We start from the raw sequence: 488,070 nt of genomic DNA on the forward strand, positions 1-488,070 counted from the left end.
CCTACGTACTGACACATTTATTTCACTTTGAGTAGCACCTTGTATTTCAAGCTATGGCACTGAAATCAAGTGAGTGGTACCTGGACGACTTAGCTTGTTTATGTCCCAAAATCTAGCCCATAAGAAACGCACACGTGTGCATGAATTGAGAAGTGGTTTCCTCCATCTTTTCCATGCGTCATTCTCATATATGTGGAGACTAAGAGTATTTTTGACAGCTGTATTCTTTATCAGATTGTGTCTAAAATCTGAACTGATCCTAATGATTGTGATCTGGGTTTTAGTGAAAGTGACATCAATATTTTGTGGAAAATTTTCCATTCTAGTTGTATCATTCTTTTGGGTTTGGGGGGGGTTTCTTATGGTAAAGACAAATTTCTTATGCTAAACAAAATTCCATTTTCTGTGAAAATACTCATAATGCAAGTACTACTGAAGTTTGTTAGGTGTTTTACTGTAGACTGGGGTGGGCCCATTAATATGCCTCCAGTTTAATGTAATTATAATTTAAAATAATAACAATAATCTTTTCTTGCACAAACGATACATTCCAAAGCTGTGGAAAAAGTCCTATCATGGCCATATTCAGTCCTGCCATACACAGTAAAACTCTATTGACTTCTGCATCTGATTTCTGTAATTGAAGTATGAATTAAATGAATGTATTACATTGGCCATAAGCTACTTGCAAAACTGCATCATTCAAAAATCAGCAGGACTTATTTTCATTTAAGATGTCACAGGCAAACTATTGGATATGAACTTAAACTGAACTTGAGGAATAAAAGGCAGCTTGCTTGTACCCTTTTCATCTGTCAGTAACATTCTCAGCTAAGTCAGTTTTGCCTTATTAAAGATAAATTGGTTTTATTCATCAGAGTGAATGCAAGTGCTTAGATACTGATCTGTTTTGCCATCCTGCTGCATAAAAGTAGCTCTTCCAATCCAAAAGTAGGGCCCAGACTCTGGGTCTGAATACATCATTTCAAGGTTGCATGCATCTTGCAACCACATTTGGAAATCATCGAAGGAAGTTAATTTTGATGCAAATTAGAAACCCCCTGAATTTTGCCCTAACCCATATCAGACAAAAGACAGTTTCCCAAAATGGGTGCAGTACTTGTCTTAGTGTAGTAAAATGTTATTGCTTATATCCTTCTGTATATATACAGCAACAGAAAGCATACAGTTGAGAAACCATGTGTTTTATCATCTTTTAATTATAAAACGAAGGAAAAAAAACCCTGTGATATATCTAAAGCAGCTTTCACTTAGCATAGCTCCTCTTAGCTGTGTCAGTTGGAGTATACCTCTATCATACCTACCTGTACAGAACAAGTTAGAATACTATGTATTCTAACTTATTCTGTTGTATATAAAGGTTACGGGGTTTTTTAGTATTAAATTGGATGAAATGCCAATACCCTACCAGCACTCTGGTTGGAGCTGTGCTGAAGTGGCTAGAGAAATGCCATTCTGTGGATCAGGGTATGGCCACAGAAGTTTAGAGTGCTTTCAGAAGACCATCCCAGCACTGAAGTTTGTGCAAGTCTGTCAGATTATGACAAAGGTTTTAATTTAAAAAATTCATTTTAAGGTAACACTATGCTGGGAACATAGCGCCTGCAGTCATGTTAAGTCTTTCTCCCCTGCTGTGTCCTACCTACAGAGGTAGGCACATTCATCAAGCTAAAACAGGCTCTCCAAAGCCCACTCAGTGAAATGCCTGGTCACCAAATACAAAAGATTTGCATATCCTGTTGCATACTGTATACAGCACAAATTAATCACTTAGCTTTAAATTAAGTAAAAGCCCTGAATGTCACTATTTTTTTTTTGCCTTCAATAAAGGTTAGCATTTTGCTAACTACAACTAAATTATACCAGTGTGGTTACCAGTAGCACAACGAAGTGGGGAACCAGACCACCAGCCTCAGGCACCAGCCACAGCCTCAGTCTTGCGGCCAGCAGCAGAGCCACCGGCATGCTGCTGCCCAAGGCACTCAAGCACCCAGTTACACCATGGAGAGTAACTGGGTGCTTGGCTACTTGGCTACTAGGGTTCTTTCACATTTTCTACCTCATGTTTATTTTCAAAGCTATGCAAATAAGTTACCTCTAACATAACATACTGCTGACAATGTTCAAGGACACCATGTGCTATTAATGCTACAAGTACTACTAACCCATTCAGTTACAATCATACCATTATTTGATCCCTTGTGTTGACAAGGCCTTAAAAAGATAAGCAATCTATTTTTCAAACCTAGAATACCTGAAATACTTTGAAGTCTTAGACCCTTTATTCATTTATGCCCAATGAGATCAATCTCTAGTTGAAAATGAGAGAAAGGAGAGAAACTCAGTTAATAGAGTGTAAAGGACAAAGTTTGAAATTAAATATTATTACTTAAAAAGCTCTGTAATTCAACACCCAACTCCTTCATTAGGGAAATAAAACAAAATTCCTTGCAAAGGAAAGGAAGACAATCTCTCTTTAATAGTACAACATTTTCTCTGCACCATGAATTTGAGCTATAGCATTTGATTTCTATGGAGATAAAGAGGCAGAAGTTAGAGCAATCTGGAAGAAGAACGTAAATGTGGTGTTAAAGACCAAGGAGGAAAACTCCAAGTGTGCTGGCTCATTAGAACCGGCTGTATTTTATCCTGTTTCACTGATAGAGTAGAGGAGACTTGGGAAACCTTTTTTTTTTGTTTAATTCTGGGGGCAATTAAAGAAAGGAAACATAGCCAAGATGACTGCAGGCTGCTCATTACCGTCTGCTGTGCAGGAGGAGAGGGCATATTTTAAATGTTAAGATCAGATAATTTATAAGTTTAACTTTGAATTTCAGTGGCACAGAGGGAATGGCAACTAAATTAATGGAGGAAACACCTTCTGTACACAACTAGCTTCCATATTTTAATAGGTCAATATCTGAAGAAAGTATTGTACTGGCCTTTACTGAAAAACAAAATAAATCAGGTGTGAGAGGATTTAAAAAGTAATACTTCCTTCAAGTGTCCCTTAAAACTTTTAATGTATTAGCCCCAAAAACTAATACTCTCAACAGAGGCTCTGCTGCTCAGACAATTGGCAGAGTTTATTTTCAAATGCATCTATAGAGACTCCCCAAGGAAAAGGTGGATATCCCATGACTCAGCTCATCCAAATGCTAGGCTGAATTAAGTTCTACAGAATATACTGCAGAAGAGAAAGAAGTTCCAATTGGCAAGGGAAGGACAAGATTTTCAAAGAGAAAGGATTGTCCTTTCTGGGGCCCAGATTGAATAAAACATTTCAGCCCTAAAGTGTCAAGGCACTTAAAAGCATATTTAAATCCAATCCTATTCAGCCAGTCACTTGACCATGTATTTAACTTTAAGCCTGTGTGTGGTCTTATTGAAGTCAGCAACACTTCTCACAAGTTTCAGCGTTTGTAGGACTGTGCCCTAATTTCTGTCATTGAAAATTCTTTTGCTTGAAGTACAGGGGCATCCGAAAAGTCTAGGGATTTTGACACTCAACAAGGACTCTCCTCCAGAGAGATAGATCACACATTTGAAAGAGCTACCCAGATATCACGTGAAGAATTGCTGCAATACAGAAGAAATCCACGCCCCCCCCCCCACCCGAATCGTGCACTGCTGGTTATAACATATCACCCCTCCCTCAAACCCATATGGAAAATCCTCAAACAATTGCAACCCATACTAGAGAGAGACCCTATTCTTAAAGAGATCTTCCCAGAGCCACCCATCCTAGCCTTCAAACAAGCACCGAACCTCGCCAACCTCATCACCAGAAGCAACCTTCCTCAGGCCCAGAACACACCGAATGGATCCAGACCATGCCATGACATGAACTGCAAAACCTGCCAACACATCTCCACCACCTCCACTATTACTACACCCCACAACAGAGCCATCAGCGTCCCTGGATCTTACAGCTGCACCTCCAGAAACGTAATATATCTCATCCAATGCACCAAATGCCCTGATGGAAGATATGTAGGAGAGACCAAACAACAACTGCGCACCAGAATGAATGCACACCGGAAATCTGTCAAAGTCAGAAATACCCAATTACCGGTGAGGGCACATTTCTCACAAGAAAACCACTCTCTCTCCAATCTCTCAGTCCTGATCCTCAAAGGAAACCTGCAAAACACTTCCCAGAGACGAGCCTATGAACTTCACTTCATCAACCTCCTGGATACTAAAAATCATGGACTAAATATAGACATTGGATTTATGACACATTATAACCTGCCTGACATCTGACTCCCCAGGTACCTCTCCACTATTTAACTGCTACATTCATCCTCCTTCTCCCCCACAACCAGCATGTCTCTCACCCACTGACTCCTCAATTTACATCTTCGCTGACTGCCTGTGTTGCCTCAATTATTGTAAACATGTACAGTACAACCTCTTAATAATAAGATGAAGAGAGCTGAAGAAGAAGGCCTGGTGCTTATCCAAGTCTATGCAAACCAGGCAGATGATCCAATAAAAAGATCACCCACAAAATTCCTTGTGTCTTGCATATTTCTTGAAGTATTACAGTGACAGCATCACTCTAACACTTTGCAACAGGCCCTGTTTTAACAAGCCAAAAAGTAAGTATCACATTTTTTCATCAGTCTTATGCTACAGTAAATTGACTAACACTATTTTAGTAAACACTATTTTAAATTAAATTCTCTCCCACTCCAGTGGGGTTTATTATAATGAGGTTGTTCTGCATTAAGCATATACTGAGATGACCAACTCCATGTTACCTGCTTACTAGAGGCTACTGATCATTTCATAATGAATAATTTATCTAACTAGTTGCTTTGCTTATTCAGAATATCTGCAAACAGCTCGCAATCACCTACAATTTGTCATCTGAAAAGTGTTTGTTGGTTTGAAGACTTTCAATTCTCTCAATTATTCTAAAAAATTCACTGGTTATAGCCAATATGCACACTTTGTAAGGTGAATATGACTAGACATGGAAGAACCAAGACTATTATGGTTGTTTCCTAACTGGATGAATGTAAAAATGCTTGTGATGTGATTACTTACACATGGAATTTTAATGTCTTTTTTTTTTTTGAGACCTCACATATGCAACTCTCCAATTTGCTTCCTATGAACAATCATGTCATGTCAGTAAAACTCAATAACATGAATACCCATCGAAAGCAAACCCAAAAGGGTTACATGCAGAGCAAAAGTAATACTATTTAAAACTATGAATGAATAGCCACTCAGCTCTGCTGCTTATTAAAACTCTTAATGAACCATGTTCTCTCAAAATTGATGTTTTTATGAAAAAAAAGCTTCACTGCTTTTCAGAGGTTATTCACTATTCCCAGAAATTGCATTCTGGCATTGGTTCAACTATTAAGATTTTTCTCCCATGAATTTAATAACTTTCCAAAAATCACATCGCAGTTCAGATACACAAACTGCTTACTTTTCTCCCTGTCTTCTATTGGTAGTTTTAGTTTTCTCAATAACCTTTTAAGTCTGAAATCATCTTGCCCTTCAAAATATCTGTGGCTTTTATTGTTATATCCCTGCCATTTATAGAAGAATACTGTCCATGGGCTTGTAGTAAATTTCTGTGACTAGGGTTATTCTCCAGAAATCACTATTCCTTGAATAAACTGAATGCATGACAACATATCATATACAACTGAATATGAGGGTTTTTTTCCCCCCAGTCAGCATGGGGGGAAAGCCCCTTGTCTTATATTCATATATAAATTCGAGCGGGGAGTAGGCTGCTGCTGGCAACTCTGACTCTGGCCCCGAGCCTGGGTCAGGACCCAAGTCAAACGTATAGCAACTTCCCCCCTGCCCCGCCCCCTCCACTTTGTTAATCTAAATTTTACCTATGGGTGAGAGGAAATGTAATGAGCAATAAAACCATCTCAGACACAACTCAAAAGCTTTATTAAGATACACAATAGCAAAGACTTATTTGTATCAATAAAGACAATGCTTATGTAACATTGGATCCAGAGAAGAAACATCTGCTGGCCAGTCTTCTCTGTTTTCCTAGGCACTTGAGTTGGTTTGCTGAGCTCCAAAGTAGTCCAATTTCTAGAATTCCTAATGTAGAAGTCCCCTCTAACCTATGATCTATCTATATCAATATTTATAGATGGCTGGTCCCAATATTGTAATAAATGATCCCTGATTGGGTTTATTTAAAATTTCTTTGTTTCACCAAAACTTTTGGAACTGGATTGAACTAGATTTACTGCAGCCCTGAAGGTGTCAATTAGTTGGAATTTACATCCTGAAAAAGGAGCAAAAAGGAGGATTCTTTATTCCTTTCCCTTCCCATTGTGCAATGTTGTTTAACGTTTAACACCGGCCTGCTACTTTTTCACCTTAGTTTATGGTCTGACAAGGCTGCTTTGTTTTTTACAACTCATCTAAACCTTCTAATGCAAACACAGCTATTCTAGCAAAAGAACATTCAATGCATTGAGCTATAGCAATCACTACTTATGGTTCTTTCTTATAGTGTTTCCTCTCAAACCTTGTGGTCTATTTGATTGCGTCTGATTCAATGTATGGATGACTTCCTTTCCTTTGCTGATCAAACCAGTTGTTACATCCTTGAAGGCTCATGCTCTGGTCACTCAGATACTGGCTTCTGGGGCCTTCTGCCTTAGCCACGCTTCTGCAGCTTAGGCCTAGGCCTCTTGAAAATGGGCAAGCCTGGCAAAAACACATCTTGCAGCTTCCCCTCGGCAGCTTCTGCCCCCACCCCTTTCCCTCCCTTTTACTGTCAGGTGCAGTTCAGCTCCAACTCGGGCCGAGGTCTCTCCCAGGCACAGGGCACATGGAAACTCCATCCCCTACCCAGTCGATCAATAGAGATGACACTGCTGCATGGCCAGGCAAGTGCTGAGCTTCCCCGTGCTGGGCTCTAGGATGGAGCACCCTGAACAGGGTCCAACTATAAGGGTGGGGAGGGGAAAAGGCAGAAACTGCAGGGGGGAAAAGGGACAGAGACTGGGGGAAGTTTGGGAGGAAAAGGCAGAGACTGTGAAATGCAGCAGGAAAGAGTGAGACTTTGGCGCAGAGGCAGAGGCTGTGGGAAGGTGGGGAGTAGGGGGTGCAGGTGCCAAGGGGAGCAGGAAGGTTTCAGGAGGAAGAAGTGGGTAGGGCAAAGGGCACCAGGGCCCCTAGCCATTGCTTTCCCTGAATCTAACTATTTGGTGTTCATCTTATACTCAGGGTCATCTTATATTCAATCAAACACGGTGATAATCAAGTCTGTATAAACCAGTATACTATACCCGTAATTACATACTTATTTGTATACACACAAATCAGAAAATCATACATGTGGCCAGAGGGCCTCAGTCTAACTACAAGAGTATCCAGAAGTGCAGATTCAGGTGGAATTGTCTGCACAGAGCTAGGTTAAAATCCTGCTTCCTTTGAGGCCAGTGACAAAATCCCATTGATTTTTATAAGACCAGGATTGTAGACCTCATTGCTTCTGTTAGCTTAAACTGTCAAAATATTGAAGATGTGTCTAATTTGCTAAAATTTACTAAAATCTTTAACATTTGCAAATAGGCTTAGATATTTTCTCTGACTGCATGTTGGAAACATTTTCTTCATATGGTGCCATTTAAGTCTCTGGAAACTTCTTAACTTATTGGTAGCTTAACATTCTTTTGTTGCAACTAAAAATGAAATTAAAAATGTAGCCATTCCATTGCTTACTAATGCTTAGGATAACTTGAAGAAATTATATTCCATCCCAGTCAACGTTTTTCCAAAAAGCAAAGGCTGTATTTACTCAAATCCAAGACAGGACTTTTTCTGCCATTTAACATGGATTCAAGTACAAGTGAGGGGGGGGTAGGTGGCTGCTGCTATAGCCACAGCTGCAGGTTGGAGTTGGAGTCAGAGTTGGAGCTGTAGCAGATGCCTGCCTATCCTGTCCCCCCACAACTCTGCATCTTCTTTCCCCCTGCCTCCACATCTGCCCCCCCCCCCCCCCCCCCAGCTGCCATTTACCCTCCATGGCTGTTCCCCCTGTCAGCTGCACCCTGATCTCTCCATATACCGGACAAGTGAGGTTGTACGGTATGTGGCACTGCAAACACGTTTGCAACACCACATACCAAACAGTTTGATGTTCTCCACACTGCAAGGGCATGCTGCCCAAGTGTGCACTGCTCCATTTTTTTTCCACATTTTTTTGACCCTTGGATATCCAGGGGTCCAAAAAATGCAGGAAAAAAACCTGAAGCAGCACACGCTCGGGCAGCATGCCTGCACTACTAAACAGCAGAGTCAGGCCACTTCAAGCCTGGCAGGATCACCGTGGCTGCAGCTCTGGGAGGCCCCCTGAACACCAGGTAAGGTTACTGGGCCAGCACAGTGCTTCCCTGGCCTCCCCTACACCACCTGGGGCAATTTGGTGCATGCCAAAACACACGTGACACAGGCATTCCCCAGGAATAAGAAGTGTTAGCACAAGGTGAAGCACTGCTACTTGTCCCCGGGGAACCAAACATCCATGAACATCTGGACATGCCCTATGAGTCTGTTACATTTCTATCACAGATAACAAGAAAATATCTTTTCATACTGTCGTAAGAAATATAGAGCCCCAGTGACCAAGTTCAATTCCACACCACAACTTTTTCAACTCTGCACTTGTTCAAAATGGGAAATGGGTCTCAATTTAACAATGAATAATGTTGTTTTTTGGAGAGTATTAGCAGTACATTTTCCCATTTATATGAGTTCTTGTATAACCTGTTACATTTATCTTTGATGTCTCTAGTTTTATACTCATTAGAGTGCCAGAACTTGCCTAGAAATAATATTTGCCTGAAGTCAAGTTTAAATGATAACATTTCTCATTCATAGTCATAGGTAGGCTTTTGTGTTATACGTGACAGAGATCTTCAAATTCACTTTCTTCAGTTGCTTGTCATGTACCTTACTTCACTGCATCTTTACAGAGATATTTTCAATGCTTTGTGAAAATATGTTTTACTGCTATGTTGTAAATTTTCCTAACAACGATCAATTTGTAGAGTTGTCAGTAGTGTTAGCTATGTAACCTGCTTAAGAAGTTTATCAGACCTTAGAGGTTTTAATCATATTCTTCACTATATAGTTGTCATTTAAAAATAAAGTTCAGAGTTGCAAATATCCTACTCTAAATATAAACTGAATATCATTCCAAATGTCAGTTAATGGTGTCTTTGAATCTGAAAACAAGCAAAATACTAAGTCAGAGAGAAAAGATATATCTACCCACTATTTCACCAATTGAGTTCATAGATTCATAGATGCTAGAGTTGGAAGGGACCTTGACAGATCATCGGGTCTGAACCCCTGCCTTGGCAGGAAAGAGTGTTGGGGTCAGTTTACTCCAGCCACATGCCTATCCAGCCTTCTCTTAAAGACCCCCAAGGTAGGGGAGAGCACCACCTCCCTTGGAAGCCCATTCCAAATTTTGGCCACCCTTACCGTAAAGAAGTTTTTCCTGATATCTAGCCTAAATCTGCTCTCTGTCAGTTTGTGACCATTGTTCCTTGTTACCCCAAGAGGCACCCTGGTGAACAGAGTATCTCCAATCCCTTGCTATGTCCCACTCATGAATTTGTAGGCAGCCACAAGATCACCTCTCAGCCTTCTCTTGCAGAGGCTGAAGAGGTCCAGGTCCCTCAGTTTCTCCTCATAGGACTTGTCCTGTAAGCCCCTAACCATATGAGTGGCTCTCCTCTGGACCCTCTCAAGTCTATCAACATCCTTCTTGAAGTACGGCACCCAAAACTGTGGTCTGACCAAAGCTGCATAGAGGGAAGTATCACCTCCTTAGTTCTATTTGTCATGCATCTGCTGATGCATGATAAAGTGCGGTTAGCTTTGCTGAAGATTTCGTCACACTGATGACTCATGTTCATCTTGGAGTCCACTATGACTCAAAAGATCCCTTTCCACTTCTGTGCTGCTGAGAGGGTCACTTCCCAGCCAGTAGGTGTGCTGGATATTTTTGCGCCCTAGGTGATGCATTCTGCACTTGTTCTTGTTGTACTGCATCCTATTGTGTACTGCCCAGTTTTCTAACCCGTCCAGGTCTGCCTGCAATTGTTCTCTACCCTCCAGAGTGTGCACTTCACCCCACAATTTAGTATTATCCACAAACTTGGACAGAGTACACTTCACACCCACGTCCAAGTCACTGATGAAGATATTGAAGAGTACAGGTCCAAGGACCGAAACCTGAGGGACACCACTACCCACGTCCTTCCAGGTCGATACCAACCCATCTACTACCACTCTCTGGGTGTGACCGTTAAGCCAATTTGCCATCCACTGGACTGTATAAACATCTATGTCACAGTCTCTTTATTTATTTATGAGAATGAGATGAGATACTGTATCAAAGGCCTTGCTAAAATCCAAGGAAATGACATCCACCTCTACTTCTACATCTAAACATTTTGTGACCCTGCCATAAAATAAATCCAGATTGGTCAGGCATGATCTACCTGCTACAAATCCATGCTGGTTTCTCTGCTGCATTATTTTTCATGCTGGACTCCCACAAATATGATCTTTCATAATCTTTCAAAGACCTTTCCAAGGATGGAAGTGAGACTGACTAGTCTATAATTATTTGGATCCTCCTTCCTCCCCTTCTTGAAAAGAGAGACCATATTGGCCCTTTTTGCAGTCCTCCGGGTCCTGACCTGAGCACCACAAGTGCTCAAACAGCCATGCCAGTGGTTCTGCTATGACACCAGCCAATTCCTTCAGTACTCTCAGATGAAGCCAATCCGGGCCTGCTGACTTGAACACATCCAGTCCACCCAAGTGATTCTGCACCAAATCAGCATTGACAGTTGGTGGGCTGGTGTCCTTCTGATGCCCATCTAAGAACCCATTACGAGACTTATCTTGGCCCCTGTTCAGGAACACTGAGACAAAAAACTCATTGAATAGCTCAGCCTTGTCCCCTCTGTCTGTCACTAATTGCTTCTTCTTGTTCAGTAGGGATCCTATGCTGCCCTGCGCCTTCCTTTTTACTCCTTACATACCTAAAATAAGACTTTTTGTTATCTTTAATTTGTGTTGCCAGCCTCAGCTCTGTAGCTGCTTTGGCTTTTCTGCCTCCCTACAAGTAGGTATACTCCTCCTTGGTAGCTTCCCCCTGCTTCCACCACCTATATGCCTCCTATTTTGTCCTTAAGCTCCCCAGGATTTCCCTGTTTAGCCAAGGAAGTTTTTTGGCTCCTTTCCCCCTTTTCCCTCATACTGGGATAGTCTCCCTCTGCGCCTGAAGGATCACTTCCTTTAGGAACGACCACCCTTCCTAGACTCCCATCTTGCCAATACTCTTCTCCTGCAGTGCATCATTGACTAGACTCCTAAGCACACTGAAGTTAGCCATCCTAAAGTCAAGCACTTCCACCCTACTAGCTATCTTACCCACCCTACGCCATATGGTGAATTTGATTGAATGATGGTCACTGTCCCCAAGGTGACCACGAATCTGCAGCTCCCCTACCAGGTCCTCCCTGTAGCCAACACCAAGTCCAGTAAGGCATTCCCCCTAGTGGGACCGTATACCTCCTGCATTAAGTGAAGGTCCTGCATGCAGGTTAAGAACCTACATGAATGGTTGGATTTGGCTGACTGCTCCTTCCAGCAGATGTCAGGGTAGTTTAGGTCCCCCATGACAACCATGTCCCTAGACTGTACGGCCTCTGAGAGCTGCCTCAAGAATTCCAAGTCTAGCTTTTCCTCTTGGTGTGGTGGTCTGCAACAGACCCCACCACCAAGTCCTGTTCACACCACTGACCAGCAGGTAATGCTTAGGGATTGTCAAAGCACAATTAACCCTTAGATGGAACCTGAAATACAAACACAGACAACTTAGTGTCCTAAAATCAAAGTCTAACTTTATTAATACAACAAGTATTATCTCAGCGGTTTTTATATTTAGAGAGAAAAAACACTTAGTATAATGATCTCACCCAATCCCAGATGTTACTTTGCCTTACAAAAAAGACAGCTACTCAGTTTTTGAAGCAAAGGGTGTATCGTTGGCTGGGATGATCCAGACAGGTGTTGAAAGCTGCATTGATGATGTAAATGATGATGATTATGACAACAATGACACTTTTTTGCTTTCCCCTTTTATGCTTTTTTTTAACTTGACTTTTTTTGATGACTCCATGCTTTTGGATTGGTCTATCTGCAGTTATATATTTTATTTTGTCAGCATATTTCTTTGTTTAATATTCCCATTATGCGCCTCTTAATTTGGGCTATTTCCGGTGTCTTACTTCAAGCATTGTCTATTGGTCTCCTTTATCACCTTTCATTAACGTATTTAATTATTTCATCCCTCTGATTATAAGCTGCTTACAAGAAACAAGGCCAGTTGATATTGTAAACACCAGCTAAATGAAAAATTGAGATACCAATGAGGCTATACAGAACTTTAGGCTGAATATAAAAGAAAACTTTCAACAATGCTATAATTTCCCACTCTATAAACAGGTGCCACTTTAAAACAAAGTACGATAAGCTACCCTAACAGTCCCTTTCCCCTTGACCTCCATGTATCGTAACACACAATGCCTCAACTTTCTCCTTATCTGATCCCATTTTGATTACGGTAAATGTATAATGCTCCTTTACATACAGAGCAACCCCGCCCCCTTTTCTCCCTACTCTGTCCCTTCTGTACAACCTGTAGCCCTCAATGTGTACTACTCAGTCATGGATAGGGTCCCACCAGGTTTCCATTAGCCCCACTAAATTGAAGTTATTGTCTGCAAGCAGGAGTGCGAGTTCTTCCTGCTTATTCTCCATGCTCCTAGCATTAGTATAGAGCAGGGGTGGGCAAAATACGGCCCATGAAAATTAACATTGATCTGTCCTTCGTTCCTGTCAAAAATGACATGGACCAGGGGCAGTAGGACCCAGGGGAAGCCCAGCGGGCTCCCACAACAGCAGGGCCCGCCCAGCCCCTCCCCCCCCAAGCTGGAAGCCCTAGCAGGGGCTTCTGGCCTGGGACTATGTGCCTCCTCCGGCACCAGAAATTCAGGTAAGGTGTGGGGGACCCTGGGCAGGGAAGGAGCCCAGGGAAAACCTGAGCACTGGGGAAAGCAATTCCTTGCATGCCCCGTGGCTGGCTCTCCCTGCTGCAGCCACTCACAGCCCATGTGCAGCTGTCCTGAGCAGGCACAAGCAGCTCCATGTGGACTCTGAGCAGCTGCAGCATGGGCACCGGCCATAGGGCAGGTAAGGGGTCACTTTTCTTGTGCTCAGCAATAGCTTGTAACCTGGCCTAACTGCCAGCCTGTGCCCCACGTGGCTCTGGGCTATCCCATTGGGCTGCACTGTGGTGGCAGCAGCTGCGGCACCCCCACTTGCCGCGCCAGGCAGTGTTTGCTGCTGCTGCCCACCAGGAGCTCATGCACTGGGCAGCACAGAGGCAGTGGTAGCAAACACTTCCCAGTGTGGGAAGCAGGGGGGCTGCAGCTGTTGCCACTGTGGCACAGACCCAAAAGGCGAGCCCGGAGCTGGCATGAAGCCCAGGCTGGCTGTGGGGGCAGGTTACAAGATGGTGCTGAGCACAAGAAAAGCAGCCCCTCACCCGCCCCATGGCCAGCGCTCCCTGCTGCAACCACTCACAACCCATGTGGGGCTGCCTGTGCCTGCGCAGAACAACCCCACGTGGGCTGCGAGCAGCTGCAGCAGGGAGCACCGGCCATGGGGCAGGCAAGGCGATGCTTCCCCCCCCCACACACACACACAGCACTAGCTGATTACCTGGCGGTGAGCGCGGGGTCAGGACTGTGCGCTGCCTCCTACCTGTACTGCAGGGCTGGGGGGCACTGGGAGTGAGCAGGAGCACGGGGCCCACACCAGTGTCCTGGGGCCAGTGCCAGTGGGGCCCAGAGCAGGGTGGCAGGAGTACAGGGTCCCAGCCAGCAGGGGCTCTATGGAGTCGGGCAAGCTCCCCCTTCTCCCTGCTGGTGCAGCCAAGCCCAGCTCCACAGACCCCTGCCAGCCTGCACCCTGCTCTGGGCCCCACCAGTGCTGGCCCTGGGACATTGGTCCCAAAGTAGTGACCAGGGGGCGGGGCACCTGTCAACAGGTGGGGCACCTGTCAAGGGGCAGCACTACCCATGTGGCCCTCAACAGCTTGCCAAAACTGGGTAAGTGACCCTCCACCCAAAATAATTTCCCACCCCTGGTATAGAGGCACTTGAGCCCGCCAAATGGTGCCCCCCTGTTCTGATGCCCAAAGGGCCCCTTGGTACTTACCTTGGGGTATACTGCTGCATGTCTTGCAGTTTGTAGGTTCTAGACTTTCTCCATCTCCTGCCTCCCTGTCCTCCATCGTACTTAGTTTAAAGCTCAACATAGGAGGTCAGCCAACCTGTAAGAAAAGAGATTCTTACCTTCTGTGGAGAGATCAAGCTCACCGCGTCTCAGGTGGTCTCTTGCAGAGAAGTGCGGATCATGGTCCAGGAAGCCAAAACCCACATGATGGCAGCAACTCCAGAGCCACGGGTTGACTTCTCTGACACAGGTGACATGATGCCTACTGCAACTGCTGACTGGTAGGATCAACGAGAAGACCACTTGCACCCCCATCTTCCTAAACCTGGTCCCCAGAGCCCTGTAGTCACTCATGAGATGATCTGGACTACTGTTGGCTGCATCATTTGTTCCCACATGGATGGGGACCATGAGATAGTTGTCAGAGGGCCAGATGAGGTCAGGAATTCTCACCATGATGTCCCCGATCCTGGCTCTGGGCAGGCAACAGACTTTGCACACCATGGGATCTGAATGGCAGATGGGTCCCTCTGTTCCTCCCAGCAAGTAGTCCCCCACAACAATGACGTGGTGTCTCTTCTTCTGCTTACCTGGCCAGCCCTTGGCTTGATCAGTGATGGTGGCAGGCCCCTCCAGTGCACTTTTCCCCACCGCACACTCCTCCAGTGCAGCCAGGGCCTCATATTTGTTCCCCAACAGCACCAGGGGGGCTGTATCTGTGGCAAGAGGTCTGGCCCCCTGAGGTGACCATCCTCCACTCACCAGCATCTGCTTCTGGGCATTCCCTCACAGTTTCTCCACCAGGAGTCTTGTCCTGCAGAGAATGAAAGTAGCTATCAATCTCTTCTTCAATTGCCCTGATCCTCCGCAGCCTGCTCACCTCTGCCTGGAGTTCCCTCACCTGCCCCTCCAGGGCCTCAATCTGGGCACATGTGGGGCAGGCAAAGGAGCCCCTGGCCCCCACGCTACCCACAGACCTCAGAGATCCTGCCAGGCAACCCCCATGGACAGGGCACTGTTGTCCTATCCAATGGGCCTGTCTGGATGGAGGCATTACAAGAGCTCTGGGCCAGAGGCAGCAGCAGGACAGGGGCCCTGGCTGCACTCAGTGTCACCACCCCCATAGAAGCTCCCCTCGTTCACTTACCTGAAGTCTCTGTTGGAAGCTCCCATGTACTCCTGTCCATAACTGGCCTGCGAACTGCCTGCAAACTGCTCCCCTGTTGGCAGTCCCTGGTCTCTGGCTCCCTGGTCACCTGGGGAATCTCCTTTTATACCCTTCTAGGCCTGGGCTGACTCAAACCCAGGCAGCAATCACACAGTCAGCAATCCCACAGCAAACAACAATCAGCAGTCACTCAGCACTCACTCCCAGCTTCTCAGAGCACGCACCCACCAAACAAACATACAGTCAGCTAAACCAAAGGTCCAGGCAGCTGGATCACTTACCTTTCTTGGGCAGGATCTAGTGGCTGGCCTGGCATCTCGCCTCCTTCCTCCCTCTTCTTACCTTCAGCAATTGCCTGCAAACTGCTCCTCTGTTGGTTTTCCCTGTTCACTGGTTCCCTGGTTGTGAACTTTAAACCTTAAAAGTTCTCAGTCTTTCATTATCAGTTATTCTAGCAGAAAAAAATGGGAATTCAGACTGGAAATGATATCTGTGGATGTCAGAACAAAAAGCTACTTCAGAGGAAAATATAAGAGGGAGGAATAGAAGAGAAATGCAAAGACAGGTGAAAGATTGGTTGGGGGTGGCAGGAGGGGTAGCTGTGAATGAGAAAGGAAGAAAAAGCACAGATGTTATCCTGATCCTAAAGGTATTTTTTTTTTCCATTTGGAATTGGCTGAATGTAACACTTATCAAATACTGTTAGCAAAGTCCACTTACTACATAAAGGCCATATTTTAGCTTTCACCTTTATGCAACCATTCTATTAGCATCAGCATATGGAAAAAAAAGAAAAGCTAAAGTAGACTATTATGTGGTCCTAAAAATGTGTACACACTATAATTAAAAATGAAATGCAGTCCCTCACGCAGCCCTAGTAATTATTCTAGCTTTAGCTATAAACTACATTCCACAGTAGCCACATATCTTGGCTTGGTTTTTCCTCTGTGCTTCCAATTTCAGTCTCTGTACTAAGAATGAGAATGTTTCCCTTTTCATCTGTCTCTAGTTCTTTCTTTCCTGTGAGTTTAAATAATTTATGCCAACCTATACACATAGGATTTGTCCCATGTCTCATTCACAAACCAGCTTCTCCCTTACAACCTCATCCAGAATTCTAGATAGTCTTCTCCCTTTTATTTCTGAATCTGTCAGATCATCAGGCTCCCAGTTTGTTCTTTGCGTCCCTAATTCTGGTGCATATTGATCTACTGTCTCTTCATTTTTCTACCTGTGCGTGAAGAATGTGCAATGTTCAAATGTCGTTTCTCGAGGAGAGGCACCTCTGCAAAATTGTTCGTTACATTTAATTTTGACAATTCTCCTTCAGCCTATTTAAAGTTACTGCAAATGTTCAGTGATTTCTCTCTTAAACCATCTATCAGGCGGAAGATAATACCTTCACTTTACCTGACCCATTTCTCCTAAGTAGGTTTCAAAATGCCATCTGAAATATTTCTAGTTTCCTTGCATCATTACCAGACAATTGTACATAAGGTGACAAGTGTGATTTCTACATCTTAGCTTTATTTCAATGATATGCTTTAATCTGAGCTCAAACTTGGTCTGACTGTTAATCCTGGATGTAGTAGATGCCTTCCAGCTTTTGTTTGTTTATTTTTAGAGAGACAAGATAACCTTAAAAACCCAAAGGACTGGTTTTATTTCTAATATTACTGTGAGTACCATCTGATAATATTGCATCTAGAATTTGGGGTCAAAAGCTGTTTTGTATATTTGACAGAATTTGGGTAATTATATCAACAGTTCTCCTTTGAATACTGTCAATCAATCAGTAGGCTTCCCTTTAATTTTCTGCCTTTACTATTGTAACATGGAAAAGAACAAATTTAAAGCAATAAATTGTGATTGAAAGAGGTGGATCTATGAAAAGAAACTATAAAACCTATTTTTATTATACTAATTTAATGATTTTGGTTCTCCTGTGACCTTTTCTTTTGAAAAAGGAATGGGCTCCAGTTTAAGAAAAATTCTAATCTGGATCTTGAATACCCGCAGTTTTGAGGATACCTTCAAGTCTAGGCATTTGATTTATGCAACTAAAAAAATAGTAGTTATTTGTAAAATTTAAGTCTAGATCTAGATCTGGATTTCAAACATCCCCAAAGCCTCAAAGGATTTGAAGCCGGAATTTGATTCTGAACCACTTTTACTTAACACACAGTTTGCCACCTTACTCTATAGTTCTGATAGCATATAAAGTTGAACTTCCTGGATAATCAAAAATGAGTACTTGAATAGTGTTCAGAAAAAATATACAACAATTATACACAATTGTATAATTATAAACAAAAATTCTTCAAAACTCCATTAGGTGTCTGTTCTTCAAAATGCAGTTATAAATTTTCAGAGAACAATCCCTGCATTCAAACTCGGATACCTTGGTGTGATGTTTTTCTCCCCTGCTCAAAACCTTTGCTATTACAAACAGAGAATGAGTCCTTTCTCCTCTTCATCGCTTTTTTGTGAATTAGTTATATGGCTTAGATAACTATATGTTACAAAAGTAGATGCATTAAGGGATTTTCAGAGACTTGGACAAGATGGATTAGGATCATATTTAAGCACCTATCTTCATTTAGGCACTTCATATAGAGAATAGAGTCTAGCCCTCCAGAATTAGGTATAAACTCTATTGCTTAGCATCATACTACCGCAAGCCCCACAGCTTTCTTCTACTATTATTGTGCTTAACCTCTGGCCTCCAGAGTAGATCCAGCTGGCAGTGCCATGTAATCAGACCCACGGGGTTCCCCATGGGTCCAGAAGTATGGTGGCAGGGGAACTGTGCCACTACTCCCCTCCTGCCTAAACTCAGGATCCATAGGGATCCCCAGGCCCTGCTCACTGGATCTGATGCCTGATCCCAGTGCACATGGCTAGGCAGGAGCAGTGCTGTGCCCCAGGGCCCAAACTTGATGCAGGGACAGGGGTGGTACTGGGCCACCCAGGACACAATCCCATCCTGTGGAGGCAATGTCAGAGCCCCAGGGCCCAATGCCAGCATGCAGGGGGCAGGAGGGGGCAGTGTTGGGCCACTGGGAACAAATCCTGGCAGAAACAGGTGAGAAGTGGTGGTGGCAGGCCTCAAGATGGGCTCTGCACCACTCATCTAGCCCACAGGGCCAAAAAGTTGAGCACCACTGTACTACACCATTCCAAACTCTCTCCATATCTATTCTGCTATTACTGTGTTTCTGCTTTGGCTTATTTCAGTATATATCAACTATTGATAAATTTCAGAATACCCGATCAATACTTCTCAGATTCTTCTTCTTTACCCCTTATTTTCCATTACACCTTTGGCCCAGTACATCAGCTACCACAGACGGGCTGGACAAGAGATAGAGAAAGCTGAAATGCCAAAGTTAAATGATCTCTAAATTCATATTAAAGTGAATGAAGAACGGTTCCATGGTAAATATCAGTACTACAAGCCGACCTAGACAGTATGAGAAAAGCAGACCTATGACATAGCATCTGCATAGGGTAGACACAATCTCAGTCTAGTACTTCATATTGTGTGTACTATATGTGTACTATTAGGGGCCTACCAAATTCACGGCAAGAGTGGGGTGGGCAGCGGTTCCTTTTATTTTGCAGGTTTCCCCATGTGCCCCCCCCGCCCCCCCAACTGCTTGCTGCTCACGCCTGATCAGCAGGGAGGCAAAAACCGCAGTTCCATATGTGATGCTGTTTTTGCCTGCCGGCTGGTCAGCAACAAACAGCATGGCTGCCAGGCCCCCTCAGCCAATCAGCAGCAAGTGGCAAAAATGCTGCCATATTTAAAACCATGGTTTTTGCCTCCCCGCTGATCAGGAGCAAGCGGTGAGCAGTGGGGCCCCTCCACCAATCAACGGGGGGGGGAGGTGCGGCGGGGGGCAGACAGGAGAACCTGCAAGATTAAAGAAGCTGGCAGGTATTTTCCCTCTGCTGCACACCCCATTCCCACTGTGAATTTGGTAGATCCCTAATGTACTATATATGTGTGCATAACCACTTACATATATACAGGGGAGAATGTTCAAAAGGCTTTTAGACTGAGGTCCCTACCTTCTACTGAAAGTCTTTCGGGCTTTAGGTGCCTAACCATATTAAATGCTTTTGAAAAACCTACACAAAGCCAATTTTGTCTCTCCCATTTTCTCTCTCTCATTTATAAGTTTAAAAAAAAAAATCAGTCAAGACTTACTGAATCAATTGAGAAGTACATTTTTTATTATTATTTCTGTACCTCTACTAGCTCATTACTTTTACCAGTTTAGGTTTAGATATCAGTCCTAGTGTAGTTATTGACTAAATGATTTCAACTGAATTAATAAGCAGCTCCAGGTAGCACAGGGTATAAAACAAAACTATACATAGTGATTCTGAGATCACTTTTCAGACTGGTTAATTCAGAGCCAATTATTAAGTATAATCAAAAATGAGTACTTGAATAGTGTTCAGAAAAAATAGTTAAGTTTGGGGTTTTTTTCCCCAGTGCCTTACATTATATTTATTAATGTTTATTTTTATCTACTACTTTATTGCCCACTCACTCGGTTTGGTAAGATCTTTCTCTAACTCTTCACCGTAAACTTTGTATTTCAATATCTAGAATAATTTTATATAATGTTCTTTTTTTTTCAGGTCACTAGTTAGCCCCTTTTCCAGAGCATTTATTTTGAACATGTTGAACAGCCTAGGTCCTAGTGCAGATCCTTGGGGGATCTCACTCTGTACATTTCTGAAAAAATGCTCATTTAGTTCTCCCGTTAGTTTCCTGTCTTTTAATCAGCTCTTGATCAACGAAAGACTTTCCAGCTGGTTCCATGATAGCCAAGTTTCTTTAGGAATGTTTAGTAAAGGACCTATCAAAGGCTTTTTGAAAATCCAAGTATACTACATCAGCTGAATCACCTTATCAATGCTCTTGCTGACACTTTCATGGAACTTCAGCAACATGGTAAGACGTTTTTTCTTTACCAAAACTATACTGACTTTCCCCAAAATATCTTATTCCTATAAATTCTATTTTGTATTATAGATGTTATTAATGGAATTGAGGTTAGATTCACTGGTTTAAAATTCCTTAGATCACCTCTAGAATTGTTTTAAAAACGGTTAAAAAAAAGATGTTACATTAGAAACCTTCCACTCCTCTGGCACTGAGTGTGACTCTACCTATAGGTCACCATCTCTCCAGAAATTCAAGAAAATGGCAGTTGTTGGTAAGGTTGTGAACAGAGGAGTTTTGAGGGCAGTAACTGGGTGATTATGACTGCCTCTCAACAGGCAAGGCCAGCAGTGAGGAGTTCTAGGCTAGTGAACTGTTATGCTTGCAAGAATCAACAGACAACAAGTACTGTAGAAAATTGAGTCAAGGAATGCTGCTTTTCCAGGACAATGCCTCACCACACACAATCCAAGTTGCAGAGAACACTACAACCAAATCCATCTTTGAGTGTCTTCCCTATCCAGACTGTTCACCAGATTTGACTCCCTTGGTGGTTTACCTGTTGTTAGAGCTGAGCAAGAATTTTGTGGGAAGAATATCAATTATACAATCAAGTGATCACAGCACCTGAAGACATGCAAGACAAGGACTTCCAGAAGGTGGGTAAAGTCATGATGCAGCCATGCTGTGAAAAGTGCAGTGATGTCAAGGGAGGCTATATATAAAAAAATAAATAAACTGATAATTGAATACAAATAGTTTTTCTTTGCCCAGCTAACAATTTTCTGAATGCCCCTCCTATCTGTGTGCTGGTAATAGTAGTGTTTCATACTGAATAGTGTTTCTGTCTTCCAAAGGCACTAACAGCAGCACTCAGTTCTACTGCTGGTGGGTATTTTCCCACTGCTCTCTTGCATGGCTCACCTTGTGTGGTTCTTCTACTTCCATCATGTACTGTGTGACAGGAGGCAAGCTAAGGACCAGGTTCCATGCTGGCCCGCCCACCTGTCTCTATGGGACAATCTATCCTGTCTTGCCTGCCACATCTTTGCTGTTCCCATAAACAGATAGTAAATGTGGGAGACTGCCCATTACATGCCCCAATGTGATGGGGAACTATCTGTGACTCCAACTTCCACTACACCCCAACCCATGCCTCGGAGATGGCATCCACATGATGTTCTTAACCCACCCCATGACTGGTGCTCCAGCGTCTCACAGGGACTCTCACCCCCTTCCCCAAAACAGCAGGTCATTGTGCTCAATTACAGGTCTTCCTTTTGACCCCCACACAGCCTCCCAACAATGGAGGACTTACCAGGATCAGGACTCACCCCTCAGACTGGCTGAGCCCCCTACTTGGCCTCTGGTCCAACTATGACCTAGGTGTCCAAAGACCTACTTTGACCTACTTCCCTCTCCTGGGGTTCCTACTATGCCCACTCTAGAGCCTCTACACCCCACCCCACCCTGGGGTCTTCTCATGGTCTTCCCAATCAACTACTCACAAGGCTGGCCTGTGTTACCGTTCAGGCCTACTCAACACACCCCTGGGACTGCCTTTCAGGCCTACTCCCATTCAGCCCTACTCAGCCCCCTCCTCACGCTCTTCAGGCCTATTCCTGTTCAGCCCTATTCTGCGTGGGGCCACACACTACACTCCTCACACTACCCCTTCTGTGGTCCCTGGGATCTTCTATCCCTGCTGGGCTCAGGTGGCACTCTGTTTGCTGTGCCTGGCCCCACTATTCCTACAACTGCCTCCAAAGCTCACCCAAAGATGGGGGATGGGGTTAAGACATCCCTCCTCACCTTTCACTGGGGAGGTAACTGGCCTGGCATTTCCTGGGGGCTCCCATGCCACCAGGAACCCCACCAGGACACCCATCCCAGGCAGGGTGCAGTTTTAGGTCACACCCAGGACCAAGAGCCTCCAGCTCCTACCTGCTAGGTGTTCTATGCAGCTCAGCCAGGTGATGTTTCTACCTGCCAGCAGCAGCAAACTGCTGTGTTTATATAGGCAGCTAGTGTTCTAAAATGGCTGCCACAATAAAGCACCTGCTGGCTGCCTGACTCAGCCCTTAAAGTGGCAGGCACTACAAGTGCACTGCCACTCCTTTCATATTTCCATCTAATCACACCAAATAGTAACAGTAGGCAAGGGAGAAGAGGCTGAAGGAATTATATTTTATCAACCCAGTACAAAGAAGAAAAAGAAGATTTGCTTTCTTGGAAGAACCTCCTTAGTTTAGCCATCATGTGATGTTCTATTTGCCAACCTTTCTCCATTATTGTGTTGTGCCCTGCTTACCTCATGTCTTAGATTATTTGGCAAACTCCCTGGGCAGAGACATCCTTAGCTGTGCTTTGATGTACCTGGAATATTATAGTGATATGCAAAATCATAAACATATAATCAGATATAAACTTGGGACTCAGAAGGCATCTCTAGTTACTGCATTTACAATAGAACAGTAGGAATAGCTGATATTTTGATTTGCTGCCTAAATATAAGAAGTTAAATACATTTTTATTCTGGGTTAATCTGAAATATTTTCTCTCTTAGCAAAAAGGGAAACAAAAAAATAAAGTTGACCAAAACATTTCATCTGACCCCAAACAAAATTATTTTTTGTCATTCAGATTTTAATCCTGTTCAATCCTTTAAAGAATTCTTATTAAATTGTTGTAGGCAGAAGCACTGTTTTAAACAGACAAATCAAAGCATGCTGGTGCAAAACTGTTGAAAGAAAATGTTTTGACTTTACCAATATTTTTTCTACAAGTTGGCCCACATCTGTAAATTGCTTGGGCCATCCCAAAACTCTATTTTTTCAGCAAATAAACTCATCTGCAAAATTAGTTCTCTGAATATCTCCTACAGAAGTCAGAGAATATTTGCTATAGTTCCTCACTAATAAACTCAAGTAAAATTAATTCTCTAAACTTTTGTCAAGTTCATCCAAAGTCCAGATCTGCAAAATCTCCACTCTTGTAGAGCACCCACTATCACTATTGACATTCCCAGGGATTAAATAAAAAGCCTTCCCTAAAAGATGGCAATTAAGGAATTACTTTCTAAATTAAATGGAACAGCACATGAAAAGCCAAATTAATCTCTTTTTAGAAAATTAATTTGAAGTCCCCTATACCTAACATTAATCTTACTGGACACACTTATGCTCTTCTCACAGTTATCCTAGTCTGGAATTATGATATATATTAGAAATACAGGAAAACTCTATTACAGATATAAATGGACAACACTCTGAAAGTGTCAATTTTTCCCAATCTACACCAATTCTCCCTCTCTCTCTCCCTTTGCCATGGGTACTTTGCTTATTATGTCTTACTCTCTTATTTATTTCAAATGCATATTTCTCTGCCAATAAGTGCAGCTATTGAAAACACACCAACAAACACATGTACGTACTCACCCCTCACTACTTTTATGTACATGTCCATTAACTGTTCTTTTGCATGGTTGATAAGTCCAAAGATCAACTTGAAAGTAGTTCATTACCATATAAATTAGAAAAGTGTGCTATTTACATGAGCCTCACTCATGACAGAAAATATTTTTTATGTAACGCCTTTATGGGAAAGTGCAGTAGAGTGTAATAGAAATAACCTTTAAATGGCATTGTGTTTTTTACACAATAGATTAAAATAGAACTCAACCTGCTGTAGAGTTCCAGAGGCAGCTCAAAGAAACCCCTACAATACTGTTTAAAATCCTATAGGGTTTTAAAGAACATTATTACATTTCTATAGCACTGTTACAAACCAACATGGTTTTTCAATTGACTCAAAATATTAGAAGTGGTTGAAAATGCTCCGAAGAGGTTCTGACCAATTCTAGCTAACTCAGTATTGGTCATTATCCCCATCATGGACCTAGGTCATTGACTATTTCAACAGAGATAACAACAGTTTAAGAAAGAAATCTCTGCAGGGAAACAGAAAAACAGTTTTTGCTCAGAGGAAACAGCTGAGATCTACATTTTTTCAATGTTATTTGAATTACAAAACCACAGGAAGTGAGTAAATGGATAGGAAAATAGAGTCTCTTCTCCCTTTGCATGTCTATGAAATTACAATGGCCAAAGTGAGTGATACTAGAGCTGCTAGGAGCATGATCCTCCCCCCACTCCGCCCCTTGCCCCAAAAGAAGTCAAGTACTTCACCCTCCCCATGCCAACTCACAGATTGGTGGGGTTGCACATCACTGGAGGTAACCTGGTTTCTCTTAATGAAAGGGTCAGATTGTGGTCAAGGAGTCACTTCAGACGAGGTATGGGTCTTAGGAAAACAAAGATACCCAGATTTTTCTCCTTGGGTATGCAGGTCTTCGGTATCCCCTTCACAAGACAATGACAAATTCCACAACTAGCTCCTGAAAGCCAAACCATGCATGGTCTAATATAGGTTTCAAAGTGAATTCTGTCTTAACCTCACACATCAGGGACTGGCTTAAGGACAGAGAGAAAATTCCAGGTAATTCAATTCAAAATGATTATTGTATCTGTCCAATTTCGTCCCTCACAGAATGAACCTTCCAAGAGGAAGGTAGCAGAATCTTTCAAAAGAAAGTGCATGTCAGATATGATATAGTAAACACACACACACACACACACACACACACACACACAGAGGTAAAAGGAAAATATAATATCTGGTCTCTTCAGAGGTATATTGCTAAAAACATTGGCTACAAAATTCAGAAGAAGGAATCCTCAGCTAGTATAAATTTTTACAATTCCACTAACATGTCAGTTGACGATGCCTATAAACTACCTTTGGACTCCACAACCACTTTTTATTTCTTATTTTATCATTGTACACAGTAATTGTATTTAATGTCCTTAAAACTTAGCTTGTAATATACAGCTGAAAATACTGCACAAAAATTAGCATAACTTTGCTCAGGCTGAAAATACTACACAAGAATGAAGTCAAGATGCAGAATATATCAAGAATTTAGCATAAGAAAGTACAAGTAACACACTGATCAAATGCTATAGTAACTCAGGTAATAACCACATAATTCTGATTATAATTATTACTCCACTTGAGGCATTTATTATATATCACAAGGAGCCTTTTAATTCACTGATTTCCATAGCTACCTTGTTGCCACAGGGCTTTTAAGAAGCACTTTGTCCAAAAATCTGATTTGGAACACGTAACAGATGTTTTAACTTTCACTCAAACCGCTATAACCAATTGAACTATGGAACGGAAACAGCTGTAGCGCAAGTGTGGTAACTGGCTGAGTTAGTTCTCTTCTCATGCCACAAGATCCCTGCTTAACATTTACCACAGCTATTGATCTGGCTCTGTCTGTAACATACAATGAGAACAGTTATATAAAATTGTTAATAACGTAGCTTAACTACAAACTAAGCTCTTTAAAAAATAGCATATGCACAAGATTTTAATTAATATATAATTATATTCATTAACTATATTCAGTAAATATAGAAACTTTGAAGTCTGTGCCCCACACCCAACCCCTTTTATTAAACATGACCAAACCAATTAATTAATTTACTTATACATTGCAGGAAGATTAAATCTTTATTGAAAGAAAAAGTGAAAAAAAGATTGGGAAGAATATTTTTCACACATGACAGATATAATCCCTGGTTAAAAGTACAAAATACTCAAATTCAATTAATGGAACAGAAACAGGTGGATCCATTACACAAGGCAGGTAATGTAAGTTGTACGAAGTACCTTCAAAATAGTTTCATATATGTATTTTATGAACAAAGATTCTGATAAATGTGACTACCATCCAGTTGCATGATGTATTTGTTGCACATTCTGCAACAGTCTAGTATGCCTGAATACTAGGAGCATCAAAATTATGAAGGGGCAGTAAATTGAACTGAACTAAACAGTCTAACTGGAATTACTAAGCCTATTATTCATTATAATAAGTATTATTGTTACAAAGAATTGTGTTTTGAATTATCTTTACATAACTATAAATGTAGCTATAATTCTTTGTTCATGCAAAAAAGGACTCCAAATCTTAAGCATAATAATTGATTTTTAGCCTCAAAGTTTTGCTGATAGCCACAGTGAATACTTATGATTAATAGACCCAAGGGCAGGCACAGGAGGAGAAAAAACAAGTGTTAAGTTTCTAACCTTGCATTGCCTATAGGTATATGCAGAAGAGTGGTGGGAAGACAAAGGGACAGATTCAATCTACATTTTCTGCCTGGCTCCTCTGCCTGCTCTTTTCTCATGGCCCGAGGTTTTGGATAGATCAATATAGATACTTTTCTATGAAGGGAACAAGATAGAAACACAGACACTCCTAGACTTTCTTGAAATAATGAATATTTTCTGTGATTCATGCAGTTTTGATGCAGTATCATGGAAATAACCTCAAAAGAGAATATCACATCTGTGCTTGCCTGCACACAGAAAAAGAAGTCAGAAGTAGCTCATTCTTTAAATTTCCTCCCAACTCTCTTCCCTAATGGGTTGCAGAATATTAGAGCCCTTCACAAATGATATGCTTTCTTTTCATCATCACACTCTCAAATACTGCTAATACTAACAACGATGAATTCAACTCAAAGATTACAACCAGCCAAATGTTCAGTTCTGATTCTAAAATACCAAACTATTCGAGGCATTCTGGTGTGGGCCCATAACCTCAAATGTCTAACTGGATCTGTGTTTCAAATGGATAGTTTCGAAATCATGTGATTTTCACACTGCGGACACAGTTACAGTTACTCAGAGCTGTCATTAATATATTCACCGATAGGAGCCTGTGTCAAAAAATGTGCAACATTGCTCTCATTTACACGTCTGCATTAACCTTTAGGTTCTTATTACAACACTGTGAAAACCCCTTTGTGTGAAACAGAAGCAATAGCACGAAGGTTAAACACATCACTTCAGCTTTTCAGCCCGAGAGCATGATTTGGTTTCGTTTAGCAGTTTCTGCATTCCCCACTGTTTAACAAGCACTCTCAGCCTAACAACCCTCTCACCTTCCTCTCCATTCCTGCTGTGTAAACTAAAAGAAAATAATGGGAAATTAATATCTGTGCAGTCAGATTAACAAAGGCTAGGGTTTTGCCGCAGTGAATTTTAAGAAAATCCAAGTTGATAGAGACTGTTATAAGTAAAATGTACAAGATCCAGGAAAAGAGAGTGTAAATTGATGCAGTAAACTACATTAATGTGATAGTATGACTGAGAATTTAAAATCCTCTTTAACATTTAAAAAGCAGAAAATACTTCAGGGCTTTCAGAAGAACTGTAACTCCTGTTCCTTGCACAGATGGATTATTCTGCACTGTATTTTATTAACGTTATAGATAATATGCAGGTATGTTATTATTGTTATGGAAATCATACAGTCCGGTGGGTGGCGAATTGGCTGGAGGGTCGCACCCAGAGAGTCGTGGTGGATGGGTCGGTTTCGACCTGGAAGGGTGTGGGCAGTGGGGTCCCACAGGGTTCGGTCCTTGGACCGATACTCTTTAATGTCTTCATCAGTGACTTGGACAAGGGAGTCAAATGTACTCTGTCCAAGTTTGCAGATGACACAAAGCTATGGGGAGATGTAGACACGCTGGAGGGCAGGGAACAGCTGCAAGCAGATCTGGACAGGTTGGATAAGTGGGCAGAAAACAACAGGATGCAGTTCAACAAGGAGAAATGCAAAGTGCTGCACCTAGGGAGGAAAAATGTCCAGCACACCTACAGCCTAGGGAATGACCTGCTGGGTGGCACGGAAGTGGAAAGGGATCTTGGAGTCCTAGTGGACTCCAAGATGAACGTGAGTCGGCAGTGTGACGAAGCCATCAAAAAAGCCAATGGCACTTTATCGTGCATCAGCAGATGCATGACGAATAGGTCCAAGGAGGTGATACTTCCCCTCTATCGGGCGCTGGTCAGACCACAGTTGGAGTACTGCGTGCAATTCTGGGAACCGCAATTCAAGAGGGATGCGGATAACCTGGAGAGGGTCCAGAGAAGGGCCACTCGTATGGTCAAGGGCCTGCAGACCAAGCCCTACGAGGAGAGACTAGAGAAACTGGATCTTTTCAGCCTCCGCAAGAGAAGGTTGAGAGGCGACCTTGTGGCCGCCTATAAGTTCATCACAGGGGCACAGAAGGTTATTGGTGAGTATTTATTCACCAAGGCGCCCCCGGGGGTTACAAGAAATAATGGCCACAAGCTAGCAGGGAGCAGATTTAGATTGGACATTAGGAAGAACTTCTTCACAGTTCGAGTGGCCAAGGTCTGGAACGGGCTCCCAAGGGAGGTGGTGCTCTCCCCTACCCTGAGGGTCTTCAAGAGGAGGTTAGATGAGCATCTAGCTGGGGTCATCTAGACCCAGCACTCTTTCCTGCTTATGCAAGGGGTCGGACTCGATGATCTATTGAGGTCCCTTCCGACCCTAACATCTATGAATCTATGAATCTATAGAAAGTCAGAACTGGAAGGGACCTCAGGAGATCATCTAGTCCAACACCCTGCTCAAAACAGGACCATCCCCAACTAGATCATCCCAGCCAAAACTTTGTCTAGCTAGGTTTTGAAAACTTCCAAAGATGGAGCTTCCACCATCTCTCTGGATAACCTGTTCCAGTGTTTTACTACCCTACTAGTGAGAAAATCTTCCTAGTATCTAACCTAAACTTCCCTTGCTGCAACTTCAGACTGTTGCTCCTTGTTCTGTCATCTGCCACAACTGAGAACAGTCTAGTTTCATCCTCTTTTGAACCCCGCTTCAAGTAGTTGAAGGCTGCTATTAAACCCCCCTCTCAGTCTCCTTTCTCTAGATGAAATAAGCCCAGTTCCCTCACTCTTTTCTCATAAGTCATGTCCCCCAGCCCCCTTACCATTTTTTCACCCTCTGCTGGACTCCCTCCAGTTTGTCCACATCCTTTCTGTAGTGGGGGGGGCCCAAAACTGGACACAGTACTCCAGATGTGGCCTCACCAGTGCTGAATAGAGGGAAAGAATCCCTTTCCTTGACCTACTGGCAACACACCTACCAATGCAACCCAGTATGCTACTAGCCTTCTTGGCAACAAGGGCACACTGCTGGCTCATATTCAACATATTGTCCACTGTAACCCACAGATCTGTTTCTGCAGAGCTGCTGCCCATCCAGTTAGCCCCCAGACTGTACTGGTTCATGGGATTCTTCTCTCCTAAGTGCAGGACTTTGCACTTGTCCTTGTTGAACGTCATGAGATTCCTTTTGGCCCAATCCTCCAAATTGCCTGGGTCATTCTGAATCCTAGACTTACTACTAGCATATCTACTACTCCCCCCAGCTTGGTGTCATCTGCAAACATCCTGAGGGCGCGCTCTATACCATCTTCCAGGTCATTGATAAAGACATTGAACAAAACCAGCCCCAGGATTATTCCCTGGGGCACTCCACTTGATACCAGCTGCCAACTAGACATCAAGCCAGTGATTACTACTCTCTGAACCCAATACTCCAGCTGGTTTTTGATCCACCTTACATGTTTTGAGAAACAGTATCAAAATAATTCCTAAAATCAAGGTACACCACTGTGAAGAAATCCCCCTCTGTCTGTCCCTGCTCAGGTCATGCCAGCTACATCCCTTTCTCTTTCACTTGCTTGCTATTTGGTTCAACCTGGTCACCCAGGTAATCAGGCTAGGTAAATTCCTGAGAGGAGGGGAAGCTCTCTCCAAAGTGCCAGCGACACTTTGGAACAGGACACAAGCAACATCCTCCAGAAGCTCTCTGGATGAATGAGTGAATAAAAACCTGGAAACTAGCTAAAAGTTTATAACTAAATAATTAAGATGTGTATTAAAAGGGTCCCCATACCCAAGATCTGTAAGACTCAACTTATTTTGGTTTGCTCACAGTACTTTTTCAACTCCTTTTTTCTACCCCGCCTTTTCCCCTGATCAATAAAGGTATCAGGTCATAGCATGACAGGCTCTTTCACTGTGTAAGGGGCTGAAAAGGGGCCTTTCTCCTCCCAGCAGAGATTGGCTGTTTGTTGTTTCCCTCAGTCATACCTGAGGTTACCCTTGGAGGCTTCAAGCTAAAAGAAGCACCCAGAAATATTGCCAGTGGTCAAAGCACCCTCAAGGCTTGCAGGGTCTGTGTACCCTGGGCTACACAGAGCCATAACATAGACCAGTGCCTGGGTGGTGGCAGCATTACCCCAGGCTAGCAGGTGTTCGCCAGGAAGGGGGACAGCCAGCCACAGGCTTCTCAGGGGAGATTCCTGAAGTGTGGTTTTGGGCCTGGCACAGTAAGGTGGGTGGTTCTGCATAGTAGTGTCCCCTACTGTGCTGCCACAACCACATCCACCAGTCTCCCCATATCCACAGAGCCAGTCATCTCATCATAGAAGGCAATCAGGCTTGTCAGGCATGACTTGCATCTGGTGAATCTATGCTGATTGTTCCTAATCACTTTTTTCTCCTTCAAGTGCTTAGAAGTGGATTCCTTGAGGACCTGCTCCATGATTTTGTCCAGGGATTGAGGTGAGGCAGACCGGTCTGTAGTTCCCTGGATCCTCCTTTTTCCCTTTCTTAAATATGGGCACTATGTTTGACTTTTTCCAGTCATCTGGGACCTCTCCTGATTGCCATGAGTTTTCAAAGATGATGGCCCATGGCTCTGCAATCACATCATCCAACTCCCTCAGCACCCTCAGGTGCATCCCATCTGGCCCCATGGAACATTCAGCCTTTCTAGGTAGCCCCTAACCTGTTCTTTCACAACTGAGGGCTGCTTACCTCCCCCTCCAAGCTGTGGTGCCTGGTGCAGTAGTCTGGGAGCTGAATTTGCCTGTGAAGACAGAAGCAAATAAGGCAGGAGACATTTACTGCGCAGTAGCGTCATGGGACACAAACCATGGCAGGAATACTGTGCAGTATTAATGAGCTACTGCACTTTCAGTGTCACCAAGAAGCCATAGGCTTCCTAGACTTCCTAGACATTAGGGCTGGAAGGGACCTCATGAGATCATCGGGTCCAGCGCTCTGCCCAAAGGGCAGGAAGTCAGCTGGGGTCAGATGACCCCAGCAAGATAATCATCCAAATGCTTCTTGAACATGTCCAGAGTAGGTGCTTGCACCACTTCTGGGGGTAATCTATTCCAGACTCTGGAGACTCAGACAGGAAAGAAATTTTTCCTTATGTCTGGTCTAAAACAGTCTTCCAGCAGTTTGTGACTGTTGGACCGTGTCTTCCCCATGAGGTGCCCTGGTGAACAGACATTCTCTCAGATCCTGATGCACACCCCTAGTATACTTACAGGATGACACCAAGTCCCCCTGAGTCTACACTTTTCCAAGCTGAAGTGTCCCATGCCTCTCAGCCTCTCCTCATAAGGCCTGCTCTCTTGACCTCTGATCATGTGACTCTCTCTCCTCTGGATTCTTTCAAGCTTCTCCACATATTTTTTAAAGGGTGAAGCCCAGAACTGGATGCAGTACTCCAGCTGTGGCCTCACCAAGGCCAAATAAAGTGGGAGGATGACATCTTGGGTCTTTCTTGAGATGCATCAGTAGATGCAAGCCAGGGTTTTATTTGCTTTGCTGGCTGCGGCATTGCATTGGTGGCTTATATTCATCGGGGGTCGGTCAATCATAAACCCCAAGTCTCTTTCAGTCATAGTGCTAGTGAGTGTAGCACTGCCAAGCCTATACATATGATGTGGGTTCTTTCTCCTGGGGTGAGCATCTTTCATTTCTCTATGTTGAAAGTCATCAAGTTTTGATCTGCCCACTTTGCAAGACTGTCCAAGTCAGTCTGAATCCCCAGCCTATCCTCTAGTGTGATCGCACTTCCACATAATTTGGTGTCATCTGCAAACTTAGGCAGTCCACTTCTGACCCCTGAATCCAGGTCATTTATGAATACATTAAAGAGTACCAGACTGAGTACTGAATCCTGAGGGATGCTACCGGTCACCATGCACCATGTTGACTCAGTTCCATCAACTAGCACTCTCTGGGTCTGACCATGGAGCCAGTTCCCCAGCCATTGGACCATAAGTTTATTGAGGCTGCAGTTCCCCAATTTTGTCATGAGGACATCATGGGAGACCAAGTCAAAGACTTTTTTGAAATCCAAGGAAATAGCATCAACCTCTCCTCCCCTGTCCAGGTGACTTGTCACTTAGTCCTGGAAGGAGATGAGGTTGGTCAGACATGACCCACCCATAATAAAGCTGTGTTGGCTGTCTCTCAGAATGATGCCTTCTGTTAGCCTGTTATAGATCGATTCTTTAATATTTTTTTCCATGATCTTTCCAGGGATTGAGGTCAAACTGATTGGCCTGTAGTTCCCTGGATCTTCCTTCCTTCCTTCCTTTCTTGAAGATAGGCACCGTGCAGAGATTCTACTGTGCAGTAATGCCAATTACTGCACAGTCATTTAGTACTTAGATATGCAAGTACTAAATAACTGTGCAGTAACAGCTGTACAGTCAGTGTCTTGTATAGACACGGCCAGTTTTTTGCACAGATGAAAGACAGCAGTGAAGCACATCACTAGAACCCTTATTAAGCCTGCATTAAGTTCACTGTCAAACCTGAATGGGCTGCTGTGAGGGTATCTACACTGGAAAGTGAAATTGTGTTCTATGTTAACTAACATTACTTTAAATTAGTGCTAGCACTGAGAATAGGGAAGAACTGTTATATTTAAAACCATATCAGCTAGACATAGTTAACTTAGTTTGTCTGTGAAAGTGTAAGAAAGAGAGTCATAAGAGACTACAGCCCTGTCTCTCTAGTCATAATGGCTGAAGATGAAGTCTGGCTGCACCCACATCCCATCATTCTGAAAGTTTTATGTCAAATACCTCACCTTTCTAACAGATGCAAAATAAGCTCCCATGCAAGTCAGGGACTAATTTTAAGTGTACCTTTATCTGCCTAATGTTTTTTTGTAGCTATTTTATTCACAAGTGGTTGCAACCATATGGGGTTCATTGAAATATTCACTTCACACTTCAATTCACTCTTCATTTTCTTCACTGCCCCAATGCAGACATGATCTAAGACTTAGAGAATGATTGTATTCCAGAGAAAAGTGAGTGGCAAAAAAACTCCATATCTTGCAGCTAACACTGAGGACATTTATAGACGTGCTCTGGGAGGCCAGGAGGGGGCACTTTTAATTAGCACGGCTCAACAAACTTTAGTTCAAAGCACCCCACTGCCATTTTTCATCATGGAGATGCTGATACACTAGAGGCTGCTGGAGCACATTAATTGATTAATCAAGTCTGTGCCTCCCTGCATGTGTGTAAGTGCCCTAAGAAACTAATTGATGAAACAAAGAAACAGCTGATATCAGTTTCACAGTCACTGAGTTGATAGATCCATAGCCGCCACTTCCTCTGAAAGTTCTGAACTTTCATCCTCACAAAACTCAAGTGACTTCATTTACTAATTTCTTTAAGCAAAAAATGATTTATTGAATTTCAGAATGTAGATTCCATTAATTTACTTGAAATTCAAATTACTGCCAATAACTCAATAACTTAAGTGCATTACAATAATTCAGGGTAAATCCTGGACTTGCATTGGGGTGGCAAAAAAACATAAGTAGTAAATGTCACAAGCCTATGATATGTTGAGGTGTTCAGGGAATGTCTTGCATGTTTGCTTGAATTTATTTTACCAATATGGTGTGTGCAGTCTCTGTGGATAGGTAGTCTCAAGCCTTATCATCCTTATAGTTATATGCATTGTCATGGATGACTGGTGCCACCTGAGTTAGCAACTGGGGGGGGTCCCCCCATGGCCAATCATGCTGACTGGAGGGGGTTCCCTCCACGGCTGATCACACCAATCGGGAAGCGACACTTCATCCGGCACCCCTACTCCCCAGCCAGAGCTCACAGGAGGGGCACTGGCCCTCCTGCCTGCCCCCCTGCCTGTCACCTGAGCAGGGAGCACTGCCTGTGAGGGGGTGCACCAGCGATCTCGGGGGGTGGATGTGCACCCCCTACGCGTCACCATTGTGCATTGTGGTATTTGATACAAATGTATTTTTTATTTGGTATAGTAGAGCTGAGACCACATAACTGATAATGAGTTACTCTCTAAAATGAGTTTTATATCACTGAGAAACAGCATCTGACATGGGTATGGCCAGTCAAACAGACCTTTTGAGGACATGGTCTGAGGCACTTGAGCCAGGCCCTTCCACACAGTGACAAGTTTACATTTTAACAGGAGAGACCTGTAGTGAGAATAACACCTGGCTATTAAGGAAAGGATATTATTCACAACTGGAAAAGAAAGAAAGATATGGTATCTTTATCGGAGCAGGAAAGACTTTGACCAGGTACAGACATTACACTTTTATCGGTATAAGCGATCAGAAACCGGTCTATACCCATAACAGAACATATGTTCAGCACACATAGACTGGTTTAAAAATGACAGAACCCAGTCTAAGATTTGCCCCGCAACCCCCACTAAAGGGCAAATGTGTGTTTTGTTCGCTACTGATCTAAACTACTTTGCTTAAAAAAACCCCACATAACTTAAATTACCTTGGGCTTTTTAAATGTCTGTACCTAGCCTTCATGGGAGTTATATGAATATCATTCTCCCTAAGAATCCAATGAACAATGTATACAAATGGTCAGATAAGAAACCATACATAAGCCTTGCCATTAGAACAAGTATGTGTCAAAAGTTTCCTGGGAAGTGCTTTAGCTCCTCAGCTAGCAAGCTAAATGTCCTAGGTTGAGAAGATAATTTGCTGGAGACCCTGGGCATGTGCATTAAGTTTAGTACCTGTAATAACAGGTACTAAACTTAATGTGCCGTAGTTAAGGTACTAAACTCAATGTGCTGTAATCAGCGCTACTACGCGGCGGACTAGTGCATGTTTTTTACATGACGCTAATGCGTAGTAGACTAATTCTACTTGGCATTAGTGCAGCTTTTGCCATGATGTGCTAAGGCACAGTAGAATTAGTCTACAGTGCTTCTAGCATCTCGTCAGATGTGCCCCCTGACAGGAAAATCAGAGGCAGGATCTGCTTTCCAATATTTTGAGATGAGTAGAAGCTGCATTTTTAGATTTAAGATGCAAGGTAAGATATTTCCTCCAGTTTGTTTATTCTTATATCTTCATCCATATCTCAGCATATAGTTACCGATTTCTTATGGATGCTCTTCTTTTTTATAATAAACCTTCTTTTATAACTTATCACAGTGCTAAGTGTGAGCTGAGAGCATTTGACCATACAGACAGGCCTCTTACACAGAATGGGTTGGGCAGGACCTATAATTTCTGAGCACATGACAGGGCAAGAGTGCGATTCTTCTAGATGGCAAAATCTCCTCTGTAATGAGCTGGTAAGACCTGGGGGTAGGGGGTAAACTCATGGTGCCCTCACTCAGTGGGGTGACCTTTGGAGCATCTCCCTCTGTTCCCAGTGGTAAAGAAGTGAACAGCAGGGAAGAGTTTGGCCTGAAGAACGCCCTTGAAAATGTGAGAACACCCCAGGAGTGTTTCAAAGGCACAACTAACCAAATCTAAGATCAGGGCATATCACAGCAATATTTTACCATTCCCAATTTCATTTTCATTTATGAAATGGTTTGCAGATGTAGTTAATTTATGCAAACAACCTTGACTTGAATAGTTCCTTTATAGTGGTTCCTTTATTAATGATTTGGATGATGGGATTGAGTGCATACTTAGCAAATTTCAGAAAAGGTTCTTTGGGTAAATGTGATATCTTTTATTAGACCGACTAAATAGCTGGAAAAAAAAATGTTCTTTGCAAGCTTTCAGACACAAACACCCCTCTTCACACATAGCAAGAGTCTGCTGGAGTTTGTGTGCTCTGCTGAGCAGAATAGAAGCCAATATGCAAAATTCAGGTCTGTGAAAATGCAAATGTGTGACAGTGAAGATCAGAGGCCATGGGAGACAATAGGTGAGAGACAGGTAGGTGGGGGCAGGGAGGGAGTGGGGAGAGGGAAATGTTGACCTGGTGATAGAATGTAGCTGGTAAAATGTAGAGAGGCTACCCGGAGCTTTCAGATGGCAGGCAGATTATAACATGTTATAGATCCAATGTCTATAGTTAGTCCATGACTTTTTGTATTCAGTAGATTTATGAAGTGAAGTTCATAAGCTTGTCTATGAAAGGTATTTTGTAAATTCCCTTTGAGGATTAGAACTGAGATATTGGAGGGAGAGTGGTTGCCTTGTGAGGCGTGTACACCCACAGGTAATTGGGTATTTTTGTTTTGATAGATTTTCAGTGTGCGTTTATTCTGGTACACAGTTGCTGTTTGGTTTCTCCTGTGTATTTTCCATCTGTGCATTCAGTGCACTGGATGAAATATATTACATTTCTGGAGGTGCAGTTCTAAACTCTCAGTTCTAATCCTGAAAGGGAACTTACAAAACACTTCTCAGAGATGAGCCTATGAACTTCACTTCATCAACCTCCTGGATACAAAAAATCAAGGACTAAATATAGACATTGGATTTATGATACATTATAACCTGCCTAACATCTGACTCTCCAGGTACCTCTCCACTATTTAACTGCTACATTCATCCCCCTTCTCCCTGCACCCAGCCCGTCTCTCACCCACTGACTTCACAATTTATATCTTTACTGACTGCCTGTTGCATGCATATCAGCCTCTGACTTCTCTACTATTCACATTCCATCCAGGAAGAGCACACACCAACTGCAGAGGCTTCCTCAGCCTGACAAAGGGTTTTTAAACCCAAAAGCTTGCTAAAAAAATTTTTTCCAACTATTTAATTGGTCTAATAGAAGATATCAAATTCACGCATAGAACTTTGTCAACCTAATCTAACTGAACTCTACCTCAGATGCAGTCTAACTTAGATCGGGTCCAGTCAGACTGATCTAATTGAACTTCTGTACAGTTCCCAGGTCTGGAAAAGCCCAGCTGCTGGCCCCAGCCTCAGAACTGCACTTTTCTTCTCCCCACCCCAACCAGCCTATTTTGAGCCCTGCAGCGCCTCGCTGTAACTCCAGATGACCAACTGCCTCCTCCTGTGGATCAGCCAGCTCTCCTGCAAGTCTGCCAAACCCCACCATCTCACAAGACATTCCCAATGCCAATTTTACTGGCATTTGCTGGTGCCTGCAGCCAAAGAAGTCAGGGTGAGGGGAGAGACAGCTGGGATGTGGGGACTGTTTGTCTGGGGGCAGGGGAAATCAGGGGAGCTAAAAATAGCCCATGGTCCTATGGGCTATGCAGGGTGGGGAGAGCTCCAATCTCCAGCTCCCCACAGAACCCGCTTGTACCTCCAATCTTGCCAAGCCATCCTGGGCCCCACCAAGCCCCTCATGGACCCTCTTGCCTCCCCAGCCACACCCCAACCGCACTTAGCCACCAATCTCCCCAAGCCTCCCCACAAACCCTGGTGGATCCTTGTTCCCCTGATCCCCATGCAGACCCTGCTTACCTCCTGACCCCCTAATCCCCACCACAAACCCTGCTTGCCTACCCAATCCCCCTCCCAGCTCTCCCATCCTGACTTACCTTAGATTGAGTGGCCATTTTTAATTTCATCTACCTTCCCTGTAACCTCCCTGAATGTATGTACCCTGAGTGATGTTGCAGTGGTCAGTGCACAGTCTAGGATCCTAACTTGCATAAACAAATTTAGAAGTGTAAACCTATAGCTAAGCATCACAGAATATGACCTGGTTTTTGGTGGTGTCCTGCACACACAACAACTATTTAAAAAGTCACTGGAAGTTGTGGGTTTTCAACACCTCTGAAGTTTAAGGCAGGCTGTTATCTTGAGAGACCTAAATAAAAAGGTTTAATTTTCAGCACCCAAGTTTGCAAATTTTGTCCGTGATGAATGAAATTATAGCCAGGAACTGCTGGGTTTTGGAACAGACCCTAGGGATCCACCTTCTTTAGCATCTCTTACTGTAACCACTTGACAACATTTCTTCTACAAGTGAGCAAGACGCTGGCTCAGAATGGATCTGGGGGAAAAAAATGAAGCTTGAGGTGGATAATTGACATATGCAATTTAAGGTAGAAATCTGTAAGTAATCAGACTAATTCCCAAAATAGGAAAATGGTGTTTTAATGCAGCTGGAAACTAGCAGATAGAGACAAATAAAGACTGCAATTTATCATGGCTGTTTTGGGTTTCTTTGGTTTTTTTTAAATCACAGCAGGAAACTAAATAGTGATATACTGGTAAGAGGGAAGGAGTAAGAAAGGGAGGGGGTAACAAATCCAGACAATCATTTCCATTGGGAAGGAAATATTAAATAAATCTCTTTTTCCATGTCTATATGGTAAACTTACTGTGGCCAGAAGCACGGCCCTCAAGCAAACAAGTCTAGTCTCCATTAGATGCCTCCTGAACTAGAAAAAGCATCCCCACATCTGTATGGTGTCACAGGCAGGCTAATCTGCATTGTCACTCAGCCCTGCTACGTAGCCTACTGCAAACAGTACATTGGCATGGGTACACTGCTTTCAGTCTACAAAGCAGCCCCTACAAAGCAGTGCAGCCTATTTCAGAGCACTATATCTTAGGGGAATTTCCCTTTGACTTCAATGGGCCTTGGGTGAGGTTGTGAATGTACCAGACCCATCTTGAATTTACAGAAAGAAAACTTTGGTGACAAGATGTATACTCTGAGTCTTTAAAAAAAGTAGAAAAGAAAATAAACAACCTTATGAAATAACTTCTATTTAAACTGCTTCTCACATGTGGATTTCTTATACATACTCAGTATGGAAGGAAGAATGGTCCTGTGGATAGGAGTTCAGGATATCTTGATTCAATTTCTGCCACAAATTCTGTCTCACCTGCCCAAGGGCAAAGATGTACAACTGGTGGCTTGTGAAGGGATACTTGTGGCTCCTGGGCTCTCACCCAGCCACTGTATCCCACATCACTCCAGCTGCAGCAGCAGCCAGGGTCTCCAAGCTCCCCTGCACTCCTCCAGTTTTCACATCCTGCCCCCATTGTAGGTGGTGCAGCATCATGACACAGCCAGCATGGTGCAGCAAAGGTGGTGCCCAAATGCCATGTGGCCCTTGAGTGTTTCATGGCTCATGGCCCACAGACCATACAGCCCCCAGCCACTGGGCATTACTAACCTTGAGTAAAATCTCAGTCCCAGATGCTTTAACAGGGACAGGGTTTCATCTCTGTCTCAGTTCCCTTCTACAAAGTAAGGCAAACCCTTCTTTTACCTGTCTTTCTGTGACCAGGCTTTCACCATAATGGGGCTTTGATGAGGTTGAAGCCTCTAGGCCTGGCCATAATTTAATGCTACTAATAGCATAACTCAACAAGCTATTAATGTGCTAACACAGTCTTGTCTACATTAGTATTCTCTGAGTGAACAGAGCTTCATATTTGTACCTTGCACATTTGTAAGAGTGAATGAAGACGTATTAAAGTTTTGTTAATGGCAAAAGGGATTGGAAACTAAATGGTCCCATGCTGCAGCATACTAAACTGCGAGGAAAAACATTTGTAAGTAACAATGGACCAAAAAAAAAAAAAAAAAATCGAAGCTGTGGCAGCAGTTGAGAGGGTAAACAGAACACTAAGGTGGATCAATAGAGAAATTTCACAGACAGTAATTAATGTGGGGAAATGCCTATTGTGAGGATAGCAACAGAATCTGAATTCACTAAAGCATTTAAAACACAGTTAGAAAAGCAATAAAGGAAAGATACCAAAGAATGAAAACATTAGATAGCTACATAAGAGGACCAAATAAGGCCCTTGTCTTCTCCTGTTCCAAAATTTTACTGAAAATCCTTGCTATTAATGTACACAATGTCATACCCAGCAGTACCAGAAATATGCACTGAGGAATAGATCTCATATCATTAACTTTTAAGGTTAAATACATTCTCATTGAGTTACTTGTGTAATGTAAATCACATTAAACATTTAAAGCAAGCTTTTCAGGTTACTGTATTTATGAAGGTTAAATGACTATAATTAAAAGTAATTTTTAAGTCCTTGGTAAGGATGGTAAGGGGCAGACTTAGAAATGTATCCTATCTGTCTATCTATCTGTCTATCCCCTCTGACTTTCTTAAGAAGTGATGCCATGCATATCAACAACTGATTTTTCTTACCTTCTTGGTGTGCTAATGAAATGCCTGCAGGTTACAAGTAACGCAAATTAATTACATGTGTTTGATTAGTTAGATCCTAAAGGAAAAACAAGAAGTATGAACCTAACAGTTCAAAGACACTGGATACAGTAAATAGAAAGTCATAGCTGAATGAGCATGAAAGCTAGTTAGAGATAGCCCTACAAATGAGGGAGAGGTTTTCAAAGCTAAGGTATGTTCAACAGAGTCTCCCTTTATGGGAGATTTATTAGTGTTAGCTTACATAAAAATGGAGGACAACAGAACACATTTTAATATTGCTGTTTTATATCGGTCAATAGGTACATTTCTGACTGCCATTTCAAGGAAACTCAATAACTTTCCCAGCTGCAGGAAGTGCCCTTGCATCAGACCATGAGGAAAATTAAACCATATTTCTCTGTCTTTCAAATTTAATCAAAGTCTACAAAATGAGTCCAGCTGTACTGTACTGGGGGGGAAGCGAAAGGAGAGGGACGGGAAAGAAAGAGACAAGCTGAAACTACATAAACTCAACAAAATTTAGAGCATTCGGACAGAATCCGAACATCCATAAGTATTTCTAAACTTTTGTTTAACAAAGGAAAGATATGCAAAAAATGTCAGCTGTTTATATGTCGTGTTACTGCACTTGATTGCCCCACCTTGTGAAACTGAGGCATTATTGCACGGTGGCCTTCAAAGTAAGGAAAAACCTTCATAGCTGACTAATAAACATTAAAAAGAAGTGTTAGAAGAAATTAGCCATGACATGTTCATTTTACATCAGGGGAATAAAGCAATTAAGCCCCGTCCGTGTAACCAAAAAAACACAAAAAAAACAAGGAAAGCCTCTGTGCATGGTCAAAATGTTAAACTTCACTCTACCATGAGGAATCGAACATAAATCTCTCTCAGTGGGCTTCTTTCTACTCGTTCGCATATTGGGGGCATGGGCAGACAAAAAGGGTGCAAAGTTAAAAGGAGGAGCAGAAAATACTGCAAAAAACAGCTTGTAATTGTCAACACAATCCCACAGTAAGTGGAAGCTAAAATGGGGCAGTTTAGCCCTGTATAAAGCACCTGCTAAGTTACCAATTTGTCATTACCACTTACTGCAGGATAAAGGGACACATAAAACAGCAGGATTAGACTGACATGCAGTAAATCCACTTCATTCCCTCTTTAATTCAATATAAATATGTCATCTGCCCACAAGTGAATGGTTGAGAAGAGATATTTTGATTACATTCATGAGGTTGAGACAGAAAAATCATGCTCTGCTTTAATTATAATCATCAATGGATGAAAAAAAGTATGGTCACTTATATCCAGTGATCTGGAATGCCATTTTTCTCTCTTTTCAAAACACAGACAGGAACATTTAAAATCCAAATTACTATTTGGCTTCTACTTTATGCTTATTATCCCCCTCCTAAAATGCCGTTAAAATGAAAATTCATTATTTTTTAATCTAAAAACAATTAATTCAGGATGTAAAAGGTTAGTTTTGAAATAAGGTGTGATACAAAGGGGATGGCAGGCACCCTGATGAGCAGCAGATTGGCTCTGATCTTCCCAATGCAAGTGAGACACCGTTGTTCTGCTATGGATGAAAGGGCTCATTATCCCAAAGATAATTGCCCAGATGCTACACCAATGAGGTCACACTAAACAGGGCTGTGGTTTTTGAACCACCACTAGAGCTAATTAACATTTAAAGCTGCAGGCTGCCATTTTGTACAGACCTCCATGTGCCTTTTCTACCACATTAGAGTAAACCATTTGCTCATCTTGAATCTGCTGTTTGGAGAGGGAAAAAAAACAGCCTTGCATATAAAAAAGGTATCTATGAAATCAGATCTTCATTCAGTACAATGTAGGAATGTGATTGCCTTGAACACCCATTGTCCAAGAAAGAATCTTCTATAGTTGTCATTTATGGGAGGGGAGGGGACAGGGGGGTTGCAAACAATGAAATTACTTTAATTCTATTTTCTTTTAATTGCCATCTACAGAAGTTAGGTAAAGGAGTATTTTGTGAATGTTCAATAGAGAGAAAGCCACAAACCTCCTTTTTTCTCACCTCCTCCTGTGAAAATAATATCTAGCACTTGACATAGCTAAAGTTCTGCACAAATTCTGATTTATTAATATTTTATGGGGTAGAAGTTTGATATAAAGCACAGACAATATATTGAAGTAGGAGAAAAGCAAGGCAGGGGAAAGAGGTATTGCTCACACTCACAGAATGAAACAGTGAAATAAATTGATCAGAACTCAGGATTTTATTTTTTGGCAAATCAACTATTAATAAAAAGAATTAAGAGGAGTGAGGGATCAAAATATGTGTGAATACAGGTCAGAATTGTTAAATAATTTTGAGACAAAATGTTTTGAATTTAAGGAAACTCAAATGATTCCTTTTAATATTTTAACAGGGTTTTTTTTTATTTCTGCCATCTTTATTTTATGCATGACATTTTTAAATTTCAAAATGGTATTTCCTTTTCAAACTTATCAAAGTTTAATTAAAAGGATTAAAAATATACAAATAAGCAAAATAATTCCTTGTGGGTTGAATGAAATCATTTAAATCAACTCCAAGTTAAATTCTTGGATTTTTATTCTTTTTTGCTCTGGCAGGAAAAGCAAAAAAGAATGTGTTGAGTTAACTGAAAATAGACTCTTTTTTTGCTAATTTTATACTCAGAAGTTAAAAAAAATAATCAGTTATTTGCACAGTTTTACTTGGGACTTCTTGACCCAAATTTGTGAGCTTGTTCTTCTGGCCACTCTACCATGATGAGAGCTCTAACCCCAAGTTTCGATCTAGAGCATGATGCTAGTTCTTCACTAGGAACACACACAAGCCTTACATAATTCCAAGGAAATGTGTGGATTTCCAACTTTGTCCTACTTCAGCCCTGACTTGCCTGTCACTTTAAACATCTTGGGCGCTCGTACACATGATGAACATTGCCCTTTTGTGTAGCTTAATGGCATCACACTTTACACATACACAAGTTTTTGGTGATTTAAATGAGTTTGTGTCATCATAAACTAATCCCCGTCCCAATGTAGTTTAGTTTGCAACAACGCCTTGGAACAATCTGTCATGTGTACGTGGTAATTTATTGAATGACGTATGTCCTCCTGTTGTAGCTGCAAGAATTCTTCTCTGCCATCCCCTTGTAGGGCTCTATGTATAAAATAATAAAATCTCCATAATAAAATCTCTCCCTCTCAGTCTTTAATGGAGAATAAGAAATATCTTTTTTTCAGTAGGTACAAGGCAGATAATCCCTGAGAGACCTGAGAGTTCAGTCAAGTTTGATTACTTATAGATGTCTCCATTTTCTACTGGAAGGGAAAAGGCCAGAGAAAGGCAGAAAAAATAGTTAACTCAAGCAGAGCCTAAATAAAAAAATTCAGGAACAATATTAGATACCCAGCAATGACCTGCTTCAAATGGATACAAAATATAGTGTGGGATAGTGCATTAAAGTCATTATGCCTATATTTGCACACAAAAAAATCCCATCTAATATCAATTCACTTTGAAGGGGCTGGGAAAGAATGAGATTTTTCATCCTGGAACACATATAATATAGCAGCATATAAAATTTTGAAGGATATAGTGACAGCTTTCAAACATCCTTAATTGTCACCTTGTTGTAACAAAGTCCATGATTTTGTCATGGGAAAGCCCAGCTGCTTTACAAACAGTAATGCATTTGCACAACATTCCTGTAAAGGAGGTAAGCAAGTGTTATCAGCATTTTGCATACAGGAAAATCAAGGCACAGAGAGAGTGCATGGCTTGTGCAAGACCCAGGAACCCTCCAGCCTCAGTTCTTGGCCAGTAGATCAACTTTCACTAAAAGTTTTCTCTGTGGCTGGACTCTAGGCTTCAAGGGATGGTCAGTCATCAGATACTGGGTCTGAGGTTAGGCTGGAAGGCTAAATTCTTGATCCACCCAAAGGCTTCTAAAATTGTCTCCTAATCCAAATATTTGGAGGAGTCTGGGGGGTGGAGGTTGGGTTGTTTGGGTTTTTTTTTTTCTTTTTGCCTATCCATTTATCAACTCACCTGTAATGAGGAGTTCAGCTCCATGGTATGTAGTTCCCCTGAGTGAACTGCCTGCTTCCTAGATGATGGAAAATGTTTTGCAAAGCCAGCTTTTAAAATCATATTGACATCTTTTACTTCAGTGTAATATTCACAATGTTTTAAACTTTGAAACAGCCTCCTTCTGAATAAAAATGAAGTTTGGGTTTTAAAAATGTGAGTATATCATCAAAGTGAGACAAACTTCAGGCTTTCCGTGTTTTAATGTTATTATCTATGACATTACGCCACTATAATCTAATATTACATTATGGTGTCGCAACACAGAAAAATCAGAGCAACCTGATTACTGATCAGTGGGGACACAAGCTGGAGAGGTTTGCTGCATATATCCATGAGTAATGTATACTGGGAATTGAAAATATCTGTAAATCTATGGAATTTGCTTGCAAATAAGAATGAAAATATGTCTCAGTACAATACACTGGTGTGGAACTTCCCATGCAGCAGAATACAAGTAGGAAATAGAGGAGGAAATAGTGATCTTATGGGTTTACTATTAGTGGCAGACTCATAGGCTGGATTCTCAGAGCCATAGGATAGAATTAACAGCAAATATATTTTAATAAAAATCACATTTTTTCCAGCTATTTAAGTTGGTCTAAAAAAAGATATCAAGTTCATCCAAAGATTCATTTGTTATGGTGTTTTTCAAGGGATAAATGGAATGAGAGCCACACTATTTCAATGTTTGGAAACTCTAAAATATTTTTAGTAGGTAAGTTGTAAAAAGCATATCATACACACTTGAGTACAGGCACCTTGGAAAACAGAATGGTAACAACAATCTGAATTTCAAGCATGTCTAAAATGAGCATGTCTAGTGCTTATAGTAGGAATCTGGGACCCCAGATTCCTGAGCTCTACTTTTGATTCTGGCTATACCTCAGTGTGACAGCTTTGACAATTCATTTAACCACCCTTGTTTTCATTTACATATCTATAGTAGGGATGTAAAATATATTTTTAGTGCACACATGTTATGAAGTTGGCTTCTGTTTCCCCTAGATTTGGCACTCCATGGACTATGGTTTTGGAAAATATCTAGCAGACTAAAAAATGTTTTCTTAGTGTGTTGAGGTTGTTGAGTGAAAAGATCTATGTCAATGAAAAATACCTTATAACATTCCTTACAAGCATGCTGATGAAACTGTATTCCACAGGCTTCTGTTGCTTTCTTGTGACTTCCTAGCTATCCTACAAGGGCGACTTAGTAAAACAATTAGTAAAGGTCTAAAGCATCTGACCACAAAGGCAAAACAGTTAATACAAGCATCAAAGTATACCACCATTGCCCTTTAGAATCTGGCTACTCCAGACAGATGTAGATTTGTGGTTAATCATTTGGGTGAGTCACTGAGTCATAGAGAAGTAGGGCTGGAAGTGGCCTCTAGTGGTCATCTAGTCCAACCCCCTGCCTGAGGCAGCATCATCCCCATCCCATACAACTATAATCTAAACTTTACTATCCTCAACCCTGATACAACATAGACCTGTAAAGCAGGAGAACCACAGCAACCAATGTCCTGCTTCTATAAAAATGTTGTCAACATGTACTCAAAGGACATGTCCAGATGAGCGCACACCTGCCTCTTGCAGCAGCTCAAAGCTGTTTGAGACGCTGCAAGAGACAGGCTAGAAAAATGTTCCTCATGCTGCATATTTGCAGCACAGGCTCTAAAAATAAAATACCCCCCCCCTGCCCCCATAAAATAAAGCAGTGAAGAGCATGGTGCCATAGTGTACCCTGAAGCAACCAGAGGTGGGATTCTGCAAAGAGATGCTCTGTCAGGTGCCCAGAGCATCTCTATGGCTGCCCCTTGCTCCAGTTCTCCAGCACACTGCTTCAGCATAGGAACAGAAAGCAGCAAGGCAAGGCTGCAGCATGACCTGGACCGGGGCTCTGTCCCAGGTAAGTAGGGACTGGGGGTGGGACATTGTGAGGGCAAGGGGGACTGTGTGCGAGTGGTGGGATGCTCAGGAAAGGTGGGGCCCTTGCCCACCCCTGCACAGCCCACAGTCCTGTCGCTGCTTTTACCACATTGCATGGGCCTCACCCGGCCCATTGTTTGGGCACTCAACCCAGAGCCATGTGCCTTGGGGCAGCACCGGGCCACTCTGGCTGTCACCCAGGGTCCCAGCACCACATACAAGGGCCATGCATGTGGGCCGAGCTAGGTCCTGCTTCCAGGGAACCAGCCCAGCCTAACAGCATGCAGGGCACTTGGAGGCAGCACACGGCCTGGCACGCAGCCCCTGTCAGTGGTGACAGGACCCCAGGTAACAGCCAGAGTGACTCGGTGCTTCCTCAAGGTACCCAGCTCTAGGCCGGGCTGGGCTGGGCCCACACAACATGGTACAGGCAGTGCTGGGTGCCAGGCAGCCAGGGGTGTACTGCACCATGAGGGAGCTCTGTCAGGAGGGCCCCGAGCACCCTGACAGCTGCTGCTGCTGCAGAGGGGCCATGGGCCAGGGGCCCACCCCTCCTTAGCAGCCCACCACCTACACAGTCCCCTGCAGCCTCAAACCACCCCCACAAAGGCCCCACCCACATACCCAACCACAAGCCCCATACCCTCCCCACAAGCCTCACCCCCACAAACCCTACACCCACTATAAACCCTGCCAAAACCCCACATCCCCCACACAAATCACATCCTGAATGCCCAGCCACAAAATGGGATGGGACGGGACCTGCTAGCAGGATTCGTGGCTGCAGGGGCAAATGCCACATTGCAGTCCTGCCCCATGTACATACTGGTGCTGGGATATGTGGCCCCAGTCTGGGGCTCTCCTGGTCCCAGGAACCACTTGTGGGGTGTGGTGGGCTGGGGGAGAGGTGGAGGTGGCAGCAGGGGTGCGTGAGAGATGCGGATTGGTGGTGGGGGAGCACTCCAGGTAGGAGAGGCTTCCAGAGCCAGGCTTAGAGCCTTCTTCCCCGCCCCCCCCCCCCCCCCAAGCAGACTGTGCAAGGGAAGGCTGGGTTGGGAGGAAAGGGTCCAGCTAAGTTCCTGATCCCCAGTTGAGGGCTTCCCAGGAATAGCATGGGGCAGAAAGCAGAACAGCAAGGACTGGCACTGCTCAGAGCCACAAAGCAGCAGGTGAGATAGCTGCAACTGGACTTATATCCTGGTGCTGGGATGGAGCTGCAGCTGAATGAGCTAGTGGGAAGAGGCAGGGGCTGTGGGTCATGAATAAGGGGACTGGGGGAGGGAGGTTGTGTGTTGAGAGTGAGGGTCAAGGGCAGAAGCAAGGCACTGGCATATCAGTGCCACTCAGTGCTGTACGTCTTGGTGAATGAAGGGAGAAGGGGCAGCTCTGATTTTTCTATGACAAAAAACCAAAAGTAAATGCTTAAGTGTATAGATATTTAGAATCCATTTTATTATGAGGATGGGGAACTCGTAGGCTTCCAAATTGCTTGAAACTTGTAAATATATCAATAAAATATTGTCCAGCTGATCTCTCTATATATAGTGGTGTTTCATTTTAATAGCAACAGAACACAGATTTTGGCCATTTTAATTAGAGAATTTGGGTTTCTTATCAGAGAATTTTCAATTTTTAAACAGGCAACACCAGGATCTCTGCTGGTGAGGGAAGTCACAAGACCCGGGCAGAGGAGCCTGTCCAGGCCCAGCACTGGGGACCCAGCTGGAGGGCAGACGAGGTGGGTGACCTCTTGGCCATTTGGAAGCAAGAAGACATGCTTTGACCATTCAAAGCAGGCCACCACAAGGAGCACATCTTCTGGGTGATAGCTGACCAGATGGCAAAGCGGGGGCACCAGAAGACATGACAGCAGCGCCACCTGACAGCCATGGCCCACTGGCAGCTGACCCAGAGGTGCAGGAGGCTCTGCTGCAGTGCCCATACTACAGCCTAGGTGGCCATGCAGACCCCATCCAGGTCTGGCAGGTGCACAGCCATGGTGACAGTTCCAAGAGTGGGGATACTGTTGCAGGTGGTAGCAGGTCTCAGTCAGGCAGCAGTCCCTACTGCCAGACTGCTGCAGTGGGTAGAGGGAGCAGGGGCCACTCCAGGTGATGGCTGTTTCACCACACGTGCTGGACCCAGCCTCCAGCTCCCCCTGGCGAAAGATCCTGCATGTTCAGGGACGTGTGCAGAGGCAAAAATCTCCAGCACAAATTTGTGCCACTCCTATTTGAGCTGCTGCAAGCACGCATGCCTGCATGGCTCAGTCTACCACTGAGCAAAGAGGCAAGACCCTCCAGCTTTGCTCCTAGCAGAAGAATCAGCACATCCCAAGTGAAGTCCCCAGCCTTAGCTGTAGCCAACACCCAATTCCTCTAGGGAGGCTTAAAAACACCCTGACACAGCAGAAAAAAAGTGGTGAGGAGGCAGGGGCTGGAGCAATCAGCAAAGCCCAGAAGCATGGGAAATACTCCTGGTAGAAAATAGGCATAGCTGCACCTAGATAGCCCTGACCAGTGCCTGTCCAACCTCTTCTTGAACATCTCGTGATGGAGAGTCAACAGCTTCCCTAGGCAGTCTATTCCACTGCCTCTCATAGTAAAGATGTTTTTCCAGATATCTAATCTAAACTTAATTTGCTACAACTTTGGCATGGGATCATACGTAATGGGTATGGATGGGCTTATTTTGCAGCAGCAGTCTTGAGAACACAGACATTGTAGACACCTACTTTAGATAAACCAGCAAAATGCAGAATGCCAGGGCATGCCAGAGACCTGTCCTGCTCAAAAAATGGACAAAAAATTATACTGTTCTTTCCCAACAGTATAGATGTACATGTACATCTGTGCTCACTACTGTTTTGGCTGGCTGCACCTAACCTCTACTTTCCTGGATCATGAAGGTTTAACCCCAAATACTATGTCCTACAGAAGAAGGTTTAAATGGGTTGTTGGCAGGTGTTAAATGGCCATTAAACATTTCATGCATAGGATCACGTACACCAATGTATATAATGACATAAATATATGCGGAATGGTAGGTAATGGTATATATTGGACATTGATAGTATTTGGGGAAATACTAAATCAGTATTTGTATTGTATTATAGACTAGAAACAGACAACCCTCCAGGGCCTCACTGAATACCTGGGTAGTCCTGGAGAACCAGGGGAATAACAGACACCTTTTGCTCCCACATTTGGTTTCGGAAGAGGGTACAGTGATTGTGTGTAATTCCAGTGTGTGATGTGATACTTCATCTATCAGAGCTATCTTTTGCATGTATGCATGCACCACTGGGATGGATTTAATAGACATATATTCATTAACTATTATATTTGCATATTAACATGTTATCTGGTTATTCTTTGGGACACAGCAACAATAACATCAGCTCATTGTAAAACTATTTTAAATGTGTTCTAAGATGATGATCAACTGCCAAAAACAAAAGTGCAAAGAAAAGAAAATCTAACATATCAATCAAAACCCTAAAAGCCAAATCAGTACAAACACTAGAAATTGGGGGGGGAAATTTTTCAAAATAAAAAAGTACAACAATACATCATGAAATCTCGTATCATCAGAAAGCCAATTTTCTTTCTCCCATCAGGAAATGTGGGTGCTGTCCATCAGTTCCTTATAATTATGCTTTTCCATGAAGCATAGTCATAAGTCCCATGAACACACAACTCCATGCTAAGTTTTCCATAGGCTGGATAACTTAGTCAGATGGAAACAATATGTGGGGAATATTATACACCTAGGCTTAAGTTTTGGAGAGGTTTGTTCTGTTTTTCTCTGGCTGAGATTGCAAAAATACTCTCTCTCATAAAATAATCAATTTTCTGTTAGTGAAAATAAGTTTTCTTCAATAGCTTTATCATCAGATGAGAGTAGAAACTGCAACTTTCCCTTCATATTTCATCCGAGCTCTTTATACTTTTGTGTTTATGGCCTGCTACCTCCCAGAATTCCTGCTTCTTGACAAGACAGCTACAAACTTCTGTCTCTCTATTGAAACAAATTGTTTTTATATTTTGAATTCTTTCCTTCTTTGTTTTTTGGGGTTTTTTTATTCAGCCAAACCTTTAAAATTCAATCCAAATAGATTCAGGTCAATAGAAATTGCATTTTTGCTGAATAAACAATTTCTTTTCTTGTGTGAATCTCCTGTTATTAGATGAACTCTTGTTACCTGTCTCTTAACACACCCACTTTGGTTTTATGTCATTGCTTGTTTGCTATCTATTTAACTAACTTTCCTTGGAGGGCAGACTTTATTTTCTTCCTCATATGTACAGTGATCACGTAAACTTAGCAATGAGGCTTTCTATGGCATAGAAACAACTTATGTTTCACTGGGGATAATGAAGACAGGGTGCGGGTTGAGGTCTTTTTGTAGCTGATGCATCCTGTGAACACACAGAGATGTCTTAGAGGTTTCACACAGTTGCCTTCTTTTATATTTAGAGTTTGAAATACGCGCAGAAATGAGAACTGCCTATTTTTTCTTTTAAAAGGTTGCTATACATAATGCTCTATTTTTTCTTTAAAATACACAGGTACAACAAGTTAAGTCTGATACGTATTATATACAGCCTTCAAACAAAGAAGGTTCTATGGTGGGTTTTAGCCTTCATGAAAGTGAGACGGCATACAGCACTGACCTGACTCCAGGCAAAGTTAAGTGTTACACAAGCTTTCTACCAGTTTTGTCTGTGCACCTTGCAAGATTCAGAAATAACTCTGAGCCAAAGGTCTGGCCAGCGTCTTTTTCATTCAACATCTCTGTTTAACTAAGCAGTATTGCAGCACAGCACAAAATAGCACCAAGTTTCAACTAGCTTATGCCAAAGCATCTTGAAGCTCTCTACATCTTCATTTCCTAAACAATCATAACAATAAAAAATTGAAATTAATATTTATATAAGGCAACATTTCAAATAAATATAATCCTAACTAGCAATATCCAATTAGCCTCTGAGGTGCTCTACATTTTTTCATGGACTTGTGGTCTTCTACAGCATCAACAGCTGTCATAGTCAAGGCACAAGAAACCCATTAACTGTAGCTGTGCCGTGTACTGGGGCTCAAATCCAAAATTTCTCTGTGTATTTCCTATCTGAGACCTTCTCAGGCAAGATGGCCGATTCAAACTCCCTTATATATTTTATTTCTGGAAGCAGGTAGGATAGTGTCATCTATTTTTCCACAAATTTGTCTATCTGGAATTATTCTTCTGTCAGCACCACTTTTGGCAACCATTATTTTGTCATAGATGTATGGTGTCAGATTCGTGAAGTGGAGGCACTCCCAGCCCCCAAAAACATACTTCCTGTTTCATGTTGCTTTTTCTGTCTTCTTTATCCATCTGCAAATCCTCAGCGACTCAGTCATCAGTTCTTAATAAATGTAGGCATTTTTAGTTTTAGTTTTCTGTTGAACAAAATGCTTCATTCCAACACATGCTTCGTTGTTTCTACTGTGCAAATTAACAGGACTAAATATGGACTATATTCTCAGTAAGTCTTTTTTAGGATGCCCTTTTTATTTTCAAACTATTTTCCCCTATTATGGGATTAACAGAATAGCATGTGACAAGCCTTCTTTGCTTCAGCACTGTAATTGCTCATTTGAGGGAAGGACTTGTGACTTTTCTCTTAGATTTTACAATCTAGAAATTACTTCCATATATCCTTTAAACAAATTCTTTCTGTAATATCTTTGGAATCACCACCCTGATACTTTTAAATAAAATCCTACCTGGTATTCTTCCACTTAAATTGATAAAACCTCTGTCCTGGGTGTACACACACCCACTTGCTTGGTGTATGTACCTGGGAGCACATACCTCTGCCCTGGATATATTCACACCCACCCACTGACCCACCCACCCCCAGTGCACACACCCAGGCTCACCCACCTCTGCACTGGATTCATATGCACACACACACACCCCTGCACACCGTTGGGCTGCTGTCTTTAAATTCTTCCTATATTAGCAGCAGCTTTGGTGAGTTTGCAAAACCACTATAAGAGCAGCTTACTTGACATGGTGTAATTAGATGTGCCGGAGTATACTTCCTGTCTAGTGAGGCCTTCTTAACAATCAATAAATATTCTCAGTGCTTCTGCCTGAGTGGTGTCTTCCGTTCTTTCCTGCCACAACTTAGATTGTACCTATTTTGAGCGGAAGGCTTCTCATGGGTTAAAATGTTCAGGCAAGACCAACGGCTGTCTTCTCAGGGCTCCTACCTCCCCTTATACTCCATCCTTTCACCAACCCGCTGTTATTCCAGAATAAACTTAAAGTCACTATAAGGTTTAGTGTCAATAATCCTAATTGATCAGTCTAGTTTTGTAATAGTCTTATCACAACTTATAAATAAAATTGTGTCATTATCAGACTCACATTTAGATGTTATTCTTAGTCTGGGGTCCAGCTCCAGTGCCCCTCTTGCCAGCCACTCCTCCAACTGTCCGGACTTATGCCACCTTTCTTCTGTCCCCTCTCTGGGGCAGGCTTCCTGTGTTTAGCCAACCTTGCCCTCTCTGCCAGCTATTTCCAGTTTGCTGGCTCTTGGGCTGTTGTCCACTAACTCTGGTGTGCCAGTCTTCTCCAACATGCAGGCTCTCCTGCTGGTCTTCCCTGATGTGCATGCTCTCCTGCCAGTGTCAGTCTTCCCCGGCGTGCCCGCTCCCAGCTGGCTGCCAGCTTTATTTTGAAGCCGGCATAGTAGTTCCGGCCAAACAAAAAGCAGCTGGCTGCCGCCCCCTTCTCCCCAACCCATGCACCCAGCACACACTTTTAAAGCGTGTCTGGGGCTATGTGGGGTCTGTCCAGCAATCCCCAGATGCTGGCGGGACACTTGCCTTCAGGTAGGCAGTGCTAGTGGCCCTTCCTGGGCCCTCCACTTTCATCTCAGGGTACAGCAGTTTTCCTCTTGCTGGTCACCATCCCGTGCTCTCCAGGAGTATGAGAGACTTGCTCCCACAACCGCACACCACTTTTTGTCCTGCCTTAGCTTTTTCATTTTTTGCACAGCCAAAGCTAAACAGTTGCCAGATTGTTCACAAAGTTTCATACTAAGTAAAACAAAAGTAATCATTAAATATCTACAAAATTAGGAAAATGGACACTTCAAAAAGAAAAGATTGAAATAGGTACAACAAATACGAATAATATAATATAATGATAATATAGCCATTCAGGTGAAACATCATGATAATTTTTAAAGTCTTTTTTTAATTTTAAAGTCCTTTTAATTTTTTTAAGTCCTTTTTTTAAATACGTAGGGGGTAAAAAGAAGGAACCAGGTAACATAGGGCCTCTGCAGGATAAGCTAGGAAACCTGGTGGTCACACCAGATGACAAAGCTAACCTCTTTAACAATTTCTTTGCCTCCATCTTTTTGAGCAGGGACTGGGGCATCCCCCCCCACTAGGATCTCCGACGGACCCAGGGGAGGTGCTGCCAGGCCCAGCGTCAGTGAGGACCTAGTCAGGGAACTTATGCTGGGACTAGACGTGTTGAAATCAGCAGGTCCTGATGATCTCCACCCCAGAGTGCTGAGGGAATTAGCAGAGGTCATTCCTGGACCCCTGGCACAGCTTTACGAGCACTCGTGGTGTTCTGGAGAGGTGCTGGAGGACCAGAAAAGGACCAATGTGGTCCCCATTTTCAAAAAAAGGGAGGAAGGAGGACCCAGGAAACTGCAGGCCATTAGTCTTACCTTGGTCCTGGGGAAACTCTTTAAAAAAATTATCCACATCTGGAGCACATCTGCAAAGGACCAGCAGGGGAGCTCAGGCTTAAGAGCAACCAACATGGGTTTATTAGAGGCAGGTCCTGTCAGACCAACCTGGTGGCCTTCTACGACCAGGTCACAAAATCCTTGGACGCAGGTGTCACGATGGACGTAGTCTTTCTGGACTTTAGGAAGGCCTTTGATACTGTCTCTCACCCCATTCTCATTAAAAAATTAGGCGATTGTTTCATTGATGCCTACACAGTCAGATGGGTCACAAATTGGCTGGAGGGCCACACCCAGAGAGTGGTGGTAGACGGTTCTTTTTCAACTGGGAAAGATGTGGGCGGTGGGGATCCCCAGGGCTCAGTCCTCAGGCCCGCAATGTTCAACATCTTCATCATGACTTGGACGAGGGGGTGAAAAGCACCTTGTTCAAATTCAAGGATGACAATAAAATGTGGGGAGAAGTGGGCACCCTATAAGAGAGGGACAGGCTACAATTGGATCTGTACAGGCTAGAGGAGTGGGCGGATGAGAACAGGATGAGTTTCAATACTGACAAGTGCAAAGTACTGCACCTGGGGAGGAAGAACCAGCAGCATACCTACAGGCTGGGGAACTCCCTTCTAGTCATAACAGAGGCAGAAAAGGATCTTGGAGTCATTATTGATTCCAAAATGAACATGGGCCGCCAATGTGGGGATGCAGTCAGGAAAGCTAACCGCACCTTGTCATGCATCCATAGATACATCATGAGCAGGTCCAAGGAGGTGATCCTCCCCTTCTATATGACATTGGTCAGGCTGCAGTTAAAGTACCGCATCCAGTTCTGGGCGCCGCACTTCAGGAGGGATGTGGACAATATGGAGAGGGACCAGAGGAGGATCACTCGAATGATCAGGGGGCACCAGGGTAGGCCCTATGAGGAGAGGCTAAGGGACCTGAACCTGCTCAGCCTCCACAAGAGAAGGCTGACGGGGGACCTGGTGGCCATCTACAAACTGGCCAAGGGGGACCAGCAGGCAATGGGAGTGTCCCTGTTCCCCTGAACACAACCGGGAGCAACAAGGAATAACAGCCATAAGTTGACGGAGAGTAGATTCAGGCTAGATATCAGGAGGCACTACTTCACAGTCAGGGCAGCTAGGATCTGGAACCAACTTCCAAGGGAAGTGGTGCTGGCTTCTACCCTGGGGGTCTTCAAAAGGAGGCTAGATAAATCATCTACCCGGGGTCATTTGACCCCAGCATTCTTTCCTGTCCACGGCAGGGGGTCAGACTTGATGATCTGCTCAGGTCCCTTCCAACCCTACCAACTATGAAACTATAATTTACTTTATGTCAGTTATAATAATTGTAATGTGTCTCATGTCAACTGTTATTTTTTGTACCTGTAGTGTCCTTTTCTTTTTATAGTATGCGTAATATGTGTGTGTTTAATTGTATAACTATCAATTTAATACAGGTTTAATCTACTGGTTATGCAGAAAAGCAGTTGCTATGGCACAGGTGAGCTGCAGAGTTTTTATAGCATGCTAGTGGGGCCCTCAGGAAGAAAAGGTTTGAGAATCCTTGCTCTAGAGAGAGTTTTTGCAGTCACCAAATCTCACCTTTTTTTACTTTAACTGGTCTCTGGACTAGGAACCCATCAACTCATCTAGGTTTGCATGATTTGCATTCCATGTCTATTGGGTATTTATGCAAAAAAGAGCTCTTCTGAGGCTGATTCAGGCAGGTCAATTAAGCACAAATTTACTTTTCCAATCTTTGTCTGTCTTCTTTGTCTATTGGGGCAAGAAGGTTGGTGATGGTCTCATTCTTACTGAAATCTGCTTTCCCACCTTGCTATATTCACTTTTTTACCTCACATCTGAATTTCTGAGTATTTTCCTGGCAAGTCTGAAACTCTGGTCATACCTTTATAATGCTTTGCCCTTGAATCAAAACATCCTCTATGGGGATCTTAGTAAGCCCTTTTGGCATCAAAACTTTGTTGTGCTTTCTGGTGAATATCATCAAGTGCCAAACACCCTCCGGTCTAAGAAAATGTGACTCCCAAAGAGGGTTTTAATGTAAACAAACCTGTGCACTGTTCTTCTAATGCAGGGGTGGGTAAAATATGGCCCATGGGCTGGATCTGGCCCACGAAGCCATTCTATCCGGCCCACAGGGCCCCTAAAAAAATTAGTAAATTAATGTTTATTTGCTCCAGGCTGCCTGTCAAAGATGATAGAAGCCTGGGGAAGTAAGGCAATAGGACCCAGGGGAAGTTGGCAGGACTGAGCAGCCCACCCCAGCCCCACCCTGGGGCAGACCCACAGCCACTTCCCTGCCTTTCTGCCCTGGCACTGCTCCAGCACCATGTAGCTCCCGGCTGCATCTCCAGACCAGGGAGCACGGCTCGGTCTAGTACAGTGTGTGTGTGTGCGTGCGTGCGTGCGTGCGTGCGTGCGTGCGTGCGTGCGTGCGTGCGTGCGTGCGTGCGTGCGTGCGCGCTAGCATAAATCCCACAAATGCACCCCACCAGACGCATGCACCCACACCCTCACTCACTGCCATACACGCAGAACTCACACCCCAGCCACCCTCCCCCCACACACAGCCCCTCACAAACCCCATACCCCATATATCCACACACACCCACATGCTCCCTCACTCCACCCCACACTCCCACTCGTACCCCTACCCACACACACCCAGACACAACCACACCCTCCACCAGGGCCCCCACAAACCTATACGTCCTATGCTCACCCCCAGTATACAAGAGTAAGACTTCATTTTAAGTGATTGTGTAATCACCTCTGTGTACACTACACAAACACAGGTAAGCCAGGACAAACATATGTTTTGAAATCAATTAATTAATGTTGTAGATGTTCAACTTTTAGAATATAATTTGGTATTTTTCTGGTTCTGAGATGGCAAAACCCCTCACTGAAAGGAGTACTTCTGGGGGCAAGGGGAGGAACTTCTGGTGGCAAAGGTCAGGGGTTAGGGTGCAGGATTTCCAGTCACAAGCTGGTGACCAGGGGGAGGGGCACCTGCCAAGGAGCGGGGTACCCATGCAGCCCTCAACAGCTTGCCAAAGTTCAGTAAGTAGCCCTCTGTCTGAAATAATTGCCCGCCCCTCTAACAGCACCAATCAGATCCTTTGGTGACAAAAGCAGCATAGAAATATATTTGACATCAGACATCTCTCCCAGATTGTTCCTTCTTTCTACATATGTATTAAATTCTTTTGGATTTCTATGCAAGCAAAATATTTTATCTTTCTTTCCCCCATTCATGACCCACAGGTTTACGTACTCTGCTGGGTCTTCTTTTGCAGTTTTATTCCCAGAGCCATAAGTTTATTTAGCTTCTCTTTTACCCTCTACTGCAGGATGAGAACATTCCTATGAACATGAGATCATGGGACAATTGGGATCTTGCACTTCTTTGTTACACCCTATAGAAAAACTTCCCTAAGATCTGAGGATATCCTCAAAGACTTCCTCAAATATTTTGTGTTCTGCCCCTTCAACGAGTACAACCTTGTTAGCGAGACCTTGTAGCTGACATATTTTTAACCCAATGAGTGCTCGTTTATCTTGGTACAGTTGCAGGTTAGACTTGTCCAAATTGTTGTTTATCCATACACTTGGTTCACAAGTTCTATTAGCAGGGACAAGTTTGTGATGGGCAGCCAGGGCTTAACTACAAGTTCATGTGACTTTTCTTTCAGTGATAATATCACTGGTTCCCCTCCAATCCCCCATTGTCTCATGGACTGGTCCCATTCACTTCCATCTTCTGCTGCAACATTGTTCATTACTCTTACAAAGAATTCCTCTGAGCTGATGGTGGTCTTGTCATCATTTCACCCAGCATCATTTCAGCAGCATACTGTGCAGTCTTCTAAAGTAATATAAACCACTGTAGTAATAATTGATATAAACTACATGCCAGCTATTGTCTCTGCTTGTTGTGTTTGTCTCAGCATGTGCATTTCCATGTTCTGCTTTTTGCAGACTCCAACTTTGAGCTCTGCATGGCTTTCTGCCTTGGGGCTTTTATAGTATTTTGAAATCTCTCTTCTGGCCACAGGATAAAGCAGTATCCACTCTCTAGAAGCTTCAGTCTGACTGCTTTTGCTCGGCATAGTATCATCACTTTTTTGAGGGCTAATTTTGACCTTCTAGTGGCCTCTCTGAGTGTTTTGTCCCAATCACAATACTGTCCCTTATCAAGGATTCAGTTGCACAAATAACCAGACTTGACTCTTCTGCATCTTCTGCCCAATATTTTTTTGTTTACATCATCTTTTTATAGTCCCTGGTTAAAAACCTCTTCATTTTTAATGTGGACAGCAGTATTCTTCAAATGTCAGTAGTACAGTTTCATAGCTGGCCTCTGCCTGCATTAGCTGAAAAGTATTTTTTTTTAAATCAAGCTTTTCAGAGATGGCTAATGTTAAAAATCAATCTACCTTCTGTTCATCTTCATTTAAGCTGCTCCATTGCCTGCTGATGCAGACTGAAGGTTTAAACTTCTCTAGTTGTCCCGTACATTTCCAGAGACTTTTCAAATCTGGCAGAACTTTTAACTGTTCCATTCATCCACCCAGGTCATTTTCTTGGACAATTTTACTTCTGATACCGTGTGTTATTCAGTAACCACCCAGGTTTAGAGTTCTGCTTTCTTCGGTGTCAGAGTTCAAACTGATCAAGCTCACATGGCCTGGACCTTTCCATAGTTTCAACATCTAGATGCAACTGTACATCTAAATGGTACAGTTCTCTGTGCATTTCACTCTGACCTGTTACCACCTGTCCCTTGCTATTGGCTTATTGGCCTATCTAAAACAGATACTGCATACATATATGCTGGAAAGAGAGGATTGGCACTTCTTTCTGTGACTTTTAGATCAATTTATTCCGGCTAACCATCTGGGTCATTTCAGCTCTCTTCCCAAATTGTAATAACAACATATTTTGAATCAATCATTGCCAACCAGATGCACTGGACCAGATCTCTGTGAGTGATTCATAATTAATTCTACTTAAAATAATTGTAGCTTTTAAGTTAATAATATTATGATCAGATGCATGAGAAGCCCCCCCCCCCCCCTTTTCCAACCCCAATCATCAACACACAAAAAACTGATGAACCTTTGTATCCTCCTTCCTCAGAACAAATAAGATTAGATCATATTATGTTGGCTGCTGCAAAGGACATTTGTTCACATAGACCTAAGCTTTCTGAACCATTTCACATTTTTTGTGACTAATTCTGTAGCAAAAGCTGCTTCTAACTCATAAACTAGCATTTGGTAATTTAATTTATATCCAGTCAAGTAGCACTGATATTTCTTACAATGCCGGTGACATTCAGAAAGCCACAGAGAGAAGCCAGAGCCTTAGGCACACCAAAGGGAAATAGCACACTAGCAGTTAATAAAATAACTCATAGCGCTTGGAACTCTCCAAGCTTATATGTAGATTTAAGAACATGCCACTTTACTAGCATTCTTTGCTTAAGAAAATCATTTAATCAGACATGTTACCCTGAATAATCATCATCTGATGAAAAAGCAAATTAATCACAGGAGATAGAAGGCTGTATTCCTTAAAAGTCTGCTTCTCAAGCAGCAGCTGATTCCTGCCAACAATTCCTTAAGGTCACATCTAATAGTAAGCCTCTTCATACCTCCTTGCCTCTCAACACACCCCTCTCATGTCTGAGCATTTAATCCCCTTCTCTCCTCTATGCAGATGGACACAAAATAGGCTCCCATACTTGTGCTTTGTGGATTTGGCAGAGCAAAAGCTAAACAAAGAGCTCCCTGCCACACCCAGCTGGCCTTGTGCCACAGGACATGAGCTTTCCAGCTGGCAGGAAAAGGCAGTGCCCATTAACAACTCTACCAGCTCCACAAACATCGTTTTAATAGCGAAAATAACCGACACATATTTTTATCTGGCCCTGAAAATGATTCAGATTTTTGCCCTAGTACCATTTAAGCTAATGGGCTGCAATGATTTCAGTTCATATGAATGCAGACTTATGTGATCTATTTATGAACAGTGTTTAAGAGAGCATTTGCTGTGCTGGTGACTGCAGTTGCTTGCTTGTTTTTATATGACTGAGTGCTCTCTGCTGACCGACAGTGGGTATTACAGTCTCTTCTAATGTATATGAGAGTAAAACCAGCTTTAATTTCAAGTAGGCAATAGTAATTTCCTTTTATAGGATTCTCTTTTAGTATTTAAGTCGTCCTCAGTATCCACATCTATCATGCTGGAAACGTCAGGTTAACTTCAGACAGCTTGCTTTTTGTGCAATCGCCTTTTATCACAACCATTAATTCCGGGATTAAAAGAAAATTGTTGAGCAACAAAATAATATATTATTTGATTCAGCTATCTGGAAAAGAGGGGGGAAAGGGATATGGCTTCCCTTCCCAACCCTCATTTTTGTGTCCCTTTGACAAATAGCAAAGTCACAAACAAATTCTTAAACAACACTTTTCTAAAGCAAAACCAGCACCACAGAACAGTGCTGGCATAAATCCACAGCATCTCATTGCTGAAGATACATTGCCACCTAGCAATGGCACAGTGTAATCTACAGTGCACAGACCATCAGCAAAAGGTTTTAAAACATTTTTTAAAATATCCTGCCACTGAAAGGAATAATAAGCCATTACTTCTATGTTATTCTGACTATAAAAACTGAAGGTAAAGATACATACGTGAAAGTGTGAGAATGTGTCAGGAGGAGTGAGGGGAGCCGTGAACACAGGCATCAAATGAAGTAGGGGCAGATGGGCAGCACTGTGCATATTCCTAAAGTTTAAATTTACCCTGCTATATCTTTCCATATCTTGCAGCCTTGAAGAGGTCGCAAGGTGGGCTGAATATTTCATGAGATTCATAAAAAAATCCTTTCACTTTGAAAAGCTGGTTGACAGGCAGTCTAGGTAGTTGTGGTAATCAATGACTGTTTAGTGGCTTATATATGATGATCCACCAGCACAACAGGTACCCATGTATGGAAAACCAGAGATAGAATATTCTTGGAAAATTAATGCACCTTTGTACTTCTAAGCTGTAAGACAATGGGGACCAACCTTTCTGGCAGGTGTAACAAATTAAGCAGCACACCGTCCCTGAGTGCCATTCCCATCCCCTTGCCCTGCCCTGTTCTCCCTGTATGATCTGTTGCTCTTCTTTCTGCTCCCTCCCTTTTCTGCCACTGTTTGCCTTCCTCTCCCGGCAGCTTCCAGAGGTTTGCCACCCCTGTCCTAAGGCATCCTGATAAGATATTAGGAGAAGACTTCACTGCTATTGCTACCTTGCTCTATGCATACTAAGTACATGTTGCTAAAAACATCAACATTACCTACCTGAAATACTTGCAGTAACTACATAATCTTTCTGGCCACCAGCCAGAAAAAAAACAGTGTATGCCTGGAGTATTCTCCAAGGCCGTCCATGCCTGATGTATGATTGCTTTCCACTGCTGCCATGGGACAATAGAGTTGGGGCAGAACAGAAGGTTAGGCCTGCCATTATTGCATTTTTTGTGCCAGCATCCTGATAATTGTGCATCAGTAGAAGGTTATGTGCATTGTTGTCCTTCTACTTGTCTAAGAAGCCATGTGTGATGCAGCTGAACTGGTGTGCTTGGCAGATGCAAGGTGCTATTTCTTAGGTAAACTAACTATGGTTATTTGTCTATCAAGAGAAGTGTTGTTAAATTTCTGGTTTTGCCTCTTGCTAAACATTCACACCTGGAATCTCTCTCATTTTTCCAATCCAGTAAATACTTCTCTGTGCCCCATCCCCCACCTCCCCTGCCACCCCAAAGCCAGATTGTTCCTCTGAGTGATCACGCCCCATTCCCTCTGGCAAGCTTAAAGATAGGTCAAGAATTGCAGGGGGAGGGAGGAATACTTTGAATATAACCCGACTTCACCTACATAAACATGAGCGAACTGATTGTAGCAAATTCCTCATCACATTACAAGCCAACTAGCATGGCCCTCTGCAAGTCAACTTTACTACTGCCCATCTCTTTCCTGTTCAAAACCTCACTGACTCCAAATTCCTGATGTTCCTCTTACCTTACTTGACTCCCTTCCAAGCTCCTTGTCCAGTTTCTTCTCATACCAGTCTCCCAGCTTCCATGTCTCTGGATTAACATATAGCCCCATCCCCCTTCCCTTTCCCCTGAAAAATCATGAAAATTTAGGGAGCAAGACAGCCAGACTGCCAGTAGCATTCCCACTGCAGCAATATCTACTGACAGAGGTCTGTTTCATATGTTCCATCTCCCTGAGCAGGGAGACAAGGTAGACAAGGTGACTACCAAGCCACGACCATAACACAGATGTTCTGAGCTGGATAAAGAAACAAGACAGTATGAAGCAGGAACACACAAGGGATATGGTAGAAGCCAGTCCTAAATGTAAAACTGAGAATTCTCATCTCACATGCCAATGCCAGCACATCCTTTTTGTGCACAAACGTGGTTTAAAATAAGTTTGTAAAGTAACAGTAGACATAGTGTGTCATTGCCAGGATAAAACATTTAAGTTTAGAACATACTACTCAAGAATTTCAGCTTATCTGAATGTAGATTTATAGCAGTTTGCAAGAGGGTGTTTTTCTTCCCACTCTTTATACAGTGTTAGTTAACATACAAATTTACTGAGATGAGATAATCACTATGGTACAGTAACAGCAAGTAATGAATTCACAGTGCTAGCACTCACTGCTATATACAGAATTGACAGTTTTCCAATCAACGCACATTCAAAAAAATATTTTTCATGTTACCTGTTCTAACTGTAAGGCCAAGCAGCTGTGTTCTTCAAATTCACAAACTCTTACATTCTTGTTAATCCATCCATTCTTCTGTCATTTAAACATGCAAGTATGCATCTGTCCTCTTGGGGGGGGGGTGCAGGAATCTTGGGGGGAAAAAATCAGTCATTCTGCTATTCCAACTTTGTATATTTACTTGACTGAAGTCTTGCTACATAAGTTCAAAAAAATAACAATAAACACTGATGTCTAAAAGTATCTTTCTTTTTAAATGCAATAACATTTATGTCTAAAAGTATCCACGCCAGAAGACAGGCGGGTGATCCAGGCTGACCTGGACAGGCTCAGCAAGTGGGCGGATGAAAATCTGATGGTGTTCAATGCCGATAAATGCAAGGTTCTCCACCTTGGGAAGAAAAACCCGCAGCATCCTTATAGGCTCGGCAGTGCTATGTTGGTTAGCACTATGGAAGAAAGAGACTTGGGGGTCATCATTGACCACAAGATGAACATGAGCCTGCAATGCGATGCTGCGGCTAGTAAAGTGACCAAAACGCTGGCTTGCATCCATAGATGCTTCTCAAGCAAATCCCGGGACGTCATTCTCCCCCTGTACTCAGCCTTAGTGAGGCCGCAGCTGGAGTACTGCGTCCAGTTTTGGGCTCCACAATTCAAAAAGGATGTGGAGAAGCTTAAGAGAGTCCAGAGAAGAGCCACGCACATGATCAGGGGTCAGGGAAGCAGACCCTACGATGACAGGCTGAGAGCCCTGGGGCTCTTTAGCCTGGAAAAGCGCAGGCTCAGGGGTGATCTGATGGCCACCTACAAGTTTATCAGGGGTGATCACCAGTATCCGGGGGAACGTTTGTTCACCAGAGCGCCCCAAGGGATGACGAGGACGAATGGTCACAAACTACTACAAGATCATTTCAGGCTGGACATAAGGAAGAATTTCTTTACTGTCCGAGCCCCCAAGGTCTGGAACAGCCTGCCACCGGAGGTTGTTCAAGCGCCTTCATTGAACACCTTCAAGATGAAACTGGATGCTTATCTTGCTGGGATCCTATGACCCCAGCTGACGTCCTGCCCTTTGGGCGGGGGGCTGGACTCGATGATCTTCCGAGGTCCCTTCCAGCCCTAATGTCTATGAAATCTATGAAATCTTTCTGTCTAAATGGTTGAGACCTTCAGGCATTACTGGGAAACAAGCCATTGCCATCACCCCAAAGAAAATTAGAAACTCATATTTTTACAGCGTATATCTGGTTCTCTTCATTCGTTGTTCAAGTGCAGCCAACCACAGTGAAATCTGTCACTTGTTTAAGTGGTGATGATGTGCACAATTAGTGGTTTTGAATAAGTTACAGAAATATTTTATCTAAAAACTATAAGGAACTTTTAGAATGACAAACTACCAGATCTGAAAGTCACTCAGGACACCAAAGATTGACAACCCTATTCTTCTTCAAAATGCTACAGAAGTCTAATGACTACCTTTGGAATGGACATTGCTTTCACATCTCATTAGAATAAAGATGACTTCTCCAGCAGTAAAATGATCCATAGGCAATGAGGTGGGGGTGGGGGCACATGCCCCCGCCAGCCAGGGAGTGGGGGGGGTGATGGTTAGTGCCGCTCCCACCGAGAATATGTGGGTGCTGAGAGAAGCACACTTGCACCAACAGCAGTGATTGGATGCTGGGGGAACTCCCCAGTTGGCAATCAGCCACTGGGGGATGCTCCCTTGGTCGGCAATTGGCCACTGGTGCCCCTCCAAGATCAGGAGGCACCAGTCACCCTTGTCTCTATCCCCAATATAAGGCATTTATTCAATAGTGACTCAGAGTTCTTATGTGAATCATGAACATCACCTCACCCAGCATATAAGAGTTCCCTGGAAGTTACCCAAACAGCAGCCCACCTAAAGTTACCCTTACAATTAACAGAAAAGAAAGTATGAAGCTACTGCAGTCAGCTGCTCTTTGTTAACAAGAGCTATGCACACACTACAACAAGTGAAAACTAGCATATTCCCAGTCTGGCTAACAACATTCAGTTCTGACACTTTCAAAATGTCCCCACCTATAAACAGAAGCACCTCTCACTGTCATTGGATAGTTATTCAGTATAATCAGTTTTGCAATAAATAAGCTCTTACTAGCATGTGATATGTGACTGCACATTTCACTAAGTGATACTGTGTTACTTAGAGAGACTGAGTTGGATTTGAAAAATGTATTTTGGTATCTTCTTGGAAATGTATTCAAAGAACCTTTATTTGAAATTCTACAGCAGCCTCTTGGCCCCGCTTCAAACACCCTTCTGAGGGAAATGACACTAAGCTGAAAATCTGAAGTATCTTCAAATCACAGCTGTTTTTCAGTACTATAGGTACAGATATAGTAACATTGTTGTCATATGTGCAGGTGCCTCCAAACTGATGTGCCATGTCCCTTTGAATGATAGGCATTAAAGAAGTAGCACCTTTCACACATACAACAGCATGGGCAGACCCAGGATTTTGAAAACTGGGGTGCAGGTGGTGTGGCACTAACACATCATGACATAAAACAACACATTTTTCTCCACTTAGAGAGAAACTAGAAGCTTTACCAACATGGTAGGAGGCTAGCACTATGGCTACGCGTACCTTTGTCTACTCCGATGCACCAGAAATCCAGATTTCTGGATTAACTGAGTCTGAGGAGCATGCGAGCTGATGTGCCTGGTGCTGCGGCATGTGCATTTGTATAAATGGCAAAATGCGCATCAGCACTGAGAAAATGGTGGCGGTGCACTTTTGAACTAAAACACCTTCAATGTGTTTTACTTCAAAAGTGCACCACTGCCATTTTCTCAGTGCTGATGCGCATGTTGCCATTTATACAAATGCACATGCCGCAGCACTGGGCGCTTTTAAAAGCGCCTAGCGCTGTGGCACATACATGTGTACTAATGCCCTATATTATTCTGTTAAAGATCAAAGCAAAAACGAATATAACTATTGGAAAGAGTATAGAGTACAATATATATAAAGTTTTAAAAAACCCACAAAAACTAGGGTCAAAATGTAGTCAAAAGATATTGCAACATTAGTCCTGTAGTCATTATAGTTAAATGTACATCTCTTCACCAGATTCATAAAACAAAATCTAGACTTCTGGAGCATCTTGACAGTGTCTCCAATACTTCGCTGTCAGCCATTTCTACACCTGAGTTAATATCACCATATGTGATTTAAGGTTTTTAGCTACAGCTAAAAACAGTCTGAAAGGCTCTGAAATAAGAAAAATACATTACCAGGAATGACTAACAGCAAGCAAAATTGCAGAACAGAGGATAGTGTGAAGAGTGAAACACCAAGAGCATGAGAAAGGATAGAGGGTGGTTAACCCCTGTGGACTGGGGAAAGATTAACAGTAATCAGGCAGATGATAATGAGACATGAAGTCAATTGACTGTCTCACCACTACTTGAATAGAAGTGCTGCTGCCCCTCCCAGGCAGTTGGTTTTAAACACTGAGTGGAGCAGGAATCATAGGGAAGTGCATCTGCACCACAGTGTCACGGCGGGGTCCTACAGGAGGGCCATGATCTTCTTAAGGCCCCTTCCTCCGTGTCAAGTCAGCCCAAGGGCACCCTCCAATTCTCACCCGCCACGTCTTTGATGTTTAGATAAATTTGGAAGGCTGCCTTATGTCTTCCTGGACACGGTTCATTGTAACCTCTGGCCCCGTGGACTCCTGGGCCCCTCATGGGTCTTGTCCTGCAAATGAGTGCTTTGGGGCACCCTAGCTTTATGGGCTATGAGTGGCTCCAACCACCCCTTATACCATGCCCCAAGCCTCGCAGCTGGAATAGACATTGTTCGGTCTCTCTGTCTACACTCATGCCCATCTCTCGGGCCTTCTCGGTACCACCACCCGTCTCTCAGGCCTTCTCGGTACTGCCGCCCCCTCCTGGGGCTCTCCGTGCCCACTCTGGCCTTCCTCCGTAATGCCACCCCATTCCTGGGGCTCTCCGTGGCTGCACTGGGCCTTCTCAGTCAAACCGCCCTCTCTTGGGGCTCTCCTCCAATGCTGCCCTCTCTCGGGGCTAGCCAGTAAGCTGTCCCCTTCCCTGGGGCTCACCGTGCCTGCACTAGGGCTTCCCAGTAGTGCCCCCTCTCTGGGGCTCGCCATGCCCGCACTAGGGCTTCTCAACCGCCCCTCTCTGGGGCTGGGGTCTATGCACCCCGTATGCAGTGCCCTTACTGGCGCTGGGGTCCCCACGCTGCTGCAGGTCCCCTATGAGGCCTCCTCCATCCCCTTGTAGCCTCACCCAAACCACCAGTGGAACAACAAAACAAAACACAAGCCCCTAGGCTACAACATAACTTAAAGCCGCCCGGCTAAACCCATGTTGCTCAGACATCTTAGAGCTGCCATCCTTTATTCTGCTTGAGCAGTACCTGCAGTTCTCGCGTCTTTGCTCTGGGAGCTCCTCTCTCCCTGGCTGCTGGCAGGGAACCGCCTCTGGCCTCAGCTCCTGGGCTTTATAAGAGCCAGGCCCTGCCCCTTACAGTTAGCTGACCTCCTGGTTGCCCTGGCAACCAACAGCTGGGCTCCTTATACCCTGCTAGGGCTTTTTCTCTAGCAGTTTCCGCCCTCTAGGAGCAGGGCACCTCAGTGCTCTGCGACACACCTCCCCCCTTAAGATCCTGACTCACCAAGGCGGATCTTCCCTCTTGTCAGGTGTTGCCGGACTCAGTGACTCTTCTCAGCCTTTCTTCAGGCACCTGGTGACTCAAATGCAGGAGGCGAAGGTTTTCAGGCGCCTCCTTCTCGCCTTTTACCCAGGGCGTAACATGAAGGATTTTTCGGGAGTTACTCTGCCACAAGTAGTCCCCCCACATTAGCCATCTCTGGTAGGGTGCAATTCAGGCCTACCTTCTTTTCTTCCACAGCCCCTTCAACATGATGAGATAGCCTCCTCTCTCTTCCTGGGAGAGCTACCTCCTACTACTCGGGGCATTTTTTCCCTCTCACTCCTCATGTGCCCCAGACCTCCTCTTCTTTGGGCCCCTTGTAAAGAGTCCCTTCTTCCTGAGGTTTCCTGCCAGTCCCTGAGCCTTCCCCAAAGCTCCCACTGCACCCTAAGCACTCGCTGGGCATTTTCCTCCCTCCAAAATTCTATCTTTTCTTGGCCTGTAGGTCTCCCACCAGGTCCTGTATACACCTTCACAAAGGCTACTCCCCCGACTCTGGCTTCCACCACTTTTCTCAGGGTCCACCATTTGACTTGCCCTGGGAGGTTACTAAGATAAACACAGGGCCTCCTTCCTCCCTTTTGATCTTTTCTCAACCAGATTACCTTTGGTGTTGAGGGTCCCTCTGCCTCCTTAGGTTGGCCTGCAGCCCGTATCCAGTCCGGTCTCTGCTGTTGTGCAGGGCTGGATAACTCATCCTTAGGGTGGAGGTTGAGATGTCCTTCTCCTCCCTGCTTAAGTTCCCTGGGGTTTTGGCCCCTTCTTTCCATCTCAGACCCTTGCACACTTCCTTTACTCAGGGCTTCTGCCACCCTCTCCCTTTTGGAAGCTGTATCTATTCTACTACATACCAGAGCCTGTGCCATCTTTGGACTCTGGCCTTTTTGTCTTAGCAGTCCTCCCTTTTTAGTGTGACCAGGGTAGCTTAGGTCACCGTTCTTATTTCTCCCACTGACCGCCTCACTGTCTTGCACAGCTATCATATCCCCCTTATCCACCTTCATCTGTTGCATCTCTTTTGGTACTGTCAGTACCCCAGCATCGTACCTGCTGGCAAGTTTCTCTAATTTTTCTCTCAAGCCATTTAATCCTTCCACATACTGACTTGCCCAGTGACTCCACTTCTGCTCAAGGTACTTAATCACTATGGGGATACTCTCTTCCCCCATTGTTGCCGCATCTGTCTTGGGAGGTCCCTCCATCATTGTACTCTTTTCTTGCTGCTCTATTCCCCTCTCCTTCTTAGAGCCTCCTAGCCTAGTATTCTTGTGGGGTTCTTGGTCTTCTTGGACCTTCAAGTGTATGGTCTGTGCCATCTCTACTCATCTCTCGGTCTCTATCAAAATTCCTTCCAAGGTTTCCAGCTCTTGCAACTGCTCCTGGTACTCAGTGTTAGCCCTGGATTTATAGTCCTCCAATTGCAGGTCTATTGCGATTAGTCTCTCTCTCTGCATTTGAGCAACCTGTCCCAGTTGCTGCTTGAAGTCCGCTTGTAATGTCATCTCCCTGGCTGTGCACAAGAGTATTTCATAGAAACTTCTGGATTGTGATGCTATATTTCCACAGTTAAACTTTATTCTGGTGCTGTATCCCAGGATGGATGGAGAGCTTTTCAATCTGGAACAATTTCAGTCAAAGACCACAGTACTCAAAACAACCATCCTTGATCTTCAATACTCTGATGACTGCACCATCCTTGGTACACTGAAGGAAACCTCCAGACTACACTGGATCTCGTTACAGAAGCCAACCAAACTTTGGGCCTCTCTCTCAACACTGAAAAGACTCAAGTGCATTGTCAGTCTGCTCCAGGCCATGAATTACCATTGAGGGAAAGACTCTGGAGGTAGCCAAGCAGTTCCCATAGCTCGTCAACACTCTCAGAGGGTGAATGTTGAAGACATGATCCAGCACAGGAATCCAGTGCTCAAGTGCTTCCTTTGAGAAATTGCTTTGGTGTGTCTTTATTGATCACAATCTCTGGAAAGACACCAGGATCCAGGTCTACTATGCAGTCATCATCCCTATGCTTGCATCCCCATGGATGTAAAATGTGGCTGACTTACTATCATCATCTCAAGCACTTGGAGAGGTATCAGCAACAATGCCTCTAGAAAATCCTTCAAAACAAATGGGAAGATAATCACACAAATGCCAACATCTTTGCTGAAGCCAATGTTACAGGCAGTGAGTTGGTGATCCTCAAGCACCAGCTTCACTAGACCAGATATTATGTGAGGATGCCTGACTCCTGACTCCCAAAACATGTGCTTCATTCCCAAAACATGTGCTTAAGTTGTGGCCTGAGATCTTGCAGTGGCCAGAAAAACACTACAAGGACTCATTGAAAGCATACCTCAAGAAAATGGATGCCAACATCAAGATTTGAAAGAAGCTGGCTGCTAATGACCTCTAACAGTGCCACAACCTTTGCCAAGTGACAGCCCATTTTGAGGTTAAGCATCTTGCCCTTGAAGCAGAGAAAAGAGAGCAAAGGAAGGAGAAGGAAAGGAATCCCAGCCTACACCTACTGACCCCTGCAGAAAGGTCTGCAACTTCTAAGGACAAATCTGTGACTCAACGATTGGACTTTTAAGTCACTTCAAGATCCATCAATGATCCATGATAGAGAAGATCCTTGAATCAAGGGATTCTCAACACCAACACCATATCCCAGATCCATCTTCCATTCTAGAGTGTCCAGAAGGGATCAGAAAGCTACATAATCTAAATTTAAGTGTAAGCAGAAGGCTGTGAGCCTATGTGCCATCTATACCATCCCATATAGGCTTTGTATTTATGTGCTCTGCTGGGTATGTGTCAGACAGCAGAATAGAGGTATATATGGGACATCTGCAACATAGAGGTCCACCTTCCAAATTCCCCTGTTGGGGGACTCATGGCAGGTTTGGGAGCTACTACAAAAGACCAGGAGGGTCATCAGGGAAAAAGAATTTTCCTGCTATTCTTTATCAAGCCCATAAACTTACTTGGATATGACATGGGGAATAGGATTTACCCCTGTAAACAGAACTGCAGTGCAGGTCATTAAAGCAGTCTTGAAAAAAATGTGAGAGACACAGTAACTCCTGATATTAACTGAATCTCTATATCTGAGTTCAGAGTAGCCAGGTCCAGTGCATTAATGCTGAGATGTCATTGGACTCCCTTTTAATTTACGATGACATTGATTGCATTATAAGAAAGCTTTTAGCAAGGCCAGTGCTTTTACAACTGCTTTCACTCAGCTATACACAGACAAGACTTGCCACTAAAAACTTTATATCATAAAAATGTGACTTTTCTTGAAGTTACTCTACAGGCAGTACCTCCCTTTGCAATCCATTTCTGCTAAATATAAGTCATCTTGGTGACACAGGCATAGCTGTTCCCAAACCATCTGAGAGAAGTAAATCCTCTTTATAAGGTTACAACCCAACCTCAGAATCCAAGTTCAAGTTGTGCCACATACTGAAGTTCAACAGTTCTATCCATTCAGCAGTCACAGTGACTGCAGAGTCAGCGTCCAGCATCTATCTAGCCACAGCAGCACAGTGTAAATGTGCCCAATCTGCAGATTGTGTTGCTGTCTTGGGCAAAACAGCCAATTCAGTGCTTTTGTGTCCGTCCCTTCCTGGTTCTGGTGAAGAGGCCATCTAGTTCCCCACAACAAGTGTCTATCTCAAGTCACTACTTCCTGTAAACACAGGCCTACATCTTGTGATACCACTGCTCTCGGTGGCTATTTCACATCATAGACGCACACAATGTTATTTTTGTGATGTGCTGGCAGCTCCCTGGATGCCAAATCATAGTGTGGTTTTTGTTTTACTTTACCTGTTTAGATATCTGCAAGTCTCCATTGACACTGATATCAATTTCTAGTGGTGCAGGAATTCTCGGTCTCAGTTTTCTGTTGAACAAAATGTCAGCAGGTGACAACCCACACTTCATTCATGCAGTTCTGTAATTTAAGAGTGAAAATCCTATAGACTATTTTTTTAAGTAGGAGTTTTATTTTTTCACCTGGTTTCCACCAACTTGTTATATCAGAGATAACAAGAACCAAGGGTTACATATCTAACCCATACTTCACTGCAAGTTGGTTACGCTCATATGCAATAAATTCTGGCCTACTGTCAGCCTTTAGTATGTCAGACATGCCATGTCTAGTTAAAATGAAATTGTTATGCAGGATCAGCTGTTTGACTGTAGTATTTTCTAGTAAGCTTATCTCAGTGACAATAAGGTTATGTCTATACCATGTAAGGGAGCCATTAGAAATATCTGAATTAGATCTCAATATGCTAATTCTGGAACCAGAAGTCACAGAGGCTAACAGGACATGACTATGCCTCCTTTGCTCAACCAGGTCAAATTGGCTACCCCCATAAGTTATTTGGTTTGGTTAGCATTTTTTTGGCCCATGCAACAAGCTTTAATTCTTCTTTTACTGTTCATCAATGCTAGTGTTCATTTATGACCAGAATAAAACTTCAGCAACCCCATTCTTAGATTCTTTTCAGTCCCTCAGTTTTCTTCCTGTATCCTTTTGATCCTTTTTTTCTGTCAGCCTTTAGTAATTACCATCCTAGGTGTTTAAAACAAAGTCAGGTACAAAGTCCATCAGGTACATTGATTAGAGGGACTGGGAATATGCTGTTCCAGAGATGCTAGGTTAATAATCTTAATCATTTGCTTAAAAGTTTCAGGAGTAGCAGTAGCTCAAGCGACATCTGAGACCAGATAAACTGCTATTTATCAGACTGACATAGATTCATAGATGTTAGGGTTGGAAGGGACCTCAGTAGATCATCGAGTCCGACCCCCTGCATAAGCAGGAAAAAGTGCTGGGTCTAGATGACCCCAGCTAGATACTCATCTAACCTCCTCTTGAAGACCCCCAGGGTAGGGGAGAGCACCACCTCCCTTGGGAGCCCGTTCCAGACCTTGGCCACTCGAACTGTGAAGAAGTTCTTCCTAATGTCCAGTCTAAATCTGCTCTCTGCTAGCTTGTGGCCATTGTTTCTTGTAAACCCCAGGGGCGCCTTGGTGAATAAATGCTCACCAATTCCCTTCTGTGCCCCCGTGATGAACTTATAGGCAGCCACAAGGTCGCCTCTCAACCTTCTCTTGCGGAGGCTGAAAAGATCCAGTTTCTCTAGTCTCTCCTCATAGGGCTTGGTCTGCAGGCCCTTGACCATACGAGTTGCCCTTCTCTGGACCCTCTCCAGGTTATCCGCATCCTTCTTGAAGTGCGGCACCCAGAATTGCACGCAGTACTCCAACTGCGGTCTGACCAACGCCCTATAGAGGGGAAGTATCACCTCCTTGGACCTATTCGTCATGCATCTGCTGATGCACGATAAAGTGCCATTGGCTTTTCTGATGGCTTCGTCACACTGCTGGCTCATGTTCATCTTGCAGTCCACTAGGACTCCAAGATCCCTTTCCACCTCTGTGCCACCCAGTAGGTCATTCCCTAGGCTGTGGGTGTGCTGGACATTTTTCCTCCCTAGGTGCAGCACTTTGCATTTCTCCTTGTTGAACTGCATTCTGTTGTTTTCTGCCCACTTGTCCAACCTATCCAGGTCTGCCTGCAGCTGTTCCCTGCCCTCCGGCGTGTCCACTTCTCCCCATAGCTTTGTGTCATTTGCAAACTTGGACAGAGTACATTTGACTCCCTCGTCCAAGTCGCTGATGAAGACATTAAAGAATATCGGTCCAAGGACCGAGCCCTGCGGGACCCCACTGCCCACACCCTTCCAGGTCAAGACCGACCCATCCACCACGACACTTTGGGTGCGACCCTCTAGCCAATTCGCCACCCACCGGACTGTGCAGTCATCCACATCACAGCCTCTTAGCTTGTTCACCAGTATGGGGTGGGATACCGTATCGAAGGCCTTCCTGAAGTCTAAGTATACGACATCCACCCCTCCTCCTGTGTCCAAGTGTTTCATAACCTGGTCATAGAAAGAGACTAGATTGGTCAGGCATGATCAGCCCGGCACAAACCCGTGCTGGTTTCCCCTCAGCATAATTTGCCCTGCCGGGCTCTCACAAATGTGAGCCTTGATAATTTTTTCAAAGACTTTACCAAGGATGGAGGTGAGACTGACTGGCCTATAGTTGCCCGGGTCCTCCTTCCTCCCCTTTTTGAAAATGGGGACCACATTAGCCCTTTTCCAGTCCTCCGGGACTTGGCCCATGCACCATGAGTGTTCGAATATTCCCGCCAGTGGCTCTGCAATGATGTCGGCCAGTGCCTTCAGCACCCTCGGATGGAGCCCATCCGGGCCTGCCGATTTAAAGGCATCCAGTTCTTTCAAATGACTCTGCACCACCTCAGGATCTACGTATGGAAGTCTGGCGCCTTGCTGCTGTCTCTCTACAACCCCAGTGAGAGACTTGTCGTGCCATCATATACATGATGAAGTTCTCATTTTTGCTCCACTACCCTTTTTGTTTCAAAAACCTTACAGAAGTATTTGCAAACACCACAGTCTCCAAAGTGTGTATTTAGTTTTCTAGTCATACATTTGAATCTGAAAAAATAGTTTCTGTAGTCTCAGATTCAGGAGAATACTTGGTAGGCCCCTTTTAGCAACAGCAATAAGACTAAGTACAGACAGTCAAAAAGCCCCAGGCTGAATTGTTTTAATCTCAGCAGGTTAGTCTAAGATGGGGGTGCTAGAGCACACCTCCTTACTCAGCTGAAGAAGACAGCTTGGGCCAAGACTAGCCCACCCACCCTATAAGAGAGGGTTTATGGGGGAAGTACAAAGCATTCTGGGATGCATGAGGGGGAATGAGAGTTAACTTGCATTTGGAGAGAGTCTGGGACCAAAGTTCAGTAAACCAATTTAACCTAAAGCAAATAATCTGATACTATCCATCCAGGTTTATTTTAAACTGGTTTCAGTCATTTTGAAAGTGGTTTCTGTGCCCTAAACTTGTGTTACATTACAGAGTTAAACCAGTTTCTGATCACTAATACCGGTTTATATGTAATTTCTGTCCCTAGCCTCAGTGTTTTATAGCCAGTTTCAGCCATTTGTTTTCTAGGTAATTTGCTCCAATTAAGACTTCCTGTAAGCAAATAGTGTGTCATGGAGTCCCCCTTTGGGGGAGGGGTGCTTGTTCAGGCTTTGTCTGGTTCTGAAGTCAGCCTAGCTGTGGCTTTTAGAGCAGGGCAGGAGCCCTGGCTTCTTCCCACTACAAGATGCTACCCTTTTAGTCCTGGCTGTTCATGATCCTGACTCAAGGAGCTCCTTTCCAGGTCAGTTCCTTTGTCTCTTGCTTTGTCTCCATGTGCAACCCAAAGTTCCAAGCAGTAAAGCAGACAGCTCTTATTCAGTAAAGGCATTTATCCAGGCAAAAATCACCCAGACAGAGGCCCTATGTCCCCTCCGTCCCCAATCCAGCCCACAGAGCCCTGAGCTCCCCAAAATCATTCAGCTGTTCTCTCTCCAGTCTGCCCAGAAACAAACCCCAAAGCTTCTCAATTGGTTTCTTTTTCAGACTCACCCCTGACAATCAACACTGCTCTTTCATACTTCTCTCTCCATTGTCATGCTCATCTCTTTCAGCTTCTCTGGAAGCATCCTGAGTGTCCTTTCTTCTCTACCTTGCTGATGCATCAGCATAGCTACCGTATTTCATGGTGTACAGGTTGACACAGTGTATAAGTTGAATCCACTTTTCTGATCCAAAAAATGAGCAATTCTGTAGATCCAGTGTATAAGTTAACCTAACTTTTTGGATCAGAAATATGGGGTTCACTTATACTAGCCCCTGTGCACCCTCATTCTTGACAAGGCCTCTGGGGGGTGGACATGTGCCACAGAACCATTCACAGGGGATGGGGATGGGCTTGGCACTTGGCTGGCATGGCCCAAAAAGTGCCACTTGCAGGAGATGGGGCTGTGCCAGCTGAGCACCAACCCTGGCCCCAGCCCCTAAGAGTGGTGCTGACTGGGCCACACCAGCCAAGCACTTAGCCCAGCCCCAGCCCCTGTGAGTGGCACTGCCTGGGCTGCACCAACTGAGTGCCAAGCCCGGCCCTGTACCCTGCAAGCAATGTTGGGCTCAGCACTCAGCTGGTGAGGTCCCATCCACTGTGAGCTCACTATGGAGGCCTTGCTCCGCCGAGCACTGAGCTCAGCCCTATCCCCTGTGAGTGGCACTGCCTGGGCTGTGCCAGCTGAGCACTGAGCCCAGCACCACTCACAGAGGATAGGGACAAGGCCAGCCTGAGGTGCTCTGGGTCAGAATACAAGGGAGTTGGGGGGAAAGGGACTTAATGGTGGGGGTCTACTACAGGCCACCTAACCAAGGAGAACAGCTGGACTGGGAATTCTCAGGTCAGCTCACGGAGGCAGTTAAGTCAAGGGACATGGTCATCATGGGTGACCTAAACTACCTGGACAATGCTGGAAGAGCAGTCAGCCAGGTCTGATCACTCACATAGGTTCCTAGTCAAGTTAGAGGACCTTCACCTAACCCAGGAGGTGCACAGTTCCACCAGGGGAAATGCCTTGTTGGACCTGGTCCTGGCCACAGACGACAACCAGGTTAGGGGACTGCGGGTGCTCGACCACTTGGGCGATAGTGATCATTGCCTACTGGAATTCACCATCCAGCGCAGGGTGTCAAAGGCCTGCAGAAAGCCAGCAGCCCTGGCTTCAGGAGGGCAGATTTCAATGAAGAAAGGAGACTAGTCAGGGAGGCACTGAGGTGCTGGAGGGGAGGGGATTTGCGAGTCCAAGAAGAGTGATCATTCCTTAAGGAAATGATCCTTCAAGCCCAAAGCATGACAATTCCCATGCAGATCAAAGGGGACAAGAGTGCTCAAAAGCCCCCACGGTTCACCAAAAGCATCCACAAATGCCTCAAAGACAAAAAGGAGATGTATACCCAATGGAAGGGAGGAGCCATCACCAAGGAGGTTTATACCTCCTTGACTCGAGATTGTAGGGGGGCTGTTAGGAAGGCTAAGGCATAGATGGAACTGGGACTAGTGACCTGGATCAAAGATACCAAGAAGTCCTTTTTTAAATACATAGGGGGCAAAAAGAAGGTACCAAATAATGTGGGGCCTTTGCAGGACATGCTGGGTAATCCAGTGGTAGCACCAGATGACAAAGCTAATCTCTTTAACAGATCCTTTGCTTCCATTTTTCTGAGCAGGGACAGGGACATCCCCCCCACTTGGATCCCAGGCGGACCCAGGGCAGGCACAGCCAGGCCCGTGGTCAGTGAGAACCTAGTCAGGGAACTTCTAGAGGGACTAGATGTGTTCAAATCAACACGTCCAGATGATCTCCACCCCAGAGTGCTTAGGGAATTGGCAGAGGTCATTGCAGGACCCCTGGCACAGCTTTATGAGGACTCATGGTACTCTGGTGAGGTGCCCGACGACTGGAAAAGGGCCAATGTGGCCCCATTTTCAAGAAAGGGAGGAAAGAGGACCCAGGAAACTATAGGCCCGTTAGTCTTACCTTGGTCCTGGGAAAGCTCTTTGAGAAAATTATCCAGGAGCACATTTGTGAGGGGCCAGCAGGAGACTTTATGCTTAGGAGCAATCAACATGGGTTCATTAGAGGCAGGTCCTGTCAGACCAACCTGGTGACCTCCTATGACCAGGTCACAAAAGCCTTCGACACAGGTGTCACAGTGGACGTAGTCTTGCTGGACTTTAAGAAGGCCTTCAACACTGTCTCTCACCCCATCCAGATTAAAAAATGTGGTGTCAATACCTACACAGTCAGATGGGTCACAAATTGGCTGGAGGGCTGCACCCAGAGACTGGTGGTGGACGAGTCTTTTTTGATCTGGAGAGATGTGGGCAGTGGGGTTTCCTAGGGCTCAGTCTTCAGGCCCGCACTGTTCAATACCTTCATCGGTGATTTGAACGAGGGGGTGAAAAGCACCTTGTTCAAATGCGCGGATGACAATAAGATGTGGGGAGAAGTGGGCATGCTAGAAGAGAGGGACAGGCTACAACTAGATCTCAACAGGTTACAGAGGTGGCAAATGAGAATAGGATGGGTTTCAATACGGACAAGTGCAAGGTGTTGCCACCTGGGGGTGGCAAATTGGCTACAGGTTCGCACCCAAAGAGTTGTGGTAGATGGGTTGGTCTCGACCTGGAAGGGTGTGGGCAGTGGGGTCCCGCAGGGCTCGGTCCTTGGACTGATACTCTTTAATGTCTTCATCAGCGACTTGGACGAGGGAGTCAAATGTACTCTGTCCAAGTTTGCAGATGACACAAAGCTATGGGGAGAAGTGGACACGCCGGAGGGCAGGGAACAGCTGCAGGCAGACCTGGATAGGTTGGACAAGTGGGCAGAAAACAACAGGATGCAGTTCAACAAGGAGAAATGCAAAGTGCTGCACTTAGGGAGGAAAAATGTCCAGCACATCTACAGCCTAGGGAATGACCTGCTGGGTGGCACAGAGGTGGAAAGGGATCTTGGAGTCCTAGTGGACTGCAAGATAAACATGAGCCGGCAGTGTGACGAAGCCATCAGAAAAGCCAATGGCACTTTATCGTGCATCAGCAGATGCATGACGAATAGGTCCAGGGAGGTGATACTTCCCCTCTATAGGGCGTTGGTCAGACCGCAGTTGGAGTACTGCGTGCAATTCTGGGCGCCACACTTCAAGAAGGATGCGGATAACCTGGAGAGGGTCCAGAGAAGGGCAACTCGCATGGTCAAGGGCCTGCAGACCAAGCCCTACGAGGAGAGACTAGAGAAACTGGACCTTTTCAGCCTCCGCAAGAGAAGGTTGAGAGGTGACCTTGTGGCTGCCTTTAAGTTCATCACGGGGGCACAGAAGGGAATTGGTGAGGATTTATTCACCAAGGCGCCCCCGGGGGTTACAAGAAACAATGGCCACAAGCTAGCAGAGAGCAGATTCAGATTGGACATTAGGAAGAACTTCTTCACAGTTCGAGTGGCCAAGGTCTGGAACGGGCTCCCAAGGGAGGTGGTGCTCTCCCCTACCCTGGGGGTCTTCAAGAGGAGGTTAGACGAGTATCTAGCTGGGGTCATCTAGACCCAGCACTCTTTCCTGCTTATGCAGGGGGTCGGACTTGATGATCTATTGAGGTCCCTTCCGACCCTAACATCTATGAATCTATGAACCAGCAGCATACCTACAGGCTGGGGAACTCCCTTCTCATCAGCCCAGAGTCAGAGAAGGAACTTGGAATCACTATTGATTCCAAGATGAACATGGGCCACCAATGTGGGGACGTGGCTAACCACATTTTGTCATGCATCCACAGATGTATCACAAGCAGGTCCAAGGAGGTGATCCTCCCTCTCTATGTGACATTGGTCAGGCCGCAGTTGGAGTACTGTGTCCAGTTTTGGGCACCACATTTCAGGAGGGATGTGGACAGCATTGAGAGGGTCCAGAGGAGGGCAACTCGCACGATCAGGGGGCAGCAGGGTAGGATCTATGAGGAGAGGCTACGGGACCTGAACCTGTTCAGCCTCCACAAGAGAAGGCTGAGGGGGGGATCTGGTGGCCATCTATAAACTGGCCAAGGGGGACCAGCAGGCAATGGGAGAGTCCCTGCTCCCCCAAGCACTACCAGGGGTAACAAGGAACAATGGCCATAAGTTGACTGAAAGTAGATTCAGGCTAGATATCAGGAGACACTACTTCACTGTCAGGGTGGCTAGGAGCTAGAACTGACTTCCTAGGGAAGTGGTGCTCGCCCCTACCCTGGGGGTCTTCAAAAGGAGGCTAGACAGCCACCTAGCTGGGGTCATTTGACTGCAGCATCCTTTCCTGCCCGTGGCAGGGGGTCAGACTAGATGATCTGCCTAGGTCCCTTCCGACCCTACCAACTATGAAACAGGCTCAGCGCTCAGCTGGCATAGCCCAGGCAGCACTGCTCACAAGGGATGGGGCTGGGCTCAGTGTCCAGCCAAGCAGTGTCTCCATAGTGTGCTCACCGGGGATAGGGCCTCATTAGGTGAGTGCCGAGCCCAGGACCCAGCCGAGCTCAGCACCCAACTGAGTGGCATCTCCATAGTGATGCCAAGGCCTGCAGGCATTGATACTGTGTATAAGTCATGGTTGAATTTTAAGAGTTCAAAATTGGGCTTCAAAGCTCGACTTATACACTGAAATATGGTATTTGAATCCTGATGATGCTAAAGATCCATCTGGTCTTGTCCTGCAGTCACACAACTCCAGTGCTTAGCAAGGAGCCTATTAACCATTTCTCTTCATGTACTAGTTTTTCCAAGAAACAGAGACATGCAACATTACAACAATATGAACACATTTACAGAAATATTAGCGTAAAACCCAATAGTCCCTCATATTGTGCCACGATTATCTGCTCTTTCATGTTACGCAGAGACTTTTTAAAGAACTTTCCACATTCATAAGCATCAGTCTGGACTGGGTGACTTCCTCTGCTAAGCAAATTCTAATTGTTTGGCAAGGGTTAATCCTGTGTCTTCCAGTAGCCTCCTTCCAAGTGTTTTGTCCCATATCTCAAACATAATCTGATATCTTCTCAGGGAAATTGAAAGACTGGCTCTTGAGCCTTAGATCAGTCAGAAGGTCTTTGTCTCCATCTTCATTTTAGTACTCTCTTATTAATTAGCCTCTCAATGCTCACTCTTCTTTGTTTCCTTTTTACACAGACTGAAATGCTTCTCAAATTCCTGTTATACAGTTTCATAGTTAACCTCCTCTGCCTGAGTTAGTTAAAAAGGTTTACAAACAAAGTGCTTCAGAAATGAACTATTGTTAGATATAAACTACCTTCCTACTGTCTTCCTTTTTGCTAACACCCATTGCTTGCAGATATGGACAGAAATGTTTAAACTTTCCCCACTTGTCCTATACATTTCCAGAAACATTTAACTGGTGGAGCATTTTATGTATTCCCTTTTTCTACTCAGGGTGTTTTCTTAGTTTATATTACTCCTGGTACCACATGTTCAGTGACCATTCAGAACCCAGGAGTCAGAGAGGTCTACTACATTCGGTGGCCTCCTTCTAATTGTTCCTCATTATATAGAAGTATCTACCACATGAAAAACCATCAGTTTCAAATGACTCATGCCAGGGCCTCTTACAGGTAGTTCCCTGCAACAACTGTATTAATCCACATGATTTGCATCTCCTTTTGCTGAATCTATTTCCTAATTTTCAGTTGAAGTGAGCATAGTCCCATAATTGTTAGAATTAGGGTTACCATATTTCCAGTTTCAAAAAAACAAGGACACATGTTGGGGGGGAGGAAGGGCTGTAATATGATTGTGGGGCAGGGCCCATGCCCTGACCCTGCCCTTCACTCTCAAGCCACAGCCACCGTAGCCTTGCTGCTGCTGCCCCTCACTCCCGACCCATAGTACTCCACACCCCAGACCATGCTGGTGTCTTTCACTCAACACCCACACCTCTTTCCCCCCACCATTCCTGCTGATACCCCTCACTCATGACCAGCTATCCCCTGGCACTGCCTGTACCCCATGCTCCTAACACACAGACCTCCAACTTCCCTAGTGCCCCTCACTCCCACTCCACAGATCCCCAAGCCCTGCTGGTGCTCACTCCTGAGCCACCCCTGCCAGTGCCCCTCACTCCTGAGCTGCAGGCCCTACTTGCCCTCCACTTTGCCAGTGCCCCTCACTCCCAACCCACAGCCCCCTCTCTCCCCCAGCTTTACCAGGTCCCTCACTCCCATCCCACAGCCTCCTGACCCCCCCAGTCCTGTTGTCCATGCAGCTCCATGCTGCCCCAAAGAACCCCCTCACCCCCTTCCCCAGCTGGAGGGGCAGGCACCTCCCCTGCTTGCCTGCCCTGCTGCAGCCCCAGACCAGTAATTATTCACCCCCCTCCCACACAGACACAGACACACAGTCCTCAGCCCTGGCCCTCCAACCCCCGCCCCACAGACTTACCTGCTTGCAGCTGCCAGGGCCATATGCAGAGCACATGATGCCCCTGCCTCCCATCTCCAACCCTTGCTTACCCCCAGCCCCAAGCAACTCCTTGCTGGGGCAAACTGGAAAGTGCCAGGGAATATTTCAATGCTGAGCAGAGGCAAAGCAAAATCCCAGACATTTGTTGATATTTTAAAAAAACACCCAGATGGAGATGGGAGGCACCAAAAAGAGGACATGTCAGGGAAAAACCAGACATACGGTACCCTAGTTACAACCTTACTAGTCCGATCACCAACTATACCTGATAGGAATCTTTTGCTGATATCTACTTTTTTTTTTTTTTACCATGATAAGGCATTTGTCAACCCAGATCAATGTAACAAAAATTAAGAGAACCATGACAATAGAAACAGTACATAGAGTCTACTGAATGTCTGCTCACTGAGCTATTAAAAAGTATCAGAAACCAACATTATGATAGTATCCTATTGAACATACCAAAAATTAGGTGGCCTAAGAGTAGGCAATGGGTTACCTAGAATTTGTAGCATTTACAACATCAGTAAACAGAGAATAAATCCTTCACTTGTGACTTAACATCACCTTGTCTGCCCCAAACAACAAACTATATATCTCTTGAATTAATGTGATGACACCCTAGCCAACTAAAAATTAAGCAAATTTATGCAGATCAGCTAACTTGAGAACTCAGTTGATAAACTGTGTTGACAAACTCCACTTAAAAATTTCTGTTCCAAATCAGAAAACCTCGATCTGCCTCTGGGCCTCATTGTCCAGTTTCTCTAATCCCCTCATGCAATGAAAGTCCTCCACATAGTCACCTTACAGGGTTTTAATGCACATGTGTACCTTCTTTTCTAATCTGTCTCATTTCAAAACTGTTCAGCTAGAGTGAATAAATGCAACACACATGGCAAAGAAAGCACAGAGCAGGGAAGAGAGAGAAGCTTGGGTTGTTTTCAAAGTTTTGCATGCAGACACTTTCCTGGCATCTTGACATCCCTCTTCCAAAGACATTCGAGATATGTACTGATCTTACTGAAATAATGTGTCATCTTATGCAATTATTGTTGTTCCATTTAGTCAGCAATACATTACTTTCCAGGCCAGCAGCAGGGGTCACCTTGGAGTGAAAAGAAGAAAAGATACATCCTCAACCAGAAGCATTCTGCAACTGAAATGCCACATGCTCCATCTGTGAAAGAACAAAATCAGATCCATGGTTGTGAGTAGAAACATCCTTCACTCAATCCATGAAAACGTGCAATAAGTAGGAAGCGAGATTTGAAGCTTAATGATAGGGCATGGATTTCATGGATGAATCACAAGATGCCCAAGGTGACAAGTTCTTGGTTACTGGTTCCAGTAAAAGACTCACTGACAGATTTGTGCAAACAACACAAAGGTATTCCAAAAGTACTCCCAAAATCATAAGCAGTATATCTGGGGAATTGTCACGAGCCCAGTGGGATATTCATATCACATGTGAGAAAAAGTGTTAATTAGGCTGTCCTCTTCTAACCCTGCAACCAATTAAGGAAAACACTCAGAATCTCTTCCAACTTGGGAAACACATAATAGGGTAACTGTGCTAAATTGATCTCACACTCTTCCAGAATGCTGCTCTTTACTGCCCTTCCTGAAAATCTGAGAGTCAGATACATAGCAACCAGGGCAGAGGGCCAGATACATACCTCAGTGACATGAGTGTAATGTCAATATCTTTCCTACCTTGGAAAACTACTACTGTACAGTCTCCCATACTTACCTTTGGCTTTTTCCCTCCTTGTTTAACCTCCTCCCTTCCCCTTCTCTACCTTTTGTTTTCCTAATTTCCACTTACCTACATTCTCACTGACGTCCTGTCACACTTTTAGCTTCTTTCATTCCTGGGAGTCTCAGAACAGCAGACTCCCCATGCCTGAAGAAGGGTGATTGTGCCTGAAAGCTTGCAAAGAACTTTTTTCCAACTACTCAGTTGGTCTAATAAAAGTTATCACCTTTACCCAAAGGATCTTGCCTACCTCAGGCTAAAAACAGATGTTGTCCTTGGTGGGTCTCAGCTGAGACAGGATATGTCCTGGCATAGCTGATCTGCTTGACTGGGTGACACAAAAGTCACCTGTTGTCTTACAGAGTCAGGCCTGTGCCACTTCCAGGGCTTCAAGGGGCCAATCCTGCAGGACAACGACAAACAAGGGAACCAACTAATTCCCCCATTTGCAACTGCCTCTGAATCATGGGATTCTGTGTGATATTGAGGAATTTCCTGAGCATGCTTCTGCCAATAGGGACCCCTGAAGCCCTGGGAGCACCTACTCAGGGTTTCCCCCCACTTGCAAAGGCTTTCCATTCATCAGGGCATACATGCGCTCAGGGAATCCTCTGCTAGGGGTGTCTGGATTGTGCCTTTGAAGTGGGGAACCAGAGCAGACACTCCCAGGACCCAAGCTGGTGCACCCTGGGAATTTTACTGAAGTAAATTGCATTATCCCAAGACAAAACTGATGTTAGGATGATCACACAGGTCAGCCTTCCATCTTCATTCTTGTTCCTGAAAGATATGTGTCCTTTTCCACACTTTTATTTTAAATGGGTCTAGGAGTGGGTATGCCCTTCTTTCCCTAGAAACAGAGGTTAGGCCCCCATAAAAATGTTTTGTTGACACAAAGATCAAGCAAAAAGACAATCATGCTCTATGTCATGGTACAAATTCCCAGAATTGTGGCCAAAACAATAGTTTGTATAAATTTTTACCCTTTTTTGTGTCTGTTTGCTTTATGGTGGGAGTGTCGTGGGCACTCCTAGGGCTTCAGGTGTCTGATCCTGTGCACTACAGGCAAAGCCATGGGAACATGGGTTCAGTTTCCCCACTTGCAGAGATGTACCCTGGGAATTTCCCAGCAGTGGATTCCCAAGGAGCATGTATCACGCTTCTGTGCCTAAATCAGGGCATGCCTCTGCAAATGCCAAAGGCACCCCCCACGTCGGTTCCCCCATTTGCGGTAATCTTGTAGAATCAGGACCCCCTAGCACTGGAGAACAATGGGCAACGTCCGTGTTGCTCAATGAAGCAGGTCAGCTGTGCTGGGTCACATCCCAACACAACTGATGACATCAAGGATGACATCTGTTTTTAGCCTAAGTGTTGTCATAACAATTTCTTGTGAACAATGCCCACTGACCAGTGGGAAGTTAAGTCCTATTACAAGTTGACTTGTGAGATCAAGAGTTTCATAGTTGGTAGGGTCGGAAGGGACCTAAACAGATCTTCAAGTCCGACCCCCTGCCATGGGAGGAAAGAGTACTGGGGTCAAATGACCCCGGCTAAGTGATTGTCTAGCCTCCTTTTAAAGACCCCCAGGGTAGGAGTGAGCACCACTTCCCTTGGAAGTTGGTTCCAGCTCCTAGCCGCCCTGACAGTGAAGTAGTACCACCTGATGTCTAGCTTGAATCTACTCTCAGTCAACTTATGGCCGATATTCCTTGTTACTCCCGGTAGTGCTCGGGGGAACAGGGACTCTCCTATGGCCTGCTGGTCCCCCTTGGCCAGTTTATAGACAGCCACCAGATCCCCTCTCAGCCTTCTCTTGTGTAGGCTGAACAGGTTCAGGTCCTGACCATGTCCCCACATTGGCAGCCTATGTTCATCTTGGAATCAATAATGATTCCAAGTTCCTTCTCTGACTGTGCTGACGGGAAGGGAGTTCCCCAGTCTGTAGGTATGCTGCTGGTTCTTCCTCCCCAGGTGCAACACCTTGCACTTGTCTGTATTGAAACCCATCCTATTCTCTTCCGCCCATCTCTGTAACCTGTTGAGATCTAGTTGTAGCCTGTTCCTCTCTTTTAGCATGCCCGCTTCTCCCCACGTCTTAGTGTCATCTGCAAACTTGAACAAGGTGCTTTTCACACCCTCGTCCAAATCACCAATGAAGATATTGAACAGTGCGGTCCCGAGGACTGAGCCCTGAGGAACCCCACTGCCCACATCTCTCCAGGTCAAAAAAGACTCATCCACCCCCAGTCTCTGGGTGCAGCCCTCCAGCCAATTTGAGACCCATCTGACTGTGTAGGCACTGACACCACATTATTAATCAGGATGGGGTGAGAGACAGTGTCAAAGGCCTTCCTAAAGTCCAGAAAGACTATGTCCACCACAACATCTGAGCCCAAGAATTTTGTGACCTGGTCATAGAAGGCCACCAGGTTGGTCTGACAGGACCTGCCTCTAATGAACCCATGTTGATTGCTCCTAAGCATAAAGTCCCCTGCTGGCCCCTTGCAAATGTGCTCCTGGATAATTTTCTCAAAGAGCTTTTCCAGGACCGAGGTAAGACTAACGGGCCTATAGTTTCCTGGGTCCTCTTTCTTCCCTTTCTTGAAAATGGGGCCACATTGGCCCTTTTCCAGTTGTTGAGCACCTCACCAGAGCACCATGAGTGCTCATAAAACTGTGCCAGAGGTCCTGCAATGACCTTTGCCAATTCCCTAAGCACTCTGGGGTGGAGATCATCAGGATCTGCTGATTTGAACACATCTAGTCCCTCCAGAAGTTCCCTGACTAGGTCCTCACTTACCATGGGCCTGCCCTGGGTCCGCCAGGGATCCAAGTGGGGGAGATGTCCCTGTCCCTGCTCAGATAAATGGAAGCAAAGAATCTGTTAAGGATATGTATTGCTCTTTGATGTAGAGCGCCACACCCCAACCTTTCCTCCCTGTTCTATCCCGCCTATACAGCCTATAGCCCTTGATGTTTACCACCCAGTCGTGCGTTGGATCCCACCAAGCTTCAGTGAGCCCCACTATGTCTGGGTTTATGTTAGCTATCAGGAGGGCAAGTTCCTCCTGCTTGTTCCCCATACTATGAGCATTAGTGTAGAGTCATTTAAGTCCTCCTGAGGGTGTATGCACTGCCCCTGCAATCCCAGGACTATCCAGGCCCCTTGCTCTTACCTGGGTACTTCTTATGCTTGTTGCCTGTCTTGGCTGGGCTGTTCTTGTGGGTGTCTCTTGATTTGGTGTTCTGCGGCTCCCTCTGTCTTCATCCTCCCCTTCCCCCGACAAGCCTAGTTTAAAGCTCAAGTTAAAACACAATGTGCCTAAAGGGCTGTGAAAACTCTGACGGTGTTTCTGCTACCTTTGATATAAGTTAGACTTTAATAAAACAATAGCAACACACGTCTCATAGATATTCATCTTTAATAAGACACCTAAAAATATGGCAGATGCATGCTTTCTGTCATAACAATAATTTCCTATTACATTAATGACTTTCTCATTGGTAATATAGAAGAAAGATGCAATTAATACTAATGTATTAATACTAACTGTGTCACGTAACACCATTCATGTGTAAACCAATTTGTTTGAACCTGATAGAAACACATTTAGTATGGGAACATTATTCATTTGATCCTGAATTTATATATAAGAACTTTCTAAAAAAAAATCAATGTCTAATTTGCTTGCAGAAACAATGGAGGCTACTGATTAATTGCGGACATTTCCTTCCTGAGGATATAATGCACAAGAGAAATGGCTGTTATTTTAAAAAACCCTATTTCGGTCACTTTTAAACAGGGTTGGGAAAAAAAATCTTCTTGTTTGTATGTGTGGCACATATGTGGCACAATAAACTTTTGGTATAGGTTCAGGACATTAGGCTCGCACACTGAAATGCAAATACATTATAGGAAAGTAATGGTCTATCATTTCTCAGTGAGAAGTAGCAAAACTACCCACTACCCTAGTTTAAAGGAAGGATCCTATCTTCGAGGCTCTCCTGGAAGACACACAGGAGGTCCAGGACAACAAGGGAAAAAAGGTCTTGCAAAACTTGATGGGTGATGGGAAATCTGTCAAGGCATGGTGCCTTTGTGGAGAGGTCACCAATGACAGCAATCATCTCTACAAGGGATAGCTCCTGTTTGAGGTCAGAGACAGATACTGATTCACATGCTACAATAACTCATTTGCTAAGGCATTTCACCCGAGATGTGGGAGAGCCACACTAACTGCTTGGTATAATTAAATATTCACTGGGCCAAGGAAACCCAACTCGATCCTACTAGGTAGGGCCGTTGAATTGACATGGGCCAGATCAATACTTGGGATCTCAATATTGCGCTGCTAGGCAGGAGGGTGTGACACAAAACTACACACACACACACACACTCCACATACAACACTATGGGTTCACACACACGTGCATATATACAAACACACACTTCCATGGCTGTGTGTTGACACTAGGGGGTGCTTGGGGTAACTTGGTGCTTGGGGTTATTTGGAGTCATCTGGTGCCATGGTGCCCTGGGGTTACTTGGGGTAACGGTGCCCCAGGGTTACTCAGGGTCACAGTGCCAGGAGAGCAAGCTGAGGAGAGAGAGAAAGAACCAGCCAGGAAGCTGAGCTGAGTAGTGACAAGCTGGGGCAGAAGGTGGTAAAGGAAGGTGGGGCTGAGAAAGAAAGCCAGCCAGGAAACCAGAGGTGTCAGAGCGGCGAAAGCCAGGGCTGAGAGGCGGCAGGGAGGCTGGGAGGCAGTGGAGATGGGGAGAAAGCTGGGAGGTCGAGACAGTCAGGAGATCAGGAGGCTGATAAGTGGTGAGGCAGCAGAACGGATGAGCTGGGGGAAAAAGTCAGGAGGCAGCAGGGCAGAGGAGAAGGAGGAAGCTGGGTGGTAGAGGAAGCCAGGAGGCAGTACAGGGTGAGGAGACAGGGGAAGCTGGGAGGTAGAGGAAGCCGGGAGAAAGCACAGGGCAAGAAAGCCAGGCAGTGGCTGGGCAGAGGAGCCAGGGAAGGGAAAAAGCCAGGCAGCGGAGTGGTGGAGAAAAGCCAGGAGGTCAGGAGGCAGAGTGGGGCCGAAGCCAGGAGCTAGTAGACAGAAGCCGGGGCCAAGGAAGAAAGCTGGGAGGAGCAGAGGTGGTGAGGGGCAGCAGAGCAAAAGCTGGGAGCAAAGCCGAGCAGGGGTTTGGAGAAGAGCAGAGCCAGGGTTTAAGCCAGGACAGAGGTCAGAGAGATGGCGGTTGAAAGAGAGGCTAGGAGAGCCAGAAAAAAAGTCGGGAGGCAAGTCCGGGGGTTAAGCCGGAGAGCTGGGAGGCATAGAGAGGAAGCCGAGATGACAGGGAGAGAGAGAGATGGGAGGAGTGGCAGAGAGCAGAGATTGGAGCAGGGCCAGGAGGTCAGTAAGACAAAACCCAACTCGGGGTTCCAAAATAACAGTTTTATTAAACAGGCAACACACTATACAGCCCCACAAAATTATTGGATCTTACACACACATACTCTCCCATGCACTCCCACAATGGTAGCAGTAGAGGAAGGCTTAATGGAGGGATTTGAGGTCCAGGTGTGCAGAGACAGAGCTCAGGTCCCTTGCTTGTGGGAAGAAGGTGGGTGATAGCTACCTATCCGAGCTGCGAGTTGATCCTCAGTGGCCAGTTGGAGTCTTCTCCAGCAAGGTGTTGTCCAGAGGGGGTTACCGGCAGGACCTCTGGGTGGATAGGTGATATGGTGTAGTGCTGGTCCAGATAGAGAGGCTGTCCCAAGGAGGTCACACTCTACCACCCTTTTATAGGGGTGGGCTACCTGTGACTCCAATGGGCAGGACATGGCAAGGCAAGGGCCAGTCCTGTTCAGATGAGGTCATGCAGTTCCAGGTGTCCTCACTGTCCACAATGGTGGAGTTTCTAGTTTCTATTCTGTTCTTTGTTTCCATGTTGCTAGTTTCCTGGACGGTCTTTATCTTTCAACTATTGGGTTTTGTCTCTGGTCCTGAAAGTAGGTCTGTGGTTTCAGGGAGAGCAATGCAAGGCAGTGGTAGGGTCGTTAAGTTGATGGTCCAGTCATTGAGTTGATGGTCCAATCGTTGAGCAGGAGTTATTTTTAGGCCTGCTGCCATTATGTCTCAAGCATCCTAATTTACTCTCTTTCATCCAGGAACCAATTTACATAGGAAGGGTAGGTATGAGTCATAGTTGCAACACAATTACAATAGGGTATGCCCAGGCAGGGGACACAAAATGGAGACTTGACATTACAAGATGGAAACTTACCATTACAAGATGGAGGCTTGACATCACTTTGGTTAACTTACAGGAACAGGCCTAAATCATACAATATCAATATAAAACAGTAAAAATCAATACAACAATACCAGAACACTATTTACAATATAAAAAGGGGCGTGTCACAATAATGGCATACAACTTGGCTTAGCTTACCTAGGACTACCTATAATTACTTATAAGGAATAGAGAGGGCAGAGAAAGAGTCAGAAATGGTTGGGGAAAGGGAGGGAATGTATTTTTAAATAAAAAACAAAGAAAAACTGGGAGTTTTGCTACAGGGCACTCACGTGGAATGTGAGAGACCTAGGACCAAGTCTCTGCCCTAAATCAGGCAGTAGGATCTGGAATCTGATTTTTTTTTCCAGTTGAGATGTCTGCCCTAACTACAACCTATGTATGAGTTATCAGGATGGGGAGCAAGAAATGGTATCCTTGGAGAAAAAGCTTCCAGGAGGTTGGATTTTGTCCAAAATAGAACAGGAACATTTTGAAATCTCAAAAATTGTCACATACAAATGACAGGCTGGCAACCACTTGAGGCCAGTGTAACCACTAGCTTATGAGAATGAACTTATCTTTACCATTACCTGTGCTCCCCTCCTCCTCCTATTTGTGTTTAATTTCCTGCTGCATGTTACCAAACATTGGCTCATCATGACATGAGTTACCAGAGAAAAGGACCAACTTTGCCCTTCTATATAGCACCCAGCAGGCTGGGGTGGTGTGGGTGCTAAGGCACACAGTAGACAGCCCAGAGGTCACAACTTCAAAGCAGAAACACTCATGTCATGGTCATGTCCGATTCCAACAAATCTCAGAATTCTGCTAAATGCCTTGTCACAAAAAGCGCACAAAAAAGGAGGGAAGATCAGTGCCCAGCACACTTAGGTCCACTGCTTTTCCAGGGAAGTTAATACTAACAACTCCCACCCATATAAACTAGGGGTTAGAAACTTATAGCCCATGGAGTTTTTCATCCAACCTATGGATGTGGGGCTTGGGTAGCAGGAAGATTTGACAGCAGTTGCTTTTCTTTGGCACTACCAGGAAAAGTGCTTGAGGTGCTGATTCCTAGCCCCTGCCTATCTCTGACCCGGAATTGGGTAAGTTTGACGCATGGCCTTAAAAGGTTGCCAATCACTCACATAAACATATTACTCAAACACATGGACTTCTCAGGAAAAAAAGAAATGAGAACCCATCCTGCCCATCTCTCTCTCTCACAGGCAAATGACAAAATGATTTTGAGCTTAGATGCCTAGTCATTGCATAATACTACAACTTGCTACATTTTTATATCAAAATGTAAAATAAATTAGTCTTATTAGATATTATGTTTGTATAATGATACAATAAAACTATGTCTTTACTCAAAAGCTCCAGAGCTAGACCACATACTGAGGATCCATTATAATAGGTGTGTTTGCATGTGCACTTGATGCAATCCCAGTTTACTCTCAAGTAAATTACTCAAGAATAAATGGTGCTGAGCAAGTATCTATATGTGCAGGGAAGTGGGAGCAGAATTGCTGCCAATACGCTTCTGCTTCCTGGGGCCTTGCAATGGACCCCTGCCACTACCTGGGAGAGCTCCAAGCTCTGGCTGCAGCTGCCAGCAGCTGGGAGCCCTCTTCAAAAGGCAGCCCTGCTCACTGGTCCCTGGGCACAGGCAGCCTGCCTCCCTCACCCCCTTCCCAGGGTGGTACAGGCCAGGGTCCTGGCAGCACCTGCTGCCATGGCTCTAGACCCCACTCCTCCCCTCTCCTCCACCACTCTGACCACCCACTCTGATGCACCACCACCCAGCCCACAGCACCCAGGCTCAAGAGACACAGGGCTCCTGGATGACTGGGACAAGGAACTGCCCATGCCCCTGCCCACCCCACAAAGGTATTCTCCAGGGAGGTGCCCCAGCACCAGTCCCTCCATGCCACCACTGCACCCCAAGTGTGTCCCTGCTGCACATGTCCTGGGCAGTGCACAAGGAACTGTTTGCACAGACTGAGGGGTGCCCAACCCACTATGCCTTGCTACTGCTGATGGCCATGGTGACCAGGCACACCTGGTATGGGACCCTGACCAACAACAGTGCAGGGGGCCAGCCCAGGCTGCCCCACAACCTCTGCCACTGTCTGGAGGGTTACCTGCAGCTGTGCTAGATGTCCCTGGCCCCCACAGCTGAGGAGGACATCTCTTGACATCCCTCCTGTATTGATACCACTGGTATCAATACTTTCCTTGGGTCGGGAGAGGGCCCTGCCTATCTAGCTGTAGGGGCACAGGCTGTTCAATAAAGTTTGGCACTGTCTCACCTCCCTTCATGCTGTGGGGGGAACCAGGGATGTGCAGGGGAGCAGGGCAGTGTGGGTAGGCCTGGTGGGGAGGGGTGGGGCAGGCAAAGGGATTGCCCTTCCCCAGGAGTGGAACTTACTAAGTGGTCAGGGCTAGCACGGCTGGCGGCTCCATGTGGTCATGGCCATGGGTGGTCACCTCAGAGGGCAGGGTGCGGTGGACAGGTGCCTGGCTGGGGGGTCCCCAGGGAGGAGCTGGCACTGCTGGTGGCCAGCAGTGTCATGGCCAGCTGCACCTCATGGCTGGGGCTGGGGCTACAGAGCTGTCAGGGCAGGCACTGACCCGAGCTACCTGAGCTGTGGTTGGAGGATGCAGCTGGGGAACTTGGTGGGACGGGCTGCTGGATGCCCAAAGGACCCTCCCTGGTGATGTGTCACCAGGGGTGCCAGGCCAGGGCAGGGCCTCAGGCAGGCCACCTATGCTGCTATAGACAGCATGACTGTGGCCCGGGTCCTGAGAAGCGAGGATGCCTGTCAATTGCCACATAAAAGGCATGGTCTTGCAGGCATTCCCCAACTGACAACTGTGGTCAGTGATGGAACCCCGCATGCCTGCGAAGCCTTGACCTTTATGCAGTACTGTTGGACCAACCAGTTGTGCCCATGCTCCCACATCCAGGCTCATAAGTCATTGGACCGCCCCAAGGCTGCACCTCTGCCTTGCCCCACAGCACCACAAGATCACCAGTCTCCTCCATGGACCAGTTGGGGCTCCAGGTGGTGGGCACAGCTGTGGGTCTGGAGGACATCATCATGGGTCCTGTGCTGACTCTCTAAGCTCCCTCACAACTGTCCCCGTGCTGCCAGGTCTGGACAGCTGCCCACAGTGCCCAGTGCAGAGACCTGACACAGGACTGGCAGCTACATAGCAGACAATGCCCTGCAGCACCTGTGAGCTCAGGGCAGGCTGCTGGGGTTGGGCTGTGGGCAGGTGGAGCTAGTGCCAGCAAGCAGAAGCTGCCTGCAGCTGGGCCTGGGGGCTGGTGGGCCTGGATGAATCCAGCAACAGCCTGGAGCATTTTGCAGGCCTGAACAGTGTGGGCCTGGCAGCTGCACAGCACTGTAGTGCCAGGCAGTGGCACCAGGGTGCAGGCACAGTAGGGCAGCTGTCCTGCAACCTGCCTAAGGGGACACAGGGACCTGGAGTGGTCTCAGGCTCCCTGCTGGTATGCCCCAGGGCTCTGAACGCCTGCAGCCTTTTAAAGGCCTGAGGCAGGGGCTGGCATACTGGCAGCCCAGTACTGGGGCAAGAGAGGCCCCCAGCCCAGAGCCCTGAGGCTAGCCTCAGGCTGGCTCCCTAGTGGCAGGGCTCACCCAGGAGCAAACTTGCTCCCAGGTTGCATCTACATGTGCATAACTGTGCAGTAAATAATCTTGAGTAAATTTGCTACCTGCACTTTTCAGGTAGCAAATTTACTTGCAATTAACAGTTTTTTCCACACAGTAAATGTGCGCACGTGTAGATGCATACATTTGCCATGGAATAAACTGCTACTGCACAGTAAAGCATCTCATGTATATGCACCTACTACGTACTATAGAGGCCGTTCCTACTTCAAAGAGATTAGTCTGAGATATTTTAAAGATTTCAGTTTCTGGATTTTATCTATAATATCCACATAATTGTGATTTCTTTGGAAAAAGATGCAGCCTATAGTTTATACAAATAACCTAGCTACATGCACCATTATGCAGATTCCTTGATTAAAAATCCACCATTGCCTGTTCTATATGCTAGTTTAATTGCTTATGTGAGCAGCTAGTCTGCAATAGCTGCAAGCCACCACTTTGGGGAGACTTATCCATCAGCAAAAGAGAGAGAGAAAGAGAAAGAAAGAGAAGAGAAAAACACTAGCTGTTGGAAAGATTTTGACTTTTTAAACTTTTATTATACAAATATTAGAAACAAATGGTGAATGTGCAAAGGTGTATGGCCCTCCCAGAAGCCAAGCATACAACATCTGTCAGAAACTAAAAAAACCACATCAGCAGAAATTGAAACTCCCTCCCCCATGCCCCTCATGGAGCTACACATGTAGGACTAGCTGTCCATCTTCCACCACGAAGAGAGCCCCCTGGATGGCCCAGCACAAGACAAACTGTTCCATATTTTGCTAGAAAAAACAACCAGCACCTAGAAGGAGAAATAAATACAGCTTCCCAAAAGTTGAAGCAAATATACACTTGCTCTATTACTACTGCCATATTCCTAAAACTATTATCATTATAGTCCATATTCTGAAAGCAGAAATTTCAGCCAGGAAGCAAGCTAAAGAGCTAGACAAGAATGGGCCAAATCTGTCACCAAATCAAAATTGCTTTCAGGCTTCATTCCTGGGTGTTGAATTAGTATTGCACATGTCACCAAGTTCCAGATTCCAGAAAATTTGCTAACCCCCTGTTGGCAGATACAGTTTCTGTCCATAAACAGATGGCTGGTTGAAATCATTGTTAATTTTACTCATTTGCTATGATTACCAATTTCTGCTAAGAGAAAATGGTCCTTGCTGCAAAGTTCTGAGTCTTTTGGTTGAACATAATTGTGTACTATATTAGGAGAAACCTTGGGGACAAACCTCTGTAAAAATCTACCACGGTAAAAGCTTAAAGAGTTATATTTATTTCCCCGCTAGAAAGCCCAAGGATGTTGGGTTTATAGATGTAAAGTATACAGGGGCTGAGCAGTAAAATCCAGCCCTGTGCAAGCATGTGACTGTATGATTTAATTCCCATCTTCCATGAAGCCACTCCTTGTATATATAGAAGTAGATCATTATTTCAACATAACTTATATAAGACACAAGAGTACCTACATTGGCAATGAGTAAGGGGTGCATGTGGGCACACATGTACCCCCTGAGATTGGCCGTGAACCCCCTGGAAGTGCCAGCTGCGAAACCGGAAGTGCAGGCAGAAGTGCACTTCCAGTTTCACTGCTGGTGGTTCCAGGCTCAGCGATCAGCCTCTGGGGGACACCCCGTAGCTGATCTGGTGCCCCCCCCAAGACTTGGGATGCACCAGTTGCCCTTGGGTACCTGGATCTCCTTTTCCAATACATCATAGTAGTCTAATTAAGAACCAGCAGAGAGAGACATAACCCCTCTGTGGTAGGTAGTCAAACCCAGAAATGCTGGCCTTGTGGCTTTCAGCATAGGGCTTATGTAGTGCACAAAAGCCTTTGCACATATTCAACACACCAGTGTGAACATCATCTGAAGTTAATTATGCTGGGGGAAATAATCCAGCTGCCTTTGATCATTATCTTGTACAACATGCTTGTACAGAATTAAAGGTACCTTAACAACCTTCCGTAACATGCACCAATGAAACTGTGAAATGCTGGGCTTGCTCAAACATTTTGTAAATAGCTCGGTAAATATTAGACTGCAATCCCTCTGGGCAGGTGCTGCACCTTCGGGCATTTGTGCAGGGCACACCAGGATCCTGAATGGGGTCTTCTGGGCCACAACTGTGTATAGTATGTCACTGTAGTGACACACTCCCTCAGTACAGTGCATCATTACAGCGGAACAGCAGCTAAAAATAAACATACATGGCATGCACAGCGCAGTATGGGCTGTTACTCCACCATCATTGAGGAAGTACTCAGTGACAGTGCAGTAATAACACAGAGGCACATGTAGACATGCCTACTGTGCACTAAAGATGGCCTTTTACAGGGACCAGTCTTGCCCCTCAAGTTTCATATTAACAGAGTCACTTCCTTGCCTTCCCTTGTGTGCCCCGAGGGGTATTTTTCCAGATGGACAAAAAACTGTGAGTTGAACTACTTGTACAGACAAGGTTCTTTGGGTGAATCCAATATCTTTTATCAGACCAACTTAAATAGTTGGAAAAAAAACCTACACCCTTGAACTACTTGTATGGCATTTTATGGATAGCTATATTGTTTGACCTCCTGAAACAGGATTTGGCCTCAAACTGCAGCAGAGGAAATTTAGGTTGGAAATTAGGAAGAACTTCCTGACTATGTGGATAATAAAGAATTGGAAAAAGCTACCTAGAGAGGTTGTGAAATCTCCACCCCTAGAAATTTTCAAGAACAGGTTAGACAGACACTTGGCAGGAATTGTTTAGTCAGGAATGATCCTGCCTGGCATAGGGGGCTGGACTAGATGACTTTATGAGATCCCTTCCAGCCCAAGTTTTCTATATTCCTCTGATCCTATTTTATATAGGTGAAACTAGCCATTATGAAATAAGATGACTGAAAAAAGTGAATAGGTGACTTAACAAGAAACAATAAAATAAGCTTTAGTTACAAATCGTCACACCTGATCATTTTAAAAGAACCAGTAAGTAGGATAATATAAATAATTTTAAACACATATGTGATAGAGACAAAGACTGTTTTCAGCAAGTTTTTGTGACCAAGACACTGGAAAGTAAAAAAAATAACATCCTAATTTGATTTAGTTGCCTGGAGAAAAATGTGAAAGAGAAACAAGGGAGTAAAGACTAAATAAACTAGTCTCATTATATACCATTAAATGGAGTTTTGAATCTTATTTTAAAGAAATGACGAAAGTCATTTGGGGAGCTTCCCTCCAAATTGTTGCATTATTGGTATCAGAAATTTTCTGTTTGTCAAAATGAAGCAGGGTCACTTGGGCTTCGTGTCCTCTACAGTCTAACTTCAGGTTATACTTAAAACTACTCCCAGGGCAAGAGGGACTTGTGGAATATCAAACTGAGTGTGCATTTCTTTACTGAACGCAGAGAGAGAGAGAGAGAGAGAGAGAGAACGCATGTATATTTCCCTATTCACACATACACATATAATTATATTTTTACTATATTTTATCTTGTATGAGAAATGTTAAAAAGGAAACAGATATTTAGGATGCAGTGTTTCTTTCTGCATTTAAAATGTGCCTGGAAGGAGAAAACAAGGTAAAGCATCATTCTGACCTTTTGACAATATACCTAATTCCTTTCTCTATCTCTGTTACCTTTATTAGAGACTGCTTGTTGTTAAAGAGGTTATCATACAAGTATTGCTTTAAATAAATAGTTTGTTTATTGTACAGTTGCTCAGAGTATAGTTAAAATGGCTTTTTATAAAATATTCCTTTTAAATGGCAGAATCCATCATGTAGAGTGGATCTTCATGTTTCACCTGGGACCTATAAATTCTGGCTATGGTCTGCACCGAGTAATCTAATTATTCTTTGGTTTACAATCCTTCCTCATGCCCTTTAGCGTTAGTAACCAAGTCAATTCCTGCTAAAACAACTGGGAAGTGAGAAAATGACAGAAAAGCTGCATTAGCAGGTGACTCCAATGAAATACTGCATATATGCATGCAGTATCAGAAACCTAGCCAGTACCTGAGAAAAGAAATTTGTGCGAAGAAAACAGAGAAAAAGGAAGCAGGGAAAGAGGGAAGAATGGGAGCAGAATGAAATAAGCAACTGCAAGTTATCAACAACAAAAAAAAGCATAAAAAGGGGAATGATCTGACAGACTGTTAGTTTTGGGGGTTTTTAAACTTTCTCAAAATGTGAGGAAGGAGGATTTTTCTTCTAAAGAAAGAGAAAATGTAGTGCTTTTCAAATATTTCTGTATTCTGCTTTTCAAATGTTCTGTAAGGATTGAATGTTTGGCATAATGTCTGAGGAAATATGTTAGTGGGTTTGACTTTATGGAATACATCTTCTGCTAAGTAAATTATCACAGATTTTACATGTAATTTACAGGTAGAAGAGTTCATGTGTTTTGCTGAGTTCCAGCATGAACACGGGACTGCAACGAGTCTCCTGAGTCATCAAGTCTAGTACCCTACTCTGCACAGGCATCACTGATTAAAAGGCTGTTCCAGAATTTCATAACTTGAACCATTCAGAACGTGCTTCTAACTTCCAAACTAAATTGATTCATGGCATTTTATACCCACTTGTTCTTATGCCAACAGTTTCTTTACCTTAAATATGGCTCTTTAACCTTGGTAGTATAAGGGGTACATCTCTTGTCAAACTTTAAGTTCCATGCCCTGCCAGATGCCTCTCCCCTGTGGCCACCATCGTGGAAGAAGAAGTCCCACCCCTAACACCTGGTTTTACCACCAGAAGTTCCTCCACTTGCCCCAGATGCACTCCCTTTGGAGGGGGCTCTCCATCTTGATCACTTTATTGGAACCAAAGTCCCACTGAGTTACATGGTCTCTGACCCCAATAGCTCCATCTACAATCCCAAAACCATTCCCCCTCACCACCATCTTGGCAACCATGTTGATGACCATCTTGGTCCCAGAAGCCCCTGCACCATCTCATTGTCTGTGATCCCAAGAGTTCCACCTATATGACACAAAACCCACCCCCTCACTGCCATGTTGGCCACTACGTTGGTCCCAGAAGCTCCAGCCTCATCGCATGGTCCATGACCTCAGAAAGTCCACCCCTTGACTGGGAAATGCCACCACTCTAGAGGGCCTTCCCTCATGGCACATGGCCCACTCCTAGGACCACAAAAGTCTTGACCCCCTAGGCTGCAAGACACAGGCATGACTTATCAGGTTGCAGAGGGTTGTGACCTCACTAACAACTTGCCCCACCACTCTCAGCCAATCAACTTGGGTTTCAGGGGTATTGGACCTCCCTGAGAGCAGCACTGAACCAATTGGAGCAAGTACAGGGGTAGGATCTGGACTGGAAGCCCCAGACCTATTATTTTCCAAATTCTGTTGGGAAACTCAAAAACAGATCATGTGTTTTCCCAGACCATGCTAATGCAGACACAAAAGCAAATGCAGGTTTTTACACTACACCAGTAAGACCTTTCATTCCCCTTTTACCACCCAGGCTTGCCAGATCCCTGCCAAGAAAATGTTGCCATAGCAACAGTTTGGAGGAGAGGGGGATTAAGGAGAGTAGTCTCCAAGCCCAACAGTTACCTGAACCTGGGCAGAAGACCTGTGCAAGCATGCAGCATGCTGGTAAATCTGATCCCCAGATTCCCAGAGCGGCCACTGAGGATTCAGAAGAAGATGGGTACCTCTTGCTGGACCTTGAGTGAAAACAAAATGTCTGTGAGGCAGCAGAGACCCTAGTGAGAGTCTTGAACCATGGATTTGAAACCCTTAGGTGGTTTGGTGGTCATGGTAGGGGGAGAAATTAGCTATGAACTAATAAGTTAGTGACAATTGTGAGGTTGTGACCTCTCAAACAACTTGTTCTGCCATCCTTGGCCAATTGGTGTGGGTTGCAGAGGCATTGGACCTCCCCAAGAGCAGTGCTAAACCGAGTATAGGGGTGGGACCTAGATTGGTAGCCCCTGGCACAGTGATGGGGACTCGCAGAAATGCTATGAATGTAATTCAGGTGGCTGGAAGATTCCTGGGCTCCAAAAACAGGCCCTGTGACCGTGACTTAGCTTACCAGGGAACTCTTGGAATGGAAGGTAGATTTGGTGGATTTGTAACAACTCTCCAAACACCACAGTGTATTTAAGTACTTCTTAATGGTGATAGACATATTATAAAAACATACCTGAGTCATGGGCCTAGAAGACAAGGCAGCAACTGAAATATCCTAGGCCTTTAAAACCATTTTCATGGAGGTCATGTACCTCAAACGTACAGACTGATCTGGGGAAAGAATTTTAAAATAGGCCTTTAAAGAAAATTATTAAAATAGTATAATACCCACCATTTTGTTATGAATAACAAAATCTAGGCAGCAATTGTTAAAGATGTGAAGGTATTTTACAGTCCACAACATCTTTCACTACATAGATGCACTGCCAGCATTTATAGAGAGATATAATCCCAGCTTTCACAGAACATGTTGCAGACCTGTTGATCTGAGCTCCTCAAGCTCTTCACAGGTGTGCAAAACAGTGTATGGAGTCTATTTTAAAACAAAAGAAACAGAGTCCCTTTTTAGAAAAGGAGATCATGTAAGGGTGTCCAGAACCAGGGGATTTGAAAAAGGTTATGGACAAACATTCACAAACAAAATTTTCATGGTGAATGAAGTCATTGGACAGGTATATCATTGAAAACATTACAAAGATGAAACTATTGCGGGTTCTTTCTACCCTGAAGAATTATAAAAAGTGAACAGAGGTTACAGGGTTGAAAAAATTCTAGCTGCAAAAAGAAAGGAAACAAAGAAGCAGTTGGGGTGTCCAGTTAAATTTAAAAGCTGGGTGGAAGTCTCCCAAATCTGTAATGTGTAGATGTAAAAGAAAAGTATTTCCTCCGCTGGAAGGAAAAGATAAGTGACAGGGGCTTTTGCATCACTTTGCCCGGCAGTGCCTGCAACAAGCTTCTCCCACAGAACACCAGCTCGAACTTTACAACACAACTGGTTAAACCTCTGGATCTCCTGGGGAGCTGGGAGGTAGGATTAGCAGAAATACATTACCCACACACCTAGAATAGCATCAATGAAAAAACCCTTTTCAAATAACATTTTCAGGGGTAAGAAATGGGGTTACCTCTTGCATCAGGGGTATTCTTTACCCATTGCAGAGTTGCTGGATCATATGAACTATGTTATTGCCAGCCAACTGACCTGACCTGAATTAGTTATGTTCAGGGATCCTGGTTTTTTGTTTAAAAATCCAAATTTCTCTGATTAAAAAAAACAAAATCCTCTGATTTAACCCCCCCAAATCTGCATTTTCCTGTGATTAAATTGAAAGGCCACTATATATATAAGTATCAGAAGAACACAATGTGTATATATATATATTTTTTTTATATATATATAATTTTAAAGTAATTTAGAAGTCTACCAGTGCTTCAATCATTATAATAAAATACATTCTAAATACCTATAGATTTTGGTGTTTGATTTTGGGTTTTTTTATCGTAGAAAATCAGAGCTCCCCCTGCCTCCTTCGCTCACCAGGACATGGGTCCAGCTGTGCCTGTGGCTGTTCCCACAGCTGCTTTGTGGCACAGAACAGCACCTATAAGCCAGTGCCCTGTCCCTGTCAATGTTGTTGTCCCTACTCCCAACCCACAGGCCCCTCCAGACTTGCCTGCCCCCCACTCACTCCCTCCCGGCAGCAGCTGCCCCCTCTGCACCAAGCCATGGATCCAGCTGGGGTTGTCCTGCCTGCTGCTATGCAGCTCTGAGCAGTGCCAGTCTCTGCTATTCTGCTCCCTGGGCCTGTGCCCAGGCCCAAGCAATCCCCATGCCCTTCCTGGGAAACTTTTGACTGGGGCTTAGGAACTGGACTAGGCCTGCCTCTGGCTGGGCAAGCTTCTTTCCTTCCAGGCTAGTCTTCACCTGCATAAACTGCAGCCCCAGCTCTGGAGGCTGCTTCTACCCAGAGCCACCTTCCCCCAGCCCCCATCATCTCTCTCTCTTAGACACACTTGCCCCAACTGCTGCTACCCCTGGCCCATCACACACACACACACACACACACACACACACACCCTGTAACCACCTCCGCCCCTGCCCCCTGGCTCATCACAACCCTCCTGAGTGGTTCGCAGGACCAGGAGCCCCACTGGGGTGGGCAAAGCTGGCAAGGCCTTGGGCTGGGCTGGGTAGGACAGCATGTGGTCTAGTCATGCCACTCCTCTCACCCCTTGCCCGCCCCCCACTGTGCAGTGCAGTGCACCCCCAGCCACAGCCTCCAGTGCCAGCCCCAGCAAAACTGCCAGCAGCTGCCGCAGATGCTGGCTGGTGGGATGTGGTGTGGTGGTGTGATGAGCAGCAGGACAGCAGCCACTGGCGCAACGGATGGGCAACTATCACCCCCAGTGTCCCAACCCCAACCCTGGGCACTACCCCAGCTGGGCAATGCCCCCAGCCCCCAACCCTGCCCCAAGGACACCTGGCCTGGCAGGCAGGGGTAGAGAGCACAATCCCTCCCTTCCTCCTGCACTGAGCTTCTGCCACTGCTGCCCTAGCTGGGCAGCGCCTCCAGCCTGGACAGGACAAGGCAGCCTGTACCCACCTCAGCCTTAGTCCCTGGTGCAGGACAAGGTGATTGTAACCCACACACCCCTGCCCTCCCCCCTGCCTGCCCTGCTAGCTCTCCTTGCAGGCCCGGACCCCCTGACAGCATAACCCTCACCCAAACCACAGGACCCCCACCCTAGACCTTCCAGAGGGACCACCCAGCTGCCCCCCACTCCTAGAAAGCCCTACTTACTGAAAGTACCCAGGAGGGAAAGTGAGCCTGAGCCAGCCCTGGTTGACTCAGGTCCTCACGCCCCGCTCCTGCCCCCTCCAGACAAGGATTAGGGTTTCCCACCCTTTTGCAAGTAGCTCTTGCAGGCTAGAACTCTGCCAGCCCTCAGAGAGCTGTTTGCAAAAGGGGAAACTGATGTTTGCCTGCTTCAAAGGGAAGCATCTGCCTCAGGGGGGACTTGGTGACAGCCTATAAGTCAGGGGCAGGCAAAATACAGCCTGTGGGCTGAATCCAGCTTGCCAGGCCATTCTATCCGGCCCGCAGGGCACCTAAAAAGTTTAGAAAATTAATATTTATCTGCTCCTGGCTGCCTGTCAAAGATGACAGGAACCAGAGGCAGAGGACCTAGGGGAAGGCAGCAGGACTCAGGAGCAAACCTGGCCCTGCCCTGCCCTGCCCCAACCCTACCCCCTCCCACTCCCACCTCCCTCCAACCAGAAGCCTCTGCCTTCCCTGACTTTCGCTGCTTCCCTGCACACCTTCTCCAACACCACATGGCCTTGGGCTGCATTGCTGGACCATGGGAGCATAGGGCTATGCTGGTACCCTGGGCCCAGGAGCGTGTGTGTGTGTGTTTATAGGGTGAGTCCCACAAGCACAGGCCACCATACACATGCACCCACACACCTGCCTTGCACTGCCATACATGCGGACCCCCAACCCCCATACCCCTCCGCACACCCCAGCCACCCTGCCCCCACAAATCTCATACCCACCCACACCCGACATAACCACACCCACATGTTCCCTCACCCCACACCCACGCCCCCCACACCTATCCATCTCCCCACAAAACCCCCTCACACACACACGCCACATACCCACACACCAACAGCCCCCCACAAACCTATACTCACCCCTCATGCTCCCTCCCCAATATACAAAAGTAAGACTTAATTTTAAGCTATTGTGTGATCACCTCTGTGTACACTACACAAACACATGTAAATCACGACAAAAACATCTTTTGAAATCAAATTAATGAATGTTATAGATGTTTGATTCTTAGAATATAATATGGTATTTTTCTGGTTCTGAAATGGCAAAACCACTTCGTGAAAGGAGTATTTCTGGGGACAAGTGGAGGGACTTCTGGTGGCAAAGGTCGGGGTTTAGGGGGTGGGACTTCTGGTCCCAAGATGGCAAACAGGGGGTGGGGCACCTGTCAAGGGGCGGGGCTACCCACGTGGTCCTCAACAGCTTGCCAAAACTCAGAAAGCAGCCCTCCACCCTAAATAATTGCCTGCCCCTGCTATAAGTATATAAGGGGTGTGCACCAGAAACTGGGAGAACGTCTGTTCACCAGGGCACCCCAAAGGAAGACAAGGTCAAATGGTAACAGACTCCAGGTAGACAGTTTTAGGTTGGACATAAGAAAAAACTTCTTTACTGTCCAAGTCCCCAGAGTCTGGAATAGACTTCCTCCAGAAGTGGTGCAAGCACCTATTCTAGACAGCTTTAAGACACACTTGGATGTCTATTTTGCTGGGATCATTTGACCCCAGCAGACTTCTCACCCCTTGGGCAGGGGGCTGGACCTGATGATCTTGCAAGGTCCCATCCAGCTGTAATGTCTATGGAATCTGTATTTTTCTCCTTTAAAGGAGAAATCCACATTTTTTCCACAGGAAATGGAAAACCAGGTTCCCTAGTTATGAAATACAATCACATGAGTAGAAAAGTGAGACTTAAAGCCAGTGATAGCTCTTATGGTTTTCTACCAGTAGTGAGTTAGCCAATATTTTGGGGCTACCACTGGGGTCTACTGGGTCTGGTGAATTACCTTTTGGTCTCTATTTTCAGCCAGCTGGTTGTCACTCTGGAACTTCATCTCATAAACCAAAGCAACAACTGTTACCCTTACCAGACCTTCATTGAATCAATGCTCAACTACAGTGATGACACCCTTGCTGCACAATTTTCTGCCAGACTTTTACGAAGACACCTCCTCAGGCAACATAAAATGGTCACACTGGATGGTGGATTTGGAAAACAGGCAAATCTGGTGGCCCAGAGCACAAAGAGTTGTTAGGCCATCTCCACAGCAAGCAATTTGTTTCTTCAAGAAAAACTTTTGTTGAATGGTATGGACATGAAAATTAAACTGACTTGCAGTAAAGATGCCTTCTTCTTGATGGGCATGCCAGAAGTTGGACAATGTAAGCTACAAATTATATCCAACTTGTTTTTTGTGAGGAAAGTGAGGTTAACCCTGGACATCTGGCTGAGCCATACAGAGACCTTGCTTATAGCCAGTGCTAAATACCACATAGACCATGCGGGCATAAAAGGGTTTAGCATCCCCACAGGCAGCCAGGTCAGCAATCTGTTTTAGGGACAGCTGCCCAAACTCATCATTATCATCAGGATAGAGATGCCATTAGCAGGAACTATGCTAAAAACCCCTTCAACTTCAAACATTATGATATTAATCTTGTCCTACACACTAGGGCTGTGCGAGGCTTTGGACAGAGCTTCAGATCCAGAGAAGGTTTGGATGCCTTGGGGTCTGAAGCAGCACATCCAGATCGAAGTGCTGGCCTCATTAGGCTTCCTGAAGCGCTTCAGAGCCGCCTCAGAGATCTGGCCATAGGGTATAATGGGGAAACAATAAAATATCTATAACTTTGTTGTTTTTTGTCTGATTTGGATGAAACATTCAGAGGTGGTAGAATATGCAGAGAGTATGAAGCCTGACAAGTTTCAAGAAGATTGGTGCAGGGGTTTGGGGGGAACTGCACCCCAAATTCTTGAAAGCCAAACTCATGTCACGTCTAGGCATTACAACACAGGGGGGTGAAAACTACAGAAGTAGTAGCCTATGCTGAGGCCACAAAGCCTGCCAAGTTTCAAGATCAGTGCAGGGGTTTGGGGAAAACTGCCCCTTAAGCTGTGGACAAGCAAAACACGTGCCATGGGTGACAGTGTGTGTGTTAAGGTGCAGCAGGGTGACAGCTGCAGGGATGGTAGCCCCTGATGAGGCCACGATGCCTGCCAGCTGTCAAGAAAATCAGTGCAGGGGGGGTTCTGGGGCCCTGTACCCCTAGCTGCTGACAGACAAAACTCATGCCATGGGTACTTGTGGGACTGACTGCGTCTGTCTTGGGGCGGGGCAGGGAGACACTGCTGCAGGTCTGGCTGCTAAGCTACTGTGTTACCTGTTACCAATCAATCATGATTCACTCAGGGGCCAGCTCAATACACAGGACCTAGCTAATGTAGCCAGTTAATTGCCATCAATTAGCACCTACAAAACCAGGCTAAGGAGAGGAAAGAATCAATACAGACAATCAACTGCCCCAAGACAGACACAGTCAGTCCCACAAGCACCCATGGCACGAGTTTTGTCTGTCAGCAGCTAGGGCGCAGGGCCCCAGAACCCCCCTGCACTGATCTCCTCGACACCTGGCAGGCTTTGTGGCTGCAGCAGGGGCCACCATCCCTGCAGCTGTCACCCCGCTGCGCCTGAACACACACAGGGTTACCCATGGCATGAGTTTTGCTTGTCCACAGCTTGAGGGGCAGTTTCCCCCAAACCCCCACACCAATCTCTTGAAACTTGGCAGGTTTTGTGGCCTCAGTAAGAACTACCACCCCTGCAATTTTGACCCCCCCCCCCCCCCCGGGGTGTAACACATAGATGTGACAGGAGTTTTGCTTTCAATAATTTTGGGTACAGTTTCCCCCAAACCACTGCACCGATCTTCTTGAAACTTGGCAGGTTTTGTGCTCTCAGCAGAGGCTACCATTCCTACAGGTTTCATCCAAATCAGACAAAAAACAACAAAGTTATAGATATTTCATTGATTCCCCCACTATACCCTATGGCCAGATCTCCAAGGCGGCTCCGAAGCTTCACAGCCACTTCGGCCGGATCAAGGTGGAAACCCGGTTCAGAGCTCCGGATCGGATCATAGCCATCTGAAGTGGCCGGATTCGAAGCCAAGTCAGATCGCTGCTGACTCACACAAGCCTACTACACGCCAATGGAGAACAAACTGTAGCTAAACCACTACAACCAGATAATGAGAAAGGTAACTGAGTGAGAGAATACATGCACCTGATGCAGACAGCTGGTAAACATATGAAAGACTGTCCACTATTAATCAAGTATAAGGAATTTACCTGGGGGTATGCCTCGTTTTCTTTGATTTGTCTCCTGACCAGGAATATGCTGACCATTATTCACCGATTAAAATTGGGAACCTGAGAGCAGAAATGCATTTTGCTGGGGCTTTACCAACTGCTGTCAATATGACTGTATGGGGTCTTTGACAATGTTATAGTGATAAACAAGAGAAGAGAAGTCCTGTTTCACCCCAGGTGAAGCTGGACACTGAACAGCTCTCCTGGGTTTTATCCAAAGACCCTTATGCAAAAGAGACTTTCTTTGATGTGTTCCCCAGTGACTGACTCCACAAGGCTTGGGTGTCTCAAAGACCCCTGTGCTTAGTGGTCAACATGCAATCACATGATCAGCTTGGTGAACACTGGCTGGTAGTTTATCGGCTGGATCAAAATCAAAAGGAGTTTTCTTTACTTGTATGGTCACCCTCCAAACAGTACTCTCTTTCCCAAAACTATTGTACTTTTCTGTTTATATTCTTTCTGTATCAGATGAAAAGGTTACAAGATCCCCACTCTCTGTTGCCTGCAGATACTACCGTGCATTTTTCCTGCATCACCATAACAAGGGGCTATCATTTGAACAGATTTTAACATTGTATTCTGGTGATTTAGTACAAAATAACTGCATGGTAGTGCAGTTCGTAAAAGGTAGACATGAAACTTTCCACATAGCTGGACCTGCTAAAAACATGTTTCACTGTGCCCAGGCATGTCTCTTGCAATGACTTCATTGAACATGTTGTCAAAATATAAAGCATACCCATTTTGGGGGGGGGTGGTTAATCTGTGTGTATGTTCTCTTTTGACCCCATACCATGTTAAAAAACACCTTGCAAAATTTTGAAGCAGTATAGAATAGTTTATTTCAAGCATAAAACTTTACAGAGTGAGCCACTTGCTTTTAGATAATTTTCACTTCTTAGGTGGTAACATTGATGTTTCTTTGACTGTGGTAGATGCTTTCAGGTGTTCCAGAAGATCATGATCCATGGCATTGCCCGTGACAGAAGATGGTACATCCAACTCGGCCATAAAGATATATCCCAACCTTTAGGTGTGTACATACTAGAAGTTGCACGAGTCTGAAGGACACCTCAGATTCAATGGAGCATGTTAGAATGCGTAATGACCATTCAATGTTATACAAAATCCTTGACCGTCCCAAAAAGAACTATGCTTGTTCTGGCTCAGCTTGCTGAGCAACCCCTTAGCATTTTTCCTATACTGAGCATGCATGTTATCCAACACTTCCTGAACAATGGGATCAGGATTCATTGGGGTTTCTAGAGGTTTTGCAGTTTATAGGGGGTTCTGTCCTGGCAGAGACAGTTAATTTTCCTCTGTCCAAGCCACCCTGTTTCATGTAGGTCAGGTATTTTTCAACTATGGCAGCAAAAGTTTAGCTTTGTCATATTCAGCTAAACCCTGCCTTTGGAGGATGTCCCTCATTTCAGCATCCAATAAGCAGGTTACCTCCGTTCTGATATTTTCCTCAGCCAGTGGTGGAGCCCTTAATTGCTTCAGCTGGTGGCTGGGCACTGGGTAAATTTTTTCTGTATACTTCATCATTGCATAGTCAAAAGTCCTGTGATTACAGGGATAACAAAATTTAACAGGGTCCAATAAATCCCCTGGACTGTTTCATCAGCTGTTTCTTTCTTTTGAGAGACAGTCTTTATTACTTAGGGCTCTTATGATTCCAGGTCTCTTTTTCAGCACACATATTTGGTGGGGTGTCAAGGGGATGTTTCTTTTTAAGGTGTTCAGAAAAATTTCTGAACTGGCTGATGGTAAATCAGAGGCCGACCAGAGTATAGCTTTTCTCTGCTGCTGAAAAAGCAATTTTAAGAAAGCTAAATTTCTATTCAAACAGTTAGGCACATTTCCCTTCTGCAGGATTAGGAGCTAAAAAGAGCCTGCTGCTATATTATCTCCTTTTATAAACTCCTGTTGGGTTTTTTTCAAAGTGTGAACAGCTGACTGGTCTTAATCTAAAAGCATCTGGGGTAGAAGTTTAAATCTACCACCAAGTACCCATAAGGTTTTTTAGTAGTGTCCTCAAAAGCTTCTAGAAAGGATTGGACCTTGCCCAGGTACATCTAACTCACCAGGGACACCTGTAGCTTTCTTTCTCAGATTTTTAAACAGAACTATGTATTTTGTATTGAGGTTAACTCTTTTTTTCCCCCTGACAGAAAACATTCTGGGCTATATACATGATGCTTAGATTCTTGTGATGTATGTATTAAATAAAGGATTTCTCAGCTTCGTTGCTCTCACAGGCTCCATCAAATCATCCACCACAATTATATTTACTCTATTAGGAGGAAACAAGCAGTCATCATCAGAGGCGGAGGGAGAAAATATTATTGGGGGGGCTGAGCACATGTGTGCTTGTGCACGTGCACCCACCTGCACACACCTCCCCCCCAGCAGGTAAGTCTGTCATGGGGAAAGGGTGTGGAAGGGGTGGGGGTTGCAGATCAAGGCCCCTGCAGTGAGGGATGGAGTTGGGCAGAAGGAGAGGCAGAGAAGGGCTGGGATGAATGAGGCCCTGGGGCCAGGTCAGGTCATGGGATGCTTGGAGTCTAGATGGCTTGTCCAGAGGCATGGGGGGCTTCTGCTGCTGCGTGCACCCTGGTGGAGGCCCAGGGGTCACATGCCTCCCAGATCTATGCACGGGTTAAGGGTGGGCTAGAGGCAGACTGTGACTGCGGGTTGAGCTCTTCACTCTGCTGCCGGTGCCCTGGGAGCAGCGCAATGCCATGTGCCTGCCACCAGCGGGCAGGCAGAGAACATGGAACAGTCATTGTGTGGTGGCACATGGCATCACACCACTTCTGGGCAGCAAGGCACAGAGCCCAGCCTGCAGCAGCAGCCTGCCTGGGCCCTGGACACAGATCCAGGGGGCATGTGCCCCCTGGGCCTCTGCTGGGGTGCACACAGTGGCGGGACCTCCCCTGCACCTCTGGACAAGCACCCAGGTCCGATCATTTCACGACCTGCCCCAGGGCACCATTCACCCCAGCCCCTCCCAACTTCCTCCCTCACTGTGGGGGCCTTGATCTGCCCCTCCATGCCCCTTCCCCATGAGAGACTTACCTGTTGTGGTGGGCAGTGCTCCACACACCTCCAGGCTCCTGCAGGCTGTGACTCCGTATCTGTCTGTGCGTGCCTCTCCGCCCCACTGCAGCCACATAAAGCCCATGCCCGGGCTTCCCTGAGGCCCTACCCGCTGCCACCACTGCCCTGCATTTGCAGGGGCTAAGGCCCATTAGTCCAGGCCTTCCGCTGCTTATGGTCATCATTAAGACTGGCCAGCAATCCCGCTACAAATTTGATAAAAGAATATTTACAAATCAAATCATTATACAAAGGTTGCCAACAGCTATAGAGCCACACCATATTCTCAGGTAAAACAAACAACATTCTACCAGCATTATGCAAAAGAGTATTTTTTATAAAGTAACTTTTACCATAGGTGCTAGGCCCAGTAAGGATCACAAAAAGGGGTGCTTCCAGCATATATCCATGTTCAAAAGCCAAAGAGGAGGTTGTTAAAGTTTTCTGTGAACACCCTGTTGTCATAAACAACTTTCTGTATATTCTTAAGGGCTCTGGTCTCTGTTGCCTATCTCTCCCTGTTCCTGACAATAGACAGCTGTTGTACTGCAATTGCTTTAGGAATGCCCCTACCGGGGTTTGTCCCATAATCTAGAACAAGGCCTCTTAATGACTCAAAGCTGATTTTTTTCATAGTTGGGTGTATTCAGAGTAATCCCTTTGACCTTCAAGAAGACCTTTCCTCCATATAGTTTATGCTCATAGGTTTTCAGACTTATAGATTCATAGATGTTAAGGTCGGAAGGGACCTCAATATATCATCGAGTCCAACCTCCTGCATAGGCAGGAAAGAGTGCTGGGTCTAGATGACCCCAGCTAGATGCATATCCAACTTCCTCTTGAAGACCCCCAGGGTAGGGGAGAGCACCACCTCCCTTGGGAGCCCGTTCCAGACCTTGGCCACTCGAACTGAGAAGAAGTTCTTCCTAATGTCCAGTCTAAATCTGCTCCCTGCTAGCTTGTGGCCATTATTTCTTGTAACCCCCGGGGGTGCCTTGGTGAGTAAAACCTCACCAATTCCCTTCTGTGCCCCTGTGATGAACTTATAGGCAGCCACAAGGTCGCCTCTTAACCTTCTCTTGCGGAGGCTGAAAAGGTCCAGTTTCTCTAGTCTCTCCTCGTAGGGCTCGGTCTGCAGGCCCTTAACCATACGTGTGGCCCTTCTCTGGACCCTCTCCAGGTTATCCACATCCCTCCTGAAGTGTGGTGCCCAGAATTGGACGCAGTACTCCAACTGCGGTCTGACCAGCGCCCGATAGAGGGGAAGTATCACCTCCTTGGACCTATTCGTCATGCATCTGCTGATGCACGATAAAGTGCCATTGGCTTTTTTGATGGCTTCGTCACACTGCCAACTCATGTTCATCTTGGAGTCCACTAGGACTCCAAGATCCCTTTCCACTTCCATGCCACCCAGCAAGTCATTTCCTAGGCTGTAGGTGTGCTGGACATTTTTCCTCCCTAGGTGCAGCACTTTGCATTTCTCCTTGTTGAACTGCATTCTGTTGTTTTCTGCCCACTTGTCCAACCTGTCCAGGTCTGCTTGTAGTTGTTCCCTGCCCTCCGGTGTGTCCACTTCTCCCCATAGCTTTGTGTCATCTGCAAACTTGGACAGAGTACATTTGACTCCCTTGTCCAAGTCACTGATGAAGACATTAAAGAGTATTGGTCCAAGGACCGAGCCCTGCAGGACCCCACTGCCCACACCCTTCCAGGTCGAGACCAACCCATCCACTATGACTCTCTGGGTGCGACCCTCTAGCCAATTCGCCACCCACCAGACTGTGTAGTCATCCAAGTCACAACCTCTTAACTTGTTCACCAGTATGGGGTGGGATACCGTATCGAAGGCCTTCCTGAAGTCTAAGTATATGACATCCACCCCTCAGTATACAACATCCACCCCCCATCCACTTGTTGACAAACTCTACGATGTGTTCATCTGGAGGGATCATACTTGTGAGCTTGCCTAAATAATCACCTAAAGGAGGGTTACCATCTTCCTCCCGCCTTACAAATATCATGGAGTTGGTGTCATAGTACAGGCACTTGTCTTGCAATCTGCCTAGCAGCTCATACATCTCTAAGTGCGTATAAGTGGTGGTAAAACAGGCTATAAAGATGTTAGTATTACCCAAGAGGATGTAACATTCTTTGGCATACTTCCAAGATATGCAGGCCATTTCATTATTGATAATGTCACAAGATAAAATCTCATAAGCAGGAGAAGAGATAGCCGAAGAGTTCATCAGGGTCTGTCACGATGATAGTATTAGGGAGATTTGTTCTCTGGCTGAATTTTCCCCACACGCAATTTAGAAACAATTTTGTAATTTGGCATTCTGTAGGGTTCAACTTAATTTGCTCTTGGCATAAATGCATGCCTTCTTTCTCAGAAATTGTTCACATGTCTGTTTGGTTTTTTTGTCAGTAAATCAGGTGGTATGCCCTAATGCTTCCTGCTTCTGTTGGAGGTGCAATTTTATGTACTTTGTGAAAAGCATGTCAGTTGTCTAGGCAACTGCCAGACTTCATAGATTTTAGCCACTACGTACCCCTTTGTGATAGCTTTGTTCAATTCTGCTGCATACTAAGTGCCCAGGAGAACCCCCTTCCTCATCAGTGTGAGTGCACTTTTGCGGTCTTGTTTCCATGTGTTTGGTGCAGACATTGGCTGCTGTAATTTCTGAAGACCTTGGCTAGGATGAAGACAAGGCTCTGTCCCTCCTCTATGCAGCCAAAACACTGGAAAAATATTTTTCCTTCATTCTGCTTTTCAAGAATAAGGTGTGCATTATGTTCTGAGGTGTATTGTATGCAAGCAACGATGATAAAAAAGGGCTAAACAAAGTATAAGTATTTGTCATCTCCCTTCCCTGCTTAACTAAAGCTTAAACCTTAACTGCTGCTGAAGAGTGGTTTCCTGGGTAGATCTATGGTGTTGAAAAGAACTAAAGAGCTTCCAATACTGTGAAACAAGAGGAGAGAGACCAGGAGCACACAGCAAAAATACCCTAGGGAAGTTTAGCTTGATTAATGGAACATAAAGGCCATTAAAAAAGGAGAGATGATCATAGACATGTCTAGAGTAAAGAAAAATGAGACATTAAGTCCTTCAGCTGCCTGAGTAGTAGTGCAACATCTGCTGGAATCAAAGCGAAGTGCTTCTGTGTTATGCACAAAATCAGCTTCCTCACTTAATACATGCACCCCAATTTTGGGGAGCTGCTTTGGGGGGGAAAGGTGAGTGTATGTGAGAAAATACAGTACTTGAATCAACTCAGAGCTAAGGTTATTGTCTGTGGTGTGCTCATAACTTTCCAAAACCAAGTGTAAAACTGAATCATCTCTTAGATCTGGAACTACAGGGCATGTGGGTGACTGGAATATATTGTGGGCTGGAATTGAAACTCTACCTTAAGTGATGAAAGCAACAGGCATACTGTGACTGTACTCCCAGCACAATGTGGTCAGAGGGGGATCTCCTTTAGGTACTAAAGATACTTTCCTCTGTGTTTAGCTGTCTTCAGAATCCCCCAAAGACAGGGGTATGTTCCTGTTTCACTATGTTTTTGTGGCATGGCAAATTTCCCAGAAGTTCTTAATGCTTCAAAAGAATGTCTGTCTGTACCCTTACATGATCTTGCATGATCTACCCTCAGAGAACCCATGTTACATTGTTTATAAAGAAAGGTCTGCTGATTTGTAAATACTTTGAAAATAAAACTACAAGAAATATATAAAAGATAAAATATATACCCACGTGCTGGTGAGGGGTCTGGACATGCTTATCATTGGCAATCCCTTAATTCAAAATGATCTCTACTATGGCTCACTGATAGGTCTCAAGCAGACTTAAGAGTCCCATCCCTGAGTCACAGACCTGTTTGCAGAAGTTGCAGATTGTTCTGCGGGGGGGGGAGGCTATACGCTAAGATTTCTCTCCTTTTCTTTCCTCTATTCTCTCTTCTCTGATTCAAGGGTGAGACGCTTTACCTTGAAATTGGCAGCCACTTGGCTGAGGTTGTGGCATCATTGCAATTGGCCAACAGTCAGCTCCTCCCAAGTCTTGATGTCAGCATCTGTTTTCTTGGTCTATGCCTTCAATGTGGCCTCTTAGCATTTTCTCTAGCCACCATGAGATCTCAGGCCATTACTAAGCTTGGAGTAGAGCACTTGTTTTGGGAGTTGAGAGTCAGACATTCACATACAATGTCCAGTCCAGCGAAGCTGGTGCTTGAAGATCACTGACACAATCCTGGTTACACTGGCTTCAGCAAGGATGGTGGCATTTGTGTGGTGATCTTCTCATGTGATGTGGAGGATTTTCCAAAAGCATTGCTGGTGATACCTCTTCAGGCTTTTCAGATAACAGGGTGTGAAGAGTAGGGATGATGACTGCGTTGTAGAGCTGGATCTTGTTTTCTTTCTGGGGATTGTGATGAATAAAAATACAAATTCCCAAAGGAGGCACTTGAGCATTGGATCCTTTGTTGGATCGCCTCATTATTGTTTACTCGCTGAGAGGGGGCTACCAATGTGGGGGAGGTGCTCAACTATCTCTAGGGTCTTGCCCTAGATGGTAATTTGGGGAGGGAGATCACATTTATGACCCAGGGCAAGCTGGTAAAACACTTTTTGATGTGGGGGCATCTGAACATGCACACATCCAACTGATACTGTAAGCATGAAATGGAACAAAAGTTTCAACACAGATACTTGATAATTTTGGTCACATTGTATCATAAAAGTCTTTTCCTTTACTATTTGTCACTGTAGAACTCATTGACAGTCTACCATATATCCAAATCTACTAAATTAAAATTCATTGTTAAATAAGAACAAACCCAGCAAAGGTAGAAATTTAGATAAGCTTAATTATCTCTGTTCTTAAATTCATTTAATCTTTTAAAAGGCCATTATCCCACTAAAATAGTTCAGTTATACATTTAATTCTTGTTTTAAAAGAGGCTAGCTTCCCAGATTCACCACAAACCAGTACATGAGATTTTCTATTGGATAATGAATCTATGATTCTAATAAGTGCCAGCTGGCTATGTCCCCAGCAGTAAGAGAGAGATGTACCCTACTAGGATAATGTAGATTCTGAAACAGAAGAGAAGGGTTCACTTGTACACAGTGCTTATAAAAGGGCCCTTCTGTTGATTTGGCAAATTCTTTCAAAGAAAAATTAGTTGAAAATATTGCCTATAAACATTTTAGGTGCCTAATTATGCATACGATGCTAATCAAGCTACAATTTGCAAATACGACTTACTTCCACTGTGCAAAAGCCTCTCCCCTCTGCACCCCTACACACACACATACACACAGGTGAAAATTATAAATCATAAGAAGCTGACTGGCAGGGATGCAGCAAACTATCTATCATATTAGTTAACACCTCAGATGTACATTGGCATGCATATAAAACGTGGCCAACTTTAATTATTTGTTTAAATCCGACTGGGACCAAATACACTCATTTCCTAGATGGTGTTAAACATTGTAACTATTCTGCTGAGTATAAATTATACCTGATTTTGTAATCTTCAAAGTAGCTGTTCTTAATTTTCTGCAAAGAATGCAATTCCTCTCTTTAGCCATAGCTGTCAGTAGCTGCCTAGGCAATGAGGCTCAATGAAATTCCTACTTTTGCTACTTATTGACATTTTTAATGTTCACTAGTTCACAATTCCTGCCTGCCTCTCAGTACTGAGAAATTGGCGTCTTTTAACTTGCTTCTAAACATGGTGTTACTGTACAAGTGCTCAGGTGGTGAGAGAGGTTGCTTTAATTAGAATGGCTCCTAGAGCCGCTCTAATTAAAGCGCCAAGAGCATCTCATGCATCAGTGTCCTCACACTTCTAAATGGCAATGGGGGTATGTAACAGGGGGCCTTCTCAGAGCCCATCTACCAATGGTCTCGCCCACCTGTTCTGGGTCAAACCCCTGCCTTCTTGTCTGCCATGCCTTGTTGTTAATTAATTAACCATCTTAATTAGGCAGGAGGCTGCCCATTTTCTTGCCCTGATGCCAGGGGGTGCTATCTGTGGTTCCATACCTTCCCTACACCGCAGCCCATGCCTCGCAGATGGCATCCACTGATGTTATTCTCACCAGCCCCACACTGGGCCCTAGAATCCTCCATTCACTGGGCCCCTCTAAGATCCTTCCATTCAGGCAGCCTACCCCACCCTCATTCAGGGCTGCCTAGCTCCCTGAACCATTTCCCCTCTTGGGCATGGTTCCCCTGGGATCTCTGGCCACACAGGCCCTGGCCTCACCTCCAAGGCCAGTCGGGACCCCAGGCCCTCAGCTCTGGGCATCCCTCGTGATGGGCCCCTGACCCTTTTGACCAGTCTGGTCCTGGTCCCAGCACTGACCAGTTGAGGGTACTTTACGTCAGGCCTCTGAGCCTCTAGCCCCACTTTCTCTCTGGGGTCTGCCCTCTGGACCCTACTAGCAGGTGACCCACCCAGTTGTGGGATCTGGGGTTAAGGTGCCCTGGACCACCTTTCACCAGGGTGGTAAGTTACCTGGCATTTCCTGGAGGCTCCTGTACCACTGAGAGCCCCACCAGGCCACCTACTCCCAGCAGGGTGCAGTTTTAGGTCATACCCAGGACCAGGAGCCTTACAGCTCCATCCCCTACAGCCCCTCCCTTACTTCCAGGATAATACCAGCAGCCTTGCAGCCAGGTGATGTTGCTGCCTGGCCTGCCAGCAGCAAAATGCCCTGCTTATATAGGGAGCCCTAAATCTAAAATGGCTGCCACAATCAGGCACCTGCTGGCTGCTTGGCTTAGGCCTTAAAGTGGCAGGCACAAACAGTGCCCTGCCACAGGGTACTTTATCTAAAGTTCATTCAACAAGCTTTATCTAAAGTGCCCCCCCTCCCCCCACTATTTTGAAGTGCAGGGACACTGATACATGAGACACGGAGGCTGGCTGGAGCATGGCAATTGCCATATGACTTGAGGCTGCTCTGATGCACTGTACTTACAGCACATTGAAGCAGCCTCCATGTTCATGTACAGGCTCCCATGGTGACTAATAACATTGACACCAGCTTGAGAAAACTACCTAATTTGTCAAAATCTGCATACTCGTCCCTAATAAGTATGGCTTGATGATCACCCAGAAATTCTTGGCGAATCCCTTGTTGCCAGAAAAGTAATTACCAATAGGCAACACTGACAATTTGCACATTTTTTTTTTGCACGCTAGTATTTTGATTTTTGGTGTTTTTCTTGAAGCTTTGGGCTCCTGAAGTCAAGTGATTGCATTAGAAGTGTCAGCTCTAAGGTCATGCCATTAAATAAGAATTGTCAGCTCTCTAACTCTCACACAATGTAGAAAAGCTTAAAAACAGGAGCTCTAAAGGATCAAAAATGAAAAATCAAAGCAGCAGTATTCAAGCTTATTTAAAATAAATCATAGATTTAAAATGGTATGATTTTTGAGATTTCTGTGTACCTGGGATCTGCCATGCTGTGTTGCATTCACACACATTACATGTGGGAGAAGTGAAGCAGATAATCAGTAGTTTTGAAAACTTAGTGTCCATGTAAGAGTCAAAAGAAATATTCAGCTGGTCTTGTCCTCCACCCTTCTGCTCAAATGAAGATCATCTTGTTTATATGTGGCTTTTAATTTCCTCTTGTACAGCATGCTTCTTCTCATCTAGATCTAAATCTAGATAGATTGATAGGTATGTCAGAAATGTTAAAAATGCACTTACCTTTGAGTAAAAGAGATGGAATATTAAATCCAAAAATCTAGTAGTATCCACTGATAATGGATTTAAAGGGGACAATATTTCTCTTCAGGAAAATTTGTTGAATTCCATGGACAAATTATTGGCAAGTAGCACATAAATTAACCTTTTTTTTTAATGAGAAACTCTGAAATTTATTTTAGATGTAATCAAAAATGGGGGGGGGGGGGGGGAATTCCCTTAACTTGTACTTTCAAAGACCAGGTAAGCTCTGCTTGCCCTCAGCTTCTGGAATGGATCTATTCTGGATCTACAGCAGAGTTCCCTCATTGGAGATCCCAGGCCAATTGAGCTTTCTTGTTCTGTAAGTCAGAAAGAGTCCAAGCATTGCATAGCCTGCATTTTGCTTCAAACTTTGCCCCCCCTCCGCTTCACCATTGTGGCTCCTTCCACTTGCAGGTTCCTGTTTCCTATAGTTTACTTGTCATTTCTGCCAGGCTAGTGTGCAGACGGTGAGACCTCATTGAGCAAGACCTCATTGTGACAGGCAATGACAAAGGAGCCTGAAAACTGCCAGATGGCTTTAACAATATTTTTATTTGAACCATTTCCTGAAGACTTACTTGAAGGTTCAAGTTCAGGAGCCCGCAAAGGAAAACACCCAAAACACAGATAGCTCCTCTCTGCTTCTTCAGCAATCTCTCTTCCTTCCCCCAATATATTAGTGGGATGCCAGATCTAATCTGTGTGAGAAAACCACCATTTATATCTACACACAACTGAAAGCAGTTGTCTACAGTTGAAGTCTTAAGGCACGTCCAGACAAGCGCACACGCCACGACGACCGCACACGCCACGCTTTCAGGTGCCCCACATGCTGTTAATTTGCAGTGGAGGGGGTAGAGGGTGGGGAGTTTTGATACCAGAAGATCCTGGTGTCAAAGAACTCCACACCTAAAAAAGTAGGATGGTGCATGTGGTGACAGCATGAGCCACCTGAAACTGAAGGATGTCTGGCTGGAGCCATGTTCTGGCTGCTAGCCAGGCTCCCTGTTGCAGGGTCACTGCAGCTGTAGCCACCAGAGGCCCCCAAAACTCCAGGTAAGGCTGCTGGGGCCAGCCCAGGTGCTGACTTTGGCCTCCCTTACCCCACCCAAGGCAACACGCTGAACTCCAAAGCATGCATGCACAGGGGTTCCCCGGGGGCAAGTAGCAGTGGCACATATAGGGTGGCCATTTGTCCAGTTTTATAGAGGACAGTCCAGTTTTCTGGTCCTCTGTCCTCTATTGTTATGAAACCGGATGCCTTTATGTCCTCTATTTTTTACTGCTCAGCAACCTGTCCCACCCCCTCGCTGCTGACACTGCTGCAACCACCTGTGGGAGCCCCCCCTTGGCCTGCCCCTGCCACCAACACTGCCACAGCTGCCTGTGGGAGCTTCCTGCTCAGCCTGCACCACCGCCGATACCGCCACAGCTGCCTGCAAGAGCTCCCCACTTGCTGCCACCATGCCCCTGCCACCACCACCACTGGCTGCGGGAGCTCGCCATGCCCCCCCTTTCTCCCCCCAGCCTCGGGAGGCACACAACGTTGATGGTGGTGGGAAAAATTGCATTAATTTAATTCTTGAGGTACCTCGATGACCACCCTAGGCACATATTGAGCCACTGTTGTTTGTCCCCGGGGAAACATGTTCCCACTCATAGGGATGCATCCTTAAAGTCCATGGTCAGATGCCTAAACAAGTTGCCTAATTTTTTAAAAGAGAATAAATGCCCACCGGCCTGTTTTTACCTGCTTTATTTAGGCCATGGGCTGGCAGCATACAGCCCCTGGGCCACATTCAGACTGTAGAACCAGTAGATCCAGCCCATGGAGGCAGACGCTTTGCCTGTGCCCATGCCCACGCTGGGGCTGGGCAGTGAGGAGCTGAGCTGGGGCTGGGAAGCTTCTAGCTGCTCCTGAATCACTGTCACTTCTCCCTACCACATCTCTCCCTGGTTGTGGCAAGGGTGCAGCTTCCAGCCAACAGGGATTTGCACTGGGCCATGCAGCTATTAGCAGCTGCACCCATGCCACAGCTGGAAGTCAGGAGCCTGGGGGCCAGCGAGAAGTGGTGGCATGGCAACTGCTCCCAAATGCCTGGGCCCATCACAGGGAAAGTCCCTTGCAGCTGAGACACCATCAAAGCCACATCCCACAGCTTGTACAGGTTGCCAGTCACTGGTTTAGGCAAACAAAATCAAGCTTGAAAAGAAGGATTATTCTAATATTTTTCTTATTTAACATTTTTTAAGACAAATTAGATACATTTCTGGAAATCTTGCCTGCAGGTTCTGCACTCTCTTGGTTCTGAGCCTGAGCACCATTGCTGTGGTGGCAGTTCAGATTTAACCGGGATACATGGACTAACTGACGTCCGTACAGGCTTTGAAGGCTTCAGAAAACAGCTGATGGAAAGATGTAATAAAGGCAACAAAAGTCAAACTCTTTCTTTGTAGCGGTCTATGAAGTAACACAGTTTGAAACACCAGTGTGCCAATGCTCCTACACTCTGAAAACAAGGTAAGTCATCCCAAGAATCCAATATTTTTTCATGTTGATAATAAAGGCACACAGCATAAAGTAATAATTCCCTTGTCTCCTTGTGCTCTGTTAAAAGACAGTAAGAAGTACTAGTTGCCGTGGGTGAAAAATAAGCTGTTTTCTAAAATTACTAGGGAATTACTGCATTCCACCTCCTCTCATGACTGGGTTTTTTCTTGGTAACCAGTTGAATTTCCTTTGCAAAGCTTTTACTGTAGAAGCACACATAGCTGAAATTCATTCCCTCTGTTATCACTTAAAAAGGTCTTCTTCTCTCCTCCCCCCAGGATTTCTTCAGGTGCTCAATCCAATATTTGTAACCCCTTTATTTGACAAACAGATTGGGAAATTTAAAAATGCTGTCAAATCAGGCCATTTCTACTAAAACTGCAGTACCTAAAAATAAGCACATGAGGGCTCTAATACACACACATTGGATGTTTTTCTCTGGAATCCACTGTTTTTTTCCTATTGTACTGTATTTTCCCTGATAGTTTTAGAAGCTGTCAAACTGCTCTTCAATGATCTTGGCTTGTATAAGCAACATACCAGCTCCCCAAGGCATATGTTTAGCAGGAAAGAAGGATATTTTTTTCTTCTTAAAAACTATGCAAAGTATTGCTCCAGGTCAGGGTGCCAGTACATTGGGAGGGTAGAGTGAGGAGGCTAGAAAGGGCACACACCTTCAGCTCCCTCCCTACCTCGCTTTTCCTGCACATTTGATTTCTGTGCTGACATTTCCTTATGTAAATCTGCCTGTAGTCATCCTTGGTTAAGGTACATGGTGGTTCCAAGGCATACAGGTGCCAGGAAATTTGAGGACCTGGCCTTGACTCAACCCCACATTCTCTACACTGGTTTAAGAGATACAGGTTATATTGCTACATGGTTGCTGTTCTTTGAATTTATGGCAGTGAATGGCATTTTTAAATTGCTGTTGAGGCTATCAGCAAAGATAGGAACTGTGCCCTACATTACGCTAGATTAAACCACTATGACAGAACTGAATTGTTTTAAGAAGAAACATTACGAAACGATGGCTGTGAATATAAACTTTCCCATCCGACGTAATAATGTTCTACCTCATTTTACTTCAGTGGTTCCCAAACTGTAGTCCACCAGCCACTGGTATGTAGTCACCAAGCTACTCTGTGGTTTCAATGTGTTTTTAATCAAAAATATGATAAGGGTGCATAGTGGTCCACAAGAAATGGAAGGTTGATGATGATCCATGGGTCCAAAAACTTTGGGAATCACTGTGCTATTATATAAGAAAAATACTTTAAAATTAATTAAGCAAGCTAGGTAGATAAAATTTAAAACAAAGGGTTCTAATGATATATTTCAGATCTGTCTCAAAACAAACTGAAATAGGCTTAGCAAATTATTGTAAAATTTACGTTATTGATAAAATAATCCTCTAACTCACTTAGGTTTACTAACCCAGGGTACAATCTTGTGACCCCTATGTCTGGCCAGACTCCCAAAAAGTTTATGAGGCCTGGGGTTGAGTATGGATTACAGGATATGGCTTGAGGACAGGATCTGACAGGCACATGAAAAATCTGTTGAAATATCTATTATTTTGGATTCCTCAGGGCTCATTTTTGATAGCTTGATGTCTTCCCATTATGCAGCTCCTCTCCCTCTTCTGAATCATTCAAACACAATACCTGCAAAATATATTAGTCAAACCCTTTTCCTCCAGGTAGTTTCATCTATTTATCAAAAAAAAGACAGAATACATCATTCATACTAAAGATAAGAATCTGACTTTCTGGTATTTTTATCAGTAAAGAGTAAGATCAAAGGAGTTAAACACTCCAGCTGCACTGTTTTCCTCAAACTCAGCTTGTCCTATTATAATACTCGTTTATCAGTTACTGTAGGCATAGATAGTTCATTAACCACTACCCATTAGATCAAAGACCTACAGCATAGAGATAAAAATAAGACCAGCTAGCAGAAACAGCCCCTCTTATTTTATCCATAATCAAAGAATAATCTGTTTATGAATATCAATATCTTTATTATAAAGCATAGAATTCCCAAACGATTACATTTGTTGTTGCTGCTTCTGACTCCTAGCCTTTTTCAGATAGTAGTATGTTAGTATAGCATCATAGAAAATTAGGGTTTGAAAGGACCTCAGGAGGTCATCTAGTCCAACCCCATGTGCTTATTTTTAGGTACTCAAAGCAGGACCATCCCCATCTAGATCAACCTAGCCAAGGCTTTTTCTACCTGGGTCTGAAAAACCTCTATGGTTACAGATTCCACAACTTCTCTGGGTAACCTGTTCCAGTCCTTTACTATCCTCCTTGTGAGAGAGTTTTTCCCAATATCTAACCTAAACTTCCCTTGCTGCAACTTGAGACTGATTCTGCTTGTTTTGTCATCTTCCACCACTACTGAGAACAGTTTCAGTAGTTGAAGGCTGCTATTAAATCCCATCTGTCTTCTCTTCTACAGACTAAATAAGCCCAGTTCCCTCAGCCTCTTCTCACAAGTCATGTGGCTCAGCCCCTTCTTATTATTTTTGTTGCCCTCCGCTGGACTTCCTTGAATTAGTCCACATCCTTTCTATAGTGAGGAGCCCAAAACTGAACACATTACTCCAGATGTGGCCTCACCAGAGCCAAATACAAGGGAATAATCATTTCCCTTAATCTGCTGGCAACACTCCTAATGTAGCCCAGTAGGCTGTTGGCCTCCTTCGCAACAAGGGCACAAGCATAGGTACTGGTAGCATTAAAAATATTTCCGTTCAGTATAGCTGTCCTATATGAGCTTATTCCTATTTACCTGGCTGCTCCTTTTATCCACTGAAGATTATTGTACCATTGAGACTTATTGTAATAAACACTCTTCTCCCAATACTACGTGGCAATGAAGAAATAATGAAAATAGGGTGACTACCTCTACATATGGTGGCCATCTAAAAACTTTCATTTCTAGTGCATAAAACTGAAGAATGAAAACAAGCAAGCACGAACTCATCTTTCTGGTGGGCAGATGCGTTTCAAGATGACAATGGTTAATGCATAATACAACGAAAGGAAGGGCCATGTTACATGTAACTAGAAAAATAGTGTTCACTGATAGAATGCCAGACCTGTTGATGTAACATTCATTTTATATACGGAGTTAATTAAAATACCTGCATCTTCAGATTATTGAGCCAACACATGTTTTCAAAGTGGAAACCTGTGTGTACTAAAACCATTGCCTTAGAGCCTTGTCACATGCGACACTTAGCACAAGTTATTTAGATCATAATAAACATTACTACACTTAGAACATTTTCTGAGTAGTTGCATGGCAATGCTGACTACTATCTAAATCAGAGGTTCACAAACTTTTTCTTGTTGTCTATCCCCTTCCAGATTTACCAGCTGCCTGTATACCCCTACCAGCATAGATTTATACTTCAATCCCTTAAATGCCAATTATTATTATAATGAAAAAAATATATCCTTCATTACACAATTTCTCCTGGTACTCCCCACAGATGACTTGCATACTCCCAGGAGTATGCATACCACAGTTTGGGAACCCCTGATCTAAATAAACTGCACCAGAGTCTTGTACCTGCTCTGGAGTGGTGGGAACACTGGTACAGGCAAACAGCTATTTATCAGTCCCAGGCCAAGTACTGCACTGGTGTCTCCTGATTGTATTACCTCTGTGGAGCCATCAAAAGTTAATTCAACATGCATTAGGTGATACAATCTGGAGATACTCCTCTCTGGAAAAGTCCTAACTTTGCTACATTAGGATGTTCCTTAGCACAAGTTTACTGCTTGAAGATTTGGCCACCAGAGGTGCCTGTACATAGGTGGGGAGGCTTCTCTGACGCATGTGCGACTGGTGCCACCTTAGTTGGGGGGGGGGGGCATGTGCCTCCCCAAGCAGCTAGTCAGCAACCGGGGGGGGGGGGAGGTCCCCTGCAGCCAATCCCCTGGCCAGGACAGAGAGAAGTCCCCCCATGGGAGATCACGAGGTAGTTAATCACTGCAGCCAATCACTAAGGCTTCTTCCGGAAGTGGTTGTGGCTGCTTCTGAAAGCACCACTGCTCCACTCCCTGGCCAGTGCTTACGGAGGGGAGGGCACCGGTGCTCCCGCCTGCCCCCACCCATAACCTAAGCAGTGAGTGAGGCCAGTGAGGGGGTGCATCAGTGCTCTCAGGGGGTGCATGTGCACCCCCTTTGCATTGCCACTGCTCTGACTTGCTGTAATTATGTGTACATGCTGATTAATCAAGTCTGCTAGAGTGTGCTAATTAACACGGTCCAGCCAGCCTCCACATTTCATTTATCAGCATCCCCATGCTTCAAAACCGTGACAGAGGTGCTTTAACTAAAGCTCATTAGACGAGCTTTAGTTAAAATGCTCCTACCACCATTTTGAAGCATGGGGATGCTGACACACAAGACGCTTTAATTAAAGCATTCCAACCCCGGAGCATGCATAAAAACACCCTAGAGTTCTAAAGGCACATTAACGTGTGCTAAGTATAATGTGTGGCAAGGCCCAGATATTAGAAATGGTTGGTTGATTTCAGTTGTACCTGTATATATAAACTCTCTCAACCATTGCAGTAACATGGGGCCTCAGTTAATTTATTTGTACTTTTTTTCCTGCATGGGAAAGTACTACTGATAATTTTAACTGAGTCTAAACCTGTGTAATAACAAGTTAATTGGAATTAGAATAAAAGCTATACAGTACACGAGCAGCTGAATATTATCAGATTTATAATGGGTATTGGTTGGATGAATCTGGCTAACTCTGCCATATTGTAAAATATTTCAGCTGAGAAGAAAGTGACCTTCTCGAGGCAAACAATATTTTTAAAATTATTTGAGTGTGCATCTCTAATAAAAAAGTCCAAGAAGGAAGAGCACATTTTAACCTTGACTTATGTACAACATGGTTTCAGAGAGAAAAAAATAAAATACCTCATTTTATTTACAGGTGAATTAAAATTTTTGAATATTGTTTTGGTAATAGCATGGGCCCTCTCTCAAAGAACATACATGCTTTTGTATGTAGTTTAACATGTGAGAGCAACAAGCAATAGGAAGGGAATAAAGGACAGTGCGCTGAAACAGTATAGTAATAATTCATCTATTAGACAAATATTGGTATAAGCCAAGTATACAGAGGTACCGAGAGAGATAGATGTCTGAAGAGAGAAGAGAAGGGAAAATGGTAAAACAAAGTGTAAACCATCAACCAAAGGAAAAACTAGCAGCCACAGCAATTTCTTTGACACTCCCAGGTGAATAATAAGAAAACAACACTGATCGCTAGGCTAAGCCAGCCTTTATGTCCTTGCCTTAACAAGGACAGAGCAGACAGGGATTCATAGCACGCTAAAAATGGGACAGCCCACAAGAGGGCTGCAGCCTATCAAATCACAGAAACAGACACAACTATAAAGCATGCTCACTCAGCATGAAGGGGAGACATGATTTTCAGGCAGTAGGCCTATATTTTGTATACCCTCATTCTAGGCAAGCTCATCCTCAGCGTCAGAGACTCACTGATGCTCAAATTTCATCTGCAGGGCTATTCTGCAGCAAACTGGACATGAACCAAGTCTGTAAGTCATCCCTAGGGATTGAACCCAGGACTTTCAATGAGTGTACAGATCTCTACAAAATGAGCTAAAACAGAACTCATTCATTTGTGAAAAGTAGTGGACTGTATAGTTACTGGAATCAGCAACTAGAAGAAATACTGTTTAAATATTTATATTTATATATAATAGCAATGGAAAACAAGTTTCTAGGACCAAAAGTCTAGGTAATATGGATGAAGCATTCTCAGGATGGGATGTGGGAAGGGAAGGGAGCTGAGAGGTGTAACCAAGATAGAAAGGATAACCACCCTCTTATCCCAGACTAGAGTCTGCAGCACAACAGGCATGCTGGAGATTACACAAGAAGGCATGAAACGATAACTTTTCTGCTATTAAAAACATTATGTGGTAAGTAACAAAGAATTCTGCCCCTCAATTCCTACATGGCCTGTATTTCAACATACCTATGTGACTCTTTACCTGGATAAGCCTGGACAAGCTATAGGAATCTCTTAAATGATTGCAAGTCAGCACAATGGAATGAGGGGGAGAAGCAGAAAAATGGAGACAACTGTTTCCTAGGACAAAGCAAAGTTGTGCCAAAGAGTTAGGCAGACAAAAATATGGGGATGGGCTTTCAAAGCAGTGAAGATGACAAGTTTATGTGTACCTTGCCAGGAGGATGCTCAGGCGATACCCACTAAAGAGAACGAGGGCTTATAGTACAAAAAAAATTAATTACCCAAATTCCCCAAGGATGTTACAGAATACAGTACAGCAAGGGTCAGCAACCCCCCGGCATGCATGCCGAGCATGGTACGTGAGGCCATATTGCTCAGCACGCCACCACCAGCCCCAGCTCTGGGTAGCTGCTGCCAGCCATGGAGCCCAGGCTGCTCCAACGCAGACAGCAGGGATAGGGCCTCAGGCAGCACAACCCTTCCGGTGTCTGCTCCGAGGTGCGTGTGCTATCACCACCAGCCTGGAGCTGATGCTGGGGCTGTGGAGCCCAGTGCAGCTATTTGCACCCTGCCCGCTGCAGCTGTCCAGAGCCCAAGCTGGTTACAAGCAGCTGCACCGGGCTCCAGAGCCCAGTCAGCAGCTCTGTGCCAGGAGCGGGAGAGAGGCCAGGGTTGTGCTGCCTCAGGCCTCTCCCCCACCATCTGGTCCAAGGCACGCGTGCACCCTCTGGTATGGGAGCTGATGCTGGAGCCCGGAGTAGCTGTTTGCAGCCTCCTAGCTGCAGCCAGCCCTGGCTCTGGGTAGCTGTTGCCAACCATGAAGCCCAGGCTGCTTGCAGCTTCATAGATTTCATAGATTTCATAGACATTAGGGCTGGAAGGGACCCCGGAAGATCATCGAGTCCAGCCCCCCGCCCAAAGGGCAGGACGTCAGCTGGGGTCATAGGATCCCAGCAAGATAAGCATCCAGTTTCATCTTGAAGGTGTTCAATGAAGGCGCTTGAACAACCTCCGGCGGTAGGCTGTTCCAGACCTTGGGGGCTTGGACAGTAAAGAAATTCTTCCTTATGTCCAGCCTGAAACGATCTTGTAGTAGTTTGTGACCATTCGTCCTCGTCATCCCTTGGGGCGCTCTGGTGAACAAACGTTCCCCTAGATACTGGTGGTCACCCCTGATAAACTTGTAGGTGGCCATCAGATCACCCCTGAGCCTGCGCTTTTCCAGGCTAAAGAGCCCCGGGGCTCTCAGCCTGTCATCGTAGTGTCTGCTTCCCTGACCCCTGATCATGCGCGTGGCTCTTCTCTGGACTCTCTCAAGCTTCTCCACATCCTTTTTGAATTGTGGAGCCCAAAACTGGACGCAGTACTCCAGCTGCGGCCTCACTAAGGCCGAGTACAGGGGGAGAATGACGTCCCGGGATTTGCTTGAGAAGCATCTATGGATGCAAGCCAGCGTTTTGGTCGCTTTACTAGCCGCAGCATCGCATTGCAGGCTCATGTTCATCTTGTGGTCAATGATGACCCCCAAGTCTCTTTCTTCCATAGTGCTAACCAACATAGCACTGCCGAGCCTATAAGGATGCTGCGGGTTTTTCCTCCCAAGGTGGAGAACCTTGCATTTATCGGCATTGAACACCATCAGATTCTCATCCGCCCACTTGCTGAGCCTGTCCAGGTCAGCCTGGATCACCCGCCTGTCTTCTGGTGTGGATGCTTTGCCCCAAAGTTTGGTGTCATCGGCGAACTTGGCCAGTCCGCTTCTGACTCCAGTGTCCACATCGTTAATGAAGATGTTGAACAGTATGGGTCCAAGGACAGAGCCCTGGGGGACCCCACTGGTCACAGGACACCACGATGAGTGACTTCCATCAATTACTACCCTCTGGGTCCGACCCCGGAGCCAATTTTCCAGCCAGTGGATCGTGGGGGACCCAAGGCGACAATTGGCCAGTTTCTCCAAGAGACGATCATGGGACACCAGATCGAAGGCTTTTTTGAAGTCAAGATATATGACATCAATCTCATCTCCCTTGTCCAGGTGATAGGTCACCTGGTCGTAGAAGGAAATGAGATTGGTCAAGCAAGACCTACCCGCAACAAACCCGTGCTGGCTATCCCTTAAGATGTTGGCGTCGGCCAGTCCATTAAGGATGGCCTCCTTAATAAACTTTTCTAAGATCTTCCCCGGGGTAGAAGTCAGGCTGATGGGCCTATAGTTAGCCGGATCCACTTTCCTCCCTTTCTTGAAGATAGGCACCACATTGGCCTTCTTCCAGTCTTCGGGCACTACACCAGAGCGCCAAGAGTTTTCAAAGATCCGCGCTAGAGGCTGGGCTATGATGCTCGCCAGCTCCTTGATACCCTGGGGTGAAGATTGTCAGGGCCGGCTGACTTGAAGGTATCCAGCTTCTCAAGATGTTCCTTCACAAAGTCAGCATTAATGGAGGGCAGGGGATCACCCTCACCCAGACTTCCCGGCCCTGTAGCAGGCACGGGCGTCCCATGGGGCTGATGAAAGACCGACGCAAAGTACCTATTTAATAGGTTGGCTTTTTCCTGGGCGTCAGTTGTCAGTTGCCCCATCTGGTTCAGCAGGGGTCCAACGTTGCCCCTGCTTTTCCTCCGGCTCCCCACATATCTGAAAAAGGACTTTTTATTGTCCTTGATGCTCAAAGCTAGCTGGAGTTCAGTTGCAGCCTTGGCTTTCCTGGTCTGCTCCCTACAGGACCGGACCAGTGCAGAATAATCCTCCTTGGAGGTGACTCCCATCCTCCATCCTTTGTAGGCCTTTCTTTTTAGCCTCAGGAGGTCTGCTAGGTCCCTGGAGAGCCAGGGGGGCTGCTGTGCCCTCTTGCTGCCTTTCCTCCGAGATGGAATAGACTTAGTTTGTGCATTGAGGATCGCTCCCTTGAGGAGCAACCACTCTTCTTGAACTCCCCTCTCCCTGCGGTCACAGTCCCTTAGGGCCTCACTGACAAGCCTCCTGAGCTTGTCAAAGTCGGCTTTCCTGAAGTCAAGGACTTGCGTGTTGCTGACTGACTTGCCAGCTTTTCGGCGGATGAAGGTGATCAGCTCGTGGTCGCTGTCACCCAGCTTCCCATCGATCACTAGGTCGCTGACTAGGTCCTCCCCAGTAGCCAGCACCAGGTCGAGCAGCGCTTTGCCTCTCGTTGGCCCATAGACTTCTTGAGTCAGGTAGAGGTCATCCACGCACGAGAGGAAGCTCTGCGACCACTCAGATTTTGCTGAGCGATCCTCCCACGAGATGTCTGGGTAATTGAAGTTACCCATGACAACCATGGTCCTGGAGCAAGCTGCCTCAGCCAGTTCCTGGGCAAACTCCTGGTCTAGCTCAGGACTTTGGGTGGGAGGTCTGTAATAGACTCCCACCATTGTGTCCCCTGTGCCGTGTTCCCCACGGATTTTAACCCAGAGGGTCTCCAGCCGTCCACCCTGGTCGCCAATATCGGCTTGCAGGGACGCGTAGCTTTCTTTAACATAGAGAGCTACACCCCCGCCCCTTTTCTCTACACGATCCCTCCTGTACAGGGTATAGCCATCTATCCCCATGGTCCAGTCATGGGTGGAGTCCCACCAGGTCTCCGTGATCCCTATGACATCGTAATTGTTTGCACTGAGCAGGAGGATGAGCTCCTCCTGCTTATTCCCCAAGCTCCTGGCATTTGTGTACAGGCAGGCAAGCGCCCCCTGGGGGGCTCCTTCCTTGCCCACAGATTTTACCAGGGCTGGGGCTGGGGTGGGCTCCCTTGAGTGCCGTGATCCGCTGGCTTTGCAAGATTTGCTCAGCGGGCCAGCAGTGGCGGTCGTGCCCCCGTCCCCCAGCGGGCTTAGTTTAAAGCCCAGTGGAGCAGGTCAGCCAGTCTGGCTGAGAAGAGCCTCCTCCCTAGGGGAGAGAGGAGGAGACCATCTCTTCCCAGCAGCTCGCTGCCTCTCTCGCCAAAGAGCGGGCTGTGGTCATGAAAGCCAAAGCCTTCCTGACGACACCAGCGCCGCAGTCTTTGGTTGACCACATAGATCCTCCTGTCCCTTCTCAGCCCATAGCCTGAGACTGGGAGGATCGACGAGAACACCACCTGTGCCCCCAGACCCTTAAGCTCCGCTCCCAAATCCCTGTAGCGCCTCATGACCTGGCTGGGAGTGCTCCGAGCCGTGTCATTGGTGCCCACATGAATAAGGAGCATGGGATAGCGGTCTGTGGGTTTGAGGAGCCTGGGGATCCTCTCCGCAATGTCCCGGATGCGGGCCCCTGGGAAGCAGCAGACTTGCCGGGCTAAGGGGTCAGGGTGGCAGATTGGCCCCTCCGTCCCCCTCAGGAGGGAGTCTCCCACAACAAACACCTTACGTTTTGTCTTGGGGAGAGCAGGGGCGGGAGTTGCATTTGGGCCCATGTTGCCTGTGGGGGCCGGCAACTCAGCAGGCTCTGCTGGGGCAGCAAGAGGTGCGTACCTGTTGCTCAGTTGTGGCGGGGGTGGGGCCTTGGTGCGGCGGGCCTTAGGGCCCTTGACCACCTTGGTCCATGCCCCTGGCTGGACACAGCAGGAGGTCCCAGAGTCCTCCTCTGGCCTGGAGGGAGACTGTGATCTACCCTCTGCCTCCCGGGGGAGAAGGGCCTGGCAGTAGGAGTCTATCTCCTGCTTGCAGTCCCTGATGGTACGCAGACTGTGGACTGACTCCCGCCTGACTCCCACCCTCTCTGAGCCCAGCCCCAGCCCAGCCCAGCCCAGCCCCTGCACTGGGATGGGACTGGCACTGCTCCTTGCCAGGAGTGCCACACCTTTGCTGTCTTAGCTGTACAGGGTGGGTGGGTCAGTGGGTGGGCTGATGGGCAGGCTCCAGGCCGGGGCCTCAACTGGCTGCACTACAGCCTGGGGTTGGCTCCCTGGAGAAGCACAGGGGCTCCGGCGGAGCCAGAGCATTGCTGGGTTGGACTTTATCTAGTGGCCCAGCAGCCAGCTCTCTGTGCCCACATATCTGGTTCTGTGTGTTTGTCTGCCTCTGGGTGTGTTTGTGCACATGTGGTTCTGTGTGTGTGTGTGTGTGTGTGTGTGTGTTCTGTTTCTCTGTGTTTGTGAACATGTGTGTGTGTGTGTTCTGTTTCTCTGTGTTTGTGCACGTGTGTGTGTGTGTGTGTGTGTGTGTGTGTGTGTGTGTGTGTGTGTGTGTGTGTGTGTGTGTGTGTGTGGTTCTCTCTCTCTCCTCTCCTTTTTCTTTTTCTCTCTCTCTCCTCTTTCTCTTATTTCTATTTTTTTCTCTCTCTCTCTGTCATTGCAACATGCTTAACAAAAAAGGAATACACAACAACAAAGGCAACATTTATGATTATTAAAGACTAATATGTAGTGTGTCCTGCCATGTCCGCCCCCTACCCCTACCCCCTGCCCTCATTTTGTTTTTCTGGCATGCTGGCACTCTGGCACCTTCCAAGGTAGACATTGTGGTTTTTTCAGCACTTCGTTCAAAAAACGCTGCCTACCCCTGCAATACAGTATGAAGCAAGAAATTCTTTATGCACTTATGAGTTGTAAAAATAAAGCTTGTAATTAGTATCACTGTATAAACTGGCCTCCTATAAATGGAGAAACACAGGCCATTTCCATTCATAGCCATTTGTTCTGAATAAAGCACCTTCAAGGAAGGCAGTATATTGTGGACTGATTTGCCATTCCAACATCCTCTGAATTCCAGGTCAGCTTCCCTGAAAAACACATGAGATACTTACCCTCTTGCATGGGCAGATCTAGGATTTTAAAAAGCGGGGTGCAGATGGTGTCATGCATCTTTGCACATAACATAACACATTTTTCTCCAGTTAAAAAGAAACTGCAAGCTTTACTAGTACGCTAGGGACCTAGGCCTATATTATTCCATTTAAGATTGAAACTTTATTGGAATGAACATTGATTTGCTATATTATATATTAAGTATTAAAAAACACAACAAGCTAGGCAAATAATCAAGTAATTAGGATTAAATATACAGCTATTGTTCAGATTCATAAAATTACATCTAACCTTCCTGAGCATCTTAACATCCAACATTTAACTAACCATATTTCCACATCTGAGTTAATGTTCAGCATGGCCAGTCAGTTGAGATGCTCTTCAATCATTGTTGTTCAAAGCCAAAATCTCCGGCAAGGTTTTTTCGTAATATTGTTTACTGCACCAACTGTATCAGTGAGAGCTGTTTGATAAGGTGACTTGAAGGAGGGGATTTGCTATCCAAGTTTGTCAAACAGCTCTCCCAACTATACAGATGGTCCAATAAATGATATCACAAAAAATCTTTGCTTCAATGACAATAAATAGCAACATCATTGAGTAAGATCTGCAAAATGTGGGCCTGCAAGAAACAATGCAGGAGTGTAGAAGAGGTCTGCAGACATGGCTTTGGGACACCTTAATGTGCTGCCTTTAAAGACAAGTCAGGTCTTTCACTGCTACTGTTCTTTGGGCAGCTCCATGGGTTTGGGTTGTGGAGACTAGCTGAGCTGACTACACACATAAAAAAGCTACACCCTGAAGTGCATGCCTCAGGACTTTATGCTGCTTACCCCATTCCTTGCTGTTTTTGGTGCCACCAGTCTGCTCCCTAATGGCACCAGCCACACCGGCCTCACTGAAGGGCACGGAGAAGGAAGGATAGAAATTACCCCAGAAGCAACACTGGCCTTCAACCCCCAGAGCCTGGCTTAAGGCTCTGCACTGCCTATCCCATTCCCCACTGGCTTTGGTACCAGTAGTTTGCTCTCTGTGGCAGCAGCTGCGCTGGCCTAGCCATGTGGGAAGGAGTGGGGAAGAGTAGATGGGACTTTCACCCAGGAGCAGCATGTGCCCTGGGCTCCCTGGTACTTACCATATCCCAGCAGTTCTCAACCTTTTTACTTAAGACACCCATCTCTGCCTACCCCCCCCCCCCAGCTCTGCTTGGCCTCAATCACATTTGCTCCCAGCGTGGCACCTGGATGTATGCCCAAGTCACTGTTGAGGACTGGGAATCAGTGGGCCAATTTCTGGTCTTAGTTACTCCCAAGGCAATCTCCCCAGAAGTCTAGACCCAGGGCCAAAATGGACACCTGACTCCATGGCCCCTCCCAACAGCCTTGGGAGCATGCAAAAAGCTGGGGACAAGCCAAGCTGAAAAGCCTACACGCAACAGTGTGTGCTTAGAGCAGCCTGAAGAAGTGGCTGCGGCAGTAGAGTCTGGTACAAACTGGGCAGCTGAGTGAGGGCCTGAGGATGAAAATCACTGCTCTATGGCCTTTAAGTCTCTCCACCTGCCCCTCATTCCCAGTTTCCCTTTTAGCAGCTCCCTCCTCTTCTACTCTCAAGTCTAGTCTGACATTGTGCAGGGCAGTCAGGTTTCAGCAGCTGCTGAAGCCTATTTAGAATAAAGTTCTCAATATGCAACTAACCTGTCCTTAGACCAACACAGCTACTACCTACACCACTGTAGCATGAGCTGTGGCACTTTTACCCTAACAGTTTGGTAGCACTCATCTGCTACATGGATGAGTGAAGGTCCACCCTCCTCACTTCTGAGACAGAGACTCACACGACTTTTAATATCATGCAGTATGGCAAAGTCAACAATTAGTTGCAGGTTACAATCAAAAGATGTCAGCAACTGGTAATTATTGACCTGCAAACAGGAAAAGGAAAGTGACTGCTACCTGGCAGCACTTGAGAATCTATCCTACCAACGAACTTAAATCAGGCTCATCACCAGCATACCTGAGCAGCACCCTCCACAATTCAGGAGCAGTGTGACACCTGTCACATATGGCTCTTTCCTTCTCTCTCTTCCTCTTTTCCCCAGGATAAAGAGACTTGACCCCAGTTGTCTTTCATAGATACATAGATGCTAGGGTCAGAAGGGAACTCAACAGATCATCAAGTCAGACCCCCTGCCCAGTCAGGAAAGAGTGCTGGGGTCAGATGACCCCAGCCAAGTGCCTATCCAGCCTTCTCTTAAAGACTCCCAAGGTAGGGGAGAGCACCATCTCCCTTGGAAGTCCATCCCAAGTTTTGGCCATCCTTACCGTGAAGTTTTTCCTGATATCTAGCCTAAATCTGCTCTCTGTCAGTTTGTGACCATTGTTCCTTGTTACCCCAAGAGGCACCCTGGTGAACAGAGCAGCTCTGATCCCTTGCTATGTCCTGCTCATGAATTTGTAGGTGGCTACAACATCACCTCTCAGCCTTCTCTTGCAGAGGCTGAAGAGGTTCAGGTCCCTCAGTCTCTCCTCATAGGCCTTGTTCTGTAAGCCCCTGACCATATGAGTAGCCCTCCTCTGGACCCTGAGTCTATCAACATCCTTCTTGAAGTATGGCACCCAAAACTGGACACAGTACTCCAACTGCAGTCTGACCAATGCTGCACAGAGGGAAGCATCACCTCCTTGGATCTATTTGTCTTGCATCTGCTAATGCATGATAAAGTGCGGTTAGCTTTGCTGATGATTTCATCACGCTGACGACTCATGTTTATCTTGGAGTCCACTATGACTCTGAGATCCCTTTCCGCTTCTGTGCTGCTGAGAGGGGCACTTGCCAGCCAGTAGGTGTGCTGGATATGTGCTGGACTTAGTAAAGAACTAATTTGTAATTGACTGACAGAAAAAAAAAGGATGCAGGAACTTGAATAAGAATACTCAGAAAGCCCAAACTCTACTACGAGCCAGAGATGTGTGTAAAATTAGCAAAAAAAAAAACAACCCACCCCTCATTTGCAAAGGCAGAGCATAAATGCAGCAGAGAGTTTACCAAATAACATGTGGAAAGCATAGAAATGTGAGGAAAAAAATAACCAAAAGCTAATGTGAAAATGCAAAGTAGAGGAGATAAACTGCAAAGGAAGACATGCATGTACTATGGTGGAAAACATGATAGTGGAAAATGCCCTACGTATGGGTCACATCAACACATGTAGCAAAACAAATAAGAGTAAAACTTGCACAGAAGAAAAGCTAAGAAAAAATTAAAACAACACAGAGAAATAGTGACTCAGAGGATGAAATCTTGTACATATTTGGCCTTAATGAGGGGCACAACATGGAAAAATAAATGGTTTGGGACTTGAAGGTTAGCATCAGATGCAAAGACAAAGGATCTAAACAGGATACTCAATGCCAAATAAAAAGTGGAGCATTAGTGAATATGCTCTGCTAATAGGTTTTTCTCAGCAGCATGCAAGCAAAGTAAGTGAACTTACAACCAAACAGTAGCTGCACCACAATATTACAAGAACAATGCACAAAACAAAAAAAAGAGGCCAAAACTTCATATATTTCAAGCAGGGAAAATTCTGCTTTCACCAAGGAAGCAGACAGAAGTGCAGCTCCCTTCCGTAACTGATAATGCTTTGCAGGAAGCGCTCTAAGTTGCAACAATCCCGCAGACCAAACAGAAGTTCACTGTTGGTTCCAGGGGGAGGGGAATCTAGCTGCTGGCTTCAATCCTGCAGCTGGTTTCCCCTAGCAATGGCCGCTCCTCCTCACCAGCCTACGCTGTTTTCAGAATGGGAGGGTGGAAAGGAAGTGGAGAGAGTGTGGTTTGGGTTTTTTTTCAGTCCCCTCTAGAGGGTGGGGTGGGTAAATTGGAGCCCCCCCCCACCTCCATGGGCTGATATACCTGCCCCACCCTCTAGAGGAGACTAAAAAAAACCCAGACTGAACTCCCTCCACTCCCTTTCAACCCTTCCATTCTGAAAACAGTGACAGACTGGCCAGCAGCATAGACACTAAGTTACAGAAGATGCTACATTTTGAAATGTCTTCCTCTGAACCCTCATGCAATTAGAGTTCAGATTTTCACCTTATCGGCCATTTTTGAAGTGGTCTGCAGCCATACACTTGTGTTTGGTCACAGCTATATGCTGCTTTCTGTAGCCAGATTGGGTGAAAATTGTCGCTTCTGTCTGTGCCCCTACAGCATGCACAAACCTAGTGATACTAACCCTGGGACAAATACTAAATGGATTAATAAACAAAACTAAAAACTTCCAGAGCAACAAAGATTTCTGCAACAAGATGTTAAAAGACTCCTAAACTCTTTTTGAAGGGTTTAGATGTCTTCCAGGTATATCTGTAAATAGATAAAATGGTTCAGCCAGAGAAGCACCTACCTAGCTTAGCACTTGTTGCATTTGATGGGCAAATATCTTGCAAGGCACAGAGCCTGCAAGCAGCATGGTAGCCAGTAGCAGGAGCTAGAAGGCTCCTGTTACTTTAAGAGGAAAGACTACCAGGCTGAGCTGAATTAGGAAGGACTGGCAGCTAGGAAACAAGCTAGCTGCTAATGAAATGGCTGCCAGCAAACAGACCAGATTTCAAGGTGCAGGTAGAGACTAACCATGGTAACCCTGGGGATGGAGGCAGAGCAGTAAAATGAAAGGGCAGTCAGTAAGGCAGCCCAGAAACAATATGCTGCACAAAGAGGAGCTAAGTCCTAGCAGACTGAACAGGTTGGTTATAACTCCTGTGAGTGCCTGCAAAGCCATGTGACCAGATGTGGTGGAGCTTCGGAGACCCTTAATGTCAGTGCCTGTGTCCAGGCAGTCAATCTGAACCTGCTAGCCAGAGTGAAGAGTTCTTGCCCTGGAAAGCTGCAGTAGCAGATTCTGCTGTCTCCTCTAATGCCTGACAATGCCAATAAGACACTGAATGCTTGCTGCAAAGGGGATAGGACCCAGGACAGGGGAAACTTGTCAGGATGCCTGTTGGCTTGGAGTTTTGTTAGAGCCTCAGTGCTTATGTGTTTTCTTTGAGTTCTAACCAGTAGACTGGGTTTGGGACTGTAGACATTGTTTGAAGGTCCCATTAGTGCTTACGAGCATGTGATTGCCTTTAGCCCTGCCAAGGATCAGGCTCAAGGCACCAACCAGGCCAAAGGTGGTTTGGGGAGAAGTGCCCACCTAAGTGATGATTGGAAGTCCCTGCGAGGCATGGACATGGCTGTGGAGGAGGCTCAGAGATCATGGTTAGCTCATAAGGCAGCGGTCATTTTGATCCACTGGTAGATTCAGAGCCTCTTGGAGTTGATCCAAGGCTGGGGTGGGCAGCTGAGTGCCCATGTGCATGCATGCACATGCCTCAGCCCAGCAGGTCAGTCCATGGGGGAGGGAAGAAAAGGGGGCTAGATTGAGGCCCCCACGGTGAGGGACAGAAGCAAGAGCAGGGTTAAGTTGAGTGGGACCCCGGCTGGGTGTGACTCACCTGCTGGGGAGGCACGCCCCCAAATAATTTTTACTCCCTCTGCCTCGATCTGCACCCCCCTTTCCTCCCCACAGACTTACCTGCTAGGCGGGGGGAGGGAGGGGGTGGCAGCAGCGCACAGTAGATCTTAGGTTGCTTTTAAATACCAAAGGTGATCTCCTACTTACAAAGATTGGAGACCACTGCCATAAGGCATCAGGTGCCCTAGGTCAGGTACAGGCCAGGAGGGCCTACCTAGCATGAAGGCTGGTTAGGGACCAGTAGAGTCTAAGAGAGATCTGCTGAAAGAAAGACAGAGCAGGGCTTGCTTTGGGACCCTTGAGGCAGGCTCCATTTCCAAAAATAATGAAAAACAAGGCATGGCAGGAAGGAAAAAGGGGAGGATAACCTAGAGCCACAGCCAAGCGGAAGCTGTGTGGCCACTAGGGGGCATCACGACTGCCCCTGGGGCACTGGTCCTGTTACATAGACACTGAAAAGCAGGGTAACCTGTACAATTGAAAAGAGCTGAACAGCTTGCAGTGCGACACAGAACTCATTTCCAAATGTCTCAAAACGAATAATTATGATATGACTAAGGAAAAAAAATTCAATCCTTAATGCCAAAGAGGCATACTGGCAAATGCTGCTGGATAAAGAAAGCAGCCACCTTGCCACATTTTGGACTCCAGTGGGTAAAGAGAAAGAATTGAGAATATTATTTGGGATCAAATGTACAAGTAGGACTCTTGGAGATCAGCATAACTGCCAATTAGGGCTGTGCAGAATGACTGCATTTCATTTCAGTTTCAGATTTGGTGTTTCGGAGGGACAGTGTTTAGTTTCAGTGTTTTGTAGGGCTGTCTGAAATGGCTGTGTTTTGTTCCAGATTTGGCATTTTGGAGGGACAGAGATTCATTTCAGTGGTTCAAATCACTCTCCCTTTTCGTTTTGGTCGAACTTGTTTCGGAGCTGTTTCAGAATTTCAACAGTGTTTCGGCCATAGGCTATAATGGGGAATCACAAAAGTGCTTATAACTTTGTAACTTCTTGCCTGATTCAGAATAAACTTGCAGTCATGGTAGCCCCTTTCTGAGGCCATAAAGCCTGCCAAGTTTCAAGGAGATAGGTGCAGAGGTTTATGGGAAACTGCACATCAAACTGTTCAAAGCAAAACTAAACTAGTATCACTTGCCAGCAGCGGCAGCATGCTGTTATCCTGCACGCAGATCCGGGGGCCCGCACCGTCTGGGAAGGCTGCAGCACTGTGCCAGACTCCTCCTGGGGGGTGCAGGCCCCCGGATCTATGTGCAGGATGACAGCATGCTGCCACTGCCAGCTGGGGCCAGCTCCAGCACCTGAGTCTGCTTGGCACCGCCTGTGCTGAGTGCCAGGAAGAACCCAGTGCTGGCTTGGCCCCAGCTGGCAGCGGCAGCCTGCTGTCATCCATCACAGATCCGGGGGCCTTCACCCCCTGGCAGGGCTGTGGGACTGTGCCAGACTCCTCTACCCCTGGATCTGCACGTGGGATGACACCAGGCTGCGACTGCCAGCTGGGACCAGTGCTGGGTGCAGCCCATGCCAACCACCAGGAAGCCTGGTGCTGCCACTGGCCTCAGCTGGCAGTGGCAGCATGCTGTCATCCCGCATGCAGATCCAGGGGCCTTCACCTCCCAAGAGGAGTCTGGCACAACCCTACAGCCCTCCTGGGGGGGTGCAGGCCCCTGGATCTGTGTACAGGATGACAGCAGGATGCCGCTGCAGGGCCAGCATCAGCACCAGCACTGGGTTCTTCCTGGCTCTCAGTGTGGGCTGCACCAAGCAGACTCAGGTGCTGGTGCAGGCCCCAGGAGCTGCAGTAGCAATTGAGGCTCCTGGACACTTGTAGTAGGGCCCCACCGCACAGTGCAGGACAGCGGGGGGCAACAGGGATTGCCCCTGCCTGGCACCCACATGACAGCTATTGCATTGTGTGCATGTAGCACAGCTCAGCAGGGCACAGCGCGCTGCCTGGGAGCTGGGGCTGAGCAGTGCCAGGCTCTGGCTGACTGCTGGAGCCACCCCAGCTCCCAGACAGCAAGCAGCTCCCTGCCGAGCTGTGCTACACCCGCGCCATGAGGTGCCAGGCGGGGGGTGGGGTGGGAAACATTCCCCTGCCCCCTACTGCTCCACGCTGCACGGAGGGGCTTTGCCACAAGAACCCAGAGGCCCCCAGTCACCATTGCCAGAGCCCATGAGGGCGGAGCTTCTTTTTTTATTTTTACAAGCTCCATACTCACCAGCTGCAGCAGCAGCGATCGGGGGCCTGTGGGCACTTGTGGCAGAGCCCCACCATGCAGCGTGCAGCAGTAAAGGGCAGCAGGGATTGCCTCCACCCGCCTGGTACCTGCACGACTGTTGCCTCATGGCATGAGTGGAGTGCAGCTCGGCAGGGCACTGCACGCTGTCCAGGGCGGCTCTAGCAGTCAGCTGGAGCTCCTAGTTCGATCCCCAGCTCTCTAATCATTCCCCCAGCTTTTCCCGGGGGGGAGGCATGGCCCTGATCTGTGCGCAAGGTTTCAGCAGACTGCTGCTGATGGCTGGGGAAATAGTCCAGAGCCACCGCTGCCATCCCCAGCTGGCAGCAGCAGCCTGCTGTCATCCCACATCACCCGGGGGCCTGCGCCCCCTGGGAAGAGCTGGGGAAATGATGAGAGAGCTGGAGGAAAGATCAGAGAGCTAGGGAATCAAACCAGGGACTGTTCAGGGACCTGAACATTCCCCCAGCTCCATTTGCCAACTACTGGTTCGATTCCCCAGCACTGGGGTTGGAAGGGACCTCAGGGACAGGTGGTTGTCACTGGCCAGTGGCCAGCTACAGATGTCAATGTCAGAGCAGTCCTTTCCCAACCTCCTCCCCCTCCCTCTTTCCCTGCAAACCTGCTCCTAAAACAGCTCTGAAACATTTCAGAAACATCTGAATTGTTTTGGAAAATTTCCTAAGTATTTCAGATGGCCCATTTCATTTCAGAGCTGTTTCAGAGCCCTGCATTTCATTCGGATTCGATTTTTCAACCATCAAAACGTCCAAATCCAAAATGAAATGAAACAGCTGCCAAAATTTTGCAGAGCCCTACTGCTAATGATATTCTGGGGTATAGAAGCAGATGCAGAATAGCAGAACTTATGGCAAGGCATGACTGCCATCTCTTCTGTCTGGTAGAGACAGAAGGAGAGAAATGTTTGAGGTACTTTGAAACCTTATAACAACAACAGGAGACAGAAAAATGGAAGCAGCAGCAACAGCATGTTTCACAGACTGAATCAAGAATCTGGAGCTATCCACCCCACATGGAAACAGGCCCAAGTTGCAGCAGAGTTTGTCGATCCCAAATCAGCCTCATCATCCATCTTCAAAGATAACACGATCCTGGAAAATAATCATCCTTGACTGTGAGGGATTACTGAAGGAGAGATAATTGCATGCAATATCATAAATAGGACATTTTCTGACTTACCAAGAACTATGAGTACATTCTCCCTTCCTACCCACCTCAAAATCATTAAAGCAGATGCTTAGACCTATTAAGTTAGTTCAGAGACCATTAGGATTTGCCAAACTATTAAGGATTTCTTCCTAGACTCAATTATGCAAGAACTGTGAAGAGTACTAACTGGATAAAAGATGGAAGAGGGACACAGCTAACTCAACATGAAGCCATAACACATATCAAGGAGCTGAAAACTTTCACATATACTGTGATATGGATGAAGGAGAAACCATACAACCTGTTATCAGTGAGAAGCTGCCAGGCCATCACTCCAAGGTCTGCTGACAGCTTCCATAGCATTCACAAAAAAAGCTACAGTCCTTGATGAGACAGCAATACCTAACGTCTCACAATAGCATTTGCATGCATAAATTTAAGAGTCATAGAAAATTAGGGTTGGAAGGGATCTCAGGAAGTCATCTAATCCAACCCCCTACTCTAAGCAGGACCATCCCCAACTAGTTTATTCTAGCCAGGACTTTGTTGAGCTGGGCCTTAAAAACCGCCAAGGATGGAGATTCTACCACCTAGGTAACCCATTCCAGTGCTTCACCACCCTTTTTGTGAGAAAGGGTTTCTGAATATCCAACCTAAACTTCCTTTGCTGCAACTTTGAGACCATTGTTCCATCATCTGCCACCACAGAGAACTAACTCCATCCTCTTTGTAATTACCCTTCAAGTAGTTAAAGGCTGCTATCAAAGTTAGATTGGTATGATAAAAATGAGAAAGCACTAAAGTAGAAAGCACCAGAGAACATTTTTGAAAGCCCCAAAATATCTTGAAGCATACGTTACTGACTTTGCAATGCTGCTTTGATACCCACACTTAAATTACATTGTAAATATCCCAACAAGCAGAGTGGCCAAGGTAACATAAATGTGAGGCTTTCAATGATGTCTCCCATGATAGTCTCATCAGTAAGCTAATGAAATACAGTCTAGAGAAAACTGCTGTAAAGTAGGTACATAACTAGCTGGATAATCATGCTAAAAGACCACTCAAAGGACCAGTATTAACTGGGAGGAAGAATCAAGTGCAGTCCTTTAGGAGTTTGTCTTAAGTCTGGTTCTGTTGAATTGCTTTAATAATGACTTGGAAGTTAGATTTATTCTATGGAATCCATGGAGGAAGCAGGATTATTGTAGGTTCCACCAGACTACTCATAATCTGTAATGCCCTCAACATTATGATGAGCCTGAAATGAGTGAACGGACTGTGCAGTATGTTCAACCATGGTGATCAGCTGCAACTGGGAACTACATCTTGAACTACTTCTGTGGCTAGCAGAAAGAAAGCATTTAAAACATGCCTGATTTACACTTAGTCTTTAACTGCAGGAAACCCTTGGTATTCGTGGGTTCAGCATTCGTGGTTTCAAATATTTCATGAATGCCGAACCCGCACTTTAAATACATTTTAAAACACTTAACGGAGCTCCTTGGGAGCTCCGTGCTTGCTGCCATCAGGCTCCTGCCGCTGCTGCCGAAGCCATGCCCCCCCTGGCTTCTGGGGGCACTGTGCTCACAGATTTCGTCATTTATGGGGATCACAGGAACGTATCTCTCGTGAATGGCAAGGATCACCTGTACTTCTGGCACAGAGTAGCATCAGAAAAATAAAAGAAAGAAAATATAGTGTTGTATTGGTACACATTGGGTACATCTACACATACAATTAATATGATGCAATAAACTCCAGTGCATAATGAGCCGGAGTTTATTGCTCCCAGGTGCCACATTTACCTGTGCACCCAGGAATGCAGCATGTTGAGCCAGAGTGGAGGCACTTCAGCTGGCAGGGAGCCCTGGGGGTCAGCCTGCCAGCCCAGGGCTGCTCTGACCCAGCTCAATGTGCTGCAGAGGGCCTGGCTGGGGCACAAGAGTGCTTTACTGCGGGGCTAGCCAGAAGAAAGCCCCCATACTGAAGCACCCTTGTGCCCCAGCCAGCCCCATCAGCATCTACATGTGTGCTGCTGAGCAGTAAATAAACACCACTGCATTTGCATTTTAACCTACAGCACCATTTATTAGTTTACTGAGACCTAATAAGGCCGCACATGTAGACATGAAGGCTTTACTGTAGAGCTAATTAAGCAGCTCTGCAGTAAATGTCTTGTGTAGATGTGCCCACTGTCTCATTGGTTAAGCAATGATATTATTGCAAGAAGGAAAGATCTTCCCTAGAAAATTAGAACACAGAAAAAATGTATTCATTTAAGGATTCAGAAGAAGAAACAAAATAAGTTATCCAAACAAGAAAAAAAGGAATTTAAACCAAGAGCTGTCAGAATGAAGTCTGTCATAAAAAAGAAGGTGCAAATAGCAGGCTTTTTCCAAAGAAAGTCTGCTGTTTTAAGGTAACTTTCATAGTGGCCTGAAATACAAAAGTCAAGACCACACTTTCAACAAACAAGAAACATGGAAGATCTGGCAACATGAGGTATATCAATAGCAATTGGCAGAGAACATGCATTTAAATGAGTAGCCAAGGAAGATGGCCAGTTGTAAACAAAAAAATCAGAGTTAGTTTAGGTTGTATAACATATGGGTGAAGTTAGTGGGTGGGTAGATCTCATCCTTGCACATTTAACAGGTTCTCTGGTCTCTATCTGCTGGCTGGTTGTCATTAAGTTTAAGAAATTAGGCAATTAGGTGTATCTTGGTTTTCAATGGCAGTCACTACATAAAAAACACAATGAAAAAGTTGACAGCTCATTTGTTCTATTGCTTGGAAAAGCCTATAGCTGCAGATTTTTGTTTCAAACAAAAATTACTAGCTTCAATTACACTTTAACAATGAACCTAATCTTATTGGGATCCCTCACTCAAGAAACAGCAGAAAAGGCACAGGAGTGCTAGTATTTAAATGATTATCTAGGGAGGGATAACAAAAATGCACTGGGAACCTTTTACTGGTAACACCTTCTACTGGATAAGCCCCATTTCATAGCCAAGAAATCTTGAGACAAGGTCCACTCTCAGTCTCAACGTATCAATGCCACACACTGAACATTAAACAGGACTTGACTTTGAATGTCTTGATGATGTCTCACTATATGACAAGTAAGAAACTTACCAGTATCAGTACTTGTAAAGTAGATCATGACTCCTTCCCTAGAGGTGATTGCCTCCTCCACAGACCTGTACTGGAATGCACAGGAAATCCAGGGTAATGTGCAACATTTCCTAAGTTGTGTGGCATGTTCTTAGGCTTTTTAAGTAACACTTTTAATCATCTGTTTCAGATGGATCAAATATTATGAATTCAACGTACAATGTATGTTTCTCCAAATGGAATTGCCCCAGAAAAATCGAAGTGAGAAATGGCATCAGTACTTTCTGATGATGACAAGTTCTCTCTGAAACTAACTGCTATGGCTACGAAGAAAATTCAAGAGAAAAGAGTTATTAGAGCCTGAAGCACCAAAAGACACTGAAATACAAGTAAGGCATTTGGCTTTCCATGACCCCAAAATAAGATGATTCTCCTCTTCTGCAAAAACAAACAAAATATAGTGAAAGCATCCAGAAACAATAGCTCTTAATGATCTTTTTCTCTCTTGAAATCAAATTTGCTTTTCCTTGTCTCTCACTTATATTATTTATACTGCAGTCAGCCTGTAAGCTCTAAAGCAAGAACTGGGGTTCTCATTGTGCCAGGCACTGTATAAACATATACAAAAAGATATTCCCTTCCTCCAAGAGTTTACAATCTAAGGTCACTGGCACATATTCAATTTATGGTGCTATTAATGTGTTAACCCATGTTCATTTCTTTTTAATCTCTCCCCAGCAAGTTTGTTCTTGGGAAATACTGAGCATCTTACATTTTGAGAGATTTTTATTTATTTATTTTTGAGAGTGATTCTCCCCCCACAGTTGATTTGGTGGTTGGTTTGGTGATGTGTATGCATCACTTGTGAGTCAGTCATTTTTCTTCATATGGCATATTTCTATTAGTGTTAAACAGAAACATACCATATATTCATTGCATTTATGGCACCATAAAATGGAAAACAAGCCACAAAGGTATTCCACAAAAAATGTGGAACATCTTTGTGGCTGGATTGTATGGCATCATAAATCGAACATGTAGGTTCAATCAGGTGATTGTCAGCATCAGAAAGTGAAACCCAGCAGGGGCTCTAGGACAAGGCTCTTTGAGGTGCCAGGTCCCAATGAGCTTCAGGGCATGTGGCAGCTCCAGGGTCTGGGACACAAAGCAATACACTCAGTTTGGCATTGGGATCTGGCACAGGGCAGTCCTGGGGGCCAATACAAAGCTACTCCCTCTGCCTAGCTGGCGATATTGGGTTGAGGGCAGCTCCAGGCCCCAAACACAAATACCCCCTGCCCTATTCCCAGAGACATCCCCAGGTCTTGGATCTGCGATGCCAGGTGCCTTTTTAAATGAGTGCACAGGAATGGGGGAAGCAGAAGTCAATAGTTCACTCTACCCATTGGAATCACTAATTACAAGGCATCAAATACAGCCCACTGAAAACAGACATATTAGAGTACACTGAACTCAGTATTTGTTCTCTTTTATATGTCACCATACACCAAAGCTTCTAATTCTGAGGCAACTCATTTCTTGGCTGCTATCCCTTAGGGCAGGGTGTGATAAATTCACTGTAGGCCAGATCCAGACCATGGAAGCTCCTGTGGTTCAGAGGTGTACAGTGACATGGAACCTCACTATTGCAGTGCACAACTTGGGGGACACATGCCCGTGAGAAGCCAGAGGCATGCAGTGGTTGAGAGCCACTTTTGGCTGGAGCTTCAAGTTGCCACATGTCCTTGGCCCCATTGGGGGATGCCTGCCTCCAGCTCCCTGCTGCAAGAATGCAGCTCTCTGCAGATGCATGCCTCCAGACTCATGCTGCTGCACATCGCTGGCACTGCCAACTGGGCAGAGCTCCACATCACCAGTCAACAGCATGAAGTCAAAGGCATGCAGCTGTATGGAGCCGCGTTCAAGCAGCTGTACACCACCAGCTCTGTGCTGCTGCCTGGAGGCATGGAGCTTTGGCCAGTCAAAGTGTCAGGGGCACATAGCAGTGCAGAGCTGAGGAACAGAGCACTTCCACAGACTACTGGTGGACCAGTGCTACAATTCCACAGGCTGAATGCAGCCATATTTTTGACACCCCTGCCTTAGTGAACACAGCAGCAGTTTTGGATCAGGTTTGCATACCTATTATATTCTTGTGCCTGTTTAACAATTGTCCTAAACATAGCAAGTAGAAGAATGGAACAGTACAAAATTAGAGGGCTGGGGATACCACCCAACAGAGCAGGCTGTAAAGTATGTAGACCAATAAAAAGGTCTGATTTGGCATGAGAGATCAGGGGTACAGAGCTGCACTGAGCTGCCCATCCCTTCTGCAGCACTTCTCTCTCTGCAACAGAGCTTGCTGCTTCATGTTACTCTCACTGCAGATTCCAAGCGAGGGAAGTGCAAGTGCAGGCAGCTGGCCAGTCCAGGTGGGTTGAGACTTCCAGCCTGTAACCATGACCAACTGCAAGCTCTTTTCCATGCTGGCAATAGGCTGCTGACCCCTGGTGAAGAGAAGCGACTGACAAGTGACACACACACCATCCAACCAGCTGGGAGGGGGTGTGGGAAGGGGAGGAATAGCTGTCATTAAAGAAAATCTCTCAGAATGCAGGATATGTACATAATCCCAAAGAATAAATTTGCAGGGGAGAGATTTAAAAAGAACTGAATGAAAATATGTATTTGCATTCTATTAATGGAATTAATGGGCAGTGTAATCATAATAATACCCAGAGGCATGAGAGGCAGATTAACACAATCCCTAAAATCTAATTCTACCTAAAATTTATCACCTCAAAGTGGTAAATGTCCCAGAAAAGTGAAAAGTAATAGTAATGATCACTGGAGATTCTTATATCCCCATTCTAAAGCTGGCACTGTACATTTTACCTGTTCATCACTTTTATTAGAACTTGAGTGTGGGCATGTGAAAGGTGACAGCAGAAATCTAAACAAATATTTTTTCTTTCTTTTCTTTCAAAAGGACAAATTTTCAAACATTAACATAGGAATTAAAAAAAACCCTCAAACTAACTAAAAGCCAAATAATGGGTTAAGTACGGATATTTTAAACCAGTTTCCTGTACGCTATACAAATAGATAATTATCAGTAAAAACCTAATTAATGTCATGCATTAAACAAAAGTAAAAAGGGATGCCCTCAGAAAATCTTCAATACTCATGGTATCTATTTAAAAACTTGGAAGGTAATGCTTCATTTTCATGCTACTTCTCCACCCTAACTTTTGCACACCTGGATTCCTTGCTCTACACCTTATAGAGTATTAAGTCCTTCTCCTTATAGAGCATTGGCCCTTCTCCTGACCGATAATGATTATGACCTCATAGGGATAATGGAGACCTGGTGGGATTCCTCCTACGACTGGTCGGTAGGTATAGAATGCTATACACCCTCTACAGGAGAGATCATGCTGGGAAAAGGGGTGGGGGTGTAGAGCTATCTATGTCAAGGAGCAGTACACTTCCCTTCAAACTGAATTCATTTAACCATGGAGGGTTAAAATATGGGGAGAACATGGGGAAGGGCATATACTATTACAGACCTCCTAATCAAGAAGATATGGATCTCAAATTCAGTAGGGAAGTGGCCAAGGCTGCACGTTCCCAATGTATGATTGTCATGGGAGACTTCAACCTCCCTGACATCTTGTCGGATGAGCACACGGCCAGGTCTGACCGGTTGTGTAACTGCCTCATCTGCATTGACGACCTGTACCTAACGCAAGAGGTCTACAGGCCAACTAGGGGAGAGGCACTGCTGGATCTGGTTCTGGCCAAAGGAGATGATCTGGTGAGTGACCTGAGGATCGAGGGCAAACTTGGTGACAGTGACCATGATCTGATTACTTTCTCTGTCCAATGCAGGGTGTGCAAATCCCTCAGTAAAACAGAAATCCTCAACTTTAGGAAGGCTAACTTGCACAAACTCAGGACACTGGTTAGTCAGGCACTAAGGGACTATGGCTCCCTAGGAAGGGGAGTCCATGAGGAATGGTTGTGTCTAAGGAACTCAATCCTCAATGCACAAGGGAAGACCATCCTGTCCCACTGGAAACGAAGTCAGACGGCAGAGAAGCCCCCTTGGCTCAACAGGGAGCTTCTGGGTCTCCTGAAACAAAAGAGAAGCCTATGCCAGATAGAAAACTGGAATCATCAGCAAGAAGGACTACTTAGCACTAGCCCGTATCTGTAGGGAGTAGTCCAGAAAAGCCAAGGCAGCAACCAAACTCAGGCTAGCCATTGGAATCAAAGATAAAAAGCCATTCTTCAGATACGTGGGAAGTCGGAGGAAGAACACAAGCAACACTGGCCCCCTGTGAGATCAAACAGGGCAGCTGATGTCTGATACCCAAGAAAAGGCCAGTCTCCTAAACGATTACTTTGCATCTGTTTTCCACCTGCCCAAGAGGGTTATGCTGCCAGACAGGATGCAAAGCAACCAGGGCTTGGGAGACAGGCCCGCTATTGACGTAGATCGAGTGAGAGAACACTTCAAGAGGCTTGACATCCATAAGTCCACAGGCCCAGAAGGATTACACCCCAGAGTCTTAAAAGAGCTGTCAGACATAATAGCATGTCCTATGGCCAAGATATCTGAAAGCTCATGGCACTTGGGTGATGTACCAGAAGACTGGAAAAGAGCCAACACGGTCACAATCTTCAAGAAAGGGAAGAAAAAAGATCCAGGGAATCCCTGGAAAAATCTTGAAGAAAATTATCAAGGGATCCATCTGCAACAGGCTAACAGAAGGTCACCTACTGAATGCCACGCAACATGGTTTTACAGGTCAGTCGCATCATACACGCTTTTAGCTTGTGCGAAGTCAACTATACGCAGGGTGGGAGGGGGCGGGGCTTGAGTGGCATGCAGCCATCCCCACCACCACCCCGCACTGTGCCGCTGACTCCGGCCGCACAGCTCTAAACACAGCTCCACAATGGCAGCAGGAGGTTTTGGAGGCAGAGGCAGTCACCGCTGGCAGTGTGGTGGTGGCTGGGCGGCACGCAGCCTTCCCCACCACCACCCCATGCTGCGCCACTGCCGCTGGCCACACAGCTCTAAGCACAGCTCCGCAGTGGCGGCGGGAGGTTTTGGAGGCAGAGGCAGTCACCGCTAGTCAAATCGCTGGCACAGTAATACGCAATTTGACTATACGCTATTTTCACCTTACGCGCTGACTTCAGAACCTAACCCCCGCATAAGATGCGACTGACCTGTATCACTGGCAGGTCTTGCCTGACCAACCTCATCTCCTTCTATGACCAGGTGATGCATTGCCTGGACAAGGGAGACAAGGTTGATGTTCTTTATCTGGACTTCAAGAAGGCCTTTGACTTTGTCTCCCATGATGTCCTCATGACCAAGCTGGGGAACTGTGGCCTTGGCGATCTCACAATCTGATGGCTGGGGAACTGGCTCCAGGGTCAGACCCAAAAGGTTACCAGTTGATGGGAACAAATCAATGTGGCACAAGGTTACCAGTAGAGTCCCTCAGGGCTCAGTGCTCAGGCCAGTACTCTTCAATATCTTTATTAATGACCTGGATTCGGGCATCAGATGTGGACTGGCAAAGTTCGCAGATGACATTAAACTATGGGGGAAGGTGGTCATGCTGGAGGACAGGCTGGGGATACAGGCTGACCTGGACTTGCCTGTCAAGTGGGCTGACCAGAACCTGATGGCATTCAACGTAGAAAAATGCAGGGTATTCCACCTTGGGACAAAAAAACCAGCATCATACTTATAGGCTCAGTGGTGCTATACTCGCTAGCAGGGCAACCAAAAGGGACTTGCGGGTCTTGATTGACCACAAGATGAACATGAGCCCGCAATGCGATGCCATGGCTGACAGAGCAAACCAAATTCTGGCGTGCATCTACAAATGCATTTCGAGTAAAACCAGGGACATCATCCTCCTGCTTTACTTAGCCGTGGTGAAGCCGCAGCTGGAGTACTGCATCCACTTTTGGGCCCCCCCATTTCAGGAGGGATGTGCACAGGCTTGAGAGAGTCATATGATCAAAGGCCAGGAGAGCAAGCCTTACATGAGAATCTTCAGCCTGGTGAAGAGAAGGCTCAGGGGGCACTTGGTGGCTGCCTATAAGTATATGGCGGGGGTGAGGATCATCAGGATCTGGGAGAACAGTTGTTCACCAGGGCTCCCCAGAAGATAACTAGGTCCAACAACCACAAACTTCTGGAAGGCCGATTCAGACTCAATATAAGGAAAAATGTCTTTAATAGTCCAAGTATCCAATGTCTGGAGCAGACTCCTCCCAGAAGTGGTGCAAGCATCTACTCTGGACTCATTCACAAGGCATTTAGATGTTTATCTTGCTAGGATCATTTGATCCCTGCAGACTTCCTGCCTCTGGCAGGGGGGCAGGACTCTATGATCTCATGAGGTCCCTTCCAGTCCCTAATGTCTATGAAATCTATGAAATAAAGTCAACATTTATATTTCTTATGCCCCAAAGGTTTTGTAGAGACAATCAACTGATTTTCTACCTCTAACTGCTTCTGAGGCAGGGTAGCCACCAAATATCGTCCATTCTAGTTGAGCAGTGAAATGATGAATTTTCAGAACATAAGCAACAAAAATGTAGGTTAAAAAAAACTCCACACCAACTTTACACCTCATTACTTGGCAGTATCCCTTTAATATTCATACACATAGAAGTAAATTCTTTTCATAGCTAAATTTTTTCAAGTACGTAGAACACAAAATATGTAAAAATCAATGTGGACTTCATTAATGTTATATTTATTTATTTTCCAGCTTCATACAAACTGGATGTAGAAGCATAAACATAGTACATTTCTACCATTTTCAACAAAAATATAACCAATATGTACAATTATTGTATTAAAAATACAAAAGGGATACAGACTCCACCAATGTCTTTCTAAAAGACATACAGGTACAAGTAGTATCAAAAGTATGAGGAAATCACCAGTTAATTGTACATTCTGCACTTGACATCACAGAGCGAACTGAGATTAGCAGTCCTATGGTCTACAATTACTTAATGCTTATATAACATTTGTGCAACTTGTGATAGAGCTAGGTTTCTGTCTTTCTATATGCACATGAGGTCCATAGCCTAGAGAATAAAACTGGCAAATAATGCATATTACAAGTAAAATTACAAATGCGTAATTGATAATGTGATATATAAGCAAATAGACAAAAGCCAGGAGAAAGAATTAAATAAAGCACTGACATTTTTGATACAGTGAAAAAACACTGCAATTTGATCTTTAAAAGTTGAAGCTATTTACGTTTATCTACTGATCAATATGATCAGCTGAGTTCAATGGAAACAAAAAAACCCAAGACCAGCAGTTCCTCACATTTGAGTACTACTCGGAATGGCAGCCTTCACTTTTCCGGAGTCTGTGCAAAAACAACACAAAAATAGAGGGAAAGGGTCATTTCAGTCATTACAGGGTTAATAGCAGCTGTGAGCAGGTGGTTGCTACACGTTGGCCTTCTCTACACATGCAGTGTTCCATAAAGCCATTAACAGTTGTGACTATTTCTGCATTGCAAAGGCTGGCAAATCTAAACTCATTATTTGTCATTTAAAGGCTTGTTTATTCCCTAATGCCAAGTCAATAAAGGGAGAGTATTAGATCAGTATTAAACAGCTGACAGTAGCTGTGACATCCCAGCTTGCCTTCACTGCAAAAGTATCCAGTTAATTTTTCTCTTAAAATAAACTATGCTTCTAATCATAGTAAAAGAGAGAGAGAGCACAACAATAACTTAAAGGTGGGGTTGCCATCTGTCTCATTCAAATGGGACACTTTCTGCAGTATGCCATCCTGTATTCCACAAGGCACAGGTATGGGACACACAGTGTCCTGTTCTTCTCCACTGGATACTCTCAAGCACTGCATTTACACAAAGCCAGCTGATAATACCAGTAATTCAAAAAATGTACACTTTTGAAGAGTCCAGGATGGGGCACTTTAAAAGTGGAGCTCAGTCTGTCTCACAACCCTTGCCTTCCATTCTGCCATACTCTGCCATGTGATACTCATTTTGTTTCTACGAGCCCAGGCTGGCAACCCTACTTAAAGGTATGAAATAATACTGTACTTACGATGCAGCTGTAACATTTGCTGTCAGAACACAAATATACAGAATTGTAACGAAGGCATTGTAAACAAGCAAACAAGCACTGTGTCCTTGAAGGATTTCAATGCATTTTTCTCTTTGTAGGTTAAAGGCCAAATGTAGTTTGACAACTAGCTTATCTCATTATCGCAATGAGACTAAGTGCTAGGATTGTGATTAAAATCTAAAAGAAAGATTAAAAAACCCTTCCAGGCATTGGGAAGTGCAGCCAGAATTAATCATCTTGATGTGATGATCTTGGAATTTGGAATGATACTGTGTGATGTGGCAGACAGCGACAGTGGTAGCTTGGAGATTGCTGCACTGTGCATTTCAAGCAACACAGTTTGAAAAGTGCCAGGGCGATTTCTTCACAGTATTTCACATGCAAGGGAGAAGGGGGAGGAAGGGGGAGAAGAAGCCCCATGCTGCTTTAAGGCAGGGAAGGAGGCAAATAGGTCCACCATCCTTTAGTTATAGTTCCAAGGCTCCTGTTCTAGGGACATCTTCTTGTGCTCTCCTTTAAGGTGGCTCACTCTGGATCCAGAAAAGCCCCGGTTCTTAAACAGCGGAGACTTGCTCATCTTCTGCAAACATAAGAAAAGAGGGGGAAATTAGTTGTAACCCCTTTAAAACAAAGCTGCTCATAACCAAAGTTTACTTGTGTTCAAAGTCGTCATTTCTCTGTAAAAATTATGTACTTAAATAATCTGAGGTATAAACTGCTATTGTAAATGAAGCAAACTAGCTTTGATTAAGTTTTACTCGAGATGAACTTGTCTTTGCCCTCCTGAAGAATGCTAGGTTGGCACATAAGCATTCAGCCAAAAGCTTCTAAATTTATAACTGCTTAGTGGTATCTTGTGACCTTCCTTGGATGTTGTTGGCCAGAAATCACTCTCTTTTCTAATGCCCTTATTAAAAAAAAACCACAAACGTCTTGCAGCTGAAGTGGCTGGTTAGCTTTCCCTACTGGAAACATCAACACTTCTGCAGGTACAGTGATGTACTCTCCCAGTCACATGCACATGAAAAATACCTGAGGCAGCACTTTTATGAAATTAAAAGTTTTGCTATGCTCAACTGTAAGGTTCAACTCACTAAAAACTGCACATAAAACTTCCTTAAACACAACAGCTTTAAATTAATTTAGCCACTGTGACATTAACAAAAGGAAGATCAAAGAAGTTTTTAAAATGTAGGTGATAAAGCAACATTAATTTATTGCAAGAATTTCTCTCCGTGTGTGTGTGTGTGTGTGTGTGTGTGTGTGTGTGTGTGTGTGTGTGTAAGACATAGCTTCTACCCAGGGAAACTCCAGGGCATGAAAAAGTGTTGATGCCCTTTTAAAATCTAAATCTTGCTCAATATTTGGAAAGTATGATTAGGAATTTACCATCCTCTTCTGTGGAAAACCCTTGGGACTGATACTGAGCAAGACGTGGGTCTGACTCATTTGGTTTATGCCACTGAGGTTTGTTCACAGGCCTGCTAGCTGAAAGACCATGTGATTGCTGCTGCGAAGTTGAAGTCCCATGGCTCTCACATGTTCGTGCCATCATCCTAGACCGCTGAAGTGCTATGTTGTAATCTGGAGGTTTTCTGGCAGGATGAGAAATACTTTCCGCAAAGTCAGCAATGGGTATTCCTACATAACCAGGAGGAGTTGGAGGTGGTTCTCGATACCGGCCCTCTTTTCGGGCTGCAGTAAAGAGAGCAGACTACTATTAGAAATGATGGCTGAGGAAAAACAAGAACAAGTAGAATAAAACTGTATCAGTCAAAACTTGCTTCAGTCCAACAGGTGTGGACCCAAATAAGAGTCAATTTACAAACAGAAGAAGATTCTAGTATTAAATAGCATGCAATGAATATAATATCTTGAAAAAGGAATCATAAGCAGCATTGTTGGCAAAATACAGCATGTGCAGTATGACTGTATTTCTGTCATGTAGGCAATCCTTATGCAAAAGCCAACCTCCAGATTTTAACTTGACAAAATATCTTATTACATACTAAACTGTACACAAAGTAAGTGGACTCCAGTCCTGCAAAAAGTTACACATTAAATCAACATGTTGCATATTAAAAATCAAACAATTTACAGAATTACACACAGTGCAGAATGCATATATAAAATGGACCAATGATAGTAGACTGTTTTAATACATTGCCAGTCCAGGGGAAAAAGCAGGTGCAGCCACAAATTCAAACCACAAAGGATTCCAGTCATCTCATTAAAAATATATATATAATTCCTAGATGAAATGGCAATGGTATGCCTATGGTATTGAGAGTGGGGAAAAAAAACTCTTTCCGCTTACCCAGTTTTATGCTAGTTTCTAATATTATGTTTTTCAGGATACAAAGATCTCTATACGTTACCTACAAATGTCAGAAATGTAGATCAGACAGGACAGGCCACCAATAACATCTGGAAACTTAAGAAACTGGAAAGATCTCCAGAATTTTTAAACGCCATTAAAAACACTGAATGTTTTTAAGATGCTTCAGAAATGTCTGTAGAATTACAGGCAGGGGGAGGACTGAAGTGATGAGAAGGAAAAATAAATCCCAATTTACAGAAAATAATTGTAAGAATATTTATAAGAAGATATTTGGAAATGTAAGTTCTATATAAATGCTACTGAAAAACATGCATTAAATAGATAAAGAGGGAGCATATTTCTAGCCATCTCTTTCAGAAAACAAGCTATAAGAACTACAGCAATATTTTAACATCTAGACAGACTGAATGAGGGCACCAAGGTGAGCACTCTAGATTAGATCTTTGAAAGTGCAATGCTCAGCAACGCATCACTTAACCTTTTGGTGTCTTACTATCTAGTGGAATGTAAGTTGGAACTATCTGCAGTTGTAAGTTGGGCAGTGAGGCTGTCTGCATTTAGTGCATAGGGAAGTCAGGCACCTAGGAAGAATGAGATGCACAAAAGCTAGTGTGCTGAGAAGCCAATGGGAAATGCTGAGGAAATGTTCTGCACTGGTGCTCTCTCAATGTTACCTGCTGAAATGGTTTTGTGGAATATGCAGTGCCCCACGAGCAGTGGGCCAAAAGAGCATCAGTTCTTTTTCTTGTGCAGTGATGCTCAATCTCCAGCCAGCAGGGCTTCCTACAGGTCCAGAAATATGGCAGCAGGGGAGCAGATACACTGTTAATTGCCTTTCCCTCCTGCCAAATTTCTAGACCTGTGCAAAGGCCTACAGGTCAAATAATGTGGCCTTGTGCAGCACAGTGCACCAATGTGCAGTTGGACTGGTACACAGGGTTGTTCTGCAGCTGGATCTGGGCACTTGGGACCAGACCAACACGCAGGATTGCAACTGGTGACCAATCCTATGTGCCAACCTAGCATTGGATCTGGCCTGCACACTCATCCACCCATAAGTCCAGAAGGTCAGGCATCACGGGTCTAATGGATAGAGTATTTGCTAGAAAATAAAAAGACACCTGAGTTCCAGTTTCTTATCTAATGGAGGATTAAATGTTTTACAAAATGTCAGTTCAAATACCCTCAAGGTAGAGGAGGGTATTGAACCTAAGTCTACCACACGCTGAGTGGGTACTGCAACAACCAACATCATCTCCTCCTCCTCATCCAGCTGTGTTTTATACAGGGTCCATTGTGGAAGGTGCGGCCAGTTTACACAAGCTGAATTGAACCCTGAGGTAAGAACATCTGTTTGGTGGTTTTCAGTGGCCCTTGGGTGCCTAGCTGCTCACCACAGCTCAGGTGTGATTACATCATCCAGTGAACTTCCAGAGAACTTCACTGGAGAAGCAGAGAAAGCTTATGGATTGTGCCTCGAAGGTTACAACCTATATTTTTGATTTGGCACCTAATATAGCAGTTTTGTGAGATTTCAGTACATAAGACCTTTTGAGGATCTGGCTCTTCAACTCATAAGGAAATTTAAGCAATAGTACTGACATTAAATGCCAGCAAGAAAATATTAACATCACTGATGTGTTAATGGTCCAAGTGACTGGTTCAAGCTGTTGCACATTCTCATTTATTATTTGAAAAGAAGTTGGCTAAGAGGTGATCATCTCCTACAAAGACTTACTCAAAATAATGCAGTATGAAATACATTACTGTTCTCTCCCTTGGCTCAGGCCCCAAATCTTATGCTTTCTCTTCCTTTCCTATGTGTTTCTTTCCTCCCTTCCCCCCTCATTCCCATTGCTTCTTTTTGTGTTTTGGAGAAGATAAGAAATCTGTATTTCTCTCCTGCCATTTAGTGCCTTAACCACTCTCAGTCTTAGGACAGAGCAGGATATAAAACTAAAAAAATAAAACAAACAGATGGACTCTGATTTGCACTGAACTATAGGGTTGACCCTACTTCATCCACAATTTGCTTCATTACTTTATTTCACTTTGATCCCGCTCACTCCTTTTCCTATTCACATTTGAAAACAGCAGCCTAACTATATTAATAATCTCGACATACTGACCTACAGCTGAATTAATGTCTAAATGACAGGTGTAGAGGGCCTATATAATTGAACTGACCCAACCCACTAAGCTGCATCCTGGTGCTTCTCTGGTGAAGTGGTATGTTGGGTATAAAAATGCAGGAGCAATTTCTCCAGTGGTGCTGGACTGGCTATAAATTTCACTGGAGCTTTCAGTCTTACATTTCTTAAAGCTTTATCAGCTTGAATATTTTAGAAGTAGGCCCCCTTGTGGAATGCTTGTCTGCCTTACATGACAGCCAGTCTGGAATCATACCTGTCAACTCCCATCTAGCATCATGTTGAATGAATGAGAGGTGCAATATTAGTCCGGCATGACCAAGACCCTGGATGCAAAGACCTGTCCTTCAAAGTTTAAGGAAATTCAAATCTGCATCCAGTTTGAGGCACTGACCCAATCATAAGTTATTCTAAGAGAAGGGCAGTGTGAAGTGGTGAAGAGGGCTGAGGGAATAAAATGACCCCATTTTAGAGGTGATAAAGTATCCACAACTACTACTAAAATTGCAAGGACCTGCAAAGCAAAGCCCTTTGGGAGTAGAAGGTGGAAATCAGGCCACATTCCCAGCAGTGCCTATGTACAGACTCTGAGGCCTACGTTAATCATTCACATTTGACAATAGCAGCCTAACTATATTAATATCTCGACATACTGACCTAGAGCTGAATTAATATCTTTATGTTTTGTGACCGCTCACAAAATAAGAACAAGTGGCCACTATTACTCAGAATGAATAAACAGTATAAAACTACATTTTCCCTTGCAGTAAACACTCAATTATAGGGCAAAATTTGGAAAAAGACTATGAAGTGACTGGTTTTGCTATAAAAACAAATCAGTAGAAAAGAAAATTATTACTACAAAAAATCCAGGAGTATATACAAATTAATAGATTGCTTCCCGGTAAACAAAACTTAACTTACCAATAAGACCCTTTGCACTACTTGATGATACCGCTATATGAGCAGGCATGGAAGCTGGCTTTGTCTCCTCTGCTGTTACAGATGTTATGCTACTGGTTTCAGCTTCAATCGATACATCCTTCCCACCCCTCCGCTTTATGGTACCTGTATCACCTTCTGAGTCCTCGCCCCAGTAGCCTGTGGAGGATGCCCAGCTTGCTCTGGATTGTGCTTGATCAAGGCCCTCCCTACCTTGACTCTGCCTGCCATACTTTGGGCCATGATCGGGGAACATCATCTGGTCCATATGACTGCCTGAGGCCCACAATCCTGCCCCATCTCCTGCATTATCGAAATGAGCATGTCCAAAAGGAAGAGTCTCCCAGCTTCTCTGGTGTTGTATTGTCTGTATGTTGTCATGAGAACCGCTTGAGCAAGAAGTCCAGCTGCCACGACCACTGTCTGCTGCATCAAGTGAAACTCGATCCCCCTGATCCTGCGATAGCTCCTCTGTACTGGGAGAAGAAAGCACTGTGGCTCCAGCATACAGGCCTCTGTTCTCTGACAGTGGTGCATATGAACTGCACGTGCAGTGAATAAGAGAAAGAAAGATATTACAATGAGGTAGTCAGTGTTAATCAGTAAATAACGGGCAAAACTGAAACATTAATTATTTCACAAACACAAAGAGAATTTGATAGTAAAGGGGAAAAAAGTGATGGAGGCATCTCCTAATGCAGCTTTTCGTGTCCATGAAAACCTTAGATAATTTGTACTAAGTATTAATGACATGTTTGATTTTGAATACAGGACATTCTCTCTTAAGATCATCCTTGACAAAAAGGTCTCCAGCACTCACTAAATAGGCATCTCAAAAATGTGGCCTGCTCTGTGATTCTATTCAAAGGTTACATCACAGCCTTGACATTGGCTTCCAACACGGGCAGACAGTGTTCACATGTACAGAATAAAAGTATCCTGCCTGATAAATGGCTGGATTTCCTATAGCTTATGCCAGGTGGGGATTATGCAAAGGACTGGTGAGCAAGGAACAACTGAGCCAAAATTCAGGCTTTGTACCTTTTGAGAAGTTTTGACATTTTGGATTTGGTTTCAAATACAAATAAAATCAATTTTTTTTTCAGTATGCTTTTGCAAGTCAGATTTTGTCACAAGTTTTGTTTTGGAAACACCAAAGCATAGTATTTTGAAAACTATATAATTCTGCCTGGGACCCTGCAACTGCTGAATGAACCGGAACTATCAATTGCATAGCAGCAACAAAACTAACCAAAGAAAAATGTCAATTCTATGCACCAGCTGCGCAACTCCCAGGACCCTTAGCTCTGGGACATCACCACCACGTAGATTGCTCCTGGGTTTGAGGTCTCAGTGTCCCAGGCTCCTGCACTGGCTGACCTGGGATTCTGGAAAGTCTGGAGGTTGCCAAGATTCTACAGACCCTGGAAGGATGGGTGACTGATGCCGTCTTAGTCAGGGGGGTACATGCCCCCCTGCAATCAGTCCTACCCAGGACCATAGGGGGTGGGGGTCCCCCGTGGCCGATCTTGCTGCCCGGGGGACCCCCGCAGCCAATCCCGCCATTCACTCCAGCCGATCACTGCAGCTGCTTCTGGGAGTGGCTGCAGCTGCTGGGGGGAGCGGCTGCAGCAATCAGCTGGCTCTTGCAGGGGGGGGGGCACCATCGCTCCCGCCTGCCTATCGCCTAAGAAGCAAGCGCAGCCAGTCGGCAGGTGCACCAGTGCTTAGGGGGTACAAGTGCACCCCCGTGCATCCTCTACGCGTCGCCACTGCCTGGAAGTACAGTGGCAACTCAGTAGCTCATCACAGATCCAAGCAGGTTTCCTACACAGCATTTTCATTTGCTTTGATTTATCCAATCTAGAAGTGTTTGGAGCCAAACAATGAGTTTAATGAATCAGCATTTTTCTATGAAAGCCTCTTCAGTGAGAAATGAATACTGACTAGCTGTAAAGCTGGCTCTCACTGAGTTTGCACAAATCATTTGACCTCTCTAACTCGGTCTCCCTTACCAGCAGTACAAAGATACATAATAACTAGAAGTGCACTAATACATCGGTCCAATATTGGATCGGCACCGATATAAAGAAAATTGATTACATCGGAAATTGGTCTGATGTGGCTGATAATTTGGCTGATTAATGCCCATGCATGCGTGCAGCCACAGCGCAGCACAAGGCAGCGAGGAGCACAGCCTGGCAACTTGGAGAGCTGTGTGCAGCTTGTAAGTCTGTTGTGGTGGAGGGGAGGGAAGGGGTATGGGGGGACAGATCAATGCTCCCTGTGGTGCGGGAGGGAGTGGGGCTGGGGTAGGCACTGCCCAGCCAGGGTGGAGTGGGTATGGGATGGAGCCATGGCTCGTCTGGGAGGTGTGGGGAGGGGGAGTGGTTCCTACCACTGTGCGCACCCCAGGAGGCTGGGGGGGGGTAACCCCCCCCAGATCTGTGCAGGATGGGGCGGGCTGCAGCTGTGGGCTGTGCCAGGCTTTTCCTGGTGGAGGATGGGAAGGAGTGGCTAGGCCACACTGTGCTTGGGGTGGGTGGCAGTGGTTCTGGGACAAGAGCTCCGAGGGGGGGGGGGGGGGGGGGGGCTGCAGCCATCCCAAGTTTTGCCATAACCCCCCCAATCCCCTCCCAGAGCCACATGCCCCAAGCGCAGCCCCCACCCCACCCCCCCCGGAAGAGCCCAGCATGGCCCCTGGCCCCAGCTGCAGCCTGCCCTGCCCTGATACAGGGCACATGTGTCTTGAAAGATACAGAACAAGTATGAAGTGATTACTGTTAATGCTACACACATTAGTGCAGGGTAGGAAGAGGCTGACACATTTTCTCAAGAACTAAAATATGTGAGGAGATGCGATAGTGATTTAGATGAAAGAAGTAGAATTTTCCTTCAGAGGGGAGAAACATTCATAAAAAAAAATTCTTTACAAGTGTAAACATGTAAAATTCCTACCCTAAACTGTATTGATCTGGTTCAATCATGGTTCTTCTATCAATCCTCCCCACACCAAGATTAGTTTCTACGATGCTGACAGAATGCCTCTGTCTTCTCTCATCATGTAACGAGATTGGCATGGAGTCAAAAGAGGAATTGCTGACAATACTAGATCTGGAAGAAATTTCGCTGTGACCAGAATCTGAAAAGTTATCCACTGTGCCACTAGGAGCCAAAGTATAGCCTGCATAAGGAACAGCATCACGTTAATCAGGCATTCCAAGTTTGCAACCAAAAAACTTGTTACAGACATTTTCAACATATGATAGACATTTAGTATGACTGTTATTAGAGTACGTAACATTTTGAAAGCATTTCTTTCATGGAGAGCAGCAGTGTGTGAGGCAAAAATAATGCAATGGGACCTTTAAACTAATATGCATTTTATTTCTGATTAGAGTTAAAAAAGTGACAACATGAAATATCTGTATTTAGAAAAGTTTGCCCCTTTCTTTACAGAATCAACACCTAGTTTGTCACAAGTATATGTTTGGATCTCTAGCTTTATGTGAAAAATACTCTTCTTGATAAGAATTACATTTGCAAGTTTATGCATCTAAATGCTCTCAAAGATTAAAGGGAGTATAGACATGTGGCTGGATGATACCAATATTCCATGTAGATCCTCTCCTGCACACAATTTTGTCTGCTCTACAAAGCTACATTTCAGGGGTGAATTGCAAATAGAAAATGAAAACTACATTAAGCATAAATGCCTGTGCTGAAGGCTCCTCCGCTATTTAGGCTGATGAAGTGCCTCCAAAATTTTTACACTCACCTTTTCAAAAGCTGTCATACTTCTAAATCTTGGTTGTATTTGGTAAGCGATTAACATTATTTATACAATAATGTTAATACCAGGCATCAAATGGATTGCGGTGAGGCTTTTTGGATTAAGTTTATCCAAAAATGTAAGATTGTCAGACTTTGGGATACCATCTATGGTTTAAGCCATGCTGGATAAGAGCAGAAAGTTTTTTGTGTAAGTTATTACAACATAATGTTGTATTAATGACCTTCCAGTTAAGTTAAAGGTCACTCAAGAACATATATTTGTGCATAAACTAAGTTTCCATTTTTGGTTTGCCGTTCACCAGTGAGCTTTAAGGAAACTTCAACTGAGCTTCTCCCATTCACACTTGCTTAGAATATAGCCCCAACATTGCCACATATGATTAATTTACAAGGGCATATTTACAGATGTTAATTTCATGATGCCATTAATCTTGAATATGCTTTACGGTTTAAAATCATTTTCATATTTTGTTTTTCCAAGTACACAGTACTGCTTCCTCTCCATTTAGCTAAACATAGAATCCTGATTCCTTTTTCAAGAAAAAAAACCCACAGGTGTTGATCAAATGTGATCAAAATAATGTAGATTTATTCCCTCCTAAAAAGTTATTGAAAAAAATATATGCTGAGATCTTACAAAGATTAAAGCAGATTATCAAAGCCTTTTCTGCATAAGATCCTCCTCCATCTCAACTACAGAAAAGATCACTTAAGCAGAGGTTTGGGGTATTTGTCTGTGCTTTTGAGAGGCATTCTCCCTCTCTCTTTTTAGAACTCTCTTTACCCAATTGTTCTTGTGATTATTCTTTCCCTTTTTGGTTCTAGGTAAACCCCACCTATCCCATAGGTCCGTGACGCATTGTTATTCTTGTTACTGCTCTCACTTCCAAGAGAAGAGGAGGAACTGGTTAGGTCCGACAGTCTGGAGCCATAAGATCTCAGCTGATTGCCACTGCCACCTAACAGGATGAGAAAAGGGTTTAGATATCCGTTTGACAAAGAAAATAGAGTGCAATACCCACATGAACTGCATGAGAGTTTCAATTTCTTAATCTGGTCAGAATTACTGCTACTCTTTCAGAGGCCAACGTTCTTGCTGTGTGGGAGTTCAACTGTGACCACTCTCATTCCCCTTCCCTTTAAATACAAGCCACTAAACTGATTTCTATATTTATTTAAAAAGACTGGAAGGAGAACGTAACATCAACGTTACAATAGTATAGTCCTACGTCAGATATTTCTAAAGTGGCATTCTTTTTTTTTCCCCCACATTTTTTTTTTTTTAAATAAAAAAGGGCAAGTATCTATGTTTTGTTTTTTTGGAGTTTTTTCCCCCCTCTTTAAATCCAATGAAAAAGGAAACAGGATAGAAATTAAACTGTTTATCACAATTTCTAAATAATAATCCTTTTCAAGAAAATAGAAATAAATGCTGATTTGGGTAATCATGCTTGGAAGTACTCTTACTAAATAAATATTTTATTGAATAGTTTTTATTAAAGTAACTGAGCAAGAAAGCTTCATTGTGCAATACTATTCTTCAGATATTTACCATTAATTCTTGCAGTAACCATGCTGCAAATAGACAGAAAATCTAAAGCACCGAGGGTCTGTGTCTCAAGCCAATCTAGGCAAATCTGTCCTTGTATTACATGGATTTCTCCTCATCTAGCACAACTGCACAGCAGCTACACTGGACTTCAATCTTGTCAATTCCTACAGCAGTAAGCAGTGGATTGAGTTAATGCACCCACTGTTGCCTTATAATGGCATTGTAAGGTCAAAACATTTCACCCATTTATGCTACCATTGGCATAAAGCAACTGAAGAAGGGATCATGGTAATTTGACACAACAGGAATGCAAGTTGTTTAGTACATGGGGTCTAGACTGCTTGAGACCATCTTCCTGTCTTATGCTAATGGTTCCTAATGCCTCCATTGGAGTGCTGCTGCTGTGCTCCCTGGCTGACCTTGCCCATGACAGAACGTAAGTGAAGGATTCACTACGTCTCCATAATTCTCTCAAAGCTATTTCTAAAACCGGGAGGTGAAAAGAAAAAGATACAAAATTTAGTATGCATCTTATACCTTTTCTTGGAGAGCTCTGTGGTGAAGTGGGAGGAGAAGACATCTGTGAAGATGCATTTGATATTGTGTCTTCAGCTTGTTTCTTGTGACGCTCCAAACTTCCTTCCTCAGACAAAGAAAGAATTTTCTTTAAAGCTTGTGGTGAGTTAATGCCTTTAAGAAAGGAAGAATGGAAATATATGCATAAAATCTCAAACAATTATACAGTGTGTTATTAAAGGAGGACACTGTAAATGGTAAAATGTTTTTAAGCATTTTTCTTTTTTGATCTACTGATACTAATTTCAATAATAAACATTTTATTTATTCTTTCTATTTATGGTATATTGTCTACTCCTACATTTTATTCAGCTTGGAAAATGAAAGCAGACCAGTCTCCTTCAGATTCTGGACCAAGTCCATTAGCTAACATGCTGTTGTCACTGGGCTTCTAGTAGTTCACTTAAAAGGTAACTTTGTAAATGTTGTTCAGGGATATACTAATCTATAATCTGGGATATAGCATCATCTCGATGGCTACTAGAATCCTGAAAATCAGAAATGTTAGAGATGCACATCCTCTGACCGATCCAGTTGTTTTCTGAATGGTTATATAGAAGGATCTCACCTGCTCTTCAGTTCCTAAATAGCTTACAAGGTCAAAAATTAAAAAAAGAGCTAAGGCAGATCATGGGCAAGCATAGATCTGGAGAGGTAATATATTTTTACAGCTGTCTTTCCCTGGAGAAGATCTAGGATATAAAGACTGACGAAATCTTCTAAAATAGACATCTGATTTGCACTTTTTTTCCTCAAATGAGAGAGCTTTGCTGCTGAAAAGTGTAAACAGAGCAACTTTGACAGATTTGAATATTTTAGGGTTGGAAATGTTCTTCAGGTATGGCACAGAATTTGTCTTTGACCTGATCCAGAATTCAGAATTATTTGATCAGCCCAGCCTAATTGGTTTTCAAAATCCTTCCCACCATGAGCAAAAGAGGACCGACTGAAGCATCACAGCTAATTCAAGCAGCAACTAAGGAACTTGAGTAATGCTAAATTACTGCTTGCTTATTTGGTCTCGCTAATTCTCCCTGTGACAGTCTAAACAATATGTGTAGAGCCCGACAGCAGATGGAGACAGAACAGAGAGCAAAGCTCTTTCAAATTGTTGCATGTATAGAGACATGGCTAGCTATTTCTTTGTGCTAAATCGATGTGGGCAGTTATTTGGGCTGGGGGGGCCACTTAGGGAGTTTTAGTAAGCTGTTGTGGACTGGCGGGTGGGGGCGGGCAAGATGGTGGTGACCCAGCACAACAGGAGAAATGGGAGTACTCAGTGCAGTACTGGCAAGGGAGGGAGGGGAGGGCGGCCATTGATCCTACCTGGCCCAGACTCTTCTGACCTGCACCCATTGCCAGGGATACCAGATGGAGCAGTGGGTGAGTGGGCTCTTCATGGAAATAAACCCAGGACCTCTGTGGGCAGGGTGTGCTCAGTCAGGCAGATGGGATAGGGCTGCAGGTGGGTAGGGAGTAGTGTTTCAGAAGGGGATGGGTGGGCAGGGCTGAGGCCAGGATCGCAGGGTGGTGTCAGTGCAGGGATGGGGCCTGGGACAGAGCTGTGATCCTGGACACTGCCCCCTAAACCTTCCTATAGCCTCATCCCATCCTCCCAGGTGAGCGTGCACTACTCACAGAGGTCCTAGGCTGGTCTCTCTGTCGACCTGCTTTGTCTGTTATGCCCAATGGTGGGTGTGTGGTAGATGGACTGAGGTGCTTTGGTGGTGGGAGCCACCGTTGCTGCTGCTGCCAGAAAGATGAGTCCAACCATGCTGCATACCCAGAGGCGGCAGGACATGCACCATGGCCTGAGCTGCCACCTGCACCTGGGCTGGAAAACAATACCTTGGAGGGTCAGATCCAGCCTGTGAACTGTATTTTGCCCACCCCTGCACTAGGTAGTGGGCTATGCTGAGCACAAGAGAAAAGAGTGGGAAAGAGAGGGGAGGCAGAATCTTAGTTAAGGTAGCACAGGCTTACCCAAGGACTAGAGGGTAAGGAGGAGCGGAGTCCCCTCATCAGCCTCCCCATATTTCCCTATGACAGACACTGCTGCCACAACAGCAACGTTAACTCTCCACAGCTGCCAATGAACTGTGTGTGGTAAAACACTGTAAAATCCTTAATTCTGTAATGTCTGTGAGACACTTAACCCAGTAGCTGCTGGCTGTACAGCATGGAAAAAGAAGAAAGGCTGATGAATTCGATGCCTACTCCAAACTGCAGCTGCAGCTTCTCCCCCCCGGATGAACTCAAGTTGAGCACAACCCCTTGCTACCACTCAGGAGTCTCCCCATCTCTATTCCACCTTGTGTCCCAGTTGCCCGGCCCTAATTATTAGGGCTGTGTGAAGCTTCAGGTACTGATTCAATTTGGAGGAGATTTGGCCCGATTCAGCAGCCAAATCTGAATCAAATCAGGAGATCAACAGAAAGGTCTGAATTGATCCGAAGCCTCTGAATCGATTCAGAAAAAGATTTGGAGATTCGGTCTGTCCCTGCTTGCCACTGCAGGGAGATGGATCCGGACTCCATGCCAGTAAGTATGGGATGGGGGAAGGGGGGGCTGAAGGAGGAGGGAGGGGACCATAGGGGGGGATCCCTGCCAGGCCCCATCCCCTGCCTACTCCCCCAGTCCCCCTGGGGACCCCTCAACCCCCACCTGCTCTCCCAGCCCCATCAATGGCTGCCCCACCCGGCTCCAGCGTCCCAGCACTTATAATTTAAAAAAAAAAAGCCTTGCACTCACCAGCTCCTGCCAGGCAGTGGGGGTGATCCCCGCTGCCCCCTACTGCCCCGCACTGCATGGGGGGGAGCCTGTCATGAGCCCCAATCCCCATCAATAGCTGCTCTGCCTGGCCCCAGCATCTGTGCTTTTAAAAAATCACTGCACTCACTGGCTGCTGCAGTGGCCATTGGGGTCTCTGGGAGCTCATGGCAGAGCCCCCATGCAACATGGGGCAGTGGGGGGAAGAGGGGGTTGCTCCCTGCCTGGCAGGAGCTGGTGAGTGTGGGCTTTTAAAAAAAAAAGGAGCTGGGATGCTAGGGCTGGGTGGGACAGCCATTGATGGGGCTGGGAAAGCAGGCGGGGGATGGGTCTGTTTGATTCAGAGATTCAGTGATTCACTGAATTGAATCTCTGTCCCCCGAATCAGCCAAATCCAGATCCAAAGCAAATACTAGCCGCTTCACACAGGCCTACTAGTTATGCTATGGCCTGTATAAAACCTCTTCCTAGTTTACCTGGCTTAGAAATATCCTTTCTGAGAATTGTTTTTAAGGTTTCAAGTTATAAATGAGAAGTTAGAAAATAATCTTTGCCATTGCAACTAGGTATTATACCACATTTTGACTAGCAGTGTTCATTTGAACTACATTTTCAAACCTTTTTATTGCTTTAAAGTTACATGCTCTTGAATTGCACAAATAAATATTGGAGTCTTGAATGACATGCACTCTCATTCTGCTTACCAAATGGTGGGAGGTCTTTCACTGGTACTTTCTTACGAGAAGGATAAAGAGAGACAGCGGGAACCTGTAATGCTTGGTTTACTTTATGCTGCTGCTGTGTTTTCTGTTGGGTTCCTGCCCTAGGAGCCACTGGTGATGTTTCTGATTTCCCAGAACGTTTGTCCCCTGGATTCTTCGGTACTTTGTAACATAAAGAAGGAAACAAAGAATGGATGACTACTACCTACTAATATCTCAGGATTCAGGACCAGAAAAATTCAAAGGTTCTAATTTTACTTAAAAGGGTCCGCAAATACCTTCAATGATGAGTATAATTCATGCTTGGCCCAAATACAACTCTTCTTTTGGTAAATAGATAGCACCTGCACACCTATCCAGCTAAAATTTTCTAGGTGTTTCAAGTCATTCACCAATTTTTAGATCCTGTGCAACTTGCCAGATGTAAGCATGAAAACTCCATGCACATCCTGGAAACATTAGTTACAAGACAGTGTAGGGCTAGTAACTGTTTGATCCTGCAAGTGGAGTGGCAGAGGGTATACTACTTTTGAGCCCAACAGTCTAGTGGTTAGAACCCTTGCCCTAGGAGTGGGAGACCCAGGTTCTAGGCTCTCCTCAACCAGAAGGGCTCTGAACCTTCATCATCCACTTACCAGAAAAGTGCACTAACAACCAGGTCATAAATTCACCATTACCTGCTGATGCTGGCAGCCAAGAGCAAGAGCACCCATAATGTACAAAAGCGAGAGAAAAGGACTGTCCCTACTTTGAATGAGGGCTGATCCTGCATTGAGCAGTGGGTTGGACTAAGCAACCTCCTGAGGTCCCTTCCAGCCCTGCTAATTTTGTAAAAGGGCATTAGCTCCTCAGTGGCATTGGTAAGGGAAAGTCCTTGTAGAACTAAGCACTATGGCATCCAAAAAAATACTGGTCAATGGGGCAAACTTAATATATTCTGCCAACATTGCATCTTTTACTTCCTGAAAATTTTCACGGACCATATTTTGTTTCTTCGAATTCCTTGCTGAGAAAAAAAAAATAAATTCCATATAGGTACAAGTATCTAACAGAGCTACTATTTAGAATCCTTATTTAGTGAAAATGCTCACGTGTGTTAGTGGCTGGCTCACATTGCAAAGACAGTGTCTGAAGACTCTCTTCATCCATTTCTAGATCCAAATTAGAGAGATATTGCTTCACTTTCCGCGCCATCTGAGCATCTTCATACAGCTTTTTGGCATTGAGGAAGGAGCTGCGACGAACCCGCTTTTTGTGACCCCCTGTTTGTGCAACATCTAGCACAGCTGCATTTGTACTGCCCTGGCTGAGAGACCTGGAGTGAAGGGGGAAGAGGACAAAGATGTGACTTAGTGCAGCACTATGTTAATTAGCGAATCTGAAACATGCAAGATTGCATGACAGTCAGTCTATGATCAAAGCTTACATGCCTCATTCCAGTAAGTCAAACAGCTATAACAGATAGAAGGATGAGGGGTCAAGATATATCATTACTTGGTTAAAATAATATATATCTAATTAAAATAAAATAAATGCCTGGAACCTATTCTGTTCCAACTAAGCAATGTCACTTCACACATCTAGAAAAGCATTCAAGCTTGTTCTCTCACATAAGTCAGCTACTGCAAAGGCCGGAGCATTAAGAAAAGCTCATGCAGCAAGGCAATGCTGACAGACAACTGTAACTAAGCTTCAAACATAAATACATATCATCTAGAAAGGGTTCAGAAAAATGTCTTCTATGTCTTTTAATATTGTTGTTTAAATAATTCATTTGTGATAAAAGACTTTTTTTAAAAATAAAAAAATTCCCTGAGTTGAATATGATAAAAGATTTTGTTAAATAAAATGATCTATTACAGAGGTTCTCAAACTGTGGTCCGCGAACTCCATTCAGGTGATCTGCAGAAAGCTTGCAGAACAATTAGGAATATCTGTACTTGGCCCTGCACTTGATTCATTTTTTCTGATGATGGAGATGAAGCGGTCCGTTGAGACCCTCAGCAGTTTTCAAGTGATCCGCAAAAAAAAAGTTTGAGAACCACTGATCTATTAGTTTATGAGGAAATAAATGTCATGCACATTTTGATGTGTATATGTATGTATGGAAGCAATTTATGGTTTCTGATATGTTATAGGTAACACAAATAGAGGCTGGTTTGTAGGGTGAAAACAAAAGTTAGTTGAGCTGTAAAAAATAAAGTACTTGATTTTTATTTTATTTTTTAAATCGGTTCCTTTGATCATCTCAGCTCATTTGTTAGGTATAAGTCAATTAGTTGCAATTTTTTTTAGCTGTATTATTACTTCTCTTTGCCCATTTTAGAATGACCTTTATAGTGCAAGTCAGCCTGGTGAGATTTAAATAGAGTTCCTGGGTACACTAAACAACCACTTTTTCCTTATCTCAAAAATATTAAGAAATAGTTTCACAGCTCTTGTGTTTGTGACCTTGCAAGCAAAAGCACCTTTTGATTAAATGTAATGTCAGTACAAAAGGGTTAACAAAATAAAAAGAAGTCAAAGCATCAGAAAATTAAAGATAGTAGGTAGGAAAATGCAAAGAAAAGAATGTATGTCTGCGTATGTTGTCTCCAACCACTTACCCCAAACTCCTCCATTTCTTCTTCCTGTAAGTAAGAGCCAGGAAGAGTAAAGCATGGGTTTAGAAAGAGACAGAGAAAGATCACAAGCTCAGAAAGAAAAAGACCAGACTACAGGACAAGCAGTACTAGAAGCTCAAACAAACATTAAAACAAGCCTTATCTCAGACACACAGTCAGATATTAAAATCTTTTTCTAGTTTAAACTAAGTCTAACCTGAACCCTTGAACTTGTTCTACACATAACCAAAGATAATTTATTTAAAATATTTCCTGCAATGCTGGTTTATTGCTGTAGTTTAAGTATTCCTACTTGTAGCACAAAATGTTTCAGACTCACCTATACATCAACATTTCAATCAATAAACTCTCCTTTAATACAGTACAAACAAGGAGAATCTCTTCAGCCTATAAACTGGTGAGATATAATCACAGTCGTCTGCCAATGAGAGAACAGAAAAACCATCCTGTCCATGGTAAGGTTTATAAATTATTCTAATTTTAAGACTTGTTTTTAAACATATACACAGTACAAAATCATGATTAATTAAAATTGGTACAAGTCAGTGTAAACAGTACTACATCCATGGTGCTATTATACATTGAGTGATACAGAAAATATATAACCTGCTAGGGTAACTGAACAGTCCCCCCATTGCATACAATGAGAGCTCAGGCCCCTAAGTCTCACATCTTTCATTATTCAAATCTGCAATGTTTCTTTTGTTGTGGATATGAAGGGGCACTAAAAAGAACACCTCATTTCATTATCGATACTCAGCCTTTCATCTCAATACATTGAAACTCACTAAAGATAGGAAACTTACCTAGTCCTGAACATTAAAGCAGGATCCATGTTAACAGAAGCCATCCTACCAACATGGCGAATTTCTTTTGCAATCATTCTCAGCTTCTCAAAATTAACCAAGCCCTCCACTTTTGAGTCATTTCCTACAATCAGCAAAGGGGGGGGGGGGGAAAAGGCAATTAGCAACAGCATTAGCTGCTAGCTGCAAAATTAATTTCCATCAAGTAGTAAAGAGCTAAAGGATTTTGTGTTTACCTTCATGAAGGAAAGTAAGGTCCTTTTTGATAACAGGGAACAGAGGAATAATAGGCGGCTGTAAGTTTTGGCTGTTTAGAACATTGCGATATTTTGCCATGTTCCTAGATGGATCAAACAAGTCTTGAAGATCTTGAAACAGCTTCTCATATTTGCTTGGAAGCTTTTCCCAAGTGGTGCGGAGCCTTGCAACAGGTGCCAAATTCAGGCCACTAAAACAGTTCAGAAGGGGATTTTTGTTTGTGAGTTTTTGTTTTGGTCCAGTTAAATAAGAATTGTGCGCAAAAATCAATAAAAAGAGCCATAACATCCATATATAAAACTTTGGAGCAGAAATACCATATGTAAGGCCAAGTCTGTACAAGACTTGTACAGCAATATAGCAATAAAATGCAAAAATGCCAGTAAGAAAAAAATGTCTTTTGCAAATGTGCATTTTATGAGAATCAACTGTAACAAGTGACAAAACTGACACAATATAATACAGCAAGACAAAATAGAAAATATTTATAAGTGACTAGAGATTATGTACTAACTAGTGAATTGCCCGTAAAGAATGACAGATGAATTTCAAACAACGCCAAAGCTCACACTAGTCAGGTAATGGTCTTCTCACAGTAGCCAGGAGCCCAGCTCCTGCTTTTCTTCAGCTGTCCCTTCCCTCTACCCACCCTGCAATGCCAGGCTCCCAGTGCCCTTAAAAAGAGTTATGAACAGACAGAGGCAGATGGACTAATCCCTTACACACACACACACACACGGCTATCCACCCTCACTATTCAAGGACCGTGTCCAACCTTTATTAAAGAAGTCTTTAACCTAAAAATACATTTGGGACATGCAGTTGCTTCTGATTCCTAGATAAAGCATCCCTGTTCACTTAAGCAATTTGAATTTAGAGAAAGCTCTGTGACTCTTTCCTTTGCTGCAGTAGTCCAAGTATCATTGTCACCTCCAGATGGAATAATTCTAATGGATTCTAAGCTGAGGAGCACTGCCTTCTTGGTGCTAAGAAATGGAGTATTTTATACCAGTAGTATGGAGGCTATACTGACCAGCTATTCACATCTAGCTGTAAAGGGAAAAATGTATATGGATTGATAAAACCTTCCATTGTTCAAATGGTAGTTATCTGACACACTGCCTCTCTCCAGGGGAGGTCAGCTGAGGTGGCTGACCTACACCCTTGATTTAAATTTCTTAGTGATGCTGAGAGATTATCAGCAAGGGTCCTCAACCCTGGAATTTGTTTCTTCATCTAGTCAAATGAGCTCAAATCCACTTGTCTTCAGGACAAGGGACTCGTGTTTACAAAAGCTTTTGCAGGGGAGGGAAGGAAGGCTGCTTTTGAACATCCATTAGCCCTTTTTAGTGGCATTTTAATTATCTTCTATTATTGTGATGTTTTATATTTTAGTTTTTCAACTTGAAAGACTCTGAAGAACAAGTATTTAAATATTTAGAGGAGCTATGATTTTTTTTAAGTGTGCACTATGCCTCTTTAAATTAATTTGATTTCTACAGTATTTACTCAGTTCTAAGATGAGACCCCATCCTCCCTTCCATTTAGTAGAGGGGGAAGTCCCTCATCTTGGAACTGAATACAAATCAGTAGGGGAGGGGCAGGAAACTGCTGTGGCTCTGGCCCTACCTCGGTTTGGAATCACAGCTGCTGTTTGCCATTCACGGCCTCTGCACCCTCTTTCTCTCCCCCATGTAGTCTTGGGCCCCTGCACCTCCACTTCTATCTGCGTCACTTCTTCCCCCCACAACCTTGCCCTTCTTCCCCTTCTCCCCCAATGCCTGCACAAAGGGAGAGGGGAGAGTAGGAAGAAACAGAGGTCAAGCTGCCTACCTCTCCACCCCTTCCCCTATCACCACCTCCACACAGCCTGTCTCCCTAATGCCTGTTCCCCACTGCCTCCACTCCACCGCCACCTGCCCCCTACTACTGCTTTCCCTGCTGCAGTGGCGTTAGGGATGAATTTAATATAAGCCTCCAATAATCAGATTCTAAATATGGAAAATTATAACAAGTTTATAATTTTTCTATGTATAGAATCTAATTATTGGGGGGGGGGTCATCTTGGATTTGGGTAAATGTGGCAATTTAAATATTAAACAAAATCATCTTAATTGAAGGCATTTTATACAAAAAAATTAACCCACCTGAATTTTAGGTAAGTGAAATACAAATCTGAGAATAGCCAACAATAAACTCTAAGTCAGATAATTGCAGTCACTGGGTGTGTGTTCACATGAGCGCAGACGTTTGTTTCCTTGGGGACAAGAAGCGGTGACGTACCTTGTAGATTGTGGCCTCTGGTGCATGGCAGGTTACCCCAGGTGGGGTAGGGGAGGCTAGGGCCAGTAACTGTGCTGGCTCCAGCCACCCTACCAGTAGCTCTGGCAGGTTTTGGGCAGCGTCCATTGCTGCCATGTACACTACCCTGCTTTTTTTCAGAAACACCTCCCCACCCCCACCCCGCAAGGTAGCAGTGCAGGGAATGCCTGCATGTGCGGTGCCACAGATGGGTCTGTAGCACCACATACCACATGTCTGTGCTCATCTGGACACAACCACTGTTCCTATTGCCCTTTTCAGCTCTATTATGTAGATATACATACAATACTTTCTCTCTGGAAATTTCTGTCCTTTCATCAGCAGACTAAGCAGCTGAGGATAAATTACAATCAACAACATTTACTGAAAACTCAGTACATGCAAGGTATCGGACACTTTTCCTGGCATTGAGCATCCTTAACTTACAGCGAAAAACAGGCTGAGGTCAAACAGCACTTTACAAGAGATACAAAGTGCCCACACTCATCAAGACAGTGTGGGTGGAATAGAAAACCACAAAGATCTCTAGACTGATATCCAGACATTCCTATAACTCTGGAAATGCTTCCTACTGTTCACTCTGCCTTTTTATCTTTCTGTCAGGTAGGTCATCAGATTAGCAAGACAAATTCTACTCACTTTTTAAAATCCTGGAGCCCCTGGTTCCCCCCAAAACAGTTTTTTCTTGGGGGGAGGAAGGCAGGGCTCCCTCTTTCAAATTAGGCTTTAAGTCTGACTTTGCCCTTGTCCAAATCTTTCCTATTTCAACAAACTCTTCCCACATCACACAAAATGTTTGTACTCCCCAATAACGGTAATCTCAATATTTATAAATGTAGTAGGGTACCAAATAATATTTCAACAATAATTTGAGTGCCACTTCAGTCTATTTTTACAGACTTGTGCAAAAAACTGATGTTAACATTAGTAAGTGGTTGCATTTCAGTTTAATAAAAGTCTTTGCTTTGCTTGATATATAACTCCACAATAACAGACTGAATTCACAGTAAAAGCTACCCTTCCCTCATTTACCTGATGATTGCAAACATGGAGTTGAAGTTTTTGCATTCCCTGCAGTGTAGTGCTATCTTAATGAAATGTTTAATGATCTTCATCCTTTTTAGCTGGTTGGTTTCTCTCAGAATCTCAGATGCTACCCAGAATGTTTCTTGGTTTATTACTTCTTCAAACTTTTTCAGATTAGTACATCCTGATTTAGATTTGAGTTTAAATAGGTCATCTATATATTCTGTGGGTTCAATATTACGGAACAACTCAAAGTTTCGCATGGAGAGCTGTGTAGCCACCTCCACAGTACTAAGCTGCAACAGAGAAATTTGGCTTTCCCTTAATAACTCCTGAGCGTCTTCATCTGAACACAGGGTTTCTGTCTCCATGTTGTTTTTCAGATAATATCTATAAAAAAATTCAAATGACAAGAGACTTGATAAGGACATCACATACTTGTGAAAAGTATACAGACCACAAATAATATACTCTCTAGCACACTTAAAAGAGTGCAAAAAGTTGAACTGAAACACTTGCAGAATAAAAAAAAATAATGTTACAACTGTTCAGACAGATGCAGCACAGTTCGTACAAAATAAATAGGCATTGTCTCACCTGCCACTTAGCTGTATTCTATCAGCAAGCTTGGACAGCTGATCTGGAAGCCTCCTCTGCTTGATTACACCTTCTGGAGTGACGGACACTTCACACAATGAATATGCATCAGGCGTAGCAGTGAGGGCAAACTCCCGAATTGCCTGAATGACTACTTCCTTTGCCGTTGTGTCCTTACTAATCATAATGTAACGACTTTGCTGATCTGCTTTGAAAACTCTGAGGACTTGGTCTGGTAAGTCTGAAGAAAAAAAATGTGTACTCAGTAGCTTAATAAAACAGGTCAAATATAAAAGAAAAAGAAGTGTGATGCTATTATGGTTACTTCCACAAATGTACCAGTACCAGTTTTCATGTTTCACCCTTTTTTTCTCCTAAAATTGCTCTGATATTAATAAGACAAGACTCGCAAATTATCTCTGTTTCATGAGTCTAACATGAATTTGAACCTAAAAACCTGACCTACAAATTTTTACTCCAAGACATGCTCAAATAGCAAAAGCTGGCTCTCTCTCTCTCCTACTCATGGTAGTGCCCAGGTTTAGGAACTACTTAAGAGAACATTTAGAACATGACGTGTGATATAAATAATATATTACAGATACAGTGGACTCCTTGGGCTATACCAGAGGTTCCCAAACCTTTTCTTATTGAATACCCCGTTACAGATTTATCAGCTTCCCATATTCCCCTACCACAATGTTTTATATTATAACCCCTTAAATGTCCGTTATTACTATAATGAAAATTAAATCTGCCAATACACAATTTCTCCCTGATACCCCTTAAGAGATTTCTTGCGTACCCCCAGGGGTACATGTACCACAGTTTGGGAACCCCTGGGCTATACTATAGAACACATTTAGGAAGTCTGAAGTTCCTTGCCTACAAACTGGTCCTCAGTCTTAATAACATGGCTACTTAAGATGGTCTTCACCACATCTCCCTAGTCTTACACTCCTATATATTGAGAACACAAAGACAGCATGCTTTATTTTCTGTATAAAATTTCTGGTTCCCTACATAGTTAGTAGTAGTAGTATTAAATGTATACCCTGAGCAAACCCAGACAGACTGATGGTGGCTTGCCATTTTCCTCTCAGCTTCATCTTCAAAACAGGAAGCAGAGATCCTTCCAAACTTAAAAAGTTTTAAGAAATACCAAGATCTGGTTGTAAAATGAAGTACCCAAGAAACCAGAATCTCAATCTCTCTTCACAGTTTGGGATATAGGTATTATGGTGATACAAGTCATAAATATAAGTAATTTTCAAATACCTAAAATAAGGAACCTCAATAAAGTAGGCTGATTTCCATAGGTGCTGGTCTCCCCTAAATTATGCTCAAGTGAAAGTGAACCGAGACTGGTCAGCACTTATGAAAATCTGGCATAAGCTTGTTAGAAAATGTTGGCCATTTTTAGGTAGAATTCTTAGAAATTTAATTCCAGGAGGGCATGTGCCCCTATAGAGTCACAACTGTTCATATTGGAGAGGTATTCATATAAATGGCATGTAAGATTCATGGGTTAGTGGTCAGCTACATGTGGAAACATGTAGGCAAAATTGTAAAAAAAATATTAAATGAAATTGTGCATTTATCTTTCTGTTTTAATTTTTTGAATAATTATGTAACAAAATATTAAGTATAAAAAACCAAAAATAAATAACATTTTATAAATCAAGACTAATAGCTTCCTCCTCATTTTAATAAGGAAAATATTGGCCTGAAGAACTGAAAGGAAAACACAAAATACACATTCAGTATTCAAATATTTTTTTCTTACATTTGTTTTAATAGCAAAAAATACAATGTTTGTGAGCAAGGCTGTCAGAGATTCTTACTACTTTTGAGACATTTAAAACCCCCAGAATTCAAAACTGAAATGTTGAATTTGAATATCTTTACAAGTTTGATGCTAAACTGAAATCTGGAATTGAACCCTATTTTCATGATACTAACAATATACGGTACAAACAGACCAAGAAAAAAGCAAAGCTCTATAAATATCTTGCAGCTCTTTACCAGCAGGCTTAAGCACAATTGTAAAGTAACCACAAGGTATTTTATTTTCACTGCTGTTACTTTAATTTTTACATGACAATTAAAGTTAATATCTATTTTTAGAGATGAACAGCTTCTGCTATGCGTGTCATGGATTTAAAGTCCTGTTCTGTGTTTCAAAGAAAGAGGCTATAGAATTTGTACTTTTACTCTGAAGGACATAAAGGTTATCTGAACAACATGAAAATAGAAGTCAGAGAGGAGTCTTTTAAGTCTACAGCTAAGAATGATACTTTAATAGATGGATACTGACAATTCAGCTGTTGGAAGAAAATGCTTGCTCTGGAAACCCTGCAATCTTATTTGGAAGCAATTTACAGAAAAAAAGAATTTACCATTAGAATTGGATGTGCACTACATGTTTATTTTTAAATTACTACAAGAAACATGTATTCATCAACTGAAGTACAGAAGTAAGAGTATAATAATTAAGCAGTTTTACCTCACTGTTAAATGTTCTCAGACTAGTCAATCTTGGAAACTTGAAGGTTAATAGCTCTTACATATGGTTGATTTTAGTGACATACTGGGACTTAAGCATTCTACTTTATCAAATACCTTCAAATAAGCCAAGACCTTTCATATTTAATATGACATTCTGAAACTTGAGAAACAACAATGAAAAACTGATATATTAATCTGACTGATTACTTCACCATTTCCATATGTATTAGGATAAGTCAAGGCCAATTTTTAGTCTTTCCTTTGTACTTCAAATCAACTACAATGATGTAGTAATGCCTTTATGTAACCATATTTCTAAACCCAATTTAAAAACGAATGTATGATAATCAAAACAGAGCACTTGCTTGCTGCACCAAATAAAGAAGAAACCTGGACAAATAGCTGGGTGAAGGAAAAATGAGCTGTCTGAGTAAGGGTCCATACGTTTGAAACATTACTTGACCCAGCTGTCTTCTTTCAGTAGCTAACTGGGGCAGTTTCAAGTACAGATCAGTCCCCAGTTTTATCCGGTACTTTCTGGGCTTTGAGGAGATGCAGGAAATAGACTTTGGGGAGATGGAGGAATTAGACCCTGCAGGGAGTGTCTCAGAGAGAAGTCAATAAAGAAGAAAAATTCTCAAATAGATCCCCATTCACCCATTTTCCTTTTCAAGGAAAGAAAAATAGGTAGGGAAAGGAAAAGAAAGCCCTTGCTACTACCATGAAAAGAATTAAAGTCATAAGAATGAGCTAGAACACAACCATGGCAAAAGATCAGTTCATTGGCTTGTCCTTATCTGGCTCAAGAACAAAATAACTTACTCAGTAGGTTTAAGAGCCACAGTATAAAGAATATGGCAGAAAAACTTCTCTCCTGACTATCACATGATAAACAATTGCCTCAATGGATGTAGTATCAGACTTGATTGATTTAGTTTAAATGGGTTTATTGAACTTGGGCGCACTTTATTGAACTAAGGTACACAATAAAATCATCCAATGGCTCGTGTCTATAAGGCAATCACTCCTACAATTCTTAAGGTATCCAATGTACTTTGATATTTTAAGCAGAAAAAATAATCAATTACTTTAAAGCACTTGATGTATATTTTGAAAAAGCTTTCATAAAGTAAAATACCACTAGACATAGTTTGATGAGAAAACAGTAATTCCTTAATACATATACAGAAAAGAGGATGAAGGGCAGTTGTAACGCTCAAATGAAGGCTCAACTCACCTCTGCCATTTCCAAAGCAAGGGCAAAAATGTGAATACCAACTTTCCTTATCTCTTTATTTCAGTAAAAAGAACTTAATTTTGCTAATTTTCATTTCACAACATGGAATGGGTTTGATGTCTATGTACTGCAACAGTGATAACTGGTTAATTAGCCTATCGGATATTTTGCTACTATGGTTTAACTTGCTGCCGTTATGATTCCCCACCAGCTGCTCCCTCCTTCCTTCCCCCCACAAACTGCCCTGCTTTCCACCTCCCATCCCCAGCAAATTCATGGTAAATGGTCTCTGCTGGATCATTCAACATTTACATTTCCTTTGGTGTGGCAAATTGGACAATTAATGGCACTACTACAATTACTACTACTGGTAGGTTTGCAAGGATGTTTTCAGGTCTGGAAATGAGGTATTTACTGTGCTTAGTGCTGCACATACATGTAGGAAAAACACAGCCCCTTCCGAATCCTCCTTTAAAAGCAGGGATCCAACCCCAGGACATGTCCTTAGCACATAATTAAGGAGTCATGCTCTCTCTCCCCGCAGTGAATCTTGAATTCTATTGCACTGAGGCACAGTTTTGAACAGGATGGAGGGCACCCCATTCCAGCCTAGTCAGGAACAGATGATTAAGACACTCTGTTCAGAATAGGGAGACGTAGGTTCGAATTCCCTCTAAGGTTAGGGTGCGCAAAGTCAGGCCTCTTATTATTTGTGTGAGCACTCTAAGCATTAGGTACTTGCACTATCCCTTAGGACAGGCATGTTTAACTCCAGCTCATGGGCCATGACCCTATGCTCTAGATCCAGTGTGTGAGAGAACACAGGGCCTGATCTGGTGCATGGGACTGGGCTGGGCTGCTCAGGGTCCCTGGGCACTGATCTAGGCATGCGGGGCCTGCTGGAGGCAGCAGTCTGGATCCAGGCATGTGGGTTCTGAGTGATGGGATCCAATCTAGCCTATGGACTAACCCAATGACTCATCTGACCTGCAGGGCCATAAGGTTGAGCACCATTGTATTAGAACACTCTTTACCTGCTCTGTTTTAAAAAGAAAAGAATAAACTAGGTATTTTTTTCCAAAAGGAATGGATTTGGCACCTAACTCCATGAAACAGTTCCAAGCTATGAACACCTATCTGACATAGCCACCAACCTGCCAGCCAAAGTAAGGGAATAGATGCAACAACCATATCAATATCAACAGATACTCCTATAAATCGTTATGATGCAACTGTTATGTTTGCAGGATTCTGTAGCAATACAAATGTAGCAAAACCACCACAACTTTAAGCTCCCTTCATTCAGTGTCGAACTAAGGGCAATTTAACTAACCTGTATATCTACAGGATCATGCAGATGTAACAGTTGAGGCAAGCTCTTAAGTGTCAGCTGCCTTTCTCCTTTCCAAGTAGTTAAAAGGTACACTTGTCCATAACCTCAATCATGCTATTTTCAGGAACAAGGGAATCTAGCATTTTCATTAGCATTTAGCCTGCTTGTCGATTGCACTGGTTATGATTAGGTGCACCAAATGCTCAGTATGTTCACTGTTATGAATCCCATTCCAAGGCATTTGAATCCTTTTGTGTACTACATAGCAAAGCTGGACAGCCAAGTCAGGGCCATGGACTCCACTCTGGGGAGTGTAGGGTCTCAGTCACCTACAAGTTAGTCATGAAAATCTCAGCAGCGTCATATTCATATCTCTTTGTGGATCTTGCCTTAAGGGACTTGTCCAAGATGACCAAAGTCTATGGCTGAAAGAGGAACTGAACCACAGATGAGTTTGAATTCACTGCCTTCAGTTTAAGGACTTTCTCCCTCTGCTGAAACGATTGTAGTCTATTTCAGTATATGAAATCTCCTGTGGGTTAGTTCAGACTACTACAGTCTTGAACAAATTATTGTCCAAAAGATAAGTTTGGTGATACAACAAAATCAGAACATATATATGCCATACACTAAAATTACAGGCAAACCATGCATTAAAACAGAGGTGGATTTGGGGGTGGTGGGCAGAGGAAGGAGGGGGACCTGCACTGGTGCACTTGCACCCCAATCGGTTCCTGTTCCAGCCAAAGTTTAAAACAAACTGCCTAGCAGAGGCTGCAGCATTTCTAGTCAGGCAGTGCTAAGAGAGTCAACTAACTTTATCCCTCGTTATAGTCTACCTGATCCCTTCTAAACCATTCATTCCACATGTGTTAACAACCTCTCTACTGTACTGCTCCTGGCAACGAAGCTCCTATTTCACAGCCCTGCAAATTGTCTTTAACTCATTCCAACATAGTTTTATTCATTTTTGCTTAAATCTTAAACTAAATAATACAGTCCTAGGCTCCTAGTATATCAGTAAAGCTTCTAGTTCATTTTTAAAACCTCAACATCTGCACCCCCGCTTTTCAAAATTCTAGATCCACCCATTCCTCCCAGTAGAGCACCCAGAACACCAGCAGACTCTCCTTAAGCCTAAGGAAATGTGTTTGTGCCTGAAAGCTTGCAAAGAACAATTTTCCAACTAATAAGTTGGTCTAATAAAAGATATCATCTTTACCCAAAGAACCTCGTCTGCCTATGTTCTTAGATCAACACGACTACAACCAACAACCCTAGATCCACCCCATGCATTCAACTTACATAAAAAGAATAGATGCATATAAATGTTTATCTTTATGTGGAATTAACTGGAACAATGTGACCAGGAGCTGTAGGTAAGAGACCTATGTGGTCTGCATAGATGTGGTTAATATAAAATCATGTTAACATCCAAAATCTGAAGGGCTTTCAGGAAACTTAATAGAGCGTTTAAAAAAAAAAAAAACAACAACAAAAAACTGATGCTCACCTGGAGTTGTGTTGAAGTCTAAGATGCGGTGATGCGACTGCAATAAATCTGGATTACTGGATGACAGGGTTCCACTGACTGGTAGAGCAGGAGGGATGTGTTTGGTTTGCCTCAGTCCTACAATACTGTCATCTTGGGACTGGCCAATTCCAATATCGCTGTGCCATAGAAAGAAGAAAGAAAAACTTTAGGACTTAGAAGTGTTCAAAGTTTTGTTTATAGTCATAGAAATCACTATTTATAGTTAATATTCCCCCAACTAGTACTTACTATATAGTTTCTCTTTATGTTGTTCAGCAGTATCCAAATACCATAGAACACTTATATTAGAATTGCTTTGCCCTTTCTAGGTTCTATGGAAACAGCTTTGTTGGGTCTTTCTTATCATTTTTGTAAGGGCAGGAAGAATTTATTGAAAAGTTTGTGAATAGCGTGCATTCTAAAAAACCCCAAAACTTCGGCTGTCTTCTCTCAACTAATCAAATCTAGCTCATCTTATAAATGAATGCCTTATCCCAAAACAAGCACTGTATCCCACCCTTCAATCACGTAGCTCCAGAGGGTCTCAACAATGTTGGCAGGTCATGGGTAGAGATGGGGTATCTAATAAATGTGGATACCGATCCATTGATTACTTTAATTTCAGGATGTAAGGTGCTAGACCTAAATAAAGAGTGCAAATACAGAACAGGAGATAATTGGCTAAATTACAAAATTCCTAAAAAGAATCTATAGGTTTTGGTGGATCACAGTCTTGATCTCAATAGGAGTCAGCAATGTGATATAGTCATAAAAAAAGGAAGTAAAAATTGTGGGTGCATCAATAGGAATATTAGATGCAAGACACAGGAGGTGATATTGTCACTCTAGTCAGCATTCCTTAGGACTCATCTGGAATACTATATGTTGTTCTTGACTCAGCATTTTAAGGAGAAGTTAGGGAGGGTTCAGATGCAGGCAACAAAAGTGATAAAGGGGTTAGAAAGCAAGTCATACAAGGAAAGGTTAAGAGAACCAGGCATGTTTCACTTGGAGAAAAAAAAAAGAATTGGGGCTGGGGGGGGGCATCATAGTAGTCTTCAAATATTTGAACAACTGTTCACCCTTGCTGCAGAGAACAGAACACAAAACAAAGGCTTTAAAATTGCAGCAAAGTAGACAAAATTAGATCTCAAGATAAAATATTTATTGTTACAACACTAAGGCAGTAGAATACATTATTCAGGGAAGTTCTGAGATGTTCTTCATTAGAGGTTTACAAGAGGAAGCCGAATATACATTGGACAAGGATGATTGAGTAGCAGCATTCATGCAGGGGTTAGACCAAATGACCCTACAGGTCCCTTCCAATTCTATGATTCTAAATAGGCCTTACTCAGCAATGGAAACAAACTGGAGCCAGTGGAGAAGGCTGAGCCAAGGGGTCTCTCAATAGTTAGACAAGCTGTGGCTAATCTGCAGTATTCATGCCACAAGTAGCATGGGAAGTCTCTGCATTTGGCATATGATAGACTGGAGAGGAGATAGGCTGCATAGCAGCTGATAGGGCAGGAAGCAGAAAGCAAAGCAGAAGATCAGGCAGGCAACACAGGGCAAGAAGCAGTAAGAACAGAAGATTGGGCAAGAGAAAGGGACCTAAGTGGCACTAGAAGAGGGCACAGGGCTTAATTTGTGGTATGCCTGCCAAAAAGTTCAACCCCCAGCTGAGGGAGACTATCAAAGAGCAACACTGGTCAACTTACTTTAAGAAGAAAACTGAACTTCAAATAAAATGTTTTGGTGAGTGAAAGTTGAATATTTAATGGCAACACATTTTTAAAAAATGGAAACTCAAACACATAGCAAACTAGAACTTGAATTTCATTGTGAATTGCCATGCACAGGCATCTAGCCTAAAAAGAAACTGGCATGCTTACAATATAAAAGGATGTAGGAGCTTAATTTTAAGCTACGTTTTAGAAATCTTAGCCTGCTGGTCACTAACCAGAGTATCTACACGAAAACTTTAAGGAACTGACTTAGTTAATCATACATCGCATTTCCATTTAGGATTGTCATATTACATTTAGTTATACTTTCCTGTGCTTACAGAAGCAGCCATTCACCCAACATACTCCTCCTGTCCTATTTCCTTATTTTTAGTGCTGTTCACGGTGGATCTGGGAAACAATCTGGTTAGCACTGGCAATCTGAGAAGCAATCTGGTCAGCAAATGACTGAAGACAAACCAGTGCTAGTATCAGGTACCATAGAATAGTCAAGAATAGAGTCCTTTTGGCTGCAGATTGATATTGATTTGGATGAATGACAGTACTGAAGCCTGTAGTTAGAGAATGATAGAGGGAAACAGCAGTGTTTGAATGGACTGAGTAACCCCTTTCCAGAAGGAAAAAGAAAGGTTTCTCCCTCGGGTCACTGGAAACGTGCTTTACTTCTGCAAAGTCAGGTTAAGGCTATGTGATCAAAACAATTTTAAGACAGACTATATTTTCTCATGCTTTAATAACGGTGGAAACAATGTTGCATCTTCTGCAGGGATTCTATTGCTTTCTGAAATAAAGCAGGAACAAGCTACAATTTATTTGATGAGATGTCTCTATGCCAGATGTTGGCAACATTTTTCAGTGGTGGACCAGAATGATCCAGCTTGGATTGAAGGTAAACCGGAACTATGAAGCCAGCTGCTGCTGTTGCTTCTCTCTGCTGCCCAGTCATGGTGCAGCATGGGAAAAGCACCTACCCATCCAAGCACCCAGCTGCTGAAGCCTCCACTCTGTGTGTCACATGCAGTAGCTCTGCAGGCCAGATAGGTCAGTAACCCCTGCTCTATGCAAAGCCTAGCATGCAGTGAGCAGCAGCAATGGTAATTCAAGAGGGAACAGTCAACTCTCTTTCCACTATTGAACACATTTTGCTATGTAACCATAAGGACATCAATACTTCTGGATGTATTGTTTTTTCAAGTACAAAAACAATGATCCAATCACTTCTGGTCATAGCAACAACTGATGGTATTTTTCACAGAAGAGGTGTCAACATCAATATTTGGCTAAATACAAACTCAAATAATGATATCCTACCTACTTCATAAAGTCCTCCTACAGTTTCAACTAGATACTGTACTCCTTTTCCTTTCTATCAATTTATTGTATAATTTTACCATGCATTGTTAAACATGCTGTGTTATAAACTAGAAGTGACTTTACTCAAGTGGATCAACACAGATCAAATTAATTCTGATGTTGTAAAGATTTTAAAAAGTTTCAAAAGTGCTATTAGAATCTCACATGAATGGTAAGCTGCAAGTACAAAGCATTTACTTTTCTTTTTTTTTTAAGCCCAAATGGAAGCTTGGATAAAATTAAAAAAATAATCAGTGAGATCCTGATGGGCTGTAAACAAAAAATAAACCCTAGAAAAATCAGGCTTATGACTAGTAACACTATATGCAATCTTGGGTGCTGCCACAACATACTTTTTCTTGCTGTTTTTCAAAATACTTTATTTGGTGGTAGTGGGGAGGGGTGCTGGAAGGAAGTGTGAGGCTTAAGGGGGGAGAAGTACATGAATTTCAGTTACTTTTGTATTTTTTCAGTGTGCGCTGAGGTATTATTAACACAGAAAGAATTAACAATTTGAAGAATATATATTTCCTGCCCAAGTAGCAAAGAAGGTAAAAAGATCTTTATTTATTTATGTTTATTAACTAGTAAATGACCTCTTTGAAAGGCAAGACAGTAAGTATTTACATTGCTTATGTGCTTTCTATTTGAGGTTTCCAAACAAGAACAAATGAGGACTTGAAGTCCCTTGTAACACTGAAATGCTGTTAATTATTAAGAAACCCAAGTCAGAAGTTTGCTGGGAGTGAAGGCACGTATTTGAAAAGCTACATCCCACACATCTCTATGTGGGAATCACACTTTCACAAACAGCTGAAATGTCAATGGGCTTTAAAGACCTAAATTGCTATACATAATGCAGGGATTAAGACTAGCAAAGAGAAAGGGATTTTAAGGTCAACCATATTGTTTTTCTGGCTCTTACTAGTCTTCTGAATAGGAATTAGGACCTGCAAAGAGAAATTCTGTCACTTTTTTCCTCCATTTTTTTCCTAAGACAGTTTGATACTATTAATATTACTAATATAGAACAGTGCAAACAATATATATAGTTCAACAGAAAAACTAAAAGAGCATAAACATGCAAAACTATTATATAGTAAAGGGTGCTTAATAATTAGATATTAGGAAAAACTTTTTTTGGTATGGGGATACAGAAGGGAAGTGCTGTTGGTTCTATTATATCAGCAAATTTTCCTTTGCTTTGACCGAGTAAAGTTGGTGTTTCATCTTTTTCACTTCCATATTCCCCCATTCTCAAGTTAGAGTAAGACCCCACCAACTCCACCAGTAAGACTTTAAAAGAGACTCAGTATTGGTCAGATAATAGTTTTTTACCACCACAGTACATCCCTTCTAACCACGGGCTAAGAAGATCACCTCCAAAAGATGCCAGATTAGAAAAGATACACGAGGTATACAATTTAGCACCTGTGTAAAATCTATCCAACTCCATTGAAGGACATGGGTTTAAATCTGGTTTGGGCATTTTGGCTTTGTTTGCCCTTCTAGTAGCATGAAACAACTGTCACTGGGATGGAGAAACACACACATACATGATCGCTGCTCAGAACCAGTTGCAAACCGACTATACTCACTAATATCAATCTTAATTGCAAAAGGACCTTTTAACACTTACCATGGCAGAAAGGTCAAAATGTAAAAATGTTTAAACCAGAATTTCATTAAAAATAACAGAAAAAGTAAGTGCTAACATCAAGTATGGTTAATGTTAACAGCATCAAGAGTGTGCAAATATTCGCTATAGGAATAACAGCCAAGATAAATACCTGTCCAACTATCAAATAAGGTACCAGACAGTTCATAAAGAAAACAAAAACAGTTCTTTTTAAAGATTTAACATGTCCTTCTGCTTAAATATGAATAGTTAACAAATGAAGCATTTTACAGGAAATCAAAAGTGCTTACTTGTACGGTTTCTGAGGCAGGATACTGATTCGCGTTTTATCAAGTATCTTTTTTAGTTTGTTTCGTCCTCCAACTGTGTTGGCTTTGCTTTTCTTATTAACTTTTTCTAGTCCTATCACCTGCTCCACATCAACAGCAAGGTCTGGAATGGAGTAACGACTTGCTTTTTTAATATCACCAATTTTAGGCAGGTGGGGAGCACCATTTCTTTTCTCCTCTGACAATCTTGTTAGAAGTTCCTTAAAAACTGCAAAGCAAATAAAGGTTTAATAATGTGAACTGGAGGAAAAAAAGATTCTCTCTGTAACATTTTTTGTGTTAATTAGTATGCCAAAGACTGCCCAGAACACTGTGACAATAGAAAATAGAAAACAGGGAAACTGACCCAGCATACAGCACATGAATGCAAGGCCAAGTCAACAGTGTTTGTGGGAGATCTTTGATTTCACCCACTGGATGGTGTTCCACAAATGAGGAATTGTGGGGAAAAAGATGTGGTCTATATCAAACATCTAACATATTAATAAACAGGAAGAAGTTGAAGTCACAGTGTTGGTCATGGATTAGACTGGCATCATAGATCTGGTGTGAAAATTGCAAGGTTTAGCCTATGCAAGAAGAGCAAGCAGATTAAAAAAAGGGAGGTGGTATGCTCTACATTGACAATATAAACACTTGTTTTGAATCTCAAGAACAGGTGAAAGGCATTTTTGCTGGGTGTCTCTGAATCAAGCTAAAAGGAAAAAGAACAGGAGTGATGATATGATATGCGTCTATAACACCACCTAATCAGGAGGAGACTGACAAAGAATTCAAAGGTGGAAGGTTACTTAGGTGAAACTGACACAAAAAGATAGAAATTCACTTTTCTATGAAAAAGGAGCAGTATAATAAACAAACAAACAAACAAACAAACAAACACCATAGGGTTCAAACTCAGAGAACTGGTAAGTAGGGCATATTAGTATGTAAGACAAAGAAAAGAGCTCAGGACACCTGGCAGTTACTCAAGGAAAATATTAAATGCACAAGAGCACGCTACCCTAATGTGAAGGAAAAATAGAAAGCACAGTAAAAGATCAATATGGCTATATCAGAAACTCTTTCATGACTGTAAAAATAAAAAAATAATCATGCAAAAAGAGGAAACGAGGGCACATGACTAAGTGGAAAAGGAAAAAAAAGGAAGCATAGGAAAACAAAAGGCAGAAAGACTAAGACACAAAGGTAGTGTCTATACTAGGCCTGTGTGAATAGGGAAGTATTTGATTTCGATTCAGAGGACAGTGATTTGATTCGGAGATTTGGATCACTGTTCCAAACTGATTTGGGCAAAACGACTTTGGAAGATTAGGTGACAATTCAAAGAGATTCGGTGATTCGGCCATAGCCTATAATGTCCAATTACTGAAATACCTATAACTTTGTCATTTTTTGGCTGATTTGGGTGAAAAACAGCAGGGATGGTAGTCCCTTCTGAGGGCATTAAGCCTGCCAAATTTCAAGGAGGTAGGTGCAGTGGTTTCTGGGAACCTTCCCCTCAAACTGCTGAAAGCAAAACTTGTATTACTTGTGTGTTAAGGCAGATTTGGATGAAAACAGCAGCAGGGATGGTAGCCTGTAACAGGGGGCCTTTCTAGTGCCGGTTAGATCTCTGCCCACCCACCTGTTTTGGGGCCAGCCGCCCGCCCCTTTTTTGCTCAGGCAGAAACTCCTCACAAAAGGGACAGAACAGCTGCAGACAGAGGCTTATATACTGTTTCTACATCCCTCCCCCAGAGCACAGTGACTGGAAGGGGACTCAAAGAAAGATCACAGTCACTGGCCAGCTATAGACGTCAGTATTTCCCCTCCTGCTCCCCCTCCTTCTCAGTTTGTTCCCCTGAAAGACTGTCTTTCGAATCTCCAAATCAATTCAGAGGGGTTTTTTGGTCTCCCTATTCAATTTGGATTCAGAGACTGAATCACCGAATTGGGCTGAATCTAATCAGTGACCAAAGCTTTGCACACCCCTAGCCTATACTGCTTCCAGGGAGCTTGAATGTCACTGAGAAATGCATTGCATCCACCCACGCCTTTTTGATCTTCATGTGCCAACTGCAGAAATGAGGGCATGAAGCTGCACTGGTGTCACCTGTATCACCACCACAATATCTGACATATCTGAAACTGTTAGGTTGCCCTCAGAATAGGCTTGCAACTTAATTTGGGGTTTGGTTAGTGCAGAAGTCAAGTAGGTAGATAAGGAGTTCATATCAGTTATATGGTTGAACAAAGAAGCAATACAGACATATCCAAAATGAGATACAAACTAGCAAGAGACATAAAAGGCAACCAGAAAAGATCCTATACACTAGTAGGGGTGGAAAGTTGTAGCTGTGATGTCCAGGAAATATTTGAAGGGTGAGGATTTTTTTGTGCTACCTTTTATTGGACCAAATATATAGTTGGGAAACTTCTCGGACAGCTTTTAGGTATGAAGTGCCCTAATAAATTCAAAATCTGTCAACATGTCTCTGAAACCAAACCAATCAACTGCACTCACACAACAAGAACATCAGAATTAAGAGATGCTATGCATGTATATCACAGAACCTGGTATATCTCATACACAGTGTACCAAATGCCCTCATGGGAACAATGGGCATGAAAACAGGGGAACTATGCACCAGAGTGAGCTGTCACAGAAAAAAATATAAAGGACGGAGATACACAGAGACCAGTAGGAACAGACTTTTTACCAATCAACCACTCCCTCTCTGACCTCACAATCCTTGTGCTCAAAAAAAAATCTAAAAAAAATACCCCAGGAACAAAAATTCTACTGAAAAGTAAAATTTCTGGACTTAATACAGACAGAGGCTTTAAGGCGTATTACCACTAATAAATACTGCTACTACTCTACCTACACTTTACAAGTAATTGTTATCCTCTTCCACCTTGAAAACTCTCCCTCTTCTCACTAATCAGATTGCTTCTTCTACTGCACTACTTTTGGCCTTATATGCTATGGACAGAAGTTACACAAACTGATTTTAGTGATCAGAAACTGGCTTAAACCTGTAACAGAAGTTCAGTGCACTTAAACTGCTTTTAAAACGTCCCAAACTGGTTTAACAAACCTGGTCAGACGTAGTATCAGACTAAACTGATTTAGGTCAAACCGGTTTATTGAACCTCTGTCCTAGATCCCTTCCTGGTGCAAGTTAACTCTCAGTCCTCCAGCATCACGGGATGCTCTGCAGCCCCAGGCTGTGCTATCTGCCAAGCAGACCCTGTCTGGGGTCCTGTGCAGGAAGGGGAGGGAGTTTAAATACTCCTCTCTTATGCCAGCTGCTGGGGCAGCGAGTGGGGAAAGGCAAGCAGGGGCAGCTCCACCCCTGCCAAGTAGACCCCAGTTGAGGTCCTGTGTGGGTGGAGGGGGCAGGGGGGAATTTAAACCCCACTCTCCTCTCCGTTCAGCATGATGACCTGGGCTGGTGTCTGGCCACAACCCTCGCTCGAGCAGGGAGCCGAGTAAAAGCCTGTTAGAGGCTGCTCCACACCTGCCAGGCAGATCCCGGCTAGAGTCCCATGTGGGCAGGGGAAGGGGTTTAAACACCCTTCCCCTCTGCCTCAGCATGTCATCCTAGGCCAGTGTCTGACCTGCCTGAGCATGGTAAAAGCCTGATAAAGGCTGCTCTGCCCCTTCCAGGCAGACCCTGGTTGGAGTCCTGTGTGGGCACGGAAGTGAGTTTAAACATCCCTCCCCTCTCCTCTACCTTGGTATGCTGGCCTGGGCTGGGGTCTGGGCATGCCTCCCTCTTCCCCCCCCAACCCTGGTCCAGCAGGGAGCAGGGGAAGTGCCTGGCAGTGGCTCATTCCAACACCCACCAGCATACCCTGGCTCGGGTCCATGCAGGCCAAAGTGGGGTTTAACCCGCTCTAACCCCCATCAAACTCAGTGAGCCTGCCAGGGCCTGGCCATGCCCTCCCTCCTCCCCCTTCCAGCTTGAGCAGGGAGGAGAGGAAAGCCTCGGAGGGCTTCTCTCTCAGCTTCCCCTCTAGCTTTCCGGCCACTGCCAAAGGGAAGGGAAGGCATGCTCTAGCCCCCTCCCCCTCCCCGCACCCCAGCTTCTGGCCTGAGCCACCACAGGTGTGTGGCTGCATTTGCAGAATGAAAAATAAATGTCTGTTCACTTTCTTTTTGGTTCAATCTATGTAGTTTAGACTAGCCTGCAAAGTTTGAATCAATTCAGCCTTAGGCTTTTTGACTGTCTATACTTAGCCACTAAGGCTCCTGGTAACAAGTCTTCACTCCTAGTTCACAACTGTCCTCCAATTCTTCAACCAAACTGCTTTCATTTATATGGAGTCTCTTCTTTGCTCTTTTGTTCAACCTGTGTTAACTAGTTTCTCACTCCTGAGGAGGGTAACCTGATGCCTGAAACTTTGTCCAACAGTTCTTCCAACTATTTAGATGATCCAAAGAGGATAATCACAAAAAAAATCTTGCCTTTCATTCAATTCATTAGAAGTAAATTTCAAGTATAAAGCCTACTACTTAACGGAGGAAGAGAGCAAAGAATGTATAAGAAAGAAAAAGCAGAAGTACTAAATGATTTTTTGTTCCATTTCACAAAAAAAGTTAACCAAAACCAGATACGTAATTATTTTTAACATGGAGATAGGACCACAATTAAGAACAGGGAAAGAGCAGCTAAACAATATGTACGTAAGGGAATGAATTCAAGTCAATAGAGCCAGGTGACATTCACACTAGGTTACTTAAAAACTAGTTAAGAAGCTTTGTAACCATCAGTGATTATTTTTGAGAACTCTTCAGGTGAAAGGAGGGAAGTCCCAAACAACTGGAAAAGGGCAAAAGTATCTATTTTTTCAACAACAAAAAAAGGCGGTTTGAGGGATGAAAATAAACACCCAGAAACGTATAGAGCAGACAGCCCAACTTCAATCCCCTAAAAGATTCTGGAAGAAATTAATTTATAAGCACCTAGAAAATAAGGTGATAAACAGCCAACAAGGATATGTCAAGAATGTGTCATGTCAGACCAAACTACTTTCCTTTTTTGACAGCATAACTTAGTGAATAAGGGGAAAGCAGTCGATGCAATACATTTTGACTTTAATAGGACCTTTTGACATTGTGCCACATAACACTGATATTAACAAACTAGGGAAATCTGACCTAGATGTAAATCCCCATAAGGTGGGTGTGGAAGTGGTTAAAAAACTAGCTGTTGAAGAGACGTTATTAATGGTTCACCGACAAATGAGAATGATAACTTCGAGTAAAGAACTGTACAGATCTGTCCTGGAACCAGATCTATTCAATCTTTCCATTAACAACATGAATGACAGGTTAAAGTGCACATTTACAAAATCTGCAGACACCAAGCAGGAGAGGTTACAAACACTCTGGAAGACAGGATCAACCTCTCTAGGTTAAACATTGGAACAGATTACTACTCTTGTGGTAAGAGCTCTTCCTAATATCCAAATAAAATTTCCTTTGCTGCAACTTAAGACTGCCATTTCTTTTCTTTTCCCCTGAAGCCAATGAGAACAGTTTACCACCACCTTCTGTATAACCATCCTTAAGGTATTTGAAACCTGCTACAAATCTCCCCCGAGTTTTATCTTTGCCAGACTAAATAATAAGGTTTTTTGACTGTTTCTCATATCAATATGTGTATACATTAGATGTGAAAGTGAGAATAAAACCACTTAATGTGATATAACAATTATTGCATTCTAACTGTAAAGTATATTGACCTAAAATGTCTAATTTTTTCAGCAATTTACATTAAAACAATTTTCCAGTTATAATACACCTTTTTTTGCTGTTCACATTAACTCAAATTTGCCAAATAATTATTTGTCTCTACTATAAATTATTTATTATACATTATATATGCAGAGGTAAATGCTTAATCAGAAACGCCGAATGTAGGATTATTAGAGTAAAACAGAAAGTAAAAGAAAAACCCAAACCTACCAAATAAGTTGGTTTTCACAGTGATAGATAAATGAGTATTGTTCCTAAGAATTTCCATGGCTTTTGACAGTTGGATGTTTTCAAAGTTTTGACCATTCACCTCCAATATCTAAAAATGTAAGCAGGAAAAATTTTCATCATTAGAATTTTAGAATATTTATCTCATTACATGCTATGACATTATATAGTATATTTAATTTGTTATATATGTTACAACACTTGGGGGAAGGGTGGGGAGGAAGAAAATTTCTTAACATTGTTTTAAATATTAACTTGAGGAACTCTAAAAACAAAAGTACCTGGTCACCACGTTTCAAGCCTGCTTCTGTGGCTTTGCTACCAAAATCCACACTGTCAACAAAGATCCCAAATCCCTTTTCTGACCCCCCCAGCAAGATAAAAGGTAAAGGGGCTTCTCGAGATGGCTTTGTTAATGTTATCAATCTTCGTTTAGCTTTAGCAGCACATGCAATATTTAACAGCCTCAGATGTCCACCCATTTTCTGCAAGGGAAAAAAAGTAGCATAATAATGAATTGCATGTATAATAGTTTGACTGCTTCCCACACAAACTTTTTTCCCTAAGAAAAACCATTATTCTTACCTCCCTTTCCAAATTGTTCTCAAATTCCTCTAAAAATTGCGTCATAGCAGGATCACCTTCAAAATCATTGAAGTGATTATTGACCCACAACAACACTACCCGTGTAACCTGCAAATAAATTAACAACATAAACATCTTCTGCTATACCCAGAGGTCAATTCTATTTCTAAATCCTGTTAAAAGATTAATTTCAGTTTCCATATATTTCACTAGTTAAATGTAAACATTTTGTCCAAGGCCAACCTCACTGACACTTGACTAGTCTGTCACCAAGGAGATATAAAAATCAGTAATAAATAATCCAACAAAAGCCACAGTTTTCAAAATAATATTAGTTAACTAAACCTGTTTCTGAGTATTATATAGAGTCTGCAGGACTAGAACATTTCAAGTCACTGCAGATCCTGACTTTACATTACCAGGAAATTGTGCTATGCTATATGAACTTACAGTTGTGATAACTGTTTACAAATGTACTATATGTCTTTGGTAAGAGAACTACAACTTTAGAAAAGAAAAAGATTTTGAACTGCTTATTTTAGATTCTTTAATAGCATATCTTACAGGCTGTAACTCCGCTAAGAGGTTGCCTCTAAATACATAATAGTTCTTTAAACAAAAGCAGAAATGAAAACAGTTCTTATAGAATATTACATTTATTCCTAATTCTTTTCTTTAGATCAGGGTCTGTCCTGTCCTGTCCTGTCTAGACACTGATTTTGATTAGCAGCTTAAAAAAGATGCTCTTCTCCCCTTTCAAATTGCAAAACTTGTAGAGGTGCACTGATAGAGATTTTTGGGGCCAATACTGATAGCTGATATCTAAGGAGGCATATTGGCCGATACCAATTTGATGTCTGATACAGCTGCCTCGGGCTGGTAAAGTGCAGTGTAGTGGAAAAGGAGGAGGAAGGGAAGGGGTGTGTATGTATGTGTGTGTGGGGGTGTTAACCTAATGTTAGATTTGTTTCTTCTCCGACACAAATGTGTTATGCCAAAAATCCGGCTCCCCAACCTCTGTGCTAACAAAACATGTTACTTAAAAAAAAAAAAGACTAGCATCGCCAAGAACCACTGCTCATTAAGAAAACCCTGGACTGATTCTAATTATATAAGGATAAAAAATTGATACTCTCATGCATTTGCACAATAACTAGAGCCATTGTAGTCTTTTGTGACAAGGATCTAAGATTAGAAGTATCTACAAATAGGCCTTAACATGAGTTGAAGCTGTATGGTCTATTGTGTTAAGGACCCACAGATTAAAAAGCTTCCAAGTAGGTCCCTATTCATCTTGAAAAGCAAGCAAAATTAGAGTAATTGCTCAAATTCATAACATTGAAACTAATTAACTATTTTAGGCTTTTGAGCTATTTTAAGAGCTTACTAAAGATTAGATAATTGTACATAACGTGCTGAAACTCCTAAGCACAACGAGGTAGGGTAGGATAGAATTTTATTCTTGTTTTCTGAGATTTATTTTTCAAACAAGTCAGATGCGTCAATATTACTTTAAACTTTCCTGAAATGTTGTATATATAACATACTAAAGTTTCGAGTGAACAAAACCTAGCATGTGTAAGTAGCAAAATAAAATGTTCACTAAACTTACATAGTCAAAGAGTCAAAGGTTTAATTGTATTTTTTATTTTAAAGCTATTGTACATAAGGATCATTACTTGGATACTTCTTTAATTCGGGTGCTCAAATTTTTTGCTTGAAAAGCGTCACACTTCATATAGTAATAGTATATTAATTATTAGATAAGAATGGACAAGTTTCCAGGCAAAACTGAAATTGTGTTATAAAATGTCATTGTATAATATATAAGGGACTTTCTATTAAATTGATTTATATTTGTTTATTATAAGCAATTACTATAAAATATAAAAGATTACAGCTCTGAAGAAATAACTATGATTTCTATGACTGAAAACACAATCGTCTTTCCTCTTAAAGAAGAGAAAACTAAGAGAAAAAAGGTAAAGAATAAGAACAAGACAAAAGCAAAGATGTATTTTACATGGAGAAAGACTAGTATTGTAAGAAACTACCATGATAGTTTCATTATTAGCATCACCATGGAGGCTGTGAATTACTGACATGCAAGTAGGACACATCAATGAAAAAGTTATACACTGACAGACTGAAAAATTGTGATGTGTTATCTACCCACATGTTAAAACTACCATGGGATAATTTCAGGGCTGATCCCCCATTTTTATGTAGGGATAAACTAGTTTAGTATCTGACATGTTATGGAATAATTGCATGCACAAATACAGATTTTCACAGGGATGGCAAGCTGAACAACACCACCACAAACCTATCCATCAGCAAAATTCTAAAGTTAAGAACTACAACAATAGACCTTTGTTGAAAGGCAGGCTAGCTAGTCACATTTTGAACACTTATGAATTCAGTAATGTATTTCTTTTAACTAATTTGCAGAAATGGATATAATTCTCCAAAAGCTTCAGCCTAAAATAAACATGGTCAACTTCAACACTATCAGCTGGGAAAGGTATAAGCAAACTAAAGCCAGGATCTTATAAGGTAAAGTGCTATATAACTTTGACAGACACTGCCACACATCCTGTCAACAACTGGATGTGTTAGGCCCGACTCTCATGTCACACCATTACCTCTAAATAGAGGCTCCTAATCTTTAGCACTGTGCAAAGTGAACCAAGAATCAGCCTTGTTTTTATTTTTTCCTTTAAATTTACCTTTAAGAAAATAATTATTAGTAGAAAGTGTTTACCAAATTGCTTTAACCATTATTATGCACAGAAAATAAGGAACTGTCAAACTTAACCCCTAAAGTACCACAGAATTATATATTAAATTGAAATGCTAGTGTCTTTTAGAAAGCTAATTCATACTTCTGCTACCTAAGCATCTTATGTATTGGAGTTGATTAAAGCATGAGTGCTTGAATGTGATCAAAGAAGTCCCTTTGCCTCTACCTTACAGAAAAAAAATGGAGTGGCATTAAGTGATTAAAAGAAACAAAACAAAACATTTGTTTGCCTAACAGATCTCTAGCCAGACAGCTGATAAGTCTCCGATTCTTAAAAACTGAGCCAGAATACAAGTTCTTAATAGTTTATATTTTAATACAAATGATAAGTCATAGGTATCAGTTTCAGATAGTAAATTTTTCCCCCAAACCTTGTCCCTGAGGCTAGGGTCATTGAACCACTCCAACAACTTCTTGCCCACATCCATTGGGCTGGAAAGGAAGGTCCGGTAGGTCAAAAGGAAATCCTCTATAAATGTTGGATCCACCACAGAGTGTTCTTCTACCAAATGCATCGTGAGCCTTTCAGCTGTTCCCTATAACAAACAAAGAATTAGTAATTAATGTACATAAATACCTCCTTATTTGCCTCACACAAGTATGATGCATTAAATATAGTGCATTGTTGCTAAGCCTATCTAGTTACAGGTCTCCTACATAATAAACTGAAGGCATACAAGCGATCACTAATAAGGAGGTTAATAAACTTTGGTAAAATACAAAAATTCTCAAAAATTAGCAATTCTTTACATCTAATTTTAAATATAAACATTAAACATACACATCTAACTCTCTGTGCCCTTGATCATCAATGAAGGTTCTGTATGATTCTACAGAGCATCTGGGTGGATGGTATGTTTTGTTTTTTTACCTTGATGACAATGTGACCCTTCCTCGTTCCAGTGCGATCCAGCTCTCTGTGCTCCTTCACCATAACAATCTCTCCCTCCTCCTCCACCTTCTGCATATTCTTTTCCACTTGATTGAGGATGCGGCAATAATCTTGCTGGGCTATGCATACAAACTGAAAAGCATCATCAAGCAAAGATATTAAAAGATACAGAGTCCTTAAAAAGGCTGTATGGATTTACAATACATGTACTTTATTTTTTATGGCAGGTGACTAACTTCTCAACCTTGGTAGATCAAATTTGCCTTTCTGTAAGTTCAACTAGAATAAACCATTAAACAAAAAATGGTGATAAATTCCTCACTAATTTTTGGTTTAGCAGTGTGTTAATACTCCCGATGATTAAATTCAAGGTGACTTAATATTGGCACAGAATTTTTTATATATTGTACTTCCCGATTTGTTGATCCCCAGAAAAAGATAATTCAGAAATATTCTTCACAGAAACACCGTGGTTTTGGTCCTTTTTGGGGCTCGATAAGCTAATTTTCACTTTATATTCTTGGAACAGATATATTAAGCTAGCCATTAAGAGAACTTTAACATTAACGTATTAATTTAGGTTACATAGAAATTAATATCCCTTAGATAAAAGAATTAAGCTGCCCTTTGACATCAACAGCATTTTAAAGAAAGCTGTTGCCATTATGAAAAATTAAATTACTGTTTAACTTTAATTAAACAGCAGGGACACAAGTAATAAAAATGCTACACACACACACACTAAATAGCACTACTATTCCACTTGGATGATTCAAGTAACGTGACTATTCCCAATATTTTGTTCTTAGAAGTATCAAATTGCATCTACTCTGTACTTTTTTCATATCCGATATGAAAAAATTATTTGAACCTAATCATTGAAAACATAAGGATACAATTAATGAAGAATGAACTGTAATTTTTTAAAAAGTACGATTTTTCATCAGGATTATTAGCAAAACATAAGGGTACTGTTGAGTGATAATATCCTGCTCCTCCCCCTACCTTTTTGCCATGATTCATCCTAAAACATAGCATCTTTGAGGGGAAAAATAAGAGGCTAGATATCTGTTCTTTGGTGTAGTTCAAAATAAATTTAGTCCTTATCCTTCCAATGTCTTTACATAACAGTGTCACATCTCCAGAATACTGTACTAACAGGACTGCTCTACTGTATTTCACCTTGATCAACGAACCTCTTAGAAATGTGCTAAAAATGTCATCCCAATCAAGTGCAAATGTTATCTATGCATTCATTTAAAGATAAGGTAGACTGATTTTTTTTTTAATAATATACATTGGGGAGAAAATATCCTGGTTAAAATTACCGTGTAATAAACCTAAAAGCACAATGCCAAGAGCTTTTTTTCATAATAAGCCAGGTACACTTGTAGTGATGTAGCAAAACCCTCCATTTTGCCTTTTTTTTTTTGTTGTATTTATTTTAAAATGCATTCCCTCCCCTTCCCCAACCATTTCTGACCTTTTCTTTTCCTCTTTTCCATATAGATAAGTATAAGTAAGCTAAGATGTAGGATAAGCTTTAAACATTTTTATTTTGGTAGCAAGTTTTTTGTTTTGGATATCCACCGTTTTATAATGTATTATTATCATTTTCATATTGATTTTTACTGTGTATTGTATTATTATCATTTTTGTATTGATTTTTACTGTTATGGATACATATGGATAGTGTATGGTTTAGGCCTGTGTTTGTAAGTGAACCAAAGTCATGTCAAGTTTCCATTTTATATGTCAAGCCTCCATCTTCTGTCCTGCCTGGGCATCCCATGTTGCAACTGTATGAGTCATATACCCCTCCCACGTAAATTGGGTCCTCGATGAATGAGTGTGATTGGGAATGATTGAAATACAATGGTAGCAGGCCTCTACTGAATGGCCTGTAACGACTGGGCCATCACCTCGCATTGATTCACCCAGGAACTACGGACCTCACCCAGGAACAGAGACAAGACCAGCATTTGAATGACAAAGGACCCTGCAAAACCAGCAACTCTCACCCTTACAGACACCCGAAACTGCACATCCCTGTACAGAGCACACATGCTCAGTACACCAGGGGCTGACCCTTTCCTGGGCATGCCTCCTGTCACTAGGGTCACACAAGGTCTGCCCCTATAAAAAGGGGCAGTGAAGACAGACCCAGCAGGAACACCATTTCCATCTGGACCAGCACCGTGCCACACCACCTATCCCCACGCACAGGCCCTGCTGGCGACCCCCCTTTGGACAACACCTACTGGACAAGGACCCCTTCTAGCCTAGATAGGTAGATATTACCTGCACACCTCCTCCTACAATTTGGACTCTCCCTCTCCTCTCCTGGCCTTCAGTGGACTTCAGCCCCTGCACAAAGCCTCTTTAACCCCTGCTGCCATTTTGTGTGTGTGTGTGTGGGGGGAGGGGGGGGGGTTAAGGGAACCAATTTGGCATTGTGTCACCATCTCCCCTGTTCAATAAAACCACTGTCATTTGCAACCCCAAGTTGGGTCATGTTTTACTGAATCCCAGTCCCTCCCTTATCTTAAATTCCAGCCTCATTCTCCCTCCCTCTCTCTATTCTAGCCCCCAGCCCTCTCCACTAGTTTCCCAATCTCCTCTCAATTCCTACTGCCTTTTCCCTGTGACTTTCTGCTGCCTTTCTCTGCGTTCCTGCTGCCCCTGCTGCCTTTCAGTCTCTCCAGCTGCTTTTTCTGTGATTTTCTGCTGTCCGTCTCTCTGTTTTCAGGCTCCCCCCCTGCTGCTTCCCAGCTCCTGCGGTTTTCTCCAGCAGCTGGAGACTTTCTCCAGCTCCCAGCACCTACTGCCCCACACTGCAACTTCTCTAGCTGCCCCGGAGCCATCCTCTGGCTCCCCCACACCCAGAGCCCCTCTTTAACACCCACACTTTCCCTTAGTCCCACTTTCCCTCTCCAACACTTACCTTTTCAGCTCCCCCGTAGCTCTGGCTCCAGTCCCAGCCTCTGAGTCCACATGCTTCCCTGCTCTGCAGGCTTTGGGTGTTGTCTTTTAATCAATTAAGATCAATTAACCTAAAGTTACCCCCAGCCTCAGTTCTTCACCCCAGGCTCCTGTAGTCTACTGGGTCTAATCCTGGTCCTGGTAATTTTAACTCCTTACACTTCTACTTCCTTACCTTAACCTTTCCCCAGGTATCCCAAGTACACCAAGCACATGCATACATATACATCACAACACCCAACTTAGAAACTCACCTGTGTGTATGTGTAGGTGGGTGGTGTGTGTGTGAATTAGTGAATGTACATATATGGGGGGGGTGGTATATGAATTAGTAATCCACGTATGTGTATTGGATGTGCAGGTGTTGGTAGCTGGTAACTGATTCTGTCTAAATGTGGTGTGTGTAGCGTGTATGGGCTTAAACTGGTGATAAGTGTGTATGAACCTAGACTGGTTATTTTGAACGTGTGTGTATCTGAGTTGTTAGTGTGAGTGTGCGTATGATATATGAATTAGTGATCTGTGTCTAACTTTTGGGGTGTATAGTGTATGTGCTTGAATTGGTGATAAGTATGCATGTGCCTAGGTTGTTCTGAATGTATACGTGCCTGAGCTGGTAGAGCGAGAGCGAGTGTGAGAGTGTGCACACCTAGTTGATTTGTGTGTGTTTTGTATATGTGCAATTGTGTCGCATCCTCCTGTCTAACGGTGCATTATTGAGATCCTGAGAGTTGGCCTGACCCCCCAGGGCAACAGTGATAGCAGTCCATACATTTATAGCTGTGCTTTGCAGACGCGTGCTGAGCAAAATGCTTTACCTGGCAGTCATCCACTTTGGTTCGCATCACTCCCTTCATGTATTCCTTGTCTAGGGTAGGAGAAACACCAAAACTGTTTCCCATACACAGTATCTCCGTTCTTCCATCAGGATATGTCACTTCTACAGAGCCATTCAAAATAACTGACCAGGAATCCAGCTACAAAATTAATCAGTGCAAGGTGAATGAGAAGAACAGCCACACCTGAGACTAAGTCACTTAATATTCTTGTGTGGCAATTTTTTTTTTTCTTTTTCCTGAGAAATTTTTTATTAATTATTAAAAAAAATAAGGAAGGAGGAAGACAACCCAGTTTGCTTGATAGTCAAGACTACTTCATTTTGATGGAGATGTAATATTTAGCCTTTAATAAGTAAGTTCAGAATTTTAAACAATTTTTATCACAATGGAGGAAAATGGTTCTATATAAAATATTGAAGTAAACTTGAAACCATAGCAGATAGACAAGAACTGTATTTGTATATTTGACAACCCATGATTAAGGCATACCAGTTTCCATAAGAAAGTGATATGGATAGTATCATGTTAGGCTGCTTTTTAATCCCCAAGTTGAATGAGTGGGGAAACCCATCTTTTAGTGCAGGGGTGGGCAAAAAGCATCCCGCCAGGCCTTTCTATCTGGCCCATGGGGCCCCTAAAAAATTTAGAAAATTAATATTTATATGCCCCTGGCTGCCTGGCATGCGGCCCTCGATGGCTTGCCAAAACTCAGTAAGTGGCCCTCCACCCAAAATAACTGCCCACCCTGTACTAGTGGGTTACCTAGAAACAGCCCCACAGTGGGGCTTAGCTCATGACCTTAATACCTTCTGGGTGCTTTAACAGAATAGAAAACAATTCATAACTGAATACAAGTCAACACAATACAAAGCAACAGAGAGCAAGCATACAAGTGATTTGCTTGCTCAGTGCTACATTTAAGCAATTAGAAAGGAATCTTTTATTCTTGTTAGAGATGTCTCCAGATTCCGTGATATTTGCTAATGAGCAAGTTCAAATACGTTTTACTGACCTCTTCCCCATCATTTAGTACTATGGTTCCTGCTCTCTCCACAACTGCAAATACCATCACAGCACAGAGTTCTCTCCTCACTGACATAGTCATGTTGGCAAAAGCAGGCAATTGATGCATGAATTCCAATAGTTGTTCTGAAGGAGAAAAAAGCCCACTGAGTTATACATGTCAAAACAACAAAGCTCAGTAAAGACAGCTCTTTAGAAAGATAGATGCCTTAGGGTTAAATTAAAACACTGCACAATCTTCTCTGTATACTGACAAATAATGTACAGAGGTCTGCTGTAATTACAGGGTATTTTGTAGGCACAGACTGGCTTGTTATATCAATGGAAAATCTACCAATAAAAGCCAGCATAATGAAAGAACTGTAATGTAACCAAGTGCTTTGAATATATTCAATGGACTCTCAATGACTGCATAGAGCCACTGCAGTAATTAAAACCATATTGGGCCCTTTTAATGGACATAGACTATATTTTAAAATGAAAATTAAATATATTTTGGTGTCAGTGTTCTATACTGAAGCTGTCTACAGCTTAGATCCAAACTAAAAAGAATATAAGCACTAAAATAAAGCTATGTTAGTAGTCACATTTAAGAATATATTGTTATTACACTGAACCAACTTTAGAAAAAAAGGCAAATCCACAGCCACTACTTCTTAGTTTAGTTTTTACAGCTCCACCACACAGCACTTCAAATCTGTCGCCCACAGACCTCCTGGGAGCAGAAGTAACAAGGGGCAAAGTCCTCAGCCTGTTCTTTATTTGCTGGTGTGGGGAAGAGGCAGAAAGCACTGCCCCACTGCTCCCCTCTCCTTCCAGGCAAGTCTGGAGAGGGGAACAGCAGTGCATAGTCCCTAGCCTAGGGCAGTTCACATTGCTCTCAGACTGGGGGCAGGGGGAGCACTCAAGAATTCATTCTTATGAGGGGAACTCTCTTGCAAAGGAGATATTTCAGTTTATTACCTGTAATATCTTCTTGTGGAAGGGGCATGTTCCCCCCCAGGGGATATTGAACAGAAAATTTTATTCTTGTCATATCTACCAGGAGAAAGGTAGTTCTCCCAGTAGAAATGTAACACCACTGTGTGGCCTAAGAGGCAAGAGATTTTCTGCATTACTGGTGATGAAATACAAGGCAAAAAAGAACTACACACTGATTTTCACATCCCAAAATGAGTTGGAGGCCTGATGATCACAAAACTCATTTTGTTACAAAAGTTAAAAAGCAATCATTGAAACAAAGATTCAGAATGGGGAAGAGTGGAAACCTTCATTCTGAACTTGCTGCTTTTCTTACCTTAGCTTATATATTGACATGCCTTTTAAACCCTGAATAGATGCTCATCAATACAGGCTGTAAGGTTCAAGGGCATTCAAATAAAAACAATGCTTTACTAATAAAAATACACAAACATATGGAAGTCCTGTTTCTAACATGAAACACAACAGTATTATGATCCATAGAGTTTTCTTCATTATGTATATCGCTATAGACAGCGAAATAATCCAAGGCTTTTAATCTTCCCTTTTCAGTCTGCAGAAATTTTTGTCACACACAGATCCTGATGTCAAATTACAAGCTAGTCTGTAAAACAGTGAACTTACACGTTACACTTAAACCATACTGAAGTTGTGGAATGTAAAACAGAGAATGTGCCATGAGCAGTCACATGTTAAGAGCTAATACTGTTTCTTGCCAGCACATTTCTGACTTGCTGATGAACAGGGGGGCCGGTGAGTAGGGGTGCAACTAGGAGCCAGGACACAGAGTTTCAATCCTGCCTCTGAGCAGAGGGAGCTAAGTAGTGCATGGCATTTGGGAAGGAGGTTAAATCAGGTTAAAAATGGCCATGCTATCCAATTTAGTTCATCCAGGTGCGGCCCTTACACTTTGATTTCTGAGCACTGAGACCATATCTATCTAAATCTGTAACAGTACAGAAGTTCCACACACACAGAATGGTCTAAAAGTGATGGAGCCTGGTCTAAAATAGGCCTGGATCAATGTACACTCAAATTTAATTGAACTGGTTAAACTGGTGCATGGAACTTCAGTAAAGTTACCTGCACAGCCCTGAGGCTGAGAAAGCCCAGCCATTGGTCCCAGTCCCAAGACTTCATTTTTTGTACCACCCTACTGGCCCAGCACTGCACCCTAACCTACCCCCATTAACCAGCCAAGTCCCTCCAACCCCCATCTGGCAAGCCACTCCAGGTGTCAGATTTATCAGCAGTCACCACTGCGGAATGGGGGTATAAAGCTGCCTGGTGAAGTAGGGGGGCTAAAGATAGCTTCTGGTCCCCCCCAAATCCCCCTCCTGCAGACCCTACAAGCCCCCCTGATCCCATCAAACTCTCCCAGACTCCATCACCACCCCCATAGACCCTGCCTACCTCCCAATCATTCCCAAAGATCCCGCCTCCCCCTCACCGATCCTTCCTGTGGATTTCACTTGCCTGCTAATCCTCCCACAGACACCAGATGCTCCCCCCCCTCAATTGCTCGCATGGACGTCGCCTGCCTCCTCACCCCCCGATTGCTCCTGTGGACCCCTGATCATCCCCCCAAGCCTACCTGCCCCCCTGTCCCTCCAACTCTCCACCCACTAGCCCTCCCCCATCCCAACTCACCTTAGATCAGGTGGTCACTTACACAATCTAACCTCCCCCTAGCCTCCTCAGATGTCTGCACTTAGCCCATGCTGGTGGACTCCAAATAGCTCATTTTACTTCCATAGAGCAGACTGAAGTTACCCTAACATAAGCTAGGTATCACGGTCCAGAATTAACCCTCATCTGAAGTGGCATAACTTTGAGACCCTAAGAGAGCATTTACCACAAATTAATGAGATTTAATATGCAGATACTCACATTTTAAGTGCACTTACTATGATTTAAGCGTAATGTGCAACTTCACTTTTAGTTGTAACAGGATAGCGCTTTAAGTATCCATGAATACCCCAACATTTACTTTCCTTTTTTTTTTTCTTTCTTTCTTTTTCCAATTATGTGGAATAAAATATATACTAAACAAGGAATCTAACAGATTGAGATAAATTCAGGAAGTCTAAGTGTACTCATAAAGAAAGAGAGCACAGCTTGTTATGTTTATAACCCTGTGCTACACATAAATACCTGCTTTGCTTATTAAAAAAATTCTATTTTAGGTTAATAGCAGTTTTTATTATTATAATTTTAATCTGAAACAAAAAATATGCTTAACATGTTAGTGGAGTACCAATTTAAAATTAAATTGAGTTGCTTTGTTAATACTTCCAGTTTCATATCTGATATTGTTGCCATACTTATTTATTCCAGTCATTCAAAAGTAAATTGCAAAAATCAATTGATACGCTAAACAATTTACTGAATTATTTCACACACACACAGTTATTAAAAGAAGAGTGCTCTACTCAGTTTCAGGATTGAAAAATACCAGCTAAAACACATTAAATAGCATTAGATGTTCCAAGACTTGATTTTCTATTGCCCTCTTCAAGGTTTCATAAGAAACTTACCAATATCATCATCTGTCCTGTCTATTGGGTCTTTTTCCAGGCAATCTCTAACAATATCTCTGCTCATAAGAGGGTCCGATGCCCTCTCAATGTCTTCTTCATCATCATCATCTTCCGAATCCACTGCTGTCTCAGGTAACCCACTTAGGTCCATATCACCAGCCTCACTTTCAGTAGCCTAGATATGCACACAAATTATTAAAAATAAAATACCCCAACATATCCTGTACATAAAAATATAGAAACAAAATTAATTTTACTATGGAGAAGATCAATTATTCAATTCTGCATGCCACACTTATTTCTAATTGTTTCCTTCACTGTATTTTAAACAAGAAAGTCAGTATTAGGAACAAAACATGTTTAGAAACATTTATGCTTAGTTTGTACAAAGCATTCATACTTAAACACATGATAAATGACTTTTTAGGTTATGACACTAAAAGGAGGAAGGCATCTGTATTTTCAGAGGGACAAGTATTTATATCCACTAAACCAGTCTCTTGGCAAAATAATTGAACACTTACACCATTAAAATAAAACATACTTGAGATCACTGGCAGATTTTAGTGGTTTAATTCTTTGTGCACTGAACTTAAATATGCAATGGGATCTGAATAATTTTATCCTGGACCCCCAAAACATCATGAATCCTGTCATGCCATATATTCAAGATCTGGCATGACAGGATGTGCAACTTCAAAAATCTGGGATAAAATTCCTCAAATTCCATTATACACCTGGACCTTTAAATTCACACTGTATAGCCTGGCATCAGTCACTATGGGCAGCATCAGGCCGTATGGCACAGCTTTAGAGGTACCCACATGTGGCAAGTCAGGTACCAACAAGTTAAAGCTGCACCTTCCTGCCCAATGATGGGAGCACCCCGCACAATGACAAATTTAAAGCTGCACTATGCTGCCACATATTCAAGTTGATTCATGATAAATTTAATGTAGAGCATCTATATGGATGGTTTGCCATTTTTAACATGTCATTAACTGGTTGTGCATGTGGCATATTATAATTCATCATGCAATTAACACATTAATTATATGATTATTTGCCAGGGGCCTAAGACATCCAAAATTATTTGTTTGCATGTTTCTATGACCATGGTAAACGATGCTGTCATTAAACACGCTGGTATCAAGCACTTGCACTAAATTAATCCTAAAGACTGAAGCATCTACCAGCTGTCTACATAAGGACTACATAAGAGAAACTGACAGAATGGTACAGCAAAGATGCCTATTTATTTATTTATTTATTTATTTACTTATAACTATAAAGGTACAAGAATTCATAAATGTGGGAAAAATTTAAAATCATTGCTGTTGCACCACAAAGGGAGTACACAGACTATCTACCAAATTTAATCTGCTTTAGGCTGCATGGAAATGAATAAAAATCCAGCCAACACATTGCTTGAGGTCATTGTTATAGCACCTTGAGGTAAATGCATTTTAATGATCCAATTTTAAGATGAAATATTTAATAAATCCCACAAACAGATTTGTCTGTCATCTTAGATAAAGTTGCTTTTCTGCAGCCCTTGATTTAATGCCACAGCAGCTGCCAAGCCCTCCCTATCACAGTTTACAAGGAAATCCAAGCTTCTCATGAAAACATTTTCTCTCTGCAACTGTCTCCCAAGTCAGGGCTCAGTGCTCTAAAGAAGGGTCCATTTCAGTGTTTCTGGAAGTAAGCAGCACAGTCAAGTGCATTTTTATCACACTGTACTACATGGGACACAGGAACTATAATAGCTGTGATCCTCAAAATCTCCTTCATGTAAGCAACAGTGCTTATGCTAAAAAGAACTGAGGCAACTATCCAAAGAGGAGTAAGAAAGAAGTCATAAGCCTGTCAAAGAAAAAATGAACATAATCTTCTGCTCTTTTATGACTATGTATAGATTACATCAATTACTGCCACATTGACATAAGCTCAACCTCTTTTGGCAGTATATGATACAGATGTGAAAACAGAAACAAGGTCAGTATCTCATATTCCAAGATATTTACTTTAGTAACCCCCAGAAACAACACCCTTTTTAAGAGCAGAAGAAAGCCAGGCAGTTCAACAGATTATTACACAACTCTGTAGGAAACTACAATTCTGAATGTGTTGGCTCAGGTGAATTTGCCCATTATTCATTCCCTGGTTCTTTCTGGAAATCTTCATATTGTTATCATGTATTATTTCCATAGAAAACAAAAAGGTCAAGTTTCTCAAAAAGCATCATGGCTCACATGGATATTAATATTTAAACTGAACTTGTATTCAAACATGCCAATAAATACAAGACTAAATACATGCACTGTCATAACAGCAACAGGTTTCAACTCTCAAGTAAAAGTAATGTAAAACATACAATGCTTCACAGCTCACTATCGGTTCTTTTAGTTATCCTAAGACTGGATTTTGTTAAATGAGTTTTTTGCCCTGCTTTCTAGCTTCATACCACCTGCAATTGTAGGTACAACATATAATGGTAACAAGCTGAGCTTCAATGTAAGAAGTGCCTGAGTGGATTTTGAAGATATTTTTAAGCCTCCATTTGGCAGAAAATTTTAAGATTTTTTTAAAAACAATAAGCATTCATCTGAAAGTTAGCATAAACGAGAGCCCTAGATTTGGAGATGCATACTAACTAAAACTCAGTGATTTCTAAATAATTTTTTAAAACAACTACCTTTTAAAGTAGTTTCACAACCTACATCTAGAGGCTACACTAAAAAGTTATCAAAGAACCAAAAGCAACATCAAAACCTGTAATGGCAGGTTTTCTGGAGCTGAATCCCTTCCATAGTTGAAATCATGGGTAGACAAACAAGCAGCAGCATCACAAAAAGCAGGGCAATTAGTCCTAATTAAATTATCTGTGATCATCATGAGCAAATAATTGACACTGACTTTTGCAGCTAATGAAACCCTTAAGTTTAGCTGTATAGGCTAAGTATTGCTTCTTGCAACTAAAACTCAAAGCTGCTCTATAAGGCAATAGATCTCTCACAATCACAACAGGAGTAACTCTGCTTTAGTCAATGGAGTTACTGTGCTCTATAAACCAGAGAAAATATTTTTAAATGGCTTTTTGACTTAATACTAGACTTTTTTAAAGCTCTGAAATTAGCCATATATGGTGTCAACACATTGCATATGAATCCTGTTAAAAGTGGCACTTCTGAGCAACATTAAACGATTATAGCCAGTTATCTGGAATGTAGCAATACCCAAAGACTTAGGATGATCATGTTGTCAAAAAAGCTGCCAGGCCCTTAGTAAAAGGCTAGCACATCCTAAACACTGTACAGTCTAATGCCATCATGAAGCTTAATAAAGATAACATGCATAAAAACAGGGCTTTCATACTGACAACCTGCTGACTGCATCCAGCCCACAAGGATTAATGTGTGGCCCACAGGCTCCAGCTGCCAGTCCCCTCATTGCTTTGGCTGCCCTGATGGCAGCTGGGGTCTCTGGAGTAGGACAGCACAGACACAGAAGGAGACCTGGTGAGTTAGCTGCCTGCATGGCAACACCAACAGGGAAAAGGGGAGGCACTTGTGCTACTTGGTCAGTAGCAGCAGATTTTGGGGGAGGGAGCCAGAAAATATCCTACATGGTGCTGGCAGCAGGGGGGCTGCACAGAGGCAGCAAGGAGGAATTGCCCCCATGGTGGTGACAGCAGGGGGCTTGCACAGAGGCAGCAGGGGTCCCAGACAGCCTGACAGCCTCTACTGTATGCAGCCCAGCCGACACCAGTGACCCATGTGAGGCATGCGGCCCCCACCAGGTGAAGATGGATAGCCCTGCCATAAAACATTACTGCTTAACTGTCCACCTTCCAGTCTACTGTAAATGTGAAAACAAACTGCACCAGATGATGAGAGGATATTAGCTTTTAGATAAATTAAAAGGTTGCTATTAGATAAATTAAAACAGTTACAAGCATGAAATCAATGTTTTTCCTTAATCTGAGCTTCCAAGACCAAGCAGTTTTTGGGGTGCATTAAAAAGGACCCATACACAACACTTTTCTGGAAGTGAGAAAAAAAAAAAAGGCCTTTCTACTCTATTCAGTCCACATCACAGAAAGGTCTCTTCATGATCCAAGCTCTCATCTTCAGTATTATAAAGAATTAAAGGGATGATTTAGTGTTTTTTTTAACTGCTCTACTGATACCAAGACCATTTGGCATTATTTTCTGGGGAATAAAAGGCTTTCATATATGCAGTGTCCTTAGACCCCTGGAAAGGAGGGCTATACCCAGGGCCTTGACAAACAGGCAACCATTGCTGGAGTGTCTGCTCTCACAAATAAAAAAAGTAGCCTGTAATTCTTAAGTCAATTGCTCCCACCATATGAATCACAGGAAAAGTTTGGAGTTAAGTCAATGGCAAATTCCACTGACATTAAGGATTTCACCCCATGATTGTAGAGAAAAATTGGCCACAATCTGAACCACACAGGCCTTTCCATACTACATTGTGTAAGTTGTGTTTTGGTGAACTGTGTGGCAGTATAAGACAGACTGGTTGGAAGGCTACAATTTCTAGGTTATTACTATCAATTTACTATGAAAAAAACATTACAACGGCTTTATGCAAATTGTAAAGAAATTCATTCTTTAATTTCTCCATCTATTTGCCAAGCATGGTCATTCATATTATCCAATACCCTAAGCCTCTAGTCCAAACTTTCATTATATTCAAGTATTATTTACACACCCCTGTAATCATGTAATTTATAGCACAACAGAGGAGTAGGCATGTTTTAACTGTGTGCTTAACTTACAGATGGAATGTCTTCGGGATCTGAAACAATACAACTCAAAAACACTAGCCTAGCCTCCAGCTGTCTAATTGCCAAATTGGCTTTTTGAGTAGCACAACTAATCATTCACTGACATAAACTGCACATAAACACCAGTTCTGAGGGTACGTCTGCATTGTAGACTGTAGTGTAACGCAGAGATACCCAAACTAGCTGTAAAATAAGTTAGCTCAGGTTCTGGAAGTGGAGTAGCTGCAGTAGCAGAGCACAGCTTGCTCCAATTTACCCAAAAAAATAGTACCAGAGTTAGCAGGGGCATCTTTACACTATACTGCAGTCTGCAGTAAGGACAACCCTAGACAGCATCAAAAGTCAATCTGTCATTTTAATATCTGCAAGTAACAGTTTTAAATGGTACTTTTTATTCGTATATTACAAAACCGTGGAGTGCACTAAGGTGCACACTGGTACATTGACTTAAATGATGTTAAGGCTTTTGTTCTATTGGAAAAATGGCTTTTGTGGGGAAGACAGGTATGAAATGCAGTTCGTTTTCCTTTAAAAGTCACTAAAGCAAGACCACATCTTGAAAACTTCCAACGAGTACGTGTATCCTGAGAGGTTCCTGGAAAGGATGTTAGCAGTTTCCTTTACTGATCCAGAATATCTGGAGCAGACACCAGTGGGCATGTCAGGCTGACAGGAAGCCATGCAGTCTCATTACAGGATATAGCAAAGAAAGGCTGGCAAAGGAAAAAGCTAAAATAACAATTTCCACCACCTTAAAATGGAAAAAGGAATAAACATAACACTCTCACCAATCCAATTTTCTTCGCTGCCAAACTGGGCTCATCAGTTTGCAGTAGTTTAAATGATAGGTGCCCAAACAGGAAGCAGGTACTGTATGCAAGAAGGCCATTTTTCAAAGTGAAAAAAAGACACGGTGGACATTATTTTATGTATGCACTTATGTGTGCCAAGAACAATCACTTAATATCCAGCCTCCCTATCCTCTCCAAAGAGCAATATGAAATGGCATGTCACTTTATAAACCTACTTCCTAAACTCAAATATGAAAAAAATAATATTAAACGGTCTTATTCAAGGTACTTCAGTGTTTTCTCTGCATCTGATAGGGTTGAAGAAAGGATTTCGTATTTTATCTTGGCAAGTAATTCTTGTCTTAAATGAATTCATCTCTCATGTGCAGCACTCAACATACAAATTTAGTTACAACATTAATATTTAAACAGAAATATTCTCAGATCAATGCTGAAAGCATCTAAAGATTCAGCTTCATGATTAATTCAGAAATGAAAAAGGTCTATGAATCTATTTTCATGGCAAACAGCTGTTCTTAAGGCCGCACCAGGAAAAGCTTACTATACAGAAAACTCAGAGCCAACAGTTAACTGAGATAATGATATACCATAAACTCAAATGTGTAAAGGGTTAGTTAATAATCTCCTTCAAAATTTAACAAGAGAAAAGCATGTATTGATTTCTATTACACATTTGAAACAGGTCACTTTAAGCCAATAATCTTTCTAATCAGTTCTTCCCATAATTACTTTGACCTAATGAATAGATCCATGCAACTAAAAGAAAATGTCCATTATGTATGTGGGCATTAACCCCAAGTAACAAACAATTCTGATAATTCAATACCCGAGATTTGTCAAAGCCCAAGTTTACACAGATGTGTATTTTAGTTTTCAAAGTTTGTTTTTAAATAAAAAGCAGGAGAAGTTTAAAAGGAAAGGTACTTTAGACAGAGACAGCTTCTATTAGTAGCTCAGTGTTGACCATAACTATTCAGTCATTGATATGACCACAGAGAATTTCCAAAGGCAAAAAAGTGCTAGCAATTTTCAAACTTAATATGCATCTATTGCAACAAGACCCTGATTTCTCTTGTGATAAACAAGATAAGAGATTAATGATGTACAATGTCAGTTCACTCATAATATACACACTGCTCTATAAGTTATGAATAATTGTAGTTTTCAGGTTACTGACAATAGTGACAATATTTACTTTAAGACACCCAAAAATGACAACATACTCTCTACTAGTGGCTTTAAAGTTTAAATTTAAAAACTGGCTGCTTGCAGCCATTAAAAAAAAACCAAACAAACCCCCCAAAAACTGAACTTTACCAGAAGCAGCAGCACATTAGTTCAATCTGGCTCCGCAGCGTCCGTATAGATTGGGCACTTCAGCAGGACTTTTTGGTGCTTTATCTAAAGCTGATTTAATCAGTTATTAGATAAAAGCACTAAAAAAAACCCCATTAAAGCGCCCAGTCTATAAAGATGGTGAGCAAGCTGAGTCAAATTAACATGCTGCTGTTTTCGATAAAACATGTTTTTTTGTTGGGGGGGGGGGGGTTAACATCTGCAAGCATGCACTGGGCTCGGAGCGGGAGTGTACCTAGTTTAAGTAAAGCGCTGTTTTTGTATTTTGTTTTTTTTTAACATCTGTAACCACCCTGTATTGCTATGGACTATCTTGTGCATATTTAAACTGGTTTCTTGAATAAGAAGTTTTTAAAACTTCCTCTATCCTGTGCAGTACATGTAAAGGTTTTTATGTGAAGGGTTTTGGTTGTATATGTGGGACGGAGGAGTTCTTGGCTTTTTGTTTTTAATTTCAGAAATCTAAACAAAGATAATCAGCATTGTTTACAAAAAAGCATCTTAAAAGTGTTGGTTGGGATTTTCAAAGTAGCCCAGAGGTAGCTATGCTATAAGGCCTTCTGGTTCACCTCAAAGTCCTCACTATGCTCTACATAATGGAGATTACATTTCTGTATACTAAACTTCATCATGTATGAATTCATTGGAAAAATTAAACAATAACGGAGGCTATTCCTCTGTAGCTGCTTTGAATGTTGTATTCTATGACATACATTATAGGGAGGAAAATTAAAAAACAAAACAAAGTCTTCCTTCCTCTTCAGATAGGTTAAAACCAATGACACTTTTCCCAGGTAGAAGCTTGTACCAGATCTTCTTAAAAATCTCTCTGCAGTGTAGAAACTGACACTACTGCATATCATAACTGCCACTTGCAACCATTTGTATTTGCATAATATCAATGAAATATAGGTCTGGAGACTTGTTGCAAGGCTGCTGACCTATATTTCATTGATATTATGCAAATATAGTTTCTAAAGCACTTCAGGAAAAAACCCTTGTTTTTAAATCTATTAACAATACTTTTTAAATGAATGATTAACAGTAAGATGGTACACTTTCCCAAACACACCATAAACCTAAATCCTAACCATTCCCTTAGGCCAGGGCTACATCACAGAGTTTTGCTGGCAGTTCTTTGCATAACCATGTCCTAAATCTTTCAGACATTTAAAATTTGAAACCTTCTGATCTTACATTTAAGCACGCTGATGGTGATGATCTAACTCTTGTAGGTTTTTCATCTGTACAACAAAAGGCTATACAAGGAGGTAAGCACTCATTTGAGGAAACCAAGGCAAAGGGAAGTGAAGCAACTTACTCAAAGACATCAAAATGGCCACAAAAAGAGTCCAGATCTCCCAAGTTCCACATGGCCTCTTATGATGAAGCATCAAATCAACACTTTCCTTCAACACTACCAATTACAAATAGAGTCAACTGAAAGTGATACAGAAGAGCTTTGTAACATAGTCCTTTTCTCTAGACTTCTGTCGAGTGGCTTTGAGAGTGACAAGCATTAAGTACTGCTCTCATTGAACAAGTGGGACTTGTGGGACAAGTATGTCAGGCTGTAACAAGTGGGCATCCCGGGGCCGTTCTCAATGTAAGCCCGTCCACTTACTACTGGACAAACCACCCGCCCACCTCGCCTGACATGCCTTGATGTAAATGATTACCAGATGTTAATCAGGTGGGAGATTGCCCTTTACCTGCCCTGGTGACAAGGCAAGGGCCTATGTACACAACTCCAACCTTTCCCTTATCGTGTCCCATGCCTCACAGATGTTTCATGGCCTAACACCTGGCCTTACCACAATTCAATATACACACACTCAGGGCCCCCAGGTGCCACACTGGGCTCCAAGCTCCATCTCCGGGCCTGCTAGCTCCATCTCCACGCTCCAAGCCCTGTCCTCAGGTTCCAAGCCTCTCTGGCTCCAAGTTCTGTCCTCAGGCTCTAAACCCTGTCCCCAGGCTCCAAGCCTCTCACTGGGCCCCAGGTCCCCTCACATTAGGCTCCAAGCCCCTCACTATGGGACTAGGGCTCCAAGCTCCATCCCCTCTGGAGCCTACCTCCTGGCTCCCTAATGCAGCCTCAGACTCCACTGCAAGTCTGGGCGCTGCCACAGGTCCCTCCTCCTGCCGACCTGGGCTCTGCCTCAGAACTTGCAGTGAGCCTGGGCTCCCTCTGCGATGACCAACTACCCACCACAGATGTGGGGTCTGGGGTGAGAAGGTGCCCCATATTCACCTTTCACTGGGGAGGTAACTGGCCTGGCATTTCTGAGGCACTCCCCTGCCACAGGGAGTCCCACCAGGCCACTATTCCCAGCAGGGTGCAGTTTTCTGTTGTACCCAGGACAAGGAACCTCCTGCCGTCCCCAATAGCTCCTCCCTTACCCCAAGTTGTACTGAGCAGTAGTTCAGCCAGTGATGTCTCTCCAGGTTCCTGGCAGCACACTGCTGCTCCAGCTGTTCAGGGCCCATCCTTTATATATAAACAGCTGGGCCCTGTTCCCCAATCCAGTAGCACTGCCTAATTGGGATACCAGCCAGCTGTGGGCTGCCTGTTTGCTGCCCATGCCCCTGAGAGTAACAGAGCATAGGGTGCCTTGTTACACAGGCTCGTTAGATTACAAATTGCTAGTTTAACTTGCAAGCAGTAGACTAGTAAGTAGTGGATAAAGAGATCAAATTGCTCCATTTTCTTGAAATGTATTGGTATTTGTGCTGTTCTACTGGATGGATGTTGAGAAAAAAAAAAAAAAGGGTGCATTCAGTACCTGGCACAAATTAACTTACAGTTCATACAACTGCTTTTATAGGTTGTCATTCTGGATTTCAGAAATATTTATATGGAGAAAACTAAGGAATCAGTAGGGTAGAAAACAATCCTACCTGGTAGATATCAGAAAGGCTGCTGCTTCCCGAATCACTAGTGATGCTACATCCTGAATGACTAGATGAAACGTGGGTCACCTGTGGGTGGAGACTGTCAGTAAGGTGCAGTTTTGTGAAATCTGCAGGAAGCTATAGATGGAGTAGAAAAGCATCATTACAATTTGAATCAGGTATAACACACAACACACATTTAAATTGTTAATGCTGCACTTTAATCCCTGACAATAATACAAACCCTACAAAATGTATTAGGAAAGCCCTAGGGGTTTGAGGATGCAGCTTACAAGCTTAAGTTTTATGTTTTGTAAACAAAATAATCATAACTGCAGAAAGACTCTTGTTCTAGATGTAACATGAGGTACAATAAATATACTTCAGAGCACTGATATCCATAATACACTCTAATTCTATTGCTCTGTTTAGATATGACTAAAGCAGATAAGAATCTTTTGCTTATGGTAATTTTAATCAGAAGGGTTTCTCATTGAATGGGATACTGTACTCCATTGCATTCAATAGTACAAATTCTCCAAATACCAGATTTCCAAAAATTCTCTTTTAGCTTTTAAAGTCACTAAAATCCATTGTTGCTGTTATTATAATACAAATCACATCTAATATATGGAGGTATCAACTACATTTTGGGCCAAACAGTCAGACAACAAATAGAAAGCAAAGCAAGAGAAGTAAAACCTGCTAAGAGGTACAGCATTATTCATCAACAAAAATGAAGCAAACAAACTTTGCATCAAGGGAAGTTTAGGTTAGATAAAAGGACAAATTTTCTCACTAGGAGGGTAGTAAAACACTCCAACAGGTTACCCAGAGTGGTAGTGGAAGCTCCAATCTTGGAGGTTTTTAAGACCTGGGTAGACAAAACCTTGGCTGGAAAGATCTAGTTGGGACTGGTCCCACTTTGAGCAGAGGGTTCGATTAAATGACCTCCTGAGGTCCCTTTCCTAATTTTCTGTGATTCTATGAAATGTGACCAAAGTACACTGCACAATCCTATCTGATCTCTGCGTATTTCAGAAAATACTTTACTGGTATTCTGTGCATACAGCTCCAATAGAAACTAATGGGATTGTATATACAAACTGATCATTGAATTTGGCCCTCCATTAAGTATACAAAGTCAACAGAAATTTGAAGTTTTGGGGGTTTTTTTGGTAATTCAGGAGCAAAGGGCAGTACGTCCAGTGGTACAGCTTCTCTCTAAAGGTTTAATACACCAATACTATGATATTTTTTCACAAACAGAACACCCCTTTTCTACCCAAAATCAGTACTTTGGAGTGCATGTATTAAGTGGAGAAGCCATTTTTTTGCCCAGGACAGAAACACCCTGATTTGATTCCTCCACTATGCAGCATCTCCGGTATTACTAGGCAAGCAGCTGAGAGTCAATGACCCATGAGTGGGAGACTAAGTTAATGGTCCATTGCTCTTTGCTTCACATTATGTTAATCATCTCTCCTTTTTAATGGTCATTCCACTAATCAACCTAACCTTTCTTGGAGTAATTTTGCTGTCTGCTAGGGCTTCTGATCTCTTCTACTCTATTCTATTCTGGTCTCTTCTATTTCACAGCTCTTTAGCTATTTTCAAGATCATAGGTTCATCCAAGGAGACCAGTCTTCAGCAGGAACTAAGGTTTTAGTTAATCAGGAAAGGGAGGGTGAGTCAACTGAAGATTAGGCTCTGTCTCTGCTCCCTGCAGTTGTAACTCTGGGGGGGCGAGGGGGGGAGGATTCTTCATAATGCCTTTGAAAAACAAGGTGCATATTATATTTCTGGGTGTGTAACATGTGAGAAAACATGGTATCTGACCAAAGTCCTAGCATAAAAAGCTATCTAGAATTTTAGAATGTATACATTTTGTTATTATTTATTCAGTGCAGTTTAATTGACACTTTGTAAATATATATAGACAAAACTAATTATTAGGAGGATAACAGATAATTAAAGTATAATAGTGTCTATCAAACCCAGGACACATCTTTAAGTAAATGCTAATATTATGGAGGTATTACAGTACTTCTATATTTAAGTTAAAACTGCAGTTAGGAATGGATTTAAAATGTCTTACGCCCCATAACCCAGTTTCTGATTTAGTTTCCATATTTTGAATTCTACCTCTTAGAGGACTACTGAATTTGGCATATAAGTTTTTAGAATATTTACTGACTTTTGCTAAGGGATATTGAAGACGGATTCGAGAAAGGGATGATAACAGGTGCTGTGCTCGTAGACTTACAACTCAAACCTATCAGTGATATGTGGCAGTCAACCACTGAAACCTACTTGCCGAAGTCTACAGTATGACACACCACTACCACCTAGTGTAGATAATCCAATTTATTTTGGAGAATAGATGTTTTACGTAGAACTGTGCAAGAAATGGAGCCACTGCAGAAGACAATGAAATAGCCTCCCAAAGGGTAGCATGCTAGCACTGATACTTTTTAACATATATACCAATGACCAATCCATACAGGGTAATACGAGGAGCTTCATATATGATAATGATCTATGCATCATGTCACAAGTGAAGGACTTTATCACTGTTGAGAATAGACTGACATGCACACTGAGCAAACTTTCAGATTACTATAGTAAGAACCAGCCATGCCAACCCAACCAAGACGCAAGTCACAGCTTTTCACCTATACCATAGAGAAGCCAAGAGGAAATTAAATATCATCTGGGATGCAATCCCACTGACTAATCAACCAAATCCTGTATACTTGGGAGTTACACTAGACCGAACATTTACCTTCAAAGACTAAAAGGAAAAATCAGTGTCTACAACAACGCACTTTGCAAATTAGTTACCTCAAAACGAGAAGCGAACTCAGCTACAGTATGAACCACTGCTATTGCCTTGTGTTACTCCACTGCAGAGTGCACATGTCCATATGGGAAAGATCGGTTCATGCCAAGAAATTAGACCCGGTTCTAAACGACAGCTGTTGTGAAATAACAGGATGTCTAAAGTCAACACCAAAGGATAGCCTGTACTTACTGGCTGGCATTACATTACCTAATATCAGAAGATAGCAAGTCAAAAAGAAAGATCACAGCAGATGGAAGACCCCAGGCGGAAATTCCCCTCCACGGTCACAAAGTAACTAAATGGCTTAAAACGTAAAAGAGTGTTGTGATCAGTGTTACACCGCTGGACAAGACGACTGACAGGACACGACCAAAGTTATATAAAGAAAGATTACGAGCAATAAGGTGCTCTGAAATGGAACTGGAACACCAAGACGACTTTTCAGGAGGAGTGGATCTAGAGTGGCCAATATGGCGATGCCTGAATTGCATGCTCATAAAAACTGAAGATCAAAAATAAAACATGATCAAATGGGGCTACTCTAATGACATGAATATAGGCAAGTGTGGAGAAGTGCAAGACTATGGGGGCACATACTCATTTGCTGACTCCTTGGTGAGACCTGTATCAAGTAGGACCTTGCTACAGCAATGGAAAGCGCCACTGCTTGTGCATGATTCTGGAAATACATCTAGTTTATGACAAGGTCATGAGAAGTAGCAGCAGCAGCTAAGGCATTAGTATTTAAATCTTACTACTTTTATTTATTTCAGTTTACGTAAATAATCACAGTTCCACAAACTTCAAATTTTTCAAACACGTGTCCTCATGTAATTTGCATAATGGCTGCTTTTGACTTTTAAATGTTAATCATGTTTCTTTAAGTTATTTTGTTGGAAAAGGCGGATTGCTGAATCTGATGGGTTCTATCAGCTAATCTTTAAGAAATTTAGAACAGTAATTTTAGTAAGGTTCCTTACTAAGTATTACTATTTTGAATTATACCAAAATTAGAAGACAGAACCCCTCAGATGTAGCAACTATCTTTATTTTAAACAAAATCACATACAGCACTTTATACAATGTAATTTCTAAAAGCCAAACAAAACTTGGACATAGGAGAAGAGGTGGATATCATATTTTCAGACTTCAAGACAGCCTTTGACCTGGTGTCCCATGACGTCCTCATGGAAAAATTGAGGAATAGAAGTCTAGACAATTTCATGGTCTGATGGCTGGGGAACTAGCTCTGTGGATGGAACCAGAGTGATAGTTGATGGAACTGAATCAACTTGTCACACTGTAACCAGTGGTGTCCCCCAGGGCTCTGTTCTCAGACCTTTACTCTTCAATTCTATTCTATTCTAATATTATAAAAGCTTAAGTCTGTCTGTCTGTCTGTTTGTCTGTCACACTTTATTCACACTCTGGTTGGCTGACAGAAACAGCCAGAGTGCTCCAAATATTTGGGGGGGGGGGCGCACTGGCATGATTCTGAAGCCGTGCCAAGGGCTGGACAGAGGGCAGGCCCAGCCCTCAGCTCCCCCAGCCTGCTCCCTGTAAGAGGCAGAACAGCAGCAGCATGGGGCATTAGGTGGCGGCACTCTATCCCAGTCCCCTCTCCTCAGTCCCTCCCACGTCATTCTTGATGGGCAATTGGCTAGTATACATATAAAAGCCTTAGTCTGTCTGTCTGTAATGCTTTATTCACACTCTGATTGGCTGTCTCAGCAGCCAATCAGAGTGCTCCAATAGCATGGAGGACGGCAGGTGGCAGCATCGAGGAGTGTTGCCAAGATGGCAGAGAGAGGGGATCAGGAGGCGGCTGCGGTGGTGGGGAATGGGGTTGGAGTGGCGGCTGGGGGGGGAAATGGAACCAGCTCCTCCACATTGGGAAGGAGCAAGGCTAGATCTGCCAGAGCAGGGGGGCGGGGAGAGAGGCCCTGGCCCCGGAGCAGCGGGGGGCAAACAGCCTCAGCTCCAGCCCCAAAGTGGCCTGGCCCCCAAGTGGGGGGGATGCTAGGGGTGGGGCTGGCCCCAGGCCAAATGCAGCGGGGGGGCGGCCACGTACCTCTGTCTCTACCTGCCCCACCACCCCAGGACAGAAGGGTTGGGGGCCAAGCCAGTGCAGCTGGTCTGCATCCCCCCGCTCCATCGAGGAGGCAGCAGCAGTGGCACAAGGATGGGGGGGAATGGGGTCAAGTCCTCCGTGATAGGGGGGCCAGGGTGGAGGGACTGGGCCCAGTCTCAGAGCAGGAGAAAGCGGCTGAAGCGGTGGGGGCAAGGGTGGGGGGAGCAGGCCTGGCTCCAAAGTGGGGGGGGCCGCAGCAGTGGGGAATGGGGTGCAGTGCCAAACGCTGGGCTCCGTTCCCACTGGCCCCTCCCCCCTGTCATTTTTTGATGGGCAATTTGCTACTGTGTTTATAAATGATCTGGACTCTGATGTTACAAGTAGACTGCTTACATTTGGTGATGACATCAAACTATGGGGAAACACCATCACCCTAGAGGATAGGCTGGCAATCCAGGCTGACCCCGACAGGCTTGCAAGTTGGGTGGATCAAAACCTGATGGCATTCAATGCCAAGAAATGCAAGGTGCTCCACCTTGGCAGAAAGAATCCACAACACACTTATAGGCTCGGCAATGTTACACTAGCTAGCACCACATCTGAAAGAGACTTGGGGGTCATGATTGACTACAAGATAAACATGAGCCACCAATGCAACACCACAGCCAGCAAAGCAAACAAAACTCTGACCTGCATCTTCCGATGCATCTCTAACACGATCCAGGAAGTCATCCCTCCCACTTTACTCAGCCTTGGTGAGATGACAGCCAGAATACTGTGTCCAGTTCTGGGCTCTGCAATTCAGAAAGGATGTGGAAAAGCTTGAGAGAGTCCAGAGGCAAGCCACATGAATGATGAGAAGATAAGAGAACAGGCCTTATGAGGAGAGGCTGAGAGACATGGGACTCTTCAGCCTGGAAAAGCATAGGTTCAGGGGTGACTTGGTGGCAGCCTGCAAGTATTTAAGGGGTGTGTACCAGGAACTGGGAGAACATCTGTTCACCAGGGCACCCCATAGGAAGACTAGGTCCAATAGTCACAAACTCTTGGAATACTGTTTTAGGCTGGACACAAGGAAAAACTTCTTCACTGTCTAGATTACTTTAAGAAACACTTGGATGCCTCTCTTGCTAGGATCACTTGACCCCTGCTAACTGCCTGCCGCTTGGGCAGGGGGCTGGACCCAATGATCTCGCGAGGTCCCTTCCAGCCCTAATGGCTATGAAATCTATGACCTATAACAGCTGTTATACTACAGTATGGATCTAAGAAATAAAGTTGGAGTTAAGTTGTTGTTAGTTGTTTATTATAAATAGACTGTGGAATATTGAAGAAACTGAATCTGAAAAGTTTTCCTAACAGAGGTGACTCCACTCATCTTTTCATTTGCTTCCTACAGCTTGCATTGGTATGATTCGTCATCAGCCAAACTTCATTCAAGGACTTGCTGGGAATATACACATGCCATTTAACTAAACATAGGCTCATGCTAAGCACTGCAATTGCATTCCTAGTTTGTAGGAATTAAATGCTGAATTTAAAATAGCATCACTATTACTCAGTGGTAACAGATCTGCAATCAATTAAGAATTCTTATTGACCTTTATATGCCAAAGACAGTTTAAAACAGAAACTCAGATCTCAGCACTGCAAAAGTTCCATAAAGCTCGTAATGCCAGATTTGATCTTAATGTATACAAAAGGCAATTAACAAAATTAATGTTCTAACATATAGAAAAGATTAGATATTATATTCAGACATCCAACTCTTTACAACATCTGCTTAAATGCTAAAATATATATAAAGCTATACTGATTCCATGACTTCCTTTTCCAATCTGCGGACACAGATCAGCAAAAATCTGAGGACTATTAAAGTTGAGTCCCCTATTTCCATTTCTAAACATGATCCAAGGCTCTCTCACCAAGCTAGGCAAATTTCTGTCAGAATTACCAGTAAACATATGTACGCTGGTAACCAACAGAAAAAGTTTGGTTCACTCCTTTGATCATAACTAGATACAAACATAAAAATGAGAAAGTCCAAGGCTCCTTTTGGTATAGCCGTGAAAAGGAAGTCGGAGAAAAATCACACAGGATACTTGTATACCTGCACAACCTCTCAGAAATCTTATGTAACATACCTTTGTGAAGGCATGTTTTACAGTTTTCAAGTAATAACTTATACAACTGTTCAAATAAATCCTAACTACACAGGTTAATAGATACCAACCCAATCTGAGCCAGAGCCAACTAGCCATGTTCTTTTTTTCACAGTCCTTTTAAATACCTCTGGGTTACTAATTACATAATTCCTTTCATAAGCATCATTATAATTCTTATATCTTAACCGTAATCAATGCAATCCAGGAAGGACAAGCTCTATCAGTTTTTGTAATATTTTTGTTATCATATACATTTAGTACTAAATAAAAGGTATAATGGTTTTGCTTAAAATGTTTTATATAAACAGGCAGTATTTGGTTTCAGTGAATTTATCATCAAAAGATGTATGCAAGGACCCAGTATGATTGATAAAATATAGGTAAATAAGCTACCTGAATTCTAGTAGCTTATGCTGCTACCTAGGCCTACACTCCACCAGTCTGGCAGTTCTAAACAAGAATATAAGAAAGTTCTCCACACAGAGTATGGTTGTACTAAGAGATATTTTTAGAGAAAACAATCTGAATCACATCATCTGAACAAAGTACCTCTTCATTCTAACTTGTAAAAAAGTCCAATAAAATTAACTTTGTAAAAAGTAATAAATCTACAAAACGTGTCTATAGAACAACAACAAAAAGTTTGGCAATGGTTATACTAAAATCAGTTCACAATTATTTATTTTCAAGTTCCACACACATGCAAGCAGTTCAAAAATTCCAAGTCACAATTTCCTTTAGATTATACCTGTATTTTCCAATGGAAAGTGAACATGCACTGTACATGTTTCTGATCATATAAATAATGCCCCCTGACTATACAAGAGTTCCAAGTTGTATTATCATGACTTTTCAAGGTCATGATGTAATTTTCAAGAGTACAAAGGTCCTAAATGGTTCTGATCATGTTTAAACGTCTAACAGCAACAAATGAATACAGCAGCAACATATTAATTCCAAACACAAACACTGTTCAGATCTATCTTTGAGTAAAAGTTTAGGATATTAAACTTCACATTTAAAAAACTAAGGGCTGAAAAATGGCTCTTGTAGCCAAACCCATGCTGTGCAATTTACACAGCAAAATGGTAATGTCTTGGAGACCAGCAGCAAGTCTGTTATTTTCAGGCATACTGCAGGCAGCATGCCCACAAGCAACCCTTGCTCCTCTTTTAATTCAAATAAAATGGAACTATTCAAACAGGCAAAGTTTTTGCGTAAGTTGTGGGAGAACTGGCATCTGATGTCGCATGCCCAGCACCACACCTGCCTTAAATTGAATAAATTAAAGAAAGAAACTGGAGGGAGGGGGAGTACAACAAAACCCAAATACATAAAACATTTTTATTGTACATGAATGTATTTATTGTGTGTGTTCTGATAATGACCCAGCTAGGAATTTATAAAATAATCTATCATTTTAAAAAAGTTAAAAAGGAACATTTTAAAAAGAAATATCGAAGTTACTCGGGCCATAGGGATGGGTGGCATTAAGCATTTTTAAAGGAATAGTATGAAGTTACAGGTGCTTTAACAACTGTAAAAACACCAAGACAGAACAAGGTTGTCTAGCACTGTTGTGGTGTCAGAATATGAATTCTGGTATGCAGCAGGCTGGACAGCATGGTTATGAAACATGTTAGGAAACAGTATTAGAGCCTAAGGTGCAAAAATGGTCAGGGAAATTGAATCTCAGCAGTAGGAAAACATATGGCAATTAGCTTTGTTTACCACCCAATTACTTCCACAGATAATATTCAGCCCAGGGTTGTATTTTCTGTTATCATGAATTCTGAAATAAGTAACATAAGGCCACTTAGTATTCAGTTCTCTCTCTATGTAAAGGAGTTTTAGTGTACCATGGCTAAAAGCAAACATCAGATTTCTCCTGGGATGCAGCCTTCTATTCTGGGATCCTAAAGAAATGCTAGCCCACTGTCCCATTTTAAATACCTGAAATACAGAGTGAAATACAGAGATAACACTTTTTTCCCAGGACAATTGGGGCTAATTTGAGTTAATTGCCATTCAAGCTGTGTGATTAAACAGACTGTCCTGCGCCTGTTTTGATGCAAGTCAAAACCTGAAACAAATCAGACCTGGAACGAATGAACCCAATATCTGTTTTTAGCCCAAGTGTCCAGTGTAGCATTAGTTACAATAAAGGCTCTCTCATAATAATTTTAGCCAAGTGCAGCCTACATGCAACAAAACACCACTGTCCTCTAAATCACATGGAAATATGTCTCTGATGAAGTCTGGGAGCACACTGTTTTTCTTCTTTAACCTTGGCAGTCTGTTCACGTTGTAACTTCTTAATGTCTCAAAATAAGGAGTAATTTCAATGAAATACAGAAAAAAATTATACTTTAATTTAAAAAAAATGCTTTTATCTGCCAAAATATTTTTGTCCCATTGGAAAAAATAAGTATCTGACAAAATCGAAGGGCTACAAAAAAGTCACAGCCTTAGAGAAGGCAAGTAATTGTGGTGCTTCAGATGCAGTCTATTTCTTCCCTCAAATGTTCATAAAGTTTACAGGTAATCTGTTTTTGGCACAGATGTACTTATTGGAATAGCAGGAAGAGCAAGAAAAACGAAAGCTACGTATGCCAAAGCACATGGCAAAACACCGAGCATGGGAGTACGTGGGAGTATAGAAAAAATGACAAAGTTCATACTTACCAAAGATGAACTCATGAAAATATGCTTATTAAACCAGGGGAAAATTAGGAAGTCTAAATATAATTTGACACTGACATAGACTTGTTCTTTTGAACAAAAAGAACATAACTTTCATACCAAATGCAACATGTTCCTAGTTTCAAATAACTCCCCACAAAATTGAATTTCCTTATACAAACTATGAAACAAAACAGCATTTTTTCTTTACCAATAGTTACACAGAATGGTCTTCAAGACAAAAAAAAAAAAAAAGCAAATCTCAGTTGTGAAGCAACACGATACCTTTAAGCATCACTACAACCTCAATAACCATTCTACCCTTAAAACAATATTTTATTATGACCTCCCTCAAAGTAAGTCACTACTTATCAACGTACGAAGTCAACAACAACAACAACAGTTCCTCCCTGGCCGCATCTACATGAGACACTTATAATGCACAGTAGCCTAATAACATTGTGCAGGATCTTGCCAGGCAAAAACTGTGCTAATACACTACCGTGCAGTAGTATTAGACTACTGTTCAGTATGTGTCATTAAATGCCACACGCTGGTGCTACTGCAGCACCAGCGCGCTGCACTGCACATCGCTTCTCGGCCTCTTGAAGGCTCAGATCAAGTACTTCATTAAGCAAGTACTAAATGAAATGTGCAGTAACTACTGTGCATTAATGAATGTGGAAATGGTACTCAGTAGATGGTCCTCCTGGTTTAAAAAGCAGTGTGATCCTTACCCTCATCTGTAATATGTCTAGTCTGTGCAATAAGAAGGTTTCCAAGCTGCATTCTACAACTATGTTGGCTTCAACTTGAGCTTCTTCCCCACAGTAAGATCCCCAATTAATTCACTATGACTTTTGCCAAAAACGTGTTCAGGAAAGGCTCCTGCAGCATGATTTTTTAAATGCCAAGTTTTCAAATAAAATTAATAGATGCTGAATAACCATAATACTGGTACTGACTGGAAAAGACAAAGACGACTGTAAATTACATAATTTTGCAATATGATACAGGAGTAAGAATTCTGCGCTTAAATAATCCCTCTCTGCATGTCCCTGGCACAATCTGAAACATCACATTGTATTCAACTCTGAGTCACCTCACCAAGAAGAATTTTTAAATAGGTCAAATAAGGAAGATGCATAGAAAACAAAAGGAACCTATAAGCTGAGAAACTGATTTTTCTTATAACAGTTAATCCATACACACTGACTAATAGTTATGCTTTTCAAGATACATAAATGTTGTAAACTAAAGAATGGAGTAGGAAATTCAGAGTAAATTTTAAGAAAAATATCCAGACAATGAGGTATCTACTAGGATGTAGAATGGACTATTTGGCAAAATGGTCAAAGCTGTCATTTTTATTAGTGGTTCTTACTTTTATTTTATGTGCTTCGTGGTATTAACTGCTTTTCTTCTGGATCCAGCTTTTAAGAGTTAAGTGATTTTGCAGAAGAGTCTGCTTTCATGTTTTTTAAAAAAAGAAGCTAGCTTCAAATCCAGGACTTTTTTCTCCCTGGCATCTTGCAACTTTGGGGTCTGACAGCAATACTGGAATAAGATAAACTAAACAATGTAAAAATCAACTTTGCATGACTGAATAGGTAGTGGAGCAAAAAACAAAACAGGAAAGAACTTTTCCATCAGTAACAACCATTCATGAACCTAGAATAGAGTATGCATACAACATCCACCAATGTGGTGTGAAAGTATGATCACAGAGAAATATTTTTCATGGTACTTGCAACCAGCTATGCTTTACCACTGGCCTATTCATTCAGACTAGGAGAAGAAAATTGCACAAAAATTTTGACATGATACCATGCTAGTAGACAGAAAATTTAAAAAACACTCACTTTTCAGAAAGAATGAGCTAGAGAAATCAAAGAAAGCAGTGCATTTCAAAAACCTAAATTCAGCACACTCTCACTTAACATTTTCTTTCTACAGCATAACCTCATAAATCCAGCACTCAGAAGTCTAGAATACTCAAAAAATTGGCATTGCAGGCAGGTGGCGTCGACCGCTTCCGGGGCTGCAGCAGGTAGCAAAGCTGAGGGAACTCTAAGTGGGTGTGGGGGCACAGCTCTTGCTGCTACGTGCACCCCAGGAGGGCTGTGGTCTGGGGGAGGGGTGTGCCGGGCTCTTCCTGGGAGGTGCATGCCTCCAGATCCACACGCTGTATGAGAGCCACCATCTAACCTGACCACAGCCCAGCCCAGCCCCCTGCCGGGAAGAGCTTGGTGCCACCCTAGCCCCAGCCCACAGTGGCAGCCTGCTCTCGTGTCACGCACAAATCCAGGGGCACATGCCCCCCATGCCCTCCCAGGGTGCATGCAGTGATGGCAGTCACCCTCCCCCCGTGCCCCACAGATGAGCCGCTCGTGGCTCCATCCCGCACTCTGCCCCGTCTGTGCAGTGCCTGCCCTGCTCCAGCCCCACTCCCTCCCTCACTGCAGGAACCTCCATCTGCCCCCTGCCCCTTCCCCCACAACAGACTTACCAGCCAGATGCTGCTCTTCAAGCTTCCCACCTGCACAGCAATTGGATCAGTATCGGCCGATATGGCTCATTAAAAATCAGCCATCTGTATTCACCCCAAAAAAGCTGAGGGAACTCTAAGTGGGTGCGAGGTGTGGGGGTGCAGCTCTTGCTGCTACGTGCACTGCAGGAAGGCTGTGGGCTGGGGGGGAGGTGCACATTATATATAATTGTGTAATACATATTATATATGTGTAATATATATTAAACACATACAAATGATGGGGGGCACAGTACAAGAGTCTGCTCAAGATGTAATTCAGAGTTCAGCTCCCTGAAACTACAATATTACAATGATAACATTTAATGTCTTTGTATCAATGGCATATATGAAAGATACAAAATGTAGAAAGATGAAATAATAAAATCAAGAACAGCAAGTACAGGACTCTAAGAAAACAATTTGAATAGAAAACCAGAATAATTCAAATTAGATAAACATCCCATTTTTCCCCTCACCATTTTGGATCTCACACAAATATTTCAGGAACATTTTCTATTTAGGCTGCTCAATACTGGTGAAAAATCTTTATAAAACTTGCAAAGCCAGTAAGTAGATTAGTTGACTTGAGAAACTATGAAAGCAAAGATGAAATGTTCCATTGCCAATGGACAGCCATATGGATAATTATGGTTACTACTGAAACAGGTCATCTAAGTTCTGCAAAGACACACACACACAAAAATAAAACAAACCTACTGTGTTTTGTAGATTACTGTACAGATTGTGCAATGTCAAAACAAGAATAGAACACATATATCCCTTGATATTCACTCTTCAGATCCAACTATATACCTAAATTTAACATATATTCAGTACTAATATCTTCAACTTATATGTAGAATAGTTAATGTGTATATGCTTAAAAGAATAAAGCTGAGGGAGGAAAAGTACAACCATAAACATTTTTTGTACATGATTTCTTTGATCCATCTTGGTCACTACTTCAAACATCAAGATTATACATCAGAGAAATATATGCCCTGTCGCTATGAGGATATGTTGTTGACAAAAGCCAAAGTGAAATACAGGTTTCTATCTGAAGAAATTAATTTTTTACAGGGTGACACAATGTTTAAATAGGGAGAATTATCATACTTTGATCCCTTTACTACTGAGAAAGTGAAGAAAAAGATAAAGATAACATAGAACATATGGTTGTTTTAATTATTTATACACAGCAGTACTAATTAATCAAAATTATGATCCCACTTTATGTAGGTGTGGCAGGAATACAGCAATATAAATAAAATGTGTTTATATTTGGGGTTTTGTACATCTTGTTTCTACAACATGAAGTTGGACAGAAATTACTATAATGATGATGAGTATTTATATATTTGCTACTTCACTCTAATGCTTTCACTAACCAAGGGGGATAGCAAGGGAAACATTGGTCTATGGTTCAGTGATTTAAAAGGCATCAGTCAATATAAGTAATTACAGAATAATAAACTAATTTCTAACGATCTTTTCTTTTTTCTACAGACATGATATAGACTGACATGTCCAGCACAGTGTTAAATTTGAAAAATACAAATAAGTTAAAACAGTGCATCACACAGATGTAACACCCTGGTGAGTCTTTACCCCCTACAGAAAGCAATGGCTCTCAACCAGGGTGCCTTGAGATCCTTTCAGGAGTGCTATACAATGTTAGCACCATTTGCTGTGCCAACATGATTCACAAGATTAGCTCAGGAATTTAAAATAGAAATCCATAGCGTTAAAAACATTCTGACTTTTTTTGGTCTTTCTGAGTTCTTTGCAACAGAAAAAAATGCTGTATTATTCTTCCATAGTCAAAAAATGAGAGAAAACTGAGAGATGGAATTTTTCGAGGAGTGCTTCAAGCCTAATAAGAGGCGCCTCAAGTCTAAAATGGTTGAGAACCACTGCTCTACACAGCTAAATTATACATAAGATTTATTACACATTTTTCTAGATCTAAACTATTGTTATTATAAGCAGCCAGCAGGGAACCTGGTTCTCTCTCATAGAACTCAAATCCTCTGAAAAAAACCCAGCAAATTCTCCAATAAAACCCTCAAAATCCACAATTAAAATAAAATGCCACTATGTATATAGGTATCAGTTGAACACAATGTTGTATTGATATATTTACAATTTTAAAGCAATTTGGAAGTCTAAGTGCCTCAATCACTATAATAAAATACAATCTATAAATATCAGGGAGTACTGTGCCAGGACAGTGCAAGGCTTGCAGCAGCAAGGAACTTCCTTCTCTACTGTGCCAGGCTGAGTCCCGCCTGTTGGGCCGCAGGGTCCCTGGTAGGAGGGCAGCAGGGCAGGGAGCCCAAGCCCACAGTGAGCAGCCTGCCCCCGGTCCACACACAGATCTGGGGGTCATAGGACCCCCATTCCCCCCCCTCCCCCAGGACTGCATGCAGTGGGGGGCCAGCCTCACACTCTCTGGGCCCTTGAACAAGCCACCCGCGGCTCTATCGCACTCCCTGCTGGGGCCTTTGGCTGCATATTCTGAACCCAGGTCCCAAGCCCTACATATCACCCAATCTGGGCAGCAGCTCCAGCCCCAGCCCTACCCAACTCCCTTCCTCCCCATGGGGACCTGCAGAGAGCTCTGTGCAAAAGTGGAAAATCTGCGTGTTTTTCCATTAAAATGAGCGATCTGCATTTTTCTCAGTTAAAAGGGAAAATGCACATTTTTTTCCTGTTTCTCCATGGAAAACAGAAAACCTGGATCCCTGATTATAAGTATCTCAGAAGAAGCTTGCACATAGCTTTTTTTTTTCCTCTGCATCATCATTGCTTTAGGTTACAGTGAAACCATTTGGCTAAATAGAGAAAAAAAAGTGCCTGCTGTTCTCCCCCCCCACCCTTTTGTTCCCCTTCTCCTGTGCCAGGGCAACACAGTTCAATTGCTGATTAATATGCATATATGAACATAAATATTTTCTAATCCAAACGCACGTGAAATGTGAAACCATGCCTGACTCAAGGTTCATAAAGATATACTATTAAGTCTTAATGTTCTCATAAGGCTGTCTACAATATACTGTATAGCCCCATATGCTGCAAATATTGTATCTGTGGATTATCTGCCCTTGAATGCATATAAATGCATTAATCATACACCTATTATAAAGTGGTCTCAAGTTCATAGTGTAGGCATAAATACTGTGTGTTAAACCTCTAATTTATCACTACATAACAGTTGTAATTACTTCTAGTGAAGCTTTAACTAAACCACTGTTTGTATGTTTATTAATAGATAAAACCACAATGGAACACTTAAACTTAAGGCCAATACACCCAGTGATCATTTTTAAGAGAGTTTTTCTCCCACAGTGATATACATCTTAATTATAGGTACTCTCTTCAAAGCAATAAAGATGTTAAAATTAAACTAATGGAGTACATTTTTTAAGGCCAGCAGGCTGTACATCATACATGAGAAATCTTGGAATTTTTCCTTCTAGGTTAGTCAGAGACGAGGATTGTTTCATGTCGTACAACTCTTACTGTTTTGGAGGGACCCCCATGAAGATCCAAACACAATACATGCATTTTTCCTATGCCTGAAGGATAATTAACCTCTGCACTTATGGCACATGTTAAAGCAAATGGCTGTACCTGGGGAGAGGAAAATAGCTTTAAAGAACAACTTTCCTTTAGAATAGAGGCTCCCAAACTTTTTCTTACCCCCTTCCAGATTAACCAGCTGCCCGTGTATCCCTACCAAGATACATTTTAAATTTTAACCTAAGTGCCAATTATTATTATAATGAAAATTAAATCTGCCATTACACAGTTTCTCCTGCATACTCCACAGAGATGTCTTGCATACCCCCAGGGCTACGCGTGCCAGTTTGGGAACCTGTGCTTTAGGAAAACATAAATTATAAAGCTCATCAAGACGGCACAGTCTCATTTTTATTTATTGTGTAAATCCAAAGACAAACAAACTGTCTTATGCCTTCTATTTCCCTGATGCTTAAGCAGCGCAAGGAAATAACCCTTTTTTTGTATACAGTTTTAGTTCATTGTTTCTCTTTGGTGTATGTGGCTTCCTGTGTCATCATTACTGCCACAACTTTCTAAAATCATGATGGAGTTCCAGGTTCAAAAGGATTAGGACTTTTGATTTTTTCAGACAGAGAGTTAAAATAAATATTCCTTTTAGAATATATACATCAATCAATGCATTGGCAGTACTTCATAACTTAAAATACAGCGAAGGCAATTAAAATGAACCTGAACAAAATTAACCATCTCTGACTAGGAAAAGGAAACAAGTTGCGGAATTAAATTATGCCAAATTAGATGGCAAAATTGGAATCTAACTATACACAGGTTTACAGCAACAATTAGATAACATCAGAAGCATTTTATTTAGGCTTTTATTCAACTAATAGTCTTACACTCTTTCTAAGACTAATAGGAATAATCATTCTTATATGTTGTAAATTAACCTGGAATCATTATTCTTCACACATTGTTATTTACTACTACACTCCATTCAGTAATAGAGTACAAGTATGTCTTCATGGCAATCATTGCTTTGATGGAAATGTGGCATGGATATAGTGAAACTTGGTAACTTTGATACTGGTAAAAGAACAAGTGAATCAGCCTATAGTTCCACTCAGGCTAAATGCCCAAGCATGTATTATTCACTTTTTAATCAGTTTTGCAGCCTGCACTGAGTTCCATGTTCCCAGGGTTACACTACTACAGGTATACTAAGTGTCAAGTTCAAAGCTAGTTTGTACATATTGTCGTAGGAGCAAGAACTGTGGGTAGCCATATCCTTTGTGTCCTGTAATTTCACATGTAATCTACATGATTCTACTTGCATTAATAAGGTGTGGATTTATCTACAGAAGAGCTTTAAATAAAAGCTATTTGTGGCAAGGATACCCAGACCTTTGCACAGATGCCTTTTTATTAACATAAAGGCAAAATAATACTAATAATTTTCTAGTTGAATTTTTGGGTTTAATTCAAATTCCTCTAGTGGTATACCTGTAAGATGCACATAATTTTGTATCTGAAATAAAACCTAAAATGAAAGGAGTGTAGAGCAAGTTTTCAGATTTTTTTTCAAAAATAAAACTGCATTATCTTCTGTATTATCAGGCGATGGATAAAAGCTCTGGGAAATTTCTTACTATTTCTAGCAGGTTGTAAAATCATTTAAAAAAGAAAACCAAGCATCAAACTTTTTTAATGTATTCAACAGATTCTCTCTCCATCTGGCTATAACCAATAAATATTCATAATTGAAATTTTAATTCTTTTTCAAGCAGCAACTGTTTCGTTTTTCAGATAACCTCAGTGATCACATTAAAAAAAGTTCCAAAATTTCCTCTTTCGTAACTGTTTTGACTTTAGCCCGAATGTAACAATAATGCATCAACTATAAGACACCCTCAACTTAAGTGGAAGAACATATTTTTTTCTTATTCAAATTCTCTACATCAATATTTTTTAGCTGCATGAATTTATTATTTGTTGACAGAAATAATATCTTTGCATCTTCAAGATTCAGAAGGACTGAAATTTTACAACCCTGTTTTATGTTAAGTATCACTTCTCAGATCATCTAAGATTTAAAATGTTTCTATATTTTTCTAATAAAAATCACATTTCTCTATGTACCTTCTTACAAACTTAGTGAATGTCCCAAATAAAAATAATGAGCTATTAGGCTATTTCTACACATTATAATGGTTGGATGAAGTACACATAAGAAGATATTTTAAATCTGCCTTGGGTTGTGTTTTAAAGAATGTGATTCTTTTCTAGTTTCTCTTGACCCACTCACCTCCCCATTTTTTTTTTTTTAACAAGGTAATGAATAGGATACAGAAGACTTAATACAAGTTTACGTTTTTATAGGCCTAAATTCAATATTTAATCACATAACGAAGTGTAAACATAATAAACAGTTCCTCCAAAGTAGATGGAATTGTTTCAAGTACTTAAAGTTCTGCATGCGCTTGCATAAATTAATCAGAAGCACAGAAAACTTCCTCGCCAATAAATTGTAGTTTGTTAGGTATATTACTACCACATATTTATACCATGTGTTTTGTACCCTTGGCAAGCACCTTCTGGAAACAAACCACCGTGGGCCAAACACAGCACAGTTGATCAGCTCCTTCATCAACTTCATATAAATGTTAATTATATAGTGGAGATAGGACAGAGTTCTAAGGAAATCCAAAAGTGAAAGGACTACAAAAGGTGGGCTATTCACTGCTCGTAACCACCCCTTTTAAGTTTCATTCTAGTGCACTGATGTACTCAAACTTTCCACTCAGTGGGCCAGATGAACAGTACCAGGTTGATCCAGAGGCTGGATCCAGTCCACAGGCCCAATCCAGTTGCACAAGGCCAGCAGGGCCCAGACCCAAGCCTGATTCAGCCATGATGGGCTGGCAGGACCAAGTCCTAATCCAGCTGTATGGGGCCTGGAAATTCAGGGGCAGAGTGGTGGCAGTATTAATTGCCACTTGGAACAGTGGCAATTAATACCACCAAATTTCACCACCAAATTTCCAGACCTATGGGGAGCCCCACAAGCTGGATGACATAGCTCCATGAGCCAGATCTAGTTCATAGGCCAGGGGTTTAACACTGTTGCCTAGATGAAACACCATTTAAAAGGACTACCAGTGCACCTCCAGCATCTTGGAGAAGACCAAAACACAACTGCTTATTTCACTTTATTGGATTCTTAATTCTCTCCCCGAGCTGCTACCCTACTTCCTGTTCTTACAGAGAATATCATCAGCACTGCTCTCTGGATAAAGTGAAAACAACTCATTATTGATTACATTGATGTACACTGGATTGTGTAGAAATACAGTGATATACAAGCACATTCACACTTCTTTTCAACAATAGAAAACTCTGTATTTTACACTAACGCCCTAAACAAATTAGGGAAAAATAACAACTAAAACAAGTCTAGCTAAAGGACTAACAACAGAATTCTGACCACTCTCACATGGATACTAGAGCTTTGCAAAGCTTCAGTAGCAGATTCAATTTAGAGATTTGGCCAGATTCAGCGACAGAATCTCTGAATCCGAATCAAATTGGGACAACAATTAAAAGCTCTGAATCAAATCACAAGCCTCCGAATTGATTCGGAAAAGATTCAGCTGATTCAGAAATTTGGCCATAGACTAAACAGGCAGCAGTCCTCACCATGTTGGACACAGCTGCCTCCAGCTGTTAAGTCCGTTGGGGGTGGGGAAGAGAAGGGGCATGGAGGAGGGTGGGATTGAGGCTGGGACAAGCTGCCCAGCCAGGGCAGGGGGCGCAGAACTCAGGGAGGGGGGCAAGGGAGCGCAGGATGCAGGCATGGCAGCACTCGCAGCAGGAGCTATGCTCTGCTGTTGCTTGCCCAGCCAGGGTGGGTGAGGGGCAGGATGCGGGTGCAGCTCGCTCCAGGCAGAAGGCAGAAGCACTGGGAGCGGGGGCTCTGCCCTGCTGCCACTTGCCCAGTCAGTGCTGGGGGGGGGTGCTGCCACCACTTGCCCAGCTGGGGTGGGGGCGTGCGGGATGCAGGCTCAGCAGCGCTCGGAGTGGGGGTGATGCTCTGCTGCTGCTTGCCCCCTAACACCTGGAGCAAGCTGCACCTGCATCCCATCCTCTCCTCCCCGCCTGCCCTGGCTAGACAAGCAACAACAGGGCAGAGCCCCCGCTGTGAGTGCTGCCGCGCCTGCATCCCACGCCCCCCGGCCCCCTTTCTCAAGTGTCCCTGGGCAGCTTGTCCCAGCCCCAATCCCTCCCTCCCCCACACCCTAGCCCCAACATACTTACTAGATGGAGGCAGCTGTGTCCAGCGTCAAGGCCTGCTGCCTGTTTAATGTATGGCCGAATCTCCAAAGCAGCAGCGAATCTTCAGATTTGATTGTGCCAAATCAAATCAGGACAGTGATTCAAATCTCCAAACCGAATCGCTGTCCCTCCAAATTGACCAAATCCAAATCAGAAGCGAATACTTGCTGCTTTGCACAGGCCTAATGGATCCCCAGATTCCATTCCCAGTTTCTCACTTATGAGTTGAACTTCAGAGTGCTCGAGTCAAGAGTCAGCACATTCAGCCCTGTGAGCAAGAGGGAGTTCCTGGCATAGCAACTTCTCTGACCCATTATAAGAGCAGTGTCACTCAACTCTAATGGGAGTCCCATTCTGTCCCTGTGCGTCTGTAGCAATACAACAGATGCGTGGAAGAAGAAAAAGAAAAAAAGAACCCAACCTCAAGAATGCCTGCATTTCCTTCCTGTAAAAACATGCGTTGTGCAGCTATTTTGGAACGAGATTTTTTTTATGACATCATCAGTGCATCAACAGCTAGAACAGTATATTTTTATGCTTTTGTTATAGTAAGATTTTGATAAAATTCTAGATATACAATTTGTGGGAGTTTGGGAGGTACATATATTAAATGGTACATTCTGAAATAAGACAAATAATGCCGTTATATTAGCAGCACCATCTGCATTACAAGCCATACACAATAAGAATTTCCGCTGTTATTAAGGTAACAAAGGCTTTTTCCTATTTTCCCCTTTTCTTTGAGCTATCAGTCTTTACACATGAATAAGACAAACAACAAAATTCAGTGTCTATAAAACATACCAACCAATTTAGTGTTTATGAAACGAATTCTGTTACAGATTACATAAACTGATGATCCAGGTCAATGCTGAATCCCTCACCACAGTGGCTATACTGCTGAGCAGACCATGAAACACTGAATTTTAGCTCTTAGATTTATGTGGTCCGAGCAACTTAAAATTAACAAACAACCCAGACATGGGATTCCACAAATAATGCCCCACACCAAAAACTCCAACTACCCCCAAACCAAACCTCCCTGTCCAAAGCCAAACATAAGCAAACCCACTTGCCAGTCGCAATCACACTTCCCAACTGCCACTTACATCCAGATGCAAGAAACCTTGTCCCTCTTGACATGAGTGCAAAAGGTCCATTTCTGCTGAAGTTTCAGGATAGAAGTATGCCATAATAAGACAGAGTACTTATATAAAAAACTCTTGCCTTATCACAGAAAAGGTTTTAAGTCAGGCAAAGATTTCATTCTAAGTGGTTATTTAAATGGTACAGACTGTATAAAGCCTACAGGAATTGTTGGCAAGTAGAATTCAAGCCAGATAGCATAGGCCCAGTCACTTATTAACAGGTTACAGCTCAGTGAGTGAACCCCTCTTTTACTCCATAACATAAAATGATTATTTAAAATATTGGAGCTCCTTTGTATCAATTTTTGCAACATGCTTGTATAGAGCGATAAGAAAGTCCTCCAAATTACATCTAGGTATTTTTAAATTAGCAAAATAATATTGTTTAATAGGTAAAATATTTGAACTCAAGACTATACTATATCTTACATTTTCAGAACCAATATCAGTTTGCTTCTTACAATAAACAATATTTCCTTTGTAAACAGAGCTGTAATCCTTGATTTTGAAGAGACATGAGAACCTTAACTGAAGTTTAAATAAGAAACCAGAGATAATGTAATTTAAAAGTTTCCTATTTATGACTTTCCAATTGATCAGGCTTTATGATATATCACTTGTAAGGCATCATAAACATGCATTCTTTTTGCTTGTATATAAATCTAACTCCTTGTATGAGACTTTATTCATCCCTGGGTGAATTATTTTTCATTAATATAGTAATCTGGTTTACCCAATACTCTGGAAAGTTTTATACTCATAATTAAACCAAGGTAACCAATATACGAAATAAAATTAGAGGAAAACTGAAGTCTTACCAAAAGAAAAAGAGAAGTGTTGAGAGAGAACAGACGGTGATTCGCACAGTCAGCAGTGTTGGAAATTATCAGTTGTTGAAAGCTAACTTTTCACAGGAACGTGCTAGTTGGACATACTTGAAGGAAAGTGGTCTTGGCTCCAGAATAGAATTTCTGGTCAAAACAAGATTCTACCCCTAGTCTTCTTTTCAGACTAGAACCTCAGTTTCGCTTACTCAAACCACCAGACTCTTGGTTATTCCAGATTTCTGTCAAGCAGCAGATGGCAGAGAGGAGTCTGGGGCTGAAGGGCTCTCCTGGAGGTATGTGACTGACTACAGACTGAATCAGTCACAAATATATGAAAAAACAAAAACAGTAGCTTCCACTTACCCCTGAAAAAACCGCACAACACCCTGTCCTTAGCAAATCTCACCTTCTTTGCAAACATGGATAAATAGACAAGACCCAATTCCAAAACAGAGGGCTTCTCACATGTCATGGAGGATGCATGCAACAAGGCATTATACCAAGATGACAACAAATCAAGTGCCTTCACTCACCACACAAGGCAAAGACAATCTTTCAAAAAGTGTGGCCCCAACCATTTAACATTGGCGTGATATCACACTGGTAAAAATACACAACTTAATAAACAGCATATTCTCTGCTGGCTTCATTAAGTCTGTGTAGGCAACCTAAGTTTGTTCAAGGCTCGATGCTTCATATTCAACACAAGAGATAGGCTATATTCATTTCACTAGGTTACTTATACCCAAAAGACACCATATAGTCTTTCAAAAATTCCCTGTGAACTGAACACTATTCAGGGTCTTCTGTTAGCAATACATTTAGCATAGTCCAACTCCAAATGCATTAGTTAACCAGCAAGACAGTACAATAAACCATTATATAAATACAAAATACTAATTAAATTGAATCTAAAGAGAGACAAGGACCTCAGTTACAGCCAGTTTCTTCCTTGAGTATATAATTCACAGATAGTAAAACTCATTTCAGAAACCAGCGACCTCTTATTATGTGCTCAGCACAGCTGTTGCACAAGTAATTACTACAGCAACTTTTGCAGAAAGATCTTTGGTTTCTTCAAAGTAACTTTCATGAGTCTTTCACATGATAGCAGTGAGTCTACGTGTACAGTGATTTGAATTTTAGCACTTGGCAATTTTATTTAATGTTACCAATTGAGAAATATTACAAAATTATGAAGGCAACTGCCTTACATTTAATAAGTGGACTAAAACCTAATGGAACTATTCTCAACCCAGCTTTGTTATCTCGAAGGCCAACTGAAAAACTTTTTTTTGTAATATGGATCTGCTTCTAGAGAATTATACAAATAATTAATATATTTCTGGCAACATATGAACTTCAAAATAAAAATATTCACAACCCCAACAGTGACCAATTCTACATCATTTTACAACATTTCTATAGATTTACCTACTCTATGTGAAGAATTACCATCTTTTTTGGGTTACAAATTTATTGTCTGGCATCTGCTGTTTCATACTGGGTATGTGACAGCCTGTAGCTGTCTTTTAATTATTTATCTGAACAAAATAAATGTCTGTAGTTACATTTCATGAACTTAAATGAAGAACAGATAAAAAGTACCCATAACAGACCCTCAACCACCTTGTAATTAGTCTTAAATATACTTGCTACTCCAAAAGTATAGCTAGTTATATTTCAAAGACTAAGAAACAGTTCCAAACTGGCTTCTTCCTTGAATAAAGAATTATTTAATTTAACCCAGTTGCTAAGTTTTTGCCTCTCTATAGCATATAAATGAATTTGAGAATGTATCTTGGACCATCACACACATGTTGGCAGTCTGTGTTCTTTTGGTATTTTAGTTCTCTTCTGCGTTCTTCTACGTAAAATCTGGATATTGAACTTGTGACAGAACAAGTTAGAAATACTGCTGGTGGCACTAGGAAGTCTGCCTTTAGGAGCTATTGTTTTAGAGCTGTTTATGACCACAGAAAAAAAAAAAGAAAGGATGATAAAAAAATCTGCTTAGGAGGCAAATTGCATTTTCAGCCATAAGGCTTTATATCGAGTAGTTCTATTGCTATTACTCTAGATTGAAAACATTGTAAGTGAGGAAAGAATCTAGCCAAACAAAATACACGATCACTGAAATGTGTCTAGATTAAGGCCAAGCTCCATTTTTTTTATTCCTCCTTTTAAAATTTTGGGTCTAAGATTTTTCATACCAATAATCTTTCCAGTCTTTACTCAGGTAATATTTTTTCATTACACAATCGCAACATTATAGGTAATCCATCCTTATCGAGCTTTCAGTCACTACAATGGAGAGGCACAGACAAATTGCACTTGAATGGCAAGTTTTTCACTGTTGTGTAGTACTTGCAGTAACATGCATTTTAGAATTCACTTGCATGTCTCCAATTCATTTTGGCTTGTTGAACTGCTAGCTTTAATTTGAAATCCCTCTGTAGAGAAAAGCCATTTTGAATCGGCAAGCATCATTACTGGAAAGAGAGTGGGAGAGTTGAATCCCTTAGGCTAAGTACAGACAGTCAAAAAGCCCAAGGGTGAATCGATTCAATCTTTGCAGATTAGTCTAAACTGCAGAGATTAAACAAAAATAACTGGACATGCATTTACTTCCAAATCAGGAAATGCAGCCACATGCCTGCAGTGGCTCAGGCCAGAAGCTGGGGGAGGGGTGCTAGAGCATTGCTCTCTGGCAGGTAGCCAGCATGGGCTGTGGGTTTGTTCCTTCTTCTTGCTGCCCCCAAGTTCTCTGGGATTTGCAGTCCAGACACACAGCAGCAGGACTCTCCAGGGTGCTTATCACTTCCTCTTCTTGCTTCAAGATGCATCTAGGATTTGTAGTCAACAGTCACAGCCAGCATCAAGTTTCAGTAAGTTTAACAGCAGGGCAGCTCTGTACTCAGGAGAAGGTGGGTTTAACCCTCCTCCCTGGCCCCAAACCCTGGCTAGGGTTTGCCTGTGTGGGAGGGGGGACTGTCCGTCCCTGCCTTCCCCATCCCCTTCTCTGCTGGAGCAGATAGCACAGCCCAGTCAAGACTTGGAAAGCATGCTAGGATGCTGGGGGACTGTGATTTAACTTGAACCAGGAAGAGGTCTGGAACAGGAGTTTCATAAACTGGACTGACCCCAATCAGTTAAGTCTGATGCTACATTCGGCCAGGTTTATCTTAAAATTAGTTTCAGCCATTCTGAAACTGGTTTATGTGCACTGAACTTCTGTTCTGTTACAGGTTCAAACCAATTTCTGATCACTTAAACTGGTTCGTGTGTAACTTCTGTCCCTAGCCTTAGTGTGTAACAGAGGTTTTAAAAAATGGCAACACTGGACCCAATGTTGCTTAAGGAGACTGGATGTAAGGAGATGAAAGACAATCAACTGATTCCCCTCCCTCCCCCTTTAGACTTTGTTAAATAAACAGGTGTTAGAGGGAGTGGCACAATCTTCAAATTAAATCTCAATGTCATGATCAAGGTATTAAGACATAAAAAGCTGAAAGCAACATTATATTGAATGCTGAATTTACATTTCTCATATTGAAAAAATGTATCCTCCAAGAACATCAGGCTGTTCATCTAGACTATTAAAAGACCCCAACAACTACAAAAACTATCTGAAAACATTTAAAGAAGATAAGCACCCTACTGCTTTGTAGCCAGATTATAATCCAGATCCAGTGGTGCGGACACTGCAGCTAGAAACCCAGAGCTCGAGTTCAAGGCCAGGGCAGAAGTACTCTTGGCACAGCTGTCAGATTCCAAAAAATCTGCAAATTCTGCTAAAAACTTTGTCACAACAACGTGAGAAAGAAAGGAAAGGACCAGACTGAATTATAAACATGTAACAACTGTTCCATAGAGATCTGCACTGGTGATACATACGTTTTCCAGTAAAGTTTTAAGGTACTGATTTGAACCTATAAGTGACCCATGATCTGCTTTTCTTGAATGACTGTCCTTTTCCCCATGATATCTACTATAGATGTGGCAAACACTCCAGAATAAAAACAGGTATAAGAATCATAGACCTGAAATTTTAACACAAAGAGGAATAAAAATTTTAAAAATTTACACATTGTGATTTTGCCTTAATTTAGATGCATTTCCATGACTGTGTATTTCATTTTGGACTAGCTCCTTCATTTAGAGCAGTAGAATTACTCTGGATTTATATACCATATTTACTTGAATATAAGATTACCCTGATTATAAAAGACAATGCTTCAATAATTAGATTTTATATATGAAAAAATGTACAAATCTGTTATAATTTTCCAGGTATCTGATTATTGGCAGTTTGCCTTGAATTTGTCCCCCTACCACTGCTACAGGAAAAATAAATCTGGGAGATCAGGTAGACTCCTGGCCCTCTGCCTTCCTCAAACTTCTTCCTCTTTCAGTCCTTTCTCTTCCTCCTTACTGTCAAGATCCTGCTCTCCCTGAGTACCTCAAAGTGAAGAGCAAATGTGAAAGCAGTGACCTTAAAAAATTAAACACCGCTATAGTAATCTGCATATAGTACCCACAGGCTTAGTTTATCGAGAATTGTTGTATGTTACCTTTTCGAAACTGCTGCAAGTTTTAGTACAGGTACGCCATAAACATACTTAAGTAGCACTTTGGCACCTACTTTTATACAATACAAACTATGCATGATATTAGTCTAAAGCCAAAAGGCTGCTGATTTACCTTATGGTTCACTGGGTTGGGTCCCACCAGAGTCAAGAGAATTGCAAGCAATAGTGACGGCACAGCTCAGCATGCGTGTGTACTCTAGATACCCCACACAAAGGATCCATGTGCTAATTAGTGCCCCCCTCATGAATGGAACCAAGTGTTGTTGACACCAGTCCTGGGATCCTCCAAACATTTATATGTAGATGAGGCCCTGGGCAACCTGGCCTGGCTTTACTTCACGGAGGGTGGAGCCGCAATAATCTTATGCAGCAGACGGAGAGAGTATGTGACAGAGGGATTCTGGGTGAACTGTTTAGGGCCCTGTTTGGTGATGTCCACCAGATATTTAAGGCAGTAAAGAAACAGGAATCATTGGAAATGGGAAAGAAAGACACACCTCAGCTGTGGGGATGAAAAGAAAGTCGAAATATATGTAATTGTAGTGGCTCATAATGACTTTAAAAAGAGGCAATGCTGATGGAGACTGCAATTCATGGGCGCTACCATGCATCTTATTCACATGGCCTGTGCTAACCTATCCTTGTCCTTTTGGCCAAGATCAAGCATTTTTGCTGTCGAGGAAAGGGTATCAGAACTAGCTCTGGTCCTGCTGGTACCAGCCTGGCACTATAGTACTTCCAGACCTGGTGCCAGTTTCCTGTGAAGGGAACATCTGCCTGTTTTGTTTTTAAAGGGCCTAAAAAGGGTTTCCGTCAGCACGTTTGCCCAATATGGGCCATGTGTTTTATAGTTATGCTCAGTGTTGGCTGTATTTAATCAACTTCATAGTTGGTTTCCATTACTGAGTACATGCTGCCTTTGGCAGCAGTTTAACGATAGTCAATGTATTTAATGAGGTTTCTTTGTATGCGACTATAAGACGGGGCTTTTTCCTCCCATGCTAATTAAAAGGGTGAGGGGAACAAAACTCATCTTGTATTTGAGGAAATAGAGTATTACTGATGCAGTGATGTTTCAGACTTGATACAGTTTCACCTTGTGTTATTTTCATGTTTGACTCTAGCATGAATTTGAACACTTATTTTTGGATTAGTTTTCTAAACCATAGTTGCACTATGATTTAGAAATCATGGGCAATATGATGGAAGTAAATATTATTGTATAACTAAAGGAAACTTTTCATGTTTATTTGCCCAAAAAGAAAATCTATGAAAATCTGTCCTCCACTCTGCTAAAAAAAAAAAAAAACTATTTAAATCTATGTATTACATCAGCCATCCCTTGTATCTGAAGTCTTGGTTCTGTCCTACAAAAGGAAAGCTCCCTTCAGCCAATTCTGCAAAACTACTTTGAAACATTTACCTGTCTAAAAAAATATATCTATTTGCCAAGCTTGGCATTAATTATAGAGGGATGGGTGGGTAGGTGGAATTTTCATGTTCTCCAAAAACTTCAATGTCCATTAGATGAATGAGGGGGAAGACTGGATGGATCCTCCCAGGATTGCACAATAAGTACCAATCACAAATGTCAAAGTTGCTCTGAACTGAAACTTCTCATTGAATATAGTTGAAACTTCTCATCTCTTTCCTTAATTATCTCAAGTGTTGGGGGGGGAAAGAGTGATAAAATAAAAACAGCTCCCACAGGTGAAAGTACACTGTCATTAAAAAAAAAAAAAAAAAATCAAATAATCAAAACACATTTCAACTGGCAGCTCTTTATATAAATGCTATTTATATACATGCCATTGCTTTAATCCTCTTTCATTCCCTTCAGAGACTGTGCCCCACCAAAAAAATAAATAAATAAATTAGCAGTTTCATGAGTCAGGAGGTCATTCTAGAGCTTTGAGGGAGAATCTCACATCCTTGTCTCTGCTGACTATGCTTATATCAGTATATCATGGGAAAAAAAGAGGAACCTTCAAGGAAGGCAGACTACAGGATGTAAGGCCATTGTATGTTCAAATCAACACCTTAAAGCTCTACTGGAGAACTCATACATAACCTATGCCTTTCTGCAACGCCATTCTTGCATGTTTTTATAGTATACCCTTGGTAACCATGCAATACGGCGCCACCTATACTGTGCCAGGATTATATATTCTTCCAAAATCTTTTTCTTAGCATCTAAGCTAACTTTTCAGTCTTTGGAAAAAACACATACTATTTGGTTTTGAAAGAGTCATATGTACAGGAAGTTGCTGTAACCAGCCAGAAGCTTGCCTGTCTTAGGTCAGCTCTTGGTGCAGTCTTGCTTCCTAATAAACTGGCTGTGGGGCATGGCCTGAGATTTTGGAAGGAGAAAGACCAGGTACATCTTACAGAAAGTGTGGGTGTGGGCAGAGTTGTAAAAGTTTCACGCAATTTATATCCCGATTCTATTTCATAGTTTCCTCTGCATTGACCCCTATGAGGCAGACATACTTGTGTAGATTAGCTATTAGCCTGCCTGAATGCAGATATTCACAAATGTGATATCCACATACTTTGAAGCTTACCGAGATCAATCCCTGTACTCCTTCCTCAAGGTCTACTGAAAAAAAATTCCCAAAGCAACCTAAACAACTTGCTCAATGACGTTAGTAGCATGAAATATTTCTTGGGCCCCAGATCTATGAAAAAGAGTTTTCAACCTTTCAGGAATAGAAAGATATACAGTCCCCCTAGAATTTTTAGTGGCCACAGCACTTTGAATACCACTTCTGCAAACAAGAATTATATAAATGAACTCCTCCTTTCCCCTCCCATTTGTTAAAAGAAACGCTTTGTAGAACTAGAAAATGTATGCGTATCAGCTCTTTCAGGAGGTCACCTTTTAACAGTCACTAAATTTGAGTGCTGAATCTTAACTGTCAATTTATGACAGGGTTAAAATTGGCTCTGGTCATGACACTGCATGAAGGGACAGGTTAACAAGGTCATTTGTTTTTTCAGATTCTGAAAAGGCAGCACTTCTCTCTTATCCACAGCATTAACTATATCAGCAGCATGTATTTAGAAAAAAAAAATGCAATCATGTTAGGCCTTCACTTTCCAAGAGACAAGCATCAATCATAGTTTAATATCAACCTACTGGAAACCAGGTTCTTGGAAAAGCTACAACCCCACCTTGACTCCCATGTGCACATCACAGCAATGATCTCTTTGCTCATGACTAGCAAATATTAAGTACATAGGAGGGGAAAAAAACAGCAGTTACCAAAAGAAACAATTTTTGTTAACTGTGGGTGAAACTAAGGAGTACAGAAGTTCCTAAACCCAGGCTAGGACATCGAGTCAGTCATCTTAACACCATAGAAAAGTGAGTGAAAGGAGGTGTAGGTTGTGGCCGTGTTGGTCTAAGGACATAGGCAGATGAGGTTCCTTGGTGAATCTGATCTCTTTTATTTATTAGACAAACTTAAATAGTTGGGAAATTTTTATCAACCCAAAAGCTTCCTAAGAAATGTTTTTCCAACTATTTAAGTTGGTCTAATAAAAGATATCAGATTCACCCAAAGAACCTTGTCTGCCTGAGAGAAAGGAGGGACATTTGTGCTATAAATATCTTTTAGTGTGGTTACAAAAAAAGTACCCTCATAGCATTTCTGACACTACTTCCCCATACTGAACAGATTTATTTTAAAGAAGCTGGAATCTCCCTAGTTGCTACCATGAAAGAGCCTGTGAAATTTAATTTTCAATACAGAAGTTGTTTGGTCTTATTATTCAGAGATGCTGCTAGTTACATCCCCAATCATTTTAATGGATTTTTAGGGGGCTATTACTGACACACACTTTACTTTATACACAGAAAGTAAGGGAAGGTGGCACAGAAACTAACTGGTTCAGGGAGGCATAAGCTTTCATAGGCAACAGCCTACTTCATCCTCTGCCCTGCGCCCTGCTCTGCCCCCACTTCTTCCTGACTTCCAACTAACACAGCCAACTACCTCTCTTCACTTTTTAGTAAAATGATGGGGGTAAGGAGATTAAAAATATGAAGATAACCACTTCTTAAAAGTCATTTGAGAAAAGGCATCAAATAGCAAACTTTCAAAATTCCATGTCCAATAGCATACAGTAGTATCTAGAACAAACTACGCAGCTTTATAAGGAAAGATAAATGTAACTGCCCCCATTTTTCTAATGCTCTTTGACCAGAAACCTGCACTCTACTCTTCCGAGAATGTCAAAACAGTCCAAAATATTTAAAGACTAAAAATTTTCACTGGCAAAGTGGGTCAGAGGGATTGTGCAACAGGGAAGCTTTCACGTTTGAAACATGCCATTATAAGCAGTATAGCAAGCAAGGAGTGCATGGAAAGAGCTAGAATGGTAGAGGCAATGTCTAACAAACGATTATTTAAAGTTTTTCTCTAGTTACCAGCAATAAAGCAAGGTAAGATTGTAGAGATTTAAATACCGCTTAGGTCAAAAGAGAAATAAAGGCAAAGCAGTATACATGATAATTGCTGTAATACTCTTGGCTACTTACTTGAGAGAAAGATTAAGAGCAGTGAGACACATGAACTAGAAAGCAGCAGTGGAGCAGCAGATCTGGACTGGGAGACACAACATTTTGCAAAGCTAAGACGCATTTAATTTTAAGAGCAATTTACACAGTGAAGTGCAGCCTGGGACTGAGTTTTCATATTTGGTCAAGTAATGAACTTCGTTTAATTAAATATGTTCAATTTTCAACTGCAAATTTTTTTTTTTCTAACTGGCAGCCCCACCTAACAAAGGGTAGGCTCAGAAGCTCCAGCTGTTTTCTTTCCTCATCAGGATTTGTCATTTGTAATAAATGCTCAGCAAGCCAAAACAGGCTTGTCTGACACCTGTGCAACTTCCACAAAACATTCAACAGGTTTGCAGAAGTGCAAGAAACTAGAATTTAGCAATTCAACTGAAGGTATTGGAGAAATACAATACAAGTCTCATTCTCTAAACTCTGCAGGACTAATGGAAGCACGAAACAGCAACAGCCTATTTTTAACTCTAAAGCAAGCAGACGTGACTGAATACACAAAGGGACCAGACCTGCAAAACAGTGTGATGTCATTTACAGTCACTGTTCATAGAAGAAAATATGCTTTAATCCATTCTTCCCAGCTGCAGAGTTACAATATAGGTTTCAAACTTTAAACCTAATACATCTCTTTCAAGTGGCATGTCCAAATGACAGTATTCTGAGACTAGAATTTAGAAAAGAGGAAGCTGGCTGAATGTTAAAATAGATTAAAAAACTATGCACAAGCTGAATGGAAAACATGGCACAGATTATATCCAAATTCTTAAATGGGACTAATTTATTAATTATTCATCTTTACAACCTGAGTTCTTATCTTTCAGGATAACTACTGTTGTTGGAATTCAGAGGTAACAAAGACATTTAATTTCCTTTGCTTGGGAAAAAAAAAAAAAAAAGGTTCTGATCTGTGATATTTCCTTTTGTATGTGTACCTCATGCCTATCAGAATCCTTTCACCTTTGGATGGATTACTTACGATGATGGATACCAGAGAGGGTATATGTTTGTCTTCTAAAGCATCTGCTCCTTCTACTATGGGAGATGGGATACTGGGCTAGATAAACCATTGGTTTGACCCAATATGGCATGTCTTCTGTTCTTACTTTGAGGCTCGACTGCAACCAGCGCAGTGAGCTGTTGGCTTATTAATAGATGCTTAATGCAGAAAAAAGTACACTGTATTCACATTTGTGATAATGTTTTCTTACCTCCACCCCTTTGGGCTGACAAGTCTGGATTTGTTTTTTCCTCAGTGCACTCTGCACAGCTCACCTGTTTAACTCAACTGTTTCACAGGAGAAAACAGGGCTGATTCCAGAGGGGATGCATTTTGTTATTTGGTTTCATAGGTTTTCTTTTTGTAATCATTTTTACCCACTGGCTAAGAATTACAGAGTGCTGATAATTTCTGTGGTAAAGACCCACTAAGTTTAAAAGGAGAGGGAAGTCCCAGCCTTTTCCTCCAAAAGCCATCAGTTGCTTCCACAGTCCAGGCAACCTGGAATCTACTAAATCTGTAGGGATATGAACAAGGACATTAGTTACACAAAAACAGTCTAAGCAAGTGGGTGTACAGAGCTACATGTCATACCTGATTACTTGTAATGGGCATCCATCTAGGTATATGATGCCCACAACAGCAAGCTGACAGCTCTGGTAGACTTGTTCCCTTGGAAAATGTACTTCCATGTGGTACTGGAAAGACAACGGCATATTCTAGGTCTTACCATCTCAGGCAGGACCAAGCAGTCTCACTGAAGGTATTGTGTACAAGGGGGTGTCCATCTTCAAGGCTCATTCATCACACTAGATGCAAAAGCAGTGGTGATATACAAAATACTGTTTTGCTCTGCTCTGCTCAAATACATATGGCTGAAGACCTTCTCTAGGATGTTTATTATCAATTCCGCTATATCATACTGCAGCTATGTGTGTTGTATAAGGTAAGGAGTTGTATTTCTCTTCTTCACTAACAAAATTGTGCAACCCACTTTCAAACACCAAGAAGCATGTCCACACTGGAAATCATTCCCAAAAAAAAGAAAGGAGGACTTTTTGTGCCAGTGCTGCTAAATGAAATGAACATTTCCAAATGATTCCTGCATAACCAAACACATCATAGTGCATCCTGCATTTCACCTTCACATGCAGAACTGAAGGTCAAGAAAAGGAACAAGAAGCAGTAAAGTCCTGCTTCCATGACATCATCCGGAAGTGCTGCACAATCAAATTCAGCTACTCAATCATCAGCAAAACAGCTAACTATACACAAAAAGAATCCTAACAATGACTTCATTTATACGCAAGACACGTGACCAACAAAAAAAACTAGCAGAGCTCTCAAAAGGCTAATATATGCTGCCGGTATGCCATTATGTTTCATTTATTTATCAAATCAGTGAAAACTTATTGGCAGGCAACATATAAGCCTCTTCTACACTCAGAACAGGAATGCATAATACAAATGGTGTAAATAAATACAACAAAGCTCTCTGTCAGTAATTACAGATAGGCAGACAAGTGCATGAGGGAGAAGCAGAGAGGGGGAAAATCAAACCTTGCGATAACATTTCAAACAGATGTTTTTTCCCTGCAACAGCACTGAAAAAACAGAGTGAGCAGACATACTACACAGTATTGAAATATGTGAAGTATTAAAGAAGATCAGAATTGGAAATGTATGTGTTCTGTTGACTGCTTATAATATAGAAGTAGCCTGGGACATACTAATGGACAAATATCCACATATTACTGAAATAATGTGCTTCCCTTGCTTCAGATCTGCCTCTTAATGATTTCATGAAACTGGGGACACTGAAAAAGATCTATAAAGGAGTAAAAGAAGTTATAAAATATGTGAGAACTACTTATACCGTCTCTGACATCTTTACAAAGCAGCAAGAAAAACAACACGCTAAGCCTACAAATGTTAGAAGTGCTACCCTTTCAACATTTATTAAACAGAAAATCTTTTCACAAAACAATGAAAACTGAACAGCTCATAATTACTTTCTCCCTTATGCCCCATTGTGATCCCTAAGGTCAGCCAAGAGCAAATCTTCTGCAAGTACCATCAGTGCACCAAGTTCACTTGGTGAAAACACATGAGAAAAGAGAAAAAAGGCATCTTCAGCTTTGGGACTCCCTCTTGAGGCCTGCCAGAGCCTGACCCTGCATGTTGTTTTGTTTTGTTTTTTAAATGTTGCAAGACCTTCTTATTTAGGAAGGTATTTGGTAAGAAATGCTAGGGTGGGATGTTGTTTAGAGAATTATTGTTTCATATTTTATTTTAGTATTCCACTTGCTTGCATGTGCTATTCTGTCTTTCTGTACACAACCATATATGTGGCATATACGTTTAATAAATACATTATACAGTGTGCTTGATGATATCTTCTGTGTTCACCTGCAGAAATCTTTGAAGGTTCTACAGCCCAGTTTAACAACCATTGTATGCAAGCTAGACAAAAGCCTTTTTGTCGCACATTCCTCAATGTATGTGTACCACAGCAATTGTTGTTGAGAACCAAAAGTACACCCCCGCTTACATGCGCAAAGTGAAGGTCTTTATTTGTATACAGAAAGTCTGCTGCCAGTCAATATATGCTGCCACAAACCTCGTAGTTCCAAGGTTCAATAGTAACAATACAGTAATGTTATTAATGATAATAGCATTGTTGCAGCATTTGACTAGATCACTAAACTTGTAAATACTTAGGGTTAGATGTTGGGAGAGTATTTTCAAATATTGCAGTATATAAAACCCCTTCAGGTATTTGGTCAATGAATGCCATCTGGGAAATCTGCCAATTATACTGAGCCTGCAACATGGTGGGAAACCTTTTGTAAAATCCAATCTTTGACTCCTTTTGCCTATCTGTTTCAAACCCTGTTCTGCAGCATGTGGGGAAAAAATGGTCAAAGTTTGGAAATACACACAATATACATACATAAAATAAAGTAGTGGGCTCTACCATGTGAAAGAGTTGAGCAGACTGTTTCAAGTTATGCAAAGCTTCAGTTTAATAAAGTACAGGATGATTGTAATGAAAATTCAAACCAGACGCTGTGGATTTTTCAAATAGACTCTGACTAGAGAAATCACAAGGAAATACTTGAGCTACGCTAACATTTCCCAGATATCGGATGCTGAACTAGTTACATTATTTTATGCTTGTTTATAGGATGGCTAGTTTTGCCTCCACTAAGATGCTGACAATACAATATTCCATATTTAACTGGATCTAAGACAAGGGGACAAAAGCCTCATCTTGGATTCGAGTACCAGCCTGCGGCAGGCAGCAGCTCAGCTCTGGCCCCACTCCATTACTAAAATTAGGTCACTATATTTGCCATTATTCTAAAGTAAAAAATATATACTTATTTATTTCATAAATACTTCTAATATTTTTTACATGCCAACAGTTCAATTCAATAAGCATGTATCCACTGCAGATATTAATTTTGGCCCCAAATTCCTACTTTACTATGCCTTCAACATTTCCAGAAATATTACATGCAAGGATGTGGATAGATGTAACACTTAGAACATTCTAACTACATTTTAAAATCAAACTGTCTATACATGCATGCCACCTAAGACCAGTTTATGCTTCCTGGAATGTTTTAAAAGGACACAGGGAAAATCAAGTACTATTTTGAACTGGTCCTCCATGAACCAACTCAGTGTTTATATGTGGACACAGATAATTTTGTGCCAAATGTCTGGTCAGTCCTCTAGGCATCCCAAATTGCACAGCTTCTCACCTCCTCCCTCCCTCCCCTGCAAAAAACCCATGCAAGGCAAAAGGGCTGCTCTGGAAGCCATCCAAGGGGCGCTGAAGAAATTGGCCAGTGTCATAGCAGAGCCACCGGCATGGCTGTTTGAGCACTGTTGGTGCTCAGACCAGGTCCCAGAGGACTGGAAAAGGGCAAATGTGGTCCCTATTTTCAAGAAGGGGAAGGAGGAGGATCTGGGTAACTATAAACCGGTTAGTCTCACATCGATCCTCAGAAAAAACCTTTGAAAAAATTAAGGATCACGTTTATGGGAGTCCAGCAGGGAAAGTAATGTCAAAGGGCAATCAGCATGGATTCATAGCAGGTAGATCCTGTCTAACTAACCTTGTTTCTTTTTATGACCAGGTCACGAAATGCTTAGGCACAGGAATCGAGGTGGATGACATCTACTTGGATTTTAAAAAGGCCTTTGTTACAGTATCTCATTATATTCTTATAAACTGAATGACTAATGTAGATGATTACATGGTCAGGTTGCTGGCAAATTGGCTAAGGAATTGCACCCAGAGAATGGTGATGGATGGCTTGGTATCAACCTGGAAAGATGCGGGCACTGGAATCCCACAAGGCTTGGTCCTTGGACCAGTGCTGTTCAATGTCTTCATCAGTGACTTGGATGAGGGCATGGAAAGTACTCTGTCCAAATTCGCAAATGATATTAAATTATGGGGTAAAGTTAAATGCACCAGAAGGTAGGAATGAATCCAGGCAGATCTGGACAAGTTGGAAAGGTGGGCGGAACAGAATAGGATGAAGTTCAATAAGGACAAATGCAAGGTGCTGCACCTAGGGAGAAGGAATCACCAGCACACTTACAGGCTGGTGGAGGACCTTCTCAGCAGCACAGCAGCAGGAAGGGATCTTGGAGTCACTGTTGACTCCAAGATGAACGTAAGTCAATGTGACAAAGTGATCAGTAAAGCTAACTGCACTTTATCATGCATTAGCAGATGCATGACCAATAGGTCCAAGGAGGTGATACTTCCCCTTTATGCGGCATTAGTCAGGCCGCAGTTGGAGTACTGCGTCCAGTTTTGGGCGCCACACTTCAAGAGGGATGTGGACATCTTCGAGAGAGTTCAGAGGAGGGCCATTTGTATGGTTAGTCCAGCTTTCCCTGCTGGACTCCCACAAATGTGATCCAAAGCCCTATGAAGAGAGATTGACGGCCCTGGATCTCTTCAGCCTCTGCAAGAGAAGGCTGACAGGTGATCTTGTGGCTGCCTACAAATTCATCAGGAGGGGACAGCAATGAACAGGAGATGCTCTGTTTACCAGAGTAACTAGGAACAATGACCACAAACTGACTCTACTGACTACAGATACTAGTCTGCAAGGGATGAAAAGCAAAAACCATCTGTACCAGTTTCACTTCCCACCTGAGATCCCAGGGTGGGGTTCCAGATTAATTTGGGATGGGGAGCCACGTACTGGGCGGGGAGGGAGGGGGGACTTTTGACACCCTGCTTGTGCTTCCTGGGGATCTCCCCCCTGACCCCAAGAACTCTACAGCTTTTCATCCCCTGCCATAAAAGGTCTTTCATCAATTTTGCTTCCCTGCAAGGACTTTGCACTGTAGCTCTTAGGTTCATTTGGGGTGGGAGTGAGTGGAGGGGTTCCCAGGGGCTGTATGACTCCCTGCTTGTGAGAATTGGGGAGAGGAGGGCTGGACACCCCAAGATTTCCAGTTATTTTAGATTGGGGGGGGGGGACAGGTAGTATCCTGGAGCATATCTCCCTTAGAAACCAACCAGGGGGTCACAGTCCTCCCACCAAGCACCTGGCAACCCTTCCACTCACACCCCTCACCCCAAATTAACCTAAGACTACAGTACAGGGATGTAAACCTGATAAAATGCTTCCCAATGCAAGTCTTACAAAAATAAAAAAAACCTGAGACCTTGCAAAGCACTTTGATCACCCAGCCCTCTAAGCACCAAATGCAGAGTGTCACGGGCCTACAGCACCCGGCAGCCACTCTGCTCTCAATCTTCTCCTCCATCCCAAATGATCCTGGGACCTACAGAACAGGGTTTGTGCAGGGAAGAAAAATTGACTAAACAGCTTCCAGGGCAAAGGCTGGAAAGTCACTGAGTTCTTGGAGGCCAGAGCCAAGAACCTGGGCCCCCACCCCCAGATCTATGAGCAGGCGGTCACCCAACCCACTGAGCATCTGGCAGTCCTTCCACCCTTTGCCACGCTCCCACCACAAATGAGTCTGCCAATGGGGAGACTGACCCCTTGCCTAAGGGGTCCATTTCCTGTGATAGAGTGCAGGCAATCTCCCCTGCACACACATGTGCAGCCCCAGTCAACCACAAAGATTTTGGTAAAGTCTGACAGTGTTTCTTTATTAGAACCAGTCAGTCTTTTTAACTCAGAAGAGAAGAGGGAGCAGAAAATTTCAAGTGTGGGCAACATTATCTTCCTCTTCATTGGCATATAGCCAATCTAGCTTCCTCCCCATCTAGGGGAATCCTGTGGAAACCCTGGGCACTGACTGCTGGAAGGTATGATGGTCTGGCTATTATACCACCCACAGTAGTGTTTCAGTGTAGCGCAATCCCTAAAAGGTGAGGGTTCTACTTCAAACCCATAGCAGTATGTGTGGGGACACCATTGTCCAAGGACAATTATGAAACAGGTCCCAAGTGGTGACATTCTTGGAATGTTTCAGTTATGTCCATCCTCACCCTCAGGATGATTCATGGAGAAGAGTCTATGGCCAGTCCCCTTTCAATATGCAGTGATCCAGCAGAAACATTACCACTGATCATGTATGTTATCAACAAGGAACAATGGGAGGCAGTTTGTCAGGTATGAAGGCCAAGAGCAACTTAAAAGTTTACAGATAAAACCACTACCTTAAAATTCAATGCAAAAAACCAACAAACAACCAATGTAGGTCACCGGCACTGCTGCTTCCCAGTAACAGTGAACACCTTTCTAAATTGGCAAGCTGCTGCATTATGCACTCTCTTTAACTTCTATATTTGTTTAAGTTTCAGCCTACATTTCTATGCAGTAATTGCAATAACCCAACCTTAAGGGAACAGAAGCATGGACTAAGGTAGCAAGGTTTGTGTGTGAAACAAGCAGCTGAAACTTTATGGCCAAATGGTAAAAACAGATTCCTGAATACTTTTGCTGTAAGACAGTCATAAGAGCATAAGAAGTGCCATACTGGGTCAGATCAACAGTCCATCTAGCCCACTATCTATCCACATGATCTATCTCCTACCCAAGACGCTTCCTGGCAACTACCATTCATTGGGTTAAAGATGTCAGAGGAAGCATCTCCAACCATTCTGTTCAATAGCTACACCATGAATAGATCTATCATCCATGAATTTAACCAGTCCCTTTTTGAACTTGTGTAGGCTATCTGCCTCCACCATCTCATGGGGCAATGAATTCCATAAGTTATCTAGGCACTGCATAAAAAAACCCTACTTTCTCTTGTTAATTTTAAACCTGTCTCCTACTTCAAGTCAAAGAGCAACTGGATCTAATATAAGCCCTTTAGTGTTGACAGGGTCACAGTCAGGCAAACACCTTCAGTGAAAAGAAGAAGAAAAATCACCATACCCCTATCTTCTGGTTATCCCCTCCCCAAAACCATCAACTCAAGTTTTTTCCAGATGGAACTTCAGCCAACAGGATTTCATTTGCAATCACACTGTCCCAGAGACTGCTTGTTAGATATTACCTGCCAGAAAATACAAGCAGGTAAAATACAGATCTAGGGCTGAGGATTATTAGCAAAATGGAAGCACAGCAGCCTGCAACTCTCTATTCATCCTTTTAACAACACTAAATACATAGTGAAGAAAAAAGAAAGATGACTGATCACTGAACATTTCCACTTCAGGGCAGAATAGCAGCCTCTTCACACAACCCACAAGGAACATTCAGCCAAGAAATGAGTCCCCTTCAAGAGCAGCTGAGTCCACTTCTCCTACCAGTTACCACATCATTATCAATGTTATCAAGAGGGGCTGGCAGGTTTAACAGCATCTCATCTTCACCTGTTACCACAAGAAGATCTATCTAGAGGCTAACAACAACAATTTGGTAACCAGACTGACTCAGTAAAAATGCAAAGATTACACCTGTTCACTTAGTAGCAATAGACAGCAGTGTTGTGAGTCGCATCATGCTTTGCTCCAAGACAGCAAATGTTGATTGTTCAAGATGGGATCAGGTAAATATACTATTCAGTTTGCATGCTGGACTACACATATATAGGCCCTTGTAATATTATCCACTCTGGCCACCTGTCAACAAAATTACAAAACGCAAAATAAAATGTGTCAGATGCAACATTGTTCAGTAATGGATACATTTTGAAATATTTCTCTTTCATATTTTTATCTGAAACTCTTAATACTACCTTTATCATCAGATATTTGAAAGATTCCTACCGGCTGCTAAGACACTAGATGATTGATAAGAAATCCTGGCAATTTGCATTCCAACACTTGTAAAAAGCTTTAAATTCAATCTCCAGAAAATCCAGAGGAAGGGGGAGGGGAAGGACATGATGGCAAATAGACTGTATGCAACTTTTACTCCCACTAACCTTGCAGCTTTTCCAAACTAAAATACAGATTGAGACATTCACAGAAAGGCTTCATTTATTACATGTTTAAAGAGTGAATACTCTAGCTACATATTTTGAACTTGAAGACCAGAAGATTAAAACCATCATTAAGCTTTAATAAAGAACTTCAATAGCCTGAAAATCTTAGTTATACTAATCTACTGGTAATATAATCAGACCATTAAGTGTCTAAGAGTGGTTAAGTTACTGAACCTTTAGAGAATTGGTGAAAAAGCTGACCTAACAACAATTCATTATGCTAAGGTTGGTTTGTACAGAGTTTATAACACTAAAAAAAAAAATAAAAAAAATAAAAATAAAAAAAAAAAAAAAAGCTAGTGAAAAAAGTATTTATTTCTGGAGGCAGGATAATTTACCTAAATTCAAACAACATATTTAGACTAAGAAATTTTTAGTATCAACCTCATTATGTCATTCCATAAGAGGTATATTAAACATGGCATAGATGTTTCTCTCATCCTACTTTATAAACCAATTAACACAGTTGCTTAATAGACAATTTGTCAAATTACATTCTGAGCTACATTTTTGTTATTGTTAATCACTTAACTGATTTTACAAACAACACATATACCAGTAAAAACCAGATTGTGATGTTTCAGGTAAGTGTATTGTAACAAATAAAGCAGCATATAGAACATTCCGAGCAAAGTACAGGTTTCCCTCGCTTTATTCACTCTTGTGCGATGACCCTTTTTATACCAAAAATTAGTTATATGAGAGGTAAATGCATTCTTATGCAATCAGTGTGGTGGAAGCCCACAGTCAGCTGTTTTGGGCAGCTCATTGTGGGAGCGAAGCGTGCCAAAATATAGTCTCCTACATGGATCTGTGCTCCTTGCTCATAGTCTGCAACACATGTTTCTGTAGTTGCCATGAGGGCTGTGCAAAGCTTCGGTAGCCAATTCTATTCGGAGGAGATCTGACCCGATTCAGCGGCCGAATCTCCAAATCCAGTCAGCAGACCCATGAACCTCTCCAAATCAAATCAGAAGCCTCCAAATCAATTCAGAGAGATTCGGCCATAGACTGTACAGCCAGATACTAGGAAGTGCTGGCGGGAGCAACTGGGGGAGCAGCCAGATATGCCCCGGCTTGAGCCGGCAGCACCGGGAGAAGCCGCAGCTCGTCCGGCTGCTCCCCCACTGGGGTGAGGCACACAGTGCTGGGAGACCCGGGAAAAGCCACAGGGGCTGCAGGAAATGATCAGGAGGCTAGGGAATCAAACCAGGAACTGGGGAAATCGAACCAGGAGCTGGGGGAGAAGCCCCTGCTCATTCCCCAAGCCCCCAATCATTCCACCAAGCCCCCACAGCTTCTTCTGGGGGGCCAGCTCAAACCGTGGTTCATCTGGCTGCCCCGCTGCCAGGGCAAGGCAGGCAATGCTGGCAGCCCCAGAGAAGCCACAGGGGCTGGAGGGAATGATCAGGAGCTGGGGAATTGAACCAGGAACTGGGGGAAAATAATTGGGGGCTGGGAGAAAGAACAGGGGGCTCCCCTCAGTTCCCGGTTTGATCCCCCAGCTCCCCGATCATTCCCCCAGTCTCTGCAGCTTCTTCCGGGGCTGCCAGCTCAAGCTACAACTCTACCGGCTGCTCCCTCCCCCTCTGCCAGGGTGAAGCAAGCAGTGCTGGCAGCCCTGAGAGAAGCTGTAGAAGCTGTGGGGAATGATCAGGGGCTGGGGGATCAAACCAGGAGCTTGGGGGAAGCCCCTGTTCATTCCCCCAGCCCTTGATCATTCCCTCCAACTCCCAGTTCGATTCCCCAGTTCCCGGTTCGACCCCCAGCTCCCAATCATTCCCCCAGCTCCCCAGCCCCCGGAGCTTCTCCCAGGGTTCCCAGCACTGCCTGCCTCACCCCCAGCACGGGGGCGTAGCCAGAGAAGCAGCTGGACGAGCTGCGGCTTCTCCCGGGGCTGCCGGCTTAAGCCAGGGCTCATCTGGCTGCTCCCCCAGCATTACTTGCCTGTATAGTCTGTAGCCAAATAAGATTCTGTGCCAAATATTTTCAGATTCGGCCAAATCGAATAGGGACAGTGATTCAAATCGCCAAATCAGAATCCAAAGCAAATACTTTCCACAGGCCTAGTTGCCATCCTCATTATGATAGTGTGTACTGTGCTTGTGTGTACTGTCTGTTGTGGCAAGTACCAAAACTGTCTTGTAAAAGTGCTAGAAATGGGTCTGGGGGTCAGTACAGTTGAGGTCTTGGAAAGTATCCCTATTTGTTACATCACAAAGTTAGTTCCCTTTAAGCGAATCTGAGTTGTGCACCATTTTCCAGGAACACATGTACAGCATAAAGCAAGGGAAACCTGTACAAACATTTTGGCACATGGCAAAGGCATAACGACACAGCTGCATGCTTGGGACAGCTGTGATAAACAGAGACTGCAACAATTTCCACCAATACAACTGCACTGCTATAGTGGCTGCCATTCCCACCCCCATCCTAAGTCAGTTGCAGCACTGGCACATGGAGCAAAGACCAATTAGAAAATGAAGCACAGGACTTCAACTGGCCCAGTATTGCTATTTGCTCCAAGAGACAAACTGGCTCCAAGTACGTATTGTTTATTGTTTGCTAGAGTTTTAACCTATATTTCTTTTACACAAAGAAGCCCTGTTTTTTAATTTTTGCACTTTGGTGTGGATATTAAGTTGTGGCAACAGATGCAAATTACAAACAAGCAACTTCTCAGAGGTGATGAGCACATGCTCCCTCCCCCTTTAATTTCAGCTGAATTTTTAGTACTTCTGAATCAGGCCAGAGTTTCTACAACTGGTTATCCAGTTAATACCAGCCAGTATAAGATAACATGGACTTCCTCACATGAGTTAATTTCTAGCATGTCAATCCTTGCTAGAGACACAAAGATGAAAACAGCAAATCCAAAACTAGGGGAAAGCTAAAGAAGAGAGCTCTTCCATAGAGCACATTTCTCAGAAAAGCCCAGAACAGAACCCAACATGCCAAAGTCTCACCAATTGCCTACTGCCAAGAGATATCTGTAAAAACCACTGGGAAAACATGTGCCACTGTCCCACCGCAGCTATTTTGTTAGATGAAGTGGTAGAGATCCAAATGGTGACTAAAGATTCCAATTCTGCTCCTGACTTATGTGATTTTCAAATTTCACATCAAGGAGCATCTTTTTTTTCTTTCCAGTTTGCCTTCATTTTAAGGATAGATACACAACAAAAACCTATGTTAAAAAAAACATACTACAAAGCTTGCATTAGTCAAGCACTTAAAAGTTAGGAATGCCACAATTAAGTTTCCCTGTGCAACCTTGAATACTGTTGTATGTACCCATTTTGATAACCGATTTACAAGTTCATACACTCTTTTTCTCCTGACTTATTCATTGCAAAGAACACATTTGCTCCAGGGAGGAATCAGAGTTGTACAGAGGGGGCTGCTGTATATAATATGTTTGCCTTACTTGTTGCAGAGTTGAAAGTTGTGGAATAAGACACACAGAATTACAGGGCATTAAAAGGATGGTTTTATGGATAAGGCAGCTGAGTAACACCTGGCAGAGTTAGATTTTTCTTCCCATCTCTGCCAGAAATATCATGTGGGATGAAAGGAAAGTCACTTAAACAATTTTTTTCAGATGAGAACATTAATTGTGTACTCATTTTCTTGTTGCCCAAACAGATACCTTAGGGGCCTGATTTACCGAAATGCTGAGCAGCCCAACCAGAGCTAAAGCCCTTGGGAGCTGTGCTTTGAACATCTAAAGTACTACATAATGTGAAATACTCTGATAAATCAGGTCTTAGATGTCTCAAACTAAGCTGGAAAATACCTACTAAATTTTAACGTTCAATCTCTGTGCCTCAGTTGCCATCTCCAAAATGGAATTAAGGCTACCCTCTCTTCTCACCAGGACCTACTGTGAAGATTAGTTAATGTGAATGAATCCCACTGATCCTGTAGTTATAAGCACCATAACCCCCCACAAACTAATTATGGTTTCAGGGTAGGGTTTGGCTAGTTATAAATAGGGCCTAGAAAAACAAAAACAAAGTATCTAACAACTGTTTGCTAAAAGAGAGGAGTCCATCTTGAGCACTATATGATGCTGGGTCTTCCAAAACACAACAAAAAGTATGAGATCACATAATTAAAAATCATATCATACACAGAGCATCTGGCTTTCTTATATTTCTAATCACTGGTATATTTTGGAAAACAGTCTGGTGACTGGTTAAACACAAAATCAGGTTCACTGGCCTTAACCAGGGTACTGTTTTAGAGTACATATAGAGAACAGACAGACAAAAATAAGCAGAGGATACTCTTCAAACTAGATTAATCATTTCGTTTTTAATGGTAAAAATAAGGTGCCAAACAGGAAACAGGTTATAGCAAACCTTAGCACAGTGCATAATTCACAGCAATGAATGCAAACCACCAGTGATAGCAACAGATGAGGGCTGGCCATTGATTTTAATGTTTTTCCCCCACAGGTATTAACAGAGGGGCACAGCCAGGTACCCAGGGCAAAGCAGAAATAGTAACTTCTGGTTCAAGATAGCGAACATGCAGCTACCAGTAGCAGTTTCCTTTTTTTTCCCTACTGCCTTCCCTTCCTATCCCTGCACCAGTCGGCACCTGGTGCGATTAACTTTTATCACCCTCCTCCCCAGTTAGACCACTGGATATGAAACCAGTCAACATACCACATGATGGTTTCTCTCATGCTGTCATACTTATGAACTACACCTTGTTTCAAAGCAAAGAGGGGAGCGAGCAAAAGAAAATTCAACTTTAGGCTTTCATATAAATTCGTTTTTTTTTAAGTAGATAAGATGCAAAGCAACATTATGTTCCTCCCTATGTTGACAAGGTCTACATTTCTTCCACTTAGTTCTGTGTTTACTTGATTAATAAGGGTACTACCGAATAGTCTTAAGACTGCATACAAAACTAGAAAAACATTAATGACAATGCAGACAAAAGGCTGTTCCCCAATCATCTTTTCAACCATTAACTTCTATCCTTGCATGACTTAACATGAGATCACCAATGCCTTGGTGGCCCAAAATGCAGAGTTAAGGATCCCTTATGCTCAGCATGCCAACTGTATCCCTAGTTTAAACCTGGTAAAACATGTCAAATGACTGACTACAACAGCTACATAATCACACAAGGATGAAGTCACTGAGCTAATCTGTCAGTGAAACATGTCCTTCATTATTTCATTTTATTTCAATGCAATACTTAAAGAAATAACCTTCATCCATTACAGCAGATTGTGCATGTGACTAGTGTGTTCTGCAATTCATCAGTTAAGTTAATCATTATACAATCATGAAAGCTAACTGTCCATCTCACTGTTCTCAAATGGAGAATTTATTTCAAGTGCTGTTATGCCTAGTCACCTACTGTAACTATGGATATAGTTTCAGTAAATACAACGTTTGGGGAATAAAGATAAAGCTGTCTATCTCCTTTTAGTTAAGTGCTTCTAAAAACATTCTTAGACAGCTTCAAGTGCTTTATTTCAATAGGATTTTTCAATCAATACATTTGGGACAAGATGCTAGGTTTTTATCTGACTTCTCTGAAGTTAGGTAGTTTCAAATGAAGATCACATATTAGGAGGTATCATCTCTCCACCATCATAACATGGTGAGGTTGGGAGAAGCTATCCAAAAATTGCATAGGATTGATGGAGACAACACCAGAAGTTTCCCCAGACTTCCTGCAGATGTAGCTTAACTAATGGAAAGCCTGCTGACCTGAAAGCTTGGTTTGATCCTCGATCATAACAATTAAAAATCAAGTCCAGTGATATTTTGAACAGATCTGTCTCTCCTTATCTCCCTATTACCTTCACAGTACACACATAGTTACTCTCTACTCAGGAGATAACAGGAAAAACTGGATTTTTACATAGCCAAGGAAGCTTACAGAGCAACATCGACACCCTCAGACTGGTAGCCTCATTTTGACAACACTTCCAATTTATTCCAGCTCACAAATGAGGAAAACGCAAGAAAAGAAACCTGATCCTCTTTTACCGTAGCAAAGACCCAAACGTTAGTTGCTTCTGTTTTAATTCCGCACCATATCAGGTGCCATGAGCAATGACAAGGCAAATGGTTTGCTCCTGTATAGTAATGCCACTTGAAATAACAGTTACAGTTTCCACAGGAAAATAAACCAAATCTTAAAAAGCCCTCTCTTGTAATCTATACTTCTACAGAATTCTATATTTGAACACAAAAGCCAAGTAATTTTAAAAGAAAGGTTCTCAAGCTGGCATTTAAATTATGAACACTGTATATGCTATATTAAATACTTAGCTTCATATCCATGGTCAGACAATGCTTAAATAATTACCAAGAGAGTGTTGCAGGAAATCAGGATAAATTACTCTTGAGATATGAACCTTAACTTCCACATCCCCTTATTTCCCCTCTGTTGTAACTAGTAATGCTAGCATTTATTTGAATTAGCTTTGACTTTAAGAGGGGAAAATGGGAAAAAGAGAAAAGTGCAAGGTGATAAATTCAAACCTTTTCAGGATAACAGGGCAACGATACATGTGGAAAAGCAGAATCAGATAATATCAGAATCTATCCAGATTCATTCACAAGTTTCACTGAGGGCATGAATAAGAGCAAAAGCTTTGCACTCATGTGCAAACTGTCCCGGTAGGTCAAGCAAGGCCTACTTAGGCAACTGCTGATTTTTCATAATTAATTCAATCCCATAACCCTGAGACTCAGTAAGGGTTAAATCATTAATAAAGTCTGCGCTTTTTTTTTTTTTTTTTTAGAATAGCAAGAAAAATATATGCATAGCTTGAATGGGATTTTTCTCCCTTCTCTTCACTAAGTCACCACCCAGTGTTAAATTTTTTTTACTTCTCATTTTCCAACTAAAAATCACCTTTGGTCCAGCAACAAGCATGGGTAGTTATTCTAAAATAGAATTTTTCATCAAGATGTGAGCAAGCAACAAGGATTTAAAATCAACCCTCTACTATTGCTTTTGTGAAAGCAAAAGCTCTACTCTGTACTGAAGACTTATGTCAATGTGTGATTTTCTTAATTTACATGCATTTTTCCAGCATGGCTACATTATCTGATTTGTTACTGACTGAAACAAAAAATTTCATTCTTATTTTCAATTTTTTTTTAAATCACCCTAAATTTGTTCTATATAGTAAGGCTCTTGTTACTTACAGTTACACTAATTTGAGATGGCTGTACTGCTATACGATGCATAATTTAAAAACATGTAGGTCTGTAGCATACCGAACTGATTCTTTTATTTGACCTACAACTAATTACTGCATCCTAATTAGACTTTGTTATTAGAGCTTTAAAAGTACACTCTTAGAAGTGGGAAGAGCAGGAAAAATGATGAAGTTGAAAACTGAGCGACCACCACTAGCAAACAACTTTACCATTTTCAATTCCATTTGCAATAGTACAAGCTTCTTCAATCAGACCTGGCAGACCTTGTTTCTGAGACTTAAAAGTTTCCTAGTCTCCAGTTTTCTCCTATATAGATCAAGCTCTATGCCTCATAAATACCCAGAGTTTGGTAACATGAACGCCTTGATAGAAAGAATATGAAATGATTGTACACAAGATAAATCACATGACCAAAAACATTTTTCAGTAAGTTTCTGCAACATACCTACTATGTACATTAGGAGAGTTAAAAAACCTGCATTCCTAAAACATTACTAGATTAGTTTCTTCTTTCTTGTATATATTTACAATTGAGTTTTCTTTTATTGAACATACAAATAAAACATATCCTTCCCTAAAAAGTTCTAAGCACATTTCTCAGTATTTCTAATTGCCAGATGCATATCTCAACATACAGTATACCACGTGTGTACACACACACACACACACACACACACACAATTCTACATATCCTATACATACATCCTGCATGTGTAATCCAGCACATACACAGTATTTGTAAAAACCTTTTCAAATTACTAAAAAAGTAAGACTGAAAATTATACTGCATAATACATCTTTGGTGTAGTGTTTTAAGTAGCAGCATTAACTAAGCAGTTAGACAATGAAGCCAAACTTTATAAGAACAAACTAAGCTCACATTTTTGACACCTGAGGCCCTGAAACATAAGATTGCTGTTTTGCTTACGAGTGCATTTCTCACAAACAACAAACAGTGGCTGCTTATGGGATTATAGCATGACAAAGGTGTAGCTGACTCATGGGATCAATTATAAAGCACCAGTACTTATGTCTTTTGCCATTGCAAATTATTCTATATTTTCAGTCACTGAATTTTTAAGCTGTTAATGGATTGAGTATATTATTATGCAGGTTTGGTAATATGTATGTTAGAAAGAGAACACAGTCACAGAATAGACCTATCCCTAACATCCTCTATACTTATGTTACTTGCATATTTCTTAACTCTTAAAAACCTACGTTACAGGTAGAACTTTGAGTTGAATGCTTAAAGCCTCCTGACCAAGAAAAACACTAACTTTTTTTTAATTTGGGAGTGAATATTTAAAGAGAATCAAGATAGGTATTTTTAGGCTGAAGCAGTATGGAACACCAGTGATTAATCAAAATTCTAACACTGCCTCCCGTACAACTTTTCCCCAAACATTACCATTAAATCAGATCAGATCATCAACAGCAGCAGCTCCCACCTAAATACAGTTTACTGTGATAGTGTCTGGATAGAACAAACAGAATTTGCAGTACTTACTGAATGTTTCTCCTGCTGGCCCATAACTCCATGGTTAGCTGGGACTGCAAGTGGTTTCATAATGAAGAAACATATGCTGAACTGAATTTACACATCATGTACCAATTTCTTATGGATGGCAAGTCACCCTCTACAGCATCAAATTAAAAAAGAAGGGGGGAGGAAAAACCAAGCTGGAGCTTAAAGTGTCACTACTAGTAAGCTCAAAAAACCTCTCACACTTGTAGTACAGAAAAGCAATCCAAACAACAGTGTTAGTCTCCATTTTTGTAACAGCGAGAGTCTAAGCATGTCAGGATGTGAAGAGCGTGATGAAATCCTACACATCCAGCATTTTTCCAAGGGAACAAGACCATTCCCTGAGACTGAAGAATGGGAAGAAATGAAAAAGGAGGAAAAAAGCTAAAATGGCTGACTGCACAGAGACTCCCTCAAAAAGGGCTTAATACAGTATTATATTAGTCAGGGTGGAGGAACCAGCCTCCAGCATTCAGCCAAGCATTGTTAATACTCCTGTTTCATTTGCAAGTCTCACACACACACACATTCTCAGAGCCCCCTCCTATGCCCCCTCTCTCCTTCCCCCCCCCCCAAAAAAGCCAGGGCAGAGCATGCGAATAGGGACCTCCTCCCTGGCTACTAATGATGCTGACAGAGCGGTGACCAGTGATCTCTGTTCCACTCAACTAACCAAGTTTGCACAATTAATCTTAGCAGCATGACACTGATGGACATTTAATTTCACGATGTTTGTCCCTCACAATCAAGCCAAACCGATCTACCACCAAAAGAGTCAGTAACAAAAATACAACACAGTCATACACACAAAAACCCAGAGATCCATGAGTCTGAATGTAATACGCCAATATAATTACGTTATTGTGCTTACTTTGGAAGACCATGGCTGCAGGCAGTTGGCATAGCAACGCACAAGGAAAGCCATTTCCTGGGTAGAAAGAACGCTTCCTTTTCTAAATAAAAAATTCCTCTTAGGATACAAACGGCATTGCTGCTTCCTGCAGAAAGCAAAGACACTGTAGTCTGTCTCTTAACCTGCACAGGCACACTCAATGCAGTTCTAGTGATGTAAGTGGATTTCTCTCTCCCTCCCTCTCCCTCCGTACACCGAAATATTCAACTCAAATGGAAGGCACATTCCTTGAGGTTCGCCCCCTCAAATCCTTAACCATTTCACTCATTAAGGTAGAGATGGACAATTCAGATAAAGTAACAAGCTCTTGCCTGTATTATATCAGCTTCTGTAGGTCAAGCAAGCCCCAGAGGGGAGGGATCCATTGATTGCTGGCTCCAAAGAATATCACAGAAGGCAGGATGGGAATAAGGAGCAAGACTTACTTCAACTAGCTCTGAACTACATACAGTTTTCCACCAAGGTGAAGATAAAGCCGTATGTTTGACAACACCATCTTTCCCCACCCAAAAATAATGCTGCTGCAAAGCGATAGACATCTCTATCAAGCATTTATAAACAGCACTCTTGACAAGCTTTCATGGATTTTCAATAGACAATTTAGATACTACTCAGGCTGCAGATTTCTGTGCACTGGTAAAGGTAATGTCTTGAATTTTCACAAACGTCAATTAAAATCGTTTTGAATACATATTACAGTTCTACAGAGACATTAACTAAGCAATTTCCATTAAAACAATGGAGTATACAATCTGGAGAAAACGGTAACATAAGAAGAATGAGTCTGAGTTTCAATCATTTGCTTTTCGGAGGAAAATTACATTTTAAAACAGCAGTTTACCCAGTCACTCCCCTACGCAGCACATTACATCTAGCTTTATATTCGCTGCATCATGTTAAAGAGAGGAAACTATAATACAACAGGGAACATGTTCAAGCAATAAAATAAATGTCAGCTGTATACAACATAAATTTTAAGAGTGCCGTGAACTGATGACGCTGTACACTGTTAAGACCAAGACATTGCCAACAAAAAAACCTGCTGCTCAGCCATTAAGCTTTTATTTGGGTAGAATCTGATCTCGTCTACACATTTACAACACATTCTTTAAATCAGAGACCATATGGGCAAAAAGCAACTTCACCATTTTTTTTGCTTTTGCTCTTGTTAAAAAAAAAAAAAGTATTAAATCTGCAGTCTATGAAGTTAAAAGCTGTTATACATGCATAAAACACACATGAAAAAATGAAACCTGACAGACACTTTCATGTAATCTGCAGCTGCCTCCACCAAATAACTCATCCTATAGTAATTGTACTGACTTGCTACATAGTGATTACTTGTTCTGACACTAATTGCCAGTAAATGAGCAAAACTTAGCAAAAATGAAGTCTAGTAATGATAAAAAAGAATTGAGGCATCTTGAACAGCTAAAATCTTTTTATACATCTAAATTTAAGGGGAATTCTTTCATGTTTGGCACATTTTAAACAGAAAACATTTACGGGTATTTAATTTAGCACATATCCTTGATTTTCTAATATATGCTAAAAGCTGTTGTTTTAAAAGTTCATGAAATATTATGCTTGATGTGGTTCTATTTATACTTATCCCCACAAAGAAATAAAAAAATGTGAATATTTATAGTACTTTGAATAAACGGAAGGGCATAAGGATCCCTTACAATGAAACTGACAGAGTATTTCAAAACATTAAACATAAGCAGCTGAGTGTTATGCATTTTGAAATGCAGTTCAGCTCAGTGTTATATTATCCCATATATGGAGTTTATGAAGTTTCTGGCATATAAACATCAAGTAGTAAAGCCAAAGTATCACATGTTTTCAGAGCAATTACAATCTACTGCTGGTCTAGCTTGGTGGCCTTCTGGTTGCCATGCCCCAATTAGAAATTGCTGCATCACGACCTGACTAGTAGGGAATTAGAGTTCTACTGAGACAATTCTTCACTCCTAGGTGTGCGTGCAAGGAGAGTGGGCAGGGGAAGAGGAGTGCACCAATCTCTGGAAATATAGGCACATACATTACATTTTACTACTGAATTAGAAAGACAACTGATGAACTTCAAAACTAAGTTAGCCAAGCCATTTGCAGTAAAAGTTTGGAAAGTAAAGAGAAAATATGAACTGAAAAGAATATGGAAAGGCAAACAATTCTCACATAGCAAGACCATCAATTTTCATCTCTACAGAAAATTCTTGATGCAGACTCTGAGTCTTAAATGAGAAAGTAAACCAATGTATACAGAACATAACAGCAGTTTATACCATTTAACTTTACTTGAAAACATTTAAGTAACTGATGCTACCATGAGACCCAAATCTGATAAATTTTTGAAGTTTTTAAATTTGAATAATCTTGTGCCGTCACCCCAGCCCTTAACTTTACATAATACAATTTATGTTTGGGGCTGTATTTAACTGACTATTAATTTAGTTATCTTAATGTCAAGTTACCCATTCTTGTTCGGTTTTTCCCCCTATACCTCCACCCCTTTTCTTCCTGGCTATTGAATAAGCTTTATTTGATATCATTTTATGTACAATGAATTCTCAGAAAATAGTTACTGTGCTTTCATATACAGTATACTTGAACTTTCTATAAAACAAGGAAGAAATGTAATGGTCATTTATACATCTTAAATCCCACTTCAAACATAATAAGAATTCGACAAAAGATATCTAAACTGCTCACCTACTCTGGAAAGTTTCTATCACAGGTATCTATAAATAATTAAAGGTAAAATGCAACTTTCCTTTAAGCACAAATTGCACATTTTTCAGGAGGGAAACACACAGTTTTCTTTTTCCTCTTAATTTGATGGGCCATAAATGCTCAGTGATTGACAAATATCATATATGTGGGTTTTAAAAGATGCATCAAAATAAATGTTAATAAGGCCAATCTCCTTTAAATGGAACAGGAGGGCCATCCACTGCTACTGAAACCCTACTTATAACACATACCCAACAACATTTACAAGGGTGATGGTATTCCCAGCCTATCTAAGGGACCCATAACTGTAGTACATTTACTTTCAAAGTATATATCAATGCATTTTACCTTAGCAGCAGCAGCAGCTCCTGCTATCTGACTGCATTTCTTCTAACCCATAATCCAATTCCTAACTTTTATTCAAGTAATAATTCTATCTTGCTTACAGCATGAACCATGCTTAAAGCAAAAAAACCTATTTCCAATGATGGTGACAAAGGGACTGTGACACTGGATTATTTCAAAGTTTCTATTATCAAGTCATAACAGCTCATGACCACTTGCTGTGGTATTCATCAAAAATATTTCCTTGCACGAAGTGCTTCAGACACAAAAGAGTAACCTGTATATTCTTCTTGTTGAATTTAAAGGTATTAATACTTTCAACTTTTAAAAGATTAAATAAAAAGTAAGACTAGAAAAGAGATCTAACAGAGATGTCTTGAGGTTTTCTCATGTCCAAACAACTGTGAAAACTAAGTCAAACAAAGCAACTCAACAGTAAGACAGACAACTGTGATCATCATTAGGATGTGTACACACCAAATATTTACATGGCAGGAACCAAGGCCAAAACCCACAAAAGAACTTACATGCCTGAAGTGGGACTTGAGCACCTAAATGCCACTGAAATCCAAGATGAGACCTTTAACTCTCAGGTCAAGGGCAGGCAATTATTTCGGGCGGAGGGCCGCTTACTGAGATTTGACAAGCCACCGAGGGTTGCATGACAGGCAGCCAGGGGCAGATAAATATTAATTTTCTAAATTTTTTAGGGGCCCTATGGGCCAGATAGAATGGCCCAGTGGGCCGCATCCAGACCGCAGGCTGCATTTTGCCCATCCTTGTTTTAGGTGGTACTACCTTCATTTTTGCCAGGAAAGTCCACTAATTACTTAGTGATCTTGGCCCTGTATGCTGCCAGGATTGTTGCCATTTCGGGAAAGAAAATGTTCTCAGCACCCACCTCTTGTCTAGCTCATTTGGGAATGTACCTGCTGAATACCACTTCTCTTCAGTTTCCTGACTGTGGTCAATCCATTAAGTATGTTCACAGCACAACCTGAACTCCATGGTTTCACTGTATATTAGAACAAAACACAGCAGCCAAACCACTTGCATTCAGAAACACAGAAGAGGAGATAGTAGCCCCTTCCACCGTTATACAATTCCATCTTTATACAATTAGAACCGAGCACTCCCTCCCTCCCCAAATGAGTGTCACTGAACTAGAGCATCATGCTCTCACTTGTGCTCCCTTTCTCACCCACTTCTTGAATTTGGCTGGCATTGCTTTCTGAAATGGCACAGATGGAACTCATGTGGGATAGTTAGTCCTCATTCCATCCTCATCTATACCTTTACTCTGATGGTTCAGACATTATCCTGATGAGCAGAAGATTTTAAAACTTCCTCAGGTTGCGGAAGACATGAATGATCTAAACATTGACATCAGGCTCTCGCATAAAGGTGGGCACCCACTAGTCATCCTCCCCTCCCATTATGTCCTGGAAGAAAAGTGAGACTGTCTTTTTCTGAAACGGAAAATGTAGACACCCCACCCTAAAAAGGATCCAGGTTGTGAATCCCAGTCTCACATGGGTGCTTAATTCAGAGCTGTCAGATAACACCTATGCTCCTGAGAAGTATAATTTCAAATACGTTGCTCTCGTTATTTTGCTTTGACAGCACAGCCATCATTCCTCAGCATGCTCATTATTATGAATCTTGTTCCCAGATGCCATGCTTTCTCTATGTATTGTATAGTATACCTAAATTTTTCATGTTTGTGAATTCCACCCTAGAAGCCAGGCACCTACAAAGTAAATCACAGTGATGCTCAGCACTGCCACACTGAACCCCTATTGTGGATGTGGGCCTAACCCCCACAAAACACTGTTTCAGCATGTAATGGATAAGGCATAAAACCTAGAACAAGTTGTTCTTCAGCTGTGCAAAAGTTCTGCTTAGAAGTGTAAAAGGTAACAATTAGCCCTTTGAAAATATATTCCTAAAGTGGTGTCAGAAGTAATTACCAGGGTTCTTGTTATTCAGTCCTTCAAAAGATTTTTAACAACTGCTCTTATTCCACAAATTCAGATATTCATTCTCAAAAGCTTCCTTCCTTAACAAGTCAGAGAAATGCTTGTTATTTATGGGGTATCAACAGCATGCTATTCACCTTACTAAAAAGTGTGAAAACAAAGTTCCTGCCCCAAACACCAAAACCCACCACAAAAAACAAATGAACAAACAAGCCCTTACAGCTTGAGAAAGGTGACGCAAGCAAAAGCAATGGTTAGCTACGTTTAGTAATGATCTTTTTAGATTTTTAATCATCCAATACAGTAACAATTTTCTGTAAGGTGAAAGCAAGCCTCCCAGAAGTAAAAATGTTCAGACAAATTTGAACAAGATGAATAAAAAACTTTAAAGAAAGACAGAACAAACGCAGGAGAAAACACAGTGGGTAGAAAGAGAAGGAGCACCCTTGTCTATGAGGCAAAAACCCACCAAATTTCCCAACCCCAGATCATCATCCATTTAAAACAGTGTATTGCACCACTTTCACTGATCTTTTAAATCTTTTGAACTCTGGAAGCAATGGCAATACATCAGCTTACATGAAGAAATGTTTCCTTATGCTTCTTTTTCAAGTGGTAGCAAAGGACAGTTTTAAATTGAGTTTTAAACACAGACCCCTGTTGGGTGCAACTTTATTAGGGCCCAAGGAAATGTTTCTAAATATTTTTAAGCTTTCTTTCTCCCACCTACTCTTTTAACAGTTTGTCTCCTATAATGCAGCTGATGGGTATAAAAAGCAACAGCAGAAGAATGAAAGTTGCTCTAAATGCTGCAAAAAGGAATAAGTTTAAACAACTCAAATACATAGTCTTTCCTTCTAATGTGCCAGATTTACTACCAGCAATTTGAAAACACAAGATCACATGATCCTGCCTCAACCAACTGCATTGGCACTTGGTAACTCAACATTTCTGTTAGAACAGCACAGACATCCACATGTACACAAATATCTGCATGACCTTCACATTTTCCCACAACTTCTCTAAGTACTCAAAAGTTAATAAAGAGAACAAATTCACCAGAGAGTCTTTTTTTGTTGTTGTTAAAAAGTTATTACTTCAGCCAAAACACAAAGATTAAACACATATCACCCACCACTTCACATTTTCTAAAACATGCTGGCTGTGGCAACTGCATTGTTAAACTGATGAAGCTAATTGCAATCAATTAATATCCTGGCAACACCAAAGCTACAGTTACAATGGAGTAATGCATGCTGTTGTGATAACCCATTTACTAATGTTACAGACCATTTGAACAAATGCCCTTCTGTAGAGCTGTTACTGCAGATGAATCTATAATCCAAATCTTTAATATAATGACAAAACTTTAGCACAGTCAGACTGGTGCCTCAGTTGGGCTTGATACCCTGTTGTCTGCCAGTCTTCCCTTCGATTGCAGACTGATTCATCACCATGTGTGCTCAGCTCTCATTTTTGTAGTACAGATAAACATCAAAGCTCTCAAAACAGCAGCAAGGTGCAAAATGCACTAGAAGTATTTTAAACCATTAATTTTTTTCTAGGGCATTTGTCAGAAATAAAGGCATATGAGCCAATGGCTTGTGCTTCTTCTTTAACGAGCAGTGTCTCACTTTGGGGGATTTTTTAAATTTAGACGAAATAAATTACTCTGGGAAAACCTTGCCATAGTGACACTGCATACAGAAACCCCTTTTGGGGATTTTAATTTCAATAATGCTTTAATCAGAGTAAGTGTGCAATTTTTGCACATGAAATGTTACTTTTATATCCTCTTCTACACTCCAGTACTTTGTCATCGTGATTCCATTACATAAAAGTGTAAATCTGCAATATGTATACCATATGTCAACGTTTAATGTATTTTTCTTTGTCAGTCATTGTTATAAGAAAACGTTAATGATTTTCACATGCATTTCGATAAAAGCAAAATTTTACCATCTACATAAATCTAGAAAGCTTAATATTAACAAGGCTGGATTTTAAATTTAAAAGATTTTTTTATTACATTACTAAGCACTAACCATTAGACATTATAATTTGGGGATTTGTGTAACCAGCCTTAATACTGAAAACAATCAGAGATTAGTTTGATTTCTTTAACAGTCTTCTCTCATAATTAAAAGGCATTTAATACCTGAAGTTTCACTGAGTGTAGATATCTATGAGTTTCTCTTGGTATTTTACGAAGTTCTCTTTCTTTAGTAGATGGAGAGGGGAAGACAGAAATACAAGTAACTAAGAGGTCAGAATGAAGCTATTAGGGTTACTATGAAAAAAGAAAACATGAAAAAGAAACATGAGAAGGGTGACAGGTATACATGATCCCTTGGGGCCACAGATGATACATAAAAATCAGACATGAGCCCTAGTTTGTATTCCGTTATATGAGGCATTCCTCTCTGTATGGGGAGGAAAGGGGCAGAATATCTCCATGTTCGCTGAGAAGCGGATGAGATGAAAACCTAACTACAATGGATCCACATCTTATCCTATCAGCTTACTTGCAATGCAGTTATGGTTTCCAATTATGTGAAATGCTCACACTGTTACTACACCCCACAACAGAGCCATCAGCATCCCAAGATCTTACAGCTGCACCTCCAGAAATGTAATATACCTCATCCAATGCACCAAATGCCCTGATGGAAGATATGTAGGAGAGACCAGAGAACAACTGCGCACCAGAATGAATGCACACCGGAAATCCATCAAAGACAGAAACACCCAATTACCGGTGGGGGCACATTTCTCACAGGAGGGCCACTCTCTCTCCAATCTCTCAGTCCTGATCCTCAAGGGAAACTTACACAACACTTCCCAGAGACGAGCCTATGAGCTCCATTTCATCAACCTGCTGGATACTAGAGATCAGGGACTAAACATAGACATTGGATTTTTGATACATTACAGTCTGCCTGGCAACTGACTCCCCAGCCCAGCCCAGCCCCTGGCTTATTTACTTTTCATTCCATCCAGGAAGAGCACACAGCAACTGCTGAAGCTTCCTTAGCCTGATGAAGGGTTTTTGAACCCAAAAGCTTGCTTAATAACTATTCTCCAACCATTTGGGTTGGTCTAATAAAAGATATCAAATTCACCCAAGGAACCTTGTCTGCACATGAATTTTAGGCTCTCCTCTGTCCAGTGCATAAGACCTTCCTTGCTGGGTCTGGATAGCTGCTATACCTACTTGTTTATTAGTGCATACTTCAACTGCCATGTTGTCTATCAAGAAAATAACATGATAGGCTCTTTTGAGAGTCAGGCGGACTAGGCAATATTTATCAACCTCTTGTACCCAAAAACCCTTTACCAGTTACCAGTCTAAACAAGATGGTATCCTTTGACTGTTAATCTGATGAATCTGGTTCAGACGTCATCTGTGCCAAATGAGACCATCAAAGCAGGGAAGCACATTAATGTTTTTTCCATATCAAAAGCTAGCGCGGAGAGGAAGAAGTACGTTTCCTCAAACTCTAGCCTTCTTTAGAAACTAGCTATTTTCACTCAATTTTTAACAAATAGGATATTCTTATTAACCTTTTAACTAAAACACAACCAGGAATGCTCAATGGTTAAGATGATCAAATCTGAAACTTATATCACATCATCTATCTACCTGAAGATATACACTGTGCTGAAAAAAAATGAAGTCGTGTTCTTCAAGGCTCGCAGAAAATGACAAATTGTTAAAGAAACACGCCTGATGCAGGATATCTGAAATCTCTTCAATCTGTGTTCCTGGAAATCTGCTCCAATAGCTTCTGGAGTAGCTACTTAACTCATCTCTTGTATTCTGAGGTGGTGCAGCTTTTAAAAAGCTGCTTGTTGCCTATTCCAGGCTCATTAGTTGCTGGAAGGAAAGGACTCTTGTCTTTGTCCTCAAGCACACCTCTTCCCAAAGAACCCTAGCCCTACATTTTTTTTTATTAATTATTTATTTATTTACTTGTTTTTACAGAAGCCATCACTAGCTTCACCTGGTTGTCTCACAAACATTTACCCAGAGAACCTGTAGGCAACCATACAAGTTGCCAAAGATAAGGATGACTAGCGTTTCAGACGGCTGTGGGTGTGCATGTGCAAACACAGTCGCTGAAGAACACACCCTAATTCAGGTAACTACTATTCTAACTTACAAGCTCTCAAAATTTTAAGAGGATCAGAAATTACACAAGTCCTTTGAAATACTATGTATAATTTCCCCTGCAACTGCCTACTAATGTTTTCAAACCTATATTAAGCAAATTTACTTTAACTGTCAGCTTCTCATTATAAAACTACTAAAAAAAAATATATAAATTATAATGTTAGTTTTAAAAAATTCAAGGAAAAGATTTGGTACTACCAAAGCAATAGTGTTTCCATATACATACAGTTCGCCATCATTTTACATTATGAGGTTAATTTGGTGTAATTGTTTGCTGACCTTCAATCTTTCCTTTTCTCTCCTGAGCCTCTTTTGGAAAAGGCAACTTATGCATCTAACAAATAAATAATTAAATAAAAATGGGGTATTTCCTGATCTTCTAAACTCACTAGGTAACTTGGCTTATATTCTCTAAATTAGGACATGTCAGTGATAACAATGAAATACAATAAAAGTACTGAGTGTAAAATCAGTATTTTTCTGTTTTCTTTTTTTAAATCCAATGGGGTCGTATCACTTTTTTCAGCAGTATACCCACTACTACAAATTGCATTAGTTTTCCTTCAAACACCACTAAGTCTATAGAATCTGAAGGTTCATATAGAAATAGGACTAATTAATAGATTTTCTCCCCCCAATTGACATAAATGTTATTCAAATACAATACTAGTATTTCAACTACACCTGGCATGGAAAAAATACAATCACTTATTTTTCACTGTATTGACACCTTAGCCCTCTTATGTGGAAGTAAGAGATGTATACCTTGTTTTTTTTAAGGTATATGTTCTGATAATAAGAGTAAAGTTTAATGACTTCATGCCTGCCATCAATTAGATTCTTATCAGGAACAAGTATAAATGTGTTTGTAAAATCAGACTTCTGAAAATGAAGTTCTAAATAAATGAAATACAAATACACTGGCACATTGCAGTACCTCACTTTTATTTCTTTTTCCATAGTTAATATTTATTAGTTAATTTATTTTAGGTGTTTTCTTTCCCTCAAAGCATCTTCCCTCCTATACCCACACTAAGACATTTGACAAAACTTGTGAATGCTTTTAAGATCATTAACAAAAATGACTTAAGCACATTAGGAAGTTTTATTCAATGTAAATGGGACTTGAAAGTTTCAAGACCTCTTATTCATGCTTAAATAATGCAAATGGGTCACCTTGATTTGTGTTCAAACTACCCTGACATGCAGCTTTAGGCACCACACATTTCTGCCCAATATTTTTAACATGTTAAGTAGTCTTAACAAATAGAGGTTTAAAATGGAATGTGTATCAATTTGTTCAACAGCAGCTGTGATATCACTCAGGCAGAGGAAGCAGGATGTCTTCAGCTGAGATTCCTTATGATTTAGGGAGCTAAGGACTTTAAAATTTTGTTAAACATGTAATTAAGCATTGTATTTTAAACAGCTGTATTTCCTCTTTTGGAATATTAGACACAAGTGGCTTTTGAACACCTGCAGTTCACCCTTAAATACCACTTCAAATCAAATAGAGCTTCCAAATAAAGGAGATATGACTAAATCTCATTAATCTCAGATTTCTATTCTTATTCTCTCTAAAATGTTTAATGATTCTTAAAGTACAATAGTATATCAACACGGAGGCAGATCCAGAGGGGATGTAGTGGCACAATCTCACCTCCTTTTCAAACCATGCTGCTCTCCCTTCCCCTCTTAGCTCAGCAGCACCTCTCCTCCCCTCCTATCACTGCCTCCCCTGTCCACCACTGCCAGTGTCCCTGGCTGGCTCCAAAGGCACAGGAAGCAGCAGAACTACTCCATGCCTTCCTCTCCCACTGTGCTCCAGCCAGACTGCACAGGGAGCCAGGCTCAGTCAGGTATAGCAGCTTTCTCCTCCGTGCCCAGTCACCTTAAGTGTTCTCTGCCAGCCCAGGAGCAGGTCCAAGGAAGGAAAACCCATCTGCTTACTGCCTTTGTCCCCAGCTGAATCCAGCTCCCTGTGCTACCCATCTGTAGGAGGGCAGTGCCTCTGGAGCTCCCCCCAGCCCCTTGAAGCCAGAGGCAGTGTAATCATGGCCTGGGGTTGGGGGAAATGGAAGAGGAGGAGGGGGGAAGTTTTACTGAGCACAGAGATGAAGACGGAAGGGGATTTTTACCTGATTTGGAGACTCAAAACAAGTCCCCCGTGTAGTCTGTCCACCTAAATGAGAGGGGAGGGTTGGAGAGAAGCTGGGAGGAGGGGTGCTGCCACCTCTGCAGGAACAGTCATGGATGTGAAGTCCAGATATCTTGGTTCTTATCATAGCTCAGCCACTAATTTGTTACATGAACTTAAGCTAGTCACTTCAGCCTTCTGCACTTGTGTTTCTCCTTGCAATATCATCCGATTTCTCCATTTAGATTTAGATTATACCTTACTATGTGTTTTCATAGTCTTATCAAAATGGAGTCAGGGCAATGATTCTCAACTAGGGTGTATGCCACCCTGGTTTGCCTTAAGATCCTTTCAACAGTGATGTGAGGTTCCACACAATATTAATACTGTTCGGTGTGGAACTATGATTTACAAGATAAGCCCAGGGATTTCACATAGTAATTCTATCAAAACGATTCTGATTTGTTGTGGTCTTTTCAAGTTCTTTGCAACAGAACAATTACTCTATTACTTTTCTGCAGTGAAAAAGAGAATGAAAACTAAGAGCTAGAATTTTCTGAGGGGTGCCTTAAACCTAGTAAGGTTGAGGACCTAATGAAGTTAGGGTATGGTAGGAGATTAAGCCTTATTGTTATTCACTCTCAAAATGCACAAAAGGTTGCCTCTAGTCAATATCCAGTTGTAACTGGATATTTGGTCATTCAGGCGGGGAAGTCAAAGGTAGTCAGCTATGATACTGGCCACATTACTTAGCACAGGGGTAGGCAACCCCTGGCATGGGTGCCAGAGAAAGTAGACCTTGAAGGCCTTTTGCTTGGCACATGCACTTCTGGGTGGATGGCAGGGAAGAAGCTAGGGCTACACTACCACAACAAGGATCAGGCCCCTCATGGCTTCCCTGCCATCTGCCCCTGGCACACCAACATCTTACAAGTTGAAGTTGTGGGTGTTTTTGGCACTCTGCCCAAAAAGATTCACAACCCCTGCTCTAGCATGTTACTGGTTATAGAAACCAGAATATCTTAACCATACAGCCCTCTAGTTCATGTACTAGCCCACCTAAACTGTGGCTTAAGTGGACTTTGGACTTTGACTGTAAAAACAGACCCTGGTTGTTTAGAGCTTTAAACACAGGTATAGAGAAGCAGAGATATTCTGGTCCTCCCCTTTATATTCAAAGACTAAAGAAACTACTGTTTCCTAACCGTTGTACATTTCATCAAAGAAGGTAAGATAGGATCCATCAGGAAAGGTAAGCAATATAAGCCAAGTTTAAAGCAATAGGTGAAAAAAGGAACAGATTTTCCCATGGTTTTCTGAAATGTGGCTTTCCCCATATTATTCTTTTAATACTATATTTTCTTAGTGATTGAGGCTTTTTATGCTGGTAATTAAAATATTTTACCAAAACCTTTCAACTTTTAGAAATCCTTTCTAGAAATTATCATTTTAAAAGATTAAAAAATAACACGAAAGCAAAAGCTTTAAAATTTCTTAGAAACAGAAGCTTTGGCAGATTGGCTCACTCAAGGGACTGATGCTGAGTATCAAGCCAAATCACTTGGTCAAGTGCTGCTCAGATCAACATGCAACAATATAATAATCACATATCAGCAGCTCAGGTAAAACTAATTTGTTCCTTCTTCCCAAATACTAAAAGGAAAAAAATTCTATACCTTCATTAACATTCTCATTAGCAGGGTCTAAAGAGAGGCGGGAGAAACCTGAGAATGGTTTACCACCATCTTCCCATTTTTCTAAATATGCTAAGAGTACATAAGAACCCAAATACTATTTATTATTATTTTACTGATGTAGGTATACAATATATATTCAGTGTGCCCATGTGTTGTGTGTGTGTACATATGGGTGGGAGAGAGGAGAGAGAAAGAGGTGGGATTTATACTGAATTATAATAGATTATAAATGGATTTCACACACACACACGAAACTTATATAATTGTATTCTTCCTCCAGAAAATGCCAGAAGGCTCTACCATATTAGGAACAAGGTCTCCTTCCTCTGCAAGTGGGCATAGTCAGTCTTCAAATCATACACATATTTTCTGATTTTCTAAACTCACTGGGTAATGTCATGACCCAAAGGTCTGATTTTTTGTGTGTGCTTCGGCACTAGAATTATCCCCGTGGGATTACAGCTTCATTGCACGGTGGAGTTTTGCTGCACAGAGAACCCGTGTGCAAGGGAGAGAGTTCCCGCCACTTTGCAGCTGCCTTTGCAGGGTGCATTTTCTTTGCAGCACAGAAATGCACGGTGCAAAGAGTTCCTGCTCTTCAAATGCAAATTTGTTCACCCCTATTGGCTAGTTCTAAATTATTCCCACGTGGCGGCTAGCGATTGGCCTGCTAACCGTATAAGAGGCTTGAGCGGTTTCTGCCCAAGCCGAAGAGGACTCCACATCCATCTCGTGGGGGCTCTGGGTACGCGGCAGGGTAATAGAAACCCTGTGTGAGATCCAGAGGAGTTTGGCGGCCTGATCCACCGCCCACCTCTTCCCGTCTTCATGCGGTAACCTTCCTTAAGACGTATCTACGAGTTCTTTGTGGAGCACTTGTCCTGGACATCCGGAGTTCTGTTTGCGTGGAGCCTAGCAAACTTCATGTGATTGTTCGTGTTCTTTTTGTTTGTAACCGCAACTCAAGCAAGTTTTCAGCCTGCACCACAACCATCTCGGTGTAAGTAAACAATCTTAAAATCTACCATTACGTGTCTGTGCCTAATTCTAGCTCGGCGCCCGCCCTCTCTGACCCGGAGTGCCCGGGCTGCCGGCCACAGCCCACGTGCAGCGCGACAAGGGCCGCAGGTTCGCACCCAGCCCGCACAGGTAACTTGGTTTATATTTGCTAAATTGGGAAATGCCAGTGATGATAATGAAATACAATAAAAGTGCCAAGTGTAAAATCAGTATTTTTTCAATTAAAAAAAAAAATCAAATAAAGTCCTATCACCTTTTTTCAGCAGTATACCCATTACTACAATTTGTGTTAGGTTTCCTTCAAACAACACTAAATTTATTGAATCTGAAGATTCAAACAGAAATAGGACTAATTAATAGATTTTTCTCCCCAATCGACATAAATGTAACTCAAATACAATACTAGTATTTCAACTATACCTGGCATGGAAAAAATACAATCACTTTTTTTTTTCCCACTCTATTGACATCTTAGCCCTCTTACATGGAAGTAAGAGATGTATACCTTAAAAAACAAGGTATATGTTCTGATAATCAGAGTAAATTTTAACGACTTCATACCTGCCACCCATTGGGTTCTTAATCAGGAACAAATACAAATATGTATTTGTAAAATCAGATTTAACAAATATTGAGGTTTAATGTTGTTCAGTATAAATAGTTTACACATGGATCCACATAATTCATATATACACTTTTCTGTCTTTGGCTCCTTTTAAAGACGCACAGATATAGGCACACTCTCTAGAAATTTGTATTATTTTATTCTTCCTCCATACCAAACCAGAAGGCTTCACCACATTAAGAACAAATCCTTCCTCATCTACAACTGGGCATAGTCAGTCTTCAAATCATTTTTTTAACAAATATCAGATTTCAATTTTAAATGCAACATGTATCAATATATAAACACACACATATATACACACACAGACACATATACACAGACACACACGATTTGGATCCATTTGTAAAACAAATTTATACTGAACAAGATTAAAGCTGAAGGAAGACCTCTGTAATAATTACACAATTAAAAAAAAAAGCACCTCCTCACACCTAGGGTAAAATAAATTGCAGAAATTCAATTGACTGTATGCAACTATTAAAGTCTGGAATGATCAGGTGGAGGAAATCAAGACTATACAGGAAAAATATTTTTCTGTTGTATAAGAGAAGCACAAATTTTAGTTTTAAAAACAAATTTTACATTTTCAGCTACATCAACACTCTTATGTTAACAAGATTAAATATTTCAACCATCACAAAAAATCCAAGTCTATAAGCCAATAAAGGAAAATTCATTTCTACTATGGAAAAATCTATACTTTTCTTAAGGAAAGGAAGATTTACACTTTTAAAGATGCAAGGTATTTTCAATATTAACAAACTCAAATCAGGACCCGAACTGGCAATAATTGTACTAACTCTAAAATTGCCTGAAATACTGCCTGACTCGATACAAACACTATTACTTATTATTTTCGGATGCAATAGGAAAGATGGGTCCAATTATGACACTACTGCAAGCTCTCTTTCCAAGGGGAATGAAAGAACAGCAAATCCCAATGGACATGAGTTCTGCAGCAGAGATGATGTAATATATAAAAATAGACATCTTTAGACAGAAGCTGAACATTGGGTAAACAGCGTACTGCATGCCATTCTGAACCACTTAGCATTAATTTGCAACTGCAAATTGTTAGTAGGAAGAAAGAACAATCCCTGTTATAATAAACAGTGTTGTGAATTACATTAGCTGTATATTCTGTAGGTTAGCATTTCCCCCCACATCTAACAAACTATGAAGCCAGATACCTTAAAATAGTAACAAGGAAAAAAGTACAGACAGGCTGCTGTAGGAAGGAAATTCTGAGGCTCAATTGCAATAGGGACTAATATTGTATGCATATATATTATATATTTCATAGATTTCATAGACATTAGGGCTGGAAGGGACCTCGGAAGATCATCGAGTCCAGCCCCCTGCCCAAAGGGCAGGAAGTCAGCTGGGGTCATAGGATCCCAGCAAGATAAGCATCCAGTTTCATCTTGAAGGTGTTCAAAGAAGGCGCTTGAACAACCTCCGGTGGCAGGCTGTTCCAGACCTTGGGGGCTCGGACAGTAAAGAAATTCTTCCTTATGTCCAGCCTGAAGCGGTCTTGTAGTAGTTTGTGACTATTCGACCTCATCATCCCTTGGGGCGCTCTGGTGAACAAACGTTCCCCCAGATACTGGTGGTCACCCCTGATAAACTTATAGGTGGCCATCAGATCACCCCTGAGCCTGCGCTTTTCCAGGCTAAAGAGCCCCAGGGCTCTCAGCCTGTCATCGTAGGGTCTGCTTCCCTGACCTCTGATCATGCGCGTGGCTCTTCTCTGGACTCTCTCAAGCTTCTCCACATCCTTTTTGAATTGTGGAGCCCAAAACTGGACGCAGTACTCCAGCTGCGGCCTCACTAAGGCCAAGTACAGGGGGAGAATGACGTCCCGGGATTTGCTTGAGAAGCATCTATGGATGCAAGCCAGCGTTTTGGTCGCTTTACTAGCCGCAGCATCGCACTGCAGGCTCATGTTCATCTTGTGGTCAATGATGACCCCCAAGTCTCTTTCTTCCATAGTGCTAGCCAACATAGCACTGCCGAGCCTATAAGGATGCTGCAGGTTTTTTTTCCCCAAGGTGGAGAGCCTTGCATTTATCGGCGTTGAACACCATCAGATTCTCGTCCGCCCACTTGCTGAGCCTGTCCAGGTCAGCCTGGATCACCCGCCTGTCTTCTGGTATGGATGCTTTGCCCCAAAGTTTGGTGTCATCTGCGAACTTGGTCAGTCCGCTTCTGACTCCAGTGTCCACATCGTTAATGAAGATGTTGAACAGTATGGGTCCAAGGACAGAGCCCTGGGGGACCCCACTGGTCACAGGACACCATGATGAGTGACTTCCATCAATTACTACCCTCTGGGTCTGACCCCGGAGCCAATTTTCCAGCCAGTGGATCATGGAGGACCCAAGGCAACAATTGGCCAGTTTCTCCAAGAGACGATCATGGGACACCAGATCGAAGGCTTTTTTGAAGTCAAGATATATGACATCAATCTCATCTCCCTTGTCCAGGTGATAGGTCATATCAGGTGATAGATATACACACACACACACACACACACACACACACACACCCCTATTGTCCTTTGACAATCCCTTATAGGGAACACTAAATTATTTCCAAGTAAAAACAGAAATAGTTAAACCTGCTACACAGTCTCAGAATCCCTCGTTTTCCAAAGATATGACATCAAAAATCCCGATTTTCCTTGTTTTTCTGTGTTTGTCTCCTTTTAAAGACACACACAGATAAAGGCAAACACGCTAGCAATTTGTATTATTTTATTCTTCGTCCAAACCAAGCCAGAAGGCTCCACCACATTAGGAACATATCCTTCCTCCTCTGCAACTGGGCATAATCAATCTTCAAATTATATTTGTTTAAAAAAACCAACAAAAAAAGCAGATTTCAATTTTAAATGCAAGATGCATCAATACACAAACACATACACACATATGTAACCACTTATGTGTGTTTATTACATAAATGAACACAATATAACACCTTCTGCAGACCACATAACAAACAGACCAGAGGCAGGAAGTAGAAACGGGAGGAGAGAGCGCCCAAAGAACCTAGTTACCAGGGCAGAAGCAAGAGGGTTGGAACACATGGGCCACTGATGTGTTAATCCATGCTAATCCTTCCAGGGCTTCATGCAGCCTGTGGGTACTAGCTGAACAGCTCTCCTGTGTGAGAATGCAACAGTAAAGGTTGCAATGTAACAGATTTCCTGAGGGACAACCCTCACCCCCCTTTAAAATCAATCAAAAGTTAGGCTTATCAATAGCCTAGCTAACTTCCTTAGGTCTTTAGGATTCAGTTCTTGAAGATCCACTTAAATGCCCCCCTTCCAGTTGTCACAAATCACAAAATGATTCCAAAACCATCACCTCTCTTCAGCTCTCCTTCAACCATCAAAATATGAAACATCTCCCAATAAACCATCCCCACACAATAGTCCTGCCTTCCTGATCCTCAATATCTATATATGTTCAAAACTCCCAGTACCACTAGTGTCACAAGCCTGCTTCTTTCCTGACTATTCTGTTTCCTGTTTGCCTTTGTATGTTTCCCAACCCATTCGCTCTGCTCCTCTTTCCTATGTGAAGCACTGGCAACCAATTCCCCTCTCCTTCAGCAAATTAGCTCAGTTAGTAAGAAGGAACCACATTTCAAGTTAGCATTGTGGAATCCGAGCTCTCACTGCTGATGTCAGGATGTCTAGTAAATGAATCTTTTAAAAGCAGGTACTAGATGGTTTAAGAATATCAGAAATATGAAATTGTAGCTGCTGGGGTCTTGAAAAGACTGACATTACTCCTTTAATGCTGAACTCACCTCTTACAGCTTATATAAAGTGAATCTGGGGCTGACAGTTTATATGACTAGATTAACTCTAATATAAAAACTTACATGACTACGGTAACACAAAAAAAACAAACTGTATAAAATACAATGCACCAAGAGTTAGAGAATATTCAAGTTAAATAATGAAATAATGGCATTAGCAATGCATACTAAAGGGCCATTACATCTACATTATTGAGGTATACACATACTATTCTTACCTATTAGAAATGAATGAATGCTTAATTTCATTTCACTTTAACTGGGTTGAGTAGTTCCTTTCTTCTAATCCTTCTATTATTCTATTCTAATCCTTTACTCCATTTTTTGTTACAATTCCCTGGGATCCAAAAAGGGTCTTTTTCTATTCCATGTAATCCTAACTAAAAATGCAGCAAATAAAAAGAGCCCTTGTTTCGTCAAGGCAAGAATCATGATCAGAACTAAATAGGCACGATTTTCCTCTAGCTTTACACTAGCACCTCAATTCAAGGGGCCTGTTCTAAGATGCTTCAGTGCTGCAGAACCCCTTCCATCTCAACACTAGGACAAGTCATCTGTAGCCCCTACTCCCCTTCTTAAATGCCTTTTATTCACTAACTAGTCCATATTAAATAACGTTAACACAACAACATCAGATCTTTTTGTCATGTTTACATTAAGTATGCTAGAACCAAATAAGCATTTAAAATATCGTAAGGCACTTGGCTTCATCCACTTTGAAATAAAAACATGCAATTCATAGCATAGTTTTAGCAGACAGTCAAGCAATTGTAGTACTTGGTTTTTATTTTATAATGCTTGTCCATCACCGTAGAGAAACTTTGGCAAAGCCCAGAATAGCACACATCTTTCTTCAAATCCAGTCCAGTATATTTGCAGATGCACAACATGAACACAACCTAATTTCCTCTTATAACCCTCCACATCATTCAGTTTGTCATGCACCCCTGACCAGAATTAAAAGTCACCATAATGTATGGGTAGACATTTGATAAATTAAGGTAGCCCACACAGCCTTGACTGTGGTGTTTCCTGACGTTTGAATACTTGATTTTACAATATGAACATTTAAAAAAATAAGAGATGGCAGTTATGTAAAAAGGACCATGAATGTTATATAATTACCATATTAAATACAAGTAAAAGAACACACTAGCTTCCAACCCAGTGCTCCATCCCAGAGACCAAAACAGCCAGGGCTACATCAATCTGCTGCTTGTTTACCTAGAGCTCAAACTTTGTGGGATAGGATATTATTCTAAACGCAGACAGAATTTCTTGAGATTTTAGCCACCAGCCTCTAAAAAGTACTATTAAACATATGCAGATGCAATTTTCAGAAGCCTTCAGGCATGTTCAGATATAAACAGATTCTCTCAGAGGCAGTGAAGGGCTTTACATATATTTTTGTTTCAGATCAGGATACCATGGAATACCAAATTTGCAGACCTACCTGTAATTGCATCCCATCCTTGAGTGCAGCCATTCAGGTCAGGCCTCAGGACTTTACTTATTATTCCCTGGTGGAACTCCACAACTCTCCCAATCTTTCATGGTGTATTGTATCTTAGGGTCCAGTACATCAATCATGTTTAACCATCAGAGCTATCTATCTATGGTGCTGCCTTTTGGGAGCTAATGACCAGCAAGACATAGTAGTAAAGCAAATTACTTATTTTAACAAAGAGAGAAGGGATTTATCAACAAACTTTATAATTGTTTATAGGCAGCTTAAAAGCCAGCCATATCATGGACAGCTACAGCCCCCAGTTCTGCCTCAGTATTACTGATACTAATCTGAATTCGTTTTTACAGAGTAGAGTTCTTTTTAAAGTGCTCTAGAGTTCTTTTCACACAAGTGTTTACAGGAAAGTGATTGCTGAGAAACAACTCACCTTGAGCAATTCTGTCTTTCCCACTTGTATTAACCTATGATCTTCTACTAATTTAAATCAGCATGTTCACATGGTAACTACTCCTCAAAACCACATCAACCTGCACTATTCAAATAACTATCAAGTAGCCACAATTCTACCAGACCATAAAGCTCCAGAAGAAATTGGTAGGAAAAAAATTAAATACTGGTAAAACTAATTTACCCGCATTCCCATCACGAAAATCCCTAAGCTAAAAATAAAAAAGTTATCTTGAAGAAATAAAAATCATGAAAATTTTTGTCCCAGGTGGTTAATTATAAATGGCTGACAATAAGGGCTTATAATGGAACATGTTTAACAAACTTAGCAAGAGGCTACCATTTCTGCCTATAATATAAGCAACAATATCAAATCTATATGGTCCACCTTCAGCATTCTGACAAACATTGTGTCAAATAAAAGATGTCATCTGCACTACCATTATTCTTAAATTTATTTCATCATAGTCTCTAACGGTGCCTCTGCACAAGCAGAGAGGCTGCTCTGCAGACTCGATTAATCGAGTCTGTTGGAGTGTGGTAATTACTGCACTCCAGCATCATGTGTATCAGCATCTGCGCACTGAAAAATGGCAGTGAGGGCGCTTTAACTAAAGTTCATTCAACACACCCTCCCCCAGCCCCACTCTCAGAGCATGTATATAAATGCCCAAATACACTATTATGAACAGTTCTTCCCCTCTTATTCTACAGCCCCCTCTATACATTACAGATATTGTGCAATTAGGTGGTTAATTGCACAATTAACTGAACCCAACTTCCTGTGCGAGGTATGGCTTTTATCAAGCCATAAGAAGGTCCAACCAGCTATAGAGACCTTGCAAATGCATACTAACTGTAGGTGGTTGGTATCCAGCTTTAATTTGCATGTGTAGCAGGGTCTCCCCTTCAACTGGAAGCCCTGTCATCTGACCAGACCCTAAGCAGCAGGGGTGCACCATGCCCAGCTAGGGCTGGGAGTCATACAACTGAGGGGACTCTCAGAACCAGCAGCTGCCAACTCTGAGTCCCAGCAGCACCCCACTGCTGCTGGAAACCACAGCAACTGAGGATGCTGGGTCTCAGGAACATGCCTTCCAGTGCCAGGACCCAGCTGGTTCCCAGAAGCCCAGGCATGAGTGCAACCTCCCAGCCCCAGGAGTTCATGAAGACCCCAGGGATGGGAGATTGTGGCTGCTGTGGTCTGCCAGGCAGGAAGGGAGAAGGGGTGAAACCCCCAGTGCTGGAAGGCTGCAGCAGTTGTGGTCTCCCACCCCTGGCAGTGCATGGGGTGCTCCCAGCTGTAGGAGCCTGCTTCTTGCTGGGGCAGAGCCCAGGATTGTCCTCCCCTTGAATCAACAATAAAGGTGCAATGCAATCTAATGCATGATCCCTTAATCATGCCTCCTGCCATGCCATGTGTGTGATTGTGTAAGCCACACATTAGATCCTATTGCACTTTTACCTGCATGGGCAGAGGGGGCCTAATATTGAGAAATGGTATTAAAAAACATGCATTTTATTCAAGATCAGAATCTTGTTGCATTTTACCAAAGCATTCCATTACTAGGCAGAATTATTAAAACATATTAATCTATAAATGATGAATTAAACCTTTCTGTATTAAAGAATTTGATTCATTACTATTAAAAAACTCTCATTTAAAAACTAACTTTACTGCGCCTTTAGAACTCAATCCTCACCCCACCAAAGTTCCTGGGGATTTTATTACTGATATCAAAATGAGTAGAAATGGACTCCTAAAAAACCGTATCGTCATCATTTAAAAAAAAAAAAAAAAGAAAAAGAAAAGGATTTTAGCATTAGTCTATTCCACAAGTTTGAGAGGCAGGCAATAAAGCCCTGCTGGCTAACTTAAAAAGAAACTTTCAGACACACAACCGAATTGACTGTTAGCAAAACTGCTGGTTAGTTGTGCTACAAAGAATGAGCCAAAACTGCCTCCTAGAATGTCAGCAGAAAAAAGGAAAAAAAAAAAATTATAGGTGATATTAAGGATTGTATAAACAAATGAAATATGTTCTTTAAATGTAAAACTAATTATTTCATATTAGCTTCAAAATAACATTGCTTTATGTTTTATACTCATGTTAGGGCAAAAAATATATACAACATTCCTATTATACCTAGCATATGCATAAAATATTTATTATTTGTGTTAATCAACATGATTAAAAATATAATAAAAGATGTTATCCAAATGTTCAAGTTATTCTGATTATATTTAAAATCTGATCCAAAGACATCCTATAAGTATTTTCTTTCTTTCTACCTTTTTTTTTGTACAAGTGGAACTGTACACCATAGTTAGGGAGCTACCAAATATGTGGCAGAAGTGCGCTGTGTGGCAGCCTTAATCTTGCAGGTTTCCCTGCATTCCTCCCCGCCTCTCCCCTACCACTCACTGTTCACTCCTGATCAGTGGGGAGGCAAAATCCAGAGTTTTAAATATGACGCCATTTTTGCCTCCAGTCACTGACTGGCCAAGGGCCCCAGTGGCCCTGCTATTTGGTGCTGATCGGCCAGAAGGCAAAAACAGCATCATATCTAAAATAGCAGTTTTCACCTCCCCACCGATCAGGAGTGAACAGCAGGGCCCCTCTGCCAATCAGTGACTGGGAGAGGCAGGTGGCACACAGAAGAACCTATGAGACAAAAGGAGCCGCCACACAGCCCACTTTCACCACGAATTCAGTAGGTCCCTAACCATAGTCCAGGACTCTGCTTACTCACGCAGATGTACTCTTCCTAACAGCTATGCATTTGACACATTCCTGAAAGCCCGTGCAAGCTCCTGCCCCATGCCAGTAAACAGCAAATAAGCATCTGATAATAAATTCTATTTTCCAATGCTCTTGTGCTGAATCAAAGCAAAGTGGCAACTGCGCCAAAACAATTCCAAGTTTTTCAATTCACAGCTTTCCAATAAAATCTTACATTCCTGCTGACCTTACAACATGCAAGTGCCAAACAGCAACAAATGGGATATTTTAGGAACCAAGATGAAGATTAATATATCTTCCATTCTGAGGAAATAAGTGAAATCTGTCTAATATCAAATATTTTATGTTTTTGGTTTTCAGATCATCTTCTACTGACACAGCTCCTAAATTTGGGAGTAGCATGAAAGCAAGGAAAAAAGATTATCAACAAAACAGGTGAAGGAGTCAACACTGTTTTGAACCTCATTCATTTAAAGCATTTTCACTATAAAACAGAAGTATATAAAAACAGCAGTAAACAGAAGCTAGAAGACAGAAAGCAAATTTAGCCAAAGCATTGTATCAGTATTATAACATCATTAGTCAGATTGCAAACTTGCAAGTAAATTGTTACTGTTAGAGGACCATACACATTAAGTTACAATACCTGAGGTTTAGTGCATTCCTGTGAGCCAAAATGAAATGAATGCCATATAGGAGGAAAGGAAAAGATGAACATTATCAGACATGCCATAGTACAGTCAACCACTATGAAGATAATGTTAAAATTATGCTATCAAGGGTCCTTGATCCTTTGTATGTTGGCTATATGTGCAAATGTGCAGTAAGCCATGCCACTATTCAGCATAATGGAGTAAGCTTTATTTATAATTTTTACAACAGTTTTCAGAGTTTTCTTTTAGAAACATCTAATAATTTCCTCAACACTTTCTTAACACTACTCAACTTCCTTCAAAAATAGTGTGACAGTTAGATTAGCTCTGTAACAATCAAATTGGACCTGTGTGAAATATTGGTAATCTTGCAACACATATTTATATTATGTGGTAACCAAGGACCTTGTATTAAATAGAAATGCAGGAGGCTAGTTTCCTCTAGAAATATACAGAGTTCATCATCTATAGGTTATTACTAAGATCTTAATGCTTGTCAACACTCATGGCCAAAACCAACCCACAAGAGGGAATAACAAAACTGCAGACTAATCTAACATACATAACCATTCTCTGCCATTGGTAATCCAATATATTCTATAAACAGCAGCCGTTTTTAAACAATATTTTAAAGTGTATATTGTTCATACTAACTTCTATGTTTTGGATAACTAAAGCCTAAGAGATACTGACTGATGGATGCTCAGCACTTCAGAAAAGCAAAAGCACATTTTAACACAGATCCTATCAGTTTCAGAAAATGTACTTCAGTACTATTTTCAAAAATATAGACTTTTTATTTAAAATTAGAAAAATGTTTTGGGAGAATCACAAAGGAGGAAGCAACACACACAAATATGAGGGACTGGGGGAAAACATTTTAAAATACAAAAACAGAAATATATTACAAGAATGTTAAGACTACCAAACACTAAAAAAAGAAATTATTCTTTCTCATTAAAATTTGCTCAGCTTAATGTTTTCCCTACAAACCATATCAATTAGCTACTTTAAGTTGTATTTTTTTATCTTTTAAAATCAACCAGTTAACTCACAGTTTCTTAAAGGTTTTACTGACTATTTGGCAATCTCTTTCAAACACTGCAGGATCCCCCCCTCAGTGTTTTTCCCAATACATTTTAGAAACTCATTATAAATTTAAACAATAAAATGATAAACAATGAACTGTTGGCTCTTAATACTATAGGTAAAGCTATATGCCACTATATGGATCTAAAATATAAAATGTATACAACTGGTGTGGACCTACTGCAAACAGCACTATGTCAAGTCTAGTTATAGCTTTTTCCCCCCAACAACAGATTATCACACTAAAGCTGTTGATATAGGTAAGGTATGTATGTGTTAAAAGAAAGCAAGTAAAAAAAAAATCCTTCCTATACTTAAAACACTCACACACTCAAGCAAGTATACCTATAAAGATGGCTGATAATCAGCCAGTAACAAATATCTCTTGAAACTGCCAAAAAGTTATACAGAAGAGCCAAAGGAAGTGACTCAATTATGGAAGTCGTACTAAATTAGAGGAAGTCAAAACTGAGCTTAAAAACTGAACTATTAAAAGCTGTCTGTTGTATAAACAAAATACATAAAGTGCTGATGTAAGATATATTTATTCAACTTGTGAGGAAAACCCTCTAATTAGCAAATGTAATCAAACATCTGCACACTTGCAGTCATACACTGATTTTAACAGGGAATTGGCAACAAGTAAAAAGATAAGGGCGGGAGGGAAGGAAATGTATAAAAAAAACAAAAACAACCTTCTATTTTAGATCAGACAACATTTTCAAAACATTAAGGCCACAACCTTCAAAACTCTTTCACACACACACACACAAAGAACAACTTTATACACAATTTGTCTCAATATGATTAAATGCGCATAAAGTTACTTATATGCAAACTAGTGTGTTTTTGCATGTCTGGGGACATAAGCAATTGAGTATGGGAGCCAATAACTCTTTCAAGTGTTTTGGATACTGCTGACATTAATACCAAAACTGATGACACTGGTCCAGTAGATCCTTGCTCAATTTAAAAAAAAAGATAATGTATTTTGTCAAACAAGTTTTAAAGTATTATCTTCTTTGCATCTTGGAGAAAGGCTTCCAATATTTAAAAGTATCCACATTTTTAAGAAAATCTCTGATTTAATGCTCTCTTATGAAGGACAGACTAGAGTAGTTCATTCAGATTCAAAAATACAAAAATTCAGATTGAAACTTTTAGCCTCATGCCAGTCATCAATAAAAGTTAGTTTAATATTCTGAGGTCTGGATCTCATGTAGAGAATTAAGCTAAAATCATGGAGTGGGTCTACCACAATGGAATACAGACCTTTAAAGAAAATTGTCACTATACATAAGCATGAATGCTTTGATGATTAGGCTCATGAACACTGAACAACAAAATATTTCTATTACAATCTATTATTGAAGAGAAATTTGAATCGCATGCTTCAGTTAATGGGTATGTTTGGCCAATGTCAAAAATTAGCGGAATATTGAATAGAGATGCATTTTCCTCTCGTCAGCATAGCTGGCTGCACATTCATTGTTGTTACTGTTCTCAACATTTCATTCTGAACTATGATGCAAATACACACATGCTCACACATACAGAGCCACAGTCACTGCTATCCTAAGCAAACTCTTCCACAGAATTGCACTTGCTTATGCCAGCAGTAAATCTGGCCTTTTGAGAGATTATTTTTGTTAAATAAATTTCCCCTTGTCATATTTCTTAAAATCTAAATGTAGATAGGTTACCGTATGATATCCTCTAGGTAAAGGTGGCTTCCCCACAGGATAAGGATCCACAGTGTCAATAATTGTTTGTCTCTCTCCTTTTTGGTTGATTTTTCTAAATCTCCTTCGGGATTGTCTATGAGATGCTTGGCGTTGGAAATATTCTTCATTTTCATCCATATAGTCCACCTATAATATATAACATTATAGAAATAAAACAAAAGCATATGGATGACCTCTTTTCTTCTGCTTAACCATATCCAAAAAAGTTTTTAGACCATCCTATATAATATGTTCATTGCTACTGAACATACCCCTTTTAGTCTGAGGTTTGGTTTATGAAAGGATTGAAATCAGTACTAAAAAAATAAATAAATAAATAAAAAATCAAATGTCTAGAAGGTTGAGGAAAAAAAGGAACCATCACTATGAAGAAATTTAATAAGTGGATACTTGGTTATATAACTGACTTGGTTCTATTAAAAATGAACATCCCTTTCTCTTTCCATTTTAACTCCTAACATAAGACAATCACTTCAGTATTGTACACTGAAAAATGAAGCCCTCCTATGGGAAAGAACTTGTAGCTTTCCTGACAACTTCAATAGGCCACCTGGGACCTCCCAAACCCACCCTGTGGGAGCAGCTTCACTCATCAGCTGGCAGCACTGTTTTCATTGCTTATTTTAAATATTTTGAAACCTTTAAGGAGGATTTTTCATAGAAAAAATAAATTTTAAGAAGTGGTGCTTATATGAAAAGCAATTTAATTTGTATTAGTAGCGGGGGGAGGGAGGGGGGAGAAAGTTACAAGCAAGTATCTGAATAAGGAATTTCCTGTTCAACTTATCTAATTTAATCCTTCTCTGTTCCAGAAGCTTTAAAGTCACCACCACAAGTTGTTATATAATAGTGCATGGCACTGAAAGTGTTAGAATTCATATTGATGACTTTCCTGGAAGATGAGTACAGTAATTTGCCTGAGAGCAGGTATCTCCTTTGTGCCCATCTGGCTAATGTATTGGATTATGTCATGCTGGGATGAACCCATGACTATAAGAGGAAACTGTCCAAAATAATTCTGTATTAAAATTAATTCCACTAACAGTTATCACTTCCCCCACAAACGCCTAAACAGTTACCCCAAAACGGAAACAGGGAAACAAAGAGAATAACAACACCACAAATCATTACTAAACAAGTGATTTTCTTGTTATGTGTTTTTCCTCTCCTCTCTATACTGATGATATAATACAATAAAAAGTTTTAGTAAAACTAGGGTTACCCCACCCAAACATTTAAAATTCACTTGAACATAAACATATGTCACTAAAGTCCAGTTCTGATGTGAAACAAAAGTGTGGTGACAAGCTGGTGGTTGCTCTGCAAGCTGCCCTCTGTTTGAGCTCTCTTCCCAGTCAAACCACAGTCAGCCCTTCAAAAAGCTTACATTGGGCATCTTCTGTTTAATGAAGAGGTTAACCATCATGCTATCACTTTCAGGGACAGAGCAAAACAATTTAAATTTCTCCTGTACTGAGGATGCATCTTCTTTGGATTTTGCACCCTAAAAAACTGATAAAGAATTGAATCTGAGAACCCTCTAGGGGGTGATGCTGTTCTGCTAGCAAAGCACGGCTGTTATTAAAAGTGAAAATACACTTGAAAAAAAAAACTTGACAAATTTACTGTCAGTGGTACAAATATCCTTAAATAACATACATAAGCCTTACATAGCTATAATAAACAGTTTTCAGCTGCTGATAATCAACTGTTAAAAGCGACAATCTGAGGTTAAAGCAGAAATATTTAATAATATAAATCCCTAACAATCATCACACTTCTACCTAAAGCTATTCTACTGATTATGCAGCCTCGCTGTCAATTTTTAAACAAGTCTTACCATTCATAAAAAGGTCTCAAATACCACTTGATCATTCTTTTTGTCAAATGATACTGCCAACTTTTGCACCTGTTTGCAAACTCCATATACTATGGCTAAGTGAGGATATTCAAAAAACCCAGGTCTCGATCAATTCAATCATCACAGGTTAGTCTAAGCTGTGTAGATTGAACCAATAAGTTAGTGAACAGACAATCACTTTTGATTCCGAAAATGCAGCCACATGCTTACAATGGCCCAGGTCAAAAGGTGGGGGTGCTAGAGCATGCCTTCCTGCTCAGCTGGAGCAGACAACTTGGGCCAAACACCAGCTGAGGGAGGGGTTTGTGGGGGGAGGTACAAAGCATCCTGGGATGTAGGGAGACTGCAAGTTAACTTGAATCTGGAGGGAATCTGGCACAGAAGTTCAGCAAACTGATTTAACCTAAATCAGTGAAGTCTGATATTACATACATCCAGGTTTACCTTGAACTGGTTTTGGCCATTTTGAAAGCAGCTTATGTGCACTAACTTCTGTTGTGTTACAGATTTGAACTGGCTTCCCATCACTTATACTGGTTTATGTGCAATTTCTGTCCTTAACCTACTTCTTAATTTAGACAAAAGAAAAAAAAAGAAAGCAAAGAAAAACAACAACCATCTCTCATGCACACTTAGTTCAGTATTACTTATACTGGATCTTAATAGAGATAATTTACAGGAATTCAATATAGTATTAAATACTGTTTACTGCAATACATTACAACTTGAGGAGGGGAAAAAGTTTAAATGAAGTTAATACAAATATTCTTACCACAATCATTTCAGATGGCTCTAAAACAATGCACTCACAGCCACGCCTCAAGCTCCCTGCAGAACGCTTGCCAAAACTGAGGAATAAAATTACTTAAATCAGAACAAATTCAAAGCTGTAGCACAATCCATGGAAGTATTTGTGCCCAACCCCAGATCTTTAAACACATAGGAAATATATAATCAGGACCTATAGTAAAGATGATCTCTTTTATTAGACCAACAAGATGTTTGCAAAAAAAATTCTTTAATTGCAAGCTTTTGGCAAAGCACCCTTCATCAGGCATTGGAGAAAAGATCGTAAAAGTTATCCTGGGTAGAAATCAAAGTTCATATTTTTCAAAGGACAAATATATGCACTTCTGCCCAGAGCAAAATATCCATGCATATGTTTGCCTGCAATTGACAATTCCTAGAATGCCAGTGCCAATATATTTTTGATTTACAGAATTTACAACTATATGCCAAATAGTTATATTAATACTTAGACAAATAACCAAGTCATTTCCAATTAAACTTTGTCTGTCTTGTTTAGTAAATTTACTGAACAAGGCAAGACAGACAAGAGACAGTTTCCCACAGGATAAAATGAGACACTACTGTAATTAAAAACAGAATCAGCATTTCCCAACTTAAATGGATATTAGCCTGCAGATTTAATTTTAAATTGTTATGCAATCATTACAAGAAGTATTGGTTCATAAAGTATTTTAAAAGACATTAATAAAGTTTGAAACACAACTGCAAGTGGTTGTGCTTTGTCCCCAAAGTAAGAATATATTTTGTTTTCATTACAGTGTAGTGTCGCGTAAAAAGATAAACACATCATTAGGAACAGCAAACAATAACATAAGCCCATAATCTTTGCCTCAGAGTGTCAGGATAGAAAACATCCGGCTGGAAATTGCCTTTACCTAGAGCAGGGGGTGCTACTTACAGTCCATGGGCAAATATATTTTATCAGGCCCACCAAACATGCCATTAGTAAGTTGCGCGTGGGAATGTGCCATCTACAAGCAGTATATCTAACTGCCAGCTCCAGCCCACTCTGGGCCAAGCTGTTATGTTCTGAAGACTTTAGACCACTGGTTCTCAACTTTTTTGTCTCAAAGTACCCAGCAACAGGCTCATGATCCCCCTCAGAAAAATGTCAGCACTTGTTTTCACTCTTTTTTTTTTGTAAACTTTTAAAAGAAATAGTAGAGCAAATCTGCTGTTACAAGGACATAAGAAATACCACAACAGGTCAAATGTTTTTAACACTACAGATTACTATTTGAATTCTCTTGTGAATCATGTTTGCACACCCGAACACTGCTAGCCCCGTGGCACCCTTCAAATAAACTCAATGCTTTAAACCAATATAAAGTCTCAGGCCTCTATAAACAGATGCAATTTAGAGCAGCCCTATGGCTGTTCTAATTTGTGCCTAGGGCAAAACTGTCCTCTGCCCTTTATCCTATCCTGCCCAACTCCAGGATTGTGGGAAGAGATATGAGCAGTTGAGGACATCTGCTCTTTAAGAACCTAAAATCTGCTGCTTTATTTACAAATAAAATACCTTGCTGGTGATACCCTACTTGCTTGAACTTAAATAAGTTGGCATGAACTTTTAAACTACAATGAGACCTGTAACAGACTTTTCACACTCTGCTAAGACCTCCAACATATGGTATCAAGTGTTAAAATCCACATGTATAGCAACTTCAAAGTGAACTATCCAAATTGATGAATGCCACACATTACTAAATAGCACAGGGATGAGCATATAAAGAAAGGCTTATACAAAAGTTACCAAAGAAAAAGAAAACAGACTTGCTTTTTTTGCAATGTAGTGCTCAAAAAAAAAAAATTAAGCTGAGATTTTTTTTTTTTATTTCTTAAGAAGCTTTTGTCCAACAAAAATGTCCATAAATACTTTCATTTGTCACTATAGCATAATACATTTAAGGAAGAAAAAATGGGAAGAAACACGTGGGGAAAGGAGGTCAACAATTTATTTACTATCTCAGTGTTAAGAAAACCAAGTGTGACACTGGTGATATAGTTGCAGTCCCATAGCTCAATCAGGAATCACTTTTATTTTTTTTTTTTTAAATAATGAAAAGTACACTTTTATGACAAGTAACAGCTCTCAACACGTTATCCCTTACCTTTGTAAAGAATCAAGTTAAATCTTGTTTGTCAATCAGTGGTATTTTGAGTGAATGTTTTACTATCCTCTTACTTCCCATATGATTGCTCATTTTAACTAATTTCACTTGCTACCCAAGAGCAATTTATGTACACTCGCATTTCAAAAGCTGAAAAAAGATAGTAGTTAAATACTGAAAAGAAATACTATCCATTCATCTTTACCATTAGCATTTATATTTAATGGTACATGAAATATTACAATAGAAGAGTTTCCAGAACACTGAGTCTTTTTAAAGATTCTACAAAAATATCTTAAAATCTTCCCAACAAGACGCACACATCTCCAGAGGCAAAAGCATGCATTCTTCTGTTGCTTAACACTAAGAAAATGCAGCCTGCCCTAACTCAGCAATGCATGTTTGAATTTTGTACAAATCATAACTACTTTCAGGGTATACAGGAAAATGAAACCATTACTTCATTTATTCTCTTTGAAAAATGACTTCAGGATACATATATTTAGGTTTTCAGCCATTGCCCACATCAACAGTCAGCAACTTGTTCAAGCGGTAGGCTGGGATGACCCAACTCAGGTCTGATGCAAGCCAGGGCTATGACCTACCGCCTCCGCTTAGCCCCACTGCTTGGCCACAGCAGATAAAGTTTCCCATTCCCCACCTCTTGCCAAAGGCCCTTAGCTCTACAGACCAGATTTGGGCTGCAGGCTGCTGACCCTGATCTATGTGAATAACCACAACGGGTGCATCCAGACAAGCATGCATGTGCAGTTTGCGATGCTTCAAACCGTATGCAACACATGTGCAACCGTTAGCTGCACTGCAAATTTGCAGAGAGGCACCAAAACTCAACACAGGGAGATCCTTGGTTAAAACAAAAAACCCTCTACAAAATAAAGCGGTGAAGCACATGCTCCAGGAGCATACTCTGGCAGACAGGGATGCTGGGTCCCCCAGGGAGATACTTTGGCTGCTAGTCAGAGCATCTCCCCTTCTCTAGGTGTTCCTCATATCCTCCAGCATGCCAGGAGACAGGAAAGTAGGGAAACAACCTTTTTCCCAAAGCAGGGCATTTTGCCCTGCACCAAACTCCATGCGCAGGGGTATGTGCAGCAGCAAAAAGTAGTGGCACAAATTTGTGCCACTGCTATTTTTGCTGCAGCTAATGCACAACCTGCATGCACACACACACACATATCTGGATGTGCCCAATAGGTGCATTAAAAAAACCAGCATAAAGGAAAAAGTATGTTCTTGATTAACAATTATGACAAGGCAGATGCAGCAGTAGGAAAACAACGAACTTGGCCCTCAAGCTGAAAAACAATAAACAAAATCAACGTATTTCCCCATCAATCTAAAACTAAGATTTGTTTTACCTAGGAGTTCACCAATATATCAGTTGGCTATCGAATTGGTACTGATAAAAGGAGAAATTATGTTATTATATATCGGCTTTTTTGGTCGTTGCAGCCAACGTTTACCAATAATTATGCCTTTTGGTGCATGGAAGGCTGTGATGTGTAAACCATGAGACAAGAATATAGTTGCTGTTGTGCACCATGCAATCTCGATCAGCTCTAAATACATCTCAAAGGAGTGCAATATGGAATTTTTTTTTTTAAGCATCTGAAAAGAACAACTGAACAGCTGATTGCAAAGTATGCGCTGAAATATTTCACAGGGAAACAACGCCAGTAAAAATTTCAGCACAACGAACTTAACAGCACCTCAAGACACATCATGCTATTGAAAACAATGGTTTCCTAAACATGGCTACAGAAAAGAAAGAAGCAGGGCAGGAAAAAAGGTGCACCAAAGCAACTAGCTAAGTATAAAGTTTACACTGCAAACCACCATTTTAAAAGTAAAAGTTTTAAAAATAATATGTGGTATTTTTTTGCTACAAAATGTTTCTAGAAGCAGGAACACAAAAAATCTATCATGTATGCATGTGCATTATAAATGCAAAACAAGAAGATTTATGTCAGTAATTTAAAATGCCTTGCACTACTACTAAATATTCGTTATCGAATGGGCACCAGCCAACATGGTTGGTTAATCATCAGCTATCAGTATCGGCCAGGAAAATATTTATCAGTGCCCCCCTAGTTTTATCTTGGTACGATCTAATTTAAGCTTAGAAGTTTATTCTTCTCACTAGGTTTCCTAACCTAAGTTTAAAATGGTGTTTCTGAATAGGACAGAATATGAATAACTGCCTTTCCACACCACCTTTTCCTTCTCGTCTCTTCTTTTCAGGTCAAGAACATTACGCTTTCCAATTCTGTACCTGGCTAGGCACAACCCTTGCTCTGACATATCAAGTTAAAAAAAAAAATAGAAATAAAATAATAGCAAACTCCCTTCTTTCTCTTACCATCTGTCTGAATTACCTGCTTGGATTTTACCTTGTGGCACAAGGTAACAGATAGTCAATATCTTTAGGCAAAAAGTACATATCAAGTCTCAGCACTGGTGATAAAAATCCCAAAGGAAATCGCCTATTAGACTTAAGAATCAACCATTATCATTTGTTTGTTAAAGTTGTATTGCTGCATTCAAAAATCATCATATGTAGCTAAACTATTAAATCATACAACATCCATATTGCTGAATTACTTATGTTCCTATGAGTAGAAAACTTATCTTAAGATACCTTTCACTTATTTTTCATCCAAAAACTCAAAATACCTCCAAGAAAATAAAGTGAAGCTTGAAGTTCTATAGGCAAAAAACAAATAAACATGCAAAAGTAAGGGGTTTTCAACCGTTTTCTTTCTGAGGAGCGGCCCAGGTCCCCAGCCCTGCCCAAATGGCCCCGGGTGCAGTGGGAAGCCCTGGGGGCCCACTCACATGACCAGCAGCAACATGCAGCCTCGCCCATCTGTCCACAGCACCATCTGCAAGATGGAGGCTGTAGGCCTACTCCTGCCCCTTCCTCAGGATTTGCCTCAGCCCTGGGGTGCCAAGACAACTCCTCCCCATGCCAGTCTAGGCAGAAATCCTGAAACCTGCTCATGGACCCCCAGTTGGGAACCACTGGTTTAAGTGTAAAATGTCCTAACAAATCAGTGGCACAGTAGGAATAGCACTCAAGCTTCCCAACATCTAATCCCCTTCTACCAATCTCCTTCATTATCAGGGACTGAGCCCATGGTAAATAGAAACGTTTCTAACCTGTACTGTTATGAAGATATCATTCCAAATATGAATAAAATAAATTATTCAGCCTTGTCCTTCGGCAGCTGCACAGAGATTGCTCTGTTGCTACTCAGCTTTACCACAATACAATATAATGAAAGCTAAGAAGTCTCAAGAGTTTTCCCTGCTGCTGCTCAGAAGACTATGGACAGCATAAAAATTGACAAATTGGATGTCAACTTTGCTCTGACAATTGGGCGGAGTTTTGAGCAGCAGTAGAAGCTGGCACAAGCAATCACCCCAAAACTATGGTTCTAAATGTAAAGGGAGAAAGAGAGGAGAATGATTCCCTACCCCGATGCATTTATGCTCCCTTCAGCAAACCACAATATTCTGCTTCAGGGAACACAAAGAAAATATTCTCCCCTGACTTTCTCTAAAAGATAGGGGGAGGAAGACTTCAGGTTATCCGACACCTATTAACCTGATGTCACACTTCATGTGGGGGATCCCTAGATGAAGGAATGGTGGAAAAAGGATATACTGCACACTGGAAATACTTGGAACCAAAAAAACAAAAACAAAAAAACCAAATTTGGCTAACAGAATGAGAGTTCTGAGACAGTTCTTTAAAAACCAACCCAACAGGCATGCAAGCAACGGAGGCAACTCACATGACACAAGAGCTCACTTAGCCGACTATAAAACACACAAGGCACAAAGCTTTATGTAAAATACCAAGAAAGAATTCCCACAAGAGACCCATAAATCAAGCCAAGGGTCTGACTGCCGGGTAATTCAGCAGGTTACTCTCCACCAGTGTTCATCATAAATTATCTGCATAAGTTTTAGAAAATTAAGGTTTCAGAAACGTTTACTACTTGGCTCAGCTAAATTAGGTATTCAACAAATTGGTCCACTCCCTCTTCCTCCCAACATAAAATAAGGCTACTGATAGTTGCCTCTTTCCAGGGAACTAGGCAGGGTGGCACCTTGGAGTAACTGGTTCAGAGAAAGAAGTTTTGGAAAGGAACAAGCTACTTCCTCAGATACTACCTCTCTCTAGCGAACTACAGCATTATACCACATTCTTTTTTTTTTTAGACATCGTTTTCAGTTCATGCTGTAGTAGATCTCGCATGATATATTCTTTGCATTTGGTTATATTATATAACTTGCATATGCAACAAGACAGAACATGGGTAGACAACACACTTAATTTCTCCAAATCCATGATAATATTTCTGTTCACAAAACTTTCAACCCAATAACAGTTAAGTCTAACTTTAAGCCACTGTCAATCTCCGTATATTAGGCTGCCACAGGCATAACTCAGACAGCCAAAGCAACTAATCTCCGTTATAGCAAACATATAGCAGTGTTACTCAGGATCTCTCAAAAAAATGCATGCTGCAACCACATCCCTGTCATGCTCTATGCTGCTGCTTAAGGCTTACAGGTACTTGGAAGATTGCCTGTCAGTGGTCTTCTTCAGTTCTTATGCCGGGGGTGATTCTCCTTTTAAAGATCCCTTAATACTGCTCAATTCCTTTTACCCACCATAAACAGGATGGACCAGGGATAAAAAAAATCACACCCTAGACATACTTTGTAAGTAACTTTTTCAAAAACCTAAAAAGACCCACATAGAAAAATGTAATTTTAATAGCAGGCACTCAAATTCTAGTGAAGTACAGATTCAGTATAGAGCTGTATAAAGTGAATGCTCTTGGAGGAAAAGAGAATCAGAGATATCAAATAAACATTTGCAATTGCTCTCTATACAAATATACTTTGACCACACCACTTCCAAGACTAATTTAAAAACATACTAAAGATCAGACAAAGTAAAATGACTAATTTACTACTTCAATATTCAAACCTGTTTATTACGTCTAAGGATACTCAATACTGGTGAAAGGTTTGCAAGCCTCAGTAAACTTATTACTGAAACAGATATGTCAAACTGCAGAGTTAGTTTTACAACTCCATATCCATCTTCAAGAATCCTAAAATTAAATTCATACCAACTATAGATAACAAAAAATGACAGTTTCCTCCTACACTTCTATACAGGAACACAATATATTTTTCCCTCTCAGTCATTACCCAAATGCATGGATTTTGAATAAACCACAATCATCTGCATCAGCAGTTACAGATAATCAAATAAAAGTTAACGAGATGCATACCAAGTGAAAGCTAGTTTCCGAACATATATATTTTTTCTAAAAACCTTCATGACATATATACAAACTTGAGTCAAAACTTCATAATGAATTTCATTTTACAGAAATTATAATTCAGAGCAAGTACATTAATTACTACTTGGTAATCTTTGACCCAAACAACAGAAAAGGAGGATTTTTTGACATGATTAATGTTCTTGGTATTTCTAGTCAGTAGAGGGTTTTTTTTGTTGGTGGTGGTGTATTTGGGGGTAGGGATGGGGGGGTTCCTTTTGGGGGTTTTTATTATTATTTTTACAGATCTGTGTTGCTTTTGACAAGTCCAAGCAACACCTTACAGATTTCACAATACATCTTTCATCATTAAAAGACCAGATACTGTACACAAAATACTTTAAAACAAATCAAGAATACTCACATTCAGACAGTCACGAACTTTCCGGCACCAAAGGTGATCTCTTCCACCTACTCATACTATCTACAAACTTCAAGACAATGGAGACCAAAGCCAGTTTCTTCAGATCTAATCTGTCCATTTATCCCAATTCCAAGACATGCTGGTACACACTCATGTTTCCCAAGGTGCTCAGGACAGACAATAGTAGCTGAGCACAGAAGCCTCTCCTATCTGTATTCAATACTGTTCCCTTGCCCTGGGCCTCTACATTCCTGTTTTCATGTCAGTCTAACTCCCTAATGGAATGTTACTTCTCAGCACTGGAATGTAAATGTACTCATCAAAAGCAACACAAATCTCAGGAAAAAAAATGGAAAAAAAACCCCCAAAAACCCCCAACCACCCACCGTCGACTAGAAATACCAATAAAATTAATCTAATAAGTAACTTTTTTATTCACCATGTACAATATTCTAAATAGACCATTTTTACTGTCATTACAATTACTGAAAGTTTGTTCCCTGCAAATCAGATTAGCTAAATTTATGGTTCTTATTCATAATGAAATCATAGTAAATTAAACACAAAAGTGTATGTGAATTACAAGTGAAATGGGACCAAAGGATGGAAGACTATTAGTGTTTCAGAAAGAACTATCATCTCAACAGAGCGACACTGTTTCTCTGAATATAAGGAAATGCAGGTCATTTAAAAAAAAATTTTTTTTAAATTAATAGTAGTATTTATGAGAAATGGAGCTAATTTAAAAAAGGCAGAGAAGTTTAATGAGCACACCAGTCTTCCATTAACTGACATTCATAAGTAATTCCATAATAAAATAATTTAATATGGGCAGTTAAAAAAAACAACTAAAGATATTTGAAGCTTGAAGTACAATATAAACTGCCTTTTATAAATGTTACTTTAAACTAAACTCCAATAATCTCATGCACATATTGTATTTTCAAAAATTAATCTGTACTTGGAAGTTAGTGCTGTGCGATGAAATCCTTGCAGAGTTATTGATTAAAACAGGCAATATCTCTCACACACGCACACACACAGGTTTGGAGAAGATACCTAGTTTTCAATACTGGGGATTAAAATAAATTTCTCCTGCTTTCATCTCCCTCTCCTACTCCTTTCATCTTTCTCCACTTCTCGATTTGGAAATATTCTGAAACTAGAGGTAGGTGTAAAAACCTTGTTTAGGTTTCCCTGGCTCTGTACGTTCCATGATACAAATAACCCCAAAACAACTGAAGTATATGAGCTGTTCTTGTTCACTACTTCACAGTAAGAAATGATAATCAATTATTTACAAACTAGTTTTCCTTTCCTAGTTACAAAGCTCTTTAGGGCTCGTTATATTACAGCACCAACCTGCTTCTGAGACTCTCACAGTACAGCAATAAGAACATTTACAAATGCTGTTTCCCATTTTCAGAAACTGAAGTTGTATAACCTGCTGTCTTCAAGTAGCAACTATGTTGTTTCTGCTACTACTGCCTACACAAAGCCCAGTCCTTGTACTATTTCCCATTTTCCCTGTGTTTTCCTTCTGAACTTGAGTTCATGTTTCTGTGCTGCACGCACAGGGGAGCCACATTCCTTCTGACGGTTAATTTCCTGCTTGAGTGACCCAGCCACATCTCCTGCCTGTTGATATATGTGGCACATGTGGCATGGGTACTACTTCCGCATACCAGCTTCATGACCTCAAACGCTGCCTGACAGCTGTTTTTTGTCAACTTCCATTAATTTATTTATTAACATCTGATGGTACAGAAGCCAATACAGCTAGCTGGAATACATGATCTTTCACAAATCCCCTAGTTATATCTTTGCTTGCAATAAACAATTAAAATTTACTCTTGCCATAACAACATTATCCAAATAGGTTCTCTATGGGTACATCCAGAAGTCTGCGGCCATACTGTAGCAAAACCCCCATTTTTTTTTTTTTTTTTGTATTTATTTTAAAATGCATTCCCTCACCTTCCCCAACCATTTCGGACCCTTTTTCTCTCTTTCCCCTATAAATAAGTATAAGTAAGCTAAGATGTAGGATAAGCTTTAAACGTTTTTATTTTGGTAGCAAGTTTTTGGTTTTGGATACCCACCGTTTTATATTATATTATTAGGTTTGTATTGATTTTTACTGTTGTATATTGTATTATTATCATTTTCGTATTGATTTTTATTGTTTCATATGGATAGTGTATGGTTTAGGCCTGTGTTTGTAAGTGAACCAAAGTCATGTCAAGTTTCCATTTTATATGTCAAGCCTCCATCTTCTGTCCTTTGCCTGGGCATCCCATGTTGCAACTGTATGAGTCACATACCCCTCCCGTGTAAATTGGATCCCCGATGAATGAGTGTGATTGGGAATGATTGAAATACAATGGAAGCAGGCCTCTACTAAATGGCTTGTAATGACTGGGCCATCACCTCACACTGATTCACACCCAGGAACCATGGACCTCACCCAGGAACAGAGACAAGACCAGCATTTGAAAGACAAAGGACCCTGCAAAATCAGCAACTCTCACCATTACAGACACCCGAAACTGCACATCCTTGCATGGAGCACACATGCTCAGTACACCAGGGGCTGACCCTTTCCTGGGTATGCCTCCTGTCACTAGGGTCACACAAGGTCTGCCACTATAAAAAGGGGCAGTGAAGACAGACCCAGCAGGAACTCCATTTCCAACTGGACCAGCACCATGCCACACCACCTATCCCCACCCACAGGCCCTGCTGGCGACCCCCCTCTGGACAAGGACCCCTTCCAGCCTGGATAGGTAGATATTACCTGTACACCTCCTCCTACAACAATGGACTCTCTCTCCTCTCCTGGACTTCAGTGGACTTCAGCCCCTGCACAAAGCCTCTTTAACCCCTGCTGCCTGTGGGTGTGGGTGGGTTAAGGGAACCAATTTGGCATTGTGTCACCATCTCCCCTGTTCAATAAAACCACTGTCATTTGCAACCCCAAGTTGGGTCATGTTTTACTGAATCCCAGTCCCTTCCCTATCTTAAATTCCAGCCTCATTTTCCCTCTCTCTCTCTCAATTCCAGCCCCCAGCCCTCTCCACTAGTTTCCCAATCTCCTCTCAATTCCTACTGCCTTTTCCCTGTGACTTTCTGCTGCCTTTCTCTGCGTTCCTGCTGCCCCTGCTGCCTTTCAGTCTCTCCTGCTGCTTTTTCTGTGATTTTCTGCTGTCTGTCTCTCTGTTTTCAGGCTCCCCCCCTGCTGCTTCCCAGCTCCTGCGGTTTTCTCCAGCAGCTGGAGACTTTCTCCAGCTCCCAGCACCTACTGCCCCACTCTGCACCTTCTCTAGCTGCCCCGGAGCCATCCTCTGGCTCCCCCACATCCAGAGCCCCTTTTTAACACCCACACTTTCCCTTAGTCCCACTTTCCCTCTCCAGCACCTACCTTTTCAGCTCCCTCGTAGCTCTGGCTCCAGTCCCAGACCCTATGCCAGCATGCTTCCCTGTTCTGCAGCCTTTGGGCATCGTCTTTTAATCAATTAAGATCAATTACCCTAAAGTTACCCCCAGCCTCAGTTCTTTAGCCCAGGCCCTTGCAGTCTCCTGGCTCTAATCCTGGTCCTGGTAACTTTAACTCCCTACACTTCTACTTTCTTACCTTAACCATTCCCCAGGTATCCCAAGTACACCAAGCACATGCATACATATACATCACAACACCCAACTTAGGAACTCACCTGTGTGTATGTGTAGGTGAGTAGTGTGTGAATTAGTGAATATACATTATATTATTCACATATAATTGTGTGTGTGTGGTATATGAATTCATAATCCACGTATCTGTACTGGATGTGCAGGTGCTGATAACTGGTAACTGATTCTGTCTAAATATGGTGTGTGTAGCGTGTATGGGCTTAAACTGGTGATAAGTTTGCATGAACCTAGACTGGTTATTTTGTATGTGTGTGTATCCGAGTTGCTATTGTGAGTGTGTGCGTGTATATATATATATACACACACACACACACACGGCATTGTGTGTATGATATACAATTTAGTGATCCGTGTCTAACTTTTGGGGTATATAGTATATGTGCTTGAATTGGTGATAGTTATGCATGTTCCTAGGCTGGTTTGGATGTGTATGTGCCTAAGCTGGTAGTGTGTGTGTGTGTGAGTGTGCACCTAATTGATTTGTGTATGTTTTGTGTATGTTCAATTGTGTCACACCCTCCTGTCTAACAGCACAATATTGAGATCCTGAGAGTTGGCCTGACCCCCCAGGGCAACAATAGAGTATGTGGTGCTGCAAATACATCTGCAGCACCACATACTGTATAGTTGAGTGTTCTCCATACTACAAGAACATGCTGCCCGTGCGTGCACTGCTGCTGCGTTTTTTTCCCCCACGGATTTTTTTGCCCCCTGGATATCCAGGGGGCAAAAAAAACCCATGGAAAGAAAAAGTGGTGGCAGTGTTTGCTGCTGAAAGGCAGAACCAGGCTGCCCGGAACTGTGCTGAGGCTACCAGCCAGGCTCTGCCCAGCAGGATCACCGCAACTACAGCCCCAGGAGGCACCCAGGACCCCAGGTAAGACTGCCAGGGCCAGCATAGTGCTGGCCCCAGCCTCCTCTACCACCCCTGGGTTAACTTGCCATGTGCCAAAGCGCGGATGGCATGAGCATTCCCCAGGGACAAGTAGCTGCGGTGCAAGGTGCGTCATTGCTACTTGTCCCCAGGCAACCAAACGTCCGCACTCATCTGGACACAGGCTACATGCTTACAATCTTTAACAGACAAGTGATTTAAATACCAGATCAGACCAATGATCCTTCTAATCTTTTGGTTTTTTCCACTAACTGCAGCCAGAACTTCAACAGAATGAGCTATAGAACCCTATAATAAATTATTTGAAATAACTAGGTTGGGAAATTTCTTCCTAATCCAGGTTCATTAGGATTTGTCCTAGAGTTCGCATTACTTCACAAAACAGAAAGAATATAGTTGCCTTAGTCTGGCACTCAGCACACACCAATAAGCTTTTGGATATTCTCTCTGCTAACTGGCATTCACCTGGCTCCTGCCAAGGGTAACTATTATCCTGCCATTTTAGAGGCAATGTACAGAGCAAGTGTGGCAGGAATGCTTACCTGCCATACTCCCTGACAAAGAATTGTATAATTCATTCCTTGAAATACATCAGTTTCTCTTTTAAAACTTTTCTATCTAATGAAACTGAATGCTCCTATTATCTTAATAAATGTTTAACTTTGTTTTTAATCTTCTATGGGATTTCATGGAAGACAAAAGCTAGTAAATTCTGAAAAGTTAATTTACAGTTTTTTCCAGTGTCAGTCTTGCATGTTGCCTTTCATTTTCTTTCACTGAAAATCTTTGGATTTAATTTAAAATACAAGCAGAACTAGAACACCATAAAAACACTTCAAAAAAATGGCAGATAAAACTACTGTAATATTGGTGTCCTGTTATTGCAAATCTACTGCAGATGGTCAGATGTCTATGGTCTTCAGACCAGCAGGTGATCCTAAATACCATTTAAACTGCAGTGTCTCACAGGGTGCCTCTTCATGCCCCTTTCATATTCTAATCATAGATTTGCTTTTGTTCTTAAATCAGTCTTCAGTGAATTTTTCAGATCCATGTCATTTATCTGTATAAAACATCTGGAAAGTAGTAGTTATGGCAACAAAATTTCCAACTTGTTGTAATAACTCAACACAGCAGTCTCTAGAGTACTAGATGCTAGAAACCAGCTACATCATCAGAATATAGCTCAGAGGGGAAAAAAGACCTTAAACTCAATATAAACCATTCACACTTTATAAAAAGGGATTTTTATACTGTTGCAAAGTTGAAAATATTTCTATAAAAATTATTCAGCTAGCATTTTTCTGCATGCCCTTTATAATTTTGTTTTGATAATTAGCAATTCAAAGAGCCCAGATTTTGCTTGGTCTTAAAGAGGAGACATGCTTATTTCATGGTGTTGATGCTGCCATAGAACTAATTATGATGTCATAAAATAATGAACTTACCAAAGGATGAGCAGATGTGGAAAAAATACTACCCAAGAGACCAGAACTCATCTAAATGGCATTCATAACCTTCGTAATTAACATGCATTAAATTCACTTAAGATTCATATATTTTTTTCCACTGGGATATACAGCATTTTAAAGTTTTCACCTGTATAAAAGTTCTTTATTCAAATTCAGCCATTTTAAAAATGAACTGCATACAGCAGAAAAAGTAATTAAGAAAAAATAATCAACCAAAATGGTCAAAGCATTCTTAATCCTATTCATTTTCTGTTTAGAAAAGATCTCAGCTGAGCTTTTGCTAGTAAAATATTAGCACATAACATATATACTGCAATACTCTCCTTCCATTGAGCACTCATTACAGACAGTTGTACTTTACCTACACTGGGGATCTAACATGAGAACTAACTACTAATACAGGGGTGCTCAACCTCTGGCCCATGAAGCCATAACATCCGGCCCATGGGGACCCAAACAGGTCAGAAAACTTGGTAGTGGCAAGCAGTGGACGCTGATCCCAAGCAGCGGGATTAGGGCAGGGTCCACCTTCAGCGCGTCCAGATTGGGCTAGGTCATTCCCTCTACCCCAACGTCCAGATCAAGGCTGAAATGCCTTGCCCTGACCCACTACACACACATACAGGTCAGGGCTGGGCAGCTTCCCTCTCTGCCCTATGTGTGTCCAGATCAGGGCCGCTAAGTGCATCCAGACTGGGGCTGCCCTGCCTCCATTCTACAGATCTGGATCAGGATCAGGACTAGGCTGCTCCCCCGACATCTAGATGAGAGCAGCTCTGCCCCTTCAAACCCCTCCCTACACATCCATATTGGGGCCACTCCACTCTGCCCTGCCCCAGGCAGACAGATCAGGGTTGGGCTGTGCAACCCCCAACAGCTAAACGCGGGCCCATTAGCCAGATCCAGTCCACAGAGGGACCTGGTACTGCCCATCCGGCCCTCATGGGAAATAAGGTTGGGCACCACTGCTATAATACATTTGGTGCTCAGCCCTACAAAATATAAAACAAACTATAAACCAGACAAATTGCTAAAAAGAACACTCTGCACTAATCTAATCTGTTAGTCTCCTTTACTCAAACAATACATGCAGAGCCAAACTGTACTTTCTTTCCACATCCCAATGACTTTACATTCAGGAAAGAGCTTACAGTTTTTCAGGTCTCTACTACATCTGGTTATGAATACGCTTAAATAAGCTCAAAGGGACATTGAAATAACTACCTTGTATTAAACTGAAATTCAGAATAGGTGGATGTCCAAGATGTAAACATCTGTAGCAAGTGTAAATTGGCTTCCATTTTGAACAAAGTGCACACACACACACATCGCAGATACAAAGTCACCAAGTAGTAGTGAGTACCTTGCGCTAACCAGGGTTGCCAACCCAAGAAAAAAAAATGGTATTTTTACTAAACAATCTGCAAACTTTTTTACTGATACCCAAACTCTTTTTACTGACATACGTTTTACTTAATGTAAACGTAATCTTTCTGCCAGGCACTGAATGGCAGTAACAAGGGCCAGATTCAAATTCAGGGGTTTAATGCCAAATTTAACAGTCTTATTTGACTGCAGCAATGGTTTTACACTGTGCTGCCTGCTATTCCACAGGTCCCCTACCCATCCCCACACTATGCTGGCCCTTCCCCACCCCCCCTCCTTCCCCAGCAGCCTTGCATCATATTGCCCAGGGCTGCACAGCCCTGCCTACCTTTGAAGCAGAGCAATTACATGCAGGTGATGGGATGCAACAGCAGCACATACCTGGAGAGAGAGAGGTGTAAGGGGCTACAGATACTCCCATAAGCTACAAAACCCTGACAGAGAGCTCCCTGAAATGTGCAGCATTCCCATTCAGACAAAAAGGACCATGGATCAGCACCATCTGTCTATTAATACTTGCATCCAGCCTCAATCCAACAATGGATGTTCAATCAAGCTCACATTTTCTATGGGGTTTTTTTGTTGGTTTTGTTTTAAATAAACAGCTCAATGGATTTACAGAAAAGCATTTTTTTAGCCCCCCTCACCCTTTCTTTTCTTAAAGACTGTCTATAAATTTATCGACAGTTGGCAACCCTGGCCCTGCTATTAGAACAGTGTCAGAGCACTCATTCGTTCCCTGATTTTGTCACTTTTCTCACTTTATGTATAGATTTCCCCTCTACATTTTTTCCAGTTTTCTCCTCTCCCAAAGGACAAAGTCTACATGCTATTTTTACATACAGTTCATTTTGCTGTTCCTTTTAGGCAAGTACTGACTTGGTAGCTTGTCAGTTCATTCTGTTTCTATCAGGAGCTCTAAGAGAGAACTACACATAGCATAAACACAAGTTACAATCACCCCTCAGCAAAGACCAGGAATCTTTCAATGCTGGATGTTGCAAGTACTCTTTAATGCCAGCCCTGTATTAAAATCCAGAGTCCTACATTTAACAGCAAACTACACTTCAGCTAGTTCATCTGGTAATTCATGATCTAGCTACACTCCCCTGTTGCTCTTTCTTGTGTAAAATGGAAAAGTTTCCTTTAGCAATTTATTATAAATGAAGTAGCATCCAAAACTAGCAATAACGCTGAGTATAGAATAGTTTGTGCCAAAGTATAATGAGTTTTACTTCCTAATTGTTAAACTATATATTAAACACTAAAGTAACTTTCATTCTCTTATGACGTTGGAATACTGCATCACATTAGCAAGTGGCATTTTTTAATGCCCATCCAAGGTAACTGCAAGCTTATCTTTTGGACACACAAATTGAGTCTGAAGTAATTAACAACATTGTTTTTTCCTTAACCATGAGGGAATTTTCTTTTAGCTTCTGGTTTTGTTCACCTTATTCCTACACTATTACCCCATTCATATCTCAGCATAAATGTAGCTTATACTTGTTCTGTAAAATGCTTACTGTACTTGTAGGTGCTATGAAAATTACAGAGTAAATTCATTTGTCATCATGTGAATCACAATCTGAGTAGCATTTAAGCCAACCAGCATTACTTAACTATTTTATAGTAAGCAATTATCTTGTTCCAATATTCCACACTGCAGCTTCCAACTTGAATTTGAATTTTCATTATTAGCAGCAAAATTGCAAAAATTTACTTTTTTATTTTAGATTGTGAACAGGAATGATTAGGGCTGCATGAAGCTTTGGTCGCTGATTCGATTCGGTGGAGATTCAGCCCAATTTGGTGGCCGAATCACCGAATCCAGATCAAATCAAGATGGAGCACTTCAGTGGGACGCTCCATCTGCCCCACCATCACAGCATTCATGAGCCACACCTGGTACTTTGAGGTACATAGAAAAGACATTTAAAGCTGTGTCGATGGCCAAATCCCTGACTCTTCAAATCAGTATCAAGCCTTCAGATTCATATTTGGCTGAATTGAAATCGGGACAGTGATCCGAATCAATAAATCAAATCACTGTCCCCAATTCAGGCTGAATCCAAATCAAATACGGCCTATTTCGCACATTCCTAATTACTATCACTGACAAGTACAACGTAAGAAAAAGATACAACTGATCATTTCCTAAATGCAGGAACTGCAGTATAGATTGACTGCTTAGCTTGCCCATGTTCATACTTTGAACAAACAGTAAAACCAGGACCAGAACTGAAGGCTCCTGATATAGTCCCATGCCATATCTGCCAGTCTATGCTTCTTCACTATAGCAGAGATTCTGTGTATTCTTTCCCAATATTTTTCCAGTGTACCTGAATCTTGATTTGCAGCAGGTGATCCAGAGTGTTTTGTCTCAAGTGAAGCACTGAGTCTTTAAACAGAAACCACATATACAGCACACTTGCACATGACTAAACTTCACGAGTGACCAAATGGAATTCACAAACTGAAGTCTACAGAACTGATAAAACGAGTGATGGCTCTTCCCAGAGACCAAGCGTGTGTGAAATGCCACTATGTTTTAATTTCCTATCCCTAAAACCCCCTACTATCTTACAGTCTTAGCCTGAAGTATTCAGTTGGTCTTGGCAGATACTAAGCCCAACAGACAACTTTTGCACTGCCCTCTTCATCATGCCCCCAGTTCCTTATTAAGATCATGGAAGAAATTCCTCTATGCAATTAACCTATAGTATTTAACTGCATCTGTTACTTAAAAGCTGCTTTACCAGAACCATTTGTTTTTAAAATGCCACGACACTGAGAACATCTTCCGGGCAATAGCTCCTCAGATGGCAAGGCGGTGGCACACATGGCAGTAGTGCTGCACAAAGGCCACTGTGCAGCCACAGCCCACTGGCAGCTGGCCCAGAGGTGCAGATGCGTCTGCTGTTGCCATGCAGCCCCATCTGGATCTGGCAGGTGCACAGCCTTGGGGCTGCATGCTGTCGCAGGTAGCAGCAACTCATAGCCAGGCAGCAGCCCCCACTGCCAGACTGCTGCAGTGGGTATAGGGTACAGGAAACTCTCTGGGCTGCTTCAGCAGTCCAACTGGCACAAGGTGTAGTGTCCCCAGATACTAACTGCCCAGGACCCAGAAACTCCTGAGAGCAAATAGCCCTGAGCTGCTTGCCAGGGTAGCTTTTTATACTACTGGGGCCAGCACAGGTATGGGTGGGGCCTGCAGGGGAGATCATGCTCATGGGCAATCAGCATGGGACCAACCTGATTGCCTTTTATGACCAAGTAACTAAATCCTTGGATGATGGTGTTGCCGTGGACATAGTCTTTCTAGACTTTAAGAAGGCCTTTGACACTGTCTCTCACCCCATCCTCATCAATAAATTAAGTGACTGCGGCATTGATGCCTACACAGTTGGATGGGTAAATAATTGGCTGATGGGGTGCAACCAAAGAGTAGTGGTGGATGGGTTGTACTCAACCTGGCGAGATGTGAGCAGTGGGGTACCCCAGGGCTCGGTCCTTGGGCCCACACTGTTTAACATCTTCATCAGCAACTTGGACGAGGGGGTGGAAAACACACTGTCCAAGTTTGCTGATGACACTAAGATGTGAGGCGAGGTGGACACACTTGAAGGGAGAGAGAGGCTGCAACTAGATTTAGACAGACTACAAAAGTGGGCAGACGAGAATAGGATGGGGTTCAACGAAGACAAATGCAGGGTGCTGCACCTTGGGAGAAGGAATCCACAGCATACATACAGGCTGGGGAGTTCCCCTCCTGAAAGCACATAGGTGGAAAGGGATCTTGGAGTCATTATTGATTCCAAGATAAACATGAGTTGCCAATGCCAGACTGCAGCCAGCAAGGCCAGCCATACCTTGTCATGCATCCAAAGGTGCATCTCAAGCCGGTCCAGAGAGGTGATACTCCCCCTCTATGCGACTTTGGTCAGGCCGCAGTTGGAGTACTGTGTCCAGTACTGGGCGCCACACTTCAAAAGGGATGTGGCCAGCCTGGAGAGGGTTCAGAGGACAGCCACCCGCTTGGTGAGAGGGCAGCAGAACAGGCCCTACAAGGAGAGACTGAAGGACCTGAACCTGTTCAGCTGCAGCAAGAGGATGCTGAGGGGGAACCGGTGACTGCCTACAAACTCAACAGGGGAGATCAACAGCAGATAGGTAGAGCCCTTTTCTCCCCAGCACCACCTGAGTTGACGAGGAACAATGGTCATAAGCTGATGGAGAATAGGTTTCAGTTTGAGATCAGAAGGCAATATTTTACAGTTAGGGTGGCCAAAATCTGGAACCAACTTCCCAGGGAAGTGGTCCTCGCCCATACCTTGGGCAAATTCAAGAGGAGGTTGGTCTTGTGAACCCAGCATTCATTCCTGCCTGTGGCAGGGAGTCAGGCTAGATGACCTGTTCAGGTCCCTCCTGACCCTAGCTACTATGAAACTATAAAAGGCGCTGGCCCCAGCCTCTAGCTCCCCATGGCTGCAGATCTGGGAGGAGCTGGATACCGTTATTTTGCCCCAAGGTGACACAACTTGCCCCATATCAAAGTGCATGTCCAAGGCCCAATCTTATGGGGTTCCCAGAAGATCCCATTAAGCATCTCTGTGAAACTTAGTTTCAGTTCTCAAACTGTGGATTTGTGTCTCGGTAGGAAGACAAGGTTCGTTGGGTACATGCGATATCTTTTATTAGACCAACTAAATAGTTGGAAAAAGTTGTTCTTTGCAAGCTTTCAGGCACAAACACCCCTCTTCAAGCATAGGAAGAGTTTAACATCCTTGTTAACAGCAGTATATGGAGATAAGAGTTAAACAGACCTGATTACCCACCCATCAGCCCTATTATATCTCTGTAAGTTTGTGTACAAGCAGTCAAAATTGCAAAATTTCAAGAAGTTAAATAAATAAAGGATATCAAACAACAAGAATGCACTTTCTGGTAGAAAACAATTAAATTGAGGCTTCCTAACCAGTGATTTAAATCATGATTTAAATCAAATCCACCCTGATTACCTTCTCCTGGCATTTAACTAAACAGATAACTACTTTTACAAAGAAGGTTAATAGTGTGCCCGTTTATCAAGTGTCAAAACAAAAGGTCAAAAAGGCAGTCCATAAAAATCACAAAAAATGTAGCTTCTAGCCCCCATAAGTCACAATTAATCTTCTGAAGCTCACAACTCATTAATTAGGACTAAAAATTCCATCCACTGCATCTTAAGTAAAGATGTTTATTTTGGAGGGTGAAGAAATATATAAACTATCACTTTGTGCCTAAATGTGTAAAACAATAAGGATTCTATTTAATTTCATCATCTCATGTGCTTCAACAACAGCATATTTAATGTAACAAGTAACAATTAAAGAATACCAAGCCTCAAGAGATGGACAATCTTTGCAGTGAAACGGTTATCACTACCCAGCAAGACCTATTAACTGGAAAACATGGCATATTTTGAAATGCTGTACAAAAACAGGTTTCAATGAAGCAAACAATAGCACCCAGGTGCCTGAGACTGAACAAGTTAGTAAAACATTTCACACAACATAAAGTTACAAGAGGTGCGATTCAAGGAAAGCTTGGAATACAGTCTCACAGTTAGAAACTCCTCTAGCACTGGAATGTAAATAAATATTCCCTTATCAATCTCTCAAAATTATCCATCAGCATATGACAGAAAGAGATGCATCCTCTTCAGTTTTAGGTTCATCTAAACACATTTCTACCATAAACAGTTCATATAATAGACAGCTAGTTTTAAGTTACTCAACAATGAAAATATAGGGGTCAAGTTGACCCCTATCTCAATGGCAAGGCATCTGAACCTGGTTGGTGATGCCTCTGAATATATTACCCAGCCAATTCTGTGGAACTAATTCAAGCATTACAGATTAGAAATCATCTATTGCACATATGTCAAACCTTCCCATCTGGGGTAGAAGCATCCAAATTTTAGATGAGTTGGTGCTCAGGACTTCAAATAGTACAAATCATATTCCTTGTTTCATATATAAATTGTCTTGTAAAAATAATAACAGAGAATGAACTAAAATATGTTTTCTATATTAAGCAAGGAACATCTACACAAAATCAGTTTTCCATCTCATTTAAAAAGTATTTTATCATTAAAATAATGCATATGGAATTAAATTTATTATTATTAGCCTAATTGATATTTCAGGTACCATCATTTTAATGGCTATTCAATTTTGTGCTCATTAACCTACCCAAATGATCTTTATGGTAAAGTTCACATTACACTATTTTAAAATCTCATCAAATACATTAAATTTTAAAAGCACACCTCTCCCACCTCTATGAAGAATAAGAAGGGTAGAAAAGAAATATATGCTGACTGAGGAAAAAGTTTACCTGTTGAAGTGATGTTGTAGCCATTATGGTCCAGGAAATATGCAAGTAGCAAAGGTTTGTTTTTTTTAGGGTGCTACCTTTTACTGGACCTTTGCATTTTTTTTCCTCTGTCCCCTATCTTTTCCCTTGTCCAACACACCAAATGCCATCATGAAAACTGTGTGTGAAGCTAGAGAGAAACTATGCTCTTGAACGAATGATCAAAGGAAAAAGATGAGAGACAGGAACCTAGTAACACAAGTGGGACAATGCCTACCACAGAACAAGACTCCCTTTCTGACTTCACATCCTCATGCTCAAAATGTACAAAACACCTTCAGAAGACAAGCATGGGAACAGAAATCCATGACCTTCCATCCAGGAAGAGCACACACCAACTGCAGAAGCTTCCTTAGCCTGACGAAGGGTTTTTGAACCCGAAAGCTTGCTTAATAACTATTCTCCAACCATTCGGGTTGGTCTAATAAAAGATATCAAATTCACCCAAGGAATCTTAATTCATCCTTAAGGAAGGCACTTAAGGGAGCCCACCCCTGCCCCAGCCCTGGCAAAATCTGTGGGCAAGGAAGGAGCCCCCCAGGGGGCACTTGCTTGCCTGTACACAAATGCCAGGAGCTTGGGGAATAAGCAGGAGGAGCTCATCCTCCTGCTCAATGCAAATAATTATGATGTCATAGGGATAACGGAGACCTGGTGGGACTCCACCCATGACTGGACCACGGGTATAGATGGCTATACCCTGTACAGGAGGGATCGTGTAGAGAAAAGGGGTGGGGATGTAGCTCTCTATGTTAAGGAAAGCTACACGTCCCTGCAAGCCGACACTGGTGACCAGGGTGGACGGCTGGAGACCCTCTGGGTTAAAAATCCGTGGGGAACATGGCACAGGGGACACAATGGTGGGAGTCTACTACAGACCTCCCACCCAAAGTCCTGAGCTTGACCAGGAGTTTGCCCGGGAACTGGCTGAGGCCACATGCTCCAGGACCATGGTTGTCATGGGTGACTTCAATTACCCGAACATCTTGTGGGAGGATCGCTCAGCAAAATCTGAGCGGTCGCAAAGCTTCCTCTCATGTGTGGATGACCTCTACCTGACTCAAGAAGTCTATGGGCCAACGAGAGGCAAACCGCTGCTCGACCTGGTGCTGGCTACTGGGGATGACCTAGTCGGCGACCTAGTGATCGACGGGAAGCTGGGTGACAGTGACCACAGACTGATCACCTTCACCATCCGCCAAAAAGCTGGCAAGTCAGTCAGCAACACGCAAGTCCTTGACTTCAGGAAAGCCGACTTTGACAAGCTCAGGAGGCTTGTCAGTGAGGCCCTAAGGGACCATGACCACGGGGAGAGGGGAGTTCAAGAAGAGTGGTTGCTCCTCAAGGGAGCGATCCTCAATGCACAAACTAAGTCTATTCCATCTCGGAGGAAAGGCAGCAAGAGGGCACAGCAGCCCTCCTGGCTCTCCAGGGACCTAGCAGACCTCCTGAGGCTAAAAAGAAAGGCCTACAAAGGATGGAGGATGGGAGTCGCCTCCAAGCAGGATTATTCTGCACTGGTCCGGTCCTGTAGGGAGCAGACCAGGAAAGCCAAGGCTGCAACTGAACTCTAACTAGCTTTGAGCATCAAGGACGATAAAACAGTCCTTTTTCAGATATGTGGGGAGCCGGAGGAAAAGCAGGGGCAACTTTGGACCCCTGCTGAACCAGATGGGGCAACTGACGCCCAGGAAAAAGCCAACCTATTAAATAGGTACTTTGCATCGGTCCTTCATCAGTCCCATGGGACGCCCGTGCCCGCTACGGGACAGGGAAGTCCGGATGAGGGTGATCCCCTGCCCTCCATTGATGCTGACTTCGTGAAGGAACATCTTGAGAAGTTGGATACCTTCAAGTCAGCCGGCCCTGACAATCTTCACCCCAGGGTACTCAAGGAGCTGGCGAGCATCATAGCCCAGCCTCTAGCGCAGATCTTTGAAAACTCTTGGCGCTCTGGTGTAGTGCCCGAAGACTGGAAGAAGGACAATGTGGTGTTTATCTTCAAGAAAGGGACGAAAGCGGATCCGGCTAACTATAGGTCCATTAGCCTGACTTCTATCCCAGGGAAGATCTTAGAAAAGTTTATCAAGAGGCCATCCTTAATGGACTGGCCGACGCCAACATCTTAAGGGATAGCCAGCACGGGTTTGTTGCGGGTAGGTCTTGCTTGACCAATCTCATTTCCTTCTACGACCAGGTGACCTATCCCCTGGACAAGGGAGAGGAGATTGATGTCATATATCTTGACTTCAAAAAAGCCTTTGACCTGGTTTCCCATAATCACCTCTTAGAGAAACTGGCCAATTGTCGCCTTGGGTCCTCCACGATCCACTGGCTGGAAAATTGGCTCCGGGGTCGGACCCAGAGGGTAGTAATTGATGGAAGTCACTCATCGTGGTGTCCTGTGACCAGTGGGGTCCCCCAGGGCTCTTTCCTTGGACCCATACTGTTCAACATCTTCATTAATGATGTGGACACTGGAGTCAGAAGTGCACTGGCCAAGTTCGCTGATGACACCAAACTTTGGGGAAAAGCATCCACACCAGAAGACAGGCGGGTGATCCAGGCTGACCTGGACAGGCTCAGCAAGTGGGCAGAAGAGAATCTGATGGTGTTCAACGCCGATAAATGCAAGGTTCTCCACCTTGGGAAGAAAAACCCGCAGCATCCTTATAGGCTCGGCAGTGCTATATTGGCCAACACTATGCAAGAAAGAGACTTGGGGGTCATCATTGACCACAAGATGAACATGAGCCTGCAATGCGATGCGGCGGCTAGTAAAGCGACCAAAATGCTGGCTTGCATCCATAGATGCTTCTCAAGCAAATCCCGGGACGTCATTCTCCCCTTGTACTCGGCCTTAGTGAGGCCGCAGCTGGAGTACTGCGTCCAGTTTTGGGCTCCACAATTCAAAAAGGATGTGGAGAAGCTTGCTTATCTTGCTGGGATCCTATGACCCCAGCTGACTTCCTGCCCTTTGGGCAGGGGGCTGGACTCGATGATCTTCCAAGGTCCCTTCCAGCCCTAATGTCTATGAAATCTATGAAACCTTGTCTGCCTATATCCTTAGGCCAACATGGCTACAACCTGTGCGGGCTGGGTGTGAATCCGCGGCCCTTGTCGCACTGCACGCGGGCTGTGGCCGGCAGCCCGGGCACGCCGGGTCAGAGAGGGCGGGTGCCGAGCTAGAATTAGGCACAGACGCGTAATGGTAGTTTTTAAGATTGTTTACTTACACTGGGATGGTCGCGGTGCAGGCTGGAAAACTTGCTTGAGTTGCAGTTACAAACAAAAAGAACATGAACAATCACATGGAGTTTGCTAGGCTCCACGCAAACAGAACTCCGGACAAGCGCGCCACCAAAATAGAAACTCGTAGATATGTCTTATAATGTTTTCGTTCAAAGACGGGAAGAGGTGGGCGGTGGATCAGGCCGCCAAACTGCTCTGGATCTCACACGGGGTTTCTATTGCCCTGCCATGTACCCAGAGTCCCCACGAGATCGATGTGGAGTTCTCCTCGGCTTGGGCGGAAACCACTCAAGCCTCTTATACGGCTAGCAGGCCAATCGCTAGCCGCCACGTGGGAATAATTTAGAACTAGCCAATAGCGGGGAGCAAATTTGCATATGGGTGGCGGGAAATCCTTTGCACCGTGCATTTCTGCCGCAACTTGAGAAATGCACCCTGCAAAGACAGCTGCAAAGTGGCGTGAACTTTTCCCTTGCATGCGGGTTCTCTATGCAGCAAAACTCCACCGTGCAATGAAGCTGTAATCCCACGGGGATAATTCTAGTGCCGAAGCACACACAAAATTATACCTTTGGGTCATGACACAACCTAAACCCCATAACCTTACTAGACACTTAAAACTAAGGACTAAACACAAACATTAACTTTATGACTTATTACAATCTAATTGTGCTCTGCTCATCTCTCTGTGCACCACAGGTGATAACGGCCCTCTTTCCTCTTGAATGATCTTGCTCTTCCACTAATAGATCTATCCTTTCTACTGCACTTTTCTTGCCTTTTGGCTATTCCAGATAACCTTCATTCCTATTTTGTAGCCCTTCTCTATTAATTTAAAAAAAGTGTGTAGTTTTATTTTCATGTAGAGTTTTACACATGCCACTGTTCTGTCTGCTACTTAGCTCAAACTGTATCTTCTTTTTCAGACCTAAGGAATGGTGCCTTATGTCTGAAAGCATAAGATCTCTTCCAACTACGAAGTTGGTTCAATAAAAAATAAAATCTCCCCAAAAAAGTTTGTGTCTCAAAGTTTTAAAAGGTTTCATTTATGTAAAGTTTCTGAAGTTGGCAATGGAAGCCCAGATTTCTATTATTATAAAAAAAAAAAGAAGAAACCCAAAAGCAACTCCTTCCAAGAAGCTTATAAAGATCTAATAATACATCTTCTTTCTCTCTTCCTTTTTTTTCTATTTTTGTCAAAGTGCAATTATATCAAAGGCTTTATATGATAAGATGGATTAGTGAGCACTACACAAGTTGTTATGCTTTTGGTTGGACTTAAAGGATCAAATAATATTGATGCTGTTTAAGAAAATTAAAGAGAAGAATGAATCACCACACCTTACAGAAATAAGTGCCACAGAATAACATATCCATAGAATAAAGAAAAAATGTCAGAGGCAGTTAGCTAAACAGAAACAACTGCTGACCATGTAAACCAAACTAAGAGAGGTTTGGATGTGCTAAAGCCAGAAAAGTTTGTGTCAACATATGTAGCAGAGGAGAATCGTAAGCAGCTTAGGCACATAGGAGAGATGTTAGACAAACACACAGTTGAGACAGAGACATAGTTGGGAGATGTCAGACAAACTTTTGAGCACCTGCTTCTTTGAGAAGGGCACTTTGTGCCCAAAAGCTTATCTACCATCTCTACCAACTGTACAGTTGGTCCAAAAAAAGATAATCACCAAAGAAAGAAAGAAAGAAAGAAAGAAAGAAAGACTTTTTTTTTTTTTTTTTTTTTTTTTTTTTTTTTGACTTTTAAGAGACCTTTATTCCCCGGAGGGTGATGACTCGGAGCCAGTCAAAAGCATGTACAAGGACGCCCGAAGCTCTGGGCCTCATGTACAAGGCCTGGGCTCGTGGCCTGCAAGGCCTGCCCGTACACTCTAGACAAAAAAAAAAACAACCAACACAAAGAAACATAAGGACTATTTACAGTATTTACAGTTCTGCCAGCAGGGACACCCATGGAGGCCTCCGGGGTCGACCCGCACGAGCAAAAGTCCAGGGCCTCGGCCCGCTTGACGCGTCTCTGCGGCTTGAGCAGCCGGTGGCATCACAGAGCGAGGATCAGGCGTCCCGCCTCGACTCGGCACAGCACCCCCTCGAGGGCCCAGCGCTCCTCAAAGGCGGGCACCGTCCGCCGGAGGACAGCGTGCTCAAACTCGAGCGAGAGGCGGGCCAGCACCAGCAGGCGGAAGAGCTGCAGGGCGTCGACCATCCCGGTGCCGCTGAGCTGGTTTCGCCGGCTCTTCAGGGTGGCCATCTTGGCCTGGCCCAGCAGGAAGTTGGCCAGGCTGACCGTGGCCCGCTCGGCCGCCCGGTATGGAAAGGAGGGGACGTAGGCGTCTTCGGAGAGGTCTCGGCCCAGTGCCCGAAGCAGTGCGCCCAGGGCGGCAAAGAGAGGCTGCAGCCGGGGGCAGTCGAGGAAGGCGTGGAAAATGTCCTCGTCCAGCACCCCCGGGCAGAAGGGGCAGGCCGCCGAGGCCGCTGGCTCCAAGTGACGCACAAAGGTGCCGGTGGCCAGGATGCCGTGCACGAGCCGCCACTGCAGGTCGCCGGTCTTCTTGGCGATGGGCGCCTTATACAGCGTGCGCCACGCCGGGGTCCCGGGCCGCGCCAGGCACCGCCGCCACGCGGTGTCAGGGCGGCCGGCCAGCACCTGGGCGTGCCGGGTGCGCACCACCCACATGTAGAGGCCCTTGCGGGGCAGGGTGCCAAAAGGGCAGCCCGTATTGCTGCTGGGGGGCACCGGGAGCCTGAGCAGCGTGTTGGGCCGCTCGGCCAGCTCGCCGGGTACCGCTGGGATGACGGGTAGCGGTGGGAAGGCGTCTTCTGCGGCGTCTGCGGCGGGGAGGGGCCGGCGAGTCTGGAGATGGGCTTCCAGGGCGGTCGCTGCCTCCGTCGGGAGGGCGGCCCTAACGGCCCGCAGAAGCCGCCCCGCGGTGCGGACGGAGCGCATGGCCAGCCGGGCAGCCAGGGCCTCGGGTGACAGCCAGTCCGACCGAGCGGGGTCCAGGAGGTGCTCCAGGCGGGTGGAGCGCGCCTCGACGAGAGCTGCCGTGAGGCTGGCGGAGGCCAGGCTCGGCACGACACGGTGCAGGGCCGGGTTGTGGACCAAGGGCTCTCGAAGGAGCTGCGGGAACCGCAGGTGCCTGGCCTGGGGACAGAGATGGAAGGCCGCCCGCCAGGCCCGCACCACGCTGCGGTAGAACGGGGGAAGGACCGCCCCGTTCAGGAAGGTGAGGTCCAGTTGAAACAGCTCCCGGTCAAAGCCGAGGCCCCCCACTCGCCGCAGGAATCGGCACGCCAGCTGTCGCCACGGGAGGTGGCCGTCGGTGTACAGGAGCCGCTGGAGGGCCTGCAGCCGATAGGCGGCCACCCTGCTGGCCAGATCGATCAGGCCCTGGCCCCCCTCGCCGGTGGGCAGGTAGAGGGCAGCTCGTGGGAGCCAGTGGTGTCCGTCCCACAGGAAATCGACCAGGAGCCGCTGCAGTTGCTCCAGTAGCTCCGGCGGAGGGTCCAGCACCGCGCAGCGGTGCCACAGGGTGGCCGCCGCCAGGTTATTGATGACGAGGACGCGCCCCCGGTAGGAAAGGCTGGGCAGGCGCCAGCGCCACCGCTGCAGGCGGGCCTCCACTCCCTCCTCGAGCCCGTCCCAGTTGCGCGCCATGAAGGTCGTCGGCCCCAGGAACACGCCCAAGACCTTGAGGCCCTCGCGGCGCCAGGCGAGGCCCCCCGGCAAGTCCGGCGGAGGCCTGCCAGTCCATGCGCCAAGCAGCAGAGTGTCACTCTTGCCCCAGTTGATGCGGGCGGAGGAGGCGCGCTCGTAGGCCCGCTGGCAATCTGCCAGAGCCCGCACGTCTTCCCGGGTGGCGAGGAAGACGGTGACGTCGTCCGCGTAGGCCGACAGCCGGAGACGAGGGCCAGCGGACGGGCCCGTGGCCGATGGCAGGGCCACCCCGCTCAGGCGGCGGCGCAGCGCGTGTAACAGCGGCTCGATGGCCAGGGCGTAGAGCATGCCCGACAGCGGACAGCCCTGGCGAATGCCCCTGCGCGCGGGGAACGGAGCGCAAAGCACCCCATTCACCTTGAGCAGGCTGGAAATGTCCCGGTACAAGACCCGGAGGGCCCCGGTGAAGAGGGGCCCAAAGCCAAAGGCCTCCAGCGTGCGGAAGAGGTAGGCGTGGCCCACGCGGTCAAAGGCCTTCTCCTGGTCGAGAGAGAGGAGGCCGACGTCGAGGCCAAAGAGCTCGCTAGCCGTGAGCAGGTCCCGCAGCAGGAACAGGTTGTCTTGTATGGTCCTGCCCGGCACGCAGTAGCTCTGCTCGGGCCCGGTGAGAGAGGCCATGACCGCGCGGAGGCGGGTGGCCAGCGCTTTGGCCAGAATCTTGTAGTCCGCGCACAGCAGGGAGACCGGCCGCCAGTTCTTCATGTAGCCCAGGTCTCCCTTCTTGGGCAGCAGGGTCAGCACCGCTCGGCGGCAGCTGATCGGCAAGACCTTGTCGGCGAGGCTCTCCTGGAAAACGCGCAGGAGGCTGGGGCCGAGGAGAGGCCAGAAGGTCTTGTAGAACTCGGCAGGCAGCCCGTCGAGGCCCGGGGCTTTGCCGGAGGCGAGGCCGGCCGTGGCGGCCGCCAGCTCTTCCAGGGACAAGTCCCGCTCCAGCTCGCCGGCCTCCAGGGCATCGAGACGCGGTAGGCCCTCGTGGAGTTCCCGCGTGGCCTCGGGGCACGACGGCTCGGCCGCGAACAGGTCGCGATGGAAGGCGACGGCACGTTCGCGGACTTCGCCCGGCTCTGTAATGACCCGGCCCTCAGGAGTCTTGAGATGGTCCAAGACTTTGCTCGCTGCCCGCCGCCGCTCCAGGTCGAAAAAGAAGCGGGTCGGGGCGTCGGTTTCCACCAGCTCCTGGCAGCGGGCGCGGATCCTCGCGCCGCGGGCCGCGCTCTCCGCCAAGTCGCGCAGGCATTTCCTGCGGAGCCGGAGGCTCTCGCTCAGTGCCGCGTCGCTGCCGGCGGCCAGCAGAGCAGCCTCGAGCTCCGCCACGTCCTCCTCCAACTCCCGGATACGGCGGCGCGTTTCGTTCGCGGCCAGCTGGGTGTACTGCTGGCAGAAGGCTCGGGTCTGGACCTTGCCCACGTCCCACCACAGCTTCCAGGAGGAGTGGCTCGGTCTCGCAGCCTCCCACCTCCGCCAAAAGTGGGCAAAGCAGTCCCGGAAATAAGAGTCCTGGAGCAGACTAACGTTCAAACACCAATACGGTGCCCGTGCACAGGCTCTCCCCGGCAGGCTCAGTTCGCTGAAGGCCAGGCCATGATCTGATAGACCCGAGGGAGCGATGCGGCTGCTGCGCAGGAGTGGCAGGTGGTGCCTGGTGATATAAAGGCGGTCGAGGCGAGCCATGGTGAGACCGCCGGCGCTCGTCTTGGCCCAGGTGTACTGGCGCGCATCGGGATGCAGGGCTCGCCAGACGTCCACGAGGTCTGCCCCCTCCAGGGCAGCTTGCAGCTTGCGAGCGGAGGGCAGGTGGGGCTCAGGCCCTGTGCGGTCGAGGCGCGGGGCAGTGGTGCAATTGAAATCGCCCCCGAGGAGGAGCAGGTCATCATCCTCGCTAGCGTCGCGCAGGAGGGCAGCCAAGCTCTCAAAGAAAGCGACCCTCTCCTGGCCATCGGAGGGCGCGTAGATGTTGACGAGCAGCAGACGGTGTTGCGCGAGGGTGACGCGGACGGTCAGCAGGCGGCCGGGGACGACCTCCCGCGGCACCGCCGCGTCAAGCTGCAGCTGCGGCGATAAGAGTGTCGCGACCCCCGCGCGGAGGCTGGTGCCGTGGCTCAGGAACACCTGTCCTCGCCAGGCAGCCCGCCAGGCCGCCTGGTTGAACCTGTCAGAGTGGGTCTCTTGTAGGAAGGCGATGGCCAGCCTCTTCTGTCGCAGGAGCTCCAGGACGGCCTCGCGCTTCACCGCGTCTCGACAGCCGTTGACGTTGAAGGTGCCAATGGTTGTGGCTGCCATGGGGGTGGGTGTGGGAGAGGAGGAGCAAAGCAGAGTGCGGGTGGAAGAGCGAGCACCCAAGAGCAGAGCAAGGCAATACAGACAGGTCAGGGAAGGCCTACCGTGCCCTACTCTAGTCGAGGGACCCGCCCAGGCCCCACTCCACTCTCACCCTCTGGGCAAGCTTGTCCAGACGGTAGGCCATCTGACGTGTGCCCCGATCTTGCTTCATGAGCTTGACTGCCGCCCTGGCAGCCTTGACAAACACTTTGGGGTCCGCACACCACTGGGTGATGTGCCCCGCTACATTTTTCTGCCCCTTGGTTAGCTTCAGCAAGGACAGGAGTCCCCCATAGTCAGGAGAGACCCAGGGGGGCTCCGCCAGCTTGGGGTGGATGTTGCCTACGGAAGAGCGGCGAGGCCACACCCCCGGCGGGAGCTCGCCCGCAAGTGCAGCGTCGACCCCCTCGATGTCCAGGCACATCAGCCGCCTCTCGTCGTCCGAGTCGAGGACCGGCTCCGCGAGGACATTCCCTGTCTTCTTGGGGGGGGAGGGGCCATCCCGCTCACGACGTCTCTTGCGAGACTCCGAGAGCTGGATCTCCATCTCGCTAACGTCCCCATCTGCTCCGGTAGGCTGGGGCGTGACCAAAGGGGCAGCGGGCTCTCCCGCCACCCCCGGGGCCAGGCCACCGGAAGAGAGACATTCGCCACTATCCCTGCTGCCGCCTGACTCCGGAGGCTGGGGGACAGACGAGGGGAGGGGGACCCCTGAAGGCCCCTCCCCCCCACCCGCTAAGTCTGCCTCGTCGGTGGCTACATCCGACGGGGCGGGTGGTGTGGCGGCCGGAACGGGGTCCGGCTCTGTAGTGGGGGGGTCCTCGGCACTGGCCGAGGAGGGGGCTGTCAGGGATGGGGTGTCCTGAGAGGCCCCCCTCATCTCCCTCTCTTTTTCGGGTGGTAGGGAGGATGCCCGAGCCCCATCATCCGATGAGGCTCCAGCACCGCAGTCCCCGGCCACCCCAGCCACTTCGGCCGGGGCAGGCAGGGGGCAAGGGGAGGCGTCCGCCTCTCCACCCGGTGGGGCTGCCGCACCGAGGGCGGGGGGCGCCACAGACGGGGGAGGGGGCGGTGGGGCCACGGTAGTAGCGCCAGCCCCTCAGCTGGACGATGGCTTCCCGCTGGAGACCCCGGTCCCCTGAGATGGAATGGGGGGGGAAGGAGGTCGGGAGGAAGAGCTCCCAGCCTCCCTGGGCCTGCCGCGTGCCCCAGAGGTCGACGCGCCGTCTCTCGGCGCTGCCGCAGGCGGCGATGGTCCGGCCGCCTTGCTCCGAGGGCACTGCGCAGCCAGGTGGGAGGAGCCCCCGCACTTGAAGCACGTGGTCTCTCCCACAGATAGATAGATAATAAACCGCCGCCCCTCGAGCATGAGGCTCAGGGAGCGAGGCAGCGACTGGGGGCCCTCCTTGAGGAGCATGAAAACCTGCCTCCGAAAGGACAGGACGTGCTTGCCCTGAGGGTTCTTGTTTCCCATCGGCAGGCGGCGAAAAGGACTCGCGGGAACCCCATAGGCCTCGAGTCCCCTGGCCAGCTCCCGATTGGAAACGTGCGGTGGGACGTTGGAAATCACCACCCTCACTGCCTGAGTCTCTAGGGGCGTGACAGGGTAGTGGACGCCCGCAATGTCCAGGCCCTCCGCACACACCCTGTCAACCAAGGCGGGCTTGCTCAAATAGATCATCGGGACCGTGTTCACGCGCCCCGCGTAGCGGATGGTACGCCATCCCAGGAGGGCGGCCAGAGCCTCCACGCAAGCCTCGAGCCCCACATGGAGAGGGGCATGAACCCTCAGGCCATGAGACAGTGGGAGGTCCTGAGAGACATCCTCATGCCAGCTGCCAGGCGTAGGAGCCGCCATTCCTCGCCAGGACAGGGTTAAACTGCGAAGCACAGCAAAAAAAAAAAAAAACAAAAAAAAAACAAAACACCAGCCTCAGGCTGACCCGGGGACTGGGACTGGGAGGGGGTTGAAAAACGCCCCAAAATCGGCCTGAGGGGGGGCAGAGCAACCCTGCAGGGGCTCAGGGCAAGCCCCAAGGCAGGGGCAGATGGCAGGGACCAAGGGAAGGGGCCCTGGGGGAGGGAGGCAGCAGAAATCAAAGGGACAACTCAGGCGGGGGTGGGGGAGGGGCAGAGGCAAACGAGGCTGCCAGAGCCCAGGGGAAAAAGGCTCAGAAAGTGGGGGGAAGGGGCAGGGAGGGGGTCCCCAGGGACAGGGTGGGGAGAGGCAAGGGGTTTTTCGGGGGGGGGGACAGGAAAAGGGGGGCAGGGAGTGCGAGGCAACGAGCTGAAAGCACCTGAGCTGGAGGAGCTTAGAAGGGCTTCAGCTGTCGGCGGCCATCTTGAAAGAAAGAAAGAAAGAAAGACTTTTGACTTTTAAGAGACCTTTATTCCCCGGAGGGTGATGACTCGGAGCCAGTCAAAAGCATGTACAAGGACGCCCGAAGCTCTGGGCCTCATGTACAAAGTCTGGGCTCATGGCCTGCAAGGCCTGCCCGTACACGCTAGACAAAAAAAAAACCAACCAACACAACGCACATAAGGACTATTTACAGTATTTACAGTTCTGCCAGCAGGGACACCCATGGAGGCCTCCGGGGTCGACCCGCACGAGCAAAAGTCCAGGGCCTCGGCCAAGAAAGAGCTTACCTCACCCCAAGTCACCAAAGCTGGGACTCAAACTTGGATTTCCCACATGGTAGGCAGAAGTACTGCCTCACAGCCACAAGAAAGAAAGAAAGAAAGAACTTGCTTCTCAAAGTATTGGGAAACATTTTAGGCACTAGAGCTTGAGGACTACAAGCAAATACTATATAGTAGAGACAAAAGTACTGGAACAAATAACCCAGTCAAGAAGATGCAGCAATTGAGAGGATGGAACAGACCTATGAATGCTAGAAGCCATTCCAGAAATGTTTTTCAGGTCTGTTGCATTATTTCTGTAGCCACTTTAAAATAGCGGAGATCCAGAGATTTATATTGAGGCCTCCAGGCACACTGCATTTCCGCTAAATTTTGCGTACAAGTCTCATAATCAATTTTATTCCTAGATTATAAGGCTGGAAGGGACCTCAGAAGATCACCAGGTCCAGCCCCCTGCACTGAACAGGAAAGACAACTGTGGTCAAGTGACCCCAGCAAGGTGACCATCCAGTCTCCTCTTGAAGATTTCCAGTGTAGGCAATTGCTCCACCTCTGGAGAGAGCTTATTCCACAGTCTGGACACCCTAGTTATGAAGTAGTTTTTTCTAATGTTGAGCCTGAAATGGTCTTCCAGGAGTTAGGGACCATTAGGGTGCCCTGGTAAATAGTTGTTCGCCGAGCCCTTGATGTATGCCTCTGATGCAGTGGTAAGCTGCTACCAAGTCCTCTCTCAGTCTTCTCTTTTTCAAGCTGAAGAGTCCCAGATCCCACAGCCTTTCCTCATATGGCTTGTCACGCAAGTCTCTGTTCCTACGGGTGGCCCTTCTCTGGACTCTCCCAAGCTTTACCATGTCTTTGTTAAAGTGCGGCAACCAGAATTGGACACAGTACTCCAGCTGCAGTCTCACCAATGCCGAGTACAGCAAGAGAATCACGTCTTTGGTTTTGCTGGAGATGTATCGATTGATGCACGTCAGGGTATTGCTGGCCCTACTGGCTACTGCGTCACACTGCCAGCTCATGTTCATACTGTGATCAATTGTTACCCCCAGGTCCCTTTCATTTGTAGTGCAGGTCAGGTTGGCGTTGCCAAGCCTGTAGGTGTGCAGAGGATTGTTCATCCCCAGGTGGAGCACTTTACATTTCTCGACATTGAACTTCACCTGGTTCCAGTCTGCCCAACTTACAAGCCTGTCTAAGGCTGCAGATATAGGCAGACCATCTTCAAGCATGATCATGCTTCCCCATAACTTGGTGTTGCCCGCAAACTTGACCAGTGAGTTCTTCACCCCCACATCCAAATCATAGATGAAGATGTTGAATAGCACTGGGCCAAGCACCAACCCCTGAGGGACACCAATGGCCACTTCCTGCCAAGATGACACAGATGCAGAATTTCTTTTTCTATCTAACCTCCTCCAAAGTACTATTTTTATTATTTAAAATTTCTAACTGCTTCTTGGGTTCAAGAATAATTTGAACCTAAACATATAAGCTACAGCAAATGGGTATGGAAATAATTAAATATTTTAAAAGTTAGTAAGTCTGGGAAATTATTTGTCTCATCATAAATTTTCACACCAAAATATTCAACTGATATACTTAGCACAGATGAATTATGAAAGCTACCGACTAAGAGTTTAACTTATTTGATAATATGATAAATTTCACATTTATTTGAAAATTACCATCAATAAAAACTGAAGTGTTCTTTTCCAGAATAAAAAATCATTTTAACACACAGTGACAGAGATAGTTTACATAGTATAAACTGGTTAACTCCCAAAACGTTTTAAGATAATGAATGTTTGTACCAAATATTTTCCCTCTTAAGAATTTATTATAAACAATTTTTTCAGTTGCGCAACCAAATCAAGGAACTTTCTTCTAATGGCTTGTATGACAACTACTACCTGCTTTAAAACTGAATGCCAACATGCATCTAAGAAACACTCTTCACTATAAATACTTTAGCAACTCTCTCAGAGGATAGCAGTAAAAGTAATGTTTTCAAGATGGCCACTCAGAACTTAAAATTTTGTGCTACTTGATAAGCAAGGATTTCTTAGGGCAATATCTTTTATCGGACCAGCTTCATAGTTGGGATAGAGTTAGACATGCTTCCGAACACGTTTTAAGGTCTGCAGAGTAAAATCCAGCACAGCATAATGAAAAACAGTTGGAAGAGGGAGGTCAGATTTGATAGCACTTTTTAAAGTTTTTGAAACCCCAAGAGTCAAATCTGCACCTCAAGCACCAAAGGCTAGATGCGCTGGAAAAGTGTCTAGCAATAATTCAAATTTCAAAAATATCCAAAAAATGAACATTTCTTAACTTTTTGGTGTTTCCATTCACTACCTCCTGCCTGAATTGTGAACTAATTTGGGCAAGGATATATAATTTATAAAGTGATGAACATTTTTTTATGTCAGCATGTTATAAAACAGGTTTATTTCTGTGGGGGGATTTTTTGTCTTGTTTTGTTTTTTAAAGTAGTCTCTCACAATCTGTGCATTATCTGGCTGTCAGCCTCTGGTGTAAAATTGATTTAAATGGTGTCAGATGCTTGGAACTGAGGTCACATAGATAGGGCACTGACAAAAGAGATACTGTACAGGGTTCTTCTTCCACTTAAATCTATAGTAAACAGCTCTCCAATGCTCTCATCAGGCATTTACAAGGAAGTATGCATTTAAGATGTCTGGTTTTGACCTATTATTTGACTAGTTTATCCTATATTTGAAACAAATGCAATCAATTTAGCTAACCATGTAGCCCAAAATACACATGGTTTGCTGGTCACGTGAAGTTTGCAGCATTAACAGTAGGTCTACACTGAAATAATCTGATGCAGTATGTGTAGCTATGTAAAGCAAGCTTTAGTTAAACTAATTCAGATGCCAAGAACAGCAAAGCTGCAGCTAACACTGCACAAAAAGTTCAAGTATGACAGAGGACCTTGGACAGACTCCTATAAATTTCACTTAAGGCCAACGAGCCAGCTTTACTGCTGCTGCCGCATATCTACACAGTAGACAAAAAATACTACGCAGTGACACATTATAGCACAGACTGTGCTAATTTGAGACTGTGCAGTATTATAAGGCTATTGCGCAGTAGCATCACCTAAAAGACATTTCACCAGCACTACTGCATAGTAGCTTCAGTTACTGCACATTTGCTAATACAAGTACTAAATAAATGTACAGTAGTGTCTTGTGTAGATGCACCCACTGTTACCTAAACCAGCTAAATTAAAGCTAGCACAGGTATGTCTACAAATGGCTGCAATCGCATTTCTGATGCAGAGTAGGCATAACTTACAATCAAAAAAACATTTTTCCAAAAACTTTTATTGAGAACTTAAGATGGGGATAAGGAAGAAAAGGGGAAATGTTTGTTTGTATAATACTCATTTCCCCTTCTCTGCTTTCTTCTTCCTTCTGATCATTTGGTAATGTTTGTCTGTATAACACTTATCAACCCATCACTGAAAACAAAATGTGGTGTTGATGGGTGGGGGAGAAGAAAGCAGTGAAACTTATTTTATTGGTATATCCAAACACTATAAACTGATCTTTGATCTCTCAAAAAAAAAAAAAAAAAGTTCTAAGCCGCATAAGAAAACCTACAGGAAGAACTTTTATTCCACAAAAAATGTAATGTTAAGAATCTGCCCAGCTGTTAATTTTAACTTATGATGAAAAACTTAACCATGACTCACTTGACATAATTTAGGCATTTTAACAGAATTGAAGCATTTTACCAAAATGTAAATGTCAATCAATACTACACCAACATGTGCTACAGTTATCAAGTTAAAATGCAGCAAGTTAAACCAAATCAGCCTGAATTCTCAGTTAAGTGTTTCTTCTATTAAATCTCTATTGGTTTAAAAAAAATCACTTCCCCTTTCGGGGGGGGGGGCACTTTATTGCACAGGTTCCTGAAGCAGCAGTACTCATCTTTGGAAAAAAGAGTTAAATATAACATTAATGGCAGAAACCTTTTGTGTAATGTTGAGCCTAATCCCTTGAAAGTTTATGTTTTGATAGGAACCAGCAGAATCCTGCTGTGTCCTAAATGCAGACTGAGAGCAGCAGCCTTAAGCTAGGTCATCTACATTCTGCTCAAGCAGGGTGCTCCTCACAAATCACAATAGTAGTAATAACCACTATTAAAATGACTCCTTCCTGTTTGATGTCCTTTCCCTCCTCCAGATTTCATAACATATTCTTTACCTCTACCTCTGGCTGTTTCTTCCATGCCTCATCCAGTTTCTTCTCTCTTCCTGTTACACTTATGTTATTACAGAATATTATAAGGCTCTGTCCTGGTCCCTCTCCCTTCACTACACCCTCTGCTGTGATAATCTTATGCATTACTGTAGCTTTAAGTACTATCTCTATATGTCTGATACAAATAAAACTTCCTTGCCATTTTTGTTGATCTCCTATATAGATTTGCAGCACAATGTCTTTTTTTTTTCTTTTTTCTTTTTTTTTTTTTGGGGGGGTGGGGGGAAGAGAAAAAAAAAATCACTGTCAACATGCCATACTAAACTAATTGCATTCTCTCTAAAGTCCTTTCAAAGTGACCCCATTTTTTATTACTATTGACAAGCACCATCCAAACACATAACACAGGTGTCCTCTAACTCCTTGAGGTCCCTTGTTAAAATTAAAACCCATGTCGAAGTCTTAATTCTTCTTCATTCATAAAATGTATTAATTCTCAACTTTCCTTTTGTCCATAGAGCTAAAATGTGTTCTGGGACCTTGTCTATCATTTTGATTCGTGTACTACTTTCTGGCCACACTGATATCCACTGAGCTTCCTCTTCTGTTGATCTTACTTTGCTTTCAAAGACCATTACACCATCTCTTGCTACCTATCAAATCTTCCCTATGTTTCTGTTGTTCCCCAGGATACCAACTTCAACCTTTTTTCTCCAGTTATAAACCTGTCGACATGTTCTTCTGCATTATATCCTAAGCTTGTAGTGCCCTTCCAGAAATGAATGCAGATTACCCCCTTTCATATCTCTCCTGAATAATTTCCTCAAGTAATAATGGTGAGGTACAGGGGCAGTAGAAAGATTTTTTTTTATTCCTAATGTAAAGTAAATTGCACTATTAAAGCACTTATCAAAACATGATGGTCACCACCTTGACCTCTATTTTTTTCCACTGTAATTCTTCTCTGCCCTTAATCTCTTATACTACAAACTGTTAGTGGCAGGGACTGTGACCTTTTCCCTTCATTTGGTAAAAGCTTAGTAGATCATTTAGTGCTATCAGAAATAAATGAGAATTTTTCCAAGTGTCGTTGTCAAAAGATGCTAATTTATTATGTAAATAGAAAACAAAGCATTTAAATGTCACTCCCGTTTAACAAAATGTCCCTGCTGTTTTTATGCATGAACCTTTCTATGCCATTTTTCCTGTTAAACTGGAAATTCTTCCAGATAAAAATTAGTTATCTATTTATAAAGTGCCTAGAAATGTAAGCATGCTCATTATCTTCCAGCAAAAATATTTTTTTCACCTTGCTTACTGTGCATTTTACAGTACTTATATGTAAAGTTAATGTAGGACCCTGTACCCATTTGTGGAGGTCTGTAAGAGTCTTCTGTATTTACTGAAAAAGATTTTAAAATATTATTGTAAACCATAAAAAAGACAAGGGGTATTAAGTTCTAAGTAGTTAAACAGTAACCAATCACTTAGTTTACCTTCTTGGAAACTGGATGAATTTCCAACCCATAGCATTCCTTCAAAATACATAATGCAGATGTATAAATAGACATACCTGCTCCTTGGAAGAAACATAGACTCTTTGATGAATACTGAGCCAGACAGGAGGATATACCAACAGGTACCAATATCATCAGGGCTGGAATAAAAGGAAAAATATGGTGAGACAAAATTTGGACAGCATCAAAAATCAATTAGGAAAAAATCACAAAAACACAAGCCAAAAATGTGCAGAGAATTTTGGAGAAAGCTACTTTTTTTTTTAATCATTTGCAGCAAATACCTTTAATTAAACAGTTCCACTTTCCCTCTAGAAACACATCAAAACAGCTTGAATCAATAATAGTATTTTGAAGTGACAGCACTCATCTGTTTACTGACACAGCACAGAAGCCCAATAAAATAAAACTGAACTTGATTATAGCAGATCAGAAGCATAGTTAAAAGTATAGTATTATAGCTTTGGATTCTGCTGAATCTGCTTTTGCCCCTTTCAGGACAACAAATACAGTATCTGCTCTTCACCTCTTAAGCAATCTCTTTTCCCATTTCCGATCCTTCCCCTCCCTGCTTTCCTTCAAACAGATATACTAACTCCTTGATACCTACATAAAGCTAACAGATCTTGACCATCTTCACTCACTTGAGAGTCCACCTGCAAAGACTTCTGAATTCTCACAGGCTGCCTGTGCTTCAGGCTCCTCTCTGGCATGAGGGAAGGACACATCACCAGCAGCAGGAGAGATAGCTCTTTTTAAGAGATCCAGACAAGTGAGTCTGCTTAGTTAATGGCAGGGGAAAGAGGAACAAGTTGTGATCTGCTTTTCCCAGTCTCATTTACCCAGCTTATCCCCCTGCGAATTCAGACCCGCCTTCCTATACAGCACAACACTCCATTCAAAGGCCTCAAAATTCCCCGGAGTTGACAGCTGACACCTCTGTGAGAAAACAAGACCAGTTTCCAGAGTTATTGCAAATAAACCATATTAGAATAGCATGCATTCTGTGCCATCTTGATCAGCATATGCTGTGACCGTAAATACTTCAATTTAGTTTCCACCACTCCTATGCTGCTTGTTGAGGAAACTCAATAATGGTGCATGCTAGCTTGATTCCAAATCAATAACTGTACATAGCATTTCACCAAAATTCAAAGTCACTGGGCTACACACTCAGGAATTCAGATTACTTCATTATTCCATAGCACTCTCTCCCATTTTTTAAAATTACAAGTCTCAAGTTTTTAGCAACAATTAGTTTAGACTTCAAGTACAGCCCACATATCTTTTAACAAAAGGTGACAGCATAGTTATTAAAATCCAATCTTTAAGCTAAGTAGGCTATATGCAGTTAGGTGAACAATTCTCATTTAATTAAACAAAAGCTGGAAGTGACAATGCCCTCAAAACAGAGCACCAAGATAATAGTGATAAGCACTGTAGAAACACAGTGCTTTAAAAAAAAAAAGAAGAAGAATGTAGTGAGACACAGAAAAGCCAGCACAAAATCAGAGAACAGGACCAGACGTGACAGAGCATATAAATGGTATAGCACTGACATTTATGCAGAGAGATTTAATTTGCTTTCAGCTCTCCTCTGAATGACAGAAAGAAGTGCATCTTGCAGGCTAAAAACATGGAACTGAATGCCATGAACAGACATCAAATGTATAGATATTTACACACAGACCATAAGTTCATTTCCCTCAAAGACCCAGCAGTTGAGAATCATACTGACCAAAACCGAATTTTACGAGTCACACAAACCTTGTTCCGCTAGTGTGTAAAAAGAAACTTTCTGCTCTAACAGTTTTAAATTGCCAGATACAAGGGTTGCAAGGTTCCTAATGGGAACATGCCCCATGTTCTGCCAATTTATGATGCCATAAAATGGCAACACAGCCGCAAATATTCCACATAAGTTGAGTAACATCTTTGTGACTGGGCTGTATATAGTATTCCCACCCAACCCACAGCCCATTGTCAGCACTAGCCTGAGGCCATCTCAATCTGCATCAGGAATGGGGTAGCCCAAGAGGAGCTGGGCTACACCAGTCCCAGTGCCAAAAATCAGCTAATTGTAAGCATCAGAATCATGGGGCATACCACATGTTTAATTTTATGATACTATGGAAATCAGCCACAAAGAAGTTTCACATTTTATGTGGAATATCTTTGTGGCTGGTTTACTATTTTATGGCACCATAAATTGGCTGAACCTATGGCATGTTGCTATTTAAGGTGCAATTAACATGTTCGTCGTGCTATAAATTTAGTATGTGCAGGAGCCTAAAATGAGTCTCAGACAGCACGTCATGCTTACTACCGATTGCACAGCAGTCAAAATTTTCAAGTCTGTTCCATTACTGACTCAAAGAAATACTAAGAAAGAAAATCTGAACAAACTTGGAAACATGTTAGGAAAAAAGTAAAGAAAGACTCTTCCTACTGAAAAGCTGAGTCAGAGACAGGCCAGAAGGGGAATATAGAAATAAGAGCATAAATGAGGAGAAAGTACAAAGAACAGCTGGCACAGTGCAGTAGGGAAAGTTTGCAAATACACAGACTGATCTGTAATGCCAGGCTCAGATAAATATAGTTACAGGATTTTTTCCTGGACATTAATTTCAACAACTGCTGAGACCTGGTCTGCATTACATAGCTCTGCCAGCAGAGTTGTGTCTGGGCAGGGTATGAAAAAGATCACACCCTGTAGCTGAGGCAGCTAGGGCAAAGTTCCCACAGTGGATGCAGTCCTGCCAGAAAAAGAAAGCTGCTGCCTTGTCAGTTTGTCATTCAGGCAGACTGGCGTAATTCTGGAAGCAGAAAAATACCTTCCATCAGTAGAACAGCAACTACACAGCGGGTACAGCTAATGTTGCACAGCCACTGCAGGTAGAGCACTGCTGGAATTAAAGAAGCAGCAGCTCCATATTATAGACTAAGTTGAAGAAAGTACTCATTCTGCATGTTGACAAGCACTAAACACATGGACAATTTATGAACAGATCATTTCACTTCTCTTGGTGATCAAGCACGGAAGAATTGCCCAAGATGGTGATACAAACTAAAATAGATTTCGACAGTTCACACAAACAGGGCCTAATAACGTGGAAGAGGAAGAAGAAAAAATATTATTGTTGGACTGAACATCAGCATAAAGATATGTCAGACCTCAAGTCCTGTACTGCCCTTGAGAATCACAAGTTAGTGGGGAGTAGCACCCAGGTTTGCCTCATCACATGACAAAGTAACTGTATCCTCAAAGGTAATGGACTAGCTTGTGCATACCTAAATTCTGTAGGAACAATTCTCACAATTCCATGTTGCCAAAGGCTGAATTGGCTAGAATTCCCACAATTCAGAAGGAAAACTAGCTTTGGATGTTCAAGCTTGCATCCTATCTCCAAAGTGGGCAGTTTCTCAATTGGGGGGAAAGCAAAACCTGGGTGCTAGCCCAAACCCTCAGCAATGCCAGCTAACCCAAATTGAAAGCACCACTAAAATTGGACGGCTTTCTGGAAAAAGATTTTACACAACACCTCAGTAAAAGCATGGGCTAGTTCTGCAGTAAAAATATTCCTATACTCAGATCAAATCTGGCCAAAAAATTAAGTGAGATTTTGCAAAAACTGATCAAAACATTCCCATTCTTTTTTGCCAAACATCTATCCCAAAAACCCAAGCAACCAACCCACTGGAATAGTTTGTCACTGGATAAATAACCTCAGAAAACTGAATTCCTACAAGTTTCATAATATTTCTACAAAGGCAGCAGTTATCAACCAGGGTTCTGCAAGACCCTTTCAAAGATGTAGCAACATTGGCACCACTGCTGCCACCTCCGCAGCCAGATTCATGCACCTCTGTTTCCAGGAGGCGGTTATGGAGCCAAACCAGGAGGTGGATGAGGCAGAAGGGAAGCAGTTCCTGCCTACATTAGGTTACTGGACCCTTTTCCAGCTCTGCAGACATTTCTTGGAAAGAGGCACGTGGGACACTGCTACAAGGGGGCAGCAGGTCAAGTAGGTAAACTGAGCAGAACAGTGGCTCTCAATTGGGTTGCCACCAAATTCACGAGAGTTTTAGAGGGGTGTCTTAAGTATAAAATAGTTTAGAACAGCATTGTTCAACCCATGGGTCATGACCCAAAAGTGGGTTGCAAGAATATACGAAAGGGTCGCTAAGAGACTTTAAAAATGGATTTTCCTTAAAAGGAGAAAAATGTGAGAAACCATGGCTTTTCCCTTGCAGGCTGGCAGAGTTCCAACCTGTAAGGGGCTGGCTGGGCCCCCCATGCCCCGCACACTGGGATGCTGGGGCCTGGGGGCAGTGGGTCAGGACTGGCCTTCCTCGTTTAGAAATGGGTCCTGGTACAAAAAAGGTTGAGAACCACTGTACTCGAGTATCGCAAATGCTATGCAAACTGAAATCTGCTATAAAATATTTCAGATTTAATAATCTAGGAGGTACTGGTAACCAATTAAGGAATTGGGATTTTTAAAATACAATTTTAAAACTTTGCATTATGTTAATTTCCTTTTAAATGAGATACTGGCAAGGTGTAAAACAACTAAAAGGGAAACAGAAAACTCCTTGAAAGGACCAAGGTACAAACCATTAACAAATACTTTGGACTTGATTCTTTTTATAAGCTAAAGTTCTGATGACATTCAAGACTTTTCTTTATGATGTTTTACAAGTATTACCAAAGCAAGCTGAATCATCAATACAAAGACATAGAAAAGGAAAAGTTTCCCAAAAATCAGTGGACTTTCCATCCTTCTCAACAAGCCAATTCAACCAATACATATAATCTTTACAGGGAGCTCTGTCTGCAAGCCTTTACTGAACTTAGTATAATCCTTTTTCAGATCTCATACATTTCACCTGAGCTTTTTGAACTGTTTCATTCTAGGATGTGCAAATCTGTCCTGGAAGGCCAAGCATAAAGATGTTCAGTTATAGCTGAGTCTTGACCACTGATCGTTTTCATGTTCAGGATCAAGGTACTGAAATAGCAATAAAAAGTCACAGAAAAAAAAGGGGGGGAGAGGGAAGGAAGAGGAGGGAGTAAGGTAATCAGTGAATGATGGGGATATAGCAGTGATATGTTCTTGACAGATATGGCAGGTCACAGGCTTTCTATACAAAGGTCTGAGAAACATGAAACGCTAATCCCAAGGTTTAAGTCACTTTACTGGGATCTCATGAAAGAACAAGACCAAAGCATTTGCTTGTTTGGGGGGGGGGGGGGGAGGTGTTTGGTTTTTTTAATTTGATGATATATTGTCTGCACACATGGGGATAAAGAATCCTTAGTCACATTCCCATATTTTTCCTGGATAGAACAGAAAAAAAAAAAAGTTGTACAGTCTATGGAATACCTACTATATCCACTCAAATCTAAGATGACCCTAAATTTAAAGGCAAGCACCCAATAATTAGACTCTATACATGGAAAAATAGATAAAATTATAATAATTTTCTGTGTAAAGAATCTAATGATTAGAGGGTCATCTTTAATTCATATCCTCCACCATTGCAGGGGGGGAAGGCGGGGGGTGGGGATGGAATAGTACAGGTAGGAACTACCAAAGTCATGGATTTCACGATGTTCATGGAAATTGCTGTTTCAGGTGATCTCCGCTAAAAAGGTGCAAAATTGCAGAGCAGAAGAAAAAAAGAAAAGCTGCAAAAACAGAACAAGGCAGGAAGCCCTGGTGTCATGAAGCATGGAACAGGGGGCTGGGGGGGGGGGGGAGAAGAGGGGGGAAGAGGCAAAAGGTGGGGTAGAGAGAGCGCAAATTGGAAGCTGAGGCCCTGACATAGGCAGTCCAGGAGCCCATCAGGGGCCAGCCAAGGAAGTGGGAGGGTTTTGGCACTGGCTTTTAAAGCACACATAAGCATGCTCCTGCAGTACACACACTCCCATCTGAGAAAGAACAGAAACGAACACCAAGAAATCTTCCAAGACTGAAAAATATGTTTCAGCAGTAGACCATGCAAGACAGTATCCTGCAGGGACCTTGCACACAGAGGGAGGCAGTTTCTTCTGTACCGCCTGTAATCTAACTCTGGATGTGTCCAAGAAAATCAGCAAAACCAGTGCTTTTCGTCATTTGGAGTCTGATGCACACATGAAGAAGGAAGCTGTTGCAGAAGCTGAAGGTCAAAGCAAGAAGTTAAGGGACTACCTGAACCAAAATATGACAAATGCTGGCAGTTTTCTCTGTGACAAGCTTCACCAGAACCATCTCCCAGCAGTGACTCCTCCATGTGTACAGTCCATGAAGGTTGCCTTGGCAGAGTATTAATTCCTTCTCCATTGTGGCTGATGAAGCCACCGACCCTCAAAATAAAACGTTGCACATTTTATTTGTACCAGGGAGCTGGACCTGCCTGTTTCAAACTGAGCCAGTCCACCTCATGTCTGTTCATTTTTCTACAGTGACACAAGCCATTGTGAAGATAATTGTCAGCTACAGCACAGACTTTAACAAGATCTCCATGTTCCTGTCTGACTATTCCTTTGCAAGGTTTTCTCTAATGTGCTCCAAGGAACACTGTCCAATGCTGTTCATGTAACCTGCAATGCACACATTCTGTCCCTAGTAAGTGACATCTGGCACACGCAGTTCCCCACCATGTGAGGTGGATAGCATGGTGTCTTCTTTCAAGAAAGCCTTCAAGCACCATCCAGGTCATAAGGTTCAGTACAGGCAGTCCATCACCAGTCAAAAGGGGAAACTCGCATGGTACTATACCGCTGCCACCAGAGCCTGTGCACACACAGTGGAATTCCTGATTCAATGAGGTCCATTACCACACCAAGCATATGCAGCACTACCAGCAGTTGAAAATCTCTTAGGGCAAGGTGACATTCAAGATCAAGTGACATTTGTGGCTGACAATACCACCCGGTTCACTGAGCTCCTGACGTGGTTTGAAGGTCAGCAGGCTGTGATTTATCACATGCACAACAAGGTGATGGATTTGAAAAATTGGGTCGAAGACAGAACATCGCAAGAACTGTCAAGCTGCCCTTGTGAAAACCAGCAAAAGGAGCCCGTTCTGGCAACAGCTGTGAAGCTGAACCATTACTATAGGTACAACCCATCATTGCCACCATGGCTCAGACAGTTGGCTGCTCCCCCTTCCTATAGTGTTGTTTGCATTTTGGATCCCCACCAGGTGTCTTTGCTGAGTTTTGACCATCAGCTAGTGAAAGCAATCCCAGGATGGGGAAAAAGAACATGCCAATGAACGTGCTGCTTACATGAACTTCAAAGAGTGCCAGATGCCTGCATCTGTTCTTGTGTTCTACAACTATGACCAGTTTCTACATCTTTATGCCCTGGCAAGATCCTGCCTCACCATTCCAGTAAATTCAGTGGATGCTGACCATGCCATCTCAGTGTATAGACAAGTGTTTACCCCATGGAAACAGAGAATGTCTCCAGCCACTGTGGCTAGTTACAGCATGCCCATACTTTATATATAGCACGAACTGCCTATCATAAGGTTAGCATTCAATTTCAGTAAACTCCTTTTTATAATGCCCTTTAATAAAGTGTATATAGTTGGTATTAGTTACAATTCATGTTGTGCATAGTATGCTTTATTTTCCTAAGATATTTCAGTTTAGATTTTAATTAAGTGTAGGTAGTTGGTACTCGTTACCAAAGTGTATGTAGCGGATATTCATTACAATTCATGGCAAGCACTGCTTTATTTTTAGGCTGACAATACTTTTAGGGGCGGCCTCCTGCCAAGATGTACGTAAAACTCACATAGTCCATAAGAATATTTTTTTCCTGTTTGACCAGATTAATAGTTAACTAATGGTCATTATTTAGATAACCAAACACTTGAATAAAAAACAAACAAACAAAAAACAAAACAGCATCCCAGAGATGGGCATAACTTTACTCGGTCTAGTGTTTCTGGGATAGATTATGACAACACAGTAGAATGGACCCCAGGCAGGTTTAGATTCAATTAAACAAGATTGCAAATTAAAAACAAACAAACATACATCAGTATTCAAGTTCCCGACATATCAAAAGAAAAATCAAAATCATGAACATGCCTAAGAAATGGATGAAATTCAATGCAGACAAGTGCAAAGTGCTGCATCTGGGGAGAAGGAACCAGCAACACACCTATAAGCTGGGGAACACCCTTGTCAACACAGTGGCAGAAAGGGATCTTGAAGTCATTGTTGACTCCAGGATGAACATGAGCTGCCAATGCGAGGAAGCAGTCAGTAAGGCTAATTGCACCTTGTTGTGCATCTACATATGCATCACAAGCAGGTCCAGGGAGGTGATCCTTCCCCTCTATGCGGCATTGGTCATGCCACAGTTGGAGTACTGCGTCCAGTTCTGGGTGCCGCACTTCAAGAGGGATGTGGCTAACACTGAGAGGGTCCAAAGGAGGGCCTCTCGCATGGTCAAGGGGCAGTGGGGGCAGGCCCTACAAAGAGAGGCTAAAGGGCCTGAATAGTTCCCCTTTTTGATAGAGTTGAGCTTTATTCTAGGGCATCCTAAGTATTGTATTTTATTCAATTTGTTTGAGAGGAAATATGCATGTTTATAGTAGAGACATTTACCATTATAGTGTTCTTATCATCCTGGTGACTCAGAACTGCTGGACATAAATCTAGTAATATTAGTTTAACCAAATAGTTTCTTCATAGAATTGTAGTGCTTAAGGTCAGAAGAGATCTAAACAGATCATCAGGTCCAACCCCTATTCAGCCTCCACGAGAGAAGGCTGAGAGGGGATCTAGTGAGTGTTTACAAACTCACCAGGGTAGACCAGCAGGAATTGGGGGAGGCTCTATTCCACTGGGCACCACTCGGGGTTACTAGGAATACTGGCCACAAATTGTTAGAGAGAAGGTTCAGGCTGGACATCAGGAGACATTACTTTACATTTAGGGCTGCCAGGCTCTGGAATGGACTCCCAAGTGAGATGATGCTCTCTCCTACCTTGGGGATCTTCAAGAGGAAGCTGGAGAGATATTTGGCTGAGGTGATACAAGTGCGGCACCCATTCCTGCCTGGGGCAGAGGGTTGGACCTGATGGTCTGTTTAGGTGCCTTCCAACCCTAAGCACTATTGTACTATGAAAAAAAACATTAGGATAAACTAATATTATTAGATTTATGTCCAGCACTTTTGAGTCACCAGGATAAGAACACTATAAAGGTAAATGTCTCTACTATAAACATGCATATTTCCTCTCAAACAAATTGAATAAAATACAGTACTTAGGACGCCCTAGAATAAAGCTCAACTCAGTCAAAAAGGGGAACTATTCAATCAACATGTCTGCCAAAGATCTTGTTGCAACTTGAGAAAAAAAATCAGTGTAAAGCAAGTGCAACAAATACATGCACTGAGAGCTAGCAAAATATTTATTCAAACAGTAGGACCAAAGTGTAAAGAACTACATTGAGCTTGGCCAAATTACTAGAAAATCTGAAGAAGAAAACCATATGCCCAGTCTAGATAGCAAACCACATAAATTTAAAGAGTTCAAAAAGCAACACCAGTGAATAACATGTGAAAGAGCCAGTAAAAATGCTCAGTACCAAAAATGAAATCTTATTTCCATGAATACCAATGGCAAAAGGCATTCATTAACTTCAAGTAGGTTAGAGATACTTCACTGTGTGAAAATCCTACGATATCTACTGTTACAACTGAATCCAAAAGTGTATGTCGACACACAAGAACAGACATGTGCTACTACTTGTTTTTGTAGTCCATGCACCTCACTCCTGCTTTATGCATCCTGAGTTTTGACAAGAGGAATTATTTGTTTACATCGCCAGCTGGATGCAACAAAGCTACCTCTTCCATAAGAAACAGAAGAAAAAAAAAAAAACTTAACTAAATTAATTGCTAAGAAGTGTATGTGATGCATACAATTTCCTTATCTGGATCCAAAGAGGCTTTGAACTTTAAGTGGGGTGGTGGGAGGGAATTCAGCACCAGCCATGGTCTTTGTACACATTGCTAAGTGTGTGAGCAGCATGCACAGAGGCAAGCACACATTAGCTATTACCTAAGCTAACTAGATTAAAAACTGTAAAGAAAAGGTAGTACGGGCTTCAATATTAACTGCAAAAATCCAGCAGAAATCCAGAAAAACACATCAAGGCCTACAGTGATGCCAGTGCTCTTCTATCTATCTTCACTACAGTCAATGAAATTATGTTAATGAAATTAAAGGCAGTGCAGCAACCAGTCCCTGGACTGCAGTGTAGCAATACCTTAAAGACTTGGAAACAAAGGGACACAGACCTTCCCAATCCTCAGAAACATTGGTTTGTGCTCAGTGATCCCCAGAATATACACCCATGCTCTTTAAAGCAAAAGCCTCAGCTTCCCCCTTTAAATTTTCTACAAATACAACTACCTGTCTGCAGTCCGCTGCAATTTTCAGACAGCACAGAAGCAAATTTAGTATCAGAACTGCTTTTACATTAATTTGATTCACATTTATAACTACTGCAATAAAATTAATGTTTAAATTAAGCTATATTTTCACTCCAGTACCACAGGACTGTAGAAACCAAAGCAACTGCTAGATATTTTAGCTGGTTCCTTCCAATTCTGAGGCCTTGGCCTTTCAGACCCTCTGACCCTCTCTGGCTTTCTGTGGTCCTGCTTCAAGAAGCTCCCTTCCTGTTCCACCCTGAGAAAAGAACTTTGCATCTTCTCAGGGAGAAGCACAACTCAGAGTTTTGTTTGTGTTACCAGCTACAACATCGCATTCATGGCTCATGTTCATCTTGTGGTCAATCATGACCCCCAAGTCTCTTTCAGCCGTGGTGCAAGCAAGCGTACCACTGCCGAGCCTATAAGCATGCTGTGGGCCCCCCCACCTCTGCCCAAGGTGGAGTACCTTGCATTTAATTGGTAATAAACGTCATCAGGTTTGTATCTGCCCACTTACTAAGTTTATCCAAGTCAGCCTGGATCACAAGCCTGTCCTCAGGTGTGGACGCTATGCCCCGAAGCTTAGTGTCATCGGCAAACTTGACCAGCGTGCTTCTGACACCAATGTCCACATTGTTGATAAAGATGTTAAAGAGAACCAGTCCAAGGACACAGCCTTGGGGGACACCACTGGTCACAGAGCGCCATAATGATTTGCTACCACAGACTACTACTCTCTGGGTCTGACCTCGGAGCCAATTTCCCAGCCATTGTACTGTGGCGTAGCCAAGGCCACAGATTTTTCCATGAGGAGATCATGGGACACTAGATCAAAGGCTTCTTTTTCAAAGTCCAGATATATGAGGTCAATCTCTTCTCCCTTGTCCAGGTGAAATGTCACCTGTCATAGAAGGAGATGGGATTGGTCAGGCAAGACCTACCTGCGACAAACCTGTGCTGTCTGTCCCTCAGGATGCTGCCATCAGCCAGTTTATCTAGAAGGGGCCCTTCGATAATTTTCTCCAGAATCTTACCAGGCATTGAGGTCAAGCTGATTGGCCTGCAATTCCTGGGATTTACTTTCCACCCTTTCTTGAAGATGAGTACCACATTGGCCTTCTTCCAGTCTTCAGGTACTTCACCTGTGCACCACAAGTTTTTGAATATTTTTAACAATGGTTGGGTTACGACACCTCCCAGCTCCTTGAGCACTCTAGGGTGTAATCTGTCAGAACCAGCTGACTTGAAGGTGTCCAGCCTCTCAAGGTGTTCCTTTACTAGGTCTACACCGATGCTGGGTATAAATACGCCCTTACCCTGGCCATCACATGTCATGCTAGGCACGGCAGTCCGTTTACGTTGATGAAAGGCCGACGTGAAGTACCCATTGAGCAGGTTGGCTTTTTCCTGGGCGTCAGTTATCAGTTGTCTAATTTGGTTCAGCAGGGGTCCAATGTTACCCTTGCCTTTTTCCGACTCCCTACCTATCTGAAAAAGGACTTTTTATTATCCTTGATATGTAAAGCCAGACAGAGCTCGGTAGCAGCTCTGGCTTTCCCGATACGCTCCCTGAAGGACGGATTAGTGCTGATTCGAACCTTCTTCCATCCTTTTTAAGTCTCTGTTTTTAGGTGTAGGAGGTCCTCAAGTTCCCTGCTAAGCCAAGGGGGTTGCTGTGCCCTTTTGCTACCCATCCTCCTAGACGGGATGGCCATCCCTTGTGCTGTTAAGATCGCTCTCTTGAGAAGCAACCACTCCTCTTGAACTCCTCTCCTTGTCGAGTCCCAGTCCCTTAGGGCCTCGACAATGAGCCTCCTGAGCTTGTCGAAGTCAGATTTCCGAAAGTCAAGGAGTTCTGCATTGCTGACTGACTTGCCAGCTTTGCAATGGATAGTAAAGGTGATCAGCTCATGGTCTCTATCACCCAGGTTTCCATCGATTCTTAGGTTACTGACTAAATCATCCCCTTTGGCCAGTACCAGGTCCAGCAATGCTTTACCTCTTGTTGGCTCATAGACTTCGAGTCAGGTAGAGCTCATCCACACGTGTGAGGAAGTTTTGTGATGGATCGGATTTGGCCGAGCACTCTTCCCACGAGATGTCCAGGTAGTTAAAATCTCCCATGACAACCATGCACTGAGAGCGTGCAGCCTCAGCCAGTTCCCTAGAGAATTCCTGGTCCAGCTCTTATTTCTGGTTAGGAGGTCTGTAGTAGACTCCTACCATGGTGTCCCCTGAGCCACGTTCCCCATGTATTTTAACCCAGAGGGACTCCAGTCATCCTCCTTGGGTGCCAATGTCAATTTGCAGGGATGTGTAGCTTTCCTTGACAGAGAGAGCTACACCCCCACCCCTTTTATCTGCACCATCTTTCCTGAACAGGGTATAACCATCTATACCTGTGGCCCAGTCATAGGTGGAGTCCCACCAGGTCTCCGTTATCCCTATGAGATCATAGGCATACTTGTTTAGCATGAGGACCAGCTCCTCCTGTTTATTCCCCAAGCTCCTGGCATTGGTGTACAGGCATCCAAAGATGCTTCTCAAGTAAATCTCAGGATGTCATCCTCCCGTTGTATTTGGCCTTGGTGAGGCCACAGCTGGAATACTGCATCCAATTCTGGGCTCCATAATTCAAGAAGGATGTCAAGAAGCTTGAGAGAGTCCAGAGGAGAGCCATGCACATGATCAGAAGGCAAGAGAATAGGCCTTATGAAGAGAGGCTGAGAGCCATGGGACTCTTTAGCCTGGAAAAGCGCAGGCTCAGGGGGGACCTGGTAGCTGCTTATAAGTACATAAGGGGTGTGCATCAGGATCTGGGGGAACGTCTGTTCACCAGAACGCCCCAATGGATAACAAGGACCAATTGTCAAACTCCTCCAAGACCATTTTAGGCTGGACATAAGGAAACATTTCTCTACTGTCTGAGCCCCCAAGACCTGGAATAGACTCCCTCCAGAGGTGGTGCAGGCACCTACTCTGGACTCATTCAAGAAACATTTGAATGCTTATCTTGCTGGGATCCTTTGACCCTAGCTGACTTTCTGCCCCTAGGGCAGGGGGCTGCACTTGATTATCTTCAAGGTCATTCCAGCCCTAACGTCTATAAAATCAGAGCTCCAAGCAGCAAGACAGAGAGCTCCTCTTTAATAGAAATATTTATTGTGGGCAGAAACCACCCAGGCAAAGGTTCTCTGCTTCCTCCAAAGGGCTAAGCAGTTCCACCGTTGCCAGTCTGGCCTGCACATCCTTGAGCAACCTAAAGTTATTCAGCTGTTCCCTCTCTACTCTGTAGAACTCCCAAGGCCCCAAAGCTGTTCCTATTCTCTGTCTCCGCACTATCCCTCAAAAGTGTCTGTTAAGTACTCAGTATTTTCATTAATGACTAGAATGATGGAATAGAACATGATGCCAAACTGGAAGGGGCTTTCAAGTACTTTGGAGGAGACTATTACAATGTAAAGTGGTATTGACAAACTGGAGAAAAGACGTGAAATGATGAAATGCAATAAGCATAATTGCAAAGTACTGCACTGAGGTAGTACTAATCAAGTACACAAATACAAGAAGGAGAGGTATCTGGCAAGCTAGTTATCTACAGAAAAGGATCTGGGCAACAGATCACAAATTGAACATGAATCAACAAATATACCGTTACAAATAAAAGCTGAATACTACACTGAGATACTTGAGCAGGAATGTCACTTAACCACTCCAACTTTGCTCAGCACTGGTAAGGCCTCAGTTGAAGTACCATATCTAGTGTTAGTCACCACCCTTCAAGAGAGGCAAGGACCAATTGAAGGGAGTACAAAGAAAAGAAAAAAAAGGAACAGAAGTTTGGAAAAGAGCCTTCAAATATATAAGATTACAGCAAGGACGAAGATTTTAAAAACTATTCTCTATGTCCACTGGGGATTGGACGACCGTAACAAGAGCAATTTAAATTAGACATAAGGAAAAAACCCTCTAGTAAAGCACTGGAAGAGAACACCGCTACAATTTCCATCCTTTCAGGTGTTGAGCAGGTTAGGTAAACCTCTGTTAGAAATGGTTTAGAGATGTTTATCTTGTCCCGATACAGAGGGATGGGCTAGATAACTCTAAAGGTTGCTTCCTGCTCTATTTCCTTTGATTATTTACTTCGTAACTTTTAATAAAAACATAACAAGATACACAGTTCTCATGCACATTTTCCTATAGAATAGGCAAACGAACCCAGATATCCTGATAATGCCCCACAGAAAACATGTTAGCACCATCTGTTGAATGGTTTAGATAAGTCTTCCTTTAAGTTCTCATTCCTTTTGGGCTATAACCAGGACACTAAATATTATTTCTTAGCCAGATTAATGTACTTCTTCAAAATGATAGCCAAGCCTCAGCCTTCAAAGTTCTAGATGCTACAGGGTGCTAAATATTAGTTACAAGAGAAGTTATAGAAGAAATATATTCTATTATATCCTGTTGTATATGAAGCAAAGTTACTTATGCCCATGCTAGAAACACTTCTCTGATCATGGCCTGAAATTTCATTTTTCCTTTTTTAATACAGGGCCATATATAGACATTCCCTGCAAAAAGGCACATTTACAGCAATCCCTAAAACAACAAATTAAGGATAAAGTGAGCTTAGAAGTGAAGACAAGACACTTCCAACTGAATCTGCAAACACTTAAGCAAACATTTATCTTTATATATGAAATACCAATTTCACTGGAATGAAGAGTATAACCATGGCAGCAGAGGCTAGAACACTTACCTGGAATCACATGTAAGCACTCAGATAGCCAGTCTCCTCAGTGCTGCCCTAGCTATGCAGAGAGCAGTCTGAGTGTACCTGCTCAACCTGCAGTTACACCTTTGACTGCAGTATAGACATACTCAAGTTTAAATCAAGACTAAGTAAGCTAAGTGCTTCCATATATTCACTGTTTGGATTGTAAATGTTAGTACCACTTCCCAGTATAGAGAGCTACTGAAATGTTGATTTTCTCTGTGGGTATCAGACCAGCCACTTTCACAATGGAGGCAAAACATACCAATTTGCCCTCTGAGAGAAATCCCTTCCACTTGGATCTTTCATGTTCTTAAACTTTGAATAATCACGTAAAGACCTACAAAAGCCTAAGTCAAAATACCATTTTTTTTTTTGCATACACCCTGCCCAGAGACTGTAAGAAGTGGCAGTGGCATAGGCAAAACTCCCAGCTGCCTAGTTTCAGCATGGATGCAGGGAAAACCCTCCACCCTGATGAAATCACCCAGGCCGCACTGAACTGGAGCCAGGTTGTTTTAGTCCACAGACTGTTAAGGGTTGCTGACCACTGGTGCAGAGAAGTACTTCTAGGCATTCCTCTGTTTATATTAGCAGTTACTATCATGTTACATAGATGGTCTAAAGTTGATGACACCAAATCAGCTATACAAAATTTCCCAATACCCAAATTGGGAATTTTTTTAACTTGAAAAATAAGTGCTATCAAAAGAATTAAGCTGCGTCTCTCTTCACTTCCCTTTCCAAATAAAAAACAAATTTACAAATATCAGATGGCCTGCTTGTAAGTGAAACAGAAAGTTCAGTTAACAATGGCTGGGAACGGATGTTGAATCCATTTCCAAACAAGTTATGCCTGTGTTTATCCTGAAACACAGAAGTCCAGGGATTGGTGTGTATACATATCACCCTTCCAATTGGGTTTAGTGAATGACTGAATGAACTGCAGCTTTTCTGCCACTAATTCAATGATGCAATCTCAGGACAACCATTCAGACTCACTTCGCAATGTCCCAGGTCAAAATTAGCACTTCTTGTCCCATACATAAATCATTTTTATGTTTATTCTGGGACAACGGACATGGACATCTAAACAAGTGCACTTTGTCCTAGGAGAAAACAGCTTCTCCCAAGACAAATATGATATCTGTCCAAGACAGTAAGTTCCTAGCTACCACCAGTGTTTTTAAAGAGGCATTTATTCAAACTTATGCCCACAGCTGTGACTCCTTGCTGAAAAGCAAATGGGAACTAGAGATATTAGCAGAGCTAATATAGAACACGAAGCCCTGGATTTAGGAAACAATTTCTTTGTACAGTCTTCCATTTACATTCATACACATCTTTCTTTGAAAGATGTTATCTGTACTTTTGTCCATTTCCAGTTTCCAGAAGTAGAAGTTAGTTTAACACAACATCATAGCACTCATATAATGCATATTTCAGTCTGTACAGAGTACGTCCTTTCAGAGTTTTATAAAAACAAACTAAAACCAGTTTGCATAATACTCAACAGGCACATCTACACATGACTTTACAGTGCGCTACAGCAATGTAGTGATCACACGCATCTACCAGCAAAACTTAACCATGTGCTGCATGCATGGTGTAGTAACCACTCCTACTGTGCTATGCTTTAGTATTTCCTTTTGGAAGTACTAAAGCATGGCGCCGTAGCAACTTTGCCATATGGCGACGTGTAGAACCGCCCAATAAGTAGTAAATAAGAATTTTCATAGCATCTTATATAGACCACAGATAATGATAAAGCTGTCTGCTGCATAAGCAACATAATACTGCAGACACTTGATATTCAAATTCAATAAGAAAAAGCTGAAGGCTGATTAAAAACAAAAATACCCAGCACTCTAAATTACAGGAAGAAAAAATGAAGAAGGGGTGTGACATGATCTGGCATCCAAACTATTTTGTGGACATTACACATGCAACCAACCTCTTAGGTCTACGACCTGGCACTATCCTCTCAAAAACTCTTCTATTCCCAGAATTATTGCAACAATAAAAATGGCTCTCTTCAGTCAAAGATTTATGATGAGACGCTGTAACGTAAAATCTTACAAAAATCTGAGTTTACTTTATTACAGCTTGACAAAAGGCTCGCTAAGCATAGCAAATAAAAATTTATAAATATTGGTAAAAATTAGAACTCTCTGTTCAATGCCAACCAATTTTATTATCAATGAATTGTCTATCCTATTAAGAAGTCTTGATTCAATAACGTTTTTTATCTAAGTAGCATCAACTGCCAAGTCCTTGAATGCATCTGTCCTAATGGTAGTTCTAAGCTAAGCTCCCCAAAAAAGATGCCTTCACTGTAAAATATATAAACAAGAAATCCTGATTTACTGCAGTGCAGATGTGGCAGTATCCCAATACAACTTGCCAACTGCCTGACTATCAGAAGGTATAACACACCTTCAGGGAGAATGAAAAATGCAATAGCCCAGCCCTGCTGCATCAACTCTTTGCATTATTAAATATCCTCCTAGATGACTTTCATAGACATCTATGAAAGCACAAGGAGAATAAATACATATTGCCTAAAGAAGTCTACCTGAAAATTAGTATGCTGATCCAGACAGAAGCTTCAAACACTGTTAGCACCAAGTTTATTGTTTATTCAGAAGGATTTCAAGCATTTTCAAAATGTCTCTTCTGTGCCCTTGGAAATACAGGAATTAAGAAAAAAAATCTGTCACTAGAATCCTGTGAAATCAAAGATATTCAGTGAACAGCAAGGACAATAAATGCTGAAATATTTCCAAAGCCTCTTTGAGTAGAGAGTAAAATGTTAACGAACAGAACAGAAAATGATTACAGTGGAAGCCAAAAATATCCAGTGTGAAAATTTTGACTCATCTCCCACATATTCCCTCCCCTTCCCCTATCTAAAAGCATTTTCACAGGTTTGTAAAAGTGTAGCAGTTTGAAAAGATTTAAGTTTTTTAATGTAAAAAAGTATTATATGACTAATATTTAATAAGCCACAGACTCAGAGTACTTTATTTAGACAGATGCAACCAACATAACACTCCTGATTATACAGAGCATAATGTTTTTGGAACAACTTTATATGCAAGACAAAATATATTTCAATGTAAGGAGTTGCTATTTAACCAAGGAGTTAATTACCAAAACAGTAGAGTCTAAATTCTTACGTTATTTTTGTGCCCCACACCCATCCTGTAACCCACTACACAATTAGGTCAAACTACATACGAATATAAAGATGTGAGAGGCAAGGATTTTTGTGGGTGTTCTTTTACCAGACCAATTTTATAGTTGGTCCAACTGCATAGTGAGGAGCAACACCCATGAACCACAATACCCTTCCTCAGGTCTCTTGAGCTCTATGAAGCTTTGCCTGGGACATTTTTCATGGCCGTTTATGGCTACAATATCATCCCAACACTACCAAAGCTAAATATGTCATTTAAAGCGGCATCCTTCTAGAGACGTTGCCTCTGCCCTCCTGAGTACTTACATGCTGTTTCTAATGCAGGGCCCTAAGAATTACTTAGAGAAATAAAATGGGTTCTCCTCTCCTATCCCCAAAAGCTCACTAAAAAATCCTGTTTCTTGCTGCTTCTTGTACATGAGCAGTAGGGACAGACATTCAAAAAGCCTAAGCCTGGATAGATTCAATCTTTGCAGGTTAGTCTAACCTAGCTAGGCGAAATCAGTTTTGTAACCAGACAGATATCCCAAACATTCAGGCACATAATACTGCAGTAAATCAAGCTCAGGCTAGAAGCTAAGAGGTGCTAGAGCAGCCCTCCCGTCCCTTCCACAGGGCTGAGTTGAGGGGGGCAGCCCCCCCTTGATAACAGAGCATTTATCAGCTCTGTTATCAGCATTTGACACCCCAAGAAAACAAAGCCTGCTCATTACAAGCTCTTAAACAGCTTTTTCCAAAGGAAAATGCATACCAGCCTCTGGCTTCTTTACTATTCATTCCATCCACGAAGAGCACACAGTAACTGCAGATGCTACCTCAGCCTGATGCAGGGTTTTTAAACCCAAAAGCTTGCCAAGACATTTTTTTCCAACTATTTAGTTCATCTAACAAAATATATCAGATTTACCCAAAGAACCCTGTCTGCCTTTTCCAAAGTAAGGAATGCAGGGACATTACCATCTGAGCTGCTGATTACCTCCAAAAAGGCCTAAGTGGACACTGTCTTATCTGCCTTACACAGCATTAGTTAGCATACCACATGCTGGCTACAGTCTGTGCTGTGGGAGAGGAGGAAGGGATCTCTGCTTAAGCAGCGAGTAGTGATAGCAGGGAAAGGGGGGAACAAGGAAGCCAGGAGACCAAACTGTGCCTGCAAGTCCCTAGGCAGAATCTTGATACTAAGCAGACCCAGGACCAAAATAAAACAGCTATTTGAAAAGCAAGAAAGAACATAAGACATGCCATACAAAAATCAGAACAACGGTCCATCTAACCCAGGGCAGCCCCCTCAGTGCTCCGCATGGGGCCGAGCCCCACCCACCTCTGCTCAGGCAGCCTACACCATGCTCCCGCTGACCTGGGCCCCAGCCAGCACAACTTCTGGCGCAGTTGTTCCCAGTGTGGCTGAATCCAGCCAGGTGCTCCCATGCTTCCCTCACCTCCAGCAGGAGCCACAAGGATGAATCTTCCCCCCGTTTGCCCACCTGGAGCAGCACAGGAGGAGTGGGAGGAGGAACTAGAGGCGAGGGAAGCACAACAGCACCTGGCCGGCTGCAGCTACAGTGGGAACAGCCCCACTAAGAGCTGCATGCTGGCTAGACCTAGGCCAGTGGGGCTGTTATATTCCCCTGCTTGCCTCTAGCTGTGGCTGCTGCTCCTGGCAGGCAGGAAGCTTCAGCCGGGTGGCTCCTGCCCAGTGCACGGAGCTCTGGCTCTAGCTCCTGGCTGCCTTCCACCTGCTCCACCCACCCAACATTATGAGAAGCCACCTACAGCCAGGTAGAGCAGGTGAAAGGCAGCTAGAAACTGGAGCCAGAGCTCCATGCATTAGACAAGAACCACCCAGCTGAAGCTGCCTCCCCAGCCCTGCCTGCCCAGAGCAGAGCAGGACAGCAGGAGCAGCAGCCGCAGTTGGAGGCATAGGAAGCATACACCGCACATAGCTTCTGGAGGTTGCAACTGGCTGGGTGCTGCTGTCCTCCCCTCGCCTCTTGGTGGCAATGCGAGCCTAGCCACATGCAGCTGCTCTGGGAAAAGCCCTTCCAGAAATTGTGCATTGGCCAGGGCCCAGTGGGTATGGGTGGGGGCAGGGCATGGGCTACCCCCAGGTGGGGCTTGGCCCATGTGGAGCACTACAGGGGCAGCTGCATATGGCTTGCCCCCCAAACGTGCACATTCCCACTCCACACATGCCCATACACCCCTCACCAGCCTCCCTCCCCAAAGGGCAGGGCACACAGGGAGCGGGTCACACCTGTCCCACTCCCAAATGTTGCTCCAAATCCACCCAAAGCCCCACAGGGAGTTTTGGAGAGTTGTGCAGCAGAAGGGAGGAGGTGCTGACCTGGTGCGTGGCAGTTCATCAAAACTCCTTATGTGGCCCTTGGGCCCAAATAATTGCCCACCACTGATCTAGCCCACTGTCCTGTCTCCAATAGAGGCAGGGGTGGATGTTTCAGAGGGAGAGCACTGAATTGGATATATCAAGAGTGATCTATACCCTAATCATTACCCTTCCTAACACCCACCATTATTGGTTTAGAAAAGCCAGAGGAAACATCTCCAACCATTCTGTTCAACTGCTATTTAAAAACCTAATCACTCATGAATTTTAGTCCCTTTTTGAACCTGGCTATGCTATCTACCTGTCCCACCTCCTGTGGCAAAGAATTCCACAACTTAACTATATGTTGCATAAAAGAGTTCCAGCTTTTTTTTTTTTTTTTTTTTTATATCTCCTGGTATTGCAACTGCTCCATGCCACTGATCATTTTGTTTGCCCTTCTTCGTACCTTTTCCAATTCTATTATATCCTTTTTGAGATGTGTATTAAAAATGTACATAGTATTCAAGATATGGATCCACCATGGATTTGTAACAATGGTCTCCATTTTGTTTTCAATTCCCTTCTTAATAATGCCCAACATTTATTGTCTTTCTTGGTTGCTGCTACACACTGAGCTATCATTTTTAAAGAGCCAACTATAATGACTCCAAGGACTCTTTCCCGAGTTCTAACAGCTTAGTTCAGAGTCCACTATTGTGTAGGTATACTTAAGATTATTTTCTCCCATGTGTATTACCTGGCTCTTGTTGACACTCAGGTTCATCTAACATTTTCTGCCTGCTGGGCTCAGGAAGAGGTCCTCTACACCTCTACATCTCTGCCATTTTTTGCCTGCTGGGCTCCTTTACATCTTAGCATTTGACACCCCAGAATAATTTGGTATACACTACACATTTAGAGCTACACCGTGCACCCACATTTCCACTTTTATCAATGAACATGTTTAACAACACGAAGCATAGCGCAGATCCCTGCAGGACCCCACATTTGACCTTGCTCTATTCTGAAAAATGACCATTTAGCTCTACATCTTTTGCTTCCCATCTTTTAAACCAGCTCCAGATCCACAAAAAAACTCCCTCCAATCCAATGGGAATTTGGTGTTGTTAAAAGCCTTTGGTGAGAGACCTTATTGAAACCTTTTTGAAAGCCCAAAATATATTATGTCAACTGGATCTCTACTGTCTATGTGCTTATTAACATGCTCAAAGAACTCCAGCAGACTGGTAAAGCAGAATTTCCTCATGCCTACAATCTGTATTCTTAAACAGCTTTTCAAAGCATTTTTAATATATATTCCAAAACCATAATATGTATAAATAATGTTAATACTATGAAAAGTCTTAAATTTCAACATGACTTCGTTATGGGTCCTGCACAGTCCCACAAACGAGGAGAAAGATTGGTATGTATTTCCTTCTCTCAAACACTCTCTCTCAAGTTGTGAAAACCCTCCAGAAACAACGCACCTGGTATCACATTACTCTTTGTCTTTGATTAGAGGTCTGGGACACATGACTTTAATCAAAGGCCAAAGGTTATTAAAGGCCTAGAAAAAAAGCTTATGAGGAAAGGCTGAAAGAACTAAGATTAAAGACTGAGGGGAGATGTGGGGCAGGGGGGTAGAATCTGATAACATTCCCTATTAGAACCAGATGGTTATAAAAGAGGAGGTAACATAATTCTATAGCCACAGGGAACAGGACATAGAGCAATGGTCTTAAATTGTGGCAAGGGAAACTTGGGTTGGATAGCAAAAAGACATTTTTTATTATTAAGCACTAGGACAGCTAAGGGTTGTAGAAACTCTATCCTTGGGCATTTTAAGAGCAGGGTAGACAAACACTTGATTGGAATGGTTTAGATGGGGATCAACCTGCCCTGAGAAGGGGGCTGGACTAGATGACCTCCTGAGGTTCCTTCCAGCCTTAGTTTCTACAATTCTGTTATTTGCAGGAGCAGCTGCATTTTGGAGGCATCGGGTAGTAATAAGCTAGCCATATCTTACTGCCCTACACTTTCTTCCTCAGTACCTTTTTCTTTGGTTAAACTGGTATCTACACAAATAGATACAAGACAGTTGCCTCCCAAGTCAAGTCTGCATAGAGGAGAAAACACACAAAAAATGGTAATTATACAGACATGAGATTTCATTCCTCAGAATTTCAGTTATTATAAATATTAGATTTGGAGGACTATGCTTTAAAATTCTAGCAATAATAAATATTTCAGGAATAATTAAGTATAACGTATGCCCTGCTCACTCCAAACATTTACTTTTTAAGGTATATAAAATACTGAACAACACAGTCACACACTATACTGTATAAAGATATCATCTAGGGTTATGGAAGTAATTGTTTAAATTATTTATTCAGAAAAATATGTATTAAAGAAGTTTTAGTAGTTCACAAAGGTTTCCCATCATGCCAAGTATGGCTGAAAACACTGAATTTTGTGTAATCAATAAAATGCAATTTTAGCTGTCAAGGATTAAAAGGGTTATACTGGCACAAATTAAAATTGCAACTTATTAACAACTAAGCTTATTATAAGAACGCTGATCAAACTTTCTGTATTGGAGTGCCAAAGGTCAATATAATGTAGATGTGAGGAACAAGGATATTTTAAAGACGCACTTTGACAGAATGTTTAGTAAATGGAAAGGGAATGGGAAGAGGGAAAAAAAGAGAGAGACCTTAAAGTTGGGGAGCCTTGTGATGTAGGAAATAAAAATTAGATATTGGCATGTCAGGAAAACCACAAACCAGAATTTTTACCCTGAAGGATTTTAGCCCTTTCATCATTGACTTCATATCAAATAGAAGCAGTAGATATGATTGGCAGATGAAGAGTAACTGGAGCTGAACTGCCACTTTTAATAACCCAGTTTTCATGTTAAACAATGAGAAGGCCCTAGGGTTTAAGAATTTGTTGCAGAGATGTACACCCGCTGATAGTAAATGCAGATGAGTTAAGTCAATTTTAAACAACAAGCTCAATTTTTCCCTTTCGGCCATTTTAAATAAATTAAAGATTTATATAGGTATTACAAATAGTAACAGCTTATTTGTTTTGGGACAAAGATAAAATGTAAAGATCATCATGGATAATTCTGTTTGATGTTACATTAAGTGCATGAATCCATGTTTAGTTGAGAACACAAGTTTTTGTATGGGGAGAGATATGAACCAAATGGTACCTTATCACAGAGAAATGCAGCACAAGGAACGCATGTCTCTTTTTTGGATAGCTCACTGCACTTAACTGGTACATCGGTTTTCATATTAACATACAGAGAAATCAAAATATATGAACATTGGGAAGTTGCATTAAATTTATGCCCGGGAGAGGCCATTTGTTTAACGTTCATAGTTGCAATCATTTTCAGCCTTTTCTTAACATGAATTGTGGTGCTTGAGTAAGATTGACATGCTAAGAGCACCAAAATCTGATGCCCTCACCGTATGGACAGAACAGGTAGTTTCTAAGCTGAAGTTCAGTCTTGATATCCATTTAAATTCTTGGGCTCTTCCAAGGAATGAGAGCTTCCAGCTGCATTGTTTAGGAATATCCAACAAAAAAAATTGTTGATGTCCCCTATATCGTAACAGTCAAAGAACCTTGTTTCACTACTGACACAGAATGGGTTCAAACTAATTACCTAAAAATGAAAAATCTCTATATTCTACTGCCTACACTTCCTGAAATACATGGCAACAAGGACTAGTGAATATATCTGTAAATTAAAAAGTTGCCATTAAAAACTCAGTACATCTCTTGCCTATGCCGGGTTTAAGAAAAGCACAAAAGGCAATATACTACACACAATTAGGAATGACATTCCAGCAATTTTCAGTGCAGAGCTCCTTCTATAAAGTATAAATATATTGAATATTAGTTTCAAAAACTAGAAGAAACTGTAAAACTGTAAATTTTATAAGACTTTTCTTACAGATGCATATGACCTCACTATATACTAAAACACCCTCCAATTCAAAGAGACCTATTGTTAGCCATTTTAAAATCAGATGACAAACATTCCATTAGAAGTACTTCTAATGTTGGTTTTGGACTAACCCCAGTTAAACAGCGGTCCTAAAAAAGCAGAGCTCTCAATGCCAGAAAAATGCACACATGGCTTGTACTTTTGTCTAGCTCAAGAAACTGCCAGATTGCCAGTAATACCTAATGAGGCACCAAAAAGTCAGAAACTGAATAAATAGAAAAGACAGGCAGAAGACCAAAGTGAAGATGAAGTCACATGAAAGGAGTGACAAAATAAATCAATTCAAAGGAATGGTATAAGGCACTATAAATTAACCCAGATTTCAGGATTCCCTGTTTGCATCTTATATTTTTCTCAAATAGGTCATTTGAGTCCTTAAATATTATGAATATTAATTTTGAACAGCAATCTATTTGGTCATAAAAAATTCAAATAAAAACAAAAGGATGACACCTATTCTTTTTACTGCTTACACTAATGAATAGGTAGAACTCTGTTTTAAAGTATACATGATAGTTGTTAGAACAGAAGTATGTACATGATGCAATGAAAAATTTAACCAATAGTTTCATTAATAAAACTGGTATGTACAAACTAGTTGAGATTATACCATCCTCATTTAACAGAGTAGATCAATATCTACAAACTGTTTACAGTGGATCTTCCAGATATACCACTAAACTGGTTAAACTAGACATTAACCCAAGCCTTGCAGAACTGTCAAGAAACCTGAGCACAAATATGATCTTGACAAAGGGTAGATGAGCAATGACATTAAAAAAAAATGCAATTATATTTTAATTATCCATCCAAAAAATGGCAAAGTGTCATAGTTGTATTTGTAAGGCTGCATTATTCCTTACATAATATTTTATGATCTCTACTTTAAATAAAAACTGGAAGTTAGCAATTTTATTTGTAATTAGAACACAAAAGAATAGTTCTTAAGAGCATTATGCTAAATCTGAAGTGACATTAGTTCATATCCCTAGCTAATTATCAGCCATGCTAGATTTGTTGATGACACCTTTAGTAGCAAAAGTTAGTCACCACTGTTTTAACTCAATGGACATACAACCAGATGACAGCTTAATCTGAGGAGATGACATTGCACATCCACTAACTCTCTTCTTTCACTGCTTACATACATAGTTCATAGCACATCCACAAAAAATAACAACCATCTGTTCTATCACAGACAACAAATTAAGTCTGTAATATTTTGACAGTGTGTCATGCCAAGCCATGGGTGGCCAGGTCTGGGGGAAACTCAAGGTCAGTAGAAGCCAGGAAGTCAGAATCCAGGAGAGCTGTTGGGGAAGAGTAGCCTGCTCCTCAGAGGGAAATACTTAAGTGGTGGCTTGAAGCAGGGTCAGCAAGCCTATGGGTCGTGTGGCACTGATGACATTTTGTGGTTTCAGAAATAGGGCTGCATTCTGTTGGCACCTGCATAGGGTCAGTGACATATTCTGTCTTCCGGGATAATGAAGACAGAATACTCTGTCTTCTGAGATAACCTTTCCATTTCTGGACCCAGGCTGGTACATGATTTGCAAATCTAAGTGGCAGATAAAGTGCCCAGTGCAGCAGTCTCCAACTAAGATCTTTTACCTTATGGAAATATTCTAAATGCTTGTAGTCTGTGAGGACCTGCATCTTGTGTTGTGCTCCTTCAAGGCAGTGCCATTCCCTAAAAGCCACACAAATGGCCAGGAGTTGCCAATACAGGATCTCATGTTTCTGTTCCACTGGGGTAAGTTTTCTTGAAAAGAAAGGGCAAGGGTATTGAGTCTGTTCTGAGCCTTGCTGTTGGTCTCCCACTCCACAGGCCCTGAAGCCAGGAGTGAACCATCTTTGCTCTTTATTGTTTCTTTCTTTTCCTCTCTGCATTCCCAGAGTTGGAAGTCAATCTGGACAGCCAGGTCCACGAACGCATCAAATTCTGAAGCTGTTTCCACCCAAGCCAGTTCACCCTTTATCTCCTTCCACAGACCCCACTAGAAATAGTGGAGTTGGACTGCTTTATTTCATCAAGTGACTGCTGTGCAACAATGGAAGAACGAGGCATAAGCTGTAACAGAATCTTCCCCCGACACAGAGTGCAGTCCAGTCTCTGCCATCCTAACTTGAAGCTCTCCAAACATGATCATGAATTCTTTGAGGAATGCTCCCCAATCTTGGAGACCAGACTCTTGCTGAATCTCAGAAATAGATCTTGGGTTGGGCTACGAATAGCATGCAGCACGGAGAAACCCACAAAAACAGAGCCGGTCACCATCGTACCTCTCTGGAGATGGGTAAACGGGGTTCTAGGCCAGGAGGGTGACCTGTGGAGGACTTGCTTTAGGGCTGGTAAACCTGGGAGCAGAGAAACCGATTCTGCGCCAACAACTGCTGAATCTGATCTTCTAGCACTTGATAAGAAAAGATCAGGTCTGGCAGAGGCTGATCCAAGAGCCCCAGTATAGAGTTTGCCTCCATGTCAAGCCCTCTTTGCTGCGTGTGGTGGTCCAGACAACTTGTCAGGGCAGCCAGTCTTTCTTGGGGTCAGGAGAAGCCAGGAAATCAGAATTCAGGACATCTGTCTGATGAACCAAGTCAGGGATCCAGAGGGTTGTACAGAGCACGAGGTCAAGAAGCTAGCTGGATAAGGTATCCAGGACCCAAAGCCAGAGCCAAGTCAGGTATCCAGAGGGCCAAGCAGAGAACAAGGTCAGGTATCCAAGGAATCTGTCAGTCAGTAGCAGCATGAGCAAAGGGTGCAGCAGCCTAGGTACAAGGTTGACCCTCATTGCCCGGACACTTCCCCTTCCAAGTCAAAGGTTTATATAGGAAGAGTTAGAGGTCAGCTGACCTTTGCTAGCCACTTTGGTGGCAGGGAGTGGGTATGTGCCTAGGTCCAGGTGGAGGATTTGGAGGATTCTGGCCACCTGTGTCTGCCCAGTGTGCCACTGGGGAGGTGGCATACCAGGGTGAGCTGCTGCATCAGACAGGCCAAGGCCTTGATTTCAAGGCCACAGCCTGATGCACTGCTTGATAAAGAAGTAGAGGTGTCTCACTTGTGTCTATAAAACATGGGCTAGGGGCAGAAATTGCATATAAACTAGTATAAGTGATCAGAAAACAGTTCAACTCTGTAACACAACAGTAGTTCAATGCACATAAACTGCTTTTGAATTTGCTGAAACCATTTTAAGATAAGTTTGCATGGATGCAGTATCAGACTTCACTAATTTAGATTAAATTGGTTTATTGAACTTGCGTCCCAGATCCTCTCCAGATTCAATTTAACTCACTCCCCTGGTATCCCAGGATGCTTTGAACCTCCCCCACAATCCCCCCATCACAGGGTAGGCAGGCTAGCCTTGGCCAAAGCTGCCTGTTCCAGCTAAGCAAGGAGGTGTTCTCTAGAGCCCCCAGGCTTCTCGGCTGAGACACCACAGGCATGTGGCTAAATTTCCAGAACCAAAAGCAAATATCTGTTCACTTGCTTATCGGTTCAACCTACACAGCTTAGACTAACCTGTGAAGACTGAATCAATTCAGCCTCAGACTTTTTGACCATCTGTACTTAGCCATGGTAATTCCATACCTCCCCCCCCTTTACTGCTTTCTGGAATGATTTAGCTCTCTGAACTATACACAGAAGGAGAAAAATGAAATACTTACTAGTAAAGAACTTCATTTGCTTCGTGTCTTTCATATCTCACGGTTTCACACATCAGTCTGAAAGAAGAGAAAAACAAATCAGGCATTTATCTATGATCATTAAAATGGTGAATGTCTCAGATATGTTCAGTAAAACATTTAGTGACCATTTGCACATTTCCAAATCTTAATAAGACAACTGTAAATTAAAGTTTATTTTACCCATAAGTAAACTTGCAAAATCAGAGCTTCAATAGGAAAAAACAAAACACAATCTGTCTACTTAATGAGACAAACAATAGGACGCAAATCCTCCCTTTAAATGGTTAGTTTCTGTGGTTGTAGTTTAGTTGTGGGAGGGTTTCTTGTTTTAATTTGTTTTTGCTCTGTTGTTTTTTTTAATCAGTAGTTCAAGAAGGATGTTGATAGACTCGAGAAGGTCCAGAGGAGGGCCACTCGTATGGTTAGGGGCTTACAGGACAAGCCCTATGAGGAGAGACTGAGGGACCTGTACCACTCCAGCCTCTGCAAGAGAAGGATGAGAGAGAAGCTTGTGACCGCCTAACAGATTCGTTAGGGGAATGCAGCAAGGGATCGGAGATGCTCTCTTCACCAGGGTGCCTGTTGGAGTAGCAAGAAACAACGGTCACAAACTGACAGAGAACAGATTTAAGCTAGATATCGGGAAAAACTTCTTCAGAGTAAGGGTGGCCAAAAGTTGGAATGGGCTTCCAAGGGAAGTGGGTGCTCTCCCCTACCTTGGGGGTCTTTAAGAGAAGGCTGGATAGGCATCTGGCTGGGGTCATCTGACCACAGCACTTTTTCCTGCCTAGGCAGGGGGTCGGACTCGATCTGTTGAGGTCCCTTCTAACCCTAGCATCCATGAATCTATGAAGAGCTATGTATTAGTTTGTAAGCTAGTTCAGAATAGTTCAATATAAGGAATAAGCAAGCAATATACAAGACACTCATCAGATCTCTCTCATTGTTGCCAATACTTTCTTTTTCAAGTGCAAACAGGTTTTTTAGTGTGGTTTAACTATGATTCCATCAACTGTATGTCAATGAAGTGTTGAAGCCTTGGCATAAAGATTCCTAACTGGTTTCTAACTCCAGTAGGCCAATAATTTGAAAAAAGTTGAGAAAGATAAGTGTAATGTCCTTTGATGTCCTTTTTGCACCCAATATGTGGTCACTTTTCCATGAGATAGAACAGTTTGAGAACAACAATATGAGAACTTGCTGATTCTCGATAAAGAATACACCAGGCTGGTTATACAACAATCTCATCAATGAGCAGAAACTCAAAAAAGGAATCCTATAAAAGTGGAAATTTGGTCATAGTACTATGGAAGAGTATAAGAGTAATGCACAGGCATGCAGGGAGAAAATCAGGAGGGCCAAGGCACAATTTAGGATCCAGCTGGCAAGGGCCATAGAAGACAATAAAAATGGATTCTATAAGTATGGCAAAAATCAGAGGAAAACCAGAGAAGCCACAGGTCCCTTGCAGAATGTAGACGGCAGTCTATGGAGGCTATAGAGAAGGCTAAAGTATTTAATGCCTTTTTTACTTCAGTTTTAAAAATAGGGGCAGCTACCAGATAACCAATGAAGCTGGCAGTAAAGAAAGGTAAGGAGACAAACAGTTTAAAATAGTGACAGAACACGTTAGGAATTACTTAGAGAAAGTAGATGCTTTCAAGTTGACAAGACCGGACAGGATGCACTTCAGGGTAATGAAGAAATTGGCTGAAGTAATTTTGAAAACATTAGCTATGCTCTTTGAGAACATGTGGAGGTCAGGTGAGGTTCTGGATGAATGGAAAGGGGCAAATATACTGCCCATCTTTAAAAGAGGGAAGAAGGAAGATCCATAGAACTACAGACCAGTTGGCCTGACCTCCATACCTGGAAGTCATGGAGCAGTCCTTTAGGATTCTACCGTGAAGCACCTGAAGGAGAACAAAATGATCAGGAGCAGCCAGCATGGATTCACCAAAAACAAGCAATGCTTGATCAACCTGATTTCCTTCAGTGATAAGATTACAGGCTGTGTGGGTAAGAGGAGATTAGTGGATGGGATATCCCCTATAACAAGGCTTTGCACACTCTCTCTCATGACAGTCATGATATTAAAAAGCTAAGAAAATAGATGGAAGTACTATAAAGTAGACATAACCAATTAGACCATTTTGCTCAATTAGTAATGACTCAATATCTAGTTGGGAGGAGATATCAAGTAGGATTCCCCAAGGGGCTGTCATGAGTCCAGCATTGTTCAACATTAAATTATTTCTACTGCAGAATCAAGTGCATGCTTAGCAACTTTGCAGATAACACCAAGGTGAGTGGAGTTACAGATACTTTAGAGAACAGGTTTAGGATCCAGAATGACCTGAATAGGCTGGAGATATGGTTCACAATCCATCAAATGAGATTCAGCAAGGACAATGGCAACATCCTCCACTTGGGACAGAATAACTGCATGCACAAAAGCAGGCTGGGGAATGACTGGCTAAGCTGCAATATTGCAGAAAGGGACCTGGAGGTTACAGTAGAAGAAGCTGAATACAAGCCAAGTGTGTGCTCTTGTTGCAGAAAAAAGGCCAACGGAATTCTGGGTTGTATTAGCAGTAGTGTCACTTGCGTATAAAAGGAAGCGATTCTTCGGATCTACTCAGCACTGGCAAGGCCTCATCTGGAGTACTCTGTCCAGTTTTGGGCCCCATACATGAAGGAAGACGTGGAGAGTTTGCAGAGTCTGGTGCAGAGCAATAAAAATGATTATGGGCCTGGGAGGCAAGACTAAAGAGGAAAGGCTGAAAGAACTAGGGTTATTTAGTGTGGAGAAAAGAAGACTGAGGGGGATTTGATAACAATCTTTAAATACCTGAAGGGCGATTACAGAGAAAATGAACATGGGCTTTTCTCTGTGGCTGTAGAGGACAGGACTAGGAACAATGGCCTGCAGCTGCAGTAGTGGAGATTTAGGTTGGAGATTAGAAGGAGCTTCCTGACTAGGGAAGTGATCAAACATTGGAACAGGCTCCCTAGAGAAATTGTAAAATCTCCATCTTCGAAAGTTTTCAAGAGCAGGTTGGAGAGACTCTTGGCTTGGATGATCCTAACTTGGGCAGAGAAACTGAACTAAATAATCATCTGAAGTGCCTTCCAGTCCTACTTTCTTATGACCCTATCCTCCTAAGGTGACATTCATCTTAGTAACAGTAATTCTTACAACTACTTCATTTTCATAAAATGTACAGCATTATAACTCTATAGAAAAATAATTTCCAACCTAGACACTGTGCACTAGCAGACCATACTGCAAATAAAAGGGATACCTGATGGACAAGTATAAAGGAGATTTACTTAAGAGACTCATGAATATTTTATTAAAATATGAAGAATTACATTTAAATTCCAGACATATCCTTTGTCCCTAGAGGTCTGCTCAGTGCAGCAGAAAAAAATAAAACCTGCAGTGTGCAGATGACGTGCAAACCCTCAGTGACTTGATATCAAGGTGTAGTTTTACAGTAGCATATTCAACCTGGACAAGAAGTCTCACTCAAAAGCCATACTGTCAATAGATGGATGAACTGATTTGGCTCTGATTTGCATGTCTCCATGGGAAAGCTTTTTCTCACTACCATTTCTATTGACTCCTAGTTCCATGGCCTCGATGGAAATTCAGTCCTACCAGAATTACCTGATGTCTAACAGTTTTTCTTACAAGGCAACCTCATAAAAAGAGCTTGCTCCTACTAACCTCACGTCAATAACCACGATGGCTTCTAGTTTGCAACTTCTTCCTAAGGAGTATCACCAGATGTGAAGTATTTCCTTACTCCTGATGTGAATGTGACCGTTTGTTCCCTGGGATTATGTTTTCCTCCTCCAGATTTAAGGTACTCTACTGAACCAGTCCTCTTTGACATAGCAGAGATATTCACAACTCAGTTCTTGTCTGAGATTTCTCATTACTGAAAATCTTCTATCCCTATACTTGAAACTCAGGACTCTGTTAGTATAGTCTACTGATGAAATATTGTCCATCACAAGAGCAATGCATCTTTCCATAAGAAAGTCCTACAGCTTTAAAACTAAGGCCAAGAACTGATCCGAAGTCTGTGATCTTCATGTTCAGGTACTGGTTCTCTAGTTTTTTGGTCATATATCAACAGAGCAGAGAAGCTAAAAGTAGCTAAGGAAAGGAAGAAGAAAATGCTGGAAATGAGGTTTTTTTGTTTTAAAAGTAGAACTTGTTTTTTTATAACTTCCATCTCTGCTCTGCTAGAACAAAAGAATTCTCAACAATAAGCAGTCAGGGTTTAGAAACTACTGGCTGTTCTCAGTAATTACAATAATGTCATTTACTACCCAAATAGATTAAGGTTTCATCTGAATGAGGTAGAGTCCTGTCTTGACTGGTTCAGATAAACTAGCTCCCCTTAACTACAGAAACTTTGGCCATGACTGTTAAAAAGGCAGTACAGTCCTGTGATCAGTAGTCAACAGAATATCCCTTAAAAAGGTACAACAGTGCTACCAGCAACAAATACCTATATTTAATTACACTGTAATAAAGTACTTTTATAGTAAGTACCTTATTGTTTCCTCAACTTACCACATTTCTGAACAGCCTTCAAGAATGCTCTGATCTTTTTTGAATATGACATCTGGTTACCTCACAGTGTATTCATGTTATAAACTTGAACCAAAACCGCCTCAATAAGCTCTAAAATGATTCACCACTGGAAAAAAAAAAATGTTGTATGGAAAAGAACAACTTCCTTCTAAAAACTTCCTTGGTGGTTTCCAAATTAAAAATGCTGCCCTTAAAAGTTTTAGTATTCTAGAAATGGCTGTAAAACCACCTCTCTCATTTGTGAAAGATACAGCCTTTCCCATGTATGGCACTGTAAACAGAAGCTCTCTTCTAGGAATGTATTATGTTAGTAGTTTGGGCAAGTTCCACACATTCCTTAGCAAGAATCTCTTGACTCTCTTCCAGTTAGCAAGCCAAAAAACCATCTCTTTCTCTATCGTACAACCATATTGACACTTCTGATCTCTGTTTAAAGTCAATTTAATCCTAGTAGTATATTTCTTGATATTGCTCGATTTCTGAGTAGGTTATATTTTTAACAGCAAGTGTGATCAAAGCTCACAATTCTTAACAAAATTAAAGTTTTACACAAATTCCTCTTTAACTTTGCAACATGCAACTTGCAAAATATTTTCTGCACATTCTTCAATTAAAAAAAAACAAAACTATGCTATGACAAAATTGTATAAGACGACTTTGAAGGGCAAAGAAAACCTCTCTTTATATGTAAGGTAACAGTAATTCATTTTATTTCCCTTAGTCAAAATCTAGCATGTTTCCATCTCTCCCTCCCTCCACCCCCAGTTGACATACAAATTTAGGAAAATTAAATGTCAAACCAACCTCCTAGAAGCAGAACTAACTCACTGCATGAACATTTTGCCATAAAAAAAATTTATAAAAAGAATACCGAGTTTGCTAGTAGTTCATAAAGCCAAGGTACCATTTAATTATGCAATAGATTATTTCTCTCCAAATCTAGCAGGATAATCAGTACCAGCAATCACAGAATCAGAAAAAAAAAAAAATGTAGTGAAATTATAGTGATGGCATAGAACAGGACTGTCCAACTGGCAGTCCACAAGGGATTAACATGTGGTCCTTGGGCTCCTACCCAGCAGTGGCTGCCCCCATCACTGCAGCTGCAGCAGCAGCAGCAGCAGCCGCCAAGGTCCTACAGCTCCCCATCCCTCCCATGGCTTCCACTGCCTGACCCAGCCCTGCAACAGAGGCTGGATTACAAGGGGGGGGGGTCATCCTGACCACAGGATGACCCCCCACCACCACCCCGCCAAATTTTAAGCCACTGCATGACATTATATGAACTTCTACCAACAACCACAAGAATGTAATAATTAGGAAAATGTATTTGTTCTGTAATCACTTTTCCAAAAGTACTTCAGCCATTTTTGCTGAAACTTTCTTAAAAACTTCAAATCTTAGACAAACATGCAGCATGGAACTTTTATCCCAGACAGTTTAAAGTTTGACTAATTATAACCAATTGAAAATTATACATTCAATTTTATAAACCGAATTACTTCAACTGTAGCCAGTTCTGACTTTAAAAAAAGTTTAAAAGTTTCCAAGTAGTATTAACAATTATTCAATGAAATATTTGACAAAGTTTGAATAGCTACTCTAAATGACGTGGTAAAAATTTCTGGAGCCAGTTTTTACAAATCTCCATTATTGTGGTTTAAAAAAAATAAATATATGGATGATGAGACAGACAATTGGTATCTTAAAATATTTTAAGATTGTTCTGTTTATGTAGCAAAATATTAAGCCAGTCATTGCCATAAAGTACAAGCTAACACAGACTCGCATGCATACTTTTTAATGATCCATTACCATATCCCTCCTCCCATATACAAATATCATTGTATTTTTAGTGTTAAATATCCATACCTGAACTGGTGCTCTCTCAGATTAGATAGCGCTTCCATTCCATGTAAATAAGAATATACGATCTCCAGATCCTGCAAACAGATTTAAAAAAATATATATCTTAGGATTTTCAGACAGTATAAAGTATGAAAGGTTATTCTTAAAGAGCAGCCAAAGCTCTTCTATTAAGAACATTAAAAGTATTCCTACAACAACGTTTACACTAGGCTGACTATATGGCTTATAGCAGTGGTTCTCAATCTTTTTAGGCTCAAGGCACACCTAAGGAAATGCCAGCTCTTAGTTTTCACTCTTTTTTGGCCAACAGAAATATAATACAGCAGTTTTTCTGCTGCAAAGAACTCAGAAGGACCACAAATATTGATTTCTATTTTGAAATCTGTTGGTTTATCTCGTGAATCACATTTGTAAACCTAACAATGCTAACTAACATTGTGTACCACCTTGCATCACCCTTGAAAGGATCTCAAGGCACCCCAGGATGCCATGTCATCCTAGTTGCGAATCACTGGCTTGTGGTCATTGTTACGTCTCAGCTGTGTGTTCTTGGGAACCCTGGCACAGGATGCAGTCTGACTCACCCCCCCCTCCCTCCCCTCCTCTACATAAACGAAACTGATTAAGATGCAGTGAGAGACACACCTAAGACCCTCAAGATAAGAGTGACAAGAGTGAACCAACTGCCCTAGGTCTCATTTGCATCCGAGATGGAACCAGATGACCATTCATTTACATGAGAGATGGAGAACAGAAAGCCTGAAACAGAGACTGCAGTGAATTCTGGGACCAGAGAAGCAGGGGAGCACTGCATGATGGGGAATCTGTGCTCCAAATGCTAAATCAACCCATGTTCACACACACCCAGCTCAGCATTTATCAGACCAGTTCTAATCTGGATTTACTAAGGACTTTTCCCCCCCCAGACACACACACACCTCTAAGTTTAATAGGCATCTCGGGCTGTACACTCCCCAGTCCCACTATGGGAGGCCTATTTAAACTTGATTGACTAAAACTCGGTTGCCGGGTTAGGGAATGCTGAGGCAAGAGACCAAGTCAGAGGGTGTATGGGCAACATTTGAACAATGGTTAAGGGTTCATCACAGCATCCAACCCGTTGGAGCCCTAATCACAGGTGTTGTCATACTTTTCCCGAGACGACTGGTGGGAGTCCTCTCCACAAAAGGTTATGAACACCCCAATAATTATCTTAAGTCTGTTAAAAGACTATAGTAAGATCTGGAAAAGTCATGCTAAGCTAAGGCTTGTGCACAACAAGTAAAAATCCAAAATCCTGATGCTGCAAGCTATCTATTGTTTCTGAAGAAACCATGAGATATCCCATCAGTATATCTGCCATCCATAGGAATCTCAAGCTGGCTCCCAAGTATTTGGTTACTCCCTAACTTAAGTGTTTCCTGATTATCAATCAGTTTCTTGAGATGTTCCAAACCAGATAACCCCTTGTCAATAGAAAAGACAATGATTTACACAATTAAGGATGCTTCGAAGCAGCTGAACTGAGGGTATAAAAATCTGTAAAAAGTGTGTGCGCTTCAAGAAGAAGAAGAAGAGGAAGAGGAGAAAGAAAGAAAGAAGAAGAAAACTCCTGTGCTGACACCATCCCCTGTTGTTCTTGGGATGCTGGAAGAACAAGGACTGTGCCTGTCAGCTTTGCAGCCCGAGTACCTTGGACTGGTGAGATCCCAGCGCTCTCTCTCTCTTCTCTCTCTAGGCATCAAACTTCTGAACCTGAACTGTATTAGTTAAGCTTCAGCTAAGTTTCCCCAAATACTTAGTGAAACCAGGGTAGTACTGTAATTGTTTGTGTTTGTTTTTCTTTTGCATATCTATTGCTATTAGTACCATTATATATTTCATATGCTTAGCAGTAAATAACTTTTATAGTCAAACTGGTAGTAATTGGGTATATTTTTCCTTCTCTGCTTCTCTTTCCTCCCATGCTCTGCAGCAACGCTTCTTTTACCTATGCTAAAGATCCCTGTGAAGCCCAAAAATAGCGTGGGGTCTGCTCATCAAGAGGCCAAAGATTGGGACGTGCTGAGTTTGAAACACATAAGGGGATCAGCTTGTACAGGCTGATTGTCCCAGTTTGACTCAAACGTGCCCTTATGAACTGAATGCTGGCCCATGAGGGTGTCAGCTGGACACCCAGCCAGATTCAGAGGAATTCTGTTCACCTGCGTGCTTGTGTCTGACTGCATTTTATTGTTGCTCTTATGAACTGATTCTTGGCATATGAGGGAGTCAGACTGTCCATGCTGATCAACCCAGCCGGGTCAGGCGTGTCACGTTAATTTGTGTGTATGACTGATTTGGGGACTGGAGGAACCCAGCCCCATTGAGACTGAGTCCTGCAAGATAGCTCCATTGGGGGGTGAGGGCTTGCAGAAGGGAGAGATACAGCTCCGTATAGTAATACAAGCAGCACATTGACAGAATCACCAAGACCCTAGAAACTATCCCTAATAAATCAGCACACCCCGAAGTAATGGGCAAATCTGATAACATCATCTCCTGCATTCATAGATTGGAAAATTTGTTTTCTACCCATTTGAATCTAGCATCAACAAGTATAAACAAAAATAAGACACCTGTTTTGTGCCCTGATTTATCATTCTTGCATTTGGTGCAATTAAAACAGAAGTCTCTCTCAATCAGAGTTTTTTTTGGACATAATAGTTCAAACACATTCGGCTTCATTATACCGAAATATCTTAGAACATTCACTTTTGTGAAAAGGAAGCTCAAGGAACCTCAACATAAAACAACATCTTTCATAATGAAGACCAAACAATTTAGCAGAGGTTTAACTACCAGTACTTTGGGGTGCTAGCAGCATCAGAAGCAAGGGCAACAAACATTAAGTCCAAGCTGGCTGTAGTAGCTGAGCCAGCAGCTGCTGTCCTTGTGCTGTGGACTCATGCCCCAATCACCCACACCTCGTTATGCTACTACTTTTATGGGGAAGGTTTCTGGTTCCAGATTATGTAACAAAATGATGTACTGATTTTTTTATTTCCCTAAATTTATCCTCCTTAAATGCTAGATAAATGGCATAAACACAAAAGCACAGGAGCCCTCATACAGGACGCAGGCATTATTTCCACATATATCCTGAGTGCACCAATTCAAGAAAGATTCTAATCCATATAAGGGGGAGGGGGGGCGGGGAGGGTTCTCAACCCCTGGGCCCACAGGCCAGATCCTGCCCACATCCCCATGCCACCTGTCCTGCAGGACCCCCTGCACATTCAAAAATTTGGCAGTAGAAGAGCAGTGGCACCGCTTCCCCACAGACAAATTCTGGACCCAAAGAGAGCCCTGGGCCCTGCATCTTGGATTGAGTACCCAATCCCATCGCAAAGGGCTGAGCCCCAGGGCCAAACCCTGGTGCAGTGGCCAGTCCTAGCTCCCCCCCGCGCCCCCAGAACCCAATCCCATAATTTTAGGGTAGGAAGGGGCAGTGCTAATTGCCTGAAGACCAATACTTAAAGGAGGGGGGAACACCAGTGTCTAATCTCAGCCTGCAGGGGTGGTAAGGAGCAATCCTGGGCCCCTGTGTTTAGGCAGGGAGGGGACAGTGCCAAGCCCCAAGTCCTAATCCTGGTATGCAGGGCTCAGGCCTGCCCATGGACCAGCCCCCACTCTACTCAACCAGCCAATAGGGCCAAAAAGTAGAGCACCACTGATTTAATATATGGCCTGGAACCCTCCTCTCTACCTAACAAATTCCCTCTCCCCACGCCCCTCCTCTCTCAGATTAAACCAAAAGTATCTCCTAGTCCAGGGGTTCCCAAACTGTGGTACGCTTACCCCTAGGAATACACAAGGAGAATGTGTAATAGCAAATTTAATTTTCATTATAATAACTGGCATTTAAGGGGTTAAAATATAAGTCGTATGCTGGTACGGGTATGGGGGCAGCTAGTAAATCTGGAAGGGGTACATGATAAGAAAAAGTTTGGGAACCTCTGTCCTAGTCAGTTGTGTCAAATAATAGAGGAAGATCTAGGAAGATAAAAGATAAGATGCCTACGCATCATTTTCATCTTTTCCTTCAGCCCATAAAACAAACTAACATTAAAATCATTTGCTGACAACCTGTGTCATCAGAATAATGTTATATCTGAAACAAATCCCCCACACAAAATGAGAGACACTAGAAAAATAGCATTTCACTGAAAAGTTAGAGTAAAAAAACCCAACTACGTTCACATTATCACAAGGGATTAAAGTTCAAATTTTATTTTTTGAATAAAATATTCCATCTTTAAATACTATAAAGAATTTTAAATCTAAATCACTACCCCCAAATCCCAAAAGGTGCTTCTAGCATAGTAGGAGAAAAAAATCTTGGCATAAAAAAAAACAAACCACTACACGATATAAATTAATATTTAATTTTAAAAAAGCAGAGTTGGAGGGTCCAAACAGCCTGAAAAGAAAACAAAGGAAGGAAAGGTGGTGAAAGTAGTTAAAAATCAGGGGGCAATAATACAGAAGTAGAGATGTAATGTCTTTTAGAGTACTTCCTTAAAATGAAGAGAGCCTAATGTCAAGGCAAAGGAACTCTTACATGCTAATGAATTACAATGGGGAAAAATTTCTCAAAGGCTATAGTGATACTATCTCTATTATGCAGGTGAAATGTGAAATAATATACTTATTAGGACAAAATACTTGGACATGATTGTCACAAGAATCAACATGTAAAATTCTCTGATGATCAAAGAATTCAAAGTTAAATTTGAGCCCTAATTTACTATAATGGCAAAATATGAGAAAGCATATGGTTGTCTAAATTGGTGACCTAGCTGCATTCCACATAAGCTGAAAATGATTGAACACTTTTGAAAGCTCTTTTAAGAGGGTACCGCAATAACCAAGGCCCCATCTACATGGGCAGGTAAAGGAGCGATTGCATGCGATTGTGTGGATCACACATTACATCTCCTGCCAAATCACTTGTGCATGGCAGGAAGCACGATTGTGCATTAGATCCAATCGCCCCTTACTGCCAATGTAGGGGGAGCCCAATCCTGGACTGCCCATGCACTGGCCAGAAGCAGGCTTCCATGGCTGAGGCCCGTTTGTTCACGGGACACCCAGCCATAGGGGCCATGTGCAGCCAGGACCAAGAGAGGCCACAGCAAACATGAGACACAGCTGGGGCTGAGAGCCCCATCAGCTGCCGGGTCTCTCGGTCCCAGCTGTGTGTGAAGCTGGGGGTTTCACACCCCCACCCTCCAGACTTGGGGATCATAGCAGCCATGATCCCCAGGACTCAAGGGTTTCACGCTGGGCATGGTGCACCCCTGCGGTTAGGAGCCCTGTCAGCTGACAGGACTCCCAGTGGCAGGGAAGACCCTGCTACATGTGCAAATAAAGTTCCACAGCACCCAGCTATAAAGTTAGCACACATTTTCAAGGTCTAACTTTAGGGCTGGTTAGAGCTTTTTATCGTGTGATAGCTATTTTGCACATATAGCTGATCTTGAAGTAATTGCACAAATAACCAGTTAATTGCATGATACCTGTAATGTGTAGAGGGGGACCAAGTCTTATGGTCCAGACACCAGGCAGTGGGGTGGGGGATAGGGCCTTTGCGGGCTGATGCAGCTATGTGGTAGAGAGTAGAAGCGGCAGCAACAAGCCAGGAGTACCAGCATCCCTGCCCCGGGAACCAAGCCGGGCTGATTCAGCCTACAGCTCCAAAACCTTGCCAAGCACTTGAATAGGCCATCAGATATTTTAAGAACAGACTGAAAAACACTATAAATTATGAACTTAAATATGAACCTAACCTAAAAAATTAAGACTAGAACATGTTGAGGGGATCCATTATTTTGTCTTCATAATTTGTCTTCAGCAACATTTTCAAATAAAAGTTAACTTAATAACCAAAACTACTGATGTACAAATCAGAATAGAATACAGCTATTTTCCTGTAGCACTGGAGAGCTAAAAGATAGGCAAGAAGAGTGAACAGCAGGGAGAAAAATTTATCACTGAAACCAATTATGACTGACAGCACACAGAAAACAGTAAAATAAATCTGTTAAGTAAGAAAAGACTACTTCTATTCTATTTTTTTCATAACGCAATGACATTTCAAAATGTATAGCTGCATTTGCATGTTTGACATTCCAAAGACTCATGTGTGGAAATCAATATTTAGCCCCTGAGAATTGCTCTTGTAGCCAGAAGTAATCTTTATAGGGCACTAGTGATAGCTGATGTCTGTACAAGGGGAGAAAAGGCTGGAGACAACCCACAACACCAGGTTGTTTTTTGTGTTTGGCATGCAAGAAATAAGCAAGAATAAAAGTTTTCTGTGTTTGGCATGAGAGAAATAAGCAAGATTAAAACAATTAGTACTCCAAGGTAGCAGGCTTCTGCGCAAATAAATTAAACACCACTGAAAGAATGATGCAGCTGATGAACAATTTCACACTACTAAACAATTAATTCCAGCAAATCTGCTCTGCAAGCAGTGGCTTTAAAGAGCATGAAATGTCTAACAGCTCCACCTAGCTATCATAAAAAAAAAAAACCTATGCACAAAATCAAGCTAAAAAAAAATAAATCACAATGTTCTCTACTATCCTTCTTCAATTAACAAAGTTCTGTTAAGTATCTATAAAGCTAGAAGACATGGAAAGATATAAAGCCAGAGAAAAGGCTGAATTATTTCCATCTCTTGTGGAACCAAGCCAGGAACAAGTATGAGGATTATATAACCCTGCAGGGGCAGTGTTAAAGAAGGAAACCAGTTTCAACTTCAGTTAATTTTCCAATTTGACTACCAGGCTACAGGCCAACTGTGAGAGCAGGCCAGCCAGTCACCTCAAGTAGTTTTCCATTTATCTCAGAAAAATCCTAAGCTATGATTTCTGTGGTTCAGAAGATAAAGAGGGCAGGAAAGACACTAAATATTTCCATGTAAATGCGCATTTTCTAATGACTTCACGTTCCATTAACTCATCTTTTTATCCCCGAGATTAAGAAGTGCTTAAAAAAAAAGGCAATGGATTTTTTTCCCCCACAAACATAACTTCGAATTTTGATTTATACTGATGTCATAGAAAGACAATTTACAATACCAAACGTTGCCAACAGCGGTTATCAGAACATTTCAATTTTCTAGAAAGCTGCCAGAAAATAAGGGTTATGTTCAGTAAAACATAGATAGCAATATATTTGTATATGTAAAAAAAAAAGTCACACAACTGACGTAAAGTTGCAATTAAACTCAACCGTATTATAGTTTTTACAGCGATTTCCAGAAAATATGTAACATCCCTGACAGTTGTCCTCCAACACCAATCCACCACCTATTAAAAAAAGTTCAGCTAATGATGGCAGAATGATATATGCCTGTTAGCTCCAGTAGTTATTATAAAGCATAACAAATTACCACAAGGTGGCAGACTGAGCTATCTACAGTTTTAAAAGTTCAGAAACATCAGAGAAGTCTCCCATTTAGACACGGCTGCACTCCCTCAATTTTCCAAACACACCAGGTGTTCCAGGAGACTAGAACTATATCTATAAAAACTGACAATAAAAAGTAATCTTTGTTTCTGCTGCCAATGGGAATAAAACCATCACAATTTACACAGCTATTAAAATATTCTGGTAGGAGTGACTTATTGCACAGAAGTCACAAAGCATCAAGTTTCTGCTTAATGGTTACATTCAGTCGGAGGATTCTAGAGTATGAATGACTGCAGTAACTTCGTAAACTGACCTGGATATGAGATGGCATGAAGTCCCATCCCCTACACCAAGATTTTGGCAACAGTCAGCAAAATAATCTCAATGGAAACAACTCTTATCTATACACTCCCACAAAAAGAAATAATTTTAAATTATATACTTTTTCAATCATTTATATTTTCTTTAGGTAAGGTAATAGGCAGGAAGACAGAGGATCATCTACAGATCAAGTTAAACTGATACAACTTTGGTATAAATAAATATGCAGCTATACCTACATTGGTTAAATTCTGGCTTCTATCAATTTTTGGTATTATCTGCATATGTAAACCAAGCCTAATGTTAATGTTAGAGTGTCCAAACTTGCAGGAATTCAGCTGAACCAAATTAGCTCCAACTGGTAGAACATGGATGTAGGAGAAATCTGAGAGAAGAAAAATACAGAAATATCCATGTCATATGGCTATAGAAAAGATGCACTGCAAATATACTGTGTTGGGCTGTAAATATACCCCAACTGCAGTAGTTTTTTTGTTTTTGCTCTTTTGGGGGTTTGGGGTTTTTTTTAATTTATTATTTTAAGTGAGTGAAAAGCTGTTCTCCAGTATTTCCACAAAAATTGCAAAGCGATACTAGTTTCGATCCCTGCCTACAGCAGACCATGAAACTGCTGTCCTAGCTAAGCTTTGTGCCCTTGTTACAGTAATTCAAAAGGCTTCCCATTGAAAAACTCAATGCTGTTATCAAGCCAGAGGCATTTTCCTTTTTTTTCCCCACAAAAATGGCATGAATAATATCAATAGAGAAAAGTTTTTCTCTACTGTTGCTCATGAAACAATTATTCTTTTTTGTTTTAAGACACAAAACCAACACAAGCTTAAATTCTCTTCCACCCGAACTGCCTACATGAGAAAGAACCACAAATTCCAAGCTAACTATCGGTACAATTTTAGTGGAGAGGTTTTGCTCCTATTTCTCCATCAGGTTAGCCAACTTGAGTTCATGGACAATCAGTTAATACCTTTCTGAGGGTACTTTTGCTTCAAAAATAACCTCTCCTGATGCACACAACGAACAAAAAATGTTTAAACTGATAACCAAGACTTGAACCAGAGACTGGTTTATACTGTCATATTTATTCAAATAGAAGATGACCCTGATTATAAGACAATTCCCCCCTTAATAATTAGGTTCTGTAATTGGAAACTTTACGAATTTGTTGCAATTTTCCAGGTATAGAATCTAATTATTGGAGATATGCCTTCCGTTCGTCCCCCTCCCACTGCTACAGCAGAGAAAATACACATGGGTGATGGGTCCCTCTGCTCTCTATTTCCCCCCTAACTTTTTCTCCTGGCAGCCACCTTCCCCACCCCTTACCGTCAGACCCTGCTCTCTCTGAGCACATGGAAGCGAGGAGAAAATCTAAAAACAATAACCTTGAAATTAAACATGGTGTAACAGGGGACCTGCTCGGGGCCGATCTCGCCGTGGCCCGCCCACCTGTTCCTGGGCTAACCGCCCATGTTCTCTCCTGCCACGACTTGTTGGTATAATTAATTAATGGGATGTTAATTAAGCAGGAGGCTGCCCATTTACTGCTCCCATGCCAGGCGGTGCTATCTGCAACTCCATTCCTCCTCTACACCACAGCCCAAGCCTCGCACATGGCATTTATGTTCTCATCATCACCAGTCCCTCGCTCTAGGCCCCAGAATCCTACTACTGAACCCCACCTGGATTCCTCCCTTCAGGTAGACTCTTCCGCCGTCATACCAGGCAACATAGCTCCCTGAACTGCTCCCCCATTGGGTGTGATCCGCCCACTGGGACCTTCAGCTCTCTAGCCCTGACCTACCATCAGGCCAGTCAGAACCCCAGGCCCTCAGCTCTTGGGCGTTCCTCGTGGTGGGCCCCTGGCCCTTCGACCCTTCCGGTCCTGGCCCCAGCATGGACCAGTCAGGGGAAATTCAAACAGGCCTGAGTCTATGGCCTTTATTCTTTCTCTCCAAGGGTCCACCCTCCAGGCCCTCCAAACAAGGGGTAACCTACCTGCTTGTGGGGGCTAGGGGTTAAGGCACCCTGACCCGCCTTTCACCGGGGTGGTAACTGGCCTGGCATTTCCTGGGGGCTCCCGTGCCACTGAGAGCCCCACCAGGCCACCCTGTCCCAGCAGGGTGCAGTTTTAGGTCATGCCCAGGACTAGGAGCCTCCTAACCATCCCCTACAGCTCCTCCCTTACCTCTAGATGATATCAGCAGCCCTCCGGCCAGGTGATGTTGCCTGGCCCCCAGCATCAGAACTGCCCTGTTTATATGGGCAGCCCCGAATCTAAAATGGCTGCCCTAATCAGGCACCTGCCGGCTGCTGCCTTCTGGCCCTTAAAGTGGCAGGCACCAACAGTGCCCTGCTACACATGGGTATAGCAATTTGCATATTTTCAGACAGTCCATCCAGAACGGATGCATGCCTTTTTTTTTTTTTTTTTTTTTTAACTGCTACAAGTTTTAACACAGGTGTTTTATAAACATGATTTTAAGCACCACATTGGCAATCTAGTATAAACTATGTATAGTAATTTAAATATGGCAAGTGTGGCCCTTCACTCCATGGTGACCTCACAGTTCAGCACTGCTCAGTATGTGTGTGTGTGTGTGTGTGTGTGGGTGTGTGTGTGTGTGTGGGTGTGTGTGTGTGTGTACACTCCAGATGGGTCCTCTGTTGGGGAGGCGGGGCTCTGTGCTATTTAGTCCCACTCATGGCTGGAACAGGGTGTTCTTGTCACAAGTCTTGGGATGCTCCAAAAAATTTACATGCAGATGAGGACCTGGGCAACCTGGTACAGATTCAACTTTTGGAGGGCAGGGCCACATTAATTATATGAGCCAGGATGAGAGGGGCCAACAAAGCTATTCTGAGTATACAATTATGTGGCTCACCATGACTTGAAAAAAGAGTCAGTGTTGGGTGGGGAGAACTGCATCTAATGGGCACTAGCATATGTCTTATTCGAATAGGTTGCACTAACCTATCCTCCATATTGCAGTTTTCTTCTCATCCACCCAAACCCTGGTTATAAGTCTCCCAGACTTCACATAGCATGCAACTGAGCCATTAGTTTGCAAACATTTCCAGACAAACTTCAATTTATTTTTTTTTATAGGAAAATGAGGGAGGCAGTAGGAAAAACAAAACAAAAACACAATATACAATGTGACCTTCCATTATACTTATAAAGAAGAAACTTGCCAGAAATCAGCAGAATTTAAATTTTCTGTTTCAGTAAATGGAAATAAAATTAAAATATGACTCAGCAGTAATATAATTTGAGTAACTACATTTATAAATTACCAGTAAGCATCCAGTACCCAATATTAGCTATTACAAAAAGTGAGCCTAGCAGTAGAAACAGGATGCTTCTTAGGTTCTGGTTCCTAAGCCCTCTCGCCCACACCCCTCTTCAATGATGGTTTGTGAACTAGCTGGGGGCTGTATATATAGCCACAGCCAACAGCTGCATGAAACTATTGCAGTGCTCCAGACATTTGTTGCAGCTTTTACTTCAAGTGGTGCCTTATTCCAATCAGGTGTGCAGGATTGCTGATGTACTCCAGCTGCATGGTGAAGTGGCACCCTTTGAAGTAAAAGCTACCGTAAACAGCTGTGCAGCAAGTGCTTGATTCAGCAACTCACTGCAGATTAAGAGGGGTGTGAATCATCTTGATAAGAAAAACTAATACCTACTTTATATTTGAATGTTGAAAGGCAAATTCTAGATCAGCAATTATCAGCTAGAATGCTGAGATCTTTAAGGGTGCAGGAGAGTGCTGTTCAATATCAGCACTGTAAAGTAAATAAATACCTACACATGGGTGACACACTAAATCCAGAAATTACAAAGTTTGTCCATAGGGTCAAAAACATTCTGACCTGTTGCAGTCTTTCATGTTCTCTGAAGCAAAATAATTGATTGAATTTTCCATAGTCAAAACACAAGTGAAAGTTGCTAATAGCTGTCATTTTCCAAGGGGTCCCTTTAGTCTAACAAAATTGAGAATGACTGGTCTAGATTTACCATATTAAAAAGGTATTAGATAAAACACTCCAATAAGGCCTCCTTATCTCACAAAATTCAGCCAGTAAGATTAACTCTCTCACACTTCCTAGGAGACATTTCCAGAATTTTCTTATGCTGACACTATTCTATCTGTAATCATATTTATAAATCTAAGTATGTCTACCAAATCTATAAGCAGCAGGGAAAAATGTTAATCTTGACAGATTTTATTGTGGACAATGCTTTTCTTGGATATTAAACAAAGAGAATCCACATTCGTCTTTTCCACATACATACCAGTTAGATTCCCCCCTCCCCTCCAAAAACCACTTCCTCCCTCCTCTTTTTTCATACCGTCACTGATTTTGAATTGCTTTCCCTCTCTTTCCCCTGCCACCCCAAAAGAGGCTGGCCACCAGATCGTTGACATTAGCAAATAAACTATTGATTTTTAAGTGCAACTTTCTCACGAGCAACTATTTTTACCATTTCTGTAGGGATAGAATCCACTCTAAGGGGCAAAAGGACATAATTTTAAAATTAAAAAAATCCATTGAATCCAATTAAAAGTGCTTTCTATGCCAAGCAACAACAAACTAAAAGGAACTCCTTTTTAGACAGTAATAAGAATGACTTTAAAATCACTTGCATTTGACAAGTCCTCTTTGACCTTACCAAGTCATTTGATGCAGATTTATATAAGGTGACATTATGCACTGCAAATACATATTTCTGCTAATTCAACAGTGACATGAGCCTGTAAGAACTGAGACAAATTTCCACCCAGATTTGGGGATTACTACAAGAACAAACTTGGAAGGTCATCCCTTAATAGAAATATATCAAAGATACTGCTATAAAGGGTCTACTAAACACAGTTCAAATATCTTGCATAGCTCAACTGGAAAAGCATCAAGCCATCCTGGAGTGTTGCCATTTTTTATGTTTATTGCCTCTACTTATCTTATTTCTTCATTTTAAGTTTCTTTATCACTCTCCTATCTTTGACAAAACAGCTATTTCCAGTTTGTTTCAACCCCCTCAGGAGCCTAGAGGTTCTGAAATGTAGAGGTTACTACAGTAAGTAGCAAATTCAGCATACTTCATTAGGGTGCTTTGGAAATTTACTGGCTTTTTGAGAGATGTCTGTTAACAGACTACTAATTTTTCTTAATATTAGTCAAGCTGGGGTTGGTTTGGCAGACTTTTTTTCTGGCTTAGTTGTTTATCTGAAATGAACCTTTGCCTTCACGATTTTGTTGTAAATCCTTAAACTCCTACTGGAATTTAAAAATTTTCAAAATGATCCCTAAAGTACTCTTTACCACCTGGATCCCAGAGAACTCTCCCCTTCCCTCTCATCATTTGGACTGAAGTATTGAATAATTGTAAGAATTCCTGAAATTTACTATTTAGAGAAAGAAACAGGTTTCCAGGAAAATTCTCTCTGAATTTCAAACTCAGTTATTGAGTACTGTTATTATTAAACAAACAGCACCTAATTGTACAAAGATGGCACACCATGCACATTTTATTAAGGATGTAGAAGTTCAATTTAAATTTTTTACTATATGCCAAGAGTATAAAAATGAACCAACTCTATTAGAATCAGTTCTCATCAACAGACACTGAATTAGTTGGGATAAAGGTTGGGAGGGGAGGGTGGGTAATACAGCTATTTTATTTTCTTTCTGATCCTTTAAATCTGATTTTTTTTAAATTAAGGCATGAATGAAGCATGCAGGAAATTCATACCATAACTTTAGACATTAAAAGGGATATATAAACAAGTTTTTAAAGGACTATGCCATGAAAGTGGCAGCAACAAAGCAGCTTTCGAATGACACTGCAGCTGCATATTGTCACCCAATTTGTCTGTTCCAAGAAACCACATCTTCTACTATCCACTATGACAAGTTTGCAACCTCCTTGGCAGGCTAGAAAAAAATATTGCCCATATCTGATATGACTTGGGGACTGCCACTTTTGCTACCAAGTCAGAGATCAGGGCTGGGGAAGCTCGGTCTTGTCCCGTTTAACATAGATCAGTTTAAATTACTGATCCAGAATATGCCCAGGGGAGCAGAAAACGTGGAGGGCATCTGGATGCCATCAGATTTATGGACTCTTGTCAGTCTGACTTTCATCTTAAATTTACCCAGAGACTGTTCTCATGGCCTTGGCTAGCAATCTTCACTTGAAGAAGATGCCCTGCTGATCTTTACTAGATCTTTCAAGCTAATCATGAGGTGCCAAATAAAGTGCTTACTTGACCTGCTGAGTATATGTAGGACTGCTTAAAATTGGTTCTGCTCTTCCCTAGCATTAAGGCACCAGAACATGTTGATGTGTGACTCCTTGTCATCCCCTTGGGATGTTCCCAAGGGTTCCATCTTGTTGCTGCTCCTGCTTAGGTCATGTGGCATTTTGAACTAAGTTGTCACCAGAATGCTGATGGGTCCTGAAATCTCAGTCCTTTCCGGGTACCTGGCAGCAGTTGGGGATTGAATACAGTGAACTCACTGACACTGAATCCAGACAAGACAGAAGATGATTGTGGTGGACAGACTGCTTGACTGGGGGAAGGGAAGAAACTGGGACACCTACCATTGATGGGGTTCAGCCTCCCCTTCTCACTCAGGTTTGCAGTCTTGGGGATCTTCTGCTGCACCTGGATCTTTAGGTGACAGCAGTGTTTAGGAGTTAGTGAAAGGCATTCCATCTGGTGACAAAGTTGCACCCCTTTTTTTTTGGATTCAGATCTGGTTCCCAACATTCATGCCTTCGTAAACTCACAGCTACATTACTGCAATGTGCTCTACATAGGGGTGCCTTTGTTTCCCAACCTGTGGGTCGCGACCCAAAAGTGGGTCCAAGAATATATGAAAGGGTCATGATCAGACTTTAAAAATGGATTAACAAACATTAAAAATGGATTCTCCTTTAAAAGAGAAAAATGTGGGAAACCATGGCTTTTCCCTTGCAGGCTGGCAGAGTTCCAGCCTGCCAGGGGCTGCTTGGGGCCCCTCCTGCCCCAAACACTGGGTGGTTGGGGCCTGGGGGAGGGGGGTAGTGGATTGGGAGTGAGGAGCACTGGGTCAGGACTGGCCATTGATGTTTACAAACAGGTCCTGGTAAAAAATGCTTGAGAAACACTGCCTTTGATGCCAGTCTTCCCTGATTTCCAGTAGCTTTTCAGGTGCAATTCAAGGTTTTGATTTTGACCTAAAAGGTCTGGGTGTTGCAAACGTAGGAGGGACCACTTTCTCCCTTACACCCCATTATGACCTCTAACATCAGCCAAGAGCAACCCCTTGCAAGTACCATCCATGCACCAAGTCTGTTTTGCAAGAATGCATAGGAGGTTAATCTCAGCATTCACTCCTCAGCTTTTAAGAACTCCTCCCACTTGAGGCCTGCTGGAGGCTTCCTGGCCATCTCCCAGAAATTCTACAAAACCTTCCTATCTGGGCAGGCATTTAGCAAGCAAGGATAGGCTGGGATATTGTTTAGGGGGTTTTGTTTTATTTGATACTCTACTGCATTTATACATTGTTTTGTCCTCTTCCTTTGTTCTCTTGTTTGTTTTTCTGTTTTTATAAGTTATGTTGCCCTCTTACTATAAACTGCCCTGAACTTTGTTGGGAAGAACAGTAAATAAATAAAATTCTTAGCTCCAGTTGCTTGTCAATTAACTTGAGGTAGTTAAGTTAAATACCTTTATTTAAAAGTAGCATGGGGCATTTTTACACATACATTGGTTTCCTCCAACACGCTGAAGATTAATTGAGTCTGCTCCGCACACGAGCTGTTGTACCTGGTACTGTGGCTGGCAGGGGGTTAGTTCACACTGAAGGCGTTTTAGTTCAAAAGCATGCTGCCGCCATTTTCTTAGCGCTAATGCGCATTTCGCCATTTATACAAATGTATGCAATGCAATGCCGGGCACTTTTAAAATGTACAAATGCCCATGGATACTACTAAAACTAAATATACCATATACCCTAGAACTAACATGAAAGGCAAATCATAGAAGTCTATTAAACAGCAGTACATAAGAAACTTCAAAACATGCTGTAGCACAAATAGCTCACTGAAAGGAAGACTGACTTAACCCAGCTACATATGTATAATCTGCACAGCAAAATGCTGCTTCAGTGTGGTTATAGAAGCACCACTTCCTGTTAGCCTGCTGGCAGGATTGAAAACTTGCTAACTGCCATGCATGGTATTAACCACGTTTGAGCCAACCATCCTAAGTTCTAACACTCTAAGCATTCTGCTTGATACAGACCAAGCAGACTTGGGTTCAGGTTCACATATTTCTGCTTCCTGATATACAGTCTGCACTGTTACCATCTGAAATACAACATAAAAAGGGTGCAGAGTAAGTCACCATGGAAAAAGACTGGCCCAAACCATTATAAAAAATCCTGGTACACATGCAAATTGGTCTAAATTTTTAAAGCTAGCCTCTTGGAAAAAGTTATGTAGAAAAAACACTTTAGATTTAGAGAAAGAGTATGTCTTATTAGCCTATAATTCAGTACATTTCATGAGGTATGATTTTTAAGAGAGACCAACCAAAACCTTAAGAACTGCTCAGCCAAATATTTCTGCAGCAGCTAAAAATTTTTTGCTGAAATTGTGAAAAAAAAAAAATCACCTGCAATAACATCTAAATGAGAAGTTACACAAGTGTAAGTAAAAAACAAACAATTTAGCTGCTGAGTCAGTCAAATAAAGCAGTCAAACATTTTAGCACAAGTCAAACAGACAAAACCTCATCCAAATCAGTTGCATCTATCAAAATGTGCCAAATAGTCTATACAACTGGTATTCTACAAAGTTTGCAAACTAGTATAGACTTTTTCCAGAATTTACTTCTGACACATTTATCTGTAACAAATGCTTCATTTAATTCAATCTAGACTAACATTTATCTTCAATTACAACAAATAACTGCAAGCTACCAAAATAGAACTCCAATACTTAAATATAAAATGAAGCTACTTGATGTTTAATACCTGCAAGAGTCTTTCAAGTGTCATGATTTAATTAAGCCATGGGATACAAGTCTTGGTCCATCAGTTTTGTATAGTATTCAGCTAGCTCTTTTCTTGTGCAATACTGGATCTTTACCGTATATTAGAAAAAGGAAGCTTAGTAATACCAGTAAGCACTCTTCTGAACAGAACTGGTCACCGTCTTTGTTGACTGTAAATTTAGTCAATTTTGTGTGAGATAACAATGAGAAGCAGCCCGCTCCGATTCAAAGTAGTTTCTAGTAGGGGCAACCATTTCTTATTCCTGTTTAACACAACTATCAGCATTTATAGCATTGTCTGGCTATGGTAAAAAGGTGTTTTTCAGTTTAAACATTTGTAACATTACCATGTTCTAGTTTACGTGGTAAAGAATTCCACAAAGTTTTAGAATGTGTCAACCAAGAGTTTCTGAAAATTCAGTTTTTATCCTATTTAAGAGAAATGTAGCCCAGGCCCCCAAGTACAGCTTTACACAATTCATGATGAAGTGTCTTTCCATGATAGGCAAAGTGTCATTCCATGGCATTTCATACCTATAGGCTGGGGAACACCCTTCTCAACAACACAATGGCTGAAAGGGATCTTGGAGTCATTGTTGACTCCAGGATGGACATGAGCTGCCAATGATAGGAAGCGGTCAGTATGACTAACCGCACCTTATCATGCATCTACAGATGGATCACAAGCAGGTCCAGGGAGGTGATCCTTCCCCTCTATGCGGTGCTGGTCATGCCACAGTTGGAGTACTGCATCCAGTTCTGGGCACCACACTTCAAGATGGATGTGGCTAGCATTGAGAGGGTCCAGAGAAGGGCCACTCGCATGATCAGGGGGCAGCAGACCAGGCCCTATGAAGATTGACTAAAGGGTCTGAATCTATTCAGCCTCCACAAGAGAAGACTAAGAGGTGATCTGGTGGCTGTCTATAAACTCACCATGGGGAGTCAGTGGAAAATAGGCGAGGCGCTGTTCCCTGGGCACCACCTGGGATAACAAGGAATAACAGCCACAAATTGATTGACAGCAGGTTCAGGCTTGATACCAGAAGGCTTTACTTTACAGTTAGGGCTGCCAGGCTCTGGAATGAGCTCCCAAGGGAGGTGGGAGCTCTCCCTTACCCTGGGGGTCATCAAGAGGAGGTTGGATAGATATCTGACTGGGGTATTACGATCCCAGCACTCATTCCTGCCCAGGGCAGGGGATCAGACTTGATGATCTGTTCAGGTCTCTTCCGACCCTAGAAACTATGAAACTATGAAGCAGACTCCACAATAACCATGCTAATATCATTGGGAAACAGCATTTGTCACCAAACAGATATGGTAGAAGCACTGCACTTGAATAGCCAACGCTTCTACTTTAGCTGAGCAGAGAAGTGATACGATGAGGTTGCAGTCATCTTGTCTATATATGGACTCATTCCTTATCAGGTCCAGGAGTGGGCACCATGGTTCCAGATTAAGAGCATCACTTTAAAATAAACTGGAACAAGTGTCTAGCCATGGTGTAAATCAGGAATAAGTCCAAGAACTTCATGACGCAGTAAGGAGGAATCCTTGGTTTCTGGTCTTCTTGCAGCTTGTCACGGCGTAGGGGCCCCCAGGAATGGCCATGATGCCCCTAGCACTCAGGGACCATGCCAGCTTCACCCTGCAGGCACCTTCTAGTCTTGCCTGCTACATCTTGTTGGATAAGATAATAGATAGAGAGGCTGCCCTCAAGTTGCTGTGCAGTCATGGTCCTGACAAACCCCACTAAGTCCTGTGGGTTCTTAGACCCCTTGCTAGGGTCTGCTCTAAGTAGGTACTTTATGAGACACCCCAAGCTTTCTGAGCTAGATGCAAGGCTCCAACACCACCCCTTTACCACACCTCATGCCTTGCAGGTGGTATATCAATGTTGCTCCTGTAATGAGGTCTTGGTCTAATTCGGCCTCATGTTATCACTGGGTTCTCTGCAGCCCTGTCGCCACACCCTCTCCAGCGCTGGGGCTCTATGTGGTAGTGTGCCCCGGATGAGGCCACCTCCTTCCCAACTAGCCTCATCCCAGTCCACCGGACTCCAATAACAACGTAAATACAAGCCCCTGGGCTATAACCTATCAATAAAAATAACACTGGAGGTCACTTTCTGCCCCTTTAAGGAGGAAGGCTTCTCCCTCAACAATGTGTCCCTCCTAGCCCAGGTACTTTAGGAGCTCCTAGAGCTCATTAGTCTTACCAGCAGCAGAACAGGCAACCAAGCATCTCTGAGAATCATTTCTGAAAGAGCTCCTTTCCCCTGGCTGCTGACAGAGAACTACCGCCAGCCCCAGCCCTGGGGCTTGTGTGTCTCCAGGGCTGTGTTTCCTTCTGGTCAGCTGACCAGATGGCACGACCGGATGCAGGTGCCAGCTAATACGCTGATTACCCTGCTGCCAAGGCTACCTGCAGCTATGGACCCCTGCCTAGCTCTCAGGACTCCCTAGCTAAGCTGCCTCTGGCTTTTGAAGGAGCAGGCACACCTTAGTGTCCTGCAACACAGCTGTTATGGTTAGAAAATAAAGAAAAGGCCTCCCATATCTCGCACTTCAGCCAGTGCCAAGGACCACAGACACTTTTGGATAATGCTACAGTAGGTGTGGGAAGGGACAGGAAAAAAAAAAAAAAAGGCAACAAGCTTGATTAAATGTATATGTTAATTAAACTCTATTTTTTAAGTAAAAAACTTACCTCTAAATAAGTTTGCATTATATTTTATTTAGTGATTCTTTTAATGCAAGCAAGATTAAAAATATCTACTTTTATTTTGCATTACATTTCACAGGGTAATATACAAAAACAAGGAATTAACCTAAATGTTCTTTGTTTTTCAAAGCCATTTTTCATCTCACCAGCACCACCTGCTCAGAGGTATCAAGCTAGTGCTGGAAGGTTTAATGAACCACCCCCACAAACAGATTTTAAACACTTTGGTTCAAATCAACACAATTTATTCAACACATCATACTGCTCCTAAAGCTCTTAGCAGAATAAAGAGAAGAAATTAAGGCATTCATGATTATAACGATCCTATTAGATGGGGAAAACCGCAAATAGGCTACATGAGAAATTAAAGCCTGCCACCTCTCATAGTCAGCAAAAAAAACTAACAAACAGGGGAAATTACAGGGTGCTGTTATGCATTCCTTACCTACTTTGGGGACTCTCAAAAGTCAGACAATTAATGACTTGACATAAAAATATAACTTCTAGAGTGAGAAATCCTTTCAACCACATGATAAAGTCATTTTGCCTGTGGTTGGACACAAAGATGTCTTGCACTGGCTGCACACTCTCCATAATTATAAAAGGCAGTGTCAAATTATTCAGAATTCTAAAAATACATCTGCTCTCCTCCTGCCCTTTTTGGTGTTTATAACCATCACTGAGAAACTTGCAATAAAAATCTGTTTATTTTCTACTCATTGCACACAGACAACGTATTGCTGTAGGATTATGCCAATTGATAGATTCTGGAAAAAACATTACAAAAAGGTGTACCATTTGTTTTCAAAACCAGAATTTTATCAAGATGGTGGGGGGAAGAGGGGACACAAATATTTGTTTTCCCCTTTATTCATTACAGATAACCTTTATAAAATGAATGATTGCACTTACCATCACTTATTTGACTTCCACTACTTGGTATCACAGAGTTTCAATGTCTTTGTCTAACAAAGCATACAGTTATCTAAGATCAGACATTCAGGAAATGCTCTAAGGAAGCAACAGTATGGTGGTAGAGATATAGGTTTTCTATAAATAAGGCTAAATAGAAATGCCTATGCAACAAACTGTAAAATCGTTTTCATTTTTAGAAATATGGAATGCATCTATTTCAATACATGACACTGAGCAAAATAGAGAGATAGTTTAAAAGATGCCAACCAGGAAAAAACAAATTATATGGATAACATTCCTGAAATAAACAACGAAAGGGCTGTTTACCCTCTACCTGGCTCCAGGCAGGCCGAGAACTCCCAAAGCTAAGTCTAGAATCAAAAGGAGAATGCCAAATTTGGAGAGAAGCCCAGGACCACAAAGGGTGGCATTGAACAAATGGCCAGAGACTGCAGTGTGTGTCAGCAAGAGCAACAGGCTGTGCTTCCCAAGGAGCCCCTTGCAAATCTGCTTTGCCCAACTAGAGTTGAGTATATAGTTCAAGGGGTTGCTAAGCTAAAGAGAGCTTACAAAATTTGACAAAATAAAAGGATCGGACAGACCAAGGTGTCCCCATCCTCTGCCTCTCCTATCAAAAGGAGCAAGTAAGTACTGTGTTCTGCAGGCACTATTTTAAGTGCTTTGTTTACTGTTTGCAGAGCTAATTAGTCTTACAGATACCAATTATAGTTGGGTCCTGTATAGAAAGAAATGCAGCTCAAAAACTCAAACAGCCAGAAGCTCAGGAACAGCCCAAGAAACTGGACAATGCTTCCCCACAGAGAGAGGCATAAAGCCAGGCCTTTCACATATCTTGTGCCTCAAGAAGTGAGCTGAACCTGGGGAATATGCTTTCATTCTTCCAGAAAAACTATAATCCAGGGTGGTATATTATGACATGAATTTAGAATTTTTCAAAGGTAAAACTCATCACACTATCACCATACCGATGAAGGTCTATCTAGTTACAATTCGATTTGACCAACAAAGCCACAAGGCATCTAAATATAATTCTTGAATAAATCCACGTTATTCATACATTGACAGAGCTTTATTTCCTTTTTACTAGCTTGCTCAACTGTTATGTTACTATACAAAACATTTTAACTGAAAAACTTCACCTAACTTCTTTAAGATTAAAAGGGTTTTAAAATAAGGTTTTTGAAAACAGATTAAAATAAGGGATTCCCCACCCCCCCACACCCCTTCATATTACTACTATGGATTAGAGCAGCACTTCTCAACCCGTGGGTTGCAACCCAAAAGTAGGTTGCAAGAATATATGAAAGGGTCAAAAACAAACTTTAAAAATGAATTCTCCTTTAAAAAAGCAAAATATGGGGAACCATGGGTTTTCCCTTGCGAGGGGATGCTTGGAGCCACCTGTATCCCCACATCCCCCCTCCCGGCTCCACACACCCACCTTCCACCCCACACACTGGGGACTTGGGGCCTAGGGGTAGGGACAGTGGGTCGGGAGTCAGGGGCACTGGTAGGGCCAGGGGGCCGTTTCATACTTAAACTATTTATTGGGTAGGGACTTGCCATCCACCTTTACATATCCTACATCCTGGTACAAAGAGGGTTGAGAATCACTGGATTGGAGTATCTCTCTCAGCAGCGTCCTGAGCGGTGAGTCAAACAAGCCAACCAAAGGAAACAGGTTACTCGATACATAAGCATATTTATCACCCCTCAGGATAAATAAATGTATCTAGAGGTAATATATCTTTGTACTCCGAGTTTGTAAGTAAACAGGAAGGGCCAGAAACATCTTTTCCTCTATTGTTGAAGTTCTCCACAAGAGCTTCCAAACAGAAGAAAAACTGCTTTCCGATCCACTTCTGTAAATTATGTGACACCGATGACATCACTATACTAATAAGCTTAAGGGTGTAGGGGCATTTTTCTGCTAAAACAGTAGGCCTGGTGATTTGTTACCATGACAACTCACAGATGGGAACAAAAGAAATTAACATCTATGGTAAACCATTACCTGCCAGACAATCTGTGTGTTGGTACTGTTTCTACTACTACAGGAATAAATTTTAAATTCCTATCTTAGGGGAAGGGGAGTGGGGGGAGAAAAATGACAAGTTTGATCTTCCAGCTCCATAGAGAGGGGTCAGTACATAAATGAAAGGCAAAACCTAATTCTGTAAAATTAGTTCTGCAAAAAGAACAAGAGCTGAACTTAGCTTTCCTTGCATTAGGCACAATGAAACCAAAAGCATTTAAATATATACCAGATAAAAATGTTACAGTTATTCCACTGCAACTAATTTAACAGTCCTTTTTTTCTTCCTGCTCATGGCTTCAATACATCTTATAAAGCATATTTAAACACTGTTTCATGCTGTGAAACATGTTTGTATTCACACATGCACTTCTTAGCTGACCTGTATCCTAACAGCTGGGGGTTGGGAGTTTGGTTTTGAAACATCACATTATTTTGACATAAGATTTTATCAGATTGATTAAGCATATTTAAGTAACATAAGGTATTTCTTTCAGTATGAAATACTGAAGTGATTATGGACATGAGGTTGAGCAGCCCTGGTCTAACTCAATGGTGCCCAACCTCTTACTCGCAGGCCAGATCCAACCCAAGGAGCTCCAACACAGGTCTGGAAATTTGGCAGTGGCAGAGCAGTGGCAACATTAATTAGGAGCCCCGAGGGCCAGATGGCATAGCCCTGAACACTAGATCGCTGGTCTGTGATGGCGCAAGGGGTCACTCTGTGACTGGATTCAACATGTGGGATTGAGCCAGCACCTGCACCCCACATGAAGGATTCAGCCTGCAGACTTGTCCCACACCACTTGCCCAGACAGTTGAGCACCACTAGTCTAACTAGCAGATACAACAGGCCCTGTAAAAAAAAAGGGAAGTGAACAGACATTTTAGAGATTTTTTTTTTTCAAACTTTAAATGCTGTGGTGCCATCCAGTTAAGAGACAAATGCAGAAATTTAAAAGTTGGGGAGCTGGAACAGGGTCAGGGAAGCAAACTCCAGACCCGATTCCCTGCACCTTGAGCTTTAAATTCCCTTGGGTACCTATACACAAGCAGCAAGGCTGCTCCAATGCACTGTAGTTACAGCATGTCAGAGCAGACTATTAATCAAGTCTACTGGAGCGTGGTAATTACTGCACCCCAGCAGCCTCTATTGTCTTGCGCATAAGCATTCCTGTGCTTAAAAGTGGTGGCAGGGGTGCTTTACCTAAAGCTCATTAGATGATCTTGAGATAAAGTGCACCACCACACACAGTCCTGGAGCACATGTATAAATGCCTTTCATGTGCAGCCCACCTGGGTTGTATAAAAGTCAGTTTAAAAGCCAGGGGGCTGCCTATTGACAGCCTGATCCTTTCCCAGGTATGGGAGAAGACAAGCTATCAAGTAATGGGCTCCACTAAGAGCAGGGTGTCAGGTCCAAGGAGCAGCCCTCTAGTGCCTCCTGGCTGGAAAGTTCCCTGTGCAGTTCTCCAGCCAGGGGTCTAGAACATATGCATGCTCCAGCTCCCAGCCTAATTTTCTAAAAATAGAAATTAATGTCTGTATATGGCCACAATGTGCATGCAATAAAAAAAACCTAACAAATGCCATTCAGTACAAAGTTCTCTACATTCTCAACTAAGAAGAGATTGGGGAAAATATTAGCTGGACCTGTTTAATAATATGCCAGGATCCAACAGATTCCACAAAGCAAAGTACTGGCATTTGGATATATTTCTTTTCTGGCAGCCTATTTTTTAACCATGCAAAATGAAGATATGTTAAAGTGAGTCAGTAACTGAAAATCTGAAAAAAATCTGAAGAAAAAAAACAACAAATTCAGTAATCAAGTATCTGTATAAGAAAGGCATGACCTCAGAAAAAATTCCATAAAGACATAGTGACAACAGTAGGTGATGATGTCCCTTCAGGTACCATAGTAAAAAAAAAAAGTGCCAATTGAATTTAAGCAAGGGAGAATCAGCATTCAGTTTAAATTAAGGTCAGGACTCTTCAGCGGTCACCACTCCAGGACAAGTTGACATAGCCCATAAAATGATGATGAATGACACTGTTCCACAGCAAATCAGACACATAACAGGCATTGGACATCAGTTCTGGGGCACTGCATGCCATGGTCAATGAAGATGTGAGCATAAGATGCCCAGAATTTACTACTTCTGATCAGTACATAACTTGACATTTCCAGGGAGACAGTTTCAAGCAAACCCATACAAAAAGAAGTCCTTGAGCTAGCCTGTAACTCGGGATGAAACATGGGTTCATCACTTTGATTCTGAGACAAAAACAGAAGAGCATGAAGTGGAAATGCATAGTCCCCAACACCCAAAGGAATTCAGGAAAAGTGACAATCAAATCAGGCCACAGCTTTCAGGATAGTGAGGGTGATCATGACTTACCATTTCTCAACTTATAAGACCATTATAGAGAAGCCATCAAGAACAAGCACTATGGAAAGCTGAGGCAAGTGCTGCTTCCCCAAGGCAAGGCATTATCTCACACATGCCTGGTCTCTTTGACCCCAAGAGACAAAAAGTGACTCTGAACTGCTTTCCCATTAAGTTTCTCCATCAGGTTCAACTCCCTCAAACTTTTACATCTTTCCCAATTTGAAGGAAAATTTTAACGGGAAGAATTTAAATGACAATACTGAGATGATAGCAGCGGACAAGAAGTTCCTGGACTGCAGAACAAAAACTTCTAAGACACAGATACAGCCAAATTGGCACTGAGCTGGACCAACACCCCTTCCCCCCCCCCCCCCCCCGCTCCTCCCCCAGGAGGATCTTGGTCATTTCTCTTCCTCAGACCTTTCTGCCTGCTAAGAATTAAGGGAATACATTCTACCCTTCCCTAAAAATTTCTCCTTGGTTCTTTTCTTAAAACTTTAACAAACTCCCCGCTTTCCAGGTTATACTTGCTGTCCTCATTCCCTTCCAATAACTTTAGTGCCTGCTTCTGCAGCTAAAATGTGTCAGCCTGAAAGCATTAAAAAATAATATTCACAAAGATAACAGAGGGGCTGCTACCTCCTGATTTTAACACCCTTTGGTTCACAATGGTCACAATTTCAAGCTTCTCACCAAGAGAATGTTTTTGTTTTTTGTTTTTTTTTTTTACTTGTTTTATTTTTTAACTTAAGCTGAAGTTCTCAGTTACCATACCTGAGGAACTCAGGCTTCAAATAAAATCTTGAAACTCAACAGAAGTTATTAAGCTGCTGTTAGTCAATATTCTCAACCATCAGCATGACATTAACATGTTTTCAATGTAACTGTGTCCTCACAAAGTTAGATTTAAAAGCAGTAAGACTATCCCAGTGTTCTCATTTCATTACAGAACTAATTGGGAAAAAATGAGAAGCAGCAATCTTGTGTTAAATAAACTTCTGGTAACCAAAAGGGAAGAGATGAGGATAAGTAAATTCCACTATATTTCAACGGTAAGGTTTTAGAATTTATCAAAACCTTTAAATAACGACTATGAGCCTACTGGTTGTTTTGCAAGCCATTTTAACCTTTCTGTTCTTCCCACTCTACTATTTCTTACTATTATTCAAGAAGTTATGGCTGTTAACCTTAATTACATTTCCTTTCTCTGTTCCTTAACTGCAGCTTTAAAAAATTAATTGCACCTTTTTCTCTATTTTCTGAGCAGGGATCCAGGTTTTCCCTGGTAAAAAATAAAAATAGAAAAAAAAAAATCACAAGCTCTCTGATAAAAAAAAAAAGAAGAGTGCAAATTCTGATAAAAACCCAAAAAGCTGTGTTTAAAATGAAAGGCCCCACACAGCCCTGCTGGTGCCCCTCACACTCCCTCCCCACAGCCCCATGGCTCGGCTAGTGCCCCTCACTCCCCCTAACCCCCCAGCCCTGCTCCTGCCTCTCACTCCCCGCCACAACCTCTCCAGCCCTCCTGATGCCACTTGCCTCCCACCCATAGCTCCTGCTCCCCCAAACCCTGCCAGAGGGGGTGCCCAGCTGCCAGGTCTACGGGGCTAGGGACCCAGGTACACAGCCCCCTACCCCTGGCAGGAGGCGACAGTGGCTGCAGCGGAGCCGAGACTGGCTTCCCCTCCCTGCTGCCTGCGTGTCGTGGGCTTCGGCGGGGTGGGGGGCTGCTTCCTGCCACAGCATGCACTCCCAGGGGGCCGGAGGACCTGCACCCTCCACATCTATGCTCAGGGTGGGGCGCTGCACACAGCCCACTGTGGGCTTCCATCCTGCTGCCCTCTCCAAGTGCCTCTGCAGCCCGACATGTGCAACCTAGCGCTGCAAAGAACAGTGGAGCCACACAGGAAGCAAATGTCTGCCACTGCGAGCTCTGCACTGCCCTAGCAAGGTATCCCGTCTGCACACCTGCATCGGGGGTGGCAGCAGGGGACACAGGCAGCGCAGAGCTCGCAGCAGCAGGCAGTTTCTTGCATGGCTCCACTCTTCCCTGCAGCGCCAGGTTGCACACACCGGGCCGCAGAGACCCCAGGGGAGGGCAGCAAGGCAGGGAGCACGAGCCTGTCAGGAACAAGTCACACCACAGCTGACACCCTACCAGGCACCCTCTGTACTCAACCAGCCCTAGTCCAGGTTACCACTGCCTCTTCATCCTCCTGTCCCATGCCACCGCTGAAGCAAGGCTCAGTACTTGCTCCCTCCACTGCCATTTTCCCCCATCTGGGATAAATGCCGTCCTGGAGTCATTCAGCCTGGGACTGGGACTGTGTTTACATTTTGGGACTGTCCCGCCCAATTAGGGATGGGTGCTCATACTGTCATACAAGCTTTCTGTACTAGCTGCATTAAGTACAACTAGCATGTCTTTAACATTCCCTCGTGGCTTTGAATCAGACTCCATTTGCACATAGTCCCTGCAGGAACTTAACCATTTTAAATTTGCAATATCCATGTCTGCTTTCATCTCAATTTATCATCATCATTATCAGAGATCTGGGTTTCCCATTTACTGCAGCAAAAGCGGAGAAATGGATTTTCTCCTTTAAAGGAGACAAACCCAGGGAACCACAGGTTTCCCCTTGCAAGCCTGCAAGGGGCTGCGGGAAATGGGACACAGGGGGCAGGGGTGCCATGTGAATGTGTGCATGCACATATGCACATGACAGCCAGGTAGTGTGGTGGAAAGCATCTCCCTCCAGGTAAGTCTATGCAGGCAGGGTGGGGTGGGACAGCGGGGCACAGGCAACGTGCATCAGGAGGCAGGAGGGCACAGGTAAGAACACATACACCCTAGATTTCTGGACCCAAAAGGGTTCCAAAGGGAGGCACAGCAACAGTGATGGTACAGAGTTGTACCCACCCCAACCCATGGCAGTGCAGAGCTCCCTTCCCACACAGGGTCCAGCCCCCTGGGGCACAGCAATCTGGGGGAGGCATGTTCCCCCCAACCCATCACCTGTGTCCCCCAGCATCACTACTGCTTCACCTGTGCCCCCACCCTCCACCTGCTTCCTCATACACTAGAGGGTGCAGTCTGGGAGTGGGAGACAGCAGGTCAGGAGTAAGGGGCAGCAGCAGGGCTGGGGGGCCTCTGGGTCAGAAATGAGGGGCACTGGCTGTAGGTCAGGATTGAGGGCACTGGCCCTGGCAGGGCCAGGAGCAGGGCACCAGCATACCAGGGCTGCTCCACACCAAAGCAAAAGGGGGGTGGGGGGGACAGTGAAGCTGGACTCGAGTCCTGGTGAGCAAAGTGAGCAGGTGGAGCTCTAGTTTTTCACCATAAAAAAAAATCAAAATCAAAATTCAAAACAAATAGGCAGTTAGAATTTATCTTATTACAATAATTGAGGCACTGGTAAGCTTCCAAATAGCTTTAAAATTATAAATATATCAATAAAACATTGTGTTCAAAAGATATTATCTAGCTGATAGTTTGGGATTTGTCGGAGAATTTGGGATTTTTAAAGAACAAAAACCTGGCTCCCTGACCGTTAGTAATATGCTGGAGATGTTATGTTCATATTTCTGTCTTCAAATTCATATTAATATTCAGCTTTAGTAAGCAGAATTCTGGTTCATGACCAACACAGCCATCCCTGCAAGACAGGTATCTCAAGTGCTAAAGAACCACCTCAACCCCCTGCCCTCCCCCCCGCCAAAAAAAAAAACAACCCATTCATCTAAGTTGGCAGTCAAAGAGATACCTGTGTATGGGCCTCTCAGAGGCTTCCTGCTCCTTTGGCCACAATGATCCGGTGAAAATTCAGCATTTCAGAAGCAGTTTTAAAGTAACATTTTTGATACTCGCAAATATGTGGAAAGGCATTTTGGGATAGTGAAACAAGCTCATCACCTGAATGTTTCTGTTTAAATTATTTATAGTTATTTTGTTGGGAACTGTCATCCTGTACAGTCAGTGAGAAATAAGAGGGTGTGAGCAGGTGCGGCTTATGCCTATCAGAGCAATAGTTTCAGAGGATGCAGATTTAGAAAGTCAAAATGACACCATTTACACTTGGTTCACATTTGAGACCCTCACAGAAACACCAACAAAGAAACCTCACAGAAACACCAACAAAGAAACCAGAAATAATTTAAGTAGACTTTAAACCCTAGGGCATAGTGGTATAGCATGATATTGCTTTCTGTGGCTACAAAATTGCTGCATAAACCCAACCTTGATTACCCCTCTCCCCTCCCCCAGAAGTCAGGGCAGGTCAGGACTGCAGCATAGCACTTGTGCTGAAAGTTTAGGCATACCACTGCTTGCTCTGCAGCCTGCTACCAGCCAAAATGCCAATTGTCTTATGCAATACCAGTGTGAATACTTGCCCAACTGGTCTATTTGAATTAATCTGGAACAGAGGAATTTGTTCTCTGGGGTTAAAAAAATACTTCAGTTTTCAGAGTCATTACAAAGGAGATGCGGAGCAAATGAAAATGAAGTGTTGTATATATGAGAAGGTTGCATTAGTTAAAAGTTTAAATGTTTTAAAACTCTGATGACCCCCTGAAGATATTCATTTCAGTTTAAGAGCAGCTTTCTCCAGATTCTAACAGAACTGAGCTTAACTGATGCAAGACTGATTTGAACCATAATGAGATTATATACACAGCTTTTAACACCAGTTTAAATAGACTTTTTTTTTAAATTGCATTTTATGCCATTGGCGCACACATGATTTACCAGAAGATAGGACTTTACTTGCACATTAGCCCAGTGGTAGTTGATGCCAGTTGATACTTCAGTAAAAGTATACATACACTACCGATCAGCTACATATCGGCTCATATGTGATAACGCCCCATCTTCCATCACCTCACAGTAACTGTGTGCGCATGCCAATCCCTTTAGTTGAACCAGTACAGAATTTTAATGTAGATAAGGCCAAGGCACTCTGCTCCAATTTGTAGTTCAATGGGACTAAATTAACTTTAAAAGAAAGAATTGGCTGCTACACCCAACATCTATTTGTTTAAAAGACAGAAAAACAGTACGCTAAATTTTCATCTGGCAGATCTTAAATCAGACATCACTATTTAGACTATTTGGAAAGTTTGAGGAGTTTTCTTCCAAAAATATTTTGATTTTGTATTGAATGGTTCATAACAGAACCTCTTGACTCATGATTAAAATGCAAGAAAGCATACTCACTTAAATTATTAACTTGGACTCTGAACTTGCAGTTGCTCATAATGTCTCAAACTAGTAAATATCTAACTATTTAAAGTTACACAGTATGAAACTGAAGTGTATTTAGCCAGTGAAGTATGCAAAAGGATATCCAGTGAAAGAGCTGAAAAAAAATTAGATCCCAAGCTGTCTGTATCTTACTAATATGATACTTAAAAGATTTGCCACACTGACTGCTCTCCAGAAAGCTACTGATCACACTTGACTGCAGAGTTGAACAACTTGTCCTTTTATAATGCTTATTTGACAGTCTAGAATCAAGATGTTTCCTGCTCTATGAATGTAATTAATTTCAGGTTTATATAAAGGGACAGTCTGCCAAAAATGTAATACAGTATGGACAGATATTATTAAACAGACTCTTAATATAGTTCTCTAATGCAGTGGTATCCAAACTTTTTGCCCGGTGGGCTGGATTGGCAGTGCCCAGTCCATTAATGGGCCAGATCCAGCCAGTGCTCCCAATCAAGGGAGGGCATAGAGCACACCATGTGGTCATGGAGAGGTGAAGAGGCCAGTCCCAATACATCCCTGCAGGGGAAAGAAGCTTAACTCAGCCCAGAAGAGGAAAGAGGGGATGGCCGAACCCTGGTGGGGGAGGGGGCATGGTCGGGCCCCAACCCTGCCCCACAGAGGGAAGGGGGCCTGGGGAGAGAACGGGTTTTGGCCCAGCCCTAACCCAGCCCTGCAGAGAAAGGGGACATAGCTTGGCTCCAATCAGTCACGCAGAGAGTGGGGTTTGAGCATGAATGACTGATGCCTCCTGAGATTGGGGAGGCAACTTTTTGTAGGCAGCAGCAGCAGTGGCAATCAGGGACCGCCCACAGATGCCAGAAGCAGTGTCGGCAGCGGGGGGAAGTGGGTGGCAAGCTGCGACCACCCGCTGATGGCGGCCAATCTCAGGGGAAGCACGTGCCCCCACCCCGTGCCCTCGTACACATAGCCTATAGGTTTGAGGATTTGGCAATGGGGGAGTGGTGACTGTATTAATGGCTACCACTCCCCCGGTGTCAAATTTCTAGGGAGCCCTGTGGACCAGATGCAATGGCTCCAGAGGCTACATCTGGTCCATATACCAGAGGTTGAGCACCCCTGATCTACTGCAACTTATTCCTGATTTTCCAGTCACATCTACATTGTAATCTTGAGCAGAAATAGCTAGTTGTAATAAAATGTGCCAAAGTGTAGAAAAGAACTTCTGGGTTTAAGACTGTCAACATTTCAGGGCAGGAACTGTATTTAAAATATAAGTAATATAGAAAGATAATGTAAGAGTTATGAAACTGAGAAATGTTTTGTAACGGATCCTTTGGCCTATTTTTCCCCCCAACTTTAGTAATACCCTGTGATACCAGTAAGTTCTCATTAATTTGCAATAGACATTTAGTAGAGAACAACCACTCTCGTTTCTACTCGTGTGGAAGTGAAACATTTTACTAAAACTCACAAAAGAAAAGCTTTTGGATTCCCCTGCTGTGATCAGCATGTCTGTGCATAGTGCTGTTCAAATCGTAAAAGGGTCATAGTCTCTGCCCAAAGAATTAAACTCTAAAATTTAGACTATCAATCTGGCTAATTTACACAATGCACTGACAGCAAGAACTCCACACACACACACAATCCCTCGAGCTAAAACATCACAGCCTTTTTGGAGGGGTTGATCATGAAAGGCCCTGTAAATGCCACACACAACTCTTAAAACATTTTTTAAAGTTTAAAAATTCGAAACATGGGAGAAGAATTCTGAACTTAATACAGATAACCCAGAAGTCAGAGAGAACAGAAGAGGGTAATAATAGCTGAAGTGGCCAGAGGGAGAAATCTTTAGAGCTGCATGTCTTATAAGCATATATACACATATACACACACACACACACACACACATTATATATACATACTAATAATTAATATTAGTGTCCTGTTTAAACAACAAATAAGATGGCATAGAATAATGATACTGTATTTTCTTATTTTCCATATTAAAGCTGCCCTCCTCCCTGCTCATCCCTTGTGGAATATTAAAATGGAATTAAACTTTCATGATTTTACATATTAAAATAGTCTTTAAACCTTTAGTCTGCTAAAAAGTTATTCATCCACATTTACAGGTCACTAGGTAAAAGGTGACCTGGGGTGGTTTTTGTTTTACTTAGCAGTAAGAGGAACATATTCCCTCATTTTACTAGCAAACCTCCTAAATATGCCTGGGAATCTCAGACCTTTTGAAATATGTTGTTGAATCACTGAGGCATCCTTTTTTCCCCTAAATGAATTAATAGCTTAGCTTTTGCTTTGGGCTCATAACCAGCTGAGTGAAAAGTTTCTGATCATTTCTCAATGTACAACTCAGATGCTGGTATTTGGATGTCTGACAAAAGTTTTCTGGTACAATTCCTTCCTCTTAAAATTAAGAGCCCTGCACTATTGCCATCTTAACTGCCGAAAAGGCATTTCATTCATTTCTGTTAAGTATCTAATATAACTGTGGCCATGAAAAAGTTTTACTTTTTGTTTTTAAGACAGCAGAGAGAAGCCTGACCAGACTGCAAAGTATAGACAACACTGGGGTGTTCACATTTATTTGCACAGAGGCCTGGAGTATTTTGCTGCTCAAATGTTTACTTCTCTTAAGAGACCATATGGAGAAAAAGACAGAAAAGAAAAAGCATGCACAGACCAATTTAAAAAACAGTGAGCAAAAAAAAAAATGTGTAATCGTACAACTTGTTCTTGAACTGATACAGTCAAGAAAAAAAGAAATACCAAACAGTATGTTCAAGTAACCTAGGCACTGAAATGTATGATAAAAAACACTGAAAATTAACTCATCAGAAGAGGTACACAGATTGAAAGATATTTTAAATATACCAAAATAAAACGTGAAAATCTCCCATTTAACTGAATAAAATGTTACAATAAATCATGTGGTCATAGTTAACTCAGCCTTCCCCCATTTTGCTTAAGGAAGTGCAGGAGTAGCTAATCGAAGAGATAAAAATCACTAGGCACATCTAGTAGGCCCAGTGGTGATCAGTACACAGCCAAAATCCAACACAGAAAAAAGCGGATGCTACAAAATTTACATCGCTAGATATCAACTTCAGCATTACCCATAACAACGTGAATTCCCCAAACCGCAGAGCAGCAAAAGCAATGGCTGTATCCCAAAACTGTAACATTATGATGCCATAAAAATAGAAAACAAAAAAATCTAAAATGAATTGAATGATGGTAGAAGTTAAACAGAGGAAACAAGTCTGGAATAACTTCTGTAAGGATCCATATACAGTCTCACACACACACACACACACACACGAGCTTTTTTAGTCCAAGTATTGGGCTCATTTCACAGAAAGGAAACTTAGATTTTATAGAAGTTCAAAGAGCTCAATATTTCTAGTTAAACCTAAGAAGATTAAGTACTGACCTCTACAAGTTATCTCCATAAGAAGTTTCTAACCTTTTTTTTTTTTTAAAAATCAAGTAGGAAAAGACTTGATTATTAGAGGATGGAATATGACAAAATTCAGACATGAAGAGATTTTGAGAGGGTTTTTTTCTTTTTTAGAAAAAGTGGGGGTAAACTGGAGCAATCTGCTTTAGGATTTGTTCAATTCTGCAAAATTATCTTTAAATCAAAAATTTGCTAACTGCTAAAAAATATGCCCAAACATACATTATAGGCTTGATGCTGAAGTTAACAAGCCAGGGCTCGTAGCCTGTGACATGCAGGTCAGATTATCCTAAAAGTTAATAGGCCATCATCCTAATAAATTAATCTGGCCCTAAAATCTGTAAGGCATCAAGTGATAAATTTTCAGAATTTCCAGGTACTTGTCACTTGCACTGACTCCTCTTGGATTTTGACTGTACAGCCTTTCACGGTGGGGGAACAATGAAGAAATCAGTGTTAAAAATCAGAATCACCCCACAAGAAAGCTTCAGTAAATAATTATAAAAATTGATTCAGTTAGTGTAAAGGCAGACAAAAGTGATCTTGTCCAATGTGGAGACTGGTGCTTGAAATTTAACTAAAACACTACTGAAAGGCTGGGATAACTTTGATTGCCCCAGTACAGAGGTAGGTAGTGACATTTAAGATGTTGCTTCTTATTAAAGTACCTATTTAACAGCAGTGTATTTCAAATAAAATTCAAGCAGGGGTATGTCATGAGTTTTGAAAATTACTTTAATTAAAAAAAGTTTGCTGTTCCAAAATAGTTATGCTTCAATACTTGGAACATAAGTAAATATTCATTCTTTCATTCTCTTCAGCATGACTTAGGCATAGGAATGTTAAATATGTGCGCACATGTACTTGTGCAAGCACACACACTTCTAGAGCTTCTCAATAAAATGTGGAGGAGGAAGAAGATATATAGGAAATACATGCTCTCAACAATAGGCTAAATCTACACCTGTCAGAGATTCCCCTGTGTCCACTAGACTCCCAGATGGTGGGATGGTAATCGATTTCTTCCTCTTGCTCTAATTAAAGTACAAAGGGGAATCCAACAAGACAATTTTCTTCAAAATACTTAACTGAGATTGTTGTTTTGTTTAAAATTCAGTCCTCAAACTGAAAAGCTGGACAGAACTGATAGAGAGCATTCTTAAAGATGTTTTTGTGAAACCCAAAATGATACAATTCAAAAGCCGTAACAAAAAACAAATTAAGAACTAACTAATACATCCAGGATTAATCATCCTCAATGTAATCTGTCAACTATGAACTCCTATGCCACTCTGAACCAATTAGTCTTATATGATGCCCTGCCATCATATAAAGCTTAGACGGTACAGATGACACAAATTAACACAGTATCTCTTAATTTTTAAAGTATATCTGGATCCATAGGGGTTTTTTTTTAAAAGAGTAAGATCAAAAGAAACCACACCCTCTTTCCTTTTTGTGTTAAAGTATCTTTAATAATACCTCTGTAGGAGTCCTTCATTTTCTCACAGTATCATTAACCTGGTGATCTGAGAACAATAGCGTTTCTTGTATGTAAAGGCAAAGGATGCAGCTGTTTCCACCTATAAATAGGATGTTGCTATATCAGATGTGACTGCTATTGTTTCAAAGTTACTTCCAATACTCTCACGTAAGGGTCAAGGTGCTTGCCTTTTTATTTCATCTGAGGATTCTTCAATGCAACAAGGACTAAAAAAAGGCATTAAAATATGGTTGCAATTCTATGAAGTGACTCTGCCGCCACCAGGCCACCCAGTGGGGCAGCAATGGCAGCGCAGATGAGCTGCAGGGTAGCTGGGCTGCATTCCCAGCCACATGCATGCTGCAGCATCTCGTGTGTCTGTGTGAGCTCCCCCTCCTCCACCACACCTTCCTGCTGCAGCAACCTGGAGCCCGCAAACAAGCTGCCCTGCAGCTCCTCTGCACTGCCACTGCTGCCCCACTGGGCAGCCTGGAAGTGACGGTGATGGAGCGGAGCCCGGGTACAGGCTCCAAAACTATGTGCACAATTAACACAGTAAATAAAATAAATACAAGAACCAATTAATGTGTTAATCATGCACATGAATGGCAATTCATTGACAGGTCTAGTTTTTACATTTTCAACCAAATTACTATGGTTGAAAACCTGTCAGAATTCTGATGTTTGGTGAAGCTTAATGGGTAGTAGTAGTAACAATGCAGACCAGGCTCAAAACAGTTCAATCCTGTGAAACAGAAACATTAGATACACTTTATATACACCAGTCTGCCTTAGTACTATTACCAATTAACGTGCACTATAAATATTTATATTTGCTAATGCAAAACATTCTTTTTATGACCTAGGAAAGTACCATTTTCTTGCAGAAAAGTATTTTGATACTCAGAGTGCGTGACGCCCAGAGGATCTAATGATAATTTGGTTCCATTATGCTTCCTGTTATATGAATGTATAGGGAAAAAATAGTACTTGTTCCAAAGAACTGGCATTTGAATTTTAAAACCAGACAAATAAGTTCAACAAAACAGGATTTAAGTGTGAAAGATGACAAAGGTAGCAGTGGTAGGTTGTTATACTTACTTGCTATATATGTCCACAACTTTAAGGCTAAGCAGTCTGAATGCATTTTCTTTTTAAAATAAATATCATAGATCAGCAACAGCCTAATTGGCATGATTAAAACAATTATCTTTAAATAACTCCTTTTTAGGAAGGCAAATCCTCAGATTAGTAACTTTCCCACTTTTGGAAATTATACATTGTACAGTTAAAATTCCTATGTTTAAGACAACATTATAGCAATGACAAACATTCAGATCACCAAGATAGTTGTACCAGGGTAGAAAACATAACATACGCTCTCCTGGTATAGCTACAATGCAGTCAAAGCTGCAACTGCACTTACTACAAACTTGAGTTGGCTTGAAATTAGGCAACTTGGATACTGCTAGTAGTATAGCCACAGCAACAGAGAACTCAATGCAGAACACACACACTGGATGCATCTACACGTTCATTAATGTATCATAATTACGCATTAAATTTAGTGCCTGTAACAACAGGTACTAACTTAAATGCACCATAATCAGTGCTACTGTGTAACAGCACTGTTGCATACTTTTTGTGCTGTTAATATGCAGTAGACTAATTCTACTGCGCATTTGCACAGTTTTTACTTGCTGCGCTAAGGCATAGTAGAATTGGTTTACTACACATTTAGCGTCTCATGTAGATGCACCCACTGACTGTTTAACTGCGCTGAGTTCAACACTGCCATAGTCCTTGCAAGCAGCACTAGAGGCAGCTACTTTAAAATCTAGCTCAGATGTCTACATAGTACATATAGTGCAGGAACTACAGTGTTTTGGGTGTGTTGGTTGTAGCTGTGTTGGTCTAAGGACATAGGCAGACACGGTTCTTTGGGTAAATGTGATACGACATATAGCAAAACATGCCTTTAGAGAGTAAAAACCCATACCTGGAAAAGGGGAAGAGTATGATGAGAAGGACATTCATGCACACATGCATGCACTCTACATATACAAGCTAGGGGGAAAAGACCTGCATGTAGCCATTTCAAAAAGGAATAGAAAGCTCACAAGTACACTTGAAAAATACAGGAAAAATTCCAAATGGGATACAAAACTTGACACAATCCAGAAAAGAGAAATTTGGATCTTGAAATAACATCTATAGTCTATAAAACAGCAATGAACCAAATTCAAATAAGCCAAGCCATGGGCAGATCTAGGATTTTGATGAGAGGGGTGCAGATGGTATGGTGCTTCATCACATAACACAACACAGGTTTTTTTTCTAGGTTTTTTTCTAGAAGCAATGCATTAGGGACCTAGAGCTATATTATTCAGTTTAAGATCAAAGCAAAAACAAACATAACTTAACTGGAATGTGTATTAATTTGCTATATCATAGATTATGAAGCAAAAAAAAAAATACAACAAACCAGGCAAAAAAGATAAACAGTCTTGTTTCTTAAGGCTTGTAGTCATTAGAATTACATGCACTTCTCTTTCAGATTCATTAAAAATAATCTAGCCTTCCTAGGCATCTTGACAATGCATCTAGTGCTTCATTGAAAATTATTTCCACACCCGAATTAATGTTTCCATTATCAAGACCATTAAAAAGGAGAGCAGTTCACACCCTGAATGAAGAGTTGAGGAGGAATCTGGTAGTTTACAATGAGCTATAAATTCAAGCGACTCCCTCACTGCTGCCTGAACAGAAATGCTGCTGCCACTTTCTGGCAGTTGGTTTGAAAATTAGGGTGGACTAGGAATCGAAGGGGATCATGATTGCACCACTGCACCACTCTGGATCCACCCTTGGGTCAAGTCCTTTCCCATACAAATATGACAAACGTTAGCAGCTCTAGAGTTATTCAACTGGTACACCATAGTGAGACTGGCCTGCATACACCAAAAGGCAGAAAAAGTGAGGAAGCATTAAAATGCCAGTTACAGAAAAAGAAAAGTTGTTGATATTGTCAGCAAGGAATATTCTCTTTTGAGAGTCATTTTTATAAAGAAATGCAGCAACTTTAAAAACAAACAACTATTGACCAAAATAACCAATGTAAACAGATGCATATATTTCAACTTGCTTATTTCATATAATGCTGAAGTTAAGGAAGTTAAGAAACTTAATTAAGAGAAATTAACTCTGCAATTACAAAAGCTACACTTATTAGTTAGATAAACCTTTTAAGCTCTACTTTTAAAATCATTTGTCTAACAGTTGTCAGAGTCGGGCATAACTTGTCAAATTTATTAGAATCTGGAAGTAGGAATAGGCTTCTATTTTTCCCACAGAGCTATGCTTTTCTAAAAAACTCGTTACTTAGTGTCAAAACCAATCTACCTTAAAAAAAAATTACCTATTTTGCATAAGTAAAAACAGACAGTCAGACATCAGACTCTGAATGCCATCACCTCTGGTGCTCAAATAAATGAGAGAGAACATGAAAACTCCTTTCCCCACTGCACACAGAAATGTTCCCAATGAGGACATTCCTAAGTAGCAATGACTAGGGCAGCTTAGGTCTACTGGGTTTGTCTACCGTAAGGCAAGATACAGTACTAGGAAATAGCTCGACTGATTCAGCCTCCATATTGCATTCCCATCTTTTTATTCTCAGCGGTTCAGAATTCGGGGTTCCGGTAGATTAGAAGAGTCATGAACATCTCCTCTATTTTCTGAGGGACTCAAACACCACTTTCCCACTCCTGCAACCCCATCTTCTTTCTCAACTACCTGAACAATTTAATGTACTAAACTTGAACCTATGAAGTCACATATATATTACCTCATCATTTTTCTTGTTCTCAAAATGTAAACCTAATGAAATTGTATTCACTAGCTCCCCGAGAGTGAGAGACTTTCTCCCTATTCTTCCTTCCCAAGTAGGTAACTTAGGTGCTGTTCTTATCAGTCAGAAGGTTGAGCTGGTAAAATATTCAAAGGTTTGTTTTGGCTTGTTCTTGGGCGATTTTTAGGTTAAAAAAAACAAACAAACATGAAAGTGCTAACAAGGCAAGGTTGCTCTGTTTTTAGAAATACTTCTCCACCTCCTTACAATGTTCTCTAGATCTGAAGAAAAGTAACACTTCCACCACTTTTTATTACAACTTTTTTTTTCCAAACAAACAGTAAAGCTGATGCTATCCAAGATCTTTTTCTCACCTTTTCAGGCAGCAGGAGCCTCAATAAAAAAGCCAAGTCTCTCTCTCCACTAATAAATAATAACTCCAAGTGTACATATTAGTGCATGCACAAACACAAACAGGAGTACAGTGTTTATTTCTATATGAGATTTTCCTGGTGCCAGATATTAGCTGATAAGTGACAAAGATCTGTAAAAACAGGTTAAAGGGGCTCTTGAAATATTAGGCAGACAAGGTTCCTTGGGTGAATTTGATATCTTTTATTAGACCAACCCAAATGGTTGGAGAATAGTTATTAAGCAAGCTTTCGGGTTCAAAAACCCTTCGTCAGGCTAAGGAAGCTGCAGCAGTTGCTGTGTGCTCTTCCTGGATGGAATGAAAAGTAAACAAGCCAGGGGCTGGCAGACTGTAATGTATCAAAAATCCAATGTCTGTGTTTAGTCCCTGATCTCTAGTATTCAGCAGGTTGATGAAATGGAGCTCATAGGCTCGTCTCTGGGAAGCGTTGTGTAAGTTTCCCTTGAGGATCAGGACTGAGAGATTGGAGAGAGAGTGGCCCTCCTGTGAGAAATGTGCCCCCACCAGTAATTGGGTGTTTCTGTCTTTGATGGATTTCCGGTGTGCGTTCATTCTGGTGCGCTAGGTTGAATTTAATGTTTCTTCAACTGCTCTTAAAATATGTGGTTTAAAATGAATTTTGAAAATATTCACATATTATACAAAAAAGGAAAGAAATTCTAAGTGTATGCATGCTAAAGAAGGTTACCATAGCCATTAATTATGATTTCCATACAGGCTAAAACAAATATGATGAAACAATATAGTCCTACTTTCATTTGTATTTTGAAATGTGAAGTTACTAACCCTTCTCCTGTTAGCCACTGCCCCTTACCATCCCTTGTGATATGGTTGTGGAATCTCTATCCTTGAAATTTTTTAAGAGCAAACTAGACAAACACTTGCCTAGAATGGCTGAGACAGGGATGATCCTGCCTTGAGCAGAGGCTAGAATAGATGACCTTCCAGGAGACCCCTTCCAGTCCCACTTTTCTAAGTTAAAGGGATCTTTTACAAAATCATAAGGTGAGCAATCAAACCAGCCAGTTGATTTGTCAGCAACTGGCATGTCAAACCAAAAGGTTCAACTACTTTTCATACAACAAGTTAGGATGCAGAGAGGTTGTGTCTATGACTACTGTCAACATACCGAGTTTTCCTTATGTAATGCTATATAAGGAGATTTTTTTTTTAATATAACACCACATGCATATAAAACACATATGTTACGTGCACACAAGAACGTTTATTTGTAAAGGAAGTTACCTTTCAAATATTACTTCATTATATTTACCCTTGTTTAAATGGTACAAGTTGAAGTCATGCTATAAGGAATTCAGGAGTGCCTACCCATTATTTTTTTAGACCAAAAAACCCCCCCCCAAAAAAAACTTCCGTTTTTTTTTCTGAAACAAGTGCATAACTGACCAATATTTGCCCTCGATAAACAATTAAGAGTAAGCCTATAAAAAGACACAGGGGATAGAGACACAGGCTGAAAGAGAATTCTTTTCATATAATGTTCAGGACCAGAAAAAAAGAAAAGCTATACCCAATTTAATCCATGGAAAAGCTATTAAATACTGTACAGTAGAACAACATTGCTCAACCTTTTGACCCCAGAGGCCAAACAAGTGGCCTGGAGCCAGTTCATGGGCCAGAAGGAGCCCCAGGACCCTGGCACCAGGCCCTCTTCCCCCCTCCCCCCCAAAAGCCAGGATCAGGCCTCAGCACTGCCCCCCCACCCCCCCAGTGCCAGGATCAGGCCCCAGGGGCTCCAGCACCCCCATCTCCTCCACACATTAGGATCGGCCCCCTGAGCCAGACAAGTGGCCTGGAGGCCAGATGGAGCACTGGAACCCCAGCACCTTCCCCACTACACCACACACTGGGATCAAGCACTGGGGGCCCCAGACACCACCTCTTCCTGGCCCTCCACACCAGGATTGAGCCCTGGAAACCCCACACCACCTCTACCTAGCCCTGTGCACTGGGATCATGCACCTGATTCTAGAAATCTGGCAGCAAGGGAGCAGTACCACCACTCCATTGCTGCCAAGTTTCCAGACCCAAGGGGAGCCCTGCAGGCCAGATGACAGGGGAGCACAGTGGAGCATGTAAAATATTATATACTTTGTGGGACATGCAGTAACTTTTCTTCACAAAAAGCAGCATTACAATAAGGTACCAAAAACACTGTGTTACACCACACACACCCCTTACAACCTAAACACAGGATACTGCAGTTAAAAATTCCAGTGATAATAACTAGTACAATGAAGAGCTTCCTAGAACTCACAATCAGCTAAGAGGAAAGTGACCGAGGGGCATCAGTTTCCTAGAAATGCCACGTTAATGTAATTCATACTTTTATAAAGGCTAAAATTTAAACAAGACATACAGCTCATTTCTCCTATTTCAGTGAAAGATGTGACATGTGACCTTGCATCAATAATTTGTCTACATAGCACATGACAGACTGTAATGGCAAAAAAAAGTATTGTAAATGCAATCAATGTTCCTTGCAATCAAGGCAAACAGCCAGCATTCATTTGCAGTCATAGGATGTGCGCTCAGATGCAGTTAGAGCATATACACAGATGAAGACAGCAACTCTGTGATGAACCACAAAACTATAAATATTGCTTCATACCTCCCATCCCCCTGGTGCTTGCCCCAGTGCCAGGTGCTTAGTGTCTTGGGGTGGTACTGGCTGCAACTCATGTGGGGCCACCCAGCAGATGCTGCCTGGGAGCATGGGGGAGGAAGTGGTGCATCTGTTCAGGGTGGGTGATTTTTTTCCCCCGCCTTCCCCTTGCAGCATATAAGAGTTGAGGCATGCTTGGCCCACAGGCTGTCCCATCCCACCCCACTCTACCCCACGCTGCCCACTGTTGGGACCCACCTGGGAGTCTGCTGTCAGCCAAGTGGCTTGGGAATTGGATGGAAGTCACCAGGTAGCCTGCAGGTGACTGGTGCTGTTTGAGCTTCTCTGCCCTAGTTATTGCTGGGGGTCTGTGCATCCTATCCCCACACAGGCGCTTTCAAGCATGTACATGCAAGTACACATTCATGCATGCACACTGCTGCTGCTCAAGTGAGTGGGGCACCAGGGCTCCCTGCCACCAACCCCTGCTCACTGCACCCTGGGGCTCTAAGGGTGGGGTTGGGGAGCTGGGCAGTTGTTGTGGCACAGGTGGGCCATGGAGCTTTTATAGCATGGTCGGGGGGGGGGGGGGGGTCCTCAGGAAGAAAAAGGTTGAGAACCCCTGCCATGTATGACTTAGACTTTTACTAGTGATGATGCACAGACAAGTATCTTTAACTTCCTTTCCTCATTAAACACAATGCCACCTCCCATTTCTCCAACTCTTAGGCTGTGCGTATAATTAATAACTGTGTTCTCAATACTATACAGTAGGGATGCATGAAGCTTTGGCTGCAAATTCAATTCAGCAGAAATTCAGCTCGATTCGGTGGCCGAATCTTCAAATCAAATCAGGAGAGCCTTTAATCTCTCGGAATCGAATCGGAACCCTCCAAATCGATTCGGAGAGATTCAGAAAGATTCAATGATTCAGACATAGACACAATTTTAAATTTTTTTTTTCTATATACCTCAAGGTAACAGGCATCTCGTGAACGCTGAGATGCTTGGGTCGATGGAGTGTCCCACAGGAGCGCAGAGGGGTCCCCAGCTTGCTTGGCAGCAGACCCAGAAGTGGACCAGAAGCACTTCCGGTCCACTTTTGGGTCTGCCGGGGAGCGTGCAGGAAGGGCCCTCACATCCCCCCAGCTCAGTGACTGGTGCCTCCTGGTTCTGGAGGAGGGGACCTGGGGTCCCCCTGCAGCCGACTGCCAAAGTAGGGGGGTGCAGGGAGGTTACCAGAGCACTCAGCGGCAGACCCAGAAGTGGACCGAAAGTACTTCCGGGTCCACTTCCAGGTTCACTGTCGAGCACACGGGGGGGCCGCGCTCCAGTAGGATGGTCCATCCACCCCACCATCGCAGTGTTCATGAGCCACACCTATTCATAGATCTTAGGGTCGGAAGGGACCTCAATAGATCATCGAGTCTGACCCCCTGCATAGGCAGGAAAGAGTGCTGGGTCTAGATGACCCCAGCTAGATGCATATCCAACCTCCTCTTGAAGACCCCCAGGGTAGGGGAGAGCACCACCTCCCTTGGGAGCCCGTTCCAGACCCTGGCCACTCGAACTGTGAAGAAGTTCTTCCTAATGTCCAATCTAAATCTGCTCTCTGCTAGCTTGTGGCCATTATTTCTTGTAACCCCCGGGGGCGCCTTGGTGAATAAATACTCACCAATTCCCTTCTGTGCCCCCGTGATGAACTTACAGGCAGCCACAAGGTCGCCTCTCAACCTTCTCTTGCGGAGGCTGAAAAGGTCCAGTTTCTCTAGTCTCTCCTCGTAGGGCTTGGTCTGTAGGCCCTTAACCAAACGAGTGGCCCTTCTCTTGACCCTCTCCAGGTTATCCGCATCCTTCTTGAAGTGTGGCGCCCAGAATTGCATGCAGTTCTCCAACTGCGGTCTGACCAGTGCCCGATAGAGGGGAAGTATCACCTCCTTGGACCTATTCGTTATGCATCTTCTGATACACGATAAAGTGCCATTGGCTTTTTTGATGGCTTTGTCACACTGCCGACTCATGTACCTCAAGGTATGTAGAAAAAACATTTAAAAGCTGTTTTTATGTCTGAATCAGCACCGAATTTTCAGATTCAGCCAAATAGAATCAGGTCAGTGATCTGAATCAACTAATCAAATCAGTGTCCCCGATTCGGGCTGAGTATGAATTGAATACAGCCCATTTCACACACCCCTACTATACAGTATTGACCCAAATTATTTGGTATTTGAGCCAGAGCTCCTGGAATCAAGCAATCACGTACCAAATCTCAGTCTTCTGTTTAGAGAAGAAAGGAATAGAGGGGAATGGCGGGAGAGGACAAAGACTGATCAGCAAAGAAAATGAAGTCTCTGGAGGTTAGGAAGGCTGAGAATAAAAAGAGAATTACAGAAAACCAAAGACCAATTAGTCTGGAGGTATTGTTAATGCAGAGGAGGATAAAAATATCATAAAAATAAGAATCTGATGATATTGGGGACATATAATAGATGCAGAATTAAGTTTAATCATACACAATGCAACATTATAGTTGAGATTAATGACCTCCCAATTTACAGCAGAAATTCTGATAATTAAAAAATGATCATGGAAGACAAAAACTTGGGTACACTACTTAATTATGAGATCTCAGCCACAAATCTGATGTGTTCACAGAAAAAGGTACAAGTAATCTTAGGATATACCAGGAGAGGAATTTCCAGCAAAGATATGTAAGTATTTGGGACACTATCAGCAACCAGTGATCCTTCATCTGGTCATTCCGTCTCAAAACTAGAATAGATGCATGGTAGTCTCTTGAAAGGGGAACTTAATTTTTAATTTACTAAAACAGAGACTGGAAGCATTACTGGTCTTTATAAATACAGAAAATCAAATACCCGTGAGGGAGAGAAGCTAAAGGACAATGCTGACAAGAATAAAATGAACATAAATAAATTATGGCTCGATATTAAAAGACTGTTTCTGATCAGAGATCAAACAGTTATGGTCTAGAGAACAATGGTGGCTCAACACTCTTCACCCCACAGACCAGATGAACAGTACCTCATCTAACCACTGGCCACAGTGGTTCTGATCCAGTTTCCCACCAGGTTTGAGAGGGGTAGGAGGGTAGCCCAGCCTAAGATTGGCCCCGTGGGAGGAAGGAAAAGAAGGCTTCACCCACTGTAGAGGGGAGGGGGAGGGGGAGGAATGTGACCCAGCCCTGTGTGGGAAAAGGGGGCATGGCTTGATTCCCACCAGGTATGCAGGGCTTGGGAGTTTGGGAATTTGGAAGGGGGAAGAATGGCCATAATAGCCATCATTCCCACACTGCCATGTTTCCAGGACTGTGGGGAGCCTCACGAGCCAAATATAGTGGTACCACAGGCCACATCTGGCCCACAGGCCAGAGGTTGAGCACCCCTGGGGTAGAACAGCTTTCCAATATGAATGGTGGAGACAAACCCTGCCTATTTTTAAAGTCATGAGTGCCTTTCAATGGCAAAATAACTGGATTTTACAACCCAAGAGGACCTCTTCTAATCCCTTGTTCCTGAGAGCAGATCCTAGTGCTTTTGAAAGACTCAAAGCCCAGAATACAAATGATTCTTCTTCTTCTTCCCCCCAAAACACTTTTTTTTTTTTTTTTTTTTTTATAAAGCTAATTTCATGGCTTAAATGGACTTGCCTTAGGATTTCTGAAAGTTTGTGTTTGGTAGTATTATGCATATGCACTTAAGAAAAAAATTAATAAATAAAAAAAAAATCACACACCTGTACAAAGGCAAACACATAGCAAAAATCTTCAATTTCCAAACAAAAGGAAAGGAGACCTAGTTTTAAACCACTTATTACAGATAATAAAAACAAAATGCATTGTTGCTTTAAACCTCACTGAAAGCAAGGAAAACCTTTCCACCTTGCATGCAGGGTTTGAGGTTTGTGAATTTGGCAGGGGGAAGGATGGCTGTATTAATAGCCACCATTCCCCCATTGCCAAATTTCCAGACCTTAAAAAAAAAAAACAAAAAAAAAAATCACATGCAATTGCATCCCTGAGCAAATAACTGGTGAACACACTTGTCTATATTCCCCTCCATCCCCATCCCTTGCAGTTCCTGAATAGTCAGTATTCAAAAGTCATGTAACTACCAAACCCTTACTTCATTTATTAGGAAATATCTCCTGGAAAATAAAGGCTTGCATTGTCAGTTGTGGCTGTATCAAACATTTGCTACTTTGCTTTTTCCTTACCATATTTAGCTTTTCTTTCTTTTAAAAAAATAAAATATTGCAATAAAAATATTGTTACAGCAAGGAAAAGGTGAACAACCCACACAGATTTACCAGACATCTTAAACCATTATGAAAGCAGTAAAATTAATTCCTATGGTTGCCAAAAAATCATCCAATTGTTTGTTTGTACATACAAAGACAGCTGTTGAAGAAATGCTACTCTCCCAGCAGAAGAGAGCCGGCATGGATGTCCTTCAAAGTATGCTATGCAACTATAGTAAGCATACATGCAAAAAGATGAAGACACAATGTGCAGAAAAAAATGCCAAATTTGAAACAAACCTTCCCTCCCCCCCACCAAAAAAAAATTCTGAAAGTGGTATATACACAGAAAAACAATTTCTCTTTTAATCCATTACTTTAATTTGTCATTTTATAGAAGCAATTAACAATAAAAATTTATATCTGACCACGCAAAGTAACATACTGTGATTGAAACTTCTTCTAGTACCACATTAAGAAGTTAAGATGCATAATACTGGCTTTCAGTGAGAGCTGGGCACCAAGCTCCCTAGAATGCCACCTAATTCCACTGGAGAATTATAGAACTATCTAACACCCTATATAGGAACATTAATATTAACTACTGATCTGAAAAAAAACATTAAATGCATCAGTGATTCCCCAGTATTCTAACTAACAGACTTATGTCAACCTTCAAAATTTCTCAAAGAAATGGAAGTTCACTGGTAAAGGTACAATATAACAAAAAACACAGAAACTAGTGCAATCCACTGACAACAGGGAGTAGGGGTGTGTGAAACGGGCCATATTCAATTCGGATTCAGCCCGAATCAGGGACAGTGATTCGATTAGTTGATTCAGATCACTGTCCCAATTCGATTCAGCCAAATCTGGATCTGAATATTTGATGCTGATTTGGAGAATCAGCAATTCAGTCATAGACACAGCTTTTAAATGTTTTCGCTACATACCTCGAGGTTCCAGACACGGCTTGTGAACGCTGAGATGGTGGGACAGATGGAGCATCCCGCAGGAGCAGAGGGGGAGCTTCCCCACATGCTCGGCGGCAGATCCAGAAGCGGACCGGAAGTACTTCCGGGTCCGCCACCGAGTGCATGGGGGGACCTCCCTGCACTCCCGAGGCTAAGCAATCGGCTGCAGGGGAACCCCAGGTGCCCCCCCATGTGCTACCCAGCAATGAACCGGAAGTGCTCCTGGTCTACTTCCGGGTCTGCTGCTGAGCATACTGGAGACACCCACCCACACACTCCCATGAGACACTCCATCCACCCCACCATGTCAGCATTCAGGAGCTATCTGGTATCTTGAGGTATGTAGAAAAAACATTTAAAGTGGTGTCTATGCCTGAATCATCAAATCTCTCCAAATTGATTTGAAGGGTTCCAATTCGGAGAGATTAAAGGGTCTCCTGATTAGATTCAGATTTGGAGATTCAGCTGCTGAATCTCTGCCAAATCGAATCAACAACCGAAGCTTCGCACAGCCCTATTAGGGAGTCACTGAAACATAAGGTTACATTCTACTCCTTTTACTACCTTATACTCAGTCATCCAACACTTCCCAGTAACTGTCCAATAATATTCCATTGTTTTCAAGACGGAAAAGCAGGATATGTTGGGGAGGGGAGGATGAGAAATCAATTATAGACAGAGGATGGGTTTAAGTGACAAGTTGCAACTTTATTCAGGTAAAACAGGAGAGCTCTATGTCCTCCTGTCCTCAGACACCAGGCATTTTAAACTGGCTCACTGTGGGGGCTCACAAAGAGACTTGGGTAGGCTCTCTCCTCCATCCCTGGGGCTGGAACTCAGTTATGAAATCCTGGCCCTTAGGTATGACAGTGGGGAAGACCTCCATTCACTACTTACAGACCTCTTATAGACATGAAGTCCACCAGCAAAAACACCATCTCTCTCTTTTACCCTCCTGACAATAGATACTGGTCACAAATTGCACTGAAGTATCTTAGCTTCCCAATACTAAATATTTAAATTGTGTTGGTCTGAAAACCTAGGTGTCCACCACTGATATTGAAAGGAAACCAAACATCCACTAACCTGTTGTCAACCTCTCTTATTAACATCTGGGCTAGGGACAGAAATCACACAAACTGGTTTAAAGTGATCAGAAACTGGTTTAAACCTGTAACAGAACAAAGTTCAGTGCACATAAATTAGTGTCAAAATGGCTGAAACTCATTTAAGATAAACCTGGTTGAATGTAGTATCAGACTTAACTGATTTGGGTCAAATGGGTTTATGAAACTTCTGTCCCAGACCTCTTCCTGGTTCAAGTTAAATCACAGTCCCCCAGCATCCCAGCATGCTTCCCAGCCCTGGGCTAGGTTGTGTTGTGCTGTCTGCTCCAGCACAGAAGGGAGGGGGGAGAAGGGGGAGAGCAGGGACAGCTACTAGGGGTGTGCGAAACGGGCCGTATTAGATTCGGATTCGGCCCAAAATTGGGGACAGTGATTCAATTCATTGATTTGGATCACTGTCCCCAATCTGATTTGACTGAATCCGAATCTGAAGATTTGATGCCGATTCAGAGACTCAGTAATTCAGTCATACACACAGCTTTACATATTTTTTCTACATACATCAAGGTACCAGGCAAGGCTCATGAATGCTGTGATGATGGGGCAGATGGAGCATCCCACAGGAGCGAGGCGGGGAGGGTCCCCCCAAGTGCTCGGCGGCAAACCCAGAAGTGGGCAAGAAGTACTTCCAGTCCACTTCTGGGTCCACCACTGAGCATGCAGGGGAGCCCCTGGACCCCAGGTGCTCCCCCCAGAACTAGGAGGCACCAGTTGCTGAGCTAGGGGGGCATGGGGGGAGGGCGCCACATGCTCCCGGCGGGCCCGGAAATGCTTCTGCTCCACTTCCGGGTTTGCTGCCAAGCTCACTGGGGAGCCCTGCCGCGCTCCTGTGAGATGCTCCATCTGCCCCACCATCACAGCATTCATGAGCTACCTGGTACCTTGAGGTATGTAGAAAAAACAATTAAATCTGTGTCTATGGCTGAATCGCCAAATCTTTCCGAATCTCTCCAAATCAATTCAGAGAGCTCCGATTCAATTTAGAGAGATTAAAGGGTCTCCTGATTTGATTCAGATTCAGATATCCGGCCACCCAATAGGGCCACAAAAGTATGAAAACAATTTAGAAAGCAAAAAATATATGCTGCCAATTGGCAAGTTAAAACAATCAAAACAGAAGGAAGTTACAATGGGCAATTATTGTTCAAGTAGTAAGGATCAATATTCAGAGAATCAATTCCAGTATGTTTCCTTATGTTGGCAGATTTTGTCTCTCAATTGGAGGAATTTTTTTTTAAAGTTAAGTCTTCAAATTTTTCACTTTAGTTAACTTCTAACACCAAAAGATTTTATCTGCATGTTAATAAATGTTCATTTATCTTCTTCGCTACATGCCAATGAGACTGTTTTATCACTGGAAAATTGCCACCATAATCCTTTGAAGTAAAAGGAAAATAAATTAATGCCAGGCTATGCAGAGCCTTTAAAAAAAAAAAAGCTTCAATTTTGGATGCTGTATTTAGAAAAATAGCAGATATCAGAAATAAAATAGGGTCCGTCTTTATCCCTTCCCCACATACATGCAATTTCAAAATATTATATAGGCAAATTTCCCTGCCCTCTATGAAGTCTGGGAAGAAACCAACATACCACAAGAGGTGAGATAACTTTGGATCCAAAGGGATGGCTTAATCTAGATTTTGGGGGGGGGGGGGGGGGGGGATTTGTTTTGAACAAAACATAAATGACGGTAAACAGTGTCAACCACTAGTATAATTCAGTCTATACATGTTCTTTGGATCAAAGGTAGAAAAAGCATAAACAAATACACCGGGTTCTGTAATTCAAAAAACAGAGTACTGTTTTGCCCAAGAGTATAATAATGTTTATTATAGCTTAGGCAGAAGCCTATGACACCTGTAACCAGTCTGAAACAAAGCAACAGACATCTGCATGCTGCAGAAAGGAGAAACATAATTAAAGACAAGAGCAACAGTTTATCTCCATAACAACAGTGAGGGACAGGATAAAGGAGAAAAAGGTAGTAAGGCAGAGGTTTCTTCTGACTTCTAAAAGAGCCTTACCACAGGGGAACTCATGATCCCTGAACACAAGAGCTGGTGTTTTGAAGATCCAGGAAGACTTGAAAATGATAATTTTTTTTTTAAACTGTCAGTGAAGTTATAGATATTTGCGCTATAAACATTTTTCAGAGAAAAAGTGTTAATGTTGTTTAATCCCTCCTTCCTTTTCATGTCTTTGTGATAGGGTATTTAGCAAATTCAGAGCTTTGTTGGAATCTGACACGACCTTGCTATGAGTGAGCTTCTGCTAGGGCCTCAAACTTGCAACTTCTGGGCTCTCAACCATGCTGCGTAGCACCCATGCCACCCCAGCTCCCAGCATTATTTATAATCTGATGGGTCCGAGACCCTCTTTATTTGGATAGGTCAGATGCATAAAACTGGATCAGAATGGAAAGGCTTCACTGAAGCTCACAAGCACTGAGTGTAATTACACAATAGGGTAATTACACCACAAAAACCAACATGAAGGTAAGTTTCCCTTAATTTCTCTCTCTCTAAAGAAAATATTTATTTCTGCATACTTCACCCAGGGGTTGTTCTTATTTTTGGTCTAGTGGCCATCTTCTCTTACCAGGGGTAGTTTCTTTTGTTTTGTTTCCAAATACCAGTTGGTGGGGAGAGGAGTTGTTTTGTTACACAGATATTAAAAGTTGTTCCCTTTTTGCATACCTTTTTACAATTACAGAATATCAAGGCTTAACACTGGTCTAATTGTAGGACGCACAATTATTTTATCTACTCTGGATAAGGCCCATTGGCTGAAAAGACAAAGAAGACGAACACAAGCTGTTGAAGGTACTGAACTCAAAACCTCTCCTGCCCCTCAAATCAATACTTTATAAAAAAGGAAAAATTCAAAGTCGCATTCACTACAGCCAGAAATGAGTTTTATAGTAGAAATGCATTAACCTAACAAAACAGACAAGGTTCTTTGGGTTAATCTGATATCTTAAATTAGTCTTAGAGCAACTTAAGTTGGTCTAATAAAAGAGGGATGCGGATAACCTGGAGAGGGTTATCCGCATGGACACGGACATTTTCAAGTCCATGGTTCAAGAGGGATTACATGTCTCTGGACCTGGAGAGGGTCCAGAGAAGGGCCACTCGTATGGTTAAGGGCTTGCAGACCAAGCCCTATGAGGAGAGACTAGAGAAACTGGACCTTTTCAGCATCCGCAAGAGAAGGTTGAGAGGCGACCTTGTGGCTGCCTATAAGTTCATCACGGGGGCACAGAAGGGAATTGGTGAGTATTTATTCACCAAGGCTCCCCCGGGGGTTACAAGAAATAATGGCCACAAGCTAGCAGAGAGCAGATTTAGATTGGACATTAGGAAGAACTTCTTCACAGTTTGAGTGGCCAGGGTCTGGAATGGGCTCCCAAGGGAGGTGGTGCTCTCCCCTACCCTGGGGGTCTTCAAGAGGAGGTTGGATATGCATCTAGCTAGGGTCATCTAGACCCAGCACTCTTTCCTGCCTATGCAGGGGGTCGGACTCGATGATCTATTGAGGTCCCTTCCAACCCTAACATCTATGAATCTATGAATATCAGATTCACCCAAAGAACCTTGTCTGCCTACGCCCTTAGACCAACACGGCTACAACCTACACCCCTGTTAACCTAACAAGATTTCTCATCTGGGAAATAATATGACTTAGTTTTTAATTTCTTGCAGTACAGAAATATTACGTTGGCATATATCTTCACAGAAAAAAGGAGAATCCTGCTGATAATACAGAATTGTCAAGAGCTTTCGAAATACGACTTTGCTGAATAAACTGGTTAAAAAAGCTGGAAACATGCTGAAGCAGTTCCTGCCACTCTCCAAACAAAACTGTGATCAGTAATGCTCAAAGGTTCTCTCCATGCTGGAATAATACATAATCTTCCATTCCAACTTGTATACTTCTCAGGCTCTCTAATGTCTGAGATAATTTTGGTTTGTTTGTATGTTTGAGAAGCATGGGCTTTAGCTCCTTGCTGTTATTCAGACAATGACCTGATAATCCCCTAATTTTACAACAGAATTCCTAAATGCATCAATAAAGTTCAGAATTACTAGGCCTGTAAGTGACTGCAGCTAAATTCTATTGAGAGGAAAGGATTTTTTGCAGCATGGCACCTCTTACTGGGCCAAAAGTATACGTGGGAAAGTTGTTGGACAAACTTTTAGGCATTTTTGATGGTTAAATCCTGTCAAAATTGGCATTGTATTGGTTGGTTGTGTCAAACAGTCTTCGGCAAGCCCTTGCAGTTGAGGATGATCATCTCCATGACTGTCTCATCCGTGTGCCTGAAAATGGCTGATGAGTCCTATCCAGGATTGACAGACTACTGCAGCTCTGACATGCGTTTCTGTGTGGGGTGGATGGTGCTGGATTCTTGATTTGGTCCACAACAGGCTGTTTCTGCCACTCCTGCTTTTTCCATCTCCTGTTGTTGTCATGAAGTTCCAAAGTACTGAGATCCCTGCAACAGATTCTTCCTCCATTTGGGGAGCTCCTGGGCAACTTATGATGTAAGCTCCTACTCCTCCCTGTTTGAAGATTTCCACAGCGTTTCCATCTGCTCCAGATGCCTTATTGTTCTCCATCTGCTTGATGGCTTTACTCACATTGTCAAGAGTTGGAGGGATTCCAAGACCATCCCACAACACCCAGTCAGAGATGGAGTTGAGAATACTCTCACCAATGGCAGAGCCTCGATTGAGATGGTCTTCAAAATGCTCCTTCCAACGGGCATTGATGGCTCCCTTTTCCTTGATCAGGTCTCCTTCAGCCTTAGTTCTCAAGGGAGTTGGTCCCCGAGTGCTCAGACCATAGATGGCTTTGGTTTGGTGGCACTGAAGAAAATGCACATCTCGCTGACATTCATGATATGTTGAATCTCCTTTCCTTTGTCTTCCCACCATTTGTTCTTCATATCAGCAGTCCTCCTTCAGACCTCTGCCTTGGCTTGTTGGAGATGCAATTACTTTTGCTTGGAGCTGGTGTCACTTTGCCAAGTACAAAAGGACTTGTGCTTGCAATCTATCAGCTCTTGGATCCCCTGGTCATTCTCAAACCAGTCTTAATATTTCCTGGTATAGAATTAAAAAGTGTCCCTTTGCAGGCACTGCAGACGCTGGCCTTGAGGGCACCCCACACACTGCTGCCATTGTCCCGTTGTTGTTAATTGAAATTCACCAGTTTTTCATTGAGGCACTGGTGGAAGAGGTCTTACTTGCTTGGGTCCTAGAGTCCTTCAACATTGATGTTCTATCTGCATTGCTTCTGCTGCAGCCATGATTTGGAAGTCAGTTTGAGTGACGTAACCAAGAAAATGAGTCTGTAATCAGTTCAGCAATCATCAATTCCTAGTATAGCTCAGGTGATGCGGACATCTTTATGATCCCAGGCATGGACAATGACATAGTCAAATCAAGTGCCAATGCTTAGATTGTAGGTGTTGCCATGATGTCCTGTGCCAAGAATTCCTCCTTGGTTTCACTGGCAGCATCAAGAGTTGAGGCATACGTGCCGCAGTGGCAGCATATTGGCTCCCCACCAGTTTAAGATGGAGAGTCACAAAGTGCTCATTAATTCCAAAAGGGAATTCACCAAGTTGGTTTGAGTTCCTCCTTAATGGAAAAAACTATCTCCATAAAGTCAGCCCTCTCCTTGTTTACCCTTCCAGAAGAAGGTATAGCCACCTCCATGTTCTTTGAGCTGCCCATCTCCCCCTCACCAGCTCTCACTCAGTGCAACTACATTGATATTATATCACCCAATTTCTTGGGCCATGACTGCAGTGCAGCACTCTGGGTATTTACTATTAGGGTTGCCCATAAGGGTCCTGATGTTCCAAGTCCCAAAGGCAATGGTGGGTCTTCATCGGTATTTTCAACTACAGTGAAGGTGATCCCACTCGATGCATTTATCCACTCAGGAAGAAATACAGAATACTGTAAATATAAAATAGACAAGCTATATTTAGGGTACTTTTTCTAGCCCCCTCCCCATGTTGGGTAAGCAAAGACTGAAGAGGGCTGCTCAGTCACAGTTATAGCTGCTAAATCACACTCCTCTCTCATCTATGTGCTAGATGACCTTGTTGTAACTGCCACCTTCATGATAACTAGTTCATGTCTAGAAGCTTCCAGACCTTACAATCCTGCTAGCACCACCATTAGCTGGTTGTCAAAGGGCTTGAGGAATGTGTTAGAAAAGTTGTTTTCATGGAAAAAACCTATGCATGACTTCTTTTATCATGGAGAAACTGCTGCACATCAGTTTCCACATGGCTCTTGGCAGCATGGGATCTTGATCCAATGGCAAGGAGACCAAAACAACTGGGGATCTCATTCAGCTGCAGCCTTCATCCGCCTCCACACCACTGAGATTCTAACATATACTTCCGCCTGCTCTATCGTTGAGGACTTGTAGACCTATGGCTGGGGCTGGGCAGGCTTATTATAGTGGCAACCTGTATTCACCATGTCACAGCACCGTCAAAGGATATATGTGGCTTTTCAGGAGGAAAGCACTGCTATCTGTATCCTGACCACATCCTGATGGTGCTGACACTGCTTGGTCCACAACTGCTTGTTTCACAGCTAAACCAGCCCTGAATATCATGCCACTATCTGCTACCTGTGGACACGCTGGGTAGTAATACCGCTCTACTCCACAGTATGCGTCAGATATTATCGTACTCCCCACCAGTCACTAGTACAATAGTAAATAAAAATTTGTCTCTACTAGCTGCATTCTTAATACTTCAACATCCACATTCCACTCACAGGAATCAATCAGTAAATATTCCACAATGGTATAATTGTTACTATCTTTGACAGTTACTTAGATTGTAACTTCATTTCAGGAGGAATTGCTGTTTACAATGCACAAAGATTGGGACCCATTGAGATAATCACTCATCAAGGCTTAGAGGCACTCCCACGCTTGCAGAATACTACTTTATTAATATTCCTGTTCCTCTTGCTATACTTTTGTACTGTGCACTTTAAGCAAACTAAATAAAATACTGGGTGGACCTGCTGAATAAATCTTCATCTTGTAGGAGGATAAAGGTTGCTGTAAACCCCAGCCCTAAGACACTACAAATTGCAAGAGCAAAGGAACAAAACACAGACTAATCAAAGCAAAACATGGAAACATCACATGTTGTCATTCTGTAGCTAGTAGGTTAGAAAATTTATCACTAATAAGTCTAGTAAGCAATAGAGTGTATGACTGTGGTATATAACTAACAAGGAAGAAGCAGATGACATGAAGAAAATGGAACAGCTAAGAAAGAAGAAGTTGTAATGTCAGCAACTAGAAGCAGACCATTGAAGGCCAAATGCCTGTGCAACATCCTTGGCAGCAAAACCAGTTCAGGCTAGCTAGATAAGGAAAATCTTTCTACGTGACAACCAAACAGCACATGCCTTGAAGAAAGGGTTAAAAAAACCTTGCCCAGCAACATGAACTGTATAAAAAGGGGGCAAGAGAAAGGATGACATGGAGAAGAACTTGCATCACTACTGGAGCTCATGCATGCCAGGTCAGATACCCCACTCCATCAACAGATAGGGACTGACCATCCCTATCTGCAATACCCTTGGATGGATGGATGGATGGATGGATGGATGTATGACGCAATTTCTAATAAGTTAATGGTCTCTAATAAGTGTATAACTCCCTGGTACCCTCAGCAATAAACAACCCTGCTGAAAGGAAACTAACTTTGTCATTAGCCTAATTTTTGAGTGACAACTCCATAGCCATTGCCCCCACATCTCCCATCCATACACAACAAAATGCTTGGTTAAGTTTAGTGGCACTAGGTAGTCTGCCTACATGGCCCAACTGGGGATAAGATTCTGGCTTTCACCTGGCCAAAAAAACACCCTCTGTAATTAGAATACAAACTAGATCACTTGAGAGCTGACAATCTTCTAACACCATTCCACAATGCACAGGTCCAAGACAGAGTACTGGGAATCAAAGTAGCACAACTAAGCTTACAGGGGCATATCCTAGGATTTTAAATATGGTTTAAAATCCTAGCAAGTCACATAAGCAAGTACAGAACAACTGAGGAAAGAGTAATGCAGATAAGACTTTGCAGTCGGCCTGTCACACTTGGTGTAGGCTAACCAAAACTTTCATACAGAGGCAGTTTTTGCAGTGGCAGCAAAACCTGAAGCAAATCAGTTGCAATGAATAACTCACTTGACCAGCCAGACTTACATGTCTGAGCAGACTGCCATTTGCTAGACTCCAACCTTAAAAATAATCAATCATACTACAGTAGAATTATTTTTAATGGAATACGTGTGATACTGCTTAGTATCGCAGAAAAGTAGGTAAAAAGGGGAAAAAGAAAAGATTGCAAGTAAAAAAAGAATTATAAAAACATTCAAAACAGTAATGATAGACCAGGGGTGGGCAAAATGTGGCCCACAGGCTGGATGTGGCCCACCAAGCCATTCTATCCAGCCCGGAGGGCCCCTTAAATATTTTAGGAAGTGAATATTAATCTGCCCTGGGCTGCCTGTCATGCGGCCCTCGATGGCTTGTCAAAACTCAGTAAGTGGCCCTCCACTTAAAATAATTGCCTGCCCCTGTGCTAGACTGTCAAGTGAGGCAAGAGAGAGTGTGAATTCCAGAAAGAGTAGACTCTACTCATTCTATGCACCTTTCACACATCAAATTTTTGCAATTCTTTGTGCTTAAGTGGGTTACCTTTGGACACAAACAAAAGGTTATATGCCATCTTGGGAAACAGACAGTAGATTATATGCAACACTTTGGGATGGGAGGGGGAACCCAGAGATGTTCTAACCTCTCCTCTTAAGGAGACATACAATAGATCCCTCATGCTCAAAGTATCATCAGAAACTTCCCCTGGATACAAAAAAAATGCTTAAAATATGGAGCTAAAAGTGAGGGTTTAAACAAGTCAGAGGCACCATATTTAGAACCCAGTTAGAAGGTTAAGATGGGTATAGACACTGCCAGTTTAATAGAACCATTCAATCAAGGGGGGAAAAAATTTGAAGCCATACCACAAAAACCTGGTTACCCAAATTAAAAGCATTCACTATGGGAGAAGGTCACAAAAAGTCATACCAAAGACACAAGAACATTCTGAAGAAGCTCTAATGGCTAAAATTCACTTTCTTGACTGATTTTAAATTTAAAGCACTGATAGTCTGACAGCCTATGGAAACGCAAGTCAGCTTCAAACTTATAACTATCTGGTCTTGTTTTAAAGGCTTCCAAGTGATGGAGAATCCATCACATCCCTAGGTAAGTTTTTCCTATTATTAACAACTTTCACTACTGAAATTTTTCCTTGGGTGTTTTCTGCATTTGTCAAAATGATTAAGAACTAAAGCTCATCTCCCTACACCTTTTGCTAAATGAATAACCTTCACTCGCAGAAACCTCACCCCAGTGTAGTTGGTTGTAGATATTTCTTAATCTTCTTCTGGATAGAGAGATTAAACTTCAACTCTCTAAAATTAGAGAATCAAATTGTAGATTACTTAAAAAAAGATTAAAAGAGAAAACCTACAGGAATATCCTTCTAGAATTGTGGGCATTTGTAATGCATATTATTCCAGTAATATTTTCATAGGCAGTGACAATACCATATCTATTTCCACTCTCTGTAGTCCCCAGTTTATACACAATGACCATGTCCTTAGAAAAATTGATTGCATCTCTTCACCTGTTCCAATATTTTACATTTAACCCTGCAGTGGACCCTCTTCACTAAAATTCAGGAGAATCTAGCTGTACTGTTCTGAAAAGTACCAATTTGATTAAAACTGCTGTCCAAAGTGAGAAAGCGGGTATAGGAAGAAAAAGATGATAGAATTCAGCAATCACCTTTAAAAAAAAAAATTAAACTAAACCCTAAATCTACCCTGATCTGAAAACACAGTATTGAGACCCATTACCATTTTCCCAGCTCTCCCAAGTCTCACTGCTCTTTCAAAATTATTACCATTGTTTTGTTAAAAAAAAAAAAAATATACAGCATGACAAAGCATATTTAATTTAGAACCAAGTTCATAGTTTGCCCACATCACCATCCCTCTAGATTTCAGCTGGCTCCCATGATAACAGACGCAACAGCTATGGAGAACAGGCCATCCATCTTGGTAGAAATTTGCTGCCAAGCAAGAGAATTCTATTCCCTACTTTCTGCAGTAACTTTTTCAAATATAAAGATATATTTACTATAGCACAAAATGACACTTTGCTAAAAATGTAGGTTAAGTCTAATATTAAAGCTAATGTTTCAAATTAAAATTATTATCCTTTATTATTGCATTATTATGATCAGTCTTCCTGCAACCAGATGAAAGAATTCCACATATGCTGTACTTTGTACATTCCATACTGTGCTCATGCACAGTAGCTGTTCCCCCACAGCAGCTGTAGTGTGAAACTGAATCACAGAAATTAGAAGCCAGGAAGAAAAAAAAAAAAGTCCGATTAGGTCATCTGGCACATCCTCCTGCCAACAGAGATATAGGATCTCACTCTATGCTCCCAACTACCTCACGCAGTCAAGCATTAAGACTCAAGCAATGTGGTTTCTACTACTTCCCTTGGGAGACCATATTCAGTGTAACATCTAATTATGAAATTGTTTCCTCAACATTTAGATCCAATTTTCCCTTCCTTTACATTCCATTACTACAATTATCTCCAAAATTTCTCTTTCCTTGATATTAAAAGGTCTTTAAAACAAATCTTGCAGAGTAATATATCTTTCCTTTCAACTCTTTCCCCAGTGCACACACACTTGTGCACATACACTATTTAATCTTCCCATAAATTGGGCCAGGTGGGTGTTCAGTACAAGAGAGCCTAGAAGGTGCTAGGAATACACTATGGTAGGCAGAACTGAAAAAAAAAAAATGAAATTAAGTGAAATCAGAGATGAGAGTTTGAAAGCTTCTTTTGTATAGAACTAGTTAAAGTGTAACAGAAGAATCTGAGGTAGTGACTTATAAGAATAAGCCAATAAATGTCGCATGAGGAAGCAATTCATTTGTGTTTCTTCTTCAAATTAATTTTTATTAGGGCTGTCAATAAATGGTGATTAACACGTTAATCGTTGTTCATGTTAATTTTTTTAATGCGTTAATCACACATGTGGTTTTGGAGCCCACACTTGGGCTCTGCTCTGCCACCGTCACCGCTGTCCCACTACCTCCCTCACTGTGGAAGCCTCGATCTGCCCCCCATGCCCTTTCCCTCCCCTACACTTACCTGCTGCAGTGTCTCTGTCCGTTTGTCTGCCCGTCACTCCCAAGCCACAGCCCCCACAGCCCTGCTGTCCCTCACTCCTGACCCACAGTACCCCAATATCCTGCCCGGATATGTGGAAACCCTCCTCCCCAGGCTTCAAGCCCTACATACACATCCACAGCTCCCCACACCTTCACAAATCCCCCTCCCACCCCCAACCATATGAAGTGCCTGCATAATTTTGTATAACTGAGCTTTTCTGCGCATAATTGAGTTCTTAGCTGTACAATTAAAAATCACAATTAGTTGCGACTAATTTTTTCTCTCTTTTTTTTTTTTTAAGGAAAAAAAAAAAAAATCGCACAACTAATTGCAACCAAGTTTTCAATTGTTTGACAAGCCTAATTTTTATCCACTTCCATGCACTCTACTGACAAACCAGTAATCATATCTAGATTAGTTTGAGCAATGCAATCTTTAATACATATTGTAAACTTCTCATGGTCTCTGTGCCAGATACCACCATCTCTACTCTATGTTCATTTGCACCTTCTTTCATTCCATTCTTATGCTCAGGACAAATACCAGATCTCCATTCTCTGTTCCCTGGAATCCCCCCTCCCCCCCCCAAAAAAAAATTATATATATTTCTGTACCTTAAAAAAAAAAAAAAAAAAAAAATGGATTTTCACTTTTATTTGCAAAACAAGAACATTTAAGCCATCAATACATGAGTATGACATAAATAAGCCTATCATCATCTGACAATTAACTCTCTCTCTCCCTGATGTATATCATAAAGTCATGTGTCTATTAAATACACTGTTCGGATATTAGAGATCCCTGACACAGTAATATTCTCTGCTAAAAACAAAAACCTATATGCAATGATCCAATATACAGCAATCTTTCATGGCACACTTTCCTGCAAGCACCTTACTTTGTAAACCAGGCCCTTTTTTGTTTTTAAATATCACACATTTAAGACACCTAAAACTTAAGTTTGCATGTTACAGAACTGTAGGCAGTTATATGAAAGAGTGAACATGAAAAGAGAAACATTTAAGCAAGCCTAAGTACAACAAGCATATGCTAAGGCAAGTCCATGCTTCTAATACACTTGTACTGTATTTAGTCTGATCATATTAGAACACTTAGATTTCAGCAGTGCCAAACACAAAAGGCCTATATGTTTTCAGAGGGAAGCACCTCAAGACAACTGGCTTCTAACATCAGGTTCCTGAAGTTGGTTGTACCAAAGGAACAAACACTCTTATACTTGTTGATTTTATATCTTGGAATACAAGCTAACTTTTTTCCCCACCCCCTCTGAGGATGGAACACAGGTCCCGGACCATTTCCCTATCAACATCAAGAATTTCCTGTTTGCCAAACTTTTCTCTTCCAGCTCAGTGACCCCTACCTGTCATCTTCCAGAAAAAGTAAGCCAACATGCATTTATTTTTAGAAGATACCCATTGGGTATTTTCACATAATCAACAGGATGTATTTTTTGTTTAGAATTGCATAAAATCTAGGACTGTGGTCACTGCATTCTTGGTTGCATTCCCAACAACAGGAAAATATTTATTTGACATATACGTCATATAACATCCACCTTTAGATATTAAGCATCAACAAGACTCATCAAGATCTACAACTTAATGAGTAACAGTATAATCTACAAGGAAGGCACTATTTGTACAAGTGAATCTGGAAAAAACAGCTTTCCTTATTTTAGTCTAATTCTGATCTTGGTATCTACACATTTACTGTTCATATACAATAAGGCACATAATACATTTTTCTATCTTCTAAAACTTGAGGATCTCTGTAGCAGCAACCAACAACTTTAAAAAAAGTGTCCTTATTCCTCAGTTTCTATAAATGAACTGAACCAAACCGAAAATCAAAAATGTTAAACAGATAGGCTTTAAAGAAGATGCTGATTAACTGTACAGGTATTTCTAGGTAGCAGTAGAAGACACTGTAGAACAATATGCCGAGAACAAAAACTAGCAAATCTGCATTCTTAAACATTAAAAATACTTCACTTTGTGCTGATTTGCTATATAATAATTAACCTTGAACAGACACTCAGGTGAGCCCAGCTGATTGAAAGGCTGCCTCATGTAAGATGGCTACCCATTAAAAGATGACTGTTTATAGTGGGGCCCAGAGAGGGACCCCTGCAGAATAAAAAGGTCAGCTGTTGCAGCACTGAGGCCTAGAGAATCTCGACTGGTCCCCAAGCCAGGGCTGAAAGGGCCAGGGCCAGGGCTGAAAGGCTGAAGGGCTAGTAAGCCAAATGCGAGGGGAAGGCCAGGGCTACAGAGCCATCTGGTACCCCAACTAGCCTGGAGGCAGGGCCAGAGCCTAGAGAGGCTGAAGGTCCCTTTGATTAGGGGGGACATCACTGCCAAAGGGAGGACAGGCTCATCTGGGCAGCAGGCTGTGATGAAGGCGGCTGAAGCACAGTCTCTGGATGGGAGGCATCCTATAAGGGGGTCAGAGAGATGGGCCAGAGGAGGAGTGCAGTTCATGAGATGGAGGCTGCAGTAGAGCACCAGAGTGAGCAGCCCAGGCAGAACACCCATGAGCCCACCAGGGCAAAGAAAGACAAGGGCAGGTAGGCCTGCATTGTTCCCGGGGAATGACATCCTGCTGAGCTGGATGGTGTGGTGGGGCTGCTTGTGGCATTTCCTGAAAGCTGCCCTGCCACACCTGTGCCTCCCGAGTGAAGGGTAAGTATGGGGTACCAGAAAACCTCAGCCCCTGCTGCCTTGAGGGTGCCCCATGGAAGGGAAAAGCTAAGGAAGCAATCCCTGACAGAAAAGCACCAGGCTTGAGCAAGATCATGGAGGCCAAGAGGACCCAAGGCCTGATAAGAGCAAGATCTAGCGAGAGGCCTGAAGGGGAGTGAGGTCCAGGCATGTTGACAGACACCTGAGGCCTCAGGGGCATAAAGCCCCAAAGCCACAGTGAAGGGGCAGAGTAGTGACCCCAATGAGGGGTAGAGTGTGAGGGGTTACAAGTCTTTTGAAAAGCAAAACCAAGAGCAGGAGTTGAGGGCCCAGTGAGGAGACATGAAGCCAAGCTAAGTCTCCAGATGCCTAAGGCCAAGTTTGGGCCAGAGGCTTGAGTGCAGCTCAGCAATGGAGCCAGGACATTTAAGAGTACTTTGGATGCCATCTGCAAGCCTTGGGACAGTAAAAGGAAGGTTGAAGCCATGTATTGCACCCTTGTTATCAGGGCATTACCTGGGCAGCCTCCCACCTAGAAACATCCATTTATTTTACAGCAGAGGCGTGGCAAGCAACTCAGGTGGGTGGACTGCCCTAGACAGGTGGGCTGGCTGATACTGTGGCTGGACCTGGGGATATCCCCTGTCATGGCATCCCTTCAGCAACTGCTGGTTCTGCCTCACAGGGCTTCCTGTTATGCTGAGGCTCCACACCCCAGCTCCAATCAGGTAGCCTGTCGGCTGTCATGTGACTGCCTGATTGGCTCTGCAGCCACCTACAGGCTGCCTCACAGCCTGCTCAGGCCCTTAAAAGTGGCAGGCACCAAAGGTGTCTTGCCACACACACATTTTACTCATTTTGGCTTGCACGCTTCCACCTAGCACAAAGTTTCTTAACCATCACTGATTAATGGAATTTTCCATTAATGGAGTTAATCCAATAATGGATTAATGGAGTTTCTTAAAAGATTTTTAAACCAAGAAGTTTAAGGACAAAAAGACAAGCATTAAGCAGCTATCTGAAGAGTTTAGTTACTTCACACTGCCAAGATACCTTGCCAAATCTTTAAATATACAAGTGATTGACAGATACTTTATTGCAGGACAGAGCTTTTATAACAGAAGCGGTCTATATTTAGAAGGCCCCTAAAAGATTTATTCCAGTGTTCACACAGTACAATTACATAAATGCATATAGCAAGTTTACAGCTACTCAGAGAGACTTTACTCATGTAAGTAAAAGCAAGTTTGGTTTTCAATCTGCATATGTACTGCTCCAAGAAATCTAGTTTTATTAACAAAGCAACCAGGTAGGTAATATGCATTATGAACTAAATAAAAGCACCAAGGTATGTTATTTTGAAGCCTTGGATTAAATTTCTCAAAGAAGTATGGATCCCTATTTGAAATCTCTGAGTTTATCTTGTGAATCATGTTGGCATGCCTAAGAGTTCGAACACTGCATTGCACATACCCCAGAGCACTCTTAAGAGGATGTCAAGGCACCCTAGAGTCCCATGACACCCTGGTTGAGAATCACTGGTCTAAACAAAGTGAAAAGTGTTGGGAGTTGCCATTTGCCCAAATTGCTATTCTTGAAGAGCAAGATGCAAAGAGCGGAAGAGTTACAAAAATATGAGGAAAGTTCCTCTATAACAACTTTCTCACCTTGAGGAAGCTAAACTCAACTATGACTGTCTCTGTACGTTATCCTGTTAATCTCCAAGATAACCAGCCTCCCCATAATTATTTAGTGCTTTGTAGGTTAAGAGCTATACCTTAAAATGTCACCTGAAGTTTCCTGATAGACCACCAGCACAGTGCTCTCAATATGCAGTTTCACAGTGGTGGATGAAGACACAGCTCACCATGCCAACATCTATACTTAAAGGGAAAAAAAAATGGTGAGCTGGCCTCCCCAGGAAGAGCTAGAAGAAAGGTCTTAGTTATACCTATTAACTGAGCAAATGGAGCAGCATGGGGCCTGTCCCCTATATCCACCCTGGTGTAAAAATAGCAATTTAGAAAAGTCTCTCAGGCATTAAAATCCATTTGGAAGTTTATAGAATGCTCACATGCCATTAGCTCAGATTTTTCTTATGTTTGGAGCAAAGCTACTCTGTTTTTAAAATATGAATTTGGTGTCCTCATCTTGGTGATAAGTACATTTTCAATAACTGTGAGGCTAATGATACAGACAGTTGTTCATTTACCCTGAAGTAATTCATTCCATGGCTATTTAAGTTTCCCAGACAACCAATTTTGGCCCCATTCATTTTGGGCTGTTGCATACTTCATCCCACAACTCCCTTGACCATGCAGAGTGATAATCAGCAAGGAAAGACATTCTTAAAGTTCCAAAGTCCTGTTTTAACATAGCTCTAATTCCTACATGTTGGTGCAATACACTGACATTTCCCGTGTTGGCAACACTGTAGTTTGATCACTTTGGAATTCCATGTTGCAGTTTCTTAGGTGACATGATACTGAAGGCAGAGGCCTGGAGGCAGACATGGGAATCGCGCGAGTTTGAGAAATAAATATTGCTCTTTCCCCTTATCAAGGTTTACGTGTTGCAAATATGCCTCTTTTCCTGGCCACGTACAACATTAAAATCATACCTTTTGCACCTCTTTTTAAATATCTTTGAGAAGCTTTAAAAACAAAAAGATGCAAAGGCAGCCCCAGTTAAGCTCTTGGACAGATCACATACCAATACAATATACTTCACAATAAATGGAGCCTGAAGAAAGTAAAACACACCATTAGAACCTCTACTTGTTAAAGAGAAAGACCCCACACAGTATGTATAGAACCAAAATGAAGTTTATTTTATGTGCACTAGGGTAAACACCCAAAAGAAAAACACCTTAAAGCTCTGAATGCATTTTTTTTTTACTGCCCCATGGCACAGCTAATTAACAGCAGTGATTTAAACCCAGATTAGAGTTTTGGAAGCTGCTTTCCTATCATTTATCTACTTCCTGCGCTCTCACTGCTACATATAAACATGTATTGTCAAATGGATCACGGTGATAAAATATCATTCGCTTTTAAACATGATCAGTAAAAATTTTTTTAACCTAAATATCATAAAAGTGAAAAAAATAGCAAACAGCTCTTATTCTATTGAGAAATTCTGTGAGCCAGAATTTTTAAGGATATAAAAAGAACAATCATTGTTTAGAGAACAGGCTCTAATTATGTAACTTGTGAAATTTTCTTCCATGGCCTGAGTGTTGCTTGTAGATATAAATAAACCTTGTACTATTGGAAATCTATTTTCATCTGTTTCATTTACAAAAGTAGTCTCCAAAATATGGTTTGCTTAGTATGGAAACAAGTCTGACATTATCAATATATCAACTGTTTGAATTCAGAAGTTACCTCAACATCTAAGAGAAATTTTCAGCTAAGAACATCACATACATATATACATACAAAGGTGATTTTATCTTATTGCCTTGCCTACAGAAAGGAATTTTTGGGAAAAAAGTGTCTACCAGAAACACTATAGCTTATGTACTTGTAGAAGCCCCAGAGGACCCAACAGCTGCAACATCGTTAAACTTTCAATTAAACCTGCTCAGTAGATATAAAAGCAACAGTAGTTTTTGTAGGTGCCTCACTTCTACATGGAAAAAATCCAAGTGCCGACAGCATTTTAAAAAAGGTAAGGCCACAGACCATTCAAAAATAAAGTTTCCACATGACATATTTTTACTATAGATGTTATTCTGAACATAAAACCCAATATTTCTGTAACTCTTCTGGCCAAATAATAATTCTTTTTCCAGTCTGATGATTGAGCATTTAACAGATCTTTTCTATCTAGCCAGTTTCACTCCTCATACTCAGTTATAAAGCCCATTTCATATGCTTACAGTTTGGCAGTACTGCCTTAGGGTTCACTTATTTTCCACTGGTGGAGGTATAAATAGTAAAGACTTGCTTCAATTCCTTTTTAAAATAAATAAATTCAAGGCATACTGCTCAGAGTATACCTATGAGAAAAACAGAAACTTTTAAGTAGTTTAAGAAGTCAAGCTGAAAGTGTCCCTTCTGTTGCTGTAATTATAATGGTAAGAGGAGTCTATAAGTAAGGTTGAAAGTAGTGCTCTGAAAGACCCAGCTATATGGAAGTGTCCAAGAAGTGATGAAATTCTATGGGAACTACAAATACTTCACCACATAATTTGAAAGTGAAGGAGACTACACTACTGCATTTTCCAAGGACAGCTATATAAAAAAAGCCCCACGTTACCTGGAAAGATATCAAGACTGCACTAGTAGAGACAGTAGTTCTGGCAGTATAGCTTATGGCATTTTCCTGAATGAAATAACCTATTACTAACGCCTTTTTGCTAATATCAAAATTGTTGCCAGCAGATCAAGCGAAGTGATTATTCCCAACTATTCAGCACTGGTAAGGCCACACCTGGAGTACTGTGTCCAGTTTTGGGCCCCTCACTACAGAAAGGATGTGGACAAATTGGAGAAAGTCCAGCAGAGAGCAACAAAAATGGTTTTTGGGCTGGGGCATACAGCTTATGAGTAGGGGTGTATGCACTCAAAGCGCCAGCTGGCCGATTTCACGGGCAGATCGTCGGGTCAGCCACCATTTTCATGGTGCCCCTCCCCAACACACACACACACACACACACACACACACACACACACACAGCTCTGATTTGCTGAGGGGGCTTGGTGGCCCTGCCCCCCCCCCCAATGATTAGTGAAGAGGGCTGTCCATGTCACCCCACCCCTTGCCACTGATTGGCAGAGAGGGGCATGCACCCCACAACAGGTTGCCTGCTCTGCCAATTAGCGGCAAGGGGCAGAGGCGGTAGCTATCTTGCCAGCTCATCTTCCTGCTGGCAGCCCCCTTCGTGCCAGGCTACATGGCTGAGAGCACTGCTAGCTCTCACTGGGGAGCCAGTATTTATTTTTAGTAAAGTTGGGGTTTTTTGTTCCTCCCCCCCTCAGTGGATTTCAAGAAGAACACCCAATTTTGCAATTTCCATAAAATCTATGCAACTGTGATTTGAGTAGGTCCCCTTCTTATGAGGAGAGACTGAGGGAACTAGGTTTATTTAGTCCAGAGAAGAAAAGGCCGGAGGGGATTTAATAGCAGCCTTCAAAAACCTGAAAGGTGGTTACAAAGAACATGGAAGTAGACTGTTTTCAGTTGTGGCAAAGAACAGAACAAAAAGAGCAACTATCTCAAGTTGCAGCCAGGGAAGTTTTGCTTGGATATTGGGAAAAAGCTCTCTCACAAAGAAGGTAATAAAGCACTGGAACAGGCTACCTAGAGATGCTGTTCAACGTCCATCCTTAGAGGTTTTTAAGACCCAACTAGACAAAGCTTTGGCTAGGATGATCTAGTTGGGGATGGTCCTGCTTTGAGCAGGGGGTTAGACTAGATGACTTCCTGAGGTCCCTTCCAACCCTCATTTTCTATGAGGCTATGCAAATGTCAAAGAATCACACATAAACAATATCATCCTACCAGCAAAAGCATCCGATACGGACCTGCTTCTTCAACTCCCAAAGTTTCTTCTCAGTCAAGCCTATGCTCAAAACTTGTTAATAAAAATCTCTCTCTCAGTTCACTGAAATTTTATATGCCAGTCAAGTTCCCAAATGTCTTGAAATAAAGTCCTGTTACAGTGGGCTTATCGATCAAGTAATCACATTTTACCTTATTCTCTTTCTTTCCCCACACTACAAAAGGCATCCAAAAAAAAAAAAAAAAAAGTATTTTTCCAACCACAGCAGGTTTATACTATTCCAACATATTGTTACTACGAAAGTTTTCTTTATATCATTAGTAAAGAACAAAACAAAGCAGTTTTAAGAGAAGTAAGAAAAATATTAAACTCGAAGTTAACTTTTTTTTCTCTGAACAGAAAGTTTTTCTTTTATTTCTAAAATGATATTGGGCATAGGACTCTGCTGAAAGTATTCAAAATGCACTATGCAGAATTAGGACCAAGACTGTCAACATTATAAAACACACAAACAAAATGCTTTTACAGCAAGATGGCTACTCCAGTGTAAACATTTAGTGGGAAAAAACCTGCAGTCTTCAGATTAATTAAACTAATTGAGGTAAACCCCACTGAGGGGGCCAGGGTTAAGCGGTCATCTCAGCTAACTACATACACTGAAGTCAGAACTACCTGCATAGAACTACCTTTCCCAACTAGGATTTCACATCACAATACTTCTTTCAACATTTTTTTTTTTTTTTTTGGTAAATTTCCAGGGATGGACACAACCAATGCAACCTGAAAACATACCAAGCTTTCTACCCAGAATAAAACCTTTATTGCGAACGAAACCTCAAAGTATTCTAATCTATGTAGTCATCTTGTTTTGTTTCTAACATTTACTGCCCGAAAGCCTTTAAACTGATACTTGCAACTAATTCAAAGAGGATAGCTTTCAACAGTTAGGAAAATTATAAAAAGGCAATCTGTCTATGGCTCTATACAAATGTAACCTGGTCACTAAGTCTCTTCCGCTTGTCTACAAAAATATTTTTAAATCAGAGGTGCTAATCTTTTGATGCAACAGGCTAAATGACTGTCACAGGAACCCATCAACAGGCCAGATTGGGCCCCACACCACCACTGCTTGACCTGCCATAGGATGGCACCCTGCACCACCTCTGCCAGCCACTCATTATAAGATTGGACTTTGCACCACCAGATCAGACTCCACACCAACTCCCTGGAGCTTTGCTCTACCTCCTTTGGCCCTGCACTGCCTGCAGCGCCTCCCTGGAGCTTTGTGGCACCTCCCTTGGCTCTGTACTACCCACACTTACTCCTTAGGCCTCTGTACCACCTACACTGCATCCCACAGCTCCACATTGCCTCCCTCGACTCCACACTTGCTCACACCACTTCCCTGAAGCTCTCTACACCACTTATGCAAGGCCCCATGCCACCTCTGCTTGGTCCGATACTGCAAGATCAGGCCCCAAACTGCCTCCAGCTGGCTCTTATGTGCCTGGATCAAGTCCCAGCTGCACACTGATCAAGTATGCAATTTGGCCCTCCAGATCTCGGTATTTGGCAGCAGGGAAGTAGCTCCCCACTGCCAAACTTTTTAACCTTTTGGGGACCCCTGCTGACCAGATGGCATGGATCCATGGGTCAGAGCTGGCCCATGGACTGAGAGTTGAGCACCCCTGCTCTAAATAATTGTAATCTGACACCTGCTCAGCCAACAGGGAAAGCTTAAAAAACCCCACATAACGTAGGTCTGTCCATCTTCCAAGCAGCCAGGGGCCACATGCTGTGACAGCTGCAGTCCCTAAAGCCACACAAGACATAGGTCAGTTTGCAGATGCCTTCCCCTCCCCAAGCTCATCAGAAACAGGCAGCCCAGCTTCCTCTCCTCAGCCGTGTGTGCAGCCCAGCTCTGCTGCATGCATAATGCCCCCCTCCCCTCCCAGCTACACACATTGCCCACCTACAGCCTGAGCAGCCCACAACACATGCAGCACAAGTACCCTGATCCTTCTGCCTCAAGCACCCACGCCCCATTTCTGCTGTACTGTCCTGCCCCCAGGAACAGGGGCAAAAAGTAGAAGCTGGATGAGAACAGGAGAGCCTGAAGAACCTGTCTGCCACAGCAGAAGAAATGGTGGGGAAGGGGTTTTTGTGGGGGGAGAAGGTTGCGGGGGGAGGGTGTTGGAAAAGCAGGCAGGAGCCCACAGGCCACATGCTAACCCTTTCAGAGATGCATGCAACCTGTCAGTCACCAGCTGGATAGCCCTGATGTAATATCAAAAGCTAGAAAACTTAGTTTCTTTAAAAACAAACAAAACAAAACAGAAAAAAAAGAAAGGGGGGAAACCAACATATATTTTAAAATTGTTCTAAATCAAAATGTACAACAGCTGCTTTGAAAGTCTATCAAGCTATTTACCAGAAAGCCCAGAAGACTTTTAATAAAAAATTATTCTGAAACTTTCAACTCCCAAAAAGATCAGTCTACATGTTGAACTAATCAGCAAAACACATGAGCTTTAAGAGAGGACTGCATCCCATGCACAAACAGGCACTTGTCCTTCAAATGTCTGCCTAGCAGCAATTATAGAACACCAGTCCAATTATAATGCACAGACACTAAAGGGTTTATTTTCCCCACCATATGCACACATCACTCCCAATGATACTTACAGGGGTTGCCCACACATATGAAAAACACCCAAAAAATGTCCATTAAAAAGATGGAAATTGACTCAAAGAACAAGATGTGTTTCTCTGCTCTTCTGCTCCACTACTGGGAAAATGGTTTCTTACCACAACTCTGTCAACTGTCTGCATTCATTAATAAATATATGCTGATGTTTTCCTTCAAAACAAAGTTTACATTAACATTAAAAACAAACAGGTTACATGATTTGATTTATTAATAGCCTACTTTATAATTCTGCTAACCATAACATATGCCAATTCCAAAAGTGTATTTTGCAAAACTTTGTTCAAAATTCAGAGACTGAAACAGCCAAAAAGGGCACAGTTCCTGAAAAAGTTAAGTCTCATGCCTAATTTTAGACATAAATACATTTTTGAAAAATAGTTAAATATGCATGGCTATTAAAGGGTAGCATTTTGCTACTTAGCTGTTTCTCCATAAATATGGAACTAAGTTGCAAACTATCCTCTTCAAAAAGAAAAGAAATAGTAATAGCAACTGCTCTCCCACTCCTGCCCTAATAACCCTAGCTATGAACTACCAATTAGGAAAGTATGTCAGAGCTATTATAAATACACTAGAACACTATACAATTATTGCATTTCATCCTCCTCCTGGGCTACATCCTTAAAAACAAAAGATGCTTAGTCTAAGCTAATGATTATAATTCCAATTTCCAATAAACTTGGAATGTATCATTTTCATTACAAGTTCTACAACACAGACTTCAGAAAATACACAGTAAAACCATTTTACATGTAAATAAGTTACATTCTTGTGTTTCCACTATCTCAAGTTCTGACTACAGAGAGAAAAATATCTAAATGAGGCAACCTACTTTAGTTTGGAAAACAGAACATGTTAATATCCCAGTTTTCACAATAATAAGCATCTTTATGGTGGACTGGTCTCAAGAAAACAGATTCCATTTTATGAAACCCAAACTATACATATTTTTCAACTAAAAAAATTATATTCACTTCACTTTGACAAGAAAAAAATCCTTATTTGAATGAGTAAATAGACTTAACTACACTACTGCATTATTCTATTATAAATAAATAGAAGGCAAGATAGATTTGCACCTTATAGACTCAAGTAGAGAGACATATAGCACAAGTTTTAGTGGGCTACAGCTCATTTCATCAGATGGAACCATTTTATAACACATAGGCTCCAATTACTGAAGAAAAGTCATCTCCAAAATGAGAAGACTAAAATCTTTTTGACTTAATGGAGAAGTAGCCCAATGCATTTTAGTCTGACACTTCCTTGACTCTGAACAATGTGCTTTATAATTTATCAAGAAGGATGAAATAATATTACTATTAACTGGAAGCTTGATTTTGGTTACAAAAAGTATAACTTAAAAAGTTATGCTGACATATAGCAATTCTAGAATGAAGAGAAAAAAGCAACACTCACTGTGGATGTGGGGGGAGGGGGAAAGGTACATATGTCAGTACAACTAATACCTTCCCTTCCAGAAGATGTGTCACCATATGGTGCCTATAACAAGACTTAGGAAATAAATTATCCTTCAATGTCAAGTGCGAAATAATACCTGGTGACTATGGTGGATTAAGTTGCCATTTTGTTTTAAAGGAAAAATGTATAACTTTTAGTAAAACAGAAAACAGTAATAAATTGGAATCTTGTGTGTTGCAATTGTTCAGTACTCTAAGAGACAAAAATAAAAGAGCGCTTAAACTGAAGACTATGCTTCTTCATGCTAGGCTTCTGTTCATTTGTTTTCTTCTTTAAACTATTATCTCTTCCCCTACCTGCAGCACTGACTACTGTTGTCACTTTAAGCACCGTCATGTAAACCTTCTCCATGCATGGTTAGCACTTTAAACTGTTGGCAACCCTGCTTATATTACTGATCTCACCTTTGTTATATCTAGTGCCAAGTTGAATTGGTGGCAGCAGTGCTCAAAAATTTCTAGCAAAAAAGCTCATGTATATACCCTCTGGGCAGAACAGGCAGGACACAGATTTGAAGACTGAGCTCCTTCTGAAAGGGTTTTAGTTATTAGTTCACTATAAAAGCAAGTTTTCAGGATGGAAATACATAAAATAGGACTGAAAATGGAGTTATTTATGGCAGCATTTCTCAATCCATGGTTGTGACCCAAAAGTGGGTCACAAGAATATCTGCGAGGGTTGCAAGTGTGACCATCACATAAAAAGACAGCTAAGCACAGGTTTCCCCTTGCAAGCCAGCAGAGTTCCAGGCTATGAGGGGCTGCGGGAAGTGGGAATGGGTGGCGATCAGCCAAGAGGTCCCATGTGTATGTGCATGCAGACAGCAGCTTGGCACGGTGGGGAGCAGCTCCCTGCAGGTAAGTCTATGGCATTGGGGGGAGGGGGGCACATAAGTGATGCATCGGGGGGACAGGGAAGGACACAGGTGATGTGTTGGGGGGTGGGGGGAAAGCATGTGCCCACAGAGGACATGGAGCTGTAGTATGGCGGGACCGGCACAGGCAGGAGCTGCCTCTGCAGCCCAGCAGGTGAGTCCCAGTATGGGAGGGTGGAACGGGGCAGTGAGACTTTTGTTGCTGCTGCGAACCCCACACCAGCTGCAGCACCTGCAGTGCAAGGAATAACGAATGGGGGGACCCCATGCTGCCCTCACCTCCTCCCGCCAGCCACTTGCACACCAGACCCCAGTTTTTCCCCACTACACTGGCCCAGCTGCTGCCGCCACTGCTCCCCTCAGGCTGCAGCTCTATCCTACAGGGGAAGTGGAGTGGCAGGCAGCATGAGAGGCCTGAGGGGAGCAGTGGTGGAAGCAGACAGGCCATGGCAGCAGGACAGAGCTGCAGCCTGGTGTGCAAACAGCTGGTGGCTGGAGGAGGTAAGGGCAGCATGGCTCCCACCCATCCACTGCTCCTCACACTGATGGTGGCACGGCTGGCACAAAGTTCAGCAATGGCAGCAGCAACAAGTCTTGTCCATGCCAGTAGCCAGACTGCAGGACCATGCCTGCTGTAGGCACACAAATCTAGGGCGGGGGGGGGGGATATGCCCCCTCCCACCCTACACCCTCACCCAGCCCCACACACTGAGGGTCTGGGGACAGAAGGGCAGCAAGTTAAGATGGAAGAGTACCAGCAGGGCTGGGGGCATGGAGGGCTGTTTTCTAGTTAAACTATTTACTGGGTTGGGACGGGCCATCCATGTTTACAAATAGGTCCTGGTACAACAAAGGTCAAGAAGCACTGATCTATGGCATATAGCTTTCTCAAACAACAGCAGAAAGAAGGCAAGAGTCTGACAGCTTTCAATACTGCTATTCATGACTTCGTAGGCAGCAATGAATCTGAAGAATCATGTCTCATTACATACTGCTGCTACGGAAAGCTCATTCACAAAAACCCAGGAGAATCTAAAACAGGGAGATTACAACCCTGAAGTTCTGGAATAAAGAGAAGAAATGGATAAGGTGGACCAGGTGACCTATCACCTGGACAAGGGAGATGAGATTGATGTCATATATCTTGACTTCAAAAAAGCCTTCGATCTGGTTTCCCATGATCGCCTCTTGGAGAAACTGGCCAATTGTCACCTTGGGTCCTCCACAATCCACTGGCTGGAAAATTGGCTCCGGGGTTGGACCCAGAGGGTAGTAATTGATAGAAGTCACTCATCATGGTGTCTGGTGACCAGTGGGGTCCCCCAAGGTTCTGTCCTTGGACCCATACTGTTCAACATCTTCATTAATGATGTGGACACTGGAGTCAGAAGCGGACTGGCCAAGTTTGCCGATGACACCAAACTTTGGGGCAAAGCATCCACACCAGAAGACAGGCGGGTGATCCAGGCTGACCTGGACAGGCTCAGAAAGTGGGCGGACGAGAATCTGATGGTGTTCAACGCCGATAAATGCAAGGTTCTCCACCTTGGGAAGAAAAACCCGTAGCATCCTTATAGGCTCGGCAGTGCTATGTTGGCTAGCACTATGCAAGAAAGAGACTTGGGGGTCATCATTGACCACAAGATGAACATGAGCCTGCAGTGCGATGCTGCGGCTAGTAAAGCGACCAAAACGCTGGCTTGCATCCATAGATGCTTCTCAAGCAAATCCCGGGACGTCATTCTCCCCTTGTACTCGGCCTTAGTGAGGCCGCAGCTGGAGTACTGCGTCCAGTTTTGGGCTCCACAATTCAAAAAGGATGTGGAGAAGCTTGAGAGAGTCCAGAGAAGAGCCACTCGCATGATCAGAGGTCAGGGAGGCAGACCCTACGATGACAGGCTGAGAGCCCTGGGGCTCTTTAGCCTGGAAAAGCGCAGGCTCAGGGGTGATCTGATGGCCACCTATAAGTTTATCAGGGGTGACCACCAGTATCTGGGAGAATGTTTGTTCACCAGAGCGCCCCAAGGGATGATGACTAGGTCAAACGGTCATAAACTACTACAAGACCGTTTCAGGCTGGACATAAGGAAGAATTTCTTATTGTCCGAGCCCCCAAGGTCTGGAACAGCCTGCCACCGGAGGTGGTTCAAGCGCCTACATTGAACACCTTCAAGAGCAAACTGGATGCTTATCTTGCTGGGATCCTATGACCCCAGCTGACTTCCTGCCCTTTGGGCAGGGGGCTGGACTCGATGATCTTCCGAGGTCCCTTCCAGCCCTAATGTCTATGAAATCTATGAAAGTCTCACTCCACCAGCCAGAAGCAATAACATGTGTTAGGTAAGACATATACTGCTTACTAGGTAATATGAAAGCTAGAACCTCAAATAAAATGTCCAGAGAAGACACCATGATAGACATACCAACCTTTTCCTAGATAGTAAATAGACTACTAGCCTTTCTAGCAAGGAATCCATCCTCTCCTTTGCCCTTGCTCGCCCAATCTCTTGGATTTACCTAACCTAGTATGCCAAAAACCCGACCAAAAACAATTTGACAAAAGTAAGCTGAAAGGGGAAAAAAAGAAAAAAAAAAATCAAATGGTTAGTTAAACAATTCCCAGGGAGTCAAATCTGTTTTGCTCTCCACTTACTTTGAGAACATTAACATTTCATAGGTCTATCTGAATTGCTGCTATACATAAAAATCTATTGATTAACAGTGGCCTCTCCTATAATTTTTTCATGACTCACTACTGCAGCATCTCAAGTTTTGCAAATGTAATATATCCAGGCTATTCACAATATCTTCTCCCAAGCCCTAATAAACTTCAAGCCAACTGCAATGCAGATACCATCGGTCACACTGTCATCAGAACGGAATGTCGACTCATTCAAATTCCACAGCATGGACAATTCATCAGTAAACATTGCAGTGGATATTTTCATGGTCTATCATTGGATGCAATAATCTCTGAAATAAGCCAACTAGATCTTCATGCCAAAACACATTTTTATACACTGCGTTGCTAAGATTTGCTTTTACAATTGTTTACATTCACTAAGTTTATGAGCAAAAGCTACTTCTTTAAAGGCAAGTGATCATTACTAAAAGTGCTAAAGTATCAGTAGAAGTACTTAAAATTGAACAGTCATCTTGAAATCTTTTTTCCCTTCATTTTACTGCATGAGCATTACTTTTTCCTGCTCCTCCAACTGACTTCTGCTCTTTGTTCTTTAGAGAATAGCCTCTACAAAGGAGTGTCCTAGAAACTCACCAGAGCGCTACACATCTGCATATATAAATAATGCAAAATAATGCCTTAAATGTTTACGATAAAGCTTTCTAGCGAATAGCCTTAGAAAATGAACATGAGCCACACATAACTACTAAACATGGAAATTTTCAAAGGGGTTCACCCTAGATCTTGCCAACATATACCCATAGAACAAAATTTCTGGAGCCATTTGCTTGAAACTAAAACAAATAGTATTAACAGCACCATTTTTACAGTTAAAAAAAAAAAAAACCCTTAAAAAAAAAAATCACATTAATGGAATATTAAAATCCTGCAACCAAAACTTGGGAAATGAAAGAATCTAGGTTCTCCAAGCAAAGATAATTCAGCTCCCTGATATACACGGCATGTGATACAGTTTTAAATTAGTTATACGACTATGCACCTACCCAAAACTGAGGAGGCAGGCAGTCAATTTTGTGGGCAGATCATGGGGCCAGCCACCATTTTAACAGGCTTATTGTAGCAAGGCCTCCCCTATGCCTCTGTTTGGCCAAGGGGCCCTGGTGGCCCCACCCCATGCCACTGATTGGTCATACAAGAAAAAATGGTGTTATACCCTTTTTACAATCGAGTAGTACAGGTAAAGAGGGATTAAGGCCAATATGTTGGATGCCCAGTTACCTATGGATGATTTTTTTTAATTACTTTTTTGTTTTTAAAACAGTTCTTTGCATGATCAAAGCAGCCTTAATAGACTTCAGCTGCAGTTGAGAGCACTTAGTAGTTTTCAAATCTGGAGCCTTCAGTTTTGTTATAGACACAGGAAACATGGCCCATTCTGAAAAGTGTAGTGCAAGTGACTTTGCTAGAATACGCAGGGACATGGACAGAATTAAATTCCCTCAGGATAATATCTTCAACTGCCTGAGCTACACAACTCTTGCATCTTCCTCTATTCTCCCTGCCTCCTTCAATATGTACCTTCCGTCTACTGTAACAAACAAGGCAGGGGACAGACAAAAATTTAATTATTCAATCCCAATTAATCCCCAGAGCTCAGTTCCTCCTAAAAGAGTTAGGAGTTCCCCAGAATAAAACAGACCATGATCATGTATTTCAAAATACTATATCATTACGCACATCCCCAAAGAGGTCCAAATTAAGACTGCAAACGGCAATGCTTCTCCTACTGCTGGTAATGTACAATACAAAAAAGCAGCTTGTCTTTCATATGCCAGTTATAGTTTACAGGCTTAACAATTAAAAATAGGCATTTTAGATGACTTACTCTTCCAGAGCAGAGGAGACCTAAATGGTTTATGCAAAAAAAGTTGAATCATTACTGTATATTACTGTGAGGCACCAATTTGACTGAAACAGCAGTGACCATAAGCAAGCTACAAGCTTATACAGAAGCAAACCATGTTCACTGTTTCAGTTAACATTCTGCTGACCACTGCTGAAACCTGTCCACACTAGCAGGTAAGTCCACATTCAGTATTCGCTCATCTGTCCAAAAGCCATGGACAGATTTTCCAGCAGACAAGGCTAATCATGGCTAGAAAGTTAAGAGAAGTAGGATATTAAGAGGGAAGGGAAAGGACATTTTTAGTCAAACCTTTTAAAACTGGTTTTACCATCTATCTTCATCCTGGACCATTCTGGATTTTCATGGGTGATATCTTTTATTGGATCAACTGCATGGGACAGGCTTTGACAAACTTTCAAAAGCAGCACACACTTCTTCAGATCACATTTTAGCTCAACAGATTTAACACTTCCAAAGTGCTAGGGCGCAATCACCTTCTCCCTTAGACCTCAAACTCTGCATCCAGATAAACTGCACTTATCTATTGTATGCAAAGGAAATAAAAAAAGATAGCACTTGTAGCATCTGGATTTTTTCCACTGGACCTTGGGTGGGTCTCAATGGTCATCAAACAGGCGCTCCAGTCTCACATACAGTAAACATAAAATCAGGACCCTCTGCAAAAAAGAGTAATAACAGAAGAAACAGCAGCGAACTAGAGAAAGCAGTATGCTTCAAGAGAAACCCGTCACACCACAGACAGCTCTCATTAAAAGAAAAAAAACACTCTCATGAATTCTTCAATAATAATCTAATCCTGACAAGTGAAAATATCACAAAAGGGAAACAGGAAAGTGCCAAAGAAAATGATAACACAAAGAATCTACTCTCCTCATGCAGTTGACACAGGAAAATAAAAGTGACCAGACTTAACCAGGCAGCCAGTCCCTTCCATGAGGGGAGTGATGAAAAATAAGGGCTTTTCTTTTTTCTCTCCTTTCTTCTGATAGAAGATTTATTCCCCACTGTCAGGGCTGGCACAGAGAAATGTTGGAAAATGTAGTCTTTTGAAAACAACAATGAACAAAAACACCATTCCTACCTCTAATGAATACCATACTACCATTTGGAGTCGATTCAAAAAAACAGACTGTACATACAAACCTAATAGCTAAGAAAAATTTCAGCTATATTCAAAAAGGGATTGGTGAGCCTCTCTTGCATAAGTCTGCACGTGACAATTCTAACTAAACTCATAATTAGTTTTCCTGATAGCAGCTTAAGTACATATGTTGTACTTGCCTTAGGGTTATATCACGTTTAGGAGACTTTCCAAAGTACAGAATGCGAAGAAAGGTCAGTTCTAAAAGGGTGCATACAGAAACAAATATATGAATTTTAAAGTAAAGCAAGAAACTAAATTTTCCTTTTTTGGTGGTTCTGTTTTTTTGAATATGCTTTACCTCATAGCAGAACACCACAAGATTATGCCACAGTTAAATAATCCAATTGTAATTAAATGAAACAGTAAGGTATCTAGTCTCATTTTTGCCCTCCAAAAGGAAAAGGCTAAGCAATTTGTCAGCATTTTAAAATCATGGGTTATTATACAGTCATACAAGTCATTACATATAGTTTGAACTACTTCATAGAAATCATAGAAATTAAAAGCTGGAAGGGACCTCAAAAGATCATCATGTCCAACCCCCCTGCTTTGGGCAGTAATGCTGCTGCTATCAAATTATCCTAGCAAAGGTCTGTCCAGTCTCCCCTTGAAGACTTTCAAGTTTGGGGACTGCACCACTCCTGTGGAAGTCTATTCCAGATTCTGGTCACCCTTACTGTAAAGGGGTTCTTTCTTGCATCCAACATGAAACCATCCTCTAACAGTTTATAGCCATATTTGTTCGTATTTATTCACTATGGATGGAAACGCATGGAAATGGAAGGATGGAAATGCATTTAAAAAAAAAAAACAGGTTCTCCAGGGTTTTTATCATGAAAGATCTACTTCTAGTTTGTAATCCAGTATAGGGGGATTTGGGGGGTATTTTTGAGGTGGAAGTGCGGGGGGGGGGGTGGAAAGAGAGAGAGACCTTTCTCCCCATCTCATACATGCTACCGAGTAAAAACATAATCAGAAGCTACTGCAGCCAGTTGAGAATTTCAACAGCCCTGCCAGGTAGGATACAGTAACACTTGGGGGGGGGGGGGGGGGCTTTCCTCTCCAAAGAGGACACACTAAATTAATCCTTCAAGCTAAAATAAAAAGTGCAGCCTTCACATTTTTACTACAAGAAACACCTCTCTGATGTAGGCAGAGAGGCGAAGAGAGGATTTCAGTACAATACAAAGCCTATCCTATCTTTGGTGAACATTTCCATTTCCTGATACTGGAAAGATAAAAGTTTGTGCTTCCACATGGATCATAAATCATTTAGAACCAAGAATTTAAAAACACATGCAACTTAGGAACTTGTGAAGAGAAGACCATGGAGTGTTCTTTAAAAAAAAAAAAAAATCTCATTGAGTTACCTTAGAGAGATGCACAAAAAAAAAAAAGTAAGTTTGACTTTCACCATCCAAAAATATTTCAATTATAGTTCGTATTTCCTCATTATAGCCTGAATTGTTTAAGAAAGCTAACAGAAAAATATTTCAGCATTGGCAGCTAACCTGATCCTATCATGTGCCGAAATGAAAAGGGAACTTACAGTAGCTTCCTATAAACCATCCATATACTTTTAACAATATAATTCAGTTTGTTAAGAGTCTACATGCATGTGCCAGACTGATCTGTCTTACAAAAGCTTAATAGTTCTACCAGCACCTCCCAGCAACAGTACAACTCCCCTTGTCATATCAAGAGAGGTTTTTATTCATTGTGGACAGTTCAGGTTAGTTCTGGACTGCATTTTAACAACTGCAGAACATTGAAGCTGACTGGCCAACATTTGACTAGTAAACAAATGCTGATGAACCAGGTCTAAAAATAATCTTCAGGGTTCGAGTCAATGTAAACGTGATGAAGCTAATGTTAACAAACTTGATACCATTTTAATAACAATCTCTGAAACTGCATACCACTTCAAAATGAAAACATACATCACCTTGCAAATAAAACAGTGTTTCATTTTGGAGGGAAAAAACTAAACGGATTTTCTCTTTTAAAAGGAGCTAAACTCAGAAAACCGGTGGTTTCCCCTTACACACTGGCAAAGTTCCTGGCTGCAAGTGGCTGCTTAGGACTGGGGGGAGCAGGATGAGGGTGATCAGAGGCAGGGGGCCACATCTGCAGTTCCTGCAGCTCCCTGCAGGAAGGTCTATGGGGACAGGGGATATACAATGCATGGGGGATCATTTGTATAGGTGATGCATGGGGAGGCAGGGGGCAGTATAGGCAATGTGTCAAGTATAGGCATTATTGGGCATGTGCTCCCCCCCCAGATTTCTGCACCCACAGCGGGGCACAGAGCTGCAGCCTAGCTGGATTGGCACCAGGCAGGAGCCACCTCTCCAGCCAAGCAGGTGGGATCCAGTGCAGGGTGGCAGAGTGGGGTGGAGTAGGTAGGCTCAGTGGTACCGCCACCCCTGCCAGTGGGAGCACCAAACCATCATGGTTGTCAAGGTGGAGCAACCCCAGCCCGCCTAGCCGGGGGGGGGGGGGGGTGTCACAACTCTACACTGCCACAGCACCTCACCTTGGCAGCCATGGTGGGAGCGATGTGAAGCTATGCCCCCACCACTGCTGCCAGACAGGCAGGCAATGCCTCACCTGAGTGGCCATGGCAGCATAGCAGTCCCTCCCACACCAGGTCCCACCCACTGGGTCACGGAGGAAGCGCCTGCCCGGTGCTGGTCCAACCAGGCAGCAGCCCCATGCCCCGCTATGGCTGCAGAAATCAGGGGAGCGGGGGAGGAAGGGAAGGAAGGACAGGCTGCTCCAATGCCCCACCCAACACGTTGCCTACACCCACACACCCCCTGCCTCACACATACCCCCAGTTTATAGATTGGATAACAGGAAAAAAAACTTCTCGACTATTAAAACAATGAGGCAGTGGAATAAACTGTCTAGGAAAGTTGTAGACTCTTCATCACTGAAAGCTTTTGAGAAGAGATTCAAAAGGTATTGGTCGAGGATGATCTAGACAGAGCTATGCCTATGTTCTATTAAAGGAATTCCCCATGCTTCTGGGCTTTGCTGGTTACTATATGGGGCTGGGGAGGGAATTTACTCAATTCCCATTGCTATGTTTGTCAGGAGTTCTTTCTTAAGCCTTCCTCAGAGTCATTGGGGGTCAGCTGCAGTCATGCCTGGGGATTTTGATTAAGATATGCCAATGCTTCTGCTAGGACTTCAACCTGGAAGTTTCTGGCTAGACGGTCTTGCAGGCCAGATGACATGGCCCCTCATACGAGATCATTTTGGCATAGGGGGGTTGTTCCATGGATGGATTTAGCACACCGGATCACACCCACAAACCAACCCCGTGTGACAACAGGGACAGAAGGTTGAACACCAGTGGTCTAGACTACACCAGACAACAATTAGTCAATGACTGCAGAAAGTACCTGGAGACAGGAACTTAGCTACCTTCTTATACAAAAAGTACCCTGTCCAAGATACCACAAAGCTAAAAAGACCACTGAATTTCATGCCTATGTTATGTATTTATCAGTCTTTAGCACAGTCAGTTCAACACAGATCATACAAACTTAACTTTTAGTCTCTTAGTACATCTACCAGAAAGCAGAATTAGTGGGTTACTGGCCTGTAAAATGCCTCTAAACAATGTTAAATGTGTCTCGCACCGAGTCTTGAAACTGGATTGCCTACTACTTACTTCAGATATAATTTAAGCTAGTTCATTCATACAGCTGATTGACTGTTCATTTCTGCCTTAGCAGGGAATATGTTCACTAAACCACTTACCAGCTCAACCAGCAAAAAGGGATTTACCAAAGTACCAGTAAATCAGACCACTTGACCAATGTCTGTAGCAAGTCTACGTGAAAAGCCTTACATTTATGGCTTGTATATAATTTCATCATTTAATGACATTTATGCTCTATTGGTGTAACTGAAAAGCCTTGTTTAAAAAAAAAGAAAAGAAAATTTCAACTGCCTTGTGAAAGGTGTCAGACTGACAGTTTTGAAAACCAGAATCATGGGCTGCTTACAGATGCAAGGTGGAGGGGGAAAGGGTGCTTCACTTTCAGCTCTGCATACCCCATGCACCAAGCACAGCGCATGCCCAAAAGAGGCATCCTGTTAGTTTGATCCGGCTTGTCCAATATCTGTACAGATCAAGTGCTTCAGCAGGGCTTCTTGGCACCTTATCTAAAACTAATTCAATCAAGTGCACTTCCTCTTTCAGTCAAGTGCGGTTTTTTTGTTTAGTTCCCCGCCCCCTCATGTCTATCAACACCCGTGATTTACAGACTCTAAATATAGGAAGGACCACTATGATCATCTAATCCAGGGGTGGGCAACGTGCAGCACAAGTACCGTAAGCAGCCACTGTACGTGGTACCCAACAGATCAGAGAGGGGACAGACAGCAGCTGGAGCAGGAAGCAAGAAGTAGAGGAGATTGAGCAAGAAGCACAATAGGGAGCAGAAAGCAGAGCATCAGATGCAGCAAAGAGTCTCAAAATGGCACCCAGGGTTGCATCAGGCTAATTTGTGGCACACTTACCAAAAAAGTTTGGACCCCACTAATCTAATCCAACTTCCTCTATACACAGGCCATAGAAGAGAAAAGAAACCGTGAGTCACTCAGTGGACTCAGCCACTCCAAGTGAGTTGAAAGCAGAACACATTCCCTTCCTAATCCCACATGTGGCTTCATGGAGACAAACTGACTCTTAACAGTCTGGGTCGCCAGTAAGGGCTGCCCCATGCACTGCTATCATCCTGTCTCCAGGAGGACTGAGGGAGCCTGAGATCCCTCAGTGAGATGCAGGCATAGGGCCCTCCAGGCTGCACAGCATCAGCACCACAAGCTCTCTGCTCCTCAAGACTGCATTCAAATGTCTATTCAGGCTAGGGGTGTACCAATAAAGATTTTCTTGGCTGATTATTAAGCAACCATATTTGGCCAATCCAATAATCAATATTTAGTAATAACTTAAGGCATTTTAAACTAATGACAAACTAACCTTTTTATTTTGCACTTCCATTATTAGTCCTTATCATTTTTATCTTGTAACTTATAGTCTTATCATTAACTTCTGTTTTGTGACCTTTAAAAATTGGTCATTTTTATGGTTTATCATTATTTTATAACTCCTTTTAACTCAGATGGGGCGGAAGAGGTGCCTGAATTTTTTTTCCATGTACATGGAATTATGGCCTCTTGGACTTATAGTAGGACATCCTTGAACAACTGCCAGTTTTCATTAAAACATCCCACTTCTAAATTTAGTGTTTCTAGTCAGTCATCTCAACAACAGTTCTTAGCTCTGGGAAACCATCCCTTTTAAAATGTAAAGTAAACATTTAATAGTGCTATGCTCTGTGTAGTTAAAGTAAATATAAACAGATCACAATCACTGCTACCTAAACTAGACATCTGTCAATTAATTTTCCCTCATCTGTCACAATGAGTTTCAGCACTGAGATACCCTATACTAGGTACAGGACTTTCTCTATTAAGTAAACATCTATTACTTTTAGAAACAAAGAAGTTTCGTTTCTGGCCATACCAGGTGTCCAGCAAATGTTCCCAGGCTGAAGTATTTCTAAGACTTTCTTCCTAAACATTACAGGTAGATGCTTATGGGACAGTTAGTCCTGTACCAATAAGATTAGCTGGTGTGTAACAGATGCCTATCAGCAATTTTTCTGTAACTGCACTAGTTAGAACTTTAATCCAAACACAATAGAGCATCTGTGGTTCCAGGTCACCTATGACTAGCATATAATGAGCCTCTGATAAGTAGCACCATCCACAAATACCCTATACAGCAGTTCCCAATCTGTGGTACATGTACCACCGATGGTACGCAGACAACCTGTCAGTGATACGCATTAACAGATTTATTATAATTACTTTATATGGCAAAAATTTACCGGTGGTACTTAAGATTGAACTGAAAATTTTGCTGGTGGTACCTAAGGTTGTATCATTTTAGGTTGGTGGTACTCAATCTGTCAGAGTTTGGGAATCACCATCAGACATTTCCCCACTCAGTTTCAATAATAGCAAATGTACAATATTTCTTCTCATACATGAGTACCTCCAACTCCTTGCTTATTACTTTGGGTCCAAGCATTAGTTTACAGACAACTAAATATGTTGGACTGGTTTACATACTTGTACCCTATTTGCCCCACTTGGACCCTTTTCCTTCAAATTAGTTTAGATGGTATCCTAAGAATTTAGAATTTAGCCTGTGTAGGAATTAAGAGATCAAGGATGCCCTGATCCCAGCTCAGTAGAATCTGAGTTGATGCTAGTCAAATTTAAAATTTCCAACTCAAATGGCACAAGGCAGGGGTCAGCAGCAACAAGCTGGATATGGCCTTCAGAGCTTGAGTTTCAAAAGTATTTGGGGGGGAAGGGGGGGGAAGAAAGATGGCAGTGCCACCACCCAGGCAGCTAAGCTGCTGGGAACTTTTCTGTGCCATGCCACATATTGATGTTGCAGGGAAGTGGCAGCATGGAAGAGAAACAGCAGCAGCCTACCTCAAACCCAAGATGACCACCAGGAAGCATTGCGAATGGCTGGCGTAAGAGATGAATTTAAGGAGGCAATGGTCACAACCTTATGATTAAAGACAGAACCTTAATTCCATTATGAAAATATATACCCTTGACTTTTTAGAAATACTCCCCATTACCCTTAATTTGAATAATTCATGTCTCACCTAGTGGGGGAGGAGGGGTGTTGTTTTTAATTATTGCTTCCAAAAGAAGAAATTTAGAACTAGAAATGACAGAACCCCCAGTTTTCACAAAGGAAAAAGTTTCTAATAATTTATCAGCTATTTACCACGTTAGTTTATTGTAACTTTTGGAAAATTTGCAAATGTACACAAATTTGTATACATTTTACAATCGGAACTGTCATTTCAGACTTTTAAAATATTTACAATTTTCAGCAGAGGAACCCACATACTAACAAACAAACATTCTGCAGTGTACAAGCTTTAATCTAGTTAAAAAAGGACAGCCTCTCTACCAGGAGTTTGAGAAACAATCCTGAATTCAAAGTGAGGTGGTTATGTTAATGTCACGGATCCACCCCAAAACTGAGCTGCATGCAGGGATTTTTTACCAAATTAATTTTACTCCTGTAGTATTCAGTCTTTGTTTCCAGCTAGTGTGAACCCATGCTCAGTTATGCAATTTTTACAACTATAAGTATCACAGGATTTGATGCGTTTGTGATTTCGCCCTATAAATGTAAAAAAAAACAAAATAAAGACACAAACAAAACCCAAAAGGTATTTAGCACACACCTAGGAGACATCCAGTTGGTATGCATCTTAAGACAGGTGTCGCAGGGCACCTCGGTGCTCTGCTCCTGGAGAGGAAAAACTGCCAGGGAGAGAGCCCTGGCAGTGCCTAACAAGCACAGCTGCAAGTTGCTGGGGCAACTAATCAGAAGCAGCTGGCCAGAAGGGGGCAGGGCCTGGCCTTTGTAAAGCCCAGGGCTGAAGCCAGGCTGGCAGTTCTCTGCCAGCAGCCTGGGAGGCAGGAGCTCTGGGAGTGAGGATGTGGAAAGGAGCATGACTTGCAAGTACAGCTCATGATAGCCCTGAGAGGATTGGGCACTATGGTTTAGCCAGGGGGCTTTATGTTTGCATTACAGCCAGGAAGCTTGAGTTTGTTTGGCTCTGTTATTACACCCGGAGGCTTGGGTGAGGCTGTAGGGGTTGGAGGAGGCCTCATAAGAGGGCGCAGTGTCCTCATAGGGACCCCAGAGAGTGTGGGGAGCCCCAGCGCCAGTGAGGGTGCGGGCTAGCGCCAGGAGGGCACATTAGTTTCATAGCGCCAGTGAAGGCGCAGCTTGCACGCCAGTACGGGAGTGACTGGCGGCGAGGAGCGCGGCCAGTGGGTCGCGGGCGCAACCAGTAGGTTGCAGACGGGGGACGTAGACCCTGGATCGCGTGCGGGGGGACATAAACCCCGGCCCCAGGGAAAGGTGCGGTTTTATTGAGAAGCCCCGTGTGGGCACGGCGAGCCCCAAAGAGGGGGAGCACCATTACTGAGGAGCCCTAGAGCGGGGCCATTACTGAGGAGCCCTGGAGCGGGGCCATTATTGAGGAGCCTGAGGCGGGCATGCCCTAGAGCGGGGCCATATTGAGGAGCCTGAGATGGGCATAGCGAGCCCAGCCGCAGGCTAGTGCAGCAACACCCCTCAGACCGAGGCAGGGCGCTGCGGTTGCCCCCGAGAAGACAGGGAGTAGCAGCGCGGTGAGCCGGGGTCAGAGAGGGTACCCGTGTGGTTGGCCAGAAGGGCCGGGGCCCGCTAGGGAGTCCCCGAGCGGGACCGCACCATCAGGAGAGTCCCAGTGAGAGGTTGGGTGCGAGAGAGAGAGCCCAGAGTGGGCTACACTTTAGAGGAGGCCCGGGAAGTGGGCGTACAGACCTAACAACGTCTATTACATCTGCAAGGCTTGGGGCGTGGTATTAGGGGCTGGTAGGAGCCATGCACAGCCCATAAGGCTGGGGTGCTTGAGTAGCACCCATCATACGGGGCGACCCACAAGGGGTCCAGGAGCTTACGTGCCCAAGGAAACACAAGGCAGCCTCCCTATTACATATTCCAGCAAGACATGGCGGGCGAGAATGGAGGGTGCCCTCGGGCCGAAGTAGCGCAGTGAGAGGGCCTCAAGGAGATCACGGCCCTCCGCGAGGACCCCGCTGTGACAACAGGCAAAGTGGTGAGGACAGATGCTCATGAAACAACAGTCAATTCCATTCATAGAAGGTCATGTTTGTTCCCTGTACAGATTAAAACAACAGCTAACTAAATGGGCCCAAAAAAGCTTTTGGAAAGGAGAGTGGCACACCTTCAGTCACTCCCACCTGGTGGAGAGGGAAAGTTCATTTGCATAATATTCATTAGCCCAAGAAATGAGAGAGATTTGGAAAGTATAAAGGCTAGTAGTGCCTGAAAAGGGAGAGGTCTTCAGGAAATCCCTTGAGAAGAGGGAATGCATTCTGGCCCCAGCTTGAGCTAGTAAAAAGACTACCAAGCCTGGGAAATTCAGTTAGGCCTCAAGTAGGGCAAGCTGAGGGGGTCTGGCAGGATGCTAGCTAAGAAAAGGCACCTGCAGAGAAACCACTGGATAAAAGGATTATCCTGATGCTGTTTCTTGATACAAGCAGCAACTCAAACTATAGTTACTTTTGCCTGTATGATTTATCTTTTGTGTAATAAAACCTTTTCTCTCTGCTTTGCCTTATTGACCGTCTGGCAAATATGATCACAAAACAATTGGTGCCTCTGGCATTCCTCTTCCTCAGAAAGGGAGATCTGTTCTCTTGTCTCTGTAAACCCAAGGCAATGACCCCAAAGAGTAGCAGTGTCTCCTTCATTAGAGCTGTGAGGGTCTCGTGTGTGGCAAAGAAGATAAGCTTTGTGAGGGGTGAGGAGCAAGAGCAAGATGTAGTCTATCCCCCTAAGACATGCAGCAGAACAAAGGTGAGAAGCTGGGGTTCTGGGGCTACCCTAACATCTTAGCAGTACAGGATCCATCATAGTCGGACTTTCTGAAATTGTTCAGAAGACCTAGTAACATGCTTGAGATTTTTACTAGGTTAAGTAAAAAGAATCATCTTCCATTTGTCACTTGGATGTTATCACAATGCAACATTACAGAAAAAAACAACAACAAAAACCTTAAGTTATGGTATTATTACTTTGTGCTTTCACTATATTTGAAACAGAGGGAGCGCAAGCAAGCACATGTGAAAATTTTACATATTTCTGCTTCTATTCAAAGTCAGCCTCTGTACCCTTACCTTCAATGGTTAAAAACTTTTCTACAAGATTTAAAACAGCTAACAAAATTTCTCTTCAGCTAATATCTTACCAGAATGGAGATCTCCTTTCTATGGAAAACAGAGTTTCTACAGAAAACTGCAATCAAGAAGAATATTTATAAATAACTATTTTGATGCTTTTATGTCCTGGATATCCAAAAACAGAAGTTAGATGCATTACAAGAAAAAAAATTCTTGCTAAAAGTAATGCCACATTCTTATTGTGACTGCTCACTATACATGTGACCGTTTTAATAGCAACCAGAGTTGCATTTTAATTTAGAAAAAAAAAAAATGAGAAATCCAATCATGACGTCTGAACTCAGCCAGTATCATCTGCCAATAATTCACCTGAGCAGGCAGTCTTTAGAAGTCCTGGAATTTGAGAACAGTAGCTATTGTCAGCCTATTATCAAATCAAGTGGATTGGTTTCAAAGAAACTACCTTCTTTTAAAGATGATTTAAAGCTATTGTAAGCAGATAATACACTTCCTAGATAAACATTTGCTAGGACAGCTTACTTACCAATGAAATACTAGGTTTCACAAACAAGAGCCAGCACGTAGAAATGGGGATTTTCATTTACAAATATAGTTGCAGCAAGCATCATGCCATTAACAACTTTGAATCTATAATTTCACTCCTAGTGAGCAAAAACCTCTAGGAATCACATTTAAAAAAAAAAACAAAAAAACCCGCAACAATATAGAACTGCTACCTCAGACCACTAGCCTACCCATCAAACTGGAAAGTTCTGCCTACAAGTGTTTCTTCACTAGAGGTGCAAGTGTGTTATTACACTCGGAATCCTGTTACTGAGAAATTGCAACTGCTGTACCAACAGTAAATTTTTTTGTGCTGCAGTTCTCTTGTAACACATTTTTCCTCTCCTGCTCTTTCATCATCCCCGTCTTGTGTTCTCTTGTTTTCTCTCATTTTTGCTTACATATTCCCATTGCTCACAATGCCTACTCCCCTTGCACACCAGAAGGGTAAATGCTGCTTGGCAGGGAAAAAGGGTGTCCATTGGCAGTCCTGTCAGTAGACACACATGCTCCTACATCTGAACTGCACTTTAGGAGAGCGTATATGCAAAAAGCTTGGGCAAAGAGCTTGTTATTGGGCTACAAGCCCAATAAATACCAGCTGCTTGCTCCTGAGGCCAGAAGCATCAGCAGGAAAGGAAACTGGGCTTCAGAAAGTTCGCTACTGTTAACTTTAATTGTCCAAGGGTACATCTACAGTACAGCTCAAATGCAGGACTGCAGCTCAACTGGATATGCCTGCTCTTACCAATATAAATCTCCCTGAAGTTACTGGTGGTGGCAGAAATATGTTATGACATCACAAAGCACAGTATGGCTGCAAAACCCACCCAAAAAGTTCAGTAAAGATTCTGGTGGCTAACCCACACCAAGTTCTGTGCTGCCATAGCTATACTTTCTAGTAGCTGAACTGAACAGCTATATCCCAAGATTGCAGACAGCTCTATTCTGCTGCTATTTGTCTTCATCCTCAATTTATTTCTGCTGCTTTCTTGTTAAACTGAAATTTGCTGATGATACCAAGGATCCTTCAGACAGCAGTAAAGTCATCAACCGGTAGAGGGGTATAGTTTCACCTGATAGCTAGTAACTAGTGCTGAAGATAAGGCCTCCACCCAGGTCAAGGAACTACACTGGCATTATTCAGAATTATCATAAGGGAGGAATGGCACATCTAAACAGGCTACCATCCAGGATCTCATTTGCAGGATGCTTCATATCTGATCTAGTTCATCATCAAAAGAATGCTTCTTCCCACTGGCATTAGATTAACGACATATGTGCCATTTCCACTTACTTCTTCTGATTCTCCTCCTTTAAAAAGGAAACACTGAAGATATAATTTCCACCTTTCACTCCAGTGGTACTTTCCAAATCCTCCTCCTGCACCTCTGACCTTACTGATCTGACCATCTTTCTCTCTCCCTCTTCTCACATTTAACCTCATATTCTAAATCACAGCCTCATTGCTCACATATTCGTGTGTCATGAGTCGCAGCACTCCAATTTTTTTCACATCTGTAGCTTCTGCTGTTCTAGACCTTTTATCTGTGCTCTCCTCTGCCGACTCCTTTGCTGAATACTAGCCTCTATGCTATCGATCTTCTTGGTCTCTCTTTAAAGTCTATGCCCCAATCAACTGCTTCTTCCCTTCCAGCTCCCACTCTCACGCCAGAGACTCTCTGAAGAAAAAAAAAAAAATCAGGATCATCACATAGAACTTCTCCACTACAAATTCACTTTTAGTCATCTCAATTTCCTAGACAAGCACTACTTCTCTGCCCCAGCATTAACTCCTATATACACTATCCTAGCCTCTGAAATAAAAGCCTTAAAAGGTGCTCTATACTGAAAACTGAGGAAACAAATCCATCACCAGAACCAAAACACCATTATAGAGAAAGATGTATAAATACTCTGGTACATTTATGTACTTCCCCCAGCGTTAGTGCCATAAACAGCCACCTAGTCATTGCGCCTACTGCAGGGGGTGGCAATCCCCAGAACATGTGCCAGAGCATGGCACACAAGGCCATTTTGCTCGGCACACCACAGCCAGCCCAGGCTCTAGGCAGCTGACACTGACCACAGATCCTGGGCTGCGAACAGCAGGCAGCGGGGAGGCTACAAGTCCTGCTGCGACTAGCCCAGGCTCCATGGCAGGCAGCAGCTGCCCAGAACCTTAACCAGACATGGCAGGAAGCTGGGAGGCTGCAAACAGCTGCAACGAGCCCCAGCCAGGTTCCACAGCAGCAGCTGCATGCATGCCTCAGGCACACTGCCAGGAAGGGGCCTAGGGCAGCGCAACCCTGGCCCCTCCCCTGCTGTCTGCCCCAAGGCGCATGTGCAGCCACCATGGCCACGGAGCCAGTGCCAGGGCTCCAGACCCTAGTGCAGCTGCTTACAGCCTGCCTGCTGCTGCCTAGAGCCCAGGCCAGCTGTGGCAGGCAGCTAGTAGGCTGTATACAGCTGCACTGGGCTCTGGAGCCCCACCCAGGCTCCCTGGCAGCTGTGGCTACATGTGCCCCTTGGGGCAGATGACAGAGAGCGGCTGGGGTTGCATTGCCCCAGGCCCCTTCTCAACCATCCACCTGGAGGCACACATGCACTTTCTACCAGCAGCAAGGATTGGGCCCCTCACGGCTCCTCCATGATCTGCTTCTGGCATACCAAGTCAAGGTGTGGATTGAAGTTGGTGTTCTACAGACCCCTGTTCTATAGACACCTTTCCATTTTCTTCTGCACAGGGCAGTGGTGGCCCATGTATGCCACAAGCAGCCTCTGTGTGGCACATGGCAGATGGGGGATAGGACAACAGACAGTAGAAAGCAGAACATATGAAGCAAGGTAAAGGGAATCAGAGTGGCACTCAGGAAGTGTGTGAAACTAACATGTGGCACACCTGACTAAAAGCTTGGCCTGTACTGTTCTACACCATCAATACTTAGTATTCTCGTTAATAGTCATAAATTTCTGATGCGATTTTCAGGAAGTCACCTAGACAGAACTCCGGTAGTATAAGTGGAACATACATTGCATCTATACAATGTACTCTGTAAGTACGTAGACTCAGAAGTGAAAAGGGCTACGTACCTTTTTGGAACATTGCACTTACCAAATTCAGTATATGAATACTCCCTTCTAAGCTTTCACACCTTCTTTCTCAAAGTGCCTTACCCTGCTAATAAGGATCTTGAAATCTACAGAATCTACTCAGTTCAAGGCTGTTTCACAAAGCCTTGAAACTGATAACTTCTACTCAGTTTCACAACTATACACTGCCATCAATGGGTTCTTACACACACAAATGGTTTATGAACCTAACCATTATGCAGATATGTGAAGTTGTCAATATATATGGAACAGAAAAAAGGGGGAAAAAAGGAACTGGGACCAATATTGTATTATGCAGTTAAGTGCACACACATCCAGCATCCAGATCAACTGAGTACACTGCTGGTCAAGTTGCCTAAGATTTTCTTTTAATCCATGGCTGACAGTTGCTTTTACTTCAGGTGGGAGAGGGGCTGAACATCATTCAGGTTGAAGTATTCCGTGTTAATTTCTGATTTAAATTTTTCTGGAGGAGAGAGAGAAAGACAGCTACTGTTGCTATTTCTTCTATTTAATCAACCCTTTTTTGCTCCTGAAAGGCTTTTAATACAGAGCTGAAATATGGCAGGGAGATGGTGCAAAATGGAATTATGCCTATATACCTATATTCACACTGCTTTGCGATCCATGACCACTGTAATGCTGCTTTGCATTAACAGAACAGTTGCCACCTAGCAGTCCTTACATTTAGTCCTCTTGCTTCAACTACTGATGCCCAAATCCCCACTAAAGAACCAACAATCCTGATTCATTGCATATTGGTGTTCTCTAGCAAATAGCTAGCAGTAAATTATACAAAGCATGCATTGTGTCCCTCTGCAATGACTGGCATGAATAGAGGACAATGTTGCAGCATGTTACTAGTGCAAGAGAACCTAAAAAGCCCAATTCAGGAAAATCCAATAGATTAATGGTGAACTATCATATCTGTCATCTAAGCTAAGAGAACAAATGGGAAACACCAAACAGGTAGTGTTTTTCAGTCCTCCTCTGATGTATCTGCAACAGGATGTGGAAATCCATTTTTTAAACATCTACATGACCTTGGGGTGTTAAATTCTGCTCTATATTAAGCCTGACTTAAATCACTTGCTTTCTACAATGATGTTCTAGTGCAAATTGCTTGACAGTCAGTTGGTAATGAAATGCCAGATCAAGAAGTGAACATTCATTTTTGCCCTCTATTAATAAGAGAGTTCTCACACAAAGTCTGTCAGCAGTTACCAACTAAAACAATGTGCTCTACTCCATAAACAATGGAACTGGAGAACAAGTTGAATATCTAGTTGGAATAAATATAGGTACCTACTATAATTAAACCATTGTTCCTCTCAAATACTTGCCAGAAGAGTAATTGCCAAACAACATCATCCTGTTTAGAGGTGCTTTGACATTAAGGGACATCACTGGTATGGAGCAAAGGGCAATTTCACGGCCCCAACCTTTCCACATAAAACATCTTCTAATATTATTATTCCTCTGCTATTTCAGAACTCCATTTCTCCCATGAAACAAACTGCTAAATTCCATAAAGTGCCCTAGCATCTTGTGAGCAGATTTTTAAAAAATATTTCAAATAGGTTCTTCTCATAGCAGTAGTCATCTTATAACAAGAGGGAAAAAAAATATGTTTTCTATTAGACCACAACACACATTAATTCACAAAATGAATAGGTGAACGGGTAACAAAAATAATTAAATTTAAAGTTTTTGTTAAAAAGACACTCTTCACATTTATGTTGCAGCCAGCATAAAAACTGGTTTAATAGTTATGTTAAAAAACCCAAAAAACAAAAAGCAAAACACATAAAGACTTGAAACCACGAAGCTAATATAAAAAGGATTTTGGAGGATAAAAAAACGTTATTTCATTACATAAAGCTTGGGGGCATAAACCTGTTTGTAATCCATTAACATTTAGAAGTTAAATTAACTACTTTGGCAAGCAAACTTCCTAGTTAAGCCTTCAAAGAAAACATGAGCTGTTTAATAAAGCAATTACAAAAAAGAAGAGCTCTGTTATATGACAGAACACATTGAATAATGCTAGTGTACAACTTCTGGCCATATGTGTTTTAGGTTTTATTATTTTCTGAGCTTCTTTGTGAACTACAGTACAACACTCCATTGACTAAAATAGTTTGGGCAGGCTTTGTATACCCACTAATATGTAAACAAGGACATGCCAAAGCAATATGAAGCCGAAGGAGATTTTTCTGCAGTGATTTCAGTGTTCCAAGATGAGGTTTTAAAATCCATCCAAATTACAAAAGGACTTTTACACTAAGGAAAAAGTTCAAGAAAAGTTTCATTCTCTCTCTTTCTCTAATTTAATCTCTTCAAGAGTTATTAATATTATGCATTCAAATGATGGCTTGCTAACCTTCAGTCATTCCTCTATTCTTATCTAACCCTGCAATGAAACCATTATGCTAAATTTGCAACGTGACAAACTAGCACAAGACACTAATGTCAAATGCAAAATTACAGATCTCATTGAAGCAGCAGCTGCAGCAGGGCACAAAGAGAACAGATATTTGTTAAAAAAGGTATATTCAGTGAGTGGGGAGAACAAGTTAAGGTGGTTAAAAGCCATCATACTTTTTAGAAGGAATTGCAATAAACAAGGCTTGGATGACTTGATAAAAATGCAACTTCCTTGATTGCTTTTTATTTGCAGTTATCAAGCAAAACTTAAAGATGCTTACGTACAAACATACTGGTTGCATGAAGATTAAACTGAAATAATTCCTTTTTGTTCCCTCAAAAAATCCATACACACTTTTTTTTTTTAATATCTCAATACATTTGCTTCAAAAAAATACATCAAAGGAAAAGGAAGGAATGTACTTTCAACCTGGAAGTATTTGAGGGCACCACTATTAGTTCACCACCTAAATCTCAAGTAATTACTGACATTCTGAAAAAGGTGCAAAGGAATTCTCCTCAACAGGAGGCACATTTGATCACCAGCCTCAAATACTTCCAGTGCTGACAACACATATGTGCTGACAACACATTTCCCACATATTTGATCTTATTTATTAAGATATTTTGGCCAGAGGCAGCCTTGGGGATTTAGGGCTGCATTCTGTGGAGATGACCACAGCAGGCTTTCAGTCTGCTGATACAATCAGCTTTGCAGTGCTAATGCAGTCCTAGCGTTCCTGATTTAGCCTCCTGCCCTGCGTTCTGCATGCCAGTTAGATCCCTGCATTCAAGCTAATTTCTTTGCTGCATCATTTCTAACTTTTTTTTTTTTTTTTTTTTTTTTTTTTTTTTTTTTAAGATTTGGCAGGGACGCAGGAAAGTTTAACAGTTTGCTTCATCTGGCAGAATCTACAGCTGTCACAGTAGAAGTCCTGTCTCTCGTAGCTTTGTCTGACGGCGCATGACCTGATTGACTGGTTTCTGAGCAACTGCCAGTCTCCCCGCTGCTGACCAACTGACAGCCTTTTGATAATCTTCTCCAAGATCTGACAGCGTCAGACTCCCATTACGGGAATTTAAGCTTCCCTAAGTGTGGGAGCTCTTACTATGCGTTTACAAATAGTAGCTTTCTCCGATAATGCCACCGTCTCTCTTTAATTTTAAGCATAAGTAACTGACTCTGAAGCAAAGGCTTTCACAGAGGCTCCAACATCTGAAACAAGTAATTGACATTCAAAAAGGAAGGTCAGGCAAGGACACAGGAGCAACTTTAACACAGCTGAAATAAAATACGATCTAGAATGAGTGGAGGGAAAATTAGTTCACTTCCCTCTGCTCCCTACTCCCCCTCCCCCCACAAAAAATTAGGGTACCACTTCAAAATGTAAGGATATGTCTCTGTACTTTTCCACAGGCAATTTCACTTTGCCATATGTATTCCCTGAGATGAGGATAAAACACAGCGTTACAAAAATAACTTCACTGAAGTAGGAGGAAGGATTTCTAGATCCAACTTACTTTGAAGTTTTCTTCGCCCCCATTTTGAAATGTCAACAGCCAACCAGAACCTTGCCAAAATCAGGAGTAACCACGGTAATGAAAAATAAAGCTTCTTGCTAAAACCAGGCCATGCCGAGTTGTCAGAGAAACGGGATGACTCTTTAGAATTAGGACAGATGGCACTACTACAACTGTAACGAGCAGAGCAACTCCTTGAATCATTAGCTATTGAGCTGCAGCTTGACCTGGGGATCCGTATAAAGGGTATTTGTCTTTAAACAGTTGGCAGCAACAGCCCCTCCAGCCAGTCCCTTCTGCAGAGCATAAGACGCTCTTATCACTTAACAAGCCTCCCCCCCCCCCCCCAAAAAAAACCAAAATAGAAATACAGAAACATTTTGACATTTTGTCGCCCTCCAGCCTCCCAGGTTCATTGTTTCTAACGCTCTAACAGCTCTTAATCCTGCACACGCACGCACACACACCCCACCACATTGCTAGTTGTGCTTTGAGGTGGTCCTGCAGGGGTTGGACTGTGTGCGATCTCCTGAAGTCCCTTCCAACCCTCATTTTCTACAATTGTACGAACCTTTTACTTATCCCGCAACCAAAACTCCCCCAGATGAGCCTGATGCACATATTTAAAAATACAAAAAAAAAAAAAGGATCTTTGTGTTTTTAAGTGTGCAAGAACTTCACCCTACTTCGCAGGTGGCAGCGATTGGCCCCCCCCCAAAAAAAAAAGAAGCAAAAAACCCCTTAACTTCACTAGAAAGTCACAGGATAGGAACTGTTTTAGAGAGACAAGTAGAGGCACCAAGTTAAATTCCATTTCTGAATGGGATGCCTGGAGAGGAAGGAAAGGAACCTGAACTCAGCTCCAGGGCAGTCTTAGACACCCTGGCGCCGGCCTGTGAGACCAGGGTGAGAAAGAGAGGCACAAAGCAATGTTTTGGTGCCAACTAAATATCCACAAATTCTGCCTGGCAAGGATATATATACAAATAACACCCCCTAGTCAAAGAAGGGGGACTAGACTCCATGATCCTTCAAGGTCCCTTCCAGCCCATAATGTCTATGATTTGATTTCTTATGATATTAAAAAAAAAAAACAAAACCCTCACTATTTGCACTGAGCAATGGTGGCATGGAAATGCTACCCGGGGTGCCAGAGCAAAACTGGACTGCCCGCCCTGCCATGCTAGGGTGTCCCTTTAGACAAACCACATGCAGGCACTCACTCACTCCTTGACCCAGGACAAGACACCATTTCAGGGGAGCTCTTGAGCGTAAAGTGACAATGTTTCACAAAAGCAGGACAGTGGGCAGTGGGCTGCGGTGGGTGGGTGGGTGGGTGTCGGGTCCGTGCCGTGCCAGGGCTGAGGGGAGGGGAGGGTGCCGGGTCCCTGCTGGCCGGGGAGGGTGCCATGCCAGAGCGGAGGGCAGGGTGCCGGGTCCATGCCGTGCCAGAGCGGAGGGCAGAGGCGGCCGGGGCTGAGGACAGTCTCGCAGGGAGGTGCAGGGCACGGCCGGGACAGAGCTGCCCCTGCCCCGGGCAGGGTGACCCCCGGCCCCCCGGACGTCCCTTCCCGAGACGGCGGCCGACAAAGCGGTGCCCGCCCGCGCGGGGGAGGCGCAGGCCGGGGCAGGTACCTGGGCGCTCCTCTCGGCCGGGTTCTTCATCACCGCCTGGCGGAAGCTGTTATCCACGTAGGAGGCCATGGCGCGGCGGCGGCGGCTCGTGCTGCGCTGGCCTGAGGGAGGCGGCTGCCCGGCGCTGGCGGGCGGGCGAGCTGGCGAGCGCGGGGCGGGGGGAGCGGCGGCCCCGCGGGCTCAGCAGCGCCGCCGCCCGGCAGAGGGCGAAGGCGGGCGGCAGCGGCGGCTCCCCGGGCCGCTCCCCTGATGCTGCTGCTGCTGCATCCCGCAGCCCGGCGCTGCCGCCCGGGGCCGGGGCAAGGACGGGCCGCGGCTCAGGCGCTCACGGGGGAAGCGGCCTCCGGGGCTGGTCGCTTTGTGCTGCAACCATGGTGAGGCAGCGGCGGCGGCGGCGGGGGAGGGGCGGGGCGGAGCGGGGACGGGCCGCCTCGGGCCCCGCCCCCGCCGGGCTCTCTGCTGCCCCCGCCGCGCTCCGGGCGCCGCGAGCGGGAGCAGGTGGCTGCGCAGTCCCCGGGCGCTTTGTGCCCCCTTCCACCAACGGTGACCCGGGCCGCTCTGGCCTCGGCAGCCCCCCGCCGGGGTGACCCCTGCCAGGTCCTCCTGGGTCGCCAAGTGGCGCTGGAGCCGTGAGGCACTGGTGTCGGCGCTGGGGGAGAGTAGGGAGCAGGCTGGGGCTTGAAGGGGTTGTCCCTTGTTAGCCTGGTCCAGGAGCCAGTTTCCTCAGAAAGGCCCGGTCTTAGTCCCGGTTTCTGGCCCACATATTTGACCTGCGGAAGGTTTGTCCCACACAGAGCCAGCAGCAATACAAGCCAAGGTGCAAATAACAAACACGAGTGCAGGCAGGCCTCGACTTACAAGGTTTCGCATTACAACGAATGGCACGGACAACATAAATTGACACCCTGTTTTGACTTCCTGACATTGGTTTCAACTTTGCGACACGATGCCACCCCAGCGAACAAGTTCACTGCGTCGCCCATCTCCCTGGAGAACATCTGTCCAAACATCTTTGGGCACTTCCTTTAAAAAAGCAGACAAAACTCCAGCAAAACCTGCAGCCTTTAGCAACCCGTAGGGGATGCATACAGGTACATGTGCTCCCCCCAAATCAGTCATGCACCCCCTGGAAGCACCAGCTGCAAAACCAGAAGTGCACTTCTGGTTTCACTGCTGGCTGGGCGATTGGCCACTGCTGGGGGACCAGCCCCTCGGTTGGCGAATGGCCACCACTGGGGGACCCCTCCCCCCGATTGGCAATCAGTCACCACTGGGGTCCCCGCCATCAGTGATCTGGTGCCCCTCAAGACTTGGGAGGCACCAGTCACCCATGCAGACTCCTGAGAAGACTCCAGCCAAGAGCCCTTCCAAAAGTCCAGCAAAGTCACCTCAAAGAAGTCCTTCCAAATCAGTATGATTGCTATTTACAAAATAAAAACATTAATGTAGCTATATTACTCATCTATAATTGATTGAGTACAAAATTCTGGGTTATTTTTGGTGAAAATAGGGTCTCGGGCCTTGGTTCAGGAACCAATCCCCCATTTATAACATTGTTAAAAAGCGGTACTGAGTTACGATGTTTCGACTGAAGATGTGGTTTTCAGGAACCAATTGCGTCATAAGTCCAAGGACTGCCTGTGCAATCTCAGGTCCTAGAGGGATCTGCAACCCAGGCTGTATGTTTTTCCCTCAGCGTACCAGCCTCCTGTTTCTCAGCTGCCCTCCCTGTAGGGTTTTTCGGGGGACTTCGGGGAATGGGAGGGGGAGAGGGGAGGGAGAGGTATTGAGCGCCCATAAGAGCCCTCCCATCAAAAATGAGAGCTCAGTCAGCAGTGCCCGCAGCTCCTTCCAGCTTCCACCACCACAGACCCCACAAGAGTGTAATTTGAACCCTGCTTCCCTGGGAGCTTTTAATTTGCCCTAGGACCAGCCAGTCGTCCCTGTCAGCTGGCCGAGTGCTAGGCAGCCAAGGCAGGTTCCTCCCTTTTTTCCTTCCTCTGCTCGCCCTTCTCTGCTTCAAGGGCCAGACGCTGTACCCGGATGGGGGCTGCCACTGGGTTGAGGTGGCAGCGCCACTGGGGTTGATTGGCAGGCAGCTCCTCCCAGCCAGCAGCGGCCAGAGAGTGGCCATACCTTGACACAAGCCTGTCTCCTAAACCAGCATTTCTCAACCATGGGTCATGACCCAAAAATGGGTCGCAAGAGTATATGAAAGGGTCGCAAACAAACTTTAAAAATGGATTCTCCTTTGAAGGCATTTAGGCTTGTTCTGGAGAGGGTAGTGATAACTGAGGAGTGAAAAAAAGCATTTGCTGTAGGTCTCCCTTGTGCTGCAGCTGACCCTTTCTGGTCTAAGCGTGAGCCAATCAACAGGGACTTGTGGTTGTTCCTTGTAAGAAGATACATTGATGATGTCAAGCAATCCTTTGACGTAGTTCTGTTTGCTTACAATGAACACATACACAGTCCTGTTTCCCTCAACATGCAAGGGCTTATGCAAAAAGAAGTAGCTCACGATTCCAAGCCTTTTACCAGCCAGCATTTCTCTAAGCTTTCTTTCAGGGCCATGCTGCAAGTACTCTTCTGGCCTTCTGCTACTTCTGTCTGTCTGTTTCTGGATGCATCTGCTTATTTGTTCACATACCTCCATCAAAATGTACCCAGCCCTGGGTTTCATCCGGTCATGAGAGAAATATCTCTGCCCACATAGCTCAGCTTCTAAATAGTTGCTTTTGATTTCTGTCATTTTAGATTAGGTAACTGATCCTGAGGTATGGGTATCAGCGCGGCCATGAAACCCAATTTTTCATCTTTACACTATTGAGTGATCTGCAATAACTGCAATTATTTAAAAATATATTTTTAAAAATCTGTAGAATTAATCCATTGCAGAGCTGTCTAGCTAGCAGTCCATGGGCCACGCACAGCCCACTAGAGATTAAACTGCACAATACCTTTCCCCAGGCTCCCATCCCATCGTTGCTCCTCCCATGAGTCCTACTGCAGCAGCATCCTGGGCTCCAGGCTCCCCATCTCTCCCTCTGGCTTTTGCTACCTACTCCCAATGTGGGGAGCAGAGTAGTGCAACCCACAGCGCCAGCACAGCCCTCATCCAAGGAGCTGAGGTGAGGGCCACCAGCTCAAGTGGCAAAGGGGGAAGCTCCCCTTTTGTACCGTGCAGAGGTGGAGGTGGCTGTCCATGCACACAGTGCCTCTGGCTCAGGTGCCTGGCTGTCACTAGCACAACTCCTGAGGTGTGCAGCCCATGTGGCCTGTGGAACCCAGATGCTTAGAAATTGGACAGTCCTGATCTACTGAATATAAAATCAAACTTCTGTGATACAGCCACTATTGTAATTCCTCTCAGCATAAACATATATTACCCAGCTGATACGGTCCCCCTCATCACTGTTATACAAGAGAGCAGAAGAATGTATAAGTTTTTAATTTAATACCTTCTTTACGACACCTAGTAAATACTTGTCTTTATGAACCTAACTTTTAAAATATGAGCTTCTTACAGCAAGAATTGACTTTATTTGTGATTACAACAATATTGAATGTATCACAGGTAGCTTAACAAACAATACTTATGAAACTAATAGGTATAATTAGCTGAAGTGTTGATACCCTTATGAAAAGTTAAAGTCTTATGAACCTGGATAGCCTTATGAAAAGTTAAAATCTGTTCGAGTTGCTGATTCCAGCTCACTAGTACAAGTTTATACACTTCAAGTTGCACACAATTTATGGTAGTGCTTATTTCTAATATTTTATTTATGAAAACTAACAGGAATAATGAAACATTTATTTTTAAAGAGAAGTTAATGCTCTAAACTGACCTATTGCTATCTTTCTAATTTAGAGATGTGTTTTAGGCCTGGATGACTCTTCAGGAGTTTGTGGCTTCAGAAGGTAATTTACCAGACAGAGACAATTTTTCTACATAGATCTCTACCAGTGGCAGGAAACTATAGAACGAAACAAATTAGTATCTTGGAGCCTGATCAAGATACTCCACTATACTAACAGCTAATCCAGATTATTCTAGGTGGAGCACTTGGGGCAACTGGAAGGAGCTCCAAATCTCAATTCCATCTTGATTGTTGGTTTTCATAAAATTGTTCCTTTTGTGTGCCAGTTTTTTGCTTAAACTAACAACTCAAAATGTTATGTCCTATATCCTAAACATATTAATTAAAAAAATATCCTCCATTCATCATACAAGAAAAGTGTATAATTCCTTCAACTAAATCAGGCATTCTGAAACAGCATAAAAGAGCAAGCTTTCCTTTAGAAGAACCTACTGTTCACTGAGAGTGTTGTGATTCTTTTCTGTGCATGTAAAAATATATATAGCAAGTGCCAAAGGAATGAATAAAATACTGACTGTGCTCTTAAATCATTTGAGAGCATTGATTCTTTCCTGTTATACAGAGAGCAGCTAACTTGACCTGCAGGTAGCATGACATGCACAAGTCTGGAAACCAAAGCCAAACTACCCACTCTATTTTAACATGCTATTGTAATTAATTTCTGGCTTACTAGCTTTAACAGCATCCTGTTGAGTATTTTACTCCGATTCATTTTTTATAGTGTCTCTTACCATAGTGTCTGAAAAATCAGGAAGGTATTGGCTTTCAATAAGACAATTGTTTTCAATGTTTATGATTTAAGCAGTATAGCAAATGTTAATGGTTACAAGTACATGACAAAATCCTATCATATGCCAGGTAAATAATTAGGAACAGGAACTGGTAAGACTGTCAAAGGATTATATCTAAATATATTGAAAAACTTCTGGCTGGTACATGCCAATAACGTGTTAATGTAATGTTAATATAAAAAGCTGTCAGCTACTCAATGCCTATGAAGGATGCAATTGGATTCTGCGGCAGATTACTCCATTTTTTTCCATCCACCCTACTGTTTCAAGAACATAAATCAGACTCAGTAATCTGAGCAACTCTTCAATTGCTAGCCAGCAGAATGGCTGTCATACCAGCCAAAGGAAGTAACAGGTAACAATAGCCGCAGTATAAAATAATATATTAAAATAAAAAAAATGCCATGTAAAAGAAACATATGGTGATGATAATTTATTGGGAGGTGCTACTTCTTGAGCAGCAGCTGATCAGACTCCAAACAAATCATTAGTTAATAAAATCTGTAACCTCAAACAGCGTTTTACAGCCTTGTGCAGTCTCTTAGTCCTACCTGCTTTTTCATCTGCTTACCAACAGTATTTATTAGACTAATACAACTTATCTGCAAATCAAGGTCCTATGCTGTTTCATTAAGGAATAAAATCCCTGTAAAATCATTTCCCTCTTCATTTCCTTCTCGAGTGCTCATAGGTTTCTGCTTATTTCTGACTATCAATCTAAATCCTGCCATTCCAGTTCCTGATTAGTTGACATCCAATATCATTCATAACTTTGATGTCAGACTAACTGGAGTGAGAATTTAATGCTCTGCTATAAAGTACCAGCTCCATTTTATGTGGCATCAGGTAAAGTTTCCATCCTCCTCTCCACAATGCACAGCCAATTTTATGTTAGGCTGTTATTCCCATAGCTATTTTTCTTAGCTGAAGAATCAGATAAAGTTCTACATTTTGAAGGAACTGGTGAGTGGCATATAGCACCATTTCCTTATACAAGTAAATTTGATCATTGATCCAGGGAGGTCAGATAAAAAAGGGCAATCTGCCAATTTTTTGGTATAGATTTTCTTAGTTTTAGTAGATGGGACCTAATGCAAATAGGTTTTATCATCTTATTCATACATGCTGGCATGGTATCTATTCCCTCTCCCTCAAGGTGTTCTACTTGTCACTATACCTTAAGGGCAGGTATTTAAGGCAATAGATGCTAGCTTAGTGATATTTGAGACTCACACCATTTAACAATATTCACATGGCATTCACACAATTTCTTATCAAGAATAGGATCTTGTTATAGAGCCTATTTTCACCTGACAAGTATTTTATATCAATTCTAGGCAAATATATGCATCTCCAAGTTTTGTTCTGCTGTTAGTTATGTAAGCTACTGTTTAAAGATGTTGCTTAAATAAATTTTGTTTAGAAAATAATATGACTGAGCTCTGTATCAAGACAGGATCTGAAAGGACACCTAAAAAGTAATACAATAAACAATTAATTTATCAACCCACTACCCAAACATATTTTCCCTATTCTGGTTTTATTTATTTTGTGGAGGGGGCTACATTTTGATCCTCTTTATTACAAAAAAATAGTAGATTCAAATTGAATCTACTATTCAACAGTATTCAACAGTATTAGTGAGATCCACTTCAAAATAAAAACAACTTTCATGCTTTTGCACAGTGTTAAGGATGCACTTTTCTTTAGCTTGTAGATATCCTAAACATGTAACACTTGTTCCTGTTCACATATTGTAACAGAAAGCATCAGGGTCAAACAGTTAATAAAAGGTAAAGGGAAGAAATTAAATGATTTTCCAGGTAATAAAGCATATTTAAATGCATTTGTAACAGCAGGGCACACCACAGGTGCTAGCCTCAACATAGGAGGGACCCAGGAGGCACGGCAGGACACTGGATGAATGCAGCAGAATGCCCGGTAAGGGCGGGAAATGGCCAATACTTACCCACAGGTATGGAGCCGGTGGAAGCGGAGCGGTAAGCAGTGCCACTGCAATGGTTTATAAGCACTTGCTGTCTGAGGCTATGAGGGCACTCAGGATTTCACATCACAGACCCATGCCCAGAGCCAGCTAGAAAAAAGTGAGCAGATTCAAGCACTGGGGGGGAAGAGTACCACAGCTGCATCAAACTCTGCAACACTGAGAGTGGTAAGGAACCCTGTCCCCAGTCTGGAAACCTGGAGGGGTATCCAACCATCTAGCAATCCAGGGCAGCCTGAAAAAAGGTTCCTCATGGACCCCAACATGCTGACATTGAAACAGAGAACACATGAGTGTGACAGCTGCCATGACCCAACATATGGGCATGGCAAAGATGTCATTCCTTTGAGTTACATTGTCCTTTAAAGAGGTGGTCAGTGTTAATTTGGAGAACAGCAGGATATTTGAGGTGGGTAATGAACCCCAAACCCGAAAGTAAGTAAGGCCGAACTATTTGATTTGAGCAGGGGAATTAATTGAAACAGAGACTGCTGAACACCCAGGAATTAGTTAAAGGCTGGGATCTGATTGACACCAATTATGAATTAATTTTGAATTTTATTTATTTAAGAGAGCCTGTGAATTAATTAGCAACTGTATTGATTTAAGATCAACTATGATTTAATTACAGACTGTGTTAATTTTGGAAAACCTGCAAATGAAACTGATGATGCAGCTTGATTAAGGCTTCATAAATTGAGCACAATCAAGAGTAAATTCCAAGGCCCAGAACTAATTAAGGGCCTGACACAGCTAAAGCCCTGGAATGGGCCAGAGGCATCAGGCCGTGTAAACCTGGGGACAGGACCATTGACATCAGCCAGATCTTGGTTGACGAGTGGATGGGGTGTAGTTCCAAGAACACCAACAACACAAGTGTGCCCATAGGGGTTGTCAGTACCATCCCAGGACCCTCCTTTTATTGAAGATCAAGGTGTGGTGGCCAAGTTGAGGGAAGTACCCCATGAACAGGCCATATGACGTTCCTCAGTGCCCAGGCTAAGAAGGAGCCCAACCAGGGCAAATATCTCCCAAGCCTCAAGGGATCTCCTGTTCTGGTGTAAGCATTTACAACATAGCTAAATAACATGTTTTAAAAAGCACATACACTTTCAAAGTGTTATGCCGAATTTTGCCCCATCATTTCCAATTGCTCCTGTCATAAATAGCCAAACCAGAGTTGTTCTTGGTATGTAGAGAGCATTGCTAGGAGTAAGGTTAAGCCTGCTGAAAAGACTGGTTGTGTCAACCAAAAAGATGCATACAAGCTGAGAAGGAGCTAAACTCATCCAAATGAGTTCCCACATTCCAGACTTCTCCGATTAGCACTAGATCCCTCTCGTTGCAGTCATGGATACTTTGAAATACGTAGGGTGGCAGTAAAAGACTACCACTCAAGGAACAATATCCTATCGCAATAGGGATTACCCTATACAACTCAGGTTGTGGGATGGACTGTCAGGTCTTCAAGAACATTAGTCTTCCTTTTTGGGGTTTACAGAATGGAACAGTCAGCTGTTCAAGCCTCTCCATTTTCATTGGCATGATAGGATATGGAGAGCAAATGGTTACTTTTCTCAGCTGGGCTGTAGTACAACTTGTTTTCACATCCTATTCAACATATGGGGCCAAGTTCTGATGTGCATCCCATGTTCACAGTGTATCACTGGAAGGGATATGACAAAAAGTGAGCCATTTGTGACTTAACAATTTTGATAGCTGGTTCTTCACTGTCAGGCTTTTCTGCCGTTTACAGCAGCCTTAGATTCTCCCAGCTATAGTTGGGTGGCTGGCTGGCTGGCATTGGCTGGTGTAACAGGGGACCTGCTCGGGGCTGACTTCCCAGTGGCCTGCCCACATGTTTCTGGGATAACTGCCCGCCTTCTCACCAGCCATGCCTTGTTGTTAACTGTTTAATTGATCTTAATAAGCAGGAGGCTGCCCATTTCTTGCCCCGATGCCAGGGGGCACTATCTGCGGCTCCATTCCTCCCCTTCACCACAGCCCAAGCCTCACAGATGGCATCCAGATGTTCTCACAATCACTGGTCCCATACTGGGCCCCATAATCCTAGTGTTGAACCTCTCTATGATCCCTCCATTCCAGCGGCCTAATCCGCCTTCATCCTGGGCAGCATAGCTCCCTGAACTGCTTCCCCTTCTGGGTGTGGTCCCCCAGGACCTTTGACTACTAGCCCTGGCCCACCTCCAGGCCAGTTGGAACCCCAGGCCCTCAGCTCTTGGGCGTCCCTCGCTGTGGGCTTCCACCCTTCCGGTCCTGGCCCCAGCATTGACCAGTCAGGGGAAGTCCAGACAGGTGTGAGTCTATGGCCTCACTCTCTTTGTCTGGGGGTTCACCCTCCAGGCCCTACAAAGGGGTAACCCACCCAATTGTGGAGGCTAGGGATTAAGGCGCTCCAACCCGCCTTTCACCAGGGTGGTAACTGGCCTGGCATTTTCTGGGGGCTCCTGCACCACTGGGAGCCCCACCAGGCCACCCACTCCTGGCAGAGTGCAATTTTCGGTCGTACCCAGGACCAGGAGCCTCCTGACCATCCCCTACAGCTCTTCCCTTACCTCCAGATGATACCAGCAGCCCTCCAGCCAGGTGGTGTTGTTGCCTGGCCTCCAGCAGCAGAACTGCCCTGTTTATATAGGCAGCCCCAGATTCAAAATGGCTGCCATCATCGGGCACCTGGTGGCTGCCAGGTCCAGGCCCTTAAAGTGGCAGGCATCCGCAGTGCCCTGCCACAGCTGGCTACAGTTGCAAAGGGACATTATATCAGCCACAGACTGCTGGAATGCTGTGACAGTGTGACTACCTTCCCTTATCTCAGATTCACCCTTATGCTGAAGGCTAGGAAGTGGCATAGTCCATGCTCCCGTTATCCTCAACTGGACAATCCACCACTTTTATAACCCTTTTGACATATGCAAGCTAGCACTAAATTTACAGCAGCATAAAAGAGAATCTAGCCTGTGGCACAACATAGAAAATGTTCATTTTCCAAAGAGGTGATGAGAGAAAAAGTCTTTGATTTCTATGATTTAAAGGCTGTTTAAAATATTTACTGCCACAGCTATACTGGGTATGTATACACTGTAGTCATTGCTGCTCATGTGGACATTCCCAAGATAGCTTTTAACTGGTTAGCTCACATATTGGTTGCAGTAAGACTGTAGAAGTACAGGCTAGGTACACAAGTATTTATTCAGATCCTTGAGTAGGCATTTCAATCCACACTGTTGACACTGCTAGCAATACCCAGATGAAAGGGCATCTGACTAGAAGTTAACATAGACTAGATTATTATTGATTTGCATTGCAGTAAAACCTGGATCATAGTCCATTGTGCCAGTTATTGTACCAGCACAGGACCAAGGATGGACTCTGCCCTCAAGATCTTGCCCTCATTTAAAGCTAGCACAGACACATCAACATGAACAGTAATTGCAATGCAAATATGCCCATTATCCTCAATATCCACTAGTGGGAGGCTGTGTGGGTTAGTAGTTAAAAGTCCTCAACGGGCACATTGCTTGTACACATGCAATTAATGTGACTGAATATACTCTGCCTCAATTTGACACAATACCTCTTTCCACTTCCACCCTGTGAAAGAAAGCAGAAATGAGGAGCAGAGGAGCTTAGATGCATCCTTTTCAATCAACATCCTGTAAAGAAAAGCAGGAAAGAGGCAGCTTTCTGGTTCAATCCTTTCCCACCTAAATGAAAGGAAGGAAGGGCTGGTCCCTCCAGCTTTTAAACTAATGCTGATGTCACCATCTACACATGCATTTAAGCGCAATAATTTACTGCATTGCCAGATACCACTTGTATCTGATGGAACTATTCAGCAATGCAGTAAATTAGTCTACTGAACCCTAAGTGCTGTGCACGTGTAGACAGTGACACTTTACTAGGCAGCAAATTAGTCTGCTGCACAGCAAAGCATCTCATGTAGACACACCCAACTGAAACTTAGGAGACTTGGTTTCATGCTAGGTGTTCTATTGGCCCTACTTCATGATGTCAGCCCAGTCACTTTGACTCCCTGAATAGCAATTTCCCCATTTGTACAACAGGGATAATAATATTCAGCTCAATGCCCGTGTAAAGCATGTTGCAACAAAGAAAAAGCACTCTAGAGGAGCTTAGGTACTATTAGTAGTACTACTAATAGTACATTAAGGTCTTCTAAAACCACAATTACAGTGTAGACATGGTAAGACAAAAGCCATTTTATCATCTTGAAGTGGGATAGGAGGTGAAATCACCTTAATGGAAAGGCCTTAGGCACATTCCAATTAATGTGATGATTTAGTCTTAGAACATTCGGTTAAATTGGATAAGCAAGATTTTGTTTCTCTCTTTTTTTAAATCTCAGTCACTGTGTAATGACAAAGGTACCAGACATAGATTAAGGGTGGATCCTTTTGGACCGATGCCACTTTCTAATGGATTTACATTGACAAACTGCTATGTTTATTCATTGCCAGATAATCAGTCATAGTTCAACCTGGGCTGGTTAGATTTTCCATTATGCTCATGTTTTCTAGAAACAGGTTAAACCAGTGGTTCTCAAACTTTCTAGACTGAAGGCACCTGTTGTTAGACTTATGGCACCCCTCAGAAAATGCCAGCTTTTAATTTCCATTGTTTGTTTGTTTTTTACTACAGGAAGAATAATAAAGCAATTCTTCTGTTGCAAGGAACTCTGAAGGACCACAACAGGTTAGAGTGTTTTTAACACTATGAATTTCTATTTGAAATCTCTGGATTTATCTTGTGAATGATGTTTGCACACCTAACAGTGCTAACATTTTGAGGCACTCCAAAATGCCACACCACCCTGATTGAGAATCACTGGATTAGATAGGATGCAAGCAGATCCTTAATCACTTAGGCCCCCTCTACACATGCAGGTAAAGATGCAGTTGGATCACAAGTGTGAATCACATAATTGTGCCTCGTGCCATGTCACACATGCCCGGCAGGAAGCATGACTGTGGGATCGCATATTAAAATCAATCACACTTTATTGCCCGTGTAGGGGGAGCCCAATCCTAGGCTTCCCCTACATCAGCAAGGAGCAGGCACCCATGGGCGGGAAGATCCCAGCTGCAGGGGGCCACGTCCAGCTGGGAACCAGAGTGAGGCACAGCCAAGACCAAGAGCCTGTGTCGGCCCAGGGGTTTTCACCCCACCCAAGCTTTGGGGATCAAGGCAGCCATGATCCCTAGGGCTCAGTGATTGCACCCCTTGGCTGGGAATGTGGTCAGCTGACAGGCTTCCAGCTGCAGGGGATACCCTGCTACACGTGCAAATTAAAGCTCCGTAGCAACCAGCTATAAAGTTAGTACACGTTTTTGAGGCCTGACTTTATAGCTGGTTGGAGCTTTTTATCATGTGATAGCTAATTTGCATATGTAGCTGGTTTCAGGGTAATTGTGCAGTTGACCAATTAGTTGCACATTACCTGTTACATGTACATTGTCCTTATTCACCCACCTCACAATTCTCTATTGGGCATTTTTACCTAGAGATCTGGTAAAACAGTTACCAACCTTAAGTACTTTCAGCCAACTAACAGTGCTCCTTTCTGTGTTTCTGAGCAGCAAGCATGGCACTCAAATTTGTCAGAACATTATACCTCATTTCAGTTTTCCCTTGTACATGTAATACAATAAAATCAATGCAAAACAACTTTCAAATACTGTGGGTGCCTATATACGAGCAGCGAGGCTGCTCTGATGCACTGTAATTATAGCACGTCGGAGCAGTCTCAATTAATTGAGTCTGCTGGATTTGGTAATTACTGTGCTCCAGCAGCCTCCAGTGTCTCGTGTATCAGCGTCCCCACACTTAAAAATGACAGTGAGGGCACTTTATCTAAAGCTCATCAGATGAGCTTTAAATAAATTGCTCCCACTGCCATTTTTAAGCTCAGGAATGCTGACACATGAGGCGCTCTGCACACTTTAATTAGAGCAGCTCTCAGAGCCAATATAAATGTAAATATTTTAAATTTAAAAAAGAAATAAAAGCAAACCCAGAATTCCCATTAAACTGGTTTTAAAAAATCTCTTCCTGTTTTTGCAACCCAAGTATTGAAACATGAAAAACACAAGGAAATTTGCCTCAACAAAGATTTGGATTAAATCATTATTTATTTGTATTGCAATAGCACTTTGGGGCCACAGTCATGGGTCATGGCCTATTGTTGTGATAGGCTCTGTAGCAGTAGTTTATTTACAGCTTTTGCTAAAACACAGCAGTAAAATTGACAATAAAAGTATACAGGGGTGAAGGTTGTAGCTGTGTTGGTCTACAGACATAAGCAGACAAGGTTCCTTGAGTGAATCTCATATCTTTTGTTAGACCAACTTAAATAGTTGGGGGAAAAAATGTTTAGCAAGTTCTCAGGTTTAAAAACCCTTCATCAGGCTGAGGATGCCTCTGCAGTTGATGTGTGCTCTTCCTGGATGGAATGAATAGTAAAGAAGCCAAAGGCTGGGCTGGTATGCATGCAAGACAGGCTTTGCATGCATACCAGCCCAGCCTCTGGCTTCTTTACTAAGGGTTTTTGAACCTGAAAGCTTGCTTAATAACTATTCCCCACCTATTTAAGTTGGTCTAATAAAAAATATCAGATTCACCCAAAGAACCTTGTCTACAATAAAAGTATATAATTTACAGTTATTGGTAAAAGCATACAGTACAATTACAGGGGTGTAGGTTGTAGCCGTGTTGGTCTAAGGACATAGGCAGACAAGGTTCCTTGGGTGAATTTGATATCTTTTATTAGACCAACCCAAACAGTACAATTACATATTCTGCCAATTTAAACAAAATTAAAGTAGAATATAGTACATAATGATGCAAAAATAGATAAAATCAAAGTATATAAAATGGAGTAAAAAATTAAAAACACGAAATTATATTTGACTGTGGCCCTTATTCTTTGTACAAATAACACAAATACACTTAGGGAGTATAGGATGGGCTGTAAATTGTTAGAAAGAAGCCAACTTGATTTTTCTTCACTTGCCCAGTATTTAGAAGTTTCCACTAAAGGAGAGATCCATTTTCCTCTTATTTCTTAAAGGACTGAGCAAGACCACAAATGGTGATTTAAGTAATCTATTTTGTCCTTCCCGCAAGAACATATCCTGTCTGTGTATGAGGTCTGACACCACCTCCCCGTGACAACTGCATATCTCATTAGAGTGAATTGCAGTCTAGTAATGGCCTTTTGTTGGTTGCAGTTTCGTATTGGAGATAAATAATTGTCTAAACCAGAAAAGTGCTGTATAAATCTCAAAAAAGAAGTCTGAGAGAATCTCACTGCCTGCAAATCTTTCAGCATGATGCTATCTTTAATTCTTAAATTTACCTCTTGTTTTAAATATAGGAGAGATACTGGGTCAGTAACTGTCAGCACATTTACCATGTCATTTGTCTGGAGGAGAAAACAATGTAATTTGACCATCCAAATAAGGGCATATTTGGAAGAGGAGAGGCTTCTAAAATGCATTTCTTAGGGTATCTGATAGGGGTACAAGCTCTAATTTTTACCCAATAATTTAGAGTTCTTAAGTAAGCTGAAGGACTCACACTAAGCTGTTTCAGATCACATAAGACCTCCCATTGTAGAACGTGACAGAGATAAAAGCTGCTTTAAAATATAATTAGAATTTTTTTCTATTTTTAAATGAGTCGTTAGTAACACATAGTTCTGCTCCATACAATAAAATGGACTCTATCTTAGATCTACAGACCTTTAGTGCTGCCAAAGCCTCCCTTCTCCTTTCTCTTACTGTAAAAGGAGATTAGCACTATAAAACCACAGAACGGAAATGATAGACCTTGCTTTGAAGTACTTATACTCTAAGGCTAGGGACAGAAATTACACATAAACTGGCATAAGTGATCGGAAACTGGTTCAAATCTGTAATACCACGGAAGTTCAGAGCATATAAACTGCTTTCAAAGTGGCCAAAACTGGTTTAAGATAAACCTGGATGGATGTAGTATCAGACTTGACTGATTTAGGTTAAATCAGTTTATTGAACTTCTGTCCCACATTCAAGTTAACTCACAATCCCACCACCCACACACACACATCCCATGATGCTTTGCAGCTCCCCCAGAATCCCCCACTCACAGGGTGGGAGGCCAAGCCTTGGCCCAAGCTGTCTGCTACAGCCAAGCAGGAAGGCATGCTCTAGCACCCCCAGCTTCTGGCCTGGGCCACTGCAGGCAGGCATGTGGCTGCGTTTCCAGAATCAAAAGTGAATGTCTGTTCACTTGCTTAACTGTTCAATCTACACAGTTTAGCATACACCTGGCTGGGGTCTTCTGACCCCAGCACTTTTTCCTGCCCAGGGAAGGGGGTCAGACTTGATGATCTACTGAGGTCCTATCCAACCATGAAAACCTATGAAATCTATGAAACCCACAGAGATTGAATTGATTCAGCCTTTTGCTTTTTGGTTGTCTGTACTTAGCCTAATCGTAACATGCACCACAGCAGGTGAATATGACAAACTGACTACAATGGTCAGGCAGAACATCAGTTGCCTAACAGTTAGGTCTGTTTTCATTGTCTGAGCTTGGAGAATTGCAAAGAATCTAAAACATAAACTCCAAGGGGTACTCAGAAAAAAAAAATTACAATTTTAGATTTTTTTTCAGCTTTAATAATCTAAGTTGTTTTTCCTAAAAGAGAGAAGAAAAATTGTGGATTTTATTTTTCATTTTTAATATACTATGATTTATAGATAGATTCGAATTTTCATATTAATAGTTGATCACTAATCCTTCTGATAATAAAAAAAACTAAAAAATTCCCATAGATTAAAAGTTATCCCATAGATTATCCAGTATGCAAATAAAACACTTAAAACAGTTGGGGGAAAGAAAAAGATCAGTATTCCATTCCTGGGGGAGGGGGGGGGATAGGAATAATTATAAATTAATCATTGTATTGTGCTTTTTGTTATAAATGCTTCTCCACCATTAAAATACAGTTTACATTTTCAGGATTCTAGTTTTCCAATTTTCACTGTCTGCCACACCAGAATCTCCTATAAATCATAGATTCTTACCATACAAATCATAAGATCTCATATGCTATGTTACAGTTTTTTTTTACATCAGACTATACTAGGTTTTTTATATATCCCGTGTGTGTGTGTGTGTGTGTGTGTGTGTGTGTGTGTGTGTGTGTATGTATGTAGGTATGTATGTGTGTGTGTATATATATATATATATATATATATATATATATATATGTATATACACATACACACACACACATATACATATACACACACACACACGTATAGATATATATATACAAATACACACATACATGTGTGTATGTGTGTGTATTTAGATAGATACAAGCTTTTATATATATATATATTATATATATACACATACACACACATATACATACATACATGTGTGTGTGTATGTATACTATATATATACACACACAGTACTAGATGTGTGTGTGTGTATATATATATATAAATAAAAGCATATATATATATATGTATGTATACACACATGTGCATGTATATATACGTGTGTATATATTACATATGCATATATAATCCAGTATAGTCTACACATATAGTATACACACACACACACATTATAATATTTGGCATTGCTGTATTTGGCTGTAAATTGTTTATAGCTGGTAACATTTTTTGTAAAGAATTATTGATTAATTATTCCAGATATAGCCTTTCCTGGCCAGCCACAGTCCCTTGTTTACTGTACTGCTAAAGTAGCTTATGATAGAATTACACTTTGGAACCTTTCCCTGAATTGTGCATGCATACTGTATTTCAACTGTTTACCCTCATAATTGTGTTCTATAGGACTTGATGTTCTCTGAAGATTTTCAGGGAACAGTATATTACCACAACAAATTGTTACAGTACAATGATATCAGCAGCTATTAGATGAGCATTTACTTGGCAATTACTGCCTGAAAACATTCATAAGTTTGCTTTAAAATAACCAGTCACTGTATGGAATGTGCATGTGGTTCAGGACTTTTCGGCGTGTCGTTATCACTTAAATCTGTTCCAAACATATGGGTGTGCGTATGTGTGGGTGTGAGTATGAGGATATGTCTGTGTATGCTATGCAGTGCAGATGCATGTACTAACAATACACATTCACACTTACATCATAATATGACAGGTACTACGTGGTATCAATTTCAATGGAAAGAATCAGATTCAAATTCAATAAATGGTGCAAGCAACCTAGAAAAATAAATATTCTTGCCATATGTAAACTTATAACTACTTTTTCAGCTGCCCCCATTTACTTTTCAAGGCAGCATGTACCTCCCTGCATCCAAATAGTGTTTAGGATTAGCCAACATTAAAATCTAATTGTTGGGACCCAGGGCAGCCGGCCAGCAGCTCTCCCTGACTCCCACCCGGGCAGATAAGGGTCCGGGGCCTTAGAAGGCCGTCAGGCGGGTACTTGTGATGCTTGGAGTGGAATTAATTAGGCAGACGCTTATCGGTTGCAAAGCAAGATTGTTTACTCACGTCAAGGTGGTGTAAGACGGAGGTCAGAGATATTTAGTTAGTTACAGCTTAGAGATCGTCGTTCAGTCATTCTGCAGATATATATATACGGGCCGGCGGTCGGCTTATCGGGCATGCGGGGCAAGGGTACGCCAGGGAGGTCGCGGCGGGAAGACGCTGACAACTGATCAAATTGACAGATTTACTCCAAGGTGTGGGCAGAGTTGTCTTCGACTTTGCGAAAAATGTAAGCGGGTTTTGTTTGTATGATAGCCAATTGTTTTTCGCCACGTCATAAATCTAATTAGAATCGCCAATTATCTAGCGGTCTTCGCTAGGGTGTTATCATAGGGTTACTCCCTGTTTTCTTTGACCAATTATAATGATTTATATAAAGCAAAGGAGGCAAAAGTTTTTATCTTTGTTAGTGGCGCAGCAATAAATTTCTTTTTGACATGCGCAGAAAAAAAACGGTTACTATCATTATTGTTAACCCTTAGTTAACCTAGTGCAGAAAAAACTGTTTTAAATGGTTATTACTTGTTTATGACATGGGCACTACTTAATTTGGTTGTGACACTAATTACCACCTTATCCCAGGACAGGTTGTATATATATATACCATGTAGGTCAAAGCTGAGGTGAACTATTAAAGCAACCTAAGCTTGTCATGGAATTGTCCAGATTACATCTGACAAGTTAATGACAATATACCAACACCTATATGCAGAGGTTGACACAGCTTCTGTATAGGAAAAAAAACCCATTCACATTAGAAAGATTACAGAAAAAAATAAGTAGTGTGGAATTTCAGAAAGTTTGCTTTCTGCAAAGTCCTTTCTGGCTAGGCAAAAGTAAGAGAAGACCATCTCAGGATATGTATTTCTACAATAAACAGTGTAATGGGCTCCCTACCTCTATTATTGTTCATTTGGAGGTTCCAATTTATTTGCTCATTAAAAGTAGGATGGAGCACCAAGTCTTTTATCAAGAAAGATAACTGAAGATTATTGAAGATCTATAAGGTCCCTTCTGACCCTACTTCTATGATTCTATGACTAATTACTTAAGGGAATGACAACCCAATGCAAGGGAATGACAAAAGTAAGCAGCCTACCACAGGTTATTTACTACTAAAAACAGAGTAGAAAGTTACAAAACACATTGGTGAGAATCAGGAATCCTAGTTTTCTCCGATAAAAAAAAAATCCCAATTTTTGGATTAAAAAAAGGAACCCAATCCACATTTTTCTGTGATTAAAATGAAACACCACTATACATATATATCTATATATTAGTGGTGTTTCATTTTAATCATGGGAAAATGTGGATTTTGAGTTATTTTTTTAATCCGAAAATTGGGGATTTTTTTTTTTTTAATCGGAGAAAACTGGGATCCCTGGTGATAATTATTGTCTGTCTGTCTGTCTTTAAGATAGGCAAGTCACATTTTGCAGGTTCACGGACAATGAAAGTGCTGTAGCCTTCAGACTGTCTGTCTGAAGTGTTTCTCATAAATATCCTCCAGTTTTCTATGCAAATTCCACCAATCTTTTCATGTGTTAAACAGTGAGACATTTACAATACAATATTCATAGCAGGCTGCAACAAGCAGTCTCCTTTTCCCCTTGGGTGATGACTGATTGTTATCCCAAAACATGCACCTTCACCTTGCTCTTTGTTGGAGAATCCCGAGAACTTGCCCTCTAGTCATTTCTTCTTTTCATAGACAAACTACTTCTAAGTACACAAAGTATGGACACTACAAATTTTGCCTCTCCTGTAGTTGTGATTCGTAACTTGAAAACGATCACCAGGCAGGTATCAAACAGCAGTTTCTAAGCCTTTTAGCAAGTTCTGCAAATTTACTTTTTAAACAAAGAAGAGAAAAGGGAGTGACAAAAAGCAATTGCACTAAAACAGGGGTTTTCAACCCTTTTTCACCAGTGTACCCCCAGCAGCTGGTTGAGAAGCAGGGAGTCCCCTGGCAGCCAGTCAACAAGCAGGGTAAGTGGGGGGGGGGGGGGGGGGGGGGGAGGGCTGCGCAGCGTGTGGCAATGAAACTGGAGCTCCACCGGCGAAACTGGAAGTACCACCAGCTTCAAGGCACTGTTGCCATGTTCCCCCAGGGCCTTCCAAAGTACCCCCAGGGGTACACATACCCCCAGTTGAAAACCCCTGCACTAGAAGGTATTATAGTCTACTGGGAAACTATGCAAGAACTCTCAAAAGGGAAAATCTATATCAAGGATTTGCTTTTATTTTTTTTTCATTCTGTTGATAAGAGACTGCCTCACAAACCAAATCTCCTCTCATATACAATTATAGGGATTACATCCCTTCCTCTTTGTGATCACATAAAATGGACAAATATTAGAAAAAAAATCCCTGTATTTTAACTCATGTTTAATGTGATTTTGCAACGGGAAACTAAGGAAGAAAGTTACTACTAGGGGACTAGCCAGCCAGCACAGACCATTAGTGAGAGAGCTAGTGCTGTTTGGTGATTTTGGATAAAATCATAAACAGGTTGACTGTATGATAGTACTCCATACTATGACAGTATGATAGTACTCTACATGGCTATGAAGGAAACCTGAATTCCTGTGCTAGGCTCCATTTCTCGCCCACATATCCAGCTAGTATGAGGAAACTACCAAAGGAACATATTAAATCCTTGGGTATAAGAAGGTCTTGAAATAATCCAGGGTGTCCACCACTGGTGGAACAGTCACATTTGTTCTCCGTGTTTTTTGCAACAACAAACAATTAACATGCAAGTGGAGAAAAGAGATTCTCAAGCTACATAATGGCTGTAGGAAAATATTTCCTAAATTTCTGAGTATGAGTATAACCTGATCCTCACCCTCATCTGTAAATCTACTGAAGACAATGGAGCCATGTTAATTTACACCATCCCGAATTCTCTGTCTCTATCTAGAGTCTAACCCTATTAGAATTACTGGGACTTTTTCCAAGTATTTCAAAGGGAATACGATTGTACTCCTGGTATGGTTTGAGTTAAATAAGATCATCTGTTTTAAACTCCGACTAAAGGAGACCTATATAACATATGCCCAAGTTCACCTCAGTATGAATGAATAATGAACAAAAAACACCAGCTTGCTCCTGTTCATGTGATGTGTACATCTGCAACTTGTTAGCAATGTACAGGCTTCAAAATGAAAGACTCCCAGGTTGAAAGTTAAAGAGCTGTATAATTTCATTCCATTTACATGAATAATTTAGAATTTGATCTCAATACTTTATATTGCCACAGAATACAGAAATAGAGTTGAGAGGAACAGCAAAAGAAATCTGAGGCAAGAACTTCATCACTGCACCAGCGCCTCACACCAAAAAGGTGATTTTTTTTCCCCTTCAGTTCTTGCACTATGGAAATCCTATCCTGAGTTGCAAACCAATGTTTTAGGGCCCATTTTAGTGCCCAGCCTTTGTACATGGTATAAAGTTATATAGATACATATAAGCATATGGTTCAAGTTCCTGCCTATGTAACCTATTATTCCATCTTGTTCATGCCTAGGTTGAAAGTCGGCTATTAAATCTGCACACAAGTTGTTTTAATGCATAAATGTATGCTTTGTAGCTTCCTAAAAAAATATGTCACCCTCACCCCAGGTTCTGTTTAAATTAGCTGTAACAGTATTTTCTCCTGACCAAACCTAGTTTTCCAGGATGAGAAGCTAAGAACTTGCTTATGCTGTGTATACCAAATATGAAAGATCCTTTAAAAAGAAAAAAGAAACAAAACAAAAAGAAAAAAACTGTAAAAAATGCATTAGTTTTTGAAAATGCATATTTAAAATGTATATAGCCTTGAAATTAATTTTTAAAATCAAATCAGCATTAATGTCTTTTTTTTTTTTAAAGATGTAGAAGGAAAGCTATCCCTATATCTTTCAAGTCTGAGGTCAGACCATTAGTCAATGCTGCTATGTAAGGTAAAAGCAATTAATTAAAGTATGCATCAGCACATCTATCTTATTTTGAAAGATGCAAAAGAGATGCCTTTCAAACAATTGCTTGATGTGTTGTTTTCAAACCCAACAATTCCTCTGCTGAATCCAAATGGGAAGCATGTTCCTTTGTGGTTCCTTGGGGCCCACA

General features: G+C 42.6%; 1 protein-coding gene across 16 annotated transcripts; it reads right to left on the reverse strand.

Moving 5' to 3' along the window:
* Positions 1-150,741: 150,741 nt before the first annotated feature.
* RAPGEF2 (Rap guanine nucleotide exchange factor 2) lies at positions 150,742-484,354 on the reverse strand. Of its 16 annotated transcripts, none has more exons than XM_059721919.1 (31): positions 483,961-484,354; positions 368,911-368,981; positions 362,406-362,462; positions 334,007-334,090; positions 294,480-294,555; positions 291,805-291,972; positions 289,006-289,023; positions 214,785-214,916; positions 204,900-205,077; positions 201,371-201,507; positions 200,338-200,496; positions 196,517-196,669; positions 196,017-196,181; positions 192,843-192,950; positions 192,539-192,742; positions 192,240-192,348; positions 186,242-186,488; positions 181,191-181,348; positions 174,600-174,840; positions 174,009-174,392; positions 170,633-170,844; positions 170,397-170,520; positions 169,573-169,596; positions 168,058-168,281; positions 166,949-167,128; positions 163,437-163,589; positions 162,184-162,306; positions 160,511-160,736; positions 157,535-158,094; positions 153,509-153,814; positions 150,742-152,699 (listed from the first exon to the last, which is right to left on the reverse strand). In XM_059721919.1, exons 2-31 carry the CDS (start codon positions 368,946-368,948, stop codon positions 152,674-152,676), a joined length of 4,974 nt encoding a protein of 1,657 aa, XP_059577902.1. In that variant the 5' UTR covers positions 368,949-368,981; positions 483,961-484,354; the 3' UTR covers positions 150,742-152,673. The 16 variants fall into 16 exon arrangements, with proteins under 16 accessions (XP_059577902.1, XP_059577898.1, XP_059577901.1 ...); XM_059721915.1 differs by lacking the exon at positions 483,961-484,354 and adding an exon at positions 466,704-467,085 and having other exon boundaries at positions 168,079-168,281; XM_059721918.1 differs by lacking the exon at positions 483,961-484,354 and adding an exon at positions 466,704-467,085 and having other exon boundaries at positions 163,437-163,538.
* Between the last annotated feature and the right edge of the window lie 3,716 nt (positions 484,355-488,070).

The sequence above is a fragment of the Alligator mississippiensis genome, chromosome 2, assembly GCF_030867095.1.
Source record: "Alligator mississippiensis isolate rAllMis1 chromosome 2, rAllMis1, whole genome shotgun sequence".
NCBI lineage: Eukaryota > Metazoa > Chordata > Crocodylia > Alligatoridae > Alligator > Alligator mississippiensis.

Excerpts from the sequence above, each read along its gene's own strand:
- RAPGEF2 (XM_059721913.1), bottom strand. The coding sequence starts at position 466,772 with ATGGCCTCCTACGTGGATAACAGCTTCCGCCAGGCGGTGATGAAGAAC. Across the intron at positions 294,556-334,006 it reads ATGTTTCTTCCAAGGAGCAG|TTTTGGCAAGCGTTCTGCAG; the intron begins GTATGTCTATTT and ends TTTATTCCTCAG. Across the intron at positions 192,743-192,842 it reads AGAACAATTTGGAAAGGGAG|AAAATGGGTGGACATCTGAG; the intron begins GTAAGAATAATG and ends TTTCCCTTGCAG.